This window comes from Acanthaster planci, linkage group LG15, assembly GCF_054643075.1.
Source record: "Acanthaster planci isolate LZ-2023a linkage group LG15, COTS_SCS, whole genome shotgun sequence".
NCBI classification, from domain to species: Eukaryota; Metazoa; Echinodermata; class Asteroidea; order Valvatida; family Acanthasteridae; genus Acanthaster; species Acanthaster planci.
The window spans coordinates 13,625,819-14,112,418 of NC_141791.1; the positions used below are offsets into that span (position 1 = coordinate 13,625,819).

General features: G+C 41.9%; 39 protein-coding genes and 1 long non-coding RNA gene across 93 annotated transcripts; 18 read left to right on the forward strand and 22 right to left on the reverse strand.

Moving 5' to 3' along the window:
• Positions 1 to 796: 796 nt before the first annotated feature.
• LOC110978844 (uncharacterized) lies at positions 797 to 91,427 on the reverse strand. Its single transcript, XM_022234133.2, has 11 exons — positions 90,634 to 91,427; positions 89,607 to 89,794; positions 19,923 to 20,098; positions 19,266 to 19,355; positions 14,980 to 15,097; positions 13,195 to 13,268; positions 11,763 to 11,974; positions 10,673 to 10,779; positions 3,472 to 3,613; positions 2,370 to 2,488; positions 797 to 2,044 (listed from the first exon to the last, which is right to left on the reverse strand). Exons 1-11 carry the CDS (start codon positions 90,723 to 90,725, stop codon positions 942 to 944), a joined length of 2,421 nt encoding a protein of 806 aa, XP_022089825.2. The 5' UTR covers positions 90,726 to 91,427; the 3' UTR covers positions 797 to 941.
• A 649-nt stretch (positions 91,428 to 92,076) lies between these two features.
• Positions 92,077 to 99,067, reverse strand: katnal1 (katanin catalytic subunit A1 like 1). 2 transcript variants are annotated; one of them, XM_022234157.2, is made up of 11 exons: positions 98,961 to 99,067; positions 98,016 to 98,182; positions 97,637 to 97,827; positions 97,094 to 97,292; positions 96,793 to 96,917; positions 96,325 to 96,430; positions 95,594 to 95,752; positions 95,185 to 95,311; positions 94,777 to 94,911; positions 94,186 to 94,312; positions 92,077 to 93,643 (listed from the first exon to the last, which is right to left on the reverse strand). In XM_022234157.2, the coding sequence occupies exons 2-11, from the start codon at positions 98,175 to 98,177 to the stop codon at positions 93,445 to 93,447; spliced, it is 1,530 nt and encodes a 509-aa protein (XP_022089849.2). In that variant the 5' UTR covers positions 98,178 to 98,182; positions 98,961 to 99,067; the 3' UTR covers positions 92,077 to 93,444. The 2 variants fall into 2 exon arrangements, with proteins under 2 accessions (XP_022089849.2, XP_022089848.2); XM_022234156.2 differs by lacking the exon at positions 95,594 to 95,752 and adding an exon at positions 95,806 to 95,964.
• Positions 99,068 to 99,425: 358 nt separating this feature from the next.
• Positions 99,426 to 102,923, forward strand: rwdd1 (RWD domain containing 1). The gene is made up of 7 exons (XM_022234158.2): positions 99,426 to 99,627; positions 100,125 to 100,193; positions 100,503 to 100,636; positions 101,303 to 101,452; positions 101,830 to 101,953; positions 102,048 to 102,110; positions 102,330 to 102,923. Exons 1-7 carry the CDS (start codon positions 99,555 to 99,557, stop codon positions 102,404 to 102,406), a joined length of 690 nt encoding a protein of 229 aa, XP_022089850.1. The 5' UTR covers positions 99,426 to 99,554; the 3' UTR covers positions 102,407 to 102,923.
• Positions 102,924 to 103,090: 167 nt separating this feature from the next.
• LOC110978856 (putative E3 ubiquitin-protein ligase HECTD2) lies at positions 103,091 to 115,868 on the reverse strand. Its single transcript, XM_022234155.2, has 20 exons — positions 115,738 to 115,868; positions 114,978 to 115,137; positions 114,320 to 114,436; positions 113,976 to 114,184; positions 113,245 to 113,308; positions 112,297 to 112,890; positions 111,191 to 111,434; positions 110,904 to 111,005; positions 110,258 to 110,431; positions 109,942 to 110,138; positions 109,368 to 109,511; positions 108,445 to 108,676; positions 107,593 to 107,670; positions 107,011 to 107,211; positions 106,542 to 106,659; positions 105,837 to 106,078; positions 105,318 to 105,395; positions 104,745 to 104,962; positions 104,312 to 104,408; positions 103,091 to 104,051 (listed from the first exon to the last, which is right to left on the reverse strand). The coding sequence occupies exons 2-20, from the start codon at positions 115,091 to 115,093 to the stop codon at positions 103,866 to 103,868; spliced, it is 3,411 nt and encodes a 1,136-aa protein (XP_022089847.2). The 5' UTR covers positions 115,094 to 115,137; positions 115,738 to 115,868; the 3' UTR covers positions 103,091 to 103,865.
• A 564-nt stretch (positions 115,869 to 116,432) lies between these two features.
• On the reverse strand, positions 116,433 to 118,649 carry LOC110978874 (echinoidin-like). Its single transcript, XM_022234195.2, has 2 exons — positions 117,715 to 118,649; positions 116,433 to 117,180 (listed from the first exon to the last, which is right to left on the reverse strand). Exons 1-2 carry the CDS (start codon positions 118,026 to 118,028, stop codon positions 116,934 to 116,936), a joined length of 561 nt encoding a protein of 186 aa, XP_022089887.2. The 5' UTR covers positions 118,029 to 118,649; the 3' UTR covers positions 116,433 to 116,933.
• A 139-nt stretch (positions 118,650 to 118,788) lies between these two features.
• Positions 118,789 to 129,859, reverse strand: zc4h2 (zinc finger C4H2-type containing). Its single transcript, XM_022234194.2, has 5 exons — positions 129,560 to 129,859; positions 122,569 to 122,740; positions 120,950 to 121,122; positions 120,424 to 120,589; positions 118,789 to 120,169 (listed from the first exon to the last, which is right to left on the reverse strand). The coding sequence occupies exons 1-5, from the start codon at positions 129,619 to 129,621 to the stop codon at positions 120,053 to 120,055; spliced, it is 690 nt and encodes a 229-aa protein (XP_022089886.2). The 5' UTR covers positions 129,622 to 129,859; the 3' UTR covers positions 118,789 to 120,052.
• A 204-nt stretch (positions 129,860 to 130,063) lies between these two features.
• LOC110978872 (organic cation transporter protein-like) lies at positions 130,064 to 138,007 on the forward strand. 4 transcript variants are annotated; one of them, XR_015427877.1, is made up of 12 exons: positions 130,066 to 131,216; positions 132,269 to 132,372; positions 132,738 to 132,892; positions 133,132 to 133,300; positions 133,540 to 133,681; positions 133,909 to 134,000; positions 134,161 to 134,369; positions 134,475 to 134,583; positions 135,007 to 135,216; positions 136,070 to 136,106; positions 136,598 to 136,749; positions 136,781 to 138,007. XR_015427877.1 is itself a non-coding variant. In XM_087146866.1 (11 exons), the coding sequence occupies exons 1-10, from the start codon at positions 130,716 to 130,718 to the stop codon at positions 136,698 to 136,700; spliced, it is 1,794 nt and encodes a 597-aa protein (XP_087002992.1). In that variant the 5' UTR covers positions 130,064 to 130,715; the 3' UTR covers positions 136,701 to 136,749; positions 136,781 to 138,007. The 4 variants fall into 4 exon arrangements, 3 of the variants coding, with proteins under 3 accessions (XP_087002992.1, XP_087002991.1, XP_022089883.1); XM_087146866.1 differs by lacking the exon at positions 136,070 to 136,106 and having other exon boundaries at positions 130,064 to 131,216; XM_022234191.2 differs by having other exon boundaries at positions 136,598 to 138,007.
• A 1,289-nt stretch (positions 138,008 to 139,296) lies between these two features.
• Positions 139,297 to 149,033, reverse strand: LOC110978833 (eukaryotic translation initiation factor 2 subunit 3). The gene is made up of 12 exons (XM_022234120.2): positions 147,981 to 149,033; positions 146,724 to 146,787; positions 146,428 to 146,555; positions 145,872 to 145,993; positions 145,369 to 145,463; positions 144,808 to 144,966; positions 144,279 to 144,413; positions 144,025 to 144,119; positions 143,719 to 143,863; positions 143,122 to 143,291; positions 142,366 to 142,538; positions 139,297 to 141,854 (listed from the first exon to the last, which is right to left on the reverse strand). Exons 1-12 carry the CDS (start codon positions 148,035 to 148,037, stop codon positions 141,797 to 141,799), a joined length of 1,401 nt encoding a protein of 466 aa, XP_022089812.1. The 5' UTR covers positions 148,038 to 149,033; the 3' UTR covers positions 139,297 to 141,796.
• Positions 149,034 to 149,132: 99 nt separating this feature from the next.
• On the forward strand, positions 149,133 to 153,233 carry LOC110978835 (caspase-3-like). Its single transcript, XM_022234123.2, has 6 exons — positions 149,133 to 149,601; positions 150,600 to 150,660; positions 150,844 to 151,208; positions 151,399 to 151,574; positions 152,258 to 152,399; positions 152,546 to 153,233. The coding sequence occupies exons 1-6, from the start codon at positions 149,481 to 149,483 to the stop codon at positions 152,797 to 152,799; spliced, it is 1,119 nt and encodes a 372-aa protein (XP_022089815.2). The 5' UTR covers positions 149,133 to 149,480; the 3' UTR covers positions 152,800 to 153,233.
• Positions 153,234 to 153,657: 424 nt separating this feature from the next.
• Positions 153,658 to 160,605, forward strand: LOC110978834 (caspase-3-like). Its single transcript, XM_022234122.2, has 6 exons — positions 153,658 to 153,795; positions 154,449 to 154,563; positions 155,004 to 155,353; positions 156,138 to 156,313; positions 156,452 to 156,593; positions 157,046 to 160,605. Exons 1-6 carry the CDS (start codon positions 153,720 to 153,722, stop codon positions 157,309 to 157,311), a joined length of 1,125 nt encoding a protein of 374 aa, XP_022089814.2. The 5' UTR covers positions 153,658 to 153,719; the 3' UTR covers positions 157,312 to 160,605.
• A 952-nt stretch (positions 160,606 to 161,557) lies between these two features.
• Positions 161,558 to 181,020, forward strand: LOC110978832 (xaa-Pro aminopeptidase 1-like). 4 transcript variants are annotated; one of them, XM_087146863.1, is made up of 23 exons: positions 161,558 to 161,763; positions 162,263 to 162,381; positions 162,859 to 162,975; positions 163,391 to 163,454; positions 163,884 to 163,988; positions 164,311 to 164,406; positions 164,879 to 165,040; positions 165,519 to 165,644; positions 166,251 to 166,332; positions 166,543 to 166,640; positions 167,142 to 167,263; positions 167,547 to 167,636; positions 168,395 to 168,460; positions 169,455 to 169,525; positions 169,841 to 169,918; positions 170,285 to 170,356; positions 171,009 to 171,069; positions 171,304 to 171,373; positions 171,748 to 171,852; positions 172,888 to 172,968; positions 177,661 to 177,737; positions 178,245 to 178,343; positions 179,140 to 181,020. In XM_087146863.1, exons 1-23 carry the CDS (start codon positions 161,718 to 161,720, stop codon positions 179,353 to 179,355), a joined length of 2,223 nt encoding a protein of 740 aa, XP_087002989.1. In that variant the 5' UTR covers positions 161,558 to 161,717; the 3' UTR covers positions 179,356 to 181,020. The 4 variants fall into 4 exon arrangements, with proteins under 4 accessions (XP_087002989.1, XP_022089809.2, XP_022089810.2 ...); XM_022234117.2 differs by lacking the exon at positions 172,888 to 172,968 and adding an exon at positions 173,519 to 173,590; XM_022234118.2 differs by lacking the exon at positions 172,888 to 172,968 and adding an exon at positions 174,294 to 174,359.
• LOC110978836 (uncharacterized) lies at positions 172,092 to 184,487 on the reverse strand. The gene is made up of 3 exons (XR_002598133.2): positions 184,353 to 184,487; positions 177,199 to 177,282; positions 172,092 to 172,241 (listed from the first exon to the last, which is right to left on the reverse strand). It is a non-coding gene; the product is annotated as an uncharacterized LOC110978836 (long non-coding RNA).
• A 1,397-nt stretch (positions 184,488 to 185,884) lies between these two features.
• LOC110978887 (xaa-Pro aminopeptidase 1-like) lies at positions 185,885 to 202,046 on the forward strand. Its single transcript, XM_022234211.2, has 22 exons — positions 185,885 to 186,164; positions 188,009 to 188,106; positions 188,312 to 188,428; positions 188,588 to 188,648; positions 188,939 to 189,064; positions 189,589 to 189,699; positions 190,213 to 190,455; positions 190,951 to 191,064; positions 191,620 to 191,701; positions 192,083 to 192,171; positions 193,058 to 193,200; positions 194,723 to 194,809; positions 195,250 to 195,315; positions 195,691 to 195,761; positions 196,077 to 196,154; positions 196,757 to 196,828; positions 197,049 to 197,109; positions 197,479 to 197,548; positions 197,694 to 197,870; positions 198,881 to 198,975; positions 199,585 to 199,683; positions 200,126 to 202,046. The coding sequence occupies exons 1-22, from the start codon at positions 186,089 to 186,091 to the stop codon at positions 200,327 to 200,329; spliced, it is 2,340 nt and encodes a 779-aa protein (XP_022089903.2). The 5' UTR covers positions 185,885 to 186,088; the 3' UTR covers positions 200,330 to 202,046.
• Positions 202,047 to 202,981: 935 nt separating this feature from the next.
• Positions 202,982 to 256,587, forward strand: LOC110978877 (protein CMSS1-like). Of its 3 annotated transcripts, none has more exons than XM_087146917.1 (6): positions 202,982 to 203,087; positions 252,567 to 252,671; positions 254,327 to 254,457; positions 254,729 to 254,858; positions 255,324 to 255,556; positions 256,135 to 256,587. In XM_087146917.1, exons 1-6 carry the CDS (start codon positions 202,997 to 202,999, stop codon positions 256,396 to 256,398), a joined length of 954 nt encoding a protein of 317 aa, XP_087003043.1. In that variant the 5' UTR covers positions 202,982 to 202,996; the 3' UTR covers positions 256,399 to 256,587. The 3 variants fall into 3 exon arrangements, with proteins under 3 accessions (XP_087003043.1, XP_087003042.1, XP_022089889.2); XM_087146916.1 differs by lacking the exon at positions 202,982 to 203,087 and adding an exon at positions 239,531 to 239,674; XM_022234197.2 differs by lacking the exons at positions 202,982 to 203,087; positions 252,567 to 252,671 and adding an exon at positions 253,476 to 253,710.
• On the forward strand, positions 204,115 to 220,359 carry cpox (coproporphyrinogen oxidase). Of its 2 annotated transcripts, XM_022234221.2 has the most exons (15): positions 204,115 to 204,301; positions 204,686 to 204,752; positions 205,013 to 205,105; positions 205,489 to 205,539; positions 206,063 to 206,137; positions 206,974 to 207,092; positions 208,276 to 208,345; positions 216,846 to 216,968; positions 217,252 to 217,363; positions 217,792 to 217,871; positions 218,189 to 218,268; positions 218,458 to 218,484; positions 218,725 to 218,827; positions 219,028 to 219,153; positions 219,982 to 220,359. In XM_022234221.2, the coding sequence occupies exons 1-14, from the start codon at positions 204,264 to 204,266 to the stop codon at positions 219,112 to 219,114; spliced, it is 1,125 nt and encodes a 374-aa protein (XP_022089913.2). In that variant the 5' UTR covers positions 204,115 to 204,263; the 3' UTR covers positions 219,115 to 219,153; positions 219,982 to 220,359. The 2 variants fall into 2 exon arrangements, with proteins under 2 accessions (XP_022089913.2, XP_022089912.2); XM_022234220.2 differs by having other exon boundaries at positions 219,028 to 220,359.
• LOC110978891 (uncharacterized) lies at positions 209,218 to 212,043 on the reverse strand. Its single transcript, XM_022234217.2, has 3 exons — positions 211,944 to 212,043; positions 211,332 to 211,543; positions 209,218 to 210,984 (listed from the first exon to the last, which is right to left on the reverse strand). The coding sequence occupies exons 2-3, from the start codon at positions 211,533 to 211,535 to the stop codon at positions 209,338 to 209,340; spliced, it is 1,851 nt and encodes a 616-aa protein (XP_022089909.2). The 5' UTR covers positions 211,536 to 211,543; positions 211,944 to 212,043; the 3' UTR covers positions 209,218 to 209,337.
• On the reverse strand, positions 211,508 to 216,058 carry LOC110978892 (uncharacterized). 3 transcript variants are annotated; one of them, XR_015427891.1, is made up of 5 exons: positions 215,855 to 216,058; positions 215,243 to 215,454; positions 213,213 to 214,848; positions 211,944 to 212,043; positions 211,508 to 211,543 (listed from the first exon to the last, which is right to left on the reverse strand). XR_015427891.1 is itself a non-coding variant. In XM_022234218.2 (3 exons), the coding sequence occupies exons 2-3, from the start codon at positions 215,444 to 215,446 to the stop codon at positions 213,202 to 213,204; spliced, it is 1,851 nt and encodes a 616-aa protein (XP_022089910.2). In that variant the 5' UTR covers positions 215,447 to 215,454; positions 215,855 to 216,057; the 3' UTR covers positions 212,461 to 213,201. The 3 variants fall into 3 exon arrangements, 2 of the variants coding, with proteins under 2 accessions (XP_022089910.2, XP_087003039.1); XM_022234218.2 differs by lacking the exons at positions 211,508 to 211,543; positions 211,944 to 212,043 and having other exon boundaries at positions 212,461 to 214,848; positions 215,855 to 216,057; XM_087146913.1 differs by lacking the exons at positions 211,508 to 211,543; positions 211,944 to 212,043; positions 215,855 to 216,058 and having other exon boundaries at positions 212,461 to 214,418; positions 215,243 to 215,382.
• On the reverse strand, positions 219,543 to 241,200 carry notum (notum, palmitoleoyl-protein carboxylesterase). Of its 2 annotated transcripts, XM_022234212.2 has the most exons (15): positions 240,395 to 241,200; positions 230,980 to 231,270; positions 230,458 to 230,510; positions 230,062 to 230,157; positions 229,631 to 229,691; positions 228,953 to 229,011; positions 228,289 to 228,391; positions 227,634 to 227,825; positions 227,139 to 227,239; positions 226,400 to 226,538; positions 226,026 to 226,073; positions 225,729 to 225,808; positions 223,863 to 224,048; positions 223,286 to 223,498; positions 219,543 to 222,258 (listed from the first exon to the last, which is right to left on the reverse strand). In XM_022234212.2, the coding sequence occupies exons 2-15, from the start codon at positions 231,264 to 231,266 to the stop codon at positions 222,104 to 222,106; spliced, it is 1,773 nt and encodes a 590-aa protein (XP_022089904.1). In that variant the 5' UTR covers positions 231,267 to 231,270; positions 240,395 to 241,200; the 3' UTR covers positions 219,543 to 222,103. The 2 variants fall into 2 exon arrangements, with proteins under 2 accessions (XP_022089904.1, XP_022089905.1); XM_022234213.2 differs by lacking the exon at positions 223,863 to 224,048 and having other exon boundaries at positions 240,395 to 241,197.
• On the reverse strand, positions 245,369 to 252,847 carry LOC110978890 (homogentisate 1,2-dioxygenase-like). Of its 2 annotated transcripts, XM_022234214.2 has the most exons (13): positions 252,736 to 252,847; positions 252,078 to 252,158; positions 251,570 to 251,764; positions 251,105 to 251,164; positions 250,276 to 250,367; positions 250,063 to 250,097; positions 249,853 to 249,932; positions 249,582 to 249,681; positions 249,067 to 249,290; positions 248,413 to 248,539; positions 248,018 to 248,070; positions 247,187 to 247,315; positions 245,369 to 247,047 (listed from the first exon to the last, which is right to left on the reverse strand). In XM_022234214.2, the coding sequence occupies exons 1-13, from the start codon at positions 252,766 to 252,768 to the stop codon at positions 246,922 to 246,924; spliced, it is 1,335 nt and encodes a 444-aa protein (XP_022089906.2). In that variant the 5' UTR covers positions 252,769 to 252,847; the 3' UTR covers positions 245,369 to 246,921. The 2 variants fall into 2 exon arrangements, 1 of the variants encoding a protein (XP_022089906.2); XR_015427892.1 differs by lacking the exon at positions 245,369 to 247,047 and having other exon boundaries at positions 247,249 to 247,315; positions 248,292 to 248,539.
• Positions 256,588 to 257,290: 703 nt separating the features above from the next.
• On the forward strand, positions 257,291 to 260,570 carry tiprl (TOR signaling pathway regulator). The gene is made up of 7 exons (XM_022234202.2): positions 257,291 to 257,449; positions 257,742 to 257,912; positions 258,273 to 258,452; positions 258,865 to 258,955; positions 259,140 to 259,271; positions 259,368 to 259,463; positions 259,778 to 260,570. The coding sequence occupies exons 2-7, from the start codon at positions 257,791 to 257,793 to the stop codon at positions 259,949 to 259,951; spliced, it is 795 nt and encodes a 264-aa protein (XP_022089894.1). The 5' UTR covers positions 257,291 to 257,449; positions 257,742 to 257,790; the 3' UTR covers positions 259,952 to 260,570.
• A 1-nt stretch (position 260,571) lies between these two features.
• LOC110978878 (uncharacterized) lies at positions 260,572 to 264,218 on the reverse strand. 2 transcript variants are annotated; one of them, XM_022234199.2, is made up of 4 exons: positions 263,836 to 264,218; positions 263,228 to 263,298; positions 262,931 to 263,110; positions 260,572 to 262,574 (listed from the first exon to the last, which is right to left on the reverse strand). In XM_022234199.2, exons 1-4 carry the CDS (start codon positions 264,117 to 264,119, stop codon positions 262,300 to 262,302), a joined length of 810 nt encoding a protein of 269 aa, XP_022089891.1. In that variant the 5' UTR covers positions 264,120 to 264,218; the 3' UTR covers positions 260,572 to 262,299. The 2 variants fall into 2 exon arrangements, with proteins under 2 accessions (XP_022089891.1, XP_022089890.1); XM_022234198.2 differs by having other exon boundaries at positions 260,572 to 262,592.
• Positions 264,219 to 264,229: 11 nt separating this feature from the next.
• LOC110978879 (uncharacterized) lies at positions 264,230 to 268,093 on the forward strand. Of its 2 annotated transcripts, XM_022234200.2 has the most exons (6): positions 264,232 to 264,382; positions 265,061 to 265,199; positions 265,542 to 265,661; positions 265,831 to 265,968; positions 266,800 to 266,928; positions 267,043 to 268,093. In XM_022234200.2, exons 1-6 carry the CDS (start codon positions 264,336 to 264,338, stop codon positions 267,271 to 267,273), a joined length of 804 nt encoding a protein of 267 aa, XP_022089892.1. In that variant the 5' UTR covers positions 264,232 to 264,335; the 3' UTR covers positions 267,274 to 268,093. The 2 variants fall into 2 exon arrangements, with proteins under 2 accessions (XP_022089893.1, XP_022089892.1); XM_022234201.2 differs by lacking the exon at positions 266,800 to 266,928 and having other exon boundaries at positions 264,230 to 264,382.
• Positions 268,094 to 268,249: 156 nt separating this feature from the next.
• map3k4 (mitogen-activated protein kinase kinase kinase 4) lies at positions 268,250 to 284,821 on the forward strand. Its single transcript, XM_022234162.2, has 24 exons — positions 268,250 to 268,651; positions 269,745 to 271,839; positions 272,749 to 272,900; positions 274,931 to 275,042; positions 275,425 to 275,583; positions 275,912 to 276,069; positions 276,210 to 276,317; positions 276,738 to 276,837; positions 276,956 to 277,039; positions 277,447 to 277,722; positions 278,211 to 278,360; positions 278,995 to 279,156; positions 279,926 to 280,059; positions 280,334 to 280,415; positions 280,551 to 280,626; positions 280,906 to 281,109; positions 281,457 to 281,732; positions 282,246 to 282,319; positions 282,472 to 282,588; positions 282,766 to 282,925; positions 283,095 to 283,214; positions 283,471 to 283,583; positions 283,734 to 283,913; positions 284,297 to 284,821. Coding segments are annotated over exons 1-24 (5,151 nt in total). The 5' UTR covers positions 268,250 to 268,649; the 3' UTR covers positions 284,354 to 284,821.
• A 1,790-nt stretch (positions 284,822 to 286,611) lies between these two features.
• On the reverse strand, positions 286,612 to 291,589 carry wars2 (tryptophanyl tRNA synthetase 2, mitochondrial). Of its 4 annotated transcripts, none has more exons than XM_087146914.1 (6): positions 291,431 to 291,589; positions 290,438 to 290,663; positions 289,776 to 289,856; positions 289,213 to 289,298; positions 288,954 to 289,072; positions 286,612 to 288,601 (listed from the first exon to the last, which is right to left on the reverse strand). In XM_087146914.1, the coding sequence occupies exons 2-6, from the start codon at positions 290,486 to 290,488 to the stop codon at positions 288,153 to 288,155; spliced, it is 786 nt and encodes a 261-aa protein (XP_087003040.1). In that variant the 5' UTR covers positions 290,489 to 290,663; positions 291,431 to 291,589; the 3' UTR covers positions 286,612 to 288,152. The 4 variants fall into 4 exon arrangements, with proteins under 4 accessions (XP_087003040.1, XP_022089855.2, XP_022089856.2 ...); XM_022234163.2 differs by having other exon boundaries at positions 290,397 to 290,663; XM_022234164.2 differs by lacking the exon at positions 291,431 to 291,589 and adding an exon at positions 291,277 to 291,424 and having other exon boundaries at positions 290,397 to 290,663.
• Positions 291,590 to 292,066: 477 nt separating this feature from the next.
• On the reverse strand, positions 292,067 to 297,710 carry trappc3 (trafficking protein particle complex 3). Of its 2 annotated transcripts, XM_022234189.2 has the most exons (6): positions 297,279 to 297,710; positions 296,720 to 296,788; positions 294,450 to 294,547; positions 294,150 to 294,249; positions 293,499 to 293,681; positions 292,067 to 293,149 (listed from the first exon to the last, which is right to left on the reverse strand). In XM_022234189.2, the coding sequence occupies exons 1-6, from the start codon at positions 297,312 to 297,314 to the stop codon at positions 293,030 to 293,032; spliced, it is 606 nt and encodes a 201-aa protein (XP_022089881.1). In that variant the 5' UTR covers positions 297,315 to 297,710; the 3' UTR covers positions 292,067 to 293,029. The 2 variants fall into 2 exon arrangements, with proteins under 2 accessions (XP_022089881.1, XP_022089882.1); XM_022234190.2 differs by lacking the exons at positions 296,720 to 296,788; positions 297,279 to 297,710 and adding an exon at positions 295,319 to 295,492.
• LOC110978869 (connector enhancer of kinase suppressor of ras 2-like) lies at positions 295,642 to 316,896 on the forward strand. 6 transcript variants are annotated; one of them, XM_087146289.1, is made up of 18 exons: positions 295,642 to 295,768; positions 299,556 to 299,719; positions 300,366 to 300,568; positions 300,796 to 300,931; positions 301,144 to 301,263; positions 301,709 to 301,771; positions 302,808 to 302,876; positions 303,317 to 303,579; positions 304,842 to 305,041; positions 305,360 to 305,930; positions 306,257 to 306,317; positions 306,544 to 306,747; positions 307,094 to 307,167; positions 307,833 to 308,017; positions 308,430 to 308,822; positions 312,169 to 312,198; positions 313,335 to 313,657; positions 314,438 to 316,896. In XM_087146289.1, the coding sequence occupies exons 1-18, from the start codon at positions 295,711 to 295,713 to the stop codon at positions 314,954 to 314,956; spliced, it is 3,636 nt and encodes a 1,211-aa protein (XP_087002415.1). In that variant the 5' UTR covers positions 295,642 to 295,710; the 3' UTR covers positions 314,957 to 316,896. The 6 variants fall into 6 exon arrangements, with proteins under 6 accessions (XP_087002415.1, XP_087002416.1, XP_087002417.1 ...); XM_087146290.1 differs by lacking the exon at positions 312,169 to 312,198; XM_087146291.1 differs by lacking the exon at positions 312,169 to 312,198 and having other exon boundaries at positions 308,430 to 308,612.
• prkn (parkin RBR E3 ubiquitin protein ligase) lies at positions 316,800 to 321,773 on the reverse strand. The gene is made up of 10 exons (XM_022234231.2): positions 321,593 to 321,773; positions 320,504 to 320,699; positions 320,131 to 320,249; positions 319,927 to 320,010; positions 319,679 to 319,794; positions 319,303 to 319,439; positions 319,061 to 319,122; positions 318,476 to 318,625; positions 317,947 to 318,157; positions 316,800 to 317,380 (listed from the first exon to the last, which is right to left on the reverse strand). The coding sequence occupies exons 1-10, from the start codon at positions 321,770 to 321,772 to the stop codon at positions 317,265 to 317,267; spliced, it is 1,371 nt and encodes a 456-aa protein (XP_022089923.2). The 5' UTR covers position 321,773; the 3' UTR covers positions 316,800 to 317,264.
• Positions 321,774 to 321,891: 118 nt separating this feature from the next.
• Positions 321,892 to 327,458, forward strand: LOC110978896 (putative monocarboxylate transporter 5). Its single transcript, XM_087146293.1, has 5 exons — positions 321,892 to 322,031; positions 322,263 to 323,860; positions 324,183 to 324,326; positions 324,714 to 325,877; positions 326,027 to 327,458. Exons 2-5 carry the CDS (start codon positions 323,632 to 323,634, stop codon positions 327,211 to 327,213), a joined length of 2,724 nt encoding a protein of 907 aa, XP_087002419.1. The 5' UTR covers positions 321,892 to 322,031; positions 322,263 to 323,631; the 3' UTR covers positions 327,214 to 327,458.
• A 123-nt stretch (positions 327,459 to 327,581) lies between these two features.
• On the forward strand, positions 327,582 to 386,334 carry LOC110978930 (protein downstream neighbor of Son-like). 15 transcript variants are annotated; one of them, XR_015427800.1, is made up of 12 exons: positions 349,837 to 350,056; positions 371,993 to 372,381; positions 372,860 to 373,000; positions 373,214 to 373,381; positions 373,825 to 373,949; positions 374,341 to 374,394; positions 374,675 to 374,853; positions 374,976 to 375,105; positions 375,460 to 375,621; positions 375,918 to 376,113; positions 376,571 to 377,000; positions 386,218 to 386,334. XR_015427800.1 is itself a non-coding variant. In XM_087146296.1 (12 exons), exons 3-12 carry the CDS (start codon positions 372,016 to 372,018, stop codon positions 376,928 to 376,930), a joined length of 1,881 nt encoding a protein of 626 aa, XP_087002422.1. In that variant the 5' UTR covers positions 371,196 to 371,353; positions 371,747 to 371,880; positions 371,993 to 372,015; the 3' UTR covers positions 376,931 to 381,809. The 15 variants fall into 15 exon arrangements, 13 of the variants coding, with proteins under 13 accessions (XP_087002423.1, XP_022089974.2, XP_087002420.1 ...); XR_015427801.1 differs by having other exon boundaries at positions 386,193 to 386,279; XM_087146296.1 differs by lacking the exons at positions 349,837 to 350,056; positions 386,218 to 386,334 and adding exons at positions 371,196 to 371,353; positions 371,747 to 371,880 and having other exon boundaries at positions 376,571 to 381,809.
• LOC147796717 (putative monocarboxylate transporter 5) lies at positions 329,874 to 338,166 on the forward strand. The gene is made up of 4 exons (XM_087146302.1): positions 329,874 to 335,168; positions 335,714 to 335,857; positions 336,267 to 337,430; positions 337,579 to 338,166. The coding sequence occupies exons 1-4, from the start codon at positions 334,940 to 334,942 to the stop codon at positions 337,929 to 337,931; spliced, it is 1,890 nt and encodes a 629-aa protein (XP_087002428.1). The 5' UTR covers positions 329,874 to 334,939; the 3' UTR covers positions 337,932 to 338,166.
• Positions 342,067 to 348,194, forward strand: LOC147796718 (putative monocarboxylate transporter 5). Of its 3 annotated transcripts, XM_087146305.1 has the most exons (5): positions 342,368 to 342,509; positions 343,422 to 343,499; positions 344,015 to 344,158; positions 344,623 to 345,789; positions 346,093 to 348,194. In XM_087146305.1, exons 3-5 carry the CDS (start codon positions 344,065 to 344,067, stop codon positions 346,416 to 346,418), a joined length of 1,587 nt encoding a protein of 528 aa, XP_087002431.1. In that variant the 5' UTR covers positions 342,368 to 342,509; positions 343,422 to 343,499; positions 344,015 to 344,064; the 3' UTR covers positions 346,419 to 348,194. The 3 variants fall into 3 exon arrangements, with proteins under 3 accessions (XP_087002429.1, XP_087002430.1, XP_087002431.1); XM_087146303.1 differs by lacking the exon at positions 343,422 to 343,499 and having other exon boundaries at positions 342,067 to 342,509; XM_087146304.1 differs by having other exon boundaries at positions 342,367 to 343,499.
• LOC110978838 (uncharacterized) lies at positions 350,443 to 355,676 on the reverse strand. Its single transcript, XM_022234125.2, has 4 exons — positions 355,093 to 355,676; positions 354,806 to 354,949; positions 352,767 to 354,176; positions 350,443 to 352,459 (listed from the first exon to the last, which is right to left on the reverse strand). The coding sequence occupies exons 1-4, from the start codon at positions 355,340 to 355,342 to the stop codon at positions 352,191 to 352,193; spliced, it is 2,073 nt and encodes a 690-aa protein (XP_022089817.2). The 5' UTR covers positions 355,343 to 355,676; the 3' UTR covers positions 350,443 to 352,190.
• LOC110978934 (monocarboxylate transporter 3-like) lies at positions 356,328 to 360,699 on the reverse strand. Its single transcript, XM_022234286.2, has 4 exons — positions 360,015 to 360,699; positions 359,720 to 359,863; positions 358,072 to 359,250; positions 356,328 to 357,591 (listed from the first exon to the last, which is right to left on the reverse strand). Exons 1-4 carry the CDS (start codon positions 360,244 to 360,246, stop codon positions 357,317 to 357,319), a joined length of 1,830 nt encoding a protein of 609 aa, XP_022089978.2. The 5' UTR covers positions 360,247 to 360,699; the 3' UTR covers positions 356,328 to 357,316.
• LOC110978932 (monocarboxylate transporter 12-like) lies at positions 361,262 to 366,471 on the reverse strand. The gene is made up of 4 exons (XM_022234283.2): positions 365,835 to 366,471; positions 365,527 to 365,670; positions 363,973 to 365,085; positions 361,262 to 362,412 (listed from the first exon to the last, which is right to left on the reverse strand). Exons 1-4 carry the CDS (start codon positions 366,082 to 366,084, stop codon positions 362,057 to 362,059), a joined length of 1,863 nt encoding a protein of 620 aa, XP_022089975.2. The 5' UTR covers positions 366,085 to 366,471; the 3' UTR covers positions 361,262 to 362,056.
• Positions 366,996 to 370,555, reverse strand: LOC110978933 (monocarboxylate transporter 12-like). Of its 2 annotated transcripts, none has more exons than XM_022234284.2 (4): positions 370,177 to 370,555; positions 369,645 to 369,788; positions 368,137 to 369,315; positions 366,996 to 367,781 (listed from the first exon to the last, which is right to left on the reverse strand). In XM_022234284.2, exons 1-4 carry the CDS (start codon positions 370,415 to 370,417, stop codon positions 367,489 to 367,491), a joined length of 1,857 nt encoding a protein of 618 aa, XP_022089976.2. In that variant the 5' UTR covers positions 370,418 to 370,555; the 3' UTR covers positions 366,996 to 367,488. The 2 variants fall into 2 exon arrangements, with proteins under 2 accessions (XP_022089976.2, XP_022089977.2); XM_022234285.2 differs by having other exon boundaries at positions 370,173 to 370,310.
• Positions 377,483 to 386,011, reverse strand: LOC110978929 (uncharacterized). 3 transcript variants are annotated; one of them, XM_022234270.2, is made up of 10 exons: positions 385,876 to 386,011; positions 383,903 to 385,236; positions 383,358 to 383,554; positions 383,028 to 383,253; positions 382,415 to 382,941; positions 382,031 to 382,141; positions 381,505 to 381,627; positions 379,164 to 379,314; positions 378,655 to 378,842; positions 377,483 to 378,316 (listed from the first exon to the last, which is right to left on the reverse strand). In XM_022234270.2, the coding sequence occupies exons 1-10, from the start codon at positions 385,950 to 385,952 to the stop codon at positions 378,191 to 378,193; spliced, it is 3,060 nt and encodes a 1,019-aa protein (XP_022089962.2). In that variant the 5' UTR covers positions 385,953 to 386,011; the 3' UTR covers positions 377,483 to 378,190. The 3 variants fall into 3 exon arrangements, with proteins under 3 accessions (XP_022089962.2, XP_022089964.2, XP_022089963.2); XM_022234272.2 differs by lacking the exons at positions 377,483 to 378,316; positions 378,655 to 378,842 and adding an exon at positions 380,017 to 380,121 and having other exon boundaries at positions 379,282 to 379,314; XM_022234271.2 differs by lacking the exons at positions 377,483 to 378,316; positions 378,655 to 378,842; positions 379,164 to 379,314 and adding an exon at positions 379,432 to 380,121.
• LOC110978936 (glutathione S-transferase 3, mitochondrial-like) lies at positions 386,247 to 389,234 on the forward strand. Of its 3 annotated transcripts, none has more exons than XM_022234289.2 (6): positions 386,247 to 386,362; positions 386,799 to 386,990; positions 387,377 to 387,441; positions 387,651 to 387,708; positions 387,845 to 387,917; positions 388,266 to 389,234. In XM_022234289.2, exons 2-6 carry the CDS (start codon positions 386,862 to 386,864, stop codon positions 388,364 to 388,366), a joined length of 426 nt encoding a protein of 141 aa, XP_022089981.1. In that variant the 5' UTR covers positions 386,247 to 386,362; positions 386,799 to 386,861; the 3' UTR covers positions 388,367 to 389,234. The 3 variants fall into 3 exon arrangements, with proteins under 3 accessions (XP_022089981.1, XP_022089983.1, XP_022089982.1); XM_022234291.2 differs by having other exon boundaries at positions 387,845 to 387,899; XM_022234290.2 differs by having other exon boundaries at positions 386,277 to 386,362; positions 386,804 to 386,990.
• Positions 389,235 to 389,328: 94 nt separating this feature from the next.
• Positions 389,329 to 392,714, reverse strand: dnajb13 (DnaJ heat shock protein family (Hsp40) member B13). Its single transcript, XM_022234288.2, has 6 exons — positions 392,538 to 392,714; positions 391,892 to 391,995; positions 391,621 to 391,782; positions 391,015 to 391,172; positions 390,602 to 390,906; positions 389,329 to 390,247 (listed from the first exon to the last, which is right to left on the reverse strand). The coding sequence occupies exons 1-6, from the start codon at positions 392,693 to 392,695 to the stop codon at positions 390,097 to 390,099; spliced, it is 1,038 nt and encodes a 345-aa protein (XP_022089980.2). The 5' UTR covers positions 392,696 to 392,714; the 3' UTR covers positions 389,329 to 390,096.
• A 1-nt stretch (position 392,715) lies between these two features.
• Positions 392,716 to 429,825, forward strand: cfap47 (cilia and flagella associated protein 47). Of its 6 annotated transcripts, XM_087146285.1 has the most exons (51): positions 392,716 to 393,034; positions 394,002 to 394,156; positions 394,254 to 394,461; positions 394,607 to 394,653; positions 394,921 to 395,149; positions 395,972 to 396,281; positions 396,731 to 397,159; positions 397,581 to 397,803; positions 398,172 to 398,324; positions 398,659 to 398,691; positions 399,451 to 399,554; positions 399,670 to 399,849; positions 400,412 to 400,515; positions 400,770 to 400,882; positions 401,274 to 401,407; positions 401,984 to 402,094; positions 402,418 to 402,548; positions 402,883 to 403,005; positions 403,302 to 403,511; positions 403,911 to 404,061; positions 404,172 to 404,747; positions 404,894 to 405,092; positions 405,243 to 405,464; positions 405,914 to 406,200; positions 406,600 to 406,846; positions 407,370 to 407,600; positions 407,966 to 408,191; positions 408,566 to 408,761; positions 409,127 to 409,156; positions 409,976 to 410,073; positions 410,452 to 410,568; positions 410,897 to 411,031; positions 411,305 to 411,568; positions 411,991 to 412,270; positions 412,734 to 412,991; positions 414,003 to 414,254; positions 415,405 to 415,608; positions 415,968 to 416,173; positions 416,656 to 416,799; positions 417,223 to 417,267; positions 418,049 to 418,167; positions 418,460 to 418,669; positions 418,904 to 419,281; positions 419,712 to 419,931; positions 420,770 to 421,031; positions 421,783 to 422,041; positions 422,207 to 422,478; positions 422,874 to 423,045; positions 423,593 to 423,754; positions 427,374 to 427,542; positions 428,696 to 429,825. In XM_087146285.1, exons 1-51 carry the CDS (start codon positions 392,876 to 392,878, stop codon positions 428,900 to 428,902), a joined length of 9,954 nt encoding a protein of 3,317 aa, XP_087002411.1. In that variant the 5' UTR covers positions 392,716 to 392,875; the 3' UTR covers positions 428,903 to 429,825. The 6 variants fall into 6 exon arrangements, with proteins under 6 accessions (XP_087002411.1, XP_087002414.1, XP_087002412.1 ...); XM_087146288.1 differs by lacking the exon at positions 417,223 to 417,267; XM_087146286.1 differs by lacking the exon at positions 409,127 to 409,156.
• Positions 429,826 to 432,916: 3,091 nt separating this feature from the next.
• On the reverse strand, positions 432,917 to 483,254 carry supt3h (SPT3 homolog, SAGA and STAGA complex component). 3 transcript variants are annotated; one of them, XM_022234293.2, is made up of 9 exons: positions 482,888 to 483,254; positions 479,647 to 479,765; positions 441,998 to 442,082; positions 436,898 to 437,096; positions 436,001 to 436,204; positions 435,552 to 435,664; positions 434,957 to 435,310; positions 434,255 to 434,368; positions 432,917 to 433,892 (listed from the first exon to the last, which is right to left on the reverse strand). In XM_022234293.2, the coding sequence occupies exons 1-9, from the start codon at positions 482,966 to 482,968 to the stop codon at positions 433,848 to 433,850; spliced, it is 1,314 nt and encodes a 437-aa protein (XP_022089985.2). In that variant the 5' UTR covers positions 482,969 to 483,254; the 3' UTR covers positions 432,917 to 433,847. The 3 variants fall into 3 exon arrangements, with proteins under 3 accessions (XP_022089985.2, XP_022089986.2, XP_022089987.2); XM_022234294.2 differs by lacking the exons at positions 479,647 to 479,765; positions 482,888 to 483,254 and adding an exon at positions 460,429 to 460,526; XM_022234295.2 differs by lacking the exons at positions 479,647 to 479,765; positions 482,888 to 483,254 and adding an exon at positions 448,580 to 448,730.
• Positions 483,255 to 486,600: the final 3,346 nt, after the last annotated feature.

Genomic DNA, 486,600 nt, shown 5'->3' on the forward strand with positions numbered 1-486,600 from the left:
CGTATCCGTTCACCTGACCAGGGAAACCATTCTCTAACGGTTCGATGACAGTTCCTGGATAGGCAGACTGGGGTATGTGCTGATTGATCAACGTACCGTCAAGTTGTTGCTGCTGGTTGGGTTTGAGGATCGGCTCACATTTGACAAAGTTCTGCTCTGTGAGACTCTCTTGGATCAGTGCTTGCTGGGACATGTTGAACTGGTTCAAGGTGTCGGTGTCGGGTGCATAGGCCTGTCGCGGGCTGCTCATGTTGTGGGGCTGGTGATACTGTGGAAGCTGCTGCGGCGACTGCTGTTTGGCGAGGGTGTGGTGGTTGGGGTTTCGCTGGGTCAACGGGCTCGTGGGTGTGAAACTGCCAAGCTGAGAGAAGCCGTTCATATTGGAAGGGAGATTGTTCTGTTTGCCGAGGGAAGCTGTACAGGCCAGAAATTGCTCGTCGGTTAACGGGTACTTGATGTCAGGGGGGCTGCTGATGTTTTGCTCGGTGGGCCAGTTGGTTCTGAGGGTGCCGTCATTGTCGATGCTGCTACATGGACTGGATGAAGAGGTGGTGCTCATGCTCTCCTGACGCCGGTCCAGACCCAACGACTCCTCGCTCATGCTGCTGAAGTCCAGCACCGTGTTTGGGTCCTGCCTGCAGTCAAAGACATTGGTTTGATCGGGGGCAGGGGCGGGAGGCACTCGTGGGGAGTTCATCCCCTGGGGGTTGGGGTGGGGGGCAGGGACCTGCTGCCAAGCACACGTGGACAGAGAGGGACTCTCCTGGGGGAAGGCTGACTGCTGCATGGGCCTCACCGTGCCGGTCTGGGGTTCACTTCCCAGACTGCTGTTTGAGAGACCACTCAAGTCCGTTGGAAGGTTTTGACAGGGAGTAAGCGAGGGGATGAGATCGTCAATGGTAATGGGAGCAAGGGAATCACTGAAAGAGGGGATTGCTTCGTCAGTGCCTATCAAGTCCAGAGGGTTGGTCTGGAGAGGGTGGGGTGAGGGAAGCCTGTTGACTGGAGACAGGAGGGTGAGAGAGTGTGGCGGTTGTGGAGGTACTTCTTGGTGCATTGGAGCTGGATGGGGAAGCAGTGTCAGAGACAGGATTACTGGTGTTAGCAATGCTCTGTTGATTGGGATAGGGATTTGAGGAAGCACCTGATCTGCTGCTAGGAGGCACAGTGAATGCCAGGGCACAGCTTTCACTGAAATCCTCATCCACCGACTGAGGGGATGTCTTCAAAACTATCCAGTCTGTGTCAAAATCCAGCTGCTCTGAGTTATCAGCGTCTGCAGGGTTGAAGCTCTGGGGATGGGAACTTGTAACTGGTGGATAAGCAGATGAGTGGCAATCCGCCGTGTTAGTCAGGGTGTTGGCCATGCTGGGGAAAGCGGTGGAGGTGGTGGTGGGCTGTGTCACTGCTGTTGTTTGCAGGACGTCGTTTCTGGCTGCCGAACCTCTTTCGGCCATGGCCCTGGCATTAGCCTCCTCCCTCATGCTGACTTTCTGGAAGGCCTGCGTGAATTTCCGCAATTCCTGCTTCAGAATCTCCCGCTGCGTCATCGGTTGGGATGGCTGGGCCTGTGTGGGGTGCGACTGTGCTACCTGCGCTGGTGGCCGGGACACCGACGAGGACGCCATGGACGGTAGTCTGGACATCGGGTTAAAGTCGAAAGATCCGCTGGCCGGGTTGACGGTGACATTTGGAGGTGGGGTGCCGTGGGAGGGCTTGGTGAGTTGCCTCCTGGCCACCAGCTTGGGTCGGCGCTCCAGCTGTCGTGAGGCGGGGCTTGACAGCCCAGGGAGATCCACGCCGGCCGGCATCTGGGGCACGCCGCCCTCGAAGCCAGGCGGGGGTCTGCCTGGCGGGAAACCATTAGGCGGTGGGAAGCCCCTCGGCGGTCCATCTCCCGGAAAGGGAGGGAAACCGGGTGGGGGACCATCCCCGGGGAAGGGAGGAAAACCAGGGGGCATACTTCCTGCAGGGAATGGAGGAGGACCTTCACCGCCGAATGGTGGGAAGCCGGCTGGGAATTTGGCTCGTCCCTCAAGAATAGCTTCAAAGAAATCAAACATAAAGTACGGTCAACTAAATACCTGAACGGTCCTTTTCTATTAAACAAAAGCAACTCCTGCCATCTTGTCTGGATCCATGAAGAATAATATTGCAGCTTATCGTGTAAAATACCACCACCATTATTATAAAATAAAGAACAGAGAAGCAAAGTCAAACATAAATAGCTATTCTTGGAAGTTTCTGTCATTCAATTTTGAATTACTGGTCCTTTTCTATAATCACAAGGGCAGTAACGACCCACCCAGACGGACAGACACAAAGGCCAAAAGACAAACAATACAAGTGGTCTAATTCGGTTGGCTCACCTTTTGGGATTGGTATAGGTGGGTAGGGTGGGTTACAGCCATATAACTCGGCCTTGCCACTGAAAGGAAACTTGAAGGGCTCGCCCCGAGCATTGAGATGCTGCTCTCCTTCCTCATCACTGGGATAAAAAAATGACAGAAAATATCTTATTCTGCATTCCAAGGGAACAGAGATGATATCAATAACCCTGAGAGTCCTGATTACTCCATCAGTGGGTGGATTTTGGAGTGCTGGGTTGATATTTTTACAAACTGGTGAAAACTTCATTATCCGACACATGTTCGGGCTTCAGAGCCAAATTCTTGCTTGTCAATTAGAACACATGCTGGCCTCTAAATTTTGCTCTTCCACAGGGGTGACCACAAAGATCCACCCATTGGGGCATACCCAGTGGCCCCCCTTATTGAGCATTGCTTTTGATATTTTTCCCCCCAGCACCATGTTGAATAAGCCTGAAGCTGCATTCGCTTCAGAATTTGCCCTCTCCCAACACCAAACGCTGGATATGCATGAAGTTTAAAGAGCAAAGCAAAACTACTATTGAGTTATCATTGAGTCATGGAGTTCCCTCCATTTTGGTTTGAGAACTACTCTGCCAACGTCCAATACTTCGGGGAGCAAAGTATCAACAATCCACCCTCAACGTTAATATTAGTGTATAGCTTGCTTTACTATGAAACTATAAACAACTTAGAGCACACAAAACACAGTAGAGGCTGCATGAGCAGTTGCCGTAATGGCTGCGCATTGTTCCCGTCCTTTAAAACCCTGAGATCTGTTCTGCACATGAATCGGCAGACAGGACATAATTTCAAAGCAGGTTCTTGCGTTTTGGGGTAACAACAAAAAATTGTAGCCTCCACAGAAATGCTGTCAGTGCAGCTGCAACTCACCGACTCCTTTCTAGCACTGCCTGCTTTGCTACATGAACAGCCGGAAAATTTTGACAGTTTATCGCAAGGCCGAGTGTAGTTTCTTACTCTTTGAACATTCAAAGCAAACTAAAACTGGCCTTCATTTCCAACTCACTGTTAAGTTATATAGCGCCCTCTGTAAACAATGGGTAGGACCACTAGTATTTACTGAACCGAATGCCTTTACCTCATTGGCCGGTGTGTCGACACAAGGTAGTCCGGTTTGCCACTCTTGTAGATGACCCGACCTTTGGCCTGTACCCACAGCCACTTGGAGCTTTTGCTCAGCAGACGGAAGTAAATGAAGCCAGACTCTCCTTTCCGCACCACTGTGATTTGCAAGGAAAAAAAACACTAAAAACTAAGAACGACGAGAGTGTTAGCAATCTGCACCTTTAAAAATGGATGAAAAGATGAGCACATAGAGGGATTGTACCTCTATGGTTGCCTTTGGGGTTCAATTGTACAACTTAAGAAAAGACCACAAAAGAAACAAGATGTTCATAGAATTAGTGTCTTATCTTAGTTACTGTAGACGCTGAAGTTCACAAGATGTGTTTACAATCTTCACATTTTTGTCCTCACAAACCGCCTGCTGCTATTTTCATTCAAAGACAATCATTTCAGTTTGCTTGATCAAAAGACACCCTCGTTTCTCATGGAATTTCTAAAGTATCTCTGTTCCATCGTAATTCAGGCTAAGGCTGATTTAATTTAAATAATTCATGATTTGAATGTTCGCCCTTCACTCATCGAATATCCGAATATTTGTTTGTATTGACTGGCAGATTGTTGATAAACAAACCATATACAAAATCAGTTGCAATAATAAACACATTTGTGCATTATGATCAATGTTATAGCTTCTCACACCAAGGAATATCTCTAGCCCTTATTCAGCAAGATTTAAGAGATAAACAATACTTCTTGCCCTGTTGAAAATTCCTATTCATTTTAAAGTTTTTAATGAATAATTTACTTTTTGAATCGTCATAAGGTTTCTGTCACTTTTCATTTGAATCTGCTTGAACCAAGCCTCCACAGTGCAATTTTTCTCATTGAAAACAAACAAAAATTCTCCATTTTCACGAATGTTGCATTCGAATATTCAAATTTAGAAAATATATTCAACAAATATTTGATAATCGATGGAATAGTCAGATATTCAGCACAGCCCTAGTTCAGAAGGCAATAGTGAAAGCAATGCCGCAGCTGACTTCAGTAAAGACCATAACGTGACTAAACTGAAAAGTGCAGCACACAGACTGTGCGCCGACCAGTGATGCTCAGAGGTGAAGCATAGTGAGATGATGAAATTCTGAGCTAGACATAGGGTATGTTCCTAATTTGGTTTTTTTTTTTGGGTGGGGGAAAGGGGGAAGGGGAGGGGATAATAATGTCACGACATGAGACATCAACTGAGGCAGACAGTATCATCCCATCTATAAATCGAATTAACTCCAATTCTGAGCAACTGGACAAACAAGTAACTTTCCGCAGCTGACTTAAAATGATGTTTTCCGGTGCGACATATGCCTATTCAATCAGCGTAGCGCACGACTTGTCATAAACAATGCCTCCAGTTGCCGCGTGTGACAGATCAGCAATGCGTGCCATGGCATTACACTGGTCTCCTCCACGGTCTACTGCTTCTTCTGTGATTGCGGTGGGCACCGGTGGGAAATAAGGGAAAGGGCAGTAAACGCAAATTTGCTGAAGTATGAAGCTGGTGGATGTTGTCTGCATGCCCAGGATTGTGTCAGCTGGAACTGTCATAAATGTTGGCTTCTCATGCTTCAAAATGTGTTCAACCCATCGCTGGATGTTGTTTGTGCCTTTTTTTTGGGGGGGGGGTTGGGGTAGGGGTAAGGGGCAAGTGTCTGTTTGTCTCATTATCAGCAATGATGCATGAGAATAGTGCAGGAAGGCTTGAACTAAGACTGCTGTAGTTATGAGGAGAGCATTTTATTCTCTGAATTTGGAATTCAGAAATGGTCTTAAGTACATCGATATGAAATGTCCACAGTGACGAGCCATTTATGATGACCACGACAAACGGGTCAAGGAAAAGGGTAAACATTTATTGGCCGCATTCTACAGATGAGCGAAACCTGTGCCATTCAACCACTTAAACTAATGCTGACGTACGTGTTCAAAGTCATCACATGCTGCTTCTGAAACATCTTGCGAGAGAATGACAGAAGCAGTCTGAGTCAGACCTGCCAATCACGGAGGTCTTCCACTTCAGTGCAGTAAGGCAATGGCAGGGGGCAGGGGGTGTCTATGGTGCCTGGTGGGGGTGCCAGAACAATAGGAAGTGCCTGACAAGGAACATTCGTCATCCTACGGTACCCTCCAAGAATTACACTTGAGAGATTTCTGGAATTTACTCAAACAGGAAGAATTCAAAGGTATAATTATCAGTAGCAAATTGAAGGATTTTACAAAAGGGAAATTTGGTCAAGATATCAACCAGGAAAGATGGTCTGTTTTTTTTTTAGTACACAATAACAAAGGAAATCCCCCACAAGAATGCACCTGAGGGGGGCAGGTGTGTGTGCCAGCTTATTAAGATACACTCATATTTCAGTGTGAAATTTCACAAAAGCTTGTAGACCGATACCCGCGATCATTATGATCTGTGCTCACTACAAGTAACAAGGAAGGAATATGGATAGCGTGCCAGCGCGGGATACCAACTGGACTGTACATGTTGTGAAGCAGGTAATGAAACATGGCATTATGGCGCGGTGGCACGACATGTCACGTCAACTGTTACACTCCGTTCCACGCCTTGGCAGATTAGATTAACATGGGTGTCACACTGCCATGTGGTCTTCCACAGGAAGAGCACTTCCACTCTATGAGCCAGGGACTTTTTTGGGCCTTCCTTTCTGGATTTCGCTATTAAAAATAAAGCCTTATGCTCACTAACTGTTCTTACAGCTTGACAATATCAATCCATTCCTCGATCACAGAAATTTCCTTGGAAGTTTCATGACTCTAGCTAACAATTCTGTCCAAATAAGGCTCTCCATAAAGATCAGAACTTGATTAGACAGCACCAGGACTCCACCTGGCGCTGGGTTGATTACCAAAGATGAATAAGCTCCGTTTTCTCCAGTGCATATGTGACACTTTTGATGAAGAGTTTTTCCATAGGAAGGGTTATCCTATCAACTTTGGTTGGTACTTATCCCATGTTGCCAAGATGATAAGGGCTCCTCTTTCACCGGGCTGGATATTATCTTCCTGGACCACCCTGGTGGGAATTCTTTAACTCAGTGATTAACCGTTTATTTTGATTGCCAGCTTCCTCTTCTGAAAAATGCTTGCAACACCGCAACCTGTCACATTTGGCTAAAGGGCCTTGTTAACTTATCAAACCCACAGCGCTTGAGGATTTGGTCAGGTTGGGGAATGGAGGAAGTTAGGACAGTGGTGGTCAGTCAAGACTTATGAGGCATGACCCCGACTGGAGGTCAGGCACATGTCAAGTGTGACCAACAGCTGGTGTTGATGGACAAAATAAGTGCCCTTCTCATTGACAGACGGAATTTCTGTTTCTTAATGAACGGGCAGACAGAGTTGATTGGATTGCCTTGCCAGTCAATCTGACCTCCATTTAAGTCCGACTGGTCTAGTTCAGTTGTTGGCGGTGCGGGTGGCAACATGGTTATTGGTGGGCTTGACAAACACTCATTAGTTCCAGTCTGTCAATGCGATTCTTACTACACTGAATGACACTCGAAGTCTAAGACTAGGCCGGGCTTAGTCTTATAGTTTAAAGGGGAGGAAATGGGATGAACAGGTTCTCAATTCCACAAAACAAACTGCAGCTCCTGACATCATCCAAAAAGTGTCAAGATTTCTAGTTCATAAACCGACCACCAGAAGAGGAAGGGCCGCGGAGTCTTGTTGGAAATCTCCTATGAGCAAACTGTCACATGGGCTTGGTACCAGATTTGTCATTCCAGATTTTCAAGGGCAACAGATTTCACTGGCCGGGGACTGGCCAACGTGTGGCAAACTCTAGAAGGTGCACTATTGTGACTCGCTTGTACTGAAGAAGCAGAGAAACAGATCTTACATTATCTTGTTTTTTCCACTGAAATTGGACAGTTTATTCATACTAAGGGCTCGTGTATTTCAGCATATAGGTAACTGGACAAAGCCAACTTTTGTGTTTGATTACAAAGAAACAGTTCAACAAGATAAACTAATAACCCCAGCAGTCAGCGGTGGGTCCTTCAGTCATCACACTGTATTTCATGTCTTGAACTTTGGGGCCAAAAGCCTTCTGGATCGATTTTTTAAAATCAATTTAAATAACAAAATCTTGATTTAAATCCAAAAGGGTGATTTTTTTTGTTTAAAACAAAATCACAATTTTTATCAACCCAGTCCAAGCGAGGCCAAGAGGTCCCCAAAGTGCCAGTACCGATGTCCCTCCCCCTTTGATAAGCAGACAAGACACAGGATTACTTGGAGGTTTCTGGCACGATACCCTATACGTCACTGCTAATCAACGGTGCCAACTGAAAAAGGAACACACTCATTGCCAGTGGGTCTCTCGTCATCCGGGCGAGGTGTTGCAAGATGTCTGGTGCCCTGTCTCTCCACAAACTTCTCTCTATCTGCCCCATCTGGTAAAACATTTTTTTGTTTTTATTCTCCCAGGGTCCAGATGGGATTTTCATAAATGTCACCAGACTATCAGACTTTTGGCATTTCATAATTGAGTAATCAGAACGAACTTCCAGCGAATCAAAAAAAAAAAAAAAAAAAACTGTTAACTTTCTGAGGCTGATGGATGGTCGCGTGACTTGTCCTCTCAGAGATCTAATGTAAGTTGACAATAAGGATGAAAACCACACGTTAACATCTACCCTAATGTTTTTCATCTATGTTATGTCTTTACCACATTTGCAGAGGAATGGGCATGCGTTATTACCTCCAACTAGCCTGATGTTTTTGACACTAGCTGCACAGACTTGTTTCAGACAACAAATTTACAATAAGGCTTCTTTCCCTTCTTCTGGGAGACAGTCATCCTTGAATGCCCACCAGGTGATCTGTGACCTTCAGTCGGAGGACAGACTGCCCACAAGTTACATTATGCAGACCACTCTACTAGTTTGGCATCACTGGAAGTCGACAAAGAGCAGTGCTTTGAACTGTCATCACTTATGGAACTCAAGTTGAAACAAGCGGTATTAACAATTGTCATGCTTTTATCATGGCTGTTGGTGGTAGGTAATTGGCTTAGTGTTAATATGCAACACTGACCAGTTTTTCAGAGGTAGGGTAAGATGAGTTGATTTCTCAAGAAATCTCATTTCTTGAGAAAAAAAATGGGCAAACTTTGAGATACTAACCAAGTTCTGGTTACGGCATCTTGGGTCCCTTCCATTTTTCCATTTGATTTGTACATGTTACAGTTTTTACTCAAAACAGCGAGTCAAGGTACTGGGAGAATTTCATTTAAAATTGCACCAGCAATCGAAACAATCAATGTAGAGATCAAAGAACTTGGGATTTCTTTCCGTTGAATGTCTCTCAAATTGGACAAATGAGCATGGGGGAGGGGGAGGTATATGAATAAACAGAGCTTAATACATCGGCATTTGGAAGTAACTTGACACCTAGAGGATATCAACGGCTTAAGTGTGTCTTCCAAGATGAAAAGAAAGATTGAAGCCACATCGGAAGGAAACTGACTAACAGGGAACCCGGCACAGGATGGATATCATTTGTAGCGTGTTAGATGGCTGCCTGAAATTAAAGTTGAAGTGTTGTTACACCGGGCCAGGCCACCGCGGAAACGGGATCGTCTTGGAGATGAACAAATTTCGGATCTCAGTCATGTGGCAGCCGTGATGGATGAAAACTTCTGGAACAGGTCAAAACGAGGGGAGGGAAACGGCAAAGATGCGATGCCGGAAGGATTTAAAGGACAGACGCAAAGACATGTGACAATGGAAAGGGAATGGTCACAGGATAAGGAAGGAATAAATGTTCAGGAGCGATTTCAACAGTGAAATTTTGAAGATTGGGAAAGCTTCCAGGCAAACAAAAGATATAAGCTTTGCTTTTGAATTTGACGTGATGTTGAGGTTGGAAAGAGGTCAGACTGGATCGGAGGGGGTGTGCAAATATTTCAGGGTTTACAAATTATTGTGTCTGTTCTGTGATGGCTAGGTTAACCTGGAAAACCATTAGCATTCGGATATTTTCATGCACAGGTAACCCGGTGGAGAGTGGCACGTGGTGGTAAGCCACCTCGTTCATGGACACAACAGTAGGTGGATTCTAACCCCCGAACCCCTTGAGACTCACAAAGCTTGCCACTAAAACCCCATGTGTTCTGAAATGTGAACGCCAAATATCACATACTACACAGGAAATGAATAAAGTGGGGGGGAGGGTGTTGTGTGAATGTCAAAATGTTTGGCATCGGCCAAAAAGTGACTGAAGCACGTATATGTGACGACCGGGGGAGATACCAGCAGTCTCAGGATGGCTTTTCCCGTATCAGCAACAGGCCATAAGTGAGTAAACATGGACAGTGCCGTAGGTTCATCAACCTGACATTTAGGGCGGCAGACTGTCGACTGAGTCAGTCCCACATGGGAGAAGGAAGGGTAGGAGGGGGGGTACAAAACGGTGACACAATCCTGCCGTGTCATCTCGCCCATGTCGGCCTTTCTTCCTTTTTTTTCTTCTCGACCGATAACTGGTCTCGGCAGCTTGATTTTTGTATTTCCTGCCGGTGACTTGTTTTAGCACTTGTGGTCTCAAATGTAACTGCTTTTTAAGACTTTTGGGTGGGTGTGTAGAGCGAGTTGCCAATGACAAATCAACTGAGCCGTGAAGAAACTCCCACAAATGGTTTCATACTTTTTAGGTCAACCATAATCATTCTTTTTACAGCACAATGAACGACCAAATCGTCCCTCTTTAAAGTTTAGCTACAAATGCGTCCAGCAGTAATGGCTTTACCTAGTGACAACGGTGGGTTGTTTTCCATTTAAGATTACACAATTCACCTTTGGTATTTCACTGACCTAAACTATTCAGACCTTTACATTCTGAACAGTATAGGGGTGTGTTTCTCCGTCTGTAAGCAGACGCAATGAATGGTCCTGACCTGTGTAACTTCCAGCCATTAACAAACAAATGAACAGAGCAAACACAAAAAACACCCCAAAAGGACAGCAATTTATAATTCGTCACCCTTTTTCTGCATCAAGCTAACGCATTTAAACAAACGCTGGCTGCATCTGGTTACCCGCCAAAATGTGGTTGAGTTATGCACAGTTCTGACTGGTAGTCTGCAGTGCGCTGCAAATCTGGGGGAAGTGCTAGTGCAAAGTGCCTGGACTTACAACAGCTGTGCATCTCTGAGCAGTAGATGATGTCCTCATAGTGCACGTAGTGGTAACCAGCCATCAACTTGAACTCTGTTTCATTGTAGCCTAAGATGTCCTCCGCTCTGTTGGTGCAAACATCAAATGGGATGAACGAATGACAGAGACACTGACAGGCAGGAGTGGGCATAGTTGTTTGGTCAGGGAATACATTCTGAAGAAACAGTTAAATATAAAGGAGTGAGCTGAAATGTTTACAAAACACCATAAACTCTTCCCAAATTCCTCCCAAATAGGTTTTCAAAGGCATGCTCTTTGCATCGATGGCTTGCTCCTGTCCCACAATGCAACACATTCCTATGAAAAGCTGTGACTGCATGCCAGCAAGATTGGTTCTACCTATACATGTATCCCAGAATCGCTCTCAAGGAGTACTGGAGCAGTAACTTTAAAAACTTCTTCAGAGCGGACATACTGGCAATATTTCCCAGTCGACGGCTGTCACTGCCCCTAACTTGCAACATTTTGTTGGGAAGGTGTCAAAACTGGCTTGCGCTGAGGACTCGGCCATATCTGGCTCAGTTTATGCACGGGTTTCCTTGAACTTGAGCAGGAGGACATAAAACCCAAATTAACCCTCCAACAATTTCCTGCTTTTGAGCAGCTGTGAAATCGTCACTTCTATAAACCATCTTCAAGTTGTCATGTTTAAATTTTGTTGGAGTACATGAGACGACCTTTATAATGCAGTTATTCTGGCTTGAATTAAAATAACCTCCAGAGAAGGCCTTTTGGGTGAATGAATCAAGAACTACTTCCAAACCAAATGAAGTAATTAAGCCACCAAACTCACTTTTTTGGAGGGAAGAACCCATTTTTGTCGAGATGACTTTGGACTGAGTGACACAACAAAACAAAGGGTGTGTGTTTTTTTTTTTTAAGCAAACTAAACCCAAATTTCTGGACAGAAATGGACTTAGGACTCATTTTGTGGGACCAGCCCCAAAATAACTTAATTTCATAGACAAAAGTATGTCATCTCCAATGTTACACAGATCAGAATGACAAAGAAGTCTTAGAAAGCTCGCAGGGCACTTTCTTTGCTTACTTGCTGTCCAGGGTGATCGGTTTGAAGTTCAACTGGTGCTTGGTTCGGAAGATCATGTTGCGGACGTAGATCTCCATGATGGAGGGCTGCTGCATGGGGCAGACTATGGCAAAGAGCGCCATCTCCGGTGGGTCGACATCCACGGGTACACCGTCCTCCCCACGGATGCGCTGGCCGTACAGGGGCCGCAATCGACCGGTAATCTGGAGGTTCTGTGGATGCAAACCAAAAATGGGAAAAATGGGCAAACTTGAAAATCTTTGTAAGCTTCCCGTTCTAACTTCAAACCCGGTCCCAGCCTCACAGCAAGAAAGATTTGACACGTTTCAACTGAATCACAGCTCCATATTTATCAATAAAGTCCACGTAAAAAGGTTCTGAACTGAGCCAAGACTAAAGACAGCCCCAAGATAGGACACTGTGCCTTCACCAATTACATGTAGGAGGAGTTCAAACTATCCAAATGGTGCAAGACATTTCTTAAGTCTGCCACTGTTAGGTGTTTCCTCTCAAGGTCCAATCGAATGATAGCACACACCAGTATGTAGAACAGCAGAAATAAGGTTGTCCAAACTGTCTGTGATGGCTAAGACACAGATTAGGGACAGTTCGGGAGAGGGGGGGAACACTTCAAATTTTGGAAGGATCCACTGGAAATGTCAGTAAATTTTTTTTTCTGCCCGAGTCATATTAACATTGGCAGACCACCCTGACATTCTCCGGTGACAAACAAGTCCCTTACACCTGGCTCTCCCATCATACTTATGCTTGCTTTTCCTCACATCATGATGATGGACATCTCAGACATGAATTGATATCATAAACCTAACCATGAGAAAAACCATCATTTAGCGACCCCAACCCAAGCATGCTCTGTTTGCCCACAGCGTCTGTGAATGAGCTGTGAAGGAATGGAGCTGGTAGACCCCTCTTTTGGGCAGAACCTTTGTACCCAAGTCCATGTTGAGGACAGATTTTCCAAAAGTTTTGTCACAATTTGGTTGTAAATGGAAGGTATTTTTAACTTTCAGTTTTCCCAAAAAACTAACAGTGACTTTGCAAGTCAGGAAGTTCGACCTGCTCAATCCTTTCTAAATCCCTTCCAGATCAGACGAAGCACTTGCCAAAGGTCACTACTTCGTCTCTTGTTATGTTCCCTAATACAAAACTAGCCTCTCCATAACAAAGGACAAAATTCAACAAAGAAAGAAAGGACAACTCTCAAAAAAAAGAAAAACAGAACAGGTGATGCTAGAGGAGCAGATGGAACAGAGGAAGGAAACTATTTTGGTTGTCTGAGAGATTTAACAGACTCAGAGAAAAACTGCTTGTTAAGGGAATTCTGCAAAGCACTCCAAATGAGACGGTAAAAAGCTAGGAGGATCCCGACAGCTCGCCATCGAGTACTAATTATTTCAGAGCTAGGGCTTACCAGAAAACCGGATGATTCATCCAGAAGACAACGCAGCCGAGCTGTGAAGTTCCGCTCTAGCGCAGCCTGGGAGTCTGCAGCAAAAATGGGAAGGGGGATGGGTGGGTTCAGAAGAGAGAGTTATGGGAACAATAGGACGTCAAAACAGGGTACAGCTTCTTAGTTACCCTCAGCCCAGCTGCACTGTACTTTGTAGACGTCTCTCTTTCAGTCAACGTCAAAGGGGAATATTTAAATGAGTTTTTAGGACCCCAAGGTGGTCCAGTGTCACAGGTCAGGCTAGCCAAAGCTCTCTAGATTATGTGCAATGTCCACATCAACTGGCTGCGGCTTGGAGTAACACACATGCCTATGGGAAGTGGCCGCGGCTACAAGCCACAAGAGCGTATGTTATGTTTTAGCCATAGCCATAACTTTTAAACAAAGCCATAGCCAGACTACCTTGGTCAGGCGAACAATAGGAAGAAGCTTGTTTGATTTTTACACAATAAGCCTTTTGCGAGTTAAATTTGAATAAAATCTGGCACACTGAGTTATCTGAGCGTACATAAACAAAACAATTTGAATTCCCCAGACTAAAGACACTGTTGCTAAACCTCATGAATTAGGGCAAGCTTTCGCATAGCGACCACCATCTCTGGAATAGACTGGTTCCTTTGTACCCTTCTTATCTATTGAAAACAGTGTACTGGTGCAAGGCTTCTCTTATGTAACTAAGCAACAGCTTACCCCAAATCGCAAGGCATAGAAACAGTGTCTTTAGTATGGAGAATTCAAATTGTTATGTTCACATGAATTTAAAGAACTCAGTGTACCAGATTTTATTCAAATTTCACTCACAAAAGGCTTATTGGAAACTGGCAACTCACTCATTGTTCAAATCTGTGACCCAACTGAGCCAAGTAAGTCAGAAGTTGCTGAAAATGGTTTGGAATTCTAGGCACTTAGCCTAGCAAGGTGAAAACAACAACTTGGACGTTTGCCCATGCAGTGTCAAAAATGGAAGTCAAAGTGTGAGATACGTCAAAATGAGACCTAAGTATGCTCAGTCCAATGCACATGAAAAATGAACACGATAATAAGCTAAGGCCTCATTTAGCAAGATCCGGTCACATTGCTGCGTAAAACTCCTGTTTTGACTTAGTATGCATGCAAATGACAAATAGCAGGCTGTACCAATGAGACATGGACCATAATCCTCTAGTGTATGTCAACTCACTTTGATATTGGAGGACCAAGGACTGTTAGGGTTAAGAATGCCGACAGCACCCCCCTCCCCCGGCAGAAGTGGCACTGTGCAATGGCTCAGCCTTTTTTCCCACGATACACTGCACCTCCTTGCCCTCCAGACTGCGACTGCAATGGCATCTGTCGATTTCGAGACTAGCAAACAGACAAACCTGACCTCCCTTACACTTGAACCCGTCTGCCAATTTTGGAATTGCAAAACAGCACCATTGTTTCCCCGCAATTTCACTTTCATTTGATGTCACTGGCACTGCACTTTTTTTGAACGAAGTCGGTTCAGGTTCCTGGTTATGAAACATCATCACCACTGACAACTCTGCCCCCTCCCACAATGGACATAACTCCGCCCCCTTCTCTACTTGATCATTACTAGGCAAGTTTTGGGATCTACTACAATAAAAAATATCCATATTTCATGTGGTGCTGTAAGAAAAATGAATAAATGGCCAGGAGCTCTTACGATCTAAGGAGAACAGATCTGTGTTGCAATAAGCCCCTCCCCCTAATAAATGCATGAAAAGATGAATAATTCATCACCTGGGTTGTCCACATCCTCTGGGTAGTCATGGCAACTCTCATACTTCAGCTGCTGCTGGAAGGTGCTGCGGTCGTCCTTGTGGATGAGATCATAAACGCTCTGGTGCATGACGTCCGCCTGAGCAAATCAATCAATCCATCGATCGATTCATAAATCACTGTCTGATCATATCTTGTCATATATCGTCACCCACCTGGCAGAAGGGCATTCGGTCTTGCTGGTCATTTTTTTTTTTTTTTTGCTTAATCACGTCATTTTGCCAGACAGCTGAATGCCAGTAACACCTGCTTTATTTATTGCTGAGGTTTTAGAGACAATGATATTGAACATGACAGTCAAACTGAATACAAATACTTGAGCACTGTCCCAAACACAATGAGTACATGAAACAACACAGAACAAATGTACCACAACAAAGGTTCAGATCTGAGTGGAATATACGGAAAAGCAGAGAGGAAACGTTAACAGGGAACATTACCGCCTAATACAGACGACACATACAACCAGACCTTCGCATGCACGGGGGCTGGGGAAGGCATTGTTAATTCCATCTTCCCACTTTCAAAAACCATCCATCCTGCTCATTACAACCAACATGTAAGGTCGTGTCCGAATTAACTGGCTATGACTGTGAGCAACACAGGCTTCTATAGGAAGTGGCTTTAGCCACAATAGCCAGAAGCTTTCCATAAAAATCTATGCTGTCTGAAGCCATAGCCACAAAACTCAGACGCACTCTATTCTCATTCAGTTATTGCAGGGCTTCAGATGGAACCGCCTCTTCGAAAAATTTGAGAACAATCAAAAAAAAAAAGAGAAAATGCTAAATAAAGCCTTTCAACTTCACATCACAACGTCACATCTATGCTTGATTTTGGGCTGTTTTTAAGAACCGAATTGAAAGATATTTCTGAATGGTTCCATCAGTTCTAAAAGATTTGTAAAAATTATCACCCTCAAGTGAAAAAACTTTCATTTGCCCGACACTGAGAAGAAGTGTTTTCCCTCTCACTTAATCCTAACTGTGGTGTCTAGAGTGTGCTTCCATACCTACCATTCCTCGCTTGCTTGAAGCTTGAAAACTCTATATCTCATTGCAATCTACGATAACCTCCCTCCCCCTTACGTTATACTGCTGACCGTCTCATGTTTATGAACTTTTTTCTCCTCATGGACGACTCCTTTCTAAGTAAGGACCAGACTTCAAACGGTTGATCCCGTCCCTTTAAGCTGGTAACCTGTACTGCATTCATCACAGCTGGTGCAGGGAACCACTCACAGCCAATCCATCTTTGGCACAAACACTTCAGATCAGACGGCCCGGCCCCGTAAAGTGCAACAAACCGAGAGTGCAGTGACCTTTATCCACCCAATCCTCTTCAGCGCTGTGCATAATTTATCTCTCCACTCCTAAACCCTATCAATGACACCACGACCATACCTCATAAAAAATAACTGTGTAAGGTACGGCTCAGACATTTTGTAACACGCGTCTAATGTTTCTACCATCCATCTGAATGATGGTTATTTAACCAGCTCAAGAAATATGTAACACTAGGGTTCACAGCCAGGTCAAGTGTGTGGTATGTTTTTCCTTTCATGGTTCAAAATGATGGCCAAAAAGCTGGATTGATTAGCAAGCAAAATCCAATAAACCTATATGATTTAAGCTAAACCTCGATAGTTAAAAACTGGGTTGGTTGACTGCCAGCCTTTTTTTCACAACAGATGTTTTCCTTTCTTTTTTTTTAGAACAAATTTATTGCTTGCTGCTTGGCTTGTTGATTTAATCCCGTTTCTTTTGATTTTGCTCACGTTTTGCTGTCTAAATTTTGTGAAGATCTTGTCTTCAAAGCCTACTTTGTACTGATAACAAAAAATTTCTGTAGCGTTGCAGATGGCGTCAGTTGTATAACCACCTTTGTCTAGATGCCTAATTTTAGTGTTCATAAATTATTTCAGCTCGCTATCACCTTACGAAATCACGGAACTGAGCGAGACCACTCCCCAAAGACTGCAGTCACGAACATCTCCTGGGGTTGAGGTTGCTCGGGGTCGGAGGTAAAGTCAAAGTTGAAGGGCACAGCACGGTGGTACCTTACACCTGTCACAGTGTCTCCAACATAAGGTGCTTACACTCTTACAGGTGATGTAAGCGAAAATGAAGCATGATTTTCCGAGAAGAACAAACCACGGGTAAGCACGTCAGTAAAATTATATCATTCCGTTCCATTTATGCATAATGTACTGACTGGCGTGCTATGCAAATTGACTTCTTTGGTAGCCAAGTTGTTCAGAGGACATTTATTTTTTTTTAGTTCCTGATTATAAAGTTGGACCATTAGTTCACAATTTAAGGCCTATCATAAATGACAGTCTTTTCGGAGGTGTAATGTTTTTCTGCACGCATGGGCGAAGGAGGGCAGACGTTTTAAAAGAGAGGGTCCAAGGTATATATACCGACATCAAACTAGCGAGAGACGTTGGACTTTATCCTAACAGCTCACTAAACTGCTGAGCATGCACAATGGGTCTTGTTTCTGCTCTCCCAAAAAGTTGCAAAATGGGGGATGAGAACAGAACCACTGGTACGGACTGAAGATACAGCTATCACTGCTGAAACAGAGACTAAGCAGACTTTTGTAACAAGGGAGCAGATTTACCGAAATTGGAAAACTGCTGACAGAATATCTGCTGCCTCGTGCTGCCGGTATCGCCGTGACTCCCGCCCTGCACTTTTCAGAGTGTTCCGCCCATTTATCATCCGTGCCGGCCAGACGCACTCTTTAACAAGATAAACAGGCCTGATCAATTTAGCGTAGATTCCCCCCCTGTCATGATTGAATAACGAGCTGGAAGAATGGTGATGGGGATGGGGGAGGGGACACTCTTTGAGATTTGTCGTGGCCGAACTTGCTTTAATTACTCTAAGCCACGCGTTGGCTGAAAACCCCCAAGCTCTAATGAGTCTCGTTAAAACCCTCTCAGCCTAAAGAATTACTCTGACAATGATGCCAAAATTTTTCGATTGATCATTGAGAGCACAGCATGTTTTTTTTAAATCCCACTAAGGCTATTTTGGGGTTTTTTTTTCTCTCTGTAGCAATTTATTTCCCAATGAAGCCCGTCTCTGGCCATCCATGAGGTAAATCACTCATAATCATTGTGCACTCTCTGGCCTTGGTGTGAAACGGTTTGACGGTCTTGCCGCGGCTAAGTAAATTAGCGGTGCGTCATTAGTCGCTAAAGAGGTGTCGTGCTTTCCCCCTGTCTGGTCTTGAAAGGGTTTGGGACATCCGCGGCCTGGCGCAGGGTATCAATGCACTATTTCTGGCTTGAATTCTGGGGGGGGACTCGGATGTAATTATTACCAGAGTGCGCTTGGAGTGGCGGCTGGAGTATCGGGAAAGTGCAAATAAGCCCGACCGTCGTCCAACTTGAGGGGCAAACCCCGACGACTGCCAATACAATTGCGACTTGGGTTTTGGGTGTTAGGAATACATTTCCCGCTAGCGGCAAAATGTTGTAGGTGCGATTGTGAACTGACAGGTTCATCTGCCAAAATGGATTGTCGAATCGCAAAATGAGAGCTCTCCCAAATCCCATGGCCTCAATCAAGGGCAGCCCAATGCAAACACAATATCCTGGAGAGTGTAAACGTAGATTGCTTGAGCTGATGGTAAATGCAAACTTGTGCTGCTATTAATGTCTCAAAACTTTCCAAAATTGCAGGTGAAGACAGCCCATATTTCTCTCTTCTTGTTGTCATTAGAGTCAAGATAGACAAAAGAAATGATGTCACATCACACATGGATGAAAGGACAGGGAACACCATTGATCCGTGTGAAATCCCTTTGGTTCCAATGCAACATGACAATTTTACCTCTCCTGTATTCTGATTGGCTACATTCACCAATTATGCAAAGGCAGCACCCGGTCATGCATATGTAAATGAGTTGAGCCTGCACCAGCAGTCATACGGACAACCAGGCTACTGACTATTCTCAGACTTCATATCTACAAGATTTTGAGACTGGGGGCATTCTCTAAACCTTGGCATCAACTCTGAATCGGCTGAAGCCTTCCAACTTTTGAAACTTTCTGTGCCCTAAGACAAGACCATCCAGTCACTTAGTGCTCCATTTTCTTCAACACAGACATTGAAGGATCCCAAGCGAAGGAACCCTTGACATTGATTCTGACGCATGATATGAAATTGATAGCCAGAGATGAAGCAAGGATTTGGAGAGAGAAAAAAGTCATCTTGGAAGCCTCCTTTACTTACATCTTGAAAGCCGAGGTATTCTTGGATGGAAGGCGAAGCGAACATGACCTGTCCGTCCTGCTGCACCACCAGCAGAAACCCATTCATGGCCTGCAAGGAGTTGAAATTGGACGGAAATTGTGTAACATCTGTCAGATGCGCAGCAACACTTTGGCAATTTAAGCCACTGTACAGAAATATGCCATGTGGCGGCATGGTTTGGATAAATACACACAGGCTGCATTAGTGGGAAAATTGATACATATGTACAAATGTATACTTTGGAAAACTTGTATACATTGCTAGTATTACGCGAAGCAACAAGGTCAAGTGTTCTATGTTCATATATGACTCAAACGTTAAACTGTTGGAAATTCCGAAGTCTTTTGCTTAACTCATTTACCTACAAAGAACTGAAAAACACTGAAATTATATTTTGTAGTAGCCTACAAAGACCCAGTTGTTACAAAAAATCCTTGTGAGTCCCTCTGAGAGACTGTGACTCATGGTGGCTCAGGTTACTCACCAAGTCTTGGCTACACTCACTTCATCAAAGACAGTTTGAGTTCCTCTCAAAACTTTGCTCATCTAACTGCCTATCAGACACTCGACATGAAACAGCTGAAACTGAGTTACTTTGAGTTGTCACTCTGATTATAGTTGGGCATCGATACTCACATGGACCAGCATTTCTGCCTCCCCTTCCAGGTTGAGCCCGCTCCTGCTGCTGCTGCTGTCTGGCTGGTCAAAGTCCACACTCTCCATGGTTTGACCGACAGAGGGGAGCATTCTCTGGTGACCATTGTGGCCGTCTGTGATGGCGCCATTAGGCGAATCCTTGTTGCCAATGGAAACTGCAGATAAAAGGTCAACACACAAAAAAAAGCCAAATTCAAGCACTTTCCATACTACCACGTTAATGTTGGGAAACATTCAGCTTTTACAGCAAACACTACAGAGAGCCATTGCATTCACAAGTAAGATTTGAAGCTTGGCACGGTGGAAGAGGCATGAGAAATGGGTTTGCGGGTACACCATGGAATCAATCTCTTGTATATTGCATTCATAATACACCCTGTACAGCGTGTACTTGCCGTGTCACCAAAGCAAGATAGACATATAACTTTGATCCACAAGATACCTTTGCATATGACGAGCCTTATTAAATTATACCCCAAGTTTGGCAAAATTAAGCCCACAGTATTCCAGGGTAATTCCAGAAATTAGGGGTCCAAAAGAGGACATTTTCGTGTCCGTTACACCTGACCTTTGTTCTTAGACATGGAAATATCACCAGGATTGATTTCAAACTATTACTATTTGTTTGGCAGGTAATTTGCATTAATTCCTCACTCTTGGAAACTAGAAATGTGTTCTGAACTTACAGAATCACATGTCAGATGTGACAGGGACACCAAAAAAATGGACCCCTCATTTCTGGAATTACCCACAAACAACGTGCCCCTTGCCTTCCGGATTATTTTCCTTTGCTCTTGGTATTACATTTCATAAACAAAATTCCTTCGTAGTTCACAGATGAAGTAAAATATGTCCACAAGAATGTAAAAATAATAAACAAATAATTTACAGTGCAAGGGGGTCATTTAATATCTTTATACATGTACTTCAAACTGTCTAAAATACACTCTCTTCTTACACTCGCCATTCAGGCACATTTCCATACACATGCAACATGCACATGTACATGTGGAGTAGCTAGTCAGGCATGTCCATGTATGTACAAGGCCATACCGTACATGGTGCATGTACAATGTACCAGATCTTGAGCTGCATGTGGTCATAACAAAATGGGTTTCCGACAGAAAAGGTTTTTTTTTTCCCATGAAAATTGTGCCCCTTTGAAAACTTTGGAGAGAAAATTCAATTTTCATTAATAAATTCAGCATTACGCTTTGAATGCTGTGTGAAAGAAAACGGTGCATGTTGATTCCCGCAGCCCACTCAAAGAACTCGTGATTTGATATAAGGGAATGATTTCAGTGCTGGAAAGTTATTTCCAGACTGTGGCATGGTCTGGTGATTCTCCTCAATGCGGTTGGGACACTGTGACCGGATTTGCCCCCACAATCCCATCCAGAGGTTCTAAAGCGGGGCGGTTTGGCTGGTCAGGTCTTCACAATGGTTGTGTTAACGCTCTTGTCCAAAAGCAGGGCGAACAATGTGGAGTTAATCCGTTCCACAACAGAGAGAGAAGGGGAATTAGTTTAATGCACTTTTCACAGGTTCTCAACACCGGAATTGTACCAATCTAGTCCCCCCCTCAAAAAACAGTGGTATTTGACCTATCCACCCCACTACAGCAGAACTCCAAAACCAGGAGGAAAAAACTGTGTCAGTGGTTTTGCTTTTCTACTTTGGAAGTGTGAAACCTTGCTTCACAAATCCGGAGATAAAGAAATGATCGGCCGATAAAGTGCAAGATACCTTGTACAAAAAAAAAAAAGAATGCATGTCAGAGCTTGTGTGTAGGCGCTGATATATCCGCTGACTTGTTGGATCAGTGCCAAATTGAATTGTAGCCTGAGGCAATTCGCCTGAATTTTTTGATGTCTGTGTTAATGTCACTCCTAGATTTGAAATACTCTGAAGAACACATCATCTGAAGAATGGCCATCACAAAGTGGTAGCCACAACCTCCCCCCCCCAAAAAGAGGAAATTTGTGATTCCTCAACTAAGTTCAGGGGCTACTAAAGCTTAAAAAAGAACAATTCACAGAATATGTGTTGAGTTGAAATACCTCATCACCAAAAAAAAAAATCAAAACTGATTCAAATAAAACTGCTTTCAGCTACAGATTAAACATCTCATCTGACAGGAGGGAATCTCTCTGCAACAAAGTGGCAAACAAGGCTGTTCATCAGTATGCCTAGCCAAGGGAAGATTAACTCCCTGTTCTACATCTGCTGGACATATAACGATCAGTGAAAGACGCGCCTGTGTCGTTTCTGCTTCATTACTTCGCCAGCGCCTGCGTTTCAATTACTGGGCCGCACTCTCATTAAGCCCTTGTCTTTCAGCGGCGTGGCCACATGCGGGCCGCGGGCAAGTGACAGAGCTCTTTAAAGATGGAGGAGTTGGGATGCAAGGGGCGGTGGTGGAGGGTGGGTGGAAAGGAGGATCACCAAAGGGAGAATTGCTAAGGACAGGGACGGGCAGGAACAGGAGATGGGGGAGGGGGGCTGGGACTGGAAGAGACGATGGGAGGATGCGCAAGACCAAATGCAGGGAGGAGGATGGAAGTTGCTTTTATTGGGATGATTACTGGGATGCTGGAGTGAAGGAAAATGGAAAGGTAGGGAGACTAGACGGGAAAATTAGGACGGGATGAAAATGGGTGAGGGAAGCGGGGAGGAAGCAGAGAATGAACAGGGAGGAAAATGCTGGGGATGGAGACAAGAATAATGATGGAATTCTGAAAGGACTGGGGACAAAATAAGGACCAAGACATGGAGGAAAGACCAAACAACAGAGGTACCAGGCGATCGGGAACTGATATCAAATGATTATGCGAACAGTTGCAGATTATAGAAACAAAGCGAGAACTGAGAAACATATGTAAAAAAAAAAAAAGAAAGAAAAAGAACAACAAACAATGTCGCACTGAAAGATTTCTGATACAGGTCTGTGTCGGAGGAGATGTCAGTCTTGACGCCCAGCTCAGCACTCCACAATACAGATCAGGTGGAAAAGACAGAAATAACAATTAGGTGAATCTACGGGTTACCAGGGAAATGTAGATACTGCAACTGGTTCACTGTTTCTTAAACAATCCTAGGAGTGGACACCGGGAGAGAACAACCTGCACTAGATATGGTCATACACTATGTTTAGTTCGCATTTCTCTCATTTTGCTTCATGTACCCGGGGCCAGGCAGCATTCGAAACGGGAAGTGGACACGAAACTACTAACTTTTTTTTTTACCAGCAAAACTGGGGCAGCTGTAACTTTCTAAACAGAACTGGGTCAGGTCACGTACGAACAGACGTCGTTTTCTGGTTCAGCTGCTAAATACATAATGCAAAGACTGCAATAAAATAACATTTGCAACAATGGAAATGTGTGAACATGATTAGGCCCCACCCAATCCCACAAACATATATTTTCACTACAGGGATGTGGTCTGCTTGTTATGTAAACTTGCAATATGGTTCTCAAAGTTCTTACGAAAGATTCAGGGATGTGGCCTTGTCATTTCCACTTTGCAGTCACATGCTGTACCACGAGATGAATAAAGTACAGGTCAAAGTTAAGCGTAACTTCTGAGGAAATACGCTCAGTGAACTTCTCCACGAGCTGGTATTCTGTGTGAATTCTTAGAACTGACAGCCTCCCCTGAGCCTGGCCAAAGCGCGTTTAACCCTCCTACTGTTCGAAGACGGTCAGATTCCTTCCGGAATTCCACACCAACAAAAATCAAGTCTAAGTTGTGCTGGATGATAGAGAGGGGTGCTGTAGAATGAAGGATCTCTAAGAAAATAGCTGATGTGAAACTTGGATTCACACAAGCCCAGAAAAAAAAACAGAAGCAACAGCGCAAGTTATTGGCTTTTCAACATTGTTTAAGTCGAAAGAGACTAATCTTGTATGACTACCTTTCTTGTTCTTGTGCTTACATGCACTCTGATGAGTTCAATGTGCGCAAAACTCAGGACTAGGGGGCGGTAGGGAAGGGGGGGGCACTATTTCTTCTCTCCGTTTGATAAACATTTGCTTGTCGGCTTTGGCAGTTGACTGTTTGTAAACATGACAATTTTGTTCCCTCAGTGCGGGAAGTCGGCCAAACCCCAAAACGACATTCGACCATGGCATAGGAGTTTAATCTGCCTGGTATTTCCTTTGCAGCATCAGCCCACGACGAGCCACATAACTAGCAGGCCCGTGGAAAAAAAAAAAAAAAGGAAGAATCCCCGGCCTGAAAGGGAAGGAACTCACTATCTGTGGCAGCATGGGAACCAACAGGAAGGATGGTGCAGAACAATCAGCCCAAACCAGCCCATCATGATCCCGCTAATGACGGTGGAAAAGGCAACTCTGGGGAGATTTACAGTGCAGTGGTATTTTTAAACTTTGTGTGAAACACTGGAACTTGGGACATGGATCTCTCTCAAACCACCCAAGTCTCAAGGGGATTGAAATATCTGAGAAGTTACATCTCATCTTCCTTCTGTTAAATGAACCTTTCAGTTTGGCATTTCATACTTTCATTTAGGACCACCCATAGAAAATGCATTAACCTGACGGCAAACCAAACTTAAACCAATCAATCATGGCAACTTATGTTTATTTTCAATGTGTAACCTTGGTGCCTTGGTTGAACATTTTTGACTACATTTCCATGATTTGACATGTTAACAGTCTAATATTCAGTGTGCCCTCCTTTATTTCTGACTGCTTAGACTGGCTTTTTTACCCACGCTGCATTGCAGACAAAATGTCATACAGGACCTGCCTTTGCAAAAAATTTCATTCAAATGGGTATACAGCACTACACTGATGTTATGCACCACTGTAAAATCATGACAAGTAATCATTCAGTGAGACAGTGTAATGCAGGCCCAGTGACAGAAATACCAATAAAATTCTAGGTGGTCTTAAACTTTTGCAAATGACTGTAACAAGCATTTTAGAATATCCCTGTAAAATATGAATCAGCCTAAAATAGCACACTTGCATAGTTGCGCAGACGTACCTTTGTAAACACCTGAAACGGTGGAGCCCTTATTTTTCCTCTTCTGTTCATACTTCTAACTTGTTTGAAGTGCCTTTTGCATGTTTTGTACAGGATCATCAATCACGAATGTTATAATTCCTTGATAATTAATTGTAGAATGGGGTGCTTTCTTAAACTGAAGAACTACTCAAACGGAATAAATCCAATGCGGAGACACGACGATAAATGTGCATCTTCATCCACTTTAAGACAGACACTGTCTGCCGAGACGTGGGGAAAAAAAAAAACCAATTGGGGAAAATTGAACGGGCTAGAATCCCTCCCTCGCAACAAATAACCAATGTGTCAGAAATGCCGAGCTTCCACGCCACCTTGGCAGAATGCCCAAGGACTCTGTGGCAGGAGCGGGACATGTAACAATGTTGCAAATGTACACTTACGACCTTGGTGCAAGCATTGGCGGGATCTGTACATGTACAACTTAAATTGACACAGGAAAAAGATGTGTATAGACTACTCCTACATTCAAGGCGAGGTGCACACTGGCTAGACGGCCGTTCACTCCTTCAACCTTATTTTTGCTGTGTTTGCTGGCAAAGTAGAAGTTCTTTAGTCTTCAGGTCCGGGAAAAGAAGGTGGTCTCTGCCGTGCTATTTGATTACATAATAAACTAATCACTCTAAAATTACACATCTAGCCCCTGTTCAGTCATTTGAGAGACAAGATCATCTTGACTCTTGTGTGCTCAAAGTAACTAGATATTACAATTACTTACAAACATTACACATGTGTATCAGCTTACAACACGTCTGGGGACAAAATTGGAAAAAGGCTGGAAATTGATGACCAAAGCAGTTGAATAGTTCCCGTTGAACCATACCGGTTTTCTCAGGGCACACTCTGAGAACCGGTGACTCAAAATTTGAACAATGTGCTCCGTTTGTCTTTGATGGAAGGACAAATCGCTCCTGATGATACAGAGCTTACGAGGGATACTGTGTAGTCAACACAACACATGGTTGATGCAAATAGCATTGAATTGCTGTGTTGGTTGATTTAGTAAGCTGCTACTCAGTTCAGTCAGTAATATGACACGACCCTTTTCAAAGTCGGGGAGCTCCAAGTGGATGGTACTCTTTACAGGGGTGGGGAGTGGCCACTTTAAATTAAAGCTGAAAACAGCTAACAAAAACCTGAAATGTAAAAAGTTCCCATACTTTGGCGAAGACCAGATGTCCAAAAAAGCTGAAATTCGGGGTCAACATCTGCACAAAAACAAAAGCTGAAATCAGCTAAAGAGCTGAATTCTCACACCCCTGTGTTTGCCATCAATGTAGGAGGTCAGCAAAAAGGTGCAGGGGACCAGTCACAGAAAATACACGTAGCCTGGCATTTTGTTGGGAAATCAGTTTCAGGAAGACCTATATTTTGTATGCCGGGCCAAATATCTCCGCTAGGTAGTTCCAACAAACTGGTCCCAGTTGAGGAAGGAAACACCAACAGATTGAAATGCACAAACAGGGGGTTGGAGAGTTTGATCTTTATTCACTGTTGAACAAAAGTTACTGTCTGAATGAAGGGTCCTTGGGGGGAGTTGACGAGCAGCTTGGATGGCCCGAGCTGACAGTCATTGTGCCCAGAGGTCAGTATTGACTACAGGCATCCAGAGTTCAGACAACTGGAAAAGCATGAAATATCGTTGCTGTTTCTATCGCTGGCACAGCAGAATGAAAAGAAAAAAGGTTAGGTCTTTGTTGGTGGGTGGGTGCCAGCACATTGACTAAAACCTCCATCTGGGTAAGATCTTGTGGTCATTTGCAGCTCTATTTCCTTCTTTTGATCAGAGGGATTTTTGGGGGGGGGGTAGTTCAAGAATGTGGTGCAATTTCTCTTTCTTCTTTTAGCCATCTCTTTGACCCAGCGGTAAGATTGACTAAATCTCTTCAAATTCTGCTCTTTTGTTTATTCCTGCGCTTGATTTATCTGGAGGGCGGGTAGGGGATAAAAGACAGGGGCCTTCAACTTGTTATAAGTCAAGCCAGTAGATGGGGAGGTGAGCTATGAGGAGGGAAGCGATGGGGAGGGGAGCTGTGGGGCTGGTTTCAACTCATCCCCCTTCCCTTCGGCTACTCAAGTTATGACAAGACTCAAATGGGTTTTAACTAATAAATGAAATAATCTAAAACCTTCTAATTCTTAAGAGAGCTTCATAGAGTCAATCATTTCAGAAAGAAACTGACCCTGAATGCCCTAGCACACTGTCCACAAAGCCGCTCCTATTGTCACCCCCTTTCCCATTTCCTGAAAGCTAGATCTAGTTAGATACAGGTACATGTTACCCATATAGCCTTCAGCTTTTTTGGCAAAGAAATCCAATCACTGTAAAATTCCAAGATTCCTGAAATAAATACAGTAACTGGAGTTTCTATCAAACTGAATCTCACTAGACTCTTCCCATCTTTGCTTAAAAAGAGCCGGGTTGGTGGGGAAGCGTTGGTAGCGACGTGACGTAACGTGTACATTTCGTAGTCCCTTTGTGAACCAGTGAAGGTGCCTCCAATGCCAGGCAAACTGAACCCTCTCTGGTCTTAATCTAGTCCAGCTCAGGGCCCATATACGTACACGTGCTTCCAAATTAATGTGCATGTATCAGGGTCAGTGTACATGTGCATGTAGTCATCAGGCCAAACAAACACCCTTGTATAATTTTCGAGGTATTTTATAAACCTCTCATACTCAAATGACTAAACTTCCCCCCAAGAACCGCAGAGTTCTAGAAGAACTATGAGCTGTTTCACTTGTGGTTTTGGCGGTTTATCGGAGACCAGCAAAAGAAAAAATGAAACTGAAAAAACGGGGCTTAATGACAAAACCAGAAGGAAGTGTGTGTGTGTTGGGAGGGGGGGAGACAGAGTCATAATTCTCAAACATGAAAGAAGAATCAGTGATCTTGAACTCAACAAAGTAGTGAGGCGAAGAAGATCAAGGAGTGATGCATAAAAACAACCCCCTAGAGTGCAAAAATTGAAGTCTTATAGCCTGCCTGGTGAGATTCAAGTGTGAAGGGCATTGATCAGACTGCAAACCCTTTTTTTTCAGGAACTTAAGGGATCAGGCAAGCTGGTTTGTGTCACATCGCCAATTGGCTTGCTTCATATTATATCTGGTTGTGTTTCCAGTGGTCGATTTCATGGAGTACCCAAGTGTGACGTCACTGTGAACCAGAAAGTGCAGTGCAAACAAATTGAGTACGCGCGCGTGTTGGTTCACGCGCTGGTTCACGTGCTGGTTCACGCGCTCATGCCTTTTACATACTTACTTGTGCGTGTGACGTATTCACCTCGGTACTCTATTCCCCTTGGAAATTTTACAAGAGATCAAAAAAGGTGGTTTTGGAGAGGGGATCTTTCCACCTGGAGATATACTGATACTAATTGCTAAATTAGATTTGAAGCATCTGATGAGCGTAAAAGAAATGTGCTTTTCAATTCCCCATACCATCGATGCTCAACGTGAATGGCTTCACAAAATGCTTTTGTTAAAGAATTAACAAACAAAGTAAATTAAAAGCAATACAAACAATTGTTTTGGGTTGACACAAGGAAGAAAGAAAAAAAAAAGCTGGCCCTTCAACTATACTTTCATTTGACTGTTTGGAATTAAAACGGGTGCTTGTTTGCATTTCATGGAGGGTAAATCAAATGAAAGAATGAAATAACGAGTCATTCATAGGGGTTGTACAATCTGACAGAATGATGATATTTGTATTGGCATGGACGCCAACTCCGCAGATCTCTGGCTTTCTATGGATAAATAATATTATTGCTGGTAACAATGACGCTTCGCTCCCAGCCAACGCTTCAGCCTCGCTCTTCATTGCTATTGATGAATTACCCACAATGCTCCTATAACCTTGACTGTCCTGTCTGTGGGCCAGGCGGCCTTGAAGCTGTCGCAGCCTTACCCGTGACAATGATTTATAGTTTTGACTCCCCCCCCATCTGCCTGACAGCAGACTGGGGGGTGTTGTAATTACTGCGAGTGGTGAAAAAAAAACACACAAAGAAACATGAGAGAATGCGCAAAGTCAGCCCCGAGCAACAATCAATAATGCATTGGCTCTCGAGAAAATTGATATCGCCTCTAATTCATCTCGGCTGCCTTGTCTTTGCGCGCTCAACTGGAAAGCTGTTTGAAATTTATGACAAAATGGGAAATGAAAAAGAACACAGAAAATACTATTTAACGTTTCCAGGAATAATGGTGAAATACAGTTCGATGAAAAAGAAAACAGTTTTGAAACAAAATGCACACCGGATGAGAGGTGGACAGACAGAGCAGAGTACACAATTAAGTCAGAAATGACATTTTGTGGTAGCATGGCTGGTTTGTTTCCACTGACACAGAGAGGGCGCTGCTCAGCACACGATTTCACATTAACAGTGGCTCCACGCATTTTATGGAGACCGTAAGCAGTAAGCACAGCCAAAGGCATGCTAACCTTGGAGGACAAATTTGCTTAAATTAGTGACTTGACAATAGAAATCTCTATACACGATCAGCCATTAGCACAACCACGCCAAGCACCGCCATGAAATCGTGCTTAAGGTAAGCAAATTTTTCTGCTAACGTTAGCACAACTTTTCTGCTAACTTTTCTGCAGCTCCATGAAATTGGGTCCTGGCCCTAACCACTTGGTGCGGTTGCGTGAAACTGCAAACAATGTTTTACATTTACCAATAAGCCTTTTGCGCGCTAAAATTGAATGAAATCTGGTACACAGAGTTATGTGATTGCACATAAAAGTAACGATTTGAATTCCCCAGACTAATGACACTGTTGCTAAACCTCATGATTCGGGGCAAGCTTTTGCATAGCCACCACAATGTCTGGAATAGACTGGTTCCTTTGTGCCCTTCTTATCTATCGAGAACTGTGTATTGTTGCAAGGCATCTCTTATGTAATGAAGCAAAAAGCTTGCCCCGAATCATGAGGTATAGCAACAGTGGTTTCAGTATGGAGAATTCAAGTTATGTTCACATGAACTTAAAGAACTCAGTGTACAAGATTTGGGTCTAAGTTAACTAGCAAAAGGCTTATTTAAGCTTCTTCCATTGGTAACAGATCCATATAAATGAATACTGTCAAGGGACCCTCTCTCAAAGAACTTCACTCGGACAAAGTCTCTTTAACTGTTCCAAAAATTATCTGACACCCCCCCAAACTGAGAAAGATAAATTCAAAGCCAACACAACCACATCTGTCAGTCCAACAAAAAAAAAAAGCATATTCAGAGCAAGTATTCAAAGTTTAAGGAGCTAAGTACTTGTATTCCTTTTTAATGGGACCTGTCCTTAACCCAGATTGCTATGCAAGGACAGAAACGAGGACAGAAACAGGTTAAGGGCATCTGAGGATCAATGTCTGGAAGTGATAAATTGAAGGGCTGGGATACCCGTTTCCATCACAGTCGATCTGGAGAGTTGGAGGGAAAAAACTGATACAGCTTGCGTCACTCTGCGATATGTGGGAAAATGTTTTATATCTAACGGCCACTTTGGGTGTTACACGTATGTTGGCTCAATCATTTTTGATGGTTATGTGAAGAGTTGGCACACGTGTGTGTGTTCAGTGTGTCATATTTACATCTGGCAATCAATGTTTCTCGTATCCCATTCTGACTGAAAATATTCACATAAAACCAAGCAGCCCTTGCTGATTGGTCAGACCAAGACCAAGCAGAAAGGCAGAGAGGACACTTCCAGGCAAATTTCGGGCCTGCAGTTTCTCTTAAACACAGACTTCATTCCTGCTGCATGTAATCATTCCTACCATGCAGCTAATCAGACCTCCACTTTAACTGTTGTTTCTTCTGTCCATACACATGAACATTGGAGATCTCCATGTCTGTGGGACGTTTGGACAATGGGCCAGACTTTTCGGTGACAAATAGAGCACTCCAGCCGGAAGTAAGGCCTGTAGTACCTTGCACTCACTTAATGGGGATACTAATGTGGCTGTTGTCTAGCCCCAAGTGTTTTCTGAGTTTACATTACTCTAGTTTCGCTGGCTCGACAGACAGCTTTATAGGACCAAAACTGGGTCCTTAATGGCAAATAAAGTGCTGGTGTTTGTAAAATGAAAAATGATTTATGTCTGCAGGACAGTTCTGTAAAGCAAGTGCATACCATTTGTCACTTTTCACCCTGACTGTCTGTTTCAGTTGGAAACTTTCCGCGGTCCTACGCTATACTCTTACGGAGGAAACAAGCACTGCTTTCAGACCATGAGTCCAATCAGAAAACCAGTCCTACACAGCTGGGTGAACAAATGACAAAGGAATGCTTTTGTCACTGTTCATGTGTACAGCTGGTGAGCTTGGCTTAAGACCAGATGACCTGTGATGGACTTGACGAGAGACCCCAAGGGAAGTCAATGGTAGTTGTTTGCATCTGAACTTTCCAGGGACTTCCAGCCCTTTGTGAAACACCAGAGGCCAGGGCTCTACCTTCCTCGATCTGGCCAAATCCTCACAAACCTCCTAATCAGATGGTTTACCAAGAATCCAGGAGAGCTACTGGTAGGGGTGATGATCTATGAGGTTGTTTTTAGGAGAAAGACAACGTGGCCATTCAGAGAGGTTAACCAGCTGAAGGGATCAAACGAGCAGATATATCCATTTCATTTTTAAACGAAATCTTGCTGTCAAGGTCAAGCCAGTGGCCACAGCTGTGCTTTGAGGAGGGCATGAGGGGAGCAATTTTGCCCAACCCTGACCTATTTTTCATTTCCTGGCCAGAGCAGGGGACACCTCTCACATTAGTGTAGGGCTGGCCCACTGGAGGGGCAGTAGAGGACAGGTTGGCTGGGGCAAACAGGACTGAGACGAGATTTGGGATTTATGAATCCAATCAAATCAAGTCAACCTGCTTGTGATTCACAATCTGGTCAGCTTGGAAAGAAAAACTGACAGAGGCTGCAGATTCTGGAAACTTGGAATCTCCTGATTTTTTTATGGCATATTTTGGCTATTTTCTTTGCAGTGTACGCTGTAGTAAATTTTTATAGCAGCACAGGACATTGCTAAGCCTGGAAAATATGTGCAGAGCAAAACAGGATACCAGCCAAGTTATACAGTGTACATTATTTGTGGCTGGTTTCTACCAGATATTTTCTTACATACATAAGTTTGCTAAGCAACATCTACTTAATAATTTCCCGCCACCTTGCGGGGCACCCACTACACACTACTGAATTTGTAACTTGACCCTGTGTTCAAGTCCGGTCAGTCTTTCTCTGTGACTTCAATGCTTTCTGTTCACCTAGATGCATACCCTGCAGTCGGCAGAGAAAGCTTAACAAATGTTGACTGAAAAAGTAAACGTGACTTCCGTTCAGTGTTGACCTTGACTTTCCGTCAATGCCTACTGGATAAATGTGTGCATTTGTGACATGTGTAGAACGTGCGGCTTTGTTGGAACCGGCAGGGAGAATTTGAGGACCATCCACAGAGACCAACCCTGAGTTATAAAGGGATAATTGGCAAAAATCGTGTTTCATATTTTGACCATCTGTACAACGTTGATGGCGGTCAGATCTGAAGGGAAATTTTGCTGACATTCATCTGCACTTTAGGAGAAAAAAAACCAGCAAAAACTGCAGGCAGAGCAGTGTAGCAAATGGCCAATTTTAGAAGTACACGTAGACGAGCATGTACACACAAAGTTGATGTGGGTCGCCTTGTGTCCTTGGCATAAGTGGTGTTGAAAGAAAAACAAAAGAGTAACATGCAAGCCTCTACCACATTGAAGTTGCCGTGGTGACATTACATGTACACAAACACAGCTGAGGAAACACATGCTGCATGATGAGTTCCCCCCCCCCCAAAAAAAAAACCATCTTGTGTGGGTTTATCATCAAACTGGGATGAGTTCCAAGAATAAAGAGGTGAGTGAATGATCCATGCAAACCTCAGACAACTGGAAGAGAACCTATGCCTGTCGGCTTGAGTCGTTTGGGAATAAAAGGGAGACCCTCCAAGTGTCCCCGCGTAAACTTCCTTGTCTGCTCGGCCATGCTGCCGCTGACCTTGTTAACTTGTATGCCACTTCTTTCCTTCCTGGACTGTTCTCAAGTGAGTGACTCGTAAATCTACCAGTACCTCCAGCAGACTCTGAACAATATTTGAAGCAAGATATGGGACGGAGAGCACCCCCCCCACCTTTGTGTTCATCATTGGTTGATTGGAATCGCAGGAATACTTTTCAGATATCTAGGGGGGATGTGTTAGGTAACAATAGTCTAGAGTGTGTACAGAACTGGGCATGTAGGGGGGTACCCCTCCAACCTATATCTTGCTGGGTAAACCAAGCAGCTCTCGGTCCTGGCCCATCAGGCTGTCCCTGCTCCTTAAGCCACCATTTGTAGTTTTTAGCGCCCCGTGTTTGGAAACAGTAACACCCAGGCTAACAAATGTAAACTTCCCGTTTCCCAAGTGCTGCCCAGGGGGTTGACTTTTTTTTTTCAAAGCTCTTTGACATCTTCTGCTAGTTTCTTCACTTCATCCCTCACTCGCTCTTCTCCTCTTGCGCTCCCTTTCATCTTCTACTCTCGTATCCGGTGAGCCTGGAGGTTTCTCTCGTCCGTCTCCTCACCAGGGTTTGACTCACTCCTCCCAGGAGTTTTGGGTCTAATTACCTCCAGGTGAAGGGGAGAGACAGCCATCTAGTGCATCATCCCCCCCCCTTCCCCAGACAACAGGGCTCGCAGATCCGAGCGTTGATACATGCTCAGAAAGCCTGGCCCTTCTCCACGTGCTGAGGCAAGGAGCTTGTAACAGACACTACGTCCCCTCCTCCTTTTCCCATCCCAGCTCCCCCCCTCCCCCAGTTGATGTTCACTTGGGGCTTCTCCGGGCTCCAGCAAGACGCCTCCCCATGCGGCACTCGCCTATTTTGGTAAACGGCACAGGAAATGGAGGAAATTAGGGCCGTCTGGGGTGAGGCTTGCTCCTTTTCACTAGGGAGATTTTTTTTTCATTCCCTGAGCCGGGGTGTCAGGAGATGAAAGCGCCTGGAATAGTGGACAGGTGTCAGGTCTGTCTTGAGGTCCTGCGAGGAATGACAGTTATCACAAGAAATCCCATGACGATGAAGTCATACCGTGAAATCACATGCTGGTTCATTTCCCAGTTTTCAGTAAAATTTTGCTGGTCGTCGCCTGGTTTGTATTGGGATTTTCCAATATATCCTTTTTGCACACTGCTGAAAGGGAGGGGGTTAGAGAGTAAAGAACTCACATGGGATCCATCGATGAAAGGAACTACAGGTAGGACAGTGGGTAATTTAATTGAGCCGAGAAGAAAGGTGCTTTACAAGGTTTGCCTGGCTGCCATCTTGTGGGCCAGTGCTTTTGTCCCACAGGGTATGCACAAAGGAGGTTTTCCCTGTGCAACAAAAGAACTGCCCTGCAAGACGGCTACCACGCAAAGCCTCTATTCATTTAAACACGAAGATAGATACTTTATTTTCTCTAATGAGCTACATCATGTACAGTGCATAAAAATTGATCCGAGATTTCAAGCTGAAAATTTTCCAATGTTTAAGTCCTCTCTCTTTAGCCCACTTACTTTTTCAAACAGGTTGTGGAAAAAATTAATCTCAATTGTAATGACTGAGGAGGTATTAATTAAAACACTTGTCTTCTTGCACACTGTGTGCAGATGGAACTTCCGATGTGCGGGAGCGCAGACCACCTAAGAGAAAGCTCTGTTTGAATTCACTCCCTTTTTTTGCACACTAATGAGAAATGTATGAAATCTTACAAATTCAATTTCTGCCAGCCAGGGCTGGCCGTCCAATTCTCACCCCTGTTTTTCCACTTCGTTCATCCTTTGATCTGAGCCAGCGAGGCACCACAAAGTTGTGGCAGAAGCCAGAGACAGTTTTGAGTTTTAGGTGAAGCAACTCCTTCACCTAGGAGGAGGGAATGGAAGGGGATCGAGGAAACCAAATGTCTCCTCGCTGCTTCTCCCCGCTGGTTAAGATTTTTATCAGCTGAGATTGGTTGAAAAAGGCTGTCAGAAGGGGAAGGGGTAGATGGACAGAAGTTTACATTCGGTGCTCGGGGAAATTTTGTCAAATCCACGGCTAATGAACTGGTGCACAAGTAGGAGAATGAAGTAGAGTGCAAGATGCATGTATGACGGCAAAATTGAACCATACGAGTACGTGTCCGGATGGAAAAAGGAACCAGAGTGACTGCTGTCTAGATGCAAGTCAATTTAAGTCTTTCCAAGCTTACATGTACATGGGTACTTTCAGAAATTAGGGGTCCAAAAGCGTGGTGTTTTCATGTCCTTGTTATATCTGACCTTTGTTATTTGACGAGGAAATATCACCAGAATCGATTTCAAACTATTACTTTTGTTTCGCAGGTAATTTGCAGTAATTCATCATTCTTGGAAATTAGAAAATGTGTTCCAAACTAAGTACAAAATCAGATGTCAGATGTAACAGGGACACGAAAAAAAAACAGACCCCTAATTTCTGGAGTTACCCACATGTATATGCCCTGTGATGCACACAATGTACAAGCATTCCCCTTCAATATCATCATTTTGGGCAATTTTGCACGTATTTATCTCTCTTTTATTTCAAAGTGTACATGCTTAGGTAAGTCTTAAAATGCTATGTTTTACTGAACTCAACAAAAGAGCTGAAGTTTGACAACTTCTGCACCTACACGTATGGAAGACCTTTAGGATGAAAATCAAGACATATAGAATTGAAAATGAAGCAATGTGACACTTGGCAGACTCCACCCACTGTGTTGAAGAAATTTGAACAACTGACTGAACTTTAATGACAAAAATACCACCATGACAGTTCATCGATCTTGTAGGCAGCCCTGAAAATTGGCTTTTTCAACTGCAGCTGAGGACAGAGGGGAATTTCCAGGGAGTGATGAAAGGTGGAGGATTCTGAAGGGACAATAATGAGCCCCGCTTTCAACTTCCCCCGAGGAATGCAACTTCTTGGGGCAAAGCGGGTCAACTAGCAAAAAACTAGTAAATCAATTTGTTCTGAATGTTACTTCTGGAATCCAGATTGCTTCCACTGGGCAACTCCATTTCCAACATCTGGTCTCAAAGTCCCATCAGCGTCAGCGCCAACAGATTCTATTCCAATTCCAGGGAATAAAAATTTAACACGGGAGCAAGCTATTCCAAAGCTGAGGGTATGGCCCTCTCAGTTGATGTAAACTTGGTAACATGTGGCTGAGGAAGAAGAAATGCAGGCCCCACAAATGTGCAACGTGGGCACAAAACACAGTACCCTTCTCACGAAAATCATTTCTAACAACTATTAAACTGCACTACATAAGACAGTGTCCCACTCCTGTCCCCCAAACCCCCCCAAAAAAGTGCAGGACAGTCAGCAAAATGTTAGCCCAAATGAAAAAAAAAATGCACAATAGCAACAAATACAGAGTACATTTACACACTGACTCATGTACGATGGCTGATCACCAAAATAATAATTCAAATGCTCAATTCATTGAATTCACTGTCTCTTATTGGTCTAGCAACCTAACCTTTTTAAACTGTGTCATCACAGGAAATCAGACTTTCAATTTGGGAATTGATTGATGTGACCTTTATCCTCAGGGGTCACTTTTACGGCCACCTGCTGCAGTGGTCATGGAGTCAGTTCCGGCACACAGGGCATGTGGGGAGGCCCTTGGAAGGTACCGGTAGGTCTCAGGTATGGATGGATGACCTGTCCCCCCCCCCTTCCTCCAGCTTCGTGACGAAACCGCTGGATGAGTAATATCAACTCCTTAGGTCAGATAGATCAAGGGAGGCAATGGTTAACTCTGAGACTGGCCGACTTCAACACTTCTTGGAGTGTCTGAAGGCATCCCGCCCACAGTTCACGACATGCAGAGTTCTGCAGGATGTGATAGAGGGTTTACACTTACACCATAGCGAGGAGCATTATTCAAGACCCCGAAAATGGGTACATAGCAAGCAGTACATGCTGTGCACTGATTGTCCCTAATGCTTCTCATCTATAATATGCGCACCTCTAAGAAGTGCCTACTTTTCTGATGCAGCAATAATACTACTAATAATAGTCAGTTCTTATATAGCGCATCACGGAATAACTCTGTGTCCTTATTATCATTATCCCTGCGTACTGGGCTCACTTCATCTGAACATTCCTGAAACCATCTCAGTGACGCACCAAAGTTAACGCAGACAACGAAGTTGGAGGGTTATCGCAAAGAAGGGTGTCTGACTATAATGTATCATGGCCTTCCACAAGCTTACAAACAACTTACTACACTTGTCGCATTTCATCTTGCATCATTCAGTAAATGCATCAACGCAGCTGTGACTTTTTTAATGTGGGCACTGGGTCTCATTATCGGCATCACACAGTCTGCTGTGTTCGGTCCTGTGACAGAATCTTCACCCATTGGATGAAAGCAACGGGGAACGCTGTTGAAGTGGAAGAGCGCAGCCCATAAGGATGATGTAATGTGAAAGTGTTCATCAATGCACAGTTGTTGAGAATGCCAAGTACACGCTAATTAACACCACCTTCCCTGACACTCCTCACAGCTTACTCTAAGTTGAGTAATGCAGCGCCGGATCCCTGGTCCTCTCATCTGGGCATAACATTCAACAGCTTGCCAACTACTCAATGTTGCAGTGGCTAGCTCCCCTTCACCCGTCTCTGCACTTTCCATCTCCATTTTGAGAGACCCAGGGCCATGAGGTGTACTTTTACTGAGGAACCCTATCCCTACATGACCCCTCTGAGGCCCTACAGGGTAGGGTGCAAGTCTGACCCCCCTTTGACCCCGCCCAAGGTACAGAGAGGGATCTGTTCAAGGGTGTATGGTATTAGTCAAAGCAAGGACTGTCTGGACTTATAATGTGCATGAAGGCTGGCGTCTGTGTACATGTTCATGTAAGCAAAATTGCCCAAATCTTCCACCATTAACAAAGAACTTTCCCTGATCTGCCCAAGCCGATACTTTTGTTGACAAAAATGCCCACAAACACTCGGTCCTTATTCCAAAGTTCAAATGACAGCAAGGCACTCTCATTGGGCAAAAAATGTAAAAAAAAAAAAGGAACACTTTTCGACAAAGCTGAAATGTCACCATTAATATCACATGGTTGGTGTCATATCGGGATCATGGTGGTGTACTTGCTACATATAAAAAGTTGTCTGCCTCAACTTAACCCCCCACATCGCCACAAACTGGCTGGCTGTCTGACCTGTATTACTGTTCAACAGAGTCCCACTCATCCACTTTCATGCCTGTCAGTGTCACTATTGTGAAAAGAGGCCACTGCAGGCTACAGCACAGGCCAATAGACTGCAACAAAAGTAGTCCCTTTAAAAATCCTTATGCATGTTGGCCAGGTCAACAAAGTGGGCTGGTTATTCTTTCCAACAAAACTAACATTCCGCACACTTCCTGAAATAAAATATGTAAAGTGTGGAGCTGATTCATCAAGATCCAACAAGGACCATTTCAATCACATACACTGGCTTGCATGTATGACACAAAATGAGACTAAAAATTTCAGTCTGGGCTTAATTGTTGTTCTGAACTGTTGCATACAAGCAGCCAAGGAACCAGACCGTGGTTGAAACTTTCACAGACACACTGCATTGCCGTTTTGAATATTTTGCCTTTGTAATAGATGAGACAAAAGGACATAAGTTTAACATGTCAGGCTTACACAACAATGAAAAACACAAAGTTGAATGCAAAAGGGGAAGAAAGTGATGCAAGAGAATTATTTTACAAGTTGCTTGGGGTTGCTAGGGCTTTTCCTCTCTTGCTTTTCGAAGAAGAACCACGGCATCAAACAATGAGCAACTGGCCCTCCGCCCATCAAAGATGTCATTGTCCGGTGATTTTCTTCCCTTTTCTTGATATTCTCCGGGCATTATTTGGCGACACAATGGGGCTTTTTTCCCCCAGCAACAATCCACGGGAAAAACGGGCAAAGGAACATTATATCCAACACTGGGGAAATCGTGTCACTCTGGGTTACAACCCACTATGACAAAAGGACTTCCAGAAGTGCAGTGTACTCACATTTCCACTTCCTCTCAGAATTCAGAACTGATCACAAAGGTAACTCAGAGAGAGGCGTATGGATCCGTGTCACAGCGGCTGCTACCAGCAACTTGTAAGGTACACAGACCGGGGTTTTGATAGGGCTTTTTTGTGCCCTGGGACTGCTCCCCAGAGGCAGGGTTGTGACTTTCATTATGAGGCCCCAGAGGATGAAAAAGGGAGGGGGGACATTGGAAGGGAACAACAGGGGAGCAAAATGGGAGGTATAGAGCCTGCCTGCATTGGCCGTGTTACTGAGAGTTCAGTTATTGTTGGTCGCGAGACTGGAGTCGGGTCAGCATTGACGCTGGTCTTCTGTGAGTGACAACTCCACTATGCAGAGAAAAATGGTCTGTGCTATCGATTCAAGGACTAGTTTCCCTCTCTCTGCAATAGAAGTGAAATGATGCACCGGTACCCATGATTTACACCGGTTTCTATTTCCAAGCCATATGGTCCACCAATTTTCAACCAGTTAGATCCAATACGTTTTGTATGGTAACTTTACCACTCCCAACAAAAATAACAGGGGAGGGGAGTAATTGCGTAGATACATCAGGTGTAATTGATGTAGTTAACAGAACACCAAATGCACGACTGATCGTTAAGTGAGACAAATACAGTATACATGAATTTAGGCCTAGTTTACTCACACTAAGCAGGGTTGCTATATGGAAGTGATATTCTATTGTGTAATTTAATTTCACGCACAGTCCCTTTGGAGACAGTAATCCCATACACAGGTACGAAGAGGAGAAATGAGTAGCAGCAATGGATACAAACACGCCTGTTTCTCAAGTTAATTACCAAAACAGTATCGGCTTAGTCTGGACCACTCTTATATGGCTGACAGCTCGTATCGGCAGCCAAAGTTGGTACATGTAGAAATGTCATCTGTGCTTGGTGTCAGATTTCAGCTCTTAATGTACATTTACCGATGGATTACTGTTAAAGGTATAGTCCAGGCATCCAAACTGATGGAATTTATTGTTGAAAAGCATACTTGGTTTAAAGATGGTTGCGGGACTAAAATCGCAGTGAAATCATTCCGTCTGGCAAGTTGTCATTTTGAGGAAAACAAAAAAAGGAAAGCCATACCTATGGATGGGTCTAAACCAACTGTGCATCATTGTACATTGCTCTCAGTGGTTTGTTTTTAACTTGTCGAGGCCTGTGGAAGGGTTGTAGTTACTACAGCTCATTGGTTCAGTGTAGCTGCATTCAGCTGATTGAGAGCACATCCCTGATGCTGAATTCAGGCGCAATTCAAAACATGACTCGGCGACTTCTGATATGAAATCCAAATCTTTGAATATTATTTTTCTTGGAACACACATCACTCACTGAGCTGAAACTTCATCAGGTCTGTTCCAAGGTACCCGTCTTTAGATTGGAGCCCTTTTGGTGCCTCAAAGCAACAAAATGCACCAATGAGAAATGATTAATCGTACATTTAAAGAGGGTAGCCTTTTCATTTAGTATTCAATGGGAGTATTGTTGTGGTTTGGTGCAATTTACAAAACATGTAACTGCGTGAGATTTTTTCACACTCAGTAAATAAATTAGTCTTTTTACTTCTGTACTAACTGCAAGCCAATGGTTGGTAAAATTATGAAAGTGACACAGAAAGAGTAGACCCTATTACTGGACAAGATTTTTTTAGACCTGGAATTAGACAGCTGGTTGAAAAAAAACCCTGATGTACTGTAGGCTTTAGGCCGGTCAGACATTCCGCTAACCAGGGTTTGTTTTGTCTGAAGAATAAAAGTGCCAGTCAACATAAGATTTGGACAAGACTGCAAATTTGGCTTTTACAAAACCCTTCATTCCAAGAAATCAGACTGGCCTGCTGGAAAAGCAAGACTGGTCCCAGCAAACCAAACCACCCTCTGAGCACACGTCAACCCCCTCCAAAAGGTAAAATTTGCCAGATACATTTATGTCCACCAGGTGGAAAATACCATAAATGCACACCACCAACAAAGAGCCCTGGACAGACTTGGTTCCAGCAGATGCTGATCAAATAGCATGATTTTTTTTTGAGTGGTAGAGACAGGTGTAGTGACCAATATAATAAGGTGGGGCTTTTTCTAGGAGTTGGGTTTCATTGGGGGAGGATATGATGCTGGACTGATATTGGTATGTTCTTTATTGAGTTTCTATGGTAACAGATGACTCAAATGGGGGTTAGTGGAAGAATGTGTGGTTCCATTCCTTTTTTTGGTGGGGGTGTGAATGAGTTCATGAATGAATAATGTTTTGTGGAATTTGTTTTCGATAATCTGTACTGTGTCGAGGCTAAATGACCTTCAAAGAATGAAACCAGAAAATCTACCATGAACACTGAACCTCTTCTGTTTGTACTTCTTTCTCAACAGAGGCAGGAACATTCCCATGGGAGTTGGGCATGCAATGCCAGCTGTATTGATTGTCGCACCAGCCTCTCCATCTGTCAACAGTGAGGGCGTATTTGTGCTCAATGCCAATACGTACGCTAAATTAATCCACTGTTCACAAACAGCAGATTTCAATTACTAAATGAAGAAATACCTATAGGAATATTGTAAATATAACCAATGTAGCGTTATTCCAAATGCTGCTGCTGATTGAATTTGATTGAAAAACCAGAAATGAAAACAGTTCATGAATGAACCTCGTTAATTTCTCCCTCATTCTCTGGGGAATGACTTCATTGGCCAATCTAAGTATGGATTATTAAAACTCATTCAAGCCAACTCAGTGGTCAAAATGAAAAGCAAACCGAAGCAAAAAAAAAAAAATGAAGAGAAGCCTGGGAGCAATTTCTCACCGGGGAAAGGCAATCAGGAGGAAAGAAATGGGGGGGGTACAAAGAGAGGAGATTCTGAGTAGGAATGAAACATCTCAGTTGTTTGGCACGGCTGTGGGTTCTGAGGTATGCCATGGTTTGAAGTAATGTGTGCACGCGGTAGGCAAGCATGAGTAATAGGTCAGACAGTAAGGCGCCCAGTTTTGCACTATGGAGAAAAGCCCCAGGCCTGCGATAATAAGTGAAAAAATATTAGAAAGGTTTGGGGGGGGGGAAGGAGCAGAGGAAGGGATATTTCTCTTGCAAGGTTATTCAAAGTGCATTTATTTTGTGCAGTGATTTGTGAAGGCACGGCGGTGACAATAAAAGTACGCCGATTGTTTGAAAGTTCCTTTTCCGACTCGAAACATGCTAATTCAGTTCCTCATTATGCCTGATTCATTTTGAGCCAATTTTATTTTGAGGAAGGCATATATGACTTTAGTTCCTCCAACAAGCATCCAGTTTCACATTTGGGATTACATATGCACCTGGATTATTCAAAGTGACTTAAACTCTCAGTTCTTAATCCATCGTGCCAGATCTCAGTTCCGGATTGAAACTCATTTCTATTTTGGTTCTTCCTCCCTCCCCCTTCTTTTCGCACTTCAGTTTTTTTTGTTCAAGACCATTTCCTTCTACGACAGTTCCCCGTTCCCCCAGGCAAGTTACCTGACTATATCTTCCCGATCAGTCTGGTTCCCTGCTCGCCGTATTTGATTCCTCACACTTGCCCATTTTCTTAACCCGTAGGAATGACTGTGAAAAGTGGTGAACCAGGATTTCGTTGGTTTATTGTTGTTGTTTTTGTCACTGTTGTTTGCTGTTCTGGTTTCATTTCCAATTATATCGCTGAGTCTGAGTTTTAACAAGAATTCCGTGTATCAGATAAAGCTTGACAAGTACTGAAGCAGACACACACCTTAACGGATCCACACATCGAAAAAGGAGTGAACAAAGATGTTTTTTACTGTGGGAAGGAAAAGAATATGTATTGGTTATTTTCCCCTTTTTCTGTCCCTTCATGGCATCAAACATTTTTCACTTGCATGTACAATTCATAATCAAATTGTAAATTCTGTTTGATTCCTTACATTTATGTTCTCCTTCATTAAGGGGGGAGACCCTAACCACAAGGTCCAGTGCAAGACAGATTCATTGTTTCAACGGTCCCACAATCACCCACACGCGCATAAAGTATTCTGGTTTGCTAGTTTGAAAAAACAAGGTGCATCCAGGCAGCGTTTACATACCCTAGATCCCCCCCCCAAATTTAAAAGGATGGAGAAAAATTTGGAACAGATGGTGGGCAAAGATGTTCGGGAATTTTAATTTACGCCAGGGGGCCCTCGGTCTCGGAATGCTGAAACGCTTGGCTGGGAGATTGGAAATACAGAGCACGCAGAGGGAGTTTAAGGTTAGGAACGGGCGATTAATTTCAGCAGCAGGGACCGCTCTGATTGGTAAATCACTGCATCGTGTTGGCAGAGGGGAGGGGGGGGCAGTGTTGTCCCCTCTCATGATCCAAATTCTCGGGAAAGGTGGGTACGCTGATGGTACATTTTGTATTTCAACTTAAGAGTTTCCACAAACATACTTGATTCATGTTGAAAATAAAAGGTTTAGATTTAGAATAATAAAACCACTGTTTGGAACTGCAGACCACGAAACATGATTGAGTAAAAAACGTTAAATTACGGTCGACTGAACAATTTCATAATCGTAAAAAAAAAAGCACACAGGACCTCCACTCAATAAAAGTGAAGACGAAGCAACTGCCCGTGACTGTGACGAATATCACTGCATTCATGGTCAATCATCCCTGCAGGCTCATTTCCCACACATGCCTCGACAATCAGTAAAATACAGCCACAATTCTTGTCTTACTCCTAAGCATCTGGCAATATATCGTAGCTGCATGTAACACCGCTGACAAACTTCAGACTGACCTGCTACCCTGAAAACAAGGAGATCTATTTATATCCCCAATCTTCCCAAAATAGGGGAAAACAAACTAAACTGTAGGCATGGCAACAGGGTATGTGGGTGGGTTCGGTCCTTTCACTGGCACAATTCAGGACTTTTCTGGTTGACAAACATTCAACAGACTCCCCTCCTTTCTCTCTCTCTTCTGATCACACTTTTTGAGAAGACTAAGATGAAATGCATGCCCAACAGTCAAGTTTTCTACCCAGTTTGCTGCTTTAATAGAGGAGCCAAAGTGTTCTGTTTTCAAGAAGCATATGCAAGCAAACTTCCACAAGTTTGGAACAGTGTTGTAGTGGAGTGATTTCCAAGTTACCAAGGTCTTTACCAAATAATGAACTGGTTAGGGAGGAACAAAGCTGAAAGGCAAGGGTTTAGATTAGAACATTCAAATTATGACTTGAGACCATTCACTTTTAAAACAAAAAATGTTTTATGACAAAAATACTCGACAAGTACTGACAAGTACATGTCACGACGAGTACTCTTCAAGTATTTTTTCCTCATAAAACCTTATTTTTACAACACCAGGAGTGTCTGCAGTCACACCTTGGGGCATTCACCGTCCATTGCCCCATTGTTCTCTAGCTTTGTTCCCTTGGACAAGTTCAACAGTTCATTAGTTGGCAGTGAACTACGACACTGGCTCAGAATGTTGCAAGCAAACCTCGGACAAATTGTGCGTGCAAGTCAAAATGTTGAGACATGCCTGTACACGCGCATGGTGGAAGGAGGGAGGACTTCTAAAATAGTGTGCACGGAGACGTCAGGGTTTTGCAATTTTGAATCCGGCCTGTCTGGAGTTTGTGTAACGAAGAGGTCAGGGTTTTGCAATTTTCAACCCGGCCTGTCTGGAGTTAGCGACCTTGCACCCTTCACCCAGGACTTGAAAGAACTGAAATTGATAACAGATTTGCACAATTTACAGGTTGGATTCAAGTACATACTGTGAACTAACTCCTGACGGATGAAAAAAAAAGTTCAGCGCTGGTTCAACTGACTTGTCGCTACATGACACCGGGATCTGAGACCAGTTTGAAGGGCTTGTTTGATGTTATGGATCAAAGCCATTTGCTAAGCACTGTTACCAATGCCACCATCAACAACTCAAGCACTCTGGTGGTGCATGTAAGAACTCAGCAGGTTCTTATATGTACTCCACTGAACCTGCACAATTATACGCCCCTTACAGTCAGCCCTAAGGAGACCAGGGAATCAATGATCATCATTTCTAATGTACGCTCAATGCCTTGCTTGGAGAAAATGAGGGCAGGCTACAACCAGACCCAGTCATAATGCTTGCCAGAGATCATTGTAAATGGACGAAGATGATGATGTGCAAAAGCAGGTTACCACTCAAAATGCCATGCAACGCATCCTGACTTTTGGCTGGTTCCCTCCTGAAGTCTGCTTAGCATAAGACACTAGGTTATGCAATTTGTTTTTCTGTTTAAAACAACTCTGACAAACTGGGTCCTCTTATAGGTAGCCAAATGGGTCTCACCACGGACGCAGTCAAACCCATAACTACTGAGCACCGGAACCAGTCTACATGTAGTCTGGATCAAACAGCGCAGAACAGGAATAACCTTCTTTCAGGATTACATTCGTTGAGATTTTCCAATAATCCAGTCAGGCAAAAGGGGAATTTTATATCAAATCCAAAGGGGAAAAACACAGAAAGAGAAATTCCATTGATTGCTCCTGTTTTGGAGAAACAAATTCAAGCATGAAATTGCAGTTGAAAGCACAGTACAGAGTTCGCAAGATTGCTGGCAGAGGGACAGAAAAAAAAAATGGGCGTCTAGTAACAAATGGGATCCGTCTTTTTTTTTTTCTTTTTTGGTAGTTGGGGGCTTGGGATTGAACTTGCACGCAACTATTATTCAGCTAAGTGCTGCCCCCAAGGTCACATCTGCAGGTGCCAATGCCCTCTGGCTAAATTATGATATTTTCACACCTCGCATTCTCTGTTCCTGCACATGTACACATGCACAAAATCCGACCCCTGAGTTGCTCTCTGACGACTGTGCAGCATGCACACATACAAGTACATGTACATGAACGTACGGGCCTACACACAAAAAGTTGGCTATGTGGTCTCATGTTGTAGAGTCCTAGGATAGGATTCATTTGTCCCTTTGCATAATCCGCTGAGGAACATTCAAGGATGATCGATCTCTGTCTGTACTGTAAGCACAACAGCTGTTGATTTGAAGCATGTACTGAATGAATCAGTAACATGATATGACCGGGACCAGACTGGTGTATGTTGGGGACAAGGTGAGGGGGCAAATTGGGAAATCTGACAGAGGCTACCACTGAGATTAGAAGCCATGATATGTTGGCCTATACCACTTGGGGTGGGGGTTTCTGTGTACCTGTACAACGTTGCACCCAGGGGCACACAATAGAGGGGGAAAAAAGGGTAAAGGTTTGGGTCTTTCCTGTCTCAGTTAAAGGTACGGGTACTGTTGTTAACATACTGTACCTGCTGGAAAGTCACTGATGAAATTATTGTTGGTGAAAAGCTGACTTGGTTTCAAGATGGTTATGGGACTAAACTCTTTGCGGGGCAAGCCGTCATTTTGATGAAATCAACGAAAGAGAGGCCATTTCAAAGGATACTCAAAGACTCATTTGTGGAAATTGCCATCAATAGTTTGTTTTTAAAGAGGCACTGACAGAACAGAAAAGTGCATTTTGTTCATCGGTTCAGAGCGCAACATCGCGTACCTCCACTCGGCTGAATGAGAGCGTATCCCAAATACTGAATACAGGCACAATTCAAAACATGACTAAGCAACGCTTGATTTAAAATCGAGAACCTGAAAATTTTCGCGGAATATACAGCAATCACTGGGCTGAAACTTCATCAGGTCAGTTGTTAGGCATCCGTCTTTAGATTTTGAGCAACATTTGTCGCCTCAAGGCTCAAAGGAACATAATGCACAAACGGTAAATAATGCACTGTACCTAAAAAAAAAAAACCTTCCTATTCAAACCTTGACGGAAAACAAACTGTACTAAAGATCCTTGTGTTTTTAGATCCTTCATCTGAACTGGGCCAGTTTTCCCAAAGGTCACCATTTCACAGCAAGAACTGTGTCACATTTTCCTAGCAGTCCCTCCCCCCCCACAGGATGCAGTGTGTGATTGTGATTGTTTTGACAGGGAAACAAACTCGCCCTCCCCTCTGAAGTGTGAGGGGCCACTGGAGCACAAAAGACACCCAATTCTGGGCTACCTGTGCACAAGTTTCAGTCATAGAGGGCATGGGAGGGGGGTAGAAGTTATGGTGTAAAGGGACTGTCACTGTAAATAGAGGGATCCCAATACGACGCTTTTAGCGTCGATCTGCGCACTTCTGTGTTTGAAAACGAGGCTGTATGTGTCAGCTTCAATTCTTAATACGATCAGACGATTGAAAGTAAGGAGTCAAGACACAAAATACATAAAGGTATGTTAAATTCAGACTTTTCAGGCTGCACATTTTTGTGGAAGAGTCTTTCAGGATGACTTGACACGTAAAAACAAAAGAAAAAAAAACGGCAATTTACCGCGAACTAACGTACCTGCGATGGTCGTGTATCTTGTGCAGTGGGCGTGGTTTAAACTGAAGTGGCACCACACTTACAAAGCGGATACTCCATGTACTGTGTGGACTCCGCCGGCGCGCGCAAGCAAGTTCAACACAGAGAGCCTCCGTTTCGATGCAGATATGCGCAGACGGCGCTAATGTGAAATCCCTCTATGGCTAGTCGCTCTATCAGATGATATGAAGGCAGGACAATGTGTCAAAAGGGTCAAGCTGGATAAAACCACAAGCTCCAGGACATCACTGACAAAGAGAGAGAGAGAAAGCCTCCACAGGTACATGCAGGGGTCACAGTTAGAAGTGTACCGGTACAAAATCAACCTAGTTTTATCCTAGATGTCCTAAATCAGTGATGTGACACTATTTCTCTAGAAGTCCCTATCTCAAATTGAAAGGGGAGGAAGGACATGTCAGATTTGGAGGAGGAAGAAAAACCCAGGATAGGTACCTCCACATACAAACCCTCTTGTGGCAAGTACTGACTGAAGCACCTAATCTGCTCAAGATTATGAAAGAAACCAGAACCCCCTGGCTAGATGTGAAAGCTGAAATTCAAAAAAAAAAAACAACCAAAAAAAATGGGGGAACAAAGAACATGGGTAAGAATGGGGTAGGAAAAGAAATCCACAAGGAATTCATGAAAATAAACGCAAACATTCTCTTCAAATGCCTAGGATTAAGTCAAGTTAAAAAAGGGAAATATTTCAAACTTGTTGTTAGTACACTGTACATGATTTTAAACATCTGAATATCCTGAATTTTGGAGTCCGACATCCTGACATCGAAAAAGCCAGAGAAATCATACCCTAAAAAACAACCAACTACAAATCTGACTTGACTTGGCAGTCAAAACGGCAAGGCTCATCAAGGCTGTAACGTGGTGAATTTTGGCAACCAGGAAATGAAGATTGAAAGAGTCAGTGGCAAAATACAAACAACACAGACACGTGTAAAAATAGAATCAGAGTACAGCTACAAGTCACTCAAACCCAAACCAAAACTAAGCACAAATCCTAGGAAACCATGCAGGAAATGAAACAATTATGAGGCTATGACTACAATTCTTACATTTGCAATATCAGAGAAATTATTTAATATTTCTTGCACTTTACGTTTAAGACACTGGTTCCTTAAAACTTTTTTAATTGGAACAGAATCCAACTTATATCAGTCCTGGACAATCAGCACGCAGCCCCTCCATTAATGAGCATTTTTGGCAATTCCATTTGCACGATCTCACGAGTACATGGGAGTTCGCCAGAAAAAACGAGGATACAGAAGTGTCCCTTCAACCCGCCAGGAAATCTGTTGGTTCATTCGTGGGTCGAAATGGCTTGGTGAGTAGATAGTTGACATTTTTCACTATCAATACAGTTATGTTTCGGCGATGATCGACCATTTCTCAACAATTTATTTGGACTCAAACTTGCTTAGGGTTTCGCAGGCCTCCTCTTTTTTAAGTGCACCTGACTGTTTTACAATAACTGGATAAAATTGAGACTTACAATTCTTCAGGAAAAGAATTAAACATCCGTTTATTACCAACAATTTCGCTGCTGGGCCAATCAAAATTTTAAAGTTTTATGCATTACTCACTCAGCGATCCCGGCAGTGTTTACATGTTTGCGAGATGAATGGTAAGTCTGGTTCTCCAGTAAACGACCAAGATTCACTAGGTTTCCTTCAATGCAAAGTCTGGGTTTCCGATTTTGGTCACAAGCATTTACGCATATCTCTGATGTCCTTTGATTGGCCAGTATTAGAGAGAATATGTCAATCAACCAATCAAAGATAGTCTTTCATGAAACACATACAGCAGTTTTCTCAGTTAATCTCACAAAGTCTAAACCTGCGATAACGAAATATTTTGGGTGCACTTGACTGTTTCGCAACGACTTGACAAGTAAAAACTTATTGTTTGGCTGGATACATGACATATCTATCTTTCTGCTGTCAAGAAAATTCTGCCGGCCCAGATTTGGATCCACTAAAATCAGTTTTTTTGTACCCTCATTTTTGCACACAAAAGCCTACATTTTACGGCTAATATCCTACAAAAGAGACTGTGACTATTTGTATTTTTCTACAAAAGACATGAGACTGATATCTTAACTGTTCATTTCTGTAAAGATATACCATTCTGAAAGGTTACACAAGGTGGTACATAATTTTGAAAGTCAACTACATAGCTCATTACATATGCATAACTTAGACAGCCGTGCATACATAGCAAATGAAATAGCAGCTTCTACGGGTGCTGCTCGCTGACCGTGGATATCTTAAATGATGCTTTCTTGCCAAAACAGAACCACCTAAAAATGTAATTCCACCTTCCATTTTTAAAATCAAAATTATCAAACATTAGTTAACAAAATGCAAGATTGCTTTAACGACCAATCCTGTTAAAAACAAACAAACCATGCAGCTTCCAAAGTACAACCAATCTAGCGGGGGACACAAAATTGTGAGTGGATTTGGCAAAGAGCACTTTAAAGATGGACAAGTCTTCCCGCCCGTTGCACCTGTCGGGACAATTCCTCTTGGCAACCTCTCTACTGGGCTCTCTCGAGAAAAGAGTAAAAGCAAAGGGGGTGGGGGGGACAGCAGCAGGGTAATCGTTTGTCCTTGACCCTGGCTTACCCAGGGACAGATAAAGCCCCCCCCCAGGGATCAACTGATCGGAGGAATAATCTTTCTGATACTAGCGAGCCAAACCCTGTCAGGGGACTTAATGTCTTTATGTACTGAGAAAAAAAACCTAAAGATGCATGCAGGGTGGGAAAACATTGGATTGCCATCGCTGGAAATCCACCCCCCCCTCAAAAAAAGTCAAAAGATCCCTGAAGCGGAAATTCCTGGTAATGATTTGATGGGGGATTACGATTACCTTAAGGACCAGGGGAGGCTGGCTTTGGTTCGGAGAAATATCAAAAGACGGGAAGATGGATGGAACTAGGAAGTGGAATTACCTGAAATGGTGGAAATTAAATCAAACAACATCCTAGGACTAGTATCAAAACTTATACATGCATTTAATAAAAAAAAATTTGAGGGAAAATTAATTTAAACATCTGCATAAAAACTGCAATTTTTTATTCTATAGTAATTTAGAGACTTCAAATAATAGGATTAAGTAGTTTTAAATGGTTATTAACAGTATTTCATAAGGGTCAAGCTTAAGCTGGCAGTGAGAATATAATTGTTGAGAACAAAAGATAAATACAAGTGCCAACATACATTTTTTGTACATACAACGACCCACTTCAATCCAATCCAGTCAAATATGCTAAGCTAAACGGTCAACAAATGCCTTCATCAACAGAACAGAATTGAAAACCAAAGGGGGAATGTCAATGAATTCCATTTGGCAGTTTGGATCCCACAAGACTCGATGGTGTAAAAAGTCCTCCCATTGATCAGCAGCTTGCGGGCAAACATGGGTGACTACAGAAGAGCTCTCGCCCTCGGCATGATTGATTGACGTGTTAATTAGATAACAGGTTGATAGATTGGGATGAAAGACAAGGGAAAAACCACATGGACAGAGAAACACTCTTTGATCTCGGAGAAATTAGCCTTTTTTTTTTTAATTACGGTCAGAATTTCCGACAGTCAGTCATGATCTTTTCTGTCATTTTACCAGTCATCCCAGGGTTTTGATATGGAAAGGTTCAAATCTTGGTTTTCAAGCTCCTGGCGTCTGTGTCTAGGTCAACAAAGGCAAGCCAAGTTGGCGCGTGTACATAGAGGATTGACATCAGTTGAAGGACTAACGAGCAGCAACAACTGTTTCACAGGGTCTTTCTAGGTAACACAGAGCGACCCCCTGCAATATATCCCTTGGTGAGAAAAATTAAAAATAAGTAAAATGATAATAATTTGATCAATGTATTTATGAAGCACACAGTATCTGACAATATCTGTCAATCAGAGGCACCAAAAGACCTTCATTATCCCTGTCCATTGGCCTCACAACATCGGAACATTACTGAGACCACCTCAACTCCCTGGGGAGTGTACTGGTACAGTAGATCTCAAAGGATTTGACATAAAATGAAATATGTGTCATACAAATGCTAACCTACCGGAACTTCATATTATGATGAAAATAACGACACTAGATCCTATGCTGTGGGTATACGATGTAAACAACACAATGTGCTACTTAATGCTAAACCATTTATGTGCCGGTATCTACAAATAGGAGTCTGTTTGACAAGCACTCTCATCTTTAACTGTTTTTCCCTGAGGGTGATTTCCAGCTCTCTCCACAGCCCAACTTTGTTTTTTTTTGTTTCAATTACAGATAGCATTAGTGTGGTTCATGGCCAGGTGATAGGAGTAATTAGCGTACGCTTTATTACGCACCACCGCGCTGCGGGATCCAAATCCCAATCTCTAAACTCCAAGAATGAAGTGAGGGTTAAAAAAAAAAAAGAGAAAAAGTCTATTGGGTGCAAGGAACTGCTGAGACAATTACTGCGTCAACATAATCCAATTGTGCCCAGGCGTAGATTGGACGCATTCATTCATGAGTCCACTTATTATGTTGCTTATGCACAGGTGGACGTGAACAGACAATAGTAAATGCTTCACAACACTACAAAGGCACGAACAATACCAAGTGAAATCTAAGAGAAGAAAGGTTGATTAAAACATGCCTTCCGGAAAGACAAATTCACAAACTGATCTTTCTTTCATCGTGGCATTACACAATAAAGCAATACTGTACATCTCTTCTCCTATGAAACTCCAAACAGACCGAGGGGCCACACACAAGCTTTGTGATGGATAATTTAAGACACGCTGCCAGAGTTCCATGTAGTTATACAGTAAAGATGAACAGCTTCGAGGAAATCCAAACTTTCAACATGGTTGTGATGAGAGCGCAACACAGCCCACTGTAATGCAAACACCATCATTTCAGGCAATTCAAAAGCTGTTCCTCAACTGGGGAACTTAATACTGCCGGTTCCTTTTTGCTGGACTGGACAGCGTGGGCAGATCTCTCGTAACTGAAGACAATTCCTATAAACACTTCAAGTTCATAACACCAAGTGTACGGCACATCAAGTGTGTACCCAAGTGTACACGTACACAGACCCTTGATATTTTCGATTGATCATTAGGAGACTTTTTCTAGGTTTTTTCCACTTCTGAATCTGCCCACACTAAAATACAAGACCTCGCTGTACCAGTTCTGACCAACATTTGTGAAATTTTTTGTTTTTTAGTGAGACAAAAACTGACAGTCAAGTAGCAGAAGCTCTGTGTTAACACTGTGCAAGGTTCCACTAAAATGTCCTGTCCCGCTGATGAGGAAACAAGTCAACTTCCCCTTGCTTGCAGAGAAAGCCACAGCCAAGGAAAAACATATCTAGAACATGTCTACTTTCTTTACAACGAGTTTAGGCACTGATTGTGAGCTGATGGTTTGTCGCAATACAACTGAACGGTTGTTTTCTGGTGGGCTGGTGGAGTTTCGTCGTTTTTCCAGAGTTTGCTAAACTAACATGTGTATGTAAGTACATGTAAGTTTCACGAGAGGAGAATTTTCTTTGAGGACCCCAGCCAACGGTAGTAACTGGTGCCATGCACATAAATTCTGCAGGATTGGACACCGGTGACTCAAAGCCATTAAATGTACATAGCCACTATACACTGAGTATAGTGTGTTTATTTGTGTCTCGCACTAACTGTGCCATCTATCAAAGCAGAGCATATAAAGAGTTGTAGATGTTTATCTAGGACAGTCTGTTGAAGATAAAAATAGGATGATGACAAATACTGCCAATTCTGAGTCTTTTATAGCTTTGCGGTTGAGAAGTTCTTTTGTCCGTGCCTGAGGCTACTGTTGCATGTCATGTAAAACTGTACAAAGATAGAGGTGATGTGATTGGTTGATCACAAAGGGAGAGGTGGAGCTTCATGAAAGGAGGGGGTGTTGCTGGTTTTATTGCAGTCTCGTTGCTGACTCTGCTTGCGGGTGGAGGGGGGGTGCAGCCCCCAACTCTCTATCAGGGGTTGGGGGTTCCAATCCTGCAGCTGTTTGCGATATTGTGACCTTGATCAAGTCACTTGACCCTTATTTTCTCCATCCCAGAGTATCCATGGGTACCTGTGGGTGTAGAGGATAGATGTGATTTGATTCCCCAACCAAATAATTTAGCTTCATAGCCTGATGCACAGGGTGCTCATCGCCAAGTATCATTGCAACAACTGCATGTGCTAAGCACTCCCACTATTTGTGTAACTTACCACAGTGTCTGACCCTCCATCCTTTCTCTGATGATCCAAAATCAGGTAACTATGGTAGTGTACATGTAGTTTGCAGGATTTCAACAGGAAATAGCCACTCTACTGCCAGTAAGTTTTCAAACCCCCCCTCCCCCCAAAAAATGTCAGCATAAATTCACAGTTACAGAAGACGTACACGTAGTTCTGTGACCAATCCCAACTTTTTACGGAGTTCACTTACATACATGTACAAACGAACTTCTTTACCCAGCGGGCACTGTCCCTCCGCCAATGAAGCAGCCTCTGCTTTTGTCTGATGCGTGTCTCCTCAAAACAAGGCTTCAATCATCCCAGAAATCCCCTTGTTTGGCAGAGCCACTTGATTACAACTCGGCCAGATCCGCCGCCTTTTATCTAGCCCTCTCATTTGCCGCTTCTCCCGTTCCTCTCTCTTTTTTTTTTTTTACTTCTTCCTGCCGACTACCGGGTGAAGACAGATGCACAGGCATACATATACATGCACACGAGAGAGAGAGAAAAAAAAAATCTAGACCAGGACCGGCATCCTCAGATGTGTGTGCAGAGCAAATATGTGTGTTTGGACACTCAATAGCCTGTCTGTTGACCTAACATTGAGAGAGAGAGAGAAAGAGAGGGGGGAGGGGGTGAACGAGGAGAAAAAAAAGCCTGATTTATCTTGGACTCTGGAGGACACCAGAAACCTGGGGACATGAGCATGGAGGGGATGTATAATTTACCTTGTCTGTTCAATTGCAGTGGAAAAGGATTTCAGCCTTGGAAACAAGACTACTGGGTTTTCCTCTCTAACAATACCATTCCTGAGTGTATTTAGGCAGCTGAATCTTTGGGATTTGAACAGTGCTTTTGAATTGATTTGAGGAAAGGCAGTAGTGATGCACAGAGTTAATATTCTACATCCTAATCACTTCTACCTCTCAAGGGCGTTGCCAAGATTTTTTGGGGGGGTGGGGGACAAAGCACTCATACAAACAGCAGGAGGTCATCCCCATTTCTTTCAGTCCTTGGTGCTTTCCCCCTCATTTGTTCCGTTTTTGTTTGGAAGTTTTTACCTGCTCTCAGAAGTACACATACATTCCATTCATCAGAACACATGGGCAACTGTATTTCAGTTCAAGCTCATTGGCGATATACATGCACATGTCCAAATGACTACCTCTGATATTGGTGAATAGCATGCTTGCAATACATGTACTGCCAAAGTGCATGCTTTCTGGGCACACTCATTCTCTCGAGTGTTTTACACGTGGCTCACAACTCATCCGACCATGTGAGCTGGACTCAGGCATCAAGAAAGGTATTCTCGCTCTTGGACCCAGACCCGAATCAAGGACTTGAGATTAGGCAGTCCTTTTGGGATTTGGGAAACAGGAACTGCTTCTGATGTCATCATTCTGAACCGATGGCCTTATTTGCTGGCAAAAACAGCAAAGTAACGAATACTTGACCACCGATCAACAGCCCAGTCACTGGTTACATCCACCAAAATGCAACCCTGGTGTCAAAGTTTGAAGAGGAATCAGCTATGGCCAAAAAAAAGTCACTCTGTAAGCCGGTTACTTTTGGTCAACTGTCTTGATGCCAACCTGGTCTAAATTAATACCTAGGGCACATCTGATGAAAAAGGCACAGATGTATTAAGATCCACGCAGAGTAACCCGCATTTCATACATGAACAGCACGTGTCCGGTGGTGAGAGCCTCCAAAGCGGATGCATCTTGCGGGATGGATTACCTCCTATGTGGACTCTGGATGCAGGGGTCCTCTGGGAGAAATATGTAGGGACACGGAGACCGGCGCTGATTTCCTTCTTTTTTTTTCCATTTTTTTTTTTTTCTTCTTTCCCTGGAATGATCTGGCATCCATCACTGAAGCAATGCGTGTAGGAGGGACCAGGGAGGTGTGGCTCTCCTGGACGAGTTGAGCTGTCCACTGGCTTTGAGAGTTGGGGGAGGGGATGGTGGTTAGGACTTGGGAGGAGGGGGAGATTGAAAGCAGCCACTGGGAGAAACATTGGGTGAAAGTGACAGGGACTCAACCTCCCCCAAGACAACCACATTCACAAGATACCGGTTAAGAACCCCCCTAAGCTGAACTGCACAAATTTCAGCAAAACCAACATGTCAAACTCAACTTGTTTTACATGTACTTATTACAAGTCGACATACATGTATTCTGGTTAACAAAACTTGGCATATTGGTATTCCCATTTTCAGGGTATTTCACAGGCTGACTGACTACAACAGTTTAAATGTAAATTTAAGATTTCATACTTACATGTATATGGAAGCTTTGTGTCAAATTTTTTTGGGGTTGTAAAATGCTCTTTATAAATGTCACTGCAATCATGTTTTGTACTGCATTAGTCGCACAAGTATATAAACCCACATATTAACAAAAAGTGGTTTGCCGACATAAAAAAAGTCACAGAAAATCTCGTTTGACAAGTTTTGTCAAAACCCCAAATAGGCTACTAAAACACTCCTTCCTCGTCATAGCTCACTTCCAGTATTCAGGCTGTGCAAGGCAGGAACTTCACGGTTGAAAGGGTACGGCAATTTCTCATTGCGGAGGGCACTTGTATTAGAAAATCCACTTGTCTATGGGGAAATTTCAATGGGCATTGAGGCAAAGACCAGTGTGAAGTTACTGCCCTGCGATGATACATCCAACAATTTTCATATTGCTGCCTAGAGAGCTGTCATGCATGGTTAAGTTGGAGAAAGTCAGTCTACCAGTACAACGTACATGTATGAGTAAAAGACTGGTAAAAAAAGCACAATCTCACTTGGGTATAAACGAACCAATAAACTGCAACAATTATGTACAATCTCCAACAACATGTTCAACACCCACTGCCCTCGGGATGGCAACAGCTCTCACAGCTGCGCTAACCATGAATGTAATTGTACAGTCCTCTCTGTTTTTTTTCTACTGAGGACGCACACATTCAGTGCACTGTAAGCTGCTTAGCTCTCCGCTGAATACCCTTTCTTGGGTACCTTTTACCCTTTGTAAGCCACGGTCACATTACCTTTTAATAACTTTGTACTTTTCAACCCTTTACTTGGTACCGACTCTGGAGTTAATCTACCTTAAATGTGGTCGACCCTTGCTATGGCACAAATGCACATGTACAGGCTAACACATGTAGGCCTACGTGTATCGTGTTTAGTCAATATTTTTAAGTCACCATATTTTGGGGGGGGGGTGATTAGCCATAGTTATCCACGGTTTCACGCAAATTGGTAAGCAAGAGACCTCGACAAAGAAATAAATTTAAATACTTCAGGCAGCCCAAATTATCTAAAGTATGGTAGTGTCAATGTGTCACTACCAATAGTACCATACAACTCCAGGGCAAAGATACCCTGTTGCAGCAATTAACAAACCACAAACCCCTTTCCAAATCAGTGAAAGGCCAAGGTTTCTCAAGGAACAAAGTCAGCCTCTGTACTTCAAATACCTGGTGTCAACCTGAAGCACCTTCCCCCCCCCATCAAACCTTCAGGGGACGTCAAACATCAGCTCTGCCATGGATGCAAATCCACAGCAATGACCAAAGGCTGTGACTTCAAGCTACTTGTACGCCCAGCAACGCCCATTAAAACAGCATGATGACCAATAACCGTGTCCACACTGTTTGTCAATAAAACAGATGAAGGCAAACACATCAAGCACAATTGCTAACTGCAACCTTCCTGTCCTCACTGCGTTGCAATTTTGAGAACATTGCCAAACACAAGGCCGACACACGTTTCGTCATTTCCAGTCTTTGTTTTTGTGAATTGCATTGTGCGCTGATGACTACGACACAGTAACAGTTGTGTTGCGGCTGCCTCGTTTCCATGCAAATTTGGTACGGATTTAACCGATTGACAATCACGAATTTTTTCCCCATTTCATTCAGAAATTATCCTCACTTACCTGGATTGTGAGAGTTGAGGCCATTTTCACAGACAGCACAGATGTTGCAATATGACAGTGGATCGGGCCACACATGAAACAGAACAGAAATAAATTCAGACTAATAAGAGAAGATACCTCATCTTTGGGGACTAACATGTCCTCTTGTCTCCCGAACAAATCTCACTTGATCAAATTTGAGGAATATCTCGAGCCAGAAACTCATCTGAAAAGTAAATTTGTTTCCACAACATCTTTAGCCTCTGCTGTGCTCAAGAAAGCAGAGCATGCTGAAGTATGCCACATCTAATTTCAAATTCGTTTTGTGTCTCAGGTTAATTTTGTTATAAATGCCTCCTACAAACATTTTGGAGAGGTCACATGACAGTCATAAGGTACACATTCTACTGATTTATTTTTATATATTAAATATTCCATCAACTACAACTTCAAAAGTGTTGACAGAGAAAACAATTCTTAAAGGCTTTCAACATGAATACATCTAAGGCCATTTCAATGTTACTTGGCAACACACATAATACCATAAGGTCAAAAGACCAGAGACAAAATTTATGCATCAAATCCGCTGTGCTACAAGACACGTGAACAATTCAAAAAGTTTGGCAGTTTGAAACCCAGGCAACAGCACGAGAAATGAAGATTGAAACGCCATCTTCTTTCCCCAATCTAGCATTAGCAGTGAAAAAAAAATATATATCACCCGCACAAAGGGTTCTCTCTGTCCTTGTACAAGAATTTGGGAAAACTGTAGGGAATAAATGAATGTGCTTATTTGCTAATCCAGGCCTGAACAAACAGGAGACGAGATATATTTGAGATACCAGTATGGCGACACAGCCAACCTGATGATAGAGGATGGACAGAAACTAACTGTGGACATTTCAATTTCAAAGTGCAGCTTTGGAGCTTAAGCACTGCTTCTGGCGAGCTAAACTTCAGTGGAGAAGTTTCATTTAAGAAACTCATGATGAAACGTCAAGAAATCTGCAGGTCTTAGCAAGTCCACTAAATAACGAATTCTGTTTAAAAAAGTGTCCACAGCATGTCAACAGCTTCTGAACAGATTTTGAGCTGACTTTTCAGCAACCCAATATCATATCTTCATTTCTGCTGATTGTACAATTTGAAGCAAACACAGAAAGCAATCATTCCACATGTACATTATGTTTATAACAGCTGAAACAGTTAATAACATCTCAGAAACAAAATGAATTTTGCTGAAATTCCCATGACAGATGCTGAAATACTCTCTGGTTGATTAAGCAGCATCTGGCCCATAATCTTCACTTTAACTCGTTTAACACATGCGAGTACACCACAGCACTAGAGGAATTGCTGACAGAATGTTGACTTCCCAGTGGTTTAAGGCATTTTACAGTAGCACAATATTCACTTCAAAACCCAAACTCAACTTGAAAAGGGGTCCTAGCGATTCCTTTCATTTTCTGCCAATGCAGAATTACACTGATCCTTTTATGCGCATCCTAAATAAATAAGGTCTGTATATAGTGGTCATTTATTGGTCCGGACCGTTTATTTCCCTGTACAATAAATCAGGACCGACTGCAAGTTCAAGGACCATCTGTGGCTGGCTGCAATAAACTGTGAAGAGGCCAGCTGAATTACACTGTAATGCTGCTTCACTCCGGTCAAACAACCACAGGACCAAGTCATGGTGAATGAAAAAAAAAAGACCACCAAATGGTAAATTCATTACGGCGGAGAAACTCGGCCCAAGCGTAAGGTTTAGAGGGTCGGTGTGAGATCACGGCTCTTTGCATAGGGGCAAATTTGACGGGACTATCCTGAAATAGACTTACGCTCAGCGTGATGGTAATAACGGCACAGTTAGGGTCGAAGCAGTTGAAGTGAGCGCAACAATATGGAAGTTCAAAGTTGTCTTACATAATGTACTACAGTCGTGGGTTCTTATTAAATCACGACGCCAAGGAATTCTGTTCACGTGACAAGAAGCCCTAACATCACGAAAGACGGTAGAAGAAAAGCGTTAGGGCTGCAGTCGCAAAACTCGTGTCTCCACAACTTTGGCATGAGATCAAATTGTCAGGCTTAATGCTGGTGCGTCCAAACACATCTGCAAGGGCCACAGTCACAGAGGACAGTAACATCATCGGCATCAGGCTAGTATATCCAAGGGATTTCCCCGTCAATTTCTTCTTCCTTCTCCTGTTTTTAAAATATCTGGTTGGCCTCCAGGAACAAAATTGCAAACAAGGACTACACATGCACACTCCCTATGCTCTTTACTACTGGACATGCAAACTTGGGCAGAACATTTCTGAGTGCAAGAAAAGTGGAGGGGGGGGGAGCATTCTCCGGACTGACCTTTGTCCCTCACACTGGGTCATCCAAACTCCTCCTTCACCCCTTGCCTTTAGCTCCAAAGAGTTTTTTCCTTTTTCCTGACTGTTTCCATTCAAAATTTCACCAGTTTTTTTTTTACAACGGCTATGAACACTGCCTCTTCGGAATTCTTACAGGGCCATATGCCTGTAACCCAAAACACTGAGACAACCAAGCACCGTGTCTAAAAAATGTAGCAGATGTGACTGACTTTATGTGTAGGGATCCTGAATTACACCATCAAAGTATTAGGCGTTTATTATGAAAAGACTTCAGACATTACATGCATGAGAGGGGCATGACAATATCCGCTGTTTTGTTTCATCTACACTGTACATGTACTACAAAATGCAAAAATTGATCTTCAAGGACACATGTTGTGTTCATCAACAACCCTGACGCAGCATCTGGGGAATAATTTTCAAAGATATCAGCAAGGCACTGGTCTGTTTCACAAGCCAGCCGACCACATCGACTAGACTGGATGGCTCTCTGCCGGTACACTACAGAGAAGCAGGTATAATGAACTTCGCTGGCACTCAGGATATTTTTATCATTGCGTCTAATTATGTCCCAAATATAAACTCAGCAGCATCTGACTCCTAAAAAAGTCAAATCAATGGCTTTTAATAACTTTAAAAAAAAACCAGTAATTTGGGGGGACATGACTCTGGTCAAGTTTCCTCTTCCTCCAAAATGCATAAAATGCATGTAACATAAACAAAAATGCTTTCAATAAAAAACAAATCATTTCAGTTTAGAAAATCATGCATGTATGCTACGGTATATGTACATGTGTATGACATAACAGAAAGTACATGGGTACATGAATGTAACCATACTGCATACTGGTAAATATATGCACGTAAAAACATTTCAATAAAAAAAAGATAACCAATTCATGCCAAAATACCACCAATTTCAGGACAAAAACAACCAAGACAATTTTGCAGCTTGAAAACAGACTGAGCCATTTTAAATAGCTACCAAGATGGCAGACATTATACACTACAACCAGCAATGTTAACAAATAATCCACAATAATTAATACATGTATGCTGGACAGTGTTTAAAATGTAAACCCATGCACATTTAGGCCGACATGTACATGGGTTTAATGTACAGTGCATTATGTATGTTCACTTCTTGTTTCACCTGTGCCAATTCTACATGTACCGTACATGTACACAAAGTGTCACATGCGCATGTGCAGCCTACATGTACATGTTGGGTGAGAATGTTTCTACTGATGTTGACCTTGGTGTGAACTCATGGTCAAATAGACTTGACACAGTCCACAGAAAAGGCAGATACATGTACGTATTTTAAGCAGAGAAGAAATTGTCATGTGAGGGGTCAAATAAGCCATTTGCAAGTTGATTTGAATAAAATCTGCTACACCGAGTTATTTGATTGCACATAAACATAACGATTTGAATTCCCCAGACTAAAGACACTGTTGCTATACCTTGTGATTCGGGGCAAGCTTTCACATAGCGACCGCCATCTCTGGAATGGACTGGTTCCTTTATGCCCTCCTTATCCATTGAGAACAGTGTATTGTTGCAAGGCATCTCTTATGTAATGAAGCAAAAAGCTTGCCCCGAATCATGAGGTATAGCAACAGTGGTTTTAGTAAGGAGAATAAAAGTTGTTACGTTCACGTGAATTTAAAGAACTAAGTGTACCAGATTTGGGTCAAAGTTAATTCGCAAAAGACTTATTGACAAAACAGAAAACTGTAGCCTGACTGACCTTGCAGGCAGAGTGATTTGTCAAGGAGCAAAGACACTTGCAATGTGTTTCCACTTTAGTTTGATGCTGTCACAGTAAATGGCATCTTGGATCAATTGAGGCCAATTTCATAGAGCTGCTTAAGCCTGAAACAACATAGCTTGACAAATCAGGTTACCAGCCAAAACTCCATGTGATTTTGAATGGTATTCACCTGTCTTTTGGTTAGCATGACAATCGCATAGATTTTGAGCTGGTAACCTTTGTTTTTTAAGCAAGGGTTTTTGTGCTTCGGCAAATTTTGTGCTTAAGCAGCTCTATGAAATTGGCCGCAGGTTGTAGACAAATCCAGACACACCATCACACCAGACACAGGGAGACAATGTCAAAGTTGAGTCCATCACCAGTCTTTTTACAAGTCCTCTCACAAGACCAGTCAAAAGTCCTGTTGTAGGACCAGTCACAAGACCAGCCACAAGTCCTTTCCCCAAACCAGTCATGAGTCAACAGGGTGAACAATGACAAAGGAATGCTTTTGTCACAGTTTACTTGAATTCTCTGTGAAACAGATGCACATAGAGCAAGGTCTTCTATGATATGACTATGGGAAGTACAGTCCAACATGCAAACATCTGGCCACTGAAACAAAACCTTATCAGAACAGTCACAATGAGCCCACACACAGACAGCAGAATCTCCAACAATTCCAAGGGTTCAGAACTGTTTCCCCCATCATGGTCCTTCAAACAGCGTGAATGACCATGCTGAGTGTACATGAACAGTTGGCAGTGCATTTTCATGCATTTGTTCACACACTTGCAGCAACTCTAACGGCAGCAAGGTTCAACCAATGTTTAGCCATCGATTAATTTTAGCAATAATGCATTCATCCACGCAAACAGAATGGAAAATTCATCATATTTTTTCCCGTTGTATGTACTGAGTTAATGAGTACCTTGATACAAATTTGTCCCCTGAAATTTTGGCTTATAAAGGGTAATGTGCATCAGTTTAGCCAGGGAGTCAACATACAGGTACAATCAACCGCAAAGTGATCCTCGTGATGTGTACGTTGAGAGTCATACACGCAGCTGGTCCAACGTCATATACGGGCCTGCCCTTTCAACATGTGACATTTATGATGTATGCCTTACAAGAATATTTCTGGCATACATGTATTCTATGAAGTTTGCATCCTATATATGAGATCATGGCTTGCACAGGATTAGAAAGGGAAAAAACTGACCAGATGCACTTTGAGTTTCCCAGAAAAAACAATTAAGGGGATGGGGGGGGAAGTGTAACTCATGACATTAAACTCAACACTCTGCGGCAAGCCAATAACGTTAACCATTTTTTTTCCTGACTCCCACGTCGGCACAGAGGAAAATGAGATGGCTGACGGGGTTTAGAAGAGTCGCGGTTGGAGCTTGGAGTGTGTACTTTGCCCAGTCGGGGGACGAGAGCTGCTTGGCTTGGCTTGAGGACGGACACCGAGCTGACAAGGCTGGTGGGAATTCTCTCGGGAGGAAAGAAAACACTGACCTTGACGCTCAGCGTCTTGAGAAAGTCATTCAAAGGTTTGCTTTTAAGGGATGAACACTTAAAATGCTAGGTATATGTAGATTGGCCGCACATCTTTTTTAGTCTTGACATGTTGTAAGGATCTTTGGGCAACAGTCGGTTGGTGAAGTGATGCTCAAATAACAACGGATATAAAACACTAGCAATGTTGACAGAGAGAAATTGCATTCTGTCCAATGACAGAAAGCTACAGAACATGAACATGTACATGTTCTGTTCCTCGGTGATACATGCTTTTTACAGTATCAGTTTTGTGAAACAAAAACTTTGTTAACCTTGAATATCACTTGTTTACCCAGAATAAGGCTGAATAAGGAAAAAAACAGCTTCTCCTCCAGGTTGTTTTTTTGGGTTTTTTTAAGGAAGTGGTAATTTTTTTTTAAGATGGCAGGATTGTCAAAGGCGGCTGATGGATTTTCTGTGACTCATCTGCAAAAACTTTTGCACCTCAGGGAGATTTCACAGCTAGCACTTCCGTTTCTAGCTACACATTTTGTTAGAAACAATAAAATCACCATGATATTGAAACCTAACAAAAAACTGAGAACTAAAAACAAAAAGAGAGGCACAAAAGGAAAGGAAAAGCAGGCTGGGATTTGGAAAAGAACTACTTCCCCTCCCCCTTTTTTGATTGGTCTTATCAATGTCAACATTTGACAAAGCAGAAAGTACAAGTACACCAGTGAAGTTCTGGACAGAGGGGTGTCCAGGAGACCTTTAAACTGCCTGTAACAGCATACATGTACATGTACATCTTAGCAAAGGTTCCAAAGCTGTCAAACTGTGCGGGATTCTCAGCTGACCCTCCTTGGCAAGTCTCAACACCTTGCTGGTTGAGGAGATAATCAACCCCTGCGAACCACCTACAGGCAAGCATGGCAGCTCCACAGAAATGGCTACCAATGCTGGTCACCCAATTACTTTTCTAAAGAGGCCGATGGAAAACAAATTCCAGTTTCCATTAATTTCCATCTGTGGTGAGAACTATTTCATATATTGGTCCCTGTTACACAACAATGAATACCACATACTCTTGGTTTACAGTTCGTTTTCCATATTATGGGGGTTGGTGGCACATTTGAGGCAGAACTTCTGTCAAGAACCCCAAATTTGGAGTCCCAGGCCAGATGGTTGTTCCATAACCCACACCAAGGCTCTCTTCAGTATGCATGATTAATCACCCGAAGACATGCTATATACTCATCCGTGCCACATCAAATGTAATAATATCCTGACGTCCATTTATGCACCAAGCCCTGGCAGTAACCTCCATAATCCAACCAATTACAAAACCCTGAGCAATGGAAACCTGTCAATGGTGGCTTGATGTCACCCTCCTGTTTCGTGTGGCAAATTAAAGATGGAGGCTCTTAGCAGGAGGTACCCTAATCCACTTCATAATCCTCAGCCAAACAACACTAATTATTAAATATTTTCCCCTCATAATTTCTTTCTTTTTTATTTACTTTCTCTTTTTAGTGATCCTTTTTAACAGCATGGCAGGTGCAGCCGTGGCTTTCTCTAGACTCATTTAATTGGCTTGTTCCCTGCTGGATTAACGAAAAATGATAAATGACCCAATATGTGCCACAAGTACATCAAACCTGGTATTCAAGTTTGGGACTCCCAATGGATAAATCGTTATAAGAGTAACATTGGGAGGGGATAAAAAAAAACCCTGAGGGAACAGAAGAGCCAGGATAGGCCACAAAAATCTGATACCAGTCTACATTAATTTGTGATTGCCTCTGATGAGAGGGTCACTAATCATCCGGCTTTGCCGTTTGCGTGCGGAGAGCTCATTGAGAAAATAATTTCTATTTAATTTTTCTTTTTTACTCATATCTCTGACCCATTTTTTTGTTTGCTAGATCTTTGAGACTGTTCCATCTGCATTGAGCGTACACAGTGTGTGGTTATCGTTGTATTGACACAACGTAAGTTGTTGCACTTTTGTGGGTAAACAAGAGCGGCAATATATCGGCGTAATCCAACCTCATGGTTGGGCTGCAGTCGCTGCACCGATAAATTTGTCTTTCAGGGTGAATTGTGTCAAGCTCTGGCCGGTAGATGTACTTTTTAGTGCAGACACATTTTGTGGACATTCTGAAAAACCAATGCTACTCAGACACTAATTTTTTTTAATGTCTGTCCTCGGGTATTCCAGAGAGTAAAAACCCTTTTTCAAGGAATTCCAATACAATTTGACACGTATCTTGATCGTGTATGACAACGCACAAGCTCCAAAGCACAGAAGATTGATTCTATATGTTGGTTAACCACTGCCTTCTCAAAATAAAATATGACAGCCCAAGAATCACAAGAAATTCACCATAACTCTACAGCTTCTCAAACATGACACGCATGACCAGAGGTACATGTGCATGTACGTACAATATGCAATCTGATAAGAGATATTCCAAAGACAGAACTGACGGTGGCTGCGAAACTGAAGCTTTCTCGTCCGATAATGTTAAAGGATAACAATCATCCATTCTCCTGCCAAGGGAAGCAATTTCGATGCCAGATGCGAAGAGGACCGATCTACAAGGTCATTGCCGTAACTATCCCTCCCTCCTGAGAAGAAGGCAGGGACGAATTGACGGGTGCGGTGAAACGGACAGGAGATGTCATCTGGTGATGAACTCCCCGGGAAGACCAAAGGTAGAAGGGTAACACTGCCTGTCAAACAAAATTCGCTCAGGGGAAAAACAACTGTCAAGATTTTATAGGGAGGAGTTTTCGAGTTCAGCTACACAATGGACCACCATGAGGTAAACTGCGGGAGACTTGGGATAGACAAGCAAGAGAGAAGCTTAGCCGTGTTTTCATAAAAAATCTGCGGATAATAACTTTCTGAGAGCAAGAATACATCTCCATGTCAAGAAAAGGGTTTTTTGTTTTTTTAGTTGAATTGTGTTATGGTGGGTATTTTCTTTGGCATTCCGAGCCTTTACACAAGTGCATTCCTTGAGCTCCAACTTCAACAACATTTCAATGACTCTTTGCGATAGGTGATCCATCTCGGGAGTGAACTGTCCATCACTTCTTACTGCCTTAGCTTGAGATACATGTTCTTAAAGGGGAAATGCCTCTCAAACATGTATGTAAATGTACTCCCTTTTGTCAAATACCAGTACCATAACCATTTACATTTAATGCAGATTTTGTGTTGTGGTTTGAAAAAGAACCAGACTGTTGTTTGGTACATGTATATGGCGCCCTCAACCAACTATGCACTGACTCAATGTTTGTATAATATGCAATCAGGCTTTGTCAAAATGACCTTTTAAAGAATTTCAATATCTCCTTTTTTTTTCTTTTCTTGAGTACCAGCTGAAAGATTTCTCAACGGCAGACAATCAGCCTTAGTGTCTTTTATGGCCTTTCCAACATACAGATGCATGTATACTACAAACTCTAACAATCTGGCTTCCGATAAGGACAGGGCCTTTAAACTCCCTCGGCCATACACTGACAGATGCCGCCAAGGCAGGCTCTGCACTGCTGTCATTGTCAATGCAGATCAATATTTGCAGTGGCCGAGCATGTCCCACAGTTAAGCCAGCCCTGCCAGGCTGGGTGGCATCCAGGGGACGGTCCCAGTGATGTCTGGAGGATGAAGTTTGTTTAGTTTTCCCTCCACTGTGATGACAAAGGAGCAACTGGGGACTTGCCTGGCTACTCATTCTCTGCTTGATGGCTGTACCTTCAATCTTTGGTGGAGTGAGCAAGAATATATGTGTAAGTGTAAAGTAAATGTATCAAACAGCACACATGGGTTCCTACACAATACGACACAACACAATTGCAAAGAGAAGATGGTACACAGCATTTTGAAGGGAGCTTTTGGGAACTGGTCCATCTCTTTCACAAAGCTGCCGCACCTCTGGAATGGGCTGCGACAAAATATTGACAAGAAAAACACAAGATTAGCCTCTCTCCCAAAACTCAAACACGGGACAAGGAGGGCACTGTAAAGCACTCGCCAGCCAGGTAATTTCCAACATGAGTTGAATTTCAGAGGAGCACCACTTCTAAATGCTGGGCTCCCTCTCTCTCTCGTCCGAGTCAACTTTTGGAAATTCAGGCAATAGCTCTTTGCAAGAATGAGAGAGCAATTGCATTAACTGCGAGCCCTAAAGTGGAAGGTGCCAAACCAGTTCCCCACCGACTTTCGCATTTAGTCCTTAATTTGCTTTCGTAATTCTATTTTTTTTATTCTACGGTGCACTGGACGACCCCAGGGTGCAAACTGAATGCCAAGGCCAGGTTAGTTGTGATGATACAGCACTATTTTAACCGGATTACATGGGGGGGGGGCACCCATGATGCCAGGCCGTGGCTGAGCTGGCCGGCTGGGGAATGCTCGCTATGTAGCAACGCAACGGGGTTGAGGCATGTGTGCTGACGTACCAGTATGCATGTGAGACTGGACTTGTACCTGAACCTATCTACACAGGAACTCAAGGTGCAAGCAGGACTCAGCCTTCGGAACCATGCTTTTCATTATCATCCTATGGTTCATGTGCACTCAATAAACACACCCAGCAACCAGTACCACAAACACACCCAGCAACCAGTACCACAAACACACCCAGCAACCAGTACCACAAACACACCCAGCAACCAGTACCACAAACACACTCAGCAACCAGTATCACATAGTGCTTAAAAGAACTTTACTTGGCATCTTTACAATAATTGCAACTCTCCATTGGAGACATTTTGTCTTCCTCAATTTGTCCGAATTTAGAAATGCTCTATATTCAAATTGAGCAGATGCAAATCTCCGGGTGTGGACCAGTGAAAAACAAGCAATACCGAGCAGGACAAAAGAACCATGCAAAATGGAGCCTGTGAACTTTGGCAGCACAAAAGTTAGACAAAGGACAGAAAAACGAGCCAAAAAATGCCCCCCATCCAAATAGTCTAACATTACTGCCATGGCAACATCTGCCAATTCCAAGAAGCTGAAAAATGCCACCAGGCTGACTGCCCGTGTTACCGGTGTATTTATGTACCGTACATGTATCCGAAATGTATCAACAGTGGTAATTTTCCAACATTTCGTGTGGCTTGAGTTTATGGAGCTGCGCTGACATCCGGGGGTTTCACGTTATAGCGGGTAGCAACCACACTGCGCCGGTGAAAACAACGGCAACGAGCGCGCGCATACGTACAGATCAAAGAAAAGATTGTGTAACCCGATCCTCGGACACAGGCTGGTACACGAGTACGCTGCTGTTTTCATTGGTGCAGTATCTGCCATTTTGTGAGAGTCCCACATGTCCGCACTGCCCCATACCCAAAAATTCTCCAAACCTGTCCTCAATTCTGCCAGTAGCTCTTGGAACTGCACATGGTCAGTTCTCACCTATCCAACCACACATGTACATGTATAGGTCCATTTATGCACGCAAAAATTCATGTACCGATAACTGGTTATCTCAGAGACAAGTTATCTTGGAGGCAAATTGGTCATACGATGTTTTCCTGGTCTGGCATGATACTACAGAGAGCCACAGTCCTGCATTGGTATCAGCAAACAATGACTGTACAGCACTCTATGCATCTTAGAGACAAATTGGTCATACGATGCTTTCCTGGTCTGGTCTGGTCTGGTCTGGCAAGAGAGCTACATGTACAGTCTTGCATTGGTATCAGTGAACAATTACTGTACATCATTCAATGCATGATTGCATGAAACAAATTCTCCCCTTCCCTCTACTCATCCCATCATGCAGCCAAGCTGATCTAGCCTTGGCCTTGAGAGTTACACAATCTCTGGGGCAAACTGTCTCAGGCTACTCAAGGCAGATTATGTAGCACTCAAGGAGTGGGCCACAAGGGAACGGAGGGATGACGGTGGCGGTACCCGGCAGCCAAATTGGATTTCTCTCGGTGGGGTTTAAGCCGTGGCGCTGCTGCAATTTAATTCACCCAAAACGCCCCACAAATTGAGTTGACTCTCCCCGGTGAGGCGACCAATAATGGCACCTGCCTGGTCGTCGCAGCCAGGAGAAAAAAAGACAAGAAAAAAGCTGGTGGTCCAAAGCATAAGTGTCGCAAATGTCACCTACAGAGCTGAACTTGGCCTGGCAGAGCGAGCTTCCCTACTCACAGGACTAAAAACAAAGAAAGTCGGGCAGACGAGTTCATGAATGGAAAACGTAGCCTCAGGAGCTTTTAATAAATGTCCAAAATAAAATCCAGGAATATAGCCGGATTTTTTAAAAATTTTCCCTGTCGGTAAAAAAAAGCAACTGGAAGCTAGAACTGAGCACACACAGACATGTACATGTAAAGCAACATCCCCTAGCGCCTAAGAGAACCAGTTGCTCATCCTGAAAAAAATATTTGGTTTTTAAATCGATTTAAATCGATTAGCATAACTCTAAGGCTTGTCTTGATGGCTTGTGATTGGTTTCGGGAAGCTGGTTTCCTAAAGTTTCTACCGCGCAAATACTGCCCAACAAAATTTCCAATAACCTGTAGCTCTGTTATTGCCATGCCATGACAGCTTGAACCATCCTGCTACAAACTCTGTCGCTATTCTGTGTCTGTTTCATTCATGTTTCCAGACTATTTGGGCACATCTGCACACGAAACAGCAGTTGGGATAAGAAGCTGCGAAGGCCCAAGTCATTAACCTATCAGGAGTTCAACATTCAACACACACATGTACTGGTATACATTACTTTTCCTTCTTTTCCTTTTCTCTGTGGACCTATTCTTAGACGGAATATCCTTGACTTCACTTAATCTCTTGGCAAATGACAATTCTGACTTTAAGATACAGCGTAAACACAATGTACAGCAATGGTGGGTGCAAGTCTGTGTTCTTTTGTGCCAGTATAACACATGTGCACATGGAGGCTTTCATGTACATGTACATGTATGCACAATCTTCATGTATTTAAATGTACACTTAGACATTGTGTTTTGTTCTGCCTCAATGCATGTTCACATGAGTAACCATGGTAACTTTAAACACAAATCTCCCTACACGTCCATGACCTTTCAATGAAAACAAGTTTTGGCACTGAAATACAGTAGTGAAAATGAAACAGGTGCATAGAGACGTAATGACCCGGAGGATGCCAGGTTTATGGAGGGTCCTGAGAAATCATTCCGGGCACCAAGACCCCTAACAATCAGCTCTACAGAGGCTTTGCATGGAAGCCATCTTACAGGACAGTTCTTTTGTCTGAAAGGGTATGCACGAAGGAGGTTTCCTTGTGGAACAAAAGAACTGCCCTGCAAGATGATTACCACGCAAAGCCTCTATTCGGAGTCGATACTTCAATGTACATGTATTTCAATGGTGTACCAGCAACCCTTCTTACATGTACCTGGTTTAATGATTGCCAAACCTCCTCCTGGTGAACTTAACAAAACACTACGTACATTCTACTTGTACTTTTGCCAGGTAATGTACGGAATGGACTCAATCATTGTTTGGAATTGTTAGTAAATTTGTGCTGGCATCAATTTAGATATACGTTGCACCATTAACCGTTCTGCTAATATCTTCGTGTCTTATGGTACATGTAACTGACAGGTGACTTCAATATTGATTAATCGTGATAAATTTAATGGGGCAGTCCAGAAAGACTTTTCATGGAATTTCCATGGGGAAGGTTTGGGGAATACTGGCAAGTATTACATGTTGAATTCTTAACATCAATCAGCTACATGTACTTGCACCCTTCATGCATATGTACATGTACCTCAAGTTCCGTCATTATGACTTCATTGTTTGTAAACCGAATCCCTACATTGGGCAAAGCAGTCATTCATGAGAGCATGCCAACATTCCTTAGACCAACAACTGGGAGTAAGGCAATGCTTTCTGCATGTATACGTACAATTCAAGCTCTGGAAGTGAACTAAGACCAACTTGCCTGGAGATCAAACTAGACAAAGGCCCACTTCTGCCCTCAAATTCAGTCCTTGACTGCTTATGCAAGAGGAAAATTTGGAATGACATCATTTATCACCTGGAAGCTGGGCGCCATTGAAATCTCAACAATGCACATCACCTACAGAGGGTCTGGACCTCCCTTACCCATCCATGCAGGCTGTTAATACATGTGCACTTATCAGTGCTGCAAGGCTCTGCATCTTTGATAAAAGAACGCAACAAAACGGAACTTCTTATTTCGGGAGGACAGAGTGGGGAGAAGTTATGTAACGTCTGGGTACCTAAGGCTGTTTGAAGTGGACTCTTGAAGTAGATTGTAAACAACTCGGCAACTTGCATGTAACTGGGCTTCCTCTTGTGTAACCCATGTTTGGGGGGGGGTTCTTTTGCAGTTGATTTTGACACAGTGCCAGTACATGTGTGTCCTTGAAGCTTGGACCATTTGTATGTTTCAACTGCTTGAATTTCACGCTGGGTGTGGTTTGAAAGAGGCTGGGAAAATTGCTTCACAGGAAAAACACTGGACATGGAATTCTTAAGTTCTGAATGTTGATTTTTAAAATGTATATATGTACATGAACATTCTACACATACCAGTGGGGTGCACATCTAAAAACATCTATTGCAGTTCTTGCTTTGATTGATAATATTTGGAAGTCTCATTTCTAAATGTGAAAGAGACACCTCTTTCTGAGTTTATGCTAGGAATTAACCAACCAGTACTAATTTTAACACTGCAACTTACATTTCCACAGTGATCTGAATTGTAATGTCAGAATCGCATGTATCTTCTAGCTTCAATGGGGACGAGTGGGGACGAGTGAGTATGCCAAATGAATGAAACCAGACATGAACTTGCCTCTCACGGTACAAAAAAAAGGCCTTTCCCCTTGTTATTGTTCTCATCATCTGGTCTGCATGTGCTCAACAATGCATCAATGTTTATTGGGGGAAAAAGAGCTAAATATCATTCACATATAAAGCTATTTCAATCAGGGAGAATTACATGTAATATCCTGGTGATGCAGTGGAAAAAAAAAGGTTTTTAACCCAGACAGTACCGGGCGTTGTTTGGCTTTAGGTCCTTGGTACTACAAAATAGTACATAACACTTTGAGCCTGAAGGACCTAGCGCTACAGATTACTACTTGTGGCTAGGTTACTTCCATTGTTACTTGTACAGAGAACAATGAAGCCATGCATTCATAGTGCCACAGCACTGTAAGGTACATTGTCTTCTCTATTGAACAATAATGTCATGTCCTCTTACAAGCGACAGGGCTGAGTACTACATTTTACTACTAAGTAGCACTTTGTAGCATTCGGGACTGTTAGGGTTAATGTCAGGAAACGCATGATTATCCGTTGTAAATGGTACAAACAGTGAATCAGACTTGTTGGGAATATCAGATATATATACATGTACAGTATTAGCATTTGACAGTCTGAGGCCGTGTCCGAAACGGGCTTCCAGAGCTATGGCTAGGTCTGTCGTCTACGCGTCTCCACGCATTTTAAATGGAGCAAAGACCTAGACCTAGCTCTAGACAAGAGATTCGGATGCAGTCTAAGACAGAAAAACATCTGTCAGGTGGACAGTGTCTTTTTTTTGGAAGGGGGTGTGTTTTTATAATTCACACACATGCACATTTTATGTACAGAAACTGTATTTATCTATTTTGTTTTTGACATGTACCGGTATCTGTAAGAACTCTACTTTGAGTGGAAAGTGTTTGATTTTAACCATACGTCCATGGACACGTACAGTCATTGCAATGTACCAGGACAGCATGGTACATTTTCCGCCAACCCTTTCTTAATCCCTGATTCAGACTGCCAAACGCTTCCACCATTTGAATGATCCACAGCTAGTGGATTGTCTGACATCTCCAGGCCACGATAGCCAAATCAAAACTCTCCAAACGAAGGAGACCCCAAAAAAGTGCAACCCCGGAGCGCCTGCAAAGCACGTGCCATCATGCCCCCCTTTGAAGTTACAGCAAGTCATCACAGCCAGGCATGTGCGTGACTGAGGACAGACCCTAACGAGGTGACCCAGTAGCACTTGACCCTTTGGACTCGACCTTTAATACTCAGAGGGATTGTTTACGGTGTTTGCAAACCGTAGGGCCCAGACTGTAAATGTATTTATCCCTTCATAATGAGTGTGGAGGTGGCAGGGTTACAAACTTGGCATCCAAAAATTTGGCATACAGTGTGGAATTATACCAATAAATAAAATGAGTGTGCAATGACAGATTGCACATTACAAGTCCATATTTTTGACATTCTAAATTTCAGTATAACTTTGAACCAGGGGACGATCTGTTTAAGTCAGAGGCAAGATCTTAAACACTCTCGTGTCCGGAGGTTAATCCATTTATTACACTTATGTCTGAGCAAAGGAGCAACTCTCCGTTCACTTTGTATAGGGATTTGCATATTTTCCTCCTTTTTTGGTGTAACATGATAAAATAACTGAAACCTTTTTGGTACAATCAGGGAAATAATTATAGCGCATAAAAAGTGAAATTTCAGGCACATTTGATATAAAGATTAAGAGTTTAGTCAATAATTCAGATTTTCCCCATAGACAACAGCACTACTTTGCCCCTTTGAGTTTTGAGTGTGAAATGTGGAAAAGCCACCAACTGACCAATCAGAGAGAATAATCAAGACTCAATGACGTCATCCCGACTGCCAGAATTTCCAAAAAAATTCTTTAAAAAGTTACACATACAGTTTCCCAAGTCCAAAAAGATGCTGAAATAAAAGGGAAAAAAAATAAAAATAAATGTATTTCAAAAATTCTGTCAATTAAATTTCCAGACCTTGAACAAAAATTACCAGTGTTCCATCAGGCCTTTAGACCTCTAGCTCCAGGTGTTTGTGTGCCAGTTATCAAACCAGGTACAGGTATCTTTCCTATCAGACGTCAGTCACAAAAAGCGACAGCATCAGCCGAACTCTTCAAAGTCAATTCCCCCTCCCATTATTTTCTGAGGTTGACTATCAACAGTTAGACCCAATTATTAATTTTTTTTTCTAGGCTCCTGTAATTTTATCTACAGGTATCCTTGTGCTGCGGACATGTTTATATGCATTTACATAGTGATTTATTAGTTGGCGACCGTAATATGTGCTGGTAGTTTGGTGGGACAAGCCGAACAAAAATGTGATGCAAAGGCTATCATCCTCAACCCAAGAATGTTGACCAGGGTACATTTTATCAACACAGTGTTTTTAACACCTTCTCTCAGCGACACAAACCCCCGTCCAAACCAGAGACCAATCCATGTACCGATACACCAAATCACTGTGTCCCTCCCCTTCCTGTGTGTGTTTTTTTTTCCATGTTGCATCCTCTTATTGGTATATGGACCAGAATGGTTATGTCTTTCCTGCCTTCTGGTCAGCAAATCTTCCGCATTTTCAGACGGTAACATTAAAACCCTAACCTTCCCAAATCCTCCAAAATCCTTTTCTGCAAAGAGGAGAAATTTGGAGGATTCTGGATTCGACCAATCAGGAAGAGCGGAATCTGTACCCATACAAATACATGTATAGAGTATGACATAATGGAATCCACCCTCCCCTCCCCCGGGGAGACATAGCGTGGTAACAGTCTCTCTGCATAACAACAGCTGGGAGCGTGCTTCTGCCGTGTCAAACTGGTAGGCGCTCTCGAGTGTGGAGTGATCTCAACTACAGACTGGTCAACACTCAAGTTGCCGCTCGAGAGCGTGAGACACACAACTGAAAGGAGGATGAAATTGTTGCCATACAGAGCGTGATGCTGTTTTCATTCAAGAAACAGATGGTCAAAAAATAAAGGGGGAAAGGGAAGCAAGATATGCGTAGAGGAAGATAAAATGCTTTCGGTCAAGCCTGGGCATGTTCCTCAGAGAGGTTCATGAGGAGTTCAAATGCATACGTGTGTACTTGATTGCATGTACCATGAACTACTGTACTGTCCCGAAATCAGAACTCAAACTCTGCAGCAGATTGACCGAAGCAGTTTTAAGATGATGCAATGCATGGTCGTGACAAAGGGCCATGTGAAGTCTTCATCCTGACTCCATCAGCAAGTCTACCAGGAATGTGGCTACATCCTGTCAAAATGGAGGAAAGCGATGGTGCACTTGTTGCGCTGCAACTTTCAGGGATAAGTTTTATAGGAGGTCACAGTGGCTAGGCTCCACCGTTCTCAACCCGGAAAAAAAAAAAAACGAAAAACAGAAAGCCCTCCAAAAAGCTTTGGTGGGACTTGGAAGTGATCTTGTAGGTTATGGTTAATCGGAGCGGTTAGACTGCCTCCATGTGGTTTGTAAGTTCATCAAGCACAGTCTGGTCATGGGTACCAGTACATGTATGACGTACATGTACGTGTACTTGTACGTGCAATGGATGAATGGGACAGGGAAAAGAGATGCTACATTAAATAGGAATCAGAAATGAAATTAAAATGAAGCAAAACAAACTGAAACCAAATGGAAATATTAATGAAATGAAACAAAACAAAATGAAAGGAAATGATGACAAATGATATGAAAGGAATGGACAAGTACTGGTAAGTGAACAGGTTCAAAACGAACTTTAACTATTCATTTATAATACTGAAGTTCAATTTAGTGAGCACATATCAAATTCCTAGATACAATCAGTCGATCTGCCCGATCTCACAGATCAAATCTCGCAGAAGGACCTGCCCATCTGTTTTTCCATCAGCTGATCTCTCTTTCTCATTCACCACTGGGAAAGACCGTTATTGAAGAGGGGAAGTAAAGTGGGAGATATTTCTTCAGATAGACGCGGTGGTGCAGAGCAAGTGACCAATGCAGTTGTGCAGATCGGCCGACAGTGCCTGATATTATCAGCTGCATGTACGTCGTCGACAATTGGAGTTCTCTGTTTCTTCCATGAGGATTTGTGAGAACCCCTGTTAACAGTCGTTCATACACAAACGGGACCACGTGTGCACTGACAACTCCTGTCCTGTATTCCTACTGAAACCTGCTTCTTGTAAATTTACAACTTGGCATTAATCATTTAGGAAACAGATCAGTCGGTCCTCTGTGGAAAGATGATTAATCGTCACATTCATGTGTCTTTTGCCCACTTGGACTGACCACATCCAGATTTGGCTCGAATGTAAGGTGTCGGTAAGCTGTCAGGAAATGTTCAAGGTAAACCTTACCCACTACAATAATGATAGGGTCTCTACCTAAGGAGTGTTTGTGTACAATATCAGTCATTCAAACTTGCATAGTTCTCATCTCTCAGTTTTGGAACATTCGCTTCAGGGAAGAGTCCACACTAACACCAACCAGGGGTGTTGTGGAAATTGAAACCTGAACAGGTTGGGAGGGACAGGAGGCCAAATGTCCCCTTGACAAGAAAAGTTATCTTCGGAAATCTGCCGTGTACTGATAAATGGCCTCGAAATGTTGATTCTTTTGGTTTTCTATTAGGGTGGTAGCCCGGAGGCCCCTGGAAAGCAAACATGGAGTTCAAATGATAACTGCACATGGCACAATCTACGTACAGCTTGACATGAGATTAATATGACACTGAATACTACATGTACATGTACAGATAATTATCAGACACAATGTTCATGCACAGTGTACATGTAACAGATGTACATTGGGGGGTGACGTTGGCATAGTAGCTCTTTCTTCTTGCTTTCCACCTCTGCGGCCCGGGTTCGAATCCCACCTACATGTACATATACCATGTAGGTCAGCGTGCGGGTTGAGTTTTCAGTCCCTGCCTGATACAAGGGGTTTTCCTTGGAGTAGTTATCTGGGGGTTTTCCTCCCACCTCTAAAACTCAACATTTCTTCATTGTCTTCTTAATTATCACGTCATTCTGTAATCGGCAGAAAAGACGCTGTTGGATGAACAGAAATAAATAAAAATAAAAACACATGTACTGGAGATCTTGACATCTTCATGTGCCGATTTTCAAGAATTTCGTTTTTAAATTTAAAAAACTGCCTTTTGTGAAAATGAAAGAGAAGCTTGCCATGCACAAATCTGGGCATCAGAACTTAGTTGCTTCAAATAAATGATTTCTTTTGGTAAACACCTATGTGTTTATCACCTGCAATGATATGCGTTTTCCCACCTTGAGACTACCCTCCCCCACATGCCCTTTCCAGATTTCAAATCACAGAAAAAAAACCTGAGTGAGTGCAGCGGAAAATCATCTTGTCAATGCCAGCAAACACGCTTCAATTTTTTGTCAATGTCTCTGTCCAAAAACCAAAGTGCATGTTCACCATACCCTTCTTGACTTCACATAGGCCTACAGACCTACCATACGTACCTATGTAGGCCTACTGTGTCGACTTTCTGTATTGCCTGCTGGCCTACTTCTACGGTGGTGAAAAAAAAGTCTGTGGCTGGTGTCTGACCTACTTTCCTTTTCAAGCTTTGAGTAAATTGTGGTAATGATAATATTGATATTGAAAGGTCCAGAGTATAGTGAGAACATCAACTGGTACCAGGGATTTCGAGTTTGGGGAGGAGTCGAGAGTGAGTTTATGCAGTGGAGAATGGCGGTAGGGTGGGTTATTGGTTTGGCTTGGAGGAATTTATTTCATGGAACGGGGGACAATATGTGGTTGGGTGAATGTGAGGTTTGGCTGACTAACTGGTTTTGTCCTCTAAAAGACACAAAAAATACAAGCCTTGAATAGGTGTGAAAGAACGCTAATGTCACAAAAAAGTATTGTGCATCGTGGATGTCCGTTTGTACAAAGTCTGCCTTCACTTCATTCACATCGACACACAATGCACCTCTCTGCGAGGGGGGTTTTCCAACCACATTGTTGACGAATTTGTCAATTGTACGGCCGGCAGAATGGAGTCATACACAGATTGAGACAGTTGCCTAGGGATGCTACATATTGTGATGTGATATTTGCTGCTAACAAACATTCCACAACAAAGAGTTGCAAGGGAAGTTGTTCCCATGAATGTATTAACTATTCAGAACGGTGCTGCGTAACGGCTATTCTGAATGCATTAACTATTCGGGAAAGTGCTGCGTACCGGCTATCCTGTATGTATTAACTATTCAGGACGGTGCTGCGTACCGACTATCCTGTATGTATTAACTATTCAGGACGGTGCTGCGTTCTGGCTATCCTGTATGTATTAACTATTCAGGACGCTGCTGGGTACCGGCTATCCTGTATGTATTAACTATTCAGGATGGTGCTGGGTACCGGCTATCCTGTATGTATTAACTATTCAGGACGGTGCTGCGTTCCGGCTATCCTGTATGTATTAACTATTCAGGACGGTGCTGCGTTCCGGCTATCCTGTATGTATTAACTATTCAGGATGGTGCTGGGTACCGGCTATCCTGTATGTATTAACTATTCAGGACGCTGCTGGGTACCGGCTATCCTGTATGTATTAACTATTCAGGATGGGGCTAGGTACCGGCTATCCTGTATGTATTAACTATTCAGGATGGTGCTGGGTACCGGCTATCCTGTATGTATTAACTGTTCAGGATGGTGCTGGGTACCGGCTATCCTGTATGTATTAACTATTCAGGACGGTGCTACGTACTGGCTCTCCTGTAAGACTTGCAGGGTCCACAATTTCAGTAAAAGAAAAACTTCACTGAGTGCCCAATACATCAATTTCTCCAGTGTTTATTGTTCTTTTTTCTGCATTTGCCCTTTGCTCTAGTTCGGTGTATATTTTTGTTACAATGACAAAAATTTAATGCAAGGGGAAAAACAATCGTCATTGAGTAGCAACGTTGACTTTTTCTGACATGATTAATACTGTGTGCATCATGCAGTTTCAATGATAGCGTTGTATCGTGGCCACGTACCGCGACCTGGCTTATCAGTGACGGTACTTAAACCGTCAGCCCCAACAAGTTATACTTTAATGACGTTATCAGAGTAGAGCAAATTTCATCTCAGCCACACCAGAAAATGGGTCCTTTTGGAGACATTTACAAAAAGTTCCCATGCACCTGTGAATGAAAAAACAGGAAGCACTGTTTCACAAACTGAGAGCTGCAATGGGACTTAAGAGGCCGTCATTAATAAACAATTAAACATTTAAACTAGATATCTACAGCTACAAAATGAGTGCTATTTATAGAAGGGTCCTCTCCTTTTATTTTTCTGTTATCGAAAGTTGTACCGGTATCCATATGGTCGTAACAAACATTGATGGCACGCAAGAGATAAAGACTGATACTCCAGTTTGATGTACATGAATTTTGTTTATGATTAGCTATTTTGCTGACTTTTAGGGCGTCATGTGTCAGTAAACGAGGAGAAAAAGGGCAGAATGAGCGGTACTGCGCGAGAGGGACAATGATGTACACCCGTTATGTCAGCCTGCATGTTTGTATAGGCCTATCTCTGGAGACTCAATGCAGATAGTCGGCAAAGTTGAATCAAGTTGAAGAACAGAGTTCAATTTTGCCATCCCTGTGTGCATCAGTCGTGATGAAGTGTTTCCATATGATGCTTATCGTGGGAAACTGATCAATGGTGCCCTCTGTACATGTGTACATGTACACGTATCTCTTTACATCAATAGGGAAATCGGGCTTATGCAGTTACATACATGCCAGAGCTAGAGTGTGTGTCTGCTCGTGAGAATACTGGGCGTGAGGCCTGCAAATGCTTCTAGGAAAAGAGACAATGCAAAAGCTGGAGAAGTAGTTGAACTGCTCGGGAAACTTGTGGCTGCATGTTTGGGTACCTGTCCAGTATATTAATGACTATAAAGTTTGAACACAGCTTTTGTCTCTTGGTAAATAAACTGTGCCAGACAGCTTTATCTTGATGTCTGCTGAGTGGTCGACTAATATTAAATGCCCTTTTCCAGTGAAGCCAAATAATTACATGTAACTCTGGTAGCTAACATCCACTTGTTTAAGCTTGCTCAATTGTTTTCAGTCCACTGCCTCACTCTGAGCACAGCCTCACTCTGAGCACAGCCTCACTCTGAATGTCAAGGAGTTGAAGGCAGCAACTGAATTTGAGAGAGCCACCACGACTAAGATTTGCAGTGGTTATTCCAACAGATTTTTTTTCATTGCTTCATAAACTGTGCACATTTTCACTCGACATCAACATCCAAGGGGCCCAGCTGGTAAATTTTTCTTCATTTTTTTCCTCCCTGCCTGAGGCAAGGTCAAATTCTTGGCAGGTATGCTGTATTTCTTTGACTAGGCAAAAACTGCCAATCTCAACAGCCCCGGCAGAATGTACATGTACAGTACATGCATGGATGAATGGTACATACAGTACAAGAATGCCGAGTGGTGGGTCACTGGCCAAAGATGACATGGGTGTAGGGCAGGAGGTCGATATTTATTATTGGGTACATGTACAAATGTGAGGCTGGTTGATACCTCGGTGGAGCACATCAACAGTAAGAGGTGTACAGTATTTTGATCAAGTTTAACTTGTGATCATGTGAGGAACTCATTCGATGACGATCCAAAGCCTTTAACTTGTGATCATGTGACGAACTCATTCGATGACGACCCAAAGCCGATCTCTTTTTTTTTCACAGTGTAACAGTATAAATTTCCATGTTGGGTTTTTCACAACTCCTGAAATCCATCCAAACAAAGGTTCTCTCTTCCTAGTTCTAAAATCTTTATCAATTTGGGATCTTGGGACGTTGCTAATTCCACACTATGAAGCTTCCAAATGTAAGCTCATGCAACAACAAAGGCAAAAGGCATTTGCATTTCCAATGTGCTATAAGTTACTAAAGAGCTTTGTATCGTTCCCACTTCCACACTGATCAGTACATGTACTCCCTATACAGATAAGGTCATGACCTTTGATCTTTGACAACCCCTTCACCAGACTAAACAAACACTAATGTGCAGACTGAAGGATTTGGCCCCTGGATCATGGACTGGTTCATTTGTATAATGGGATCGTGGGTTGATTATTATCCCTTGCCAAATGAAGGGACAAGTCCAAGGCAACTAGTTCCTTGACCTACATGTACATGTACAAACCAAAGCACTCAAGGTCAGTGCACTGTGCGACATTCAAGCTAATTAGTGCTTCAGGACCCAGGAGTGCACTGATGAACACTGAACAAGTCCATGACCGTGATGGACGGAATGCTCCATTCAACAAGGCGGTTCAAATGTAAAGTACAACTTGTTTTACACACCACTTCAATAACCCCCCTCCCTTCCTCTCTTTTCCCCCTCCCCCCATAAATCCCTGTACCCCTGTATGACTTCAGAAATGTCTTGCAGAATGTGTAACAGAACTTGCACAGTATTTCTTTCTTGGTGCATTTTCTTGCTGACAGGCAGTCTCCTGAAGACGGACAGAGTACACTGTTCGAAACGTCGAGTTATTCCCCGGTTCTTCTCAGAACCACACATACTCAAAGAAGAGATAAATACATGGTGTTACCGCAATCTTTACTATAGATCTAGTGTACAGGTAGATGTTTAATTGGTGGCTTAATTCCAACCAGGGTTTCCCTTGGAGTACTGACATACACTACCCTCCAAACGTTTGGGAACGTGATGAGTCAACAAGTTTGTTTGATGATAACACATGTTTTATTGATATTCTGGTGAAATGCTCCACACCATTAGCAGCAAAAGAGTTTTCATAATGTGATACTTGTCACTTGTGCAGCTGTGTCAGCTTACGCAAGGATTATGAACCCATTTGGGCCTATTTACAACTATTTTGGTGATTTGTGCCATAATTTTTTTTTTCAACAACTATTACACGTTTGCTGCTACTCTAGACCATCTGTTCCTCAAAAAAAAAAGCCTCCTTTTGCAGCTATGACTACACGGCAGACTCCTGGCATCCTATCCATCAATTTTTCCAAATAATCCCATGAAATATCTTGTCTGCTAAAGAAGCTCCCATAGATGCGTTTGACTCGGCCATTTCTCTCTTACTTTACGGTCCAGTTCTCCCCATAGCAACTCTATAGGGTTCAAATCTGGTGACTGGGCAGGCCAGTCCATGAGAGTCAACACTCCTTGTGACCCTTTCACGTCTTCGAACTTCACAGCCACAAAGACCGACAGATACATGTATCCGTGAACAAGTGGCACTGAACTTTCGTGTGGTGTGTTTTGCGTAATAGGGAGACAGCATGCACTGACTGTGGAGTCATCAATCAAGGAACATCGGTGTATTATTCCAATTTATTGCCAGCACCATAAACTTTCATTAAAAAGAAAGTGCACCTCCGCACCGCCTACTGGACTTGATTGTTGTTTGTGTGGGAGACAGACAATCATTTCGCGGGCCATTAATCATCTGATTACAGCGATCAATTTCATTTTTTTTTTCCATTTATCCAACGATCCATCTTTTTCTTGACAGCTTTTATTCTTTCCCTTACACATTTGATTAAGAAATGAAATGTACACATTTGAAGAGAAAACACCACCACTCATCAGTGCCTTTTCTTTTTACAAAAAAAGCCTTTTACTGAAACTTCTTTTAATAAATTGAAAAATGATTAAATGAAATATAACAGTTGTTTTTACAAGGCACTACACTACTCTGAACTGAACATTATGGGCAACCTGAAAGGCGCACACTGAAAACAATATCGAAGCACATCTAGCCTGTTGTGAGAGTGCCGGGGTGTGAAAATAAACCGCCTCAGTCCTGGTCAATAAAGTACATGTACAAGATCTCTTTGGCCCGTTCTCCTGGTGGCAATGCAATATCATTGATTTGCCGAGAAAAATCCCCCCCCCCTCGTTTTATCAATAGTACCCTTGCAAATGCTTAAAGGGTCTTTGGACACATCCTTTGCCTAATATCCAAGAGAGCCTCGGGGGATGAAGCGAGGAAGGAGAGTCGGTGGAAATAAAAAGAAACGACGATGCAGGGCGAGGACAGACCGGGGGAGAAATCTTGGGGAGATTGCGGAGGAGAGAAGGACGGGGTTCTCCATTTGGCTGACAACCAGGGAAGTGGCACTCCGGGGAGTTACGGAGTGAGGAATTTGGAGACAGGTTGAGTCCCTACCCCTGGGGTAAAACATTATAGTGTAATATGGGGGGTCTGAAGGAGTCGAGGTCAAGGCTACTGATGGTGGATGAGCAAGCTGGTTGCCAGAGTGCCTAGCTGGATTGACTAGCTCAGTCACGTGGGCTTAAGGGGATTGCCTGCTTAATCATCCACCACACAGGACACAGGAGTATGACAAATGGGCAAAAAAATTCACAGAGCTTGAACACATTTACCTCCTGGTGTAATTTCCCCCGGTCATGCCGGTTTTGTAGAAATTACTTTATGAGATGGTGTGTCAATAACTCGGCTTGTTCGACTCGGCCTGGTGTCCACAGGGGCTCAAAACCCTTGACATGTTGTTTGATTTTCGGGCGAGATGTTTTTCCTGGGCTTGGAGCAAGTCTCCAGGCAGAATATGGTTGAAATTTGAGTGGAACGGTCAACACCAATACAATTCTTGGAGAAAACATGTACACTGAACACTTCCCTCTGTTGCCCCCCCAATGAGATGAAATCCCATTTGGGAATTGCTTTTTCAACCTTTTGTCAACCTGAAATGTTTCTCTGATGACACAGAACCAGGAGGGAATGAAGATGCGGAGCAATTTGTGATCGGACAAATGTAGACCCTACATATACGTGTATGTATGTACAAGTTCTGTTGTCAGAACTGCATGTTTAGCATTTGCTTTGGCCAATTTGTGACTTCAACATTAAGCATTTACTGGTAAATGCGTATATCATGGGCTGATACGGCCCACTTTACCTGTACATGAGGCAACTTTTAGCAACAACCATTCATCAACCGGTTGATTTGGCCTGGTACCCAAGGTAGCTTTATATTCCAATCACAGGTTACCACGGAACATCGACCAGTGGTCTTCAAACAGTAATTGCTCGAACATACAGTATCAGTGCGAGACGGCCAAATCCGCCCCGAGCTGAGGTACACCCCCAATCGGCAAAAGAAAGACAGGTGGTTACAAGCAGGTTCTTGCACGCGTTCTGCCTATTAATTAATAGGTATCACGGCTGGTTGAAAATATATTGCATAACACGCTTCTGGCATGGAAGCAGACTAATCACCCTCCCCCCAGAGATCCATGCATATTATGAATTGAACTGTTCCCAGTACCCAAGGACAATTTTCACAGGGGTAGTACTGTGTTCTGGAACCCCCCTCCCAAAAAAAAAACTGTCAAGAGTTGAGATGCGAAACACCAGTTTCCAGTCCGTTCAAAGGCCAGTCTAGCATGCCAAAAATCAGAACTGACTTTGGTTCAAGCAACAAAGTATTGCCCCTCTTGTAGTTTTTCTCTCAAAATGCGGCGTGCAACACACAAGGACTTGTTTGTCCCCAACCCCTTCCCCCATTCAATCACAGAAGCCAAACAAAAGCATGGGTCATTTCTTTTCTGGCCCGAAATGATTTCTCTCTGTCTTCTTCGTTCCTGGCCCACAATGCCAACAATAAATTCACTCTCTCTCTCTCTTTTCTTCCCCTGCTGCTTTTAAGGGGGGTTTCTGAAAGGGAACTCGGAGAATGGTCGCGACAAAAGGACAGGAACACAAGAGTTTGTATAGAGGGGTCCCCCCAGGTCTCGAGGCACAATCCCGGCCTAGTTTAAATCCCCCTCAAGTGGGCACGGAAAGAGGATTGGGCAAACAGCCGTTCGATTCAGCCAAGCCGGGCGGTTACAGTGAGGCATTGTGGTGGGCATAATGTGCCATAACTGTGCAACATGTACACTTTGTGCAGCTATTGTGCGGTGAGAAGTCTCATTCAGCAGCCGGGCCACAAATGTAGAAAGCGCTACAAATTGTGCACAGAGGTGGATGGTAAGATCTCAAGAACTGATGCAGGAATATGAAGCTACATGTACAAATTCAAAGTATTCATATCAATTCTTATTAAACCGACCAAGAAAACTCTACAAGAGATCCCAATTTATAAGCGTGCCAACAGAGAGAGCAAGAACATGTTCAAACTTGATTTCCACAGCTGTTGAAACACAAGTTACTTCTCCCTGACTCAGGATGAGCAAAAAGACAAAGGTCAAGGTTCACAATACCCCCCCCCAAACTTCCTAGAGCAGATACAGGTTAATGGGATAACCACTCCTTGCTGGCTACAAGCCAACCGATTGCCACTTTATCTTCCTCTTCTGCTGAATCTGTGGTCATGGGAGTAAAACGTTCAGACAGAAACAATTTGTGGTGCAGTCTACCTCTCCCCCCCCCCCACAAAATTGACACCCTTCCTGATGACAGTCCAGGACATGCCAAGGGACACCAGAGTTTCATTCATTGAGAGAAAGCACCAACTCATCAGCCGCAGTACTTCGTGTTCATGCAGACACACTTCCTTCATCTAATGGAAAAATCAGCTTTGCTTGGAAAATGAGCAAAAAAGGCATTACAAAAACAGATGAACTTCACATAGACGTGTCCAAGTACCTGTACATACAACATGTACAAAACAACACAGATTTACTTGATGTTTGTTTAAACAAGGGAAATCTTATTTAAGAGTCCAGCATGTGTGACTTTCACAATAAAGCTGTGAAAACAAATCCATGCCTTTGTTTCATTTCCTTCCTTTTCGGTGAGATTGTTGAAATGCTCCCATTTTCCTGTGATCAAACACGACCCAAGGTTTCGAGGAAACTTATCAAAATATTTTTTTTTATAGTTTTAATAATGCAGTCTACAGTTGTCTGAAAGCTCACAACCTGCCCGGTAGAACTTGGAAAGGCAGACATGAGTGTACTGAAAAACAGCCACATTTTTTTTCTGCTGTGACTGTTGACTGCCAATCGGTCTGAACTTGTAGGTCAAGGCCAAAGTTGGTTCCCTGGTGTGGGCCCATTACAGGATCACTCACAATGACTGGTAAACGGCATGATTATCAAATACTGTATCAAGCCAGGAGTGTTACTGTAGCCTGCTACTTGTGTGCGTCAGTTCATTTCATGGTACCGGTTCTTGACACTGAATCGCATGAACTTCTCACCTTCACAACATCAAGTCAATGAACTACTGGTATTATCATTACACACAAAAAATCTGACTTTTGAGCATTCTTTTTTTTCGGGAAGTTAGGGATACATGTAAAGCTCTTCAACCTGTTAAAGAGTATTCTGTCCCCCGACAGCAAACACCATGCTCGAAGACTTATCTTCGAAAAGACAGCACTTTGAAATAGAAATCTATTTTGCTTCGCATGCTAAACAAAAATGACCCCTCAAAGACTGCATAACTGTCAACATGCTAGAAATGTACCGTTAAACTAAGTGGTGTGCAGCACGTTTAACTGTAAATGTGTCAAGAAGACATTTGAAAACATTCTCTTCTGAAGACCGTCAACCCCTCTGGGAATCATTTTCAGTTGATGCACAATTTGATTTCAAGGTATGCAAAATCACTTTGTAGCGATTGCCGACTATGCCCAGCCAAAACAGAGACCTAAAGCAGAACAACTCTAAACTGCATTCAATCTTCTAAGTTCTAATTGAAAACAAAATTAAAAATAAACAAATAAATAAGTTACTTTTGATCATAAAGCGACCATTCCTATTATCTACACGTGCATGAACCAGTAGATCTGACTGGCAGTGACAATGTAAAAATGGCCCATGATCCTTCCCTAATGTTGCACTGATCTGCAGATAATCTCTGGTTAATTCCCTGCGATGGCTGAACAGGTTTGGATTTAACAGCGAGAGCAAACTCATTCTCCATCAAGGATGAAAGGCTCAGGATTTTGCTGATGTTTGAGACACCCTTTCAGGATTCTTCAGCTTTCTTGGAACATGTAGAATTTAGGAGGCACAGTTGGACTGAAATGGACATTGTCCGAGTAAAATTAGTCGGCCCATCTTCGGCAGGCTCTGTGATAGGTTTGACACCTTGCATTTAATTTGCAACAGCACCTGTAACCCTCCTATGCAAAGGCACATTCTTGACACTGTTGTCCTATCAGTCAGAGTGTCTGTGTACTGGGGCAGATCAAGTGGAAGGAATTTTTGACTGTTTTTGACGGTGACAGCAATACAATACCATCCATCAGAAGTTGGAAGTTATGTCTTGCGTACATCTTGGATACCTACATTACACGTACATGAACATGTACACTGTAGGCTTACATGTGCGTATGCTTAAAATGATCCACGTGATCTGTGTGGATTTTATTTTTCCGTATGCATAAATGGAATAGACTTCCAAGGTACATGTACTTGTCATGTACAGGCTAGAAAATCAGGTATTAATTTACCACTCGCTGCTACCAGTTACTTAATGGCGAGTACCTGTCTATCTTCTTCCACACGTGGCTCGTTTTGCTCAAATGACCGTGTGCTTGCTTCTTTTGTACAACTATGCAAAATTGTTGAGTATGCAAAAGTTAATGAATATGCAACAAGAATAGCTTGGGCCAGCGAAAATGGGAGAGGAAAATGGGAGAGGGCACGGCAGATAAGAGAATTGAGAAGACACTGAAGGCAACATCCAAAAGGGAACTACCCACCCAGAACAAACCTTCCTGCAAGCTAAGTGCTCCTACAAGCCCATGCACAGCCCTGGGGCATCAGAGGCACGGTAGCCAGGTAACATAGCAAGTGTTTGTAAACATTTCCGCTGAGCAAACAATGCCAGCTAATCAAGCAAAGTGGGAGAGGGGTTCTAACCCCCCCAAATAAAGAGATGCCTGAATTGGCATCCCATCGGGATGAGTTTTGGTATGTATCTCCACCACATGTATGTCCGTCCCCTCAGAGAGGCCACTGGCAGGGGTCTCAGGGACAAGCTTGAAACTACTCCCCACAGATGAAGAGATTCTTAAGTATGTCCCAAAACAGGAGCTCTAGTTTGAAAAATTGTGAATTTCACTTTTATATTCTCTTTGAGAAATCGCTTGGTCAGGTCAGCATGGACATTGAGCTGCTCTCTGAACAGAGTCCAACTAGGAAACTGGGACAAATAAGTTAAGTGAACCGCAAATCCTACTGCATAAAAAGCACAATAACAAGCAGGCTTGTGTGTGATATACAATGAAACAGAGTTGCTTGGGGGTTGAATTACATTTACACTATACATGTACATGTAGGTCTGGCAACAACGCACCCTGCCCCCTATCAATATAGAAAGGGGGCTTCTAGCAATGGAAGTACAGACAGTTTAACAATGAAGTTTGGGCAAATGAAACATGTTAACAATGACCACACCTCATCTGTCTGTCTCTATCGTGAAAGTGACCTTTCAACTGCAACAGAATTTATTTGGGACAAAACAGAATGGGGGCCACAGTAATAAGCGTGACTTTATCAGACGACCCTTTGGCACACATCCACTCTCAGCTGAGAGTGTGGGAGACTGTGTCTGCATTTAACGTGTGGAAGCTTGAAATGGTGCCACATTTTAAGTTCCTGTCTCACTGCTTTGCATTTCAGCACATCAAGGTCCTGCGCTGGCCAGTGTTTTTATTAGCTTGCTCCATAAATTTTATATGCACGCAAGGGGGCTAATTGAATATCCCAACCAGATTTATGGCATTTTTCAGCTAGTTGGTAGCCTCTTTGTACATGTTTATGTAGTCTATGCAGGTTTTCTTCCAGAAGCAGGAGAACCACCATTTGAACTGCCACTATAGTAAGCTCATTACTTGTTTTTTTCTAAAATTGGAAAAATTTTATCATGAGATGTGGACATTAGACTTAATCCAGCAATACCAATGCCACATCTGATGACTTTTGCCTTCCCTGGACAGCCCCTGCCAATGATGATTTTTCTTTTCTTATTGTCCAAAGATTTAAAACAAATAACAAACGTGCTTCCAAATTAATCAGTTAATTTTTGGCCAGATTTTGCAGGGACACAGCACTTAGCCACTTTTCCTGAAATGGGGCTGAAAACCATCGGGAAAGTTTTACCCCAAAGAATATTAAGCCATGTTTCCTGTACTGTGAAGGATTTCAGAAATTTGGGGGCTCATAGGGGATCCCGGGGGACAAACGGGAGCTTTGGTTTAATATACTGTACCGTCCTCAACAAAATCTAAGGCTTACTAATTGAACAAATATTTTTTAATTTTTGGTTGACAGAAACAAGAGCTTATTTAAGCTCTTTCAAGTATTTGAACTTTGAGGGGTTCTTGAACTTACAGAAACATCTTGGAAGTTGAACATCTTGTGTTTTTTTGCCAAGCCTTGAAATGCCGTGAAATTCGACAGGCATTTACATAAAATGACAGAAAATCCACTTTTTTCGTCTTCCACTCACCATTGAAGTAACTCTTGCTCCTTAAGTAGCTCACGCTCAGCCTCAGAATGGATAATTTATCCAACTTGGAGATGGTGTCTGCATCGAACGGCAGCAAGCTGGCCAAGCGGTCCAGCTCGGCATTGAGACGGTCACGATGGCGTTTGCTAGGATTGGATTTCACCTCTACAACAGTGTGCGTGGGATTCCTATAGGTACCATGGAGTTACATCATTATTCAACTTCAGGCAAAACAGTTATTTAGCGATATGAATTATTAAGTTTCACTCCAACTCGATATGAAAACTGTGATTTATCAAGTGTGATTATAATTTACAGTTCACGTTACTTAGCTGCAATGCACGGGTAAAAGACAACTGTGGTTTTAACTTTTGGGTTTGTCCTTTCTTTTCTATGTAATTGTCTTCAATTAAATCAAACAATTTTGGGGAAGGAAGGCTCAATTCACATGAGCTACTTTCACTTTAATCTAGCGACCACATAGAAATAATCTATTTTCTGATTAAGTCTTTGCATAACTACAACCAGCTTAATGCATAAATCGTAAGTTAAATAGGCCTAATCGTAATTGGAAACAAGCAGGGGAAAAAGGTACATACGGACCCCGCTTGATATCCTATGCACAAACCGTTTTCTTCCAAAACTGTTCTGGAGGTACAAACCATATAAGACTGGTCTGAAAAATTCCAAGTATTTTCAACATGAATTCCCTCAATATTTTCCCTGCTAAATTTGACATTTTAGGTCATGTTATTTGCTTTCAGATGGCTATACTCGGTTATTGTAGGGAAAAATAAGTGGCAAGCTGTATGGAATTCTTTTCCAAGCAGAAGACCTACATCTATTGTCAATCATAGCAAAACAAAACAAAAGCCAGTAAATAAAACAAAATTAGGTGGAAGCAGCACTTCAAAACCACTCACATGACTTAGGAAATTTTAAACACTCCTTGAAACTGTTTAACTAAACTAAACACAACAACACATGAATCATTTCCAAACTAATTCATTTCAAAAGCAATACACACCGTTTGACCGGCCTGCGACGCCTCTTTCCTGCATACATTTTTTGTGAAATTCCATCCACAGAATCCGCATACGGCGAGGACAAAGACATCATGATACATCCCAGTCTTCAAGAACTTGTTCACGGGAAAAGTCTTGGCAAGTGGGTTACGTATCCAAACTGCACGGAGTTAGTTTTATCACTGTACCAATTGCTATGTGCACGCGTAAACTGGTGTATCGTTTGGTCTCTACGGTGCACAACTTCGTCAACTTTCCAACAAGCCTAACGCTAGTCACTGGGAAAAGTTATCCGCAAAACGTCCTCAAATTGCAGTATTTTCCCGGACGTCCAGGCTCAGGATTACCTCCACGGGGTCCACAAATCCTACTGGGTATATCCAGTTGTGCCACCCAGTCAAATACGAGTTCCACAGAGAGGAGAAATGCGAGGTTTTTGACGGCAAGATCTCACACGGTGTGTGCACTGTGGAACGTCTGCACACCGTGTGTCATATCAGTAGACACCGCGCGATACCAAAACATCGGGCCCCACGCGCAGCGGACTGTACAAACTTCGACGAGACCAAACTAAATCACTGCCCATATTCGACGTCAATTTACATATGCTTGGCCATACCCTCAAAAAGGGCTGGATGACTCAACTATCTCATGTTACACTGCTGCTGTTCATGTCGGTCTTAGATATCCAAGATGTCTTGTTATGAGAAAAACTCAGGCCTAAAAGTCACTAGAAATTTTCAAGCAAGATACCATGGAGGTGGGTAGATACACCGGACATCTCTGACATGATTTGAAGAGTGAAAAGTATCCAGCGCATGGTGGCGCTATACACACTTTAACGATGCAAAAAGTAATGCAGAAAGTTACGTACTTGGTAAAGAGAAAGTCTTTTTTAATAATCTTATCCCCACCACACACTCTCCACTTTGGAAAAACTCTAAATCCAAACCATCCAAAAATTTAATCATTTGCGGATTTTACTCTTACTTCTTGGTTACCGGGCTGTCATTCAATGTTATGGCCCGTCTGGCAAACTCAAAAGCAGTTGAAATTTAGATCCATTCAGCCAAAAAAAAAATTTGTTTTACACGTTTTACGGAAGCATAATTATTTTGACCATTTTGCATGCCAAGCTTTGAAAACTTTAAAACATGTTTTTTTTACGAGAAACTACACACTGCACTGAATATACGTGATGCACTATTGTATTAATTTAGATTACTCAACCTTTGCGGAGTATACTGTACGTTCATTCTCACAAAACGTTACCAATGACGCCCTCTTCCGAAACTTCTTGCAGCCAAGAGTTACGCATAAGTATGTCTAATTTGCATAATTCATGAGGAAAACAGCCCACAACGAAATCGCACATGGATTTTAGAAATTCGGCAGTGCTGAAGAATCGTGCAGACAAAAAATGAATGAACTGAAAGCAATGCCTCTTGGATTAATAATTTATTTTAATAAGCTCACAGCAACCACCGGCATAAGCAGTTTGGAGGAATAACTCCAAATTAAATACATGAATATGTATTAATGTATGAATTATGTATTAATCTTCTAACCCAGAAGGGTCACATACATAATACACGCAGAGTGTTCGACTGAAAAACGTGTATACACATGCATGAAACTAGGAGAAATAACTGAACAAAACGAATCTCTATATGTGCATCAGAATTCATTTCTCCAGAAGAATGATTTTTACTTTTACAATTGGTGTGATCTGAATGTATTACCAAAACAATGGAAAAGTTTTTCAGATACAGTCTGAGCGGAATTTCTTTAAGTAAGTTTTCGTGTCAATGGACAAATTATTTAATCATCACAAACTGTTGTAACCAGATAGAATGTCTTTGCTCCTTTGTTTTCAGGTATTAAAAAATTGTGAACTTCACAAAACTTAGCATTTGAAGGCCACAGCATAAGCTAGTTAAATCTAGCTTATGTTACTACCAAACTCGACGTTTGGAACAGCCTGCTCACTGGTCTTCCACACCGTACAATTCATCGTCGGCAACTTGAACAGACTATCACCGCATGTCTTCTAACAAGCTCCAAAAGAACAGATCAGAATATCGCCGCATGTCTTCTAACAAGCTCCAAAAGAACAGATCACATCCTCAACAAGCTACACTGGTTACCGATCAAATACAGAATTCAGTTCAAGATCCTCCTTCTCACATTCAAGACACTCCACGGCTCTGGCCCTTTTTGTTTAACAAACATGCTGCAACCCCACTGGGTCAGGTCCGGTCCGAAGTCAACAATACCCTTGTTGTTCCCCGGACTCGGCTGACCAGTTATGGAGACAGAGCTTTTTTTCTAGCATTGCACCTCACTTATGGAACTCCCTGATCATTTAGGACAAGAACATGACATCAAACATTTTCAGCAGCATCTCAAAACATTCTTTATCTCACTAGCTTTTTCATCCTGAACACAAAATTGAGTTTTCGCTTTCTACCTTGGACCGGCGCCTTTGAATGTTTACAGATGAAGTGCGCCTTATAAGTGCCTTATTATTATTATTGTCTAAGTATGATTAATAATGGAAAAACATCACACGAATAACTTGATAGAGACTTTTCAGATGTTCTTGAGGGGACACTCCAAGTCATTAATGTAGAATACACTCAAAATAACTTCAATTTCATAAACTAGGTGGCTTAGAAATCAACAATGAGAATAAGTAAAATAAATGTGAAAATACTAGGGTGCCATGTAAAGTGCTACTTTACATGAAAAAACTGGTTCAAATCTTTTGTGCATCTTAAAACCGCTGTGTGCGTAAGGCACTTAAGGTGGGGTTACGCCGATCCAAATTCATCCATCCATTTCTCATACTTGACCAGATCCTCTTTCCCCACTGTCTTGTTGACCTTCTTGATGGCCTCGCGGAAGTCGTCCATGGATGTGGGCTGGTTCAACTCTTCCTTGGGGATCAGGCGGATCTCCTCGGGCCGAAGGCCCTGAATGCGACGCCGCATGGCCATCATGGAGGCGTCCCTGTGCATGATGGGAAGGAAGGGTGGGGAGAGAGAGATCATCCTCATGTCCGGCTTCCAATCTCATTTTCCAATGCTTGCGAGTGACTGACACTGAGGCACAGGCTATGCAACATTGCTCGCGATGGTTAGGGGAAGCCTGCAGCGATGCAGATTTTGTCAGAGGAACTGAGCGTTTGCTAGGGCTGGGTAATGCTTCGCTGAGTTATTCAATGAGATGAAAGAATATTTATCTGAGTGCAAGCCACTGGAGGAAGCTAAGGGATATTTGACATGGCTACAATAGTCTAACATGATTCAAGATCTCACCACTCTTTTCTCAGAAGAATTGTCACAATTTCAACAAACGTTTAGCTTTCAAAAAGTCTTAGCACACCGGTAAATTGCAACTTGGCTTTAAATGAGGAGGCTTGAGCAGTGTACACGTGAGTCTTAACTCGTCTCCATAAACACTTTGAGCTGTACCTTGTCGTGCATTACAGAAACGGTCTGTGGTCAGGAGATCAGACCTGAAGGCGTCTGAAGGAACAACTCTGGCCTTACCTGCAGACATTCGTGATATCGGCGCCTGAGTAACCCTCCAGCATCTTGGCAATTTCTTTCATGTCGATGCCGTCTTCCAGAGGCACCTCCCGGGTGTTAATTTGCAGCAGTTGCTCCCGACCCTCGGCTGGCGATGATAAACAAACATCAACATTTATTATGTTGCACTATATCACTGACGGCTAGCATTGAAGAGCACCCTCTACTTATGATAAGCTGTTACATAACTTACTTCATCAAGACTCATGATCTGATCAGCAACAGTATATTAAATGCTTTTCAAGTACCGTCATGTAACAAGTTCAGCGTAAGGACTTTCCAGCCACACTTATGTAAGAAGCCACAACTGGATATAGCTCTTTTGTTAACTTGGTAAATAAAATCAACAGGAATGCACAGCGACAACTGTTTTTCCAGTGGGGACAGCATCTTTTGATATATTACTGATTAAGCCAAGCAGGTGTGAAATCTCGTTCAGGAGAATACCCAGATAGCACTGTAACGTAAGTACCTTGCAAAATGTAATAACCCCTGGCAAGATTATTGGCAAAGAAAGAGGAAAGTTTGGGTACGGTGAGGTTGGAGACCTACCGCAGGGGAGTGGAATGTAAATTCTTTTCTCTAGTCGACGCCTCAATGCCTCGTCAATGTCCCAGGGAAAGTTGGTAGCTGCCAGGACCATCACTGTCTTTGTAGAGTCATCGCCACCTGTGGCGCCTGTCACACCTGTTGTAAACAAACAAAGAACACAATAATTACGAACCAATAAAGTATTTTCAAGAAATAAATAACCAACTGGGCAGCCAGTGTCAAGGTAAATGGCTGCAAAACAAAAGATTTATTCCTGAATTTAGTCCAAATTCTTGACTTTGAAGCAAATTTGAATCAGAAAACTTGTACCAAAATGTTGTTATTAATATATTTACAAGAGCAACCCAGGGCACGCAAGGGGTAGAAACCCACTTTTTTGTTTGTTTCAAAGATGGTGTGTTCACTTACCATCCATTTGAATTAAGAGTTCTGCCTTCACCCTCCGGCTGGACTCGTGCTCAGAGGCCCCACCCCTCTGGCTGCAAATGGAGTCGATCTCATCAATGAAGATGGTGCTGGGCGCGTAGAACCGTGCCTTGGTTTGGGGGGAGGAAGGTAAATGTGAGGGACTTGGATTACATTTATCGTCTACACTGATTCCGATTGCTAATGAATGACTGAAATTGATCAGGAAAAGCAAACAAAAGTGTAACAAGATGGTTCTTGTTTTGGCATTCTCAGTAAAAAAAAAATGAAGAAATCCTTCTCTTGTAAATTTCTTTGACAGCATGCAATACATATTTCCAATCAGGTTTGTCTGCTTCAGAGATCGTGCTCCAAAATCCTCGCAGTTTACAAATTTTTAACAGATACCTACCATTTCAAACAAAATTCGCACCAGTTTCTCCGACTCGCCGTGATATTTGGAAGTCAGCGTTGAAGAGCTGACATTAAAGAATGTTGTTCCGCATTCGGTGGCCACGGCTTTGGCCAGCATTGTTTTGCCAGTTCCTGGTGGACCAACCATCAAAACCCCCTGGTACAAAGGAAAGGATACATGAAAGAGAAAAAGACTTGGCTCCCACGTACCATTTCAAAGAGCAAGCGCATCAGTTTCTCAGATTCCCCACGCCACTTGGACGTGAGGCTGCTGGAGGAAACGTTGAAGAAAGTTGTGCCGCATTCGGTGGCCACCGCTTTGGCCAAGAGTGTTTTGCCGGTACCGGGCGGGCCAACCATGAGCACACCCTACGAAAATCAGAAAATAAAGCTTGCTCTCACTTTTCCATCCAAGCATGACGTCAACCAGTTTTTGTCAATTCTGTTGGCACTCCAGACAAAAATTGTCTCAACTTTATTTTAAGAGTTGACAAGATTCACCAAACAGTCAAGGTTTCAACTGATTTCAAAAAAGTTACTCTCATTTTGAATGTAATGGTCTGAATGAAATTATTCTGGCATATTAAGCAAAGTTTAAACTGTCCTTTACAGCAAAAAATACTGATGAACCACATGCTGCATGAGAGCGATAAAAGACTTCTTTTGAATTCAAACAAGACTGCGGCAGGATTTTAGCTCACGGTGTACATGTATACTTTTGTTCTTTACCTTCCACGGCCTACGGATTCCCTTGAAATAGTCTGGCATCCAGAGCGGTAGAACTACAGCCTCCTCAAGCAGCCTCTTGGCTTCAGTCAAGCCAGCTATGTCACTCCTGAAAGGAAATAGTGAGATGAATTTACCTTATTGGATCTCGTCGACACATGTTTTGATGATACTCTAAGGCTTGTCAGTTGCTTTCTGGCTGCTGAAAATGATTCACATCCTGGGGGCAACTGACATAAAAAGCCAGGTTCATTTGAGGTGATGTATTCCAAACATAATTTAGAGGATTAATATTTGAAAAATGGCTAGCTTGCATAAATGTACCTTTTTTTGTAATCACACTTGTCATGTGAGGGCAAGCAAGTAGGAAGAAAACATGAAAATTGGAAGCTCCCAAAACTGTGCATGGAGTCTTTTAATTTGCAGTTTTCAACAAATGACCAAATCAGCTGATCTGATAGGACAACTCACCAGTGGACATTCGGGTTTTTCTGTACAATGTCTCGCTCCAGATTTTCAGCCAAGTCCTTGTCGTAACCAGAGGGGTCAAATTTCTTCTCGTCACCTTCCTCGGCATTTGCTGAGCCTTTGGCATCCTGTGATAAAAGCGAACAATGACCAAGTAAGTAACCAGCCAGTGAGATCAACTACAGCACAATTAAGGCTTGTTTATTTACAATCCCTTTGTTTTTAGTGAAATGGGCCAAAGACACAAAAGGAAACTTTGTGACAACATCTCGGATAATTCGAACCCAGAGATCTTCTCACTGACCCGATCTCTGCGATTGACCTTCCTGTCGTCCCGGCCACCACCTCTGCCCCTGCCATCGTTCCTCTTGTCACCGTAAGAGGGACCACGCCCACCCGATGGGCGTGGCTGCTCTCGTGCGGGTGCACCCCTGGACGGCTTGCTAGGTTCGGACCGCCGCGGAGGGTCCTTGCGGGCTCCTCGCTGATACTGGGGTGATGGCCTGAGATTAAAGAGAAAAACATGAGAACCTATCAATGTAATATTCAAACAAAGTTTGAACATTCAGCGAATGACCTCTTCAATGTGACCAGGTCTATGTCTATGAATACAGTTGACATACAGTTGACATGGTAAAGCTAATTTCTCATACTAATTTCAGCAACTTAACCTTTTCTTTAAAAAAAATATGGCTCAACGCAGAAGGCTCAACGACATCAAGAACTATCGCTGGTGATCATGAATTGTGAGAGGGTGCATTTCAAACAAATCAGAAACTTCAAGAAGAAATTTGTGTTGAAGATATAACTGTGGAGATGTTCACTGGACATTCTTTCCACTTCCCACCTGTGCTCCACTGGGGTTGGTGGTGGCCAGACATCGGGATCTCTAGGGGGTTCCTGGGGCTGAGAGTAAGGTGCTGGCTGCCTATAAGCTGGGGCACTGCTTGGGGGGTCTACTGGGTCTGTCTTGAAGCTGTTCAGTGTCTTACTGATGTCTTTGACGTGCTCATACTCTTGGGCCAGATCTTGTTTCACCTAACGGATGTAAGGAACAACGTGAGTTATCAATCTACCATCCTTATTCAGAATCTAATTGCGTATGTTAGCAAGGAAAATTTTTGAATCCAACCACTGTGTTTTAGCCGACAGGATATTCTTGTCGGATCTCAATTTGAACCAACTTAGCTGTCTTTTTTTTTTAACAACTTGCTCACAACACCAACCTTCTGCCACTGATGTTTGCGTTCCGGTTCCCTGATGTTAACCAGAAGTTTCTGGATCTGCTGAAGCACTCCCTCGTAGTACACCAAAGATGTGTCGTAGTTCCCCAGGAGGGCGTATTCACGCCCCATCTTGGTGTTCTCACATATCTCTGTGACGCTCATGTTATCTGATTGATAAAAAAATCCAAAGTTTTAATTAGTTGGCCTAGGCCTAGTATTAGTAACAGGAGTATAAATACTAATACTAGGCTTACACGAAACAAATCAATTTTGATTCTTCAGTTCTTACAAACATGACAAAATGAATAATGCATAACACATCTGTCATGTCTGTAAAGGACCCTAGGCCTAACGTTACTCATTTGTTCTAGCTACATTAACATGCATAAAAATGTCAGCAGGCATGGCAGGTCAGTGACGTCACGGTGACATTTACAATCTGACCATGCTGACAGTGACAATGTCATGACATGCATGAATGTAGGCCTAGGCCTACATGCCCGTTTGCGTCCTTCCTCAATCCTCCATGGTTTTTTTTACACCCAACGTCCAAGTGTTATCATGCCATTCATGGTTATACGACAAGCATGACAGGCAATAGGGGCCAAGGGCCTGTCTACAGGTCTATGCAACCCTGCCCGACCAAAATAATGCGCTCACAGCCACGCTTAAGTGGCTGTACATCACATAGGCCTAAACACAGTGCAAAAGAAAAGCCTGACGCAGCCGGACATGACGGAGGCCCAACGACCGCGACCGCCCGCCAGCCAGTGGAGAAGCTAGGCGGCGCGGACGGGTAAATTGACGCTAAAAAGGACTTGAATTTTAGTCAAATTCGTGAACAGTAACGTGGCAATTCAGGCCCAAAAATATGATACAAGTTCCCGTCCATTGCCTCCCCAAATATTTCACAGACAAAAATCTGTAAAATTTCGTTCAAATTACCTTGGTCTTTTGGGGCCTAACGGGCGAAACAATTGTTCATGTAAACTGACGACGTCGTTGCTGCAGCAAACGTGTATTTGAAATAAACTGATCATGCGCAAATTCAGTTGATTTGAATACGGCGGCCTCTAAGAAACCTTTTTTGCCAAGCAATGTACTGCATGCCCATTATGTGAAAAAAAAATTCACAATTGCTTGTCACTGGGTGGAAAAATAATGATATCCCTTTTTTGAAATTTGTCAATTTTTTCATGGGAACGGCTACGTTCAGTCTTTATGGCTAATTAATCCAGAACTGTCAGAAACCTCACGAAAGTTCTAAATAGGGCCTACCACGAATCCCTTGAAGTTGGACGATAACAGACGGACAGGTACCCTGTACCAAGCCTCGTTTTTATAGTATTACCACCGAAGGGAGTCAGACTATACAGACAGCATTCAAGGGTTCACATTGTACGTGTACTTGAAGTACACGTACACGTACACTGTACATGCCGGCCCTATGCGCCACTCAGTATGCGCTTCGCTGTCTGGGAAGTTGGTGAAAATCGTCTTTTTCCTTATTTCATCCTCTGAGTTTAGCAAGAAACGTCCATGACTGACTACCAGGAAGAACAAACAAATGAGATCGCTGCTTTGGAATCGATTTATCCTGAGGAATTCACAGGTAGGGATACAATCTATTTGCGGAATTGAATCTGCAAACTGTGTCACGACTGCCAGTGCATTTTCAAGCGTGATCAAGACGATTGAAATTGAACAAGGTCAAGTTTGTAATCGGGTCATATATCACGACTATTTCTTTGAGAAGAGTTCCATATACGGAAGACAGTAACTATTCCCTACAGTGACCTAATAGCCGTCTGAAAGTAAAAACATATCCCGAAAAATTTAGGACGGTTGACTAGGCTAGTGCATATTACTATTAGTACATGTAAGATAAAGCACTGGTCTCATCATGCTCATAGGGTTTGTGCACAGGGTGTCTAGTGGCATCCATATATGGAAGTCTTTCCAGTCCTTTTCTTTTTTGTTTTCTTTTGTTTGGTTTCATTCTTTCATATTTTGGTTTTTTGTTTTGTTTCGTTTTGTTTTTTTTTTCGCACGAATCAATAGTACAGCAATGAATATACTTATCTTCTCACGGTTCAAATTCACTACTAGTGCTGTCGGATGATCCACATTGCTTCCGCATCACCGTGCGTTCAGAGGATACTGGAAATGAGGACGATGGTAGGTTACCTCCCCCCCCAACAGCATGCCCCACCCTTTCCCAACAACCAATGAAAAATCTCTTTCACTTGAATAAATAATTTCAAACATGTCAAATGTACAATCAATTTAATTAATCAATCTTTGTGCCCAAAAGGCAGTGGTACATTCTTTCTATCCCCACAGGGTTGTATATTCTTCATTTCCTTCAGAATCTTCCAAAAACCCTCGGTGGACTTGAGGGATCTCGGACTGAAAGGACATTTTTGAGCATTGATGAATTCATTGCTTAGGAAGTTTCATTATTAAAATTGCGTCATTGATTGCCAGAAACCTATAGCGCAACCCTCCAGTTTACCTACACACCAACCTACCCGGACGAGCCCCCTCTATACGAGGTGACAGAAGATGGGAACGTGGATGAAGATGATCGATCCAAAATCACAGAAACACTGCAGCAACAGGTATCTGTTCTGACCAAATGGAACGTTCTAATAATGTTGCCATTAACCCACTGACAGTTGATTTTAATTGGGTTGAAGTCAGGGTTGACAAATTCAACTGGAAAAGTGATGTAGCACTGTGGATTAGCTTTTGCCACTGGAAGAACGAAGGTCTAAGTTTGAAAGTCCACAATAAAAGGAGGGTTAGTGCTTCTGAGAAAGTATCTCCCTGTTTCAAGGACCTAGAATAGCCACCTCCCTACTCCAGGGGGAAGATGTCGTACTTCCAACATACAGTATATATCAAGCTAGCAACCGCAGACTTCTGATGAAGCAAATTTCACTGGTACCCACAAAAAGGAGTCAAACAGGACTTTTTTATTCAATAATTTCATTCTCGTTTGCATGATCAGATGCACACTCCAACTTGCCCCGTTTGAAGTCTCAACCAACCAACTTTTGCATCCATCAATACTCTTCATGAGTAGAATATGAGTAGCCTGATGAGGAACAAAAACTCACCAAAAAAAGTAGAAAGACAAGGCGTTCAGAGCACACATAGAATCAGCTGGCTACTGAAACATTAGTGTCTTATCTGTATATAAAATGTACAGCGGTGCCTCTGAATGATGGATTCTGTTGGATACCTGTCCCCTTATAAACGCTGTGATGTATTTGTCATTGTAGATCGAGGAGAATCTCGGCATGGCCATGGTGTTCACGCTAGTCTCGGCCACCCAGGAGTACCTAAACAACAAAGTTGATGAGGAGAGAAAGGCCGAGATGGAGGAGAAGAGACGGCGAGAGGAAGAAGCAGATCGGTTGAAAGAAGAAGAGGTAGAGAGACTTGGAGAAAGAATGTCTCAAATTGTCAATGTGGAAGCAAATGTCAAAGAGAACATGCTGAAATCACTGAGGCCAAATAGGAACTCTTAATCTATTTTAGGACCTTTTGGATGAAAATTGTTGTTTTGGCCGTCTGTTTTAAAAGTGAACTTACTTTCCTCAATGTTGTACAGCAGTCGACAAAAGACTCTTTTAAGTGTGATTTGAAGCTTTGCGTGGTGCGATACTGAGTTTTTTGGTGCGACACACAGGTTTTCAGTTGTTTCTGACCTCAAGTGTTTTTCTCACAGTTGCTAAACCTAACAATATCCATTGAAGGATTTGAGCTAATGCTGTGTTGTTCCCCTTCCCCAAATCGCGGTCTGCAGGAGCAGAGATTGAAAGGCACGCTGGTGACAATAGAGTCCTTCCTGGCATGGAAGGAGAACTTTGACCAGGAAAGGTTGACAGAGAAGAAGAAAAAAATGACAGAGCAGCCCAAGAAGCTGACAGGTAAAGAAGCCATCGTGGACTCTCGTTGAAACCAATGTAGAATTCTGAATATTGTACACACTAATTTCTCCTTACTCTTTTTATTCTACTGCAGGAAAGGAGCTCTTTGAAAAGGACCATAATTTGTACGACTCCGACATGGCCTTGCTGGATGAAAGTAAGTCATTCCTAACTGACAGAGTGATATCATTTCTGAAGATTCTACAGTGCTTACAGTACGGTAGACATTACCTGGAGTTTGGAGGCTACTGTTCCTAGGTCAAATGTTTGCTTGCATTTTCGAATAGACCTTCTGATTCTGTCAGAGACGTCTTTGGATTGAAAGCTCTTTTTGTACGATTAAAACAGCTAATTTGTTTTCTCCTGTTTTTCCCAGATGACAGGGTTGAGGTCGATGAATCACTCTTCCAAGAGATGGACGACCTAGATCTTGAACTTGAAGATGAGGACTAGGCAATCATTGGAGTAAGATACCTCAAACATCATGAGAGAAACAGTCGAGGCAGTAGTCTTCTCATCAGCTTTCTTTGCGGGCTCCACAGAACATTTTGTCTTTAAAATAAAAAAGCACAGTGGCAAATGCTGATGCGAGTCTTAGTGTACAAGCGCCCTAGACCAGTTTAGCCACTCATTGTGCTCAAAACTCCCTGAGATTTTGCATGCGGGCTCCGTGCCGACGTTTCCGTCACTGGTGACAAAAAACAGGAACGCCACTGCAGTTGCGTGTTAGGCACGCTGGCAGACCACGGGTGGATGCGTTTTGCATGGATGTCACTTGCGATGGTGCGCATGCAGTAGGGTTGGCTCAACAGGGCATCTTGACTGAGTGACTAACGTCCCTCATTGAGCACAGAGCCCACATGTGAAGTAATACGCTGATCTGTTGGTAAAAGCCCTGACAAAGTATTACAGCTTGAATCACTCGGGAAGTGATGGATACAATAAACCTTTTGAGTTGCACTGAAACAAACAGGTGTTTCTGATGAACAGTTCTTTTTGTTGTCCTGCTGCCTCTGATGCTAAAGACCATTCACAGCTACACCGAAAGACCTGTAGTGTATAACTAGTTGAAGGACTGCTGAATTCATTTTACAACTTCGTCAAAGTGCTCTCGGGAAAAAAGTTCATAAACCCCACTACAGTAGAAAATTCTTTTTTATTAGAACTTGTGAAATCAGTAAGTAAATCTTTGAATAAGTTAGCATGTAGGACAAGATTTTCTCATGAACAACCCTTCGAATTTAATCACACAAGCACAATGGCTTTTTGTGTGTCCAAGACACGGCGGAAGTGTGAAAAATGGTCCAAATCAAGGAAAGTCATCACATGATTGTCGTCTCTAACATCCAGGAATAGACTCGTATTGGCAACAAATGAAAGAATAACGTTAATGGATCCATTTTTGTGCCTCGCTCTATAAAAAACATTTGCTCATTGAAATTTCATATCTTGTCCAATGAATAAAAAGGTGAGAACTTTGCATTGGTGATCTATGGATTAAGTTACATGCCTGGTAAAATTACAACCAATACCATTCAAGTAGTGCGCCATCAGACCATGTGGTGACAAGTGCATGCATGCTTTATACACAAGGAAGCCATCTTGATCTTGCTCCCTGCATCTATCTCATCCAGTGTAATTTATCAAATAGGATGGTGCCAGACTATGTGGGATTGCATGGCTCTTTTTCATTTTATTGTAAATGTTGCTTTAAAAATTTAGATATACTGAATTGCGTTTTAAATTATTTATTCTTGTAAATGAAATTAATCTGCAATGGACTTTTTTCACTGCTTTCGGATATATTCTGGGGTTCCCGAAATAAAAACAGTTAACCTCGCTTTCAATTCAATATGGCTAACTTGTGAATAAAGTCAGTTGGATAACACACTGGTTTGGTGGTCATCTCCGCTCACGTCAGCCCAAACCCCTTGCTGTTCTCAATGGCTACAAGGAGTTTCTGACGGAGCGTTTCTCCCGAGCTGTAGTCGGGTAGAAGCAAGCGGTTGAAGCACGTCATGGCAGTGGGCAGGCGGTCGGAATCCGGTCCGTTCCGCTGGATGACGATTGGAAGGCTGGACAGACCCTTCAAGGGAACCTAGAGTTGCCAACAGGAGATTGTGAGCATAACATGGGAAATTATTTTCAATACAGTTCTCAAAATACTTGATTAGACAATGGCGGTTCAACTTTATTTCATGAAAATGATCACCATGCCACAAATCATTAATTTGTTTTCACAGTTAGAAAAAAAAATGACTTGAGCCCAAACCTTTAAAGAGATCAAAAACAGGATGTAATTTCAAAGTCTAAATCCCACGGGTTTAAGAAAGAAATCATTTTCTGATCAATAATTACCTTGTCACTTCCCGTGATGAAATGCAGGAGTTTTCTTTTCTGCTCTTTGCTGAGAGAGTGAACTACTGTCCAAAACGCCTTGATGGTTGGGTGTTGTCTGAAAAATTTCACAGAGTGACATTTCCCAAACAGGACTTGGAGAACATACATGTATATCCCAAGGCACCCTAACTTGCTTAACATTCAAACCAGGCTCTCGGATACTATCTTTGCACATTGTAACGGATGTAGTTCACGCACAAGCAGCACTTAGAATGCATACAATAATTGACTTCACTCTAAGAGAATATGTCCTTCCATATAACTTTCTCAGCAACAGTACGGTACAATGAACTAAAAGCATTGCAACACCATCATAACCATCATAATAAAATAAATCCTTTTAAACTTCACAGATGTGACCATTACCAATAAAAAATCCTCCATATCCTACCTTGAGTAGCCATCCTCGTATGTAGCGGAGGCTTCGAGAGCCATAAAGTCTAGTTCTGGACTCCCACAGACAAGCATCTCTGTCTCAGCGGCTTGGAACAGGCGCAGCGCCGAGCCGCCGCAGACTGTGTGGAAACCACGGGCGAAGGCCTCAAATTGTGGAGCTACACTGTCAACCAGGACATGCTGGACGTAGAGCTTCACGTACTCCTTGCGATTCTGGAAAGACGGAAAACAAAGACTATTGTGCTTAGTTTCATGAAATCTTGCAAACCCTGGCAGGGTAGAAAATAAAATTCTGTGAAGAGTGATGGAAATTTGTGTTACTTCTTGTTTTTTAGGTAATTTTGAAATCTTTATCAAAGAAAAATGTGGAGAAGTACCATTCTCTGAAAATTTCAAGCACATCCAAGAATGAACACTCTGGCCCAATCTAATTGGCTTAGCCTGGAAGCACTAATGATTCTGCATCGCTAATTCAGCCAATCAGCTGTTCGCACTGTTGGATTAACCATCTATCAACATTTTCTGGCTAGAGACATTAACTTGCGTTGAAAGCTCCAAGTTGACCTACCTCATTGGTGACGGGAATCTGGGAACCCTCTGGTAGTAAATCCACTGTGACCACCTCCCCCATTAAGGTGTAAGAAATCTGGTCCAAAATAACGACGCAGAGAGAAATCTTAAGATGAACATCAAACACTGCCAACTGGCAATCCACAAATGCTGCAAGAATCTATCCCTTGACAGTGGAAGCTCTCACTAAAAGAATGCAGAGACCTGGCGAGTCAGGTTGGTGCAGTGGCACTTTCCTTGCCTTTCACTTCCATGACCTGAGTTCAAATCCCCGCTAGGCTGACACAGGGATTGGGTTATCACTCCCCACCTGATTCCATCCCTTTTTGCTCCGCATATCTACTTGAAAGTTTTCGGTCCACCTATACCACTGAACGTTTCTCCATTGTTCCTCTTCTTTGGTTTCCTCAGAGCTTTTGAGCTGGTGTCATGCGTACTTTTGAGAAATCCTTGTTTCATATACCAAAAAGGAAAGTGAATCACCAGGCCTATTTCCTCATCACAGGCTACTGCGTACCTGAAAGGTTTGACAGAAGACATTCTCCACGTCTTCCTCCTCTTGGTAGGACAACAGCTCCTGTAAGCCCCGCCCCACTGAGGGCTGGATCTCCATTAGGTCCTGGAGGTCCATCACCTCGCTGTGGAGCTTCTTGTAGATGGCCGTAGGGAAGTGGACGTCCAGGATGATACCATTATAGATGGCAAGGCCCAGGAGGGATCCAACTAGTTCAAACTCATCCCCGGATTCCAAGGAGCCACCTGAGGAAAGAGTTGATGCCACCACTCTCTTTACTTTCATTTGTACAAGCCCCCCCCCCAATGAACTGTCCAAAGTCAATGTAACTCATCAAGCCAACATTTATCTCTAGTTTCAAAGGAATGAAATGCTTGAGTATATATATTCTACCCTGGGTGGGATGCCAGTCCATCACAGGTTGCTCCCGGTTAATGACAGTACCAAATACACTCCTGGGTGGAGAGGCGCAAGTAAGGGTAAATTGGCTTGCCCAAGAACACAACTTATGGCCAGCAGCTAGATTCAAACCCCCTGACCCTCTAATTACGAGTCACGGATCCTAACCACTAATCGTGAGGGCCAATCCACCTGTTGCATTGCCTGGGTCTCACATCGGGACAAACACCTCCTTGATCACAGTGTTTCCTGAGCAAGTTGCAACAGGGCTTATGCTGGATGGATTCCACACCACCCATTTCCACTCACCGTTAATCCAGAGCGTTCTGGACTCTTCCAGGACCGTGAACATGGCGTACTTTGGGTCAAAGACGGCCTCTGTGATTAGCTGGAAGAACTCTTTCTGCAGACCTCCCATATCCAAACCCTGAATCCAAAGTACCAATCAATAACCTGACACCTGTCTCTTAAAACATTTCTTTCAGTAAAAGATATACCAACATTTCTGCATATTGAATTGCCTGTCATCTTAAATGAATCAACTAAACAACATTTTTCAAAAGTCTGGGGTATGATGGAGGGACCGAGATCCAGTTTGCTCAGCTGTCATCGGCAAAATGCAAATAACTTGACTATACAAGCCACAAGTCAGCAGCTTCGTCCATTTCCCATAGGCTCATGTTTTACTTCAAACCGCAGCCACTAATTTGGACTTGGACACTGTTGGGTAAAATACCGCCCTCTACAGGACACGTGCAGAGCCAATGATCTAACGTACCTGCTCCCCGCCGCCCACATACTTGATCTTGAGCGGCTTCTTGAGGTCACGCCGCTTCAGCCTCATCTGGGCCAGGGTGTCCCGGACCAGGGAGTCCCTGCGCACCTCCAAGACCAGGAACGGGCACATGGCAGCCTTGATGGAATCTTTCAGGGCATCCTTGTTGGACTTGTGGAGGTATTTCTGGGCCTGGTAGACCCTCTGTTGGAGACCAAAAACCGATGAGGTTAGAACATCAGATGCTTGGATGTAACAAACACAATGTGTGGTGCTCCATCTAGTGATTTTCTATGATACTTCCAATTGTCAACTCAGAAACTCTAGTACACCCCAAGTTAGGAAAATTAAAATTAGTCCCTACTGCCTCATCATTTGAGCGGATTATGTTCCTGTATTCTCAAAAATGCTTCAGTTTGTACTTTGTAGACAACTAATGATAAATTCTTTGCTCTTCAACTTTCAAGAAGAATCAATCTCTATAAGAAATTCTGACCAGAATCTATTTTCCTTAATCTTCAAAAATCTTCCTAACTCCTAAGAAGGATCTGTGTTATTGTTTGTGACTTCCGAGGAGTGACTTACGGCTTGATGCAAGATGGCTGCCTGGTACTCCTGTCTCATCTGCGTCACGGCATCCAGGTGCAGGATGTGCACCTTGGACTAAAACGGAAGAAAATTTCACTCAGAAATGGCCTAAGGAATGTCTATTCAAACGATTTCCACTACAAGTCATCTTACAAATCGTCTGCCACCCCCCCAACCATGCAGAGACTTGGGTCTGATAAGATAAAATAGACTCCAAGTAATAGGTGGGAAGGCTTGCGGTAGCACCATGCGAAGGAATACATCTCTTATTAGTATGTGAGTATGTGATGCAGTGGGGTGTGACGAGGATGCTAGTGGTGCATCCAGTCACCTTATGTAAACAGCTCTATATCCAGCATCTCGTCAGTCTGCTGACAACGGACTGAGCACGCAGTCTGAAACGTTGAGTGTACTCCCAGTTCTTTTCAGAACCACACATACTCATAAGCGAGATATATTCCTTCACATGGTGCTACGGCAAGCCATTCCACCTGTTGCTGTCTTTCACCATGAATAGCCTGAAATTCCATCAAACTCCAAGAAACTAGTCAAAGCTGAATTAAGCATTTATGGCTGTGGCCTCTGCCTGAGATGTGCATGGAAAATCCACAGCCAAGGCAAAAATAAACTGGCTTCTAACACAACAGTGTGCCAATCATTACTTTACTGTACCCACTAGTTATTGGTTAATACATCTTCAGAGCAGGAGCTGAGGATTTTTGTGGATATTCCTAGAAATTAAAAGTGAAAATGATCATGACGGATACAAAGACATTTTGGGATAGGGTGGGCTCAAACTCTGGACTCCAAAATGACCCCAATGTAACAATGTACAAGAGGTAACCTTACAGCAGGGTCCAACAGGAAGGGAAAGTCTAGGAGAGACTCTATCTCTTGCCGGTCGCCGCCAGAATGCGTCCTGCTGTAGGCTCCCCGCTCATCACTCAGACTACTGCTACCGCTGGCGCTGCTGAAGCCGCTGTCACTGGTGGTGCTGTGACTGATGCCTCCTGCAGCTGTCTTGTCCTTCTGTTGAGAGCGCAGTTTCCATTTCTGGAATTCTCCCATGTAGTCCATGTTCCTAGTTGGAGGCCAAGAGGAAGTTTGAATCGAGTAATCTCTCTGACACAATCATCTCATCTTTAGGTTTCTTCCATGACCCTCAGGATCACCAGAGCCAAGGCAGCTCCACCGCCTCATTCAAGACTGTAACGCTTAACTGCAAAGTGCAAATGATTAAGATGGAACTGTGTGTTTCCATCAGTAACCCTACAAACCATCAACTGACATTCCTCCACCTTTCACGAGTTGTGTAGAAGCGGCAGTGATGAATGCATCCAGATATTTGGTCGTGTGAAATGCTCTCAAACAGTACTTCTATCCCATTGCAAGATTCAAATGGAAATGTTGGATGATACTGAAATTAGAAAAGTTTCTTAGATGATGCCAAGTTGTTACTTCCAACTTTTCAGCATCTTAAAGACAAAACTGCAAGATGTCTGTCAGGGGCCGAACGGCTCTCACAGTCTGACAGAGACAGCCCCTTGTCAAGGGCAAACGGCTCTCACAGTCTGACAGAGACAGCCCCTTGTCAGGGGCAAATGGCTCTCACAGTCTGACAGAGACAGCCCCCGTCAGGGGCCGAATGCCTCTCATAGTCTGACAGAGACAGCCCCTGTCAGGGGCCAAACGGCTTTCACAGTCTGACAGAGACAGCCCCTGTTAGGGGCCAAACGGCTCTCACAGTCTGACAGAGACAGCCCCCAACACACCTTGACAGCTGTTCACTGTAGTAATCCTTCATCACAGCAAGCTGTCCCGCGCTGTGGCCTGTTTTCCCTTCCGTCTCTGCCAGTGTGCTGGCTTCATGCAGTAGAGATAGCACCTTGGCTATACAGATGATGTTCTCATGGACACTGAACAAACACGCAAAGAACTGTTAGTTTTTCAGAGCTAGAATAACAGTTACACTAAAATGCAGAACCATTTCTGAGACAGAGCTAAAGCTAATTCCGGGATATTTTTACAAGACTTTCTTCAATTCTTAATCCTCGTCAGTTGTGAACCATACAAGTTTCTAATGCTTCTCACATTCCTTGTGCTAAGAACTAGGAGTTTTGGTATTTCTAAATGTCCAACTTCAGAAGCTCAAGGAATGGTTGGGGTTTGAACTGTCAGTGGTCCTTGTGGACACAGGTTGCCGGATCTTGCTTATGTGTCCTTTGTTGCTAACCAGCTAATATGGGGATGATGAGGCGTTTGGCACGAGCTTCTTGGCAAGAACTGTGATACCCCTTAGGAGATCTTGTACCTTCAAAGAAGATCAGTGGACAAGGAGGTAGTTACCGGTGGTTTGGTCGCAAGACTGAGCCGAGGTAGTTCTTGATCAGCTGGAGCAGACGTTGGAAGTGCTTCCTGTCATAAGTGGACAGCGCCCTCACTAGGGCCTGGTGTGTGCTGGCGGATAATCGGATGATGACATGGCAGAATATGCGCAGGAGTTCGGGAGTCTCTAGCAAAGGATTCTCCAGCAAAATGAGAATCTAAATGGGCAAAAGATTTCAGCAAATGGTAATTCAGAAGAATGTTCCACAAAAAGAATATTCTGTCTCAACAGGACATAAATCTCATCCCAGGGCATAAAAGTCATTCCGCGTCTTACCTGGTTTATCTCATCTGGCTGTATAACCGTCGTGTCCAGCGATGTCAGCAGGATCTCCAGTGCATTTGTCATTGTGGACAGGAATGCGTCCAGTGGCGTCAGGGTCCAGAGCAAGGCATAGGCTTGCCGGACCGCCATCAGGTCAATTGGGCTATCAGGGTCCCCATCGTCCACCTGGGACAAAATAATTCAGAAGACAAAATACAGCTTTTCCTCAGGGCTGTGATGCCACAAAATTCCTTTAGGTGAAGCAGGAGAAATTTCTCTGAAACACAACATCACAAGTACAATTTCTGTACATTCCCCCGTCCAAAAAAATAATCTGTACATGGTGATTTGAACATCCCTTCAAAACTGACAACCTTCATCTTACAAAATCCACTACAAGGTTTTGGTGGATTCAGGACTGCTAGCAAAGCCAACATTAAGGCATGTCCAAATCTTGGGTCTGGGGCTAGGTCTTTGCCAGTTGCAAATGCTTTGTCACATGTTGACAGCAGACACAGCCCGGAAGCCCATTTTGGACACGGCCATACTTTCACATAGGGCGTGGTGTCGCAATATTGATTAGGTTAAAAAAAAATGACAATTGGGATACGACAGATTTTTGGATGTGAATGGGGGTCCTAGAAGACTCTGAACTGACCCTGAAGCTTGCGTTGAGTGCCTCTGGTGAGGTAAACACAGTCCTGATGGTGTTGATCAGAAATGACGGATCGGCGGAGCTCTTGTACGTCTCAATGGCTCCCTGTAACGAAACCAGTCACAATATTAGCAAAGCAAAGAACGGCGTTTACTTTAAAAAGTGAAGTATGTATCTCGTGTCCCTTAATTTTATTCTGTCCCAAACTTCCTATGCTCTACCTAAGATTTATCTATGGTTCAGTTTCCATTTGGTATCATATTTTCGAATGGAAAACCTGACAATCCTACCTCAAGCATGGGCAATGTCAAGTGAGTTAATGAGAACTCTCCCACTCCGTCCCAAGACATCTCCAGCGACAGAGACCGCTCAAAATGTCTCAGATCCTCCGTCTCGTCTAGGGCTTCTTGGGAGGAGAGGAGGCGCGCCGGCGAGCTGTTCATGGAAGGGTAGGAGTCTGGTGGACCGCTGCCGAAACTCACGGCCGAGGACATGCTCAGGTTGCCATAGCTACCGGCGGGGGTATTCCCTGACCTGGTAACAGGTTGGACGAGAAACAGTAATTGTCTGCATCATACCTACTATTAATTATTCATCCACATCTTGATCTACAGATTGTGACCAATCATGGGGTAGCTACAGAGTCACCTGACAGCTAATAACCAATCAACAGTCATGTCCTGTGGGATTTGTTTAGAGAAGGCCATGATGAATGGACAATACTCCCTCACTTGCTCTAATCTAAAGAAACATCCTGCTTCAATTACAAGATGCCATATTCCTGATGTAAATGTTTCCAAATGAGGAATTTCACTTTGATGGGCTAACTAAAGAACCTTGGAGTGACAGATTGATTGCAACCCAAATGCACCATTAGCTGGTTTTCATCAATGTCTAGGACCATCGCACAGACAGCCAAAATCTCTTGAGCTGTCTGTCGGCAGATCCTAGGATACCATTGAGGTATCTTACTGTCGTGGCTGACCAAAACCCATTTAGCTGGCACGTCTGAGCCAGTGGGCACAAATCAACAACCACTGATACCAGGGCCACAGAGGGGAGAAGGGAGGGGGAATCTATTAGGGAACAGCTTATGGTCTGAGGCTTTGTTTCAACGTTACGGCTGTGGCTGTATACAGCACGTTACTATGTGAAAGGCACTGGCAAGTGGCTACAGCCTCTTCCATTGAAGTGAGTGGTACTGGTAGCCCCAGCCACTGGATTTGGACATGGCTTAAAAGGAAACTAGGGAATTTCCCACACATATGAAAAATGACCTTGAGATGCTCTTCCATAATATGCATATTCATGATCACTTTTGAGAATAATTCAGCACTATCCAAAACAATGACCTTCGAAGACATTGACTTTAAAATGAGAGAAATTAGATATGTACCTGGTGTGAAAGACTAACGCGTTCTCATCAGGGCCAAATTCGTTGGACAACAAGTGAGTCGCATCCGATTCACCCGAAGCCCCCAAAATCAGATCGGGGGCACTACCTGACTGGCCTAAACTTAGGCCATCTCTAACGGCAGCTGCCGGCAATCCTTGGCTTTCGACCAACAAGTTTGCCGAAGTGCTGCTAGTCAAGTTGTGGAGGGCCACGTCATCAGATCTCCCCTTCTGTCCGTTATCTCTCGCTTCACTCTGCCTTGTCTCTGATTTGGCTTTGCCCTTTTTGCCTGTGACTTTAGATCTCAAAGGACTAGTTCCTTTCTTTCCGGTGGGTGGCTTGGCGTTTATTGAACCCCCGCTTGCACTCGGCATGGGAAGTCTTGAGCTCTGATCCGTCGGGTGGCCGTTTGCAACAGACGAGGACAACTTCCGTTTGGGTTCTGCCTTGGGGAGCTGGGCGGTGAAGAGAGACTTGAAGGGAGTCGTAGAGAAGAGAGTGTGGAGAAATGGCTTGGCTTCCCCGCTTGGGGGCTGGAACACTTCCTGAGGCAAGGGGCGGTCTGCATAGCTGTCAACTTTACACAAATAATGTCTGGAAAAGAAATGACATTTCGTGATAGTACTATCACAATAACCACAAAGATGGAATTCAGTGAGAATCAATAAACAGTATTCAAAAGGTTATCTCAATCTAAAATAGATGCTGACGGCAAACAAATCCAAAGAATGCAGCCATTAACAGCAGCCTTGCTGTTCATTTTTCCGGAAAAACTTCACAGCCCAATTTCATGGACAACTGCACAGAGGACATTAGGCAAATGTAAAAGAAGAATGACGATTTCATTGGTCACTGGCTCTTGCTGAGCAATCTTGTCAGTACTCAGTGGCTCAGAGACTGGACCTTGGAAAATAAACAAAATGATAAATAGATGAAGAGACATGTTACCTTTGACTTGAGGCAAGTCTGATGCTGATGATAGCAGCGACGTCACAGTACACTCTCATGCCGTCTAAAATAAGCAACAACCAATGCACAAGGAATGTTAATACAAGAAAATGAGACACCAGAAATGCTTGTGAAACATAAGAACCGCTATCAGCTCCGAGTAGAAGAGCACCCCCAAGCGGCAAAAGAAAGACAGATTGTAGTAAGTTTTCCAAGCGGGTTCTTGCACGCGTTCTGCGTGTACGCAAAGACCATACATTAAGGAATAAATTTGTCACGAGTACTCAGCGTGCTCCGCGTCAAATGCACCGTTGATCTCCATTATTAATGCGTGCCTATGCAGTGAATACCAATAAAACAGGTCCTCTTTTGTTCCAGTGGGAGCAGATACATGAGCGCTTTTTGCTTTTAAATTGTCTGATGTCATTTCCCCATAAGCCAAAGTTGCTAAGCATGTAAACAGCTTTTGAGTTTAATCTGTGCCGATGTCTAAGCAAGCAACCTGCTTTACACGTGACTCTCTCAAATGCAAACGAGCCCCGTGGCCTTCTTGTTTAGGGGGACAGCAAGAAATTATGCCTGCTTCGAGTCTTGACAATGCAAACGATGGTCAGTCTTTGATCGAGTTAAACATTAAAATCCTACAACTTGAACAGACACGGCAAAGGTGCTGGAGGCTTGCCTGCCTAGGGGAGGGGGTCAAGATGGAATTAGGTCAAGTGGAGTAGCACCTTCACAAGAACGGCAGAACCTGTTCAGGCAATCCTCGTTCCCACATCCCTCGGTCAGCTGGTAGTAGTAACGCTTCACTAGTTGGACAAAGAGGCGTTTGGCCGCTGAACCTGAGGAGTTAGGAGCATCGTAGCTGCGCTGGGGCAAGGCTTTCTTGATGGACAGATTGCTGTCCGAGAGAGCTGCAAGATTGCTGGCACTCAGGTTCCTAAGAAGAAACAAACTTGACACTGGTATTAACCGCTGATTAACTTGATTCAAGAAATACCAATTCAAAGAGAAACAGTTGACCAACTTGACAGGCTTGATATGATTGGAACCATGTCATTACTTATAGCGTTACCGTTTGACGTCAGCAATGCGAATGAGACTATTGGAGCGCGGTCTGTCAATTGGAAGCAAGCTTTCCACTGAGCTACAACTTTTGCTTGGCAGCTTCGGTTGGCTTGTGGACAGTTGTCTGTTGATAAATAATTAACAAGTTTTTCAGTCAAAAGCAAAGTAATAAACCACAAATAGAACCCCCAAAAATGACAAGTGCACCAAACATTGCTCCTTATCCGACACCCCCAGGGAAAATAGTTCTCAGATAACTGGTAAAATAAAATAATAAATGGATATTTAAAAAATCAAATACTGTAACGGAACAGTTAATGAAAATGTTGCCCTCTTTTGAGGTTATTGGGCAAAGTACATTTCAAGGGAGAATTTGACACCAACCAAGAGTGATATGTCAGCAAAGGTTGGCCGCCCGTATGAACAGCCGGCAATGTGAGAGAGCATTGGTTTTGGGTACTGATGGCCGATCTGCACGATCGGTCGATCTTTGCACGATTGATCTGATGACATGATTTGTTGATAATGCTGCCATTGGTGACAAAAGTTTCCTCATAAAAGGGAAGAAAAGTCTGAGATTTCATACAGAATCGACCAATCGTGCAGAGTGACTGGGCAATCATGCAGAATGGTCGATCGTGCCCAACATCGGCACATTTACATACCTGCCAAGTCTTAGTTCTACCAGCTCTTCTTTGCTGGGTGTGTAAGGTACAGACGCCCTCTTGCCCTGGTAGTCTGGAATGTCTGGCGACAGAACATGCCTCCTAGAATGGCTCATTTTAAGCTTTCAGTCTTGACAGGCCTCCAAAGTTAAGAGATTTGCTGGTTGCAATTAAAAAATCAATTCAGTTTATAATTAACAGCCCGATGTTTGAAAGATGCACGTGTACAAAATCCAACACACACTGACAAAGGGCGTGACTGTTTCCTTTTTTACAGAACAGCATAATTATTTTGAAAATTTCAATCTAACTGGAGACAGCAAAAAAACTTGTTAAGTGTATATGACGTCGGCCTAGGGCAATTTAAATTTATAAAAGCATTTTGTGATTCTATAACCACTGAAAAATATCAAATTATCTGGCTCAATATGTGTAACTAAACTAGGCAAACTACTTCAGAAACTGACTTCCCAAACACCATCCACGATTAGCTTGGAAGTTGGGTAGTGGTTGAAGAAATGAGGCTTTTAATATTAATGCGCGAATTAGCATTGTAAGCCTAGCCGGGGTTTTCCTGAAGTTTGGACATGTTATTGGACTTCGATCCAACTTGATTTTTAACCGTCATGACCGTGATGGAAAACAAAATAGACATGACTCATGACTGGCAACATGAACAATCACCACAGCTGTATATTTCACTTTAGACAATCAAAATGTTCCACTTAAGTCAGCCTGGCAAATTATGGCAATTTCTCACCTTAGAAACATCATCTCAGAGGACGACAAGAAAAAATCCCCTTTTCTTACGTACTTCAAGTTCTTCAACCGTGTCATGCGTGTCAATGTATCAACGACTGGTACTCTCATCCTGCAAATCAATGAAATAGCATGCAATGCAAGGTGAAAGCGCGCCACCACGAGGTGAACGCCTAAAAACGAGGCCTGGGAGTGCAATAACAGAGTTCGGAGCCCCATGGCAGGCAACCAACCGAAGTCCCTGAGGCCTCTCAAACGAAAAACAATGTGCTGTTCGGTCCTTCAGATTTCATTCGATTTTCAAATTGTAGTAGGTTAACCAATTCACTTTTTAATTATCCGCCAAAAACAAACTCACCCCTCAAAAAGTGAACGTTCCCAAGTCCTCTCAGGATCCATTTCTCATATGATATCCCTCGACTTTCTGAGCCGGGCTCTTCTGACAAATTTTCAATAACAGTTTGTTCTGTTTTGCCCCGGATGGGAGCCCTTGAATACAGAGACTTGATCCTGGGCTATACTTACACAATCCCACATTTGCTTGGCCCACGCAGACTCCTCTCTTCGAAAGAAACTGTAGGGGTACTTTTAAGCGTCTCCGCCCGGCGGAGAATTTTCAACAGGTAGGTATGTGGCTCAATGGGATGGGAGCAACTTACACTAGACCGTGGAGCCGCGCAACAAAACTTCACACAGTTTTTTCTTTCACATCACACACATACACCAAATCAGTTAATTTCAATATTTAGTTTCTTTTTCCTGAAGAAATGAATGGAACTGTCTAGAAATTACAGATGGGAGAATGAATAAAAAATATTTAATGTGTCAAAAATGCAAACGGTACTTAGATTTATAAATTAAAAGATGGTAAGTAATTATATAAGAGAATTGTTCAAATCCTTAAGATCAAAGATCATATTTGACAAAAAGTACGGTTTTGCTTGATTAATTCTGCAGTTGAGTATCTATGTAGACATTCTTAAAAATTATGGCCACGCCCCTCCTTTAAAGTCATACACACCCGGTTGATGACGATGACATTATGTGACAGGCATAATCAAGGGTATTCTAATTAGAGCTGAAAATGAGAATACCAACTCTCGCTGGAATATGGCATTTTGTTTAGAAGCTTCAATTCACCAGGTTTTTATCTTAGATTGCCTCAGTCAAACATTTGTCACAACCATGTCATAGTCGCTAATATTTTGTCAACTTAAGCTTGCAGATGAATGGCAGGCCGTTGTCATGGTTACAGTCGATGTCGTTCCACTCTCCTGGGACGCCTCGTCCGAGGATGTCCATCATGTGCACGCAGTCGTCCTTGGCGATGGTGTCGTTGGGCTCCGCGACGGCCCATTTCCTGTACTTGACAGCGCTCCCGTCGCTCCAGCGATAGTTACCCTCGACCTCAAGATCGTTCATGCCGATCCAGACTGAGTCAAATCTTGACCATAGGAACAAGCAATAAGACAACACAAGATGATTAAAGTGCATTTAGAATTGCTGACGGTTTTTTTTTCATTAATGAGAAAAATGCACTGCAGTGAGTTTAAAATTGGAGGGGCATGTCTCGTCAGTACTTGAAGTATAAACAAATATAAAGCTACCCTGATGGTTTCTTCTGTGATTTCTGAATTGGGACACTCTAATAAGAAAGCTTATAACTGTTGACGAGCGTGTCATGCACCATCCCCACTGTATTGCTCCCGGGCCTAAATTCCTGGGGTGTAAGAATGCCCACCTTTGGGGTGGGCTATTGCATCATCCCTCCACCTTTTCGTAGTGAGAGAAATATTAAGGCAGATTGTTCAGAATTTTCGGACTTTCCAACAACCAAAAATGTATTAAGTGGCACTGAAACTGGGAGAAAAACCAAAAAGCCACAAATACGCCATTCTGGTGTAGGATTCGGAAGGAATATTATACATCACAGAGCAAGGAACAGATCAAAGTACAAGTTGACAGAAAAGAGGATAACCTGTTGTAGTGGCTGATCATGTCAGACGGCACAATCTTAGAACTCCTCCAGAGCTCGTAAACGAAGGCATTCTCAGCGTAGCTGTGAATGGACGCAAGATGACCTTGAGTCCCCACAGGCGAGAAATAGCGCTGGCACCGGGCCTCGGCTTCGCGCCACGGGAGAGCGTCGCCGAAGAAACGGTAACAGGAGTCGCCAAATCCGGTAAAGAAGACTGGGCAGGTGGAGTCTGTGGTGGGTGGGGTGCCGTAGTAGGCTAGAGACGAGGTGACCAGAAACGCCTTCAGTAGGAGCGTTGGGACGATCTTATTCATGATGCCTGAAACAGTTGAACTTGACTGACACGATGGGTGGAAATAACGAACGTAAGCGAGACAACCTGTATCGTTTCGGTTAGTTCTTGCGTTTCACAGGTGTTCATCTCATCAGCTTATTTATTTTACACTGTTATCTGTTTTATATTGTAATCTAAAAATGTGCTCATATAATTGTCAATAACTTAGAGGGCATTGATGTGGTTAGGGTCACCACTCACATAATACGTCTACGACCTACCCACCCCCGGAAGATTATGAAGGGCCGTGGGTGGTATGGAACAGAATTTATTAGAATTTCAAGAGATGTCTGTTGACGTGACAAAGGCCATGAGTGGAGATCCCGGGGGTGGGGACTATATCCCCCTCCCACCAATATAATAATATCCCCCTTTTTAGTCACTGGTTATGCGCACCCTTAGCCTGCACCACTTCCCAGCGTCACGATCTCACCTAGGATGGAGGCCGTGCTCGGCTTTTAGAAATCATTCCTCGTGACAAGAAATATCCGCCCATAACAAGGGCATTATTCAAGTGAGGAAAACGACAAAATTTATTGGTTGGGAAGCTATCAAGAGCATCTGTCAGTACCGAAGGCTTGGTCAATGATGCGATAAGCTTATAGAATGGGAATTGAAAGCTTTGGCCTTAACAGCAGAGCAAAGTCCAGACAGGTGTTGGTGACGTCGATAAAGACAGTGCGTTCTCGAGCCAAAGACAGCATGGTACAAGACTGCAGGTGTCAACTCAAGATAAGATATCCATTTACAGGCCATGCTGATTTATTGCTCAAACAATTGCACCGAGCAAAATCGGGAAACTATGCCCCCCCCCAAAAAAAACCCGAGGTCAGATTTCTATCCAGACGAGGCGCATGCTGTTCCCAGCAACAGCGCCCCTCTGTTGGCGTCGACGGCTCCCCGAGCCAAAAAGTTTGAGGTCCAATTCAAATTACTCCAAGTTCCACAATGGAAAATGAAAACATCAATTTCAGTGACACGCAGAAATCACCTGTGTCAGAATTACATGCTATTCAGGTCAGGTGCAAATGAGGATAGATTTGTACTACACACAAAAAATTATGCTCTACAAAATTTTTGTTATCGCAAGTTCTAAAAAAAATCAACGAACCCAATTAACTATTATACACAAATATACATTTTAGTGCCCACTTAAAGTTGACTTTCAATTTTAAGACTTTTGCAATTTTGCTGACATTTATAACATCTTTAAAACAATACATGTATTTCAACTTTAATTACAATATCATTAGTTCTCTGAATTCAAGGTGTTGCAGCTAAAACTTCGGTGTTCTCTTCTAATGGCTTGGGTTAAAAATTTACGTAAAAGAAAGAACAAAGAAAAAGAAATTACTGAAGACAGACATTAAGAGATGAAAAGTCAAGTCAGCACTTCAAAGCAATTTCAGTTATATTTGATCGAACATAAATGTGGATAGAATAATTGTCATCTATTCTTTTTTTTGTGGAATTTATACAATGTATTTGATGTCAACAAATTAACAAAACCAGTTTAATACTAACCTTACTTTTCCAAAGGTAATATTTGTCAAAGTCTTAAATTCAATGACGAATATACATAGAAACTAACAAGGACATCAATAATTTATACATCAGACACAAAGAGACTAGCCCTACATCACATGCATTGTAATATTGCACAAGTAAAACACTTTTCAAATGGAATTAAAATAAGTAGTTTAGCCTATCAATGATTACACATCTTAGTGTAGAATGGTCAATATAATACAGAATAATGTAGGCAGTGCAATGATCAATCTTGTAAAGGATTTAATGTGAAATGAACAAATCTCATGAGTTTGCTGACTGTGCTGAGATTTGCCAACATTGTGTTTCTTCCACAGAAACTGCCACATCTGAAAACTTCACGATTGCTGAGTGACAGCAGACTGGCTTTGATGCCAAAGTCTGAGTGCAAGGTGTGAGACAATCTACCCACTCTCTGAACTATCCTTTGGGTTGATAGCTGGATTGCTCAGTGGTCTAACTGGCGACCTGCTTCCGTTTTGGTTTCTTGGGGTTACGAGAGCGACTCTTGGCCTTGCAGAGGGGGCAGATGGGTGCATTGCGATGAATCTGTTGATGGCAAGACAGGCAATTCTGGGGGAGAAGATGCAATGAAAGTTGATATGTTTCAGTGGTCAATCAATTTTGGTCAATTTAGTCAATCAATACTCTTGAGGATCTGTTGAAAAAAACCCTTGAACAAGCAGAAAAAATCTACCCCCTTAAAATGATAAAAACAAGCGGTTGGCAAAACAATCATTGAGCACTTTGCTTCTCTTCTCCCCTTGCATTGCCTTGGGAAGTTGTTCCAAAACAATCATCTAAGGAGGGGGGGGCTAGACTCATACCTTCATGGGTGGGGGCTGTTGTCGGAAAGGAGGCCTTTCCTCACTGTGGCTCGTCGACGGCAGCTGGAACGTCGGACTGGTGGTTGCGGGGATGGTGAGGGGTGTGGGAAGGGGCGCGTCTGCCTGCTCCTCCTTCTGCCACTCCGACTTCCTCTTCCGGAAATAACTTTGGCAAGAACAGAAGTTCAAACAATTATTTGCCTAACACTCAATCAGAAATGAAAGGTAAACTTTCATCTCCAAGGATGGAAAAGTCAAACAGCAAATCACAACATAGCCTACGAGATGAACATTTTAAGAATTATGACTCAACTTATCACAAAGGAGTTTGCGAGTCACTAACTATTTTTGAGTTAAAGACATTCAAAAGAATCTTGTGCACTGCATTAAATTAAAAGGAACCCTGAATGTTTTTTCATCGACATAACGTCCATTTCAGGTTGCCAAATTGAACGATACATCAGAGCAAGGAGCTTCGTTTTGTCCTTCTGCAAGCTGTCAGGGCGCAGTGGCCAGCGTTGCTTACCTTGGGGTGAGCCTCCCGTCATCTTGGTTCAGACTGGGTAGTGTATCCAGTCCGATGGCATTCCTCATGGCGTCTATCTCCCCCTTCAAGCTCATGTATTCCTCGTAAGCCTGGCAAGCTGACTCAAATGACCGGTTCCTGTCCTGCTCAGCGTGTTTCACCACGTTCTCAATCTGGAGAACAAAAAATATACCTTATTCACAGCGAAGCCATTTTCAATCCTGTTCCTGAATCCTTTTTATGTAACGTAATCTGTTAATGAGATGGTGCCAGACTATTTGGGTTTCCAAGCCTCACTTTCAGTTTTTTACAGTTTGCCAATAACATTTAGATATAATTTATAACAAATTTCAAATTATTCTTAACCAAAAACTGGCATAACAGTTTATGAACTATTATTTTGCTTCTGTTATTTTTACCTTTAATTTCCCAAAATGAAAAAATAACCTTGCTTTAGATTAAGATGGCCGACACATAAACACAGATTATTGGCAAAAGTATCAAGTGGGATACAACAGCTGTGAGTGAAGCGCACAAATAACCTCCTTGACTTTTATAAATGTCACAATCCAGCTGAGAGCATATCAATTTCTAGGAGAAAAAAAAGGAGGGCAAATGGACTGAAACAGATGATAGGATCTGGAGTGAAGGGTAAAAATTGACCTCCTCATAATATACAACTTATCAAATCTTTGAGTAATACTGAACAAAACCTGTCACTATTAGGCAAAGGGGAAATGGAATGCCTCAACAAAAGGGATGTGACCCGGAATGTATCAATCTTGATCAGTCCAAAGCCTACAAACAAGGCACCATTGTAACTACGGTTTCAATACCAGCTTGTGCTGTATACCAATTGCAGCAACAGGTCATTGGCTCTTCTCATCAGAAAATAACAAAGGTTCTGTAACAGACTTTGCAAGAAAACAGTGAGAAAAAGTCGTAAAAGAAATCTTGTTCTTGGAGAAGTAAAAAGGTTAGCCTTGGGGAAATCTGACAAGGGGTTTCACTCTGGTTTGACTTGTTGACTCCAGGGGATGCCTAAACAGTGAGACCTTGCTGGAAGGCAATTTCATCAGTAGATGACAGGAATATTGGCAGAGCTGGGAATCAGTACCACATTTGGTTGGGCTAAATTAGGCTGAAGAAAGTAACAACTGAAATCTTCCCTTCACCAGAATCTCTTGAAGAACGATAAGAAACTCTGAAATTTTACAAATTTCAAAGATACATTACTTTAGGGATTTCCTACCTGAAGTAAACCATATGTCCGACAAATAAAAAAAATCCAAACTACATTATTTATAAGAGTCAGCACATTGCAACTTTCAGGCAATAATGGGCCTCGAGCCAGACCAAGAGAGGGCAATATTTTCTAAGCAATGGAGGTTCCTTTGGTCAGAACTGAACTTCGCTGGTTTGCGAACAACGAGGAAATGTACGCATCCTGATCGCATCACTACCAACAAAATGAACACTCCCAACCAACTGTTCAACCGATAAGAGGGAGCTTCTGCTTGAGACGGCTACAATCAAGCAACTATTCTACTATTATTTAAAACCCACCTAGGGTAGTTTCCCCCCCCCCATTAACAACCAAGCCACGCCCCCATCCTTACAGCATTGATATCAGCATGAATCTGCCTCAGTTCTTCCACGTGTGCCATCTTCTCCTGATTCAGCAGCTCCATTTCATTGCGGTATTCCTTCATCCTCTCCTCCTCGCTCTCGGTCTCCTCCACTTCCTGCAGGAGGCGGGCCTTCAGCTTCTCCAGCTGGACTGCTTTCGACCTGACACCGAGAAAATAGATCCCCCAAAAAAACACACACGTATTTCAAAAGATGCTAACATTGATGGCAGGCAGTTTAAATGCAAAAGGTTTCTGGAGCAGAGCCTCAAGACTCCACCACTAAGGAGGAAACCAATCACACATTCTTAGCACTTCACCTTTCAATGGGGTATCAAGTCCCACATAAAGTAACAATGGCTAGGCTCTTTCTTCCTCAATCCTACAAAATCTGAAGAATCCCATGGACTGGGATAGTATCTAACAGGGTTAGAGCTAATAAAAAAAACACTGTGGGAGGCAAAACGCCATTATCAATCAAAACAAGCAAATTATTAATGCTGAAGCTGTCTTAATCTATCCAGCAGCATTAGAACAGCCCACAATTTGATTGCACTTTAGCCATTCTGGACAACTGTTGACCGACCAGTCCAAATTTCATCACTTTGGAGCTAATAATACATACTTTTAGACTTGATACAACAGCATGACCAATAAATCAATACGGAGTGGAGCAATGAAAATACAGTGCCACGCCGCAACTTGGTAGGGCAATTTAATTAAAAATCCCATTACTCTGCTGGCAACAAGAGCATGCATGTAGAATGCTAATGTTTATTGCCCTTGGAGTTATACTCTCCTTGCACTCAAGTAGGGATAACAAAAACCCAAACCTGTAATACTCAGAGTCGAAAATGATAAGAAACTAGGTGAAGCTCAAACAGATATCTAGATATGAAATGTACTGAGATCAAGTGCAAATTTAACATAGCCTTGCACTGGACGTGAACTTTCAAGGTCCAAAAGTTAATTATTAGATGTGGGTATTAAGACTCAACACATTCAACTCAAAGCACAAAGAAACAGCTCCGACGAAAGCCTACATTTCCCCAAGGACAAAGATTGCTGCCGGCACTCGGTGAACAAAAGGCTGACATTTCGGGCTGGCAAATCCCAAACCGCCGAGATTAATTAACGCAATTTATTTGAGAGGATGCAGTGAGCGGACAACAGAGCCAAATGTTCGACTCGGGGCATGGCCAAAAGCCATTTATTACACAAGCCAGAAAAATATAAAGGGGGATTTCAGCAAGTTTTCCTTGGCTGAGATATATCGAGCTAACTACTCAAGCATGAACTGAATTAGCCTTTCCACAACTTCAACACCTGTGTCCCCACTTAACACAACCCCTCTACTGTTTGCACACAACAGAACTGATACTGTGCAACTGTGAGACTGTTTACCTAACGGGCCTGAGAACAAAATAAAGAGAGGGAAAAATGCCACAGATAGAAAAAAAAAACAGGGTTGTTTACTCTTGATTTGCCGGGCTGTCTGGGTGCAAAATGCAGCGATCGATGCTCGGGAAAAAGGGCGATTATTGTTTGCGATGTTTGTTCAAGGAGGCAGTGCCGAGGTCTCCGCAATTGTGGGAAACTGGACACTTGGCCGTAACAAGATTGTAATTGATGAGAGGCGGTGGTGACGTAGATCGCTTGGAAATAATCTGCTCACAGTTGAAAAACTGCTTTTTAATAAGCCAGTGTTGAGCATACTGTGTCGTTTGAAGGGAATCCAAGCCTCACATTCAGACACGTACAAGTATTTTAATCTATAAAAGAGACAAACTTGGTCAGAAAATACATGTACATGTGACTGGGAAACTCTAGCACAGACATTTAAACTTTGAAATTATTCATTCACATAACATTCTTGACATTACTAAGATTTACTGAAAGAGATTATTTCATTTCAGCTGAATTCCAATTCTTTCAATTTCCCAACAACTTTTCTGGTTATCCTTCTTGTAAAATAAACATGCCCATTTAAAAAAACAGTTGCAATAAACTGTGTTTCATTGTTTAGCGTCCCAACATAGCTTTGCATGGTATTTACAAATACCAAAAATTCTAGCATAGAATGTTTTTACTCATGCTTCTTCAAAGGCATGACTTGATTTATTTCATGTACAAATACAGGATGCATTGTAAATGGAATTGAGAGTTTAATTTTAATTGAGATCAAAATTTAACAACATTTAATTCAATTGCAACAACCTGATTACTTTTAAATATAAAGCATGACAAATAAATTAAATCTATGCTTACAATGCATGCCAAAATTATCCTGACAGACTTGCTGCAGACGCAAACATTTTCATGATGGTCCGAGTTTCCTTTGGGAAAACTCCCAGGTGGGAAACCACGGAAAAAACGAATTCAAGATTTCCAAAACTGGTTATTGTTCCCCGCTCCTTACATCAAGCCACACCCCCCTCGGGGGAGGCCTGAGGGAGACATTAACACTTTCACCTTGTGCGTAAATGCTGTAAATGATACCGGCTTCAATTAACATCGGCCCTGTGTATAACGAGTCTGGCCAATTCCGGGGCCGAGTCCGAGGGGCATGCGCTCGATTTGCAAATAGACAAGCTCGTCTAACTGAAGATTAAAAAACTGCTCTGACAACAACGACCGCACTTTTTCTTTTCCTAGAGAGGACTGTGTGGACCAGAAGGATCGTTACTCGTGCAAACAAACTCTGATGTTGTAGCCAGGGGGCCTCCCGTTTGGCAGATAACGTATCGGAGTCCGCAATTTGATCTAGAGTGCAATTTGCAGGTTTTACATTTGGACGCTAATTTTCCCGAGAAACAAAAAGTTTCCCACTGGGACAGACAGTGAGTCGGGTAAGGTAGCTTGGGACTTGTGGATAGTTTTCTTTTACTTGCTGAATGTAGACTGGAATTTATCTACAATCGTCTTGGAGTAAACTAATTTGCTGGTGAAATATGGAACATATTACAACTGTATTTTAGTTTTAGAATTATACCCTGTGAAAAGAACAAACAAGAAAGTGATCTTGGCTAGGTAACACAAAATGATTGCCACAGCCAAACGTTTGGGTTTACCAACTTGCTCCTTGATCTTCAATTGTAGAAGTATGAAGGTGCGACTAAAAGTCCCCCTTCCCCACCATCCCACCTATCCAACGCCTCAGCGAGGGGGGGGGGGAAATATTTGCACAGTCTAACCCAGGGTTTCCCCTGCCTATTCAACTGCGAGGTGGCCCACCTTAGGTAGCCCTCAGTGCAAATGGGTGTGGTGAATAAAGCACTCATCCATGGGCAGGGCTGGTGCGCAGGTGCAGGAGAACTTGCAATGTCCCTGGAGGAACAACTTGAACAGAGCATGCAGATTGATATAAGAATTCCTTCAAGTTGGTGAAACATGGCAGAGGAACGTCTTGAGAGAAGGTAACTAACAATACTGTTGTTCTACTTGCCGCCATAATGTGTCCATGTGCGTAGATTTCAAGACCTTGAACAGCCATACATGTGGGCGAGCCTGCACCGCCTTAAGGGGACAATTTCTTTGGTTTGGCAAATTAGGACCGCATTGAGGGGACATTAATATGTCCTCTAAACTATGGAAGAACAAATATGTGTGAACATGCGCAAGTCACCTCTCGTTGTCGGCGACGCCTACCCATTTGTTCAAAGAAGAGGTTTATCCTCCTTTAAGAGTGAGGCAGACAGCAGGCAATACCCCCCCCTCTCTCAACCTTCTTTTTTATAGATGAGTTTCCTCCAGGCTTTCACAAATTTCACACTGTTGGGTGGGATTTGGGAGAATTTTTCTTCCCAGAGCATGTTGGCTGTGTTTCTCCCCTCTAACTGAACTAATCTGCCCATCACGAAGGCGAGCTACTGCACCTAATCCCAAGGAAATGCTAGCCAGGAAATCTTGCTTAGCAACTTCCTCTCTTTACAGTTACAAGCAGTACAATGCACCTCCAATGGCATTTTGGTGGGCCACTTGCCAACTTTCTACAGTCATCTGCAAAAGTTTAGGACCACCCATACAAATGCATCAACCTGAAGAAAAACCAAACTTAAACCAAATAATCATGGAAACTTCTGTTCATTTTCAATGTGTAACCTTAGTATCTTGGTTAAGCAGCTACAGGTATTTGACAACATTTCCATGATTTGAAATGTTAACAGTCTAATTATTTAGTGTGCCCTCCTTTATTTCTGATTACTTAGACTGGCTTTTTATACCCATGCTGCCTCACAGACAAAATGTCATACAAGTCCTGCCTTTTTCAACATCTTCATTCAAATCGTACAGCACCACACAAATGTTATGCACCACTGTAAAATCATGTTAAGTAAGCATTCAGTGAAACAATGTAAAGCAGGCCCTTTGACAGAAATACCAATAAAATTCAAGGTGGTCTTACCCTTTTGCAAATGACTGTAATTTGTCATTCCAAAGCCTACTTCCTTTTTCCATGCTAACAAGCTCCTCTTTCAATTTTCTTTTTTTTAATAAATGGTCAATGTAACTTATTAAGGTGCATGTAAGTTAACAACCTATCACGTGGGTAACTATTCCTTTACTTTTAGACACAATATTAAACATTTTTTTTCATTTAAAAATTCTGATTAAAATCATAATTTTTACTCCTTGGCCTTTGACCCTGCATCTGGGCCTTGTTGCTGGCTTGCTGAATCAGACCATTTGTTCAATCTTCCAGCAGCCTACAGGTAGTGCAAGGGACTTGAATGATGCTCAAATAGATCAATCACATTCTACCAAATGTACATTATAAACAGACATGGTAAAGATAAATTCTACCATGTCAATCAAGAAATCATCTTTACAATGGGATTTTATGAATCCACCAGAGTTGTTTGAGTAGGGTGAGAGGAAGCCAAAAGATTTCTGTCTTATTCCGAAATTAAGTGGCCAGAAAGCACAGCTCATATGTGTAAAAGGGGGTGGGGGTGCAGGGCAGACTGGCTGTGTCTTTGTCTGGATCCACCCCTGTGGAATGCAGCATTTCTCAGTTCACTGTGATGCTGACTGGCACATTCAGGCAAGTGAAAACATAAAACTTACAAGTGATTGAGGCTGCCATGACCATGGCAATGCTGTAAAGAAACTGGAGGTGATTAGCTTGCATATGATCTGGGAGTACGTACATGGAGGTTTGAAATCAATTGGGCAAGTTGTCAATTGATGCACGCATGAGTTCACATTAAAGTGATTTTTACTTGACTTAAAAGCCCAAAACAGACACAACAGAAATGGATTAAAATTTGGTAATTGTGAGACAATGTCTCTGCTCAAAATAAATAACGTAATATTAAAACATCTGTACATGGAACCAATTTTGATGACTGAAAACTAACCTTATTCTAAAACAAAAAAGGTGTAATCCTAAAGCAATTATTATTATTTTTTGATTTAATGAGCCAATTCGATAGTCCAACAGCACATGCCCAGTATGAGGCTATTCGGGGAACAGCTACGTGTATGTATGATAGTCTGTCCTATTGCTGCAGCCATACGCTGACCTACATGTGGACTTTGTTTCTGAAAGACCTTAGCGTTTTGAAATTTTGAACTGGTTCATGAATGTACTGACTAGCAATCACTAAAGTTATTGATAAGTGGAAACATGATATTACGATGATGTTTCACTGCAACATATAACAGTAACTACAAACACGGATATGTGTGCAAGTATCTGTGTTCGTAGTACCACTTATTTGTCACAATGTATCTCATAGAATGACAAATTAATGGCTATAAACAGGTCGGGCACCAAACTACAATCTAGCGACGTCCCTAGTTTCTGCTTATGTCGCTAGTTCAAGCGGCAATGACGTCATTTTTATCAGGTCACGATAATGATGCCATTTTCCTGCAAGATTTTGGCAGAATAACAAGATTTGAAATGCCAGGAGCCAACATGGCTGCTGTTGCCATTGCTGTTGGAGTCTACAGCAAAATTATTTCTGATCGTTATTTTGAAAAATTGCCACGGTAAACATAAAAATTGCTACGGTGAGTCGATGGAGATTTTTAATGGCGACATTTTCATGCATGAAGTAAACTTCCGCAAAGCTTCATTTTTTTTGCGTAAACGTTTTCATCGGCAGTGCCTGCCCACCGAATTTGACATATCTAGTGCAAGATTTGACCGAAAAATCTCCTTGATCCTTTTTTACAGAAAACAAATGAAAGGAAAGTTTCATTTTGATCTTGGGTAGCATGTTTCCTGTAAATTTAATCAATCAGAGGAATTTGTTTTGAAGTTTCTGGCCGGTAAAGAGATCGATGTTTTCTGCGAACCGTGGTCTAAAAAGAGTTCAAAAATTACATCATCGTTGCACAAACGAGCTGCGTATGCGTATGCATAGTCTGGTGTCGTTGCTAGTTTGTGGTTTGGTCCCAGACCTGATAAATCATTCTGTGAAAATTTCAAGAGAGAATCACTTTGTATCGTAGGCTTATACAACATATGAGCCAACATTGTTCTTTTTTCTACACAATTCACTGTCTGTAATTTTTAAAAAATGGAGAAAAAAAGATCATATGATCCACAATCACATTTCCATCTAGGCCTACTGTACATGGATAGGCCTACATGTACATGTTCTGCTCGCAAGACAAAAAACTTGTAAAAATGGGGAATATGAAGTTATGCATTAAGGCAGACCAGGGCAATGGCTTTGTACCACGACGAATGGCTCAAGTAAACCTTTTGTGAAATCACTTGAATTAAATTAATATAACACAAAAAGCTTCAAGGCACCAGCATTAAGCCCTGCAAACAGATCCCTGTTTTGAGTACAATTTCAATTCAACGTCAAGTTCTGATTTATTTCCCATTCTCAATCCCATCATCTCCAGCGGGCCAGCTGCAGTGCAACTGCACCATAATCCTTATTAAAGACAACGCTAAGAATCAAACAGATCTAAATGCAGCTTTCTTTTCCAAACGAAATGAAAGTGACAGAATTCTTACCGTATTTCTTTGATACGCTCCATCTTGTAGAGCAACTCGGCCGTTTCGTGTTCCAGCTCCATTGTTCCCGCTTACAACAAGAAAAGAAAAGCTAACTTGACCGATATTATCACTGTTTCACTTCCAGGCCTATCGTGCTTCCGTACGGCTCGACGGCTGCACCTTAAATGGGACTCGAAGGCAAAATTTGTTCAAATTAATCCGAACTCCGGAAAAGCGCGATGTTTATTAATTTTGGGGGGCTGGAGAGAACAAACGTGTGGTTCTGACCACTGATTCCGAGGTAATACTTGCTGCAAAGGAGTTTGGATACCAGACACTACTTGCCGGATTGGTATAGCGCCCCCTTGCGAAGCAGTTGCTGATTATGGACAAAAATTATATTCCTTTGCGTCACCAAGAACTTGCCTTTAGTGCTGGCATTTTTTAACGTAAACCGTGAAATCCTTGAGCCCACATCTCTGCCGTTTTAAGTTGCTCTGCATGCAAATTAACATTTAGATAAAGTCGCAACAGTAATCTTCCACAATGATTAATTCCTAATTTCCCTTGGTCTATTATGACTTATGACTACCAAGTAAATAATGCACAGTGCATTACCACGGTGTGGAACAACGAAAAAAAATCAGGAAAAACTGTCACAGTGGTTTGCTCCAAGCTTTCAGCGATGCTAAGGCCCAGTCCCAGCGCAGTATCCCGGCTCGTTCTTCAATTTGTGCCTTTGACCTCGCTCAGAATTTAAGGACAGGATGGATCCGAGTTGATTGCTTCTAAACCACTGAGTGCCCTCTGGGAAAAATGGGTTGTGGCACACTGGCATTACAAAAAAGAAATTGCGGCAGCAAGCTGGAATGGTTATGGTCTGATGTCCCCAGTGGCAACCCTCTGCCATAAAAGACTGAACTTTGATTACAACGAAGAATAGATTTCTCTCTTTCTTTAAATGTAAGTAAGTGTGGTCACTGTTTGGGACCTGGCTGCCTCCAGTCAACTCGTATGATTGGTAAATACGCAAGTGACCCGCTGGACTGAGCTCCGAGGACAAGTTCGACCAAGGTCCATTTATTGACTGCTGGTCAATTTTCCCTGGTAACCTGATCATAGCATATCACCCGGAGACCGCAGGCAAAGTGGACAAACTAGTGGCAGGTGGCCAATGCTCGTCGCTCGAACTTGCCTCAGATCTGGGGAGTCGGTGTTGGTTTTACACTACAGTTCTATCCAACAACAGTTGTTCCAGTCACAGGAAGAGCTTGCCATCAGGATGCAATTCGATCAGATTCTAGCACTCCTTGGAGACTTTGGGCCCTACCAGAGGCGGATCTTCTTTCTGATTTGTCTGCTGAGTGTACCGGGCGCTTTTCACAAGCTAGCCCAGGTCTTTCTCGGGGCAGGAACGGACCACTGGTGCGCCGAGCCCGAGTGGGAAGACCAGGACTGCATGGGTTGGAACTTGACGACGACGGAATGCCAGCTGGCCAAGAAGAACGCGTCCATCCCGAGAGACGAGCGCGGGGAGTTCAAGCAATGCGGGCGGTACAACGTGACTGGGGTGATGTTCTACCCGGGGCTTGACACCAGTAACTTCACCACAGAGGAATGCATGGATGGGTGGGTTTATGACACCAGCCAGTATGAATCTACCATCAGAATGGATGTAAGTTAAACCCAATTTAATATCTTGACTTGTTGGAGTCGAGTCCATCAAAAGTTGTCGTAACCCGAGTCGCAAGTTACAACTGCGACAAAGGTTTTGCAGCAGTCATTGCCGCAAGAACTTGTGAAATAACTTGTGAAATGACCTGAGAACGGATTTTATGACGAACTCGACTACAACATCGGATATCCTTTCCCTTCCAAAATTCGAAGTAATGGATAGGGATTTGACGATGCCATAGCACACCTAGAGGCTTACATGAAAATGCCTGCCAATGTATTCACACTATCTAAGATAAGTTTTCTTTTATTTTCCTGGTCAGCCACCATCCTAGCTGGTCAAAAACAAATCTTAATAGGCCGGCGTAAAAAATGTACCTCGGCATCGTTGTCTTGACTGCTCAGTCAAGGTTGGTTCTCTTTATTTTACTTGGCTTGACAACATCCCCACTCTAAGGTGGACTGATAAATCACGATGACCAGTCCTGCCATCCTCGACTCGCTTTAGCTCTCAACCGCCGCGCGAATTTGACGATCTGTTCTACGACCGGCCAGCACTCTGGCTTTATACAGCTTTCATTACAAAGGAAATAGTTCAGATTTGGAATGCCAACCAAATCCACAGAGATGCACCTGTGAACAAGATACCTGATTATCATGGTAAACGTCCTCGTATAATGTTACGTAATAATACCTTTTGTTATGGGCTGAACATCTTCCTTGTCCCTTCAAATCAGCTAATATAATAGAGATCTGGAGGGAAACGTTTACATTTTAATCCACACAGCTGTGACAACCGTAAAAAGCTCCTTATCTAACACATACCGGTATACTAACCAGTACAAACAACATTGATTTCGATCTGAAACGACCAGTATTCGATAAACACTTAACCACACATTTCCATTTTATAGTTTTCCTATACATGTAGTTGTTGATAGTTTGGAGTTGTTTTTAACATATTTTGCACATCAACGCCAAAAGTTTGGCGTAAAAATCCGGACGACCACTCTGCTAATATTCTGTCTGTCATGCTTGTTTCTGTTAAACCAGTTCACATTGGTATGTGATCGTAAGACGTTTTCTAATGTGGCTCAGTCCGTTTTCTTCGTGGGAATTCTACTTGGCTCTGTTGTCTTTGGGTCGCTCGCTGATTGGTGAGTTGAAGGGTCACTATACAGGGTGTCCCAGAAATAAAACAAACCCTGAGGAAAGGGGTTTATATGCCCAAACCATGAGATATGATTATAATGTATAAGGATCTCCATATTAACCCCTTTCCTCGGTTTTTTTTCTGGGACACCCTGTAGAGTGAAGATATCTGGACCGGCTCAACGAGACACAAGATGGTACAAAAAATTACACGCTAATTAGAAAATGGAAAAATAATGCAATAATAGTTGTAGTTTAATAGTTGTAGTAGAATATATATATCAAATAATGCAAGCAATTCATGTGTTAATTAAAACACCGACAAAAGAATGGATGTCAAAATGGAAACTGTAATTTGTTCTTTTTGAAGGATTGGTCGCACAAAGACCATGTACATCGCCATGTGTTTGTGGCTCGCTGCATCCATTGCGGTAGCGTTCTCGCCTAACTTCGCGGCCTACACGATATTCCGCGCCTTGGGAGGAGCGGGCAGTTACGGCACTTTCTTACCTGCATATGTTCTGGGTAAACAGCGGTATTAATTCATCATCTTTAGTTGAAATTGTTTTAAATTCGATGAAATTGTTCGTAAGAGCTGGCTATCCAGTATAATTATTCACACTCTATCTATCATGGAGCTATACGCAATTTTCTTTGTAATCCACTGACTTTCAGAACCGATAGCACTGACTTCGCTTTCTATGAATTTGATTCACTGGTTATGTTAAACGCCTGACGCGCGTGTTGGTGCACACAATCTGTAGGTACGGAGTTTGTAGGCCCCTCCAAGCGAGTCATCGTCGGTATCGTGGGTCAAATCTTCTTCTCTGCTGGCCTCATGATTCTGGCTGGTCTTGCCTACTTCATCCGTCAGTGGCGCACCCTGGAGCTTGTCATCACTGCTCCAATACTTCTCTTCTTCCTCTATATCCCGTGAGTGTCTGGAATGGAGACTAACCCTACTTATATATGTATCGTCCTTTGCGCTAGGTTGGGTGGGGGGTGCTAAACTTTGCAAAGTTCCACGTCAGTTTTATGCTCGAGAACAGATCCACACTTTACTGTTGAAATGGCATTGTTTTTACTTTTTCCCCCACAAAGTTGATATTAATATGTTTGGGATCGAAACACAGTACAATTGACACGACTCTCTTTTTCTGTTCTGCTGGAAGTATTTTCCCCGAGTCGGCACGCTGGCTGATAAACAGGGGGCGTCATAATCAAGCCGAGAAAATAATCAGAAAAGTTGCCAAGGTAAACAAGAAAGAGCTTCCGGATGTACTATTTGAGGAGGACGAAATCAAGGAATTGAAGGTGTGTGCTTTGTCAATTAATCTTTAATTTCTCGGGGAAATAAGCTGGGGACAAATGTATTGAAAGCGGGACTGAACTGGTACTATATTTCGATGCATGAATGCCACGCTAAGGAAGAGACCGTCGACCCACTTTCTTTCGGCAATTATTATCATTGCGCGTTTACCACCATGTGCTTATATGTCATTCTCCAATTATAAACGGGTCAATCAAAATATACTTCACAGGAAAAATTGGAGGCAGAAAGAAAGCCGAACGCGTTGGATCTCTTCAAAACTCCAAACATCGCCTTCAAGACGTCTAATCTCATGTTCAATTGGTAAGAAAATCAACGAGGTTTCATTCTGTCACAAAAAAACGCCCCATAGCACAATGGGAAAGTTCGTTCTCTTCTTCCCCCAAAACGGGAGAAGTCAAAACGCTGGTTCATTCAAGTTTGAAGAAGGTACAGTAACTTTTATTTGGGGTTTTGTCTACAGGTGTGTCAACAGTTTGGTATACTATGGCCTGTCCCTCAGTATCCCTGATCTAGCTTCCGACAACTATCTCGCCTTTTTCATATCCGGCGCCATTGAGATACCAGCCTACATACTAGCTATGGTGGCCATCGAGAAACTGGGAAGGAGATTGAATTTGGGATCTACTATGGTCATCGGAGGGGTGGCCTGTGTGGGGACAATACTCATACGTGAGTCTCCAACTCGGGAATACATCTCTTTCATTAACCGGTGAAAATTTTATTCAATGGACTGCAGGACACACTTGCATTTGTGATCTTTTTTTTCTCTCACAGCCGCTGGGACGTGGCAGACAGCTGTCGCGATGATTGGCAAGTTTTGCGTTTCTGCTTCCTTTGCCATCGTGTACATCTACTCGGCCGAACTTTTCCCAACTCCTCTAAGGTAAACGGTTTAACTATTGAACAAACCATCACAAGATCAAGTACAGGCTCTTTAGAAACGGACGATTTTTCGTTTCATTTGTGTTGGATTTCATTGCATCTGGCAAGGGTTCAAGAATAAGGCCAAGTACAAGTAATGTTTGTTGTGATCTTAAAATTCCTTTCCCCCCCCCCTCTTGCTTTTTGAGATTTTAGAATTCTTATAAATTGCAATGTAGTTTACTTTTTTAATTTGATTCTAAGTCAGATAGGAAAGTAGGGCTTACCTCCTTGAAATAAATATCAACAAAGAACTTATCCATCATCATGGAAAATCTGCTATTTTGAAAACATGGGAAACCTCCCTTTCTTAAAACTTCTAGACGAAAAGATGTTTGTATTTTCATATGGCCTAATTGCTGGTGCCATGTTTTTGTATTTGCAGGACAGTGGGGATGGGCGTGTGTTCAATGGCTTCTAGGATAGGTGGCATCGTCTCGCCTCTCATCCTCCTACTGGATGGAGTCTGGCAACCATTACCGTTACTCTTGTTTGGCGTACCTTCCATCCTAGCTGGTGCTTTGGCCTTCCTCTTGCCAGAGACAAGAGGGAAAGCCCTGCCCGAGACGGTGGAAGATGCCGAGGAATTTGGAAAGTACGATGTTTGATGCATGAAGCCAACTTTCCTTCATTTTTTTTTACATTCCAAGCCCACTTTTATCAGTGTTACAGCCATTCTACAAACACCATTTCTACACCCAAGTTAGGGCGACATCCACTTTAATCCATTTTTCATGTTTGCCAACACACAAAGACAAAAATGAGAGAAAACAGAAGTTAAACAGAAGTTAAAACAACATCATCCATGCATTCCATAAAAAAATTACCGAGGTTTGTATTTTTGCATTATCAAACATTTATGTTGAGTTTTGAAATGGATGATGTGAGATACCATACGATTCAGAAAAACATCCCAGCCAATGCAGATCAAGTAACTGGCTAAACATTTACATTTTACTGATCCAATTGTTCATGTTTCTTTGTTACAACCCAATATATTGCAACCTTGACTTTTCCGTGCGTATGTTGCAAAAAAAATGGAACCTCATGTCAGAAAATTTGTGCATGATAAAAGCTTAATAAAAGACTAAAAGCAAATTTGTTTCATTTCAGTTTTGACACGTAGCGGTAGATTCTGGTTTGTTACTAATCTAAAGTTTAGCAGAGCCCTCGGTTGATATATGTAACAAACAAACTATGTCAAAAAGTTGAAATTGGGGCTTGTTTGACCCAACTACGATACGGTAACAGATTTAATATTTTCAAAGGGGTGGGTTCACTATGGTGTTACTTCAAGCAAGAAAGAATGGGTGAACAATTTATGTTGGAAGGGGGCGTTGAGCCACATCTCCCACCCCAATCTTTGCACGCAGTGCTCCATTGTGCATATGATTCATATGTCATTCCATTCGGACGTCACCAACTCTCTCATTGTATCACCTCAACAGGTTTAGATGGATGGATCAGTACCAATTCATTCACAGGGTAAGATTTAAAAAGGAGACTTTCGTCCTGGTAAATTTTTCTGTCTAAAATTTCTGTCTCATTTTTTGTCTCGAGTCTGGCGTTCACATCCCGGCCAATTTTCTGGGACTTCTGTAATCAAGTTCCTTCTCACGCAGGCATCAGAAATAAACGTGAAGTAATTTGCAGAAGACAATGGTTGATCATATACCTCCCAGATCCTTCATAATCCATCAGATTTTGGAGGAATTTCTAGGATTGGGGAAAAAAGAGCCCAGGTACTATCATTTAACAGCAGCATGAACAAATCCACATCCATGTACCACTTTTGCATGTTCATTCACTGATCACTTCATTCTTGAACTCAACCAAACTAATGATAATATATGACCAGTAGAATTAAATTAAGATGGAATTTTGAACAAAACAACGATATCAACAACCCTGTTTTGCACCCAAAAGAGAACACTGCGAATGGGAAATAGTGACTTTTTTGGTTCTTTTTTTCCCAGGAGAAGAAAGACGAAAGCCCGGTCGCCTGAGGAGAAAGGCGAGAAGGAACTGTCGTATTCAAACACGGCTTTTTCAGGGACAGAGGAGACAGACAAGATTTGAAGAACGACAATATATTTGTTGGAGAATAATGCAAGAAACTGCAAGCAAAGGAAAGTTGCTATGTAGCTTGCTGGTTCTTTGGAACTGTTTCTTTGAACCTTACATTAATCCAACAGGGCAGCCTAATTCAATAAGATGAATCATCGAAAGTCCTCGGTATATCAAAAGATAAACGACTGAAGACTGCTAGGGTTAATTAACAAAACCATTCCTTAATGCTGTTGCTAAATGTTAGACTCTAATTCTGTTTCACATCACTCAACTTATTTTCTGTGGTGATGGGTTGTACTATTTGTATAAAAACTACAGGTGTGTATCTGCTGTTTTTCGGCCTTTGTTTTTATTCACATTGCTACTGTCAAAGCCAATAGCTTTTACGCAAGAATATGAACCCTGTGTATTATTTAAGTCTACGTATAAATAGTGTTTGTTCTCCTACCCACCTCATTGTCTTTACTTGACCTTTGAACACTGCCAGGTCAAAAGTATTGGGGATTTTTTGCTGCCATTGCTCCTAACCATGGACATAGATGGTAATCATGTTTTAATTGTGCCTTGAATGCACGGTGAGTTCTTTTTGTCACAAATCTGTCGAGTTATTGCCAAAAAGAAGAGAAAAAAGTGTTTAACTTTCCCTGCAGGAGGCCACTTCAAGCTTCGGAAGATTGCAAAAGGGAGGTTTGCAGTGAAATTTGCTCGAGTTGAAGTGTGTTCGACTTTTTGCAAATTTGCAGTGCGAATATTTGATCTGAAATCCCAATTTCATGTTGGCTTTCGCGCAAAGTATAAAAACCAGCCTTCAGTGAAGCCGCATTGACATTATTAAGTCCATTTCTGTTGATCGTTCTTAATGGTGTGCCAGAGCCAGAAATAAATGTTATTAAATATACGTCTTTACACATCATTCCCTTTTAAAAATGTTGACCTTTAAAGTTCTCGATATTTTTTACTAGTGTGCCCCCTGTTCATTTGTTTAAGCCTCAGCTCCCTCCCCCCCCCATATAATGTAGCCACATCGTCTGGCCACAGTCAGCGCGGCAGATCAGCAGAGACCAGTCAACTTCACATGCTCCTATTAAACTGGAGTGTGGTTTTCTGCTTGGGCCCTAGTTTGCAAGAAGTCAGTGATTGAAGTCAGAATGTAAACTCATAAGGTCCATTTTACACAGGGTTTCTTTTTTAGTCTGTTAAATTTTTTTTAGTCTTTTGATGTTGTCTTTTCAGTCTGTTAATCCTTATAGGCTTTTTCTCGTCTTTTACAGTACTTTTTCAATAATAAATTCTTTTTGTCCTTTTTTGAAGTCAAATATTTGGTGTCTGAGTCCCTATTAATTCAGTTTCCTGTGACCTTTCCCTCAAAGATCCTTAGTTTAGTTGGATTTTTTTGTTAAGTTTGCGAGTTCCCCCATAGTGTGCCATTTTCCCCGTTACAACGGCAACAGGTGTTTTTGTTTCATTTGAGTGACCACTGCCAGTAATTTGAGGAATCGAAGGTTAGACTCTTCTTTGACTTTATCAGTGGTCTAGTTGATAATGACGGTAACTATGAGCATATGTACCAAAATAAAAGGTTCAAATTTGCAGAAATTCCCGAGTATCACAAGGAGGAACTGTATCAGTTACAGTCTTTCCTGACAAATTCAATTATGAAGTACTTGTGTTTCACATGGTAAATGGAGTGGCATAGACCGAGAATACTGACCTGTAGTATCACTGTGACAGTCATAAGCTTTCCAACAGATGGGGCTCTCACAGAAATCTTAAAACCAAATTCTAGGACTTTTCCCATGACTTTCCTATTACAATTTATGGGACATTTAATGCAATGTTTGCAGGGAAAAGTAGCCTAGCATTGTAAACTGGAAGACTGCCTAGGACATTACTACTGACTGGCAAGGGTAGTCTGTCAATTTATCATTATTCTGTTATCATATCAAAGGAAGCCCATCAAAAACAAATCCTTGTATGATCTTGATTTCCATGATTGTTCCTTTGACAATAGGATTCCCTGACATCCCATATTTCCCCATTTTCCACGACTTTTTCCATGCCTTTCCTTGACACTTTTTCCCTGTGATTTTCCATGATCATGAGAACCCTGACAGAATAAGAAGTGAGCTCAGAGTTTGAACATCTACAGGGACATCTCACTTCACCTGGTTTGCCAATGTGACCAGCAACGGGTGAACATCTACAGGGACATCTCACTTCACCTGGTTTGCCAATGTGACCAGCAACGGGTGAATGCGTGTACACAAACGTGACATCTAGATAAGAGATTGCAGTCTGGCAGCACTGATCAAAGACTTCAGAAAAACCAATAGACATGTGGCTAGGAACTTGTACCGGCCAACATTGAGCATTTCCAGACTGGTTAAAAAAACATCTACAAGCAAAGCATGACCTACAAATATTTGGGTTTGGGGGATTTATACTGCATTGGCGTCGGTATACCCCTGATAGGAACAAACAAAATCTGTGTTATCACTGCAAATGTTGGGGTTACCATGCTGTCAGGATTGTATTCTAATTCAAACTTCCAAATCATTAATTCATGAATTCCACTTGTTAGAAACTTGGGAGAACACAAAAAATGTCCAAGGAGATCAAACTCTACACCTAAGTTTATTCATTCTTGAATTGTGTTGACATTTGTATTTTGAAGGACATTCTGCTAGCAAAACTGGTGCTGAAACCAAGATCAAGAAAGCAGTCATTTATAACATTTTTCTCTTCAATACATTTTCATCTCCCCTAAGTATTCCATCCGTAATACCAACTGCTTCCCCCCCCCAAAAAAAATGTACATCTCATGTTTACAGAGTACAATGAGTTAGTCAGGAAGTCAGTGTTCAATATGAGAACAGGTGTGAACCAATTACCAGACTAAAACCCCCAAACAAACATCTGAATAACATCAATGTGTACAGTAGACTGGTACCTATGATGTAATAACCTCTGTCATTCTTACATCCATATTACCCATTGGGAACTTGACATGAATGAGGTATTGATGTCTATATAGGATTTGAATAATTGTAGAAAACACAAGAAGACATAAATGTTGAAAGCACAATTTTTTTTATCACTTTGATCACCGATGATTTATTATAATTTTAGAGTCATTTCATCAACAAATGATGTAAAATATGTCAGGTTATTTTTATTACATAATGTGTCCAAATCCCCAGCACTGTGTGACGCACTTAAGAAGGCAGACAGATCAGACAGCACTGTTGCGGTTAAGGTCTTGGATATTTCTTTTACTGAAAATATTCGTTCTTGAGACAAAACTGTGAGCATTTTGAAATTCGACAACAGTTACCATAAAATTGTTCCCACACTGGTGACTGGATTCAACAAAAGGAGCTCTCTGTTGTGATGCAACAGTCACTTTAGCATCCTGACGAAAGTAGACAACAATACATGGGAGAAAGATCATAAAGTTCCCATAGATTTATACAGTGAAAGGTTCTTTTGAAGGCTTTTTCTTCAAAACTCACTACGGTGATTTGTGACTCTCGTTTTTAAGTGTGGTAACATTCTTGGGAAATAGAATATTCCCATCTGTCATCACACAATATTTTGGTCATGGACTATAGGCAAACACAATCTGTTGAACCTAATAATGTGCTAGTCTGAACAGTGATAAACTACGATTAGACCATGGATTCTCCCGTAAAAGCATGGATTATATAACAACCAAATCACCATACGTGAGAACATAAGTATAACTGCTCTTGGGTGGGACTCCTTTTTCTCCAGAGTCTCAACGATCATAATCCTAGGATAATGTTACAAATCGCCAAAGCACAGCATCCTAATATGTTCACTTTATCTGTTAAAGTCAACGTGAAGTGTGCGACAGTCATTACATAACTGTGGTATCAAAATGAACCAAGACTAGTAACTTGCTCACAATTCTAACAGTGTTAATTTTTTCTGAAAGTTTAACTTAACCACTACCTGCTGGGGAGCCTGGTTTCGGGCACCGTGTGTTTATATGCAAGGCCGGGTCTCCGAAATCGGACAAAGGGAACTGGGCCGTGTAACAAAAGACCATATTTGTAACAAAAGACCAGGCTGCTGGGCATTACCGACATTTTTTCACTCTCAATAGTGGAGATAATCCAGCCTTGTTTGAAACAGTATACCATGGTTTGGGGCATTTAGAGTGAGCGGATTACTACTGGGGACAAAAGCGCTCCACCACCGCAGCGATGAGCCACACAGCACCGCTGCACGCTAATCTGGCCCCTATTGAAAAGAGGTCAGCAGCACACTGTGCCAGGTTCGTGGACAAAAGAAAGTTATATAACACTACACAATCTGGGCTCTTTTTACAAGGCTGCAGGCCTGGCTGAAATACTCGGGCATCAATAGATTTTTTCTGTCAGACTAGAGTGGCCACCAGACAGTAATTTGTGTGGGTGTAAATATCCATTAATTGAAATGTTGAATTTTTGAAGAATTTTGAAAACTGAAAATCTTGAAAAAGTCCCAATTACGTGCACTGCATTTTTCAAACCACCCGGCAGCAAGTGGTTAAAAAAAAGCCCTGGATGACATCTGGTTCAAGAGAAAATGCAGGTGTTGTTTCTCTTAGAAGCTAAGTATAACACATCTTTGTGTCTGGTGTTTTGTAATTTCGAAATGAATGGCTGGTGTCCATTTATGTTTTGGGTGCATGTGGGGTATCTGGTCATTTGGATGACAGATATTTTAATGGGAAAGCTGGAGATGTTCAGGATTGAATGGAGCGGTAGTGGTGCGTCACAGAATGTGCACAAAGAATGACGGGTATTGCATGAATAAATGAAATTCGTCCCAAAAGTCTCATTAATTAGAAACTAAAGGGGGGGTTTCATCTTAACCAAAATTCCTTCATTTAACAGACAGAGCGGCCTTTTTGCATTTAACGAGCCTTTGCGAATTGGGGTCTCCAAATAGAAAATATACGAACAGGTGTCATGATGTGATTAATGTGTTAATCTCTTCCTATAGTACAAGTCAGGGTACAAGACCAAGATGGTGACTGTACATGAAAAAGAAGAAAAGTGAAGTGACACTCAAAACAGGACAAACATAACGACACCTCATGACTCCGTGGGCTTGATGGTGATTCCCTTCCTGATTTGCCCCCAACCGATCAATCTGAAGGAAAAAACACAAAGACCAACATGGTTTATGAGAGAAAAGTGCAAACAGAATTACTGCTAAAATGAAAGATTTGGGCGAGGGTAGGAAAGAGGGGGTGTCTAACTCTTCTGGCCCCGCTCTCAGTTGACAAACTATCGACAGTCAGCAAAGTCACAAAAAAGAAACTTCTAGCCAAATAAAACTCTGTAAAGGGTTCCTGGTTGACAGCGACTCGATAGCATTGCTGGGATTTTCAATTTTTTTAAAGGTTTTAAGAAATACTTGAATATCTTCCTTTTCAGTATGATATAGATTACTTACCCTGTATTGTATTCAGTAAATTTATATCCCATTTCTATTTGTACGTTCATATTTTCAGTAGTTAAGCAGCTGTTGTTAGATTTGTGTTTTATCCCAAGATATTTACATATTGTACTGAGTTTAAAGATCTTTGCTTAATTAGGGAACTAATTTGAGCTGGTGAAGAGATGAAAATGATCTTTTCAACACAGAAACAATGATTTACCTCCAGTGCTTCTCGACTCGTCTGCTGAGAGCAATCTTCTCACCGATCTCCGTGCACACAGGGTTGGTCAGCACGATCTTGGCCAAATCGGCCCTGACCGCTAGGACGCGGCTACCGGTGGACAAGGACCCAATGTTGACCATGAGTGCCTCCCCTTTGCTCAGCTTTTGCACCTGTGAACAATGAGATGAAACACAGATCGTTATATGGTGCAGACAAGTGACTATTCTCACAAAAGGCTTCATTTGTGTAACCTGGCTGCGGCTGAACCAAAGTCCTTTCCTGTAGACACTTATTCTGCTCTGGGTCACTGCCATTTGGTCCATTTGGTTTGGACATGAGTAAAATATATACCATTTGAATTACCTGTTACTGCCCCCTCTACTGTAAAGAAGCAAAATATTATTGCCATTAACGGTCTGCTTCAAAACCTCTCTAAGTCATTTTGTGCACATTCTCTTGAAAACTGGTCATGCTACCTTGTAGCATTTGCATGGGTGAGTCACTGTGTGCATGTTATGCATTCTTTTAGGCTCTGAGTATGCCTCATAGGCAAGACAAAAGATCGCTTTTGTGTGCATTCCGATGAAACTGGTCGTGATTCCGATGAAACTGGTCATGCACACACTGTAACATTTACACCTGTAAATCGGTGTGTGCATATCACGCTCCCTTCCAAGGCTCTGAGCAGGCTGCTATGAAACTCTTAACAATCCTTTTCTACTCTGACAATGACAGGTGTTCCGGGTTGCCTACCTTGGCGCCTTTCTTGTCTCCTTCCGTCCGCACTCCCAGCAGGCGACGCAGGAGGAAGTAGGAGATTTCCAGCTCGGTGTAGATGTCTGGCAGGGCACCCACAGCTCCAAGCACCTGTCCCACCAGACGATCAGCTCGGCACAGAGTCGGGTCAATCTTGGTACCCACTCCTGTGGCAAAAAGGGAAAAAGGGCCAAGATCATCAGGACAATGATTTGAAGAAAAAATAGCCAATGTCCGATTTCCAGGACAACATTTGTTGATAATTCAAAGAGAATGATTGACTGATTCTGATTTGAATTAGCAACCCTGATTTTGGAAAAGTTTGGATGTTGGACCAGTCTTTTCCGATTTGAAGATCAAATAATGTGTCATTAGGTTCTTAGGAGGTTTGACAACAAAAATTCTAGTGGAATTTGGGTCAACTTCTAGTATTTGAGATTTCCGTTGGGTGTTGATTTAAAAAGTGAAACAAAGATCTTTGGTCCTCATAAATAATCTTGGATTAAGCAGGGTGCCAAAAAATGACAAAACCTGAATGGGGTTGAGGACGGAGGGAGTCACGTCAACCTGGTCTATGAGAGAGCCTTGACTTACCAATGAGCCCTCCTGGGACGGCGAACTGGAGGTCGTTCTTCTCGGCAAAGAGCGAGATGATCTTGGAGAAGATGGGTCTACACTGAAGCTTCCCCTCGCTGTCTTTGGATACGATCCCAGGACGTACTTCAATCTCTTGTCCCACCTACAGCAGGCAAGAACACAATGCATGAAAACCTACAGTTACCCACAAGTACTCTCAAAAAAGTTTAAGGGTCAAAATTCAGATGCAGCCCAAAGTCAAAGAGGCTTTTACAGAATATGAAACAGACTTGGTATGCATGCATTAAAAGGCGATATACGTACCCGCAGCACCCCCCTCAATATGCTGCCTCCAGCCACGCCTCCTTTTAAGTCTTTGACCTCACTTCCTGGTTTGTTCACATCAAAGGACCGAATCACTACAAAGGGAAAGATTTGAGAAATTCATTTCACAGTGAAGTCAGATATTAAGCAACCATACAATATGAAAACAAAGCAAAAATGTTTTTAAACATAAAATTCCATGATCAGGTTTGCAAGTTCAGAGGAAGAATTTAATGTATGAGGTTCAGACTCACCGATAAGTCTTGGCTCTGACGTGAAATCTCGGACCGGGATGGGGATTTTCTTGGTGATATATTCACAGATGACTTCAATGTTGTACTTGAGCTGAGCCGAGATGGGAATGACTGGTGCCCCCTCCGCTACCGTCCCTATGAAAATCAAAACAGAGATAGTATTCAGGTCTGTTGGGCCCCGTATTGATTGGCTGATTAGAGGTCACATGGGGTAAATAAATGACAGATTTTGCCACACCTTCAAGATAGAGGAAAGCAAGGAATGAAATAACACTACATTGGTGCATGGGCATGTATTCGCCAATACTTCAGTAAAAGCACTGCCCAAGGTCTGGAACCCTGCCTCTTTTGCTGTGCTATCCTTTACAAGTGACAAAAGAGAATTGGCTTGCGTATTAGTTTCAATGTTGTCTTTGTTTTGTGTGTTGGTCTAAACTTGTGTCAGAATGACATGGTTACACTCGCTGGAAAACTGTGCATGAATTTTGAAACAACCGTGAAAGAGGCTGTCTGATCTTCCTGGACCTACCTTGGACGAATCGGAGGATTTGATCGTACTGCTCCCTGGCCTGAGTCTCCTTGACCAGGTCAATCTTGTTCTGTAGGATCAGGATGTGTTTGAGCTTCATGATCTCGATGGCTGCCAAGTGCTCAGAGGTCTGGGGCTGGGGGCAGGACTCGTTACCCGCTAACGTTGGTAGAAAAGGATATAAACATAAGTATGACTCACTCACATTGCCTGCTCCACCTTTAGGGATTGTCTTCAACTTTTCAACTTCTACCCAATCTAAAAAGTGTTCATTCCTATTTCTTACAAACCTTTAGACATGTGCCCGACCTCTCAGCAATAGTTAACTGCATTTAGTGTCTTTTAAATGTGGTTATTGTGTAGAAAACTCCACACAGTACATGTCTAAGGCCTTCAAATAAGACAACACAATACTTACAAGCTGTGATTGGCTAAATTTGAACCATGTTTGTTCTTTTAATGAGTGATATTTTTCGATCCTCTCTGGGACTTTGAAACACCTTTTGAACTGATTAGAAATCAACTTGTCAGAAAACCAGATACATCAAGCTTTGCACCTACCAATGAGAAGTAAGGCAGCGTCCATCACAGCAGCACCGTTCAACATGGTGGCCATGAGAATATCATGGCCTGGACAGTCCACGAAGGAGACATGCCTGAGGGTAAGGACAACATTACAAATGCTAAATCCAGACCCGTTCAGACCATCACAAGACCAACACAAGACCTCCCATCTGAATTCAAGTTCAAGCTATTCAGATGAGCAGCAACAAAAGTATTCCGTTGTCACTGTTTGACCCTGGGGTGTGCGCTGGGTATTGTGACTGCTCTTATGACCGGTCTTGTGACTGGGTTTGTGATATTTTCATTTGCAGCACGTCACTGGCTCTAAGTTTGTTCCGAGTTTCCTTTTGTGGAAGAATCTGCAGAAGTTAACGATATCTCACAGGTACTGAAATGAGCAGCCATTAGATCTGCTCAGATCACTTCTCTGCCAGGTTCAGTATACAATTTACAGAATCTGAGGATATGAATTGAAGGACGTTACGGATGGAAACCTTCACCTTAAAAGTCTGAATTTGCCACTGCAACCTTGTCTGTCGCAGGCGAAGACATCTTCCTTGTTACTGCCTGCTGACCGGTAGCAGCCTGGACGTGGACAGGCAGGATTGTCGCACTTGTAAATCTGCAATTACAAAACAAAGAATTTGTCGTGGCTGAAACGCTGTGATATCGCAGTGACCTACAGTGGACTGGAATCTTGTTAGCAGGAAAAAATGCCTTCCTAATACAAACCATGCTTCTGTATATTAGTACTTTTATGAAACACTGATGTTCAAGACATCAAGACAAAGGGAAGGAGCTAAAATCATGTTGACGACTTTTTATGTTGAAAATCAGAGGATTTTGGAGGATTCAGGATGGTTCCTAGTAAAAGGGCCTAGGGGGTTAGGGTTAATGAATTCACAAAATCAGCTGACATGTTTGAGAAATGGTCACAAGAAATGTGAAAACAAGACTTTCTGCTGATCCCTAATCATTTTCTGCTGGGGAAATTCGTCTGTGATCGTCTCATGGTCCTAAATCGAAGGACTTCCCCATATTTTCTGACTGCTTTACCTTGGCATTTGCATATCCTAATTTGATGGTGATATTCCTGATCAGCTCATTCTTAAAGCGAACAGTCTGGACCCCCGAGATGGCCTTGACGACGGTAGACTTACCGTGGGCCACATGACCGATGGTTCCTGATAAATGAAACACAAGCAAAGAGTCATGACCAGCCACTGATGTCAAAACTGCTGCCTGGTCTGACATGTCTGAGCCAAGGTTGGGAATCCAATTTTACTAAAAAACAACAATTGTCATGCCTGTATAGTTTTCTTGTTTTGACAGATCTTCATAGGCCTACTTACCTATGTTTATCGTTGCCTGCCGACTTATCACCTCTGGTGACAAAGGGTTCAATTTTGATACATCCTGCAATGTGGAAAAAATGAGGGAAAGGCTGGGAATAGGTTTAGCCTATCATCAGGTCGGGGACCAAACCATAATCTAGCATTGTCCCTAGTTTTTGCTTGTGTTGCTTATTCAAGCGGCAATGACGTACTTTTTATCAGGTCATGTGATAATGATGTCATTTTCCAGCAAGATTTTGGCAGAATAACAAGATTTGAAATGCCAGCAGCCAACATGGCCACTGTTGCCATTACTTTTGGAGTCTATGGCAAAATTATTTCTGATCGCTATTTTGAAAAATTGCCATGGTAAATATAAAAATTGCTACGGTGAGTTGATGGAGATTTTTGATGGCAACATTTTCATGCATAAAGTAAACTTCCGCAAAGCTTTATTTTTTTCACGTAAACATTTTCATTGGCAGAATTGAACTCGCCTACCAAATTCAAAACCTCCAGTGCAAGATTCAACTGAAAAAAATTTCCTCAATGCGCTTTTAGAGATAGCAAATGAAAGGAAAGTTTCATTTAGATCTGGGGTAGGCCTAGCATGTTTCCTGTAAATTTGATCAATCAGAACAATCTGTATTGATGTTTTTGATCGATAAAGAGATCGATATCATCTGTGAACCGTGATCTAAAAATTGCTCAAAAATTACATCATTGTTGCACAATCGAGGGGAATATGCACAGTCTGACATTGTCACTAGATTGCTAATGCTAGATTGTGGTTTGGTCCCCAACCTGATCATGAATATTGTACTGTCTGTAGCCTAGGCATCCTAGGCTTAGTTCTACAATTCCAATTTTACTTTAACTGCTTATGCAGGTTTAAAGCAATTTTCATAGATATAAAGACAACATAAACGTGCAACGATAACATGTCATTTTAATACGGTGCCACATTGTTTAACCCTAACTCCCTAGGGTGTATGTAAAATCATCTTGAAAATCGGAGGATTTGGGACTGTTAGGATTAAACTGATTTTCCAATATAAAACGTTCACAATAACAGCACCGCTCCGGTTATGATGCCACAGTACGTTACGCATGCCGTGCCATACGGACACGCAGGACTTGCAACTTCGACACCGGAAAAATACCGCCTAAAAACCTTTTAAAAATGAATTACAAAAATCAAATAGCAAATCACATGCCTAGATTATAAGTTCGCGTATTCTATTTAGATTTTTGATCAGCAAACGCATAACTTACGAGATTAGATAAATCTTGCTTCGCCAGATGTGGATTCAGCATGGGTTCGGTCGCCATCTTTTCTGATGAAATCCTTAGGCTCGTCCGCTTATTTGTATTTTAACAGCCGCAAAACTTTTCAAAATAAATGTTAAACAAAAAGCCCAGGAAGGAATCCAAAAAGGACTTACCCGCTTAATTATTTTTAGGTGTATATACCAATATTGTACTTATGTATTCTATTATAATAATCCAAACAGGAATGCACAATAACTGATATCAAATTATGCGCCGATGTGTGGGCGGACCGAGAGTGACAAGATGGGGGAGGTGCATGTTAACAAATGCAATTAAAATGGGTATCGTCTTCAACTTTTTCTCGATGGGCTGCTGTAAACTCTAACCGAATTAACAATCCATTATTATTTACAAACAACTGGTAAGCCTATGGGTCTACATTTACAGTGACGCTATAGAGTACCGAAGTGACACGTGACGTGCGTGCAAAAAATTGTGTGTGTAAAAATTTTATACACACACAATTCAATTATTATAGGTACTACACCAAATACGTGCAAAATCGGACCAAAATAGCGCCACCTGTTGACTCTCGTGAAGAGGTTAGCCTCCATTTTGTTCATTGGCAATTCAAGATTATGGCCAGGAGACCACTTTTCGTTTCACTTTTATGGGGGTTAGCTATTTAATTTTTTTTATTCGCCTTCCACCGAAGATACCCCCAAACTAGCAGTAAAAGTAAAAGCGCTCATTTCTGAATGTAGCCGCCTGCCTCTATCCAAACAAGGTCCGCAATTTGGGATATTTTGTGAAAGAAACACCCCGAACTAGAAACTATCAGTCCCAAATTCGAGATTTATAGAAATGTTTCTAATTTCTATGATCCCTCCTGACTACGGCCTGTCTTATAGTAAAAATCACATGGAATCACAAAATATTAATGAGCTCGCGCGCAGAAATGCGATTTGGTAGAATGCACCCATTGATTTCCATTATATAATGGAGATCAATGAATGCACCCTAGAATGAGAATCTGCGCACGAACCAACACGTACACGCGCGCGTACTCCATTTGTTAATTGGCACTACCGTTCCGGTTCACAGTGACGCCACACTTCGGTACTCTACCCAGTTTGTAAGTGACTTCTTTACAAAGGTGGACGCGCCACGATTTGCAGGCTTCCATAGTGAATTACTTGGGGGGGGGCAAGCTTGCTACATACCTGCTAAGGCAAAAGCATCATCGCGTGTAGATCGTCAAAGCCCCAAACTTGTACGCATTATTAAGCCGTGTCCGAAACGGCCTTGCAGAGCTATGGCTACGTCTGTTGTCAGCGTGTTTCCAACAGGTGAAGACCTGTACCCAGCTCTAGACCTCAGAATCCGAGTTGGATAAAGCCTTTCGTCACGACAGGTCCGAGGTTTGTCGAAGGACAACGTTCTTGTCTTTATATCAAACATTTAGTTTACAGCATTCATCGCCAATTTAATTCCCTTCGAGCAATGAGCCGCAACATGCAGAGGGACACGGGGAGCAACAGAACGGTGGAAGGTGTAGCCGAAACAGGGACAGGCCAGAGCAGCGATGCGAGGGCCTCAGGTCTGATAGGTGCAAGCCTAAGAGGTGAGTTATGCGCTACCATGTTGAATGTTTGGATGCTGGACCAGGTGTTCTTATCATCAAGTCAGGCAAACACACCAAAGCTCTGAAGCAGATGGTGCCTCATCGCCATATCAACATTACTGTCAGTTATAAAGCTCTATACAAAAGCGGCTTGTTGACTGATATTTTTTATAAGCAATAATGTCCACGAACTAAATAATAGGTTAAAGAGGTTTGAAAAGAAGGTATCTTTGGAAATGGTGTTAAGTGTCACTATCTTTGAAGTACCTCTCCCAAAAGAAACCGTGTGAAGTATGGCAAATTACATGTACCACGAGAACACTATGGCCTTGGAGAAACAGAGTAAAGCATAGTGTTCACGAACATCGTTTTAAATTTCAAACAACACAAACGAAGGTCACGCCTTGCTGCGTCCAGACAGGATTATGTTCTCAATTTGCTGAGCCCCAACAGTAAATAATGCTGACAGTTTGACGGGTAGAGGCCTATTATTAAGTAGACTCGAGCTCTTTAATTTATGACTGTTTCTCAATAAATTAAATACATTTTAAAAACCGAAAGGAGATTTTTTTGGCTTTTTCATTTTCCTTCTCTCAACAAGCATGAAAAAGCCTCAGCCTCACCCCTCAAGAATGTCATCACAGGTTACCAGAAAAAAGTCCAATTAAATTTGGTCCCCCGACAAACCCCCCAAGATTGTTGTGGACCTGAATTGGTTATTTATGAAGTGTGCTTTGTGGTTACAGGGAACTGATCTCAGTTAAAAAGAGAAAATAAAACAAAGGGGACTGTATAATTGACAGTAAGTCGTAATGTTTTGGATAGTGGTAATTGGCAAACCAATATTGAGTTTGCAAACATTTTTATATAGTTTCTTTTTTGCACATTCAACTAAACAGCGTTTCATAAAACTGCTTCAGTGTTCAAATACCCCCAAATTACACCAAAGTTCACAAAATATTTTCAATTACACCATTGTAAATGTAATTTTGTTCCAGATGCGGAATGTCCCCTTAGTACGATGAGGGATTTGGAGGAACATGCAACACCGTTTTCCAGGTATCCTTCCCTCAAATGCCTTTTAATACCGAAATTTTGGCAAAATCAAAAGGCAGCGCCTTTCCGTGATAACAAAGTGCTTCTGTGTGTATGTGTGGGGGTGCATCTGCTTCTAAATAAATTGGGAATCTGAGAATGCATTGTCAGTTTACGAATCAGCTCAATAACGCGTTTTATCAAAAGGGCACCGGCTGTTAGCAAGAACATGGATTCCTCGGCGCCAAACCAGGGACTGCCTCTTCAACTCCAGCATTTACACAGTGACACGCCGGCGGTAGAAACCGTCGACGGGGGCAAAGCTGAGCCGTCCATACCAGCTCTGTCTGCAGCACTGCTTGCCGACGACCGGTACGATATGTCTCACTGTCGGCGCGGGAGAGCGGTGCTCATCAACAACGCCAACTTCGAGGAGGATACCGACATGCCCAGGCGCTTGAGCACGCAGAAAGATGTAGATGGGTTGAGGACGGCGCTGCAGGACATGGGATTCTCGGTTAAAGTCTTCGAAGACAAGACATGTGCACAAATCAAGCGAGAGGTGCACGCTCGTAAGTTCGTGGATATTTCTAAGATCCCCAAAGCTTACTAATATGTTTCTATGCTATTTCACTGAAAATTAATATTGATCCGTTTTTATGGATCTATATGGAAGTCCGTGCATGCATAATTTTGTCAAAACTTATAAGTTGGCTTATATAAGCAGAAACAAAAATATAAGCTGTCTTTTCTCATATGCAGTTAGCAAGGAGGATCACAGCGACGCCGACTGCCTTCTCATCGCTATCATGTCACACGGTGATGATGGTGAGATATACGGCACGGATGGACCCATGCCAACCCGAGAAATCACTACACCGTTCCGTGGAGACGCCTGCCGGAGTTTGATCGGCAAACCGAAGCTTTTCATTTTCCAGGTGGGAAAATCCGACGGAAATTCCACGGACACGCCTAAGCATTCCTCAAAACAACTAATAAGAAATCGTGGACCGCGCTAAGATATCCATTATCTTTAATTTAAAATCGTGTTTATATCTTTATGGTTTTCGGATGTGGATTTAAACCCATCCAATCGTGCAAGGATTACTTACTGTAAAAACGTTTGTTTTTATATTCAGCATAACGTTTCAATGACCTACTACAGATCTTCACTGAATTTACATTGACGTGAAATTTTATTGTGCATAGACAACGAATATATCTGTGGTGAGATGTGGAGGGTCATAAAATATTTTGAAGTAAAGCAGGTATTCGTGTTAACCATCAACACGGACTCAATTGTCCAGGATTTACATTTGAATCAATTCCCAGCTATAAGGTTTTTATGGCATTGGTGCTGCCATTCGCTCTTTGCACGCTGCCGCAATAGGCAGCTTTACACAGTAAACATAGCCGGTTCACTGATCCCCGTGTATATGTTGCTTACGTAAATTTGCGCGTGCTGCGTTAGTTCTTATATTGCGCGATTGGGTAAAGCGATTCTAATGTGACAAGCTGCCAGTTCGAGACTCCGCGTGCCTATGGCGACAGCGTGCAAATAGCGAATATGAATATGCTAATTGTACATTGTAGATCGTTTCTGCGCACTGTTCCGTTCTAGGCATGTCGAGGAGTGATGGTGGATCAGGGCGTAGCTATGGATCACCATGACGTGGATGAACCGGACGCACTGATTGGCTACGAGAGTGCCAGAACCATTCCAACAGAAGCCGACTTTCTCCTGGCATATTCCTCTCCTAAAGGTACAACTTCATCTTCTTAAAGACTGTTCGCCCTGCAAAGCATACCAAAAGCACGCAGACTATTTTATAACTAAAATATTAATCAGAGCTTTAAAGAGTACCAGCAATCTACATTTTTCTTCAATTTCGTTGTACTCTTTTTTCAGGCTATGCGTCTTGGCGCAACGCCACGAGCGGTGCCTGGTTCATCCAATCCCTCGTCCAGGCAATGGAGGCCTACGGCCATAGCTGGGAGCTGACCAGACTCCTGACCCTCGTCAACCGCATGGTGGCGCTACAGTACGAGTCCCTATCGGAGAACGTGTTCATGACGAGAAAGAAGCAGATGCCGTGCTTCGTGTCAACGCTGACCAAAGAACTGTTCTTCAGACCAAAGAGCGCAAAAGAGATGTCGAACTAGTTAATAAAGAATTCCAGTACCAATAACTACCATTTTACAAGTTTCAGAACGAACCCCGGACAAGATGTAGCCATGAATCTCACATCACACGGCAAATGGGTTGATAGCTAGTACATGAAATGTATTCGAGGGAAATTATTCTGCATATAATATTGTACGCCTTGTTTATGACTAAAGTTAACGAGCTACAGTAATCATCTACTGGACGTCATGCCATCATGCAAGTACGGGAGACGTATCGACCTGTCAAAACTTTGCAAATTACATTTTATAAAAACTTATCATCACTCTTGAAAAGCCGGAGTTCATTACCATTGGTGACTCGGACGAAGCAATATTTCCGTCACCCACATCATTTCTAATGGCCCGATATATGGAAATTGGGGTACCAAGGACATATAATATACAAGTTTACGACTAGATGTACGAAACTATTTATGGCCATCCTGTGTTTTATGCGTTAGCAACGAGGATTAACATAGGTATACAGAAAGAAAATTATCATGAGACAAATTCTATCTGCACGATTTAATACGCCTATGGTACCTGCATGCTGAATAACAAATGGTTACAAAACTCCTGCGCTTAAACAAAAACGCCGTGACGGAACAGCCCGTCATGTACGGCGTAGGAATGATGTATGCAAACCTATACCAATCAAAATTGACTACATTACTGTTTTCTGCAGCATAATCATGACCTTGCTAGAATGAGCAAACATAGGTTCCACCACCCTGCTTTGGCGGGTATACCAGCAGAACTTCCAAGCTTGCTTACGGATTTGTTTTCGTTGTGACTGCGAGGGAATGCAGTTGTTATGTTTAAGCATCTCCGAGAATGACCTACCTCGTGAAGGAATCGTAACTCGATAACTGTCGTTTCTTTGCCGCGCCGAAACGTTTGGTCGACAATCCGATGCGATGAGCCACGATTCTCAAGTCGATGGGATCATTCGGGGGGAAGACAAAGCTGAAGTCGACAACCCAGATGCGACAGGTGGGTCCCACACTCAGTGTGGTCACTAAGGCCTCTTCTGTAACGAACCAATTTTGCAGGATCGGGTAGGTAAAATAACCATCACAGGCAATGAGAATTGGATACCTTGCGCATTCGAGACCCGAGGCCTAAGTTTTGAGATTTTTCTTGTTAAACTACTGACGGGACAGATATTGTGAAACAACAGCAACAATAGTGAAAGCTCACTGGGCTGACCGGCTGTGAGAAAGATTTCAAACTAATGCGAAATGTAACACAATAATATTTATTAAGCGTAGGGAAATAATGCACAAACGTAAACAACATGGGATCAATACCTATACATCAAAATGTCGGGCATATGACGCTTTTATACAAATAAATTATTGAACGGAACCGAAATGGAAGTTTGTTTATTGTATCATCATATGACTGTGTTAGAGTACAATATTAACCAGTCTATAAGTAAACCAATTGAATGACTTCATACCAATCAACATTAGCTATCAGATGAAGTACAGGCTTATGGTTCATGACCTTTGGGACAGCAAGATACAGCCTGATGACTTGGATACGACGGGTCCTTATAATCGCCAAGTTGGGAAAATACAACAAGGTCTACAATAATAATATATCCACAATTCTTCCAATTGTGGTTCGGCCTGTTTTCTCAGAAGTGTCCCCGCGTCGGTGTGATAATGGTCACGACGACGACGGTGATAGAAAACCCGGTGACGACACTATGACGTCAGCAGATACATTTGAAGGATACGCTAAGACGTTTGCAAGGTAAATCCTACATGTGCTTCACAAAGAAAATGACAAGGGAAGACGACACCCGCCCCGAGCGGGACCAAGAGAGGGCACTATTTTCCAAGCAAAAGAGGTTCCTTTGGTGGGAGTTGCACTTCGCTGGTTAACAAATGACTATTAAATGCACGCCTTACGATCGCGTGGCGACCAACAAAATGAACACGCCCATTCAGCATGGCTCTTTTGAACCGATGACGGCGTGCTTCTGCTCGGGGGGACTGAACTCAACAGTCAGTGTTCTACACGTGGCTTGGATATGATTATTGGTTGAAGATACTGTACACGAAACAGAGGCTTGATTATAAACAATTAGGACTTGTTTTTGCTGTTTTGGTGTCGATAATTCTTTCGATATATTTAGGGGTTAATTTCTATTACAAATTAGCTGCCTTCCACGAATGTAATACCCGTTCCAGAAAACTAAGCATCCGAAGGAAAGGCTCAGCCTCGAAACACAAGATTCCACCGCCGGAGCACCTCATCGGAGACAAAGACGAAGACGCCGAACGAAAGGATCAGGACCCGCGCCGTCCCGCCTTGTCTACTGCACTGCTCGCCGACTATCGCTACGACATGTCCCACCGACGCCGCGGGACAGCCGTGCTCATCAACAACGCCGACTTCGCGGCCGGCACCGACATGCCCAGGCGCCTGAGCACAGGGGCCGACGTGGATGGGCTGGGGAGGGCGCTAGAGGACTTAGGGTTCCAGGTCAAGCTCATTCAGGATGTCACGTGTGGCCAGATGAGACGATTGATACACTTGCGTGAGTCTTTGATATTTCAGTCAAATTTCCTCCGGTTGAAACAAAAAAGTCAGAATTTTGCTGTAAGACAACAGTCGCCGATGGAATGTCAATAATGGCTCCTGCAGTCAATGAACGTGCACTTGGTTCAGTTCAACAGGTCTTGTATGGGTTATGTTTGGCAATTATACAATAATTTACTTATAACAAGGCCTCCAGCTTGAATTGCAGATAAATTTACAATATTCAACAAACACCAAGAATTATTTCCAAACAACAATCATTATCCCCTGACCATGGAGGAAGGACACCATACCCTTACATAAGTGCGTGTGTATCCCCTGGCAAGTGGAAGGAAAATTAAAACAACTGTTGCAAAGTGTCTTCCTTGTGGACACCAACGCATCCACTTCAAACCTATCATTTAGGTGACTAGATCTATATATTCTTGTCAAAAAAGGGCAGAAAAGGTTGAAACTCGAGCAGTACACTCTTAAAACAACCTGGTCAAAATCTTGACTGATTTTCCCAGTTGTTCAAAACTGACTGCGTATTCAGTCAAACACACGTTGGTAAATCATGCTTTCTGACAAGTGTCCTATTCGATGCCTTTCGAAATATCAGTGAACTGACTGAAAAAATCTGGCCAGGTTGACTAATTTCCTGTTGAACCCGGCTGACCCTGAAGAGCTAGTCATACTGAATTCTAGTCAAATTTGATTGATCCTTCTTAGAGTGTAAAGGGTGTTCGAACAGTGTAAGCTAATTTTCTCTGTCTCGAGACGCATGTTTTTTCCTTTCTCAGTTAGCAAGGAGGATCACAGCGACGCCGACTGCCTTCTCATCGCCATCATGTCACACGGGGAGGAAGGTGAGATATACGGCACGGACGGACCCATGCCAACCCGAGAAATCACTACACCATTCCGTGGAGACGCCTGCCGGAGTTTGATCGGCAAACCCAAGCTATTCATTTTCCAGGTGGGCCAATCCGGATGATAATTTGTCTTGCACAACTTTAGTTAGCAGAGTAATTAGGCCGTTATTAGAAGCCTGTTCAGAAATAAGATTTTGACAGCAATTATCGAACGACTCGAGCCTTTGTCGTCATGTCGATAGGCGTGCCGTGGAGAAATAGTGGACCAAGGCGTTGCTATAGACAGCCATGACGTCGACGAACCGGACGCCATGATTGGCTACCAGGCGGCCAGAACTGTCCCGGTCGAAGCAGACTTTTTGATGGCATATTCCTCCCCAGAGGGTAAGTTTTGAAAATCTCTTTCGATGTTTACCGACACGGTTAATGTTGCGGACCGATTTCATACGAGTGTGATAGACAAAACTGAGTCGAACTGGATGACGAAATGTCTGATGCATTTGAAATGAGACTTTTTCGGGAACGATTTGCAAGCATTAGATAATGCTTGCCTACGTGATCCCGTTCAATCAGAGAAACTCACTGTAACTGCAGCATTTTGAATCTTTGAGCAAAATCCTACACTTTCTAATAAGTGTTACTCATCGCCGAAAGACGGAAGTTTATAGCCTTTTGTGCGGGATAGTACCGTCTTGTACCAAGGCTACAGAAGCCCCATGCAAGATGAGTTTCTGTACAACTAAGGGCCTTTTTGAGTAGGTGGGGATCATGTGTCTCTCTAAAAAGCCAAGACACAAAATCTTTTGATCTGTCCTTGATTTCACATCGTCTTTCAGGCTATGCGTCTTGGCGCAACGCCACGAGCGGTGCCTGGTTCATCCAATCCCTCGTCCAGGCAATGGAGGCCTACGGCCATAGCTGGGAGCTGACCAGACTCCTGACCCTCGTCAACCGCATGGTGGCGCTACAGTACGAGTCCCTATCGGAGAACACGTTCATGACGAGAAAGAAGCAGATGCCGTGCTTCGTGTCGACGCTGACCAAGGAGCTGCACTTCAAACCAAAGGGCGCCCCCGTGGGACTAGCGACCAAGTCACCGTGAGCAAGGGAAAGGCCAGCGCTCGTTGGCAGTCACGTAGCCTGAGTACCCTAGGGTGATACCTATTTGCAGAATTCGGTGAAGGAAATACAGGCGTTGCAAAGCATCGTGGGTTGCTTGCTGGCGTGTGCTTGCATGTAGATTTGATAAAAGGATCTTACATGCGCCTTAGTTTGCCCTCATGAAACGACATCGTTGATCACGACCTTAAGCCTACTGTTATGGATCCCATAAATTTAACGCAAGACCCAGTAAAGAAACATCACAACAAAGCCATTTTTATCTCACAGTACTTGAGCAATCTGATCAACAAATGCAAGTCGTCCACAACATCAAGAGATTTACGACAGACTGTTGACTATCAATACCACACAACTGTGCAACGACCTGCTTGGTACTAACCGCACCGAGTACAGTAAGGCGGTGCCTTTTATATTATTGTGTGTGCGATGATTTAGACTACAGACCATAATGATCATAAATTAAAGGACGGATTTGACTGCATAAAAAGAGGAAGTTGACTACTCAAAATGTACAGCTCTTTCGCTACGCCTCGTGAATACAGACCTGCTTAATTTGCACATTTTCCAACATGGGTTTAAAGCTGTGGATTAAATATAATCTTGTAATCCCCATCGCTTAGCCATCAGGTAAACTGATGGAAGGCGTAAGATAACGTTCTCTTGAACAAAATGTGGTAGCGTTCCCACAGAGGAAAGCGCGCACAATACTAGGCCCTATATTCTCGGGGAAAGTCATGCCGCTTCTGCTCGTTCTCGTCACGTTTTCACTCCCCACCTTTATGGTCCCGACGTGTTCGAGCTCCTTCAGACAAGTTCAAAAACCCTTCCAACAGTTTCTGACCAATACCGGCATTGAATCGCCTGATAAGCGCCAAGTGTTAGCTCACGACTCTGTTTATTGATACGTGGCTTTGCATATTTGCCTTCAGATAATTTAAATGCCCTAATAAAAAGAACAAAGTTCACAACCAAAACAACATCCGCCCAAACTGTTGACAGGAGCGTATCAATCCACCTACTTGGGGATCGACTGAAATGATTCCAAACCTCCGGGATTATATTTAATAATATATTAATAATAATAATTAACAACAGTGTCATTGAGGCCACACTTTCTTACTATTCTACAACACATAGCCTCGACTTGCTGAGAGTCCATTATTTCATCTAGGATTGATCGACAAACTGCAGTAACATGTTGTCTCTCAAAAATATTTTTCTTAGAATATCGACATCACGTACCTCCGTTACCATGCAAGGGGGTTTATCCAGAAGACCTCAGCATGAAGCCTCATGGGTATACTTTGCTTCGGCTGTGAGGTTGTGGGTTTCAATCAAACTTGGAATTCAAATAATTCTATTTGTTTATAGAGTCAATATGTTAGCAACATTTTCGTAGGGAATCACTTTTTAATGTCACATTAATATCCATATGATATTTTATTCCAAATGTAACCAACCTTTTATCATCTGGGTGTAAAAAGGTATCACATGTACCACTTCATCTGTGTAACAAATTATTTGGTCAGTACAATGTAGAAGCAATCTAACGTCATGTTCAAATACTTGACTAGTAACACACAACGAATTAGCATAGCTTTCATTGCTGCAACTTATACCTAACTTAATTGCTTGTCTAACAACTCTGTGAAATATGATACATATAATATCTGTGATCACTATTTTATTTGAAAGTATGCACCTAATATTTCAATTCATTTCGGTATTACAGACATCACGTAGTGGCATCGGACTATACAGATGTACTTTCTGTAAGATAAGACGAGATGAGTAAAATGATTGCGGTTGCGAGTTGTGATGTACATGTGCACTGTACATGTGCACTGTACATGTACCTACAGTAAGTCTGCGGGCGAAACCACGATGTACATGTACAGTACCCTTAGCTGTTGCAGGTCACGTTTGTTCGGCTGAACTGTGACATCTGATTTATAATACAATCACGTCTACCAAGGGTGTACCCTTGAATCAGAACAGCTGGAAACCATGTACAGCGTCAAAGCTCTGTGAAATCTTATCTAGGCTGACCTTGGATGAAAATTGGGTTCCATAAGTGTACAAATCGAGTTATGCTAGCCTGTAGCGCTTTCCCTGCATATGTCGATGTTGCAGGCTGACGGTTCGCGACAGGTCAATTAACTCGAGTTCTGATATTCTCACGGTTGTCCATTTTCGAATGGAAACCGTCATAGTACAAATGAGTCGCTATGGGACATTACTACCGGCATGGTCGCGTACCTCTCTCTGAACAATCGCCTTGTCTCCCTATGCTACAGTCAAAACACCGTTACACATCAAGACAGGCGCATTATACTCAAAAGTTTACAGACCTGGACATTACGTTATCCTCCAATCTCTCCATACCGAATCTTTAATTGCAATTAAACTTAACACAATTTAACAACACCTGTGCTTCCAAGATCATATCTGAAAGTCCACTGATGATACTGCATATTAAGCCCACAAGGAGAAAGAATTGAATCAACAACTTTTTCAGACTGTAGACTATTATAAGAAACTACAATTGCACCAAAACCAAACTCTTCTGACCCAATTGTGGGATTAACTTCGACTGAGGTGATGCATTGGTACCCTGAGTCAAACTTCAGCGCAAAGCCCTTATAATTGTCTCCTAATGACTACACTGTGTGCTTCGAACCTGGCCAGTTCGACTTAAAAATCTCGTATAAGCTGAATATGGAGTCGACATGCGGGACTTGCAGTTCGACAACCTTGAAAGATCCCGGCGCTGCTACCGCACACCTGCCATCTGCCCTTGACGAGCAGTTCACATTTGTGAGCATAATAGAAGTTACATGTATCTTATACAGCAAATTCATATTAGAGCAATTATAACTAGCACGAGGCCAAATTGCCACATCTTACACTTGAAGTTGTACACGCACATGTTGATATCCTATTACAGTTGAAGACCTTTTTGACTTTTGTGGGGAAGTCAGAAATTACCACGTGCGCGCAGATAGGCGTCACGAGCTGTGAATCCAATTACCAATTACAAACCAACGGAAGAACTTTTGATGTTCATTCATCGTGATGACACTGAGAGCCTGACGAACTGGAACCGTTGAAAGTTCACCTTGACATTCTCTGCACTGGGATATATTCTGTCGCACTATGGAATTATATTATGTATCATAGCAAATCACATAAAGGCACGTTGAGAGACACTTCGAGAGTTTGCAATAATTGGAGCGAAATGAAAGTTAACAAATAATATTTAAATGCATTTCAAGTTTGACAGTGTTTAAGTCTGTTTTGTTTGTCTTATGGAGTCTAGTTTTGATACCATATCTGCTTTTACCCTTAAGCCCAAACGCTGTTACACTGATGGCACCCCCCCCCAGCTGACTCGGACGTTCCATATGTTCCATCCGGCGTCGCATTTTTCGACGGGCGTCACATTTTTCGACGGGCGTCAAAGTTTTCGACGGGCGTCGCATTTTTCAACTGGCGTCGCATTTTTCAACCGGCGTCATATTTTCATACTTGCGTCGCCTTTCAATGTGAATAAGCCATTAATCATCAATGGTCAACCTTGGTCCAGCCGGACCTGACATTGTTGACGTGGATGCTAAAAGTGTGCGTACATATTTTTAATGATTATGGAAACGGCTAAATTAGCATGTATGCGTCGATTGACTGTGTGTAAATAAATTAACAGCCCTTTAATGAACCCGATTACTCGTGGAAGTTCACCTCGCTCAATTTGGTTTCTCACTTCTGCAAGCTTTTTGAGTGAAAAATGTCCCCGTACTGATGATTACTAGTTGCCACAAAAATCAAACCCAGTATAGTAGGCCTATTGTTCACTCTGGTTGGTATGGTATTTGCCATCTTGCAGACATGCTTCCCGAGTGAGCGTTTATCGTATTACGGTCTACAATCTAGAGTGTAACTACTCTTGGCGAAGAAATGTCACGCACCAAAACTTAGAGAAATTTTACTTTTTCTTGGTTGAAAGAAGCTGTCAGCAATACAAAATCACGAACAGTTTTCCGAAAATGCGACGGTGGTCGAAAAATGCGACGCCCGCCGACAAATGTGACGCCGGCTGAAAAATGCGACGCCGGATGGCACATAGGGAACACCATAATTTGCGACGGTCCCAAAATGTCAAAGTCCCACCTGTTTGAAATTAGTACAAAGTGCAGGGTCGGAGGTGTACCAGACTGCGCTCCGATCTAACACACGGTACGATCCCACCGAGGCCCAGTTCTAAAATCGACTCGCGTCGCGTGGCCAAATCGTGCCAGTGGGAAGGAACTAGCCTATTTGAAGGGCAGTAACGTTGCTTCATCTCCCAGTAGTAAGAGTTTGTGGGAAGACATAGTAGGACTATCCAGGATGCGTGAGAGATATCTGTTGGTTTGTTGGATTGGCCTGTCGATCGGTAAGTGCATGCCCCTGTAGCACGTTCCTACCTCCATGATTGTACTAGTAGCGGTCGATCGAGGAGTACAACCGAAGGGCCGGGGGGCGTATCTGGTAGTCGTACAAACACTCGCAGCTGGGTGTAATTAACTATGCGTGACCCACCGTGACAGGCTCACGACCGAAAACGAAGCCTGTTGTCTTCAAGTGTGTATCGTTTAAAAAGCTCACTGAGTCATCTTAAAATCCCCGAAACCCCTTTAGTGTTCACAGTTATTCCGCCTGACAGCTCGTACATTCCCGATAATATAGGAAAAATAACTGATCTTGGATCGATGAACTTGAAGTCGACCGACGTATATTGTAGAGAAAGAAAGATCCTATTCATCGTTTCCGATGATAGCGATTTGTTAATTGATCGCCCTCAGGAGAAAGACTTAAAGACCGATAAGATTTCGAAAGAGCTGCGTGTACAAAAAGGGGGAAAATTAGTTCAGGAATCTGGTGTTTCTTATCAGGGTTGTTGTGTGAATCCGCCAGCCCGATTGCCGGCGGGTCCGGGGGAGGTGCAGCGAGGGAACGCGGTGGTCGCGTCCGGCGGCAGTCCGGTGAAGATGTACGAGACTGCACTGCCAACGTGAGTCTGCCCTTCGCGCCAAGTTGGTGTGAAGGAGAGGAAACTTTACCCCTCAACATTCACTTCATTCCTTGCTGGTGTTAATTACTATAGTCATTTTCCGATTATTATAATGTGAGTGTAGCTCGTGGAAATATACCGCCCCATCATTCAAACGATTTTGGTTTTTTCCTACCGATTAATAGCAAATTCGTGATTTTTTCCTTTTATTTTAGGCTTGTTTCTTTAATGAAATGATAAACGATATCTTATCTGCTACGTGTCTGAAACACAGCATGATTGACTTGTTGAGTGATTACTAAATCTGCTTGTGATTGCATGGACACTTGCCTTTATTCAGCTTGTGAACAATTTGTGGAATAAAAGCCCCCTTCTTAACTTTTGAATTCGTAAGAAAATTATATTATTTTCTGAAAATCCTTGAACCCTACCGTCAGATATTAACGCCGTATCTTTGTTGATATTGTGCCATTTCAGCCGCCCTACCTCCCCGATACGGTGACGGACACAACGCAACGAGTTAGCGACCTTCGGGCGCAAATGGCATCCAATGGAATCGCTGCTTATATAATCCCATCGGAAGATGCGCATGGGGCAAGTACACCGCTTTTCATGTGATGGGCGTTTTATTTGAGTGAAGAATTAATATTTAATAAAGAAACGCATACGCGCCGTTTGAAAAAAAATTATTACGCCTGTCGTTAATTAATTTACAAAAAAACTGTAAGTAACAAAATGTGCTGTTGGGTGGTGAAACATTGCATCAAAACACTTTACGCGACGTTTTCAGTAGGGCTGATTTTTTTTTTCAAACGTTTTCTTCGAGAACCGAGCACATGGTACTTAACATTGAATTACGTTAATGAAAGGGAAAAATGAAAACATTCAAAAGATTAAACAAGGAGAACACTAAACCACGACGCTCAACAAACATTGTATTACGTCATCAGAGTAAAATTTGACTTGAAACCAAAATTACGAGTGGTTGTTTTTTCTGTTTGTTACGCAGAGTGAATATGTAGCCTCGCGTGACACGAGGCGTGCCTTCATTTCGGGTTTACTGGGATCAGCTGGTGAGTGTTTTTATAAACCATCAGATTTGGGGCTGGTCCAGATTCTGTCTAGGAGAGGTTAGCTGTGCGGGGGGAGGAAACAAGTGTCCTTTATATCTCGTTTTTATAAACATTTTCCTACTTTGGTGACAGTGGAGTAGCTACTGGGGGAACAAAGGGGGCACCAGCATCGTGGGGGGGGGCAAGCATTCCGTGGTATGGTTTTTTTTGGGGCAAGTTTAGCCTTGTTCAATATCCATTCATCCGTTTTTTTTTAATAGTGGGGGGTCAGGAATTTGTGGGGAGGGGGCATGTTAGCCCAGCCCCCTGGCTACGCCACTGTTTGAAGAAGGGTTTCGTGTCCTTCAACGTTACTGAAGTCGTAAAAGAGGTTTTTTGGCTTACCGATGGACGTAAGTTGGTAATTAACCTTGGTGTCTCCTTCATCAGGTTTGGCTGTGGTAACAGCTTCTGAGGCTAAACTGTGGACGGACGGGCGGTACTTCCTGCAAGCAGAGAAAGAGATGGATTGCCAATGGGACCTCATGAAAATTGGTAACAATTGTTGAATAAAATCTTTCCTTCATTTCCCCCCTTTAATTTGTTCACTGAAGCAGAATTGTGACCAGTCGGTCGTTCCAAGTGATTGGCATGAGTGGATTAATAAAACAAGGGCGGAAGGACCTTATCCACGAAGTCTTTCTGATAGTTGATGATAGTACTGAATATTTATTTAATTCTGAGGGTAATGATACTTCTTGATTTCTGTTATGTCCAATAAAAAAATTATAAGGGCTGGAAAACGTGAAATTTAGGCTTCCAAGACCAGGCCCATTATAGGTGCATTTTAGACCCTCCTATTTTATTTCTTTGGTAGGAGCCACATTTGACGACCCAAGTCCCGAAGAATGGCTGGCACAAACACTCAGCGACGGGGACCAGATAGGCTTTGACCCCGCCTTGATGTCAGTCAGTACGTAGCCATTTGGACCATAATGCTGAACTTGAAACAGATCCTGGTCAGCCTCCATCCAAGCTATGTAACCTGGCAACCTTTGGTGGAATTCAATCTTGTTGGAATCGACACTTTCATCGCTGGAATTTTATATTGCACGACAGTGGACACTTAAAGAGGCATCAAAGTTTGGGCATACAAGTCCTCTTTATCTGTAGTCAGTTTGAAATAAATCGTTTGATCCAAATTTAATGAAACTGTCTTGCTACACACAGCAAACCCTACATTCTTCTATCAAGTTGAATTACTGAACATTCGGAAAAGGATTCAACTTTAATATTTTGTCTATCACTGAACATCAGAAATTCTGGTCACTTTGAAATGTTCACTGCTGCTTTCAAGCTCTCTGATTGAGATTTTGTGTCGGACTGTCAGTACATCAATCCCGGCCACACATATCTTGTCAGTGACTTGTGTTTCTCACCGCCAGGTGACTATGAGTCCTACACTGCCGAGCTGAAGAAGCAGCAACCAGCGAAGACCATAACCATGAAGTCCATTCCCAACAATCTTATCGACGCAATCTGGAGTGACCAGCCTCCCTACAATCCCGACACAGTGATCACCATCTTGGATGCAGCGAAATACACAGGTAGGTCCACCCACACTAGCTGCCCATCACTGAGACCGGTTGACGTATTCAAGCGTCATTCCTACCGTGCACTTTACTTGACCCAAGTTCGAACCACATGGGCAGATCTGTGGATTTTGATATTTATTCGGGCATACTGACCAGGTATTCTCTACTTACCTCTGTGATCCTAGTTCGTATCTAGCACAGGCCTTTATATGGACTTTGGTCTTTTAGTCTAACTTAGTCACATTATAAGCATTGCCCTTACTTTCAATCGTATAGCCTATGGTTAAAATCCCATCCATGCTGACGATCTGTGTAATACTGAATACTTTGTTACCCGCAAACTTTTTTCTTTAGCTTCACAAACACATTTTCCAACATCCCCATTGATATCTCCCGGTCAGCAAGGTTTAATACACTTATACACGCCGATAACCTTGGTGTTCAGTTCCCACGTAAGTTTGGTGTAGCTGCTGTACCATTTTACCGACAGGTGAAACGTGGCAGCAGAAGGTCATAGACGGCGCGCCCGGCCAGAACAGCACTCGGCAACAACTACAGATGGTCAAAGGGGAGACGATAGATGCACTGGTCATTACCAAACTAGATGAGATTGCGTGTAAGTCTTCCTGAATGGAAATATCTTTTCTCGTTTCAAGCTCTCCGAGTACAGACCGGCTCGTGGGGAGTGTTCCCCGGTTGATACAGGGACAGAAGTCTGAGGGGACTAAATGACCTGGAAATCCCACTGTAAACAGTGTCAATATATTCCTAACGAAGAGCATAGTCGTTTGAAACAAACAAATGTTCGAGCAACATTGGATGTTTAGGCTCCCACTGTGTTTAAAACTTCAGACAGCAGGGTCATTTTATAAATCTGTTTTTTTTTAATCGTGTCCCTACCATAACTCACCTTTATGTAAGTTTACAACACACTCTTTAATTTCAAAGAGTGATTAAGTAATGCAAATTACCTGCTAAACAAAGAAAACAAGTTTGAAGTAGATTTCAATGACATTCCAGTATCAAACTACGCAGGTTAGTTGTGTCTGGGACACAAAAATGTCACACTTTTGGACCTCGCATTTACAGAATGACCCTGAAGGGAAAAAGGTATGATTTTCAGGGGTAACAAAACACTGTCTGATGTCGCTTGTAGTTTCAATCCCCCATTTACATGTGTACATCTCTCATACTTTATTCTCACTGTTCTGATCTTATTCAGGGCTGTTCAATCTTCGGGGGGATGATGTGCCATACAACCCAATGTTCGTTTCGTATGCCATTGTCACCAAGACGGACACCCGGTAAGTTTGGCAAATACGAACAGAAAAACCACTGTGAAACAGTTTAAATGTTTGTCAATTAGTAATAAGATGTAGGACAAACAGATCTCAGTTCATTGGAGTTTTTCTATATATATAGAGTCAATTTGGTTTAAGATGTGCAAAAATGTAAATTTGGGCACTAATATCTGACAAAAGTAAATAAACATTCTATTTCTGTTTGTCTTTCAGGCTGTATTTGTACAACAGCACGTCAACAGACAGGGTTCCGGCAGCTGTGAAAACTCATTTAAACGTGAATGCGAATGGACTTTCATGCATTTCAGACCGTAAGAATATTGGCAAGAACTACTGACAAAGTGACAATTACTGACAAAGTGACAATTACTGACAAAATGACAATTACTGTCAAAGAAAATGAAACTGCGAGGATGTCGACAACATCAACAAAATTTTGTTTGGGCATACACGAAATGAAACATATATTTTCATGTACATGTACGTGTATTCAATTTGTAATGATTGCGAATCAAATACATTTTAACTGTATTTTTTAAAGCAAATCTCCGAGTCACACTTTTGTTAAGTGTTCTCAATCAACAGAAAATAACTCCAATGTGGAACCAAGGAAAAAAGGAAATGACAAATGAAATACCAATATTGATCTGAATGGGGCGCACAGTCCCCAGCTAGAAACATCACTATACTGACAGGAAAGCACCTGAAAAACTAATGAAAAGTTTGAAAGAGACCTTTTAAGATGCCTTTCTTTAACTCCGTATCCCCTCAATGAGATCTCAATGATTTGTTTTGTTCTTTACCCTGTACAGCCTGCGTGTTGGTCAAAGACTATAATGACTTCTTTGCTGACTTGCAAAGCCTCAACCGAACCTTGGCAGGGAAGATTTGGATCAGCGATCGGGCCAGTTACGCCGTCTACGAATCCATCTCGGTCAGTTCAAGTCTCAGTTTGAGAAACAGGGAGAAATTATTGTTTAAAATTGTTTAAAGTTTTTGAAATAAATAAATAAATAAATAATAATTATGTATTTACATCCATCAACAATCCAAGGATATATCAGACAAAAAATTATTTTAGTGAATTTGGAAATTCTTTCTCAGCCAAGCATGTCAGCATATTTGGGTATATTTTCGGACCATTTTTGCTGGTCCGTCAAGTCATTATCTCTGGGCAGGAATCCAAGGCTCACAAAAGTTTGCTTGTCTGTCTGTAGGCTGAGAATCGCTACGTTGCTGCATCTCCTCTTCTCCTCATGAAAGCAGTCAAGAGTGATAAGGAAGCGCAGGGCATGGAAGACGCTCACGTAAGACGAACGGGAGAGAACATAAAGGGGGAGGATCGGAGGGGAGATTTTATTCAAATTTAACTCGCAAAAGGCTCATTGGTCAAAGATGCATGTCACGCGTGTGTTCCACTTGCCAACGAGCGTTGTGCCACCTGTGCACGAGCGTTGTGCCACCTGTCCACGAGCGTTGTGCCACCTGTCCACGAGCGTTGTGCCACCTGTCCACGAGCGTTGTGCCACCTGTCCACGAACGTTGTGCCACCTGTGCACGGGCGTTGTGCCACCTGTCCACGAACGTTGTGCAACCTGTGCACGGGCGTTGTGCCACCTGTGCACAAGCGTTGTGCCACCTGTGCACGAGCGTTGTGCCAGCGCAGTAGTTGTTTCTAATTCTGGTTTGCTGAAGAATCGGCACTTTCACTACTTATCTAAATTGTAATTGTCATTGACGTGCATTCAGATTTGCTATATCCACCTTGTAACTTAAGACAACAATGAGCAAGTTCAAGTAACAACCACGTGACAACCACTGGTTGACTTTGCCTGGTACCCAAATGTTATTTTGTGCTAAAATTTACCAGCAGTCGACAAATGGACGCTGCTCGAACTTGGCTAAAACTGCTCACCTAAAGCAAGTCTATTTTAAACGGAACAATGGCGCACTTGATTTTTCTAGCATGTGCGTACAGCAGATATAAATGACGCGTGCGTGCAGATATAAAGACACTGTGATGCTGGTCAGGAAACATATTATTTTCTGATGTTTTATCCAACAGGCCATGGACTCCATTGCACTCTGTAACCTTGGTGCCTGGATGCAGAAGACAGTAGACAGCCTTGAGGTAAAATAAAATTCCCTCAGTGTTCGTCCCCTACCTGAACCTTCACGTCATGAACTACTGGATCTAACCCCTGTTTCAGACCAGCATTCCAGAGTCGCATGGAACCAATTTAAAAGCAAATTTTGAATTAAGTAGGGCAAAAATTGGACTTTTTGAAGGTGCAAGATCGATAGCGCAACTTGGTTTTAGACGTCGCTCTTTTCATGGGCCGGACCCAATGTGAATGTACGTATAAAGTTTGTCAATCGTCAAGCAAAGTTGAATTGGGTCGACCCGAATCGTTCCTCATTCTGTTTGGTTGGGTGCGACTCTAGCTCAGTAGAACGGCTGTCTGATACAGACGTAGGTGTTCCTCGTATGTTAGCTTTATAAACACTGCAGAGTCACATCTGTTTTACAGGAATAACGACCCTGGTTTTCTCAACATTTGGGGACACGTTCAGCAGAATTCAACTAAACATGTCCCGACATTACCATCCCTAAACGACACCGAGAAATTAAGATACTTTCGACAATGTGACTAAGAGGGAAAGTTTTTACATGGGCATCACTTACCTCATCCTGAAACAAAATGGAAAATAAGAATGAGGAAAAAACTGAAACAGAAATGAAAAAATAATTGCATAACAAACAAACAGACGAACGGACGGACAGACGGACGGTGGGACGGACGGACGAAAATTACCTCCTTCCAATGTGAATAGTTTTTTTAATTCGTTTTCGACGTGTGCTCCCCTGGAAATTCACCCTCCCCCGGAAAAAGTGCTTTGCCACCCCCAACCCCTCTGGAAAAATGCTGGTAACGCCCATGATAGTTGGTGAAGCTCTTGTGTGGAGTGTTTCACTCGGATTTCAAAAACAGGACTTGTTCACTGATTGTTCCTATTCTCTGAACCTTTTCGCATCCCAAATGTCATTATCAAAGTCCTGTTTTATTCAGTTATCTAAATGTTTTGCTCCATTTCTAGAGTTTTACTCGTTTATCTTCCTGCAGGATCCCATGACAGGAGACATCAAAGTCATTAGTGAACAAATTGTCATGCAAAAGTGCGTGGATGAGAGAGCGTAAGTAAAGAACATCGTCCACCTGATTAGGGTGTCGTTAACGAAAAATTCAATTTACATACAAGAATATTCAGCTACACTAAAACTGATCGAAAGTGTCAATACGGGCGATTCACTATAGGGTGCCTCCAAGAGTTTGCAACGCGTTGGCCAACGAAAATGCGCAAAATCTTTCGACCCTTTGCAAACGCGTATTGGGTCGACAGATTTCGCGCACCGTGATTGGCTAACGCGTTGCTAACTCTCAGGGGCGCACTATTGTGAATCGCCCGTACTATTAGGCCCGGGTTTTTTGTCTGTCTCGACTCTCTACAGGAAGTTTGCAAGCAACCGAGGTCTCAGCTTTGGAACCATCGCTGGCATGGGTCCCCACGGTGCTATCATTCACTACACGTAGGTCAAATCTTTCACCAGATTGAAGATTTTATAATAGTTCTATGTGAGAATTATAAACATAAAGAACACAATGACATTTTCAGACTTATAATTAGTGCATCTCTTCTGAATGTTGTAAAATTTATAAATCTTCAAAAAATAAAACTGGTGAATTTTCTTCTGGTAATATCTGTTCTGTTTTGTTTTTTTTTTTTACTTCACTTGTTTTTTTTTCAAAGTAAACAAAGGTACACATGTGTGCAAGTCATGAGCATCTTCATTATGATGTTTACATTCTCCATGGTGGTAAGAAACAGTACCAAAGAATGGATTATTGTGGCTGTCAAATTTAAGCTAGCTCCATTTTTTTGGTTTTTCTATCAGATCAACACCGGAAACTGACGTTCCCGTCACCAAAGCCGGTACTTTCCTTCTGGACTCCGGAGGCCAGTACTTGTAAGTGATAGCGAAACCTTGATTGATATTCAAGGTGTGTGAGACATTGGGATCTCTACATAAGAACCCCTTCTCCGCACGGTGGCGAAGTGAAAACGTAAACCCACGGGTCTAAGGCCCAGTGGGTTTACGCATGGAAATGTGTGTGAATAGCTGTTCGGGATGTTGTTGCCAGGTGATAAAGCGCCCTCTCTCATTAACTTCCCTCTCATTAAGGATCACAACCAATGTACGATCATTTTAAGGCTATTGTCAACAATTTAAAAAAAAATCCCTTGAAGATTGAATAGTTAAAGGAGGGACATTAATTTTCAAATTATTGTGAAAGATCACGCTAAATTTTAACCAAATTTTTAAAGAGGGGATGGAATGGAGCCAAATGATCGTAGGGCTGTACAAGCTTCGTTTTAAACATAGTCTTGTCAGAAACATTCCTTGACTTGTTTCTACATCTGATGACCTTCTGCTTCACGATACTTCCTCCAAAATGGAAACAGACTAACGCCTAAGTCCATCACCATAGATAAACCTATACATGTATGTCGTGTATGTATCTTAATACAGCTGTGACCGTCTGATTTCCTTGTAAGCTGTGAAGATTAACACAGATTAAAATACAAGTTTACGAAATAATATTTCCGGTACTTTTTAGGGAGGGTACCTGTGACATCACCAGGACGTTCCATTTTGGCACGCCCACTCCATTCATGAAGGTGAGTAATGACGTTACCGGCAACCAAATCAAACATGCAAATAAGTTCATCAATACTTGAGGTAAAAAGGCTGGGATGTCTGCCCCAAAGACCTACATTTGCACCCAAGCGTTTGAATTGGAAATTTCAGTTTATTTCAGTTTTAAACTAAGGGCATTTTTACATTCGAGGAGAAAGTTTAAGAAGTCGTCATTGACGAGGTGACGTACAGTGACTATTTCTATCGGTCTACAGGAAGCTTACACCAGAGTACTGCTTGGAAGCATTGATCTAGCCATGGCAGTGTTCCGTACTGGTATTTATGGTACGTAAGGGCATGATTTTGTGCCAAGCAGTTCGAAGTTTCTAAATGTGAAACATGCATCTCATTCTGACTTCTGATTCCACAAGATAATGAGGCAGTGAAGAGTGTTGACGTGTAGGGCAGGGGTTCAGCTATAGTAGTCTCCAAGATTGCATTGTAGTTGTCATGGCAATACATCAACAAGCATATCTGTTGCTAATCATGTCACAATATACTGTCGAAATGGAGTCTTTTATTTTGAGAATACCCAAACATCCCAAATTAAAAAAAACACGAAAAATACAACCCTCTTGGCCTCACACACACATGAATAGTACACAACCTCACAAAAAGTAAAAGTTTTAAATGAAAAGATACCATTTTCCGTTGAAAAGGGCGTGACATTGATTCGATTGCGAGGAACCAGCTGTGGTCAGGCGGTCTGGAGTACAACCATGGAACTGGACATGGCATTGGTCACTTCCTCAATGTCCATGAAGGTCAGGACTCTTGTATTTCTTATATACACCAATCTGAAGTGCCCCTTTTTGAACATAATCTTTGGCAAGGGGTGGGTAATATTAACTGACTGCGTTGCCGTGAAGTAGTACGGTCTGATGTCAGGGGAACAATTTAAGCCTAGTGAAACAAAGAAATTTGAGTTTGGCTCCTGCAACTTGTATACCACCATTCAAAGTCTTCCTCCTTAAAGTTTTGGCTTACAAAATAAAAGTTTCAATGCTCTCAAAAGCAAGCTATGTACCACGGTGAAAGATCAGATGAAGAGACGAAAAAAAATTAAGACCTACCTTTAATTTGTTCTAGTCTCTGTTTGTTTGTCGATGCCTTCTTCCAACAGGATTTTGATTGACCGGAAGGGAATCCTGATCTACAGAAATTATGGCAGAAAAAAACCAAAAAAAGATGGCAATATTAAACCACTTTTGTGGTACAGTCGATAAGTTAATAACAGTTACTGATCTGGGCGTTACAAACTCTAGTAAGAACAATCATCTGGTTGTGATTGAAACAGAGCCCGATCCAGTCCTTTCTTTTCAAGAAAGAAGTGAATAGAAACCGGAACCACAAACTGAAAGCAAACTTCGACTTCCCTCATTTTCAGTGCTAATCTGAAGTCTGTATTGTAGTCCATAAATCTGAATGAAAATATTGCAAGCCTATTTCCTTTTGTTTACCGCCAAGGTGGAATTTCCTGACACTTCTGAGTACATGTACATAATTTTTGCTGCAGTTTGTAGACTCACTGTTCTTTCCTTAGCTGCAGAAGAATGAGAGCTTGGCAGTGGAATCAGCTACCGGCCCCAAAATACGAATCCTGAGTCTCTGACCATTTGATGCGTCCGTGGAATATGATTACAAATGCAATTGACAGAATCCATCTGATGAAGTTATCTTTTCGTTAAACTACTAAGCAAACGCCTTGATAATTTGCCTTAGTATGACGATCTGGTTGATGCACTTTATGTCACTCGTTTCAACCGTTACTTTCTTCACCTTCAACAAATCCCTGACAGGGCCGGTTTGGTTTTCTCAGAGTAAGGATACAGGCATAGCCAGACACAAACCCTTGCAAATAAATACGTTTCTGTCCGATGGTAAGATGATACATCTCGACAACCACAATGCAGAGCTGTATATATAGAGAGAGTAGCGCCAACTTCAGACTTTGGAACCACAATGGATGCTAGCTGAGCTAATTCAGTGTGCACTCCGCCATTTTGGTTCCAACAATTGAGACATCGTGTCGCAACTCTCTCTGTAAACAGCTCTGACCACATGCAACCGGCTGCCATTTCTTCCCACAACTTCAAATGCTTCAAGACAAAGCATTGCTTGTCCACAAAGCTTTCTCCATTCACTTGACACGGTCCAGGAGGTACATGTACCAAGAAAACCAGACGTGCCCTCATGAGAGACTTTGAGACACTGGTGGCAGCAGACATTCCGGTCCTTTTTTAAGGTATTGCGCGCGCTCTGAACTATGCACGCATGCTCAAAACAACGCGCGCATGCTCACAACTGGTAAAAAGGAATGGTATTTTTGTCGCCACCAAGCCTCTCAAATTCTCCCATTGTAGTTGGGTCGTTACATACAAGACGGCTTTGTTACTAACTGTTTGAGTTTGTCCATGCATGTACGTTTAGGTCCTGCACGAATCAGGGTTGGGGTTCGAGAAGGAGAGAAGCCTTTAGACCTTAACATGTTTCAGTCGGACGGTATGTTTAGCATGGATCACACCCCCTAATCCCATCCCAGCATGCAAGTCATGATTACAATAGAAGCACTAACCGACAATTGTGCACTGCAAGAATTCATTGTAAAATTTGTGCGTTTACAACAACCTTTGGTAAGTTGGAGGTGCGAACGTAACATCTCTTTAAACCATGCAACATCGAAGATCAACCGTTTACAAGTATCATAAGAAAAAGTGTTTCTGAATTCTTTCGAAATGAATGAAAGTGAATGAAGCAAATTTGAGCTTAAAGTTTAGGGTGTGAAAATATGACATCAGATGGAATACAGTAATTCCTTATCAGAAATGGCATCGCATACTGGAAGAAAACTTACCGTGTATCTAATTACGGGGTCAGATAATGGCTACCGATACAGGCTTCAAAAGTTTCAAAGTGAAGAAATGTTACGTAGTACCTCATGGAGGAACCACTTTGGTGAGTCATGAGTCAGCCCTGTGGACCACGTTCATGTCAATCATCACTCCATACAAATAAACCCACCATTTCTGCCGCAGGTTAACTCCAGCTGTCATTACATGAAGTAGACGGCGACCGAACTACAAGCGCCGCGACAGGTGCTAGTCGCTTTTCACTGAAGTTCGGGTAACGGTGACTCCATCCCATACCGAAACCCTCATTTTTCCTCATCAGCTTCTCTGTTTATCAATTAACGCCCATTTATCAGATCCGATCAATATTGGCGACTATAGCGGCGAACGGAGTTTGCGTCGTAATGTCTTCGTCTCAGACGGTAGGTAAAGAAAGTGAGTCGGGAAACATGCTATTGTTTGAAAGTTTGGGTCGCATGCTTTCTGTTGGGCAGGGGATTCAAAGTACACGTAGTTCCATTTTCCTTTAAGGATGACTGAAAACATGGTCAGAGACCCCATGGTGCTCAGGCTCAATAACTTTGCTGCTGTAGATTTGGGGAACGAGACAAATACAGCACAAATTGGCTGGGCTCGTTTCAATGCTAGTCACGTATTAGGCTCGGACACCTTGCATGAGTGTGGACTCTTTTCATGACGGTAATTTCAGCACAGCATCTGCTGGTCTTATCCCTGCCACCTTCGCCATCTTTCCTCCAGTTCACATTTTCTTTTACTATACACTCAACCACAAACACATATGATTCATCATCAGACCACTCCTTCACCGAAACAGACCACTTCGACTGACGAACAATTGTCTATTGCCATCAACCACTAACAGGTGAGTGGTTGTCTGTGAATGATACAGACTGGCATCAACAACAGAGTGTAAGCATCGTGAAAATGAACAGCCAATGACAGCCGCGTCAGTGGGCCACACGTCTAACTCACTTCTTGAACTGATATCTGAGTTTCCATTGTTTCTCTGTCTTTTATATTTTCATCTTATTCTCTGTGCCGAACGTTCATGTACTTACACATAGCCAAGGGAAGCTATCAGCCAAAAATCTTCCAATCAATTGGTAAGAAAAACAGGGAATTGAAGAATAAAAATAAAGTTGAAGTAAAACTTTGAGACGGCTTTCGGGGCACTGAATAACATTGCTATAAGAAATTAATACAGATGTTCATTTCCATTAATTTCAGCATTCATTGTTAACATGGCAATATTTACGATGCATATTTGTAATCTTTGCATTCTGACAAAAAATATTCCTTTTACACACCTGAATTTCCTACATGCATATATACGTGAATGTCTTTCTCATGAGTCCAGGTAAGTCACAATCAAAGATCGTATAGCGCTGCGAAGCGGCGCAAGATGGCGAACTTCATCGTGAATACACGTAAAACGCACGGACGTATATAAAAAAAAACCTGGACTTGCAACGCCTTTGTATGAAAAAGAAGCCAACCAGCGGCCATTTTACCGAGCCGAATACAAAGGCGTGGGTTGGCTCCCTACTATTGACGTCAGGAAGAACAAAGGCGGGCATTGCCAGGAAAGCTTTGTATTCGGCTCGGTAAAATGGCTGCGAGTGGATTCAATGGCTCTATAAGCTGATTAAGGGCATTGCGAGTCCAGATTTTATTATACACGTCCGTGGTAAAACGTTGTAATCGCACGGGTGCCATTGGAGCAAGGGATACGCCTGCGCAATGCACATTAATACACAGGCGCAGGCGCCGCGGCAGCCACGTGCATCTGTTGAGCTTGCGCCCAAGCATTACTGTAAACTGCGCAGGCGTATTGCTTGCTCAAAGGTGCTTATGGTAATTACATCTTTTGGACAGAATTATCTATCTTGTGGCTTCGGCGCTACACGATCTTAGGTCAGAATCTTTTTGACAAATTCAGGCACGTTATTTTCCAAGTAACGAAAACAAAGCGTGAGCCCCTCTACACACTTCTGCAATAAAAGGACCCACTTTGCTGGATTTCTCTGTTTCTGAAACTGTTCAGAAATTCGGGGCAAATTTTGGACCACAATGTTTATTTGAAAAGACAAAAGACAATCTCAAAAGCAGTAAACAGGAGAATTTGTTGTAAGTTTATAATCAAAAAGCCGAATAAAAATTACACCCGTTTTCTGATCTTTTAAGGAATTTTAATGTGTTTCTGTGGAGTAATTTTTACGTAACTATATTGTTTAAAGTACCAGAAAAGCATTCTGTGTTTTTACGAGTTCACAGGATATTCAGGTTTGTACTTTAACTTCATTTCAAAAGAGCATCTTCAAACTAATTAGTTGCTTGTTTGTATGCTTCTTAAACATGGGCATCTTGACAAGTTGTGCAACTGTATAGAAAAAAAGCTTTTTGTTGAAGAGGCTGTGAATAATTTCCTCCGTTAGCTTGACACGCCGCTATCTGCATGATCGACTTGCATTCAAGGTTCTTAACCTTGAGCCACAGTTGTAGACGGCAGGCTATATACAAATTCTCCCTGACAGGCAAAAGATTTGCACTGTTGTCAGAACCAGCAGGTTTCCATTTAAACATGGCATGAAAGCATGTATTAACCTCATTTCATTTGTAATCACATTTCATCTCCCCAAGTTGCACACTCATGCTTGGCATGCTAACTGTAACTTTGCCATTTTAAGAATGCCGATTCGTTTACTTTAAGTTGTTCACATCTGATCGAGAACGGTGCTGTTATGGGTATAGGATGAGTACATCAAGTGAGGACCCAAATCAATTGCAAATTTTGGGGTTTCCCAATTAGAGGGTTTGCATGGCTGCCATCTTGCAGGTCAGTGCTTTTGTTCCATAGGGTATGCACAAAAGAGGTTGCCCTGTAGAACAGAAACTGCCCTGCAAGATGGCTACCACGCAAAGCCTGTGTACTCGGCTATTGACCCTGTCTCAGGGTGTGTCTCTGATATCAAAACCGCTTGGGCTTTGGTTGATAGCAAAATAACATGTACTTCTATGTTCCAGCAACAAAAGACGACTTAGTACAATGCCGAGCAAACAACTTGGAAGTCAGGAGGATAAAAATCAGTCCAAACCAGGGACAGAGACAATTGCCTTCCACGTACTGCCGATGTACAGAGCAGAATTAAATGGTTACATAAAGCCAAAATAAATATACTGCTATGTGATGCCTGTTTGAAATTCAGGGGGTCATCCAAGAAGTTTTAAAATATGTCATACCTGAATCCAGATGCTGCTGTTTGGGTTCTCCTGGTTGGTGAAGATCACAGATTAATGCTTGAAATATTGAGTGTGACCAGATTTCTGAAATAAAAATCAGTCATGAAAGAAAAAGGTCATCGTCATATAGTGTACGTATCGATGCCCATCTCAGCACTGCTGTCATTTACCACGAAAAAAGTACTTATTACAGCGGCCAAATCTATGGCGATTCATTCAGAATGTTGTTGGTGAAAAAAGCCTTAAATCTCCGTTTTTACTTTTTGGGAACGAATCTAGTATTTTCTGAAATACTGGCAAGCGCCACATGACCATTCGTTTATTCGTTAAGAAGAAATTATTTGAAGGGAACAAAATCAGCTACAGCTATTCATTATCCGCCTAGAAAAAGTGTTCCAATCATTTGTTGTTTTTCTCCTCAAGACATTAAATCACGAAATTGTTTCTTTCTAATGACAACAGAGCCTGGCTACTATGAAGATGGCTCATTCGGAATCCGTATTGAGAATATTGTCAGAACTGTTCCGGCCGATGTTGAGGTAATGAAGTAGTCAGTCTTGAAGGGATTTTTTGAGATTTTGGGTTAAACAAAGTGTTGAACCCGCCCCAGTGCAGTCCATGGACTGCCAATTTGATATGATGCACGTCTTTAGAAGTATTGCAGCAGATCATTGGTTCACGGTGAAAGCAAGCGATTCTGGTTTTATTATTTTGGCCAACTTAAAAAGAAGCAATGCACGGGCAAATGTGGTTCACATCACAAATGGGAAATATTTTCATCATTGAGAATTTTCAAAAGCCGAATCAACGGAGTTGTCCTCACACCACGTATACGATTTTTATGTAACTTTCATATAAATCAATATTTGTAAATAGAAATCCATATGCATGACATTATTCTTTTTCTTACAATTTTATGGGTTACTTTAAAGTTCATCCTGAACCCTCACCTCCTTTTTGATTGCATGCATTACTAACATTTGATTTTTGAAATATAAGCTTTACTTTTTGGATTAATCTGCCAGAAAAGTTATTTTTCCTTTCAGCACGACTTTGGGGGCCACCAGTATATGACATTTAAGATGATCTCTCTTGTACCTCTGGAACCCAACCTTATTGACTTCAGCATGTTTAACAACAAACAGGTAGTGTTTACGTACGAAAATACAAACACATGTCGTTAACCAATATTAAGCCCCACCCCTTGACGGTTTGATCAATCAATGTCACGACTGCCCAACTTTGACGTCCGTCAAATGTTTGGTGTACGTGCGTTAACCAGCTTCATGAAGAGTGTGCGCAAGAGGATGCATTGTGGGTTTGTTTTTTCCTTCATGGGAATACAGGGCTGCTTGGTCTATTCCACAGAAGATGGTTGACAGTGTGTATTGTCCATGCGCAACAGCAATGCGGCTATTAAGGTCCTGCGTGGATGCGTCACAATTCCAAACTTCTTTTTGTGCATGCCAAACTATGCATGTAGCCATTGTTTGGCACGCACAGGGCTTATCCACTGCGGACACAGGGCGAGGATTTCCCTCGTTTTATCAGAATGACGTAATCTACATACAGAATTCGCATCTTGGCATGAACAGAAAAAAAGCGTTTTTAGCTTGCTACAGTTGAGCTCTGAAGACAAATGACACTGCATTCGATTTGGATGCTTCCATTTTTATTTGAATAGATATAATCAGAGAAAATGTGTTTTCCTTAGAGGTGCTCTTTAAACACATGACAATACAGGCGATTCACAATAGTGCACTTCAAAGAGTTTGCAACGCATTGAACAATCACAGTGCGCGAAACTAATGCGCATTTTGACAGATTTCGCGCGTTGTGATTGGCCAACGCGTTGCAAACTCTTGGAGGAGCACTATTGTGAATAGCCCGTATTGAAAGATAACTGAGTAATTTTCACACCCTTTTTGCATATCTACACAGCTGGAGTATTACAACAATTACAATAAGAGGGTACGCGACGAAATCGGACCTCGGAGTGAGCTGACCGAAGCCGGTAAGGCTTGGATGATGAGCAAAACCGAACCTGTGGAGTACACCTTTAAGCTGGGCTCGGGAAACAGCGGGCAGAGGACCACCCCTAGTCTGGTCGCCATCTTGATGACGTTGGTGCTGGGTACGCTCTACTCCGTTTGGTAGAGCTGATAAGATTGAGATCACTGAAAAGATTGTCTGCAAGTTTCTTTGAAAGTGGCATTCTAAAACTCTTCATGACCTTGTTTATTTGTACCATCCATTTCAAAATCGTATCAATGTAGAACTTTAGCATTAGTAACTCAGAAAACGGGGGACTCGACTGTGGCGTTTGAATAGGCCTTTACTATTTTCTGATACTTTGTACATGTACGCATGATTAGAAAATAAAAAAAATTACTTATTTTGAGAATGGTGGACTTTGCTATTTGTTGGAAAGTTTGAATAACAGCATCTGTCACCAACTTTAAAGAGATCCCCTTTTGAAATTGTCATTGCCTCAGTAATTACCGCTGATTAGTTTATTCTGTATATACCGGTACATTACTTTACTACAAAAGTCTAACAAATTGTTTAAATGAAATTTTATTGTGTAAGCAGAAAGATTTAAGGCAATCGGTAAAATCAAAATGAATGAAAGAATGAATACCTTATGTTTAGTTATTAGTTCTGTGAAACGATTTACGGTTTTTATGGAAACCTACCATCAGAGATATACAACTCCTCAAATGTTAATGTCGGTAAGTAAACTGCTTTTCTTAGATCTAGACTAAATTCAGCATGAACGTAATATGAAGCCTGAGGAACTTTTCTAAATACTTCACTTGTGCCGAGACGAGCAGCATTCATCCGACTATAAACTAGCAGAATGCACGATATTTCAGATTTAAACACTTTACCACCAGGAGACTGTGAAATTTGTTCTGTCATTGAAATGACAATTTTGCTTGTCAAATAAGTTGGAGTTCGATTTTTTACCTTCTCACCAAAGTAAAGTTAATTAGCACACTTAATGGTACAAGTACTTTTGAATTAAAATACGATGTTTTTTTATACCAGGCAAGATATGGGACGGAGGGGGTACCCCTCTTACCTGTCCAATCCCTATACACACTGTAGAAAAAGGCAAAGACAAAGGTGGGGGGTTCTCTCCGTCCCATATCTTGTTTCAAATGGTTTTTTACGTACTCCAGAAAATAAGCCATGAAATCACGCTGGTTGAAGTACGTAATAATCACACTGCACATAAGTATTGATTTGGATATTGATTTGTAGAATCTGAAACTCTGTAACAAAGGGAAATACTTAGGCCTATGTCAAAGAAATAAATTTCACTCATGCAGCAATTACAAATTAATCCCGGTATTTCTGAAATTACTGTTTTATTCCATCCATTTTGTTTATTCCTGTATAACAAGTAGACAAGGGGTATACCAAGACAAACAAAGAGAAAACAGACATGAAGGCGTGCCCTAAGCATCTGCAAATACCCAGTATCCACAAAACAAAGGGCTCTGGCACTGGCTTAATGATAACTGCTTTCATTGGACAATTGGTACACGTATTTGAAAACTACTACAGTGTACAAGGTTTAGACCACTTATCATGTGATATCATCATCACCATCTCTGTTCTGTGAAGTCGTGTGACTCTCTTGTTCGTTGATAAGCTTTGTCGGTTTCCTGTACCTCAGAATGTGATATCCTTTTACATGTATTTCTTTTGTTCATCTATTTTTGGTCGTTCGAGGATTGCAGCTTTCAATTTCACTCGCTTCTGGTTACCCTCTATATTTAATCGTAGACAAGAACAAATAAATTATAAACTATATTTCACTTTCAGAGAGATCCTCAAATTACAGCGACATGTGCATGTACAACGTTTATAGGTTGCATGCACATGCCCACCAGCATGCGTAATGCCCGAGTTCCAAGAGCCTAAAGGACAGAAGATTTAATTACATGCACATGATCTGTCGCAAGAGGTTTATAAAAGATCCTCCTCGATTCTTCAACAAACACGCAATGGCAAATTCAACACCCAGTGTCGCTAATGTAAATTTTGTTATAAATATCGTGGGTGACTACCAGGCAGAAGATATGCTACGCCATGAGGAGGCCAACACTATCATTCAAGGTGAAGTTACTAAGTATATGGCACCTATTGGTCTGTTAATGAATGGGATTTTCCTGTACGTTGTAGTCCGCATCAAATCTATGCACTCCATCGTAAACGTCTACTTGGGCAGTTTGTCTGTGGCGGATTCTATCATTCTAGTATGTTCCCTCCTTTCGATGTGGCGGAAAAGAGGCGAGGCGTTTGACGTGACACTGGTTTCACTGAGCAGCATTGGAATATTGGCGTCATACTTCTTTGTGGTTGCTCTGGCTTTTGAGAGGTATTTTGCTATTTGTCGTCCATTGGTATTCCGTGCCACTGCAGGCAAGTGCAGAGCCATCAAGATTTCAGCAGTCTTGTGGATAACCGTCGTCATTGTAGGATGTGGAGCGACTGCATTATATCAGTGGGGAGGAGACCTTGGAAATGACATTGCTAACGTTACAGCTTCAATCTACTACACTGTCGGTTTGGTCATCACCACAACCCTGTATGGCCGCATTGTCAAGAAACTACGCCAACAACCAAGGATCATCTCTTCAGGTGATGAACAACAGCGCTTACGAAGAGTAATTGCTATGCTGGTAGTGAACACGACCTTGTTTTTCGCCTTCAACATCACGTCTATCATTGAAACCATCATGTATGCCGTCATAAGGTGGTCGACCCTCCCCGACTCAAGCTTGATCAAACTAAATCATTCATGGATCGATTTCTTTCTGGTCGTTTTCATCCTTTCCTTGCTCAGCTGTTCCATGGATCCTTTGGTATACAGCGGAGTGAATTCGGACTACCGGGCAGCTCTTGTGGAGGCATTGCCTTTCCTAAATCCAAAGCGCTGCTGCTGCCCAAGTAGCCAAGACATCACAGAAACCCAGATCGCACTGCAAGAGATACGGCCAAACCTCAGACATCCCACGGCTCCATCGAAGCCAACTCAAGATAAACAGATCGTCAGACAAGTCAACAAGTCCAGCGACCAACAAGAAATTCCCTGAGACCAAAATTCCTATAGTGGATTGAATATCACAAGAACCACAGTGCATCAGGGAAAGGATGGCCCTCCAAACAAATACCTCTGTGGGTCTCGAGCTGGACCAAAAGAGGGTGCTATTTCCTTAGCAACAAAAGCTCCTTTGGAACTAACTGCGCATCGCTGGATCACGAACGACTAGGAAACGCAACCAACAACGCAGCTGTTTTCAACCGATGAGGGAATTCTTCTGCTGGAGGTGGATTACCTTTTGCAGTCAAAATGACAGTTATCAGACAGTTGTCAGTCACACCTTGAAAAAATAGCGATAACCCCATCAGAAACAGACTGACTTACGGTTAATGACCTTGATCAATGTGTAGAAGTGTATATAGGGGAGAGTGTGAGGGTAAAGCGTACCGTTTACTTTAAAAAGCTAGTTCTATTAAAGTGTAGCAGCAATGAATTTTTCTTTTAGCCCAACTTTTCTTCAATTTTATACTCTTCTCTAAAGTGTGAACATTATTTGACATACTTTTTTGAGTTACTGAAAACTGCAATTTTTAAAACACTGACAATTGCCCATATTCTCCTGGACAACTGAGGGCGCTGTTGCTGTGATGTCATCCAGGGAAGATGTATTTCAGTTCATATTTCCTCGTCTAATTGTGAATTCAAAATTAACTCAATGGAAAAGTTCTTATAAGCGTTGGATGCTTGCTTATTACTTTGAACTAAAAAAAAGACTCAAAAGCAAATTGAGACCAGCAAAATCTAAAAAATATGGAACAGTTCAACCAAAATCTTGCCTAAAATATGTTAAAATGACTGGTCGGTTCACTGAACATAAAGTGTCACGAATATACTACGTGTAATTACTTTTAAGAGCTTATGAAGAGGATGAAATTTTCCAATAAATCAGCCGTACCGGTACTGTCTTTTCAAGACTTACAACAAATTCAGAATATGTTTTCATTCATCATATCTGAGCCTCTGAAATAAGCTTGCAGGGTGCCAGTCTGCAAATGTCCTTTCACCAGTGAGGATAAGTTAGCCACTACACTTTGGCCACTAGCATGTAAAATACCCAGGTTCCACTCAAACAACTTTATTTCTCGCATTCTGCCACTAGTCTCTGCCATAATGATTCCCCTTGCACAAAAGGCTATTGATAGCCAGCAATACAACGCCCTAAGGCATGGTTACAATGTGGTTGACTAGATGGTCCAGCATACCACTGTTGGCTGATTTCTAGTCTGTTGAACTAAGATTAAATACAAAGCCGTCTCAACACTTGCCCTGAAATGTCACGAGCAAATGGTTTCTCGTTGCTCTAGGCTTTCTAACAAACCTGAAGGCTACTATCCCGGCGAGAATCCTTTGCCACAATTATCACTTGTACAAGTGGGCCTACATGGCCTCTTGTTGATGAGGCCCCTTTCATATTTTCCAGTCACCACTGTCACAACGATATGAGACAGAGAAGCAAGTATCGCCTCTATCACTATTACTGATAGTTAGAAAGCAAGTATTAAGTTTTACTACCTGAGAGAAATAGCAAAGCAAAATATCAAAAAGAAAACCGAATTTCAAGTAAGTTACTTGGACTATGGCAAGTTCCACTCAAAAGTGGACTTTTGTTTAAGATTTTTGTCAGTTAATTAATATAATGATCAGCTGCTTTAGTTTTTTTAGTTTTATAGTTTAGACTATAAACCTTTATCAGATACTGGCCACGCTAGTCTGGTTCCCTGTACGCTCATTGACAACAGTAAGACAATTCACACACTGAAAAAAGGCACAGACTATTTTCCCTTCCAGCTCATTAGTTTGGTTACATTGGTTTTAATGGTAAAAAAGCAATATGGCAACCCATGATAGAGGTTTACAAAGTGTAGTTAACGTAGACCACCACCGTGACCTACGTGGGATTTTGGAAAATGGCTCAACTAACAAAATCACCCTAGTTTTAAGCCTCAAAACAGCCACCAGAGTTTAGATGCATCACTCGTAGCCTCAAGAAACAATTTTGAACTCGGTGATTACGCTGGAGTTACTCAGGTGTACTTACGATGTAAAAGAAAAGTGCAACTTCTCGTTTAACAATGGCTGGTATTACCGCATTTACTGCAGTGCAGGAAGACCACGCAAGCCAGTTCATCGCGCGCAAAATTATGTGCGCTCTCCCCATGGCGCATCTGTACACTCGTGTCGACGACTGTTTTTTATGGTGTACTATTTACGACACACATTTCTCTCTTTCTCTGGCGTTGTGTAGTGGTGTCACCTTGGAAGAGGCCAGGGAGAGGCAGAATGTGTGTCGTTAATACTGCACCATAGTTTCTTGTGTGTTTTTAAGGTTCTGAGAGCTTGATCAGAGTTGGAGGTAGGCCTAAGCAGACAAAATTACAGGGTGTATTCCACCAAATGGTTGTATTTCTGAGCGAGTTCATTAATATTTTGTGATCCCACGGGGTTTTTACAATAAGACAGGCCATAATCAGGAGGCAAATGTTTCTATAAATCTCAAATTAAGGTCTCCAGTTAAGGGTATTTCTTTCACAAAAGCCCCAAAATTGCGGTCCTATTTTGGATACAGGTGGGCCGTTACATTCAGAAATGAGCGCTTAGTGTTATTGCTATTTTGGGGATATCTTCGTTGAAAGGCGAAAAAAAATAATAATAAAAAATTCGTGGCTAACCCCCCATGAAATTGAAACGAAAAGCGATCTTCTGGCCATAATCTTGGATTTCCAGTGAAAAAAACGGAGGTCAGCCTCTTCACGAAAGTCAACAGGCGGCGCTATTTCGGTCCGATTTTGCACTGTTTTCTATGGGCGCGTATTTGGTGTAGTGCAACCTACAGTGACTGTGCGCAATATTTACTTCCCCGTCGTAGACAAGTATCTGACTCGAGACAGCATATTAATATGGAAAGTGCTCTTTTAGCTACCCCGAAGTTTTGACCCCGTCGTGGCGTATAGCGGGGGGGGGGGGTCCCCCAGGAGATACACAGCCATAAAAATAGCAATTTGACACTAGTGCTTACACTTTCGAAATGGTAGTGTCACTTTTGAGGGCACTGAGGAATTGTTATGAATAAAGTCAGACCAATATTTAAAAAAAATCTTCATCCGTAAGGACCCCCCCCCCAACCTGTATAGGCGAGCCACTGTGACACGGGTTATCTGGGAAAGCAGTTCTGCCGATCCATGGTCCAATTGATGGGGTACAGTGGGTATAGTCAGCACAAGCATAACTCTGATTCATTTACAGATTAAAACTTCCCTATAGTCTATACGCGTTACTTCTTTCATTCTGAATGTTATGATTTTCAAGTTACTCCCCCCCCCCTGTTTCATTCATTCTTTTCAACAAACTCCACCTACCCTCCTCGCTAATGGCACGATGTGGTACAGTGTGGTCCGCACAATAAAATATGTTAGCAACTCATTTGCATCGCTTGGGTACCAGATGTTAAAAGAAGTCAACCTCGGTTGCATGCACAATAGCGAATCTGATTTCTGTGAATAAAATAGGAGCTGGTGATGACTCATTTGGGATCTCTCGAGAACAAGGTTTTCAAAGGTAGCGATGTGCGCGTTGTACCATTTATATTCAGCATATTGTCGAACTGTTCAATTTGTCAATTCGTTGCTCTCATGATCGTCTATGATCGAACTTCGAAGTAGGCTAGAGAGACTTAGTTTTGAGCACATCTGCTTGGATACATACTCCAGAAAACTAAATTATTGACATCATTACAAATAATTTGAGGTGCCTGTTTGATTCGGTCAACGGTGAGAGATGGAATCTTTGACGTCAACGTCGCTAATATTGCGTGGCTGCCTGTTGATGGTCGTTTTGACATGGTTGACAGGTGGTGAGTGATTGAGTGGTGGTGGTGAAGTTAAGATTTAAAGCTTTTCATGGTAGACTGACAAGTAAAATAGACAAATTTGTGGTCGCACCATGGATGTGTCTCTTTTTGGAGCATTTTTTTTTCGCAATAAACCTTTTCGACGTTAGCAATAGCAGTGCATTATGGGTGTGGACATGGTGGATGACAAGCAAGCCATGCATTTTACGCACAACACTGTGGGGGAAGTGAACCAGTCAAAAATCAAGTTACAGTTTTCTGCAAAATATTTTTTTATTTATCTGTTCATCAATTTACAGACATGACAGATGCATGCGTATGATCAGATTATACAAGAAACATTTTCAATTATGTTTTCAAATATTTGTAAGAAAAAATCACCCTTAATTGCCTTTTTTTAAGGGCACCAGTCACTCTGCATGCTTAAAATGAATGTGACTGGTCAAAATGAAATGAATGAGCTGTAAGTCTTAATTTTGATTGGACAATACTAGAACATTAATATTCGTGAATTAGTCAAAGCACGGTCTGTGGCAAAAAGTTGTGTTCTTGGAAGGAATTCTCTGAATTTTGCTTTTCTGCCAAGCTTTTAAACTTTGAAGTTTGTGAACATTTTTGTCCCAAATCAATAATCCAACACTTTGTCAGAAGGGGGTGGCTTGAATTGGAGTATGAAATAAAATGGACACAGATTAACATCTTGCAGATACACTTCTCCCATAGGGTTGTGCATAAAATGCATTGCAGGTATGTCATCCAAACCCACAATGCATTGCGAACGTCGAAAAGGTTTATTTCAGAACCTCACCATGCTCACATGCTCAACGAGATAAGCCTACCCATCCATGCCTACATCCATGCTGCTACTACAAACCTACAGTGAAGTTAGTTCCTCATTCAACAGTCAGTGTTGAACAAGAAGCTGTTTGATATGAAATTGCACGGGTATGTTCACTACTTACAGGGTGAACTTTCTGCTAGGTTGCTTATTATAGAAAACTTGCCTTTTCCTTGTTTGGAAGAAAAAATGTTGCCTTTTTTGCCGTTTTCCCAATTTGTACGAAGTTTGGCCTGACTTGTACAGACTCCTTTGTATGGTTAAGTAATGGTACCCTGTACGAGAGCCTGTCTAGTTTGTGCCCAGACTTCAGCACCTCCGAATCTCGTTCAGATCTGCGAGAGTACCCGTCGATCTAAGTACTCTAGAGAATTACAGCTGTTATGTGTCGCAGCTAATACTCAGTGCCCATGGCTCACTGGTTCCCTGTCCAGTCACACACTGTTTGCGGCAAATCATTGGTAGCGCGGCTCACTGTCTGTGACGTGACACGTGACGAAACAGCTGTCAGTTTTGTGTAAGTGGGGCAAAAGAATGAAAGAAATCCATATGAATCGGGACATGGCCCAGTATACAACGGAGGAGTATTCGTTGGGCCCTGTTCACGGGTCTATCCCTCAGTCAGGGGCAACCCTGGACACAGGGTTTTTTGGGGTCAACAAGCCCTGAAATGTAGGCGAGTTTTTTTATGTTTGCCAGCTGTGCCTGTCAACCAAGCATGATCACATTTTGTTGTTAATAATTCCTGGCTAGGCTCTGGAGGGTTGTTTGTAAGTGTTGTAAAAATGGAATTAGGCCTAAAAGTGACAGATTTCATATTTTCACTTATGTTTTAGATGCTATGTAAAATGTGCTGTACAGTACGTAGTTGTGTCACTTGTGCTCCAGTGTTGGCACACGCTCTGTCCTGCTTGGCACCCAATCCTCGAAATTTCTCAACCAAATTTAAATAGTACTATTCATTTTTTGATGAGATTCATCAAGTTAACTTCGTCTTGTTTTGCACCAGTTTCTCTCGGAGGCAGCTCAGGCTCTTCCTTTTCAGATGAAGTGAAGCACAGGGAGAGACGGGCCACCGAAGATGTTAGGGACTGTCGGATACCAGTGGTAAGAGTGGATACCAACTGCCATGTGGAGATGTTAGGTTGCAGAGTGGAAAGTTCTAGAACTTTGATCAGATTAGGTCCAACGTGTGAATCCATTTGGTGTGGCCATTATAGACCTCTTTATTAGAACGTGTCCTGATCCTGTGCTGTTTGATTAACTTTAATTTCAAATATGGCTTGCATCTGATCTTTCGTCCCCTATTTAGAAACTTCCACCGACTGCAACGGACACCACGGAACGTCTGAGAGACCTCAGGAAGCGAATGAGGCACATTCGATATGACCTGGATGGCTACATTATCCCCTACACGGACCGACACCAGGTATGGAGGTGCAGGGGGTTGGTAAAAATCTGAGTGATCAACTTATTAACCTCATGTTGAAGTTTAAGTCTGTCTGTTAATTTTCTGCTTCGCCCTTTACTGGCAACAGTCGCATCAATCAAACTGATTGATGAAACATTTCTTTGGCCTTTATTTTAGAGTGATTTTGTTGCTGACCATGACAAACGGCTGGAATTTATCACTGGATTCAAAGGATCAGGTAAGGCTTAAATTTTTTTGTTGTCGGCATGCGTGAATTTAGAGCAGAAAAAGCTATTAAGTACATTGGGCCAAAAAAATAAAGCTGTGTTTCCGGTTACCTGACCCAACCTAGAAAATTGACTAATTTCCTAGAAAGTGCACATCATAAATCCGTATTATTGTTGTAAGAATCTTTGATATCCAGCGAAGTGATCAGCGCAGCTGGTACTTAGAATGATTCCTCAGACAAAATACCCAAGGTATGGGGATTCAAATTCATCCATGTTCCCTTTTTGTTAACCACATCAGGTGGTCTGGCCATCGTCACAACTGACGTAACAGGGGAGGACGGAAGAGCTGTTCTCTGGACGGACGGTCGTTACTGGATCCAAATGGAGAGAGAAGTGGACTGTAACTGGGACTTAATGCGTCTCGGTGAGTGAATCAGAGGAGAGTAACATTGGTAGTCACCTTAAGTGCAGGTCTGAACGACAGTTGTCTAAACTAGCTCAGAGGTTTGTTTTTTAAGAAATGACTTGGGAGAGAGTGGTACTGTCACAAAATATTTATCGCTTTCCAAGGCTAGCTACTGGTAAAAGTGAATGATTTACGTAGGTCTGGCATGTGTAGTTGTGAAGGATAATAAACACCACGTGTTAATCTTAACCCTCCAAAATTTTTCAAAATCAGCTTGAGGGTTTGGTACCATTTTGTAAGATTGAAGATGATAGAGCCTTGGCTCTGTGTCTCATGTGAATTAATGCCCCTTAAAAGAACATGGGGTGTGCCATTGTGTTTGTACACAGTAGAGGATTTTGGAGGTTTTCCTTGCCAAAATGATGAGGACATTAAGGTTAGTAAACCAAGTTGAGCCAAAATAAGGTGCAGGTCAGAAAAGTTCATCGGATGAAACCCAGTCATCGACGTTGACAATTGGCTGGCTTTTTGTGTCTGAACAGGGGACGCACGTGACTTGACGCCAGTCGAGTGGGTGATTGAAAATATTGTACCCATCAACCAACAGAGTCAGATTGCCCGAATTGGTTACGACCCAGAGCTGCTATCTATACGTGAGTACTGTACCAAATGAATAAAAAATAAAACAAGCTGAACTTGTAGAAGTTTCAAAACTGTATTATGTTACCTGAAACTAACAGTTTTTCTCAATTTTAACATTGCATTGGGCAGTTAAACAAATGAATAAAAATAAAAATAGAAGTGAACTTTCATTTTTCCTTTTCAATGTAGTGTACTTGCCAAAACATTTTGCTTTTCCTACTTGTGATTTAAAAGTATTCCAAATATCCAAATTTCTACAACAAAAGACAAGTGTATTTGGATTCATGCATATTTGGAATGCTGTTGTATACCATTGACATTTCTATTTGTCATTCATTTTCTATTTATTTCCGGGCATATTGCAAAGACTACACATAAAGAAAACGTTAAAAACCACAGACAAAGAGGCATGCCCGTGGATTTCCCCAAAGCAGAATCAGTCACTAGATGAAGGGATAACCTCACAAGCCTTCTTTGATTTGTTGTTCTTTATGTTTGGTTTGACTGTTCCAATTTTTCGACAGGGGATTTTTACACCTTCAACTACACCTTCCGGGATTATGACTTGAAGCGGATCAAGATGATTCCATTGCCAGATATCCGCATCATCAACAACAACCCACAGTTCCCAGACCCTGACCTGATCAACGATGAAGACGAAGCTGACGAAAGGAACGATTTTATGATTGACTACATTTGGGCGGACAGCCTGCAGGTGGACTATGGGTTGCGTCCGCTGGAGCCGTACGATACCAACCTCTATGCTGGTGAGATTTCAAGATTTCAAAAGCCTACATCGGTCGGTTCAAAGGGATTTAAGAACCCTGCTGGTCTTTCCCACAGTACCTCTCATGTTGCCGAGTCTGGGCTCCACCTCCAACTTCGCTTTGGCAACAGCATTTGAAAGCCTCACTTGCGGATACCTTGGCTCAATATCGGCCCATTATCTGTTACAGAAATGTCAAATCATTATACGAAAAATGATTTTTCAAGTGAAATGTTTTAAAATATGAAATGTGTCTAAGTGGTTCTGAGCCTGAGACAGATGTGAGGCATGGGAAATGGGACATTAACATCTTGAACATTTTTTTGGTTGATAAGTTTTACTCTGTTGTGGCTTCAAATGTAGTCTAGGTAAGGACTTCAGTAGTTCATAGATTTGTATATCAGTCGTCCACACAAGATGTGGTAAATTGTGCATTGATGTTAATGATGCACCTCTGATTTTGGTGGAAATCTTTGGGGTTTTCTTTTCGTTTCAGGAGAGGCATGGGAGGACAAGATTTACCGCAAAGACGGCAAGAAGAACCTTAGAGACATGATGAAAGACCAGAAAATTGATGCTGTTATCATCACCCAACTGGACGAAGTCGCATGTAAGCCACACATTCACTAGTATTTCAAATAATCCCTAGCAAAGCTGTGAGTGTGGTCAAAGATCTTGCTCAAGCTCACAAAGTGATATTGATCTGCATTTGAATAAACATTAATAACAAACAGCAAGCTTAATATTTCTGTAAGCAAGCAAGTACTAATTTGATGCTGTTGTTGGTGGATCTGTAGACTTAATTCACGGGGCCGGCCATATTGAATTTGAAAGCGAGGTTAACTCTTCATTTTTGAATGTTGAGAGTACAAATGAAGCAATCAAATGAAATGTCATGACCAATTTGCACCTGTCTGTACTCCAATTAATAATTTCAAATTCATAATTGAACACACAGAATTGTAGCTTGCCAGATTCCGAAAATTATTGGAAGGGAGGCTTGGAAAGCACGGAAGTATAAAACAATCTGGTACCATCCTAATCGACAGTTTACAAAATGTAAAACAGATTTGGGGAACAAGATCAAAATGTCCTCCATTCGAATGAGGTGAATCTGTTCTCTGTTTTTTACTAATTTATTATGAATTTTTTGTTTCAATCCTAGGGTTGTTCAACTTGAGAGGAAACGATATCCAGTTCAACCCACTGTTCATGTCATTTGCAATCATCACCGAAAAACAAATCAAGTGAGTTCATACAAGCTTATAATTCTCTTTTCATTTGTCACAAATTTTAGAAATAGGTCATTCTGTAAATTTGGGGTCCAATTTTTTGTGTCCCTGTTACATCTAACGTGTGATTTTCTAAGTTCAAAACACTGTGTCTACTTTCCAAGAGTAATGAATTAATGCACATTACTTGAAATCAATTTCAGTGATATTTCCATGTCAAATTGTACTAGTCAGGTGTAACAGGGAAGCAAAGCAAAAATGTCACACTTTTGGACCCTGAATTTATAGAATGACCCAAATAGTAATAAAAAACAACATGAAATAGACACCAAATTTTGCTGTGTACGAAGTCAGTAAATGGATACTTTACGGGTCTTTTTTGTGCATGCTTTGCAGACTGTATTTGCATGATGCTACGCGGCGTCTGACCAGCCTCATCAAAGAACATCTTAAGATTGGAACGGCCTATGGGTGCCCAGAGATAGGTACACTGCAGGGGTCAGAGGGGCGTGGAGTTTTGGAGATGGATACTTTGCTAGGATGGATGTTTTTCTTGATTTATTGCTATTGACCAGATCACGCAGGCGCTCCTACCCTGCTCCTCAACTGTCCTAAAGGAACGTAAAAAATTGCGCTCCACAAGAAATCTAAGCGCACTTTACAAATAACGACGACATGACAAAAACAGTGGAAAACATCGCCAAAAAGGACTGTGGAGTTCATCGCTAACTGAAAGATTTCACATTTATCCCACTGCGTAGGCCTATAATTATTGTATGAATATGATCATCGCGAGCGTGGCCTGCTTTCCGACCGGCCAGCCGGCATGCACATGTACAATGTACATCAGTATGTCCCGGGCAGTTTTGCTGTATGTAATACATTCTGTTACATGTTTTTATTGGTCAGTAAAAAGTTTCAGTGACAAGTGAGCCAATCAGTATCGTTCTTCTTTACCAGGCGCTTAAGTAGAAAGCAGTGTGCCGTGAGCTTTTGGTCGTCATGAAAACATAGTACTAACTATCATTTGACCTCGTTTTGCACTTCTGTTTATAGGTTTATTTTAAGGAGACTGATTTGTTCTCCTGAGAGATTAGAGGAGAGCGATTTATAGCTGTCTCGGATTTTCTCAAAATGAAGGACCGTATTGACTCAATAACTTTTCAATGTCGCCATGAATTGAGAAACTCATAGCAAGTGTCTGAATGGAAAAAACGTGTTTCAGCTTCCCTTGAGAAGGGCTTGGAGTAAGTTGCTAAAACTTCGTAACTTGCTGTTTTAATAGCACAACCGTTTATGACGCAGAACCCTTTTGAAGGAAGATTTTCCTGTACAAGCGTACTTTTCTCTTCGTCGGTGTCCTTTCTACAGAAACGGAGTTACCGCTGTGCATCAAGGTGTACGACTACAGGAACTTCATGACAGATTTGCAGAACACCAACAGCCAAGGCTCCATCAAGAAAATCTGGGTTGGAAACGACACCAGCATTGGCTACCTGTATGAAATCGACGAGGTGGGTTTTGAGAAAGAGAAACCAGGGACTGGTCCATCAAAGTCAGGGGCTGACTTCATCAGGCTTCGATCTTTACAGTGGCCACCATCGGCCACTGCCGCGATGCCCCAGTGAATTGCCGTGATGCCCTTTAAAAATAGCGCGTACCTTTCAGCCACTTGGCCAACGTGTCCCTCTTCAGTGATCAGTAGGCCTACGTGTATTTAAAGTTGTATTCAACTTTCAAGTTACTGTTCAGCGCTAGCATTTCTGTCAACAGCCGGCCAGCCACAACGAGTACTATATTTTTTCACGGACTGGTTTTGCATCGCCCTGTAGACAACATGGTATGGCAACCATATCAATGTAGTTGACTTGTGTGACTCTAAAAACGTGGCACCAGACCACTTTTATACATAGACTGGTTACAAGTTGCGGCACAGAATTACACATTCTGCACCAATTGGATTCTGTACATTGCACTATTTTGGGGGAATTGTGGATCGGAGTACGACCCAGTCTATTTTTTTCCTCGCTATTTTACTGGTATTCATGCGGGCGCTGGGCATGACAGTGGGCTTCTATTGGATAAATGTTTGTGACCCAGAAACCGACTTTGTTTGAAATGCATTGTTTGTGAGTAATTACATGTAACTAATTTTTGAAATACAGTGTTGCCTTTATGGCATCATGAAAAGTAATAAAACACAACACCACATGGGAAATTAAAAGTTAGTACAGTATTATTAGTTTTTATATTTACAATTCAAGCAGACTGCTCAGCATGTGAACAGAAACAATGAAAATTGCAGGTTGAAAATTTAACATCGTGTTGAAATCGAAGGAAAGTCTGTCGAAGTCACCAACAAGCATGATACGTAAAAGTTTCAACTTGGCCTTGGTGCCCATTCAGTTGGCCTTGATGCCCTTTGGTTTTTGGGAGCATTCAAGGCCAAGTAGCCTTGACCCTCAGAAGCTTAAGGTTGAGGCCTGCTTCATGAACCAGCTAGTCATAGAAATAACGCTAACCACGTTGTATATCTGCTTAGTAAAGAAATGCTCAATAGTTAAACCATCATTCTGGGATGTATTCTGTTCTTGACTGGTTCATAAGGATAAATGTTGTATACCATTGTTGGTCAACATGTTCTTAAAAGTTGGCGGCTTTGGATATAAAATTTGCTTTTCGCTTTGGGTATTGATGTGTTGAATGTGCTGATTGGCTACTGATTCCAAGATATTCAAGTTAACATTTTTACCTACTCTGAATATGGCGTACTTAGCAGATTTGAATCACAATCACAACTTAGGTCTTTCCTATGCGTTTACAAATGTAGATACTGACAAATTAAAGTATTAAGCATTTTTCCAGTATCAGTGGCCCAGAATTAGTAAAGTGTGACTCCATTTATTTGTGAAGCATTTTGGCTGTAGACTGGTGTAATGCCCAGATTGCCCTCATGTGCCTCACATGCTTGAGTCAGAGAGCGCCCTCAACGATTCCTACGCTGAGTGTATATCACTGTTCTTTACTTTGACACAGGAAAAGCGTGTTGTGTCACCCTCTATCATCCAACATCTGAAAGCGATCAAGAACGACAAAGAGATAGAAGGAATGATCCAGGCAAACGTAAGTCTGTCGTTTCACATCAGGTGGTGAGAATAGTCAATTTGAATTGCACACTTGACCATGTACTTCAGACCCACTCGCACTGTTCCTGTCACGTTTAGCCTGTGATTTGATGTGGGAAATCTGTTAATGCTGAGGGAAAAAAATTATCCTTGGAGTAACCTTTCCAGAGCTTTAAAATCAATGCGACTCTCACGTAAGAGGATTTCAGTGAACATAGAAAGTGAAAATAAAAAGTAAAAAAAAAGTTTGAAATGATTTGGGTTCAAAGGGAAATATAGTTCTTGCTTTTGAAATGTCATTCTTTCAAAATCTGTTTCGATCTCGCGTTGTGGTTTGGTTGTGTCTATTGATAGAGTAGGTTTACTCTTACATGAGAGGGTCGGTGTTGGAATTGTTAACATTTGTAATGTGCAACATGTGCTTGCCTCTTACCACAGCTTCGTGACTCTGCCGCAGTTTGTGAGCTAGCGGCATGGATTGAAGAGAGACTGCGATCAAACAACGTAAGTTCTGTTATTTTCCCCCCTCACACCTGTCCCGGCCGTCAGTTTTTCAGACACCCCCTCCTGGAAGATTAGTTGAGCACGTTTGAAGATTAGTCAAAGCTTGGTTTAAAATTGGTCCTCAGCACGTGTTGGATAGGTTATGTTTGAGCTGTCTGGTACACCAGGCACAGAGCTGTTTATGGAGAGAATTGTGACATGAGTGCCTCAATTGCTGGAACCAAAATGGTGGATTATGCGTCGGTGCACATGGACAATCAGCATGCAGTAGCTGCATGTTGTACTGCACGCATAATGAAACAGCCATTTTGGATCCAACGTCTGAAATTGGTGCTACTCGTAAGAATTTTCTGTGTTTGCCCTCACCAAATGCAGAACCCAAACACTGGCCAGATTGACCGGCTGAGCGAGAAATTGGTTGCAGAGCAGTCGATTGAATTCCGCAAGTAAGTGTTCCAAGTGGTCCAAGTGGTCACATTTGTCCAGTGGTTGCAGTGACCTCTGTATTGCCTCTGGATGTATTTTGAATTCCAACTTGATGTTGGCAATGCAATGCCATGTCAGTAATGGTAACATTGGGCATTTAGCCACATCAGTATGTTATGGCTGCGGCTGAAAGTTAACATGTACACCAGTATAAGCCATTGACTAACAGTCGAAGCCACTTCCCAAAGATGTGTGCATTACATCTCGCCACAGCCATCTGAATTGGACAAAGCCTGACTTGATACGTTGCTGTGGCTTTCTGTATGTTTTTCTAGACGACAGGTTGGCTATGTCATGCCCAGTTACTATCCCATCGTTGGCTTTGGGTATAACGGAGCAGTGGTCGAATACAAGTGAGTATATTCCAGGACATCTCCTTAGGAAGGTCTCATTCCCTGCCTAGCCTGGGCCTAGAATTAAACCCTGAACCACAGCTTTTCCAGCGAATGACTTTGGATAGTATGACACTTTCAGGCAATCAAGACTATTCCTGTGGATAAACTAATCCTTGTGTGTTTCATGAGAAGGTAAATGTCTGTTTGCTTGTCCACGGTGATTGGTTCCAAATCATGGCACATTCAGAGAAATCACCACTTTACCAGGCATTCATCAAATTTCTCCCAACTTCAGTGGTGCAATTTTTAGAAGATGAACACAGTGCCTTCCCATGTTTAGCATTACCATGAAAAGATTGGTACATCACAACCGTTGCTTTGGTTAAAGTGTTGATGAGTAATATTTGTTTTAACCCTCCTTTTGCTGTAACCGTCAAAAACAGTCCAAAATTCCTTCCACTGGATTTCCCCCAGTACACAGACACATATGGGAAATTTGACTGGTTTTGACTGATAGGACAACTGTGTCAAGAATGTGTCTTTGCATAGGAGCGTTAACGTATAATTTCATGTGGTTGAGGCATCCTTTTTTACCAATTGTTGTCTCAATTTCTTGACAGTGTCTCAGACGTCTCTAACCAAGCCATTACCTACCAGTATCCATTGGTCATCGACTCTGGAGCTCAGTACTAGTAAGTTGCTTTTTTCCCTTTGCAGGTTAGTTTCTCACTTGTAGGGCAGCCATGTTGAGGGGCATGCCTCTCAAAAGTTCAAGGGCTTGTACTCATTTGGTTGAAGACTGGTTGCGCCCTTTGACCTTTGACCTAATGAGTAAGCCATAGAGCAGACATATTTGTTTTCTGTACTTTAGCTTATCAATGTAACTTAAACATCTTTTTTATTCTTATTTAGTGATGGCACAACACGGATTGCCAGAACATTCCATTTTGGAACGCCAACTCAGTTTATGAAGGTAGGCTTAGCAGCTTACCGCCTAACTTTTTTTCTCTCATGGAAGCACCGAGGAAATTCTTCAAGAGTTTTCCAGTTTTCCAGAGGTCACATTTTTCTTCCTGACAATCGTTACAAAAGAAGCCACCTTCTCAAAAGAGATTCATGGACAAACATCCGACAGTTTTCAAGGTTTAACTTTATTTGAAGATATGAAAATCAGTTTTTTCTGAAACGTTTTGTAACATTTTGCCCAGTATTTTAAAAAAGACAATCTATTATTCCAGAATGTAAACCTTCACTTGTAATGTGGAATTCTTTATTTTGTTATTGGCCCATGGAATCAAGCTGTCTTGATTTAGTTGGTTAACTTGCGTTTGTCTTGTTTTAGGATGCATATACAAGAATCCTGATGGGCCACATCGATCTTGCTACAACGATCATTCGCACCGATGTGTATGGTAAGTGTCTTCTCATGTGTATAGTCTTCCGCTTGGATATGTTGAACTTTTCTCAAAACTTCAGCTTCATCTCCGGCCACAGAATTGATTGCACATGTTTGATGATTACTTACTGCTCGGTAATATGACTTCATGGTCGATGCAGGCCGTGACCTTGACGCCATTGCACGTGCCCGTCTTTGGGAAATCGGTCTGGACTATGAACATGAGACTGGTAGTGGTGTCGGGCATTACCTCAGCATCCATGAGGGACCAATCAGCTTCCGGCATGGCTACATCATGGAGGATCAACCATTCTTTCCAGGAATGTTCGTCTCCAATGGTCAGTTTTGAACAACACTGATCACTAATTTATCCTGTTTCTAAAAACTAACCTCATGCTTGCCTGCTTGGACAGCAAGTGCCATGTGTATGGTTTTTAGCTTGTTAACACACCCTGACCTTTACAGTGTCCTTTGCATAACTTTGAATGTATATACATGTGCATGCATTCTGAAATTGTTAGCTTTGAACAGTAGGGATCATGGGATCCGTGGTTGGGTGAGAGTTGGTGATTGGAAGGCCATGAACAAATTCTATTGGAGCCCTTCGCAAAGAAGGCCCAAACAATCCCAAATCCTTCGATTTCAATATGATTTTACATACACCCTTGGGGTTAGGGTTAAAGAAATATAGGAGGGCCTTGATTGAAGGTGCTTTACACCTGATTGCAAGTTGACACACTCTTTGTGTTTAACATATACATTCTGCTTTATAGACGTTTTTCACCCATGTGACTGGATTGCACTAAAAACAACACCACCACGTGTAGATCACCTTGACCACAGTGATTGCATATATTCATATGGGCAGCTTCAACCACGTACAAGTGCACGAGCAAATGCTGCATGTTTGACGAGTTTATCGTGAATAAGTAGATTACCATCACAACACTATCCACTCATTACCATCACAACACTATCCACTCATTACCATCACAACACTATCCACTCATTACCATCACAACACTATCCACTCATTACCATCGCAATACGTAGCAGTCCGGCACGATGATGACATCATGGGAAAAAGTTCTATTCTGTGCTGTCCCTGTCAAGTTAAATTTGGCTAATTGTTATAAATGCACATCATATACTGCATGTACTTCTCGAAGCTATGGAGTTCTTGAACATATTGAGCTATTGAACAGCATTTGTTTTGATTGTTGGATGGAAGTAACATTGCCTGAGTGTGCCTTATCCTGCAGCCTTATCTGCAATGTGCATGATTACCAGTATCATGACTGGCATTTCATTTTCTCTCCCTTTCTCACATTTTTTTCTTTCTACCCAGGACCTGGTTATTACCATGTTGACGACACAGACCTGCGGGATCAGTTTGGTCTGCGAATACAGAACGTTATGCATGTCAAGCAGATCAGACTGGAAGTAAGTGGACAGGACACAGAACACGTCCACTGGGTCTCTGATGGTTGGGCGATGGACATTAACTGGTGCACATCGCACTTAGCTTCTGATGCATATCACATGTCACTTAAGTCGGAAGTGCGCGTACATTGGTTGAAGTGGAACCGAAAGAGGTCTGTCTGCCTTGAGCAGAGAGAGTCATGTTGGTCAGGAGTGCTCATTTGGTTGGAAGTGATGCAACCGTAATGCATGTTTTTCAGAGTAATTTGTGAACCAGTGATGTGCAGTTCCCACCAAAGGAGCCTTCGTTGCTGGGAAAATGGCATTCTCTCTTGGTTCCGCTCGGGCCAGATAGCCCTCAAATTCAAGCAGCTCCTCCCAAAATCCCACCTTCTGACTGACTACCTGACCACTTGCCTGTCTACCCAACCACCTTACACACTCAGTGAGGACTTCTTGCCAGAAACTTGGGGACATCTTCAAATGTTGACAATGTCTTTATGTATAGAGATAGTTTACGACCACAAATCTTTGATAAAAAGATCTCATCTCTCAAGTTTACGTTTACCAATAAAGGGGAGCTGGTGTACGGGTCATTTAATCATCAAATTGGTTTCTTTTCCTGTACAGAATCGCTTTGAGGACTACACCTTCATGAACTTCGAAATGGTGAGCTTGGTGCCCTTTGAACCCCGTTTGATCTACTACAATAAGCTGAGTCCACGCCAGGTAAGTCCAAAAACCAGTTCGCTGTTTGTCGAGCAAGAAAAGAAAAACACTTCATTGCAAGTCTCCACAAATTTGCTGTCACTACATTGCCACTAGATTCCATAATCAACAAATGTGCAAAGCATTATGGGGAAAAGTTGGCACCTGGTAATTCAGTGATGGTGCATTGCTCTGAATTGTCATGCCTACTGCAGTGAGTATGAAGCGTTTTAAAAAGTATTGCTTGATTTCATATTGAGCATTTCAAACAAGCTTTTTCTGAAATCTTCAAATCGGTCCTTTCTTACCAAAATGCACCAATGTAGACTCACTTTACATGTGGATATTGTCACATTGAGGAGATGTAAAGTTGTAAATGTTGAGGTTTACCCTTTGTATTAAAGTGTAATTTTTGGTAAATGTTGACGATTGAATGTCAGTTTCCTTTGAAAATGTTGCACAGATTGACTGGTTGAACAGCTACAACTTGCAAGTCCGCACTTTGGTTGAGCCATTGCTGACCACTCAGTCAGCTAGGAAGTGGCTGGAGTCAAAGACCAGGAAAATCACCTATGATTACACGGTGACCGGGGGTGCCACATGTGTTGCTGGGACAAGTACCATCTTGATTTTCTCATCTCTCATAAGTTATCTGTTGCAAAAGTAAAGCCTTTTTATGATTTTTCCCCCATGGATTATCACCATGGCAATGTATTTTTCATTACCGCGGTGATGGGTTGCCAATGTATATTTAGTTCCTCTGAGATCTGTGTGGCTTTGCTATAGTTTTGCTTCTAGTTTTTCATGACAATTTCCAGCAATTCTAATTTGTTTGATTTTAACTGTGAAATATCTTGACGTGAACAAATCAGATGTACTCCAAGTTTCTGTAATGTAATTTTTTATCAAAACAGGGATTACTATTGATTACGGGCCCTTTTTTACAGTTCTATTTTAAGGAGATGAATTATCTGTATATTTGGAGAAATAAGATTTTTAATCAGTATGTGTAGTGTGCCAGATGAAAAAATACCAATCTAATGATCTGTTTGGAGGCATTTATAGATCCAATTTTTATAAGGTGTGGTACTTTTGTACATAACTTGATACGTGCAGATCGAAAAGCCATAAGTTGATTCATTTTCAGTGTTCAAATTTCTTTGTATTCTGTCATTACAATGACTAATTTCTTGTGCCTGAAATTGTTGCTCCAATGAAGTCATACTATTTATGAAATTGTAATTCACCTGTAAGTCTGAGAAGAAAACTGAAACGAAACAAGACTGATTATATTTTTACAAGAAATTTCTAATTGCATTTTAAAAACTGTGATAATATTTACTTGTCAAGACAAAATTCAAATTTGGCTTTTAGAAATATTTATGGAGGATTTAAAAATCAGTTGTGATTACGTATTCATTCAAAGAATAGTCTTGACAAGACTGCTGGAAATTGTTAATCAAAACCAAAATGGATTTAACATAGGTAAGTTTCAGTAAAAATCATTCATTATTATGCCAAAGAGGAAGTAAAATCTAGGTAGATGCTGTTTTTTGCATGTTCTTCTGGCAGAAATTCCAAAGTCTGCTGTTTAAATTTGCATTACTTTCCAAGTTCATGGTGTTTGGTGTATTTTTGAAGTTTTTCTTGTTTTGAAAGTAGACAGTGAGTGTTTCAAGTGCCAATGACGGTGATTTTAAGTAATCTTTGTAACCTTTTAATTTTGCGAAGTCTGAATACCAGAATGATATGATTCAAAAGGAAATTTGGTTATTGATAGATTTACTGCTGTACTTTTTATACATGTACTTCAGGAATTAAATTATAATCTTGTGTATATTAGTCCAGCATTTTGTACTGATTTTAAATTCCACATAATGTATTCAGTTGTAATAGTGCTTAGTTTCTCTACTTATATTTCTGATTGCTGCTACTGATTATGTAATTATACGCAGGGTAATTAAAGAAATAATGAGCCTAATTTCATGTTAACTGTACTATTTTAAAAAAAATAGAAAGTAACTGGTTTTCTGAAATCATGGAAATTCTTACCAAGATTTTGTGAAATATTTTTTTTGGATTACCATACCTGTCAATAGGAAATGGCTACATCCTCCATCCATTGGCTTCCACGGGCGTCAGCTGTAGCCATATCACTCAGATTTCCTTACTTCCATTTATCTGGTGATATGTGGACACACAACAAAAAACCACTCCGAATGGGAAACAAAGAATTTTATAAGTTTTCTTACCAAGGATCTGTAGGCCTACTTGCACAGAGTGCATTTTAAAAAATTCCAGGATTTTTGTTTTTCCCCCTTAGCCATGTTGAAACCTTGCCCGGTTATGGCCGTTTTGGATAAAAAATAAATCGATTCAATAATTGTTTTCTTTCACTGTGTATTGTTATTTCTTGACTTACTTCCTTCAAATGTTTACAAAGATTTACAAGGAGAGTCCGATTCCATTTGTAGAGGCATTGTACTCCTTTTTATTTCAGAATTTGATATGGCAGTGTTGTATCCATTTCTTGTCGGGGGAAATTGCCCTGTTCTCCTTTCCTTGGTAAAATAATTTAAGACCCTCTTCCGAAGTTTAACTGACTTGAACTAAAAAAGTAATAATTTTACTTTACCGAGACTTTTAGCTTTAATAAATCGTTATTTAATCTGTTCATTGTGTATGTATTGCTGCATAGCAAGCACTTTAATTTGGACGGAGAACAATGTTATCGAAAAGCCATAACGACTTTAATATCCGGCACCAGCCTGTTACATTCACTTCTGACCAATAGCATTTTTGCTAGCATGCGTGACCTGCAAAGCCGCTCTCATTTTAATATCACTCCTCAAAGAAAATAGTGCACACTTTTTGTTGAGACTATTCGCACGCTTAATTTGTTTATAAAAATATAACGAGTGATAAAAGAAGCAAAACATATTTGCTGTAAGTATTTAAATATTTTTTGTTAATTCGAGAGTTTTGACAGTGTAACGAAGTCGGACGACAAATTTGGCGCGGACGAACGCAATGGCGAGTTTTGTCTTCAAGAAATCAAGTGGACGTCTGCTTCCAAGGGGCATTCATTTACGCGCGAGACTTTGAAATTATCAGTGTGCATACAGTGGTGCAATTTGAATCCGTAGATGGTTGGTGGTGGCACTCACGTTTTACAACAAACAGAACACATAGAATTCAGCTACTGTCTCCGGCTGTCAACTTGGCCTAACGATCTCAGGAATAAACGCTGAAATTTTCACTCTGCAGTTGAGAGCATCATTACTTTGGAGACGAACTTCAACGAATTGGCAACGTGATCGCTGGCGATATAGACATGCAGAAGCGATCAGCGGCATATTCCGGCTGTGTTGCTGCCCAATTCAGTTTAACACCTTCCACCTTCATTTTCCTCCTGTTTTTCATCCGTAAGTGAAACATTGTATAAGACTCAAATTTTTATATACTTTTGATCAAAGTCTGAATTTGAAATTGAAGTTGGAGGTTACTGTGTATCCATTTCCTCTTTGTCGAAATTCGTAAACTTCTTCCAAGTTTCACCCAAGAGCCCAAATTTCAACTGCGTCATATGCCAGACCGGTCTTTTTGTTATCCATATACGTGTTAGAATGGTTCTTTTCAGCTGACAGCTGTCGCTGGTTAAGGTTGTCACAGCTTTTAATTGCAGCAACATTTTAAGGCCATTTTGCACAATGTTGCCAACACATTTTGAATAACGTGAATGATTGGAATCCACTGGTTTATCAAACGTGGAAATCCGATGCATGTGGAGTGTGTATAGTGAGTTTGGAAAGCCAGACAGATCCGATTAGATCTTGGTACAAGGCAGATGTAGATGTGTTTTGTCACTGAATGACCCCACCTGCCATTACATCGAGCTTTAGGCATGGAGCAGGCCGGCATGATTCCCTGCTCATGACAGTCGCCGATCGAGGCCGAGATCACGAGTTTAGCAGTGTAGGCCTACATGGTAGTTGCGGACAATTTGATGTGAATATACTGCGCTATCTTTGTCTTAATTTTGTTTGGTTGTACACGTATATACATGTAGTTGCAGAAAAGGACAATTATGGGAAAGATCTAACTTCCACACCACCTGTCGACAGGTCTAATGCAGTGGATTTTACTTGTGGGGGCACGAGGAGGCACGAGCATCTTATGGGGGGGGAGAGCATCAGCTTTCAGGGGTGTGGTTTTGGGGGCAAGTATTAGCCTAGTTCAATATCCACTCATCCCATTTTTAGTGGGGGGGGGCCGCTTGGACTTTCTAGGGGCATGTGACCCCTCCCCCATGGCTGCACCATTGGTCTAATGAACAAAATGCTGAAGAAAATAAGTAAACCAAACTTGAAACCAAACTCTGTAGGGACCTAAAACGAGTCTACTGTTTTCACGGACGTTGTAGAGGGCGCTCGACGACTTAACTCCAAACGCGACGCACGATTACGCTGCGCTTCAAAGTCCGAGAGTCGTCTGCTACAACGAATTTCGGAAACCGGAATGCGGGCAGCATTGTTTTGATTTCACCACTTCTTGTCGTAATTGTCCTCTTTCGAAGCTGAGGAAGTTGTGTCTTTCTCATCATGGCATCATTCACCTTTCGCTCTCTTCTCAAGTCAAGGTTTGTGGTTACGACGTTTATGTGCTTGATTTTGCATTGTATCATAATTATTATGTATAACAGGAAGTCATGGAAGTAGTCTGGCCCGTAGACATATGGTCTGGCCTCCGTGTGGGACATGACAATCCATTTTATGCAGCCTAGGCTTAATTTTACTAGTTACTGTGTGTAAATGTAATGTAAAACACTGAAATCGTGGGGAGAATTCCATATTAGACAGTCAGTGACTGAATCACAATTTCTGAAGTAGAAACGTCAACAACTTGCAAGGTTGTCATGTTTGTTCAATGTTATTGTCAAAGAGCTCCTGCAGTGTAATGCACTTAGTATTAGGCTGTTTCTCAATGTTTTTTCTCAATCAGTCTAGTTTGTGATCGATTTCAGTTTGAAGCCTGTGGTTGTTGGCTCCGTTGTGGGTGGTTTTGTCTGCTATGGGACCTACCGGCATCAAGTAAGCCCAAAACTTGACCCCTACCTAGTGCTACTTAAAGGAACGTTAAGTGACAAAACTAAACACAAATTAATTTTCATTGTATAAGAGAACAATTGGTATGTAGTTTTTGCTGGATTTCCTTTGTGTCAACAATTTTGATGCATTCACTTTGTAAGAAAAAATCAAGAAGTGCAGAATCATCTTCCTATTCAGACATTAAAATGAAAACAAGTACTTACAGTTTTAATGTGTAAAAGTTTCTTCTTCTTGCATCTCAGAAAAGTCCAGTTTTGGCCAAGACGTTGCATTTTCCAGCTCCTAGTGCTAACAAATTTATGGCCGAAACAATTACGCCTGCCTCCACCCTCGAGGTTTGTACTTTACCAGAATAAAATCCAACAGGAGTTTTTTGTGTTGATCAAATTTCTGGATTTACCAATGATTTTATTCAGACACTTCAGATGAAGAAGTTGTTCATTGTTATGCCGTCTTGGTTTTAGTGATTGAAGGTTATTGCAGAGAGGGTATTTCTCTCGCAATTATGACACAATGATGGCTCAACTCGTCAGTTTGGATGTTGTTTCTAGACACTTTTATAAGGTTTTGACAGTCACGGCCATAAGTATTGCATTGTGTGTTTCTGAACAGAATAATGTCAAACTGTATTTCTGAACCAAAAGTCTTCATCAGACTTGCACTTAATGTGAAGTATGCCGTCAGTCTTAATAACAAAGTGATGTGTGTCTGTTTTCAGAGAAGTACAGCTATGAAATCCAGAATGGAACTCTTCATCATGAAAATTCAGGTGAGTTTGTGAAAGCATCCAGCCAGTGCATGAACAGATAGCCTTGAATCTGAACAGTTAACCTTACACTGTACATGGACACGCATCCGAGGTATGGAAATCTACTTGTGAATGCCAGAATTCTTCAACACTGTTCCCTTCATTTATATGGAGGGACTGGAATAAGTCTAGACAAGTGTAAGTTTTCTAATCAAGTTGTCCCAAGATAATATTTTACCAAATCATTACTACCAGGGTTATACGCCCTGAGTTGAAGTGCACCTTCACTGTCGAAAGTTTTCCAACCAGGTTCTTGCATATGTTTGGCGTGCACGCGAAGACCATGCATTCCAGAATAAATTCGCAGTGTGCTCTATGCCAAATGCTCATAGCTTGCATGCCTCTGCGTTGAGTTCATACCCAAAGGAGTGTCAGTTTCATTTAAAACACGCCCTCTTTTATTATTTTCTACAGGAGAACATACATCTGTAACCACTACGTACAGTTACAAATCAAAAATGTATTCACTTTTTTGTTTATACAGGCTGACCTCTGTAGAACTCTTGAAGAAATTGAGGGCGAGAAGAAGTTTCTCGTTGACAGATGGGAAAGACAAGCAGTAAGATGAATCATATAATAAAAATATTTTCTTAACATCCGTGTCTCCCTTGGACTTTGCTTGCAACATATTCCTTAATCAGATTAGCCCATTTTGCATGTGCTTTTGGGCAGAATTTATAGAAAGGTTTAATACAGCGGCGCAGCCAGGATTCTGAAGGGGGGGGGTATTTGGGGCTTTACGCTAAAGGGGGAGGGCTGACTTGATGTTACATTTAGATTTTGCAATTTGTGTAGGCCAAATCAATAATGGCGTCTGCAGGGCTAAGAACATGAGTTTGAAAATATTTCTGTTTCCAAAATGTAAGTGGGAAGGCGACTGGCGGGGAACGACAATTTTTCATGGGGGGCAATTACCCCCAGCCACGCCCCCCAGCCACGCTGCTGGTTTAATAGCAACATGAAATTTATCATACAAATTTTGAGACAAGATTAGAACAAAAAATTATAAAATGTTAAAAATTTCGCACATGTATTTAGCAAATTCTAAAACGTACCTGGGTTGGTTAAATATAATCTGGAGGTTTGCATGGTTGATGCCGTAATAAGAGTTAACACATCATCAGAAGGCAGAGTTTTGTATCACTGAGATAGACTGGAGCAAACCTGTCTAGCATTTGTTGTAAGTAAATTAAAATAAAGCCAGAAACACACAACCTCTATCAGGCTAACGTTTGTGAAAACACCATGTAAATCTGTCTTGTGTGCTACTGAGGTTCTGAAAAGAACTATTAGACTTACTAATTCAGACAGTTCACTCTGTCCATTATTAGGAGAATGCTGGTCGTCATCTTAAATGTATTTGTGATATAACACATCTCGGTTTTTTTTTTGTAGGGTGGGGGTGGGGTGACCTGCCTCATGGAAGATGGCAGGGTATTTGAGAGGGCAGGTGTCAATGTCTCGGTTGTCAGTGGCAATCTGACATCAAAAGCCGTGGCTCAGATGAAATCAAGGTAGGCAGACTATCCAAACTCAAAAGGTTTTAGTCAGCCAAGCAGAAGATTTATTTCAAAGCTTAACGCCATTAGATTTAAATCTTAAATAATTTTATTTGATGAGAAATATGGAGTTAGATATTCAACTGAGTACCATTCTAATCTGTCCAGTGCCCATACAAATACACTACAGATTGTAATATGCAGTAGACACTCCATCATACCATTTGCACTCCAATGAGGGCTGAGTCAATTCAAATAATTCACTTTTGGAATATTTGACCTTCAATTTGATCAAATATCTGAAAATTCAGTCGTAGGGACCAGCAGATTGTTGACGAACAAACCATATACAAAATCACATGCAGTAATGCACACAATTGTACATTTTAATCACTATAATAACTTCTCACGTCTATGAATATCTCCAGCCATGGTTTAGCAAGATTTAAGAGATGAACAGTACTTCTTGCCCTGTTTAAAATTTCTATTCCTTTTAACTTTTCTAATGAATAATTTACTTGTTGAATTGTAAGATTTCTGTCACTTTTAATTTGAATCTATTTGAAACAAGTCCTCCATAACGCAATTTTTCTCATGTAACAATTTTTCTCAAGTTACACAACAACTAATTCTTGGTACTACCTTTCTATCTTTGGTTGATGACTTTATAATGTAGTCGAATTCTTATTTTACAGTATCTGTATGTCTAAGATTCATTTTTTATTCTTGTAGACATTAACGAAAAATTTATGAGAAACAGATAAAAACTTTATTATCCCAGCTGGGGAAATTAAAATAGTCTTTGATGATTCAGTATAACCCCAAAACAGCTTATAACATTTACATGCAGAAATACAAAGAACAATTTCGTAAAAGAAACAATTAATGTTATTAAAACCTTAAAACCGTTCCAGAACCCATATCATACTATATTTATGTTCATATACCTTAAAACCGTTCCAGAACCCATATCATACTATATTTATGTTCCTAGAAGTAGAAATATTTGTACCTGGAAAATTAAATACCAGTACATGTACATATGTATCTGGAAATATCGAATATCAATATGCCAAGTTTGGAAATATGTACAAATAGTGTCATAGAGTATTTGCTTCAGATTTATGTAGTGTACAGATTTCGATGATTTATCAGGGTTTTGTAAAATTGATAAATACTCAATCATCTTGATTTACAGAGGGAAGAAACTTGAGGAAGGAAAGATGCTGCCTTTCTTTGCTGCTGGAGTAAGCTGCGTGATTCATCCGGTAAGTGGTAATTTTGTTTATTGAAGCGCAGGCCACCTATGAATCTTACCTCTTGGGCTAAGTCTACCGGTAGGTCTTCAGATGAAGCACGTGTGCCACCGAGGTAGCTGCAGCCATAGCTCTGAAATCCCATCACAGACTCTGCATAACTTCCAGTACATATGAAGAAGAGCTTGTGGAATATCTGGGGCAGTTCCTAAGGTTTTTTAAAAGTATTCAATTTTTCTATTGATGTTAAATTCTCTCAATTTGCAAGTGTTTCTTTTGGCATCTTTTGACTGAGTGGAAGTTGTAGAAATTTTGTACTAAATTCCAAGATGGACCAATGTGACGCCACTCAGCACAAAAAAAAAGAGGAGATTTTGGGAGTACAGGGGCGGATCCAGGACATTTTTCTGGGGGGGTGATGATCAGGCTGGATTACTGTCTCATTTTGGGAGACAAGTGGAAACCATTAAACATGACCTACATTGTTTACAATTGTATTGGTGCACTGACTTTAGTTATTTTCTATTATTTTCAGGCAGGGGTGGGGGGTGGATTCAGAGCAGGGGTGGGGGTTTCCACCCATCAAACCCCCCCTGATCCGCACCTGTAGTATTGTTTGACTCTACCCTATTTATCATTTACAAGAAGTCAAACTAGTTTGGTTGAAATGTTGGAGTGTTCTTAGCATATTTGTCTTAACACCGCAAAAAGAAAATTTGAATGGGGAGAAGTCAAACTCTTCCTACAGTTTATAGGATTTGATACAAAGGATTTGTAATGGATGAGCAAGGTTACATGTAGCTTTTACTGAACTACAAATTCAAATAGTTATTTGGGTAATTATTTCAAAGTTGTCATTTTTCTGCCGTTGTTGATTTAGATGTGGCATGATTACCCAAGCATAAAGAATGTGTAATTGGTTCTCTACTCATTTCAAATTTGACTTGAAATGGGAAGCTCCTAGCTGTACATTTAGGCAAACTGCATTGATGGAGTTGGGGTCATTAAGCCTGACTTTCAGGCAGGCACCACTCAACAGCACGGTCACTCCCATTCATCATTGTAAGGTCCCTGGCATTCTTACGATACATGAAAGGGATAAGTTTATTCATCCCCTTCCTGAAGTTACGCATTTGCATGCCGTTGTAACCTTTCACACTACCAAACGACGGGACGTCTTCAAGTGGCGGAATCCCACGCCCCCCTGCCATGATGTCTGCTCGTAGATATTGGAGAAAGTAGGAGGTGTTGTTGTGATACTCTCGTAAGTTGTTTGGGCCAAGTGGAAAGTCCTTTTTGGTGTCTTCGCAGAATGCAGCTGTACATTCTTGGAATTTGTTGGACATGAACTGAAGCATGAACATTATCTTTGTGTCAGCTCGTGGTATTAATCCAAGCCAGTTCATGTATGTAACGATTATAACCGAGAAGCTGTTGTTGGTATTGAGCAGAGGTTTAAAAGTCTGGAGAAGCGTCGGGATTCCAAGATAGTCAGCAAGGTTGGAGGTGAAGATTCGGTCATAGTTTGGCATGTTCAGGCTTTGGTGGTGTTTGGGAAAGTCCAGACAGTTGGCCAGGGAGACATGGACATGGATCCTTCCCTGAAGGATGAGAGTCTTCACTTTTTGGAGAAGGTCTGTCACGTAGTTGTGGTACATCACCATTGGAGATGAGAGGGATCCTACAGTTTTCTCTCGCACCCTCAAACAGTCCCACTCGCTGAAAGGGAATGCATCTGTGTTGACACTGTAGACGAATGGGGACTCTTCTGGACTTTGGGATGTGGCTGTAAATGCAGGTTGACGCCCAGTTAGAGTTGGATTGTCAAATGGGATGTTTTTCTGTTTTCTTTCAGTTGGGAAAAACAGTGCATGGTCAAACCAATGTTTCACCATTTTTTTCTCGGTCCCAGACAACTCTTCAAAATAGTTAGATAAATTGTGTGCCATATTTGCACTCTGAAAAAGCACCTTCCTTTGTTCTCCAAGATTTATTGAGTTACTCTTGTCTCGTTGGCATTCCATTGACTGCCACTGTTCCCAAATCTTCCTCATAGGGCTTAGGTCTTCTTCCAGGACTTTCACCAGACCTTTGGTGGCATCAAAGACCTGCTTAGCATTACTCTGAATGAGTTCATCTAAGCTAGTCTTGATCATGTCGTACTCTCTCTTTGGAAGATGGAGTGAGTACCAGATGGTCGTCAAACTGGAAGCAACGTCGTCATCATCTGCAAAGCGGACCAACATGAAGAGAAGCAGGACATTTCTGGCCATCACAAAAGGGTCATAGTCATTGAGGGTGATGTGGAGTTTTCCCTGGTAGTCGTCAGGTAGGGAGCCAGCTGTCAGAACCATGTTACGCAGGTTTCCACAACCAACAGATAGAATATGGTAATCTCTAGACAATTCATCACCCATCACCTCAGCTTTCATTTCATTGTTGTCAAGTTGAAGGAGGTCTATGGCAATGATGTTCCCTATGTAATAAGGAAAATCACGACTTGTCTTGTCAGTTGGAGAGCGTCTCAGCTGAAGTGTCTCTGCCAAAGATCTTATTGAAGCCTGAACTTCCTTGCACATTGACTTATGGGATTTCCAGTCAGTCCGTTGGCAGTTTCTGTTGCAGTACCAAGCATCGTTGCACCCTGCACACTGAAAGGAAAAAGAAAACAAATGAATATCAATTAACCATTTGCCATTTGAAACTATCCTACAAAATTTATTTCGTTATATCAACCAGCCAGTGCTGTATCACATTGATGAACTTGTAGACATGGAATTTCATAAAACCAACCTCAACCTTGCCACGCCCTTCCAAATCTAGTAAAAGGATGGGTGTAAGTTACTGTTTTACATGCATGTCATGTACAAGTGGTTGTCATGGAGATACCAAAGAAATATACTGTAAGGGCTGATTTGGGACATGAGATAGGATCCCATGCCAAAGGGTATGGGGGTTTAATTGGGAAAATGAAAAGGGCACCAGACATGTACAGTACCTCACTCATACTTGGAGCAGTTTTTGCACAATTTTCACACTGTCGTGGACTAAACATCTGGCACTCCACAGAGCTGTGTCTTGCCTCGTCTCGTCTCCTGCAGGCTTTACTGCAGTACACTGCCATGTTGCAACGATGGCAAGCCAAAATCTGCTGTGGGAGAACTTTTTCACAACGCCAGCAGTGTCCACGTTGTACATCCATGACAAACACTGAAAAGGAATTGTATAGAAACAACATTTAGACACAGGAATAGTAGACTTGATTTCAACTTGGCCATATTTTTAAGCCTTGTTTAGTTTTGTTGGCAGTAAGCTGGCTGACGGATACTGCATATTGTGACCTTTTATGATGTCAGTGAGAAGTATTAAAGATCATAACTTGAGATGGTTTTTAGATTTGACAAAAACCTCATACATTGCTTTGAAAAGTGCACCTTGAGGGATTCGAAAATGCATCCGAGTGATACATGCCATCAAACAGCTTCTTTTAAAATACCAATTCAAAGAGAGCCACACTTGCTATATATATGTACTCTCTAATTATCCCAACCTTATTCTGAAATAAATATTGTACCTGGTGTGTTTTTTTAATTTTTCTTGAAAAACTTACCTAAATCCTCTCAGCTTGCTGTAGAAAAACCAGTTTGCTTGCAGTAAAAGAGAGACACTTGTGGTTTGCATTCATCACTTCCTGCTCTGGCTCAGTTAGTCTGGTGTGATACAAAGATTTTTGCTGTATTGCTCATCTCCAGACAAAGGCGGAAATTCCACCCATGAGAAATACGAATCGGTTCCTGAGGTTTTGTCACTCTGTTTGCCTTTGAAGGGTGTGCGCAGGTAAACATGTTGCATATGTTTGTTCAAGTGGGCAGTGTTTCCATGGTTACAGTACCATAAGGGGAGTCATGCATTATGTGTTTATTGGTATTCTAGACTAATTTATGTGTAATGTATGTAATATTGCAATGTACGGTGTTTTTAATTATAGGTAACACCTGTTACATGGGAATAATGTTAACAACAGCCTACATTTACATGGAGATTTAAAAACACAAAAGATGTTATTTTGGCATTTGTGGATTTGGAAAGTAACATAGTCTTTAAAATTGAACAAAATTTCCTCAAGATTGGTTTTGCAATATGAATACCATTCTTTTATTTGTCAAGTTTCCTCCGGCGGTGTGTAGTATTGACATGTATGTGTACAGTATGAATCTGACACTGACTTAGTACCTATTACAAATATATGTGCCCCCCCCAAAAAAATACAGACCATCATCTGACCCTAATATTTTGGGCTATAAAAATTTAGAGCAAAAAAAATATTTTACCCAACCAACCTCCCTTTTTTTCTCAGTGTAATAGGAAACACAACTAATTTTTTGTTTGGCCTTATATGCTTTTAATAGAGTACCGAAGTGTGACGTCACTGTGAACAAGAAAGTGCAGTACAAATGAATGGAGTACGCGCGCGTGTTGGTTCACGCACTGGTTCACGCGCTCGTGCCTTTTACACACTTATTGTGCGCGTGACGTATTCACTTCGGTACTCTATTGTGAATGAATTTTTTCTCACATAATATTGACTGTTACATGTAAAAATGATGATGGCAATAACATAAACACATGTACAATTCTTTTAGAATTCAAGTATTTAAAATGTCCATAAATGCAACTTTCACACTTGGGCTCGATATACGGTACTTTGTAAAATGGCTGAAATCTTGCATCTTGTTTCACTGTTCCTTGATTTATTTGGGAGCTGGGGCATACATGTACCATCCAAAGTGCCATCGTTTTGATGCACATTCTTTGATTTTGGTCTGTCTTTCTCCCCTCAAACTACTAGTAGGATAGAGTTAACCCAGTTAAGCCTCACTTCCAGGTAGACACCACTCCACAGCTCTGTCATATCCATTCATCATGGTGAGGTCCCTTGCATTCACCCGGTACTGGAATGGGACAAGTTTGTTCAGTCCGTTTCTGAAGTCCCGCATTTGGAGGCCGCTATACTTCTTGACATCAGCAAAGGAGGGCACTTTCTTGAGTGTTGGTATACCTAGTCCACCTGCCATGAGGTCTCCACGGAGATACATGAGAAAGTAGAGAGTATTGTTGAAGTACTCCCTTAAGCCATTGAATCCATCAACCTCGCTACCAGTGTCTAATTTCAAAGCTAGGATGCACTCCCTAAACTCGGGCGTTAACGTCCAATCATGGATGTTTGCTCCTGGTACGATCTCAATCCAGTTCATGCTCTCAGTGACAATGGCTGAGTAGTTGTTGCTGGCATTCAGCAGTGGCTTAAATGTCTGCAGGAGTTTGGCAAATCCAACATAATCAGCGAGGTTAGAGGTGAAGATGCGGTCATAGTTGGGCATGTTCAGAGTTTGATGAAAATTAGGAAAGTCTAAACAGTTGGCCAGGGAAATATGGACATGTAATCTTGCGTGAAGGATGAGTCGCTGGACCTTCTGAAGAAGGTTGGTCACATATTTGTGGTACATCACCATTGGAGAAGAGTGGGAACCAGCGCTGTGTTCGCGAACTCTTAAACAGTCCCAGACTGTAAAAGGAAATGATGAGTCCTTGATGCAGTACACGAATGAACAATCTTCTGGTGCCGTTATGTCATAACTGTTCTCGAATTTTGCAGCACGTCCAGTAAGTGTTGGATTGTCAAATGGGTATCGCTCTTCTTTTGCAGTTTTAGTGGGGACAAACAAAGCGTGGTCATACCATCCCTTCATGAACAGCGGGTCGTCTAGCGAGAGACGAGCTAGGTAAATGGACACACCTTCTTTCACTACATCTGGCTCAAAGCGTCTCCTTCGTTGCTCTCTGAGATCGATTGAGGTTCTCCCGTCTCGTTGGCATTCCAGTGATTGCCATCTTTCCCAGACTTGGCGGAGATACCTAAGATCATCTTCCAGGACTCTCACAAGTCCCTTAGTGGCATCGTGGAGTTGTTGAGCATTCATCTGAATCAGTTCAGCCAAGCTTGTTTTGATCAGGTCATACTCTCTCTTTGGAAGATGGAGTGAGTACCAGATGGTCGTCAAACTGGAAGCAATGTTGTCATCGTCTGCAAAGCGGACCAACACGAAGAGAAAGAAGACATTTCTGGCCATCACGAAAGGGTCATAGTCGTTGAGGGTGATGTGGAGTTTTCCCTGGTATCTTTCAGGTAGGGAACCGGCTGTCAAAACCGTGCTGCGCAAGTCTCCACAACCAGCAGATAACACATGGAAGTCCCTCGCCAACTGGTCAGGCATTATTCCATCAGACCACTCATTGTTGTCTAGTTTAAGGAAGTCTTCCGCCAGTGTATTACCAAAATAATGACTTGAGTCAGCGACTCTCGTGTTACAAGCTAGCATTGAGTTTCTTTCGGCAAGATTGATTGATAGTGCTTTTATGACATCCTTGACACGACCACATGATTTTTTATGAGTTGGCCAAGCTCTCATTTGACACTCTTTATTGCAGTACCAAGAATTGTTGCATCCAGCACACTGGGAAAAAATGAACGAAAAGATATTGTAGAAATAACAAATTCATTTGTTTCTGAGGCAATGATATCATAGGCCTATTTTTTTTATATTGACTTACTTCTTTTGTATTAAAGAAAAGAAAACACAGTCTATTTCAATAATAGTGGGTCGAGTTTAATTATACACTTTGTGTTAGGCGTGATCAGTGAATATGCTCATGCCACAATATGCCAACTTTTCTTTTTTTAAAATAGTGTTCCATAGCAAGGGATAAGAAACAAACGGTGACAAAACAGAATTGACATCATTTTTGTGTGGAATCGTTCAATAGGGCACTTAATTAATGATTGAGTGATCATGCAGATTTCACTTATGGTCATGTTGATCAGAAGTTACAACTTTCGTGTATGTTTACCTCACTAAGAGTGGGAGCAGTTCTGCCACAAGCCTCACATTTCTTTGGCCTGTAGAGTTGGCACTCAATTCTGGTATGTCTGACTTCATCTCTGTGTCGGCATGACGTAGAGCAGTACTTGGCCAGTGTGCAGAAAGTACAAGGCACTGGATGTTGAGGAAGGACTTTCTCACATCGCCAACAGTACCCAGGCTGAACATCCATGATGAGAACTACGTCATACAAAATGATACAGATGATGTTGTTTTCTGTTGTTAATGAGAATGCCACTCCGTACCGATAACTCACTGCGACTTCACGTCGCTTACATGTATATACCTCGATATCATAAACAGTCCCGCAAGTACATGTACATACATATGGGCATAACCAACAGTACCCAGGCTAATCATCAATCATGAGAACTGCATCAGTCCACCTCCCCCAAAGTTTTTTTTTGACCCCAACATTAAGTGTCTTTCCCTTCCAGTGTTTTATCAGTAGGCGTTCTCCTGAAGAGCGAATGCCCCCTACTCTTGATTTATGGGTATATACATGTACATGTATTTTGCAGTAGCTTACAGGGACATGCACACACTATCATTCAGTGAACATTGCAAATATCATATTTACCTGGTGAGTTTTCTTTATGATACAGTGTTGAAAAAAGGTTCTGCCAAGATCCAGCGCAGTTTTCTGTGTCTGTGTGGTAATTCTGACAGGGCTAAGATGTCCTTTACATTCACTGCCTGTACATGTACATCTGTTTTATCTACTCCATGCTCACAGACAGGCGCGGCATACATTACATGCACTGTTGGGAAATTCCCATGATGAGAAATGCTCAGTCGGTTTATTCTATTTTTAGCAGTGCAGCAGGTTCCCTGGGTTTAGTGGTTGCTTAATGTACAGTGGTAGTGCGTGTTCAGAAGCTTTGCTCTCTTTCCCAGCTTTGGTTTCATGTGATTTTTTTTGGGGGGGGCACTGGGTCAATATGGGTTCAAAGTCCGGTTTGGTAGCATGAAATTCCTGGGTGTAAGAGGAACATTAAATTTTTTCTGTTTGGTTTGAACAGTCAATGATAACAAAGAAGTGGATTGTCATCAAGAGATAAAAAGCAAAGATGGTGGAGAGCGTAGGTTTGCAAAAATGGTCACCCCTCAGAAGCAGATGGTACATATGATATGGGGGGTACATGGAAATGCAATTTTTTCTAATCAGGGCAAAAAGGGCTCTCTTGCAGCCATCATCCAGGTTTTTCCCTCCCCCCAAAAATACTGAAATGATCACTATTTAACGAAATTGGTTTTTTTTTTAGAAAAATGCAATTGAGAATAAATCTGCATTTAAGTGACAAGTGTTAAATTTAAAGTGTTCTTTTGAAAAAAGTGTTCTTGTAAGGGGCACCCCCCTAAGAAAAGACAAAGGGGAAAAACGGATAAAAAAGGGATGAAGGGAAATAAAATATCACCAATTTGCTCAAAATCATCCCTTAAGCTTTTCATTCTTTAAAATCATTTTTAACCATTGAGTGCTTCGCCCTGTCCCCCTGGAAAAACCCTTTGTGACACCCATGTTTTAAGGGTCATGACAATTATCCCACACAAATGTGTTATTTTCACAGCGCAATCCCATGGTGCCAACCCTTCATTTCAACTATCGTTACTTTGAGGTAGAGCAGGAGGACGAGACACAGTGGTGGTTTGGAGGAGGGACAGATCTGACTCCCTATTACTTGGATGAAGAGGTAACTTGAGGAAAATGTGAGATACAGACGTGAATTTTTTCACTTATTAAAGAAGTTCAAGGTTATCTTCCTCACACCTTTTACAACTTCAGCGAAATGGAAATATCAGAGGTGAGAGAATTCAGCGTTTGAGTTGATTTCAGCAATGTATGGGGACCTCTTACATTTCAGCTTGTTGCTACCGGTAGCTTTTTTCAGCTTTAATTTGAAGTGGACACTCACACCCCAGAAATATATAGAGAATTGTCACCTAAAAACCCTTTACCATTGTTTAAATTACCAGGATGTGAAGTACTTTCATGGTACCCTCAAGAAAGCCTGTGATAGACACAATCCCAAACACTATCCAGACTTCAAGAAATGGTGTGATGACTACTTTGTCGTGTCACACAGAGGTTGGTGGGCTTCTTTGTTTAAAAAATTTAGCTCATTATTTAAGGTGTCAAAATGAAACAGTTGTGATGTCGTGATGCCTTGATTCTTTGCATAACCTCAAAAGCTTTAACAACCACAAATTGACAACTTTTTCTGTGCAGAGTCAATTGACCTCAATAGGTCCATTTTAGAAAGTTGAATTTCATTTGTACTCCCGAGGGAATTTTGCAGATGTTGTGGAGGTGGTAAGCAAGAGCATTGAGCTCAAATATTTAATGTTCAACACTGTATAAGTAATGCACTGGTTATAGTGACATATAACATGTACATTGATGGAAGGGTCAAACTTGGTAGAATATTAAGATCTCCCGGATGCAAAGCTAAATTAATATCATGGCCAAATATGAGGCACAGAGTGGTACCTGCTCCCCTATCTTTTAATGTACAGGTGAACGACGTGGAGTAGGTGGTATCTTCTTTGATGATCTGGACACGCCCTCTCAGGAAGAAGCCTTTGCTTTCATTCAGGTAGGGGAACACTTCCACTTTGGTAAAATTCTCTTTTGGAAAAGGGTTCTTTTCAAACTTTATTCATGGTTTCATGAAATATCTCAAATCTTGTTCCAATAAAACAACGTTGGTGCAAGGGCTGTGTCTAAGCCTCAGGGTGATATTGTACACAAATTTGAGAGGTGGCAGTATTTTTTCTGTTATTTATCACCGTAATGGAACATTGACCTCTAATAGACAGCATTTGCTGAGTTGTGTGAGAAGGCTAATGAGGATGAGAAATATAATTCTTAACATGTTGAAGTTTGTAACTGTGCTTTCGCCTTTAATTGCAGGATTGTGCAAATGCTGTCATACCAAGCTATGTGCCTATGGTGAAGAAGCACATGAACGATGGATATGGCTTTAGAGAGAGGTACAGCTGCAGAATGTCCCATTTGAGCTTAGCTGTTGGCAGGTTTAAGACAAGTCTTCAATCTTCTCTACGTGTAGAATGGGAAGCATTTTTACTAGAAACTGTTTAAATTCTCTTTCGTTCAGTGTTTCCTGTATTTTGCCCTTATAGTTGTTTCTTAATGTTATTTATTGTTTTCCTTTCATGTAGAGAATGGCAGCTGCTCAGGCGCGGAAGGTGAGTTTTGCTGGGCAAGTACAACATCTGGGGGAGTCAGGTTGGCATAGTGGTTCTTTCCTCGACAGCTCTGGTTTGATTCCCGGCTCGGTCCACATGTGGGTTGGGTTTTCCGCCCCTACCTAATTCTGTGGGTTATTACCAGAATATTCTTTGGGAGCTTTCCTCCCACCTCCTCTCTACACGTTTAAGAGTTTACAATTTCATCTGTAGGTACTTGCTCATTTCTTAATCTTTCAGATATGTTGAGTTCAATCTGGTGTATGACAGAGGGACGAAATTTGGCCTGTTTACACCCCAAGCAAGAATAGAGAGCATTTTGATGTCATTGCCTCTCAGTGCAGTAAGTAATTCTAATTATTTCACAGCAAAAAGTTTCATGAAGTCACTTGATGCTATGATGACGCTATGAAATTATGATGAAGCTATGATATTATTAATTATAAACATCACGTCTTGATGTAGATGTCAAAACATTTGTGCGAAAAAAAAAAAAGTTATACGAAATCTTGCTGCCCTGTATGTCTGTGATAACCTGCATAGAAATGGAAGTACAAACACTCTCCTGAGGAGGGATCCAAGGAAGATGAACTGATGAAGGTTCTCAAGACGCCGAGGGGATGGGTGTAATTGCGAACTCCGGTAGGGAAAGTTGGCCCTTCATTTCTTGTAAGTTTTTGCATCAGTTAGGCCTTAGGTTTGGGAGACTTTTTAACAACTCTATTCCAAGGATACATTTTAAGTAGAACTGGCTTTATAGTTGAATTTCTTCGAAGCTCCATCTTGATATACTTCCAAAGTTATTTGCTTTTTGATTTATTTTGGATTGAATGAGGTCTCCCATTGAGGCGTCATTTCCACTCATCTTGAAGTTGGTTTTGTATTTTATGTGTGAAATAGTGCAAAATCCTCAATCAAGTGGAAATAAAATAATTCAACTAAAAAAAATCAGTAAAATACAATCACATTTTTAGGGGGGAGAGGGTTAAGAGCAATTTCAGACTTCTTTCAAGTCCCTAAAGGTAGACTCCAAAAGCAAGTACCATGTACCATGTAAATATACCAGCCTGTACAATTTTTTTTATTCACTGTAATACAAATGTGATACAAAATACGTGCAAACATTACATAGGACTTTAAATATTAAAGTCATCTACCCACTCCTGTTGATGGTAGTACATGGCAGTGAATTTGGCCTGGCCCAGTAATTGGCCAGAGGGAGATTTCGCCCATCTTTTACTTTGCAATGACCTGGGGTGCAACCCTCCGTTACTCATTGCCCTGTTCGAAATATCCTCAGTTTGTACAAACAAGGCCGTGTGGGCATTGGCTGTGGCTTGAAATCACATACAAGTCTGTGGTTGTGGCTCCAGCCACTTCCCGTAGAGTTGTGAGTAATTTTTAAGCCCCGGCTAAGTAATTTGGACGCGACCTTACTCTGACCTAGTGAAGAAATTCTGCGGTTAAGGTATTTTTTTTTCTTTTGCATAACTGCAGATTAGGCAACGGGATCCTTGAGAAGAGGTTTTCTGCGAGAGCATTTTGTCAATATTTGACAAATGTGTTTGATATTGTAGGGATATTTTTTTGACATTTTGTAACTGTAATAAACAGCTTGCACTGCTAGTTTTCAAGCACTAGGTCTGCTTAATAATTGATTTCTCACAAACTTTGTATGGAATACAGTGTTACATTTTTGTTCCATTTTCAAAAGCACAAGGTGATTATATGTACTTGTGACCGAATGTAGAAGTAATTAAGAAAAATTATTAAATTATGAGTGGCCCAATTTTATTAAAATAAAATGTGCCTCAGATTAAAAATACCATAATTCTATCTTTAAAGGAACAAGGAAATAAATTTTTCTTAGAATCACTTTTTGTGTATTTCTGCATTCTTCTTCCATGTATGAAGACTGTTTGACATCTATTTTGAGTTACATGAACTGAACGGTGCACTTTTTCAAACATTAAAAATTGCTTTGATGTAAATCCAGGAAGACATGGTTCAGGTTGCATGTTTTCATGTCAAAATTGTGAATCCCAAATTTGCTATCCGGGAACATTTCTGTGAAAAGGATTTTTGCTGAATTATTGCCATATACTCACATAGCAATAAATTGTGAAAGAAAATAAAATATGCCATAGCAGTGGTTAGAAAAAGCTAGAAATTTTCTGTGCACAGATCAGTGCAACACTGAGATTCAGTGCCTTGGATGACATCATAGTTCTGCTCATGAATATGCAAATATGCATCAGCATAAAACCAAGAAAGCATCAAAATGTTGGATAAAATTGCAAAACAAAAATTTGAAATAAGGTTAATTGAAACCCAAAGATGCAATTTCAAGGGTTTTTGTAAAATTTATAAAAAATATTTCTATTTCCTGTTTCCTTCAACTCATTATTTGTTGAAGCTTTGCCTGATTTACCATTCATCAAGGTCATTGTTTAAAAGGTCAGAAATTCAAAATTGGCCCACAAATAAAAATGGGTAAGAATGCTCCACAACATTCTGCTCAAAAAAAAATTCACAACACTAAAATAAAAATATTTATATACAAATTGAACTATAAATTCAACTTCAAAATAGTAATTATTAAAAGCGATTAAACAGTCCTATTTTTATTTACTTACCTTTACTAAATTTTAATTTATACTGAGGCTTTCCATTGTAATATTTCTCTAAAAAGCTCAACCACAGCTTGAACCCATGCTGTCTTTTTTACTCATAAATTAGTAAAAAGAAAAAGATTCTGATGCGGTTGAAACTTGGTTACTTTGCTGCTCTCCTCAAATATCAAACTCTCAAAGTCAATTAATCATGTAATTTATGTTGATAATTGACTACAGGATGACCTACCGACTGACACAGATAAATATTACCTGGTTCAATTAATGACCCAGTTTGGTATTCCAACAACGCATACCCAATGTGAGGCTGTTCGGGAACAGCTTTGCACGTGCGCGATATTCTGGCCCATAAGTGCAGCCCTACGCTGACTGGCGTGCGCTTTGTTCCCAAAGGACCTTGGCTGTTTAGAATATGGCTGAAACACTGGCTCATAGTGCCAGTCACAAGTCGCAAGTTTTAACTTGTGACCAGAAATCCTGAATCCTGAAATTGTGACCAGTTTCAAGTTTTGTGAACATTCATTTTAGGTAGAAATGATGATGAACAGAAATAAATTTTTACCCCATTAATACATGTTCCTGTAGACTACCTTTTATTGAGAAATATCTCGGGATGTAAATACAACTTATGCTATATGTGTGTTGCTAGTTGCTCAGTAGATAACTGACTAAACTGCAGCATTAATATTATATTGATATTTAATGTCTTGGTTCATTTAAAAATATGAATTTCCACCCTTTGTTCATTTGATTTTGTGTTCTCATCTTTGCCTATTGATATCCTGTCTACTGTGCGTGTCTTGCTTGCCAGGGCTGGTGAATATGATTTGTACATGATTTTCACAGAGGAGTGGTTCTTGGTACATTTCACAGGTTTATATAAAGAGTCTGAGATAAGTTTGGTCCACCAGAATTTTGCAGCTTTAAAGTTAAAAGTAATTGTTACTAAGCTAAGGAGTTGTCCATGTTAAAGTGATGGCTTTCTCCTAGTCACGGGTACGTGCTCTTTCTGCCAGTATTTTCATAGCTACAGCTGGTTCCACCATCGACAGTGCCCTCTCGTCTAAGCCCATCTGCTCAGCCAGTACGCTGAGATCGAGACCAAACAGGCGCATGAACGAGAGAAACTCCATGTCCTCCCCTGGAAAGGGAATGGCCAAAGAAATGAATGTGAAGAAACAAAAGAATGCAAGTTGAAAACTTCAGGCTTAACAATTAAAGTTCCACTTCTTACTTTCTGAAGTCATGCATAAGGTCATAGTTAAGTTTTCACAAACCAGCCTCCCATTCAAGATCTTGATGTGACCTGCTTCGTTTGACCTTGGTTTGATTCTGACATTATTTCCTAAGTTTCGCCTTCTTGGTTTGAGTTTGACATGACTTCATTTTTTGACCTTCTTTGATTCCGATATGACATATTTGGTTTGACCATTTGGATTTGATTTTGACATAATTTCCCTGGTTTGACCTTCTAATTTGAGTTTGAGATGCTTCCTTGGTTTCATTTGATTTGAACTTCTTGTGTTGACCTTGGTTTGATCCCAGCACAATCACCACAGGACATTTTGAATGGGTGGTTTGATTCTGATATGACTTTCCTGGTTTGACCTTCTTGGCTTTATTCTGACATGGCTTCCCTGGTTTAATCTTTTCGGTTTTATTATAAAACACTGTATGGCCTTCTTGGTTTGACCTTAGTTTGATTCTGATGTGACCGTGCAATTGGTTTGACCACTTTGGTAGATTTTTACATGACCTCTCCTTGGTTTGATTCTGATATGACCATGCAATTGGTTTGACTACCTTGGTTGATTCTTACATGACCTTTGTTTGATTCTGATGACCTTGGTTTGACCTTGGTTTGATTTTGACTTCCTTGTGTGATCTTCTGGTTTGATTCTGACATGGCCTCCTTGATTTTATTCCACTATGACCTCCTTGCAATGGTTTTACTCTTGTTATAATTCTGACATGACCTCAGTTTGATTTTGACAATTACATGTATTCTCCTGGTTTGATCTTGATATGACCTTGATGCGATTCTGATATGACCTCTCTGTTTAACAAAATTCCATTTTGACACGGCTCCTTTGTAGGTTATGCCAGTATGAACCTCTAAGTCCAGCCTTAATTCTGAGAGGGCTATGAATCCTCTGGCCTTTGTCTACCTGTGAATGGGTTGGTCATCTTAGGGCAGTGTGGGTTACAGTGAGGACACGTTGCATGGTCCAGCAGTCGTTGTTGGCACTTTTTCTTGGTGCGAGTGGTGGATCGCTTGGCTGCAGCCCATGGGTCATCACCCTGCATCTCTCTGTCCAACGCTGGGCTGTTCCTGCGGCTATTTCGTCTCTTGTTCTTTTTTACTCTTCTTTCCGTGGTGGCTGTTTAAAAGATAATTGTGAGTCAGGCATTTTCTTCACAACATCACAAACCTTTCAAAAAGTAGGGATCCAGAAAACATGTTATTTTGAAAGGTTGTTCTAAATCGGCTACATTTCATGTTGATATATGTAAGTGCAACTTAATTAAGACGTGCATCTAGGCTATGGAGTAAAATACAATACATAACTAATAGGAAGCCAAACACACTCAATTTCAGAATTTAGACAAAGTGACAATTTTTATGACAGGTTGTTGTCAAAAAGCTCTGTATGATTCATGCTCAGCTTTTGTTTTGAAAATCTGCACGATCAGCGCAATCAGACTGGTTTCTTGCAGATTCTCATTGCCATGACAACAACAAACCTGCACTTCGTTTCCATGCCCACCAGCCACCTCCTCCACTATCCTCATCATCGTCTTCATCATCCCCTACAGTTGTCGGAGGTGATGCGGTTGTCACCAGCCACCCGCTCCCAAACTCCTCAGGGTTTATCGTTTCTCGTGAGGAGCTAAAGAGGGGGCCCCACTCTTCCCTTGTCAAATCAGGCACTGCGTGAGATATCACCACGGAGACTAGTTCAGAACATGCCTGTGACTCTTTCAGCGTCTCTCTTTACCTTGTCTGAGGCTGTTTATTTTTTTTCCCTTTTTTTTTGGTTTGAAGCATGAAATGGAAATTCTAATGGCTCTGGCATTTTTGGGAGGAGATGGCTGTGGCTGGTGTATTTTAGTAATCACTAAAAAGCAGTCTGGCTGTTACATTTGTACTTGTCTAAACCATGCTTGGAAGCTGTTTCGCATACCGTATTTTCTACCATGTAGCTATTTCATGTCAGTATTTTGCTTTTGTGGATTTTTTTGTTAATACATACTGGGGTGGCTTTCTGTTTGTTAGTTTATTAGCACACAGTGGACGGGAAAACTTACAGGGTACAAATTTACCATACTTCATCATTCTCTTCACCTTTGTAGGTTTTCTATTCTTTGTATTTGTGATAACTTTGTGGTGTCTTTTGCAAAAACCCCCATCGTAATCACAAGAAATGGCCAATCTTTGTTGCAGGTATAGGATGATTCATTTTAGCCTCCCGATTCACGGGACCTGCATTGTCACAGATTTCGTGACATTTGTCATTGGTAGCATGACAAGGTCTTGGTTTTGCTCCCTTTTGTTTAACCTCATTAATAAGAGTGCTGTTCATACAACATTCTACATGCAATGAAATTATTAGGTCCCAATTTTTTTTTTCATCCTTGGTACTACAAGGTTCCTGTCGTAATAAGGTCATCTGCAAAGTCTAAAGAACCTCTTATTAATGAGGTTTGACTGCATCCATTATATGAAGGGAAGAATGGTTTACCCCTTTCAGAATGTGTTGGTTTGTGTTAGCTGACTTTCAGAGAGCAGTACAGAGGACTTTCAGTCATGATTTTTGGCAGTCAGTGTTCAACACGGGTGTGCGTGGAAACGTGTTCACCTTTGAAGTCTCTCAACATTCTGGCGTACATGAAATTGTCAGTAGAAATGCACACATTTGAAAGTGCACGCACCTCCACGGACATGGTATACTTCTTGAAGTGACTGTCCGCCATGCTACATCATGTGAAAAACCTCTATTGTGTTAGAACTACAAGGACAACTGCAGCAAACATGCATTTAAAACAAAACACTCGGCACAAAACAAGACACAGCAAAATCAGCAGCTGGACTTTCCACCTTTTTTTGCTGTAACATTTGCCTTTCAAATAAACTTTGGTCAAGTACACATGCCACTCATTGCAACTACAAGAGACTACTTTTGAAAATTCAACTACAGAACAAAGTTACTGTCGATAACATGTAAGTTTCTCAAGAGAAATCTCGACTATATCAAGTGCAGTGACCAAAGTTGCTGGATCCCAGGTGTTGTATATCCACCCAAAACTTTTAGATCAGTGTCAAAAATCATTGGAAACATTTGTCCATTAGCAGACATTTTTGTCAGTTTCATTTTTTAATTCACGATTAATGCTCTGTATGTAAGCAGTACATCAAATCCAACTAAATTTATGAGAGATTATCATTCATAGAGCTTTCAGATTGTTTCATAATATGGTTGAATTTAGAAAAGCCTTTGTGTTAAGACTAGCCTCTTGCCACCCCGCACAATAAATGCAACTGTCTTCTGTGACTCTGTTTGCTGAGGTGTTGGTCCCTAGTTTTCTGGAGGGGCCTGTCGACTGACTTACGTTCTGGTTCGTTTCTCTTGAGCCAGCATTTGAGGGCTTTGTGGAGGCCCACGTTCCTTACTTGGATATTAGTCCAGTCACTGTGAAGAGGAAAATCATGGGAGTTGCTGTGGTCACACTTAATAAAAAAGTGATGGCGAACTATTATATATGATTACACATACGCCTTCCATTTCTGTCATCCAACTTTCCTTTTTGGTTTTCTGTTACTTGAAACCGTCACTTGATTGATCATTGCTTAAAAGGTCTGGTGTTGGGCAACTTGTATTGAAAAGTTTCGTGATGGAATTGACCCACCTTTTTGTAAGGACCATGTGAGCATAGCAGGCTGGAGCAAAAACTGCACTGAAAAACAAACAAGTAGAATTCATGATTATATTTTAGATAAGTAATTCCCGTTGGTCTAGAGTCTATCACATGGTGTTTGTCAACTCTGCTCTAGGTTATTCCAATTTAAAATGTTCCTCTTTGTTTTGTTTGTTGATTTGATAAAGCCATTAACTCAAAATGTAGCTTTGCAACATCTGACCCATTTACTACTGCAAGGTCAGTGATTTTGAATTAGTTGTTGATCTGTTCCACCATAGATTTTGAAAATGAAAGCCTGACATTTTAACTTCTCATGTCAGTGGATTTCTGTTCAGAAAGGAAGTAGCAGAAGAGGTAATTACGATGCATTACGAAGCGATGCTCTCATGTCTCTGCCCGTCTTCTGCATGAAGTTCCAGTGTTCAATCTGAATGGGAGGCTCCGACATACCCACTGTTAACTGAGCTTCATCATACAACCACTGGAAGATGAAAACTGGGGCTGAAGGCCAATCAGAAAGAAAAGTATGGTTACACCTGTGCACTGCCTGGACTAATCAAATTGGGTGGAGTGCCTAGAAGCAATAATGTAATTGGTGTAGTGCTTTGTTTCACAGTTATTGTCCTGTTCATCAGATTCAAGGTTAGTGTAATCTGTTGTTTATCCCATAGATGGTTATTTTGTAGTCCTTATTTGAAAGAGGCAATTGTAGGCTGATATCTAGCCCTTGGAACCACAAGTAACTCGATCTCTACTTGGGTGTGAACCTATTCACTGCCAACATTTCAGTCACAAACCCTAATCTTTGGACTTAAGTGTGCTCTAAACTTGTCAACTTCATGATGTAGTGGAATGCCACTATTACAAAAATTGCATCAAGATCTACCCTTAGCTGAGAAATAAGTGTTTTACAAAGCTGTAGCAGCATGGTAGCCAAAATGTTGTGACAGTTTTGCTTTATGAGTACATGTTTTTCTATGGCTGTATGGCCTTCTCTTGTAGCCTTGTAAAATTTGAGTTTGATCAATATTAGAGCCTGAATCAAATCCACAGCTGGGCCTTTTTCCCTCACCAATTTATAAGACTTAAGTGCTGACTTACTTTGTAATGTTTCATGGATCCGGAAGCCAAAAAAACATTTCCACATTTGCTCTTCACCGTACATGTCAGTGCAACTTGTGGGAGCCACACTCCTCCACAACCTGCCAAAATTGATATTCTTCATTTAATTTTCAAGAAACTGAAAATAATTTCTTAACATCGAGTTTTATGGTGATGTCCACATACTCAACAGGTAATGTACATAAACACACCATAAAACTGTTTCACATTGGTAGAGTCAGTTTTAAAAAAGAAATTGTATATTTTTAACTCGCTTTCCAGAAAGTGCTGTTCAGAGATAAAACCTTCTGTCACTTGAAACTCTGAATTCTTGTCACTGTTTCATCCAAAAGTTAATATATGACCTGCGCTCAAGCTTTTAAAACTTTACATTTTTGTATTAAATAGTGTCTTGAAATTATAACTTTATGATATGATATCCTCACTGAGTAAAAAAAGATCATAGATCTGAACTAAAGTCTTATTTCCGCTTACTCTGTTCCTAGCTGCAAAGCCAGTGCTGGATCACAGTACAAGGCATCGTTGCATTCTGCTCCTGGTGTCTGGTGCTCTTGATCCAAGAACCACCCAGAGTCAATGAGGCCGAGGATTTGGGCGGTACTCCCTGCCTCAGCTAACAAGGCTGCCATTCGGTCCAGGTTGAGAAGAACTCCCGTACCACCAGCACTTTTTTAAAAAATTGAATATGTTGTAACAATGAACAAGTCTTAATTGCCCTGTATTGAGAAAGCTTGAATGATACGTTGACGCGACTGTAACGGGTGTTCCACCTTGGTGCTGGTTGTAAGAGTTTAGATTCATATTTCTGTGGAACCCTCAGAACTGAGTGGGCACAAAATAGCAATCCACTTTGGCTCAGGTCGGATTTAAGCCTCTTGTCACAAAAGTGGGAAAAATTGGCCAAGAAATGATGTTTTCCTATAAAAGAAATGTTTTTTCCCAAATGACTTTGAGTTGCACAACTGGTTCTAATAATGTCTGTTAATTGTTACCATTTTTGTACCTACTATCTTTAAATTATGGATTCATGTTCTAAATATTGATATTGGATATTAATTTGTTTAATTGATATAATACAAGCTCAAAAATATATCATCAAGCATCATTGTTCATTTCAATCACCACAAACCTGCTTCCAGCAAAGACAACCTGTCTAGCATCCATCAACCCAACACCAAGGAGTTCTCGAAACACTTCGTTCAGTATGAGACTTCCCATAAAGGCATAACCACCTGGAAGATATATAGATTTTGAGTCCAATCTTGCTCATCTTTAATAGATGTTTTGCATGGTAGCCGTCTTCCAGGGTGGTTCTTTTGTTCCACAGGGAAACTTTTCTGTATAGCCTGTGGAACAAAAGCACTGGCCTGCAAGATGGCAGCCGTGCAAAGCCTCGATTGCTTTTGAATTGCTCAAGTTCAGTTTGACAAGATTAATTCTGATTTGCAGACATTTAAGATCATGGAGTATTTCTGATTGTCTCTGGAGTTAGTGCAGGCTATGCTGTTAAAATGATAGTTGTTTTCAACAGAAAGTCACTCTAGTTGGGTCCTCAACTTGGTTGCAGGTCATTCACAAGGTTATGGATTTAGCCTATGATGGCTTATGTTAGGCTTGTGATGGTTTGTGATTGGCCTTTGATTTTGCTTGTGCTTGGCTTCTGATGGAATAGTGATTGGTAAGTAATTGGATCGTGATGACTTGCTATTGAATTGTGATTAGATTATGATCAACAAACTGGCTTTCAATTGGCTAGTGATTGCTTATGATGGCTTTGTTACAACTTCGCGTACCTGTTTCTGAAGCTGATGCAGTCCCACTCCACACATCACTCGAGCAATAAGGGACATACCTGTGAGACAACATAACAAGAAGTTAACAATTAATTTTCATAAAGTTAATTTTTTCTGTCAAACCTTTACCAAAAGCTAAGTAAGGATGCCTGATGGAATGGCGTGCAGTTTCATAGTGATGTGGGCGGCTGTACTAGCGAAGAAAGAAAAAAAATTCGTTTGTTGAAGTATTTTAAAAGCATCAAAATTCATTAGGACCTTTACCAAAAGTTTTAGAAATGGGGGAACTTAGTGTGTTTATGCTTTCTACAAAACTGGTTTCCCTCTTTGCCATCAGTGGCCCTTTTTGAACATGTGTTTCGTTCCTGGAAACGACCTGACTTGTCTGCAGGTGCTCTGTCAATGTTTATTATTATGAGTCCCACATGAGGAAGCTCCAACCATGGAGGAAGCCATGATCCAACTCAACCTCATAAAAATTTGATCCCATCGCCAAAGTTGAAATACCAGTAGTTTCTGTATGAAGATATAAATATACACATTCTTGTCGAGGCCATCAGAAGAACGTTTGTGCCAGCCGCCAGGCAGTGTGGTTGACCTCTGACCCCCAAAAGGTCAATTCCATTCACAACAGTAACGAGTGCAGTAAATCTCTCTGGCTGGGAGTTGGAAACTTACACGACATTGGACTTCCAGAAGACAGGATTTTCCTCTGGATCCGGAGACAGGATTCCAGTTCCTATGAAAGAATGGGAAAAATTTTGGTTACTGTATTATTATATAATTATATCATACCAATCTATTCATTAATTTACCTGATTTGTCAAAGTTTTGAGAAATAATGAGCAGGTTCTGGTGAAATCTTATTGGAAAATCCTTGTTTCGATCCAGTGAGTTTCTGGAAGAGGATGGACAGCTGTAATCAATGTTATGTGTAAGTTATCGATTACCTGGTCAGAGATTGATTAATTTATACATTGCCAAAGACCTCGCTAAATTGAAGATACCGCTTCAAATAAACCCATTTGTTGCTGTATAGTTGATTGATAATACTGCAAATACTGTAGGCTAATTGGTCTGTCAATCAGCAGATTTTCCAATACCAGTACCTGTTTTTGTTTGGAGCCACGTTCTGGAGCTCATGAGCCTGCTGGATGACAACCATCTGTTGTGACAGCTGTCTCGATCGAAACAATGCCAGCCTCCTGCCACCGAATCAAAAAGCAGGTTATCAAAACTCAAATGTCTTGCTCCGGAGTTTTTGAATCTGGTTTGGGTTCATGTCGGGAATGTCATCATTTTACTTGTTGCTTCTGATGCTCGATGTTAAAAGGTATCAATTTGTTTAATTACCTGGTTAATTTAATAAATAGGCTAATTTTTTTCTTGATGGTGCAGTTGGCCACGTTTAAATTTGAGGTTAAGCAGGGGTGAGCAATACAAATGCAGTTGTATGATTGAAACATCCTTAAACTGACCCTCAACATTGGAAATGATCTTCTTACCCTCAAGAAATATCAGCCACTTTCTGCTTCCCTGAGATTGCCTGAAATAGTATCTGAAGAGAAAGAAACATTTGAATTGGTGTTTTGATGACTTTGCATCTTGCAAATATTGCGTTATCTGCACCATTTTGTTAACCTTCTAGTTAATAAGTAGAGAAAGATACCAAGGGATATAAGTATCAATTCAGTGTCAGGATGGGAACCTTGGGACTCTCTGAGTGTGTTGTATTTTAGACATCAGAAGACCGGTCACAGGACCAGTCAACGATAATTCCTTTGTCAAAGGAATGCTTTTGTAGCAGTTCATTTTGAATAGCCTTGTGACTTGAATTCTGACTGGAGGTCTTGTGTTGGTCCTATGATGGCCTTATGATGGCCTAATGATGGTCTTGTGATGGTCTTATGATAGTGTAATGATGGTCTTATGAAGGGCTCTTAACTACTACACTGTTGGCTGCGATTGTAAGTCGGATCTCCCCAACAAACTGCAGCACCCCTGAAGCTGGACTCCGTTTGGCTTACCCTGCCGGCGACCCATCATTGCACGTGACAGAGCGATTGGCCAGCTCAACCAGCCTCATCTGCTGCATGTCGCCACTGAAGCCGCAGGTGTGAAGCGCCGAGGCCAGGTGCTTGATCTGGGCCATCAGGTTGTCTGGGTCCCCGTCCAGCTTGTTGAGATCCAACACGTACTCGTTGGAGCCGTCCGGGGTGCCCGTCTCTTCGGCTGGTAGGTCCACCTGTCTGGCTGAGGTAACGAAGATGAGGTTGAGGAGCAGAATGAGGATGAAGTGTCTTGAGAACATCATTGTGCTGCAGGAGGAGAAAAAAAGGAATGTAGATTTGCCAGTTTGATGCTTCTCAGAAGTCAATGGAGAACACCCTGCCTGGTTGCTTTGGCAGGATTTGAACTTGCACATTCCTGGTAACATGAGATGGCCTCTTAGCCGCATTACTGTGTCCATAATGGGTTTTTACTGGCTCCTCAAGTGTCAAAATGTGTCGATGTATTTGCGACAGGTGAAAATCTGGAAACATTTTTATAAGATTCAGTATAGATATTTGGATAGATGGGATTGTGATGTCCAGTGCATAACGCTGCGCAGAAGCCAGTGTAAGAGAAGGGCGGAAATGAGTAGGGGATGGCTGGCAGAAAAGTGAAATGTAAGATGTGGCGGGAAAAGATCAGAATGCAATGATTGTCAGCACAGAGGTTGAAAGGAGTTTGGAGGAAAGTCAAGAAAAAAGGTGACGAATGGAAAGGAGTTGGAGAATTATAACTTGGTGGTACCACTTTAGAGACATGAAAGTTAGCGTGCGAGACGGGAACGTTATTTTTGTCAACTTTTATGTCAAGGACGAGGCTTGTAAGACTGAGCAGGATTTTGAGTGGTAGGAGCACTGCTCAGAACACATCAATGGAAATTTGTGATGACTATGCAACAACAACGCAATATAAATCCCCCCCGCATCTGTTGAGCGCTCAGAAGCTTTCTTTCTCATAGCGCAGAATTCTTTCTCTGAAGGCCCAACTTGCTGTCGATGTCGCAAATGCCTCAGAGGGTCTGGTTGGGTTCAAGGCCTTCCTAAACAAAACACAAAACCCTTAACTCACTATGAAAACACACAGACCGAGCGCTGCTCCAGCGAAATCATATTTCATCGTAATCTGAAACAAGATACCGGATCGCTTGTGCCGCGTTCCTTCAGAAGAATGGAGGAAAAGCGCAGCGCGTGCCGCGAGTCTCCGGCCGGCCGACCGTGAATACTACCGGCGCCTTTGATCTCTCAGCTCCGCTGCTTACGGTCCCAGGAGAAAGCCGTGTGATGTCTCCCTTAACAAGCCGGTGATTCCACGCGGACCTGGTTTTGGTCAAAGTATAAAAAATGTGTTCGCCTTGAAGTTTTAATAACCAAGGCCTGGCAGAAGCCTTTCCACAAAGTGGTATTATTTAATTTCCTTTGAAGTGGGTTCGTATTTGATTTTACTTTTGTTTTAATTTTTTTTCTCATCGAGGTCAGAAACATGTCCAACCCCACAAGATGGCTTTTTAAAAATTTGACGGGCTTATCAAATCGTAGTCTTTTACCTCTGTCATTGCTCTACTTAGCCTATTATATTTATCACATTTGTGTTTTCTTGACAGATTTGTTAAGGTTTTCATTCGTTACATGATTTGAGTCGTCGGTTACTTCCAATTCAATCAAAATTCCACACTTGCTTGCTAATCTGTACATGGAATCAAATTGAGGTATGACCTGTTTTACTGACTGAGCTTTGTTTTGTCCTTTATTCTGTCGGTATTCTAGAACTGTTTGGGTGACTTTTATTATCAATTGCGGATCTGAGGGTTGTGGGGTCAACCCCCTCTTATCCCCCCCAAAAAAATAAAACGGGGGAAATAATATTCTTGTGTGTACAAGGTAACTGTTATAAATAGGTGGCTATACTCCGCAAAAATTGAGGCATTTAAAAAAAATTCCGGTCTGACTCCTCCCCCGGAAATATTCCTGAATCCGCCCCTGAATTTTTTTTATTAACTAAACCCTTCCTCTCAATCAGTCCACACAACTGAATGGATATTGAGTATGTGTGGTTCTGAGAAGAACTGGGGAATAACTCAACGTTTCGAACAGTGAACTCTGTCTTCATATCAGGTTTAACCGCAATCGTTTAACTCATATAGTTCTTTCTCCATGAAAACCTTCAAGTCTTATCTGAATGGATACTGTCAATAGATTTGACACTCCAAATCATTGGACGATTTATATGGGAAAAATGTCAGTGATGAGCAGCGGACTATTCCATTATTCTCCGGAAGTGCAGTGTTAATGTTACTTTCCTCGTTTTCCATATCAGTGACTCGGGCTCGAATCCCATCCTGGTGGATGTGGATTGGTTTTCAGTCCTTACACCTGATTTGGGCGGCTTTCTCTGGAAGGTCGTGCCATTGTTTTCCTTCCTCCTCTAAAGCACCAAATTTCTTCCTTCGTCCCTGTCTGTGTTTCTTTGGGCACCAAGTCTATGTGCATTTAGGCTTATATACAACATGCAGTGCTGAGCCTGAGGATGCTTATAGACATTTCCGCAAAGGTGTCAGATTTAACCCCATTCTCTGTCCTTGCTCTGTGATTTAACCAACAGGTCAAGTAATGTTACACCAATTATTGTCGTTTGTCAAACCTTGCCCGTTTACCGGCATTTTACAGCGATTACTTGAAACTGTAAACTATATACATCAAGGAATAATACCGGTCGAATTGGGGACTTTTGTCGATGAGCTGATCCATAGCTGTAAAACGCTGTTTCTGTGATCGTTGAATACTTTCCAAAATAGACGAATTTTGTAGGCGGAAGTGTGAAGTACATGTACATTTATATGCTCACGTCCTGGGGGATGGGACCATACGCAGTCGGTGCTATCATTGATGAGGCACAAGTGTTGTAGTATTGTATCCTGTCCATGGACTCAAGTGCCCTGATCCCGTTGGATACGGTCGAAACCTCACAATTACGATTACAAACACCTGAGCCCAACACTGTAATATATGAACCACGAACCTTCAAAATAATTGAAGTGTAATTGTTAGCCTTCCATAATAAATACAAAGTTGTACTGCACTCAGCTCACGCTGTTTTATGAATTTGATGGGCTTTCGTCTTGTTTTTGTGTTTGCTTTGAGGTGTCAGGAAACCACAGTAACCCGGTCCAATCGTACAGAGTTCGTAGCACTCTTCTTAGAGGTTTTCGGCTTCGCGGGGTTCGCGAAGACGGTTTGTTTTCACCCTTCTTAACTCCTAAGTCGTTTGTCGTTCATATCAGTGACGGGCAGTGTAAAATAAATATTTTTGTCAAGATTTCGGAGAGGCCTGAGGAAAACTTCAAACAGCGTCCGACCTTCTCAGGCCAATCTTCTGATCTCCCCCTCTCTGTGCACTCTTGTTTTCTTCTGGTGATCTGAAGGGGGGGGGTGTCATCGGTCAGTTTGTTTGCGTAGATTTCGGGATGTCGCCGGCTGATTGCCTGATGTGGTATAGCAACAAACACTGACGGGCCAGAGCGGAAAATTCCGAAGTTCAAAGGGGCGATGGGCTGTAATAACACTTGGTCGGGACGATATGACTGAGAAGTAGATTCCTTGATAATAATCGTGTGACCCTTGACTTGGACCTGATGTTTGAAATCCAGTGCATGTCCATCGAAACCCCAGCTGAAAAAATATAAGTCATGGTACAACATTTCCACGGTGACCGAAAATTGCCAAGGTCCTCCTTGGAGGAAATTTTTCAGCCAGCGCTTCTCTAAACATAAATCCAGGTCTTGGCCACAGGTTCAAATTCCTCAATTCTTTTTTTTTTCATTTGTTGACAGCGAAAGCGACACATGGCCGCACCGACCGCAGCCCGCTAATTCCCCCCTCGCTGGTGACCCCTCTTGCCCCCTGGTCGTCCTCTCCCCCTTCCAGGTCGGCTTTTATTCGTTCTTTTCATCTCCCATGTGCCAATGCCTGGGGGAATCGGTAACAGATACGCTGATAATGTGCCACCATCTTACAGCTGTCGTTGAACGCCCCCGAATCTACCTCATAACAAAACGTTCACTTCTTTCTTTTTCTTTCTTTTTCCTTAGAGACGCAGTTTGAATCATGGCCCAGTTTCACCTACACAGTACATGTACATGTACGTCGGATTTTGGTTACGGATTTCAATTATTTGACCCCGTCAGTCGCGGAAGATGCAGCTGAATCCGGTTTCATCGATTTTAGGTTCTGTGCTTTTTGATTAACGATTTCAATTACCTTTTTGAGACCTTTAAATGTTGGAGAAGGCTGTTGTTTCACAAAGGTCCAACGAGTTGGGCCACATTGTCGTTGGAGATGCATTGAAAATAACAATACTCAGTCTATAGCAGTCATAATGAAACATTCATGGACGGGCGGACTGCTGTAACAAATCGTTAAATCGCCTTTTTATAACCATCTGACAATCTATTCATGCAGATATTCCTGTAACCTTGTCCCCGTCAGGTAAGTTCACTCGTTGTGTGAGTGAAAAACAAAAAAACATACTCAAGATGTTTCCCGCATTGTAAATCTTCGGTTTAGTTTTGACGAAATCCCAAGAGAGGTGGAATCCTCACAAATATGCCAGACTTTTAAGAGCTTACAAAAAGCCTCTTGTGTCTGCCAGCAATTATCCTCAAAATGAGCCAACTTCTCTCTCTGAAACCTTGAAAGACAAAAATTCAACCAAATATTTTCCCACCCCTGGGCCCGAAATCAGTCCAAAAGGGCTGCCGCCCCAGCTGGTAAACACCTTTGTACATCCACACCCGGCCCGGTGTTTCTTTCATCTCCAAGACTTTCTTTTTGTTTCTTGTCGACTCTGCCCCGAAGTCTTGGAAGAGGAAAGCTGTCTTCTCTAACATGGAAGCCGCACAATTGACTGTAAGCTCATAACCCAAACACTGCAGACAAGACTTGTTATTTGCTGGCACAGAAGATGGGTAATTATTTTTCCCTGCTAAGTCTCAATCCAATGTAAGGTCTTAACCGACAAAACATCTTTAAGTCGGGCAAAAAGTGTTGATTTCAGCGGCTCCTACGAAGCCCAACAAAATCCGAGGCGGTTTTTCTGCCCCCTTTTCTGATCACATTGTGCGAATCTTGTTTTCCGACTTGGACCACACGTAGGGTTTGTTTGCACCTTAATGAACCGCGGCGCACCTCTTTTTTTTTTTTATCGCGGCGTGTTCCCTCATGTCCGCCGGGCATACACGCGAGTGCCTTCGCGCGGTCATTTGTCTCTCGCGATGATGGATGTTGCGGCACCGATTTTTTTTTCTCTTGGCGCAGATTAATTCTCTTCAAACTCTTTTATTCATTTTTAAGATTACGGATATATTCATAAACTTACGCATTTCCGAGGTTTGGATCTGGGCATGATGACATGGGATCATTCCATGTGCTGCTTCGGCTTGTAATTTGCACGTAAAAAAGCTCTCGTGACAAAGGTCTTACAAAATGTGAAACTCGGGAAAAATCGCAGTCACAAATGCTAACTCTGGAAGTTTCCTCTCACGTGTCTTCTTAAGGAGTGATCTGTGCATAAGATGACAAGAAGGGGTAACCCTTTCCGGAACAACGCTACACGTGGAAATTTTCTGACTGATCACTCAAACGTCTTTAGGCAATGTACATGCATCCAATGCCATTTTGTCAAGGTACATTTACACCGTAAATTCGTTTTTTAAAAGCACAACGTTGTTCTCTAAACGTTTATATTAATACAGAAATCCAAGTTGTCTTGTCGAGTTTATTTGCGTCGTTTTGTGTTTGTTGTAAACCAGGTAAAATTGAACCCCAAAAGCGATTGTATCTTTGAAATGGACAACCTTCAGAAAATCTTTGTACCAAGTTTAATCCGTGTTTTCGCCTCCCCTCCCTTCGTCTCGTCGTACTGACGCGGCTGTTCCCCGTCACGCCTTGCTGAGAGACTGTCCGACGCCGTCCTGTAGTGTTGTGATTCTTGCCTTGTACTAGTTCCGGTCTTTTGTTCTTTCTTGGTTTTTAAAATTTATTTATTTATTTTTTACCGAGTGAAGCTTTTCTCTACTCAATATGATTCCGACATCGCTTTGATTTCTATGAAAGATGGGTAGCACGTCTCTCATTGAGCTTGGGCGCGCTTGGTATAACCCAGAATAGTTGCGGAACAACTCAGACTAAGTTTAGCGGGGACTGTCGATTAATGAATTTGGCAATGATGTCACATAATGCGGAATGTATTTACCCACCCCTGAATTGTTTTTAGTGTTCTTTGCTAAAGATTAGGTCGTTTCATCTTGGCCGGATAGCAAGAATCGGTCGATGTATTGGCGTTTAGGGAATAGGCTTTTTTTTTCTCAGAGAGACGAAATAATAATGAAAATTATAGGTTGTTGTAAAGCGCTTTGAACTAAGATCAAAGTGCTTTCCATTATTATTGCCCCAGCTCATTAGGCCCATGGGACATTCCAAATACCATCTCAGCTCCCTTGTGAGTATACAACTGGATGCTGCCATTTCGTTGCAAAGTGGCTAGATCAATCACAATAACCATCTCTGCCCTCACACAGGGTACCCAAATACATGTACTCCTGGATCGAGTGAGGCAATGAGTGACATAGTGCCTTGCCCAAGGAGGGCCCACGCACCACGACCCCCGGCTGGATTCGAACCCACAACCTGCAGCTTTACCCCGCCAACTCTTAACTACAAGGCCATTGCGCTCCACTATGGACTCCAAAGCATATAGAAGCATTTCAAAGTCTGTTTTGTTTTTGATTCGTCAAACTTGATATTTTGTTCTGAAATGATTCCTTTTTCTTAACAAATGCACAGACATAGCAGTAAAAAGCCTCGGAGTTTTATGGCGTAAACAGTATGCATGTGTCTGGATTATAAACGCGCAAAATATCTCTTCCCTGTCATGCACGGGAAAATATCTTGGTTCCTTCATTTTACACACAAGGAGGTCTTCATAGGAAGCCCGTTTTATTCCGTTTCTATCAAATATGCTATGGTCCAATTCACTTGTTTTACAAAATCCTTTAGCCAGGCATTCCCGATGCAAAATCTAAACTGCTTTCTGTGCCATCCTGGCCCGAGAATTCCTTTAAAACTGTGCGCAGTGTGTGTACTCTAGTGGCGCCACGCTGCGCGTTAGATACACACACGCATGGCATTGACTTGACTGTCAATGGTCTTACGGCACGAGTCGTGAAGGCTTTGATCTGCCGACACAATGGCGGGCTCGCCTTTGATCTCTCGACCGTGAAAACAGCTACGTTCAAGCCAGTGTGGAAGAATAAAGGACCAGATGTAAATGGTCCTTTTGTCGTGACTTGTGGGCTGTGCTTTGTTGGCAGACAGAGAAAACAAGCACGGGAACATCGGGCACTTAGTGGATACAGTCATTGGTCTTGCTCTTTCCGATTGCATAAAGACGAGAAGAAGCCCATTGTTCTATTGATATATACCTTTAGGCCCACCGGCGACAGATTTTTCAGCTGCTACGACAATGTCCGGTTCTTTGTTTTGGATTACCAACTTACTATTCCTGTTTTCTGTACTGTGACTGAACTTAAAAATGTTTAAGTGATGGCGTGACGTACATGTACGTAAAAAAAAAACAAGAGGGCCTGACCTAAAGGAGACTCGCTCTAAAATGTAAAACGACAAAGTGGCAGAGACTGAGCAGGCAAGGGAGCAACCTTACCGAATCAAGTTCATCGTAAAGATGTTAGACAGCAATAGTTGTCAAAACGAGGATTATTTGAATACCCAAGCAAAGGTTACCCTGATTAGTGGAAATTAATCAGATCTGAAGCTTTGCTTGATTCAGCAGTTATCTGGTAAGGTTTGCGGTGACCCCAAGTTGGAAAAATGCCTTTTGGAAGTACATTGTATGTTCCTAAGTGATGTGGTTAGTTCCTTTTGAAGACGGCCAGACTACGGCGTTTGAAACGTTGAGCTTAACCCCCTAGGGTGTAGGTAAAATCGTATTGAAATTGGAAGACTTGGGACTGTTAGGGTTAAACCACAGATTCTTCGCACAGGCACACTGGCTTGTCAAAAGAGAACGTTCCTAAACGGTGTCATAGCAAACGTTGCCAAAAAAACTACTGAAATGACCGAAGGGTATCACTGGACAGTGCGATAACGAGGGTCCACAAATCACTTTGATTGGATATGGGGGGACTCTGCATAGGCTTGGAAACTACTACCTAAAACTGACAGATGTAATTGGAGGTCATAACCGAGTAATGTGGGCGCGGTAAACCCGAACGATTGCCCAGTGACGAGATGGGATTCGAACTCGGGCTGAGGTGAGATGGTTAAGGGGGTTGTCACTGCGTCAACTTGTCTCTATAATGTAATTCGACCACCAGAAATAGAAGCCATGACTGCGGTGGTGCAACGCTCAGGGACAGGTGGTACGCGCGCGTTACATGCCTTTTCGACCAACAGGGTGTCGTGATTTACCAAATGCACGCGCGCGTCAAGCTTAAGAGTGTGAGTGTGGTGCCACCGCAGTTATGGCGTCTAATGGGATTACGCAGGACGGTGCACCGTGCACGTAATAACCGACGACCTCCTCGTCAACCTGGGTGCCTTGATAGAGTACCTGTGCTTGCAATCTCTACGAAGTGTTTACAAGTTGGCGTAAGTCTTTGTACGTTTACGGTTGGGTAAAATACTGTGGCCTAAGACATCTAAGATAAGCCCGACACGAATTTCTATGTAGGCTACAGTCCAGTCTTCACGATCCTTAATTCTGAAAGATCAACTTTTCTGAAGAGATCAGTAAAATTCTAGGATGTCCTGGACCAAGATTATCTTTCATATTTTGCATAATTTTGCGAGGATTGTAAGTGATCGGGAAATGAAAAAAAGGACATAACAGTCCCTCAACCTGACATTTAAGATAATCTTTGTTCTATATTCAACACGCGGCGAAGTTCACGTTTCAACTTTGAATATAGGCAATGGTTGCACTCATATTTTTATCTGTTCTATCATAAAATTGACAGTACAAATCGACATTCGCTGTGAACAACATGTACCTCGTAGTGGTATTGCTTAGGCCGCGTCCGAATTACTTGGCTATGGCTTGTAATTACACACAACCCTATGGGAACTGGCTTCGGCCACTACCATAGCCCCTTGTGTAAGTTCAGGTCACAGCCAAGTAATTCGGACACGTAAGGATTTCTCCTAGTCCTGTGATACCGAATACAAGGACTTTTGTAAAGTAAAGTTCGCGCCTACCACTATACAACCATCATCATATTTGCCCATACATTTACTCTGTTAATGAGCGGTAAAACGGCCCTTTGTCAAATCTCAGAGATCGATCTGGAGTGGTCTCTACAGCCGGCGTGTCAATACTTACCGGAGGTTGATGTGTGTATGCGATGTCAATACCAGCCGGGTCGATTGATGGGAAAACTCAAGGAGCAAAGTTGATCAAACCCCACGCCTCGCAGACCAACCACCGTGCGTAGCCGCCGATGATCAACCGGTGATGTTATTTTTTCACAAACTTGCTTCAGCCAGCGAAGTTCCTCTTTTCTGAGAAATTTAACGTTTATGCCCAGTGATGCCGATTCCTTATCTGTGGACAGCTTATTCAATGAGGTCGTAAAAAGGTGCAGGCCTTCAAGTATATAGAGAGGAGTTTGAGGTAGATTGAAGGTGGACTGATGGGTGAAAAGGCGACGCCGAAAGTGGAACAGATGCAGTTTTCTTGAGATGAGTGACCGACTGTTTGATGGTCGGATGCCGAATAATGAGCAGAAGTTTGGCGTTGAGTTTTGTTCGAGTCTTGCTGTCTTCGGAAACTTTTTTCTCTACTAGCGTGAGAAAATGCGGTGATTTTTCCGGTTACACGTTCAGCTGACCATCCTCGTCAAGGGAAAGTTCGCTGTGTATGTCTCATGAAAGATCACTGACGACAAAGTGTTCGAGCTGATTGTTGGAAGTCACGTGTGATGTGAACGGGAAAGCGCCAGCCATCAGATCAAAGGAGGAAGCGGGATTGTGACAACTTTGACGTGAGGCCCAGTGCATGCAGCAAGAGCCCTAGCTTACATGGCATGGGGCCGATCCGTTGAGGCTTTTGTCTGCGGGGTGGGTGTATTGGTGGCCGCACCACGGGCTGCAATGTAAACTGCGGCGAGATCAGAGGGAAACACAGCTCCTCTTAAAAACACAGGGGAGAAAAAAGTCCTGGGAGTGAGTGCGGTGCGCGTTGTGGACTTGTTGCATATTTATGACGATGATGCTATTAACAGCGAGGGGGTGATTGGCCCCAAACATTAAAGCCGATTTGAGTTCAGAGGCACCGACAACGCGGTGTGGGTGCAACGCGCCCTAGTCGCGGGGCGGCGGGAGTTAGAACACCGCTAAATAATACGCATGCCGATGGTAATGCGCTGATTTCTTCCGGGGAAAAACATCCAGGATTGTGTTTCACATTTCATTCAGCAACTTTATGGAGTTACCGCCTCTCTTTAATTTTTGTTCTTCTCTTGATATTCTGCATGGCATACTCAAGGCGCCTTTCGTGCGAAAACAGATTAAACGGTACCAATGAATCAATAATCGATCTCCTCAGTATTCAGATACTGAGATGTCCTCAGATATCAGATATGTTAGAGTGCGGTTGCTGTTAAGTCTTTTTTTCTGTATTGATTTCCATTAGTAGCAAAGAATGTTTTTGAAGCATTCAGATGTGCAACTTTTAAGGTCATGTCGAAGTCAGACGATTAATGTTCGCAGTGTCGTAGCATTGGAAGTATAGGTCTATTCAAAGGTAATCCGGCGGCTGTTTCTTGAGATAACCCATCATAAAAAATATTAAGTACATTTGTACACCCACAAATTGCATTAAGAGGAACTAATGAACAATCGCTGTTTATAAGACCGGGCAGCCGTCGTGTCTGTGTGCAGACTCGTCAGGGGAACATGACACATTCAACCCCCTGATGTAATTGCCTTGGCACAAACCCTTTATCGGAATTTATGCTCTCTATTAGCGCGGCGCTGTGACCCTACATACGCCGCAACGGGGCTGGGGCATATCTAAACATTAGCGCGCGGTTGGGGCGCGGCTACCGCGCTTTTTGAGCCGGCGAGGTTGCCGGTTGGGGTCGAGACCAAGCCGGATCAGTGTGTGTTTATGTTTGTACTTGAGGAGGATTTAATCGTGGTTTAATGCCCTTTTGGTTCACTTCTCTGCCCCTAATTTCTTGCAGCATGTTGAATATGCCCATCACAGGTTGCAGAAATTCTTCCAAGATGTTTGATTGCAATTCGACATTATAATCACTGCCAACTTGCGCTCGCTGCTTTGAGAAAAGTGACAACATAATTTTCTACGCGATTTCTCAGGCCAGTTTTTGGCTTATTTGGCAATGAACAGATTGGTATGGACGTAGTCGTGTGCATCATACTAAGCGGGAAATTTACAGCAGGGTGCACCATACCTAGCTGTCGAACTGGAGCTAAGCGAACACTGATTGTAGTTACTACTGATAACATCTTATGTAATGATGTCATTGCCTGCAACTTAACGTGGACTTTGCTTTAAGGAAAAAAAAGACCTGTGGCGTATTTTTCAGACCTTCAGGAGAAGAATGTTGCATCAGTATTGTCCCCTAAACGCGCTTTGAAGCCTGCAACTTGCGCCAACAGTTCGCTTATGCACGAAATGTAACGTGCGCTACGACCTCCGCAGTACCGTCCATGCCATGTAAAGTGTTTCGTTTGTAATGAGAGACATTTGCAGTCGTAATGATGTAATTAGCTGTCTTCAGCTAAACTCGTGAAAGCTTTCACTTACAGGCTTAATGTTGAGACAGATATATATGCTCCGTTGAACTATGATTTATCAAGACATTTGGGCGTTGCGTACAAGCAGAAAACAGGTCTTTTTCTGTAATGTGACGCTATTGAACCTGAGGTTAGAGGTCAAATCCATTTCATTGTCTTATTAGTGCAATGAAACAAAGCAGCCTCTCTCACTAATTAATTTAGACTTTCCTGGAAGGGATCAAGACACGACAGATCTTTCAGGACCTCCGAAAGCTCTTGGTATATCGAGGGCAATCCATGGTTCCTCATTGTGTTCAGAGAAAAGTTGACCGTTGCCAGCAGGCCCCAATATCGGCCGCTCATCAGGCCAGTCACCGGGGTGAAGTGGGGCAATCGGCCAAGCGGCGTGTCTCGTGTGTCAGAGGAGTATGGTGTTTCTTGCTCGGGGGGATTCCGGCGATAATACCCGTGGTGTTGGCGGTGATGTTCCCCTGTTTCCCGGGGTAGAGGGCCGGCCACACCTCCCACACTTAGCGCCTTGAATTACACGCCCGCAAGGCGGCCGGTGTGAAGGCGGTTAAAAATAGAAAAGAACTTGAAACGCGGAGATTCACTCTCACTGTAGTGCACGAGAAACAGCTGCATCCTCTTTCTCAAAATCTCTCTTCAACTTTGAACAAAGCTAACTGAAATAAGCTGTTGCTGTTCGAATGTCCGTTACAGAATGCTTAAATACTAACAAAAGCAATTCCCAATTTCTCTCTTTAGTGTCTCCCCAGTAGGTCGGAATTAAGGTTTTGGTGTTTTTATTTTTATTTTTGAATAATTTCCCATGGGACTTCTTTGAAAGAAGTCTTTAAACTCCAGCAGCCCAAGCTTTCACAAGTCATATCCTGAGTGCAGTCATATCATAGTTGCATATCTTGTTTCAGCTCTGCACGGATGCTGAGAATTGCACCCGAGACCGGTATCGCACCACTGAGTGCCAACGCCGACAGCTTTTTTGGCACCGGGTCGAAATCCCTTTGATGCCGGCTCGGGTTCGCGCTCCTCCGGCCACCTCGGTGCCCATTTCGCCGATCGCAAAAATCTCACTTTGAGATTTTTTGGGCCAATTCTTCGATAGGCCTTGTAATTATTAACAAACTAGCGTGGTTACCTTTGGATCATCGAAGCAAAATGCAAGGCCTTGTATTTTTTAGGCATTGCATTAGCATGGTCTTTCAACAAAGTTACAAATCAAAACCATGGTTTTATTTCTTTTGCTTGAACAGTTGTAAATTGCCGGTGATGAATGACTTGAAGTAATGGATAACTCACCGTTTGAGTTAAAACCCTGATTAAGCTCTTTTTTTCAAAAGCCTAGCGCCTCTGAGTGATTCTATAGCGGCCAGACTAAGACGCAGATTACGATTGAGTTGACCTACAAAATAGTAAAAAAAAATCACGAATTGGAAACAAAAAAGGGAATTTCATTTCCAATATCTAATGAATTTTGTATGTGGAGACCTTTGTAGCCACCTGCTTTTCCCAAACGAAAAAAAAAGAAAGAACTTAGGCTTATACAGATTAAGATTTTGGAGATTCGCAGACTGAAGGCGCGGACTTGAGACTCTTTTGACCCACTAATTGCCGAAACTCATGGCGTCGGCCCCATGAAAATCCCCCGGATTTCCAACCAATTTGGAACCATCGATTCCCACATCGCATCTGTTCCGAAACCCAGATTCGAAAAAAGCTGAGAAAAACATCCCACCACGACTCTTCCTTCCCTGGTGCAGTTCGTGATGCATGTGGTAATTTTGGGGTCTCCGAACCAACACGTCAAAAAATTCCTCTTGTACCGCGCTTGATCGTTCTTTGATCCACGGTTGATGTGCCGCCCAGCACCGGGCTACGGGCCACGTCTGCGCCCGGTGAGCCTCGTAAAAAGTGAAATCTTAACTCCAGGGTCGTTACGTGTTATGACGAAAAAAATGAAATATTGACCAGATGTGAAATATAAACAAAGTATATAGTTGAATGGGAACCGGATTATTGTATTCTAGCGGTCATGAACCGTATCAAAGCAGACTTGCATCAGTCCACCGATGCTTCTTGTCAGATAAATTGGTAAAAGTTAGTACGGAAGCCCACAGGCTTCCCATTATAGCTGACGCCTGGCCGTCAGCGCACGGCCACGTACTGACAACCGGCAAAAACGAAAACCTCACTCCTTACAGTCGATTCAAACGTGGCCCGTAAAATATGCATACAAGAAAATCGAATCGCTTCAAACAATAAGTTCCAAAATCCGCGTCCAGTTAATTTACATAATTGGGGCAAATTTAGTCCATCCTGTCGAACACTGCAATCGTTTACTGTCATCCATTCAATTAAAATCTGGTCGAAGTTAACGCAAATGGGTATCTTCCCAAATTGTTAAAGTAGATACTTTTTTCAATCAACTAAAATCCTATCTACGTTGCTGAATAAGACAAGACGTCGAGAACTCATTCATCAAAAAAAACAAACTCCACTATACAAAAATAAATTAGAAAAAATCTAACTGTTTGACAATATCTTTATATTTTATTTTTATTCAGTTGATTTGGGGGAAAATTTCTATACTGCTCCCATGCATATCAATAAACAAACATTTGAAGAAATGACTGTTAAAATATATATATAAAGGGGCAGAAAATTCTCCATACCCACACTTTTGAATCATAAAACACAATTCTTGTCCAATGACATTCAACCGAAAGTGAAGAAAGCAACATAAATATAATTCCATAAATTCTGAAATAAAATATTGAAAATACTTCCAAGAGTTTGCGACACGTTGGCCAAACACAGTGCGCTTAATCTGTTGACCAAGTGTGCGTTCAGAAAGGGTCGACAGATTTCGCGCGTTGTCCCTAACTCTTGGAGGCGCACTATTGTGAATCGCCTGTATTCTCCCTTTTTATAGTTCAAAGAAAAAAAGAACCCGAAATAGGAACAAATATTTTGATTGGGCAAGTACAGAATAACACTGTCTGCTAGCTGATGGCAAGGCAGACATTTTTGACTGATTAAAGATCACGTGAAAACTAATTTGGAAAATGTGTGAAAACTTCTGCTATAGAATGTTTATGAACCACATGTGTAACGACAAAACAACATTCATTTTGATATCTCTCTCTCCTTTAATCTTAATAAGCTGCAGAGCAAAAAGGCCTTAATGGAAATAAGTCTATTTCAGTGACAAAACAACATAAAAAGTAAACTTCCCAAAGATAAATGCATCATTTGATAAAACACATAACTTGTCAAAATACTTACCAAATTTTTTGACAGTCTGGTAAAACTGATCTTGATTTTTATTCAAATCAACACAGCTATCCTCAAAGACAAGAGACTAAGTGGGAGGGTCACGCTTTCCTATAAACTACCCGATGTAGCACTCAAGCATAAGCGAACAAATTTCAAACATGGTCAGTTTATCCACAGCAGCCTTGAATCTTTTAGTAGTGTACCACCTTTGGGGGCAATTTTTCTTTTTTGGGTATATTCTTTATGTAGAATATATGATGTAGTTTTCATACCTGCTGAAGTCTGGTCGTGTACCCTGTGCCCCACGTGCTTTCTTATGAGGTCTGCCATTGGTCAACAGGAAGAAATTCATGCTGCCATCAGCGACATGCAAATGCCCTCACTTGATTGTCATTTTATGTCAGGGCTGTGGCGCCCTCTATAGTTATATAGCAATTGCGAGCATGATTCACTTTAGAACCTCAGGCTGCACCCAGAGCAAGGTCTTGGTCTTAACTCCATTGGAAATACACAGATAGGTGCTGATAACAGACGTAGCCAAAGCTCTGGAGTTCCCATATTGCACATAGCCTAAGATTGTACTGCAAGTGCAAAATTTTCCGCTATGCCACCTTCTGCATGACATCTGTCCTTTGTTGACCCATGAATCCTCCCCCCCTCTGTCATGCTGGACACTCCCCCAAATACTGAGTACCAACAAGAACCATTATGATGAATGTGGCATGCAGTGTGTCAATAGTATCTTAAATGTCTTCCAACATCTTGCACCTGTGACTGCACATCTCCTGCTCCCTCTAACAGGTGTTTTTAAGACGGCTTGAAGTGCTTCTGAAGCGGTTCCCAACATTCATTGTACCTCTTATCCACCTTATCACAGGTCAAGTTTCCCCATTTGGTGAGAGCCATGCTGAAGGAACTCTCAAACATAAATGCCTGGCAAAATAAAAAAATTGTAACATTACGAACTTTATAATTGGCTGATTGGTTGACCGGCCCTAATGCTTGTAGTTGGCTGGATTCAAACCCATGACCCTTTGATCACTGCAGCAGGCAGTGCAAATTCATTTCTTACCATGGTTCCGTCAGCCACACGTTGCGGTGTCAGTGCATCAGTGGAGGCCTTCTCAAAGCAGGCAGCATCTGGTCCATGGGGGGTCATCATGCTGTGTAGAGTCCCACCCCCTGCCTGGAACCCCTCTTCCTATGAATCAAACAAAAATGGGTTGGAAATGAAAGGATCTGAAGGTATCAGACTATTTGATGAAGGAGCAGAAACTTCTTTTGACCACGTTTTCAAGTATTTTGAAGGATTTGAGCAACTGAACAGTCTTGTAGCATTCTTTACAATTCTGAAACATAAAGTTAATTTCCTTTACACAGAGTAATTTTAATATACTCACACTCTATCTGTTGACATATAAAGAACATTTTATGGGAATTTGCAAAAGAAAAATCTTCCAAATGCCTTGGCAAATTTTTGCCCCCTTACATGTCTATTTCAAAACTCTTCTGTGAGGAAAAACTGACTTCTTAGAAAAAAAAATTAACTCACTGATATTTTCTGTTATTCTCTAGAGGGAAAAACAGTTTGGCTGAACCCTTAAATGCCACAAACAACACCATTGCGACTAACAGCTCTGAACAGCAGAGGATAATGGAGCAATAAAGCTAATCAAACAATCGTTGCCCTCCAAGGGCAAGACATTACGCACCATCACCATTGATGGAATGTGGAGATAAGCTGGCCAAAAGGGTCAGGGTACAGTTCTAAATTCAACAGCACCAAATAGCTAGAATTCCTATATTGGGCGCAATATTAAAACTGAAATACATCAAACGATGCCTGCAAATATCAAAACAACAAATTATGAAATTTCTTCACTTGGGTTTTATCACAGCTCACCTTTGCTTCATATCTGCCTTTGATAAGTCCCATGAACTCGCTCATGCAGTTGCCTATGAAATGTAAAAGACAAGTTTGACGTACAAAATCTAAAATAAGATGTACTCGCTCAATTAGATCATTGAGAAGGGTTTATTAGACTAATTTCTTCTTCAGCAAAGGTAAAACTTAAAATTGGTTGGGGGGGGAAATCACACACATTCCATTGCCTTGGCTTTATGCATTCAAGTGACTTGTGGGGTAGACCATATTTGATGAAGTGGCTGTGGCTTACAATCACACACGAGTCTATGGGAAGTGGCAGCAGTCACTACCTAGTGGCTAGCCATATGCATGCATGCTGTTTCTAGCCATAGCTGAGTGATTATGACGCAGCTGTTTGGAGTAATACTGACGGTGGTAGTAGGGCGGCCTGAAGGTGTGCTCCTGCACAGACCAACGCGGAGGGAAGATGACGAAGTCCGCGACAGCCACACCAGGCTTATTGGATTGACAGGTCAGGACGGTGAATATGGACGGGTCCTGTGGGTGAGCAAACAAGAGAGGCAATCGTGGGTGAATGCTTGTCTTCCATGTTCAAGACTACAGTTCCTGTCACAGTCACTGCATTCTGGAACAGTCACATACTTTAACCCCTTAACGCCGGTAGACGGCAAACGCCGCGGCTCTGTGGGAGGATTAGTGCTGTATTTCATCATGCACCTGCAGTTTCAATGTGGGCCTGCTGCTGGACAAGGCTTTGCATACTGGGAATACAGCAGCCCAGCAGTCGTGGTCAAAAGAGTCCCGGTGTGAAGGGGTCAATCACAAGGTCATCAGGACTTCACAAATTACCTTGTCATAAAAGAGACCTCAGATTATCTGTACTGGAAAATGAACGATTTGGGGATCTAACAGTTAGCTTGTTAGAAGCAGGATCGTGTATTAACAATGCTCTTGGCATTGCTGTTGGAATGGACTGGATGTTGCCTCCTTATGCTGTCCTTTGAGTGCTTGCATTTCATAAATTGAAAATGTTGACATGAGTCTTTTTTTAGCTTTGGACTTACAGCATGATCGAATGCCACCGCATTGATCACCATGAAGTTATCCAGATCATACTTGTAGGGGCAGTAGTTACCATGCCAGGCCACAACGTCAAACGGCGAGTGGTCCTGCTTGGCAGCGAAGAGTTTGCCCTGGTACTTAGAGATGACGGTGTAGTCACACAGACGGTCTTCATACCAGGCTGCTGGTGTTAGGAAGTCTCGAGGATTGGCGAGCCCATTAGCACCTAAAACAACGAAACAAAATGATCCAATCAAACTGTTTGCCAAGGAAATTGCCTAGATCCTTCAAGTCCTCTTGCACCCAAGGGCACATCTTTGTATTTCAACCTTCGAAGTGTCTCAAGCTCCATATACAGTCAACCATAACTCAATTCTACCTTCCTAAATAGCTACGACAAATTCTCCAGAACCACTTCCTCAGTATAATATACCAGTTCATCTTTAGGAAGAAACCACCTGCATATTGATTGCAAAAATCGATATCAGTTTATAAAAATCAGCTACTTCCACTTTACCAATGGGTCCCAGGTCAGGGAGCGTGAAGTGACCACTGAAGACCTCCAAGATATAGCCGCGCGATGGCTCAGTCACCGCAATGCTGAATCGCATCCCTTGCTACAGAAATGTTATTAATAAGACTGTTGACACAGAAGCTGTAGCGTAGGTAAACGTATTTTTGAACAAAAAAATTTGATTTGCTATAAACAGTAAATACACATTTATATCATCTTTCCTTATTCAATTTTTTTTTTTCCAAGAAGGAAATATGGGAAAGACGTGTCTGACCTGGATGACGCAGATTTCATTTGGAGCCACCGTCATCCGTCCAAACTCTGTATGGATCATCAATGTACCCTGTTGGGGAACTGACATCCCAAATAAACACGATCAACTAATGAGTTGGGAACCCTGTGTTTTGGATTGTGTTTTAGTTCTGCATCTTGATTAAGTTTTACATATATTTTACAATATTTGAATGCCAGACACCAAACTTACCAATCAAGAAGTCTCCATCTGAATCGTAGAAACACCTGTGGTAAAGAAATTTTTATGAATTAGTGGGTACTAGAAGTTAAATCGAAAGTAATTTTTGAAGTGTTGCATTTTCACTTCATGAGATGAACATTTGATACTGTAAAGTAAACTTTCTCTTTTGTGGGGCAGAGTAAAAGGGAAGCACTACAACAAACGTTAGAGCTGACAACTCACTTGTTTCCCATGGAGGCATTGCAGGCGTATATATGTATGGCTAGGCCATTACGACTCTTACAATCTCCAGCACCACAAACTGTGCTCAAACCCTGCATACGACAACAAAAACACAAGTCAAAGTAGGGCTGAGTTCATTCAAATAATTCACTATTCGAATATTCAACCTTCAATTCGGTCATACCGGCCAGCAGATTGTTGATGGAAAAAACCATATACAAAAGCAGTTGCAATAACGGACACAATTGTACATTATAATCACTATAATAGATTTTCATGTCTACCAGTATCTCCAGCCACAATTTAACAAGATTTAAGAGACAAACAATAATTCTTTTCCTGTTGAAAATGTATATTCCATTTAAAGTTTTTAATGAATAATCTTCTTTTCAAATTGTGAGGTTTTTGTCACTTTTCATTTAAATTTACTTGGAACAAGCCTCTATATTGCAGTTTTTCTCATTTAAAACAAAAGAAAATTCTCCTTTCTTTTTAATTGATTTAGCATTTGAATATTCAAATTTGAAAAATAATATTTGAATATTTGATGATCGATCAAATATTCGGTTATTCAGCACAGTCTTCAAGAAAAGATGCAGCTGTAGCTCTGGAAGCCTGCTTTAGACCCAGCCTTAAAAAAATGTCTACGCTCCAAGAAATTTTGCCCCTGGTATTGCCAAAGTGTAGTGACCAAAATATTTTGAGGAAGGTTTTAGCCTGCGAAACCGTAATCTGACAAAACAGTGCTGACCAAACAGCCTTTCTGTGACTTAAAATTTCAAGTCAATGTAAATAATGTTGTCCGATTTTCAACAGAATAGCTCTTTACCTCAACAAAGTCTACACTTGCAAACGCAGGGTCAGGAATTGCAAATGGATGCCAACGCATCTGGGAAAAGAATAAAATGTTATATTTTTACAGATGCCTTTAATATAAATAGCTGTATCATTTATTGGTTTGAGACCCATGACAATAGCCACTGTTAATGAACTCCAAGCATAATACAGATACCAATCAAATGATTATGACGGATTAATACTCGTTTTCATTATAAATATTCTGACAGAAACATGGTAGGATTGGCAGCTACATGAACTGAAGGAGGACAAAACCACCACACTGTAAACTTTCACGGATGTTGCCTGACCAGTTTGAAGGGGAGGGGTGGGCATTGGGGTTCACAGAGTAGGTAGGAACGGACAACATCTTACAATGGAGGGGTTGGGTTGGGCTGAGGGAGGAAGGTTCTCACCGTGACACACCCCTCCACATTCCCTCCCCCCCTTTCTGTACCTGATTTGGATCTGGATGCCACTCGTCCCAGGCATGCGTCAGATTGCCCTGTGGTACTGGCTCAAATCGGCTGTGGAGGACAGAGGGTCGGATGCGGTACAGCCAGGTTCGCTTGTTGTGCACCCGAGGTGCCGTGAAGGCCGTGCCGGACAGCTGCTCGGCATAAAGGCCATAAGCACACTTCTGAGGGTTGTTCTAGGGAAATCATCACACGCAAATCTTTCTTTGAATAAAATACCTCATGAATCATATAGTCAACTATCAATTTATTAGTAAAGAGCATTTTATAAAATAGCTAAACTACATGTAGGCCTAAGTGAAAGTAAAACCTCTGCTGAGGCACACTTCTGCGATTCCAAATCATTTCAACTCCTCAAGGAGTGGTTAAACTAACTAAAAATGTACAGCTGCAGACAGAGATAGAGTTGAAAGTTTCAATACAGGCTCACATGCATGAACTTGAGAAGAAATCTTTTGGTTTTTTGGGTAAGGTGGTTGTTTTTTTTACCTGGCCTTTTGGCAGAGCATTCGGGCATCGGGGATCTTCTGAGGCAAATTCATTGCCAAATCCACTCAGGTATTGGAATACCTTGATGAACAAACAAAATCATGAAAAACAAAAGCACAAATATGATACATGAATAATTTATGCATAAAACATGATTGTAAATACCAAAACATGATAAAATTAAACATGAGGTAACAACTGACTAGACCTACTGTGCGGTTATTTTCTCCAAATTCTGAGGACTCATCACAATTTACTTTCAGCATGTCATGCATATTCTCCAATGTCATTCGTAATGACTTAAACTGGGTGTCAAACATCGGGTATCTTTCCGTGTTAAAATTAGACTAGGTTCGTGCTGTACATGTTCTGGGAACAGCGTGATGTGTCAATAACACGTGTAACGTGAGGCCAAAGTTTCCTTTGGCTTCAACCTAACTGTTGTGTTACTGTTTAATGTCAGCCTATTTCTGATCTTTTTTTTGATAGTGTTGAACAAGAGTAGTGATAACAGAAAACTCCACATTCCAGCAGAGCACCAACAATTTCCTGTTCAAAATGTCACCTCAAGACTACATGAAAGAAGCATTGCAGGTCGGTGTTCAGTTTCAAGGAATAAAACCTCAAAAATCAAAGTAAATCGACAACGTTTACAAACCTCAGGTTTCTTGTGATCGGCCATATTTGCCATGCTTGCGTGTTACGTCTGTAGCTGTGTGAGTGCATGCGTGATGACCGTGGTGACCTCTACCGGTAGACAGTTCGCATGCATGCACCATGATTGGTCTTAAAAGTGGGCTTGACTAGAGGTGTGTTGAAGGGGGAGGGTGCCCTTAAGTTGGCGCATAGGTGGCCGGGGGGGGTTAAGGTGGGACTAATCAATTAAACGTGGTTGTCTACTACCTCCACTAATTAGTGGGGAGAAATCTGTCAGGTTGTGCGTGATTTTTTGCTGTTGGATGTGGGTTATTTCTTAGGGGGTGGAGTGAGGTGGGGTGGGAGGCAGGGACTTCGGGTAAGGGATGACCTTCACAAGTTTTAAGTCTTTCTGCCCCCCCCCATAACAGGTGTTACCCGTAGTATGATGATATGCTAATCTATGACAATGATGATGAATAATGTACATGAATTAATACATACGAACATGCTGCTTTCCCCAGCATGCCGCGTGCCCAGCCCCATTTTTAAACAAGCATTTTTAGTCTGTTAGTGTTGATTTTAACTATGGTACATGTAGGTTTTATTTATTTCTTATTTATTTATTCATTCATTTAGTTATGTATTTCTTTATCTATGCTTATACTGATGTACAGCGCCTGGAAGCAGCTTGATGGTTTGGGCGCTTTATAAATGTCAATTATTATTATTTATTATTTTTGTCGCTGAGGGCAGTATATAGCTTACGCAGATCTAGATGCGCTTAAATTCTTTACGGCGCCGTCACTGTTACGTCGTCTCACGAGCGATGTGCCGCGTTGCCACGCCGTGCACGTGTCATTGGTTGTAACGTTGAAGAAGTCACACTAATTCTCACTAAAATCGGACAAAATGGGAGATGACCTAGGCGACGAATGGTGGTTGGATGATGCTAAGAAATCGTCAGACACAAGCAGTGATGAAGACGAAAATAGAGGCAAGTGATCCACATGCACAAATGAGTGAGGGCGCTGTTCATTTAGGAACTCATTTGCTCTAGCTCTCTATTTAACTTCCAATTTCAATTTTTTTTTTAATTTCAAGTGAAGCCAATATTTACTTCATTGAAATAAGGCACGAATAAGAAAAAAGATTTCACGAAAATGTGGATTTCAAGCAAGTTTTCAGTCAAAATCCACACTCTTTTTGTGTACAAAAAAATCACAGTTTGCTCTGCATCACACATCTACAAAAAATGTCCCAAAACATCTCAAAATAGCCCTACTTTAAATCAGTATTTCTTTGCTTTGCAGGCACCGATGGAATCCAAACTTATATCAAAATGTTTCTCATGACCTCCTCTCCAAGATCAAGTCCAAAAGAAAACAGAAAAAATGGTTGGAAAATTTATGAGCCTATATTGCAGCATTTTCCTGAACATGCGTCAACTGTAGCAAACTGTGGGGCTCGTCGTCGGCCACGCTCCCACTCTACAGTTCTGGGGGTACGGTAACTAACAACACGGCCCTGGCGCAACTTAAAATTGCTTTATCTTTTATATAGTTTTAACCTTGATGAAGAACTAATTTTGTTCCTCTGTTTTTCTCAAACAGTGAAAGGAACTGCAAAAGGTAGGATTACGCAGTCTGATAAAACTGAGTTTTCCAAAGTATCACCAACAAAAAGGAAAGCAGAGGAAGACGTATTAAGCCAGAAGAAAACGAAAAGGAAACGTCGAACTAAAGTAAGAATGCATTTGTTGATCCTGCCTAGTCATGTCAGATCTATTGCATGTATTTCCTTTGAGTTTACATTTCATGGACGATGGGGTGCCGGAGCAAATCCGATCTATGCATTGTTAACGCTTACTTTTTATTAAGAACATGTTAAAAGCATATTTTGGTCAAAATTGTCCTCAGTAATGTTTCCTATAATTCTATTATATTCCAAGGTAATTGCATTTGGGGAGGATTTTAATATTCTCTTCTGTCGTTTATTTTCCTAATGACTTTCAGCAAAAAATTAGTGAGCATCTCTCTAAAAGTGCACCCATGCCGGCGACAGTGGGGGATGTGATGGCGAAAATGGAGCAACACTTTAAGGAGAAACTGTCTCCTGTTGAGCTTGATGATCTTCAACTGAATGGTAAAACAATTTTCTATGATTGAAGAAGTCACAAAGCATTACGTTTGTACCATCTGGAATCTTAGATTGGGGCTTTGAGTGTGTGAATTTTACTTGAAATAATGACGATCCCAGTATAGCAAGTATTTGTGGATGAGTTAATCTCCATGCATAAAGTTTTAACAATTTATTTTCAATTAGTTTGTTTCTAAAATGTTTAGGAATTACGTGTTTGATTTTGGTTTGTCTTATCCCTCATGAAAATGTTTTCTTTTTCACCATACATCAAAAAAGACGCAAATTGTAGGAATTGTTTCTGCATTTCCTTATGGGCTTTGGACCTCCCTCTTCTTGGAAATGTTTGGAAACATAACATCACAATATTGTTTGTCCATCCTAACTGCAGAAGGAATTTTCCTCTTTTGTTTAACTCACAACCTTCGCCTTTTTCACCGATGACAGATTAATCTTGTCCTTTTTCTACAGAATCCCACTTTCTGTCACCCAACCTTTCCTCTCAGCCTCTGTCTACCTACCTGGAGTCTGCCATTCTGAACTGGCGGAGAGATATTGAGGCAAAGCGACCGAAAGCCGCCAAGACCTGCCTCCTGCTTCTGCTTACTGCGTCAGCCAGGAGGGCGGTGGATCTCAACCGAGAGGCGGCCGCATTCAAGGGCAAGCAGTGCGTCGGCGCCAAACTGTTCTCCAAGCACATGAAGGTAAAACAAAACCAGACCTGTACTGTCTGGACTGCGTCCTACCTGGGGCACTATGCAAACCAGCTGTCAGACTCACCGCATTTTTCCAACTCTAAATTTTCTGTCTGGCACTGGTTTCATCTTATGCCTCAGAGTCAGTTCTGGCCAGGGGCATAGGGAAGGCATTTTCTTTGGGGGGGGGGCCAGTACCAGAGTCAATTTGCCGACTTGTGACTTATTTGCCAACCTCGTGTCATATAAAATAGAAATCCCAGGTACACTACATTTCACGCTTCAGGGGTAATGCTGATGGCCAAGGTATATCATTTATGTTGGATTCATTTGCTGACCAAAGCCCTATTTGCCAAATAAATTAATTATTGGGGGTAGCGCACCCCCAGCTTCCCCTGCCATTGCTATGACCCTGGTTCTGGTTGCAATGTGGTGAAAGTAACATTTTACTCCAATTAGGCATGTACCACCACTGTAGCATTTCCCTCTGCCAGTGACACACAGTGGACAAAATCCACCTCCACTGCCCTTTGCCCTCAAGTCAAAGCATCATGTTGAGCCTAATAATCTCTCTGTCCTGGCCTCAGATCCAAGATCAGGCAGATTTCTTGGCCAAGAACCGAGTTCAGTTTGCAGTGGGGACGCCCAACCGAATCGCCGCCCTGCTCCAGCAAGATGTGCTGAACCTCGCAGGCACCCGATACCTCGTCCTCGACTGGAACTGGCGTGACGTGAAGTTCAAACGCATGTGCGATATCCCCGAACTCAAGACGGACTTGTTTGGGCTGTTTGAGAAGTACGTCATCCCTCAAGCCAAGACTGGAGACAGACTGAAAATTGGAATATTTTAACAGGAACACTTTTGAAGCTTGATGGAAATACTACTGGAGGAAGGATAGTGATTAATCTGGAACAAGTTTCTCATTTGGCCCTGATTTAATTATCAAGTTGGCCACGCATACACTCACTGTGGGCTGTACATGTGTGCTTACATATATTCTCATATTTTTGATCAATAAAATTGTATATTCATGATGAAATGCTGTTACTGTTTTGTATATTGTACCTGGGTAAAAGTGGGCTTTGATTTGGAGTTGCCCAGAAAATGGGTTTTTTTCTCCATTTCCCAACTAAATTATAAATTCTTGTTGAATTGTCGTATTTATGGAAATTATTCTCAAGGATTGAAGTTTGGCTGGGGTAGGGAGGGAGTTGAGGGAACTTCCAACACGGTTGTGAGAGCAAAGTATTTCTGGTTTAAATTGTTTTTTGTGTGTTTCATTTTCTGACGGTTAACTGGACAATTTGGGTGATTCACAATAGTGCGCCTCCGAGAGTTTGCAACACGTTGGCCAATCAAAACGCACAAAATCTGTCAACCCTTTAGAAACGCGTATTGTGTCGACATATTTCGCGAATTGTGATTGGGCAATGCACTGTTCTGAAATGTCCATATTACTGTACAATTAATTTGCTAAATAAAAACAAGATTCATGGAATCGTTTCTCCAAGAATACATAAACCTTAGAAAAATTTAATTCCAGAAAGCTTAGAGTTCTGGCTTAAGGTTTTTCCTTTGCTGTTCGGAGTGGCAAGAGGTAGATTAGATGGCATAAGCATCCTAACTGTGTAAAACGGCTTGTGTCTTAACAGCTACGACCCTCAGAAATACTTGTTTGTTGGTAGTGAGAATACATCCCTTCGCCTGACTCCGCCCACTGTTTTCTCTTTCGATGTTATATAGCGCCCTCTATTGTTGAAAGTTTACGACGAGCACTACACTTTGAGTAGCATTCTCCTCGTAGAATTCTTTCTCATTTTCGAACCCTGGTGGACAGTACTGAAATTTGTGCATTTTGCGTTCGTGTTGCTGAGCTTTTGCGGCTGTCAATTCTTTCCAAAGTGAGTAGTTTTGAACTTCAGTTTCTGTGTACTAGTATTTAAAATTCTGTCAATCACGTTTTCAAATGATATAGGCCCACACTGTCATCACTGGTCATGACTGTGGAACTCGACTAGGCCTTGGCCTAGGCCCTAGCGCCTCTTTTTTTTCAGACAAGTCTCATAGGTTTGTGCACAGGGCATCAAGTATGTGTTGTCCATCTGTGGAACTGTTTCTGAATTGATTTTGGCAAAAGTTGAGTTTAGCATGAAAACCTGCTTCATCACCAAACTGCATGTTGTTCTTTCCAAGGAATACCTCAAAATAGAATTCAAGGCAACAGAGAGGGGAAATTGCAATTATGTCAGAGGTCAAGGATGTGGCTACATCAGTTCGATCGCCTCGGACAGAAGTCTTCAATTTTGGACCATGGGCTATCACATCAACGAAGGGACACATATTGAAATCTTTGCAACTGGAGAGGTCTGTAGTAAAGAAATGTGCAGACTGGACTTCCATCAGTCTCTGGAATTACCTGTAGGCAAAATGTCTATTTAAATTTTGTGATAATCTTGAACTTAATTCTCTGAACACGAAAATGTTACACCTGTTGCTATATGCAGAATATACCAAACTGTGTTATGTACTATCAAACCACATGAATACCCAAAATTAATTATGTCTTCTTGCAAAAATGTGGAGGAAAGGATAAAAGGCAAATAAAAATTGATATTGAATCATAAAAAGAATAAACCCTAACCATTCTGAATCCAACAAGCATGTGTATGATTTCAATGGGAGTTAGGGTTTAAGTTCATATTCAACTCTTCTTGGCTGATGTAGGTATCATCAAGAACTGGAGCTGCCTCAGTTGCCCGAGATGATCTTTGGAGACAATGTGCTGAGGATCATGAACGTTGGTGGTTATGGCATTGAGTTCAATGCATTCGACTCCTTGAAACGTGTTGACGCTCACAATGACCCCATCAAAGTTGCCGCCGCACAGAAGTGGCAAGAGGCAAGGTGTGTGGTAAGGGTGTGGAGACTTGGACTGTGTCCAGATCGATCAGCTGTGGCTCAGAGAAACACATGCCTATGGGAAATGGCTACTGCTGCTTGCCCAGTGGCTTCCATTGGAGCAGGTGTTGTTCCCAGCAGTAGCCACAACTTTTGGACATAGCACAGTCAGTAATCTTCCTACCTCATTGTCTGCATTGTTCAAAATCCTTTTGATAGTTCACTTCCAAAAGACTGTGTTTGCTGTTCAACATTTTCTTACGACGTAAGTGATAGCTTTTTGTATAGTAATGAAAGAACTTTTTCATTCTGAGTAACAGCTCTGGTTGGTAGAGGGTTTAACAGATGAGCAGATCTGTATTCATGAGGAGCTCTTGACTAATCTCAAACCTGTTTTTGTTTTCTGGACATTGTTCAGAAGCGACTGCGAGTTCATCAAGAAGGTTGTCAAGCCCTTTGACTGGACTTTCACCACGGACTACAAGGGAACTCTCCTTGGAGACTTACAGGTGACTTTCATCAACAATTACTAATCTAATTCGACAGTGAATTGCGTTTATACCAAGGCTTTTTCCTTATTGGGACTGTTATCCTCAATAGAGGTCTTTCTTTTAGCCCAGTTGGCCGTTTCAAGTCATTTCAACAGCTGTGGAGAATTGGAAGTGATAGTTGTGTTCATGTGTCACTATACAGGAATCCTCAACGGATCAAAGGATAAACATGGAGAAGCTGAAAGTGCGAGAGAAGATCCACTTCTACGAGGAGATGACCCTGTTTGAAGATGAGCTCGCTGACAATGGCTGTGCATCGCTCATAGTGAAAATGGTAAGATATGTCTCCATGCAGTCCTGTGTAAAACGAACACTGTACATTGTCTCTTCTTTCAATGTGTGAATTTTTTTGTGATTTTTCCCGACTCAGAGAGTTATGCAGTCCTGTTTCTTCATTTTGCTGAGGTTCTTTCTTCGCGTGGATGATGTTCTGATCAGGATCAACGATACCAGAATCTACCATGAGGTAAGGTTAAGATTGTCTTCGGTCTTCCTATACCCATCCAAAGCCATCAAGTTTTATAAATTTTGATGGATTGGGAATTTGTCCTTCTGATGTGCTTTGATGTAGACCTAGGGAAACCAAACTCTACCATGTAAGTCGTGTGTGTGACGTATCTTACAATATCAAACAAATTTTCCACACTTTTAGCCTTGCAACGAGGAATTTCACTATTTTTGACTTACAGTATGGACACTTGGTTCATCGAGTTGAGATTTGAAATTCATTGTGCCCACCAATTTTGCCCTTTCAACAATTTAAATTTGGTTTCGTTGCAGGCTGGGGCAAGTTACATCCTTCGGGAGTTCACTTCAAGAGAAAAGAGCATATCGGACCTGAAAGTTGAACCGTCGCTTTACACGAACCCAACCGAGATAGCTGAACACCTGAATGTCACAGTTGAACAGTTTGACCGAATAGACTTCCCGGCAATCGACAGTGAAATGACGTGACAAACGAAATTAGTGATTCCTCTCCAGATTTTTGTGAATTCTAATAGAAGTTTTTAGATTTCAGAAATTATGTGCCAAGGGAGAAGGCAGCCTAACTGCATCAAGCACAGGTTGTTGAGGGCGCTTCACTTTACTCACAGTCAGAGCTGCCATGGCGTCATTGTGTCCGATGCGAGCTAGATGCTTATTGATCTGCAGAAATTTAATGCCTGCTTAATGTGATAACTTGTGAATGTTGTCATAGCATACACTTTCCATTTTTTTTTAAACGTTAATGGCGCATTTGTCATATTGGTTTTTGGCCCGGGAATATCTGAGGCAGTTGGATAATTCTACACTCCTTCAAATTAATAATGGAGAAGGCATTCTGGAAAAAGGCACAGTGTGTTGAAATTAAACCCATAATGACCAGACTTACGACTTAATTTGTCACCGATGTGTGTATATGAGATATTAGAGTGCATATATTAGACGCTTCTCTTTTTCTGTTGATTTTAGACTTTGTGAATGTCTTACAAACCATGCAACACTGTCTTGAATACCCATGGACAATGAACTATCAGACTGAATTCAAGAATGTGTCATATGTCATGTCTAATAAAATATCAATTCCGACAAAGTTTGGCGGTTACTTGGGATCATTTTTATTCAATACATTCATTCACAGTCTAGCCGTATGTTTGGCAGGTGGCATCCGGTCACGTCGAGTTGCATGACATTCCTCTCTCCCTAGGCATTTGTTGAGGTAGCTGCTTAGATTTGCCAAAATATAAATAGTAAACGAAGTAATGGAAAAGTGAGAAACAGCACTTCAACAACTTTGAGACTTGCAAGGCCCAAAGCAACAGTAGCCAGTGGAAATAAACCAAATGCTGAAAATGCAGGTGCTTGGCTGTACAAAAAGTAAATGCAAGGAACGTCAAGCAGACATTTTCACTAAATAATGCTAGATTTGTTTTACAGAAAGTACAGCTCATTTTGCGTATGTTTTTTAACATTGCCATGCAACAGAATCGCGTCCAATTGATTGATTTTTTATGTATATACAAATGTGCATTATGTTCAAACAACTAAAATAAAGTTATAAATTACAGGTTTGGGATATTAAAAGGGTAATGTTTACAGCAAAATATGACGGGCTATTCTCTCCACTGACTGAATTAAAAAAGTAGGGCAATCTAAGGACTAAAATAGCTACAAAAATTTGGAAGAGGGCCATAAACTGGGTTTATTAAATGCATTACTTGCTAGAAGTTATTTACACTATTTACTCCGATACCAAAATTCCATATCAATTAGTCTAACTGGGGGTATTTCATTTGATTTTGTCATATATGAGTTGGTCTATCAGATATTTTTTGACAAAATTACTTTCTGAGCCCTTTAACATCTAAATTTTAATAATTGCATAATTTGGAAAGCTTGAATTAAATTTAAAAATAAGTATTATTCGCAATATTAAACTTCCCCTGAAAAGATTGATCGCAATATCATTGTTGGTCCCAATTTATCGTTTATTTTATCAATCACTATTTTCTTTCTGCCAGTGTCATGTGACTAGATGTTAGATTGGGCCAGACTTGGACTTCATACTGATTTGACGCCTAGCAAATCTGATTGCTTAAAAAGCTGTGAGCTGAATGGTAATTGCGCCATATAATGGCAAATGTTTCATGGCAAATGAAGTATAAACAGTCAACAGAAAGCAATCTGTCAATAATACTGCAAAAACTGGAAGAGTCTGTTGGAATTAAAAAAAACGAATCTTATCAGAAGGTATTTGACAAGGTTATTTTGCGTCATTTTGCAGTATGAATTGCTTTTAATGACTGTGATAATAGATTTTTTTGATGTCATATTTTCTATCGATTGTAAAGAGTTTTTGTAGTCATTGCACTTTTGTTCAATATTCATGGGATTCAGTGTTTATTTTTTACATTCTTAATGTTGTTTCAGATAGCTGTGAGAACAACACATGGAAGAGTGTACAGATTCGGATAAATGACAGATAAACTTGGAAAATGGGAAATGTGGAAACTGTTCACATTGAAACATTCTCAAGCAATTTTCTTAAAAATAGCACCCTCCTGAATCGTTTTTAATGTGCATTTCACAGCAAAAATTTGTTTTCCTCTAGCCAATGACTGGTAATACGTAGTCTATCACAGGAGATGTCTGTGTCCATCTGTGAAAAACATCCGCTATGTTTCAAAACGTCTTCCAGAAACGAGAACCTTTTGCATTACTTCAAGCCAACGCAAGCTTCCTATCTCTGCAGGTTGCTAAAAAAACTCTGAGAAACCATGTACAGCTGAACAGAGCGGCTTTTTTACCAAAAGAATAAACGTTCAAGTCTTTCCCGGCAGGTTGGGATGCAGGTGTAGATGGGAGGAGGAGTGCTTGGACGGTGGATTGACGGGCAGGCTAGCTGGCCGGCTACAGCTATGCTTGACCATCAGCTCTGTCTTGGTGCGGTAGTATTCCGTCTGGGCTTTCATCAGCTCCACCCTGACTATGTGCTCCTTCACCAGGATGGCGAGCTTGCGCTTGTGGTACTCGTCTAAGGAGTCGGCGGAAGACGAGGATGGCCGCTTCAAGGGTCGTTTCTCCTTGAGTGATAGGCCTGATGTTGAAGGAATACCTGGAATGTTGGGGGGAGGGGAATTCTTCACTTAATTCTTACATGTGGAATCTGTACGGACATGACAGAACTCATTCTACATGCAAAAGAAAACAAAAATACCTTACTGTACCGCATATGAACATATTTTAACATGTAAGAGCATATAAGGCAACCGAAAAGAAATAAATAGTCTAGATTAAAGTTGAAGACAATCTTGATTTTTTTAGGTGAGTTTCTCTTTGTTAGCAGACACAATGCTTCTTCCACTACTAGAGGAGGCGGAGCTTCCTGAGTGTATAGTAAACTCAGGCTATGATTGGTTAATAATTGAGACACTATGGTCCAAGCTATCTTACCATTGGCTGGCTCAACATGATGCAATTCTTGCTGATTGGTCTGTACTTCCTCTGTTCTGTCTTTTTCATTCAGCTCTTGATGTGATGCCTCCCCCTGTTGATCAATCATCTCCTGTGATTGGATGTTGCCAGGCAATGGCAGTGGTCCTTCCAGGAATCCAGATGACCTCTTGAAGCGAACTAAAATACATGGTTTTATCAAACCAAAGAAAAAAAAGTTATTTGGTTGCTGGTTTGTTAAAAGTTACTGGTTTTTATTTTGTTGCAGTTTTTTTTGGAGATAAAAACGAGGCTTACCTGCTTGTATCAAATTACGATGTCTGTCTTTACACTGTTGCACGGTTTTCACGTTGTTTTCCCCTGAAAATCTACAAGTGCAAGATCAGTATAAAGAAAAACATTTACAAATTGTTCACACTTCCTGACACTTCACTCAATTTGTCTGGCAGTCTTTACTCACTTTCTGCATCACAACTCTACATCTACAGGGCCAATTTCAAAGTGCTGCTTAAGCAAAACATTTGTTTTAGTGTGAAAAACCTTGCTTGACAAATCAGGTTATCAGCCGAAACTTTGTGTTAGGTATATTGTTTTGGAATGGTATTTATCTGTTTTGGTTGGCATGACAATCACATAGAGTTTGAGCTAGTACTCTTTTGTATATTAAGCAAGTTTTTTTCGCGCTTAAGCAAATTCTGTGCTTAAGCAGTTCTATGAAATTTTCTAGGGGGGGGGTAGGAGGTCTTATCTCTCTTTTCTCAACACTTTATCTCCATGGATTATCTGGAAAAAACTTTCAGTTTTATTGATCAGGAAGCCATTATTTCTCAAGATATAAGATATTTATGACGAAAGATTTGACATCTTGCCATCAAAAGACAAAAGCTAATCTGGAAAGCACTTACGCATTAACACAGTCCCGTATCCTCTCCCAAGCGGCCTGCTTCTGCTGCCTCGTCGGTACACCGTGCTCGCGGAATGTCCCGTCAAGTATGTTTTTCTCCGTCGTGTATGCTGTGGCGAGAGCCACGTCCATTGTGGAAGTGAACGGTGTAGCTTTTCGTTTTGTCAGGCTGTCGATTGTCGAGTGAAAATCGTTGGTTTCTCGGGTCTCGCTTGTGCTCTCGTTGTCCGCGACTTCCGGAGCCGACTGCGGTTGTTTTGGATCGAACTCTTCTGCAGACGACATCGTGATAAACTTGATCAACACTGCTTATTTTGTTCGTGCTAAGTACTGCGCTTACGAATTCGTTAATTGTTTAGCGAAAAATTAGAACACCCAGTAATTCGCTGTAGCGCCCTCTTTTGATTGATTTTGAGAGAAAAAAACTTCCAATTCAAGATGGCTGCGTCCATTGTCAACAACAAGTATCGATACGTTGAATTTTATGGGTAAACCTTCATAATGAAGTCAAGAAGAAAGCGATACCGGCCAGTTACGGAATATAACATGTGAGGAGTTTTCCAGACACGACTTTTTTCTTGTGCTTCAAGTTGCATATACTCGAGCACTATTAATGCTGATCATCACTGTCACTGTCATGACTGTGGGTCCGACGCGACGTCCGCTCCTCTCTGGGCGTCGGACTCACAGGTCTGGGGGGTGGTCATCATTCATGGTCGTGATGATGATGATTGGTTTCATAAAATTAAAAGGCATGTAGGGACTTGGTAACTATTTGGCTAATGCAATGCCATGCCTTCTGCCATGGCTTTGCATGCAGCCAGCCACTGCAGGATGTGGCAAAATTGACCTTTAACACACCTCAAATTTTTAAACTTCTCCCAGCATGTGTGTCAGCAGTACAGACTTAATCTTTGCTGTATGGGCAGCCTTAATGACATCTTACATTAGAATTCTTTTTCAAATATTTTGTCTCTTTTTGTGTGGGTTAGTAGGTCTATTAAACGTTCGGGAGGAATTGAAATTCATACAATTTTTGCAGTTTAAGAGAGGCCATTTGTCCAACAAAAGTAGGAACTGAACATAAGGATTGCCTAGGCTAGGATGTACACAGTCTAGGTACAGAATATGTGCGAAGCTGAGCTGTCCTGGAATTTTTTATACTGTCGTTGAAATTTGAATTATAAATTTCTAATATTAAATTCAAAATATTTATTTTATTTTAGAAAGACTCCTCACAGAGATAACAAGGTGATTTCAAAGCTGCATACTATTAACAAGGAAATTGAAAAGATCAGTGGAAAAAAGGAGAAAGAATCACATGCCGATCCAAGGATCATTTCCTTGAAAAAGTGTGTGGAAGAGGTATGATGTTTCTTATGTGACTTTTTAAAATGTAATTAAACGCACTGCTGACCATTACGGTGGTATCATCATTTATGCCTGTTGTTGAAATGATTTCGTGAAATTATATGCCAGCTTTTTACCTAAGTATTAGACCCAAGTATGTATTGCCAAAACTAAAGATTCAGTATTCCCATCAAATTAGTGATTGTGCATTATACCATTAAGCTACAGTAATTTCAGAATCACACAAAATTGATAGATATCCTCCGTTTTGACGGTTGGTTTTTGAGAGATTTCATTGTTGATTTTATAGACTTTGAGGTTGAATGAATGTAAAACTCTGATGTCTCTTTGTCACAGCTCGGAGGACTTGATGCTTATCAATCAGCATCGAAACTCGGAGAAGCTCACCATGGAAACATCAACTCTGCAAAATGGGTTCTACAAAAACTGAAAGAATTGAATATCAGGAAAGAAAAGGTTAATTCATTGCCATAACTTGGACTACATTTTGAATGTTCAGTTTGCATTGTACACTTTTTAAAAATTCTTTTCGCCTTACATTTACTTTTGTGATAAGTCTTGGTTTAGTTTTCCAAATACTAGGAAAACCGCAAATTAACAAGATTGATGTTTGATTGTCACTCAGGGAACCAAGTTGAAACTTTTGGATGTGGGTGCTTTAGACAATCATTACAGAAAGCAGAAGAAATGGATCGACTGTACTGCCATTGATCTTAACCCTCAGAATGGCTGTATCATCAAAGCCGACTTTTTCACATTCCAGGTAATTTTTGTGAAAGTGTTTTCTCATTACCTTCCTGAAGTTGCCTTAGGAACGGAAAGTCATTGAAAAGAGATCATTGAATCTTAGGGCTGAGTCAATTTAAGTAATTCACTATTCGAATACTCGACCTTCCATTTGATTGAAGATCAGGATATTCGGTTGCACTGAGTGGCAGCAGTATCTTTAGGAGTGTCTCCAGCCAAGATTTAGCAAAATTTATGAGATGAACAAGACTTCATGCCCCATTGAAAATTTCTACTCCTTTTAAATTTGAATAATTTATTTTTTAAATCCTTGTAAGATTTCTTACACTTTTCATTTGAATCTGCTTGAAACAAGCCTCTATAGTGCAATTTTTCTCATTTAAAACAAAAGAAAAATTTCCCTTTCCATGAATTTCACATTCGAATATTCAAATTTGAAAAATTATAGTTGAATATTTGACAATCGATCTAATATTCATTTATTCAGATATTTGGCACAGCCCTATTGAATCTTGACAACTTCATGATTTTTTGTAACCAGATTTTGTGGAAAAGTTGTGGTACACATTAGTTGTTGTTTTTTTCCTGAGGAAGCTTGCCACAAGATCATATTGTGAAAACTTTTTCAGACGGCCATCAATTTTGAGGACCCAAAATTTTGAAGGTACTGCCATAGAAAAATGTTGAGAGATAAATTCCAGAGAAAATGTGAATATTGGGGCTAGATGGAATTATGGGGCATGGTCCCCACACATGGATATGACAGCTATTCTTTTGTTCAGTGTAATATGGAACTGATTATGATAAAATTAAGTGTGAATGAGACTTATGTTTTATTCATTAATAGAATGATGAGCCGATGCTCTATGACATCATTGTTCTGAGTTTGGTTCTGAACTTTGTTGGTTCACCTGCTAGACGTGGAGAAATGCTCAAAAAATGTAGAGCGATATGCAAGCCACTAGGACACTTATTTGTAAGTTTAATCCCATTCAGTAATTTCATTCTCTTGATATGTTGAATGTTTATAAACTTTGTCAGTAACATACACCCGATGCCAAACATTTTCCCGTCCCTTTCTCTCCATCAGATTGTTTTGCCACTTGCCTGTCTGGAGAATTCTCGGTATCTCAGCCATGAACTCTTCCAGGAAATGTTAGAGAGCCTTGGTTGCAACCTCACTGCCTCGCATAGCAGTCAAAAGCTCAGTTTCGTCATGTGTCAGTTCACCGGTGAACCTAGCCAGAGGAAAGCTTTCCCAAAGACAGTTGTCAGGAATGGAATCAAACGGAACAATTTCAGTATTGTTATGACCTCATGACCTGTGGTGTTCAAGCACTCTTCATGGGAGCACTCCCATTTAGCCTCATCCAATCACGTTGAGGGCGCTATACTCTGTTGCCTCATACAAGTACTTCCAGATGTTAATGATATCTGTGTAGACCCTTTGAGACGTGATGCCGGTCATCAGAACATTTTAGAACTGAAATTGCTGTGGCGGTGTTCACTTCTTACGGTAGAAACTGCTAGCAATCTGTGGAGGAATCACTCCTACGGATTTGATCCGGCAATGCCCATGCTTAGATCTTGTTACCTTCTTCGAAGGCATTTCAAGAAATCCCTTTCCTCTTTCCTTCACTGAGGTTTCATTCATTGCATTCTTATTTGACTTTCTTTAACACAAGGAAGTAATCTGGAGCAAACTGCACTTCCAACTCACATTTGAGCCAAATGATAAGTAGATAACGGTATGTCTGTTCCATATTGATTCTTTTTCCATATGCATCAAATTAAAGAGGCAGTCGGGGTGACATTAAAATGTGATACTGTGAATATTTTTGTTGAGAGGATTTAGTTTGCTTCTAATGTAAGTCTGCAAAAAATGAGACAGATTTTGGAATATCTAAGCATTTATGCTCCGATCTTAAATTTCCACAGGAATTTTGTAATGGATTGCTCAACAGATGAGACTGGATCAGCTTATAACTTTGGGATAAAACTTGTGATTATGACACAGAACTATGTTTCAGTCTCTAAATCCGATGATACCATTAAGAAAATGACTCAAAATGAAACCATTTTCTGTACAGCAAATATTAATGAAATAGAAATCAAACTGATAAAGTAATAACATAAGTCTACATTGAGTCTACATGTTTGCATTATTTGCGGAGTGGTATTGCGTTTTCCCAGGTCATTAAGTTGACCCTGTGATTCAAGATCTGTGTGTGAAAAACTGAAACTTCGTAACGCGGCTTATCATGTGGTGTATTGTTGACCCACCTTCGCCTTGCACAAATCATTTAATTCGCGCTACCAGCTTAACTTCCTCTTTCGAAGTGTTTTGCGCTTCCGTTTGGCAACTCTCTGCTTGCTGCCCGTTTCGCGGTTTACAAGTTTGGCCATCACACTCAAATCACCGTTGCAGACAGACATGACGTGTGGTTTTACAGTTAACCCAGATTGAAAACAGACGTCGCATTTCCCGATAGGGGTATTGAATATGAAGCCCCGATTGGGTGTTCATTGGGTGCTTGTGCGTACAGCTATACTGACACGCAGCAAAACAGAGGAGTTTGTTAAAGAAACAAAAAGACCCTCGAACGGGGTGTTTTGTCTGAACGATTGAGGGGCTAATGGCGTGAGCGGACCGAGTCGACGTGACCGACGAAGTGAACACCTGTTTTCTCGGTCAAGATGTAAGTGATATTAAGTGGAATTTCAGGAGAAGTGGCAGAAATCGAAGTAGACATGCCGTGGGAATTTGGAAAGAGATGTGAAGTGTGAAAGATTGTGTATTTTAATGATCAACCTTGAACAAATCCCGGCATGTAAAGACGTCTAGTCTGTGTGAGCATGGTACATTTCCTGCCCAGTTTCCGGACGCGATGTTTTGGATTTTTACGTGTATCATGTGTAGGCCTATGTGGACTTTTATGCGGAAGGCCTAACATGTATAAGATGCCATCAGCTGCAACAGGTCCAAAAGTTCCATATTTCGGGAATTACACTTTATCTGCCAACCTGTCATGCCAGCAGTGACGATAAATTTATTATTGTATGTAGGGCCTTGGACTATATCATGCGTAATTTTGTGAATTTGTTCATAGGCCTACATGTACTTAAGCTTAAGGAACCCCAATGGAAATAAGCCTGTGTAATTGGCTTTCTTGGGTTATCCCAGAATGAATCAACTGTATCTTGTTTTCTTCGTGTACGTTCTTTGCTTAGTTGGTTGATTTCTGAATAAAATAATAATACATGTAATTCAGATGCTTCTTTTGGTCAAAGTCCGATAGTTTAGTCAGGTACGCTACACTCTTAACTAGCCTATGCATGTTTGGAGGGGGACACTTTCATAGCAGATTAGACTTTCCAAATTTGTTTCAAAATTGTCTGCATGAAGTGACTTGCTACCCCAGAACTGTGGGGTCCGATGTGGGAGTGGGGTGGACGTCTGGGAGTAGTGATTTCCCTCAATGAAATTATACGTGGTGAATAAAGTTGGTCAGGCGTGACAAGACTCAACAGTCTTCCCCTCGAAATAGTTTTACTAAATTTTCCTATAATTTAAACTTTGAATGTAATTTTTTATTCTGAACAGTGACACGTAAGATGAATAATTTTTTTGTATTGTGAAACAGTTGCCAAGTACTTCAAGGATTTTAGTGTTTTTTCTCTCAACTGATTGAACAATCAACAAACTGTTTCAATAAATTTCAAAGTTAGAAATGAATTGAGACTTTATTTCCTCTTGTGATGAGCTTACAAGAGTTTATATTCTTTTAACAGGGAGGACAGAAACAACAGTGCTAATGGTGATTTGCCAGATGATATCTTATTCCATCACCAAAATGACAATATCGGAGATGCTGCTGACCAGTACAGTAGCCTTGAAGATGTTGAAGGGGAACCTGCCACATTGAATCATGTGTCCAGCAGCCAGCATGCAGCTGCAATGAGAGATCACCTCCCCATCCCAGAAGAAGACAACCTCAGCTCGTTTGATAACGATCCTGGCTACTGGGCCGGGACCACTCCTCCTCGCAACCACAGGGAGGAGAAGAGACAGCACCTGCGTTCCCGTCAGGGGCCCAAGCCACCGCGGTTGGTCATCCCGAGACGGGACAGTATCCCCAAGACGTTCAACAGTGGTCCGCGGAGAAGCCTGGTGAGAATGGACAAAGTGGACGAAGGAGAAGCTTTCATTGATCCGGTCCTCGGAAGCACCGCCATGCAGCAGAAGCGGAAGAGCATCACAATCGAGCGCAACCAACAACGAGAGTACAAGCACAGTGCCGTCAACTATGACGGCACTGAGGTCCCAAGTGTGATCGTACCCCTGAACACATTCCTGGACCCTATGCCGTCGCCAGTCGTCAAGGTGGACTCCAATGTCTTCTTCCGCAGTCTGACCACTCAGCAAGTGAGCCAAAGTCCCCCGCCCTCTCCAAAGAGTTCCAAGAGCAAGAAGCACTCTGTGGGAAAGTGCTACTGCCCAGAGGATCGCATCTCATTCCACAAGATATTCTCAGAGATGATCCGCATCGGCACCGCCAAGAAGGAAGGAAGTGTGGAAGGCAAGAATTACAGCGGATGGCAGGAGAACTCCAACCAAACGGACACAGTTCGCATGGCCTGGAATCAACTCTTGTGGTTGGAGTTGAAGGCATTTCAGAACGGCCTGACAATGATACAGGAGGACCAACGGATCGTCGAAGCTCGGGAGATGATCCCCAGCATCCTGGAAGCGATTCTCAGGTTTAAGTTTATTCCCTCCCCCTCCAAGGGTAAAGGGCCCACAAAATGCACCCTGAAGCGTCATCCAAGAGGCCGTTTGTTGTCATCGAACACTGCTTCTGAGAGCGTAAGCCAAGGGGACACGGGATCAGATTCAGACCGGAGTGTCCAGAGCCAAGACGAGCCGCTGAAGCCCTGCAACACCTGCAGCACGCCCTTCTTAAACCGTCGAGCCAGCTCAGACAGTGTCGGCATGTGCATGCCACTCAGTGCCGCCCTGACTAACTACATTCAGAACACCCGGCAAGCCTGGAAGCAGATCACAAGCATCATGGAGCAGCTAGAGGAAGCCTCACAGCTGTATTCGACCCTGAGGGCACTTCAGAACGATTACCCGCTCTACAAAATGACAGGCTTCCGAAAGCGCATCGAGACGCTATGCTTGTGGTTAAACATCACCGGCGATCTCAACCACAAATTGGAACAGGCTGCCTTGATGCTCGGGGTGATTGACATCGAAGGAGTCTTTTGGCCTTTCATACTCGATGATGAGTCTGAAGATGAACAAATTGACCAACTGGAAATGAATGCTGTCCAGAAGGTCGAATCCGGTCTGATCAAACCACACCCAAGGAGATTATTTGATGTTAAGGAGGTTTCAAGCTCGTTAGACTCAACAGACACTGAAGAAACAGCAATTGAAAAGGAAGTGGAATCCCCTTCAATACCAGAGTTGAATAACCAAGATACCCAAGTACCCAAAAAGAGAACTCGATCTGTGACCTTTGACATACAAGAAGACAGCGACAGCTATGATGGACTCAACGACGCTGACGATGAATGCGAACCCTCTCCAAGAATCACTCCCCACCACAGTACGCCGTCATTCAAAGGCTCAGTATCGGATGACTCACCCCGCATTGCCCGCATCTTCAGCCAGTGCCACTTCAGCTTCGACTTCAACTCGGCTACCTCCATGTACCGCCCCTTTGTCGACCGGAGCCTGAAACACAGCGGCCTGAGAAGAATGACCAACATGCTGTACACCCTGCTAGGCAAGACACTACAGAGAACAAAACAGGTTCTCCAGAAGCCTACATTTGTTGAGGACATCAATACACCCAAGCGGAAGCACAGGCCAAGCAGTGTAAGGAAAGTTTGACATTACATGACACACTTAGAGCTAGACTAAGGGTGGCAATTTATGTTTAATTTGAAAAATGTTTAGCAAACTTTCCCATTCCGTTAAAAGATGTAAATGGCTCACCGTTACCACGGTGCCATTGAAAACCTTAAACACAACAAATTGCATACAGTGTAAATAGTTGACATAAAGTTGTGGTGATGAATTCATGGTGTTCCTTTGACAATGACCGAGTAGTCGAGTGTTCTGAAACTCAGATTTCATTTGACAGGCATTGTTTCTCAAAGAAATGAATGCCAGATTTTGTCAAAACGTCAAACCTCTAAAAGGGGCGGTTCTGTTTGTACGTTTGGGAAAAACTGTAAATGGATTTGGAACTTTTTCATTTAAATGAGTCCCACGCTAGACCAGCCTTTGGAACCAGATACACTGTAGTGAGTGCACAGGTGTTTAAAGTATGTGTGACCTACATGCAAGCATGATACAACCTCTTCAGTAGTACCTTCTAATCCTGGTTGCTGGTTGTCCTACTGTCATGGGTGTTGCTAGGATATTTTCCAAGGGGGGGGATGGTGGTGGGACAAACCCAAAGCACTCATCAAAAACAGACCGATAAGCCATTTACAATGGAACGGGGCCAATATCAAAGCAAATTGATGATTCTCGTCCCCTTTCATCGGTATTATTTTTGGGGGGTTTGTTTTTTGTCAATAGGAGAAGTGCCACCCAGACCCCTTGCCTCCCCCTTAAACACCCACTTCTACAGTGTAGAATTTTCTTGTTTTAAAAGTCACATTTTTCCACACATGTTTTGTCCACCTTTGTGAGGAGAGTTCTAAAAGCTTTCCATTCTCGACCTAATTGAAATTCTGCACTGGACAGATTCAACAAACTGCGTGTTCTCTCCCGCAGGTTGATTACGATTCGGTGTCGGGCAATCCGCTTCCATTCACGAGCCCCATAACGCAGGAGACCAACCAGGTCGAGCAACACCAGTACGACCTGCTATCAACACACGGGGCTTGGAGTGAAGAGTTTACAGCTATGGGTCTGCCCTCATTCATGTAAGTATACATGACCCTTGTCACTGCCTCAAGCGGGCATGGCTTCACGTATGACATTCTGTTCACCGCTCCATGTTCGAAGGTAGCAAACTGTCTTCCCAAGTAGCAATCAAGGCTTTGGGTGTCATCGTTTATCATCTAGTCATCTAGTCACAAATTGTGAACTGTGTATAACTTAAGATGTAACTGTGATCCACTGTTAAGTCTAGTTTTCAAAAAGTGTCACTCTTTTTTGTATGGTCAACATATTTCTTCAAATCATAGCATTGGGAAAAGATTTTACTTTGTGAAATATACCTTTTCCAGCAAGATCTGACTTGCTGCCAATATAACAAATAAAAATACAGAGAAAACTCGTTAAAAAAAGAATAAAAATTTGTGTAAATCACGATTTATACTCTCTGTTAAGTCATTGCAAGTTGAAATAGCTGAAGTAAAGTTTCTTCACTATCCGTACATTCTGTAGAGCGTATTCTTTGTGCTCCACCATCTGTAGCGATAAATTTTCCAGGGCTCTGCCCTTGCATTCTCCGGAACAAGCCTTGTGAGCACATCCTGTCTGTTTAACCTTGCAGTCGATGTTGACATTCAGGAAATGAAAAAAACAGGAAATCAAATGTTTGGATTGTACCCTGTACATCAACACGTTGAGGAGTTACGGATTGTACAAAATCTCTATTAACCTTTGCAATACTTTCAACTTATTTACTTTACACCTTTGAATCTAAAATGCGAAGCTACATGTCATTATTTATAAAACCATTTTGCCCTGAACCTCCTGGATCCTTTGAAATTCACCAGGAGGTTTTAGAGACTTTTGGTCGATTGAGCCCAGACACTGTACCTTCAACAGGACTCCCTGCCTCTGGCAAGTGAAAAATATAAAATACATCTGTCATTGGTTTCCTTGTCGTTAAAGGTATCCGGAAGGTTTCTGAGACAATAAATAAAAAATTGAATTATGATAAATAACGAGAGGAAAACGATCTTGTCAGTCTGTTTCCTTTGTCTTCAAAATAAAGGAAAAAGCATTAAAATGTAGCATCAACCTTTGGAAAGAACATAAAAGGTCACGTGAAAATTCCAAAAGTTTTGCCCCCCCAACAAATTTGGAACCCCCCCTCAAAAAAAAATTGGGGTTCTGGATCAGCCCTTGGACACAGCTGAAATTAGGCGTACAGGTGACAAATTTCAAGTACATGTTTAAACCCAAGTTATAGCTAAATAGTTTTTTGGAGCCAAGTACTTATTCATGCAGTGCTTTGTGTAGGTTACTCCTAATTTTATTCAGGAATGTAGGCAAGTGTAAAGATTTCCTGTGTGGTTGCAGTTCATTTAGAATCTTGTCAGAGGAATGGATATTTTTCACAAAATATGTGATGTGTGGGTGTGTTGTTTTCCCTTGCATGGAATTTATGTTGTAGAGCTTTTAAGCCAAGCGATTGAGTAGTGATTGGCATTGACTACTTTCAATCATATCACTTATCACTCCCCAAACAGTGCCTTTGATAAGCACTATTGTGGGGGGCCTTCAAAAATCCTGAAAAGGATAGAAGAAATTTCAGACCACTCCAGCAACTACCAGCATACCTCACTTTCTGCAGGGTCTGTTGTGTACATCAGTGCCAGTCACTGCAAGATAACAACTCAATTTTCGAATCATTTACAATATTAGTTTTTGAGATATTATGTATAATAAAACTTGGGTAGTCAAGTTGGCGCCATAATGAGGGTCTTACCTTTGACCTTTGGTGCCTTTTTTTTCAAATCCTGCTTGAAGTGCAGACGGCATGGTCAAATTCTTGATATTGTAAAATATTAATATTCATTGTGAAAGGAGAATTTCAAAGTTGGTTTTGTGATGCAAAAGTTACACGTCCATTGAAAGACTGTACGTTGATCATTGTTTATGTAAATTTTATTGCAGAGGAATTGGTCAAGTTTAAAAAACTTGCTGAATTGATCCAGATTGACCCTGGTTTCAGTTGAAAAAAATTCTTGATTCAGATTTCATTTTTGTATGTTTGCAGGCCTGCATATTTGTTTCTCTTACGAATTCCTCTGGACGTTATGCATGAGTGCCTACGCTTCCGATTGGAACACAAGCCAGCCGTAGATCCCTCAGCTCACAGCATCCAGCAGGTATGTTAAAACTGCCACGTTAAAACTAGTTGCATTCCATGAGCTGGGGATTTCACTCTACTGCAGGTGCATACAGCTTCTAAGCCAAAATATTGACCATGCACAGACATTTTCCTGCTCACCAACCAAAGCTTTATATACTTGTAATGTATGCAGCTCCTGGCTGGTTACCAGCTGAATACTGCCAAGCATGCAAATTCGCAATATTTCCAGTATGACAGGGTTATAAAATGGCCTGGGTACGAGCGCACAGAGAATTTTCCATCGGTGGATGCGTAGAGTTTATGCAAGTGCAAATCTAAACGCATCTGGTTGGAAGTGCAGGAAATGTCATTTTCACTGCTGAAATAATTTGAGCGGTGGCTGTTTTTGCTATGTGCAGCTCATCTACGAGTGTAAGGAAGTGATTCGTTCCTCGGTGCACATGAAACAATACTACCAGAGTATGGTTAGCGCTGTCACGCCGGATGATGTCAAGGCCCAGGAACATGCTGAGAGTGACATTGAGGAGTACGAGAACAATCTACAAGAAATGCTCAGAGTGAGTGTGAAAAGACTTTCTGCGATAAGTCAATTTGGCAGAGGTGTTGGCAGTAGGCATACTGATCTGTTTCCACCATCGTTTGCATGCTCAGAGCTGGCAAAAAAGACCAGTAACTCTGCTTTGGCCTTTGTCTCAAAAGTCTGTATAGACTCCCCCTGGGAGCTGAGGTGATTTTAGGATTGATATATGGGCCTGGTGAGCAGGGGTCATCGTACTGATATCATTGGATGGAGACTTCTGTGAAATGTCCACTGTGATTAGTTTTGATTTTGATTGGTGTAACTGATTGTGGCTTTGTTCCGATTTGATTGCCACGTTTCCCCAGTGCTACTTTGAGTACCTTCATAGCTGGATCTTGATGCTACAGAGGTTACCCCAAGCCTCCATCAGCCTCAAGAATATCCTGGATGACGAGTGGGACTTCACCAAGGAGATCTGCCCCCATGTCCGAGGAGGCGAGGCCCAGGCTGGCAAACGGTTCTGGTGAGTCTTGGCCCCTGTGCGAATCAGTCGGCTACAGCTAAACCAAAAGACGAATCTGTGGGATGTCGACTTAGCCACAAGCTAGGGGCCTCTACACGTGTACTTGTTATGTTATCGCTTATCTTGGTGTTTCTTTGCAGCATAATGGCCAAGAATCTACTGTTGTCCATTGGAGACTATCTAGAGAACGGAGTGGATGATGTCAGCTCTTCCCACCAAGACAGCCAGTCGCATGGAGACACAATGAAGTACAAAGCATAACCTAGTTCACCCATGTTTTATACCTCATTCATGTACCCCTAAAATAGCAAATCCTCAAACAAGGTATATTGTTTAGCACTTGTGAATTTAGGAAGTTGGTCCGAATCCTGGCCCCCAATTCTTCTAACAATCAGCAATTATTACCAAGCTTTTGTGAGCTCCTTTGTATCCCGTTTCATAAACTTTACCATTTGTTAAAGAAGCAGTAGGATTTCTAAAACTTTTTGTTTAAATTTCAAATTATAACTAATGGTTCATAAATTTCTTGTGAAAACGACCAGTCTTTAAGAAAATAATTACTTCTTAAACAGTGTGAATATTTTGAAGGTGAAGTATGCATGAACATATTTCCAAAAGTTTGTCATACTTTAAAGAATAAATTCTGGAGATTTGGTTGCAATTTTTAGGAGAATAATCATCAATTCTTGCAAGCACTTCAAGCTGCTGTTCCATGAAGTTCGGGAGAGGGCCTCCAAGGCCCTTGGATTTGCCAAGATGCTGAGAAAGGTATACTTCATCAGCTTCAAATTGTCTGATAATACGACCTCAAGGAATTGTGATAGATTAACCCAATTGTTAAAGAATTCAATCTTTTGATGTGGAGTGCTGTTCATCTTTTTGATAGGATTTGGAAATTGCTGCCGAGTTCCAGAGGACAGTGCCAACAAAGGAATTGCTGAGAGTTCTCAAAGTGTCCGATCATATCAAGGTTGGTGAAGCAAGACAGCTTGACCTAAAATATCTACCTGTTTTTGAATTTGTCAATTGCATTGATGGATATGATGTTAGGTGGAACAGAAAGAAACAAGATTTGTTTTCTTAAAATGCATCCAGACAGCTTCTATTGGGGTTTATTTGATGAATTGTAGAAATGTCAAGCTTTACATCTAACTCGGTGCAAATCTAGACTCTGATTCTGTTTTTTATTAAAATTTCAAACCTTGGCCATTCATTGTTGTTTGCCAGCTTGCACTGTCTCAGCCTGTGTGTTGGATACTCATAGTTGGAAAAGTTGAGAGACAATCAGCAATTCTATGGAATCTTTCCCTGTTTTCACCTCAAATCTACTGTGAGGAAATCCTTTATTTTGATCTGAATGCTTTTCGTTCTCACCAGGTGAACATGGGGGCAGATATCCCTGGCCATCTGATGTTTGTCCCCAAGCATCTCAAGGAGGACACACTGCAGATCTTACAGCTCCTGGATGACTTGTGCGGTCGTGAGGATATGCCTCTCATCCCCAACGATCCCTCCTCTGTGGATAGCGTCGGGTATTTGCTCCTGGTGCGGTGCAGCGACGGCGGGGAGGAAGGGAACTTGCCTGAGTGGGACGAGCCCTGCGTTCACGTCATGCCCGATGTGGAAACCACAATTGCTCTCTCCGATATCCAGGTACAGATAGCTTATCTATCATTACTATTTGCTTTTGTTTGTCGCATGTCATGGAGCAGATTAGACGACAATATATTTCCAGATTAATACCTGTGCAGAAATGCTCAAGACCAGCATTGCACATTGTACATGAAATGACATTCTTGCAGGTGTAACCCGGTGTCTGTTTGAGCAAAATTTTTCTGCTATCAAGAGTTTTACATTTAGTGTTTGTTCGTGAAATTCAACTCTTTCCATAATTTGGTGAGCAAATAGTGAACTGTTCGTCAGTGTGTAATACGTAATTGTTTTAAAATCTTCCTTTTTCACAAGTAGATCGAAACAGAGCAGTGTGTCTTCATGATTACAAATGTAGCTAAATCAAACGACAAAATAATGGCACATTTATTTTTTAGTTCCCCTTGTAAAAGTAGTTTTCGCTGTTGACATTTACCATTGTAACAATTCTGTCACTCCTGAGGTTACGTCTTACTTTTATTTGTCTGTAGGTGAAGTGTTTACTTCTTGTTGTCAACCACTCTTCCCAACTTCACGGCCAGCGGAAGGCGTTTGAGCGAGCAGTCGGCAAGGCAGTGACGCTGACGAGCGATCAAACCTCAAGCCACAACACCATCGCAGAGGCCCTGGATGAATTAAAGGTGGGTTCTGACAGTCAACGTTGGAATATTCATTGCATGCCAATGCTGGTTCCCGCTTTATTCAAACGTGCTGCATCTTTGTAGTCTGGTTGAAAAGGGTTGACTCCTGTAGATTTTTAGGCTTACATATGACTAATGATCTGAAATGGACAACCCATGTTGATTTCTTGGTAAGGAAAGCCCAACAGTGTCTGTTTTGTCTCAGAAGACTGAGGAGTTTCTGGATCAGCCAAGGTCTGCTGGTGAAGTTCTATCAGGCAGTGGTTGAGCGTGTCCTGACATTGTCAATCGCTGTCTGGTGCGGGAACACCACAGTGGAAGACCGGAAAGGCCTCAATCGGGTTGTTACAGTGGGAGGATTAGTGCATACCACACATTCATTCTATTCATCATGCACCTGCGGTTTCAATGTGGGCCTGCTGCTGGACAGAGCTTTGCATACTGGGCATACCACAGCCCAGTTGCGGTCAAAAAAATCCCGGCATGAAGGGGTTAAGTACATGTAGCTAACTGATTACCAGCCAAAAATATCATGAAATGGTTTACACCTTGTTAAGCAAAAGCAAGGAAAGTTGCTTAGCGAGATGTCCAAAAGCTTGTCTCTTCTCTTCCTGTGTTCTGAAATTCCATCCAGCAAAATGCCCTGGGCCTGTGCCACACCATCGTGCATAACATCAAACAGGTGGACGAGAACTTGGACATCGATTCCATCTTAGACATTGAGGAGACAGAGAAGATTAACATGCTGTCTTACTTCAAGGATACCATGCACCAGTGTTTCTCTGTCAGCTTTGATGTGAGTATCTTTTGTGTCACGATATTGAGGCTTTGCGTGGCAGCCGTCTTGCAGGGCAGTTCTTTTGTTCCAGAGGAAAATCTCCTCTGTGTATACCTGTAGAACAAAAGGGCCGTCCTTTATGATGGCTGCCCTGCAAAGCCTCTGTAGTTTACCAGTTGCTGTAAACCTGTCGTTTCGCAACACTAGTTCCCCCCATCCACAGGTTCTGGCATCGGGGAACCAATAACAGATTGTGGAACAAGATTTAGAGCTGTGTGGCACAAAGAGGGCCTGATGTCACAGCACGGTTTGCAGAAAGGTCGTGCTAGGTTCGCAGAAATATTTGCTATTCCTTAATCACTATTTTGTGGTGGTGCTTAGCATGGTAAATGCTGTGTGTGCGTAGAGATTTCTATTGTGTCACTAATTTAAGCAAATTTGTCCTCCAAGGTTAGCAGCCTTTGGCTGTGCTTACTGCTTATGGTCTGCATGAAATAAGCAGAGCCTCTGTTAACGTGAAATCGTGTGGTAAGCAGCGCCATGAAATTGGGCCCAGGTCCTTTGTGAGTGTTATCAAATCATCTTTCTTTGCAAAGCTTATTATAAATTTCATGTGCACTTTCGTTTCTGGGGGGGGGAGCGTCTTGCTTAATCCGCCTGTCGGAGGATGGAGGACTGTTTGGGTTTCAGTAATCGTGGAAGTAAATCAGTTTGTGAGTTGTGTACTGTTTCCCTTCTTGCTTGAAATAAAAGCTGGTTAATGCCGTCTTGTTCCCCCCCCCTCCAGTACCACAAGGAAGTGACACGCCTACTGTCGGGGGAAGCGAGGCAGAAACTGGCTGAGTCGATGCAAAACTTGGCCCACATGTGGATGACATTTGTGCTTGAAAAATGTGAGAGGGGACGGGGCACTAGACCAAGGTATGTGCAAAATTTATGTTTGTTTCTTTACAAAAAGAATGAATTTTGCAAAGGGAAATTTGCTGACTGCTATTCGTGGCCATGCATTTCAAGAGAAAAGTGCCGGCCGATCGGGCTATTTGTCCTTAATTTTAACTAGCCTGAAAGGAGAAATTACTTGTCCTGGGCAATTGGACAACCGTTAATGTCGAGGCCTGCTCCGAACTTTTTAGTTGAAGGCTTTAGAAATTTGGGTTGCTTTGTAACTGTTTGAATGATTTTTTCTTTTTTGTAGGTGGGCCAATCATGGCATGGATTTTCTGGTGGTGGCCAGCGAACCCCGAAATGTTGCATTTCTTTCCAACGACGACTTTGTCGTAAGGATTTACCATTTGTTGCAATTTTGGCTACTTGAAAAAAAATTTACCCAACCACAGGACAGATAATGCATTGCATTCAATGTGTGATGTAATCCAATCAAATATCTCTGTGCTGGATTTTCATTTGTGCAGAGAATGACGCAGGTGATGAGCAAGTGTATCACGCACATCATCGGCAACGAAGACAAGTCTTGCTCTGGAAGCCCAGGTTGGTACATTCATTTCAACAGTCGACACACCCACATCAAGTGAAGTGACATGCCTTACATTTTGTCGTAGCTGCTCTCTGTCATTCGGTTTTACATCCAGGTTATATAATTGGATTTCCTTTTGTTTTGCAGTGTGTACATGGGGGCTATTGTGTGAATTTTTGAAACTTTCCAGGGACCAAATTTCTGTTTTACTTACTTGGGGATGTTCTGATCAGGTACTGAGCAGAGGTTTTCATTTACATTTGTAAATCGGTGTTGCATTTCTTATTGTGTAGCATTTGCCGTGACTAGTCCCATGGACGGCAGTTCGTTGAAGCTATCGCGAGCCTGGTCCAAGTCTTCTACTAGGTCGACATCAGACTCCACACCATCTCCTCACATGCCCTCGCCAGTGCAGTTTGGTGAACTCCAACGGACAAATAGTACAGAGCGGTTTCTGTCACTCATGCCAAACAGCAGCCCTACTGAAGACTTGCCTGGTATGCTATACACTATATACCTATGTAACAGGCAATATATTCATATTGACCGGCCATGAGGCAATGAGTGCACATTTATGCATTTCCAGCAAAGAAAACTCAACAGATTCCTATCAGCTGTACTAACAGTAACCCTGCTGAAAGATAAGTCTGCTATGCTATTGAATATATTAACAGGCAATAGTGTTATATTGACTGGCAGTGAGGGCACTAGTGACGAGTGGCAGTGAGTCAACAAAAACCAGTTCTATGTAATTAGAACCTTTTAGGTCATTCAACATGTTGCTTTTTTGTTACATTTTTAAACTGAAAACCTTATTCAGGTTTGCGTTTCCAATCTGAAACAGAGCCTCCGTTCTCCAAGCGTGGCACCCCCAGCCCCATGTCCCCGCCACTGCCCCGCATGTTCCACAGCATCTCCAAGGACAGTGCTGAGTCCCTGTCCAAGATGGACCGCTCGGAGCGGGTACGCAGCAAGCTGCAGCAGCTGGAGGAGCGCCGCAACCAGAAGCTGCAGGACTGGTCACTGATTGGCACGGTCAGCGACCGCCACAGTGACCACGAGGTGGTCAACATCAACTGCAAGAAGGTCACTTTCCGCTGGCAGCGCGGACGCAAGATAGGTCAGCTGCTCTCCCATTTTCTCTCTCTTTCTGTCTTCACAAACATCTTTCAATATTTTCTCACGTTGAAATGCTTATTTTTATATGTCTTCTTACTTACATTTGCAATTTTTGAGTTTCCATTTACGTTTCACTGTCAAAGTGGTGAAAACGTAGGCCTAAGTTAAATAACCATAATAATCATGGATTCCGAGAAATCTTGGGCAATTGTTGATCCTATTCGGGCAAACAAATTTATGGCATGGCCTGCCCGATTGGGCAAACTAAAAAAAAAAACGTCGCGGCCTGCACCCTCACAAGGATTGTTCAAGTGGCTGTGTGTGTGGTTCTGGTGTGAGCACCAGACTTTTAACAGGACTAGTGAAAATGTTGAAGTACTGGTCCTGCTGGCTACCAGCAAGATAATTTCGAGGCCAGTCTGGTTTGATTTCTTATCTATTGAACTTCCTGAAGTGTGATTAAAACTTGTTAAAACCAGAAGAAGACGTGTTTGATTTTTTGGTCCGTGATCAGGTGAAGGGCAGTTTGGTACCACCGTGTACTCCTGCATCAACATGGACACCGGCGAGACACTGGCTATGAAAGAGGTAATCCTTGAGATATTTTTCATCAGTCATTGAATCACCATCAGTCGGCTTGAAATTACTACTGTTGACCTTTAAGTTAGACATTTTCAAAAACAGACATCATCTGATGCAAGATTCATGTTTCATCTATCAATTCATTCTCTATTCAACAGCTTCGGTTCCAACGGAATGATCACAGTGCTATCAAAGATATTGCTGATGAACTCAAGAACTTTGAAGGAATCCGCCATGCTAGCCTTGTGCGCTACTACGGAGTTGAAATACACAGGGTCAGTCAGTTCCTCAGTCATGCTGTTTCATTTTTTTGTAGTTTGCAAACAAAGTTCTCTGAGTTGTGGCCCATTGTGGCAACAAAATCAATTGGTGTATTGTCGTTAAGCTCTTTGACTGGGTTTTTGGCAAGAATGACTAGGGAGTAAGATTTTGAATGATTTTGGTTGTCGCAGGAGGAGCTACTTATTTTCATGGAGTACTGCGATGAGGGGACGATAGCCGAGGTGGCTAAGGCCGGCTTGCCTGAGCAGATGGTTCGATGTTACACCCAGGAGATCACAGTTGCCATTAGCTTCTTACATGAACACGGCATTGTACATAGAGATATCAAAGGTAGAAGCCCCTTGTCTTTAAGTGTGATAATTCAGGGGTATGTGATGACCTTAACAATTAACAGAATGTTAGAAATGTGGCATTCTAATGCTGGGTATTTGCTACAAGAATTTGGTTCATCAGTATCCTGAGTTGGGTGTGAAAATCTTTTTCCCCACTTCTTGCTCAGGTGCTAATGTGTTCCTGTCGTCTGACGGGCACGTCAAGTTGGGAGATTTTGGCAGTGCAATCAAGCTGCAGAATGCTAAAACAATGCGTGGGGAGCTGACAACCTTCACAGGAACAGCAGGTAAAGTTTAAAATCTCCTTGCCTTTGATGAACCGGAAGGACTCGGACAGTTTCTCAGCCAGCAGTTAGGGATCTAAAGCTTTTGGCATCTCAAACTCGCAACTTTTCCTGTTTTTGCCATAACGATTTTAAGCTAGAAAGTGTGTCGCACTTGGACAAAGTTTCATTTTCCCTCAGTAGGTTTACTGCAGCATCTGTGTCATTATTTTGTATTTATTAACTTCTCAAATTTAACCTTTGATCTTTGACCTCACAGCGTACATGGCACCAGAGGTCATTACCCAAACAGGTCAGGGGAAAAAAGGTTATGGCCGGGCAGCTGATATCTGGAGTTTGGGATGTGTGGTCATCGAGATGACCACAGGAAAGGTTGGAGCCCTCTTCCTCCAATATCTTACGATGCTTGATTGACGATATATAGTTTGAAGTTCTTGCCTTAGGTTTTACGTTGTACATTTTGTAATGAGTTTTTATACCGCTAGTTTCTTTCTCATTTTAGATTTCTGTTTTTGTTTTAAGCGCCCTTGGCATGAATTTGACCACGAGTTCCCTATCCTCTTCAAAGTGGGCGAGGGCGCCATTCCACTGACTCCCGACAACGTCAGCCCGGAGTGTAAGGACTTCCTGTCCAAGTGTCTAGTGCCCAACGCCCTGGACAGATGGACAGCCAATCAATTGTTGGATCATACATTCGTCAAGGTCAGTTTGGAAAGATTGTTGCGGTGATAGATTGTGATCAAAGGTTTTTCCAGTCAAAGTTGACCCACTCCGTGATATGGTGCAGTGCTCGACTGACCCAGATCTTAGAGTTTGACAAACTAGAGTTTGAACCAGTCAAAGTTTTGGTAAAGTCATTGGTTTGGCCCAATCAGAATGTTGGTTGTTAGTAGTTTTGGCTGATTGTAGTTTGAGTTGTCAGAAGTGTTGCCTTTCTGTTGCTGAAGTGAGAATTTTCCTCTGAAATCGTAACCATGACAATAATATCTCTGTTGCATATGGCAGTATAACCTTAATGTAGCCCAGACTGTTGACATCATATAATTTTTTTTGGAATTGTTATCTCTTGACGTTGCATTTGACAGGTGTCACCGAGCATTGATTTCCAGTCGATACTGCAGAGTACCAGTCGAACCAGCTAATAGTGCATACCGAGCACCAGGAAGGTCATATCGTTTCATTGTTTAATTCCTTTGGCGCTGTTGACACTCAGTACAGCGTCGACAGTGATGAGCAAAGAATATCAACACGGTGACTACTTCACGGCATTTTTCTGTCGTTTTTTTGGTGTCAATGTATACATTTTGTCGTAAGTAATTCTTCATTTGTAATTTTATTTGCGCGAGGGGAAGTTCCAAATTTCTTGCAGATTTCCAGATTGCCTCATCTGTTACCGATCATTTGCAAGTCTAGAACTACTGTGCTATCCATTGCACTGTTGTAGCCGAGACCAATGCAAGACCAGTCACAAGTAACAGGGCAGACAATGACAAGGGAATGCTTTTGTTGTAGTTTGTTTGAAAAGCTTGTGTCTTGAATTCAGACCGGAGGTCTTGTTTTGGTCTTGTGATGGACAAATGCCCCCAACAAATTCCAGGTGAACCTCCCCCCCCCGAAAAAAAAGGATGAATGGATATTGAACAAAGCTAACAAAAATCTTGCCCCAAAAAACCACACCACTGAAAGCTGGTACCCCCCATAAGATGCTGGTACCCCCCATAAGATGCTGGTATCTCTTTGTGCCCCCCTTGTCATATCCTAGCTACGCCACTGAGTTCATGATCCTTTGCAATCTTGCAGAGCAGATACAAAGCATAGCCTCATAATGGGTCATCTGCAAGGAGACTTTTTTCCACCAAAACACTTCTGAAGTCAGAAGGGGATTTTTGGTTTTATTCCCTGAAGTTAGTCTCTAGGTCTCGTTCAGTCATCTCTTTTAATGTAATCCAAGTCTTTGTCCCATGTTCTAGTGTCTTCAGAGCTTTGTGTTAGTACAAATGGGGCTCCTGTTTAACAGATTTCTTTGTTTTTAATTTATGTGCAATTTAATTATCTTGTGTTTATAGTCCTCAGGGTCAGTGCAAAGTGTGACATGGTTTGTCGTAAGGGGAAATCATTGGTATTATTGTGTACCAACACCTGATTTTGTTTTGCTCAAATGAAAATTTGTTGAAAACTTACTGTTTGATACAGCTGCTTTATTGTATCATGTTGCTGCATTTTTTTGGTTTCTTTTTTGAAAGGTTTTTGTATATGCTGGCTTTTGTGATGTCTAATTTGTGTGGTAACACCCGCAGTGTGCAGAAATTTGTGACCTTTTTGTTTCCTTTCTGAAACAAGATGATGTAAAAAGTGTAGAATATTGAATTGTAAATAAATATAATATTTTAACAATGCAGTTTAGGAATGCTGTTGAGAGAGAGCCCTCTTAGCTCAGTGTAGTAACTTATCAGCACTTGCCAACTTGATTTTATCAATCCAGGAACATGTGAACGTCTTCACCCAAAGCTTTTGTAAGAAGAAACATTATTTTTCACAAGTAAGTTTTTTTTATACTAGGGAATTGGCTTGTCGTCTGTACTGGGTAATGATTGGTCTCTTTTTTTTGGGGGGGGGAGGGTTTTTTCTCCTTGCAATTTATTCGATTTTGTGTTGAAATTTCAATGCAATGACCCCCTCCCCTGTTCAATCTTTTTTAATATTTAAATGTGAGAGATATTGTTAAGTGCATGCAGTTACCAAATATGGGCATTATCAGCTCTTACACAGAGCCAAAGGAAAATGTGAATTGCATTTATAGTTGACAGTGACTGCATTTGTGACCCCGAGTCTTCAAATCGTCATGTTGGTTGGTTCTACTCTCCTGCCTCATTGAATGTGTTGATATTGTTCTCTGTGACTGTGGGTCGTTTGAGATGAGTTGCCTTCAAAATGGTGGGTCAGTTGCATTCTATGTCTTTAAGCACCCTTTGGTTTTTTTAAAATTTGAAACAAGATGACCACGTAGAGTCACTGTAACCACAACTATGTCATGAATATGAATGAGATGTACTGAATCAAGATGTGATTGGCTGCAGAAGTTGTAATGCATATAGCTGTCGGCCAGGTGTGCATAATTAATGCAATTCTCTTGGAAGTCTTTCACTTTCAAAGCTGTCAGCTGCAGATAGCACACTTGTCGCTTGCATTTGATGCAATTTAATTGTCACTTGGCAAATTGGGAAATGGACTTTCACTTTCAGTGAGTGTAGAAATTGAGACCTCTGGCATGTAACTGGGGCCTAAAACACCTATGCAAGGTAATGGTGTTTAGGAAATTGATCTTTTTTTATTGTTGGAACTTAAAATTATTATAACATTCGTTTGGAAATTATGTGGCCATTTTTAGAGGCTACCCAAGTTTTCTGTTCAATTTTATTTATTTTCAGCAAACACTTTGGTTGTCTTACTTTGAACTTTACTGATGTTAAAGGACGATCCACCTACTGTGGAAATAATTCAACTTAACCTTTGTCCCATTTGACCTTAAACCTAAGCACCCATGCCGTTATGTAATCATAGATCAGGCCAGTGAAACAATGCTACAACTCCAACTACAGTAGTACTGCAAACACACTGGCTTATTTTTTCCATCAGCTTTAAAGTTCTTCAGAACACTCTGAAATTTGCATGTTACATCAATGGTACAAACTGTGTACTTTACTTATGGAGAAGATACTTAATGAGCTGTTTTCCAAGCTTGTTTTCTGGACCTGACAAGTGTTGTGACAGTATATTTTGTTAAGATGAATCGAATTCAATCCAACTGTTACAGTATTTACACGGGACCATGGCACACCATGCTCCCTGTTACAAAAATATGTGGCATCAGATCCAGCAGTTTTTTGTAGAAAAAAATTGCCCTAGTGTGGGTTATTTTTATGAATAGTAATCATTGATACATGTACATTCTAGTTTGTAGATGTATAGTTTACTTTAGTAATACACTGATCCTCTGGGATTATTTCCTGGAGTTTGGTTCTGTACAGTGACTAAAGTTAATACAGATTTTTTTAAGAAATGACCTTGAATGGTGATGTTAATACCTGAACACTTTTGTGTTTGAATATTGCAAATCTCGTATGAAATATATTTTTTCAACTCAAATTAACAGAAATAAATTTTACCAGATGACACCACTGTATGTGTTTCATTGTAATTCATTGCCTTGTGTCTCCAATCCATAGACAACTGACTTGGCCAGTGAAAGCCAAGATTCTTTAAAATGATTTCAATTTGGTTTGAAAACATAACGTCACATACCTACAATATGATTTAGAGGCAAGTTGATCCACAAATATGTGAAGCATAGCATTGGTTTTTTGGTTTTTGGCAGATGATTTTCAACAAAGGAAACACGAAGAAACCAGATTGGAATCATTCAGGTAGGTAACTTTTCTCAGTCTCTTACAATGTCTTTTAATAAAGGTACTAAAACATTTTCTGCCTATTTCTCCTGACTTGGTTAAGTAAACCACTATTTATGGCTGGAATACTTGGTCTCTATAACTTTCCTGAAAATTAAGACAAAATATTGTTCATGTAAAGCGATGGCTATCTTTTCCCTAATAAGTATATTGCGACTTACATTTGAATACAATCTGGTACACGAACAAAACAACTGGTCTGCAATTGTTATTACCTCATAATTCGGGGCAAGCTTTTACTTAGTTACATAAGAGACGCCTTGCATCAGTACACAGTTCTCAATGGATAAGAAGGGCACAAAGGAACCAGTCCATCCTAGACATGGTCATTGCTACGTAAAAGCTTGCCCCAAATTATGTGGTATAGCAACAGTGTCTGAAGAATTCAAATTGTTATGTTCACATGTACCAGATTTTGTTTAAATTTAAGTCGCAAAAGGCTTATTAGCTCAGAGTGACCTTTGACCTTCTAAGGTCACACAAACCCCATACGTTTCTTGACTTCACTGAAAGTCTCGTCAGCCACCTCACTAGCCCTCTCAGCTCCCTTCCTCAAGATGCTGTCTATGTACTCTGGATTTCTCCTCAACTCAAATATTTTCTCTCGTATCGGTGCAAGCTTTGCATTCACAGCCTCGGCTAAGATCAGTTTGTACTCTCCTGTCTCTACTCCCATATTCTGTTCACATATTTCCTCTGGGGATGACTCCTGTACGGCAGCATGAATCGCGACAAGATTGGACACCCCCGGTCGGTTGTCGGGGTCAAAGGTCACAGCGCCCGTAAAATCCGTCACAGCTTTCTTGAACTTCTCTTGAATTTCTTCGTAAGAGTCGGTAAGTTCAATGCGGCCCCTCCGGTCTGGTTCAGACTTGCTCATTTTCACGCTGGGATTTCGTAAACTCTTCACCTTGCTAATTTCCCCTATGTGTAGAAACAGGAGCATATTTCAGGTATCAGCACGAGGCAAGGGGAGAAGGGAGCAAGGACAGTAAGAGCTGGGGGCACATCACAAGAACATAACATAGATATATGCCATCTTGATGGATGTGGTTTGGGGCCAGCTGCTCAGGGGGGGGAGGTGGCTGTCTGAAACAAGCAATCACTGAATTCTTCTCCAGAAACTGTTTTACTGTCTGGTGACAATGAGAAGGCTACAGTAAGAAAGAATTCCACTGTCATTTGGCTCAATTTTTAAATAAGAAAGCCTCTTAGTGTGTAGCCTGTGATATGCTACTACTGAAGGCACATGATTCCAAGAAGTTCAGGAACTCACCAGCGATGGCTTCAGGGATGGAGAAGAAAGAACCAAAGTTGTTGTTGAATATCCTCGCCAGATCTTGGGCTAGCTCCAGATGGGGGTACTGGTCTTCCCCGACCGGAACGTGAGTCGTTCTAAAATAAAATGAGGCACGAAACATTATCAGAAAAACAAAGTGTCTCCTATCCTAAAACTGTTTACGCACGAACCACTTCCTTCAGTGCTAATGTTGTTGAAACAGGCGAGTAAGTTTGGCGGTGAACTTTTTCCTTACTTGTACAGGAGAATATCAGCACTTTGGAGAACCGGATAGGTGTAGAGTCCAACACACTCTTTCTTCTTGTCACCACCAGATTTCGACTTTGGGGGCAAAAAGGAACAAAAGATAGTCATTTAGAGAGTGAAAGACTGAAGTGCTTGTCAAAGTGAGTAGTGTTCAATAAGTGCTTAAGAATCAGGAAAAACGTTGACAGTCTGCTGAGGGAGTCAGGTTGGCATAGTACTTCTTTCCTCGCCTTCCACCTCTGTGGTCCCGGGTTCGATTCCTGGCCTGGTCCACATGTGGGTTGGGTTTTCAGTCCCTACCTGATTCCGTGGGTTTTACCCAGAATATTCCTCTGGGGTTTTCCTCCCACCTCTAAAACTGTAACTGCTTCTCATTGTCTCCACTCTACAGGTTTCTTCAGGCTTGTGAGCTGCAGTGATTGGGGTGCTTTTGAGGAATCCTTGGTGTCATTACCAGAAATGATTAATACTACTAATAATAAAAAAAAAAAACGACTTAGGTCAAGATTCTGCTGGTAAGAATGCTTGTCCATCTGGTAAAACGTCCCTTACCTTCCACTGGGGAAATTGTCCAAGTCGGGCAAGTGTGGTTTTACAGCCCAAGACCCATGCTAGCTCTGCATGCTGATGTACCTACAGTTGGGGAAAAAAAAACCCAAATACATCTGATCAAATTACGGTAGACGAAGCTGGAAAATTATTTTAACACAACATTATTGACATGTATTCTTGGCCATACTTTATCACATTAAACTTTCAGTGAATTAAAAATCCAGATAATAATGACTTTAAAAGTTTTACTTATTTTCAATTAAGGGATGCGCTTTTAGAGAAAAATTTTAGCAGGATGCACGTACAGATTTCAAAACGTTGAATTTAAAAATGCTGGTTTTGTTCTGAACAAATGTAATGTTATATTCACTTGCCCACTTATCTTAAGGAGTTTCATACACGGACATCATTTGACACCCCTCATGGCACAATCCCGATGAGACTGGTCTGAAACATTTGAAAGTTTTCCAAGTCAATGTTTCCATATTGTCCCTGTTAAATTTGACTCTTAAGGACACGTTATTGCTTTCTGAGGGCTGATATACACCACTGTAGAGAATGATTAGTGATGCCCGTCTTACAAACTTTTCCCCATTTATCTCTAACACTCTAACCACTAACGCTAGATTGTTGGAATAGAATGCTTCTCTCCGGATCAATACCGCATGCCAAAAGCACAGCCACACAATCTCGGATGCTCTGCCTGAGTACATCAGGCTCTTGTGGTAGGGTAATGGAGTGCAGGTCGACGATGCTGAATATCAACTTGTTGTCAGGGTCATTCTGCAGTTGGACCCAGTTTTGGAGGGCCCCAAAGTAGTTGCCCAGATGCGGGATACCAGTCGGCTGGATCGCTGAAAAGATTCTTCTCTTACTCATGTTGACGCACTGTTATGTTGAACATAAAGATAAACAGCATTCCCATAAATAAGCATGTCCCACAATGCAATGAAAACTAACAGAGGTATACAACTTTAATTTAAAAAAGCTTTTGATCAGGTTTTGGTCAAATTTTGTCGAGCAAATTTATTTATAAAAAATAAATGTCCTTTGCATTGAATGTGACCTCTTGCAGCAATTGGCCATGTTGGCAGAATGGTATGGGGTTCCACCCCTAGAACTAGGCCTACCTATCATGTTTAAAAGGTGAACTGTAGAATCCGAGTTACTCGGACTACAGTCGATCCATGTAGATTTTCAAGGGCAACATTTCTACGTGCAAAGTAAGTTTCAGCAAAACTTAGGCCCCAGTTTATTCACGCTAGCTTTTTTAGTTGGTTCATTCTACTGTAACCTCCAGGGTTTGTTGGATTCACTTAGGCCTACCTACCTAATACAAGTTCAGCACCACCTAGGTTACAAGTTGCCAAGATTCAACAGGGAAAATCTTTAGCTTTGTGATGTGCTTTTAAAGAACTCAGTTGAAATTATTGCGATGTTTTATTGAAGGTTTTGGGCCGATAACCACAATCTGAAAATAGCTTCAAAATGACGTCATCACCATGATCACTGCTTGATATGAAGGGATATCGGATACAGGCGTAGTAGTGTGGGTCAGTCCATAGGTCAAAGGGTGAAGTCGCTGCATGCATGGATTGTGTGGTTATAGGTCTCTACCGGCTCGTAGCTCAAGACAACGTCCTTATCATTCTAACCTTCATGGAAGCTGTTCCACAATATGCTCTCTTACTTAGCGCACAGAGCATGGACTGGTATGACTTGAATCGCCTTAATAATGATCGCCGCATTTTTCCGCATGGCATACACATCAAGAGTTCCAATCTTGAAGTTTGCATTAGCGCCCTCAATAGTTAAACGCGATGAGAGTTGATTCCACTTTTTTCCCTGTTATTTATAAATAGCGCCCTCTATGTCAAATATACGTCAATTTTTGGGCCCTTTTCCAAAACTCGACTTGGGCTCCGTTTCAGGCTTCGTTCACAAAACCAATCCCCGATTGTGGGCCTGAAGCGTTTAAATTAAATTGGATTACTGTAATTTCTGAATCTCTTGCATCATATTTGATATTTTGTGGCACTATTAAACTAATTACTGCGCTTACAGCTTCAAAGTCAGCTAGTTCAAAAACAGTTGAAGCCTGAGACGGAGCCGAAGTTGAGTATTGGAAAACGGCCTTGTTCTCCATATGCCCTTCGTTTTGTTTTCATCTTTCAATCCCTAAATTTCCCCAGAGCAATTATTGCATCACTTCTGCCCTTTGAACTGAAAGATTTCTCAACTTAAACCAGTTTATGCACATCTCAGTAAAAGGTCTACAACAAAAGTCAAAATGACATAAAATGACACAGCACAGTGAAATGACTCGGCTGTGACACTTTTATTTACATGATAAGACCAATTTCAAATTTTGACATCACGGGGAAAGATTTATGGAATGAACAAACAAGTTTTTCGAAAACAATGAGTCTGTCTGACTTATTCAACTGCATCTTACAGCAAACAAAGCACACTTGAAATTTTTGTATGATACTTCCTTCTTGGGCAAACTCTAAATTTCAAAATAATTTCCAAATATTAGGTAACAGCAAAGGATTGAAAAGAAATGGTATTCTTTGTTTTCCAATGTCATTGAATTGAATCTGAGATATTTCCTGGACTGAAGCAGACCCACAATGGCTGAAAAAATCCCTTACAATTAACACTTCTTCCAAACCATTTTCGGTTTCAGAATACATGTATTCCTTTCAGAATAACAACAGAGAATGGATCGGGAGGCTGTCTGTTGTGTCCGTCTGTTTCCTGTGCCTCAATACTTCAGTCTGTCTTTGTTTATTATTTCAAGGCATGTCTTTATAAACACTAACTGCAAGAGTAAGCCTCCATGTCTGCGCTGGCAACTGCATATGTGAATATATTTCTGTAGATGTTACTTCTTGTAATCATTTAAACTGTCCTGTGCAGAATAGAAATTAATGAGAGCTAAGCTAACAAAACTGAAGTGAAATAAGAGGAAGTGTCCCAGGAATAAACTGAAGGTAAACTATGCATAGAAAAGTACATGTATCACGTATTATAATAACAAGGATGACCAAATGTGTCGGTTTCAGGAGACAGCCGAGTTATCCCTGAAATCCAACAAACCCAGATTCATTGCTTAACAATTCCTATATGCCACAGCCGCTGTATCTTTAAAACATTATGACAGAATGTCATTACATAACGTTGATAGCAACGCCAACATCACAGATTCTCCACATATATACATATCAATAATTTAACAATCGATATCTGCCTCACTCCTCCCCAGCAGGCACGGCGTCCTCTAACCTCTTGATGAACTTAACCTTGACCTCTGTTTGGTTATCTCCCTTGAGGACGTCTTGGACAAAGCGAACGTTGACATCCATCTGAACCTGTGACCACAGAAAACAAAATGTTGTAATGACAGTTCAAATGACGATCATTGGGTTTCCAGTAAGCATACTAGATTTCACTCATTTCATTCTTATAGCCGTTGATAGTCTTTCCCCCCTCCTTAAAAATCTTTCAACAAATTTCCCTTTTTGATCAGTGCTCCAAAAACTGCTTGAAGTTGGCAAAATATTCTATGTTGAATGACAAATCAGCAACAGATTTCCCCATAGAGTCATTCAATTTCACTGTTTCATTCAGAACATTGGACTGCTTTCTTTTTCACCTTTTCTCCAGACTTTGAAGTTGTCTCGAGATCTACCTCAGTCAGATTCACATCACGTTACTTACGGTTTCTAAAGCACCTCGGATAACCCCGCACAAAATGTTGGAGTAGTTGAGTTGGCTGTGTTCTTCTGGTAATTCTACAAAGTCCGTTAGAGGATTGTTATCAAATACAAGGGAGAACTCATCACCCGCTGCGCTCCAGTTAGTGACCGTCGGGGTGATACCAAGGAACATTTTGAAACCAGACTGAAAAAAAGACAGAGTAAGAAACAGTTCTTTTTTCTTGTGGGCTCCATAAATTGACTCTTGACCTCTAACAACAATTTGCACTAATTTAATTCACACAGGGCTAGCTGTCAGTATCCAGGAGCTTTTACGAATACTGACAAAGCAGAGTACAAATAGCACATTTGGCGTTCTCAAAATTTCTCAAAACCTGAATACTTAGAAGCACCAACATTTATCAATTTTATGACAGTCTTTAAAAACATTTTATTTGGTTGTCAAGGCCGCATCACCAATGAGACCAAGTCAAAGTGTGAGTGTCATTGCTCCTAGTGAGCGATGATGTTTGAGTCACTAAATCTGTAACTCAGGTCAGATTCAGGTTCAAGTTTCCAGTACTCTAGGATCTGATCCTGATGTGGGCTTGAGCACAGTTACATTAAACACAGCAAAGAAATTAAGTTTTTTGTTTGTTCTCCAAAATCTTACTTTTGCTATGATGTCTGCTGTTTCCCTAAAATCGTTGCATCTTCTCTCCCCTGAGCGAGCTAGGAAATCTTCCACCAGACGGATGCCGATGTTGTAGCCCCTGGGAAAGTGAGAAAACAGCAGATAAAGGATTAAACGGGGGAAATCATACTTTCTTCATACGTCATCTTAACAAAAGTAAAGCATAATTCGAGGTAAATTTGAATTTTTCATCATATTGTATATTTTTCTTTTAAGGTTTGTTTACTGACTTTACATTATTTGACTGAAGTGACCGTATGAAGAAAGAAGACACTTTACATTTTGTCCAGTTGTTTGTTGACTTCTTCATCACTTTCATAATCTTTGACGAGCTGTGAGACAAGAGATCCATATGTCAGGGTAAACAACTCTTGGCTCTGAAAAGAAAGAAAAAAATCAAAATAAATTCATTTTGCAATTACTCACTGAGAAAAACTTTGATGAAACAGTCCAAATCTACTTGATCTATAATTGTCAGTTCACATAGTTCAGCTGTTTATGCATTATTTACAAAAGCATGTGAAAATTATGTTGTCAATTTGGCTTGGCCGATGTCTCATTTCAATAGAGCCTGAAAGTAGAAGGTCACGCAGTGAGCTTCCGGAACCCTTGCACGGTCCTCCTATGGGGAGTTAACGTTGGGCCAACCTATCACGTTCGATAATTTTTGGAAGAGGAATTCCTAACTGAAACCACCTCATGAAACACTCATGTTGGAATTTTATCTTTGTCTTCCCCAAGTAATATTTTGGAAAAGTCACATGGAGATGGTAAAACCGAATTTTCTTAACGATATTTCACTTTCGGCGATACTGTACCTAGGTCTCCATATTAATGCACCAGAACTGTGGGGTTCGTCTTCTGATGCGCTCCCTAACATGCCTAACTAAAATTTTGCTTTAACATGTTTTAAATGTTTTTGAGACTCAAGTATTATAAGCTTGTAGGTTACTCGAGTCAAGTCTCCATTAGAGAGTTGAGTCGAGTCATTTCATCACAGAGACTCGAGCAGAGTCAAGTCATTCACCCATCGGGACTCGAGTCGAGTCGCAAAAAATTGTGACTGGAGGCGGACTCGACATGTTCGAGACACTGACTCAGTAATTATAACTCTGCTTTTAAATACAGTCATCAACCATCCCACCTACCACTTTTCTGGGATCAGTCGATCGACCACCTTGTCTTGACATGTTCCCTTTCAAAATGTTACTTCTGTCGTTCAACTGAGCACAGAAAAACTATAATTTATTAGAAAATTTTTTATCGCTTATCAACCTTTACGCGTATTCAATGGCGATATCTTTTCAAGGTGCATCAGCTGTCTGGAGTCTTGTCCATTTGTACTATCACGGAGTGATAACTATGAAGAGCACCAGACTAAATTTAGGTGACGATCCAGGGAAACCCCTGGGAACGATCACACTGTAACCAAAGATTGTATAGCGCGGCGCTACACAATCTTTGCTGTAACATTCGCTTCCTGTAATTTAGAGTCTTCGGTGTCGAGCCTGGTGCATTTCGCACCGAAAGATTTGTCAAAATGTCGTCTCTAAACATAATCTCTTGGACTCCAGAGGAGATTGCAAACTGGATAAAAGGTAAATCACCATTGCTTAGATGTTTGGGTAGTCTTCCTGAATTTTTTAAAGTGTTTTTGTCAGGTAAATTGAAGACAAACTGAACTCCGAACGAACTGAGTGCTTGTTCTGATGTTTGGACATAGGCTTGGTCATGGTGCCAAAACACCTTGAATGATTGGCATGTACGGGATGGCCGCGGTAGGCGGGGTTCATGGGGGAGGGGGGGGGTTCATATGTGACATCTTTTTAAATTCCTGGCTGAGTTGTGCGATATTTATGCATCATCAACACAGTCATCATGTTGCACAAGCCTTATCATTTAATAGTATACTGCATGGCTGATTTTGCACAACTGTGAAAAGGTAGCCAAGTGGGAAGGGAAAAGGGGCAAGGTTTGCCCATTTTTCCTTCCCATGATGCCTTTCTACTATTGTACCAAATCACTCTTGCAGTATGAGCGATAAGGCTTTAATTTAATGTACAGGTAGGGGCCTATTTTTCAAAACTTTTCTCAAATTTGTAAATGTGTTGAATCTTATCGTACGTTAAAAGTTATAATTGATTTTCTTTTATCATTTTCCTTTTTTTACCTTAATGGCTTTTGCCATGTTAAACAAAGTGTGTATAAGAATTACTGCTGTGATCTGGTACACTTCTGCTGTTTACCTCTTGTACTTGTAGGCCCTATGCAAACACTTGCTTCGGAAATGTGCTGTTTATTGTTTCTGAAATATAGTTCCTGTAGGAGCTTAATAAGAAAGCAAAGTTGCCTTTCTTTGGGGCAGAAGTCATGATTTTGTTGATTGTGAGGGGAATTGCTGAGCTGCTGGATTACTTAGGTTCTAATCTTATTTATTCCCTTTTTTATGTTTTTGTAATTTCGCTGAATTTTTTTTTCTGGCTTAAGCAGCTGGTTGTCAGGTGTAAGCATTATTCCTGCCACAGTTGATATTTAAAAGGAATTCATACCTGAGAATCCGCTCTCAAAACCTGCTCAACTCCCACAGCAAAGTACTCGAGTTCCTTTACATGACCAGACTGGAGGTGTACCGATAAAAAAGTTCAAGTCAACTAAATGGTCATTTGAACTTATATTTTTTTAATAGTTTACAAAAGCAGTGGCTGAGAATTGCAACCATTATTTAATTTGTATTGTTTTCTTAGCTTACCAGTTGAATATTTTAAAAAAGGGTAAAAATTCCATGTACCTTTAGGTACTGGTACAGACACCATTTCACACCTTGTGGACGAATCCTATTAGACTGAAATTCGAAGCGTTTCCTAAGTGAATTCCTTATTTTTTTATAGCTAAATTTGACTTTATAGAACATTTTATTGCTGTCAGATGGTTAATACATCGTCCATAGATGGAATTAAAAGCAATACTTTTGCCTTTTTTCCTCAACATTATAAAGAAATCCTGAATAGCTTTCTTGTGGTCACACTCACATGATTCTGCCGGTATGAGATTATTGGCGAGTCATCTTCTGTTAATGCTTTCAAATGAAAAAGCTGACGTTCTTCTTACCTTGCCATTTATGCATACATCATTTCCTCTGCCCATTGGTCCTACCACACAGTTCCTCAGATTTCCTGACTTTCAGGCAATGACAGGTTGTCCTTGATGCGCGGCGATACTGCCATCGCCTGAAACAACATTTCTTGCTAGGTGCACTTCCTGCAATTTTGCTGGCATTAACAGGACTAGGACAATTTGGTTTACCTCAATATGAAACTATATACCGTGTACAGTGTCAGTTTTCTGAGGGCTAATTATGCACGCTTGTCTCATCTAGTATTCTGCAGATGATACCAACTTAATGATTGACCTATTTATATCAAATCACATTGAAGTTATCAGTGCGTCTCAGTACAGGAAATAATGTCAAATTTGGCAAAGACAAACAAACTGGTCTATTTTATGACACACATTTCCATCATGAATGTAGAGAAGAATGCTGTCCACAGACTTCCTTGAGACTTGTTCAAAATGAGTTTTGACAACAGAGATAATGCATTTTATGAAGGCACAAATATTTTGCTGTTGAAATGCAGTTGCATTTTTTAATTTTTGCCCAAATTAAGAATATATATAAAATATATCTCATTACCTTTTCAGTGAATGCATTTTTAGTTCATTGGTCATGTTAGTTTTTTTGGACAATCGCTGTCAGTCTGGTTGATCAAAATTTTAGTCCATGATTCATATGTTCTCCTTGAAGTGTGTTTGTCTATAACATGAATACATGACCTAATAATAAGTCACCAAGCTGTGTGGGATGAAAGTGCAAATGATTTGTGGGGAGCCAGAAAACCACCATGCCATTCATTGCTATTTTTCCATTTATTGCCTCAGTGTACGTGGTTTTCCAAAGTTGTATTTATGCTGCATACGTCAGTGCTTTCTGTGAAGTGTTACATTGTATTGCCAGGCATTGATTATTAATCATTCAAGGTTTCTTTGTCTGCACTAAAAGCAATACGTTGTACATGTAAACAGCGGACTTGACCTACAAGGGCTTGACCTACCTTGAATCCACCATAAACGATGTGCTAGTTTTGTGGGGTTTTGATTGGTGTGGGACTGGAGACGAACACCATTGCTGACTTTATGTGGGGTTCGGTGTTTATAAAGAGTGTGTTGAATTGTGTTCCCGGTAGGTACAGAGTTAGTGCGTGAATATTGAGGGAGTGGGGGTTTACCTCCCACTCCCTTTGAGGACATGCCACTGGATGATAGTTGCACAGTGCATGAGAGTTGAAGATTCAGGAAGACTCGAGGCCAAAAAAAAGAGGAAAATGGCCAGAAAGTTGAGGTTAACAAATAGCAAAACTTCCAGCATTCTGTCACGCAGCGTCACCATTCTCTGTTGTTATTTCCACTTTCATGTTTGTTGGGGGGGGGTTTCAATTGTGAACAACCTTCAACAGTTCGCAAGGGCAACTTTTCACAAAGAAATCATGCATGCAGGCTCAGCCCTTGTACAATTGTAGTATGACCTTTCATTGTGCGCCTGAACTAGTGTACATGTATTGTGAAGGAAGTTACCTGTAAATTTAGATTAGTGTTTCCTGAAAACACTCCCCCAGAGAAGGAAAGCCCTCCTATCTGTTGGCACAGGTGTTACAAGTATTCACAATGAATTATTAACATGTAGTTTATAATTGTGTTGTGTAAAATAGTTTACCTGGCAATCAAACAATTACAATTGAAGATCATCACTGTCATTTTGTTTTAATGTGGCTACAAAGTTTATTGCCAAGGTTAGAGGGTCTGAAGTTTCTGTGCTTGGTGAATCTTTCTTGCTGGCAAAATGGCAGGGACGTTTGACACATAAGTTCAGTTTGGTGTACAGCTGTTGTATTGCAGGCATGCATTTTCAAATCCTCTGAAATCCTCCAAAATTTCTTTTAAATGTAACAAGGAGGTGTGCCTACTGCCTCAATCCTTCAAAATCCTCTGGCAATTCCTGTCATTATGTTGAGGCAGTGTAAATAGCATTCCTGAGCAGTGTGCTTGATTCAAAAGAAATATCAATCAGGCTGAACTTATGCTTGACTAAGCAAAAACAACACAAGGTCTATCCCACGACCAGGTTGTCACACATGGCATCCTTTGCAATAAGCCATGCACTTTTTCCATGCACCCTCAACCCTCCAAAATCCTCCAAACCACCCGAAGGATTTTGGAGGATTGAGGTGGGTTTAGGCATAAAAATGGGTACTCTTTTACAATGCAGCAACAGTTGTTGGTTCAAAAATGCAATTTTTGAATTTATCGTTTTCCCCACTTCTATCCTGCAAGGCCTGGATAGCTGCTTGGAGCAGTACATTCCCAACTTCCTGGCCCACTCAGTGACCGGCGACCGGCTGCTCCAGATGACCATTCAGGAGCTGGAAGACATGAACATGGTCAAGATGGGTCACCAAGAACTCATGCTGGAAGCCATTGACCTCCTTGCCACGGTGGTCAGTGGAATTTCGTCTTTTAAACTTCTCAGAAAACCAAAGCAGTGGTCGGGTGACTAGTTGATTATCCACAGGTCACAACATGACAAAAATGTCCCTGATGTTGAGATTTTCTTAGAAAGTTTCTGATGCGTTTGCATAGTTTTGTGGGTTTTTGTTGGAGGAGAAAGAAATGCACGAGAAGAATGGTTGAGAAAAAGGACTCAGTTGAGTAACTGGTAGTTATATTGTACACTTCTAGTGAACTTGGTGAGAAATGTAATGATATACCTTATCTATGAATTGCCACTGTGTGCGACTATTACATTTTTAAACAAGCATGTTTCATGTGTACACAGTGTTGTTCTTTTGGCAGTGCTGTCTTATTGCTAATCCTAAAATTCCTGAACCCTCAAATTTTAAAATATAATTCAGGGGTGTGAGAATTCAGCGTTTTAGCTCATTTCAGTTTTTTTTTCAGATGTCGACCCTGAATTTCAGGTTTTTGGTGCACCTGGTCTGTACAAAGTATTGGAACTTTTTACATTTCAGCTTTTTTCTCACTGTTTTCAGCTTAAATTTAAAGCGGCCACTCACATCCCTGATAATTTCTTCACACCCCGAGAAGTTAGAATTAAAGACTTCTTCATTTTGTCGCTTCCATCAGCATTATGGCCATCCCACTGAGACTCTACAGTCAGTGGCCTTGAACCTGCACTGTAAGGCCAGTAACCTGGCTAACCTGCTGGAGCAGAGACTGCAGTCAGGGAACCAGGCCAAGGACAAACTGTACAATGGGCCATCTGCCATGCTGCTCAGGATATCAGAGACGATATCCGCTGCCAAGACTCTCATCTCGTGGCTAGACAGGTCAGTTAGCAAACCGGAATTCACAGGATGCATAAAATCTCTTGATGTTCTTAGAAACTTCTTCCTCCAAATGTGCATCACTGAGCATGTTATCTTAATGCTATGAGTGGTGTGTAAAGGAATCTTGACTTAGTTCTTCAGTATAATCCACCGTAAAACTGTACTGTGAGTAAATGCCATAAATATGTGATTATCCAACTTTCAGTTTCTTTGGTTTCTTTTTGTAGACCGCCGTTTGCCAACGGACCAGAGAAGGATTTCCAAGAGTTCAGCAAAGATATCCTGCAGTATGCCCTAGAAATGACGCAAGCCGTGCAACACCATTCCATTTTGACCGAGGCACTGCCCGAAATAAAAGCCATTGTGAGTCTTGAAATTCTTGTTAGAATTGTTTGGTTTTTTTTTTTACTTTGAGAAGAACTGGTAGCTTTGCTTTGTTCATCTGTGAGAGACAGCTTAGTAGGTTTGTTTTTTAGATTACTGTTTGTGTGATTTCCACCATGTCTGATAAGGCTGATTTGGGTCACGTTTCTTGTATCACAATAGTTTCAGCTGTCTCTGGAAATTATTTTCAGGCGAGAGAGCTTGCAGCAATGGCCGACAATTTGATAAAGCAGTCAACCGATCCCCTGGTGATTCAGCCCACGACAATTGAAGAAGTGAAAATCAAGAAAAAACTCCCCGAGGAGGAGTTGGTGAGTTACCGCGTACTTTGACATCACCTGTCCATTAATTTTCTTTTGTCCATAGGGAGATAGCTCAAAATATGGAAATGCTTAGTTGAACAGTCTGTTCTTAGTGCCCAAAGCCTGGCCAGTCAATCTAACCGAGACAGGTGTCCAAATTTATTTGCCATTCATTCACTGTGTGAAATTCATCAGGAGCGTAGCTTTTTAGTCAGTCTGTGAAAGTAGATCAAAGCCATAAGGACCTTTAAACTGGAATTTCCCTATGAGTTCTAAATTGGCAGTTTATTGCAAAACGAAACAGGAAATCAGGGTATCACTAGTAGAGCTCTAAACCATATTGGAAAAAACACGGACGGGCACTGATGGGCAGAGTTGAAATAGCTGGATGCACAGGTTGGACATTTCCGTCTCCTGCTCCCCACGGTTTGACAACATTTCCTCTTTCCTACAGGGCCTCTTTATCAAAACATCAACAATTGATGGAATTCATTACATAACAGGCACCAAAGATCAGGTCAGTATCATCACCTTGGTGAAACCAACAGGGAAGAGTGTCAAAGTTTATTTTCAGAAAATAAACAGAGATTTGAATAGTTTCAAGAGAAAATACCATTTTCACAGTGATGTTGATTTCAGATATCTTGACAAGTTCAGCCCAATACTGTACATAACATAGATAAACCTTGAACTTCTAGTCTGTTTAAACTTTGCCAACAGTTAGCAGTGTTGTACATGTAGGTGAGACCCCATTAGACAACGCAAGGCCAACGATCTGAATTCAAGTCCCAAGCTATAAAAATGAACTGCCATACAATCATCCTGTTGTCATTTTTTACCCCATTACTTGTCTTATGTCTAATCTTGTTTCTGGTCTTGTGACTGGTCTTGTGTCTGGTCTCGTGTCTGATCTCGTGATTGGTTTTATGTCTGGTCTTGTAACTGGTCTTGTGTCTGGTCTTATGTCTGGTCTTGTGTCTGGTCTCGTGTCTGATCTCGTGATTGGTTTTATGTCTGGTCTTGTAACTGGTCTTGTGTCTGGTCTTATGTCTGGTCTTGTGTCTGGTCTTGTAACTGGTCTTGTGTCTGGTCTTGTGTCTGGTCTAGTGTCTGGTCTTGTGTCTGGTCTTGTGTTCGGTCTTGTGTTCGGTCTTGTGTCTGGTCTTGTGTCTGGTCTTGTGTTCGGTCTTGTGTCTGGTCTTGTTCGTGGTCTTGTTCGTGGTCTTGTGTCTGGTCTAGTGTCTGGTCTAGTGTCTGGTCTTGTGTTTGGTCTTGTGTCTGGTCTTGTGTCTGGTCTAGTGTCTGGTCTTGTGTCTGGTCTTGTAACTGGTCTTGTGTCTGGTCTTGTAACTGGTCTTGTGTCTGGTCTTTTGCTGGTCTTATGTCTGGTCTTGTGATTGGTCTTGTATTTGGTCTTGCATATGATCTTGTTTTGGTCTTGACCTCAGCACTGCTCATAAGACACTCAATTTGTATGACATTAAAATACAGTGTACTTATTTCAGCTTGGAATGTTTGCTTACTGCTTGCTTGAATCTTGAATCTTGTTTCAGTCGGCAGCAAGCTTAAGCAGAAAAGTGGGTCAAGGAGATGAACTGCTGAGAGTGAATGAACAAACAGTGGTAAGCAACATTGCTTAGCAAATATTGAGTCTCTCTTGAAATGGTCAAGTCAGGAGAAGTGTGTTCGTTGTGTCATTTGAATGTTGCCGTGCAACTTAGATGCTAGTCTGCTAGTTGTTAAAATATTTCAAGTGTTTAAGCTAAGATCGGATGAAGTTACAAGTTTTTACCTCTGGGAATGCAACAAAGTCACACAGAATGCAACCAGTACGGGTGATTCACAATGCTAAGCACGTGGTTTTTGTGTTAAGCAGAAATCAGCTGAGTTACAAGGAATGGGCATTGGATGAGATTTTGGCTTGTAGCAGCTTTTTACTGAGTAAATAGTTTCCATGCTATGCAGACTTCTCTGTCTGACAGATTTACAGTATGCCATTTAGCGATTTGAATTTCCATCTGAATGAAATTCCCTCCCCCCCTCCAATTTTGCCCCGTCACAGGTCAGCTGGGAACACAGTAAAGTGGTAGCGGCCCTCAAGCGTGACCCCATGGGGGTATGTCTGACCATCCGTAAGCGCCCCTGTAATCTAGGCTCCCCAGGCCAAGTCCTGAGGCTGGGTAACTCTACCCACACCCTGCGGTTGGGCGGCACCCCTCAGCTCATGCGTAAAGACAGCTTCCCGTCCTTAAAGTCGCCCATCCTCAAGGAGGAATTCCTCATGCCAATGTCACCCAGTGACGTGCTGATGACCAAGCAGAGGAGGTAGATATTGATTTACCCCTAACCCTCCCAGATCAGATGATTTTTTTTGTTGGAAGGAAGGGCAGATCTACTGTCATTTCATGTGGATCTTCATCTATGTAAAAATTTTAAAATATGCCATTGGTTTCCGTCACAGTGCTGGATTTTGCAAAATAAATGCTTATTGTTCAGGAAATGTACACATTGAATTATTTATTTCTTGACATATTACATTTGTTTCCCAGAGTATTGCGCAAACAGGTCTCAATACCACTGTTAGGTTTGGCCCTGCTTATATTTGAAAAGCAAAAGTTCATCAGTACAGAATACAAACTTTAATATTTACAAAGTCAACAGGTGCGGAATTGTAATGGAAATATTTATTCACTGTGTATAAATGAAAGTGGGCACTGTTTTTACAATAGGGCCACATGGAATAAGTTATCAATATATCATCCAAAGACAATTGAAAGAAAATGATACGGATGAGTGACAATTTTCCCCAAGTGTAAATGCCATAGGTATCCACCTTGAGCAGAAGCACCCCCTCATTGGTTGAAAAGAGCCGCGTTGGTCAGGAGTGTTGGTCAGGAGTGCTCTTGGTCCAGCTTGAGGCCCGTTGTACAGTTATATCTGTTGGCAAACGTACTGTGTGCTTGATTGCACATGACATCGATGCATCGAAAGTTTATGAGGGAGATTGATGCAGAATATGCCCTTTTAAGACTTGCTTGTGTCTGCATCTAAAGAACAAATTCAAATCAAGACGTGTACATGTATGTGCTGTGCTTTAACTGGTCCCCATGTCAGTGGTCCCAGTCAACGCATGAATCATTGTCGAGATCACCAAAATGAGCCGAGCGTATTGCATGCTATCAAGATGGCTGAGAATATATAGTGATGTGTTCGACATGCGTGGTGCTGTCATGCATGTGCTGTGATATGGACCTGTGTGGTGCCATTTCATCAGCAACTTCCAAAGTATAAGCAGTGTGCAAACTGGTAACACCAAAGTCCTCTATTTGGTGGGCCGGATGGGCTTTGCAGGCTTGACCGGCCAAGCTACAATTTCTTTCAGTTTTCTTCATTGATACAACTGCAAATGAAATTATTTTCTCACATGGCCAAGGAAAGTGATGTGTGGCGGGATGATAAAGTAATGATTTATTTTATTAGGCACAGTACATTTTTTTTTAGAATGATTCTCAGAAGTCAAGGATGTGGTTCCAGATATAAATGACTGCCGCTAGCATTTTCTAAATGCGTCCTCCTTTCTGTCACAGCAACAGCGATCCGGAGACACAGGTTGAGACCCATGAGACGCATTCAGACTCAGAGTCGCTGGTCCAAGAGGCAGAGCGAATCAAGCGACAGCGACGAGGCACCATGGGGGAGGCCTTACAGAGGAAAGGCAGTAAAAGCCAGACGCCAGAGGGCCGGCCGAGATCGCTACCCATCAACACGGAAGAATTAGAAGCTGAAGGTGGGATTTCATTTCACTCTTCTACGGAGTTGTTTTTAGCGTAGCGAGTGACTTCAGCGTTTAACCTGCACTGCTGTGAAAGTAGCGTTGTGGTGTAATTTTGTTCTGGTAGTTTTGGTCTATTAATTTTTCTCTCCACATTATTTCAAGCCATGGAAAAATTTTCATGAATCTAAAAAGTTGACAGATATTTTCCTGGTAATGAATGATTGTTAAAATGTGTGATCAGTTCTTGTGGAATTTACCAGAAATTATGGAGTTTCTGCCTCTTCCTTTTTCAACATTTCTTACAATGGATGGTTTTTCATTGTATTACAGTGGCGCTATGGAAGGCGTCCCCTATCTCTAGTAGGCCAGGTTTTTCACCAATCGCAGGCAGTCCAGTCAGCCCAGCCTCTGCAAGCACTCCCCAGGCTTCCCCGTCATCGCAAGGAGACAAGACCCCGAACCGAACCCCCAACTCCCAGGAACCACTGGCCAGCCCAGATGGACCGGCCGAGGTAAAGAAAGTGACGATCTCCACAACAGAGGACTCGAGCCCATCTAAGCCTGAGATAAACCCCTTGGGTTTGCCCCCCATCCTGGTGAAGCCAGAGGTTGAAATTAGCAAACCAGCAGACGAAGTCAGTTTTGAGGATGCCATCAGTACAGACGAGACCAAAACCTCGTCAGAACCCGACCAAAAAAAGACAGATGAGACTGCATCAGTTTCCCCAGATCCTGTGTCTGAATCCAAGACCACAAACGCCAATAACAATGTGGACACCTCCATGGGTGCAGATGGCCAACAGGGGGTCTCAGCTGGAATGTCAGGGGTCATAACCTCTGACCTTGGGGATTACGTCCTGATTGAAAACAATGACCTAACTTCGCCTTCTAAATCTGTAAGGTGAGTGTAGTTTGAGATGACGATCGGCTTGTTGGTAGTGCATATTTCTGTTTGGTCATGCATTTCTAATTGTAAAATTACCTACTAGTAAAAAGTTGTACTTATTGAGGAAAAGCATTGTACCAAACAAACATATTTGATTAATTAATTTACCATTTATCACTTATGTCAAAGAAAGCCTGCTGCTAAATTGTTTTGCCTTCTTTTGCATGGACGGTTTCTGTATTATGAATGTCATTTCTGTGTACAAAACGTTGTGTTATGACCATGGGAATCGTTGATAACCCCCCTAAAACAATCAACCTGTGTCTTCATCACTTCCACAGTTTCTTTGAGAGGTCCCAGTCCATTACACCATCACTTGCCTCAGAAGTTTCTGTGACTTCCGTGAGTAAAATCAAACCCCAATCATTTTTCTGATTAACCCTAACCCTCCTCAATCCTTCACCTGTTGGAGGACTGAGGAGTGTTAGGGTTGACCTTAATCCTTCCACATACCTCAAAATGATTTTTAAATCGTTTAAACTTCAATTCTCGTCATTATAATTATAACTTATCTTCCGCCCTGTTAAATGTTTTTAACAAGTGTTATTGGTTGTCTTCCCTCAACCAGAGTGGTGTTAGACTCCGCCCCAAGAAGACCAGGAAGATGAAGTATAAGGTTTCACGAGGGGTGTCGTGTGTAGACCTCGGCCCGGGGCAGTGCCAGGGTTGGCTGCACAAGAAGTCGGACACCAAGCAGACGTTCCGATCCAACTGGGTCGAGATGTGGTTCATTCTCAAGGACTTTGTACTGTACTACTACAAAAACAAAACGGTAAGCCTGACACATTTCAACGTTTTTTTATTTTGAGTGCTTTGTAATAAAGTGCCGTGCAGTTTAAGCTTCCCTACTCCAAGCTACGTGCATTGAAAAGTCATTGGCAGGCTTCAAGTTGATAAAGTTTCTTGATACGGAAATGTTCTAAGCACAGGAAGTGGTTATGAGCAAAGTTTACCCGATAAAAGTCCATGCAGTGTCCATAGCTTGTTGCTGGTTACCGGCTGAGTTTCGCTGAAGAACAAAAAATAACCAGTCCATTGCACAGTGTTGGTTGTTAAGGAATTTTTTCCTGCAAAATTGCCAAGGGAGTTGACATTTCTGAATTTGAACTTTGTTGTAGGATGCAAAGGCCAAAGGAGTGATCTGCCTGCCTGGCTATCTCATCTCAGAAGCCCCCGAGTCAAAGAAGGAACAGTAAGAAACAAATCCCTGTCTCTCAGCAAGGTTTTTGTCATGGTGTATATTTGACAACAGAGTTACAAAATGACTTCAAACTGAATGAAATAAAATTCAACGTCCTCAACTTTAGTTATTTGTTTTAAGTAGCTGGTTGTATAGCAGTTTTCATGGTGATACCTCAACTACTTTTGAAAACTTTGTGAATCGTGGTTGAAATTTTACCAAATTCCCACGAAGTAAAGCATAGAAATTCACCCCTTCTAGATAAAAAAAATATGTGTATCATCCAATTTTCCTAGTCAGCTGAAATAAAACAAAAGTGATAACAGAAAGTTATGTCCACCCTTAATTTTTTCATTCCTGGATCTTTCCTCGCTGTCACAGTCCATCAATGTTGTTTCATGCCTTCGTTTTTTTCTCCCATCCCCATCCTTTGTTTCCTTTCCTCTTCTATCACTCTTCCTCTTTTGCCATCTTTCATCAATAGAGGGTTTGCGGGGCTGCCATCTTGCGGGCCAGTGCTTTTGTTACACAGGGTATGCACAAAGGAGATTTCCCTGTGGAACAAAAGATCTGTCCTGCAAGATGGCTACCATGCAAAGCCTCCATACTCATGTTTGCTTAAGTTCCAAAAGATTCCGTCAGTCACTTTCACTCTTTATGCCTTTTTTTGGGATAAGTGCATTCAAGGCTACTCACAAGGGCACAAGGCCAATCTACTTTGCTACCCATCGTCAGGAAGACAAAGAGAAATGGATGGGGAAGCTTGGCCTTGCAGCCATCATGTTCACGGACGAGAAGAGGATGCGGCAGTCCGTCATCTTTGAGTCCGAGCCGTCGCTGGACGTTGGCACCATGATGCAAAGTGAGCCAAAGAATCTCATAGCAAGTTTAAGAGGACTGAAACGTTGGGTCCGTGGTGAAGGTGTTGTGTGGTTATGAACAAGCCGTGATGTTGTACTATAGGCTTGTACCGGTTTATGCCTGCGTGGTGCGGAAGGATGTAAACTGAATTTCATCTCATCCTACGCAAACTTGTCCAGGCATTGTGCACTGAGACAATGCCATTTAAAGTGATGGCTTTACATCTCTCCTTGTTGCCGTTGAGGGAGATCTAATGCTTGTTATCCATTGTGCTCAAAATCTGAATGATATAGGAAGCTATTATACCAGCCAAAACTACGGCTATGACAGTAGTCCAAACGGAAAAGTGTTAAGGCTCCAAACCCCAAATTGACAGAGATGTGTTGATATGTAAACTGTTCTTCTGTGTCCAGGTGTTGATGGTTACCATAGTGAGAGTGATGATGAGGACAGAAGCGACAAGTCGGGTCCCCTGTCGCCAACCTCCAGCGACAAGTCCGATGAGAACTCCAGCGAGGCCGGCTCACCCCAGCATAAGCTTAAGTACCGACGAGCCCAGACAACCCCCAATCTGCACTCCTTGGGCCACGAGTCAGGTACCCCACCCTCTCTACCCAAACTCTACAGGAAAGGCCAAAAGGAGGGTATTGGCTCCAGTCCCAACTCCCCCAAAGGGAGTCCTAAATTGATGCAGCGCGTGATGCACAAGTTTCGAAGGCACAGTCGGGGGAGTTTGGATATCGAAGCGGGGGACGCAGCTGTCCTGCAAGGGAAATACAACACGAGGAGGAACTCCTCCCCATTTGGTAAGAGGTGACTTCAGAACGGGGCAACGGTACTCAGGGTTTGTTTTGCAGAAGTTGAGAAATTGATCCGTTCGATTTTCATCTCTCGAGTTTCCTGTTGCAAAAAATGCTCTCTTCACAAACTGAATGTTCGGCTTGTTGAATCTTGCAAAACTCCAGGCTACAAACTACCTATGCAGATGTTTTTTAAGGACAATCAGAAATCCGTGTTTGAAGCAAAACAATCTGCATCAAGTTTGGCCTTGTTTTATGGATTTCTACTGCAAAACTACAGTGACACATGGAAAATGCCGTATTGAGTATGGATTATTGTCACCATTACATCAAACCCGAGCATGTTCCCCTCAGCCAAGTTAAATTTTTGGAAGTTGGACTTTTTATCCATTGTCAATTTCAAATGGATCAGTATCTCAACAGTGACAGACAAACCCTGTGTTATGAGGATATAGTAACTGGGTTTATTGGGGCATATTTTGAAAAACAACTAAAATGTTGCCAGAAAAGGACAAAACGTCTTTCCAGTTGCCATATCCTCAGTCCCCAGTTTCATACATGGACCAACTGTCTTTCTGCACATACGACATAATTTTATATTGACATATTTCACCATAAAATGAACTTGAAACTTTGATGTATATTAACCACTTTTAAGATTTATGGCTCTCATGCATGTAAAAGCGTGCATTCAGAGTTCTTATAACCGGTGCCCGCCAATGGTAGGCTTTGAGACGTTGGTGGCAGCTGACATATTGGTCCTTTTCCACAGTCTTTCTTGTGCTCAGAACTATGTGCACAGTGTACGCTCAGAAAAATGTGTACATGCTCAGAACAGACTGATTTTTTGCCCCCGCCAACCATCTCAAAGTTGCCCATTCTTGCCATATCTATCACTGTGTCTGTAATCCTTTTGTGCATGTCATGAGGACATTCTGAAGTCATGGTTGGATCAGTGTCTCCCAGTTATCACTATATCTGTCACCGTGGCTGTCATCCTGTTTATGCATGTAATAGGGCATCCTTATTTCACTGTTGGACCAATGTCTCCCAGCTATCACTGTATCTGTCACTGTGTCTGTCATCCTGTTTATGCATGTAATAGGGCATCCTTATTTCACTGTCGGATCAGTGTCTCCCAGCTATCACTGTATCTGTCACTGTGTCTGTCATCCTTTTTATGTATGTAATAGGGCATCCTTATTTCACTGTTGGACCAATGTCTCCCAGCTATCACTGTATCTGTCACTGTGTCTGTCATCCTGTTTATGCATGTAATAGGGCATCCTTATTTCACTGTCGGATCAGTGTCTCCCAGTTATCACTGTATCTGTCACTGTGTCTGTCATCCTTTTTATGTATGTAATAGGGCATCCTTATTTCACTGTTGGACCAATGTCTCCCAGCTATCACTGTATCTGTCACTGTGTCTGTCATCCTGTTTATGCATGTAATAGGGCATCCTTATTTCACTGTTGGACCAATGTCTCCCAACTATCACTGTATCTGTCACTGTGTCTGTCATCCTGTTTATGCATGTAATAGGACATCCTTATTTCACTGTCGGATCAGTGCCTCCCAGTTATCACTGTATCTGTCACTGTGTCTGTCATCCTTTTTATGTATGTAATAGGGCATCCTTTCTCACAATTTTATTAAACTATCATATAGCTCTCTGTATAACACTTTTCATCATTCATAACTTCATTCATAAACAAGTTGTAACTAATTATTGTTTGACCTCACGACCCCTAGAATTTATTTCATAATGTTTTGTATTTCTCCATTCGCAATCTTTTACTTTCAGTGTGACATTAGCACAGAATTAATCAATGTTCAGAGTGTGCTGTTTGATAACATTATTAAACAAGTTTCATTGTCACTTATTAACCACTTTGTGCCGGGGCACCCGATACCGGAGATGTTGGCTTTATATGCAAAGTCAGGGTGCCCAAAAACGGACAAAGGAGCTTGGCCTGGTAACAAAAGACCGTACTCAGAACAAAACACTGGGCTGCTGGGAATTGCCAGTGGAGGAAATCTGTCATTGTTTTGAATGATTATACCACTTTTTGTGGCATTCAGTGCGAGCAGATTACCACCGGGGACAAATGTGCTCGAGCACTCCAGGGATGAGCGATACAATACCGCTACACGCTAATCTGGCCCATTTGAAAAGATGCCAGCAGTGCACTGGGCCAGCTTCGGGAACAAAAGAAAATTACATAACTCCTCACAATCTGGGCTCTCTTTACAAGGCGGCAGGTCTGGCTGAAATACTCAGGTGTCAATAGATATTGTCTGTCAGATTAGAGTAGCCACCAGACAGTCATTAGTGTGGGTATAAATGTCCAGTAAATGAAGATATGAAGTGAAGAATTTTGGAAATGGAAAGTCCTCCAGGAATACGCCATGCAACTTTCAATTAAACCCAGCAGCATATGATTAATCTTCTATCCTATCCTTCTGGATCTTTCAAACTCTGCCAAAAAGTTTGGGTTTTCCCCTTAAATTGCGTGAAAAGCTCCCCAACTTGTTGTCCCTACAATGTGATAGTTCTCTTGAAACCTCACTGAGGTGTTTTGTTTTTAATGACAAAAATTGTTTAGGCCAAAAAAATGTGATTTGTTTTGAAACCTGAAATGCCTTCCGCAAAAGAAGAAAAAGGACATAGTATAACATTTCACCTCCTATTCCAAACCCTTCCTCCTAGCCTCCAGCTGCCCTCCAAGTCCAAATCTTCCCCATCTTTCTTCACAGCACTAGCATGCTTTTATTCCTCCCTTTGAACCTTGACGCACTTCATGTCAGATCAGTAGCACGTGGGATGTATGGATCATTGAGCATTCATTTTTTCTCAACCCTTTTCTCCAAATGCACGTCTTTGGTCCATGGATTTATTCTCGGAAGTGATGACATTCTACACAAAAGAAGACAAAAGGTGGCTTAATAAGTAAAGATAAAACAAAAGTTGGTTCAGCCAGAGTTTTTTATGTTTTACTTAAGTGAAGGGTTTTTTGAAAGGCTAAATTGAGGAAATGGGATATTTGTTGATGTTAGACAAAAGGAAACATTTTGTGTGATTTTGAGTTGATTAGTAATTTTTGAATGGTAAGAAGTATTATGACATAATTTTTTCAAATATCAGAAATTGTTAATAGATGTGAAATTCAGCCATGGTATCAGACAAAAACATGGATTTTCATTAAAATTGGAACCGATGAATGGAGCAAAAAATTGTTTGGAAAGCTTTTTTTGTGTAGAATGCATCGCTTGTAAGTCACCTCTTTCAAACAGTCCAAACAGTATTTAAAGGAAACATATTTCTGAACATTTTTTCCCTCCAATATAGAGCTCGTTTCCCCAGTTGTCCATCCGTCAGGTATGTTACCCTTCCCCTTATTTGACCCTTCCGCTTAAGAAACTGGAAAGTATTTTTAACAATAGCACAGGACAGGTGATTCAGCAAGACAGTCATGATTGGCTCTGTAGGTTAGAAAAAGGCCAAGGAAGAACAATTAGCTTCTGTCAAAGGAAATTTATCGCAGCAGTTTTTTTATTTTAGGTGCATTCTGCATTTAATCCCTGACAGTATTTGGTGCCGGATTTACAGGTTGCAGAAAACAAAGGTCTTCTGAACCATGGTTGGGGTTATTTGTCCAGTCAAACTAACTGCTGGATACAGTGCCATGATCAGTTGATGTATATTCAGTCAAACTAACTGCTGGGTACAGTGCCATGATCAGTTGATGTATATTCAGTCAAACTAACTGCTGGGTACAGTGCCATGATCAGTTGATGTATATTCTTCAATATCATTTTATTGATATCATATTGGTTTATATTAAGTTGGTTTTTTAAAATTATTTTTTGACATTGATGTAGTTCTGTTGCTTTTGTTTTACTCCAAATTTGTTTCAGATTATAAAGTCAAATTTTTTTTCTGGTTTGTTCCCCAACATGGACACATCTTCATGTGATGTGGTTTGTTACACTTTATATGGCAATTGATGGGCGTGTGTATTCAGGAAACACCATTATTTCCCATGTCCAATTTACTTGGCTGCAGCTGAAGTAACACAGGCATCTATAGGAAGATGCTACAGCCACTAGCCCGAGGCTTCCCATAGGAACATGTGCTATGTGCAGTCACAGCCATAAGACACAGTCATAAATGCTGAGGGTGCTGTGTTGTGCCCTTTGGCAGTCTGCACACAGATCATTATATCATTGTTGATGGCCACTCCTGAATATTGGTCACAATCTTGACTGCGTTAGGATATTTGAATTGAATTAAAGCCTGGCTTACTCTAACCTTTCACCCTTAGATGAAGCCATGAGCCAGGCCCTGGTCACAGTCTTGACTGCGGCAGGATATTTGAATTGAATTAAAGCCTAGTTTACTGTAACCTTTCACCCTTAGATGAAGCCATGAGCCAGGCCCTGGTCACAATTTTGACTGCGTTAGGATATTTGAATTGAATTAAAGCCTAGTTTACTGTAACCTTTCACCCTCAGATGAAGCCATGAGCCAGGCCTTACAGGACCAACTGCCCACTGTGTCAGTCACCTCCCCTGCTTCCTCCCCAGATGCCATTGATGGCAGGGCGGCAGAAAATGGCACAGCATATCGTGACGACGCCCTCCTGGACCACTACATGACCCTGGTGGAGGACACCGGTTGCGTGAGTGGCTTGGAGAGAACCATAGAGGCCCGGACAAGCAAACGATTCAAAGAAAAAAAAGGAGCTCAGTTGACGCGGATCCACACGATCCTTGACAAGAACCCCGAGAAAAACAAGAAAGCATTACATAGACGTGCACTTCAGCGAACCTTAAAGGTACAGCCTGTAACTAGTTGGTTACGTTCTGCAACTGCTTGATTCTGCCCCGTGGAACTGTTTTACAGCCTGTCCGTTCTTACAGAATTCATCACTGCAAGATTACAGAAAAGAACACATTCTTGGCACAGTGCTCCTGAAATGTAATTCATTTCAAAACCTCATTTTGGCAGTTTTAGACTTGTCAGTCTTCTCTGTAAGAAAGAGAATGTAACTCCTTGAAGCAGGACTGTTGATTATTGGACAATGGGTTTAACTAGTCTATGCGCTGAAGTGCACCCCGCAAGCGGCAAAAGAAAGACAGGTGGTTACAAGCGGGTTCTTGCATGCATTCTGCGTGTACACAAAGACCATACATGCCGCAATAAATTAATTACACGTACGCAGCGGGCTCCGTGTCAAACGCGCATATACTTGCAAGCCTCGTGGTGTGCCTAGGCAGTGAGCACCAAAAAAAAACACGCCCTCTCTGTTCCGCTTGGAGTGGATTAAAAGAATTTTTGAGATTTAACTTTTATTAACGATTGAAAATAGCAATCACAACTCATTGAACCTTCTACAAAAAACAACTGAGTTGTTTTCTTAAACTATACTTTTCTGAAATGGAATTTAATCCATCCATGAAATTTTTTTCTCCTTTATCTACTATTCAATATCTGAGATTAGTCTTTTCTTGTACAATGAACGACTTGGTATTTTGAGGAAGCCATGTCACTGTCTTGTGTAAATTCTTCAACACACGTAGTTAATGATCTTTGGGTGTATTTTTCCTATTCATAGGCCAAGCAGGAAGAGTTAAAAGAACTAGAGTCTCTCCTGGCTGAACCGTCCCTGTCAGCATCTAGTATCCAAGAATGGAGGACGTCTCACAAGGACCTGCTGGAACATGTCCTGAAGGGTCCGAAACCATGCAGTCCCAGTGACTCGGATTCAGATATGGAGGGGGATGAGAAGGGCAGAGCTGTCAATGGAAATCCAAATCGAGAATCAGTCGGGGCTGGTGATGGAGACGTCTTTGAAGAACCCAGCGGGAATACAGAAACTGTGATTGTGGCAGAAAACCAAACCTCGGCAACCACACGGACAGACTGTGGGGTCACTGCAGAAGATTGTGCTGGTGTTGGGAATAGGAATGAGGATGAAGCTGGAAATGTGGGTAGCAGCGACTCCAGGGAATCCTCCGAGATGGCCTCTCCTCAGGCCATGTCAGAGGTCAGTGGGATGGCAGGGTCGTCACCGGTCCTTGGAGATAACATCAGGGTCCGTACTTTCAGTGGGTCATCGGAAACCAGCCTCTGAATGCTTTCATGAATTCCGTTGATGGAGTTTTACAGAGTAACGACTGTGAAACTTTGAGGCAAAAAATTCATCATTTCAATTTATGGACGTTTACACCCACACCAATTACTGTCTGGTGGCCACTCTAGTCTGACAGACAAAATCTATTGATGCCTGAGTATTTCAGCCAGGCTTGCAGCCTTGTAAAAACAGCCCAGATTGTGCGGTGTTATATAACTTCCTTTTGTTCACGAACCTGGCACAGTGTACTGCTGACCTCTTTTCAATAGGGGCCAGATTAGCACGCAGCGGTGCTGTGTGGCTCATCGCTGCGGTGGTGGAGCGCTTTTGTCCGCAGTGGTAATCTGCTCACACTAAATGCCCCAAACCATGGTATGCTGTTTCAAAACAAGGCTGGATTATCTCCACTATTGAGAGTGAAAAAATATCGGTAATGCCCAGCAGCCTGGTCTTTTGTTCCGGGTATGGTATTTTGTTACAAGGCCCAGTTCCCTTTGTCCATTTTCGGAGACCCTGGCCTCGCGCATAAACACACGGTGCCTGAAATCGGGCGCCCCGGCAGGAAGTGGTTAATTCCTTCACCACAATTTGAAGCTGTTTACAGTAGAGCTGTAAACTAGAATAAAAAATCCAGGAAATGCTCTTTACATTTGTAGGATGTATATAATTTCTTGTGTGAGCTTACTTCTCTTGTTTTAAAGAATCCGTATTATTTGTGAATATAAAATGTGACACACCTCCCTCAAGGTAAATTTCAGCATTCAGGCAATGACTGCCTCTATTTTTGTATGGTTCTGTATGAAAAACCTTTCTGTGTATTTATACAACTCCTGTAACTACGTGTAACCAGAACATTTGGTGAGACGTGTTCACAAAGAACTTCATGTCAATTGACTCGTACTGCCAGTTAGTGATCTATCTGCTGGAAGTCCTGTGAACAGTGTACTTTAAGAAGAAATCAATGAATTTAGAAAATTAAACTGTCTTGGGCATTTACTTCACAGCATCACAAATCTATTTCATAACATCACTTATTCTTCATAGAATAAGCGATTATAGATCATAGAATAGCGATTATAGATCATAGAATAGCGATTATAGATCATAGAATAGCGATTATAGATCATAGAATAGCGATTATAGATCATAGAATAGCGATTATATCAAATTGTACAGTTAATATTTTGTTGCCTTTTGTAAGTAAATGTGCTAAGTATTTTGTCACATTATGCTGATTTCTGGTTTGAGAAAGAAGGCAGCATGGTCTTCTGTTCCTTTTGCTATCAAGTTAAGGGTTACTAATGCAGTTTTCAGAAGTATTATAATTCACTCTTGAAAAAAAATACAACCAAGAGGTATAGACATATAAAGGCATAGCATATTATTTTTATCTATTATTTAATTCAGGACTATGGGTGTGTTCAATTTTGTTTTGTATATTAAAATGAAAAGATTATTCAGACAAATGTTACACCGTTAATGGTTTTATGTACAAAAGCTGTAAAGGGTGTTACAAGTGTACAAATTAAGATATGTACATTTAGCACTGCTGAATACTATGGAGAATGATTATTAAGAATTCAATTGTATTGTTGGAAAAGTATTTCTTTGTCTTCTGTTGACCAGTGTCATAGCTTGTAGTGCCTTCTGCATGAGGCAGAGAGCCAATAATAGGCCCAGTTTCACTTACATAGGTCGCTGGAATCTCTGAGGAATGCTGTTTCGTTTTTCTTCACTGTTTGGCTTCTACTTGATCATTTCTGTGTTTTAAATATGGGCATTTTTGTTTTACTTTTTGTTTACATAGTTTAACCAAAAAAGGATTACAAAGCAAATACTTGGATGGTTCTTTATCATTTGACAAGTTTAATTTCTTTCATGTTTGTTTATCCAAATCGTGTTTTTCAAAATAACAAATTTGTGAATTTCCTGTTAATGTACATTTGTTGAATTATTTCATTTATTGCACAATCAAGCTCTTAAAATGTTGTCATGTGTGATCAACTTCAAATGGCAGGTGCACCAAGCCACAAGAGATAAGGATTCTGCCAATGCTTGAGTGAGTAAAAACAAATATTAACAAAGGCACACTGTCAGGAAGAGCTTGACTAAAATTCCCTCACCTGTGACAGTAACTCACACATTTTGGCAGCTAGAGGGCAGGCTTTCTTGTGTGCAATTCTACTGTGCTTTCCAACTGGCCTTGTGTCTTAAAATAGTTTGACAGATGGCTAGTATGGGAACATGACTTAGGTGGGCTAAAAACAACAATATACTAATGTCTACCATAGAGGTCATCCGACCAAGATCAGTTGACATCAAACCAGTGGTCAGCCATACACTGAGGGTTCCATTTGATGCTGCAGACCCAACACCATTCAAACTTGCATTGTTGAACGGTGCACACCATGTGCATGCATCCTCCTGCGATGAGATCAGAAAAAAATGATGACTTCAGCTGGTCAACAGAAGCGCAGCCGCCCGCCCTGTTTGTATTTGATGCTCTGAGTTTGCAAAGGAATTAGAGGTTAACATTTTTGACACAATAATTGATGTCAAATACTGTGTCTGGCATATGGACACAAAATGTCCACACTTGTCTGTGTTTCATTGCACTTTTCCAGTAAAGATTGTGCATGACTGTCATCTTTCCAGTGACTGCTTTTGTTACGGAGGGACACCACAAAAACTCTACTCATGTATATATCCCTGTGGAACAAAAGCTCTTACCAGAAAAATGGCTGCCATGCACATCCTCCATTGGAAGAATGCTTCATTGCCCGTGGAAGCCATTTTGTGTCCAGTCTTCAAAAGTGTTATGGTATTTTTCCATGCTGTAAGTTGCGCTTGTGTGCGTTCAAAAGTTATGGCTTCGGCTGAAAATGACGTGCACCTGTGGTAGCCACTGAGTAGCCGCTGTAGTCATTATCCACTGACTTATATGTGGCTCCAAGCCACAGCCACTCAATTTGGACGTTAAACCTACTTACCATTTTTCTCCACAGGTGCCTTGCATTTTGGGCACGGCTTGGTCGTCTTTCGGATGGTCTCTCGGCTTTGATTCAATTCCCACTGTGCCTCCGCCCCTTTCTGGCTCCTCACGGTGAAAGTGGCCCCACCCCCATCCATGACGGGTCCTGCCTCCATCATGACGCAGTCCCCGTGGTGGTAAGCATTGCGACACTCACGACAGAAAACAAACTAGGCAAAAGGTTGATGGTAATTTGGGTGAAGCCAATCAATTGAGTTCAATCGACTCACTGACGGGTACGTTTTGTGTTTCAACTACATTGTTACATGTAATGATACAATGTATAACAATTCCCTGATAAGCAAAGAGTGTATTACTGTGTAGCAATTGCAGGGGTAGGGTTCTAACCCTCTCGTCCTCCATTGGCACACTGATAAAACAATCACACAACAGAAGTCCTGGATTCAGGGTGTTTTGGGAGGAGGGCATTCTAATTCAGTACCAGATTGCAGATCTTCATGTCCCTTTGTCCTATGTTCATTGCTTACCCCGCATCCGTGACCAGCCTGTTGGACACACTCAATTCTACGTGATCCAGGGTCCGGCACCAGACCCGCCCCACACCCAGGGGAAGGGCAGAGTATGCCGCCATCTTGCAGCAAACATTCCTCTGCTCCAAATCGCTGATATCTGCCATACTGAACAAAGCAGAAGTTTTCCATTTGTGTGCTCCACCTTCCAAAGACCCAGTTTCATAAAATAAAAACTTGTAGCTTATTCTTTAAACTTGTTAAAGTAAATTCACCTTACATGTTCACAGACTAAAAAGGCCACTTTTGGGGAATTGGCTTAGTGTCAGTGTAGCGGTAGATATGTATTACATACAGTGCCAACATTTCTTTTGCATTGGGTAATACTTGCTTCAAAACTGGGAATTTGTTGATGGCTTCCTTGACTGTTTACTTCACATTGCTGCAGAACCTCTTCCCAAGAAGAGGTAACCTTGTGAAGATCTGGTTTAAGTCAAGGTTCACACCAACTGCATTATGTGGACCTCTTTCGTCCTCAGGCGTGTATGTGTGTGGAGGCATTTGAGACCTGAAAACACCCAAGAATTGTTACCAGCATCCTACCTGCTCTACACCCAGCACCCTGAAATGATGGGTCTCCTTGATGAATGAGTCGGGACATCCACCTGAAAAGAAAAGAGGGGAAAGCAGGAAAAAGATATTTTGATCAAACCAAAGGGAAACGAAATGAGAGAAATGTAACAAAACTCATGTGACGTGTTCTAAAGTGAGAAATGTTCAGCAGTGTAAATTTCCTGGGCAGAAAAGGTTTCTGCCTAGTACTGACCCCCTGGTCCTGATCCTACCTGGGCAAGGCAAGGTATAGCCCAGCTCTTCATCGGCTGTGAAGCCTCTCTCATCAAGTTTGACTTGACAGTAGGATGTGAAACAGTCTAGGCAGACAGTATGACGGCTCGCACAAGGAAAGACCAGCACTGGATTGCTGAGGAATACGTAACGACACAATCAAAGGCCGTGTTTCCAACACAAGACTTCAAACCAGAGGTACGATATTATAAAAAGTTTGAAAGTGTGGGTGGTTTTACAGGAGCACTGATAAAATCTGCATTAAAAGTTAGAGTGCTTATAACACAAGTTGACTTTCTGAGAAAATTCAACTATCTTTTAAAATGAGGCAGGTATTCCAAATACTTGGACTGGTTTTAATAATTTTTGTCTCACCGAATATCTTCACAGATGAAGCAGACTACATCCCTTGTGTTGCATTTGATGAGGTACAGAGCAACAGATCTGTGGTTGTCGGAAGTAGGATGAGTGCCGCATTTGAAATAAAACTCCTGCAAAACAATTTCAGAATGGAGAAATATCAGTTGGATTGCTCACTTTATTTCCAAAAGGCTTGCACAAAAATGTGAAAACTGTCCTTGCTTGCTTAAAACTAAGAAAATTCAGCTTTGTCAAATACCTACAGCAATTGTTCCTGGACATCCGTCGGATTGGCAAGCTCCTGAGATCTTGACCGGTGTCAAGACGTCATCCCAGCAAGACGGATCCTAAAACAGCAACAGAGGAGTCCAGGAAAAAACGATAGCCAGTTACGTTCTCTGTGAAAAGAAACCAAGCTATGAAAATATCACTGAAGTTTTTCTACCGATGATATCCGAGATCCTTACCTGTTGGACAACAAACGTTCCCCCCTTGCATGTCCTGCAGCAAACTCGGAGCTTTCCTGGCTGAACCGAGCGGCAAGGAGACTTGCAGTACACGTAGAGCTGGGGTTTCAATCTCCTGGCTGAGACAGGCAGACAGGAGACGGAACTCAGAATACACACCCATGCTAAGAAAACTGTGCCGTTTCAAGCGAGCATCAAGGATGCAAACACAGATCCTGATCAGATACATTCCCATCTTCTCTTTCCTCCATATCATGGATTTAATTGCTATTTCTCTCAATCATAACCATCAAGTATATCCACTCTTCATTTAAAATGCCAGTTGATAGCCATATATTGGGGCAACCTGGTTACATTTTCAAGAAGTACATACCAGCTTCATTCTTCATTAGCTCTTGATCACCTTGTGGGTCAAGATCAGCGATGTGAGCATCAAGGGAGCTATACCCTTTTTGTTCCCCCTCTGGTGGTGCCTCAGCTTTGAGCTGGCTCAACGCATCGTTGTCCCTTCTCCTTGACGATTGTTTCCTTGCTGCAAACAATGTGCTGTATTCTTGCAGCTGACAGTCCTGTTTGATTGGAAGTTAAAGTGCTTGGTTGTCAAGGGAATCATTTCACTTCTGTCCGCGGAGAGAAAGAAGATATGACCATGCTGCAGCAAAACTTAAAATCTATCAAAAGAAGGCAATATTACAGGTTTTGATGGCCGAAGCGCAAGATTGGAGAAGATTCTGTAGTTGTAACAACCACACAAACTGATTTTGAAGAAACATTCATTCATTCATCCCATATATGCAACAGGTGTATTTGACAAAGCCTAATTATAGGTTGTAAATCTTTACGCGATATATCTGTGCTGCAACATGATTTGCCCAAATAGCACAAAAGGGACGGAGTGAACGTACGTTTACAGCTTAGCTACAGAATCTACCAAATAAGCAGGCACCTCCGTGACCTTGTTTATGTTACCTGTGATTGGTTGGTATGCGAGGTCAGTGGGGACACCCGATCACACAATCTTTGTGCAATCAATGGATCTGATTGAACGATTTGTCAACAATTCCACCATTGGCCAATTGACTTTCTTTCAAATTGATGGTTGTTTTCAAGAAAGGGAAGTAAAGTTGGAGACAGATCATGCAGATAGATAGAGTGATCAAATCATGGTGTAGATCAGCTCGATTATATGCACAACATTCACAGGCACTGAACATGCCGAGCAGTATATTTTCAATTTCCATTTGCAATTATCCCTAGGGGCCACTCACATAACTGTTACCTGGTCACGTGACATAGGGAAGAAAGGGCATTCATTACCACTAGAACGCTGTTCCTATAATAAGGAAAACGAAGTCCACTTTTTCAAAAGAAAGCTTTGGGAAAATATATAACCAAATTAATATTTTTCCACCACTGTTCCACCCTGATGAATTTTTTTAAATGCTTTTTTCAATCCCTTTACCTGCAATTTCAATCCATCATCCAATTGTTTCCCACAGAATATGACAGCAATGTCGGATGGTTTCAAATCTTCATCGCTATGGTAACGGGCAATTTCACTTTTCAAGCGTCCGACGGTCCACGCAGGTTCTACCGCTACGGTGCGACTGTACCCGCCAAACTTGACGACGATTTCAAACATTTCTGGCTTTCTGTTCCTCAAGCTCTTGGAGAGTTTAAGTTACTGAGTCTAAGCCTCCTGTAGTGTTAAATGAACATTGCCCTCGTGAGAAGTTGACGATCTAAATAAGTAGTAAGTTAGTAAGAAGTCCAACCTCCATCCATCCAACTTGCACAGCTTGAGTTTTCAATATTCATATACCGGAAATGAACGGAGGCTGCCATGTTTGTTGAAGAGCGCCCCCATGTTCTCGAGTGCGCCAACAAGTTTAGAAGTTTTGGTGAGTGCACCTTAAATTTTGGTTTACTTTTAGTGTTGTTCTTGGCATTTTCTAGTACGTTAAAACCGAACGTGTAAGTTTAATTTTTTTGGCCAAAAATTAAACACAGAACATTCACGTTTGACTTTATTCACTCAGGACCATGGCAAGGGAAACTCTACTGGTTCGTCAGTTTGCTTTTTAAAATTTTCAAGTGACACACCAACTTTTTTTTTTCATTTTGCACAAAAGTGTACCCGGCGCGAAGGGGAAACGCCGTCCAGTCGTCTTTTCCTGTATGTGATGGCAGCTCATATATACCGTGGCGATCAACACTAGAAGGACTGCCGGTCATTCCCATCTTGTAATGAGACGATTACCCAATTTGAAATCTGAAATATTCGATTGCCTTCATACGCTGATCAACTATTTTCGTGTTCTTGAGCAATAGTGTAAAAATGGAGCCCATTCTGGAACATGGGACTGAGACTATTGGTTTTGTTGTCGATGGAAATCTTGGCAATTTAATCTGCCCGGTTGACTGCACAATGGGTGTTACGGCCGATAACAGAACTCCTTTCTTTTTAGTTTTTTTTTAATTTTGTTTCTATTTTGCTTATACAACAGATGGGCATATTTTTTAGTACTCAAACAATAACCGGATTATTACAAAGCAATGCGCTCTTTTCTAATGTCAGTATTCAGTGTTTCCTTGAATTAATTTCACTTGTTCTGTTTCCACTCATAAACTATGCACACAGGATCATCCACGTACATATATCATGTCTAAAATGGGCAGATTAGATACCATTTGCCCTGTGTTTGTAATGGTGGTTTATGCGTCTCCGTATCTGGAGACTGTTTGCTTGTTAGAAGCTTTGATAGCTATCACTTGTGCCGAGTTGTTCGAAATGCATGGTGCCAAAGTCTACTCATGAGACCCATTTATAAGTACAAGTAGCAGCAGGCAGTGACCCAACAGGTGAATACCAAGCTGTGTCATGGTAATTATGAGAGAAGAAAAAGAATAAAAAACAGGGTATTTCGGTTGTGGAGTCGCAAGGCTATTAAAAGCTTCTGGGTCTAGTACGAACTACTTATGTATAGCCTTGGTTTCAGTTGGTTATACAGGACTGCAGCTTGATGCGATCGACGCAAACAGTGCAGGGCGATTGAAACCTGTTATGAATAAACGGCTTCAAATAAAGACTCGCCTCTCCAGCGCAATGACTTGCCAAAACCACTGAGAGCAAAGTACAAACGTGAGATTTCCATTAACGAAATATTACGATATCGTGAAAGGTCGCCCTACTACAAAACCTGTTTTGGTGAAGTTAAGCCAGGGTAAAGTAGCCTTTGAGTTAATTTTTGAAAGGAACCAGAGAACTGGAAAAATCCGGATCTGAAGCAAAGGCAGTTCATAGATTGAGACAACGTTAACTTTTGATAATAACTCTAAATATTGCACAAAACACATGTACCATATCGTGGAGTCGCATACGAATGAATAAATTCATTTCTTTTATGCTTCTGCAACGATTGCTCCAAAAAAGACACAAACATGCGACGTATCTGCGACTGAAAACTGAAGACGGTTGCTGAAACAGGGAGAAAGTCTAACATGGGCAGTAAAAGAAATCAAAACACGGCCAGTGATACGATGCCCGAACCGCCCGAGTCGGGCTGGGCATGGGTGGTTGTGTGCGGTGCTTTTGTTATCCAGTTTATGGTAGTTGGCTTTCTTGCCTCGATGTCTGTCTACGTTTTCCTGTGGATAAATTACTTCGAGGGAAGCGCGGCCCAGACCAGCCTGATTGTGTCGCTTTGTTCTTTCCTGATGGGTGTCTTTAGTAAGTTTGCTGTATTTTATCCGGTTAAGAAGACAGGAAAATTAATTTGTAAATGCACCAATACTGGGCAGTAAGATTAATGTATTAGTTTCCATTAATTAACCAAAAATAGTAGCAATTTATTCTCATGTCCAACTACCAATTTCCAAATGGGGGACGCCACTGATCACTTCACTCGACGTCTGATGGTCTGGGCTTTATTCGTCGGAACAAAATCTCGTCGGAGGCAAAAAGAGGAAACATTGGCTAATCGAAAAAATGGATAAGGGGCAAGTCGAACATTGTTATCAACTAAGAGTCTCTTTTGCTTGGGTCATTTTAGGTCCAGTGGCCGGTGCAAGCTGTAAGCGCTTTGGACCCCGTCTGACGGCCATGGCGGGTGGTACGCTAACATGTGCTGGCGTCATTATCTCCTCACAAGCGACTGGTATTGTCTTTCTCATCTTCAGCCTGGGGGTTCTGACAGGTGAGTGTTTGAAACCCAAGTCGCGATAACTTTGAACAAAATGGGGCTTAAAATTTATGTAATGCGAAGTGTTCCAAAGTTATATACGTGTGCATGATGTGCGCATATCATCAGATATAGCCTATGGGTCTTTGCATTTTCATGCTTAAGTTCCAATACTGAAAGTTATATTATGATTAGTTATTGTTGTTTTGTTTGAATGTGAATACCAGTGTGCAATTCGAATTCTCTTTTCCGTCGCTAATGGCATTAATGTATTGTTAATATGTGAAAAACGGTATTGTGACGAGGACCGTTGATGACATTGACAGTGGCAGTAATGACACCTTGTTTGACTCACTAATTCTTATATATTTAATGATGAGTGTCCTTTCTTTTCCCTCTTAGCCTTCGGAATGAGTATGGCCACAAATGCTTCTTATACGATACTGGGTATGTACTTCAAGAAACGTCTGGCTATAGCCATGGGTTTAGCCACTGCTGGAGTCAGCGTAGGACAGTTGGTTCTTCCACCTTTCTTCCAGTATTTGATCGACCACTACGGATGGAAAGGGTCGCTGATGATAACTTCCGCACTAACATTTCACGTAGCTGTTGCTGGTGCCCTCATGCGGCCCCCGCGTATTGCTAAACCGAAGAAGCCATCTAGAAAGTCCACTGGTCGCACAGCAGAGGATGAGGCCAAAGCAGAAGAAAACGGCAATAACATTGAATCGACTGGAGTCGGCAGCCTTCGGGCCCTGTCGCTTCTCAACCCATCGATCTTTGACGCAGAAGATCAAGTCGGTTCCCCCAATGGCATGGCCCTAGGAGAAGGATCGATCTTCCAGGAGGAGCCAGACGTTGCCATGACAACAGACATTGAAGAGGATGAGGACAGGATTCAGTATGTCGACGATGATTCTTGGAGTCTGTCATCAACTCCGGGAGGAGATATGTCCGCCTTGAGCCACAGTGTCTGGGTACCTATCGCTGTGACAGCCTTGCAGAGCATGCCAGGAAAGAGGCGTCAACGATCTTTTCTTCCCGGACGTAAACCTCGCTCTGCATCTATGCTAAGCCAGACCTTGCAGAAACAGCCTTCTGAACTCCTGCGTCTCTTTCGGAATCCCAGCTTTGTGATCATGCTGGCGGTGAGCATAGCACACGGCTTCGGCTGGGCGTCCACCACCTACCATTTGGTATCGCGGGCCGAGTCTGTCGGTGTCGAACCAGACAAAGCCGCCTTACTTCTCACTGCAATGGGCACAGGCAGTCTTGTCGGTAGACTAAGCATTGGATGGCTGGCTGACAAAAAATGGATCGATCCTAAAATCTACTACACCTGTACCTTCGCCTTTTGTGCCTTGGCAGCATTCATAACTCCTCCGATAACAGTCTACTACGCACTGATAGCCTTGGCGCTTGTTCAAGGCTTAGCATTCGGTGCAGCGACAGTCATCCTATTCATTACTCCTGGGCGTATTGTTAAGCCAGTACTTGCCACCACATCCTTGTCGTATTGTCTTCTTGCGTGGGGTGCAGGAGAAATATCTGGAGGAGCATTAGCGGGTAAGATTGGACTAATTTAACGAAAACCATTTAAAAAGTAATGAATAAGAATGAACAAAGTTTAAATTTATGTAAGCATTTTGGCGTCTGAGAATTTTGTTTTCAAGAAATGAGTGTAACCTTTTATGAGAATCTTGTTTTCAATTCAGGATGGTTTTACGATGCTCTTGAAAGCTACGACTATTCCTTCTACACTGCTGGATCAGTGATGACTGCTGGGTCTGGCTTTATGCTCGTCATATTCTTCCTCCAGCGAGCGAAGCAACGATGTCACGGACACCCCGCCAAGACATCTGAGGGCAGACACGAGCACGTCGAACCGGGTTCGAATCCGTTTGATCCGGAGTTTGCTGGGTCAAAGTTTGATGATTTGGGAAGGGTCAATCCGTTGTTTTTCATGAGGGAAAGGGTTGAGTCAGAGAGGAATAAGGGTGAAGTTGAGACAGTGGGTGGGGCTGTGTCAGTTGATGAATTGAATGAGAGGGAGACTGATTTTAAAGGCTGGTCTTGGAATAATGCCCCTGAAGGGGAGGAGATTGTAGTGGATGTAATTGAAAGGAGGGAGTTAGACACTGAAAGACACTGTGGGTTTGAGGAATCATCGGACATTGACGATCAAATGAATGATTATAACACGGCTGAAGCTCATGCAAACTGTACCACTCCAACGCAGATTAACACACGCGCAGAAGTGCACGCTGAAGGGACACATAATTTCGACATATCGAACAATTCTACTGATGCTGATCCGGACAGTATGGTCGTTGAAAGTTATGACAATAAAATTTTGATTTATGACGGAAGCAAACGGGATAGTGATGGTGATATTGGCTTTGGAAATCCATGCTATAACGTTAAATCTTGTTCCAGCATTCAAGATTCTGGTTATCAGGACAGCCCCTATAATGCACAAGAAGAAGTCGGTAGAGAGCGTAGTTTGTCCAATGGCTTAGAAACGCCTCATAACGAGTCTGAATGTAGCAATTACGAAAACGATTGCGGTATTGAAAATCCTATTTATTTTGCTGAGTCTAATTTAAGCGACTCTTTCCCGTTCGATAGCGAGTGTGTGAGTGAGAAGTGTCAGACTTGTGCCAGAGAATTAGGTATAAGTAATTGTGTGGAAACTATTCCAAAGGTGTTGCTGACCAACGATTCCCTTGAACCAGAGAGAAACCGTGAAAAGGGCAATGAGAAGGAACGTGAGAATTACTCAACTGTGAGCAAAGAGGGGGAGGGAAATTACTCTGGAATCTCTAACCCCTGTTACGTCGCAGACACTCTAGCAAATAAATGCCACAGGGAGAGCTCAGAGAACGTCACGTGTGGTTGTTAGGACAGAGGGGGTTCGGACGCCAGAAAGCGAAAATGCGTGTGAAGTATTGCAATATTTACTGGGTGGGAGGGGTCACAACTTTGTCTCCAAAGAACGTTTAATGCCAGCTGTTTTCCCTTGCCTCTCAGGAACAAAGATAGGTTCGTTGCAATGATCTATTCTTTCCTCTTGGACTTTATTTTTCAACATTTTATTTTTTAAAATATGTATTAAGGAAACATCAATAAACAGTTGTTTGCGGGTTGCGTCTGTTGTTGTTTTCTTTTTTCTGGTCATATTCTGTGACAAAACATTATTTACTAGTTGCATGCCAACAGACAAGATCGGAAACATTTACCAGAAAGTATTTCAGACACAGAATTGGTACGAAACCTAAAATGTCATGAATTCGAAGAAAGCGTTGCTGAGTTCCTAACACCAGCAATACAGGCGGTTCACAACAGAGCGCCTCCAAGAGTTTGCAACGCGCTGGACAATCGCAATGCACAAAATCTGTCGACCCTTTCCAAACGCGCATTTGGTCGACAGATTTCACGCATTATGGTTGGCCCGTATAAAAATCTTATCGTGAACGTAGCCCCCGCGTACCCAAAGACTACGCACGCACACAAGTAGTGTTACAAGCGAGTGCGCGTTTCACAGACAATCCTGCAGTACCGAGATCGGCCCCCTTGAATGGCGGCAAGCATTGCGCACCGGAGCGATTGTCACGGAACAGTGGCTATATACAGCATTTATCACAATTGCTTACCGCTATCCAGAGGGTCACTGCGAAATACCTGTGATGGCGTTACCACGGTCACACGCATGTTCGGTCTTTTCTGGCAACAAGTTATGTAAATAGTCTATTAAACTCCATGAAGACGCCTAATTTTGAAATATGCATTGATGGTCACTGTCAAATTTGAGACATTGCTAGCGCCCTTTGCCTTTTTCCATTTAGCGTTGTCACTGTTCATGTTCAGCGTTGATATGTCCCGTTCCCAACAATGTCAGAAGGACAATAGAGGGACCGGTTACCAGTCTATATTCTGCGACGCGTATTAAGGCTTAAACAGTCTTCGGTTTCTGGTCAGGGCCTTGCTCCAAAAGCGATACGGCGACGGGAACGTTTTTAATTTTTTTTTTCGCCTTCGCTTTTTCCCTAGAAATGATGGACACTACAGACTAATTCGATTAGACGCCATAACCGCGGTGGAACCGCACTCACTTCTTCAGCTTGATGCGCGTGTGCTTTCGGCAAATCACGACATCCCGTTGCTCAAAGAGGCGTGTAACGCGAGCGTTTCACCTGTCCACTAGCGTTGTGCCACCGCAGTAATGGCTTCTAGTAGACCGTATTCGCGGCGTCCCCAATTTCAGTCGTATTCCCCAACGTAGTGTATTCATTTGAAAATGTTAAATTCAAGTAACCCAACTATATTCTATGATTTCATGCCGACCCCCCAAATCACCCGGTACCATCCTATTTAGAGATTCAAAATTATACTGTACGTTCAGGAATATGACTGAAATTGGGGACGCCGCAAATACGGTCTATTCTGGTGGTCGAATTACACCATACGTATAAGTACGCGTGCGTGTACGTACCGCGCTACGAACACTGAAATAGACTGGCCCCTCATTATTTACTGTTTCAAAGGCCGTTTTGCAATATTCAACTGCGGCACCGTCTCAAGTTCAACTGTTTTTAGCTAGCTGACTTTGAAGCTGTAAGCGCACTAATTAGTCTAATAGTGCCACAAAACATCATATAAGATGCAAGAGAGCAAAAAATTACAGTAATCCAATTTGACTTAAACGCTTCAGGCCCAGAATCGGGGATTGGTTTTGGAAACGAAGCCTGAGACGCAGCCCAAAATCGAGTATTGGAAAAGGGCCAAAGCGCTTTCAGCTTCAACATGTACTCAGGACATAAGATGGCCTCGTTTGCCTGGTTCCCAGATGTGAATATATCATACAGAAATAACTTAGGGGGGAGTGCCAGACTAAATGTATGAGAGTCTGGTGACTGTACATATTACTCAACCGTACCCCATCTAAAACACGTTGAAATAGACCGTATCCGCGGCGCCCCAATTTCAGTCGTATTCCCCAACGCAGTTTATTTATTTCAAATGTCAAATTCAAAGAACCCAAGTATATTCTACGATTTCATTCCGACCCCCGAAATCACCTGGTACCATGCCAATAAGGGTTTCAAATTCATACTGTACGTTCAGGAATACGACTGAAATCGGGGACGCCGCGAAAACGGTCTATTATCAAAAACTGACCACTGAGAAACCGGAGACATTTCTTTTGGCCTAACAGCGCAAAGTTTGAAAGCGCTTTCTTTGTTGCTCAGTCAATTCATGCACAGTGGATGGACGCAGATTCCTGAAATTGTTGCCACCGGGAGCAAGCAAGCCAAGCATGGTATGGACCATGGACGTTGCTTGTCACCGCGGCAGCTATGAAATCACATCCAGCCTCGCTCGAAATCCGACATTTTGTTCTACACTTGTAGTGCATTTCGTGCCATGTCAAAGTGGTCCCAATGCACGAGGACCTACATGTACATGAACTTCTGCCATGTGTTCATCTTTAATAGTGTGCAGTACTGACGTGCGCACGTATTTACTCCAAATCCAGGCAGCTAGTGAACTGGCCACAGCTGTTTTGGTAAGTGTTTTAATTTGAGCAGTTTTTAATGTTATCTGAACTGAAACTGTGACCATTTTCGTTCTCTGAATGAATGTCGCAGGTTTAAACCCTGATGCTTTCTTTTCATTAAATGATGTAAACCGGACTTTATGGACCATTGTACTTTTACATGATTTTTGACCGTGGATTTAAAAAAAATACTTGAAAAAATGGCTGTACATGCACGATTTTGAATTACTTCATTCCAGTAGTGTTACACGTTATAAATCATATGGTGACATTATTCAGAAAAATGAAATCACTGCGGAAATATTGTGCACTGTATTCTTATAACTCGAATCAAAACATGTACGAATGTGGCTTTGAAATCTTTGGCTGCATAATTTAAGAAAACATTCGCGAGTTATCGTGGGTAAGTTTGTTATCCTTGGAGCAGTTTTTTAAGAGTATGTCACTATCACATGGTCTGTTCCTTCCTCTTAGAAAATATACTTATGCTCCATTTTTCTTGATGCAGTAATGTTTCGTGGGAGGTACTATACATCCAACCCATAGGTTTGTAATATTGGTATATATACAATGGCTGCCATGAGATGCGACCGAAAAAATGTTGGGCCTCCGTTCGGCAAAGACAACGACAACTGGATTGTTTGCATCAAACTGTCTATAAAATCAGCGTTTAGCTACCGCTACTATATGCTTTTAGAAACTTAAGAATGTAGTTATCTAGCGATAAGTTTTAAAATAAACTCTACCAAATGTAGGCATAAGACAGGATTTGCTAATGACCAGATTGGGTAGTTATTTGAAATATCAGGTGTAATTAAGTTTGATTATAATTGTAAAATTATAATGCAGTTAATATTGTAGCTGTAGTATTGTTTGCTGTGAACCGTCATTACACATTTGATTTTATCATATTCTAGTACAGTCTGAAAACAGACGTGATAATATTAGCAGTAGTATAAGTTTGATCAGCATAAAATTACAAAGCATTGCACTTTGTGTAGCTAGTGTTGATAAACAATTCTACTGTCCACAGTCATTACGCGTGTCATGTATGCAGAGTAGATGTAAATCTCGATAAAATATTGCGTCACCATTGTGGTCCGATAGAAGCTGGTCCGAAGTCCACTGACAAATTTCCACTGAAGTGGCACTTCGGGCAGTGACGTGAAAGGAAAAACAACAAGCTGTGTAAGTAAGCTACTGAAGCTGGTAAGGACAGGAGAGAACCGACCTCTGCTTAGCCTTGGTAACAAGTCGTCGTTGTGTCAAGTTTTGCCCATACACACATCATAGACGCCGTTGCAACACATGTATTATTAATACCTGCAGATCACACTAACACACTTGTGTCATGTACTACTCAGGTTTTAAGTCTCGTGAGGAACACGACCTTTACATTTGCTTGTTTCATTACGTATTCCTCAGCCATCCATGGCTATTCTTTCCTTGTGCGGGCCGTCATACTGTCTCTATAGACTGTTTCACATGCTACTGTCTTGTCAAACTTGATGAGAGATCTTCTGTCAATGACTTGCCCAGGTACACAACGGCAGGCTGCACGTTGCAATATGGCTGTGCAATCTGGGCTGTACTATAGAAGTCATTGCAGTTATTTTAGGCTTATCGAGGTACGATTCCATTTCTCGCACCAATTACGGGCAAGGCTTGTCAACCATGATGCATTAATGTAAACAGTCATTGCGCCACTTGTCTCAACGGATGTGTTCGTACTTTGTTCACAGTTCCATACAGTTGCGACGTCATGCGCAGCAGATATGGATGCTAGACTCGATTTTAAGTTGGTAATTTGTTTGATAGGAACCTGGTCGGTGTTTCGCACAGGGTAGGCCTTGAATGTATACCACAGAGTTAACCTGAACCTGTGTTTTATTTCTCCATGCCTGAACGCAGCAGGACCAAGGAGAATTATTGTATACAGGCAGGGACGGCTGCTTCTCCATCCTCGTAAGCGCAGTGTCGTCACCGTACCGTCGCGTATAATTATAAGACCACGCGCGGAGGAATGCACTATAGGGGAACCGAAGCTACTCGTATCTGCCCAATTCAATGGTCAAATCTATGGTGATTCTGAAGGGACGTGTAATCGCATGAAATCTCTCTCAATCTGTAACTCAAGAAAACACATGAAACGTTTGCACCACTTAATGATGACAAAACCATCCATTGCCCCTCTTGGAAAGACTACCCCCTTGCAACTTGAATACTGATCGAGTCAGACATTTAAGTTAAAGTAAAGTTAATAGGTCTCCACGCATGCTTGACAACCACCGGGGAAATCATAGAGAAAACGATTAGGCCTGACATATTTAACCATAAAAACCAGTGTTCCTATACCTCAGCCCCAGGAATAATTATTGGCCTGAAGGTTAACGCCACTTCATAAACACATTAAACCGTCATTATATGGATACAACCTAATAAGTGTGTGAAAGTAATTGCTGCGATCACGGTCACCAACGAAACATTGACTCCCAGCGCCCCCTTGAAATTACATGTATAATCATTATGCATCAAAGCAAAGCTAAATTATAAACAAGAATTAAATGTGTGAACAGTGTCCAATGTACTTGTTATTCAAATTCACTGAATTCGGTAATAACCAAAGATGTAAAACAAGTAAGTTCCTTATCCACGCCTAATTTCCAGATTAAGGTGAAAGAACACTGCACAAGTCTCTCGTCCCCTCTCCTTGCCGATCGCTTCCTTGCAGCAAATAAAATGCTAGATTCTTGCATGCAGCTTACAGTCCTGTGTGATTGTAAGTGGAAGTACTCAGGCGTCAAGTAAATCATTACAGATCCCAAGGATATTGGTTTAGAAGAATAAATAGCATAGGTTTGGAAGAACACTATTTGCATAAATACCACAAAAGGAAAGGAGCAAACCATGTACAGTCGCAGCTTAATCTAACAAAACGAGAGGCGTGTATTTGTTGGGTGCAATAAATTGATGTACACAATCGCCCAATCATTCACGCAGCAGCTGCTAGCGCCCTCATGCGGCTTCTATCCCCAAACTTGGAGAAGTGATCTACAAACACTTGGTGCATGAAATGAATGGGACATGAAACGACGGGGCTATATACTAGTCTGGACGGTGCATACGTGATAAGGATTTCAAAATTTCCCCGGCTCCCTTTATGTTCCCCTTTTCTGAGACTAGAATTACCAGTTAATAACATCAAATCCCGCAACAATCATCAACAGAGTGGTGGAAAACTGTCTTCTCAGTCTAATTTTTGTAATGTTCTAATTTCAGTCACTTGTTTTCAGTATTTTTGAGCAATATTATTCATTTTATTTTCTGCATGCTTGCCTTTGTTAATAAAGACCCCGATGAAAGTAAGGCGTGCTGTGAACAGCTTTTTAGGCTTTTACTGGTGTGATAATTCATTTAGTGGCGCAAATTCCACCAGCCATGCGCCAGCCCAACCTTCACTTACAGAACGTATGAGGAATCAAATTACACACGAGGGATACCTCGAAAAGGAGTTTCCTTGAAGCACTCGTATTTTGTTTTGCTCATATTCGCAGTCGGCATGCTGAGTTTGCTGTACTCATTGATGATAACCACACGTATTTACACAGACGAATGACCTCTTTTTTATGCGAGTTCATCGTTGTTTTCTTTCATTGGTAATGTTTACACTTGTGACCTTTCCACAAGGGATCATGCATTACAGAATAAGCAAATGTCCTTGAGATAGCAGCTTCCAATCTACGAATGTGCTTGCAGTGATGTAGATTACGTGTACATAAATGTACTTTCGACACATGTTACAGACGGTTTATGCGTCCCTGTATCTGCACTATTTACTGGTGGAAGATAAGCGTTTAAAAAGTGATTGTCTCTGTGCCCGGGGTTTGTTTGAAATGATACCAAGGTCTACTCAGAAGAACCATAAAAGTGGTCATACGTTTGGACAGTGACCCAGTAGACGAATAAAAAGTCGTTTATTAATTAGCGAAAAAAGCCTCTGGTTTCTGGTCAAGGCTGGCTCCAAAAGTGGAACGGCGACGCGTTTTCTCCTCCGTCTTTTTGCCCCGTAGAAATGATACACACACGTGTGCTTGTACGTACATACCTCCGCTACCAACACTGAAATAGACTGGGCCCCTCACTATTTACTGTTTCAAAGCGTTTCCAGCTTGTAGATGTACACAGGACATAAGATCAACTCGCTTGTCTGGTTCCCAGATGTAAATGTATACTACAGAAATAACGTCATCTGAAAAAGAGTGACCGAATAAATGTATAAGGGCTGTAGAGGGACTCCTTTACTATCAACTGTAGTCCATCTAAAATACGTCAAAATTACGCAGTAGCAGGATTGCACACAATCAAGCAAGTTTAGCAGCTTTTGACTTCGTATTATATCAATTTTTTTTATTTCTCTGACGCGCAGGTCTACGGCGGCGACGCGCGCGCAGACCAGAAACCAAAATATTTATCGGCCTTATGAGAAAATAGTGAGAACGGCAGATGTTTCTACTGTTGACTTAACTATGGTATAAAAAACCTAGGGTTATGGGACGGACTGCTTATGTATAGCCTTGGTTGCAATTCGTTATACAGACTTGCATCTTGATGCCATCGACGCCTGTGTAATGAAGGGCTATTAACACCTGGCGAATTAACGACTTACAATAAAGCCTAGCCTTTTCAGTGTATGCAGTGGCTTGCCAAAACAAATAGAGAGTACGTACAGATAAACCAAATATTTCAATGTCGTAAATGGTTAGCCTACTATAAAATCCTTAGTTAAGCCCCAGTAAAACAGCCATCGCGTTAATTTTGAAAGGAACCAGAGGACTGGAAAAATCCAGATCTGAAGCAAATTGGCAATATGATAGATGTCGTCTGGTCTGAAACTGATTTTGATGATAGCTCCAAATTTTGAAACTATCGTAACGTGTTGTGGAGTCGCATACAAATGAATGAATTCATTTCTTGTGTGCTGCAAAGATTGCTTCGAACAAGACAGAAACGTGACGTATGTGTGACTGAAAACTGAAGATGGTTGCTGGACCGGGGAGCAAAACTGTTCAACATGGGCAGTAAAAGAAAAGAAAGCACGGTCAGCGATACGATATCCGAACCGGCCGTGTCGGGCTGGGCATGGGTGGTTCTGTGCGGTGCTTTTGTTATCCAGTTTATGGTAGTTGGCTTTCTTGGCTCAATGTCTGTCTACGTTTTCGTGTGGATAAATTACTTCGAGGGAAGCGCGGCCCAGACCAGCCTGATTGTGTCGCTTTGTTCTTTCCTGATGGGTGCCTTGAGTAAGTTTGCTGTATTTTATCCTATTCAGAAGACAAGAAAAATAGTTTGTAAATGCACCAATGCTGGGTAGTAAGATTAACTTATTAGTTTCTATTAATTAACCGAATAACGAAATAAATGGGTGCCTGGAGTAAGTTTGTTGTATTTTATGCGTTAATGAGGACAGGATTATTAATTTGTATGATGCATCAATGCTGGGAAGTGTAATAGATCTTTTAGTTTGTAACAACAAAATTGGCAGTATTTCTTGTCAAATTAGCTGTTTCCCTGGGGAATAGATTTCGAGCATAGTGGATATCAATCAGATTGTACTATACCGGGTTATTTTAGTTTTCCATCCTTCCAAACCATTGTTGTCCATTATGCCCGAACTCCAAAGTAAGGTGGGACTCCACTGATCACTTCACTCTCCGGTCTGGGCTTTTATTTTATCGGAAGAAAATCTCGTCAGAGCTAAAAAAGAACACACATTCGCTAACCAAAACATGTGGATCAGGGGAAAATTGGATGAAACCCTTTTTCTCTTTTGCTTGGGTCGTTTTAGGTCCAGTGGCCGGGGCAAGCTGTAAACGCTTTGGACCCCGTCTGACGGCTATGGCAGGTGGTATGCTGATGTTTGCGGGCGTAGTAATCTCCTCGCAGGCGACTGGTATAATATTTCTCATTTTGAGTCTCGGCGTTTTGACGGGTGAGTGTTTGATACGTTAGGAGCTCTTTTAAATTCACCGCAAAAATTTTCCCAACAACTTAGAAGTTCGAATTGGAAGTATTATTCGTAGGTATTGGAAATTCATGCACGTGTGCATTATATGCATCACTTATAACTTATTTCACGATTATGGATGTGAAAATCTTTTTCCAAAATTGAAGGCCATTAGTAAATAACATGCTTGTTGCTGTTTGGTTTGAATAGAAACACCAATGTGAAATTCGAATACTGTTTTACGTCGCTAATGACGCCAAGATATTGAAAGTCTATCGAAAACTATATCATGACGAGGACCGTTGATGACGTTTACAGTGGCAGTAATGCCACTTATTTGAGTTTCTAATTCTTTTATTTTTTACAAGTAGGTGTCCTGTCTTTTCCCTCGTAGCATTTGGAATGAGTATGGCGTTGAATGCTTCTTATATGATACTGGGTATGTACTTCGAGAAACGTCTGGCTATAGCCATGGGTTTAGCCACTGCTGGAGTCAGCGTAGGACAGTTGGCTCTTCCACCTTTCTTCCAGTACTTGATCGATCACTACGGATGGAGAGGGTCGCTGATGATAACTTCCGCGCTAGCATTTCACGTAGCTGCTGCTGCCGCCGTCATGCGGCCGCTGCTTATCCCTAAACCGGATAAGTCATCTAAAAAGTCTGGAGGGGGCAAGGTAGAGCATAAGGCCAAGGGAGAAGAAAACGGCAATAATAATGAATTGACTGGAGTTGGCAACCTTCGGGTCCTGTCCTTTCTCAACCCATCGATCTTTGACGCGGAAGATCAAGTCGGTTCGCCCAATGGCATGGCCCTAGGAGAAGGATCGATCTTCCAGGAGGAGCCAGACGTTGCCATGACAACAAACGTCGAAGAAGATGAGGACAGAATCCAGTATATCGACGACGATTCTTGGAGTCTGTCATCGACTCGGGAAGGATTAAAGTCTGCCATGAACCACAGTGTCTGGGTACCGGTCGCCGTGACAGCCTTGAAGAGCATGCCAGCGGAGGGGCGTAAACAAACCTCTCTTCCCGGCCGCAAACCTAGCTTAGCATCCATGCTAACCCAGAGCTTGGAGAAACAGCCTTCTGAATTCTTGTGTCTCCTTCGGAATCCTAGCTTTGTGATCATGCTGGCAGTGAGCGTAGCACACGGCTTCGGCTGGGCGTCCACCACCTACCATTTGGTATCGCGGGCCGAGTCTATTGGCATCGAGCCACACAAAGCCGCCTTACTTCTCACTTCATTGGGCACAGGCAGTCTCGTTGGTCGACTAAGCATCGGCTGGCTGACTGACAAAAAATGGATCGGTCCTGAAATCTACTACACCTGTACCTTCGCCTTTTGTGCCTTGGTAGCATTCATAACTCCTCCGATAACAGTCTACTACGCACTGATAGCCTTGGCGCATTTTCAAGGCTTAGCATTCGGTGCGGCGACAGTCATCCTAGTCATGACTCCTGGGCGTGTTGTTAAGCCAGGGCTTGGTACCACTTCCATGTCATTCTCTCTCCTTGCTTGGGGGGTTGGAGAAATATCTGGAGGAGCATTAGCGGGTAAGTAAGACTAATTTACTAAAAAAACAATGTAAAAGGTGATGAATTATAATGAACATTTTAAGTTTATTTGAGCATTTTGGCGTCTGAACACTTTGTTTTAAAAAAATGAGTATCACCTTATAAAAGAATACTGTTTTCAATTCAGGATGGTTTTACGATGCTCTTGAAAGCTACGACTATTCCTTCTACACTGCTGGATCAGTGATGACTGCTGGGTCTGGATTTATGCTCGTCATATTCTTCCTGCAGCGAGCGAAGCAACGATGCCACATACATCCCGCCAAGATATCTGAGGGCAGACACGAGCACGTCAACCCGTTGGATCTGGAGTTTGGTGGCTCAAAGGTCGATGATGTGGGAAGGGTCAATCCGTTGTTTTTCGTGAGGGAAAAGGTTGAGTCAAAGAAGAATGAGGGTGAAGCTGAGGCAGTGGAAGACATTTTGTCAGTCGAGGAATTGAACGAGAGAGAGATAGACTCGAAACTGAGCTGGTATTGAAATAGTAGTATTAACTCTGCCCCTGAATGGGAGGATTCGAGATTATAGTAGATGTAATAGCATGGAGGAAGTGAGAAGAAAGACATTGTGAGGTTGAGGAATCTGCAAATGAATGATTAGTACACAGCTTAAGCCCATACAAACTGTACCATGCAAACTGTACCATGCAAATTGTACCATGCAAAGTGTACCATGTAAACTGTACCGCCCCAACCCGATAATAAACAGATAATTTTGACATATCGAACAATACTACTGATGCTGATCCGGGCGGTATGGTGGCTGGACGTTGTGACAAAATCTTTCTTTATGACGGAAGCAAACGGGACGGTGAATGTGATATTAGCTTTGAAAACCCGTCCTTTAATTAAAGTTGAAGGTCGATCTAACATTCAAGTTTCAGATTATCCGGACAGTCCCTATAATGGATAGTGAGAGGTCAGTATAGAGCGGAAACTATTTTGTCCAACGATGTAAAAAGGCCTCATATAGTGTCTAAACGGAGCATTGAGGAAAGATATCGCAGTATTGAAAATCTTCATATAATGCTGAGTCCATTTTGAGCGAGTCTTTCCCGTACGATAGCAAGTGTGTGAGTGAGAAGTGTCAGAGTTGTGCTAGAGAATTGGATATTAGTGATTGTGTGGAAAATAACCCAAGGGTGTTGCTAAGCAACGATTCCCTTGCACCAGAAGGAAACTGTGAGAAGGGCGATGAGAAGGAATTTGAGAATCACTCGACTGTGAGAAAAGACGGGGAGGGAAATTTCTTATTCACCTGTTACGTCACGGACGCCTAGCCAATGAATATCATAGGGAGAGCTCATAGACAGTCCGGTATGGTTGTTAGAACCGAGATATATAGACTTGACGAGACGTTGGCTTGTTAATATGCTGTGGATACGTAGGCTGCGCGTCGTTAATTGGCCCTCATGTATCCACTTAGTAATCTGTCATCCGTTTGTACACAGCAAATCAGCTCATTTACCAAAACTGGCAGCAGCCATTTAAATATGGGCGACTCATAATAGTACGCCTCCAAGACGGTTTGCAACGCGTTGGCCAATCACAATGTGCGAAATCTGTCGACCTAATGCGCGTTTGAAAATGGTTAGAAATCACTTTCTAAATAGTCAACGGTTAAATTGTGCAGTTATTTAGAAATGTGGCCATTTAGTTAGAGAGGTATTGAATCATTTAGCTGTTCTACCCTTAACTTGACGATCGGGAGAGCTAGTTCAGGTGCCAATAAGCGATATTGCGTGACGTATTGCAATATTTACTGGGTGGGAGGAATCATTTGTCTCCAAAGAACGTTTAATGTCAGCAATTTTCCCTCAACTCTCAGGAACAAAGATAGGTTCATTGCAATGATCTATTTTTCCTCTTGGACTGTATTTCTTTAAAAAATACTTAATGTATGAAGGAAACAAAAATAAACGGCTGTTTGCGGGCTGCGTCTGTTGTCGTTTTCTTTTTGGGTGACTTTTCCAGTCATATTCTGTGACAAAACCTTCTGTACTAGTTGCCAACAATATTCCAGAGATGGAATAAGTGTGAAACCTAAAATGTCATGAATATGAAAAAACGTCGCTGACTTGCTTACATCAGCAATTTAAACGCTATTATGGTGCACCAAGCCCCAGTTAAACTCTGACGTTAAACGATCTTAATACGCGCGCACCTATAGGGCCAATCATGAGGTATTAAGTAGGAGCAAGCGTGCAGTCGCCATTTTCGTAAATGGAGCGAAGAAACAGACAATCCTTAAGTTTAGACGAATCTAAGAACGTTCCGCCGGACACTCCTGATGGCGCCCTTGAATGGCAGCGAGCATTGTGTTGGGTTATATGGAGTAACTGTCTCACAACAGTGGTTCTTTATGTTAGTTATCACGATGCTAACTGCCATTTCAGGGGCCATTGCAGATAACCAGTATGGCGTTTTCACGGTCACCGAAATTGTCTATATGCGTTCGGTCCTTATGACAGGTTCTGTAAATAGTCTGTTAAACTCCATGTAGACGCTTAATTTTGTATTAGGGCCTATGCATTGAAGATAACTGTTAAATTTAGACGTTGCCAGTAGGCCCTACCCTGTGATTTTTTCCATACAACGTGGTCACTGTTCATGCTCAGCGTTGATACATACCCGGTCCCCACAAAGTCAGAAGGGAAATAGAGGGACGGTTTGCAGTTTGCATTATGCAATACGCATACGGCAACGTCAACCTCATGGACTGCGTGCACGTTCCTTCACCAGGTGGGAACCAACATAGCGCTGCAAGATCCTACTAATGGGAACGAGGTTGTGCTTATGGCACAGGTGTTTGAAAGCGCTTTCCTCCTTGCTCAATGCATGCTTAGGGAAATGACGCGCACTCCTGATATTGTTGCCACTTTTCTTGGGGAGCAAGCAAGCAAGCATGGACAGGATGCTGCTTGTCACCGCGGCAGCTATGAAATCACATCTAGCCTTTCTCGAAAACCGACATTTTGTTCTGCACTTCTGAGGACCTATGTGAACATGTTCTGCAGTGTGCACATCTTAGTGCACTGTACAGTGCGCATGTACATGTACATGTAAACGTACTCTGAATCCAGGCGCAGCTAGTAAACTGGCCACAGCTGGTTTGGTAAGTGTTTTAAGTTGAGCATTTTGATGTTACCGAAACTGAAACAGCACTTTTTACCATCTTGGTTCTCTCAGTGAATGTTGCAGGTTAAAAACTGATTGCATTCTATTCTTATAACTCGATTTAAAGTCGTATATGCAAATGTGGCTTTGAAATCGTTTGGCATCGTACATGTAATTTAAGAAAACATTTGAGTTATCGTTTGTAAGTTTGTTATCGTTACTGCGTTTTTTCAGAGTGTGTCACTCACTACCATATGCTCTGTTCTTCTTAATGCAGTAATGTTTTGTGGGAATCGCTATGCATCTAGCCTAAGTTTCTAGTTTTTAACATTGCTTTATAATGGCTGCCACGAGACGCTGTACGGACAAAATGCTTGCCCCCCGTTCGGCAAAAACACCAACAACTTGTTTATTTGCACCAATGAAGTGTTTTGTAACATCAGCGTCTTGATACACCGACTACAAAAGCTTTTGGGAGGGATGTAATTATCGAGCGATAATTCTTTTAAAATAAGTTCTGCTTATTGTAATTACACAAAGAATAAGGTTAAACATAAGACATTATTTGCTAATATCCAGATTGGGTTGTTATTTGAAATAACAGGTGTAAGTTTGTCTACAAATCATGAGGCAGTTTAATACACTGTAGCCATAGTAATGTCTGCTGTGAATTATGAACCGTCTTCACATATTTGACAAACATCTAGCACGGTATAAAACAGACGTGATAGAGTAGTAGTGATAATCAGTATAAGTTTGATCAGTATAAAATCATAAAGCAGTTGCACTTAGTGTAGCTAGTGTTGACAAAAACAAGTCTACTGTCCGCAGCCATTATGCGTGCCGTCTATACACACAGTAAATGTAAGTGTTGATAAAATATTTTGTCACATTTGGTCTGATGGACACTAGTACTGGTTCTGAAGTCTGTCAAGTTGTCATAAGTGGTACTTTGGGCAGTGACGCGAAAGGCGAGCAATAAGCCGTGTAATCTGAAAAATGTAATACAGTGTACCAACAACAGCTGGTTCAAGTAAGTTAGCCGCAAACATAAAAAGTAAGCTAGTGAAACTGGTACGGACAGGAGCGAACCGACCTCTGCTTAGCCTTGGTAACAAGTCGTCCTTATGTCAAGTTTTGTCCATATGCGTATCATAAAAGCCGGTTTCATGCATGTATTATTTTATACCTACGGGTCACACTGACACGTACACGCTTGTGTCATAATACTTTGGCCAACGAGGATGAAACGATCAAGAACATATCGACTCTTCAATGTATACGCCACACGATTTTGTATGGCAATGCAGGAACGGCTTTACGCGACTGACGCAATGAACCGGCTTGAAATCAAGTCTAGCATCTCCCGTTCGATGACTTACTTACAATTAAGAGCAAAGTACAAACGTAAGGTTTCTGAAAATAAACAAACAAGCTAATAAACTTCTCTCTACAGCTTTTCCAGTGTCACCCATCAGTCTATTGTCCAAATAAATCAATTGAGATAGCGGTCGATCTGGTAAAATCCGGAACTGAAGTAGGACAAATGCATAAACACGGCGTGAGTTTCGGATATTTTCCCCATACCACCTGTTGAGTCGTAGCCGAATAGATGAATTTATCCTTCCTTCATTCAAACAAAACATTAACATTCATAACTGAAGTTTAGAAATAAAAGAAGCTTTCTTAAGTGGGAGGAAAATCTTAATCAAAATGGGTCGTAAAAGACAGGATAACGCTGGCAGCGAGTCCATGCCTGAAACACCCGAGTCGGGCTGGGCATGGGTGGTTCTTGGCAGCGGCTTTGTTGCTACATTTATGGTGGTCGGTTTTCTCTCTTCGATGTCTGTGTACGTTTACGTGTGGATACACGTCTTTGAGGGAAGTGCGGCGGAAACCAGTCTGGTTATTTCGCTCTGCTCGTTCATGGTCGGACTCATGAGTAAGTACATCATATGTTCCTTACGGGATAGTAACATGTAAGTGTGGCATTATACAAGTCAAATTCACAATGTTTCAGATTTAGGAGGTATTTTTGTTTGTATGGATGGCTGCAACTGCTTGTGCTGTGAAACCGCATCCGAACCAGGCGGCAGCGGTTGAGATTAACGCAAGCGCCTATGGGAAATAGCATCAGCCACAAGTCAGTGGCTCCCATAAGCACACGTGTTAAATCCAGCCGCAGCCACAGCTTTCGGACGCAGCCACAGACGTTGAAATGATTATGTGAATGAACCGGAGACCAAGATTCAGGGACAATCACTTATTATGGTTGTGTAGATTTACAGTGTCCGATGAATGATGTAAGTGTGCATTGGTTTATATCCTAAAGATGTTTCCTTTGATCTGGAATTAACCTTCAATTGTTATGACCAGACTGTGACGTGTTGGAGTGCAAACAGGTGTCTTATTTGTTTGTTTCCACTGAGTACATTTAAAATTGGCTGTTCATGCTATGCGATTTACTCTATATATTCCTGCAAGAGTCTTACGTAACATTTTACCATATGTACATATAACGGTCTGTACAGACCCTACGCTTGTGTGAAATTAAAATATTATATGGAATTATCAAGAAACGTAAATAATTTGAAACTCGTGTTTACAAAACTGTATTGTGGATAATAAAAGCTTGATGTCCACGTTAAACCATTGGCAACATGCCGACAGAGCAGGTTTAAAAGTTGAAAGCCAGAACAGGGGTACGGGGCTGGTGACAGATCTTCCTCACCCGACCCTTCAATTTCCTCCAAATTCACCTCCCCCTTGCTCTGCCACCCAACGGCCACTGGTCTAATGTAAACACATCACGCAAGGAGTGCGCATGTACTTGACATTTGTTCTTTTTCTACAGCGGGAAGCGCAAACTCTTAAGCCAGCCGGAAATTCACTGACAGATTGCGAGTGGCAACGCTGTCTCAGCTGCCGTCTGGTATTACAGAATATTCTAACTAATAAATTAGACACTGATTCCATTTTGCTCTCTTTTCTCCTGCTGCCCTTTTTTTTATTCAGGTTTTATTTTGTTTCTTTTAATTTTTGTCTTTATGCTAACATGTGGAATATATCTTTCAAGTTCGATTAACCTAATTAACGACTTACATTTACAGGTATTTTATTGTTAGTTTTGTATTTTTTTAGTTTATTTGATGGAAACAAAATAGTTTTTAGTGGGGACTGTTTCAAAAAGGAGCGATGCAGGGAATTTTGAACTTGAGAGGAACGTACTGAGGATACTTTTCCCCTAAAACTTCAAACCGTACTGTCTCAGTCTTATTTCACCGCCCTTCCGACACTGAATGCCTAGTTACTTCCATGCATGTATAATAAAGTTTAGTCACTCCAATTACTTAAAATCGCCGCCTTGGCCCACATAACCTTGTTTTGGGCTGAGACTTTCTTCTGTGTTGACTGTCAGTTCTAACCGTTTACTTTGATATTTTTTAGGTCCAGTGGCCGGTTCGACTTGTAAGCGCTTTGGACCCCGGGCGACAACTATGGCGGGCGGTACGCTGATGGGTGCTGGTATCCTAATCTCCTCACAAGCGACTGGTATAGTTTTCCTTATCCTCAGTCTCGGTTTTTTTACAGGTAAGCTGTAAGGTCAAATGAGGTGATTTTGTTTTTCATTTTTCGTAAATTGACAAACTTTTGGCTACTAATTAAAGGTCAGCAAATTATTGAAGATGGCACCAATAAGATATAGTGAAAATTACTTAGGTCATTTACGATGTGCACATTGCAAGATACCTATACAACTGTCACGTTTAATATGGCGTCCGTTTTCCACATGTCAATTGATTAACAAAATACCATTGAGTAACCAGTCTCATTATACATGGTACTATTGTTTTTTCAGTGGTTCCACGAAATGATTGAATTTTTTATGGTTCATTTTCCATAATTATGCCTAGTAAAATTACTGTGGTGAATCTAGACTCGTTATGGTGATGATTTACAGTGGTGGTTAGAACGATGTGTCTGTAATATTGCCATGTCTTACATGATATTTCTCCTTTTTATATATAGTGAATGTCCTGTCTTTGCCCCCGTAGCTTTTGGCATGAGCATGGTCTTAAATGCCTCCTTTATGGCACTGGGAATGTACTTCAAGAAACGTCTGGCTTTAGCCATGGGTTTGGCCACAGCGGGAACCAGCGTAGGTCAGTTGGCTCTCCCACCTTTCCTTCAGTACTTAATCGACCAACACGGATGGAGGGGTTCTCTGATGATAAGCTCTGCGCTGGTATTACATGCACTCGCAGCTGGCGCCCTCATGCGGCCGCTGGTACCCCCGAAACAGAAGAGGTCATCTAAAAAATCCAGAGGTTGCGTACTGGAGGATAAAACGACGGAAAACAAAAGCGGCAAGAACTGTGAATCGACAGGGGTCGGTACTGATCGGGGTCTGTCATTTCTCAACCTCTCCGTTTTTGGTGCAGAGGATTTAGGCGGCTCACCAAGTGGTGTGGCTCTAGGAGAAGGATCGATATTCGAGGAGGAGCCAGACGTTACCATGACATCAGAGGTTGAACTTGAGGATGAGGACAGAATCCAGTATGTCGACGGCGATTCTTGGAGTCAGTTATCGACTCCGGAAGGAGATATGTCAGCCATGAGCCACGGTGTCTGGTTACCGGTAGCAGTAACAGCCTTGCAGAGCATGCCAGGGAAGAGGCGTCAAGAATCTTTTCTTCCCAAACGCAAACCTCGCTCTGCATCCATGCTGAGCCAGACCTTAGAGAAACAGTCCTCTGACCTCTCCCGTCTCCTCCGCAATCCCAGCTTTTTGGTCATGTTAGCCGTTAGTTTGGCGCACGGCTTCAGCTGGGCCTCTACCATCTATCACATGGTTTCACGGGCCGAGTCTATCGGCATTGAAGCAGACAACGCCGCCTTGCTTGTCACTCTCATGGGCGCTGGTAGCCTCATCGGTAGGCTCCTCACTGGCTTGCTCTTGGACAGAAAAAGGCTCCCTCCTGAAATCTGTTATGTCTGTGCCTTCACTGTCTGTGCACTGACAACATTCATTACTCCACTGGTAACCGCTTTCAAAGCACTGGTAGCCGTAACACTGGTTCACGGCATATCCAATGGTGCTGCAACCGTCGTTATTGCCACCACGCCTCGACTTGTTGTCAAGTCATTGCTTGGCACTACCTCCATGGCGTATTCCCTCCTGGCCACTGGTGTTGGAGAAATATCAGGAGGAGCATTAGCCGGTAAGAAAGAAGAAAGAATCGTTCTCTGCACCTTCATTGCAAATCATACAGTGCTTAGTCTATCTGAAAAAGCACATACATTTTTACACTCGACTACGGATGCTTCCTCTTTTAGAGGTGAACTAGCATGAAAATCTTGTGCACCAACTTGGAGGTATGAAAACCGTAGGGCTGTGGGTCTATAAGGAGACCTAACATCAGACTTTCGATATTGATGGTATGAGAAACTTGATGTGTCAATCGTTTTACAAGTCGTATAAGTTTATGGAAATATTTTGCCCCTTTTCTTCCGTTGAATTTCAGGTTGGTTTTACGATGCTCTTGATAGCTACGATTATTCTTTCTATACTGCGGGATCAGTAATGACAGCTGGGTCTGGATTGATGCTTATCCTCCATTTTCTCCAACGTGCGAAACAGCGACACAACGGTTTTCCCGCCCAAATCTCCGATGGCAGAGACGGTCGTGTCCAGCCCGGTTCAAACCCGTCCGATCCAGAGCTTGGGGGATCGAAGCTCGATGATTTGGGAAGTGTCAATCCGGTGTTTTTCATGAGGGAAGGGGTTGATTTGGAGATGACTAAGTGCGAGGGTTGTGCAGTGGATGGGCGTGTGACAGTTGGTGAATAGAATAAGAAAGAGCTTAACTCAAAGAGACGGTCTTGCTACTATTGTGACGCTTCCCCTGAAGGGGAGGACTTTGTTGTGGACTTGACTGGTAAGACAGTAGGGAGAATTCAGAAGATTGTCCTAAGTAAACAAGTACGATGAAGAATAACTGGGAAAAGAGCCCCATGGAAATGATATATCGTCATTCTTGTCATGACATGAAGCAAATGCAGACGTGCGCATGACAACGGAAAACAGTTGTAAAATACCAAACATTCACATGGCAATAGGACTTTCTGACGATACAGCCTTTATTTTGAATGAAAATGAAAGTGTTAAGGAATGCGATACTCCTTCTGAAAAGCCCTGCTGTAATGTTGAATCTTATGCTATTTTGATGAAGAGCCAGATTGTTTTAAGAACCCCCAAAATATGTTTATATAATACATTTAATGTAAGAATAGAACGTATTTTGTTTGATGGTGGGGAAAGGCGCTTTATCGTGTATGAACAAAGCACTGACTAAAAAGATCAGGGCTTTAAAAATCCTGTTCATTTTGCTTAGTCTATCTATCTTGAATTCTCGCGGGGTAAAGTTTTGGCTGGTAGTATCGATAATTCGTCACGAATGGTGAGTTTTATGGGCTCGGAGAGTTTGGCGCAAAAATTGTCAGTGTGCGAAGTGATGTTCAAGACACGCGGTGGGGTATATTTCACTGAAGAAATTTTCCTGTGATTGTATAGGCCTGACACCTCTCCGTGATGTCATACAGGTCTAGAGCATTGGACGACTGCCAAATGTTTTATACTCAAGGAGACAGTGTACGTTTGATGTGATGTAAATCAGGACAAATCAAAAGTAGTAACCTAACTTTGCAAACAAGACACTAGTGCTGTAATAATTTACTTCCTTTTTAAAAATATTGTTGTGTCGAAATTTATTCGTGGCGTTCATTTTATCTCGTTTTGTGTGTGATAGCAGATATTATCAAAGAAATTTAGTTCTTTTTTCCTTATCTGTGTGGACTTTAAAATGTAAACTGCGGTCTATTCTCAAGATCAAATAAACTGATGATCAGTATGCCGAATGAACAATTTTGGGGGTATATGAAGAACAATTGAATAAAGTTATCGGTTCAGACTGCGCATTTGTATTTCTGTTAAGGCCAATAACCCACCAGGCAAAGTTGATGGACATACAACTGTATATAGGCTCAAATCCTCCTTGCTGATTGGTTGAAACCATGCGTGTGAACAAGAGAGGGCGCTTTTTGTACATGATTTGTATTTGACAAAACTATTCAACGGAAACGCAAGTTCAATTTTGAACCATCCTTTTGTTTGTTTAAATTTTGGATTTGTAACAGTGTAATTTACTATTACATTATTCTAATTTTTTTCTAATTTTTTTGCTCGTCAATGTGTTACCGAAATATCTGAGAGTCCAATGTCATTTTAGTGACTTGGTCCTATCACGCTTTATTCAGTGAAATTTTATGAGTAAAAAATATGCGTATTCTTGTGGCTTCTTGTTATTGGTAAAATACTTTTCTTTTACCTTTCTTTTATTCAGTAAGTTCTGATCATTCTTTTCTGTAAAAGTAGCATGGAAATCATGCTACATACAAATTCTGCTTTGATTTGTCTTGAAAAGAAAAGAATTAAGTAATATTATTGTAATGTTCTTTCACTTTGGTCTGGAAATCAGGCATGGACAAGGAACTTACCTACTTTACATCTCTGGTTATTTCTGAATTGAGTGAATTTGCATAACAAGTATATTAGACACTGTTCACACGTCCTTGTTTACAATGCAGCTATGCTTTTGATGTTTTATGATTATACAAGTCGTATAGTTTCATGGGGGCGCTGTCGCCGAAAGAATTGACAGTCAGGGTTTCGTTGGTGACCGGATCTCGGCAGTTACTTTTACACACTACTAGAACGGAGGTATCTATCTAATGATGCATTAAATGTGTTTATGAAGTGGAGTTAACTCGCAGGCCAATTAATCCTGGGGTTGAGGTATATGAACACCGCTTTTGATGTCGCGCCCACTCATATTCTCTATGCGTTCGCATATCAGCATGGTGTGCTTCCTCTTCGGGTGGAGATCTATTACCTTTGGTTTTACTTGAATGTCTAACTCGACCAGCATTCAAGTTGCAAGGGGGCATTCTTCTCCAGAGGGGCACTGGATGGTTTTTGTCATCATTACAGTTGTTGCTTGCATTTTCTTGAGTTACAGATTGGGGTAGTAACGGGATATTTAATTCGATTACACGTCCTTTTAAGTTCACCATAGACTTGATCATTGCATTAGGAGAAATATTAGAGTAGCTTCAGTCTCTTCTTGTGCGTGCCTTCAATCATTTCTCCTTGGTCTTACCGTACGTACGATACAGTGACGACCTTGCGCTTGCGAGGATATGGGCCGAGGGGAAGCAGTCGTCCCTGCCTGTATGCAATAGTTATTCTCATTGGCCGTGCTGCCTTCATGTTTGTGGTATGCATTCAAGGCCTACCATGTGCCAAACACCGACCAGGTTCCCATCAAACAAATTACCGACTTGAAATCAAGTCTAGCATCCATATCTGCTGTGAAACACGTTGCTACTCTATGGCATTTTAAACAAAGTACGAGCGCATTTGTTGCGACATAATGGCGTAATGGCCGTTTACAGCTGCATCGTGATTGACAAGTAATTGGTGGGAGAAATGGAATCGTAACTTGATAAACCTAAGATAACAGCAATGGCTTTTACAGATAGAGTCAAGATTGCGCAGCCATGTTGCAACGTAGGCATACAGCATGCGATTGTATACCGTACCCGTACGTGAATCCATGGCATTCGCGCCGCTGAAAATAGTAGGCCTACAACACAACAGGAGTTGTAGAGACTAAACTTAGTTGGGCAGCAAATCCAACCCAGGATGGACTGTAAAAGGAAAGAGACCAAAACCAGCAATTCAGTGCCTGAACTGTCTGAGTCGGCGGGCTGGGCACGGTGGGTTCTTGCTGGTGGTTTCGTTCTCCAGGTTACGCTGGGCGGTTTTCTTGCCTGTATGCCTGTCTTCGTTTTCGTGTGGATGACTTTCTTTGACGAAAGAGGTGCGAAATTCTATATTCTTGGAAAGATTTCATTTCCCAAGATGGTTTGAGCATTATGCTCGCAAATTTAGCCTCCCGATTTGAGAAATCTTCAGCTCAAATTTCTGCTAAAGGGATATCAGGCTGTTGCACTGGCGTTTAAAATAGTATCATTTCCAACAGAATATTTGGAAACATCGGAACCCAAACGAAGCCATGGGAATAGCGCCACCTTTAGTTCACTTCCCACCCACGTGAGTAACTTTTGACGCGCCGTGTAGGCCTAATTTGCATTTCAACGAAGCCCTCGTTTGAATGAAGCTCAGCGACGCGCCTGAATTCAATTTGTGAAGAACAATATAGTAGGCCTACTGCCGCATCTGTTCGAATGCTTGAAATTCCATTCTTGTAGTTATCTTCTCTCGTTGGTAAGCGGGTAACAGTCGCTCCAGCCTGCGTCTCAGCGCTGTGAATTCTGCATTATGCGTCCATCTTTCCATGAGGCTAACAAAACTTGTGGATGCTCTGAGGTATAAATGTATTCCCGTTTGCAGCTGGAATCCTTCCGGTAAGTGCCTCCCTTTTGTGGTATTTTATCGATGGAATTTCACGTAATATGTATTATTTTGTCGTAACACGCTAAACGCTGAAGAATGAGTACCTTTTGGGGAAGTATGTGGCATTCCTTATTGATGCAGAGTAACCCCAATGGGCCAGAACTGTAGGGTTTGTTGTGCGATCCGCTGCACACCCACGAACGCGTGGCCGACGTCGAATCCCACAGGTCTCAGTAGGGGTAGGCACAGAGAAATCGGATAGATTGAAAATTGACTTGATATTGTCCAGGGGGCAATTACATACACGCTTGCTTTCTTTGTTCAAATTCAACAGGTTTTTTGGTCGCGTGAGTAAAAAGGGTTTATACTGCTAACCCTCAATGTCGAATCTTTGTACAGGATTTGGTTTGGTTGGGATATTGATTAGCCTTTATGTCTCTGATAGCCATAAATATTGTACACAGTAAATAACAGCACCCAATGAGTTCTCACAAACGTACTCATGGAGACTAGTGATTATTTGAAATAAAATTATTGTACAGTTTTAATTAAGCCTACGTGTATGCTTCTTACTGCGTGACCCTGAAATTTTTACAACGCTGCAGTACTGCTTGGACCTGTGAGTTGTCAACGTCACGTTTTAGTAGTGCTTTGACAAAATAAATGTTTACATCAGTAAGAGTAATCCTGTTTTGCCTCACGTGGATATGAAAGACTATTACTGAAAGTGCTTAGCCGATTTTCGAAATGTAAAGACGACTTCATGAGAAGTCATCAAACATTTTTTTAAACTAAGTGTGCATGGCAGAAACAGGCCATTAGCGATCAGAATATAGCATGTGTAAAAACCATACAGGCATTATAACTGGAAGTAGAGTGTGATGTTTCCATTTTTGTCCTCGCGTATGGTCCAGGCTAATAGTTCCTTAAATGCCCTAGAAATTACTTCGAATCGGAGCCAATATTAAGATGTTTAGCTATAAGATCTATTTTCTCTGTGAAATGAAGCAGCGCGCATGGGTCGGTCCGCGGTGTGTTGGCCCTAGCTCACGTAGGTTGATATGTTATCCTCTCGTAAGGAAGACTACGAATTGATGTTCACTCGGCTTTATTAATCTCCAGCTCTGAGAAGTTCCAGTGTGAAGAAAGTCTCAGGCAAACGAAAATTCCCAGTACAAAAAATCCCAGCTGAAACAAACTAGTAAAAAGAGAAATGGCATGTTTTACAAAGCCATCATTTGTAATTAATAACAAATTTTATAACACACACGGTCTAAATTCTAAAGATGTATTCAAACTCACCCAGCATTAGCAGCTGGAAAATGACCAGCTGCGTAAAATGTAGGCCTACATGAGAATCTACAATATTGTGACAAATTAAAATTATTCACTTAGAAAAATACACTAACGGCAACACTAAACGAAAATGCTAATTGGCGGAAGAAGCCCAGATAGTAATCCAAAATAAGTATAACGCATTTTTGCGTCGCCCCATTACAGTAAAAAACGCTGCATGAACTGTAAGCAACTTGGTCAAGGGTCAAAGTGGAAACAAAGACAAGCAACAATGTGCCAGTTCGGTATTTCAAAAAAGCAAGGTCATTCGCAAACAAAGCACGCGCGCAAGTCTGCGTAGGGCCACGCTGATTGGGCACGCGAGTCCGAATGAGGCCTCAGAGGCACTCAAATGTGGGCATGTGCTGTGGGAATACTGAACTGCTGCTGGTTACTTCTCGCAAGGCCCGTGCTCACACCAAGCATGCATATACAGTACATGTAAAAGCACGCACTTTCAAATGGCGAACCCCAGGCTCCGCCGCCTGCCAAGTTAAGGCAAAAAGTGGGCGGAGCGTCCGAAGACAGCTCATCCATATTTACGAGGCCCAAATGGTACGCAATGCAAGCTCATCGATACAGTGTCTTGGGGGATTTTACGCAGCCTGCTTCCTGTATTAGAGGCTATCTCTTGATGAAACCGGAACATACACGAGCAATAGACCAAACCACCAACTTTTAATCAATTCAGCATCATGCACTTTTGATTTGATCCGTTGGAATTAACAGGAATACTCCTGTGTTTCTGACTCAATCTCTGATCTTGAGCTCTTAATTTTTTGCTTTGTTCTCACCAGGTTCATGTCGACATTAAGTATCGTTGTTGCTGTCACCTGAGAACACTGGATTCATTACACCATTCTCTTGGTTCTCATTGACGCGATCCCCAGATTTCTTGCTAGGGTCTTGAGGTGCACGCTGTGCCTCAATATTCGCCCCGTCCGCTTCCCCCTTCTGTCCTCTCGACGTTCTTTTTTCTAAGCAGTAGATCATGGCAACTAAGGTTGCTGCCAGGGTAAATACAGATCCCGACATGACGTATGCGATGTTGTAGCTTGCAAGGGTGTCGTAAATCCAACCTTTCGAAAGAAAAGAAGAGAGCAATGTTTTACTAGCGCTGTTATTATTGTTTTTTCATTTTAAGAAAATGTGTTTTATTTTCATTTTATTTTATTTATTGTTCTTTTGCAAATGACACCCTCCTTTATCTGCAGAAGGTTCAAACCGATGTGATATCACACAATCATGATCAAAAATATTAGATTAGACCCATATGCAATATAATGACTGTCTTTGGGTTGAATTCCACCATCATGCAAACAGTTGATTTTTAATCTGTAGTTTTGTTGTCGAAAAGCAGCAACTGAGAGGCAATTATTATTATACCTGCGATAGTAGCTCCAAGTACTTCGCCAATACCCCAGCACACAAGGAGGAGACTGGTCGCTCCAGCCACTTCACTCGGTTGCACAAGAACCTGAATAACTACAAATATCAATGGCTCTACCACACCGTTGGAAAACCCGAATAGAACACAAATTGCTGCCATGGGACCAAAAGTGGCGAGAGGAAGTAAGATAAAACAGGTCACAGCGTCGCCGAGGAGTGCTATTATGAAGGCAATTAGTGGAGGAATGTAGCCTTTATCAACGAACCATCCGTGACTTATTGAACCAACAAAGGCTCCTACTCCCATGAGAGTCAGAAGTGTGGCTCCTTCGGTGGACTGCAAACCGACCGACTCGGCATGGGCGTCTAGGTGATACACAACGGAGGCCCAACCACTGCCGTGCGCTAAGCCGATGGGAATGGTCAAGACAAAGCTGGGATTTCGGAACAAGCTTGAAAGACCGTAACTCTCCATCATAAAGGTCCGGAAACGGGTCAGGTACAGTCTGCAACGGCTGACAGACGGCGGGTTTGAGTCAGTCTGTGACGTGGGTGATTTCTGATTGTGAATTGTTTCCGGAGAGATAGTTGCCCCTGAGTCTTCCAGGAAACAGGGATCACGAGTTGCATTGTCCGCCTTAGCAGAGACGTCTTCAACACCAACTGACGGTGTGGGTTTCGATGTGATCTTTTTGTTGTTATCGTAATTTTTCTGCCGCGAGATATCCGTGCCATCGAAAAATACTTCGCTTGAATCATTATTTGACAATTCCGTGCTGGCCTCTGCAAAATCACCGTTAGTTCTCAAATGAGCCTCAACAGTAACATCTTCCTCATCGTTTGTCTCAGGGTTCTCAAAGGAGCCTGTGTTTACCACAGAGCCTTTTTCCGAAGCAACACCGGTCATGGTTTGGATATCTTTGTCGTCATAGTCATGTTTCCGCAAAACAATCTCTTTGTCGTTCAAACAAAAGTTGGCCGAATCGTCATTTGACGATCTTCTGCAAACTGTATCTGTGTAATCACCGCTGATTCTGAATTGGGCTTCAGCGATAATATCTCTCTCCTCGTTTGTCTTTTGAGAATTTCCGCCGATATTCGTGATATTTTCGTCGGCCGACTTTGTTTCAGAATCCAGCCGCAGCTTTGATGCCCGTTTCCCTGCCTTGGATAACAGTGGACGTACGAGGGCTCCACAAGCAGTGGTATGAAATAAAATACCCCCCATGATGACCATGGACCCTCTCCATCCATATTGGTCTATCAGGTATTCTACCAGAGGAGTCAGGATAATCTGACCCCCTGCAAAGCCAGATGAAGCAATGCCAAAAGCAACAGTACGACGCTTCTTGAAGTACATGCCTAGAGCCACTAGACTACAGTTTACACACACACTGAAACCCAGAGCTGTTGACAGAGGGGAAAAATAATTCAATTTGAAGTATGCCCTGTCTTGAACCTTATGACTTATGATGGATCTGTGATTAAAACAAGTATTTTTTTTCATGTAAATTTGACAATTCGATTGCATGTACTAGTAACACCTTCAGCAGGCTACTTAAGCTGATGGTCAACAAAAAAGATGGACGCTGGGTTAATAGGCTTAATTTGCTTTATTCTTGTTAGAAGGCTGTCAAAATGCTGACATAGATTAATGAGCAGAGCTTTCCAATACACAAAAGAACTGTAAGATAAATGATGTAGGTTGCCACTTATATCCATTCTGGACGATGTACAATTGGGCAGCCTTCAAGGTCACCTGTTTCTGAACTCAGAGCTATGCAGTCTATTTTCTATGTATAGCCGATAATCTGTATCATTCCCTTCCTTTTTTCCCCATTTTTAGTATGATCTTGACATGTCACATGACCTTTTGTACACTGAAGCCTTACAAGGACTTGTGCAAGCATCTGGCGCGGTTGCCCAATACAACCTAGTTTCTATTAGCTGCACATGTAATCTACAGGTTTAATATTCGTAAATGTCAATCAGTAGATAGGAAGTACTTTCCAAATGTTACGGATAACGGTTCTTACCTGTTATCAAGCTCATGCTTAGCGTCAGGAAGAGTGTACCGGTAGCCAGAGCTGATATCAGAAGCCCCAGTGAAGCCAACACGCCCCCAATCATCCAGATAGATCTGACACTAAATCGGGTTATCAAGATACCAGCAACCACACCTGGCATTCATTCAATGAGAAAATTAACACAAGTTCAGTTCCTTGATGCTCTGCATCTAAAAGAAAGCGATTGGGGCATCGCATGTTGTGCTCAAAAAGTTAAATGAAGTTCAAGTTAAATCAAGTCATATTCGGATACTTACTTAAAAAACCAATGAAGAACGACGACAGAGAAACAATCAAACTCGACTCTGTCGCAGAACTGTCGAAGAAATCTATCCACACAGGGACGTACACGGCCACAGCTCCGTAGTATCCGTACGTGAGAGCTTGTGTCAAGAATGCTCCAACAAGTACCAGCCAGGCCCAGCCGCCGTCCGGGGGCTCTGGTGGCTGGGCTCGCTTCGTAGCATTTTTCGCCCCTCGAGTGTCCGTGTTGAGCGTGTCAGCCATATTTGTGCAAAATTATCCAAGGTGCAGTTTTGTTGGGGTGTGCGTTTGTGCTTCAGCTGTGCACGTGGGTAAAATATACTGTGCTATGGAAGAATGCACATCCGTGCACGTTAGACCTTTGTACTGCGCCCACAGAGTACAAACCGTTCAAAGCTGTTGGGGTGGATTTGGCCTATGTGTAATGCGTTCAGCTAGGTGTATGGTGATGGTACAGTTCAGTGTAATAAAACTTCAATGCATGACTTCCTGAGCTGAAAGGGGGTAAAAAATAGTCGTTCAAGTTGGCATCAGTCTGTCCAGCAATGTCTGTTATCGAGGTAGAGATGAGGATGGATATAGAATTTCAACCCAAGCCATTTCAGATAAACTTCCTATGTCACTGTTGTTTGATAAAGTCACCTTAATTGCTCTTTTATGGCAAGCGCTCTCTTCAGGATTGCCTGCCTGTAGGCGCATACCCTGTGCAGCTGGTATCACGCCACTGACTACCTTAAGTTTGTGGTATTCAAATTCCATGGATTATCTCTCTATTGCATCATACTAATCGTCCAGGACCCTATTTTTAAAGGATTTGTTTCAGAACTAAGCTATTTTGTGACATTCTTGTAGAGGTTTATTTTCAGTCATACCAAATACATCGTACGATGCTTAATTCAGCCTATATACATGTAGATATGTATCGGAGCAGTGTATGGAGAAAGTTGTGATAATGAGTGTTAGGCATTTTTGGAAACAAACTGGCAGGTGTTTGCGTCAGTGCACGTGGACAGTTGGTATACAAAAGCCGCACACTATGTGCATAGTGAACAGCCATTCTGTTTCCAAAATCTGAAGCTGGCGCTCTTCATGTACAACTTTTTATACAAATGCTTGCTTTCCGTGGGTCTAGAATACAAACACAAAACAGCATTTAAGTGTTGTTATTTCCTGAATTGCAGGACCAGGATGGAATTGGTATAGAGTCGACAAGTTCATACACCAGAAGTGTTTGACAAAGCAAATTCTGTTCATACCTAAGCTCTTTATGTCTACATATTTACAAGTGACTGCGAAGGGCGCCAGCAAGTCGGCCGCTGGACCGACAGTGGAATTACAGCTTTTTGTAAAGTTTTTATTAATAAAAAGACATACAGCCGATACGGCTGAGGTTACATGCAGTACTCATTCGATCCACTTTAATATTTGAACCTGTGTAATAATACATTCAATCTTGCAATTACTCAGAGACCATATCAATCCTGAGTAATCCGCCAATTCATGGAGGCCTCATTCAAGTGCTTAGAAACCTGATTCCTCTTTGTTTAGTGAGTCTTGCTGCTGCTGACAATCAATCACTGTCGAATTGTCAGCCCCTGAAGGTAAACAAAAGCTATTTCAAACTAATAACTGACCCTGACAAACAGTATCAGGAGTTGCTGGCTGCCTTGCAGTGTTAAGTGGTGGGTGGATAGGTGGGGTTAGGGCTTAGATTTCGAAATGTACTATTGGTCGTAAATTAGGGGTAAACCAATATTCAAATTACAGTTTGTCATAATGCATTCCCAGGGAACCTCTATTCAACCTTTTCAAGCTATTGGAATGGTAGTGTGTCCGTTAAACGAGCTTGAATACGCGCAATACAACCGACTGTTGAAAATAGTCCACAGGAACAACCACGTGGTTTCTTTCTTGGGGAGGGGCTTGACTTCCCGCAGGTTTAACACGTGAAGCTTGTATCAGATCTGTCTATTTAAACTGTGCAATGCAAGCTCGTCAGTACATTTTTGGGAATTGAACGCAGTCTTCTCGTCGCTAGACACTGATTAAACAGGAACATACACAAGCAATAGGCCAAACAACTAACTCCCTAACCAGTTCCGTATTCCCCACTTAAACTCTTGATTTGATCCATTTGGATTAAAAGGAAGACTCATCGTTGTCTTCCTGGCTCAATCTCTGGCCTTGCCCTCTTACACTGTTCTCAGAAGGGACATGTCAACATTCAGTCTCGTTGTTGCCGTCACCTGAGTACACTGGATTCACTACACCATCCTCAAGGTTCTCATCAAGGCGATCCCCGGATTTCTTGCCAGGGTTTTGAGGTGCACGCTGTGCCTCAATAGTCGCCTTGTCCGCTTCCCCCTTCTGTCCTTTCGACTTTCTTTTTTCTAAGCAGTAGATCACAGCAGCTAGGGTTGCAGCGAGGGTATATACAGATCCCGACACAAAGTATGCATTGTTGTAGCTTGCCAGGTTGTCGTAAATCCAACCTTTCGAAAGAAAAGAATTGTTTCACTACGTCTGTCATCCATGTCATCTTCGCTTTTTATTTGCAATTATTTACTCTTTGCCCAGGACACCAGCAAAAGTGAACCATTAAATTAGACCCATATGCACAGCATTAATTACACTTGGGGGGAGGGGCTGAATTTCAAATAACGTGAACAGTTAATTTTGTCGGTTGCACCATGAAGTTACGTATAGTGGACAGTTGTAGTCTTGCCCCAAGACTGGTTTTACAGTTTTGGACTGTGTATGCACCGCGCAGGCGACATAGCACTGCCAGTAGAGGGCGCTACATTTTCAAGAGAAGAACTGCCCAAAACACCAGTCTTGTGAAATCTGGCATGCTTACCCGAAACATTCCGAGCATACTGCACGCTCGCAAGTTACCATGAATGATATTGTCACTTCATGGTGAATCGGTAATTTTGCCATCGAGTGACAGCTCGAGGTAATAAATGCCATACCTGCTATAGTAGCTCCTATTATTTCTCCGGTACCCCAGCACACAAGAAGGATACTGGTCGCCCCAGCCACCTCTGACGGTTGAACAAGAACCCGTAGAATTGCAAAGATCAATGGCTCTGCCACACCGGTTGAAAACCCAAAGAAAACACAAGTTGCTGCCAAGGGACCAAAGGTGACGAGAGGAGGTAATATAAAGGAGGTCACAGTGTTGCCGAGGATGGCTAAGATGTAGGCGATGACTGGCGAGATGTAGCCTTTATCGATGAACCATCCGTGACTTACTGAGCCAATGAAGGCTCCTACTCCCATGAGAGTTAGTAGTGTCGCTCCTTCGGAGGACTGCAGATCCACGGACTCGGCACGGGCGTCGAGATGAAACACAACGGAGGCCCAACCGCAGCCGTGCGCTATGACGACGGGAATGGTCAAGACGAAATTACGGTTTCGGAACAAACCTGAAAGGCCGTACCTCTCCAACATGAAGGTCCGGAACTTGGACAGGCCCAGTCTCCAACGGCTAACAGAAAGTGGGCTTGAGTCAGTCTGTAATGTAGTTGATATCTCACCGTTGGTCTTTGGAGAGACAGTTCCCCTTGAATCTTCAAGGAAATAGGGATCATGAGTTGCGTCGTCCGCCTTGGCGGAAACGTCTGCGACACCAACCGACGGTTTGGGTTTCGGTGTGATCTTTTTGTTGTTATAGTCATTTTTCTGCCACAAGATCTCCTTGTCGTCAAAACTTACTCTGCCTACATCGTCATTTGATAAATCTCTGCTGTCTGTCTCTGCAAAATCCTCAGTAGTTCTCAACTGTGCCTCAACAAAACCATCTCCCTCCTCGTTCACCTGTTGAGACATCCCGCCGATATTTGTTGTCTCTTCGTTTGCCGATTTTGTTTCAGAATCCACCTGCAACTTCAATGTCCGTTTGCCTGCCTTGGACGATAGTGGACGTACGAGGGCTCCACAAGCAGTAGCATGCAACAGAATGCCTGCTGTGATGACCATGGACCCTCTCCATCCATATTGGTCTATCAAGTAGTCTAGCAGAGGAGTCAGGGCTACCTGACCTGCTGCAAAGCCAGATGAAGCTAAGCCAACCGCGACAGTACGGCGCTTTTTGAAATAAATGGTTAAGGCCACCAAACTACAGTTTGCGCACATACTGAATCCCAGAGCTGTTGACAGAGAAAAAAGCATAATACCTCGATTTAAAGTATGCCTGTCCTGAAAATTACCGAATCAATGAAATATGACAGACCTATGACTGAAATTAGTGAATGTTTATTCATGTTATTTGGCTGAATTAGTTTCAGGTACTAGCAATTAACTCCTTCAGGAGGCGAATTTAGCACATGATGTAAAAGAAAAGGAGATTTGTTGATGCTGGACTGTTGGGCTTTGTTTTCTTTCTAGTTACCATTGTGTCATAATGCTGACCGAAAGAAATGACCGGACCTTCCATTAGACAAGAACTACGGTGATAAATGGTTTAGGGTGTTACTTGTGTTCTTCCTGGACATGAGGCAGCCCGGCGACAGGGTTTCCTTTTCTGAAGTGGAGCTGCGCTTTTACATACACAGTCTGTTTTGCAATTTATATACGACCAATGTAATGGTTGCAGATGTAACGAATAACGGTTCTCACCTGTTATCAAACTCATGCTTAATGTCAGGTAAATTGTACCGGTGGCCAGAGCTGATATCAGAAGCCCCAGTGAGGCCAGCACGCCCCCAATCACCCAGACAGATCTGACACTAAATCGAGTTATCAAGACACCAGCAATCACACCTAGCATTCGATGAGAAAAAAATACATTATGAGGTTTTCAAAGTTTCTAAAAATATCCAAATGCTGTGCATCTGATATTAGACGAGGGCATTTAAAAAGTCAAATAAGAAGGTGCCCTTAGTTAAATCCAGTCATCATCAGATATACGTACTTAAAAAACCCATGAAGAACGACGACAGGGAAACAATCAAACTCGATTCTGTCGCTGAACTGTCGAAGAAATCTATCCACACAGGGACGTAGACGGCCACAGCTCCGTAGTATCCGTACGTGAGAGCTTGTGATAAGAACGCACCGGCTAGTACCACCCAGGCCCAGCCGCCGTCCGGGGGCTCTGGTGGATCGGCTCGCTTCATAGTCTTTCTTGCCCCTCGGCCGTCCATGTTCAGTGTCTCAGTTATTTTCACACAACAGTCATTCACGGCGCGGTTCAAACTGCCACTTTGGGGTTTCCGCGTTCGTGCAATCGTTACTCTAGTATTTCATTGTGAGGACATATTCCGTCCCGTGAAAAAATATTACTTTGTCAGACCTTTGTATGGCGCTCAAAGGTCAGACATAGTAACAGACTGAGGTCAAATCTCTTGAGTCTTGCATGGTGGGGATTTGGCTTTTGTGTACACGTCTCGTATAGCTGTACCGCGGTGGTGCAATACTTACGAAACTTCAGTGCATGACCACGGACGTATAAAAAAAACTAGACTTGCAACGCGTTTCCCAACCAGCGGCCATTTTACTGAGCGGAATACAAATGCGTGGGTTGGCTTCATGGTTGACGTCAGGAAGAACAAAGCCGGGCATTGCCAGGAACTTAAGCTTTATATTCGGCTCGGTAAAATGGCCGGGAGTGGATTCATTGATCTCTATAAGCTGATTAAGGGTATTGCGAGTCCAGATTTCAATATATACGTCCGTGTGCATGACTTCCAGAGCTAGTCAAAGTGAATTAGTGTAGTAACAGAGTGGCATGCTGGGTCCGTCTTGCAATACTGTGTCGGTCGCTTGATGGGAATGAGGACGGATATTATTGCATCAAGAAGCGTAAAAATAGATTTGTAAAACATGCCTCGGATAGACCTGCCATCTTGCTGTCACTTTGATCGCTATCTTTTGTGGCAAGCACTCCAGTCTTAGTACCCCTGAGCGTGATTTGAGGTGTGTAACCTGAGCAGCCGGAATCACGCCATTGAGTACCGGGTACCGCGGAGTCAACTTTTGATGAAATTCCATGCCGGGGTCATCTCTTTATTGCATCAAACAAATCGCCCAGGAATTTGGACCCTAGTGAAGGATTTGTTTAAGAGCTAATGCATTCTTGCAGAAAATTAGCCTTTTTGAATCGGCGAGGATAATACAGTAACTGGGGCGAGTGTTCAAGTTATAATCACGCTTGCTCTGTAACTTGTAAAACGGTAGGCCTATTTATTGAAAAGACTGGAAACACCTTGATGTAATAGTACATACATTAGAGGTGTTTGACAAACACATTTTGCCCAACTAAAGTTCTTTATGTTAACATATTTACAAGTGGCGGCGAATGGTGCCAGGAAGTCATTAATCATTCAAACGTGCCGGCTCCGTAGTCTGTTATTTTCAACAGACGTCGTCGGATTTTGTTTTTACATGAACGATTATTGCACAAAGTACAAGCACGGATACATTTTAAAGTGTCAGTTTTGTTCGAAATAAACTTTTGTTCCGTACCAATTGTGATCTTTCATTGTAAACCGAATATAATACACTTCCACTTTGTGTCACTGCATATTTTTTCATTGTTCCTAGAACAGCCAAAAAGTTGCGTCAGATCAGGACCGGACTTTAACCTCGAAAAGTTTGTATCTACTCTGTCACAAAATGCCAGCTCGTAAGATCTAGTTTGAAAGTGTGATTAAACGGAAGCACACAAAATCAATCCACCTTGATGAGAAGCACCCTCGTCGTTGAAAAAGCCAATTTGGTGAGAGTTTTTATTTTGTTAGTAGCACTGCGGCCGTAATCCGTGCATTTCATAATCATTCGTAAACCAGCAGTGAAGTGCAGTTCCCGCCAAAGGAGCCTCCCTTGCTAGGAAAATTGCGCTCTCTCTTGGTCCAGCTCGGGCTCATTAATTGAATCACCAATTCCGAATTAGTTCTGCATCCCCTTTAAAAAACAATCAATTTAGCGTCCCCATTCCTGATTCAACCGTTAGGATTAACAGGAAGACTCATCGTTGTCTTCCTGGCTCAATCCCTGATCTTGCCCTCTTGCACTGTTCTCAGCAGGGGATATATATCGACGCGCATTATCGTTGTTGCTGTCACCTAAGTACACTGGATTCACAACACCACTCTCAGGGTTCACATCAAGGCGATCCCCGGATTTCTTGCCAGGGTTTTGAGGTGCACGCTCTGCCTCAATAGTCGCCTCATCCGCTTCCCTGTTCTGTCCTCTCGACTTCCTTTTTTCTAAGAAGTAGATCATGATTGCCAGGGTTGCAGCAAGAGTAAATACAGATCCCGACATGAAGTATGCGTTGTTGTAGCTTGCAAGGGTGTCGTAAATCCAACCTTTTTTAACAGCGAAAGAAAAAAATTACAGAAAAAGTTAAATTATGTTTTGTAACCGCCACCATCCGTGTCTTTGTCCACCGCCAGTTCCTCAGTACTTTTGTTGCACGAAACCTCCTGTTCGCCTAAGTAAAAACCTATGTGACGTTGACCGAGTTACACTGTAAAAACTGGGGTGTTTAATATAAAACACCCCGGTGTTATTAGAGGAATACACTAACACTTTTCACTGGTGTTAAAACTGTTGGTGTTATTTGGTGTTACTTTTAACACCCTCCAGTGCATTGTAACACTTATAGGTGTGCGAAGTAACACCAGCGGAGTTAAAGTAACACCCTATGGTGTGGTCATCTAATAGCACCAAAAAGTGTTGATTTTAACACCACAGTTTTTGCAGTGTGCGTTTCAGTCGCACCGTCGATACTATTACGCTTGTTTTCTTTAATAATGAAGCGGTTATGTATTTATTTTCTCATTATGAAAATAATCTGCTGGCTTCGCGAACCAAACCATTTTGCCCAGAAAAAAATTACTCCTACAGCAAGTAACTTTCGCAAGATTTTTAAAAACGAATATGTATGTGAGACTCAGTAATAATCTGTTTTGTGTGAATGTTGGAATAAATTTCGTTGCCGGGTCTATATGTTGTGTTGCTCACGCCGACATGCATATGCATAATGGCATGTACTATGCACAAATGATAAGGTTGTGCTTGTGAGTCAATGTTGTCCAAACAGGTGCAAATAATGACTTCCCCTATCAACTGCGTGGAGCGTCGCCCTAACTTGATCTGGGGGCAGCTTATAAAATTTGAACATATCATGTGCTCGTGCTCATGTAAAATCAAACAAAAAACAGAAACTCAAACCAAACCCAAAGCCCAAAACCAAAATCCCAAACCAAAACGACAAACATAAACATATCTAAGCAGGAACAAGAAAGTAATCAGAACACAACCTCAGTGAACTTCGGTGTATTTCAGAGGATTGTATCTAGTTCAAGGAAGCAGGAAATGAATTTTTCTTAGAATTACTTTTTGTGTATCTCTGTACTTTTCTTCCATGTGTGAAGACTGTTTGACATCTTCTTAGTTATGTGAGCTGAACGGTGCACTTTTTGAAACATTGAAAATTGACCAATCTTTTCTGGACAAGTGAGGGCGCTCTTGCTTTGATGTAAATCCAGGAAGACATTGTTCAGGCTGCATGTTTTATGTTCAAATTGTGAACCCCAAATTTGGTATCTTGGAACATTTTTGTGAAAAGGATTTTTCCTGGATTATTGCCATAAACTAACATAGCAATAAATTGCTCATAGTTTTGCTCATGAATATGCAAATAGCATTAGCATGAAAACCGAAAACGATCTAAATATGGGTTAAAATTGCAAAACAAACATTTAAAATAAGGTTAATTAAAACCCAAAGATGCAATTTCAAGGGTTTTTAGTGAAATTTATAAAAAATACTTGTATTTCCTGATTCCTTTATTTTTTACATGAGATTTTTAATTAGAACGTTTGCTTCCAAGTGACGAGGGCTTATAATTGATATTGCCATACCTGCGATAGTAGCTCCAACTATTTCCCCAGTACCCCAACACACAAGAAACAGACTAGTCGCTCCAGCCACTTCCGACGGTTGAACAAGAACCTGAAGAACCACAAAGATAACCGGCTCTGCCACACCGGTGGAAAACCCAAAGAAAACACAAGTTGCTGCCAAGGGACCAAAGGTGACGAGAGGAGGTAAGATGAAAGAGGTCACAGCGTTGCCGAGGATGGCTAAGATGTAGGCAATGACTGGCGAGATGTAGCCTTTATCGACGAACCATCCGTGACTTATTGAACCAACAAAGGCTCCTACTCCCATGAGAGTCAGAAGTGTGGCTCCTTCGGAGGACTGCAAACCAACCGACTCGGCACGCGCGTCGAGATGAAACACGACAGAGGCCCAACCGAAGCCGTGCGCTATGCCGACGGGAATGGTCAAGACGAAGCTTGGGTTTCGAAACAAGCGTGAGAGACCGTATCTCTCCATCATAAAGGTCCAGAATCGGGAAAGGTACAGTCTCAAAGTGCTAACAGAACGTGGGTTTGAGACGGACCTTGATGGGGTTGCTATCTGATTTTTTGTCTCAAGAGAGATAGTTGATCCTGAACTCTCAATTGAGTAGGGATCACGCGGTATTTTGCCCGGCACAGAGGAATCGTCTGAAACACTAACTGATGTCTTTGGTTCAGATGTGATTTTTAGGTTGGTATCATCATTTTTCTGCCACAAGATTCCCTTGTCATCGAAACACACTCTGACTGAATCTTCGAAGGTGGTTGTTTCTGCATAATCACCGGTAGCTTTTGACTGGGCCTCGACACCATTGTCTGTTGATTTCGTTTTAGAATTCAGTCGCACCTTCGATGCCTGTTTGCCTGCCTTGGACGATAGTGGACGTACGAGGGCTCCACAGGCAGTAGCATGCAACAAAATGCCCGCTGTGATGACCATGGACCCTCTCCATCCATATTGGTCTATCAGGTAGTCTAGCAGAGGAGTCAGGGCTACCTGACCTGCTGCAAAGCCAGATGAAGCTAAGCCAACCGCGACAGTGAGACGCTTTTTGAAATACATGCTTAGGGCAACAAAACCGCAGTTCATGCAAATGCTGAAACCGAGAGCTGTTGACAGAGAACAAAAAGATGGTATTTAAGACATGCCTCATGATTTGGTGCGAGCCATTTGGCCTCAGATATCTTCAACTGTGTGGCGAAAATCTAGATCTTGTTTCCTTTAGCAGATTGTGTTCAAAACATTAAAGGATTCTAGGCTTCGTTGTCAACCTACCGAAGGGTGTGTCAAAGGGTGCTGTCCATCGAAAAGACATGAATTTTGTGGCAAAGGTTTTACTGAGTGTTACTTCCGTACTCCATCGACTACGCATCTGTGCTCTTCTTTTATTCTATTTTGACTTTTCTTGGTATATCCTATAAGGTTTCTGGTAGTCAGAAACCTTTCAAGGACTCGGCTGCGGCATGTTGCACGATTGCCTTTTTTATGTAATCTTTTACAACACTTGAGTTACGTCGAGGCTTCTAGATGACAGAGATAGTGGTTGTTACCTGTTATCAAGCTCATGCTTAGGGTCAGGAAGAGTGTACTGGTAGCCAGAGCTGATATCAGAAGCCCCAGTGAAGCCAACACACCCCCAATCATCCAGACAGTCCTAACACTAAATCGAGTTATCAAGACACCAGCAACCACACCTAGCATTCATCGAAAAAAATAAGAAATTTGAGGTTTTAAAGTTCCTTAATGCGTTACAAATGTCTTTACGAAAATAGAAAGATAAAGAAGCAATGTTTCTTGTGTTCAGAAGTCAAAAAAGAACCTTGTATATAATTAAACCCAGTCAGCGTCAGGTACTTACTTAAAAGACCCATGAAGAATGACGACAGAGAAACAATTAAACTCGATTCTGTCGCTGAACTGTCGAAGAAATCTATCCACACAGGGACGTAGACGGCCACAGATCCGTAGTAGCCAAACATTAGAGCTTGTGACAAGAATGTACCGGCCAGTACCAGCCAGGCCCAGCCACCGTCCTGGGCCACTGGTGGCTCGGCTCGCTTAAGAGTCTTTGTCTGCAAGGGAGCGTCGTTGTAGAGAGGTTCAGCCATTTTACCACATAATTTACGCTGAAGTTGATTTACCCTAAGTGCAACCTCGTGAATAGCTGCCCTTTACATTCGTTACTGGACTTCAGCATTTACTATAGGTAAATACGCTGCGCCATGTAAGAATTTAGAGACATTATTAACTCGTTAGACCTTTGTATTGCGCTCAGTCACATGATTTTTCATAGTTCATCTAGTTCGAATCTCTGAATGTTGCGTGGTGTCGATTTGAGGACCAATATACAAAGGGGGTGTTTTGTTAAGTATGGGTGTTTTAGAAGTGACCGTGCCATGCAATTTAAAGGGGCTGTCAAATACATTTTTTTTAAACTTCAAGCTAGTGTTCGTTTGTGTTTCAATACGGACGATTCACAATAGTGCACCTCCAAGAGTTTGTAACGCATTGGCCAATCACAACGCACGAAATCGGTCTTCCCTTTCCAAACAGGCATTGGGTCGACAGATTTCGAGCATTGTGATTGGCCAGTGCGTTGCCAACTCTTGGAGGCACACTATTGTGAAACGCCCGTTTTTAACTTATTTTCAATTATTCTTTGATATTCTATTCTGTATTTCAGAGCTGTCCTGGTTCTGTGCTGATGCAAAGTCGCGTGAAAGACTGTGATATCACCATTGCAGGGCTTTCAAACAGTTTTCGTACTTTGACGACGAGTACAAAGATGCACAAAAAGCTAGTATAGCAAAAAATCATTACATGGATCCTTCATTGACGATTCCATTCAGTGTGACTTTCATAGCTTAAAATCGTAATCAGTGTAGTATGGGTTGTAAGTACATTGTACATGTAGATGAGTCCGTCTGGCAGAAATTATTATATTGCTATGTGGGGATACAGGGGGGATGAATAATATTGTAGTAAGAAAAAGATTCATGTTACAGACACACTTGCAATGTTGCTTTTGTTTTAAGTCACTTTAACCAGCACCAATTCTGACAGGTTTCCTACAATTTGCCTGAAAAATTAGTCATCGGAATGCGTTTAGTGTTCTTATAGTAACCTTGATTAATAATGTACTGAACATCCCGTAAAGTTTGTGATAGTTTACCGTTAAACGGTAAAGCTTAAGAATTATTATTTTTTCAAAAAGTCTACGTTTATACACATAAAAAACACGATCTGTACATACCCACCCGTACGAAGCATCTCGAAAGGCAAACAGAGCGTCATATGGTTTCATTTTTCGTCTTTTCCTCACATTTCGTACAATTCTTAAGTCTACAAGAGATAACTTAAGAGCCCATAATTATGTTCTCACCAACTTAAAGTCGTTTACCACACAACCTGCCCCAACCCATCCAGTGATCCACATCTAAAATCTGAACTTAATACAACCTTAAACTTTACAACTCTTCAGATTAACAGAAAGACTGTTCATTCTGTTCTTTCTAGTTCAAACTCTGATCTTGCTGTATAGCATCAATGTTATTTGGACCGTTGTACACTGAGTTTACTATGCCATTGTCAGCGTTCCAGTCACGGGGATCTGCGGATTTGTCGACGGTAGTTGGAGAAGCGCACCTTGCCTCAATATATACCTCGTCCGCTTTCCCCTTCTGTCCTTTCGTCTTTCTTTTTTCTAAGAAATAGATCACGGTAGCTAGGGCGGCCGCGAAAGTAAAGGCTGATCCCGATATGAAGTATGAGACGTTGTAGCTTTCTAAGGTGTCGTAAATCCAACCTGTTTTAAACCAGAAGAAAACATACAGAAAGAAAGTTTAATCGCCAGTGTCGGCAATATGTCCATGTGAAAACTTGGAGTCATTTTTGCTTATAAACCAGCTCCTCGCCCCGACTTTCGACGGGTAGACACGTGAACAAAGTGAAACACCCTGGAACACCATTATGTCCAGTCAATAATGATTTGGCTTAACGCTAACTTTACCAACCTTCACTTTCGCGTATATCCAAACGAAAAGCGTTATCAGAACGCACCTTAGAGGTTGAATTGTGGCAAATTTTGAACGCTTGGGGTCGAAAGGGGTGATTTTTTTTATCAGTTATATTGCTGTTGAGTGACAGACAGGTAACCATACCTGCTACAGTAGCTCCTAGTATTTCTCCAGTACCCCAGCACACGAGAAACAGACTAGTGGCTCCAGCCACCTCCGACGGTTGCACAAGAATCTGAAGAATTACGTAAATCAATGGCTCTGACACACCTAGAGCTACTCCGAAAAGCACAGAGATTGCGGCCATGGGGCCAAAAGTGACGAGAGGAAGCAGGATAAAGGAGGTCATCGCGTTACCAAGGATGGCAAAAATATAGGCAGATATCGGGGAGATGTAACCTTTGTCGACGAACCATCCGTGACTTACTGAACCAACAAAACTTCCTACGCCCATGAGAGTTAGAAGCGTAGCTCCGTCGGTTGGCTTTAAGCCGACTGACTCGGCTCGAACGTCGAGGTGAAAGACGACGGAGGCCCAACCGCAGCCGTGCGCTATGCCGATGGGTATGGTCAAGACAAAGCTGGGGTTTCGGAACAAGCGTGAGAGACCGTAGCTCTCCATCATAAACGTCCGGAATCGGGACAAGTACACTCTCCAACGCCCAACAGGAGGCAGGCTTGAGTCAGTCTGTGATGTGGTTGATATCTCACCGTTGGTCTTTGGAGAGACAGTTGCGCTAGAGTCTTCAAGGAAACAGGGACCATGAGTTGCGTCGTTCGCCTTAGCAGTAAATTCTGCGACACCAACCGACGATTTGGGTTTCGGTGTGATCTTTTTGTCGTCATCGTCATTTTTCTGCCACAAGATCTCCTTGTCGTCAAAGCACACTCTGCCTACATCGTCAAATGACAATTCCCTGCTGGCAGTTTCTGCCACATCACCAGTAGTTCTTAACTGTGGGTCAGTGAAACTGTCTCCCTCCTCGTTTACTTTTGGAGAAGTACTGCCGAAATTCGTAACGTCTTCGTCTGCCGATTTTGTTCTAGAATTCAGCTGCCGCTTCAATGTCCGTTTGCCTGCCTTGGATGTCACTGGACGTACGAGGGCCCCACAAGCAGTAGCATGCAACAGAATGCCTGCTGTGATGACCATGGACCCTCTCCATCCATATTGGTCTATTAGGTAGTCTAGCATTGGAGTAAGGGCTATTTGACCTACAGCAAAGCCAGACGAGACGATACCAATAGCTAGAGTGAGACGCTTCTTGAAGTACATGCTCAGAGCCACAAAACTGCAGTTTGCGCACATACTGAAACCTAGAGCTGTTTCGAGAAGGAAATAAACTCACATAAATATATTGAAATTTGAAATGAATAAATGAATAATAAATGGTTTAAGCAGGCTCGAGTTTCAGTCTCTTTGCTTACTTATTTGGCCTCAGATTATTTGCCTAGCGACAAATCAGATCAGTAAGTATTATTTCTGGCAGTTCCCATACCACGTTTACACAAAAACTTTCCGAAAGTTTTGCCTAAAATTCCTCGAGCGATCTATGTGTAATGTAACCCGTCCTTACTAATGGATGAGAGTACATGACTACTGCCTAGACACATGCAATTGAGCATAATCTCCAAGATGACACATTTGATACCTGTGACCAAACTCATGCTCAACGTCAGGTAGACTGTGCTGGTGGCCAGAGCTGATATCAGAAGTCCCAGTGAGGCCAGCACGCCCCCAATCATCCAGACAGACCTGACACTAAATCGGGTTATCAAGACACCAGCAATCACACCTGGCATGGAAGAGTTGAAAAAAAGTGGTTTTGAACGTTCCGCATTTTGCAAGAAGATAACATGAAAAAAATACAAGTGCATGAGCACTCTCAACTTCAGTGATGGCGTTATCATGGTCACTGGAATTGTCTATATCAATCAAGTGTGCTGCGCAGTATGATACCACCCACGCTCGTGCCCAGTCTAGCGTGACGGCTAGGCGGACTCGGCCTTTTGGCGAGGTTATCTTTTCTTACATGAGTTAAGTTAGTTTAGGAGCTGTTGTGTGCTTTACAATAGATTTAGATATAATGGTTACGTAACCGTTTCTTTTATTAGCTCCGTGTAGTACCCGCATGGTGGACTGCCGTTGCTGGTTAGAAAAAAATTTACAGAGTGTATACCTACTTAAAAATCCCACGAAGAATGACGACAGGGAAACAATCAAACTCGATTCTGTCGCTGAACTGTCGAAGAAATCCATCCACACGGTAACGTAGACGGCCACAGATCCGTAGTATCCATATACCAGAGCTTGTGAGAAGAATGTACCTGCAAGTACCAGCCAGGCCCTGCCGCCGTCCTGGGGCTCTGGTGGTTCAGCTGTCCTCGTGGGACAGGGAGCGTTGTAGTTGACAGGTTCAGCCATGCCCCACCAAAGTTTTCACACTGATGACACTATTTTCCAGCAGCTCTGTGGGACCATGTCTTACCGAAAAACAACTTCAATCTTGGTTACTGTTTGAACATTTTACATGTGCTTCGGAGAATATAATTATGTCGTATCGTTCAGTAGGTATGTCATAAATACGTGGTCACCTGGTTGAAGTGAAGTAGCCATCACGGCGGTGAACTATTATAACATTTAAATTCTCTTTGTGCATGTACAATGTATGCGTTGAGCCACACAGAAGGTTATGTAATCCCCAGCATTAACTCTGAAATACTCGGGCTTTGAAGGTCAGCCCAGTAGGCCGACGTTATGTAAACAATGCATGACAGGTTAATTACTTTACCTTAACTTCAACTTTAGCTTACGCGGTTGGTACTCGAACCCACGACCTCTTGCTTACAAGTGCAGATGTCTTAACCACTTGACCACCGAGCCTACCGGGGTCGGTTCGGGCAAAACCCGTTATATAAATCCCCTCAACGCAAAAAATACATCTTGTATGGAGTTTGTTTTTGGCGGATAATTAAAAATTGAATTGGTTAACCTACTACAATTTGAAAAACATATGAAACCCAAAGGACCAAACAATTTTTTTTTTTAGTTTAAAAGACCTCAGGGACTTCGGTTGCCCGCAACGGGGCTCCAAAGTTTGTTGATTTTACACAGTCTTCAATGGAGCTTGAATTAGTTCAGTGCAACCTGCATGTGAGCAGGCTGCATCTGAACTGTAATGTGTTGTCTGTTATAGCGCCCTCTTTCATGTCATTTAGGCAATTTTTGACCGGGAAAATTTGACTGGACCAGCTGAGCGACGTTTTTGCAAGTTTTATAACTGCTTTTTAAAGGATTTGACTTGACTTTTACGGTAAAAGTCAGCATAAGGCACCAACACAGTGAAGCATGTAATCAGAAGTAAGGACAATATGCGTAGACTTCCGCTGACCATGGCTACACCGAGCCTTTTCTGTCGCTTTTTATGGATAAGATCATGCAGTCTCTTGCCCAATTTCCGGACGTGGGCCTAGGAAGGTTTTCTGCAACGTGCTAGAGCGTAGAAATAGAACAGCGTATACTATAATTAGTGACTGCACAGTCACGAAAATGGGCCAGGGACAGGTGGGCCTTGGGCCCAGCGTACTTAAACTCGCTTAGGAAGGAGTTCCATTGACGAACAAATCTTGATCAATTTGATGTTGATGCCATGCCCCTGCCCTGTGCCTGTGCCCTGTTGTGAGACTTGTCTGAAAAAAGTTGTTTTCTAAGTAAATGCTTTGGAATTTTCTATGCTAAATGTTTACTTTTTAGGACATGTTATCCCTCTCTGACGACTGTTGAAACAATTTAAGGGCAAGTTTGTGTTGTCCGTACACGGAACTCTTTACCTGGTGGAAGTTGCCAAGCCCAAGTTACATATACACAGCTTGCAGTTTGGACTAAAGGTAATTCTATGCAAAAGACATCATTGCTGTCACTTCCACTTTAAAGATAATCTTCATCAGTAGAGCAAGTTTAATCTACTTTCTCCTTTTGCATGTTTTGTGCACTGTCAAGCCAAGGTACATGTAGCAGGCATCATGACAGACCAAGACAATCTCACCCAGTCACCAGCCTGGAAGAAGCCCTCGGATGTAATGAGAGTCCGTCTGAAGAAAAGACGGTCTAGCAGCCTAGGGAACCCTCAGTTAGTGGCCGCCAAAATTGGGACATGCGAGCGAGTATCCAGCAGTGAAGAGGACACCAACCACCGCCCTGGCAAGAGGCGGAACCCCTTTGGCCAAGATGGTACACCCCCTGTGCGATGGAGAGGCTCGCAAAACGATGCTGAAGAGGAGAAGGAAGACAGAAGATCAGGTGGAGAAGAATGTCCCATCGCTGGGCAAGAGGAAGATGCAGGGGGGAGAAGCATTAGCCTTTTGGAGGCTTTGGACTCAGGAGACGAGGTATGCATACCAAGGTCAATACAGTTTTTATGAATGGATACAAGGAAGGGCTTAGTTTGTGTAATGATTTTATCAATGCAGGGTCATTCCTTGATTACTCATTATATCTTGAATTGCAAACTGTACAAGTTGCCATAGTTACCTCATGTTCATTGTTGTCACATGATAAGTCTCAGTGTGCACATGGAATGTTTTCAAGATTGACAGCAACATTTCTCACCTATTAGAGGTTTCTTGTTTCTGTGAGTAAAAAAAATCTCTGCATACTTGCTCAAGTGAGATTTGAACCCAAGACCTTCTGCCTATTTGATTCAATGTCTTGACTAACTGGAAGTCAGTTGACTGGCTGATTGTTGAATCAAATTGCTTTGCATGGTGGAAAAAGAACCACATGTTCACCAGTTGAGTATGTATGAATTTGCAGTCAGCTTTGTAAATGGGCATAATTTTATTTAAAGTGAAAAATGTCTTCCTCCAGGCAGTGTTCTTAGAGGGCTCTGAGGGTGGAAAGGCACCAGTGACAGAGTACCAGCGAGCGTTGAGCGTGAACATCTCCGGGAAGAGAGAAAAACAAAAGGACCAGACTGAAACAGGAGAAGACCCAAATACTGAGACATTGGTGAGCTTTCACCATCTATGCTTTGATTTCTCTATGAAGGTTTTTAGGTAGTATTTACTGTGCTGAGATTTGAAAGGAATCTTACCTTTACAAAACTGAAATGTAGTCGTGGAAGGCTAGTGGAATTTTATCAATTTTAATGCAATTTTTTTCAAAATTTGAATTTTGTTTATTTCAAGGCTTATTTTAGAATGAAACTTTCCACCCTTGCAGAGCTGCGAATGCCTGCCTCTTGATTGGAGCATCAAGTCCAGGGTCAGGTTCACCTCCTCGCATCCATTCAGCTGGAGTACCCCTCTCAAGACTACAGAGGAGGCTAATGGCATTAGCTCCTTTGTTAGGTGTGATAACCTAACCGGCGAACAGCGCAAATCATCTGAGGTATTTAGGATTCAAAGTCATATTCAATAATTTTCACGATCCCATTTCTTGACAGCTGTTCCCTTCCACACATTCTTGCTACGAGCTCTCCTGATCGTCCAAATCCTCCACTGTGGAGGAAACCAGAGGCACATTCTTTGTTCTTGAACTTCCAAGGGCATTAAGCCCTGTGTAATGTATTGGCTGTTGACTCTACCTTCCTCCATTCTACAAAAGCCTTCAAAATCTCCTGGAGGATTTCAAAATGATCAACCGCAGGGCTCTTTTTTTTCTTCAAAGATTGAACACATTCAGCACTCCTGGAAAAACAGTATCAAACTCCGGATCACTTTCAAAAAACAAGGTGTCTACATGTATTTGCGTGTTTGAGATTGAAGAAAGCTCACTTTAAGAAAGATCTAGGGGTATTCATTGATCAACTTCTCTTGGTTTTGTTCATGTAGAGTGACTCTGCCAGGCACAGCCATTGGAAGGCGAGACTCCAGCAGTCTCTCATGATGTGGAGTCATCCTCAACTTCCATGGGTGAAGCTGTTTCCAAGAATCATGCTCCGATCACAGTCCACCAGGTCTGTGGGAAAGGCAGTTAACAAACCAAACTTGGACGTATTTTTTTTACCATTTAAAATCCTGTTTCTTAACAGTTCCTTATTTCCTGCTCCCAAGTATTATTTTGAAGTTCTTTATTTGTTGTTTCCAGATCATCTTTAGAATTGTTAATGCTTGCAACTCAATGTGATGAGTACTTTACTTGCACAATGTTTTTACACAAAAGTAAGTCCCAAAAGTAACGTACAAAATGCTCGTGGAAAGTTGTCAGATGTTCTCTGCTGATTAACCCATTAACCCTAACACTCCTCAGTCCTCCAACAGGTGAAGGATTGAGGAGTGTTAGGATTAATGATTGGCAATGTTGTGGATTCCCATATCAAATATCTGACTTTATTTGGAATTTCACAGCACGTCTTTTGCTGCATTTGATGAAGCCATTCAAAAAGAACTGATAGCCAGTTGGTAAGTCGGTCAACTTCGAATTTCTCAGTTTGGTTGAGGTTTGCTTCCATTTTTGTTGAATGGACATTTCCAAACTTTAGTTCACTAAAGACCTTGATTTGTATTGTAACACTGATATGATGCAGTTTCTATTGGTGACCATCTACATTGTCCATTGAAACCATTCCAACAAAACACAGCCTCACAGGTTTTGGGGGCAAGAGAAGATTTTGCTGAAATGATTTTCGTCTACAGGCTGGGCTTTTCCACTATGAAGTCAACTCTTCCTGGATCGTTTCAGGTCTGAAAGCTTTCGCTCAGTGTTCTATCTCCTGCGGTCTGGCCACTGCCCCTACTTCTACCTGCTAGCTCATCAGTATACCGTACTCTTTAGAGCAGCTGGGGTGGGTGGAGTCAGACATATCCACGCCCTATTTAACCCCACCACAAAAGGTCTCAGAGAAGCATTCAAAGAAGAAGGTAGGAAATAAATATAGCCAGTGTCAGTTTTGCTGTGAAGTTGAAAGTTTGTTGTGTGAGCCTATTGTTCTAGTGGAGATTTTTACGAGCCTGACTTGCATGATTTCCAATGTTGATTGCAGGTATTGAATTCAGCATGCCTCTAGCCAAGATCGAGGATCCACAAAGCAAATCAAGATCTGATTTGGAAGACGCATTCAGAGAGCAGTACAAGGAACCTTCAGAAACAGAGAGTGGAAATCTTAACCCGATGTAATCGCGGTTTGTCTCTTGATTACTTGATTACCAATTGGACCCTACAAAAGCACTCAAACTACAACTTACGTCGTTCGAAAACTAACTTGTTCAGTTTCTGCCAAAGAATGTTGACAGGATTTATACCACACTGAATATGCTGCTAGGTACCAGTCTGAAGTTGCCTTTTTGTATTTCAAATTTCACATCTGGATACTCTGTCTTTTGCAATGTAAATGTATGTTTTAAAGGTTTTTTAATCACATAGTAAAACTACATATAAGCTTGACTGAATGCGAATAAAAACCTTTTCTTTAGATTGAACAAACACTCCTTGGGTTTCGATGACACTGGTCTCTTTTCCTTGTATAGTGAGACGGAGGTTGACCAGGTCCTTGCAGATGATGAGGATAGAGACCTCGAGGAGGAGGAGCTAGGCTTAAGTCCAAATGACGATGCTGCGTCGTCATGGTTACAGAGCATGGGTCTAGACAGGCAGCACTTCCCCACTCTGGAACCTAGCAAGGTCAACTTGTATCCTTTAGATGGGAGCCCTTAACTGGTGAAACCATTTTGGCACAGTAGCTTTCCAGATAGCTTTAAAGACACTGCTTACTACTGGATGTCCTGGGCGTGTGATCAGAAAGGGTTAGGTGTATTCCCCCAAAAAAGAAACCCCTTGAATCGTTCTTGTTCCCATTACAGTCCTTGCTCTCTGCCTTGTTCGGTGTAAGTCCTTAGGGGAAGAACTTTAGGGTGATGAAGAGTTAGTAAGGAAATCCCAATTTTCAAGGCATCATGTTTTGATCTTTTAACTTAATTGGACTCAGCCAACGGGATCACTTGATGAGAATTGACAACCGACCTGAGTCACTGGTTCTGGTCCAAGGATCCGACATCCAGGCGCTGTACAATTTCCTTCTCAACACGCGGACGACGGTGGCAGCCACTGGTAGCACAGCAGGGATACCACCCACCTTGATGGCTCCTGTGGCATTCCTGGGAGCCAGTCTGAGTAGCTTCAAGGTGACCATACAAATGTAACATTACAAAGGAGACATTTAATCATTTTCTCTTGCTTTGTGGTTTATGGGATGTCTTGATACATTGCCATTGTGTCTGATTGACTCTTGATCACTGACCTTGTGGAATATTTATCATCTTTTCCTGAGCTCCTTAGATGACATTTAAGCAGTGATCGTGTCTTTTGAAAGGCTAAGAAATTATCAGAAAGATACAGTAAGGTGAATGAGTGGCTCTTTCAAACTTTTGTCGTGCAAAAGAATGTCAGCCAAATGTACAAGAAGATACCGTTTTCATCTTGTGAAACGTGACATCATATTAATGCTGAAGCTTTCTACAAAGAATGCTGCATCCATGCAGCTGTTCAATTGTGCCACAAACTTCAGAATAATCTTTGGACTGAAACATCATCTTTTCAATGTTTTTGAACTTAAAAATGATTAATTTTCATCTACTTCAGTGGAGACCAGGTGTGGTGAAGCAAGCGGTTGGTAACAAGCTCCAGGAATCCTACAGCTTAGAGATCACCGGTCCCCTGCTGCCTCACAACGTCTTCAGCATCTGTCAGCTCCTTGAGGAGTCCCAAGGAGCTGACTTTGGTGGCACTTTCAACAGCCACGAGCCGACCGTGCCATTCACTCTGGTTGATGCGCAGAACAATGCCCGAGATGCAAAGACCGAAAGACAGGAGCATTTACAGGGAAACAGTCGAGCATGGGAGTGTCTGTCCAACCACTTGAGGATGCAGGTAGAGCACGGACAGACTGGTATCTTGAAGGAGTTCACCTTTAATGGATTGTACCAGTGGTGGAAACAGTGACATAATGGCCGACCCTCTCTTCCTGGTTTCCAACAGAACAAGAAGCTAGAATCTGAACCCATGGCTGAAGGTAAGATGAGGCATTGTCTCAAATACCATCTGGATGGAGCACTGACTACAGGCTTAGTTTCTTTGGTTTTAAACTCATAAAAAGAAAACTTTCGTGCAGGTTTGTGAGTACTTTGCCAGGGTTGAACCAGCCGCAAAGCTTTTGCATTTCACTGATCGTGTGCAGCAGAAAAATGCTGTCACACTCCACATAACGCCACAAGTTACGTTTCATGAATGGAAACACAATGTATACAATTCCCTTGATAAGGAAGGTCCCGTGGCAATCAAAATGCCTCTAAGTATTTCCCGTAAAACGCTGTGATCACTCTAAAATTTGTAAATACTGAATTCTATTTATAGAAACAAAAATTAAGCAGATGCGACACATTTTTATGGGAATATTTCTTTTCAAAGATAAGTTTGAAACTGCTTTAATTTATCTGAATTTGAGGGCAAAATGTAAATGCAGTTTTCAGAAATAAATCACACCATCACAGTGTCTTTAAGTTTTGAACTTTTATTTTTCTCAATGTCGTTTAAAACGTACACCTTAAAACATAAAATTTACATGGACTACTGATGGATGTGTTTCAACATTAACTTAGAAGGCGTCTGGGTGCTGTACCCTCATAGCACAGGGTCAGAACCATCATTAACCCTAACCCTCCTCAATCCTTCACCTGTTGGAGGACTGAGGAGTGTTAGGGTTAATGGGCTGAAGTATATGGAGTACTACGGACAGTTAAGATAAATCTCATGATCTGAACTGATCTAAAGGTTTAGACATGGAACATGGATGAATGAAGTGGTACATTCAGCACAAAGCTATTACGGCCACGCCAGAGTTGAACGTCTACTGTGCATGCATGGTGGTAATCATGTGACATATCACATGACTAGAGTTTCACATGGATTATGTGCTAATGGCATTTATCACATGGCTTGATTGGGTAATTCAAGCTCTCATGTAAAAAATGGACTTGGCAGTTATCATATGACAGTGGCGTAGACATTTATCTCATGCAGTTACCATGTGTCTAACGTATACATGTAGATCAGTCAAAGATGGGGCTTTTTGGTCCAGAGGACTGATCAGACGAAAGGCAGTGATCAAGTCGCTGATCACATGAGGCAATCTGGTGACTGCAAGTTTTGATCACATGGAGTGGTCATGTGATATAGAGAGTTGTTCACATGCTGCAAGGCTCATCATGTGGGGTTATCAGGTGGGATGAGACCCATCTTCTGCAGGGCGACAGCAGCAGCCTGTGCCTTAGCCTGCTTCTTGTTGGGGCAAGAGATGGATGGCTGGTACTCTTCGTTGTTGATGCGAACCTGTTAGGAAAAAGGAGCCAACGTCATCTCAAGATTCAATCAGTCGATCCATTGATTTGTTGTTTGCATCAACTATGGTGTAAGTGAGACAGGCTGCAAACTCTAAACGCAAAGTTCTTTGTACATTCTTGTTGAAATGAATGAAATGTAAAGCCAGTGTAAACAATTCAACCACACAGTCTGTGGTTCAACAATGAAGATGTTTTTTTTCAAATTACATATGGTTTTGTAACACTTTTCACTGGAAGTGTTCTTTTCTGGTTACAATAGAAACTGCTGGGTGATTCCCTTCCCCTGAGCCTAATCTCTAGCCCCTCCCTTTCCACCATGTGACCCACCTTGAAGATGAAGCTCTTCTTATGAGCTGGTCCCATGTCCTGTACCAGATCAAATGCTGGTGACGGCCATTTGCGCTTATTGCATATCTCCATCAGCGCCGAGACGGGGTGCTTGCCTGACAGGTCCTTGAAGATTGCCTTGGGCATCTGGGCCTTCTTGCGTCTCTGTTCATCTTCGGCTACCAAGCCTTGTCCAGCAAGAAACATCACATCGTCAACATTTTTGTTCCTCTAAATTCATTTTGTTTCCAAGCAACTCAAAAATCACAAATCACAGTTAACTGCAAGTTAACCCAATTACCCAGACTTTTCAAAATCTTAACCAGGGTGTCAAAGTTTGATTAGACAGCAAAAAATGGTTAAACTCTTCTACTATTTTTGGGATGGAGATTTAAGAATTGCACCTTGTACCTTCAGGAATGTTTCAGCACTATGATTCTTGGCAACGCACAATATGCTTCCATCATTTTCATCTAAGCATCACTTCAGAGCAATTGTGCCAGTTGTACCTTTGCGGTCAGTTTTGACATCCAAGGCCAGCGGTTCCAACGACCCTTCCTTGTTCTTGCCCAAGCCTTCCCCCTGACGCCATCCCATCTTGGCCATCAGCATGGCCCCTTTGTTACCGCCGGTGATTGGTGCTTGGTTGTGGAACATGTCCTGCAGAGATGTGGGAGAAGAAAGGAGAGGAAGAAGGGATGGAAAGTGTCTTAAAAGTTGTGTGACTGGTGAAAGGTCACTTCTCAATATTTATGAGTGGTAACCATAACCAGTCACTCGTATTTTAGGAACCTAGATAAAAGTGCACAACTTAACATCTCTGTGATTTGTTCACCTGAACAAAATTAAAAACGATTTGTTGAATTATACATTAATTGAATAACCTAATGAGCCTCCTACAGAAGTGTATTCAAGGTTTCACATGTTTTTCTTTCCTGAAAATTAGAAAATCTTCACACTGAGTATATTACCTCTGTTCTTCCACAAACACAAATGTTTTTAGTGCTTCAGATATTTTGAAAATGCATTGTAATTTTTTTGGGGTACATTTTAAGTTCCACTTGTGGGTCTGATGTCAAGACATCTAAGAACTTTGTACCATAATTCCTACACTAGAGTATATCTTCAAAATACAAAAAAACCCAAAAAATTGGAGTACCAGACTAAGACAGGACTTGGAACGTGGCTGTGGAATTCTAACAGCCAGACCTGTTTATAAGAGATCATTTAAGCACACACTAACAGCTGGCTGAACAGAACCAAATGCAATTCTTTGAGAAGAAAAAGCATCATGAATTCCAGTTACAGCCTCCATCTTGAAGCTTGTTGAGTAGTGTATGCTTAAAGGTACCTCTTACCTACCCTTACTGTGTGGGCTACAGTAAATCATTCCAACCTCATCGCTGTGGCGTTTGGAGACCGACCACTCTTCCCGCGAGAGCTGCAAAGGTCTGGGTGATGTTTTGCCTGTAACAAGTTTCCATTGTTTCTCTGTGTTGTTTTCTTGTTCCAAGAGTGCTGCCCTGCACCCATGGCAGGAGTGGAACAATCCACTCCTGCCATGGGTGCATGTGTACACCGGGTGAGTTCATTGAGGGGTTCGGGGATGATTTGGCCAAGTGTCTTGGGAAGACGGTAAGCGAATTTACCAATCTTGCTGATGTTGCCATCTGTTCAGGTACTAACTGAAGCATGTGGTGTGTTTTTAAATTCAGTCACCATGATGTATGCCAGGAAAATATGAAATGATCAAAACATTTGGAAGGTGACAAAGGCCCTCACTTGACAACATCAACAAAGTTTCACAATTTGAACCAAATATCTAGATGTTAGTATTAACCCTGTTTCTCCCAGCTTTCAATCCCTGGATGGAGTGAGTTGTCACATTATCACACTATTTCACATTTTACCCAGAAACGTTGTTTGTTTTCCACAATTTGTGCAAGAAGGTCTGGGAAAAATCCTTGAAATTAAAAGAATTTAAGAAGCAAATGGTACATTACCTTTGATGGGAACAATTTTGAACAGCAACACTCTTGCAACAAGAAAGTTGTCTAACCATTTGAGCAAGGATGGATAACGGTCAGGAGACAAGGAAAGCTTCATTCTTTGAATCCCAAAATGTTGTCTTCTCAACTTGTTTTGTCTTGGTGGTGTATTCACAAACCTACCAATTTAGATGTCCAGTTGTGTTCTCAGGAAACATTTCTGAGCTTGTCTCGTGACTGATTCATCCCTTGCTCAAACTGAACTGGAAACCTGTCGAATCTATAATGCAAGGACTCACGACTTGGAGCTTTGGGGGGAAGCTCCAAGCGGTGAGGCGTTGCGTTGAAATATTTTAATGTTCGGCAGTGTTGGCATTGACAGTATCTACATGGGAGCCTTGACCAAGGTACCAGGCAAATACTTGAAATTTTACGACACCACTAGCTCCAAAATTGGTTGCTTATGTGGGCTATTAGTGTGGTATCTAAACTTTCAGCCCTATTAAAAACAACATAAATACTTCCAGGAACCATACAAAACCAATGATGTCTCTGTACGTCTGGTGCTTGGAAGTCTTTAAACATTATAAAATAGGGAGATTGGTGCACCAAGCTAGCTGAGAAATTGCCTAATGTATCTATGGCACAGATTTCTCATTCAGGAAATATGTCATCTTTAAATTCAAGCCCTGATTATCAATCAAAACAATTCTGCCTTTAATATAGTTCCCTTCCCTTCCATGCAGTAAAAAGTGCACATTTCATTTGTCTAGCTGCATCTTCGTCACAAATATGATTTTTTTTTCTGTTTCATAATTGGAAGAAAACTAGACAATGGACAAAACATAAGCTAAGATCTTACCCTCTTTGCCCAGGCTTGTGCCCTGGGGTCTGTGTTGGCTAGTTCCTCAGGTCGTAGCGGCCTAATACCTGTGTCACCGGTGAACATGCCTGGCTTTTGCTTACCCACTGTCCAGTTGCGGATCTGGTAAAAGTGTACACTTTACAATTAACCTGACAACTAAACATAATTACACCTAAGCATAATTTCAAAGCATCAGATCCATGTATAAGAGACAAATTAATTTGCATTTTAGAGGTCATAATATGCAAATACCTGGAAGACCATATGTAAATAAAGCCTGAAGGCATATGCATGTAATTGTATGGTCATTTGTTTCTCATGAGTTTTTGTCATTACTATAACCTAAAACAAAAGCTGAATTTATAAATAAACCTCATGAAGTGTCACCTCCAAGGATGAAACTGTGACAACCAACATTTAGTTCTTCAAAATGGTAGTCTGTCAAATGAAATTACTTCATCTAATCGACCTCCTATCCATCATGTATTCAAATTGCAGTTTAAGAGTTGATATGTGTCTTTACTTGTGTCTGTGCCTTGTGCATGAGAGACAATGCTTCTATGTCATTGGGGTTACTCTCAAGACGTCTTGTTGCCTTCAGTCTCGCAGACACCATGGCTGCAATATCAACCTTCTGAAATACAACACCAGAATATCAAAATGGAGTGCCAATTGTCAAGTCTCAAAACTAATAATAATTATTTAAGTACTAAAAAGAATTGCCTCGCTTTTACAAATGTATCTCATACATTGGGAAATTGTAAATATACACATCCATGCAAGCTCACATGGATCAGTCTGCAATTTTCGTTGCAGGAATTTCAGTGTTGACAAAGCAGTCAGACAATTAGAAAACAAAACCAAAAACAGTCAGTGTTTGCAACCTAACTCTGGGTAGACTCCTTACTTGATTGGGTATTTCCTCAAACACTCTGTCGTCTTTAGGCTCGTCTTTCTGCCCTGCTGGGGGCGTGGCTGCTACTCCAATGGGGGTGGGTGCTGCTGCTGCAGCCGCTGCCTTGGAGACAGCCACTGCAGCTGCAGCTGCAAACTCGGCCGCAGCGGCCCCTGCTGGGGTAGCCGATGCTGCAGCGATGGCGCTAGACGTGGGTAGAGCTCCCGCTGGGGAGATGATACCGGCGAAGGTGAGTGGAGCTGGTGGTGGGACAGCGGCAACTGGCACTGGGGTAGCGGCGACTTGTGCTGGAGCAGCAGCAACCCGTGATGGAGCAGCGGCGACTGGTGATGGAGCAGCGGCAACTGGTGATGGAGCAGCGGTGACTGGTGATGGAGCAGCGGCAACTGGTGCTTGGGCAGCAGCGAGCAGGGGCGGGTTTGGAGTGATGGGCAAGGGTGGAACTGGGGGTGGAGGCATTGCTGCTGAAGCAACTGTATCACTTGGTGCAGCACCAACACCAGGTACCACAGGAGTACCTAGGAAAGAACACAGGGATCAAATCAGATGAGAACAAAAGTAAACAAACTGTTCTTTGTGTACAACAGTTGCTAGGCCTAGTTACCTGTTGATGCTGTTGGTGTTAGTGTTGATGTGCCTTGGGTCAGCATGATCTTGGTGGTCGGCTTAGCTACTGGGTCCATCATCTTGGGTTTCTTCTCTACAGCTACCCAGTCTCCGTAGGGCTTAGAACCCATCTCATCTTCCTTCTTGCGGTGCTGGGAGCCGCTGGAGACAGGGAAGGTTATGCGGAGCATCTCCTTGTCTTGAATTGGCTTCTGAATAGCATTCTAGAGAGAGAAATAAACGTCATTACAACAGTGAGCACAATTTGGTATCCGTTCAAAACCAAAGATTCTGAAGTGCTTGAAGGCAATATGTCTTCATATCTTACTTTGATGTTCATTACGATGCCCACGTTTCCTAGTGGAGCCTCTCTGACTTTGAAGGGGTGCCTGATGAACGGTTCGTCACTTTCATCATCTGATCCAACAGGTTTATTGATGGGGGACTCGTCTGAATCTGAGGAGTCCTGCTGTTTGCTGGCAATCTCCTTGCAGACGGCTGTCAGCTCCTCCACACTCCTACCCTCTGGAATAAAGAATTATCACTTTCTTAATCAGTGGCCAATAGATGCAAATCAATGACAAAGGAAACTGATCTCAATAACTGCCATCATTTAATCCTAATTTCTGTTGTTTTTTAATCTTCCTTAACCCTCCATTGTAAAGAGAACTCAAATTCCTAAATACGAATTCTCAAGAACACCAAGCCCCCAGTAATAAAAGCTGGGCCTCCTCTTCCTTGAACCTGCAAAATTTTTCCAAAACATTCTGAGGGTTTGGAAGGATCATTGAGCATATTTAATACAACCGAGTTTACTGTAGTGAAAATGCATCAACCGAGACTGGAGATTAGATCCTGAGAATCAGATCTCACCTTTGGGATCTACTTTGGTTACAACGCTCTTTGGTGTCAGCTTCATATATGGTGGGAATTCTCCCGACTGCATCTTGGCATAGGCATTAGCCTTGGCAATCTCAAGAAGCTTAGCCTTGTCGATTTTGAACTCGTCCGAATGTGGTGATCTCGAGCGGGAACGTGACCGGTTCCTGTATCTGAAGCCTGAGTTGTACCGTCTGGAGTAATACCGTTCAGGGGAAGTGCTGTGGTAGTTGAGCCTGTCTCTGGACCTGGACCTTGTTGAATGACTGTGCTTGTGACTCTTTGGTGACCGTGATCGAGACTTGGAGCGCTTGTGTTTCTTGTGATGAGATGTGGACTTGGATTTGGACCGCGATCGTGACCGAGACCTCGAGCCGGATCTGTGCTTCCGTTTGGTACCTCCTGAAGACTTCTCCCCTTTAGAGTCACTCCCCTTGTCTTTGTGCTTGCTTTTATGTTTCTTCTCGCTTTTCTCTTTGTGCTTCATCATCTCTGAGTCATTGTCCTCTTGTTTATCTTGTTTAACATCTTCCTTACTGGCCTTCTTATCTTTAGATTTTTTCTTATCCTTGCTTCTCTCTCTGTTGCCATCCTTTTCCTTGTCTTTACTCTTGTGTTCCTTCCTCTCTTTGTCTTTTTTCTTATCTTTCTTGCTTTTGTGTTTATCTTTAATCTTAGTGGACTCCTCTTTCGTCTTATCCTTGCTGTGTTTGTGTTTCTTGTGTTTGTGTTTTTTATGTTTCTTGGATTTCTTAGCATCCTCATCCTTGATTTCTCCACTTGTTTCCGAGTTCACCACCTCCTCTTCCTTGGCAACATTTGTTTCCTCCTCCCCTTCCTCTCCACTGTCACTTGAGGGTGACAGCTCACCCTCTTCATAGACCTTTCTCCAGGGTTTTCCATCAGTCACCTGTCCCTCGTTAGCATCATCGCTGCTGTCTGAGATGCTTTCCTCATCCTCGTCTTTCTCTTCCCCCACCCCTGCCATTTCATCTTTCAGCATCACTGTCTCGGGTTCAATTTTTGTGGTGAGAAGCTTGATGGTTATCTTCTTATCCTTCCCATCTTTGCCGCCAGAGGGTTCTGTTTTTATTGACTTTGATTCCATCTGTATATTTGCATCAATCTCATTGTTGTCAACTTCTGGTGGAGTTTCTGATATCTTGTCAACATCACTGAGAGTTCCGTCTTCCCTGTTGGAAGATGCGGTTTTTATTTCATCTTTACCTCTCAAATTGTTTTGCTTCAGTTTTGATTTACCAGTTATTGTATCCGACTGTTGGTCTCCATTCTCATTACCAAAGGTAAGTCCTGTCTCCATTTCTTCCCTGTTAAAGACATACAGTATTGAGGCAATTATATTGATTCCAGTGTTACTAAGCAACCTGTACTGTACCTGTGTATGCTATGAAACACAGGTCAAGATCTGAAACTACTAGGTTTACAACTTCTTGCATTTCCCCCAAAATCAAAAGCTACATGACTGCATCAGGATTGTCTCTAAGACACCTTACTACATATGTGGAGGCATTTAATGCGATCAGACGTATGAAGCTCAATTTCCAATACAACCATGCACGTTTCAATGGAGTTGCTTTTTGGAAACAGGAACCAGACCAGTCTAGAAGTGATCTCGGACTTTATGTCCCTTTAAAAAAATCCTTCAGGGATCTATAGATCAACCATATACAGGCTTCATATGTATGATGCTCATCAACCGAGAGAGCTCTATAAACTATGGATCAACTATGACGCTCATCAACCAGGATAAAAAAGAGCTTCATAAGTAACGTCTGATCGCGTACAGGCCTATATCTGGGTGGACATGACGGCAATCATCCGACTCCGAAAAAGGATCATCACAAACTAACACCCAAGCGATCTCTCTTTTCTCACTACCTGTTTATGATTTAAGCATGCAGTGGTTTCACTAGAATGTATTACAATATCCTTTTATAGTGACTTACTCATCCCCTCGTTCTTGCTTCAGTTCTTGCATTTTTTTTAGTGCGAAAGTTCGCAGAACCTCTTCTAGATCTGCCATTTTTAATCCCAAACCCGCCGGTTGGCTTACGGTTACCTGCCCGATTTGGACCGTTCCAATACATACAGAGGGATGTTCACTGATGTAATCCATTGAAATATTACTACTTATTAAAAATAAAGACCTTTGGATTAATAACACATTATTGTGTACCTAATTTTAAAATTTATGTAATAAAATGTGAAATATCTGACGTAAAAACATATTGATCCTCGGAATAAAAATTCCTTTCTTCTTCAGCAACCCTATTTTTGTACTAAACTAGTCCAGAAATATGTCTGGGAACCAGCCTGTTTGGAATTGAAAGTGCACGTACCCGTGACAGCGTAATCTGTTTTCCCGCACTTCATGCACTAGAGCTCTCCGGATCGGTCGGACCTGGTGGATCCTGGGCCCAGTGACGATTACAGGTGAAAAAGTTGGAAAGTAGGCTTTAAAAGATTTGACTCAACTGTAATTGGTACTAGAAATCTTCACATTGTCGAACTTCATGCGCAAATATGATAGATTCAGACGAATTTCCATTTCGTTTGGAGTTTAAAAGATCTGACCAGGAGCGCTGGAGGGGGCCAAAATTGCAAACATAGCTTGTCTACACAAAGCGATGCACAGATGCACATGATGCTGGGAAGGTCCACACTAGGAAAGACAAGCGGAAAGCGGCACACGAAGTAAAATAGGGCCAAGGCATGCTAGGCCTATTTAAAAAATAAATGATTTTGCATTGCTGTATCGGTTTTAAAGAGTGGTATTTTTAAAGAGTGGTATATAAAAGTGGTGAAATGAAAGTCTAACATTTTGCCTAATTTATTATTTTATTGACTTCCACTGCACTACGCTCTACAGTACAGACCAAACTTGACTTGAAGTTGAGATAACTTTGTCGTGAAGAGACCATCATTGGTGATCATGTCTAGTGTCTTGTCAACTCTGCCCAAGGATTATGGGTATGTCATTCTGGTTGGCTCAGCCAGTTATGTCATGGTGTACTACCTAGCTGCAAAAGTTAGTTTTGCAAGGAAAAAGTATGGTGTGGAGGTAAGCTAACCATTGAAATAGAAAACTTTCTTTTCTTTCTTCCCCAATTCCATATTATCAGACCCTACCAATTTCTGAATGCCTTAAAGTTAACCTCAAGTTTAAAAGGGATGCCAGTTTAAATTGAGGGGGACATTTTAACTGGGAAAATGTTCAGTACCTTGAGAAAATAGGTTTTAAAGGTAGAATAAACTTGTTCATTTAGTGTTTGTGACCCTCAAAAAATGTGATAGTCTGACATGGAATTCTTTTTATGATTTCTGTTCCTTGTGATTTTAATGAGCTAGTCTTTCACAGCTTGGTAGACACTGATGGAACAAATGCATTCTTCAAGTTGTTATGAAAATCATAGATTTAATCACATACTATGATCCTCTTCTGAGCAGTACCCTGCAATGTACAGTGATACTCACCAGCTCTTCAACTGTATTCAGAGGTCTCATCAAAACACGTGAGTAAACCTGAGCAATCCAGAACAATTCCTGCCCTCAATGCTGAATTCTTTTTTAACCCTAACAGTCCTCAATCCTCCAATTTCAGTATGATTGAAATTTCAATATAACCCCAAGGGGTCGGGGTTGAAGAAGATTTGAGGTGTGGGAATACTTAGTGTCTAGCATCAACATCAGCAGTATTTTTTCTTTCGGTCTTTACCCGCAGTCTGGAGTCATATCCTCCATTCCTGTTTTTCCTGGCCATGTCTGGACTCCAATTTCCAGTAAGTTATCTTCCTTCTGATGCTCCACATCTGCGCCACCAGGCACACTGCGGCACTTATCTGTGTTGGTGGCTTCCTTTCAAAATGAAGAAGTCATGATGTCCCAGAAACTTGATTTTTTTTTCACTTGTTACAGCGGGCATCAGCTGCTTGCGGGGCTGTGTGGATCATTAGTCGTCTAAGCTATGCACGTGGGTACAGCACGGGAGGTACTATCTTTTAGCCATACCTTAACCCCACCAAACTGCCAGCAATGCAGAAACTCTTTTGATCCTCTCAGCATAAAGATCCTTCAGTGTGCAGTAATCAAATGGCATGTAAATTGTATGTTAACTTTTGACGGGTGTAATGCCCTTTAAAACCTCTTCAGGAAGGTCAGTGTTAAAGTTGATTGTTTTTTTGAAGACACTGGGATTCAAATGACGTTTTGGTACTTTGTGGCATGAATCTGTGGACAGGAACTGGGTTGCTTGATGTAAAATTTGTTGCCATGAAAATATAGTCGTGGAACAAGGATCGAGATGGACAGAATTTTATCTCTTTTTTGGCCCCTCCAGATCCTAAGAAGCGTATGAGGGGAGCATTTGGGTACCCAGCCATCCTGGGTCTATTCGGGATGACCATTTATTCTGCTGTCCGTCAGCTGGAGTGGGTGTGAAGTGCAACAACCTTGCTTGAAATGGAGTAGAACTCTTCGTCCATTCGCTCTGCTTGCTGTGATCGTTAAACACTGCCAGATTTTAGTTTGTGAAACTAATTATTTCCAAGTATCTTGCATCGAGTATCTTGCTGAAGATATCTCTCATGACAAGGGCTGCTTTTCCTCAGCAAACCAATGCTGAAATTTTCAACTTAATACCTCATTCATGTTCATTCTGAGGATTTCAGCTACATGTATTCTAGCCAGTTCCAAAAGGACAAGCAAAATGCAATTTGCAACAGAGAGAAATCAAATGGAAATTAATTACGTATTCTAGAAATGACTTGTTGCTGTGCTCCAGTGGTATTAGTTGGCATACACAAGTGTTGCTGCTCTCTGTTGTTTGTAATCAGCAAGTTCCGAGGAAATCTGTGTTTAAGAATTTATGGGTATAGAATTAACCTTGTTTCAAATTCTTATTAGTTGAAAGTAGAATTTTTGAATTTATAGTTATTTCATTTAGGTATTTGGATACTCTCTCTATAAAATCCTCATTTAAGAAAGTTGGACTTTGAACTGATATTTTCAATTTTCAGATCTTTTATAGCGCCTGATTTCACTTCACTTTTATAGCGTCTGATTTTACTTCAGGGAAGTTGTTTCAAGCTTGTAGATATCAGTGAAATATGTCGTTTATTGAATTGTGAATATATTCATAAATTTATACAGCTGTTGATTTGAGTCAAATCTTCTGGAAAGTTGTTTTTGGATTTTTAAGTACAAATCATATAAAGTTGTGAAAATTTATATCAAATATTTTTGTAATTTTTATCCAAAGTAGTATAAGACATTGACGGGAATTAAAACAGCATTTACTTAAAGCTCATATCGGCTTGGTTGTGTATTTGAAATGCTTTAGTGAAATTCTTAACGTTTTAATTGGTAATAACATGACTAAAAAGAAAATTCCATGTGCCAAATTTTGTAAGGTCTAGAAGTGACTTTATTCCAACAAAACAAAAATCTGTTTACATACAATATATACATTAAAATCAAGTTGTTTTAAGAAAGGACGGATGATTGTTGTCTTGAAGGTTACGGTACAGTTTGGTTAATAGTTTAAATTTCCTGAAATTCTTTTCCAGGAAAAACAAACTATTATCTTTCATTACGTTTTATGTATACCCATGAATGTACATACCTATGTACATGTACAGTGAGTTAGCATCTAACACCCTTGCAAATTGTGAGGAGTACATTTGGGACAAGATTTATTGGAAGAGAGTGGTATTCTTAGGAACTGAGTGCAAGGTTTGCTTAATGAAACACTGGTAGGAAGCTGTTTTAACATCAGAATTCAAGAGCTGGCCATTAATTTGACTCATTTTTGCTGTCTTAAATCTCTTTACCCTGGAATACAAACCTGTGAGTCTTGGCTGGACCTACCACAGTACTTTACATGCTAACAGTCAATTTAGTACGTATGTCTTATGCCTACCTTTGTTAAGCATTTGAAAAAAAGGATCTGAAACTTGCATATTGAAGACAATATTGCTTTGATTTTAATTTATGACAGGGAAGCAATGTTTCTGCTGGTACTCTGTCCATACCAGTAATGAAGTATGGGGCTTGCCTGGTAACCGTGATACCCCATGAGAGTCACCAATTGGTTACAACCATCTTCGCTGAATATTTCAAGAACAGTTCTTTTGCAGTAACAGCATGGACAAGCCAGTGCCCACTCCAGTTTAAAGCAAAGCTTCCTTGAGAAGGCGTTTCTTCTCCGATGTCAGCTGTTTAGGGAATTCAATGTCAAAGCGGATGATCAGGTTGCCTTTTTCCTCTGGGGCTCTTGATAGTGGCATGCCTTCACCGGGGACGACCTTTTCGTAGCCTGGCCTGTTTCAATATTAACAAAGCTGACATAAGTAAACATGGTCTGGTTCTTGGCAAATCTACAATTGATATTACCACTTACTTAAATCAAGGGATTTTCTGTAGGCTTACTTAATCCAGTGTCGTATGAAATGCAGGAATTTGTTTAATTTTGCCCTAATTGCTTAGCACACTAGATGTTTAATGCAACGTTTCTTATGTCTTTCAGAGTGAAATGTGCTTTTTCCTTCATGTGGAAAATGTATTTAACGCTTTGTTTAGTGGCAAACATCCTCGGTTGATGCACAAGCTTTGAAAGCTAACACACAAGGAAATCTTGTTCAGTTTATACTGAATATAATCAGAATTCCAGCTAACCTGATGATGTCATTGATGGGAACATTCAGAAGCCGTCCGTCCAAGGTAGGCACCTCCACACTGCATCCAGTCAGGGCTTTACCAAGCAGCACTCTGGCTGTAAAGATGAGATCATTACTGTCTCGCTTAAACCGAGGGTGTGGCTTGTCACGGACGATGAAAACGATGTCAGCCGGCACGTTATTGGGTCCTTGATCGCCTTCCTTGGGGAAAGTGATGCGAGTGCCCTCTCGCCAGCCGCGCTTGACTGTGATGGTCAGGATCTTGTCTCGGATGCTGGAAGTATGGCCATCTTCATTCATCACCTGAAAATGACAAAAGTTCATTCATCACACAAACTAGAATTTGCTTGTGCTCAGTTTCATGTTAATACTCTTCCTATATCCATCTTGGGATGCGATCTTAAGACCCACCCTTCTTGAAATCTTCATCTTCTTGGTGCATCCGTGGAAGATCTCCTCCAATGATAGCGTCAGGTCTCTTTCAATGGATGCGTCCTGCTTCTTCCGTCCTCTGCCTCGCAGACCACCAAAACCCATGCTCAGATCACCGTCAATGTCATCAAAGAACTCTGTACGTCAATGACCACAGGATTGCAGTTTAGTACATGTACATACAAAGACAGCGCAAGAACTGTGAACACGTTATTGTACCCGCGTTTTACTCACAGGTGCCAAGTCAGAGTAATTTATGCTAAGAGTAACCTGCTTTATATGAAGTAATGTTTACTGCTATTATTTCTGACTAATCAATAGTTTGTGCAAAGTACATCTTTGATACTGGCCTAATTCATCAGCATGCCACAATCAAGCCTAAATTTAAGGTATGTTTTCGATTCATTTACTTCATTTTCCTCCAACGGTTCTAAAATTTGAACCAAACTTTGATACATGTATGTTGTATGTCTGTTATTTCAGTCGTTGCTTGGCTACTGAAGTTCATGTCATGACAAGTTTTTTTGTTTTTAGTGAAATGAATCGGTTTGGACGTTGGGAATAACTGTGTCTGCCTGGGCTTACCACTGAATGGGTTATCTCCACCAAAGAACTCCCTGAAGACTTTGTGAGCATCACCATGGAAGGTATAGCCGTGGGTCCATGCTCCACTCTCCATCTTTCCCTCAGGTACACCATTCTTCAACCCTTCCTCTCCAAACTGGTCATAGACGGCCTTTTTGCGAGCTACAGACCAAGTGATATTGAAAGTGTAAGACTTGCCAATGTTGAATGTTTTAGCTCATGCTTGCTGTATACGTTTGCAGATGATTAATGTTTGTTAGATACAACTTACGATCGCACAGTACATCGTAGGCCTCGGAGACCTGCTTGAACTTCTCTGGAGCACCTGTTTCTTGGTTCTTATCTGGATGATACTTCAAGGACAACTTCCGGTAGCTGTAAAATAAAACAATAATTCAAATTTATACCCCTAATGTTCTCAAAAAATGAGCCTGGTGAATATTTACCCAAAATGATCAAACGAAAGATTTAGAATACCACCCATCATCCATGAATGATTTCTTTATGCAGTCAGCATGACGTCATGTCTGCCTGAGTGAGGCGTGAACGAAGTGCAATGAAGTTCCCATGTCCAAGAATAGATTTTGGAAGACAGTGGAAGACTGGAAGTTTGTGTAAATTGACAGAGAAATGTATAGTTACAATGCTCATCACCATCTGCAGGCCAAAGCAATTTTGAATTTAGGCCAAACCGTCTTCAACAGCTACCACCCCCCACGTTTTAACTTAGTCAACCCAACCTTGCCAGCCAGACTGCATCCCGATGCGCAGCACGACTAGTGTAGTGACAGTGTCACTGACTGAGGCGCACATGACCATGTAACGTTACACACAACCCTCAGCTCCAACTACTAACTAGTGCGAAAAAAAGAAAAGCAAAGAACTGTCGTGAAAAACTGGCAAGTTTTATTACTTACGCTTTCTTAATATCCGCATCTATTACTGATCTAGTGAGTCCCAGAATACCATAGTAATCCTGCCCCATTTTGGATGATAAAGTCGGTACAAACGACTTCGTTTTTGCAAAAAATTGTTCTAACACAGATTTCCTCCAGCTGCGCTCAATTTTTCCCATGGACAGTTGTTTACATTGTTGCTATGCGGTTGATTAGCAGAATCTGTCACGAGGGGGCGCTGTTCCTGCTTGGCAACAACTTTAAAACAACATGGCCGCTTCCAGTTTCGAAGTTGTAATTTAGTTGTGAAACTAACTTCGGTAAAAAAAAAATAGTTATAGGGAAAATTTTTGGAAAGTATGTCCAACATGGCAGGGGATATATCAGGGGTCAGAATTATCCCACCGGTGATAGAATTTATGGACGCAGAGGCCAACGCAGTGCACGTCCGAAGTGTCACAGTGCAAAACATCAGCAAGTGCAGCAAGCAGATTAAATTTCATGGACCAAATACAAATGTAAGAATTTTGTCTCTATGGGTTAAAATCCACACTTTTTATATAAAAACTAAACTTTGCCCCCTTTAAATTCAGAAAACATGAAAAAATAGTTCAGTTCAGCCTAAGTTGTTTTACAAGTTTTAGGCTAGGCCTAGTCTTTTGACGTCATGCATGTTCACATGGAGGACTCGGTTGAGTGGATTTGCACGCTACAAAAATAGGCCTAGCCTAGTAGGCCTACTACTAAGACATATGCTCAGGTCTAGACCTGTTAATAAGCCAATTTCCTGTTCCCTTGCCATGTTGATTACAGCGCCCCCGCGCAAGGAAGTGAGCAAAGCTAGAGGGGAACAAATTGTCTACAGCAATAAAAATTGTGAGCATCCATTCGCCAAACGTTACGCAATGTTCTTGTCATGAATTTGTTCCCCTCGACTAAATCTTCTGAGCATGCACACATGAAACGTGAAAAGGGCTCATTAAGAGACTCTTGGTAGTGTCACTTAACTGAATGCATTAAATGCAACCAGATTGTTGTTTTTAAATTTTATTTATTATTACATTGTTATTTGCTTGAGATAGCAGGCGGTTATTTTCTTGTGGAAACTTGTTCAGTTGTCTTATTAAGTTCCAGTGTAGGCTTATGTAATGTACATGTTTACCCTTAAGTTTTTGCTTGTGCCTTTTGGCACACTTCCAAACGCAGATCTACAGGGTAGCTGGGGGCTTTAACTTTAAGCCCCCCCCCAAATCTCCCCTCCCCCCAAAATGAAAGAGAAGTAGTGAAAGTTAAAAGGGGATGTCACATGCGCAGGGTCTTGCTCCCTCCCCCAAGAAAAAATTTGCTCTAGAACCACACCTGCTCACTTCACCTAGGGCCAATGTAAAAGGCAGTCCCCAACACATCGCCAACTTTGCCTGCATACTAACATAGTAGAAATATTACAACAGAACTAATTTCCATCCTGGTTTTCTGATTTTGCAGAAATTCAAGTTGATTGTGAAGAATCCAGACAAGCCAGTTGCCCCTGGCCTGGAGGTGACCGCGACTATTGAGTTCTTCACAGAAGAGCCTCAAGATTGTCAAGATGGTCTAATCCTTCTCGTTGATGAAGATGTCGTGGAGATTCCTCTCTGTGTGTAAGTAAAACATCCCTAGGTACCATCACACAACATTGCATTTATTTTGGTTCAGTATCTACCAAAACTGTTGTCCTCTGTTTTCTTAATCTTACAGTTACAGTCCCCAGCCTCTCTTGGACTTGGAAGGGCCAGCCAACTTTGGCACTGTAGTACGCAACAGTAAGGTGCTATCCACGCAGGTATCTCTGTACAATCACGGCTCCTTGCCAGGAAACTTCAAGATTAACTACACGGGCTTGCAGCCAATTACCATATTCCCTTCCACGGGAACCCTGCAGCCAAAGACAGCGCAAGTTATTAAGGTAAGCTCATTGACTGGTTCAAAGAATTGAGTCTCAAAACTGGGTGACGAGAGTCCAAAACACAAAAACAATAAAGATTTTTTTTTTAATCTAGTGTGTTTATCTTGCCAAGTTATATCTCTCTTGGTTTTTGTGTGTGAACTAGGTGGAATTTGTTACCAAAAATGCTGGAGTTTTGAATGAAGAAGTGCCGTAAGTATAACAACAATTGCGATTTTCAACAAAAATTGGAATCCTAACTGAGCTGGCTTATTATCTGTACCCTTCCCAAATTACTGGAATGCTTGTCAAGTGTAAGTAAATAAGTTGTTTTAATGTAATCCTGGTCAAGCTGAATCTGTGATAACATGAAGCTTCCAGTTTATGTTTGTATTGATTTGAACAGTTAGCCTGAAACTGTTCTAGCCGATGATACATTTTTGTTCTTCGTTGATTTGACGTCGCATGTTTTCTTGGCAGAGTTCAATTGGAAGCCCAGCAGCCAGCTATCCTTCACATCAAAGCCAACGTCGTGGAGCGATGCCTGGAGCTGTACGCCCCGGACTCAGATGAGCAGATAGACTGCATCAAGTTTGGCAACACCTACTACGGTACCGACAAGACCCAGATGGCCATGCTGTATAATAACGGGCCGGACCCTATCAGCTTTGTGACAGTCCTGGAAGAGAAAGCAGAGGGAATGGAAGCTGTAAGTTGATGAGCGTGTCGGTCAAATAACGTGGAGCTGCTAAAGAAAAAACAAAATGGCCTTGTGTGAATTCCATGGATGCAGCTAGAAATTCTGCATGAGTCTATGGTAATGGCTACAGCCACTTCCAATAGAATTGTATGCAATTTCAAGCCGCAGCCAAGAAATCTGGACACAAGCTCTTGCTCAGCAAATTTATGTGGCTGTGTCTAAGGCCGTGTCCGAAACGGGCTTCCAGAGCTACGGCTAGGTCTATTGTCTACGCATCTCTGCACATTTCCAATGGAGGGAAGACCTAGACCTAGCTCTAGACAACAGATTCGGATGCAGCCTGAATCACTTAACTGCAAAATTAAACACGAGTCTATGGCAGTGCCTGCAGCTTATTTTCATAGAGTCGCGTGTAATTTCAAGACGCTGTCTGTGTTAAGCAAGAATTAGCCTGGAACCAGCAATGAGAAACACACAGTGCATGAGATTTTAGCTGGTCTCCTACTCTAGTGAAGCAAATGTTATCTTTGCTTTAATATCAGAATTTTTGTGTCTGGTCAGCTCTATGAACTAGGCCAGTGGTCATGATTGTGGCATGGACTACAGGTCTTTGCTTGTGTTCCACAGTAAGAAGTTGGTTGTGACTTAGAATTGCAATATGTTTCTCTCACAAAGCATTTCCAAGAACAGGAAAAGAGCAGCTTTAAAGATACTTCTATGGGGCTAACTCAAGATCTTGTAGCAAAGATTTTTGTTCATTTCGGTTGAGCTATCTTGTCATGTTCATTACTGAATTCTATCTAGTCAGTCACTGTTGAAAATTTGTTTCAGGGTACGGATTTGACAAAGTCGACAGTTGCAACGCTTGCCACGAAGGATGTGGAGAAAGTCCGCTCCAGCACCAACGAGCTGACCTCCCTAGTCACTGCCATCCCCTCCCAGGGCAAGCTGGCTCCTTACCAGCGCGCTCCTGTCTTTTTCCGTTTCTGCCCTCGCTACAGTACTGCCCGGCAGGGCTGGAAGAGCACCGCCTCCCCACCGCCCCGCCAGGACTTTGCCCTCTTCATGCAAATTGTGGTGATTGGGAGCAGCAAAGGGTTTGGGGCGGACACTGATGCTGGAAAACAGAACGGAAATGAAGGTAGGGAGTCTGTCATTACAGTATTGTCCTCCTTTGTTATGGCCTGTTAATTAATTATCCACCACCTTTTATCATGTCAGGTTTTAAGGGATGGTGTAAGATGCAGTCTAGCCTGAAATGATCATGCAATACACTGACTTGTAAACAAATCTTTATTTGAGAATATAAACGTGCTGCACATGTGAAGTCGGGCACCTGGCTATAACGGCCATTCTACATCATCAGTGGCCTTGTTTTACCAGATTCACTTTACAAAACTTACAAACTGTGTTGTCTCATTGACTGCTCTTGTCCAGCAAGCACCATCACAAGATAATATGTGAAACAGATGTCAGCTTCTGACTCCTAAAAACAGTTTGCTTGAAGATTTGCCAGGATTCAAACATGACATGTGTTATTAAGGTTTGCATTAAATTTGTAACTACAACTTCCTTTCAATGCTCCTCTAGGCACCAAAGTAGAGGTGGCTCTCACCGGCACAGCTCTTCCAGTACTTCTCAGTCTCTCCCCAACCAACCATTTTGACTTTGGTGATTGCCCCGTTGGTGAGCATGTAGACACCCTCTGCACCCTCCGTAATGACTCCGCCCACCTCCCCGCCTCCTTTGTCTGTCGCCAAGTGGCTCAGTTCTGCGTCTACCCATACTTTGGCAAGCTCAAACCCGGCGAGTCCCAGGATCTGATCTTCTCCTTCAAGCCCAATCAGTACGGAACCTTCAAACTGACCCAGGTGATGGACGTCCTAGGATCCGTGGCCGATGAAGGAGAGGAGGCCAATCAACTGGCCACTCATTTAGAGGCCATTTATGGCCTGCAGATATTCCTTCAAGGTGTCTCCAATGCCGAGTCCAAGAAGAGAGAGCCTAAATTCAACCCAGGTGAGTCACAAACAAAACTCTGCTATAACTCACTGGATTCTCATCAGGTTTAGATGGTAACTTAAGAGGACATTTCTCAAAGGTAGAGGAAAATCTGCGTCATATTCTGAAAGATGCTTCATTCAGTCTGTGATAAGCCATGACCATCAGTTTGTTACAGTTGCTGGATAAGAAATCGTTGAAATTTGTGTCAGCAGTTTGGGTGATGGTTTCAACAGAGAATATTTTAAATGGTTCATTTTGATTTGGACTAATTAGTTGCCGTTTCATGCAAAAGAGGCACATCATCAGTTTTTCAGCCAGTGATATGGAACGTGGGACTTTATTCTCATTTGGACCTCTTATCTTTCTTTCATTCCATGACCCACTTTCCCAAATTGCATGATTGATCATATCATTTGTATTACTTTCTCTTTGCCAGGCATCACACCCCGTGTTGTCGGTGAGGTTGGTCAATTCATTGATGTCACCATGGACGAAGCTAAGCCCTACGACCCCCGGGCAGCCATGATAGGAGCCCCTAAGACCAAGGGTCTCCATGCCACCAAGTCAGCTGGCCACATCCCAGACTCTACAGCCCTAGTGGCTTACCCTAATGACCGGGCTCGTAGCATCAGGCCCAGCTACAGACGGGACCAGTACAAGTGAGTCAATTGGACTTTTGATGCTGAGGCTGTGTCCTCATGTCTTGGCTATGGCTGAAATAACACACATGCGTATAGAAGCCACTAGTTAGCGGCTACTTGCATTTCCTAGAGACAAATGTAAGACTTCTAGCCAAAGTCTAATAATTTGGACTTGGTCTTAAATTTGCCTGTATGTCTTTCAAAGAATCTGGACAAAGTTAGGCGGAATCTCATATAGCCATTAAACCTATCTGTATTTCAGCGTTTTATTTCATTGCGAGCAAGAAATGAAAGGTGGAATGGAATCCAAACATGATGTGATGTTGATTGAAGACTCTCTCTTCAATATGTTGATGTTTTTCTGATTTGTCATTTTGGATATGCAGGACTATATTTACCAAGACGGAACGTCACACATACATCGACCCAGACTATGCCTATGATGATGATGAACTGGCTGCTGTTCAGAAGCACAAGAATATCTACAATAGCTACCTGAAAGAGAGCAGAGAACGTAGGATTGGAAAGACAAAAGCTAGGTAGGTTGGCCTCTGAATGTGGTCAGTAATTGGTTTCTTTGCTAGTTATCTTTTCCATAGTGGAATAAAATCAAATGTTAAGACAAGTGATTTGTATTTTTAATCGGTCCAGCTGAATACATGCATTTTCGTGAAATATTACTTATAAAAGCTAACTCTCTCTCTCTGAAATTTTATAAATGGAAATAAGGTATGTAGGTTTAATTAAAAACAATTTAACAATTTCCAAGTGACTTGATGTTTGAGGTTTTAAGTAAGACAAGGAAATGGAATATACGGCTGAGCGGAGTTTCATGAGATCAATTACTTAGCAATTTGTGCTTATATCTGACAGGTGGCAACGAGTTCAGGAACTGCACCCTTGCAGGTTGATGGTTCATTTAATCTTCGCGTCATTTGCTGCTAATGCCAATATCATTAATAAGCCTTTACTTCTGAATTCAGCTGCTCATTGCTACCATAGCCAGGTGCAGAATCTGGAACGGGGAAAGAGATTTAGGGCAGAGGTCCATTTGATTGGTCCTTCCCCCTTTCCCCGCTCCTATCAGAATTTGTCCGGAAGGCTCTTTTCATTTCCTGAGTGAAGTGTTGTACAAATGCAGACCCATCCATAGGGCTAAATTTCACTCTCTTAGTCCATTAAGTTAAGTATTTCTGAAAATACTTAATTTGTCTTTCAAGTACTGCTGTTGCATTTAGAATGGACTTGCATGTAGAAATGCCTTTTTCCTTTTTCATTTGTTTGTCTTGATCACATTCTCATCTACCAGTACTTGTATACCTACGCAGTCTCTCCATGGCATCAATTCAATCTTTGTTTCACATATTGCACTCTACCCATTTTCAAGTTCGTTTTCAACATTATCCACTTCACAGAAATTCCATTTCTTAAGATGTGTTTCTTCAGTTTCATCTTATTGATGATTTGTCAAAGTGCAAATGAAAAATCTTAAGACACAAATCAATAAAAGAGTTATAGATGGTGGGATTGCAGTTGGCATATCCCTGAAGGTCTTCATTCCTCCGATTGATGGAAAAATGGGAATTGTTTAGGTTTGATACCATCAGCTCTGACGTAAGAGGAAGAAGTGTTTTGAGATTTTATTCTCTCTCTTGTTTCTTTCAGGGAGTTTCTTGAGCTGGACAATGACAAAGATATTGGCCTGAAACCGGCGTCTGGGCTGAAACCGTCCAAGTTGAAACTGGAAGAGATTAAACCACCTGTCAAGAGTGAGCTTGTAGCCTGAGATTTGAAAAAAAAGTTCACATCTGTACTCGGATTCAGAGATTTGACTTCATAAATTGTCTGGCTAAACTGTTTTTGCATGTGTTATGCGTTTGACAGCACCAAGTCCACGAGACAAATCTCGTCGCATGCTGAGCTCCAAGCAACTTGCTGAGAAGGAGCTGAGCTCCACATCTCGTCCCTTCAGCCGTGGACTGAATGCTGTGCCCATGACCCCCCAGGAGAAGGCTGATTGTAAGAAGATCTTAACCCCACAACAGCTGCATCAAGTGGTCATTGGTAAGCTATCAGTTACTCGTGCATGTCTGTCTTTTAACTTGCGGTCAGTGTCCATAGAGGTTAAAGACCATGATCCAGAAATGTTTAGTATGAAGATTATTTGACAAAGCTTGTTTTATTTATCGTCATGTGTCCGGCAAAAGGTCGTAAGTGCACTTATGTGCTTTTGCCCTTAAGCATGATCACAGTAGAAAAAATGTTCCCGGTAAAAGGGTGTAAGAAACACACTCTCTTTATTTTGTAAAAACGGAGAAAATTTACCATAAAATCGACACAGGCTTTGCAAAAAGCAACCTTTGACCAACTTATCAAACCACTTGGGAAATTGTTTTGTAACTATTTGCAAAGAAATCTTTATATTTCATTAAAATAAAACAATTGCATACATATGTCCTTTTGCCAGGGAAAATTTTGGTAGCAATTATACATCCCGGCAAAAGGTTGGGGCACAGGATAGTATATTGTCCAACATAGTGGCAGCTCCTTCTTATTTAAGATAGTGCCAAGTTGCCACTGTGATAAGTTGTAGCTGATCGCCATGCTTTTGTAAAATAATATACAGGTCCACCAACCATAGACTTTGGCCAGGTGTGCCTCAAGTCAACAAGCGTACAGAAGCTCAACATCATCAACAATCTAGATCAGTTCATCCACGTTGAAGTTGATGTAAGTACATACAGCAAAGCTTTTGAGCTTAAAAATTAGTTGGCTAAGTCCCCTGAATTAGATAACTTGAAACTGAATTTTACTTCCATTTTTCTGTTTTTACTTGACTGATTTTCTTTCTCTTTTAAAGTTCTGTTTTTATTGTTTACATCCTTGAAAAAGAAAGTAGAAAGAATGACTTGTGATTGAATTTGATGGAGGCACAGAGATAAAGAGAACTGCTAGCATTGCAACATTTGGCCTTGATTTCCCAGATTGATTGTCGTGAGTTGCGACAGACCAGTCCCCTGTCTCAAGTCGTCCCTCCCAACTGCAAGGCAGCGCTTCCGCTCATCTTTGAGTCCAACACCAAGGGACGTTTCCAGAGGTAAGTACTTTGAACATGTTTAAAGTTTGTTTTGTGATTCTTCATCAGGAGGTTTCAGTCTTGACACTGAAAATAAATGTCAACTTTATAGAAATCTTGCAACCTTTGAAAACAAGGACATGTATCAGGATTCATTCAAAGCTAATGTAGCGCTTTTATATTGTATTTTCTTTCTGATTATCTTGTAATAAATCGGGTAAAATTTTCATCATAATTTATTTATGTTAATACCAAAACTAACTGGTCCAAGTTTTTTATGAGAGCCATTTTTTCTTGGCCTGATTTGGCAGCGAAGTTTAGTAGTGTCTAAGTATTTTTGCAAGTGAGTTGACATTGTCATAAGTCATTGTTAATTCTCGTAATGCTGTGTGTTATCTGTACTTGTCTGTAGGAATGTGACTTACACAGTCAACAAAGCCAACAAGGAACATGTAATAGTTTATGCTGATGTCGTAGCAGTGGCATTGGAGTTGTCTACAGAGAGGCTAGAACTCAGGCCTACACCAGGAATGCCAGCAGAAGCAGGTGAGACAACTATTATCTACTGACCAAACCCAGTCAATTAGGACTTGTCGAAAAGTGCTTATTACTTATCCAACTCAATGATTTCAGACTAGAGCCATCTGTTATTAACCCTAACCCTCCTCAGTCCTCCAACAGGTGAAGGATTGAGGAGGGTTAGGGTTAATGTCCTCAGTTGTTACAGGCTTAACACAGTTGTTTCAGATTGGAATTCATCAGCCAACCCTGAATTGCTATTAAAAGGCATCTACACCGCTAAGTAGGAGGTTATGGGTTAGAGTCCCACCTCAGCTAGCTTGTCATTGCTTTTTCCACCAGCCTTTAGAAACTGATGTGAATACATTACCTGTTACATTACATTCATAAATGGAAAAGCGTTGTGTTCAATGCAGTAGAGTTGCTAAGCCAAGAAAAATGCTCAGCAAAATCCGGTTACCGGCCTACACATGATGCGCTTCATGTGTCTTGAAACCGGTTCTCTGCTGACTATTGTTGTGTACTTCAATTCCTGCTCAACATTTCCTACTTAGCAACTCTATAAATGGTGTCCTGATAGCATTGTCATTTGTCTATACCTAGGCTTGAGGGACATCATCACGCTGCGGAATTCCCGTAACTATCCAGCAGAGTTCACATGGCAACCCATCCTGGGCGAGAGGGGCACAGCCTTCTCCATCAGACCCGCCTCTGGTATGTCCAACCCATGACTCAAGCTCACTTCAGTTCAAGCCAACATAAACATGAAATTGGCAGCCTGTGGTTACACAATAAAAAAAATGCAATGGCAAAGTGGCCTGAATGGAAATTAATGCATGATGTAAATGAGTAATTACTGAAACTGAAAAGTCTTAATAAAAAGAGATTAATCAATTAAGAGATGGAAAATGATATCAGATAACAGACTAGAAAAAAACCCCTGTCCACACCTTCAAGAACAGCTCAGCTGTTTGCCGGTAACACCTTGGAAAATGTACAAGCCTCAAATCAGTTGTTTAATGTAATTGTTGTTTCAGGCACTGTGGACCCTCAGAAGGACTTGGAGTGTGAAGTGGTATTCCATCCGTCCTACCACGCTCCAGAGGACGGAGAGTTTGCTCTGAAAGTCCATGGCGGAGACACGCTTAAACTCAAATGCTTTGCTGATGTAAGTTCAGTCAGTGAGATGGATTTTATGGACAATCAGTGTTTTTATTGGCATTTCGCTTTCTGAGGAGATCTTGCCATTCCTTCACAAAAATTCTCAGAGTTTTGTGTTTGGAGAAGTTTTATCAATGTCCATATTTAGTCTGCTTGAGTCGTGTAAAGAGACTAAGAATATGCAAACTTGTAATCAAAATATTTGGGTATTGAAGTTAAAATTTTAGTGAAAAAAGCCTGTTTTTAGAATGTTTTTGAAATGTGTGCAGACTCGGATGTTTTTAAGAGATGTTTCAACAGTTTCAGACTGGATTTTTTGATTATGTTTTTGGTTTATGTAGCTTGGTCCCACTCAGGTGATGTTCATGGAGAGACGTGTACTGTTTGGTCAGGTCCCTCTTCATCTGACCACCTCTAGGTCAGCTGTACTGCAGAATGCCAGCCAGAACCATGCTTACTTCCAGGTACCACACCATGTCATTATCCCCAGCATGTGTCTAATATTTCACTATTAAACCAGTGTTCTGCTGTATAGTGAAAAACGTTAGCGTACTTTCTGTTTGGCGTATATCTTTACCAGTCCATGGAATACTGAGCAGTTGTCAGCAAAACTGTGCTCTCATGGTAGCTTTTTAGATGTATGCCAAGAAAAAGGCAAGCCGGATATCTAACAGAGAACTGTTGTGTCATGAACGCGCCTCTGGGAATTTAACTCGCGGTGATTTGACCCAACTTCTTCAAATCTTCTCCTGTCTCGTAGGTAGTGGATCCCAGCCCAGTGCCCGGCTTGACAGTCTCTCCAGTCCAGGGCGTGGTCCCGGTGGGTGGCACTACTGAGCTGGGTATCTACCTTACCCCGGGAGCCGTCATGAAGTTTGACACCCGGCTTGAGGTGGCTATCAGAGGCTGGAAGACAATCGAGCTAAGGATGGGAGGCACTGTGGAACCTCCCATGGTAGACATTGATGTGGTAAGTCTGAAATCTGCCATTACTTATAAGTATTCCATCCATCTCTTCACTACCGATCGCTTCCATGTGTCAGTTAGGCCGTGTCCAAATTACCTAGCTGCAGCTAGAAATTACTCACTAGTCACTGGTAGTGGCTCTGGCCAGTTCCCAGTGAGTAATGTGTAATTTCATGCCATGGTCAAGTGATTTGGATGCAGCCTAATAGTTGTCTCTATAGTCATTCCTACCAGCGGGAGCTTTTATCTGATTCCTGTACCCCAACACATGCTCTTGAGCATCGTCAGTAACATGGTACCAGGCTACAAAGGCTTTGAAGTCAATGTGATATTTGTCATTTATAAAGTAATCGCGGTTGTGATTATGCTTTGGAGTAAGAAAACTCTCATCTTTTTTTTTCAGCCGACATTCCAACTTGGTGGCGTCTACTGTGCATCCAGTCTGACAGTGCCCTTCAAACTCATCAACAAAGCCAGGACTAGAGCCAAGGTGGTCTTTGATCTCTCACGTTACCGAGACTTCTCTCTGAAGTTTGACGCTGACGTCATGGAAGGTAACGAAGCCGCTTTTCCTTGTTCCCAAATTGACTTATTCATTTCTGTATGACATAATGCAGTCAACCTCTAATCTATGTAAAATTGTTTGTTATCTTTTCGTGCTTAGAATCGGAGGATACTATGAACCCAGGTGTTTACAAGGTGACTGTGGGCGGCATGCAGACTATCCAGTGTCAACTAAACTTCCAACCCACTGAGGTCGCATCTTACGACTTCACCATGCCAGTCTCCATCAACCAGACCGATGCCCCCACTCCAGAATCCACACCCTTCCCGCCCACTCCTGCCCCCTCCACCAAGAGCATTAACCACATCATCACCCCACGGCCCGTTGTGGTCACTGTGGCAACCCCACGTCGTCGCATCGTCGCCACGGCACTGCGTCAACCCCTGCAGCTGTCGCATGCCAACTTGGATTTCTCCCTGCCGTCCGGGTACCTGGACTTTGGAGTCGCCGGCTCCCCGTCTCAGACACAGGGGACATTGCTGGTTAACAACAGCTACAAAAACTTGAAGTGGAGTCTGGACTTGAGGAGCTGCGGTAAAGCCATGGAAGAAGGCATCTTCAGATTCCTGATGCCTAACGGCATGCCATTCCTGTCCCTTAAAGAAGGCGGAGGAAGTGTCAAAGACACCTTAGCACCAGGGGAAACTTACCCCCTTGGTGTCATGTTCTGTCCAGGTTAGTAAAACCCTCTCCTCTGTAATATTTCTAAGATGCTGATTAAATTTGTCTCATGTAAATTGAGATTTCTCCATTCAAAGTGCATTTTAATTCAGATTATGATTTGATTGTGATTTTGCTCTTATCTTTTTTCGTGCACACAGACGAGCCTGGAGAATTTCATGCCAAAGTTCCCATCATCCTCAACGAAGATGAATCCCGACCCTACCTCCACATCAACCTCTATGGCGTCCTCAAGTCACCGCAGTTGACCTTTGACCCCTTAGCTATTGTCCTGACCCCAGTTCCCTTGGCCACGAAGGTGTCGGCTGACTTCACCATCCAAGCGGCCGGCTTCAGAAAGTAAGAACTCTTGACATTGTTATGACTTGTCCAGAATAGACAGCTATGGGTGTATGTAATTAAATCTGTGATGATGGTCAAAGTTTTGCCGTAGACCATCGACAAATGTTGAAAACATCTTGTATAAATTGGAAATTTTGTGTGATTTAGGGAGACAGTTATTGATGTTGAGCTGCCTGATGTTGAACTGGACGATGGCAGTAAGATGTCTGTTCTAAGCGTGACTTTCCCCGATGGCCAGAAGATCCAACCTTGCTGTGGGGATGAAGGAGACGAGGAACCCTTCATCTTGAAGTGTAAAGTCACCTTCTGCTCCCCTAGACCGGTGTCCTTCACCCAGCCGGTCAAGTTTGTCGACACCCAGGGGAACAGGTAGGTGATCGTAACACTCTGGATCCCAGTCAGAGACTTGTTGTGGGACATCAGTGTTGATTCGAGCTTTGATGATCTCTGCTGGGGTCAAGTTAATTGAAAAGTTTGTGTGCCATGTGCATGCAGCATTCGTGATCAGTTTGAAACTAAACTTAGCATCTGTAAACGTAACCCTAAAATTCCTTTCAAATCCACTGAGAGGTTTTGGAGGGTTTCACAGGATTGAGAATAGCAAAGCCTAACCACTATTACCTCACATGGGACTTGATGCCCTTGAAATTTACTGCAATGAAAGTGCAAATTTCAGGAAGGATCCTCATAGATGTGGAAAGGGTTTAAATAGGGGTAAAGAGTCACCAAGGTTGCTTCATCATTAGAATTTAAACCAGATACTTTGCATTCTGACTCAAGAAGTACATTTTCTCATGAAAACTTCTCCCCTCTTCTAGTTTTTCCATTCCAGTGACAGCCACAGCCGACAATTGTCTCTTGACGGCCTATCCCTTCGTAGCCCAGCACCGCACCGACTTCCAGATTGTCACAGAGCAGGGTCAGACCCTGCGAGGTCGCCATTCCACGGCAAACTCCAAAGAGAGTCTGGGGAACGTAGGGGAAGCCGTCATGATCCCCGTTGAGTCGCCTAGCAGACCCTCAACCCAGAGGAGCTCAGCGAGCACAAGCTCAAGGTTTGGAGCAACCACGTCAACTTACGAAGAATCCACCGAGAGCATCACAGGTTAGATGAGGATGGCTTGAAATTTACCAAATTGGTTCTGATGACATTATTGCCTGCTTTAAGAAAGAGAAAATTAAATCAAAAACTCTCCAAGTTTATTACCTTATTTTTGGTGAATTTTTATTACAATGTGTGGAAATCTTTAACCACTTCACTATTGATTGACAAATGCATGAAATAGGAAGGTTTGGTTCTTTAGCTGGATGTTGTAACCCCTGTAGCAGTGAATAGAAGTATGCATACATTGCAAGAAATTCAGAACATGAAAGTGACAAGCAGTTTTGTTTGTATTAAAATGTGAATTTGTTCAAAAATACTGGAATGACAGAAATTTATTGTGTATAGTTCACGTTTGAATCTGCTTTTCGTGAAATCTGGTTTCCAATTTGACCTTGGCAGAGTCCACCTATCGCAGTACCCCCCGTGATGGTGCCGTCAACCGTGCGGTAGCCGACCGCTCCATCATCGATCCAGAGAGCCGGCTTGGTCTAGCTTCTCGATCCTTGGGTTCGGCTGCCTTCCCTAATGAAGACACAGAGGAAGGGGTGTTCCACCAGGAAGTCCTGATGGCTGTACAGAGATGGATTACGCTGCATGGATGGTCCGGGGGCCCCAACCCAGTCTCTATGCCGGAGGGACTCAGGAGGTGGGAAAGTTGAACTGATATCGTTACTTACATTGGGATGAGCAACCATCTTGAAGCCTTCAAATCTTTGACCTAAAGGCTGACTTTAGCCTTCAAGTATACATTACACACTGCAGTGGCTGTTCACGTAGGTTCAGGTATTCCAACGATTTGACCTTGACTCCTTAAAGGTCATTATGACAACAGTGACCCTGCTGTTCATCAACTCTTGATCTGGTATATGTATCATATTGAGGCTAAGTTTGAATTAGGATTGTTTTTTAAAGTCATGATCTGTAGATGCAACTTCTTATGCAAGGAAACAGAGGATATTGCAAAAGTAATGTACGTGTTGAACAGAAAGCAGCTGATTCAGGTCATAGTAGACTGTGAGAGTTTTGACAATTTGTTTTGTTCAGTCAAATCTCTCTCATTGTTAAAAAGTTACTACCTTCATAACCTGTTTTGACCAATTTTTATGCAAGTGTTGCAAACTATGTGGAAAAGCAAACTGAATTTGGTCAAATTTTTTTCGTCATTGAAGTGGAGTTGCCAAGAACTCGGCCCCCGAGAAAGCCCGTGACAAAGCCTCCCATGGAAGCCCTGCCACCAATAACTCCAAGAGTAGTCGCTGCAAGACCATCTATGACCTGATGGCTCACATGAGTGGTCGTCTGGTGCCTGGAATCCCCATCAACCAAGCTCTGCCTGCAGACCCTACTGAGAGGGTCCTGCAGCTTCACTGGCAACACTCTACGCTGCTGACTTTCTTGAGGTATCAAAATCATCTCAATTTAATAATTGATCAGTGAATTATTTGCCAGAAGTCACAGTTAGGCTGACAGTGGTGTATTGTAATAATGAGTGGGTTCTAGTGAAGACAAAAATCCAGAAAACTTATGTAGTGTAATTTGACAACCAGAATTGGAAGCCATTGCTATGGAGGCACATTGCTCGTGGACAGGTGGTACAAAGATGTTACATGCCTCTTCAACCAATAGGGTGTTGTGATTTGTCACAAGCATGCCCCCATCGAGCCTAAGAACTCACCTGGGAGTGTGTTACCCAGCAGTTATGGCATCTCCTTGGATAAGTCTAAAGAGCTTCTTTATTGATCTCTGTACGAATTGCAACTTGCAGGAGCCAAGGTGCATCTATCGCCAACATCAAGCCAGAGTACCTGTTTGAACCCCAAGATTACCAGCGTTGGGTCAAGCTGCAGGAGCAGATCCGAGAGAGGAAGAAGGCTCAGCAGCAAGGCAAGAGCACTGTGGCCATCCGCATCCAGGAGGCACCTCTGGATGAGATCCTCTTTGAGTCTGTCTCCAAGAGGGCCTGGACCGATCTGCTGCTCCAGACACTGAAGGTGAGATGTTCTCGGGATTAGAAGCAAGTTGATTGGGAAAGGACAGACTTTCTTCAACCCAGAGGAACTCTTTGCTGGTTGCTTCTAAAAATTGTCACCAGAAAAGTCTTGGGCAGACGATCTCATGATTGACTTTGAATAGTTCTTTGACAGTGTCTTAAGCAGGCTGCTCTACTTTCTTCCTAAAATCTGATGCTGCTTTGATCAACGAAGAGTCCATCTTTGAATTGGTTTAGAGCAAGCTACTTTGAACTCTTGATGCAAGATGGGGCTTTCCTTTGAAGAAATTGGAAGTCAACAAAACATGATTGCAGCTTTGATTGTGATCCGTTTCCAGTGTGTTTGTTATTTTCAACATTTATTTCTCTCTGTAGGTCCTGGTGCTTGCCCGCATCACGCCCCGTCAGTTCAAAGCTCTCTCCTCCTCCGGTAGTTCCTCCAGTCTGCCCTCCATCAACCCGGATCCGCTATGCAGCAACATTTACAGCGTAGGAGAGCGTATCTTACTGGCCTGGCTGAACCATCACTATGAACAGCAGAGACACAAGATATGGAAAGACTGTGACAAAGGTACGTCTCCGTCAAAGTATCAAAGTAACCATTGTCTTCAAATTTTCGAACTACAAAATACAAAAAATCCTTCAAATCACCTGCTAGCTTCTGTGAAAACAGTTAAAGGGGCTTGTGTTTCTCCGAGTTTGTTCCTGTTTTTCCTCAAAGTAAACCACATTTTAAATCTTCAAGTTTTGGAAATGTGAAATACAAAAAAATGCTTCACACTGCCTGCTTGCTTTCGTGACCTGAACTGCAACTTGAGAAAAGTTAAAAGGAACTTGATGTATGGCATTGATAGCCCACTTGCTGATTATTTCTTGCGATGAGACAAAGAGGCCATTGATATGCATTATGATTTCTCCCATTCCTTTTCCTGGCAGAGTCGCCATATTATTTTGAAGCTCCTCGAGGTAACTTGATGCCTTTTTGCTAGCTGTGGTTGAGCTAATGCAATATATATACATGTCTTTATGCTTTGCTGGTGTGTGGGACACTGCTCTAGATGCCTATTGCAAAAAGCAGAATGCCATATTCATGCAGCTTCATTATTTCAGGTTGTTAGTGGCTTGGTTGAAACTGCTTGCTTAGGCGTTAGGTTGGTGTGCAGGGTTGGTTTGTGCTTGTTTTCCACAGCAACATTTCTCTGCAGAGCTGTTGCAGCGTCGTCTCCGCGAAGAGTAATTTGCCTCTCGAAATGAAAGTACAGTTGAAATTTATGCATTGTCTGTAGATCTGTTGAATGGTGGTCCCTCAATTAGTCGTTGAAATTTGGCATGCATTTTCTACGGCCTAGGGACCTACAGTCAAGTGAATGTAACAGTGTTGAACTTCTTTAGAAGGCTGTTGTTTAGCATTCTGTGTCTTGTCTGATGACTAGGATTTTGTAACTTGACTCACAAGAAGAGGTCAGGCATGTGGTCTGCAAGGTTTTCTTGGTAGACTTTTTGGCCTTTTCATTGCAAATGCAGATGCTGCTTATATTGCTGCCTTGGATTTAACAGGAATGTCTCCATTGAATGTGTACCAGTCATGCCAGTAGGAATCATGCATCTCATATCATCCACTTCCTTTTTGCCAACCATTACCATCGTTCATGCTCGGTGCTGTCATATTCCAAACAACCCCCCCCCCATTTCAGTGTGCATTTTCATCATTTTCAATCGTCAGCGTGTCCACCTCTGTAATGCAGTGTGTATTAGTGTTTTCTTGTTCTTTTGTTATCCAACCAGGTGGTATTCCACCCTCTCGATGGGTCGTCAACTTTGACTATGATCTCCTGGATGGCTTGGTGCTAGCCGCCGTCCTGGCTGCTCACGTTCCTTTCCTGGTGAGTTGGAAACCAAACAATGACAATCCAACTCATTTCATTTGTTGTGGGATTCTTTTGTCAGTGGCACATCCGTTTCTGCATCATCTCCTTGCTCGTTTACCAAACTTATGCCATGGGGGGAAAAGCCCCCACCCCACCATTTTGATACTTACCTAACCAATTGGAAGTTTATTTCATCAGGTGTCATGTACCCTCCACCCAGGACAGTTCTTATATCTGATAGTATTGTCAACATGAGCTTGAAAACTGGCATATATATTGTACAGCACACCCACAGAGTCTGCAGTGTTTTAAGAGATTCCTTCACTAAATGTCCCGATCCAGTGAGATAACCATCCTTTTTTTTTCATTGTCCTTGATTTTTTTCTGTCTCAGATCAAGAGCCATCTACAGAGCATGTATACCCAGCCAGCCACTGCTGAGCAGTGCCTTCATAATGCCCTCAAAGTGGTCAATGCATTCAGATATATTGGCCTGGACTATGATATTCAGGTCGGTAGAAACGAGGAAATACTCTTACTTTTTAGTTTTCTTTTTGGAGCAGGAGAGTGTACAGATTTATGTGTTGATTTTAGATATACCACATTAACCCAATTTTGGTGCCTTTATTGCTATGAACTTGAGTATATTGACCATAGCCAGTCAACAGTTGGACTATTTCCCTTCTAGTAGTATACCATTTGATCATGGTATAACTGCAGTTCTTTCTCTCTTACTGCAGTTCATTCATATGTACTATTTCCATTGCCCTCCCAGCTAGTCAGTAGTCAGACTATTTCGCCTTTGTTTGAACATCTGCCTATTTTCGATATTTTGGCAGGCTATAGATGTCACTGATCCCAACCCTATTTCCCTGCTGCTGCTGTGCGTTCATCTGTACCAGCGCCTTCCTCAGTACACACCACGGACCACTGTTGAGTTTGTGGGGTCACTGCATGCCTGTGTTGCACGTCAGGTGGGTTTCCATTTACTATCTGATGCATCTCTGCACGAACCTTGTTGAACCCATTTTTTTTTCTATAATTTTTAAGCTCTAGTAGCGTAAAAGTTCAAACCAACAAATGCAAAGATTTCCTATAAACCTGTTTGTGCACCGTACCAAATGGTGGTGGGATATATCCATTGTTAAAAGCATTCCTTGTATACCCTTCTCATAACTGTCACATACACATGACCATATTTGTCACACCATTTGTAATCACTTGCCTCTCCATGTTCATAACCCAAGGTGCGTCTCACCAACCCCAGCAACAAACCCTTGATGTACCATGCGATGATAGCCGGCCGCGACGCCCGTGACTTCACCTTACCCAAGGGCAATACGGTCAACATTGCACCCCGGGGCAAGCACGATCTAGCCGTAGAGTTCACCAGTCGGTTCCTGCGACCCGCAGAGGGCGTGCTGGTACTCGTTGGAAGGAGGGCTGGTGCTGCTTGTGGTACTACATTAGTATTCAATCTGAGGACTTCAATTGATAACATTACTCCCTCTGTAAGTTTCAATTTTTTCTTTGTGATCTCTTTGAAATGAAATGGAAGAGTGCTCAAATGACATCAGTCGTAATCACAAACTTTAGGAATTTAACCAACAGCTGAAACTAAACGTGATCCAACCTTAAAATTGAATCACAAGTTGTCAGGGCCTCTTTTGAATTCAAGGGCTTTAAAAGAATCTGATGTCAGAAACACATTCAACATTTTCACCCAGCTAATGTCCTCTGTCACTAGGATGCCAAACTGAGCGATACACCAAACAAAAAGCTGCGTTTTCTCTGTCAGTGAGAGCTAAAAACAGAATTTCTGAAAAAAAATGGCATTAAGCCTCATATTGTGAGATTTGGTCACAACTTTGAACAACAGATTTGATGAGAGATGACATAATCTGGTATTCTTATGATTTCTCTGTTGACACAGACAACAGTCAAGTGTGAGTCTCCCTGCTACGAGCTTCACAAGGTCGAGTTGGAGGTGACCAACCCATTTAACCAGGCCGGAGAGTTCCGCATTGTCCTCGTGGAAGCCAAGAGTCCTTTCCCTGGCTCTGATGCTACCACCCAGAAGACAGGCCTGCTGAACCAGAAACAAGGAGGTCCCAAGAAGGTCCGCTCTAAGACAGACCACGGTCAGAAGAAGGAGCGGACCCCTAGTCCACCAAAGCAAGATGATCAGAGCCCTAGGACGGAAATGTTTGAACGTGAGTCCATCACACCCTCCATGTTTTCCTGAACTTATTCAATACTTTATACCCTCCACTATTTATCTCCGATTACGTGCAAAGTGTCTCTTTGGAGAATAGATACACCCTTGTAAGACTCTTATCCTAGGCTAAAAGAAACAAGCCTTATGCGTGTAATATGTTTCAAGGTTAATACATAAAGTACATGTAGTTTCAACATCTCCAAAGTTTCTTTGCAATCTGTCTGAATTTTTGTTTGGTTAAACAGTTGCACACTCAGGGAAGTTCTTCCATAATGGAACTGCAAAGAAGAATGTTTAATATTGAAATGTACCAAGAAGGACAATATCAAGAATGCTTCAACGGAATTTTATGTACCCACGCCCTCTCTTTGAAACAGTCTCAAGTAACGGGCCTTGGCCAATTAAATTGCAGTATCCAAGACATCACGTAATAATCTGTCACATTTTCACCCACTCAGAGGACAACGGTAACCAGCTGAGTGCCTTCCACTGCGCCCGTCAGTCTCTGCAGCTCGACAGCCATGGCTCGGCAGTCATCGCTGTCGATTTCCTCCCCTTCCACACCGGCAAGCGACAGTGTTCTATCCTCTTCATCAATGAGTCCATTGGGGAATTCCTGTACTCTATTGAAGCAGTGGCAGGATTACCCATGCCTTCAACGCTGCCTTACGTGCCAACAAAGCATAGCGTCAGGATCAGCAGTGCAGCTGCTGCAGGTAAAGATGTTGAGGAGTGGACAGTCATCCAGTATGATAAGCCATTAGTGATTGAACCAGTTGGTATTAATGAACAAAGCATGCACTGTGAGTTTGCATAGGGTTGCGCTGATCGGGCAGACCTTGTGTGCCCATCCTAATAACCTCCGATGCGCATCATTTTGGGCATGCGCTGTCGGAATATGGAACTGGCTCAATCAAGTTGAAGAGTGCCTTGAGTCCCTGGTTTGCCATTTACACTTGTATAATCAGGATAGAATAAACTTCATTCAAAAGTCAGCGATATGGAACTTGTAACTCAGTTAACTTTTTATTTTAAAAACTGGAGAGAAAAACGAAAGTATGAAGTAAAATCCATCACCAACCGAAGCCAGTTTAGGCTGAAAATGGCTTCCAGTGAATAAGGTCTGTTCTTGAGACTGTAGCAGTAATTGTTTCAATTACTTCGGAGCAAGCCCTTGCAGAGTTATGTAGAAAAACACCCAACCCTTATGCACTTATTGTAATGGGGAGGTATTTCACAAAGGCACCAGACCATTTCTGGACAGCAACTTTCCGGCGTTAAGCATGCCCCAAACCATCTGAAATACCAACAGTGTATTAGTCTGGAGAATTCTGATGTAATTGGACAACCAGGGTTCTGGACTCTATTTGAATCGAATTTGCAAGTTACTTAACCCCTTCATGGCGGGATTATTTTGACCGTGACTGCTGGGCTGTGGTATGCCCTGAATGGAGGGCTTTGTCCATCAGCAGGTCCCATTGAACCAGCAGCTGCATGGTGAATAGACTGTATGTGTGGTATGCACTAATCCTCACACAATGGTGCGGTAGTAGCAGTCCTCTGTAGCGCAGGGGTTAATTGTCTCTGATTCATAGGCTGTAGGTTCACAGTGAGATTCTGTTATCTGGAAGCTGTTGCTGTGTCAATGTTTATCAAAGTTTATATTGATGGTATCAATGTTCATCATCTTGACCATCGGTTTGCACCTTGGCTGATTTCCTCCACAGGTAATGGACGTGGTGTCTACGGTGGTGACGATCGCGTCATCTACTGGCGTTGCGACAGCAACACAGTCCTCCGTGAGGAGCTCATCATCCCTACCACCAACGCCGCCCGGGAGAAGGCCCTGGTGGTTGCTGCTCAACAGAGGATGACTGAGACGGAGATCCGACGCCGTCAGACAACGGGGACACTGGCTAGTGGTTCAGTGACAGCAGCTATCGCTGCCCTTGGCTTGACCGATGAGACTGTCCTCACTGGTAAGCCAAGAGGACTAAGGAGTTATCGGGGTCATCAGCTTTGTGCATGAACCTTAGAGGGCTCTGTTAGTCATGATTGCATTATGCTAGGAATGACAGTTCTTTGATACTGATGAATGTGTGAATAGGTTGTAGTTGAATTGGTAAATGTTGGAGAAATAAAGACTGACAAATGATAGCAAATGATATGCAGTGCCTCTTCGGACAGTAATCTGTCACTTCCCTATGCTAAAGGATTCATCAGTGTTTAGCTCATTGAGAGTAATGGAGTTGGTTGCAGCATGTGGTGATCAGATTGGAATCACACTGTAAAACCCTGAGAGGGTCAGTGATTGAGTAGTAGAGATGCCTGCGCAAATTAATAGGAGGTTGCTGGTTCAAATCCCCCTCTATCTGATTGGAATCACACTGTAAATCCCTGAGAGGGTCAGTAGATTGAGTAGTAGAGATGCTTGCGCAAATTAATAGGAAGTTGCTGGTTCAAATCCCCCTCTGTCAGATTGGAATCACACAGTAAATCCCTGAGAGGGTCAGTAGATTGAGTAGTAGAGATGCCTGCGCAAATTAATAGGAGGTTGCTGGTTCAAATCCCCCTCTGTCAGATTGGAATCACGCAGTAAATCCCTGAGAGGGTCAGTAGATTGAGTAGTAGAGATGCCTGCGCAAGTTAATAGGAGGTTACTGGTTCAAATCCCCCTCTGTCAGATTGGAATCACGCAGTAAATCCCTGAGAGGGTCAGTAGATTGAGTAGTAGAGATGCCTGCGCAAGTTAATAGGAGGTTACTGGTTCAAATCCCCCTCTGTCAGATTGGAATCACGCAGTAAATCCCTGAGAGGGTCAGTAGATTGAGTAGTAGAGATGCCTGCGCAAGTTAATAGGAGGTTACTGGTTCAAATCCCCCTCTGTCAGATTGGAATCACGCAGTAAATCCCTGAGAGGGTCAGTAGATTGAGTAGTAGAGATGCCTGCGCAAGTTAATAGGAGGTTACTGGTTCAAATCCCCCCCGTCAGTTTAAGAAGATCTCTCACAGGCCCTCATCATACAGCCCCATGCACAGTCCTGATGATAACAGATCATTGAGAGTAATTTTATCTGTTTCAAATCAGAGTTGTAGCCTCTTAGACATTTCTGTATCCTTACCTCTCAGGTAAAACTAGTGCCAACCCCAACACCAAATCAGACAAACCAGAAGGCACTCGCTTCATGGTGGAGGTTAATTCCAAGTACTTTGAGACACCATCTGCGCTCTTTGTTCCTTCACCTTTGACCCTGAAGCCCAAGTCAGCGGCAGAGATTGTCACCAATGGTCACATGGTGGACCGATCTCCAGCCGGGCTGGTTGGAAATACAGGTAGAAATTTTCCTGGCATCTTAAAAATTTCATGAAAGTTCAAATACTGTGTTTGTTGTCTTTTATCAAGGATGCCTTTGGAACCAAAACTCTTGTAGTGGGATACTTTTGGTTGCTGTGCAGCCAAGAAGTTTCTGAAAGTCTTGGTTGTGTTCAAAAGGTCGGATGTAACAGATGTGTGGAAAAATGTCATTGACATGTGATGCCAAAGTTGATCTGACAACACCTTGTTGTTTTACTTAATACCATTATAGTGAAAATCAATCATCTTATGCTTTTCTGTATTGAGGTCTAAGGTAGTTTTGACGTGCTTTAGTCAAATTGTTAGAAGTTGAATATTTTCATTCTTTGGCCAATAGGTGTCATTCTGGACGATGGAACAGTCAGCCTACCGGTCAAATTCACCCCTAAGAGTGCCGGTCACTACCCATGCCGTGTTGTCCTGCGGTCACCCAATGACATCCGGGTGTACTTGATAGAGTGTACGGTCAATCCTGAAGGGACAGCGGCTCACATTGAATTCACTGCACCGGTTCATCAGTCGGTCTCACAAGAAATACCACTGGTAAGCAGTCCTTGTCAGAATGAATTTGTTTTGATATTTATAAACTGTGATGCTGAACTGGCAGATTTTTAAAGACTTTGTTATACTTATGCGCCTTTTTATTTGTGGATTAATTAGTGTCTGTTTTGATTTGAACAGAAGATTTGAATGAGTCAGATTCTGTCAAAACCGACAAATCTTCTCAAGCTTTCTCCCAAACAATTTATCTTCTTTGAGAAATTGATTTTGGCCGTAGTAATTAAGAAAGCTGCTCTTACAATAAGCTGAAAGCAAAAAAAAGTGAATAGTATAATTCTAAGAAACTGGTTGGCATCCAGAGTCACTGAAGTATTGAGAAATGTGGTCAGGTCTCTCTTACAAGTACATTACAGAAGAAATATTGTCAAATGAGCATCCTTTTTTCTACTGAGGTAAAATTCTATTCTAAAATAGCAATCAAACAGAGCCAACTAGTCACTTTGGACGGGCCATTTTCCATCCAGGTTAATCAGACCAGTGTTGATTGGCCACTGTCTGCCTCCATTGATGGTCAAGGATTCTACGGTCCACCCTTCATTCTAGCCAAAGCTATGCAGACTACGATCTACCCGCTCATGTTCAGACCAGCCTATGAGACTCTTGTCTCTGTAAGTCATTTCATATTCTACTTTATCTGCTGCCAGTAGCCCTCTTTGGTGCCTAGCCTGACCAATCATTCTTGTCCATTTTGTTGAGATATTGTGTTGCATTTTATCAGTCTTGAATATTTTAGATATGTATCTGCATAAATGAAGATCTGAATGACAGTGCCTCATTTAGTGAAATATGAATTCATTCTAAACAGTCTATATCCCCTTTGTTTTATTGCTTGTCAAATGCAGAAGTACATTGTAAAGGAGAGTTTTCTTGACTCATAACACAGAGTTAATTGTGTACATTGTTCATTTTTATAGATTCTCTACTGAAATATTTTTGTTTTGGCTGGCTAAGTCGTTTTAAAAGTTGTTTTAGATTTCCTGCTTTGTGACATTGGGTATAAATTTCCGTCATATGGTAACTTTTCAAACAAGCCTGCTCGCGAAGGTGGTAAAACCCACTTCAAGCTTGATTACGTGGTAAGGTGTTATGGCACACTTCCCTCCCCTATATGCACACTCTACCCCTCTCACTTACCTTACACCAAACTGGTGCAGTGTGACTGAAATTTATGTTTCAACTTGAAAGGAAGATCGGGAACCAGTCTTCAGATTGCATACACTCTTGTTGCACGTTAAGGCTTATTGGATACCAGGGAACTCTTGTGCATAAACGGAATTGCTCCACATTGACACCAGTGACTGGATACATGTGTACAGAGCCAGGCACGATATTGGTCACAGCAGTCACAAACTCACAGTCCTAATACTTAATGATCACTGTAGCACAGGTGTTCATTTGAAGTTACAACAGACAGTACTTGCATTGGGAAATACCACACCACTGACACAGCATTGATTGGGAAGCATTTTGCAAATAGTGTCCAAACAAGGCACAGGGTGTTACCTTGAATGAGATTTGCACAATCTTCTACTCCAGTGATCTGTTCTATTTCCATGCCCACTTCACTTCTCTTTTTTCTTTCCTATGAAGCTTTTATACCAATCTGATTGACGCGTGAGATTTTTACAGAATCCTGTGATGTATCAAATCTGCCGATTCTAAATCTTAAGAACTGAAAACAAAGATCACGTCTTTAGAAAGGGTTTGCAGTGCTAAGTGCATTTTTAGGATTTTAGTAACAGTCAAAAGGAATGCTTTCTTCCAAATTGATTTACTAGTCAGAACTTCACAGAATTCAGAACCTGAGGATTGGTCAACAAGTTACATTTAGAACCTTGGTTTTACTTTCTCCATCAGGGTAAATTGGTGTTGACAAACAGCGAGGATGGAACGGAGCACCATTTCCGACTGAAAGGCGAGGGTCAGAAACCGTTGGCCCTGGATCATGTTGTCCTGGAGTGCCAGGCCCGGCAGTCGTAAGTACAGAAATGCTGTCAGAAGTGCTAGTTCTTTTAAGAAAACCACCTGTTATCGGGAACACAGGCTGTTTTCAATCAGTAGTACCGGCTGTAACCAGTTGGAAATACTAGTTGTTCCCATTTAGTGATTCCGGCTGTTCTCATTTGGGAACACAGGCTGGTCCCAATTGCGAACACAGGCTGGTCCCAATTAAGACTTGCTTTTCCTGTAGCAACTGTGTTAAATTTTATGGTGTCTGTGGTGTTGAGTAACGTGTCCCATCTCATCTTACGTTCTGTCCTAACGCAGTATGAAGCGGGTGATTCGTGTACCTAACGTCACCCAACAAAAGTTGACCTACCGCGCCGTGTCCGACCTCTCCATCGTCACCGGTGCTGTGCCGAGCGTCACCGTCTTATCAGGCAAAGAGGCAGATTACACCATAACTGTATCACCGTGGAAGCGTGGCACATTCAGGGGAATCCTGTCCTTCATTGCTGGTAGCACCGATAATCTCAAGTAAGCTTATTTTTATCAATCATAGTTTACCTTTGTTTTAGCAGTGTTTTAATGGCTTGGGTAAGATTGAGATAATGAACATGCGCTGAACACTAGCCTTGCTTGGTCAGTAATATGACTCCAGTCATGTGGTTAATTCTTAGATTTACTGCTTCCTATTTTTAAAGGTTGTCTTTCTTCCTTGTGTTGGTTTCTGTTTCTGTTTCAAGAAAGAAATTCCTCTTGTCTCCACAGGGATGAGCCAGCCAATGGAGATAGCGACACCCAGTCCCGCCCAGATTCAGGCACACGACCAATCAGCAGCAAGTCCTCATCTAGCTCCGCCTCTGTCCATGTCCACCAATCCAAGCCCGGCTACCGTGTCTGGTATTCCATCGAGGTACGCTGCAGCCCACCTCCCCCTGAGCGCAACATCGACATCCTCTGTGCAGCTCAGTCGGCTGTGGTCATGGAGGTAGAGATCTTCAACCCGACTGTGGATGACCTGACCTTCACGACGGTCATCGAGGGGGAGGGTCTTAGAGGAGAAGGGGAGGTGACGCTAACCCCGGGCCAGAAGAAGATGTACCAGTTGGTATATGCTCCAGCCATCGTTGGGAAGTCCGAAGGAAGGTGCGAGATTAACATTAATCAATGGATTACTAAATCTATCAAATTCTAAAAAATGTAGGAATTATGAAAATCAACTAGCTGTGAAACTTCTCTCAATTCCTCAGCATATTTCACGTTACACACTGGCTGGTGCTTGTTTATTTCTCAGAATTTGTATACCCTCCTTTCCCCCGAAAAAGGACACAAAATAAATCATCCCCTGCCAAGAGCAACAGAAGTTCAAGTGCCAGAAATGCTTGGCCTGTCCTTGATCATAATTACCTCTCTTCATAGTCATAAGTACAACTATATAACTGCAGCTTTTGAAAAAGGATCCCTAAAATTCCCCCCAAAAACCCACCCAGTTAGAAGACACTTTTTGTCAACTATTTCTATAGCTTGCTTTTCACCAGCTTACGTACGGTAGCTGTTTTTCTGTCCTGCTTTTCAGCTTAATCTTCCAGAATGAAACCGTTGGGGAGTTCTGGTACACCCTTAGCTTGACTGCCGAGACCCCAGCACCTACCATTCTCCCCCACATTGAGTGTGAGTTGGGTAAATGGAATTGGCAGTTCATCTCTCTCAGCAACCCAACGGAGGAGACCTTAGAGCTGACTCCAAGCTGCTCCAATACCAACAACTTCACCTTGGAAGTCGAAGGGGGAACTAAGGTATGGAAACTCTTGTGTAGTTGGTTTATCTACAGATGTTTGAGAATTAGTTTGTAAGGCATGTTTTGGTTTGGTCCACACTTTCCTAGACATAAACACACTTGGCATTTCCATTTATTTTTGTGTGTCATTAACCCCTTCACGACGGGATTATTTTGACCGCGACTGCTTGGCTGTGGTATGCCCTGAATGGAGGGCTTTGTCCAGCAGCAGGCCCCATTGAACCAGCAGGTGCACGGTGAATAGACTGTATGTGTGGTATGCACTAATCCTCACACGATGGTGCGGAAGTAGCAGTCCTCCGTAGCGAAGGGGTCAAAGAATTAAGAATGTTGTCACAGAAAAGTCATTAAAGAAGGTAAACACGAAACTACAGTTTTGTTGAAATAATATTTAGAGCGGATTAATTGTAAAAGGTCAAATCAGGTAACTTCAGAGAAATTTAGATTTTCAAATTTGTTTCATGTTTACATACTTCGTAGTTTATGTCAGCTTGTTACTGGAAAAGATTTTATGACTGTGCAGAAATGTTTTTTTACATTTTCAGTGGTTCACAACAAGGCAAAACATGAATGCAGTTTTATATATTTCAAGGACATTGACATGGCTGGAGAATATCTCTTCGGGTTTAAAGTTATTTTGGCAGGTCAGAGTAGGAGTTTCATGAGTGGATATCCTGACAGGAACATTGCATTACAGCAATATTTAGTTACTGAACTGTGTCTACTGAATTTCCTGATCCAAAGGAGAACATTGAAATGGACCACAAGTGATCTAACTTTGTAGACTTAGAGTGTTCGGCTTGTAATTATGTCTGTCTTGGTTTCCTGATACCCAGATCATCCTGGCGCCCCACTCTATGCTGGAGATTCCCATCCAGTTCATGCCTTCCTCCCTGGGCCAAGGCAACCACCTAGCTCAGGTAGCATTCTCTTGTGAGCAGCTAGGGGACTGGGTCTTCATGGCCTCGGGTACGGGCTTGACCCCGACGCCCCTTGACCCAGTCAGTGTCAGCGCCATCCTAGGGTCCAACACCTCACTGATTATACCCTTCAGGAACCCGCTCAACGAATCTGTCCTGATTGACGTAGTATTGACTGGTAAGCAGTGGCGAAATGATCGTTGATACTTGCTGTTACCCCTGAACAGCAGGCCAGTACTAAAATATGCTTGTATGACCAATCAACTTCTGTCATGATCACACTGTAAAGTTGAAGCTAGTCAAATTTGAAGCATATCCGGTTTGTAAGTGTGACGTCACTTCAGTTTAAACCACACCCACTGCACACATTCACTGCACATAGGGTCTGCAGAGCACTTGGCTGCTTTCCAATATCGGCTCCGTCTCAGGCTTCGCCTGTTTTTAACTAGCTGACTTTGAAGCTGTAAGCGCACTAATTAGTCTAATAGTGCCACAAAACATCATATAAGATGCAAGAGAGCAAAAACTTACAGTAATCCAATTTGATTTAAACGCTTCAGGCCCACAATCGGGGATTGGTTTCGGGGAGGAAGCCTGAGACAGAGTCGAGAATTGGAAAACAGCCCTTGAACCAGCAGAGAACCACTTGATTCACACAGCCTGTATTAAACAACCATTCATGGTCTGCATATCCACACATGCAGCACTCTCATATTAAAGGATCATTCTCAGCAATTATTTATTTACTGCTTCCAACTGTAAAAAAAGGGAAACGGGATAAATGCCATAAATAGAAGAATGAGCTAGTTCCTGAAATCAAACATTGGTGGCACTAGTCTAATTTGGATATGAATGACAGTTGTAGGTTAAAGGCAAATAAGGTTGTACCAAAATAAACAGGGGTGTCTTTTTATGTAACCATCACACAGATAACACAGATCTACTGGACAGGGCTCGCGGCAAGCTGGAACGCAACAAGATCCAGACAGACTCTGCCTTCTGCTTGCTTCTGAAACACACTACAGGGATTCCAGTGGCATCTAAGAGCACCTTGGATATCCCCCTGACCTTTGCCCCCGACAGCATGAGGCTGCACGAAGCGCTGTGTGTGGTGTCTGTGAAGAGGGAGGATGGGTCTAGTTGGGAATATGAGCCTTGTCGGGATCCTGATCATCCTCACTCCAGGAGGTAGGTGGGAGATCTAGATGAGGCACTGTTTGATCTAAAAGGCTGTGAGAATTGAGCTTAACTTCACTGGGAACTTTTGGGGTAAGTTAGCTTCATTACATAAACAAGTAGAAGATAAAACTGCAACGCAAACTGTTCAAAATTTTCCTCCCTTTTTTACTCCAGGGACTATGATCAGCGAGACATGCAGGGCGGCTTGAGAGATATCCGCTGGCTCTACCCCATCCACGGTATTCCCGAGTCGCAGCCCGTCATCGATCGTGGAGCTGTCATCAGCTGCCAGGCACGCAGTCGCATTGAGGAGAGGTTGGAGGTGTCATTGACTGGTGCCGTGCCGAGCTCTGCCAGCGGTGACCAACGCCGTGTGACGACTAGAGCTGTCACCCCTAAAGGACTAGAGAAAGCTCATACAACAGATGGTGTAGTGGTCGGGGAAGGTATTTATTGAATATATGCTAGGGAGAATATAGATATAATGACCAATGATTAAAGGCACTATTGCCTGCCTGAGATTCTATATATATATATTGACTGGTTATAAGGGCACCTTTGCCTGTCTATGAACCAGAAGGGACTATGCCCAGAACAGAAGGTTAGGAGAGTTTGTGGAGATATTGAGATAACTATTTGAATAGCAGTATTTCATATACTCATGCATATTGATTGACAGTGGAGGCACTAGTATACATGTATTTCTATGCAGTTGCCAATTGCATTTGACATCAACTTAAAATGGCCAAATGATGGGAGGAAACTTATAATAGTTTTATAGTTATTAAGATTTTCCAATTTCCAACTTTCTAGTAAATGAAACCATTTTGTTTCTTCCCAGGAAACACGGTAGCCAGAGAGTTTTCCTTTGACGTTCTCTACGGTGATGAAGAAGCTGAAGCCCATCTAGAGAATGCAGTCTCCCTCAACCTGGTGCGCAAACAGAGAGACAAGCTGTCTGGTATCGTCAGACTGGTCTTCAATGTGGTCTTTGCTCCCTTCAAAGTCATGAAGTGAGTCCTCTGAATTCTTGGCACATCACCTTGGCAAGATTTCATTTCATTCAGTCCCATTGTATTGCTTTCTAATTGGCTATTTATACACTTGCAATTGGCAAAGTTATTTGATGAATGGCATTCCAATACAAGGTAATATCTTTTAAATCGCACTTATATTAAAAATATTCACATCGATTCCAAACTTATTGTGATAGATTCACTATTTTTGACTTTTGTCAGTTTAACATTAGGTTTTCTTCTCTTACTTTGTGTGGTACATGTGCCTAAGACTTTGTATTATTGGTGTGTTGTTTTTTGTGTGCTTTATGAGTTGAGTATGATTTGGAACCCTGCATAACCTGAAGACTGGGCTAAGCAAGCCCAGAAATTAATGCTTAGCAAATTTGTATAATCAGCAAGAATTGGCAGGGAGCCAGTCAGAGGCAATGTAATTAACATGAAATTTGCTTGGTGACTGTTTTCTGCTTATCAAACATTTTGTATGCTAATAGCAGTTCAGTGTGGGACTCTATGCTTTCTCTTCTTGATGTTCTTTGCACAGCCATGACGTACAGCTGTGCGTTACCGCGGCAACCGGCGGGGTCTGGCGATATCCTCTCCGCTTCACCTCCACCGAGCCCACCGTGGATGATGTCATCACTATCGAGTCGGTGGGGCTCAACAAGGAATCATCGGTTGGGTTCAGACTTACCAGCCAGGCAAGGTGAGTTCTTCAAATAGGTTCTGTGTAGGGCAAGGAAAATGAAATGTAACGAGGAAAGCAGGGCAGTTCTGGACTTCAACTCCTAGGCGAGGCGGGGATGAAAACTTGTCAAAATATTTGGTCTCAGACCTCATTTGTGAATAGTCTTTTAATAACCTGTCCTTTTATTGAATTAAATTAATTAACCAGTAATATGCTTTACAGAACTGTAACAGGGTAACACAAAATAGTTGTTATCTTTTAGGACAGCCTCCCCCCCCCAAAAAAAAATGATCAGGTAGACTATTTTATTTCTGATGAGGTAGGTGTCAGGAGAACTGTTCAACTGGGAAAATGAAGGCATTATTATTGACCAGGAATCATCAATGGTGAAACCTTCACTAAAGTCATAAATTTGGCATAATTTCTTACAACAGAGTTTAGATTCTATGTTAGAGATTTTATATTGCAAAGAACTGGCGTACCTTGGCTGGTTGTTTCAGAAAGAAGTCATTTTTTTCGAATGGATAAAGTGCGGTTCTTTTAGTGTGTCTGTTGCCTTGAGCGCAAGGTTTCACTGATAACATGTGGCATTTGTAGTTCTAATGCATAACACCTGCACATCCAATAACACAGCCTTTGAAAGGGATCAAACATGAGACATCGAAAACACCATCTGGATTACGGCTTCTCTGAATCGCGACTGAAATCTTTCCCTGTGGAGTCAAGGTGTGCTTGGATGGCTGAACACGTTATCTGGATGTGTTCAGTAATTGTTGACAGTTGCTCCGTCCGGGGCTTGGGGTCAAACCAATTTCCCTTGCATATGTACGAGTTCCTTCCCCCTTGCGTGAGCTGTCTGGGGACCTTCGGCATTCACCGCCCATGTTTTTCTGCTTCCCCTGGTATTCAGGTCAGCTGGTTGATCCACTAGGTTCATCGAGGATGTCAGGTCTTTAGTGGACAGATTTGCAGGTTTTGCTCTTGTCAAATGTTGACTCAAATATCACGTTTGGGGCTGGACGACTTAGAGGAGTTCCCCTCGTGATCTGACCTCTGTCAGATTACAACACAGAAATGACTTTGCCGAGAAATTGTGACAATGGCAGGAATCGAACTTCCAACTGTCAAAATGCCATGAAGGTTTGCTACTATTAAAATGAGCTATATCCAGCAATCTAGGAATTACCAAAGTTCCCCATGTTGATCAAATCTTCTTGAGATTAGAGACAGAAATTGCTTTGCATAGGAGTTTTGACTAATGCTGGAATTGCACGTGCGACTGTCAAAATACCAAATACCAAACTGATTTATATCTAACCCTGTGGTGACACTGGGCATGATATTCATGGCTGAGGCTTCAAAGAACACACATGCTTATGCAAGCCACTGGCTAATAACTATAACCATTAGACAAGCCTGGGACTAGTAAACATAGCCTCGTCTCTCCCAACCAATGATAATGTTCTTGGGTACGAATGGTTCAGTTGGTTGAGCACCTGTGCATTCTTCCAAAGGTAATGAGTTACAGGCTTACTACACTCAGATGTCTTCATTTCAGTTCTATAACTTGCATTTACCTTTCATGCTGTGATACTTTAGTGGTAACTTTTGTTGGGTATTGTGCAAAGATATTTTGTGATTGTAGAGGACACTAGAGGGCAGTATTGATGAGACCACTAGTCCAGATACCAATTCATTAGGAAACCTTTTTTTTTTTTGATACCTTCCAGTGCCACACTTTTCACTTCCATGCTTCCTTTGATAACATTAATAAGATCTCTGGAGCATCCTGCAAGGGATTAATATCACCTGGCATGAAATACAGGGTCTGTCAGCTCCAATTTGCCAGCCGCCCGTCGGCTGACGTCTTTGTGGTTTCTCACAGCTGGTCCTGGGTTCCGTTTCAAAACATTAGGCCCAGACGCGTGGCTCTGTCATGTTGTTGGCAAGTCCTCCGACTTGTCTGTCGACCAAGGGGAAATCTTAATGCTTAACCCTATTAGCTTTTAACTTTTAACCCGTAGTAGTTAGATATCACAGTTGAAGCTGTGGCCTCTATGTGACATTTGAGAGCATTTCGTGTACTTTGCACTTGAAAACTTCATGAAATCCAGACGTGGATATTGCAACGGATGTTGCATTTTAACAAAATGACAAATTTAATTGGGTGCAAGTTGAGCTCTCATAAGCTTCCTGGATGGCTTTAATACAAGTGTGCTGGACTTTTGCCAGTTTGTCCTACGGGATGTGTTTCAATCAGAAAGTAAGACATTCCGGAAACGATGGCAATTAGGGTTTTTCTTGTGTTCATTTCAAGTCTTAGTTTTGCAATATTTTGAAAAGAAATATTTGTTCTCTTTCACCAGTCTGTGTTTTGTGTCTTTAATTGAGTTCAAAACAAGACCGACAAAGTGGTGTGGTTGTAGCAAGTCTGACTGATCAATATCCTTCAACAAACTGGTTGTGATCATCCTTTTGGCAGTCACATGTTTTCTACAGTTTGTGGCTTCCAGTGAACCACGGCTTTTCTTGATATGCCCTTTATTGGGATAGTAGCTTTTATCTAAGAGCCACCTGCTAACCCTTGGTGATTCTCCTTGCAGATCATGATTAGGTCCATTTCTCGTACATGCATGGTTCTAACAAAATTGTCTTGGGAGATGACTAGTTTTTTACGACCACTTCTTTTTTAGGTTGGGGGATGTCAGCAAAATTGGTTGCAATTCTCTAGAATGTTTTGAATGTTTCATGATTTAAGAATTTTTGAAGAAAAATAAATGGGAATGTTTGATTAATTAACCACTTGCTGCCGGGTGCCGTAGGAAATGCAGTGTCTAAAAACAGGCGATTTTCAGTATGTTTGGTTTTCAAAAATCTTCAAAAATTTATACCTTTTTTCCTGAACGCCTAAATCCCATCCAGTGACTGTCTGGTGGCTACTCTAATCTAACAGACTATTGATGCCCGAGTATTTCAGCCAGGCCTGCTGTCTTGTAAAAAGAGCCCAGATTGTGTGGTGTCACATAAGTTTCTTTTGTTCCCAATCTTTCAAAACAATGAGGGATTTCTTCCACTATTGACAACTGAAAAATGTTGGCAATTCCCAGCAGCTTGGTCTTTTGTAACAAGACCCAGTGCTCTTGTCCAATTTCAGGCACCCTGGCTATGTGTACAAACCCAAGGTACCCGACAACGGGCTCCCCGGCACGGACGTATATAAAAAAAACCTGGACTTGCAACGCCTTTGTATGAAAAAGAAGCCAACCAGCGGCCATTTTACCGAGCCGAATACAAAGGCGTGGGTTGGCTCCCTACTATTGACGTCAGGAAGAAGAAAGGCGGGCATTACCAGGAAAGCTTTGTATTCGGCTCGGTAAAATGGCTGCGAGTGGATTCAATGACTCTATAAGCTGATTAAGGGCATTGCGAGTCCAGATTTTATTATACACGTCCGTGCTCCCCGGCAGCAAGTGGTTAAAGACGGGACGGGCACCATGAGGGGCATAGTATCTGAATACTCCTTGACTTTCATTCTCAGGAAATTGGCTTGCCATCAACTCTACTAAGAACTCACTGTCCAACAGTTTAAATACTTTCTCAACACGTTGAATCCTCCTTTTATTTCTCTGTTCCTCAGACACCCAGTTGCATTCACTGCCTACTTTGTCGCTGGCAGTGACCAGGAGTTCACTGTCAGCCCACAGTCCGGGGAACTCAAGCCCCTAGGGACCAGCGGCACGCTGGTAACAGTCGGCTTCAAACCAAAGATCTACGGCAAGAGCTACCAGGCCAAGCTAGTAGTGCAGGTAAACATGAACATTGCTGAGGTCTAGAAGTTTTAGATCTCCAAACCAGAAATGCTGAATATTTAACAGGCTTGGTGGATGGTACTGTGGCTTAAGATTCAAATAATGATTCACATAGCCCTGCCTCCAAATACCTTTTGCCCCACCCCCATTCTGACTGCAGTATTCCCTAGTAACGAACCTCATATCTTTAGCTTTATTTGATGAGTGTGATCTTTTTCAGTTTCCCTGAAATGTTCTTGATCCCCATCGGCATTGTTGCCATTGAAATGTTAAGAGTTTGGCACTATTAGAGTAACTGACAACAGGGAATTTTGCAGGATCCAAACAGAGAGTTTGATTCAGCAAAGTGCTTGATGCAGAAAGTGTTTTTTTTTTTTTCCATGGTCACTTTTTCTCCCCCCCCCCAGTGTCATCACTAAAATGTCTCATAAGCACAGAAGACATTAACATACAATACAACTGTTCAGTCACAGTTGGTGCAGTCTTGGGAAAATTAGGAAGCCCTCCACTACCCCCGTTTTCCGTCTTCTTAGATTTCCCGCAAGCTCCTCTTGGAACTAGTCCAGCCCCCAGTCTTTGGCTCAGGTGCTTACCAATATTAGAGACACTCCACATTTTCTTTCCATGTCCATGAAATACACTTTGCCAATTCTATGATAAACTAAAGGGATAACTTTTTTTTTATTAAAACAACAATTTTTTTTACAGGATCACAGAGAGATCCACAGGGCAGAAATGGGCAGTGTTTAAGACATGGCTCCTGTGTACAATGTATTCTTTTTGAATGCCTTTCACTTCAGACTGCTTTTTTAAAGAGGTATCCATACTTCCGGGCCCTTTGTAGTAGAAATGTCACAATTGTTTGTTTAAAGGCAATTTGACATGTCTACAAATTCATAAGATTCCCTTGTAAAATGGAAAGAAACAGATTTAAAAAGGTTTTGGATGCATTTTATTGCACAATTCCCAGGTAAACGTAGAAATGAATATTCCTCAACTGTTTAAAAAATCGCAATTTTGCCATTTTGGCCAAATTGTGACTTTCTCCCAACATTCACAAAGATCTGGTGAAATACGATCAGCCTTTTATGAGCCATAGTCTTGAGAATATCACACTCTTGATGACCATTTCCCTGATGTCATTCTTCAGACTGCCGACATGCAGTGGACTTATTCCCTAGTGGGCGTAACCCCCGAGTACGTCCCACCAACAGGCCAATCCCAACGGCCCATCGCTGGACCCCACACTAGTGGGACGCGACACAGCAAACCGAGGAACTACGTCCTGGAGAATCTGAAACTGACCACGACTGCAGTGTCTTCGCCCATCAAAGGAGCGCCCATTAACATGAAGTAAGCCTGGAAAAATGTAGGATTGGATGGGAACTGATTGTGTGGTGTATATAGAACCTTCTTTCACTGTGAAACGATATTGTTATTTGTAAATAAACTTGTGCATATTCTATGAAGATGGTATTGGTTTAAACTGTAGGGGAAAAAAGTCGTCCAGAGATATGTCTATCCGGTTCGTAAGCGACTTCGTCACAAAGGCAAACGCGCCACGATTCGCCAGCTCTCATCAGACAATCGCTGAAGGTGCACGTTAACTTCCAATTCCGTGGTTCCATGTAAACGGCGATCAATGCATGTAACCCTATATGCAGTGCACGTGTACAATGGGCTTGGTTTAAACTGAAGTGATGTCACACTCATGAACCGGACAAGGAGCGAGTAAGGTGTTTCATGCAAATGTTGTTTTCAGCTCTTTCTCATGTCTGTCTTTGGAAGACTTTTAGGCAATAGGACAAGGATAGTATACATATTTATATCTCGAAAGGATGCATTTCTCTTGTCTGTTTCTGTTATTTTGTTTTGGGTTATGCACAAAGAATGTAATGAGTGGGCTACAAAAAGTTGGAGATTAGGAAGAGAAATTAATTTCAAATACAGAATTAACCATTGGGGAGGCGGGCATGAGACAGTGTTTGCCTTCAAAGATATTGCAATGTCCATTTTTTTTTAAAGCTCACATATAGTTTTTGTTGTTTGTATTGGTTTTTCATGAAACTATTTTGGTGTAACTGCCTTCTGGTTTTGAAAATCTCCCTTGTACATATCAAATGTTCCTTGATGTATAATTGCACTAAGCTTTGTGTTTAGGTTCTTCTGTCAAACTTGATGCAAACTTAAATTACCTGTCATTTTTGTCATTCACCAAAAATTGATTAACTGGCCATTAAAATTAAGATTTCAAAATCCGTCCACTATTTGGGGGAAAAATGAGTGCATTGAGAATGTTTGTTTTCAGTGAGAAAGTTTGTATTTATGTCTTTATCCCTCTCTGAATTTGTTGATAGCGGCAAGCCTTGCAAACTAGTTAAAAACCTGAACACTTCTATCTATGGGGCACCTAGATTGCAATTTAAATAAAAATTCCAAGACTCAAATTTTTGAAAAATCGACAATGATGATGATGAAATTTTGGCCAAAATTTGACTTTTCTCCAAATCACTTAGAAATCATTTTCAAAGAAAAAGAAACATATTTCGATCATCTATGGGGCACCTAGATTGCAATTTTAGTAAAAATTCAGGACTCAAAATTTTTGAAAAATCGACAAGGGGTTAGCCTTGCAAAATAATGAAATTTTGGCCAAAATTTGACTTTTCTCCAAATCACTTAGAAATCATTTTCAAAGAAAAAGAAACATATTTCGATCACCTATGGAGCACCTAGATTGCAATTTTAATAAAAATTCAGGACTCAAAATTTTTGAATAATCGACAAGGGGTTAGCCTTGCAAAATAATGAAATTTTGGCCAAAATTTGACTTTTCTCCAAATCACTTAGAAATCATTTTCAAAGAAAAAGAAACATATTTCGATCATCTATGGGGCACCTAGATTGCAATTTTAATAAAAATTGAGGACTCAAAATTTTTGAAAAACCGACAAGGGGTTAGCCTTGCAAAATGATGAAATTTTGGCCAAAATTTGACTTTTCTCCAAATCACTTAGAAATCATTTTCAAAGAAAAAGAAACATATTTCGATCATCTATGGGGCACCTAGATTGCAATTTGAATAAAAATTCCAAGACTCAAATTTTTGAAAAATCGACAAGGGGTTAGCCTTGCAAAATGATGAAATTTTGGCCAAAATCTGACTTTTCTCCAAATCACTTAGAAATCATTTTCAAAGAAAAAGAAACATATTTCGATCATCTATGGAGCACCTAGATTGCAATTTTAATAAAAATTCAGGACTCAAAATTTTTGAAAAATCGACAAGGGGTTAGCCTTGCAAAATGATGAAATTTTGGCCAAAATTTGACTTTTCTCCAAATCACTTAGAAATCATTTTCAAAGAAAAAGAAACATATTTCGATCATCTATGGGGCACCTAGATTGCAATTTTAGTAAAAATTCAGGACTCAAAATTTTTGAAAAATCGACAAGGGGTTAGCCTTGCAAAATGATGAAATTTTGGCCAAAATTTGACTTTTCTCCAAATCACTTAGAAATCATTTTCAAAGAAAAAGAAACATATTTCGATCATCTATGGGGCACCTAGATTGCAATTTGAATAAAAATTCAGGACTCAAAATTTTTGAAAAATCGACAAGGGGTTAGCCTTGCAAAATAATGAAATTTTGGCCAAAATTTGACTTTTCTCCAAATCACTTAGAAATCATTTTCAAAGAAAAAGAAACATATTTCGATCATCTATGGAGCACCTAGATTGCAATTTTAATAAAAATTCAGGACTCAAAATTTTTGAAAAATCGACAAGGAGTTAGCCTTGCAAAATGATGAAATTTTGGCCAAAATTTGACTTTTCTCCAAATCACTTAGAAATCATTTTCAAAGAAAAAGAAACATATTTCGATCATCTATGGGGCACCTAGATTGCAATTTTAATAAAAATTCAGGACTCAAAATTTTTGAAAAATCGACAAGGGGTTAGCCTTGCAAAATGATGAAATTTTGGCCAAAATTTGACTTTTCTCCAAATCACTTAGAAATCATTTTCAAAGAAAAAGAAACATATTTCGATCATCTATGGGGCACCTAGATTGCAATTTTAATAAAAATTCAGGACTCAAAATTTTTGAAAAATCGACAAGGGGTTAGCCTTGCAAAATGATCAAATTTTGGCCAAAATTTGACTTTTCTCCAAATCACTTAGAAATCATTTTCAAAGAAAAAGAAACATATTTCGATCATCTATGGAGCACCTAGATTGCAATTTTAATAAAAATTCAGGACTCAAAATTTTTGACAAATCGACAAGGGGTTAGCCTTGCAAAATAATGAAATTTTGGCCAAAATTTGACTTTTCTCCAAATCACTTAGAAATCATTTTCAAAGAAAAAGAAACATATTTCGATCATCTATGGAGCACCTAGATTGCAATTTTAATAAAAATTCAGGACTCAAAATTTTTGAAAAATCGACAAGGGGTTAGCCTTGCAAAATGATGAAATTTTGGCCAAAATTTGACTTTTCTCCAAATCACTTAGAAATCATTTTCAAAGAAAAAGAAACATATTTCGATCATCTATGGAGCACCTAGATTGCAATTTTAATAAAAATTCAGGACTCAAAATTTTTGAAAAATCGACAAGGGGTTATCCTTGCAAAATGATGAAATTTTGGCCAAAATTTGACTTTTCTCCAAATCACTTAGAAATCATTTTCAAAGAAAAAGAAACATATTTCGATCATCTATGGGGCACCTAGATTGCAATTTTAATAAAAATTCCAAGACTCAAATTTTTGAAAAATCGAATGAAATTTTGGCCAAAATTTGACTTTTCTCCAAATCACTTAGAAATCATTTTCAAAGAAAAAGAAACATATTTCGATCATCTATGGGGCACCTAGATTGCAATTTTAATAAAAATTCAGGACTCAAAATTTTTGAAAAACCGACAAGGGGTTAGCCTTGCAAAATAATGAAATTTTGGCCAAAATTTGACTTTTCTCCAAATCACTTAGAAATCATTTTCAAAGAAAAAGAAACATATTTCGATCATCTATGGGGCACCTAGATTGCAATTTTAATAAAAATTCAGGACTCAAAATTTTTGAAAAACCGACAAGGGGTTAGCCTTGCAAAATAATGAAATTTTGGCCAAAATTTGACTTTTCTCCAAATCACTTAGAAATCATTTTCAAAGAAAAAGAAACATATTTCGATCATCTATGGGGCACCTAGATTGCAATTTTAATAAAAATTCAGGACTCAAAATTTTTGAAAAATCGACAAGGGGTTAGCCTTGCAAAATGATGAAATTTTGGCCAAAATTTGACTTTTCTCCAAATCACTTAGAAATCATTTTCAAAGAAAAAGAAACATATTTCGATCATCTATGGGGCACCTAGATTGCAATTTTAATAAAAATTCAGGACTCAAAATTTTTGAAAAATCGACAAGGGGTTAGCCTTGCAAAATAATGAAATTTTGGCCAAAATTTGACTTTTCTCCAAATCACTTAGAAATCATTTTCAAAGAAAAAGAAACATATTTCGATCATCTATGGGGCACCTAGATTGCAATTTTAATAAAAATTCAGGACTCAAAATTTTTGAAAAATCGACAAGGGGTTAGCCTTGCAAAATAATTCTTTTCTCCCCTAAATGATAAAAGGCATTACTCTCTGAAAACGTACCTACTGTCCAAAAAGGATTGCTACCTTTCCTATAAGGGATACGAAGGGAACGCTGAAATCTGCAATTTCATTGGCCTAAAGGTTAACCAATTTGCATAAGGACACTTCGTTTCCAAGCAACTCACAAACCCAAACACTACAGCCCAGTCCCCTGATCATTCACCGCCGCCCCCACATGGCAGCAAAACAAGAAAGCCAAAGGGCGCCCTCGTGCATTTTTAGAGAGTAATGCCTTTTATCGTTTATGCGGTAAAAGAATTTTAAACAAAATTCAAGAGTCAAAAATTTTCAAACAACTGTGAGGCTAAGGCCTTGCAAAATAATTAAATTTTGACAAAAAATCTGATTTGTCTGATTTTTGAAATTACTCAGATTGGATTGTTTTTGTGCATTTTTCGGACGAAAAGTTATATTTATAATCCTAAACGCAGACCTCGAATAAAAGACTGAAGGCACTTTTTCTGGAAAGCAAATACATGTTGAATAATTAAATGACAAACCTGTACAAAAATACAAACAGCATTGACAAAGATAGCTTGGAAAATCCTATTCTACTGACAACACATTTGACCTCTCTGTTGACCCTTCTACTCAAGGTAGATGCTATCCTCTTGAATGATGCTGTTGGTGTCAGCAAGCCAGATATTTCACCTTGTCTGCATGACTTGTGTATTTCTGGGAAGGGAAGGGCAAACAGAAGAAAGCTGAATTCACACAAGGTCCATAAAGGAAGCAGGAGGGAGCAGCAAGAAAATCTGAGACATTCTTATCCTCTCCGAGCACAACAAAAGAGGGCATGATTTTTTGGTGCTCACCGCATAAGTGTGCATTGATAAGGGAGATCAGGGGGGGCATTTGACGCGGAGCAAACTGAGTTCGCGTAACAAATTTATTCCTTAATGTATGCAAGAGCCCGCTAGGAAAACTTACTGCCATCTGTCTTTCTTTTGACGCTTGGGGGTGCACTGTTTGAGGGCATCCAATAGACAGACAAACAAACAAACAGACTATGCAGATGAAGAAGAGTGTTAACTTACACAGAATGCTGCCATGGGCGTGGAACTCTCCTGAAGCCTCCTGTATGCCTCACGGACATGAAGTGGTTTAATGGAACGATACTGGACCAGCGCTAACAGGGACGAGCCACTTGGCTGTTGAGGAGGCAAAGATAAGGTTTCCTTTGGTCAATGTCAGCTTCCCGACTTAAAAGCGTTGAGGAACTGACACAAGGTTGGGTATTTTTAAACTTAGGAAATCCCAACTGAGAGGCCTGCTACTAAAGTTCTTTAATCCGGTCCATTTATGACGAGGTGGCACTCACATGGGGATTTTCTGACAATTCAAGGATAACGTCCTAAACGTTGGATCGCTATACCTACAGGCACACAAGGAAGGTTTTACCAACAAGTTATTGTGCAGTCGAAGTATATTTATTTAAAAAGTTTAGATTTTGGCTTAAATATATTAAAATAAACAGTACTTCGAGATTAAATTCTGAAATAAAAACTGCAATGGAACAATTTTCAGGACCTCGATTTGGAAGTAAGTAACTGAGATGTCAAACAGGCTCTTCTCCTGAGCCTCTCCAGGCCAGAGAAACCTACAGATACCTTGTTCACACCTGAAGTTTCTTTTAAACTTGTAGTCACAAACGTTGATGAAAATGAGGTGTAATGTTGTAATGGGTGTTTGTGATGAAGGAAGTCCCCCCAACACTTTTTAATTTGCCGAGTTCTCACCTTCTTTTTCCTCTTGGATTTCGACTTTGACAAGCCCCCTCCATGCCCAGAGGTCTTAGAGTCCCCCTGCGCTTGGAATGAACCATCCGACGAGTTGCTATTCAGGGAAACGTTCATCGCAGCACCCCCTGCTCCGCTGGAGGACAGAAAGGGAGATACCATTTTGCCGTTAGGGGAGGTGGGCGAGGAGGTGGGAGATTGGAGGGGCGTAGAGGAGGGGGAAGGTTTGGATTTACCAAGGAAGGGGCCGGGAGAGGGAAGGTTATTGGAGCACAAAGGGGCGGAGGTTTTGGTGAGAGGGTCCCAAGGGGCGGCTGCCATGTCCCTGCGAACGATGAAGGACAGTTCCACAAGCTGTAAAACAAGAAAGACAAAAATAGACATGACTATGGAAAATGTGCAATAAAAAAAGATCAGCGCTGTCACAAAAAAGGTCAGCACAACACCTTCCAAATTGCTGTGAAATCTTACAAAACGTCTTGGTGGATTTTGAAAGATCTGGGAAAGTTAGGGCAAAGGAAAACGACTGAAACAAATGTTGGTAAAATAAAGGTAAGTGTTGAAAATTTTTTTTTTAACAATACATGACACGAACCTGAGCTACAGTCTCATACGCAAGGTACTGCATGATCTCCAAAGCAAAAGGGTTGGGTTTAGGTTCCAAAGACGAGTAGTCCAACCACTCCTTGAATTTGGATCCCTTCTTAGCTGTGGAGAGCCAAAAAAAAAATCAAAAATACAGAGGTGTGAATTTGTGAGCAGGGGAATGGGTATTTAACACTTACTCCTGACTAACTTATTTTTGAAAAGATTTCCTTAAATCCTGGAAATATTTTCCACAGTGCAGGAAACTAACGGCACATTCTTTGGCATTTTGAAAGGGTGTCAAGCCCATGGTAAAGTAACAGACCTTCCAAAATCCTGCAAATGTTGAAGAATCTGGAAAAGTTAGGGCAAAGGAAAGTGATTGAAACAAATGTTGGTAAAATGAATATAACCAAATCAAACTTCGGAGATACAGCAATGTCCTTATAAAGTACTCACAGAAGTTGACTTGGCGAGCCTCAGTAAACTCCTTGTACGTGTTGCTGTCCATATATCGTGTCCTCATCTCAGCTCGTTCCAATCTCTCCATCTTGACTGGATCGGCCTCATCATTATCCAGCAGTGACAACAACTCCCCTGATTGGTCGATGGTGCTCAGGAAGTCGTAAGAAATCTTTTGGCGTCGGCAGAATGCTTTCTGATCTGTGGAAGAATAAAACAACACGGGCGCGTTAACTTGAAACTCAAATCCATTTGTACTTGAGAGCTTCAGAAACTAAATGAAGCATGCCTGGCACTGCAACAAAACTTGGACATCAAGTCTGGTGTTAATAAAATATACAGTACATATAGTACCTGGATCCAATAGCCCATTTCCAACAGAAGCAAATAAAACCAGCTGTGAGTTTGAGTTAGATTTGGGAAGGTCTGAGTTAAGTGAACCAACAGAAGAGTGTGAGGAGAGGAGAATGGGATGTCAGGAGACAGCGAATGAAGAAGAGAAAAATGAAAGGGTGTGACAGAAAGATGAACTACAAGAAGGTCTTGGAATGAAATCCTGACAAGAACCACACTGTCCTCAAATTCACCACAAATCCCTTCCGTGTCACCACAAGGCCTGGTACATCACCACAAGTTCCCATAATTCACAAGTTTTCACATGTCACATCAAGTCACTAAGAGTCCTCACAAGTTGTCTTGAAATCAATTCAAGAGCTATTCAAATAAATGGCGACAGAGATATGACATTCATGACAATAAATATAATTGGACTATGATTTGACTAATCATTCGATTTGGGATTCTGTTTCCAATGACTTGACTACAACTCTGTATTTCTTTGGATAAATTTTTAATGTCCCCAAAACTGAAAGGTCTTTCCGAGCAAGTTCCTACCCAGATCCCCTGGCGTGAGCTCCTCATCTTCGCCTGATGTGCCCATCATCTTGGCCAGTTTCTGCCGTTGATCTCTGTGATGTAGGAATTGCAACAACCGTCGCAGCTTGTCACGGTCATGGCGCATCAAGAAAATGAAGTCTTCAATGCTGATGAAGCGAGCATTGCGCATGTAGCAGACGTCAGCAGCCCGCTGCAACTGCAAATGTGAGATTGGACACAACTGTTAAAGACATATGGTGTATGGTTTCACATTAAAGAAAATACAAGACAATATGTAAATGTTCTTAACCTTTGGTAGCAAAAACAGAGATATTCTCACACAAATATTTAATGTTTGAAGTCACTAGTTGGGTGAAAGGCATGTATGTCTGTGCTATGATGTACAGGGTGTCAAAGAAACTATGGGTACGTGTCATTTGATATAATGAGGCAACATGTTTACAAATTACAACTGTAGACCCAAAGGTGGAGCAAGTCTTCAAGTTTGGTCTACCTTGAGTAATTTGACAAGCGGGGACATTCACTATTCTGGAAGCAAAATGTTTGGCCAATAATATACAGGAAATACACCAGCAGCTGTGTATTTCACAAAACTGTGCTGTTGATGTTAAAGGAACACGAGCTAAACTATCTCTAGGACTGCACATAAAAGTGTAATTGATTATGATGCACGTGTAACTGTGTTGATAAAAAGTAAGGAAGATGTCAAAAACTCCAGCATTTGCTTTTTTTTCCCCCAAAACTCCCAGTATTTCACTTTTTCCTTTGTATCCACCATTGTGACCTTATCATACCTACAATGTTTCTAGCAAATTGAATCAGAAAATTTTAAAAATACACTTTAAACAAGGAACACCTGAAGGGAAATAGGACCACCATACCAATCCATTTTCCACACCCTTATCTTTCCCAAATTGTTCAACTCTCAAGCCAGGGATATCTTGTTTATCGGGGAGGAAAAACAACTCCAAACCTGTTGCAGTCATTAATTGTCTCCCTGTGGAGGTCAGAGTAAAAATAGCCCATCAACGTGCAGGAAATGAAATGGACATTTCAAAACTGGCTTCCAAAAAAACCACAGAAACTGTCATCACAGTCACAAGATCGGAGCAAATTTACAGCCAAACAGCCGATCCAAGCACTCCGGGAAATTGTGGTTGTTTGTGCCATTTACAAAAAATGCAAGCAATTCCAAGGAGACATTTCTGATTCGTAAATATCTTTGACAGTCAAGCCAGACTTCGCAGCATATAAATAGCTTTTAATGACAAAGTAGAAACAGGCTCACTTCTGAACCGTTAACAGGACTACAATTTTTTGGGTTGGTTAAAATTATTTGATAAATTGGACTCTAGTATTGCCAAATAATGCTGCAAAACAATTCTCCAAATTGAAGGCATTCTTGGAAAAAAATGACAGAAATGAAGGACAGGATTTTTGTCCGGTGTATGTGACTGGAAACTAACTTCAATGTCTAGAAAAGCATCACATCTAGACATCTAGAATAGTCATTCAAGAGGGAACCATCTTCTGTCTTTATGCTGCTTATGACTGCCTTGTCCTCATGATGCTCAAATCGCTCATGTTGCTCAATTTTCAGTGAACAAAAAAGACAGCAAATGAATGTTTTTAATCATTTGGTCCACAAATTGATGTGCTTATGTATCTGAAGAGAGTGGAGTTACCAATAAAACTTAGTGATAGAAATGGTACACCTTTCAAAGTTCACAGTTCTCAGAGAGCTGCTTTAAGAAGATGGACTATCTATCTTGGCACTTGAATTGTGATGCAAGAACCAGATATGATAAATGTCACTACCACCAGCAGCAGATTGGCTGTTAGTTACTACAAGCCCTTAACTGATCTCTTCACCAGCTGTGCCTGTGTGGTGCCAAGTCACCGACTTGCTTACTAATCCCATCAAGGCAGTAGAGGTGGATGGGGGAAAGGCTTGCAAGCAGTCCATGACATCACAACCTACGTCATTCTGATCCCAGATAACTCAACTGCCATCAGGCCGGCCGAAAAATGGCGAGGGGGGGGCAGTTGCCCAGGAAACTCACTAACAAGATCCAGCAAAACGACCCATTTCCTGTTTGTCCCAAACCAGGCGAGATTGCTCCGCAAACATCGCATGAATGCTGTCCTTATAGAGGTCTCGATTAATCAATCAATTAAACAGCCCCGACAAGATGACAGCTGCATTGACGTCTTTTCGGAGGCATATATTTGGTGGCCCCCACTAGCCCCTTGGGCTACTGATGGGGATCCTGGGCGAATTGTACTGGCCGATGGTTCTTGTGTTTCATTGTCAGCTCATAATACAAATTAACAACCCCAAGAGCGCAGGTCAACTATGTTATTCGTTTCCTGAGCAGACTTGGGGTTTATCCCTCAATCTATTAACACCATCCACCTGGGATTTGGGGTGGGTCCGATCAGCTCACATCGCACGTCAGAATGCTCCTTGGGCACTGGAGACGCCTGGGCTACATTAAGAGTCCTGCAATCAGGATGACATGCTGAAAACGTGCAGGAATTAATCCTGGATGACGAGGCACAATTTGGCCCATTTGGTCTTGCTTTGTAGGTGAAGAGACAGCAGGTGCGATAGACAGATACGATAAAATAGAATGATCATTGATGTCTTGAGATGGTTACTGGTCTACTGATAGGTGAGGTTGGTACCGGTATGGGCATAACAATGACAGTGCAAAAAAATGTTCTTAATCTTTGCCTAAAATCTTCCGATGTTTTTCAGCACAGATTCACTTAGGACGAGTTCGGGCGACATGTTCTTGACATGGGTTTCTTGTTCTCGCGCTCGAACGGCGGGAACACGACTCAAGAGCACTGGTCTCGGAACAGGATCACACACCACCTCCTCGTCAGGGTTTTACAGGAACACACGGAAAAACTCGTGAGATTTTGATTTTCGTACAGCTGCAAAAAGTAGAGAGATGGCTTACAAAGCCATAGGTAATGGGAAGTTTTGCAAAATTAACATTATTAAAAAAGAAATGAATGTTCCTGTTTATATAGAAAAAAATACAACCCATCCAAAACTTTAACTCTCGAATAACGTAGCCTACATGGACGCCGCCATGTTGCATGATGCTTGTCACTAACTAGACTACCAGCGATAACCGGTTGTTTGTTCCCGGCATTCGAGTGGCCGACCCACGAACAACAAATCGAGCTGTTCGTGAACATACGGGAACAAGCCGCCCCAACTCGGCCTTATAGAGAATACAGGTTATTGGCCATGAGCAGGAGCTGTAGAGGGCACTGTACAATTGCACAGAAAGCCCCTGTTGAGACAAGTTCCTTGGTAACACCACAAACCAGCTCACTCACGCCATACTGCTCTCATGTACCTTGAAGTGACCAACCCACTCTACATGTTCACAAAACTCAAGCAAGAAATGTCTTCTGCTGATGTCTGCTTGAGACAAAGGCTGCTGAGTGACAGAAAATAGCACGAACAAAGTGGCATTCACAAACTGATCCTACAGGGCCAATATGTGCGCAAACTAGCCAGTACCATCTTCCCTGCCAAAATTGGTTAGTATGGAACAAAGCTGAGGCCACAAGCCACTGGGGTGGTAAATAGATGTAGGTAAGATCACAAAATTAAATGATGACTTCACGCCATTCACTGTTTAATCTGTTTAATCAAAATTTTAATCAAAGGTTTTTACGACAAAAAGTAGTTGAAATGTAATCTGACAAGTATGTACTTTTTCCTCCTTAAAACAAAGTGTACAAAATTTGGAGTGTTTGAAGTCTGAAAGTTGTTTGGTAACCTTCTCTTAATGTATTTACCCTCAAAGGACCACTGTTCTCTAGCTGTGTCCCCTCTCAACCACTTCAATAATCGGCAGTGAACTGTGTACACAAAAAGTACTCAACTACAAAACTTCTCATCAATTGAGTGTCTTGAGCTTGGCATGGGCGTTTGCTGGTTGCAAATAAAGGGGCTTTCTTGGATCACGCTGGCAACAGACAGGACCCCATAGCTCTGGTAGACCATTCCAGACATGGCCTTTACCTGTTTTATTGGTCCTAAATATAAATGCCTCCCACGCAATTGCTCCAAGGAGACTTGATAGTAACACATACATGTAGGATGACAAACTCAGTCGGGTGGGATTACGGTGGGGCTAAAGTTAGACAAAATGACGATGGAAAACAACTTAAACGCCCCGCGAAATACTGATAAGAAAGTCATAACAGGTGAAACAAATAAGGAATAGGCCCCACGGTGTGCAAATCTGACAAGCGATTTATCCAAGCATGACACCATCAGAATCCTGAACAGATTTGAAGCAGTGCTGTGTCTTTTTATAAGGTGAGCCGACAGAATTAGAGGCTCTTTTTTTCTTCACCATCAGGACATCCTGGGCTTTTTCGCATCTCCGCCAGGAGAGATTACAGGAGCCGAATTAAAAAAAAAGTGAAAAATAGCGCTTCTTATTATAGGCAGTGACTGATTCATCTTCCTAGCGTGGGATCAAAAACAGACAAAAAGGGTGTTATTTTGGGGGAGGGAAAGTTGTCAAATCACCTGCTAGAAATGAAAGTAACTATGAGCTGTCTTCATATTGCATGAGATGATGATGAGAGTGTAATCCATCTCTGTGATAGGACTCTGCAATTTAGCTATAAAAAGACATATGCGCACTTCATCTACATCCTGTCATATCAAATGCAGATTGTCATTCGATATAGATTTCTGAGGTTATTCAGGTAAAGTTTGTTGGGCAAACTGCTGTTTACTGAATGTTGTTGTGAGCTTACTGTGTGCAGGAAATGTCACCTGTGGGGGTTGGCAAGATGTTTTGGACAGCGTCCTCTGACCACCTTCTGTCTCTACACTTCTTGACCAGGGGTGCAGGCTATGGGATCACCCCTCCGTCACATTCTTATTAACACCCCCATCGCCCCATCCCATTCAACATGGTACCTGACAGTTCTGTGCCACATTTTGATATGATAACCATTTATACCCCATGGTAAACTACTCTGGTAACAGTCTCCAGTAAATACAACAATCAATTTGGATGACAGAATCACTATTTCAGAGAAATTGTTTACCAGGCTGGTCAACTGTTGACGCAGGATGTCCTCAATAAGTTCAGCTGATTCCAGCTGTGGGCGTCGGCAATCTCCAAGAGCATACCTGCCGATGACAATAGGAACAAGTAACGCGGAGATTAAGAGATGAAGATCAAGAAAGACGGATATTGGCCGTGGCGGGGAGGAAGGGAGTTGGAGAATGGAACAGGAAACGGGGAGGGTTTCACATGAATGTTGGATGCTGTGAGGTATACGGCATGCAACAAGAATTACAGGCCACTGATCAGAACGGGAAGTTGTCAAAGTAAGGAGGGAGAAGGTGTGAGGAAGTGGAATATAGGTGAGGAAATGGATCAGGTATGAGGGGGCAAAAAAGGAGAACAAACTCAAAAGTGGGTCATGAGACCAAGTTTGGGGGGGGGGAAGATGCAAACCCTTCTCAAGGGGGAAATCAGGGATTTTTTATGGGATAAAATTTTATGGCCTTTCTGAGGGACGAAGATAAATCTTGAGGCTTTTTATACACTTTGGGAAAGAAGGGAAATAAGACAGTCCCCTTTACATATTGCTTTTCTCTCATATTCCTCCCTCCCCATTTTCTCCCTCATGGGGCCAACCCTCATTGGCAACTCCACATCCCAGATTTGCCAATACATGACACTGGAGAGCTCAAATCAACTTTGGTATACCTACAATCGACTGGGTCTCGAAGGTAACACGCTGTTTCACGAAATCACTTATCAAATTTAATGACTGTTGTTTTTTTAAGTACGGTATCTCTGTGAAGTTTATGGTAAGCTCCAACCCTGGTCAAAGTTGTTGGGACATGAGTCAATAGTCACCCCCTCCTCAGCCCCCCCACCCACTCTCCTGGCCAATGGTGTCATCTGGAGCTGGAGTGCAGACCAAGCAGTGAGACCCAACACTGAGAGGGGGGCCAGGGTTGGGGAGGGGTCAGACTGCTTGACATGCTGCAATACTGGAGCACTCGTGGTATTTACCACTCACAGGTGAGTTCTTCATTTCTCCTCAAGTTTATCAAGATGTACATGTAACTGATGAAAATGCTACCGGCTCCTTCTACAGCCATTTCACCATGGGGGGGGAGGAGACAACAGACGGAAGGACAGAGGGAAAATGAGAAGAACTTCAGATCTCTAGGTCTATAGCACTGCTGTTGTCACTTGTGTCTGACTTGGAAGTAATACCAGAACAGACGGCACAAAATTCCCCTGAACAAAGATTAGGAGTAAGTGGGAGATTGCCAACACAAAGCTGGACAGTTCAGTCAATCCACTCTGAGTGGGAAGAGAGAGCATGTTTTGCTGGGTAGTCACAGTGTGCACACACAGGTTTAAGGGTGTTTGGTGCTAGTCATGCTGAACACGGCACTATTTTTTTTTCTTCCAAAAGTGAACAGGGCCCAGTTGGAAAAGCTCCCATTAGCCCACTCTTATTTTGCAAGTGAGGGCGCACTTCAACTCCTTGCAGATAGAGCTCAGAGGTTGGAATCCTGTTTGAGTCAAGCAGCGACTGATTTTGATGTTGTTCCAGTCAGATTCCCCTCACGGATCGATTAATGAATTAATTCTTCTTATCGCTTCCTGTCCCTCCTACTACCATAAAAATCAATGATATCAATGAAATCATGGCTTGATTTCTTTAAGCTTCTGACAAGTTCCCATACTAACAATATCCTGGTTTAGTCTCAAGTGACAGAAAATGTTTGGAACTGATTCCACTTGCGTAAGCAAAGTACTCAACAGAGATAAAGTTGGTTTATGATAGCAGATCCCTTTGGGGTCGAAAGCATCTTATCTAAGTACCTCGATTAGCAGGTTGTTGGCAGAGACTTGCTTGAAACAGGATGGGATTTGAGAGGAAGGAAATGCCTTAATTCTCCCCAAGTTTCGACCACACAAGCGCAGGCCCCAACCGAGTGCTTGCCACCTGCATTTGTTGAGACATATCTGAGGGGGACTGTCAGCATGGATGGGGATGCAGATATGTCAGTCTGTTTACCCCCTTTTTTTTGACTGAAGTGTTTCACTCTTCGTTCAACTCCCATGGCAAACTGTCAATAATCCAGGATTTTCTAAAAAAAAAATGAGATCTGGGTGCATCCTTTTTTTCACTGTCTTCTTCAGGCGGGAAGGGAAACGTTTGTCTCCTCAATCATCACACCGTTGCTTATCTTTCAATTTATTTTAATAACATCCTGCACACCACCTGCTCCTATGTCAATATCCATTAATTCTTTCTCTATACTCCCACTCAAGAACCCAGAGCCCACATGTAGTAGTTTTGTGTTCGTTTGGGCAAGGAACTATAAATTGCTATTGTTTAATATCTCCAGGGTTTCAACACTGGTGAGAACAAATGTACAAAAGCTCCACAATTCTAGAGTTTCAGAGTTTCAGAATCGGAACCTTGAACGGGGCAATACCATCTGCCAAAAGTTCAGGGATGGAACATACAAGTAAGAGTTCAATGCACTACTTCCACGTTTGCAGTTTGCACCAAAGCATTTACACTGTCATCTGGATTATAGTTCTGGAAATGAAATTGTCAATTTAGCCTGACTTTTCCCAGAACACAGCCTTGATCTTTAGGTACTGTTACCCATACAGTTATCACTAGCACTGCAGAAAACGTGATTTTGCTTCCATGGCCTTCGGAGCACTATGAAGTGGAAGCAGTTTTTTTCAGCAGACATTAACGATATCCAATTACCATTAAGAGTGCAGTGACAGAAGGGCTGGTTTGAAACACACATACATGTAGGTATTGACCTTGGCCGCTGATGAGATCGGTAGAAATTTGTGGTCCTGCAAGGCTGGTCTGTTGTCTTGAGCACGTTCTCTAGAGGAAGCAATTTTGCATATTTTTTTTTCATTCCAGGATCAACTTATAATCCAGTGAATGTTGAGAACATTGACAATGTGGCATCATACACAAATGCTGATGTTTTCTGCCCCTGAGCTCTGTGTGTCCTTCAGTAGCTAAGATGCACCCATAAAACTTCTCTTGAAGATGATTGGTTGATCTGGGATGGCAGAAAGGGGGGTGGGGCAGGGACAAATGATTCATGGAAGGAGTAAGGGAGATAGTGTAGTGAATCCCTAGTGTTACTGTGAAGACAAATATGGATGATCAGTCAAGAACTGAAGACTGTGAGTACAGAATCAGCCTAGCTCCTCTCATCGTAAGATTTTACATGAAACTGTCCCACTGAGGCAGTGGATGACATTGTAAATGTGGTTAGCATCTTCCTCCCTTAAAACCTCAGGGATGAATGTGTGAATGATTCCAATGTCAGTGTTGACATGAGTGGAAATGAAAGCTGGCGTGTTTTCCAAACAGCAATCGACAAACAAGACAGAAAATGTGAACGAGATGCATCAACTTAAAGCTCTGAGCAATCAACAGGGAAATCCTTGGGGTTCCTCCCGATGAATAAGGGAAAATCGTTCCTAGTTACGCCCCAGTCCCTTAATCCAGGTTCATAGTTCCCTTCTCTCTTGACCCCCTAACACCATTGTCAACAAATTACATTCTCTCCTTGTTGCGACCTGCACTACCATGTGCTAGCTTTACGGGGTGGGCCCAGCAATCACGCAAGGGAAAATTCAATTACATCCCTGAACAATTAGTGAAATCTGGAAGGAAGAGAGAAAATGCAACGTCTGCAGTAAGGAGAGGAAGTGGTGCCTGGCCAGGGGCCAACTGTTGAAGGTGGGAGAGCCCCTCACACATCCTGTGGGGGGTTCTGTCTTTTAACTTCCTTGGTAAGTTCCTCTGTAACTTCCGTCTGGCTTGTCACTTTGTGCCGCCTTGTTAATAGCGAGTAAGCACCTCCCTGTGAGAAGACCAAGCACTGTGGAATTACAAGAGGATGGGGCTAGGTCTTTCACATTCAAATTGTTAATTTCCATTTCGTTGTTTGAAGGGGAACTTTAAAAAAAAAAAGGAAACAGAAAAAAAACCTAAACCAGGGTGAAGAATGTTCAAGATAATTGATGATTTTGTATATGGAAGGGAAATAAAATTTAATCAGAGAATATTTAACAGTTCTTGGTGTTCTGCATTATTGTCAATATCTTCCTGGACAAGACAAAAAATATGATCCTAAAAATTTTGGAAGGATGGAAGGATGGATAGACTGTGTTTTACATTTGGATCTGTTCATGGGTATGATGGCTTCATGTTACGGCTGAGATTCCTGGTGGAGATAATGACAATTCTAAACCCAATAGTTATACTACTTAAAATACCCCAAGTTTGTCGTAAGACAAGATTCAATGATTTGTAGCAACATCATAGCCAGCTATGACACAAACACTTGCTACATGACATGCGGAGTACTGTACGTGTAGATTAGGAGTCCCGACGACTTCTGTCCTCTGATTTGGAAGGTCTGAAGTTCAAATCCTGTCACGGAACAAACTGCAATAACTTCTACAGAGACAAAACTGTGACCCACATGTCTGCCTCCTACGGGGAGTTCCTGTTCTTGAGGGGAGACGTCTTCCCCGCCATACGACCATGAGCCTTGAGACGGAAAATCTTGATGAGGATAGGAAGCGCCGTAATTTGACGCAACCACTGCTCATGGGGGGGGGATGAGTGGGGCGTGTATCTCTGTGTGTCTCGCCCTGCCCTGGGAAGGTAGTGAGGTGTTGAAGACAAGTGCAGAGAAAAGTGCAAATGAGACTGAGAATGAACCCTGGTGTGGTAATTAGGTTAACAAGGGCGGGGGGTCTTACACTGGGAAATATTTTGTCCGACGTGCATGGAACCTATTTTCTGATTGTTCAGAAAGGACATAAGGCATGTTACATGTTTTCAGAAAAGAAAATATTCTTGAATCAGAAATGATATATGAAAGTAGGCAAGGCAGTATTTCCATGCTAAATGTCAGGATCCAAGAGTTTTAATAAAGGTTCTGTTTTTTACCAATAAAATTTTGTTAGCTCAGTCACCTGTATGCTTAAGGTTCTGTTTGAGAGCTGTGGAGAAAAAAATGCTATGATCTTCCTTGGATGAGACTCAAACCAATGACCTCCAGCTTAGTAGTGCAGGTCAGTCAACCTTCACACTGTTCAGGGTCAGATAATGCAATGCCACTCAGCGGCCAAACTGGTTTGAGAATACCATTTTGACCACTGTAGAAACCAAACACGATGGACTAAAATTTAACTTTTTCTTACCAAGGATAGTAAAGCCAGAATTTCACTATTTCAGCCCCAAATTTTGAACTCTTTTAAAACTTGGAACAGGAGATTGTACGAAGTTTAAGTCATGTTAACGCCGAAATAAATCTATAAGCATTAACAGAATAAAAATCTACAAGTTTAGCCCAATTTCAAATCTTGGATATCAGTGTGAAAAGATGTACTTGTCATTTGTTAGAAATTTCTTGATCCATTCCTAACTACTATGCTTTACTGAAGGATCCTATCTGGTGAATGGGGATGAACTTGACCATCAATGCAGTGGTCAGCTTGACAAACACAGCTGTAACCCCCCAGGGCAGTCTATGGTCCATCTAACAAGGGGCAGTCCCAGACCTAATGGCCACTCATTAGCCAATTTCTTGTCAATCAAATGACTTCCATCTCCAACACTGGCAACAATTACAACCAGGTCTTGACAACCCAATGTGTCACTGACTGACGCTGACAAATTTGTTTGGGGGGGGGTGGTTTTTATGACTTGAGGATTGAAGCTGTCCAGGTCTGGTGAATGGCACAGTAATTTGGGGATACATTTGGGATAAATTTCATTAATTAGGAAAAATTGGATGTTGACTGATACAACCAACAAGAGGATGATGAAGCGATGACCTTTTGAACAAAAATGGCTAGTCACCGGGCTGAAGATGCACCTACCATATTGGTAGCTTCATTCAAATACTCAAAAATTCAAAAAATGTCTGAAGGGGTGGCATTGAGTTGAAGGGAGGGGGGTCTTTTGGTATCAGATGAAAGATAAACTGATTGATAGGTTTTTAAGCATAAATGGACACTCATTCCATTACTGAACTCTTTGAAATGGGAATCAATGTACTTCAGACAATAATACACTGCCTCTGACCCCCCCCCAAAAAAATTAAAGCTGATACAGCGATCTTCCACTGTCCTGGAAAGTACAGAACTCTCCTAGTATGGAAAGAATAAAAAATGCTACACAAAAAGAACCAATGTTACAAAATATTGACAATTTACAATCAGCCAGACTTTAACAATACTGTCTGTGGGGTGCATGCATATACCATTTCATAATTGCCTTATTGAGATGGTCTAAACCAGGCACATGTCCTGGACAAAAAACTTTTCAGCATGTGTGGAATTCCAACAAACACTACACAGGCTGAGAATATTCTCCTTTGCTTGTACAAGGATCCTAATTAGACACCCATTCACCGTGCCAACCTTTGCTGGGATTCAATTACGGACGTGGAGAGGTTAAGGTCTTGGAAAGAAAAAGTCATTGTCGCAGTTCTTTTCAGGCAGAGTTTAATTCATTTCTGGGTCCTGTTTGACTGCAACAGGGGTGCTAACAGGTACAGTTGTTTGGTAATTTTCATCATTTGCTTACCTGTAACCGCCAGCCCTCTCTCTCTTGCAATCCATTCAAGTTTTTCCAACTTGACACCTGTCAACGCCAACCTCTGGCGCCTGACAGAAAATGGTCATTTCTCACCACAACCAGGCCATTTCCTTCTGGTCTTTATGACTTCAGTCCAATCCTCCCTCAATCAATCATGAGAAAAGACATTCCAACCGAGATTAAATTTGGCAGATGTTTTTTTCAGGGGGAATGACTGTTAAGATTAGTGACACGAAAAAAAGGGGAGTTTTTCTGGAATGATTGGTTGCTTGATAGTTGATAATCAGTTTATGGCCTCTGGGGGTTGTTTTGTTAATGAAAAGTGGATTTTGGGGCGTCCATGAGTTGACTGACAGAGTGAATGGTGAAGGTGGTTTTTAAGCCTTGCACACAATGGGGGTAAATATTGCCATGCATTCCTGATATTAATTGAGATTTGTTATGCTTGGAAAACTTAGGGTTGTACAATCACTTGAGCATCAAACTATCAACAGGTAGAATAAATACAGTCTATTAAATGTTCATAAACAGGAGTTCACATATTTTTAAAGACAACTTTAAACCTAACAAAAGTCATGAATATATTAGAGTCAATTATTTTCATATACCGTACATATATTCATTACAATTCAGATTTTGAAACACCATTACTTACAAAAATTAAACGAAAAACGTTTTAGTGTTGAAGGATTACTTAAGGTTTTATGAAAAATAGGTTATTTTGGTCCAAGGTATGTAATTTGTTTCATGGGAAAGTTGGTTCAGCTTTTTCTGGACAATGACATTACATTTCAAAAAAACATGAATTCTACACTGTTTCCATGGTTGTTGTGATAAACATTGACTGCAAACAGAAATGCTGCTTCATGACGAAGGCCCTGGTGTTGTATTATATATTACTTTGTTGTCAAGGGTTTTAAGAACACAAGAAAAATTGGGATGAATCAATAAATGCGCTCTTTTTTGGACCTGAGGTGAGATCTATTCACCTTGATAAGGTGTGTCGCCCACTATGATACCATGAATTCTGACAATGCCAATCATATGTGCAACAACTCCAATTAATTGGTTCCTTCATTCATCTCGAGTTGAATAAGAGTAAACTAACTGATACATTCTCTCCTGATTGGTCAGTTACGAGTAAGTGGCAGGAGGATCCACCTCCTCATAAGATCTGCATCCTGATTGGCTACAATAGGAATTGCCAAAATGTATACTAAATAATTCCACAGAGTTGTTTTGCACAAATCAGTAGACTGCAGTCAACCCCTCTCCTATGAGAAAATGGCCAGATCCTTTTGAGTGTCCTAGACAGGAGGGGAGGCAAAACAAGTTGAACAGCCAGGCAGACAATTAAAGGCACAACCATTAAGAACTAATGGAACTGGCGGGAGAAAAACAGCTCAGCACAAGGTGTGATTTGCATGTCTGGTTGGGGCAGATTGTATGCAAAACAGCGCCGGTCTTCTCAGCTTCCCCATTTCAGGGAAAAACCACAGAGCATCTAGAGCTCATACCAGAGAGGTTGTGTCATAGGTCTGAAATGGACAAAAACAACCTCTGTACATCAGGTAGACAGTTTCAGACGCTGGCAAACAAATAACAGCAGCACTGTGGCAATAGAAACGAGATATTGAAGGCCAGAGGGATGAGAACATGGAAGAACAATATTTACTTAAGATATCATGAACAAATGAAATAATAACACAAAAGTAAGTATTACTCAATAAATGCAAGAGAGCTGAGTTGTTTTGTGGTCTGCAGTAGCAGCCGGTCAACGGTAGGTGAGGCTGGCTTTTATGAACATTGCAGGATTACGAGCATAAAGACTGACCAGCCATAACTTGGAATGTGCCTTCTTTTGTCAATAGATGGCGCTGTTCTCCTTTCTCTTTTCCACACACAGGTTGGTTCCTGGCCAAGGGTAAAACTGGGCTGGACAAAATGACAGAAATGGGTGACCACAATACCAATGTCCATAGTTTTTGGACAGCAAGTGGAGAAGACCAGTATCATAGAATAGTTTCCTGAAGTGGTCAAAAGGGATGCAAACCCGTTATCATGATCTGAACCATTTTAGAAAAATCACGTTTCATAACTGATCTAGAGGCACAATCTCTTGTTGCTATGACAACTTCACATGAATTGCAAAGGATTTTTGTTGTTTAACTTGAGAGTGAGCGAAGAGCACAGAAATTTTGCTGTGCAATGCTGTCGCATACAGCTTTAACGAAGAAGTTTTACTTTCTCCAATACAAGAACTGTAACCATGGTTATTTCACTGCCACAAAGATACGGTTGATTTAGAAACAGAGGCAAGCGTGGATTGTGGCTTGATCCTTGCGGGTGACCTTTGTGAGGCACTGGTCTCATTAACCATGGCAACAACTTCAATTACTATTAATAAGTTGTTAGAACAAATCTGCAGTGTCATTTACATTTGGTAACAGATATCCGATAACCTGAATTTGGTGGTCTCGCATTGCTGCCATTTAAGGTTTGACTTCTGCTGGGCACGGGATAAAAAAAAGCCCAAATTCCTGTGAGAGACTGATAACGGACGAGCGATACGAAACACGTTCTCTACAAGAACCCAGGGGGAGTTCAGGTACAGTCAGCAACCTATACGCTGACGTTGTGGCTTTGGAGCCCGGGCCTTGTCAAAGAGTCCGGGGGAGCTTGCTCGCACGAACCCCGTGACCTCGATAAATCGCACATCCCTCCGCCAAGTCGCGAATCCCGGACGCCACCACAATGGCATGCTTGTTATTTTTAGTAGGCTATATAGCCAGAGTCGCGGTGATGACAATCGCAGAACCTTCTTGACCCAACGTCTGACCACGAAAGTATATCCGCCGGCTTGCACTTGGCCCACTAGTTCTCTCTACGTTCGTTCTTTCTTGGCCAAACCCTTCAATGATGAGGCTTTTTCCTTTGAGGGGATAGTAAGTGGCACAAATGAATCTGATCTACTTGATCAGACTTGAAGCCAGAGGTGCGAGACAGTGATTAAGTCATATGTGGTCAACACACCGGGCACTTGCATGCCTGTTGTGGTTACTACTAACCCTCAAAACAAGGTCTTCAGTTGCATCAAATTGGGATGTGGTTTGACTGTTTTACCCATAGCAAGTCTAACTGTGTAATTGTCAAACTAGACACTCACACAACCACAAGCAGTCAGATCCAATGCCAACAAAAGTTTACATTAAACATAGAGAAAGAGGAGCTAGGAAGGAAGAAAGTGGAAGTCTGTGACCAAAGCCAAGGAAAAAAATACCAATCAAATATCAAATTTAGCAGACATGAATGGTTGTTTGTGCGTTTGATTTACCTGAACAACTCAGTCGTTGTGACCTACATGTCTATGTCCACGTTTGTTGAAGAAACTGCGGACAGTGTTTCAATTGTATATCTAAAAATTCTGCCAATTCTCTTTATGCAACCAAATGTTGACGACCGGCTTTCTGTCAAGCTTCTGAAAACTCCATTTGAAATTACTGAATGAATAAATTAAAATCAGAGACAAACAAACAAATGACTGTTGACCACTTTTCCTGAGCTCGGCCTGTATGTACAGGTACAGTTGGGGCAAAAGGTTTACAAACAGTCGGTAGAAAAAAAGTTTTCCTTAAATCTGTGCTATTTGAAATAGTTTTGCCAACTTTTTCTCTATGTGGTCAGAAAAATTGTTTCTCAACTTAATGTTCATATTGCATATTTCAACTGAAAATATTCAGACATTTATTACGGTTCAAAATATTAATATTTCTGAAAAATTATTTTGGGAAAAATTTACATCTATCCCCTTACTGTCATTCAAAACATTTCAGAAAGTGGTCCACTGCGACTAAGATGTGACCCAAAATACAGAAAGTGGCACGACATATTAGGGTTGGAGTATGTAATTAAGTACATTAAGTACATTAAGTAGAAACCCATCTTGTCTGTCCAAATGAAAAGAAAAGTTGGTAAGAATGAAATTGTTAAATTTGAGGGAAACTGTTTTTGTTCTACCAGGTGTGTGTCAACTTTTTTGCCCCAGCTGTACATGTATAGATTCCCAAGGCATAAAAAGATGGTCCCCTTTTCTTTTTTGGTGTGCTAGTGAATGTGCATGTGGGTGATGGTTGGGATGGGGTGGGAATCCGAAGAATGGAAAGGAACAGTGGAACATTTCTGAACAAGTAGGAAGTAGTGCATCACATATTCCTGTGGGGTGGGGGTTGAAATAATGGAGCACAAATCTCCTAATGTGTCACGTTCTCCTCCCCTGCTTTCACTGCCAATGTGAAAAGAAGATTCTGACAACATTTCTAGGAACAAGAATTGATGTCTACATGACTTCCGGATTTTCTGTTCAACAATCATGCCAAAATGGGGTTTCAAACTTTTAATTTTTTTTTGTGGTCGCTATTGCCTGCACCAGACACTGACCCCAACAACTCTTCCTATTTTAGGCACATTTTTGACAAGGTTGACAGAAGAGTGACAGGGAACACCAGAGCAAGTGTATCAATCTTGCTAGAGTACCAGTGCAGGGGACCAGTGATTTCCAGGAAAAAAGCCCAACCAGGGGCATGCTCGGAGTCTGAACTTGATACTCCAGGAGCAAAAAACGCCTCAACATGAACTCAAGGTCTTTCACCCTCAGCCCCACTCAACCTGATTATGTCCCAATCAATTAAATATTCAAATGGTCTGGTCTGGTGTTTGTCAGGGAGCTTAAGCCAAACTCCCTAACCACTCAATCACATTCCAAAAACCACTAAAACCCAAAATGGATAGACCAATGCAACTTGTAAGGTCAGCCATCTGATTCCAGTCACCCTTGCCGGGGTCCTACCCTAATAGAAATTTGCGGGTATGGGGCAGATATCTGAATTCATGCTGTGATAGTCAAGCTCGGCTACCTGCTCACTTAACAATGTCCATATAATACTCCTTCCGTAAATACTGAAACCCAGGAAGAGGATTGAATGTTAGTGCCAATGCATATGCACCAGAAGATGTCTTATAAGAGTTAAGCTGAATCTTGATATATCTGCAGAAATTGATAGCACGTCATGAGATAGCACAAAAATGCATTTGTTTTCACGATCTATCCACGCTTTTGTTTTGGGCACTTTTGATTGGACATTTAGCTGACGAGTATGTCTTGTTGACAAAATACAATCTGAAAGATCCTTAATTGGAGAAAGGATTTGTGACTTTACACAAAAAGTTTGCATGTTAAAAAGTTCCTTCTACAAAGAAGGAACATGTGGCTCATCATAGTTATGTATACAGACATCACAATTTTCAACCAACCACATTCTAAACACTGTCCCAGATCTGGCTTAAGTCATATATACATGTATTGTACATGTATCCACAATACATGAACTAGCACTAACTGCTCATGCTGTTATGGCATGTGACTCCAAAGCTAAATGAATGTGCCCACAAACATTTTTCCCGCACCCACAAAGGGGGATCAAATGTACACATACTTTACACATCCAAATAAAGTGTTGGTATCGTGTTCCTTGTAGTGTCCAAAAGGCCGGCAATCTGTCTTCCTGCAGAATGGAAGAGATTCGGTGGCATGCGGGGGGGAGGACATGTGCCCCTCCCCAAAAACGGATGAATGGATATTGAACAAGGCTAACAAAAACTTGTCCCAAAAAAACCACACCACTGAAAGCTGGTGCCCCCCCCGTGAGATGCTGGTGCCCCTTTGTGCCAACCCCCCCACAGGTAAAATCCCACATGTCGCTACACTACTGAAGAGATTCCACTTTTTTCAATGACAGAAAAATGGTACATCCAGTTAGTTTGTCTTTTATACCCAGAAATAGTTTTGAATGTGTTGTAAGCAGTTTTGCAATAGAGTTTAGATGCAAGAATTAATTCATGACAATTAAGCCAACATTTGGAAAAAACCCATTCATGTTGATAATTTTTACTGAACAATTTTCTTGTTGAATTAAAAATTTTAAAAAAGATCACAGGATTCTCGCAGTTGGAGGTTGTTCCATTTATTGCACTCATGTCTGGGCAAAGGGGCAACTCTCCATTCACTTTGTACGAGCTAACAAGGGTTTTGTTCTGTTCATGCCAAGATGCGAATTCGGAATGTAGATTGCCTCATCCAGAGAAAACAGAGAAATGAGGGGAACCCTCACCCTGTGTTCATAACGGATAAACCTTTGTGCATGCTAAACGATGCATGTGGCCATTGTTTGTGGCCACTGTTTGTGGCCACTGTTTGGCATGCACAGGGGTTTACCAATTACAAAAACAGGGCGAGGGCTCCTTTTGTTTTCTGTGTTTTCTCCAAATGATGCAATCTACATTCAGAATTCGCATCTTGGCATGAACAGAAAAAAAAAAGCCTTTTTAGCTTGTTATAGTTGAGCTCTGAAGACAAATGACACTGCGTTCAATTTGGATGCTTCCATATTTGTTTTAACACATAAAATCAGAGAAAACATGTTTTCCTAAGAGGTGCTCTTTAAAAATTAATCAATACATGTAATTCAGATTTTCTCCAAAGACAACAACACTCTTGTTGCTCAAAAGTTTTGAGAGTGAAATGTGGAATAGCCACCAACTCACCTATCAGAGAGAGAAAATCAAGACTCAGAGACATCATCCCGACTGCCAGAATATGGTAGAACAGACAATCCCATATGTACACAAAGTAATACGCTATGTGAGTACTTACATGTACAACTGATTTTTCTTGTTTGGCATCTCAACTCTTCAATTACATCACTTTGGTGATTTTTTCCAAAGTCACCAATCAATTTTCAAAAAGACATACATATGCCTTTAACAAAGCATAAATGGGTGCGGTTAGGGTGGGTGTCAAGGCAACACCCATTCCCTCCCATCTCTCTCTCAGTTGCCCGAGGCAACAGAATTCTTAGTTCTTAAATCAAGTTCAACTCACCCAGTTCCCCAGCAAACCAGACCCAATTTTAACCTCCAGACCTTTATCCAACCACAAATATTCCACACCTCAGACAATGTGATGCTCAAGCTTGGCTTGGCAGTTTACTGGGCCTTTTTGCTAAGGTACAGTTTTTATTTGACAACCAGGGAGGTAGACATTACCGGGAATTGTGTGGCCTTATCTTTTTGACCGCGGGACATAAATAACCTAGAGCAGAGTGGTTTCGGTCACATCAGTGGAGTAATCAGTCTGGACAACTTGGGATCTCATGAATCAGAGAACCATTCAACAAATTATCTTGTAATTCCATTCGCTTTAAAATTTATATTTTACCATGAAAATATTTACACAAATTACTTGTGCGGTTATTGTGGTTACAATGTTTATTTCAGACTATTCCCTTTTTTTCTCACAGAGCTGTATAACTAATAATACATGTACGCCCACCAGTGATTAATTACCAGGGAGCCATTGTCCTTCTTGAAGAGATAAACATGTCCCAAGTAGAGGATATTTTCACGTTTTATTCAAACACAAAAATGTAGATTTTTGGAGAGGATGTCCCTCCCCGGATTCACCTCAGGATTCGATACAAGGGTACTCAAGCAGAACATGGGATGGTAGATGATCAGCGAGGTGTGTCAGTCTGAGGGAAGGTTGCCTAAGGTACAGGAGACCCACTGGACTAGGGTGTGAGGATGGGGCGTCAGATGACGCTGGTGTTGAAACCGAAGTCTTGACGAACTGTGTTGTACTTGAGATCCTGCAATGAATACTGACTAAGTGTCCTCTACACACCTCAGTGCCCCCAGACACCAAATAAACCGCATCACCATTGGAATCCCTGCAGTGTCCTGACGACGGAAAGCACATACTGTCCAAAACCTTGACTACCTTCTAGTTCTTATCAGGACTACATGCACACACTCACAAAAGAGATATCCTTACACAGTGCTATTGAAAACCTAATACCTTTTCAGATACAGATTGGTGTTGGGCTGGGCAAGCCAGAGATTTTCTGGTCACAAAAATTGGGTAAGACATGTCGGTACCTCACTGTGTGCTAAAAGAAAAGACATTTCAAGTGGTGCACGTGGTCGTTTGTCATCAGCCTTGCACATTCACCAGCACATACCAAAGTATTCCAACCACAACCGCAAGGACAGCATAAAAAACATTCGCATATGGAAATGTTATGGCTGAAGCTTTTCATTGAAAATGCTGAAGTTTGGAGATTGATACGGTTGGTGAGCAGTTGCATTGTATTTCATGCAATGAGGTTATGTATCCGAGGGTATAAACAAGAATGGTGTGCTACTTTTGCATCTGGAATGACAGTCAAGGTCTGGTCAACCTCATCCAGGGTAATTAGATATAAACTCTACAAGTTACCTGCTCAGGATCATGCTATCCTCCGACCAAGAAAATACAAATTGACTAATGCTTCCTTATTTCTGTGTAGAAATAAAATCTGTCCCTTTAACTTGAACAAAGCATTGGTTTTTAGAAGTCTGTTTTTCTTTAAGACATTTACATAAATGTCACACAAAAAAAACAGAAACTTACACACATTCTGGAAGACAAAATACAACAGAGGGATCCTTTCAAAATGGAGCTACATGTAGCGTAGTGACTCTTCCCAAAAGGTGACAAGCCTCAATTCGATCAATGCTAATCTCACCTTCAAACACGCTGATAGAAAACACTAAAAAGCTCAGCCCTTTGGGAAAAGATAAGCTTTTATTTGGAAGGAAAAAGTAAGATTTTGTTGGGAAAGATGCAAAAATGCCCCAACGACTGAAAAGATGTACTCAGATTCCAACTCCCTTTCTTCTGCTTGCCAACAGAGGGCCTTCTCCATGGCAACCACCAAGCAATGATACAGTCCAGAGTATTTTGGATTACAGAGCAGATTACTACATGTAGTACATGTACATGTATGATGTTAATGCATGGGAAATATACCAAAGAATGATGTGGGAACCAGTAGGCATATGCAGCGACTGAACCTTGGGCAATTTTATAACCAATATGGACGTTTCACAATAGCGTGCACCTCCAAGAGTTTGCAGCGCGTTGGCCAATCACAATGCGCAAAATCTGTCAACCAAATGCGCGTTCAGAAAGGGTTGACAGATTTCAAGTGTTGTGACTGGCCAAACATGTTGCAAACTCTTGGAGGCGCACTATAGTGAATTGCCCCTAATCTGCAGCTTAAGCCGTGTCCAAATGTCTTAGCTGTGGCTTGAATTTACACAACAGCATGTACATGTACATGTCTGGTGGCTGCAGTCACTACAGCATGTACATGTACATGTCTGGTGGCTGCAGTCACTCAGAAAAATCCTTATCAATATACTTTGCTGTCTAAAGACAAACTAGTTTCATTCTAATATTGTAAACTTCTTTGTAGTCAGACAAAACAAGGCATTTGGTGTTACATGTATTACTTTCAGCATAAACAAAGACAGGACAGGACTCCCATCGACAAAGCTACGGTACCATCAACTCTGAGCTGCTTGTATGGTTGGAAAACTGACATGATGTCAAAGACAATTGACCAAAATTGAGGTGAATTCCTGAACTGATAGTTGGAACACTACGGTGCCTTATCCTTTGCTGACAATGGCAACAGATAGTTCCTAACTTTGGGTGGTTGCAAGAAAACTGCAATTCCAAATCAAATGTAACCAGAAAATGCAGCAGCATAAAAACCTTTAAAAATATCTAAAAAGGTAGCACAAAAAATTACAAACAACATGACTGACTAGAAGTATGTAGTAATATAAAAAAACAAAACAAGTGTTTGGCTACTTGGCAAAAATGTCTTACCATGAACAAGCATACCTACAAGTGACAACTCAGAGTTAGTCGAAATTAGTCATGTCTACTTCATCCACCTACCTGGCTGGATTGCTTCCCACTCTCCTGAATCTACACTGGGATATTCTGATATTTGGGGGCGTACACCAAGAAGATGGGAAGGGGGAAGTCATCTGACAGGAAATCACTAACAGGACAAAACAATTTGAAGACTTACGTCAATCAGTCTTTACTTACGTAAATGCTCATCTCAAGATCTGTATTTATAACTGATGACTACGGCAAAGACCTCCACCCACTATTATAGCTTAAGGACACCTTGCCTGCTGTACAACGTGTCTGGAAATGAACAAGGCAAGAGGAGCGGCCAATTTGCTTGATGAGATGAAATCTTCCTAAAACAAGTACAGTCTTGTGAATAAAATTGTCCAAGGTTTCTTGTTTGTTTTTCGAGGTTGATACTGATGAAGCTCCGCCTAGGCTGGAAATCGCTTCCCAAACTCAACTACAAGAAGGGATGAGAACACTTCAGTTTTTGTGTGCCCCTATTGAGACGGGACAAAAAGCATGTTGTGGGAGCGGTCGTCTGTGACAACTTTGGAATGTCGTCCAGATTCACAGTGGTACTTAATTCCTGCTTCTCCTTGTAAATACTCAGGTCATTGTGTCAAGGTTTTTTCAAGTAAAGGGCCTCAAGAGGGGCCTCCAATGACCCACTTTCTGCCCTGCAACAAAGTGCTTTTGGACACTGATAGGTGCTCAGAGAGAATTCTGCCAACTTCTCCGCTCACAGCTATGTGTTGAATTGATATTTTAGCCTACATTTTGTACTTGATACCAACACCTGAGCTTTGTTCTGTCACAAAGAAGCAAACTTATGCCATTCATAAAAGAATCAAAAAGTTCCATCTGAGGCTAAGAGATCTTTTAGATATTGAGAAGGGGGTGGGAAAGCTCAAGGGGACCCAAAAATACACCTCTGGCTGACGATACAAACAGACAAGATGACCACAAGCAGGACAAAATAATTTGGGGGAATTAGGTAGACCAGCTGCCATTTACGTAGGTCCACGGTCATTCAAATCCCTAGATTATGCCCGATGCACCCACCAAGGCAATACCAATGGGTGCCAAGTCTGCCCACCTAAGGTGACTCAACCCCAGATCCAGTCTGAAATAACCTCTCCGTGGTTTCTGGAACGCCATTTTTAGGGTGACGATTGCTCACCACCCACCCCCTGTCCACCTCCTTTTTTTTTTGGCCGTCTGCACCCCCCAGGGTTTTTCTGGACAGACAAATTCCAAAACTCGTGAGGGTGTTATCACAGTACATGGGGCTTGAGTCAGCGATTACTGAAATCCTCAAAAATTCTTTTTTGGAAGGTTCATTTTGGTTCTTTAGTCATATCCAGCCAGACAAGGTCTCCATCTATTTTGGACAAAGATGATGACATGTTCTTGGAAAGGAATCAACTTCACATGACTAAGATAGGTATGGAAGAGTGGAGAAAGTGTCTTAACCTGGAACTTATTCTTAGCAGCAGAGACAGGTTTCATAAAAGCCCAATTTCTTAAGACTCAAGCCAGAGTATTTTTCGGCCTGGCTGCTGAATTTAGCCCAATTTGAAAAAAGTGAGAGAAAATGTTGACACCCTCTTGTTCAATAAGCAAGTTGAGCAAATCTTCGCTTAAACCTTTCTTCAAAGTCATCGAAGTTGAGAGGTTTCCAAAACATCCCGGTACCAATGGATGACACCAGCGAGGGCAATTGACTAGCCAGAGTGGCCGTCTTGAAGTTGGTCACACTGGCCTACTCTAAGTAGCCACCACTCTAAAGGTGGCCACACTGGCATGTCCAGCAGCAATAAGGGTGGCCACATTGTCCTACTTGGCCACCGTTCTACCTTTGGCCACCTTGGCAGGTTCAGCAGTAATTCTAAGAAGGCCACACAGGCCTAATTGGCCTTAAATTCTACAAGTGGCCACAGTGTCAGGTTCAGCAGTAATAAGGCAGTCACTGCCTAGGCATGCAAGTAAACATGACCCCCTACAATCTACTTGTACCAGTACTTACAGGTGGCATGTCCAGTTTAGCAACACCTTGTCACTATAGCAGACAGACCCTTTAACACCATCATCCATCACCTACTCAGTCCTTCATCACTCAGTATCTAAATTAGTCTACAGTGTGCGTCAAGCATCATATCTGGCTAGTGGAAGGATTAACTGGTTTAAGAATTGTCTGAGCAACCTCAATTTACATTTTCCCTTTGCTGGTTCAGATGATACAACCTTTGCTTTAAGCCTTGACAAGCTAACTGCTTAATAGAAGATGAAGTTAATTGCAGCTATTAATAGTGACAAGTAGACAATAAAATGTGCTCCTTGTGTGACATGGCTGACTTTAGTGCAAAGATACAATTGGAATAGAAAGTCTTTTTGAATATGCATGATGTTAGTGACGGGACTAAGTGTTCTTATGTTTATTCATCAAAGGTAATAGGGGAGGAGGGAAATCAGTGACTGCCCTCATGCGTGCATGGGGGTCTTATGGGCAGTGCAAGCTTCACTAATGAATATTCAAAATGAGGATTCTTTCTCACTGGTTGACTGGATATGAACACAAGGCACAATCCTCATGTGTGAATAAAAGAAACGGTGGAAATTTACAGAGTCAGAAGCTTTTTGAGTGTCTGTCTAAAAAAGAAAAATACATAATTTTACCAACCAAAACTCCACAGGTTGTGTGAAAAGTTTTACTGAAATTTGAGGATTCAAGACTAATCTGGATAAGATTGATTGTCAATTTGTCCATTTTAATACAACAGTTACCCATGAACATCAGGGCTCATTACGAACAATGGTACATAGGAACGTTCGCAGCTCACAAAAACAGGGCGTTGAGTTCAATCACAATTTTGCGTGGTTATTTTATCCCTCATACTGAATAGGCATCTTGTATCTACATCATTTCTAATGGTTCTTAGTAATTAGTGAAATGTGTTGGGAGGAATAAAACCATGGCGCTGTCTAGAAATGGTTCTCATTTGATATAGCGGTTGCTGACATTCTGGACCCAATTTCACGGCGCTGTTTACTGTACAATTCTGCACTTACATCTTCATTCTGCGCTAACCACACAAGCAGGAAAATTCTGCGCTAACCCTTCAAGCACAGAATCCTTAGTTACAGGATGCATGCATGTGCACAAGCAAAAATTTCACGCTAACCCGTGAAATACGTTTGGCGTAAGCACGGAATTTTCTGCTACGGTAGGTAAGGTAAGAGGTAAGCAGCACCATGAAATTGGGCCCTGGGTTGCACCTTCTGGCATACAGGGAAAATTTACCAACAATATGAGGCAAGGGACCTTATGTCAATGATCAAACAGTTGAAAAAAAGGCTGAAATCAGACTATTTAGAAGGACTTTATTCTCTAACTCCCCAGAAAGGACATACGTATCTTTCCTGTTTGTTTCTCAAATAAATTTGACAACTTGATTTTTCTTTTCCTGAGAAAGAGTAAGATAGTTTTAAGAAAGAGACATTTTCATTAAAAACCTTGGTAGTTTTATAATTTGCTCTCAAATTCTGCTGTCCAATCATGCACTTCATCTAAAAATACAGGCAAACATGAATAATGTCCTACCCATGCAGAGTTGCCCGTGTTACACAGTAGGGCCAATGACCGGAGATCACGTTGAGCAAACACAAATGGTAAACTAAACACAACGGCCAGAGAGCAAAGAGAAAAAGACACTTCCGATCTACCGCGTGGCTCAGGCAAACACAGCCTGATTGAGTGTGCGGTTCATGCAAAGTTCACCTGCATATGTAGCCTAGATTAATGTAAATGGCAGTCCAAGTAATCCGCTGTAACGTGCCTCAGGCAGAGTAGATTTATAAAATGTGAAATCAGCCTGTAACAATTTGCAATGCAACTGAGGCAACCGAATGTGTAAGCAGCATAAAAAATTCCTTGAAAGGATAAGACGAGAGCATACATGACATGTATGAAGCTGCAACGAGATTCACCAGCACATTTCAGTCAGAAAAAGAAAGCCTCACTTTTGTTTATAAATGTTAAAGGGTTAATGTCGGTACATCATGTTTTCTCAAGACAGACGACATAATTTGGCAGAAACCAACAAGTAGAACAAAAGAATCTCATCATTTGCAAGACAGAGGAATGAAATCTACAAATATTGGATGCAGGACAGTTGTATTAAGGTTCAAAATATGAGTGTCCTATTCACTTGGAAACTGTAAATCAGTAAAAAATAAACAAGAACGATGCAATAATACAAGTGATAACCTTTAAATAACATTGGGTTTTCTTCAGCATCCTCCTAAAAGTAAATCCAGAATATTCATTTTAAGGTGAATGAAACTGAAACTTTTCATGGCATCTTTAAATTTAATAAAAGGCACAAAGATTTTGGAACATACAAAAATGACTTGTAACTTCAAGGGTTACTACAATGTTCGTCAATTTAGACAGGCTAATTGATCCTACTAACATTATTAAAAAGAAAGGGACTGGTCATTAAAAGGGAGAAGTCCACAATTGTGAAATACATGTCCATTATAATACCAGAGTCTTCAAAATTAAATTTATTTTCAAATCACTGACTTAGATAATTACCTTTCAAATGGCCATCTCTGTAATCGACCTTTAAACTGACAGAAAGTGCTCTTCAAAGAATCAGTACTTGGCTAATCAGGGCCCAACAATGGTGCCTTTAATTGAATCACCAGCAACTCTTTTCACCTGGCCAGCCATTTATCAGCGCCTGTTTCATCTTTCATCTTCCGGGAGCCCATTAAGTCCGGAAGCTGTGCTGTGACAATAGCCATGCGATAGCTGTAGTCCTGTGGTTAACAGTGGCATACCTGCGTCTCAACAGTGTTGCATCTGCACACAACCCGGCGATGATAACCCCATTATGACCTGCAGTGATGCCTTTTCCCATCCCTACATAATCTCCCAGTAATTGGTGACCCAGAAACAAACCGGGCTCAACTCATGAAATGCACTTTTCATGAGGTTCACCTGGGGGGGCCAGGAAGATATTTAGAATCAAGCGTCACATTATCACTATCATATACCCTTAATGCTTGTGTGCTTTTTTTTCAGATGTGAACTCTTGATGACCCTTTCTCTACACCAAATTACTGGTAAAGACAAATTTCATGATTTCTCTTAAAATCAAAAGCTGGTATAAAGCTTTATGAATATAAATGGACACTGGGTCATGACAGAAACCGGGCAAGGTTAGGCAGGAGTGCTCAAGGAGGGTAAAGTTTTTCATGGCAGTATCACAATATTATTTAAAGGGAGGGCTCAAAGTGGAGAGGGGCTACTGGAGCATCTCCGTACTTTTTCATGGTGAGAAAAAAAGCGGATTTTGAGGTGTTTGTCAAAATTCTAAACGACCAAAGTGTATTTAATAGCACTGGATAAAAAAGGAGAGAAAGTAGAAAATCTTAAAGATACGCTGAGTTGATGTAAGGTTAAAAGATCTATGAAATGAATTTTTCTTAGAAGCACTTTTTGTGTACCTCTGAACCCTTCTTCAGTGTATGATGACTGTTTGACATCTTTTTTTTGCGTTGCGTGGACTGACTAAGTGCACTTTTTAAACATTCAAAATTGACCAAGCATTTCTGGACAAGTGAGGGCACTTTGATTCCGTAACGCGAACATATGCTGGCACTGGGTCAGGGAGCCGACTGTGATGACCCATATGTTGATCATTGGTCACGCATGTGCATAATGCATGTGGTGCTAACATTGTTCAAACGTACACCTATGATGTACAAACATACAGAAGCGCAAGCATGGTGAGTATCGGCATTACAGGTAACTTATATGAACATTGTACATACATGTACATGTACGTAAGTGTACCATACGCTGCATGCGCAGTGTACAGTCAGCTTGATCGCGCAGCACATGTGCTGCATGCTGTCTACTTTTTACTAGTCCGCCGGGCTAGCGAAGTGGTGCATTTTACTAGCCCGCAGCTGTTTTTACTAGACAATGACCAGTGCTAAGGTCAAGCCCTGTTTTGCTTTGATGTAAATCCAGGAAGCTTCGGTTTGCATGTTTTCATGTTCAAATTGTTATCTCCAAATTTGCTATTTGAAAACGTTTCTGTGGACAGGTTGTTTGCTGGCTTATTGCCATATACATGTACTCACACAACACTAAAATGCCGAAGGAAATGAAAGCTACCACAGCAGTGTTTAATCAAATCTAGACATTTTCTGTGCACAAATCAATGCCTTAGACGACATCATAGTTTGGCTTATACATATGCAAATGGACATTGCATAAATCCAAACAAGCTCCAAAATATGGGTTAAAATTGCAATTTCAAGGGTTTTTGTAAAATATTTCAATTTCATGGTCCCTTTAAAGGGTGCAAGTATACATGTAAATCAGATGTACATCTGGCCAGGCAATTTTTAGTCAGTCATCTCCATTCTCCCCTCCCCCCCAGATTTACAAATGTAGGTCACTGGCAAAAAGAGAACAGAAACTTGACGGTAATTCCCAACTTATCAAATCTTGGAGCAATGGTCACCGACAAGAAGGAATACAAAGGAATGGAATGCCAGATATTTTTCCTCCAAACATATGGCATGCATGACATAACACTACGGTTGGAAGCTCTCTCTCAGCTTCTAGAAACCACATTTTTACTGGTGATCCATTTCTGCTTAGCATATTTCCCATGCTAAGCATTTTTTCTATGTACATGTACATCCATTATCCATGTACTTTGTACCGCCTACCAATGTTTGTACAGGTACAGGTATGCCAATGGTGTGCATGGGCCCAATGACACTTTGGTACTCTCGACTTGCAAAACATTTGGGACTGTCACAGCATGGTTGTGCTGGAAGCGAAACACGTTTAATTTGTGACGTCCTCATCGAATCATTGCCTCTAGTATTTTCTGAGGCAAACTCTGTCTGTCATGCCTGGCTTGATAATTTTTAAAGCAAAAGGAAGCATTATGGTTGAAATTTCATGCTGTTACAATGCACATCATGCAACAAAAGTTCACATGAAGTTCACACTGCAAGACAGCACCCAATCAGACAAAGACATACAATCTTCCCATCATAAACAGGAGACAAAAGCACCTCTAACGCCATTTACACCGACAATGGAAAGAATTCATGTGTCAGGAAACAGGCTTGGCCAAGTGAGCTGACAAACAAGACAAAAAGAAAAGAAAAATGGAACGGAAGTACTTCATTGTTACCGGACCAATGCTCTTCAGGGAAACTGGGTTTCACGGTTGACTGGTTAAAAATGGCTGTCATCAAAATGAAATCCAAAGCCTGTGTGCACTGGGATAGCTCTTTGGGGACTTCTACAGGAAAGTAGATTGGTGAAGAGGTGGGGCAGTATTTATGAACTGAGGACTCCAGCCTCAGCATTTTTTTAACCTAGAGCTACCTGGCAATTTGCCAGGGTCAATGGTATGTCCCGCTCTAAATGTAAAAAAAAGAGGAGATTTCAAATCAAATGTACAAGTATTTGGAGAATTTGGGTTGGAGCTCTGAAATTCTGCAACATTCCAAATGCAATCGTTTTTGTGTTTCCTTCCAATCTTTCAACCTTTACACTGTGCATCTCCAAGTTCGGTTTATTTTTTCACCAACATTTTTTTTCCATATACATGTGTTGTTTTAGATGTGGGTGTTTAACAAAACACAAACTCATGTGAAATAACACAGTGACACATTAGCCGACAAAGATGGAAGACTTGTTCATCCAACTGGTGACTGTCTTGACGACATTCGACAATCTAGCATCCACTCAGCCTGAGAAAAACAGGTCACTGGACCAATGGTCAGGTGGTTGGAGTTCACCTTGAAAAACCGGTTCTCAAATACAAAGATATTCAAAGATATCACACAAAAATATTTATGACCAGTCACAGCGGTACAATAAAAGTGTAAAATAACATCCACTCCACGGAGGAATAGGAAGTCTAAAAACTACTGAAGCATACGCTCATAAAAGCTTTCTCACTTTACAGACCAAACTGCCGGTGACTGCAAGGGTTGAGGGGAGTTCACAGGTTCACCAAGTTCGTCCACCTGAAGTCAACCTCCTGGAAGATTTTTTTTTATTCTCACTCACTCTAGTTTACTTTTTTTCACTAGACAGACCTAGTTTCTTTATTGATCCAATCACCAATGCGTATTTTCAATCATCTGACTGATTGGCCCAGATGTGGAGCCTTCCAAGAAGCTGCAGGAACCCTGGAAGAAAAAATAAGTGAAGCTAAAGCAGACACAGCCCTCCCCTCCCCATGGACCAGAGTAGTGAATTTTATGTCAGGTTATCGCAAAGACATGCAATTGCTTGTTCAGCATGACAACAAGCTACAAGTCTTGACTAAAGATCTTCTTCTACATACAAAAGCATGAAGATCCTTAAAGCAGACGAAGACAAGTATGTTTAGCACAATTCTCCCTCTTCCCATAAACTCCTTTCAGAGTCTATCCTTATTAATACAAAACTTCTTGACTAAACTTATTATCTTCAGTTGTTAATGGGGGTGAATTTTGGACAGTTCCTTCGTAGGGTCACACCAGCAGGCAACTGGGAAGTCCGGGGAGGAAAAAAGAAACAATTTCAAGGTATTCAAGATGTATTAATGTGTTTTCCAAGCTGTGATAGCAAACACGGGAAGTGAAAAAGGGAAGTTCTCAGTTGATCTAAAGAAAGTTAAACACATACTAACAGAGACCTTTTCTTCTCTTTTTCTGGTAAAGTGCTTTGACAGGGTACAAGGCTTCATTCAAGGTATTCAGCTTATTTGTATGCATGTGAAATAACACAGTATTTTTCACAATATTCTGAATGGGTGACTCATTCAGCATGGATATTGTGAAATTGCAGCCAAAAATTGCCAAATATCCGATCCCCATTGTCTGAAACCCAGGAAGCTGACAGTGACAGTTATTGTCAGAATCAAACTTGGCACACATCCTAAATAATAACAAATATTTCATGACACTGTATATCTCTGGACAACAGGTTACGTTAGTCACAATGATACCATGCGGAAGATTCAACTGTAAGAGAAAAAACAACTCCAAATCATTTACCTCCTACCAGGGGTGTGTCTTATAATTTGGCTGGCTACCATACAGAGAGTATAACCAGAATGAATCGGAAAATATTCATGTACTTCATTTGACTGCTACCCGTGACTGACAAGCCAAAAGTATTCTTTGAATCTAAGCTATGCTAAGCCATGATATGAGTCTGTCTTCGAAGAAGATGGAGAATTCTTGCAGTCAAACATGGGCACTGTATAAGAATGTTAACGATGCAACTTCTTTTGGCCCTTTTTTTCTGGGTACATGCACTTGTCATGAACCAAACTAAATCGGCAACGAGGTTGTCCCTTTAAAAGCATGCCCACAACTCTAAAATATAGGTAAACAGGATCCTTTAGATATCATTCCAGAAAATTGGCCTGGAGTAGCGTGAAACCACAATTTGATTGCAGTAAACGTTCAGCCTTCCCCTCTTTATTCAAGGTGTCATTTATGACACGATTCTCCCCAACCGTACAGGGCATATCTTTCTCCTCTTTGCCTCACCTGAAATTGGTGGGAATACAACAGAATTGTGATTCTCATCAAGTTGTCTGCGTCAGTCAATGAAAGGCAGCCATTGAAGAGGTCTTGCGTAATGTAAAGACTTGTTTATCAGATGTCCGAACAAAGGACAAGAAGTAAAATGCGATGTCTAAAAAAAGGCAACAAGTTTTTCTTCCTCATTACCCATTCTGAAAAAACTCTCCGGGGAACCTTCCGGGGGGGGGGGGGAACACTCTGGGGAATCACTGTATTAATGCACAACACAGCCTGAAATTGTTATTTGTTTTTCATAATTACTTGGCTAACAGAAAACAAGGTCATAGATTCAGCAATTTAACTGTACAAGTTATACTGAGAACAAAATGGAAAAAAAGGCCAAAGTACTTGTGCGCAAAAAAAAAATAGAAGAGACTGGGGTGGGGAGATTGGGATGAGATGGAGGGTATAAAACTTGAAAAATGAATGACAACAGTGGATCCTCAACGAGGACAATAAAACTACATAGGCCTACACCTGGCCTTAAAGACAACCACAGGCAAACATTGCTCTGGAAATGTGTGGTATAATTATATGATGTACGGGAAACCCCAGTTAATTTTGATGATCTACCAAGAACCAAATCCATATTTATGTATACAGTGAGTCTAGTAAATGCCCTTTAAACCTCTGGGCAGCTAAGGCATGCTTGTAGGTGAATATGCCAATCAACAAAAACCTGTTGACTTATTCTCTGCACTTCCTGTGGTGGAGAAGAACAAACAATCAGACTACTGTATAAAGGCGGCAAAATATCCCAGCAGAAAGGTGACTTTGGTCATTAAACCCTTGGCAAACAGAATGCTAATAAATTATTGCTAATACTTCGGTACTGGTATCATAACTCATTTTTTATTTTTTAATCGTTGCAAGAAAATAGAAATTTGTACACATACATTAACATCACACAAAGAAAAATTTGGGTTGCCGAAATCTGGGCCATTAGTAGCCAGCTCATTACCGACATACTTCTTGATAAGGAGGTAACTCTCCAGCTATTATACTCATTATAGTATCACTCGTTACGAGCCAACAAGAGAGCACAGAACAAACGTTAATAATTTACACTGTATGTATGTTTTAAATTCCTGAATGAAGCGAAGTACTCAAAGTTTGAAAGAAGGCTCCAAAAGACTCCTGAAAATGGATAACTGTCAGTTACAATTCCTTCCAGCATCAAGTTCCATCCCCCCACAACAGACAAACTACCGATACCCACAAGACAGTGCAACTTGTAATCACTGGTTGCAGAGAGATTAAAAAAAACATTAAGATCACCAGATACACCAATCAAACACACCAAAATGCCAGTGCATTAATTTTTCTCAGCTCCAAAAGTAACCGACACATGCACAGCTCTGCAGGTACAAGGCACACGTACATCACCCACTGGCTGAAGCTGTTTCTCATTTTCTGCCCTCCATGTTATCCTCCTCTCAATATCTGACGCCCGTCGGGATGTCCAGCTGAGTTCTTGGATGAAGAAATCGGAGTTACCCAATTGGGACAATAGTGGGTTTATTTATACCTGCGTCAGAGCTGTACACCTGAGGCGCTGCTGTCCATGTAGGGTTCACTTTTTGTGGTTTGCTGGAAAATACTGTTGCTATGACAACAGGGCCATTACAGTAATAGTCATTGATCCATGTTATTTTGGGGAGGTTGACACTCGCATTGTCATTTGACATTCTGAAACGTTATTTTTGACACTTGGTACAGGTATTTATTAATTCAGTGTAAATCCTTGTTATTTTCAAATGCTATGAACGAGCAAGTTGTTTCATTTTGAAAAGTCTTTTCAGTGTATTCATTTAAATGTTATTTTCTTTGTGTTGGGGGGGGGCTCAAGTGAGCATTAAATATTTCCAAAGGCATGCTATTTAGAAGGATTAAAATGACTAACTGACTGTAAGAAGAGTGGTCCCAGTGTTCAAACACAGTGAGTCATTACACAGGCTGATTCAAGAGCCATGACTCAAGGGTTTGGATTCCCCCATCCAACACAAACAAATCCCCATCTGTTAGAGGCTCTGCTGAGCCCTTCAAAGCAAAGATGTTCCCCCCAAAACTGTTGAAACCCTAACCACACATTAAAGAGAAATTTCTTCCTTGAGACCGTCTTGAGATGTTTGACAACCAGCTCATTATTCTTCATTGTGAGACTGACGACAATTGATTGTTCAAGGAGAAAGAAAGTTGTTCTGTGGAGAGAAGACAGGGTTACCTGCAGGACACAAGCACAGTATTGTGATAGATGAAGCAAGGAATCAATTAGACAAGCAAGATTCTTCTTTATGATGTGAGGTCAGAGCAGGTAATGTTAGGATATGAGGCACAGGAATCCCACCTGAAAAAAAGGGGTCAGCGAAGAAGTCGGAGGGGCAATCGAATTGGGAGGGGGTCCTTACAGATGCAAAAGGAGGGGGTGGGGGTGTGACCCTTGCCATTCAAGGCTGAAGTTACAAGAGTGTCCTCTTATGGTGAATCCAACACCAAATTTTGAACAAACTTACTTGAACATTGAGAACAATATTTCTGAGGGTCTGGCGATGCCTCAATGTTCTAATAGTTAACGACAGATCTGTACTGGAAATTTTTGTTTTTATTAGTTTTTTATTTTCCATGAGTTTATCTTTGTATAATTGCTCTTTTGTGCATCAGTTGGCTTTGAAAGTCCCTAATTCCTGCCACCATGGGTCTGACCAAACCAAGTCATTTCCAGGGTTTTCCCTTAATTTCTCTGACTGAAATATCCACACTGGTTTCCTCTTGACTCCAACCTGCCAACTGAGGAAAACCTAGCACGGAACCACTATTCAGAACATCCAGGATAAATAAGAAATGTGTCAATAGATGACTTTGCTCTTCCACTTTTGACTAAACTGAACCAACGATCCCTGTCCATCCAGCCTGGAATTACATGTCACATTATGGCAAAGAACGTTACTATTGTCAAATGCTTCGGTCATCATAACACATGATGAAATTTATCTCCTCCCATAAAAAACTCAGCCACAATGAGTCGTAATTTCTCTGCACAGCTGAGCTCTTAAAAATAACCCCCAAGAACAACAGGTGCAAGAACAATTTTGAGCCACCTCTACTATTTCTGAGAATCTCTTCAGGATTTTTCTTTTCCCTTTTTTTTTTTGGCTGTGGGCAAGAACAATCAATATTTTTAATTCCTGATTTGATACCTGGCCCACCCACAACCACACTTCCTCTGGTCTTTATTCACAGATTTTTTTTTCCTCACCAAGGAACTGTCTTGAGCAACAATTCAAGGATTGAAAGTCCAACTAGATTGAGACCACCCACAAGTATTTAACGTTTCTTGGATAACTTAGACCTGTGGTTTTTTTTTTCATGGGCGTCAATCATACATATGCACATATACTGATGAAATATATGTTTATATTTCTCCTGGCATGGACACACATAATTCACTGAAGATTAAACAATAGCATACCTCACACATTACACTGCAGCACAGGAGCCAGACTAGAGTAACCATAGTAACTATCCTTGAAATGTTCAACTAACTGTCACTGAAATGTGATCCTACAGACTCAATCCCATGAGATGTCTGGCAATCCAAAACTTGAGGCACACTTGCATTTGATGAATCACAGCAAACTATTGGCCAGGGAGGCATGTTAACAGTGTGCCTAACCACCTGTCTACAAGCCCAATACCTGGGCAGTAATGACTTGTCATTCTGATCCTCCTGGGTAGGAATTCCAACACAGAGTGGGTATCATATTGAAGTTCCTGCTTAACTTTCCACATTATATAATTTTTTTTAGTCTGGATGCAACAAGTTTGACACCTTTCAGTTGCCTCATCCCTGCCCTTCCCCCACATCATTCTACCCACTTTGGCCCCTCCCCCCTGTATTCCTAATTGATACAGTGACCTTCGTCTTGATTTCTAGAGGTCAACGGCAGCATTTGGTTGGGAAGTATTGGATACAACTTGGAATTTTCAACCCTGAGGGGTTTTCCTTTCAATATTTGACACCTTAATTTCCTTTGCCAAGACAACTTTTATTTTCTGTTTGTGAAAAAGACTGCTTTCACTTCCTTTTGTTTCCAGATCATTTAATGTCTTCGTGGAACCGTGGAGGGACATTTGCCTACATGTATGTCAGCCACACCCTGACCTAAGAACCCTTTACCAATGACAAATATTGTCAAGCTATTTCATATCCAATCTCCAAACAGTAATCACAAGATGATCACAAGGTCACTGGATGAGGAACACTTGAAATAAAAATCAGAAAGACCACAGCTCAGGTTTTCCCCTCGAATTCTGACAGTCTTAACCCAAGTGAAAAAAAAACCTGCTTTTTGTGTTGAGACAATCAGTGTATCAATTCATGCCAATAAATTTTAATGGCACAGTTCTTCTTCCTTGATTGCAGAAAACAAAACGGAAAATATTTACGGTTCTGAGTTGGGACTTTTTTTGACATCAAATTGATGCATTCACCTTCACAACATTGTAATCTTGTTCTGGTCTCTGATTGGTTGAATGGCTTGCACATGGTACCATCTTGGATTATTTCCAACTCTACATCTGTCATCATGAAGATCTAAAAACACCCCCCCCAAAAAAAAGAATTAATTGATACAGACTATCCCAGATGCCAATCCTACAAGATGGATCTAACTTTCCTGGTGTGTGATTGGTGGAATGAGTCATCGGTATTGCTGATGTATGCACTGGTTTACTGCCAGTTCATTGTGACGAGTTTCAGGAAACAATGCTGCCATCATGTGACCACGTTGAAAGCTTTTGTCAAGGAAGTTCCTGTGAATTAGCATGAGTCATAACAACCGTGCTTATGACGGCATGGAATAACAAAAAGTTTAATTCCTTTTAATTGCTTAATTTTAAACAAACTCTACTCCATGTTGCCAAATAATTACAAGTAGTCTAAATAAGTTATTAAATTTAATAAATTACAATAAAATATCGAACAAAAACTTGAACATATCCCTGCCAATATGTTTGTCTAGCATTACAAAGCTGTTATCAAATTTGTATGAGCATCTGTCATACAAACAGTTTTTTAATTTTATTTCCCCAATAAACATGTTGTTTGCCCAATTTTGATTTTGCGAGGAATTTCTTATGGAAAAAAACATACAGTAATATTTATTGTTCCAAAACAGAAACTAGGTGCAAATATTCAGCATAACTGGGCCCCAATCGGGCCCTGGGGACCTCTACCCTTCCAGTCTCTGAGCAAATCCACATCACAGCAGGACCAAGAAATTGGACTGGTATTAACCCCTGACCCTCTGGGGTCTAAAAAGGAGGCAAGATGGGGCCTTGATAATTCCTGGGCAGGAAGGGAGCCCGACCACAAAAATGCTCCCCTTGTTTGGCATCAATGTAGATGTAAGGGGGGTGGATCCCTGCAAATGTTGCACGATGTTATCATTATAGATCTATTTTGCAGTCTCTGGCAGGGAAACGAGGCAAGGATGAGGAAATTTGTTGTCAGGCAAAATGAATTATATTTCTTTAATTTCATTTTGCCGATTTATTTTTACAAACTGTGCACCCCAGGGAGGAGGTAAGTTGTACATTCTTTTTTATTAAAAATTATGAGAATACCTGCACCTACACCTACACCTACAGGTGGAAATTGTTTTCCTTTTAGGTTTGTATTATCCAGGAGGCAGAGGGTGCAAAAATGAACATGATCAAATAACTGAATGGCCCTTTACAGGAATTTTTAAATCTAGTACACACCAAACCAAACAGCTCAAAGAAAAAATAATATTCATGAATCATAATGTGTACAATTAGTTTTTTGGACATGTGATAAATGTACATATGCCATGGTTGTTCTATACACTTGGGGTCTGATATGTAACATTGTTGTGTCAATACACCCCCCCAACCTGTGTAATTTGACAAAGGATGTTTCACTGAAATGGAACTGTTACAAGTCTGCATTAATTAATCAATCACTCTTGGAATTTGAAGAATGTGTTCAAAAACTGACAAAATCATATGCCAAATGTAACTGGGACAGGAAAAACTTGGATCCTCAATTTATACAATGACCAATATGGGGAACTGCATGGCACCTACATGTACACGTGGATTTGAGAGACAGATGTTTCAATCATTATGATAAATTTATCTCCAAGCCATATTGATTGACTATAGATGTTTAGAGGGAGGCGGGTATGGGGGCGTAAACATTAGGCAACACTAATTCAGAGCATGCCACGTTTTCCAGAGACATAAAATGGCACTAAAGGTACATGTAGCAGTTGTTATGGAATAGGCTGTGCTGATGACGACGTGTTGTGTGGAAATGTGCACTGTCTAATGGGCACCAGCTGGGGACGACGGATTCCAACAACACAGGACACAATGAGTGGCGTCATTAGCACATCAGCCTACGTATTGACTGACTATTGAGGATTTAGGATAATTACACCGGTAACAATGTTTCCGTATCTGTGAATTCCGGAATAAAGATGAAGTCTGATAAAAGAAAAAACCCCTTTCTAAGTAAATGTACAGTTTAACCGGAGTCAAATACAGAACTGTGCTGTCTTAAACAAAAAATGCTACTGTTATTTCATTTTGTAATTGAACACAATTGGTTTCAATACATTTTAATGCTGGCCCAACTACACATAATGTACAATGTATGTACATGTATTTACTCCATACATATCATATACATACCCTGTACATGGTTATGTGCATGTAGAAAATTCATTTCACAATTATAAATGTTTTGGCTAATGGTGAAACTACTAGTACATACATGTATATACATGTATGTACAATTTTTTATGCAGCTTGTAGTTGAAATGAACATACCCCAATACATGTACAAATTAAAATGCTACGGAATTACGACACAAAAGTTTCTCCAGCCTACATCAACTTTTTTGCCAAAGATTGAAAATTTCATTTCTCATTTCTGATATATTTTTATACACCTGTGACACTGAAATGACACTAGAAAAAACGTGACCAACCATATACAGAGCCTTCAACCCGACCCAGTTTTCAGGGATTGAACCAGACTGTAGTTTAACCGACTGACCTTGAGGTGACCGGGACTTGCCATCAATCAAGAACTGATATATGTGATATATATACACCATAATCCTTGTGAATCTCGTGCAAAAAAAAAATCCGCAGCCTATCAGTCTCCAAGCCACAGAGCTTTTCCAAGAAATGATGCAAAAGTTCACCAACCATGAAGTCGTTGACACTCTCTGGATGTCAAAAGGTAACAAAGAGGATTTGGTTGCACAGTTCCATCTGTCTGGAGGATTCCAGTAGGATGTTTCCCCCAAAATAGGTCCTTGTTTACATCTTCGCCTGTTTCCTGTTGTGATGTCAGGACCGGTATTCATTGACTGTTGGAGCAGTTTTACAAGAGCGCCTTCCTGTCTTGGGTTTCAACCAAGGGGAACTTTGGTTTTGTTTGAATCTTTTAACTCCAGGCAACTGGAGAGATACATGTAGCCTATTAGTTTGGGAAATCCATTTTTAAGCAACTTTTTATTTGAAAGTTTTCTTAATAACAAAAAAGTCAAGGACTTAAGTTCGTCTTCAGAAAGGAAACCAATCAAAATGTGCACCGAGTGTATTGGCATTGCTAAGAGGAATTCTATCAGGATAAAAATGACAACATCATCCAGTACAATATTTAATTTGATTAATATTATCAATACTGGTGACTCACTTTGAGATTAAAAATAAACACATAAGCTTTTAAATAAAGGAGTTTGGATTTGAAACAGAGAGTCTTATCAACTGTACTTGAATTTTGAAACGGGTTTTTTTTTTTTAAGATTTATTCAGACAAGTACAAAAATGAGCCATTTGGTTTTGGCACAGTACTGGATTTTGGAGAACCAGGAAAAGTTACAGTAATAATGAATATGAATGGCATTATTGTGTTGGGTTTGCAGTCATAATTATTATGTTTACTGTTTGTTTTAGCTGTGGTTGGAATTATGAGCAAGGAGTGATCACCCTTAAGGGGCGGGGCAATATAGAATTCTGGAGGGGTAGCCTCTATCCTTACCAATTCTTACTACTGTTCTTGCTAGGATACCAATTAAGATGTTGACTTGTTTATGAGCTACTGATTTTTACTGGTTCAAGGTTCCCACACAATGCAATGTTTACGATTTAGGGGTTAGGCTCCACTAACCAGTTGCATTATTGTGGTCACTCCCTCTAATATCCCCTGTCAGGGGTGGTGATAATGACCCAGGGGGTCTGCGGTCAAGTTATACTGACCACCAGCCATCCCATGGACCAGGACATCTTTCATCAGGAATAAAAGGGCCTGGAATGGGCCCGATAAGTGGGGCCAATGATGGTGCTCACACAAGGCAGGGCATTGTCATCTGTGTTCTACTGAATTTGGATCAGCAGATTTGATAAACAGTTGTTAAGACTGTCAACAAATAACAGCACTTGGAAATGTATCCAGCCACCTGCACTTGTATAAAAGAATGGGGCAGATTCTAGAGATGAATACATCAGAGTAAAAGGTGACACAAGATCTCCGTATAAATCAGAGTTTCAATCCTTTTATCATAATTAAACATAACTGGACTCCAATGTTACTTTATTGGTACAGGAGCCCACATATGTACATGTACGTGTAATGTTTCACTCCCATATATAATTTTCACACATATGAAGTATTATATTGCATCTTAATGCTAGTGGGCCCATTTAGTAGTACACTGAACAAACGATTAAGTTTCCATAATGAACCGGCTAATGCAATGTTGGTGGGTATTTTCCAAATTCCCACCAGATTGCCGAACATGTTTCCATTATGCCATGCAGCAAGAGCAAGGATAAAGGAGGGATATACAGTCCTTGGAACCTTACAGAATACCTTGTTATAATAGTTACCGGTACCTCGTGTTATCAGTTATGGAAACCAAAGAAAAACAAAGACTTGGAACCTAAAATTGTCCTTGTGTGATAAATATGACCTTGTATTAAAACCCTCAGAGCCACAACGCCAAAAAAAGAGGGACCTTTTCTCCACGTGGAACAAACCATCACCACATCATTTCTCGGAGTTCGTGGTCATGCCAATGCATTACTCAGGTCTCCTCTCTAACTACATTTCATTACGTTGCTGTGGAAACTTGGACATTTGTAGCCGAGCCTCCAAAATAACTTCGAGCAGTGAGGTTCATTTCAGGGAGATACTGATCTTTCACAAATTGTTACTCTACAGTGGTTAGGGTCTGGCCAATGGGAATCTACAGGCTTATGGTGTATGCCTGGGGTGAAAGAGGACTACCTGAAGTCTTTGCCAAATTGGCCCGTTGGAAAATAGTTGTGACCATGTTAGGTAATATGTGGATACTCTCATCACCGGGTAGGGTTGGTTGTCATCAGTGTTCTTCTTATTTGTGTTTGACCGTATACAGTGTAGATGTATACCAGTTATTTTAAGTTAACGCAGTAAGGAATTCCACATGCCAATTTCTTGTTCTGATGAAACAAAAGAGGAAAAATGAACTAAGAGGCCTGGGGTTCACTTCCATGTAAAATTCCCAGCAGAATTGTTAGCAAGGGGCTTAGATGTGTCTATGGAAATGTAAATGCATACCAAAGGTACATGTACCTGGTACACATATAGGAACAGCGTTCCCAGTGTCCAAATAATTCCAGCTCCCTTTTGTCAGTGGGTTTTAAAAATGAGACGTTATCATCACGTCTCTCTCCTCACAAATCAGCATTCTCTGGGAGGGGGATCAACTTTGCTTACTCTGATATATGACATACAAAACTATCTGTTCTCAAATAAACATGACCTGAATGGATACTCTTCTCAGTAGCAGTAATCCAAACTCCCAGTCCCAGGGTCTCTTTGTAAGGGCTTCAGCTGGGATGGACAAAGATGGAAATTAACAACTTCAGGAATGAATGACTTCTGTGAGACTTCTTTCAGACAATGCATTATGTTTTAAAGTGGCAACGGTGTCACATATCCGTAGGGCCTACACAAATCATTGAGAATGAGCCGGTCACTTGTTACAGAATGCTCCTCCCAGGCGGAAAGGCCTTGTACAACTCTAAAATATCTTTCCACTTGAATTTCTGCAACATTACAAGCTTAAGACATGCCACTTGATCTCAAGTCATTAAAGGCGAGATGGTTCCATGGAAAAAAACAAACACAGAGCATGAGACTCTGGGGTCATGGAGAGAGGGCATTGCCAAGGGTCTAAGGTTAAGTGTTTTCCAAGGAACAGCAATGACTAACTTTAAGTCTTGATAAACTTGAAAGGGACACTTCAACAACTTTATAGAAATTGTATGGACAGAATTGGAAGCAATGGGTGGATGGTTAGAAAAAGTGATGGGCAAAAACTTGTGATCTTGTAATTACGGGGCTAATGATTATAATGTAATAATGCAAAACGTGTGTGGTGGTACAGACTCAATTGTGCAGCGCAACATACTGGTACATGTACATGGACTTCCTCCATCAAGATCTCAGTGCAGGAGAACCATTACCTGACTTGGCAAGAAAATGTTCTTGAACATTGGCCAGGCAGTTTGTTTGTGCTGGCCAGAGTCCCAAGGACTTCTAGAAAGTCCTGACTCCCTGCTGAAGAGAAAGGGACCAGCCCTGGCAAATGCTACCGAACATCACGGAAATGACAGGCAGAACTATCAAGCTGGCTAGTGACAGAGTGTACAAAGATTTTTGAAGTTTCTAAGAAAGGGGGAAATTCAATTGCCCTGCATTAAAAGACAATTGCCACTCACTCAATTATCTACCGTACTCCCTTTTATTCACCAGTTTAAAGAAATAAAGGACTTGCAATTTTAAAATGTTTCCCATTGGCATTTTTATGCTGTGCATTTGCATACATTTTGGGCTTTGACTGCAAACAACATTTACATGTCTGTTGATTTCTAATAATCTCTACCCTATTTCATTCCAGATAACACAGCATTTTCTTTATTTGCCACACTCAAGATGCACAATACCACACAACCCTCATCATCGTCATAAGGACCTACTCAGTTGAAGTGATGACCCATTACTGCTGAAACAGTGTCTACAGGAAGATGTTGGTGGAACTTTGTTGTTTGATGGAGATTACAGATCAGGCGAGACAGCTTTTCACACAACATTTTATCACAGCTGTGAGATTTTGTGGCATGTGACAGGGGTAGTCAAACACTCCAAAATCACTTCCAGAAGGTAAGATTCAGTGAAACAATGAAGAGTGATCTCACATTGTGAAGAGGGTCTGAATTGGTGGGCTGGAAGTTTCAACAATGAACTCTGCCTTCGAAATGTCATCCCTCAATCCAATGTCACTGCTGGATGACTGTAACTTTGCAATTGTAGGCAAAGGGTGTCAATCTGGTCACTCTGACAGTTACAATCTCTCTCTTGGAAGAATGGCAGGAAGGGGGAGGACAGAGGATTGAGTGCATTGCATCAATCAGTACAAAGAAATGATGCAAGATCTTAGTGAGGCCTCTGGACTCTGGCACATGACCGAGTCCCACAAATTATCACAAATGATAAATTTTGAAGAATTACTTTGGAGGTAATTATTGGACTTACATCATGCTCTGTATTTCTGCAGCAAAACTGACCCTCTGTGTAGACACCTTAGCACTGCTACCTCCTGTACTCTGCTGGGGGACGGCATCAGGACTAGCTGCTGGTGGTGTCTGACCACTCTGCCAAATCAAAAACGGAACAATTCCTCATTCTAACAGTCCTGAATTCTATGATTTCAATGCACTTTTTCAAGTTTCGAGCGTAAAGGACTCAAACTCTCCCACTTTTAAAATCAGCCAGTTTGTTTTTTCAAAAAAGCAAGGTCATTCAGGAACAAAACACACGTGTGAGTCCTGTAGGGCCGTGAGCTGATATGGTAGAATTCCTTTGGGGCATGTGCAGTTGGAATACCAAACTGGAACATTGCAATTTATTATTTCAGTCATCAAATAGTTGTTTTAAAAAAAATTGTGCCGAATTTTGTGTTTTACACTGAATGGTTTTAAGAGTCTTCACTACCGAATGGAAATTCAGAGCAACCAACAGTAGCGTATACAAAAATGAGACCCTTAACTAATCACTTCTAATACCAGCAAAGTCACCTTTTTTCCCAGATAAAGTTTGAACCTTTTCCCAGTTGAACATATGTAGACCTATGTTCTCTTCTTATCAGACTAATCCTCAATGAGATGGGGGGGGGTTGGTAGCATCTTTCTCTCTCCACATTTATTCCAGTATCGTCATTACGAGGGTTTTTTTTTTCTTGTACTGAACCTTGGGTTTTTTTCACTGACATCTTGCAGTCATTTTGACACCAATTTTTCGAAAACTGATTGGCCATTTTAATGCAATGTTCCTTTTTTCCAAGACAACTATTCGACCAAAAAAACATACTTTTTCACTGCATGCTCAATGTATGCGAGTCGACATGCATTTGAGGTCACAAATTTCAAATGACCACAACAATATCAAAACCCTATGTCACATTACTCATAAGTGTCTTTACATGCGTGCTAAGTTTCAAAAGAGTTCCATATACAGAAAACACTAGATGTCTCTGTGAACAACTTATGAAACTTGTCTGAAAAAGTGTTTTCTGAATGACCAAACTTAGCATACATGTAAAGACATAGGTTCTAGACACACAAGAGAAGTGACATTGAGTTCTTGAAGTAAGTCCACTTTGCAAAAGCTGTTCATTTTGACTTTGCAATGAACTTGCTATCTAAATGCATTTAAGTTGGATTGGATACTTTCTCCATTAGTAAAAACGGCAGTGAGTAGAAACAAACCTGCCAAGGCAAAAAACCCCTAAAACCGCATGAAATGTGTGCTAGTCATGAGGGGCTGCAGTGAATCGGACATCTGTCGTGATGTCATCAGCCATGTCGGCCAGCCATTCTTGTGGTCGGGATGACGTAAATGAGTCTTGATTCTTCTCTCTGATTGGTCAATTGGTGACTATTCCATATATTACACTTGAAACTCAATGGAGCAAAATAGTGTTGCGGTCTCAGGGGAAAATCTGAATTAGGCCTATTGACTAAACTCTTAACCTTTATATCAGACTAATCTGAGTAACTTGGACCCTACAAATCGCGTAAGCACCACAATGTTCATTGTACAGTTTCGATTTAATCACAACTACTGGACATACGACACTCAGGAATCAGTCGTCAGTGCGCGTGTGCTGACACGGCATACTTTTTTGTGAATGGTTCGCTAGAGGCAGGTGCGCCGTGATGTCGTCTCACGGACATTACCATACAGTTCAAATCATTATTTGAACAAGAGGGTGACATTACGCTCGACGACACTACGATTTCTGACTTGAAGAGGAAATTTCTCTTTTCTTCCCAAATGTGAGTAAACCTTATCATCATTATTGGAATCTCTGATTCTCACTTGATGCTAAGCTGGGTGCAGTAGACAGTTTAAGGACCATTTTGGAGGTGAATTTGGAGGATTTTGATTTGGGATACGAGCTATTTTAAGTGAAATGAATTAATGGAAGCAAAAGCCTATGGAAGTTACTTGGACCCTACTATCGCCCGACCATGTCCAAATGTTTTTAAAAAGGCGATTTGTAGAGTTGGACTAACAATGCACCTGTAAACAGGGCCCAACGAATACTCCTCCGTCGTATACTGGGCCCTGTCCCGATTCATAGGGATTTCTTTCGAAAAATTTTATCCGGGATATCCCGGGCCATCCACTTGATTTTATGAGCTGAAATTGCACTGTATGACTACTTATGGGGTAAACTTTCCGCTAGGTTGCTAATTGCAGAAAACTTGCCTTTTCCTCATTTGGAGGAAAAAATGTTGCCTTTTTCTTGCCGTTTTCCCACTCTGACTTGTACATTACACAGACTCCTTTGTGTAGTTAAATAAAGGTAGTCTGTCATGTCTGTATGAGAGCCTGTCTAGTTTGCACCCAGACTTCAGCAATTATGAATTTTGTTCAGATCTGTGAGAGTACCTGTTGATCTAAGTACTCGTGGAAAATCACAGCTGTTTTGTGTCACAGCTGAAATGTGTGCCATGCCCTTGGCTGGTTCCCTGTCCAGTCACACACGGGTGTACTAATCAGCATCAACACATCATCAACACGCGTCAACACATTGACAGTAATGTCAACACACCGTCAACACTTACAGAATGCATAGAAAACAGACGTACCGAACTGTAATGTATACACTTAGGAATAATTTCTATTTAATCGAGTTTACATTTTACTACATTTCAAGGGAGTTTTTTCACGCTAAAAATTTGTCTCTGAGCAGCGCCACCATTCCCCGCCATCTTGCCTTCTCACGGCGTTTGTGTTGACACGTGTTGACGTTGTGTTGACGTTAATTGGTACGACCAGTCACACACTGCTTGCGGCAGTCATTGGTAGAGCGGCTCTCCATGACGTGAAACGAAAGTGACGAAATAGCGGTCAGGTTTGTGCAAGTGGGGCAAAATTTGTAAACGGCAAAAAAAGGCAACATGTTTACGGGTCTAGACTAACAATAACATCAAACATGCCTAGTATTTATGCAATGTGAATATCTCCCACCATGACCATGCCTGCACTGTACCAAAAAAGGTTTGTTATTTCTATCATAATGCAGCAAAAAATGAGGAAAACATGCAAACCCTGTACAACGTGAATGGAGATTTGCCCCTTTGCCCAGACGTGAGTGCAATTTCCTCCGATCCAACCGCGAGAATTATTGTCACTCTTGTCAGCATTGTCATGATTTTCCGGGGGGGAAAAATGAAACCTAAAACTTCAACTTAAATGTGGCACGTACCTTTGGTTCTACAGCAGCCCCTGATGCTGGAGACTCTTTACTTTTTTCAGTCTTCTTTTGTTTCACCTTTGGCTTCGTCATGGTGACAAATTTCTGTTAAAATAAGCCCGAGAGAGTGTATCTTAAAGTCTCCTGGACGCCGCCATTTTGAGCAAGTGCGCGAGTTGTTTATTACCTACTCGACGACTGTTTTGTGTCTACACGTCACTAGCATAATATGTAAAGCGTGAACTATATATGTACTTCAGCGGACCTGGTCGCGCGGCTTTCTTCACATCCTGGCCCTTTTTGTAGAACAGTTTGAGGAATTAGGTCACACTGCAAAGTAACACCCTGTGATGTGGTCATGGCATAATACTAAAAAGAGTTGATTTTAACACAACAGATTTGGCAGTGCAAATTCATGCCGCAATCCCCTCACAAAACGTTCCTCCGATTTCCAAAATTTCCAACTCTTTTCCAGAATGTTCAGAAATTCGAGCAAGGGGCTTTCAAATCCATGTCTTTCTCTAAATACGAACAATTCACAATAGTGCACCTCCAAGAGTTTGCAACGTGTTAGCCAATCAGAACATGCGAAAATTGTCGACCCTTTCCAAACGTGCAATGGGTCGACAAATTTCGCGCATTGTGATTGGCCAACGCATTGCAAACTCTTGGAGGCGCACTATTGTGAAACGCCCGTATTCATCCAGCCCACGAAATAGTCCCTTTATAACCGTGACACCCCCCCACACACACACATAGACACCAAAGGGTGCACTGAACCAATTCAAGCTCTATTGATAATAGTGTAAAATCAACCAAGTTTGGAGCCCCATGACAGGCAACTGAAGTCCCTGAGGCCACTCAAACAAAAAAACAATGTGTTATTTGGTCCTTCAGATTTCATTTGATTTTCAATTCTTAGTAAGTTAATTAACCAATGATTTTTTTAATTATCCACGCAAAACAAACTCACCCCCCAAAAAGTGAATATTGCCAAGTCCTCCCAGCGGCCATTTTTCAAATGACATCCCTCACCTTCCTGGGGCTCTTCTGACTAATTTTAAATCCCATTTTTGTCTGCTTTGCCCCCAGATTTTGTGCGCCTCGGCCTGGCGGAGAACTTTCCTTGAATTGGGACACTGCACCCCCAAGCAAACACACGCAACATAAGAGGGAGTCAGGTTGGCGTTGACGGTTGCGGTTCTTTCTTTGCCTTTTGCGTCAGCAGCCCTGGCTCGATTCCATCCTCTGTCCACATGTAAATCGGTTTTCAGTCCCTACCTGATTTCGTGATGATTTGCCCAGAATATTCCGCTGGGTTTTCCTCCCACCTCTAACTGCTTGTCATTGTCTCCTCTCTACAGGTTTCCGCAGGCTGGAGAGCTACAGTACTTTAGGTGCTTTTGAGGAATCCTTGGTGTCATTACCAGAAAGACTTTATAATAAAAACAATGACTTGAATTTTTTTTAGGACGAATGTCATTTCAGAATGGAATGTCAGAGTCCGAGTATGACCTTTGCGGCTTTTTGTATTCAAGCCTTGGCGTTTAACTAATTCTCCTGGCGATTCATTTGGGAAATAAACTTTTAAAAAAACATCTCTTGAATTGCTTGCCGAAGCAATTCATAAGCCTTTTCGATTGACAATATTAATTTAATGTCAGATCGCAAAGTCAAATGCATTTCCTGGAACGTGTATGTAGTGCTGGTTATTTTGTGCGACTGGACAAACAGAATTTACATGTTTTTCGTAATTTTTTTAAACGCCTCATTGAAGTGTCGTCTGCCGAGTGTAGCAATTTCCATTGCGTGGGATGACGCATTCAAGGGAGTTGGATTACACACTTGTAGAGTGTGCGAATATTACAATTAACGTGGGGGAAATTGCTATAGTATTTTCCGATTCGTCGAAAACGATCACCAATGCAGAGGACTTCTTCGAAGCGTACCACGCGCCACGTGCCTAACGTGCAAAGCGGCATTGATGGCTTTACATCCGATGTTTCGGTCACTCTATTTGACCAGGGGAGGACTTTTGGAGAATTCTTTGTGTAAAGGACAAGAAGAGCCAAATTTACTTGTTGATGTTTATCCATGTCTTCGACTTGTGACATTATAAGACAATAAGGCTGGCACAAGTGGGTTGGTGTGATTCGAAGTAATGGGTCTGGAGTGGGTGTGTAAAAAAGGTGCAACGACATCGAGTAGAACATTCTCTGATCAGAGTGCGGTGCAATGCTCGATAAAGTCAATGTTCTACAAGGGGTGAGGCTAAAGGTAGGGGACTTTTCGATTTCGCTTTCGAAACAAACAAAACTCCCACTTTGCGGGACGCTTTGCATACATCGCGCTAAATTAAAAAGACACCGACTTGTGGCTAGAAGAGTACAGGAATGGCGCAAAGAAATTTTCAAATAAAAATAAGTGGGACCTGCGGATTGTAGTTGAAGTTGTGTGGGGCTGCAGTGGGAGGATAAACTTGCTATCGCTTTCTTTAAAGTCTTACAGTAGGAATTGTAGGAATTGACACACATCAAAGTAAACGAAACTAAGTTCCTCGTTTGAAAACAAACTTGAGCTGGGGGTGAGAGGTATACTTGTGGAAAACGCTCTTAAACTTCTGAAAAATACGCCTACCAGTTAGGTAATCAAGGTGATACCTGCACAAGCTCCTAATATAGACATTTAGGTCTAGTCGAGAAACTAAACAAGAGGAAAACCAAAGAATAATATGGCACAGAGGCGGTAAAAGAAAGAAGATAATATTGAATTTGCGATACGGGGAACTCTTCAAGACGTTGGTGTTTTGACTCTGAAGTTTGCAAAGAGGCGAAAAAAAAACAAACAAACAAACCAAGATGCGTTCAACAGACCGCAAAAGCAGGGAGTACGATCTTATTTGGATGGTGTTTGGAATTTAACACCCTAACTTCAGAAGCAAACCTTTCTCATGATTTCCACGTAGATGTTTTTCTTAACTTTTATATTCTGACGAGGTGGCTGAAATTTCACAGGTGAAACCTCTTGTGAAAATAACAGGCTAAGTTTGTCATCACTAAATCGTTCATAGTGTTGTGGTTTAAAGGCTTCGAAGTTCATTCATCCAACATTGACACATCACATTCACTTATAATAAACTAAAAAGCCATGAAAATCTTTCTTATTTGAAAAATCCTGACAGACGATGCACCAGTCTATGAGCCAATGAGCAGGCATATAACATTTTAGTAAAAACGAATGTTTGATCTTATCACGTGACTTGTCTGTCATCCAATCCCATGATGCATTGAGAATATAAATATTGGTTAATTTTGCATGCACAGGTATTTGAAATAAATGCTTCCTGGCACACGAAAACTTCCAGCAATGGTACAAACTACCGCTCCGCCCCCCCTACGAACAGGCACGGGGCAGACGTCGGATTCCACAGTTCTGGGGGTAGGTACAAACAGTGCAAGACAAAAAGGAAATCCAAACAAGACCAAAATTTTAAAATCTCTTCATGTTCAGGATGCATACGGTATAATGCCCTTCAGTTTGCTCTCATCGTTAGTTCTATGGGTACTTCTATGAACCACAGCGGAAAGCATACTGATGGGATTACCGACATAAGAACTGTTTGGAAGACTCCCGCGAGATAGCGCGCAGAGGAAACCAGTGTATAGGCATACTGCACCGGAAAATCTCGGTCCAGTCTCGGAAGTCGTGATAGAACCAGAGTTACC

What these genes read in the sequence shown, in the direction of transcription:
- LOC110978844 (XM_022234133.2), bottom strand. Translation starts at nt 90,725, where the DNA reads ATGATGTCTTTGTCCTCGCCGTATGCGGATTCTGTGGATGGAATTTCA. An exon ending in AGGCAGAAATGCTGGTCCAT is followed by an intron (nt 19,356 to 19,922) that starts GTGAGTATCGAT and finishes AACTCCTTGCAG; the next exon opens with GCCATGAATGGGTTTCTGCT. An exon ending in ACCTATACCAATCCCAAAAG is followed by an intron (nt 2,045 to 2,369) that starts GTGAGCCAACCG and finishes ATTTCTTTGAAG; the next exon opens with CTATTCTTGAGGGACGAGCC.
- katnal1 (XM_022234157.2), bottom strand. Translation starts at nt 98,177, where the DNA reads ATGAGCGTCACAGAGATATGTGAGAACACCAAGATGGGGCGTGAATAC. An exon ending in AAAAACCCGAATGTCCACTG is followed by an intron (nt 96,431 to 96,792) that starts GTGAGTTGTCCT and finishes ATTTCCTTTCAG; the next exon opens with GAGTGACATAGCTGGCTTGA. An exon ending in GAATCCGTAGGCCGTGGAAG is followed by an intron (nt 95,753 to 96,324) that starts GTAAAGAACAAA and finishes CCTTTGTACCAG; the next exon opens with GGGGTTTTGATGGTTGGTCC.
- rwdd1 (XM_022234158.2), top strand. Translation starts at nt 99,555, where the DNA reads ATGACTGACTACCAGGAAGAACAAACAAATGAGATCGCTGCTTTGGAA. An exon ending in TACTGGAAATGAGGACGATG is followed by an intron (nt 100,194 to 100,502) that starts GTAGGTTACCTC and finishes ATTGATTGCCAG; the next exon opens with AAACCTATAGCGCAACCCTC. An exon ending in CATGGCCTTGCTGGATGAAA is followed by an intron (nt 102,111 to 102,329) that starts GTAAGTCATTCC and finishes TGTTTTTCCCAG; the next exon opens with ATGACAGGGTTGAGGTCGAT.
- LOC110978856 (XM_022234155.2), bottom strand. Translation starts at nt 115,093, where the DNA reads ATGAGCCATTCTAGGAGGCATGTTCTGTCGCCAGACATTCCAGACTAC. An exon ending in ATGTGGGCGGCGGGGAGCAG is followed by an intron (nt 106,660 to 107,010) that starts GTACGTTAGATC and finishes CTTTGGATTCAG; the next exon opens with GGTTTGGATATGGGAGGTCT. An exon ending in AGATTCCCGTCACCAATGAG is followed by an intron (nt 104,963 to 105,317) that starts GTAGGTCAACTT and finishes CCGTCTTTCCAG; the next exon opens with AATCGCAAGGAGTACGTGAA.
- LOC110978874 (XM_022234195.2), bottom strand. Translation starts at nt 118,028, where the DNA reads ATGAATAAGATCGTCCCAACGCTCCTACTGAAGGCGTTTCTGGTCACC. An exon ending in ATGATCAGCCACTACAACAG is followed by an intron (nt 117,181 to 117,714) that starts GTTATCCTCTTT and finishes CCTATGGTCAAG; the next exon opens with ATTTGACTCAGTCTGGATCG.
- zc4h2 (XM_022234194.2), bottom strand. Translation starts at nt 129,621, where the DNA reads ATGGAGCTGGAACACGAAACGGCCGAGTTGCTCTACAAGATGGAGCGT. An exon ending in TTCATGCTGATATCAATGCT is followed by an intron (nt 121,123 to 122,568) that starts GTAAGGATGGGG and finishes TTTGTTCTCCAG; the next exon opens with ATTGAGAACGTGGTGAAACA. An exon ending in GACGGGAGGCTCACCCCAAG is followed by an intron (nt 120,590 to 120,949) that starts GTAAGCAACGCT and finishes TTCTTGCCAAAG; the next exon opens with TTATTTCCGGAAGAGGAAGT.
- LOC110978872 (XM_087146865.1), top strand. Translation starts at nt 130,716, where the DNA reads ATGCTCGTCGCTCGAACTTGCCTCAGATCTGGGGAGTCGGTGTTGGTT. An exon ending in AATCTACCATCAGAATGGAT is followed by an intron (nt 131,217 to 132,268) that starts GTAAGTTAAACC and finishes CTGTTAAACCAG; the next exon opens with TTCACATTGGTATGTGATCG. An exon ending in TCTAATCTCATGTTCAATTG is followed by an intron (nt 134,001 to 134,160) that starts GTAAGAAAATCA and finishes TTTTGTCTACAG; the next exon opens with GTGTGTCAACAGTTTGGTAT.
- LOC110978833 (XM_022234120.2), bottom strand. Translation starts at nt 148,037, where the DNA reads ATGGCGACCGAACCCATGCTGAATCCACATCTGGCGAAGCAAGATTTA. An exon ending in TAGGATATGCAAATGCCAAG is followed by an intron (nt 145,994 to 146,427) that starts GTAAAGCAGTCA and finishes TTGTAATTGCAG; the next exon opens with ATTTACAAGTGCGACAATCC. An exon ending in CGCTGCCTTACTTCTCATTG is followed by an intron (nt 144,967 to 145,368) that starts GTAGGTGCAAAG and finishes TACCAACGTTAG; the next exon opens with CGGGTAACGAGTCCTGCCCC.
- LOC110978835 (XM_022234123.2), top strand. Translation starts at nt 149,481, where the DNA reads ATGAGCCGCAACATGCAGAGGGACACGGGGAGCAACAGAACGGTGGAA. An exon ending in CGAAGCTTTTCATTTTCCAG is followed by an intron (nt 151,575 to 152,257) that starts GTGGGAAAATCC and finishes GTTCCGTTCTAG; the next exon opens with GCATGTCGAGGAGTGATGGT. An exon ending in GGCATATTCCTCTCCTAAAG is followed by an intron (nt 152,400 to 152,545) that starts GTACAACTTCAT and finishes CTCTTTTTTCAG; the next exon opens with GCTATGCGTCTTGGCGCAAC.
- LOC110978834 (XM_022234122.2), top strand. Translation starts at nt 153,720, where the DNA reads ATGAGCCACGATTCTCAAGTCGATGGGATCATTCGGGGGGAAGACAAA. An exon ending in CGACAACCCAGATGCGACAG is followed by an intron (nt 153,796 to 154,448) that starts GTGGGTCCCACA and finishes CTGTTTTCTCAG; the next exon opens with AAGTGTCCCCGCGTCGGTGT. An exon ending in TACGCTAAGACGTTTGCAAG is followed by an intron (nt 154,564 to 155,003) that starts GTAAATCCTACA and finishes TACCCGTTCCAG; the next exon opens with AAAACTAAGCATCCGAAGGA.
- LOC110978832 (XM_087146863.1), top strand. Translation starts at nt 161,718, where the DNA reads ATGCGTGAGAGATATCTGTTGGTTTGTTGGATTGGCCTGTCGATCG. An exon ending in ACTTTCATGCATTTCAGACC is followed by an intron (nt 166,641 to 167,141) that starts GTAAGAATATTG and finishes TACCCTGTACAG; the next exon opens with CCTGCGTGTTGGTCAAAGAC. An exon ending in CTGTTCCGGCCGATGTTGAG is followed by an intron (nt 177,738 to 178,244) that starts GTAATGAAGTAG and finishes TTTTCCTTTCAG; the next exon opens with CACGACTTTGGGGGCCACCA.
- LOC110978887 (XM_022234211.2), top strand. Translation starts at nt 186,089, where the DNA reads ATGGAATCTTTGACGTCAACGTCGCTAATATTGCGTGGCTGCCTGTTG. An exon ending in AGAGACTGCGATCAAACAAC is followed by an intron (nt 195,316 to 195,690) that starts GTAAGTTCTGTT and finishes CACCAAATGCAG; the next exon opens with AACCCAAACACTGGCCAGAT. An exon ending in ATAAGCTGAGTCCACGCCAG is followed by an intron (nt 199,684 to 200,125) that starts GTAAGTCCAAAA and finishes AATGTTGCACAG; the next exon opens with ATTGACTGGTTGAACAGCTA.
- cpox (XM_022234220.2), top strand. Translation starts at nt 204,264, where the DNA reads ATGGCATCATTCACCTTTCGCTCTCTTCTCAAGTCAAG. An exon ending in CCTATTACTTGGATGAAGAG is followed by an intron (nt 216,969 to 217,251) that starts GTAACTTGAGGA and finishes TTAAATTACCAG; the next exon opens with GATGTGAAGTACTTTCATGG. An exon ending in TGTCATTGCCTCTCAGTGCA is followed by an intron (nt 218,828 to 219,027) that starts GTAAGTAATTCT and finishes TAACCTGCATAG; the next exon opens with AAATGGAAGTACAAACACTC.
- LOC110978891 (XM_022234217.2), bottom strand. Translation starts at nt 211,535, where the DNA reads ATGGATGTACAACGTGGACACTGCTGGCGTTGTGAAAAAGTTCTCCCA. An exon ending in CTGCTCCAAGTATGAGTGAG is followed by an intron (nt 210,985 to 211,331) that starts GTACTGTACATG and finishes TTTTCCTTTCAG; the next exon opens with TGTGCAGGGTGCAACGATGC.
- LOC110978892 (XM_022234218.2), bottom strand. Translation starts at nt 215,446, where the DNA reads ATGGATGTTCAGCCTGGGTACTGTTGGCGATGTGAGAAAGTCCTTCCT. An exon ending in CTGCTCCCACTCTTAGTGAG is followed by an intron (nt 214,849 to 215,242) that starts GTAAACATACAC and finishes ATTTTTTCCCAG; the next exon opens with TGTGCTGGATGCAACAATTC.
- notum (XM_022234212.2), bottom strand. Translation starts at nt 231,266, where the DNA reads ATGATGTTCTCAAGACACTTCATCCTCATTCTGCTCCTCAACCTCATC. An exon ending in AATGATGGGTCGCCGGCAGG is followed by an intron (nt 230,511 to 230,979) that starts GTAAGCCAAACG and finishes CTTTCTCTTCAG; the next exon opens with ATACTATTTCAGGCAATCTC. An exon ending in GATCCATGAAACATTACAAA is followed by an intron (nt 226,539 to 227,138) that starts GTAAGTCAGCAC and finishes ATTGGCCTTCAG; the next exon opens with CCCCAGTTTTCATCTTCCAG.
- LOC110978877 (XM_087146916.1), top strand. Translation starts at nt 239,548, where the DNA reads ATGGGATTACGCAGGACGGTGCACCGTGCACGTAATAACCGACGACCT. An exon ending in ACATGAAAGAAGCATTGCAG is followed by an intron (nt 252,672 to 254,326) that starts GTCGGTGTTCAG and finishes TTTCTCAAACAG; the next exon opens with TGAAAGGAACTGCAAAAGGT. An exon ending in AAAGGAAACGTCGAACTAAA is followed by an intron (nt 254,458 to 254,728) that starts GTAAGAATGCAT and finishes AATGACTTTCAG; the next exon opens with CAAAAAATTAGTGAGCATCT.
- LOC110978890 (XM_022234214.2), bottom strand. Translation starts at nt 252,768, where the DNA reads ATGGCAAATATGGCCGATCACAAGAAACCTGAG. An exon ending in GGCATCCAGATCCAAATCAG is followed by an intron (nt 251,165 to 251,569) that starts GTACAGAAAGGG and finishes TTCTTTTCCCAG; the next exon opens with ATGCGTTGGCATCCATTTGC. An exon ending in AATGCCTCCATGGGAAACAA is followed by an intron (nt 250,098 to 250,275) that starts GTGAGTTGTCAG and finishes TCTTTACCACAG; the next exon opens with GTGTTTCTACGATTCAGATG.
- tiprl (XM_022234202.2), top strand. Translation starts at nt 257,791, where the DNA reads ATGTCAGAGGTCAAGGATGTGGCTACATCAGTTCGATCGCCTCGGACA. An exon ending in CTCTCCTTGGAGACTTACAG is followed by an intron (nt 258,956 to 259,139) that starts GTGACTTTCATC and finishes GTCACTATACAG; the next exon opens with GAATCCTCAACGGATCAAAG. An exon ending in ATACCAGAATCTACCATGAG is followed by an intron (nt 259,464 to 259,777) that starts GTAAGGTTAAGA and finishes GTTTCGTTGCAG; the next exon opens with GCTGGGGCAAGTTACATCCT.
- LOC110978878 (XM_022234198.2), bottom strand. Translation starts at nt 264,119, where the DNA reads ATGTCGTCTGCAGAAGAGTTCGATCCAAAACAACCGCAGTCGGCTCCG. An exon ending in ATACGGGACTGTGTTAATGC is followed by an intron (nt 263,299 to 263,835) that starts GTAAGTGCTTTC and finishes TTGCACTTGTAG; the next exon opens with ATTTTCAGGGGAAAACAACG. An exon ending in TCGTAATTTGATACAAGCAG is followed by an intron (nt 263,111 to 263,227) that starts GTAAGCCTCGTT and finishes CATGTATTTTAG; the next exon opens with TTCGCTTCAAGAGGTCATCT.
- LOC110978879 (XM_022234200.2), top strand. Translation starts at nt 264,336, where the DNA reads ATGAAGTCAAGAAGAAAGCGATACCGGCCAGTTACGGAATATAACAT. An exon ending in TGAAAAAGTGTGTGGAAGAG is followed by an intron (nt 265,200 to 265,541) that starts GTATGATGTTTC and finishes TCTTTGTCACAG; the next exon opens with CTCGGAGGACTTGATGCTTA. An exon ending in CCGACTTTTTCACATTCCAG is followed by an intron (nt 265,969 to 266,799) that starts GTAATTTTTGTG and finishes ATTCATTAATAG; the next exon opens with AATGATGAGCCGATGCTCTA.
- map3k4 (XM_022234162.2), top strand. An exon ending in AAGTGTCCGATCATATCAAG is followed by an intron (nt 277,040 to 277,446) that starts GTTGGTGAAGCA and finishes CGTTCTCACCAG; the next exon opens with GTGAACATGGGGGCAGATAT. An exon ending in AGGCCCTGGATGAATTAAAG is followed by an intron (nt 278,361 to 278,994) that starts GTGGGTTCTGAC and finishes AATTCCATCCAG; the next exon opens with CAAAATGCCCTGGGCCTGTG.
- wars2 (XM_022234163.2), bottom strand. Translation starts at nt 291,571, where the DNA reads ATGCAAACTTCAAGATTGGAACTCTTGATGTGTATGCCATGCGGAAAA. An exon ending in GCTGATATTCTCCTGTACAA is followed by an intron (nt 289,073 to 289,212) that starts GTAAGGAAAAAG and finishes ATTTTATTTTAG; the next exon opens with AACGACTCACGTTCCGGTCG. An exon ending in CATCCCTGAAGCCATCGCTG is followed by an intron (nt 288,602 to 288,953) that starts GTGAGTTCCTGA and finishes TTCTACACATAG; the next exon opens with GGGAAATTAGCAAGGTGAAG.
- LOC110978869 (XM_087146289.1), top strand. Translation starts at nt 295,711, where the DNA reads ATGTCGTCTCTAAACATAATCTCTTGGACTCCAGAGGAGATTGCAAAC. An exon ending in CTCATCTCGTGGCTAGACAG is followed by an intron (nt 300,569 to 300,795) that starts GTCAGTTAGCAA and finishes TTCTTTTTGTAG; the next exon opens with ACCGCCGTTTGCCAACGGAC. An exon ending in CTGATGACCAAGCAGAGGAG is followed by an intron (nt 303,580 to 304,841) that starts GTAGATATTGAT and finishes TTTCTGTCACAG; the next exon opens with CAACAGCGATCCGGAGACAC.
- trappc3 (XM_022234189.2), bottom strand. Translation starts at nt 297,314, where the DNA reads ATGGGCAGAGGAAATGATGTATGCATAAATGGCAAG. An exon ending in ATGTATGCATAAATGGCAAG is followed by an intron (nt 296,789 to 297,278) that starts GTAAGAAGAACG and finishes GTACACCTCCAG; the next exon opens with TCTGGTCATGTAAAGGAACT. An exon ending in TCCGAGGTGCTTTAGAAACC is followed by an intron (nt 293,150 to 293,498) that starts GTAAGTAACGTG and finishes CTGTGGTCACAG; the next exon opens with GTTCAGATGGATGTCAACGT.
- prkn (XM_022234231.2), bottom strand. Translation starts at nt 321,772, where the DNA reads ATGTTTGAAATCGTCGTCAAGTTTGGCGGGTACAGTCGCACCGTAGCG. An exon ending in GCTAATGAAGAATGAAGCTG is followed by an intron (nt 320,250 to 320,503) that starts GTATGTACTTCT and finishes TGCCTGTCTCAG; the next exon opens with CCAGGAGATTGAAACCCCAG. An exon ending in TTCATCTGTGAAGATATTCG is followed by an intron (nt 319,440 to 319,678) that starts GTGAGACAAAAA and finishes CGTATTCCTCAG; the next exon opens with CAATCCAGTGCTGGTCTTTC.
- LOC110978896 (XM_087146293.1), top strand. Translation starts at nt 323,632, where the DNA reads ATGGGCAGTAAAAGAAATCAAAACACGGCCAGTGATACGATGCCCGAA. An exon ending in CAGCCTGGGGGTTCTGACAG is followed by an intron (nt 324,327 to 324,713) that starts GTGAGTGTTTGA and finishes TTTCCCTCTTAG; the next exon opens with CCTTCGGAATGAGTATGGCC. An exon ending in ATCTGGAGGAGCATTAGCGG is followed by an intron (nt 325,878 to 326,026) that starts GTAAGATTGGAC and finishes TTTTCAATTCAG; the next exon opens with GATGGTTTTACGATGCTCTT.
- LOC147796717 (XM_087146302.1), top strand. Translation starts at nt 334,940, where the DNA reads ATGGGCAGTAAAAGAAAAGAAAGCACGGTCAGCGATACGATATCCGAA. An exon ending in TTTCCTGATGGGTGCCTTGA is followed by an intron (nt 335,169 to 335,713) that starts GTAAGTTTGCTG and finishes GGGTCGTTTTAG; the next exon opens with GTCCAGTGGCCGGGGCAAGC. An exon ending in ATCTGGAGGAGCATTAGCGG is followed by an intron (nt 337,431 to 337,578) that starts GTAAGTAAGACT and finishes TTTTCAATTCAG; the next exon opens with GATGGTTTTACGATGCTCTT.
- LOC147796718 (XM_087146303.1), top strand. Translation starts at nt 342,281, where the DNA reads ATGGGTCGTAAAAGACAGGATAACGCTGGCAGCGAGTCCATGCCTGAA. An exon ending in CAGTCTCGGTTTTTTTACAG is followed by an intron (nt 344,159 to 344,622) that starts GTAAGCTGTAAG and finishes TTGCCCCCGTAG; the next exon opens with CTTTTGGCATGAGCATGGTC. An exon ending in ATCAGGAGGAGCATTAGCCG is followed by an intron (nt 345,790 to 346,092) that starts GTAAGAAAGAAG and finishes GTTGAATTTCAG; the next exon opens with GTTGGTTTTACGATGCTCTT.
- LOC110978930 (XM_087146294.1), top strand. Translation starts at nt 349,987, where the DNA reads ATGAGGCTAACAAAACTTGTGGATGCTCTGAGGTATAAATGTATTCCC. An exon ending in ACCCAAATACTGAGACATTG is followed by an intron (nt 373,001 to 373,213) that starts GTGAGCTTTCAC and finishes CCACCCTTGCAG; the next exon opens with AGCTGCGAATGCCTGCCTCT. An exon ending in GAACCTAGCAAGGTCAACTT is followed by an intron (nt 375,622 to 375,917) that starts GTATCCTTTAGA and finishes AATTGGACTCAG; the next exon opens with CCAACGGGATCACTTGATGA.
- LOC110978838 (XM_022234125.2), bottom strand. Translation starts at nt 355,342, where the DNA reads ATGGCTGACACGCTCAACACGGACACTCGAGGGGCGAAAAATGCTACG. An exon ending in GTTCTTCATTGGTTTTTTAA is followed by an intron (nt 354,950 to 355,092) that starts GTAAGTATCCGA and finishes AATGAATGCCAG; the next exon opens with GTGTGGTTGCTGGTATCTTG. An exon ending in AAGCATGAGCTTGATAACAG is followed by an intron (nt 354,177 to 354,805) that starts GTAAGAACCGTT and finishes CTCTGTCAACAG; the next exon opens with CTCTGGGTTTCAGTGTGTGT.
- LOC110978934 (XM_022234286.2), bottom strand. Translation starts at nt 360,246, where the DNA reads ATGGACGGCCGAGGGGCAAGAAAGACTATGAAGCGAGCCGATCCACCA. An exon ending in GTTCTTCATGGGTTTTTTAA is followed by an intron (nt 359,864 to 360,014) that starts GTACGTATATCT and finishes ATCGAATGCTAG; the next exon opens with GTGTGATTGCTGGTGTCTTG. An exon ending in AAGCATGAGTTTGATAACAG is followed by an intron (nt 359,251 to 359,719) that starts GTGAGAACCGTT and finishes CTCTGTCAACAG; the next exon opens with CTCTGGGATTCAGTATGTGC.
- LOC110978932 (XM_022234283.2), bottom strand. Translation starts at nt 366,084, where the DNA reads ATGGCTGAACCTCTCTACAACGACGCTCCCTTGCAGACAAAGACTCTT. An exon ending in AAGCATGAGCTTGATAACAG is followed by an intron (nt 365,086 to 365,526) that starts GTAACAACCACT and finishes CTCTGTCAACAG; the next exon opens with CTCTCGGTTTCAGCATTTGC. An exon ending in AGTTGGAGCTACTATCGCAG is followed by an intron (nt 362,413 to 363,972) that starts GTATGGCAATAT and finishes CTGTTAAAAAAG; the next exon opens with GTTGGATTTACGACACCCTT.
- LOC110978933 (XM_022234284.2), bottom strand. Translation starts at nt 370,417, where the DNA reads ATGGCTGAACCTGTCAACTACAACGCTCCCTGTCCCACGAGGACAGCT. An exon ending in GAGCATGAGTTTGGTCACAG is followed by an intron (nt 369,316 to 369,644) that starts GTATCAAATGTG and finishes TTCTCGAAACAG; the next exon opens with CTCTAGGTTTCAGTATGTGC. An exon ending in ACTAGGAGCTACTGTAGCAG is followed by an intron (nt 367,782 to 368,136) that starts GTATGGTTACCT and finishes GGTTTAAAACAG; the next exon opens with GTTGGATTTACGACACCTTA.
- LOC110978929 (XM_022234270.2), bottom strand. Translation starts at nt 385,952, where the DNA reads ATGGCAGATCTAGAAGAGGTTCTGCGAACTTTCGCACTAAAAAAAATG. An exon ending in AACACCAACAGCATCAACAG is followed by an intron (nt 382,942 to 383,027) that starts GTAACTAGGCCT and finishes GTTCTTTCCTAG; the next exon opens with GTACTCCTGTGGTACCTGGT. An exon ending in CACAAGCCTGGGCAAAGAGG is followed by an intron (nt 379,315 to 381,504) that starts GTAAGATCTTAG and finishes ACATCTCTGCAG; the next exon opens with GACATGTTCCACAACCAAGC.
- LOC110978936 (XM_022234289.2), top strand. Translation starts at nt 386,862, where the DNA reads ATGTCTAGTGTCTTGTCAACTCTGCCCAAGGATTATGGGTATGTCATT. An exon ending in GGAAAAAGTATGGTGTGGAG is followed by an intron (nt 386,991 to 387,376) that starts GTAAGCTAACCA and finishes TCTTCTGAGCAG; the next exon opens with TACCCTGCAATGTACAGTGA. An exon ending in TGTCTGGACTCCAATTTCCA is followed by an intron (nt 387,709 to 387,844) that starts GTAAGTTATCTT and finishes CACTTGTTACAG; the next exon opens with CGGGCATCAGCTGCTTGCGG.
- dnajb13 (XM_022234288.2), bottom strand. Translation starts at nt 392,695, where the DNA reads ATGGGAAAAATTGAGCGCAGCTGGAGGAAATCTGTGTTAGAACAATTT. An exon ending in GATGCGGATATTAAGAAAGC is followed by an intron (nt 391,996 to 392,537) that starts GTAAGTAATAAA and finishes TTTATTTTACAG; the next exon opens with CTACCGGAAGTTGTCCTTGA. An exon ending in CCCATCAATGACATCATCAG is followed by an intron (nt 390,248 to 390,601) that starts GTTAGCTGGAAT and finishes ATATTGAAACAG; the next exon opens with GCCAGGCTACGAAAAGGTCG.
- cfap47 (XM_087146285.1), top strand. Translation starts at nt 392,876, where the DNA reads ATGTCCAACATGGCAGGGGATATATCAGGGGTCAGAATTATCCCACCG. An exon ending in AAAACAGAACGGAAATGAAG is followed by an intron (nt 396,282 to 396,730) that starts GTAGGGAGTCTG and finishes ATGCTCCTCTAG; the next exon opens with GCACCAAAGTAGAGGTGGCT. An exon ending in ATGCCGGAGGGACTCAGGAG is followed by an intron (nt 406,847 to 407,369) that starts GTGGGAAAGTTG and finishes TCGTCATTGAAG; the next exon opens with TGGAGTTGCCAAGAACTCGG.
- supt3h (XM_022234293.2), bottom strand. Translation starts at nt 482,968, where the DNA reads ATGACGAAGCCAAAGGTGAAACAAAAGAAGACTGAAAAAAGTAAAGAG. An exon ending in GGGCTGCTGTAGAACCAAAG is followed by an intron (nt 479,766 to 482,887) that starts GTACGTGCCACA and finishes TTGATTTGGCAG; the next exon opens with AGTGGTCAGACACCACCAGC. An exon ending in GGCTCGCCAAGTCAACTTCT is followed by an intron (nt 435,665 to 436,000) that starts GTGAGTACTTTA and finishes GGCTCTCCACAG; the next exon opens with CTAAGAAGGGATCCAAATTC.